At 42.1% G+C, this 443,765-nt stretch overlaps 1 protein-coding gene across 1 annotated transcript; it reads right to left on the bottom strand.

Moving 5' to 3' along the window:
• Positions 1–147,160: 147,160 nt before the first annotated feature.
• On the bottom strand, positions 147,161–426,863 carry LOC124721707 (ceramide kinase). Its single transcript, XM_047246793.1, has 10 exons — positions 426,665–426,863; positions 253,656–253,922; positions 232,135–232,367; positions 227,847–228,030; positions 217,272–217,424; positions 191,318–191,473; positions 166,966–167,162; positions 153,037–153,200; positions 151,395–151,497; positions 147,161–147,707 (listed from the first exon to the last, which is right to left on the bottom strand). The coding sequence occupies exons 1-9, from the start codon at positions 426,789–426,791 to the stop codon at positions 151,407–151,409; spliced, it is 1,572 nt and encodes a 523-aa protein (XP_047102749.1). The 5' UTR covers positions 426,792–426,863; the 3' UTR covers positions 147,161–147,707; positions 151,395–151,406.
• Between the last annotated feature and the right edge of the window lie 16,902 nt (positions 426,864–443,765).

The raw sequence follows: 443,765 nt of genomic DNA on the forward strand, positions 1-443,765 counted from the left end.
AACATCTGAATTAGGCGGTCGGTAAAGGGATCCAATTATTATTTTATTCCGGTTGCCAACAATGACCTCTGACCATACTAACTCACAGGAAGTATCTACTTCAATTTCGCGGCAAGTTAAACTGCTTCTGACAGCAACAAACACGCCAACGCCAACCGTGTTTAGCCTATCCTTTCGGAACACCGTTAGGTTCTTCGCAAAAATTTCGGCTCAGCTTATATCCGGCTTTATCCAGCTTTCAGTGCCTAAAACGATTTGAGCATCAGTGCTTTCTATTAGCACTTGGAGCTCTGGTACTTTCCTAACACAGCTACGACAATTTACAACAGTTATACCGATGGTTCCTGTATCTACGTTCTTCCTGTGTTCAGCCCGCACCCTTTGTGACTGAAGCCCTTCTTGTGTTTTCCCGAGACCCTCTAACCTAAAAAACCGCCCAGTCCACGCCACACAGCCCCTGCTACCTGTATGGGCTGAAAGGGCTGGGTTTTAACGTTTTAGGGGTTGTTGGTATCTCGCGAATCTCATGGAGGCAATCAGAAGCCCTCCCGGTTATAAGAGGAAAATCGTGGGCCCTCTGGTTTGGTGGTGTTAGTTAAAAAGTATTTAACACTTTTAAAGTAAGAAGTCAGTGCTCCTTCATGATATACAAAGTTACTTTATCAGAATACAAAGCTTAGAAGATTTCACAAGTGTGTTCGTATGCGTGGGTGTGGAATTCTGATTAGCCAGCTTTCGGTTTTCTAGGCGAATGCTGCAGTTTAACGAGCATGTACCTACTCGCCAGGAATAGGCCTTACATCACAGCGTAGAGCCATTAGCTAGATGGGAGTGAGAGAGACGGGAGATGGTTGTTCATCTCATTACAGAAGATTATTTGCTCCGAACGCATAAAATTACTGAAATTAAATTACCAGCTTCAGATCATTTGGATAGAAAAAAATTTTACAGGGCGAATCCATTTCGTCGACTGGTCACGTTTATTGGACGTAACTGAATGTGCATAAAGGAACAATTACGGAAAATTCTGACATCAAATGGTTCAAATGGCTCTGATCACTATGGGACTTAACTGCTGAGGTCATCAGTCCCCTAGAACTACTTCAACCTAATTAACCTAAGGACATCACACACATCCATGTCCGACGCAGGATTCGAACCTGCGACCGTAGCGGCACGCAGTTCCAGACTGTAGCGCCTAGAACCGCTCGGCCACTCCGGCCGGCTCTGACATAAAACCAACATAAAATGCATACTAATTCAAAGTAAACATACGTTATAGAGACGAGGTTCCATAGTACCCTCTCTCGTCATATAGTAAGACGATACCTGAGTGAACAGTGCACAATAGTCACAAACGAAACACTTAAGACGCGTAAAAAACCCTTTCATATTGTGTTCTTGTTAACATCTGATACGAAAATGACGAGGCAATCAACGGAATCATTGTGTTTTGACGTCCTCCGTGCTAGCTAATTTTAGATTCCCGGTAGAGGTCCAACAAAAATGCGCATCTGCACCGAAAATTGTGGATTAAATGCCCATCGAGGTGAATCAGTTATACGGATGCGTGGCGCCTGTTCTTTCGGACATGCCCGAACGCAAATGTGCATCCACAATGAAGTTTGTGGATTAATTCTCCATCGAAACGAATCAATTATACGAATGTCCGTAAGAATCGACACCACACATTCATGCAATTGATTCGTCTCAATGGGGAGTTAATCCACTACCTCCAGTGCAGATGCAGATTTGCGTTCGGGCATGCCCGAAAGAACAGACACCGCGCATCCGTATAACTGATTCACCTCGATGGGCAATTAATCCACAACCTTCAGTGCAGATGCGCATTTTTATTCGACCTCCAGCGTGAATCTAAAATTAGCGAGCACGGAGGACACGTACAGGGACAGGGACGGCGGATAGAAGGCTCTGGCTGGGAGTGTGCTTCTAACAAAAGTCTGTCAACTGAACTGCAGTGACTGCTGATCTCTAACTGTGCTACGTAGAGATTGTTAATGAAGAGGCTAAGACGCGTCGGATGACGAAGTGGCTGCCACCACTCGGGCGCGGCGCTTGTGTCGTCTTGTCCTGGAGGCCGGTGCTGTCGCGTTGTCGTCCTGAAGGGCTATTGGCTGACCTCTTGTCACAGCCTTCTCTTCTGTCGTTCCCGACTGGCGTGCCGGCGTTGACATTACGCCGTACCAGTTTGAAAGGTAATACGAAGAAAAGAAACTGGTATTTGCATGATTTTTTATTGAATTTCAAATGTTATTTGATTGTTTGCTAATTTTCATCATCACACCACATTTTATATTTATAATTATCGACAAGTAAACGACGGAATGCATAATGCTTTCCTGAAAATGTATGCCTGTCGTGATTTCCGAAATCCCTTATACCTGCAGTTCGGCAAGGTACCGAGAATTGCTTTGCACCTGGACGCTTCGATCTGCAGATACAGGTTTCGAGGACGAGAGACAGGCTTGGAAAGTGCAAGTCAAACACCGATAAATAAAGGTGTAAATAGCTTTATTCAGTAATACAATGAGTCACAATATGCCAGAATATGAGGGTAATGTATGGTTAATCGTCGGGTGTGCTTTAGATATTACAAGTTGCAGGATGATATTTTTCAGATAGAGATGGAAAACGTAAATTAAAATGGCATTTACTACATCGCCTGAATACAATTTTCCCTCACGCCCGAGTTTCTAACAAGGGAAACTCCTCATGCCCCCCAGATTTCTTGATGGGATGCTCCAGAGGATAGCCCGTCAAAAACTGAACATAGATCAAGCATGAAAACGGGAAAGAGGTGTACCGAACTGTGAAAAAAGAAGCAAAGTAGAAGCACTAAATACCCAAGCGTAAGATGTGCAACATCGAGCGCATCTTAAGGACGTGATGTGGTTGTGTGGTCACAATGGTCGACAATAAAGCGGGAAATTCGTGTTAAAATCTCCCTTCTCCATCTCCCATTTTTTTTTTTTTTTTTACAAAATTATGAACTTTCCGTCCGATCATTGCCGCGTCTGTTCTCCTTCTGTAGTTTTGGCATTTGTCATACAATATATTGCTTATAGAATATGGGTCATGTGGTAAGAATATAGACCGTCGCAAGTAAATGTGACGAATAGTCAGAGCAGGCGAGACGCCGCGTAGACATCTCACAGAAATGAAAACAACAAATAAACGAATGTGAACTATGTTGCAACAAAGGAATTCAAGAGTCAAAACGTTCAAAACGGAACGCAAGAGTCATAACATGTGGTACTTGTGTAGAACAAATAGGAGGTATGTATGTCTGCAGGTCCCTTCCATATACCTCGCTACGGCAAACGGACATTGTACCATGACACAGACATAGATTTGAATACAGCGAACAGACACGTCAGTGAGCGGACGGGCAATTCATAATTGTGTGAAAAGAAATTGGGGGCACGACGGAGCCTTCGCAGTTCAACACCGTAACCACATAACCATAACGCCGTGACTGAGAAACTCGCTCGATGTTGCACATGTTGAGCTCGGACCGTTCAGTGTTTCCACTTTGCTTCTTTTTTCGTAGTTCAGTACTCCTTCTTCTTGTTTTCGTGCTCGATCTGTGTTCAGTTTTCGGGCTATCCAATGGGCCATCTTACCAATAAATCTGAGGGGAGTGCGATGAGCAGTTTCCCTTGTACCGAAAAGCAAAACTGGTTCACCTTTTGAAAAATTTATCTTCCTGCCAACAATTTGGATTTAAACCATGCGTAACGCAACATTTTTGTAAATATCGGTGCTGAAAACTGGCGATGTACGGTTGAATGTATTTTAATACCATCTTCACGAGAAGCTATTTCTCTTTCATTGTCAACCAAATATGTAAGAAAACTCTGAAGACACTTGATAAAGTTTTTAACTTGCTTATAGAAATATACCACATAATATTCGTTGTAATAATAAAAACTAGTAAACAGCGGAATAACACTGGAATTTCAATAATAGTTCATACAAATACATGTACCTTTATATCATACTAGCTTTCAAATGTAATTTGTACGAAATAATATGAGTAGTTTAAAAATATAAATTAAAAAAATACACGGGACTCGATATCGCGACCCACCGATTACGTAGCTTGAACACTAATCAAACGACCGCCACCACCTCCTGCTCAGAGTCGCAACGACATCATTTGCTTCCTAAGGACACTATTCCAGACGGATAGTACCTTTGTGTACACTGATGGGTCTCGGACTGACCGTGGTGTCGGGTGTGCCTTCGTCATTGGCACCGACGATTTTCAGTATCGGCTTCTAGAACACTGCTCAGTATTTACAGAGGAGCTCTTTGCCCTGTACCAGGCCACGCAGTACAGCTGGCGATACAGGTTTTTCAATTGTGTCATTTGCTACGACTCTATGTGCTCTTCAATGCCTCTGTTTGCTATACACAGTCCCTCCCTTAGTGCAAAAGGTCCAAGTAAGCTTCTACCTGCTCTATCTTAATGGAGCCACTGTGATGTTTATGTGGGTCACTGGTCACGTCTGTGACAGGAAACGAGGCTGCTGACGTAGCTGCCGAGGCTGCTGTCGTCCCACCAGGGTCCGCTAGTTCATCCAGTCTCTGCGTTGCCGTCTGCCCCTGTGGCCGTCTTCCCTCCACGGGAACAGCAAACAGGATCCGGGGAACTGAACCTCTCCCAGTGGCTTGGCCGATCTCTGGCCGCGAGGAGATTATTTTCACTCACTTGCGTATTGGGCTCTGTCGTTTTAGCCACCGCCATTTATTAAGTGGTGATCCCCAGCAACTTTGTGATTATTGTCATCATCCTTTGACGGTTCGCCACTTCCTGACCGACTGCCCTTTTTTTAACCACTTTCGTTCTAATTTATGTTCACCGTCTAAGTTATCGGCCGCTTTAGCGAACGACGCTCGATCTATCGACCGCGTTTTACTTTTGATCCGCCATAGCAGTATGGCGAAGGACACCTAATCTTTAGCTGAGGGCCTTCGTTGTCTCTATGGCGTATTTTATGGACCTTTATCGACAAGGAAGTTCTTCTTTTTAGCTGTCTTTCCTTCCGTCGATTGGGGTTAATGTGTAGTCGCTTTTAACTTCTCTTTCTTCTTAGTGTTTTACGGTTCTGGCATGGGCTCGTATGACCTTAGTTGTTTTTGTGCCGTAAAACAAAATGAAACCAAACCACTACGCCACCTCGCTCAGTCATACAGTCGGAAACAGAACATATCCCAACTAAGGTCGTTTCTTCTTGGTTAGGCCGTATTTACGTCACTAACTTTCTCAGTAAATTTGTTGCAGTCTGTCTGCGATTCCGTTTTGTAGATCAAAATGCATTTTGTCTTCTGCACAGATCTGGTCGCGATATGGCCCGACGAGGGATGACTTCATTGATTGGAGTTCATTTTAACCGTAGTTGTGTATGAAACTCGTAACATCTCTCAATTTAACATTTTCTGCTTCTGTTTCCTCTCTCGTTCTGTGCTTGGCGAGGTAGCTTGGTTGAATTCGTCACGCAATCGCGCATTTTCGCGCCGTTGCTCGGTGAAATTGGCCTGGTGGAACGCCCTTGGGAGCAGTTTGTCTTGAAGATCATTGACTGTGGGCAGCGAAGTTCTCTCCGTACTGAGTTCGTTCCAAATAAATGGCATTGCGTCCTGTAAAAATTGCACGAAATACTGTCCTTGATTCAATTCCCTGCAATTGCCATCGTCGCAAAGTAGCAATGGAAATGCATTGTGCATGCGTGGAAATAAACATTTTTGAGTTATTGAAACAGAACCTCATAGTTATCAGTGGATATACCACGAAATTAGAGCATTTGATACAGTGCTCCTGTAGAATCAAAACAGAAGCATAAATGTCAGTACATTAGACCAAAAAAGTATCGTTGTCCTAAATATTCGGGAAATAAGTGCTTGTTACTTTCTAGCAATAGCTATTAGTGCATTAGCTGACACAATGTACCTCATGTCGCAAGTAATCCATCCAACTTGGTGTCACATGTATGCTTCACACATAAAATAAATTGTTATCTATTGTATTTTCTGATTAAATTTTCATAAGATTATTTATTTGGAAATTAAACAGGAGATTTGTAACTAGTCCTAAGTGCTGTGGGCATGTATAATGATTAAAATTAATTTTTGTGTTAAGAAAAGTTAAATGAGTATTCCATGTATAGGAATTATCCGACTGCAAAGTTTATTCCTACAGGTATAGTATATACAAGTTATGTAATCGTATGGACCAGATTCTGCTGTTATTGACAGTCTATAATGTACCTGATTTATATTACATGTGTGAAGCCTATTATTATCCTATTACATGCAACCTGAGATTCATTGTTTTTTCACGTCCTCATTTCGTACCTTAGTTTTGTACTACATGTGAAGTTGTAAGCCGGCCGCGGTGGCCTAGCGGTTCTAGGCGCTCAGTCTGGAACTGCGCGACTGCTACGGTCGCAGGTTCGAATCCTGCCTCGGTCATGGATGTGTGTGATGTCCTTAGGTTAGTTAGGTTTAAGTAGTTCTAAGTTCTAGGGGACTGCTGACCACAGATGTTAAGTCCCATAGTGCTCAGAGCCATTTGAACCATTTTTGAAGTTGTAAAGGACAGGGATAAAACATAAAATCAGTGTTCAAAAGGAGGGTTTGTAAAGCATTCAACTGAGATTTCAGTGCAAGTTTCCTTTTTATTAAAGCTGAATAATGTCATAGACCTCCATATTAAAAATTTATGTTGAAAAGTAACTTCATTGACAAGTATAATTTTAAAACGTCTGAGTAGTTTGTAGCCTTTGGGTGTTGGTTGATGTAACTGTAGCAGATTAGCAAAAAAGCACCGACTAAAATTGTTCCCTAGCGGATCACTTACCTGCAGATCTTCTGTCCCAGGCACTGGACTTGGTCCTTGAAGCAGATGCTTCATCGCCTAGTAAGGAACTGGTTTACAAAAGGGGCAATAGGGAAGCTACAGATAATGAAAGTCGGAATGATATGGAGAAACATACATTAAAAATGAGCACATAAATGAGAGGTAGCTTTCCAGAAACAATCACTCTCAGAATGTAGCCACTGGCGATCAATAGATTTGCTGTAGGAAAAGTGGGAAGTACACAAGTTGGCACAACAAAAGCGTCATCAGAATAAAGAGCAGCTCCCAGAGAGAGCACAGAAATGAAATAATGGGTATCACTATAACAGCACGGGTCGGCCGAAACAGCTTCCGTCCATCTGCAGCTCCCGTGTCTTGCACCGCAGAGGAGGAGAGGAGGAGGAGATTAGTGTTTAACGTCCCGTCGACAACGAGGTCATTAGAGACGGAGCGCAAGCTCGGGTGAGGGAAGGATGGGGAAGGAAATCGCCCGTGCCCTTTCAAAGGAACCATCCCGGCATTTGCCTGAAGCGATTTAGGGAAATCACGGAAAACCTAAATCAGGATGGCCGGAGACGGGATTGAACCGTCGTCCTCCCGAATGCGAGTCCAGTGTGCTAACCACTGCGCCACCTCGCTCGGTTTGCGACGCAGACTTAGCGGTAGTACAGTCGCAGCCATTGTAATTGCAATGTGCTTCGTTACTCTAAACATCACTAGTAGTTCGCGGATGACTAACTTAGGCTATTCGCAAGGTTATGGGATGTACTATCCGTAAAATGGCGGTAACTGCCGTACATTGAAACCCTACGGAATGGGCTGGAGAGTTGCTGTCCTGGTTATTTAAAGACTAGGCCGATGAGCCACGGTGTACCTCCTTGTAGCCACCCTAACAGAGGTGAGAGGTGGAATCGTTTCTGCTCTCCTGGCCGCCCGGACTGCCAGAGTTCCGGTGCTCAAGTTGGCTGACTTGAATTCTCAGAACGCTGGAGAAATGCGTATGCCTCCACCACCGCGTGGCTTCAAAGACGATTCGAAATAATTGACGGAAAATCGAGATAGATTTCGTCATCTTGGGCGTCTTTGTATTAATTAAATGGGGAATGTTAAATTTGGCCCAACACCTCCAACCGATGGTCCTCTATGTAGACAATACCTCGGTAGTATCAGTCAACTGGGGAAAATTAATTTAGTACTATCAATTCGGTGATTAAGTTTGATGAATTGTTAATTAACTAATCGACTGGTCTGAGCTAGATATCAGTTTACTCGGAATTTTAATTGGAGTTCGAATCTGTGATCAGAATTGAATGATTAATTTTGTTACTCTTTGCGCTGAGGGCTGGTCTGGACATACGCTGTCGCCGTGCCACACACGTTTTGTGCTTGACGAACTCATTGCTTTACAAGTTCATAACTGTTGTAAGTCCTGAAACTGTTTCATGGGTAACAGTTTATGTAACCTGTGTGTGTGTGTATTTGGTTTTGTGGATTTTGCCTTGTTTCATCTGCATATTGCTCTTATTGTGTTACAATTTTATGGTCAGACCAATAACAGGAAAACTATTATCGGAAAATTAATGTGTTCGAAAAGTACCTGATGTTATAAGGATGAGTTATAGGATAACTCGTGTTCTGAGATTATGTGTTAGTGTGGGATGCATACATTTAGGGGCAGTATTCACTTACTTTTGACCCCCTCCCCATAACCCACTGTTCTGCTAGGTTGTTTATGACTCCCTGGGTTTGATTTCTGACCCCCTGGAGATAAGCTACCCTTCTGAGGTACCGTCAGCCCTCACCCTCCCATTCGTCCTACTCACCCCTCTGGGATCCACCCTCACTGACAGAACCACACCTCTGATATCAAATTAATTGACCAATTAATTAAACTGATAAATTTATTAACCACTCCCTTCCTGGGACATCCCCTCAGCTCTCCCATCCCCCCATCCCCTCCCCCATCTGGAAACTGGCTGGCTGGAGAGGAGAAATCTCATTACAGGATATTCAATTACATAGCAAAGGATATACTGTTTATTTATAAAATTCAATTCGCGGGGATTAGATCTCTTTTCCTATCATTCTCTGTTATATTGGAAGATGCAGGTCTTGTAAAATACATCGAAAAGAAGTAATTAAATAGATGGCTTTTTTCTGATCGCACAAGGAATACCATCACGAAATTGACGTCAACGTAACTCACCACACGTAGTTAAACTGTTAAAAACATTTGGCAGCTACCGCAGGGCATTGCGCGCCTGCGCCCCGACTATACCGTGCGCTGCTGTCCAAGAGACCGCACTTCTCGGCCGCCAAACTGGCAGACCGGAAGTTGCACTAGTCCCTGAACAAAGCATTAAGTGGCCAAATACTGGAGACATTCCTGTCTTAACATAAGCTCTCCCTTCCTCTCTCTGTCACGCGGCCATATCCTGTCGTGTGTCACTGTTTGGGAGAATTTTGACCGACCTGCCAAACCAGCAGCCCATAGTGCCTCAGAATACTGTGTTCATTACCCTCACAACGACGGTCTCCTTTGTTTGCAGCAGTGTCAAGTGGCTACTTCTGGCTGCAGCGCCTGCATACACACCTTCATACCAGGTCAGTGGAAGTAGCTGCTCTATGTGATCGCCCTGCTGTGCCAAACTGACTGAGTTAATTCGCAATACCACCAGCAGAGGATGCTGGCAGAAGCAACCCCACACCCCTCTTCCCTCCAACTCCCTCCTCTCCGAACCCTTCACCCCTCCGCTTACCACCAGTCAGACAAATTATCAGCGGCAACAACTCTTTCGTACAGGTGATGGCAACTGTTTGATATTGATACCTGGGAAATTCCTTTCAAAACATATGCTCATTTCCTCTCTCTCTGTCCCTTTCTCTCTGTCTCTCTCTCTCTCTCTCTCTCTCTCTCTCTCTCTCTCTCTCTGTTTCTCTCTCCCTCTCTCTGTTTCTCTCTCTCGCTCTCTCCCTCTCTCTCTCTCTCTCTCTAGCGGTTACTTCATGACCAGCGAGCATCTGCGATGTACCACAGTAACCATTCCTTTGTCCTGAAGAACGTAGTGGATAGCTGGCAAAGCCCCAGATGTGGATGTCTTGGAGATATTTCCTCGCTCTATCAGATTGATTGACTAATTGATTGGCCGGCCAGTGTGGCCGAGCGGTTCTAGGCGTTTCAGTCTGGAACCGCGCGACGGCTACGGTCGCAGGTTCGAATCCTGCCTCGGGCATGGATGTGTGTGATGTCCTTAGGTTAGTTAGGTTTAAGTAATTCTAAGTTCTAGGGGACTGATGACCTCAGATGTTAAGTCCCATAGTGCTCAGAGCCATTTATTTGACTAATTGATTAAACCACTAGCCTTTGTTTGCAGTTAGTTTTTCCTTGCATCTTATTGGTGGATACTAGGACTGGTATATGTGGGAAGACTCGATCCCACAACTGCCCAGTTTCCAAACGCCTCTGGGTTTCTTTTCCTTGCCTTTTGTTGGCGGATAATGGCACAGTTAGGTGATTCAGCAGGAGGTCCATCACGTCGGAGGTAGCTGAGAATTTCAGATTTCAGCTCATTTGCATGCCATGTCCTCAAGCAATCTGCGGAGGGATTGGGCTGATGTGCGTGCTCTTGGTACCACTATTGGAAACCATAAACTGACCAAGTGGGGATTTCACGTCTTGATTGGAAGCGGTGCCGTGTAAAATGATAGTGGGAATTTCGAATTTCGACACGAATTTATACCGCCACAGTAGTGGAATTTCGCATCACTACAGATCTGCTAAGTGTATTTTATGAAGCACTATAGAATTCCTAAATTTGTTTTCTCAGCTATGAAGAAGGAGGGGGAAAGGGTCTACTGTGTGATAGGATAGAAACAACAACAAACACCATTGTAAGACAGAGTGCCCTGCAATGTATTGAGAAGCACTGGACCACAGCCCTCGCAGTTGTCATGGCTAGAGGCCTGAGATCGCTGAAAACTGTTGCAAATGCAGCCTACTCGCCCCCCAGATGTCCACACGCGGCGCGCCCATCCCTTTGTATACTGCCAGTGCCAACGCTCAGGGGTCAGAGGAAACTGCAGCCGTGACCGCAGCCGCTGTCAGGGATGCACGTGTATGCCAGTGTGCACCTCAACAGCATGGCAGCCGTTGGGGGATGGGTGGAACGGTAGGAATCTGGACGTTCTCAATATGTCCAGTGACAACACTCGGCAGCGGTGGCCGAGCGGTTCTAGGCTCTCAGTCCGGAACCGCGCGACTGATACGAATCCTGCCTCGGGCATGGATGTGTGTGATGTCCTTAGGTTAGTTAGGTGTAAGTAGTTCTAAGTTAAAGGGGACTGATGAACACAGATGTTAAGTCCCATAGTGCTCAGAGCCATCTGAACCATTTTTGATACTGAATCGCTCAATTTTCTACAGAGAATACATGCGACACACACAATTGCGGAGAAAGCCCAATGCGTACTGAGGATTAGTTCACTATTCAGCTATCCAGAGAGCACTATGATGGCTGACGCTCGGACTTGTCCCCACTCCTGCAGCAAGAACCAACTAACCACCTAGCTGGCTGGATGGCCAGAATACTTCTTTGTACCTAACCACCCGTTACAAGCTAAACTAATCCATGACTTCCAGTCACCCATCGGTTACCTCCGCCATACACCCCAACAGCCAACAGAGACGTCCTAAGAAACCAGCCACATTTTTATCTCTGTAATTACAGTTACTGCAGCCCCAATCTGGTGACATTCGACAATCAACGAAGTATCGGAAATGCGTCCACCTGATGGCTGTGTCTCTGGGGTGAATCTCACGCTGAAATATTAATATCTATATCCTCCTTATGACTGGACATAATTTTCCACGCAGAATCTTCCCCCTTATGGCTATCATTGCGCTGAAATCTCAGTTTTCCACGTCAAATACATACCTCCTTTACGACTGGACACAGTCATCTTCTTTGCACATGTCTGACCACAGATCACAGTAACTTCACATCCCAGCACATAGTTCGTAAGTCTGCTAATCAAAGCAAACCTATCACACATCCCCTGCTAAGTATAATACTTCGCCAATAATTGAATGCCAGTGGCAGCAAACCACACTGAGCGAAAATCCGCGATCAATGAATATGCTCAATTTCTTGGCAGTGGCACCAGTGGTCTCAGAAAGAGAGACATAATATCCTTATAAGCGACCAGCTATTAAAAACACGATCGCAATGACTGTCTTACTATCACCCTCCATAAAAAGCGGTTTTGATTCACAGGCACACACAAGTACCACTAATAATATCCATGTTAAAAACTATACATTTATTATAAATAGAGGTATGGTATTGCTTCCGAATGAGGTGATCTTCCACACAAATACCAGGACACTAAATACAGACGGTGATCGCGGAATGTACATTAACAGGCCGAAAATGTGGGTGCACGTCGCCAGCAGTATAATCTCGTAATAAAATCACCCTTCTCACCGAAATTAGGAAGTCATTCGCCTAAGGAACGTGGCATTAATCCGATATTTGCAACGCCTTCATGCCGTTGCCACTAGATATTTCCCATTCCAACAAACAGCATTTGTAATGCATTCTATCTCGATACCACATAGACAGTGTAACAGAGGTTCTGCGATATATCCACGGGGTTAAAGGAGAAGGTGGATGATAGTTGACTGAGAATGATCATGCACACTGGATGGTGTGCTATGTGAAGAATCATTTAAAAATGCATCGCTAGAATGAAGTTGTAAGAAATGTACAAAATCCTATATGCAGTATACTAGTTTTTCAGATCCATAGTGTTAAGCTTTCTGGTAGAAATGCTGTCTGCTATTTGGATTCAAGTCTCTTCATTTAATGACATACTTGCATTGAGTTCTATGGAGATGTCTTTTAATGATTACAGCCCCTGGTGAATCATATTTGTGGCACTCTCATATCTTAATACGAGTCGCCTTTTTTGAACCTGTCTGCTAAGGGCCCCTTTCAGCAAAACTCCAATTTCGCTTTATACAGTCTCTATGCAGTTGTAACTATTCCTCAGTGTCTGCCTCGCCCTCCCTGCAGCTTTGTCCATATGATCATTCCAATTTAAGTCGGAACTGAGAAGAAGTCAGACAGCGCTATATCTATCACTTTCTGAATCCCATGGAGAAACAGGGTGAACTGAGTGAACTGAGTTAACGCGACAGGACCGCGTTTGGATCACTCGGTGGAGATGGGATTGTGTTTCTGTAGCTCTGCCAACTGTGTACAATATGTAAGGCTGGCGCTAAAAATACCTTTCTCCTGCAACACAACAGAGTAAAAAAGACAATACAAACAGTTACAGTGGTGTTTCTTATCGGGAAAATTAGGAAGTCTCCACATCATACCAGAACTGGAAGGAGGATGGGGATTTTGCTACTGCATTGCAGTACATTTCCAAACTACTTACAGGTACTGCAACCTGCAGGTGATCTGCGTCCCTCAGGGTGCATTCATGTCTGTCACCTAAACAGCCTCTCTGTCCTCGTTATTTTGTAATTTCCAACAGAGAAGAACTACGAACTACAAAAACTTCACTAATGTCAATCGGTAGAGAACTCTATAAGATATTACCGCGTACCTCTCTTCCGATATAGCAAAAACAAATACCATTTGTTTGCTGACATTGAGTATATGTGATGATACTATTAAATACACAGGTAAAGGTACATTGGAGCAGATGGGCAGTGATTGAAGTCTCTTGCACAGACCAGTGTAAAGTTTCGACACCTGTACTATGGGAGGACCATACCCCATAGACTATCAATCGCAAGTGAAGGTCTCTGTGTTTTTCTTTCATAAGCAGTTTGATACATACACAGGCGGTGTATGACTACAACTTTGTACACCACCATACGTTTTGTTTTTCCACCATGACTTCGAGAGCTCTGTCAGATGCTAAACCAACATTAACAAATTTCGATACTTTGGCTCTCACAGACAGCTGGACATTGTATAAAGTAAACTATACTGGTCCCACAACACATAGGCCGGTTGAAATAAAAGACGGAGGCAGTGTTTCTCATTGACAGAAATGTGGAGGACGTCGCAGCATATGGAAACTGGAAGAGTTTGCAGCATTGTGATGCATTCCCAAATACCAGCCTGAAAGTGAAGACCTTTACATTTAACATCAACTTTCACAGTAACAAGGCAGCAGATATCTAGGTGTTCCGTTTTGAAGAGACTAAGAGCATTGTTTCCTCATATTGCAGCCATGTATGCGATCACACTTTTGTTGCTGGCCATCCCCATTGACAGCATGCTTCCCAATTTCTGTATCATAACTAAACCACTCCTCCACCACTTTGCATGTACCATATACTAGATTACGAATGTTGACAGATGACTGTGCAGTACATCCATTTATGGTAATTTTCGAACATATACGCCATAGTATACCAGAAATTGTCCTATATCAATGCTACGTATTCCTAGCACTTCAATCACAGTGCTTAATTTAATCCCTATGTGGATGGGAGCCTCAGAGTATTCTCACATTCATAGGATGAAGTTGGAGATTGAAAAATCTCCCTGCATTGTCTTTGACCAATCCTCCCTGCAACACTGTTGTTGATTTAATTTTCAGCTGACCAGAAGCAGGAGGTACCATGCCCGCTACATTCAACGTTTCGTGAAGAAACAGAGCAAGCTGACCCCATAAGTACTATTCAGAGAAGACTGTACCATACCAGACCAACTCACGACACCCATTCAGGTGCACAAGATGTGCACATGTCTACGAGGTTAGCACCCCTTATCAGTGTATAGTAGAAATGAGTGTTGACATGATATAACAGACGGTTGAGAAGAAATGCATGACTTATGCGTGATGGAGCTCCAGATGCATAGAGTTTGAAGCATTTTACGCAGATCAACTGTGCTATCGATTCTGAAGTATAGTTGTAGTATCTGGGATTAGTACCAAGAAGGTATCAGCAAGAGAGAAATGATCATAGAACATAAACAAATGTACTTCTAAGGCTACATATTTCTGCACTTAAACACGCTATAATGTTAAAGCAATGTGTCTTCTGAAATATTAGTCATGTGGAGTGCAACGCTCTTAATATTCTAATGCAAGACATTTATGTCCAACATCTGACATATACTCACCCTGCAAGTTTTCTATCCCACTCACTACGGTGTCCAACTTAAAGATGATAAAACTACTTCCTTCTGCACCAAAGAAAACCATAGATTGTTCGTGATACATGCACGATAAAGTTTTCGAGAGGTGCATAGCGCCCACTCTTTAGATCAGATTACGGTTCAGATATTATACTATGCCCTCGTCAGTCCTTTAAAATGATAATGAGCAACTGAAAATGCTTCTTACAAGGAAATAGACAAACGCATAGCAGTGATGTGCCAAATTACATGCCATGCTGCAGAAAATTATTTTGAACAATTAGTTCATGAGCCCACTCGAAGCGTAAATGACTGCAAAAGCATACTTGATCTCTTAGCAACAAATAATCCTGGACAAATATGGAATATCATGTCGGATACAGGGAGTAGCGACCACAAGGCAGCTGCCACTGGGCTGCATATCGTAATACCCACAACCATCAAAAAGAAACGCAAAGTACATCTATTTTAAAAAGCTGATAAAAATACTCTTAACGCCTTTTTAAGACACAATCTCCACTTCTTCCGATCTGATCATGTAAGCGTAGAAAGGATGTGGAATGATTTCAAAGAGACAGTATCGATGGCAATTGAGAGATATATACCACATAAAATAATAAGTGATGGTACTGATACCCCATGGTACTTAAAACTGGTCAGATCGCTGTTGCAGAAGCAACGAAAAAAGCACTCCAAATTTAAAAGAACGCAAAATCCCCAAGATTGGCAAAGTTTTGGAGAAGTTCGAAATATAGCGCGTGCTTCAATGCGAGATGCTTTTAATCTTTTTTGGAAATTTGTGGTAAGTTCGTATGGGACCAAACTGCAGAGGTCATCGGTCCCTAGGCTTACACACTGCTTAATCTAACTTAAACTAACTTACGCTAAGGACAACACACACACACCCGTGCCCGAGGGAGGACTCGGACCTCCGACGGGGGCGGACCGTGGCAACGTGCACTAGACCGCGCTGCTGCCCTCGCGGCTGCTTTTAATAATTTCCACAACAAAACTCTGTCTCGGAATCTGGCAGAAACCCAAAGATATTCTGGTCATACATAAACCACACCAGTAGCAAGACGCAATCGATACCGTCACTGCGCGATACCAACGGTGAAGCCACTGATGACAGTGCCACTAAAGCAGAGTTATTAAACACAATCAAGAACAACCGCCAAGATGAGAAATATAGAAGTAGATATCCTCGGTGTAACAAAGCAGTTTAAATCACTTAATAAAGGCAAGGCCTCCGGTCCAGATTGTATACCAGCCAGGTTCAAAAACTGGCTCTGAGCACTATGGGACTTAACTTCTAAGGTCATCAGTCCCCTAGAACTTAGAACCACTTAAACCTAACTAACCTAAGGACATCACACACATCCATGCCCGAGGCAGGATTCGAACCTGCGACCGTAGCGGTCGCGCGGTTCCAGACTGTAGCGCCTTTAACCGCTTGGCCACCCCGGCCGGCCAGCCCGGTTCCTTTCACAGTATGCTGATACAATAGCTCCATATTTAGCAGTTATATACAACCGTTCGCTCGTAGAAAGATCAGTACCTAAAGACTGGAAAAGCGCTCAAGTCACACCAATACCGAAAAAGGGAACTAGGAGTAATCCGCGGAATTACGGGCCCATATCACTAACGTCGATTTGCAGTATGGTGTTGGAATATATATTGTGTTCGAACATTATGAATTACCTCGAGGAAAACGATTTATTGACACATAGTCAGCATGGATTTAGAAAATATCGTTCTTGTGAAACACAACTAGCTCTTTATACTAATGAAGTATTGAATGCTATCGACAGGTGAAGCCATATTCATTCCATACTTTTAGATTTCCAGAAGGGTTTCGACACTGTTCCTCACAAGCATCTTGATATCTTGAATATCGCCCGCATCTCGTGGTCGTGCGGTAGCGTTCTCGCTTCCCACGCCCGGGTTCCCGGGTTCGATTCCCGGCGGGGTCAGGGATTTTCTCTGCCTCGTGATGGCTGGGTGTTGTGTGATGTCCTTAGGTTAGTTAGGTTTAAGTAGTTCTAAGTTCTAGGGGACTGATGACCATAGATGTTAAGTCCCATAGTGCTCAGAGCCATTTGAACCAGCCATCTTGAATATCGCCTTAGTTGTGCGACTGGATTCGTGATATCCTGTCAGAAAGGTCACAGTTCGTAGTTACAGACAGAGTCATCGAGTAAAACAGAAGTAATATCTGGCGTTCCCCAAAGAAGTGTTACAGGCCCTCTGTTGTTCCTTATCTATATTAACGATATAGGAGACAACTGAGTAGCCCTCTTAGACTGTTTACCGTCTTGTAAAGTCATCAGATGACCAAAACTAATTGTAAAATGATTTAGAAGAGATATCTGTATGGTGCGAAAAGTGGCAATTGACCTTGAATAAAGAAAAGTGTAAAGTTATTAAAAGAAATCCGCTAAATTTCGATTACGCGATAATTACACAAATCTAAAGGCTATAAATTCAACTAAATACTTAGGGATTACAATTACAAATAACCTAAATTGGAACGATCACATAGATAATGTTGTGGGTAGAGCAAACCAAAGACTGCGATTCATTGGCAGAACACTTAGAATGTGCAACAGGTCTACTAAAGAGACTGCTTACACCACGCTTGTCCGCCCTACCCTGGAGTATTGCTGTGCGGTGTGGGATCCGCATCAGGTGGGATTAACGGATGACATCGAGAAAGTTCAAAGAAGGGTAGCTCGTTTCGTATTATGGCGAAATAGGAGAGATAGTGCCACAGACATGATACGTGAATTGGAGTGGCAATCATTAAAACAAAGGCGTTTTTCATTGCAACGGGATCTTCTCATGAAATTTCAATCACGAGTTTTCTCCTCCGATTGCGAAAACATTCTGTTGGGACCCACCTACATAAGGAGAAATGATCATCGCGGTAAAATAAGAGAAATCAGGGGTGGCACAGGAAAATTTAAGTGCTCGTTTTTCCTGCGTGCCGTTCGAGAGTGGAATGGTAGACAGCTTGAAGGTAGATCATTGAACTCTCTGCCAGGCATTTTATTGTGAATATCAGAGTAATGAAGTAGATGTTGATGTAACTCCGTAAATAAAAATGTTCAAATGTGTGTGAATTCCTAAGGGACCAAACTGCTGAGGTCATCGGTCCCTACAATTAGACACTACTTAAACTTACTAATGCTAAGAACAACACATACAACCATGCCCGAGGGAGGACTCGAACCTCCGGCTGGAGGGGCCGCGCACTCCGTAAATAGGACAACCGTCAAGCAAATGTAAACATAGGGTTTGCAGAACCCCACAAACACCTGTCACTTACTTAGAATCACTGCAGTTATGAAACTTAATACTCGGTTTATGTCCAAGATGTGGCAGAGACATGGAGTACTTCTCATACATCCTTGTTCATCTAGAGGATGGTGCTGAAATAGGTTTTCCATCGATAGACATGATTGATCACACATGCATTGGAAGTCCTCAGCTGACTGTGGTATGGAGACGATTGCTGTTAATGACAGCAGGTAAATAAAGCTCTAAGTCACACACAGAACACGCGTATGTATACGAGTCGATTGAAAGTTATACCACACAACTGATGGAACCCAAGCGAACAACAGAAAAAATCGTTTAATGCGTGTTAAATGACCTGCAGCAACATATCCCTCTCTCTAGAATACATCATCAGTCTACCATTAAATCATACCTCGTTACAACCCCTCTCAACTGATCACTCCATCTACTTTTTATCATCCTTTAACGCAGATCCATGTCATTTTAGAGGCAGACTGTTCTCTTTTCCAGCTAAGAATCAAAGACAACAGTCAACTTGTGCGTATCACTATTACCTCATGAGACATACAGTAGAATGTTGTTAAGAAACCATGCAGCAACTCTTCTGTAAGGTATTGTTTAGCTGACACAGCATGGTTGTGATTGGTGAAGAGCACAGAGAAGCACATTGTAAATACTGTTGTTTGGATTTAAACCACCTAAACACTCTTGCAAAGGGTCAAACACCCTATCCATTCTGTCGTTGTATATAGCTGCTAATACAACGCTCTTTAACTAAGAACACTTTATAAAAACCTATAAAGTAGTTGCCGATAACTTTGGGGTCACACTTGGGCTTGTGATCCAACATATAAACATTTATCGCTCTACATTTGATGATCATCCACGTTAAACATTCTGTTCCAGCCGTGTTATCACTGTCAACGAAAAATGACTGTTTCCGTGGTTCCTGGTGCTTCTGTGTCAACTTTTCTCGCGTTCCTCTTGCTGTCACATACTCGTTCCCATGTACAAGAATTTTCTTGCACCAAGCAGAAGGTATGCAAGTACTCCCTCAGCCCCCTCAATTTCCCCTCATTTTGGCGTATTTCACCTCAAATTTATACGTATTTTCCATCAATTTTCGTAATTTTATAGATTTCATGTCGCTTCTGCCCATGCGATCATGGCATCACTTCTCGCCACGTAGTCTAAAATTGCTTGTAAATGTAGCACAGTTGTTAACACCTAGCGCAAATGCACTATTTTACTGGTCAGACGGTGTAGTATGACACTGTACTCGATGGATCCAGTCACTTCCAACCACATAATGTACAGCTGAAGTACATTTGCTCTGTTTTCTGTATGTTTGTATCTCTGCAGATGTTGCGGACGGCTCCTATGCCCCAGAGTAGACCTGAGTTAGGGTTCGAGTGTGGATTTGCCACGCGTTGTACCTTAAGCGATGTTCAGATGCAGATCCACAGTACACCACGTCCAGGATAGGGTTTGAAGGTGGGATCCACCACGTGTTACGTCCAGAGATGTGTTCTGTGTCTGAAGGTGGATCTACCAGCAGAAGCTTTGGGACGTACAGAAAACCGATGGGTGGGGGGGAAGAGCTGGGGGCGATTTTCCAGGGGGTGGAGGGGGGGTGGAGGGGTTTATTAATTTATGGATTTAATTGATTAGTCAATTAATTTGATATCAAAGGTGTGCTTGTATCAGTGAGGTAATTCCCTGAGGGGTGGGGCAGGAGGAGGGGGAGGGGGAAGTGTGGGGGGCTTTTCAGAAGGACAGATTATCCCCAGGGGGATATAAATCAGCCCCAGGGGGTCATAAACCATTTAGCAAAACAAAAGGTTAAGGGGAGGGGGAGGAGTCATAAAGCAATCAAGTTTGTCTCTGAATGTATGCATGCCCCTGAATTTATGTAACCTGCACAAACTGTATCAGAACACAGGCTACCCTGCCACTAGGACTCTTATTCATGGCTTTTATATCTACTCAAAAGTGGTCAGCGGAAGTGGAGGGCGGGACAGAGTGGCCTGGAGATCAGATTCCGGGATACAAAGAAACACAGCAGAGCAGAGGAAATAAAATACTGACTTGACCATAGCAGATGTTGAAAGTAATCATGATTCACGTGTTGGCACTTTTGGGCCCTGGTCATCAAGTTGCTGAAGGCGGATCGAAGCTGGACTGCTGGAATGTTAAAAATATGGTTCGCATTGTTGTTTTCTGATTGATTATAACATTTAAATAGCAATTATGGTCAATATTCTCACAAAATATCTGTTATTTTTATGTAATTAAGGTTTAAAAATCAGTATATACCAAGATCTGGTCACGTGATCGAAAACGCTCTGTTAGTGGCTGCTGCTCTGTTGATGTCACAGACTACGAGTAAGACGAAGCTAGACGTATGTTATAGGAGCGTTAGTAGAAGTTACGCGGTTTATACATACTCCAGCAGACAGTCTAGCTATTTAGTGACGGAAAACGCAATTACAACTTTTAAGTAACTATAGAAAGGAATTTTGTGAACGCTGACTGTGGAAGCCTTTCGAAACTTGTTCCGTTTATGCTCCACCCATTTAGAGCCGCGACATGTGCAACGACGGACATTCTTTTTCCCTGCTCCATGCAACATCATTAAACTCGCTCAAAACTGGGAATTGTAGAACTTTTGCAAATGGGTCCGTATATTATGACCAGATTGTAGATTATCAGTCATGAGCTACGATCCAAAGCACAATAAAATTATTCTTCGCAAAAATTAGTGCTGATTTCCTCTCTATAAGGCACTCTAAGGGGTCACATGTTTTTAAAAATTTTACACGAAGAAACGAAAGTATCATTAGCAATAAGTGACTGCAGCAGTTGTTTGGATTGTGGAATGTATTATATATAGCTACACATTAGTCTTAGTCGGAGAAATGGACAACAGAGGAGAAATGCATTTGCTTTATCAACAAACAATTCACTTTTTTGAAAGATTTGTTAGTAGTGAAAACATCACAATACGCCCACAGTACAAAGAGATGTAGGACGATGAGATTATACGGAGAGATATAAAGCGCGTGCAACAAGTTGGTGACACAAACGGAAGGGTTGTGATGTTTGTGAGCGTAAATTAAAGCGTTTGAAGCAGACTCACTTCATCTTTATGTAAGATGATGAAACTTCAAAAGGTCAAACAATTAGGATCCTAGCTGGGCAGTACGAAGATACAGACATTCTTTCTAATAAAGTGAAAAGCGTGTGGTCACATTAACTAGAAAATATCTTTTTGAATTTTACGTGTGTGAACAGCGATTGCAAATGTAAGCGCACATAAACAGCAAGGAAAACAAATTAATATTGTTTATGATCGGTGTGGTGAAATCTTGTAATTGTGATTTCGTTTTCACATGCGAAGACTGTTGAGTCGTTTGACATATAAGTTAAAATGTTCTTTCGAGTTAGATTCGAAAGAGCGATCTGTGGACATCATCATATAAAATTCGATGGTCTACCGCTCTAATAACTGAGGTGTACTTGGGTAAAACGACAGTTTTCGCTACGAGTTTAATTTCGATGAATGATGCTTTCCTTCGTTATAACAGTGGGAGAGATATCTCGGAGGTAATTTAATGTTAATTTCACAGTGCAACACATTTTTAATTAAGTTGTGCGTCGACATGGTGGCAAGTTGTCGGTACAGTGCAACCATATTTTACGCATCTTCTCATTCTCTGGAACACTCGAAAGTATCTTTTCAGGAGCTTTTATAGATGTGTTTATTCGGTATGATACTACACACAATTTGTAACTCATTTTCCTAAACGTAAATTCCAAAACAAGACATCACTGTGAATCAGCATAGTGACAGTAGAAGCAGCGAGCGAGCCAGTGACCTCACTGCATCACTTGACTCGAATGAAGCGTTTTAGCGGGCTTGCAAATTATTTGAATTTCACTTCCGTTTTTATAAAAGAATGCATAAATTCGATAAAAAAAAAGCATGTAGGAGCATAAAATGACGTAATTAGTTAGCCGTTTAAGAAATTTCCAGAAAACAAACACCCTATTGCTGCAGTCTCAACCGAAATGTCCTGCTGCAGTTCATGAAGACTATGAGAGTTGTTGCAATACACGTTAGACTTGTGGCTTCCCCATGCAAAGTAATCGCACCCTGACAAAGCAGGTGTCCTGGGCGGCCAGCTGGGGCCGCGACCAAACTCACGCCTGCAAACAACTCTGTCAGCCATGAAGACTGAGTCAATGTCTGTATGGACAGATGTTCCATCCTGTTGCAAGTAACTGCGGCCCTTTTCCTCCTCCGTTAATGCTTCCAATCGTATACACTCGTCCGGGCCACTTTTATTTGCCCCATCCTATGTTTCTGTAAAGTAGAAATCCGTTTCTTTTCTGACTACTCACATTCTTTAGAGTGTGAAAAGAATATTTTCGCTTTTGTTTAAGACTTTTCACTTATGTAAGGAAAGTCTGCATAAGCACATGGTTAAAGTAAGCTTATTTCCGACTCGTGCTGTTGACTTTTACAATAACTGCCACAGTTTACCTGAACAAAATCACGTTCCTAAGTTTAGTCGCACTACACTCGCACTCATCTGTTGATGAGATGACAAAAGTCATAGGAGAGCGACATGCAGACGGCAGTAGTATCGCGTACACGAGTTGTAAAAGGCCAGATGATTCACGTGAAAAGCTTTCCGATGCGATTATGGCCGCAACATGAGAATTAACAGACTCTGAAAGCGGAATGGTAGTTGGAGTTAGACGCATGGGACATTCCGTTTCGAAAATCGTTAGGCAATCCAATATTCTGTGATCCACAGTGTCAAGAGTGTGTCGAGAATACCAAATTTCAGGCACTGCCTCTCACCGCGGACAGCACAGTAACCGACGGCCTCCGCTTAACGATCGAAGAGGAGGAGGAGATTAGTATTTGACGTCCCATCGACAACGAGGTCATTAGAGAGGAAGCACAAGCTCGGATTTGGGAAGGATGGGAAAGAAAATCGGCGGTGCCCTTTCAAAGGAACCATCCTGGCATTTGTCTGAAGCGCTTTAGATAAATCACGAAAAACCTAAATCGGGACGGTCGCACTCGGGTTTGAACTGTCATCCTCCGGTTAACTACCAAGAGCAGGAGCGTTTGCGTAGACTTGTCAGTGCTACCAGACAAGCAACACTGCGTGAAATAACCGCAGAAATCAATGTAGGACGTACGAGGAACGTACCTGCTGGGACAGTGTAGCGAAATTTGGTGTTAATGGGCTATGGCAGCAGACGACTGACGCGAGTGCCTTCGCTAACATCACGATGTCGCCTGCAGCACCTCTCCTGGACCCTAGACGACTGGAAAGTCGTGGGTGGTCAGATGAGTCGGTAGGAGCTGATGGTAAGGTTCGAGAGTGGCGCGGACTCCACCAAGTTGTCAACAATTCACTGTGCAAACTGGTATTGGCTCCGTAATGGTGTGAGCTATGTTTATATGTAACTGACTGGATCCCCTGGTCCAACTGAACAGATAGTTGACCGGAAATGGTTATGGTCGGTAAATGCTAGACCACTTGCAGCCATTCGTGTACTAAATATTCCCAAACAACGATGGAATTTTTATAGATGATAATGCGCCATGTCACCGGTACACAAGTGTTAGCGATTGCCTCGAACATTGTGGACAGTTCGCGCGAATGATTTGGCCACCCATATCGCCCGACATGAAACCCGTGGAACATTTATGGGACATAAACGAGAGGTCAGTTCGTGCACAAAATCCAGCACTGGCAGTTATGGACGGCTGTAGAGGCAGAATGGTTCAGTATTTGTGCAACGATTTGTTGAGTACATGCCACGTCGAGCTGCTCGGAAAAAGGAGGTGTGATACGATGTTAGGAGGTGTCGCCTCAGTGTATTAGGGAAGGGCCCGTGTTAGTACCTACTAACAAAATCCTTTACTGCAAACAAGTTGGCTACGTTCTTTATGGGTTAGGTAACACGATCACGGGCAATGTTTAAAAACGTAAACAACATTGGTATGTACAAGGTAAATTCTTGTCGCGAAACGATTACTATTACAAATGTTTCCCTCGCACCGCAATTACTGCAAGAGTTGTTACAAGCAGATGAATTCCGTCGCCCGAGCCCGTTCCGTGATGTGGCCACGCGATAACCGACTTCTGACGTGTCACTGGCTGTGCGTGTCTTGCGAAGGAGATAAATCTACTTGACTTGTGAAGAGCGTAGGTCACTTCTGTTTCAAAAAAGTAAAAGAACTGAAGCACAGAAATACCGACCCACATCGCTGACGCCGTCTGTTGCAGAAAACTAGCTTGACTCAGAGACATAGTAGCATCTTCGTGGCGCACAAGTCATCAGCGGATGCCCTTAGTGCGTGCAGCGATGAAGAACCGTGTTTTACACTATAAGTTATCTGAAGCAAATTGTGTGTAAGTCAAAGAACATTGTATAACAGGAGAATGAGGCGGTGCAGCTGTTAGGACATTGACGTATTCCGGAGGATGGAGTTCACACTGTACGGCCATCACGATTTGGGTTTTCTGTCGTTTTCCCAAATCACTTCAGGTGAATGCCGGGATGGTTCCTTCATCGAGGCCACGGCCGACCACCTGTCCTATCCTCATAGAGTGCAGTTACGAACTCTGCGTATACCTTTATTTTGAGCCGTTGGTTTTCATTGTGCTCTTCTACACCGATACTCTGCAGTCCACCTTACGGCGCTTGGTGGAGTGCACCCCGTACCATTACTATTCTTTTTTTTCCCGTTGCACTTGCAAATAAAACGAGGGAAAAACGACTGTCTATAAGCCTCCGTATGAGACCTAATGTCTCGTATCGCATCTTCGTGGTCCTTGTGCGCAATGTATGTTGGAGGCAACAGAATCGTTCTGCAGTCAGCTTGAAATGCCGGAGCTCTAAATTTACTCAGTAGTGCTCCCCGCGCACGAATGTGTAATAAAAAATGGGGTTGCCTATTTTAAAAAAAAAAAAACGCAGTTGATATCCGCTTGACCTATGGCAGTGCCATCTAGCGGGCCAACCATAGCGCCATCTGGTTTCCCCCTTCAAGCTAGACGAGTTTAGTTCTTTGTAGTTTTTTCGTTTGGTGCTTATTTCGTGAGATATTTGGCCCGGTCGCTATCAATGGACCACCCTGTATATTAGAATAATAGCCGTCCTATCACACTTCGCTTCGATACCCTTGTCTCTGATAAACACTCGACATCGAGGAAAACATACTGAGTTCTGTAACTAAAGAAGTCTTCCAGCCACTCACTTATCTGTGAACCTATTCCACGGTCGTATCTTCTTTAACAGCCTGCAATGAGACACAATGTCAAATGGTTTCCGGAAATCTAGAAATATGGAATCTGCCTGTTGCCCTTCCTCCTTAGTTCGCAGTATACTATGTGGGGAAAGAGCAAGCTGAGTTTCGCACGAGCAATGCTTTCTAAATCCATGCTGATTCGTGGACATAAGCTTCTCGACCTCAAGATAATTTTACGTTCAAACTGAGAGCATGTTCAAGGATTCCGTGACAGACCAATGTTAGGGATATTAGTCTGTAATCTTACGGGTGCGTTCTGTTGCCCTTCTTATACAGAGGACTCATCTGTTCTTTTTTCCAGTCGCCTGGGACTTTGCGATAAATGCGCGCTAAGTGAGGAGCCAGTGCTGTAGTGTATTCTTTGAGAAACCGCATTGGGATTCCATCCAGACCTGGTGACTTATTTGTTTTCAACTCCTTCAGTTGTTTCTCTATGTCAGGATGCTTGTTACTATGTCGGGAGTCTGTTTGATGGACAAACGACGCTATGTTTGTACGAGTCTCCTACATGAATGATTTCTTGAACGTGGAATTTAAAACTTCGGCTTTTGCTTCCTTATCTTCAACTCTCACACCAGGCTCATCATGAAGTGACTGGATGGAAGTCTTACAAACACTTAGCGATTTTACAGAGGACTAGAATTTTCTCAATTTACCTGTCAGATGTTTTGCTAAGATGTGACGATTGTTCTAGTTCTATGCGTTGCGCGTAACCTCGTTACTGAACAATGACAATTTCTGTGTCATTGTGAGACGATTATGGATTCAAGGGAAACATAGCTGCCTGATCCATAAACCATATCAGACATCTCGCAGACAGTCGATGAAGATGAACACATGCATTCCAATGTTATCGTGCGGACTTTATTGGTGAAATTGCTCACGCACAGGCTTTTGCGTTTGCTGGAGAGTTGTCATTTTGTTTGCCCAATACTTGTACAATTTCCACATGTTGTCTTCCTCAGGTTCTCGCTGTTTGGACTCCAAGCAAAATGTGAATGGACACACTGTGCACTGATGCAGAGATTGTTTACCGGTGCCGTCCAGCAATAAAGCATATTAATGGATTCTTCCACCACTTCTTGGTAGCACAACTTCATATTTCAAGATAAAAAACTGCATTTTTTGCCACTCACATTTGTTCCTTACGAACCAGTTTTTGGCTTATTAGTCATAGGTCATCATCAGGTGACACAGAGCTTTTAAAGTTCACTTACTTATTTAAACTATATTCAGTATCCGGTTTTATTACAATTTTGTGTGTGTGTGTTCATTTCATACTGTTTTGCAGCATTCATTTTGTAAACTGTAACTGAACACTCCTCAGAACTTACTAACATCATTCAACACAATGTATGTATAACACCCTGAGTCCTTTTAGTATAAAAAGAAAAATAAAACTCGTGTGTCATAGTGGACATATTTTTAACTGTTATAGCCAATCTGATATTTGCATTTAAATGTTTCTACTTATATTGCAGTTCTTTCCATACTGAACCTCTTTCCCGTAAGCTAAAACACTATCTATTCCGCCCAGGGCGATCGCCACTCTTTTGCGGGTTCGTGCTTGGCTACCACGGGGCCCCAGCCTTTGCAGCATCTTTTCCCTTTCATGCTGCATGTGTATCATCTAGCTGTTCCTTTTCTGCTCTCTTGGGGAACATGTCTGGGCGGTTTTTGGAAATGTATTCTGCATTTTCGGTATTCAATATCAGAATATTTCCACTGTTTTCCGTTCCTTTTTTCTTTCTTCGTTCACCATATCCCATCCTTCCTCCGCTTCGGCGTTTGAGGTTCCTCTTTTTCTCCTTCTTCCCTGTGCGCTCCTGAAAGCCGGTCCACTCGTCTGACACGTAACGGGTGACAAGGTAACTCGTAATTCCCAGCCCCGGGTCGACAGGTAGAGTTCGCACGTACCCCCTGGTACACGCCATGCTCAGGGAAGGGTGATTGCCTGAGCAGCTACCTTCCCAAATTGCCGATTGGTCCATATGTCAGGTGTTCGGGAGGGAGTGACTGAGGTGTGAACAATGACGCCTTGTGAAGGGCGCCCCCAGCTGGGAGGAGCGCGCCATCGCAGACACTGGATATCGTGGGGGAGTTTCTTGCAGCGAGCCAATCATCTGCACAGTCTACGGCTACGAAATGTAAACAGAATGGGGCTAACCATTCAACGACCCTCCCAGCTGCACCACAGTTCGTCGTGGTTTTACATACTGAAGATGGTCAGTCCTTCGCTATGGTAAGTCCGTTTATAGTTCACAAAGGTGCTGATGACAATTGCTGGCCCTGTGAAATCCTGCTCACGTTTACGCAATGCCACTTTGCTTTTGGAAATTACTTCTGATTCTCGAGCTGAACAACTGCTTGCACCTTCGCTCCTCCATGACTATCCTGTTCACGTCGAGCCCCATCGAACGCTGAATTCTCCCTGTGGTGTTATTTACACTTAGGCTGCTCGATGGGCTGACCGAGGCAGATATCCAAACGTACCTGTCTGATCAGGGTGTCATTGCAACCCATCAGGTGATGAAAACAGATGCCTCCTTAGTGCACACGCGCACTCTCTTTCTCACTTTTGATAGAGTGGTTCTTCCAGCAAAGATCAAAGCAGGTTGCGAAGTTATCACAATCAGACAGAATATTCCGAACCCGATGCGCAGCTACCAGTGTCACGGTTTGAACCACACTCGAGAGTCGTATCGACACCCAACCAAATGTGTAACCTGTGGTAGGAATGCTCACGAGGGCGATTGCCCGCCCCCTTCTCCCCACTGCATCAACTGCAATGGCGACCGTGCCGCCTCCTGCCGCGATTGTCCCGTGTATCTCGATGATCGGGCTGTCCAGGGGTTCCGGGTGAAGGAAAAAGTGCCTTACCCCGTCGCTCGGAAGTTGTTGGCTAGTCGGGAACTCTGCGTTCTACCATCCGGCACCTACAGCACTGGTCTTGCTACGTCTCGCTCCACGAAGGACGTGGCCACGCAGACATGCGACTTCAAATTTAGCACCGCAGTTGTGAAATCGCCCAGCGTCATAGTAGCGTCCCCGTCTCCTCCTCCAGCTGTGCGACACGCCACCAAACTTTCGCCTCTCATTGTGAAGTCACCAGCTACACAACCGGCAGGCCGGAAAGGACAGAAATAATACTCTTGTGAAGACTGCCCTCGTTCCTCCAGCCTGCCAACGTCTGAGTCTTCTTCTGCCAAACCGAAAGGCTCCAAGAGGTCGAACAAAGGCAAACGGTCTTCTCCTTCGCCGACTGGAAGATCCTGTGGGACGGTGTGGCCACGTGACGCCCTCGGCCTGCCGACCTCCGTGTCGCCGGTGCGCACCACCCACCGTTTTTCTGCGCTGAACTCCGCAGGCCCACGGAAGGAGAATACCGACGCTTTTGTAGACCTCGTGGAGCAGGATCCTCCTGTCCCTGTGCCCTGTAGCAGCGAGTCTTCGAAGGCTGGCACTCGGCAGCCGCCGAGGTGACACCCCTTCAGTTTTCCCTCGACACGGCTCTCCTCGAATGGAACGTCGCGGTCTTCGATCCAACAAAGAGGATTTACGGCTGCTCTTAGAATCACAGCATACACTTGTTCTCTGCTTTCACTACCGCTTTGAACTCTCGCATTTCTTCCCAATCTGTTTTCACCTTCTCCCCAAGGACGGAATTCCATCTCAGTGGCGGAGTCATGCTGTTCATACGGGATGACGTTCGTAGTCAACCAATCTCCCTGACTACCCGCCTTCAAGCAGTTGCAATTCGGCTTTTCCTTCCTCAACTGACCTGTTCTCTTTGTACTGTTTACATCCCTCCGTCATTCGATGTCACCAGGGCAGACTTCCTCCAGCTTACTGGGCAGCTATCTCACCCCTTTCTGCTGTTCGGTGACTTTAATGTGCACAACTCCTTTTGGGGTTCTCCCAGAATCTTTCCGAGAGGCGCCCCCACTTTCCTTTCAGACTCCACACACACCTATTCCCATTTGGACCTTTCCCTCTGCACTGCCAAGCTTGCCCATCGTCTCGAGTGGTCCGTTCTCTCTGACACATACTAGAGCGACCATTTCCCGTGTGCTATCCGTTTGCTGACTCCTACCCCACCTATGTGCACACCTGAATGGCAGCTTACTAAGGCCGACTGGAGGCTTTACTTATTCCTTGGCAACCTTCGACGAACAACATTTCCCCAGTTATGATGATCAGGTAGAGTATCTTACAAACGTCAACCTTACCGCCGCAGAACGTTCCATTCCTCGCACTTCCTGTTTACCACGCCGTGTCCTGGTCCCTTGGTGGACTGAGGCGTGCCACGACGCAATTCTCGTTCGGGGTCGAGCTTTCCGCGTTTCTACCGTCATCCTACGATGGCAAACTGCGTTCATTATAGACAGTTGCGTGCACAGTGTCATCCCGTTCTACAGGATAGCAAAAAAGCTAGCTAGATATAATTCACTAGTTTTTTTAACAGTTCCACTCCCTCTTTCGTCGTATGGGCCAACCTCCGACGGCTCTCTGGGACCTACATCCATTCTCCAAGTTTCGGCTAGACAGTAGCAGAGGATGACATCGTGGACCCTACGGCTATATCCAACACTTGGGCCGCCATTATACGGAGATTTAGAGCTCCCCCTACTATCAGCCTGCCTTCCTCCACCTAAACCGAGCAGCGGAGGCTCGGGCGATACCCTTCTCTTCTCAGAATCGTGAGTGCTGCAATGCTGCCTTCATTATGAGGGACCTAGATCATGCTCTCACTTTATCGCGATCCTCCGCCCCATGGCCAGACGATGTTCACGTTCAGATGTTGCAGCACCTTTCTCTTGTGGCCAAGCACTTTCTGCTTCATTTGTACAAACGCATTTGGCCAGATGGAATGTCTCCCAGACGCTGGAGTGAAGCCACTGTCATGCCCATACCTAATACCAGGAAGAACACTTTCCTTCTGGCTACAGCCCCATTTCTCTCACCAGCTGTGTTTGCAAGGTGATGGACCGTATGGTTCATGCCTTGCTGGTATGGTGGCTCGAGCCTCGCAATTTACTGACTACTGCACAGTGTGGATTTCGAGCGCGCCGTTTTGCAGTTGAGCATCTCGTCACTTTGTCCACCCATGTCATGCATGGTTTTCTGCGGAAATCACACACTGTGGCCGTGTTTTTCGATTTGGGGAAAGCCTACCTGCTGGAGGACTGGTATTCTCCATACTCTCTACACGTGGAGCTTCCGTGGCCGCCTGCCCCGTTTCCTTCGGAATTTTTAAAAGACCGAGTTTTCGAGATATGTATAGGTTCTGCCCGGTCGGACACCTTTATCCAGGAATATGGTGTGCGTCAGGATTCCGTTCTGAGTGTCGTTCTCTTTGCTATCGCCGTTAACCCTATAATGGCCTCTCTCCTGTCGGGCATCTCCGGCTCCCTCTTCGTTGACGATTTTGTTATCTGTTGCAGTTCTCTGCGTACTTGTCTCATTGAGCGATGTCTTCAGCTATGTCTCGATCGTGTTTACTCGTGGAGCATCGACAATGGCTTTCGTTTTTCCACTGATTAGACCGTTTGTACGAAGTTCCGGCTGCACAGTTGGTTTCTTCCATCGTCTTTACACCTTGGGCCTGTTGCTTTTCCATTCATTCAAACTACAAAATTCAGGGGGCCCATGCTCGACAGGAAACTTTCTTGATCCTTCCACGTGTCTTACCTGGCAGCCTGCTGCACGTGGTCCCTCAATATCCTACATGTACTCAGTGGTACTTCCTGGGGTGCAGATCGAACCATCCTCCTTCGTTTATGCATCTGGACGTCTGTCCCGTTTACGCCATCTCAATACTATCCACCATAGTGGCATCCGTTTGGCCACTGGCGCCTTTTACACTAGACCGGTTGCGTTTGTCTGCCATGCGTGACCACTCATCCTATGCCTCCTTCTTCAATGACTCCTTTGATAGCCAGTATGGGGCGCATCCCCCTTCTCTGTTACCTCCTGGAGTTCGCTTTCAGCTCTTGCTCCAGCAGCTTAACTTCACAATACCTGCAACTTTCCCAGAGGGTGTAAACCCTTCACCACCTTGGCTTCGTGCGGCGGCCCATTTTCACCTTGGCCTTCATTCGCTTCCTAAGGACACTACTCCAGCCTCGATCTATCGCCTTCAGTTTCACAACCTCCGCATGGAACTTCGTGATAGTACCTTCGTGTACACTGATGGCTTTCGGACTGACTGTGGTGTCGGGTGTGACTTCATCATTGGCACCGACGTTCTTAGGTGTCGGCTTCCGGAACACTGCTCAATATTTACAATAGAGCTCTTCGCCCTGTATCAAGCCACGCAGTACATTCGGCAACACAGGTTTTTCGATTGCGTCATCTGCTCTGACTCTCTCAGTGTGCTTCCAAGTCTCTGTGTGTTGTCCATCCCTTAATGCAGTGGGTCCAAGAAAGCTGTCATTTGCTTACTCTTGATGGAGTCACTGTACTGTGATGTTTATCTGGGCTCCTGGTCACGTCGGTCTGACAGGAAACGGGCCTGCTGACGTTGTTCCCAAGGCAGGAGTCCTCGTACCTCAGCCAGCTAGTTCTTACATTCCCTCCAATGATCTTTGTTTTGTCGTCTGTCAGCAGGTGGTGTCCCTTTGGCATCACCACTGGTCCTCCCTTCACGGGAACAAGCTCCGGGTTATTAAGCCTCTCCCAGCGTCTTAGACGACCTCCTCTCGGCCTTCTCGCCTTGAGGAGATCATTTTAGCTAGGTTGCGCATCGGGCACTGTCTTTTTAGCCATGTTGTTGCGGTCTTCAGTCCTGAGACTGGTTTGATGCAGCTCTCCATGCTTCTCTATCTTGTGCAAGCTGCTTCATCTCACGATATGTACTGCAGCCTATATCCTTCTGAATCTGCTTAGTGTATTCATCTCTTGGTCTCCCTCTACGACTTTTACCCTCCACGCTGCCCTCCAATACTAAATTGGTGATCCCTTGATGCCTCAGTACATGTTCTACCAATCGATCCCTTCTTCTAGTAAAGTTGTGCCACAAACTCCCCAATTCTATTCAATACCTCCTCATTAGTTATGTGATCTACCCACCTAGTCTTCAGTGTTCTTCTGTAGCACCACATTTCTAAAGCTTCTATTCTGTTCTTGTCCAAACTATTTATCGTCCATGCTTCACTTCCATACATGGCTACACTCCACACAAATACTTTCAGAAACGACTTCCTGACACTAAATCTATACTCGATGTTAACAAATTTCTCTTCTTCAGAAACGCTTTCCTTGCCATTGGCAGTCTCCATTTTATATCCTCTCTACTTCGACCATCATCAGTTATTTTGCTCCCCAAATAACAAAACTCCTTTACTACTTTAAGTGTCTCATTTCCTAATCTAATTCCCTCAGCATCGCCCAACTTAATGCAACTACATTCCATTATCCTCGTTTTGCTTTTGTTGATGTTCATCTTATATCCTCCTTTCAAGACACTGTCCATTCCGTTCAACTGCTCTTCCAAGTCCTTTGCTGTCTCTGGCAGAATTGAAATGTCATCGGCGAAACGGAAAGTTTTTATTTTTTCTCCATGGAGTTATATACCTACACAGAATTTTTCTTTTGATTCCTCTGCTGCTTGCTCAATATACAGAGTGAATAACATCGGGGATAGGCTACAACCCTGTCTCACTCCCTTCCCAACCACTGCTTCCCTTGCATGCCTCTCGACTCTTATAACTGCCATTTGGTTTCTGTATAAGTTGTAAATAGCCTTTCGCTCCCTGTATTTTACCCCTGCCACCTTCCGAATTTGAAAGCGATTATTCCAGTCAATATCGTCAAAAGCTTTCTCTAAGTCTACAAATGCTAGAAACGTAGGTTTGCCTTTTCTTAATCTAGCTTCTAAGATAAGTCGTAGGGTCAGTATTGCCTCACGTGTTCCAATATTTCTACAGAATCCAAACTGATCTTCCCCGAGGTCGGCTTCTACCAGTTTTTCCATTCGTCTGTAAAGAATACGCGTTTGTATTTTGCAGCCGTGACTTATTAAACTGATAGTTCGGTAATTTTCACATCTGTCAACACCTGCTTTCTTTGGTATTGGAATTATTATATTCTTCTTGAAGTCTGAGGGTATTTCGCCTGTCTCATACATCTTGCTCACCTGATGGTAGAGTTTTGTCAGGACTGGCTCTCCCAAGGCCGTCAGTAGTTCTAATGGAATGTTGTCTACTCCGGGGGCCTTGTTTCGACTCAGGTTCAAATGGTTCAAATGGCTCTGAGCACTATGGGGCTCAACTGCTGAGGTCATTAGTCCCCTAGAACTTAGAACTAGTTAAACCTAACTAACCTAAGGACATCACAAACATCCATGCCCGAGGCAGGATTCGAACCTGCGACCGTAGCGGTCTTGCGGTTCCAGACTGCAGCGCCTTTAACCGCACGGCCACTTCGGCCGGCTCGACTCAGGTCTTTCAGTGCACTGTCAAACTCTTGACGCAGTATCGTATCTCCCATTTCAACTTCATCTACATCCTCTTCCATTTCCATAATATTATCCTCAAGGACATCGCCCTTGTATAGACCCTCTATAAACTCCTTCCACCTTTCTGCTTTCCCTTCTTTGCTTAGAACTGGGTTTCCATCCGATCTCTTGATATTCATACAAGTGGTTCTCTTTTCTCCAAAGGTCTCTTTAATTTTCCTGTAGGCAGTATCTATCTTACCCCTAGTGAGATAAGCCTCTACATCCTTACATTTGTCCTCTAGCCATCCCTGCTTAGCCATCTTGTACTTCCTGTCGATCTCATTTTTGAGACATTTGTATTCCTTTTTGCCTGCTTCATTTACTGCACTTTTAATTTTTCCTTTCATCAATTAAATTCAATATATCTTTTGTTACCCAAGAATTTCCACTGGGCCTCGTCTTTTTACCTACTTGATCCTTGCTGCCTTCACTAGTTCATCCCTCAAAACTACCGATTCTTCTTCTACTGTATTTCTTTCCCCCATGCTTGTCAATTGTTCCCTCATGCTCTCTGTACAACCTCTGGTTTAGTCAATTTATCCAGGTCCCATCTCCTTAAATTCCCACTTTTTTGCAGTTTCTTCAGTTTTAATCTACAGTTCCTAACCAATAGATTGTGGTCAGAGTCCACATCTGCCCCTGGAAATTTCTTACAATTTAAAACCTGGTTCCTAAAGCTCTGTCTTACCATTATATAATCTATCTGTATAGCCATTTGTTAAGTGGTTCTCCCCTACCACTTTGTATTCACTGCGCTCAACCTTTGACGGTCAGCTATTTCCTGACGGATGCCCTTTTTGTAACCCCTTGTGTTCTCGTTTGTGTTTGCCGTCTGAGTTGTTGACCATTTTAGCGAACGAAGCGCGGGCTGTCGGCCGCGTTTTACTTTTTATCCGTCGTAGCAATATGGCGACGGCCATTTAATTTATGGTCCTGGACCTCCGTTTCTTTATGGCGTATTTTAGCGACCTTTCTCCACGTCCCTGTTTTTAGCTGTCTTCTCTTCCGCCGATTGGGATTAACGTGTAGTGGTTTTAAACTCCTCTCTTTGTCTTCGTGTTCTACAGTTCTGACACGGGCGCGTATGACCCTAGTTGTTTTTGCGTCCTAAAACAACACAAAAAACACTAACTATTGTAAGATACTGTGATCAGTTACAGTTATGGTCACTTGCTTAACAGCGTGTCGGCTCCATTTGGAACGCAGTTTAGCACCAGTACTGCTAAAAATGGATTCTACGCACAGGTCAAGCAATTCCCGTAAATTACGGGTAGATGATTTTGGACGCAGAGATGGCCCCCGATAGGGTTCGGGTCAGGTGAATTTCGTGGCCTAGATATCAAAGTGAATTCATTATCGTGCTCCTCAAACCACTGCAGCACGGTTCTGTTTTTCTGACATGGGCAATTTTTCTGTTAGAACATGTCATCGCCACGGGGAAAGACATCAGAAATGAAGAGATGCAGGTGGCCCGCAATAAAATTGTGATAGTCAACAGGTGTGACCGTGCCCTCGGTTACCCGCCTCCCCTGTGCCCACGGCCTGGTACACGGCGGTTCTTCCAGCTGACACGATCGACGACTTGATGTACCAAGCAACGTTCTTCATTCGATCAGGCGACAAGTTTCCATTGATCTACGGTCCAGTCTCAATGATATCGTGTCCACTGCTGAAGAGCCCCACGTTCAGTAGTGTGTGCTTCGTAACACTTGTGCTCTGTCATCAGATCTGCCGCCACAGGTGGCAGTCTTTATATGGCGGACTAGCTTCTGACATCCACGTTCTGTGACGAGGCGTGGACGTCTGACACCTTACCGCATACGTGTGCTTTCGCCATCCTTCAAGCACTTTCCAGAGGTGCTCACGACAGTAGCGCTCGTACAGCTGACCAGTTTCGAGTTTCGTTTTTGCTGATAAGCTCATTCCCAGGCGCCGGGCATAACAGTCCACTCCTTTGTCAAAGTCGCTTGTGTCAGTTGACTTTCCCATTTGCGGCCTGTATCGTCGGAACAATGATTCTCCATTCATCTCAGACACTCATAGATGATGTAGGAAGCGAAATTGTGGGTTGCAAAGTAAAAGCAGGAATGCTGAACTCGGCTTCCTTAAAGTTATGTATTGTGGAAATGAGTTAGATACATTCTTTCTCGATTTTCGAAAAGGATTTGACTCGGTGCTACACCAAAGCGTATTAACGAAAGTACCGATCATATGGAGTATCAAAAAAAAAATTTGAGACTGGATTAAGGATTTAGTGGTAGCGAGGGTTCAGTATTTTATCTCGGATGAAGAGACATCGACAGATAGGTAACGTATGGTGTGCCCCAGGGATGTGTATTAGGACCCTTGCTTTTCGTGCATTATATTAATGCTTGAAGATAGGTCCCAGTTACTCTGCGACAGCTTAGCTACAGTGTTTCAAGAACCAGTTATAAGGGAGAAGTTTACGAATATATCACAGCCCATTAAGTATCGCTACTGTCGAGACCGCGAAGACAAAATTAGACAAATTACAGCGCTCAAAGAGGCAGAAGAGAGAGAGGAGCACGTACATACACTATCTGAACAAAAGTATCTCGGTACCCGTTTGTTGACACTAATATGGGATGTGTCCACACTTCGTCTCGATTACGGCTCGAACTCTGCCGGAGACACTATCAGTTAGTTGTCTGAATGCCTGTGGAGACCATTCTTCCTCTATAACCGAAACCAGAGAAGGTAGTGGTGTAGGATGCTGGGGTCCGGAGCGGTGTCTACGTTCTAAAGCAACCTAATGGGTTCAGGTCGGGACTCTGGGCAGGCTAGTCCACTTCAGGAATGTTGTTGTCCACGAACCGTGGCCTCAAAGATGCCGCTTTATGACATAGTGCATCGCAATGCCGATTCTATCAGTCCTAGTCTCCGAACTGTATACAGTACACAGTACTGCAAAATGTGTTCATATCCTTCCGAATATGGCGTTTTCTTAAGCCCAATAAGGGAACTACATCCTAACCGCGAGAAACATCCTCATACCGTAATACCACCTCCTCTCTCTTCAGTACTTCGCTGTTGGCATCACAGATTGTAGTTAACGTTCTCCAGACATTCCCCAAACCTTAATCATTCCATCGAATTGGCACAGGGTATAGCGCGATTCATCGTTTCGAAGCACTCGTTTCCAGTCATCCCTGTCCAGCGGCGTCGTTCTTTGCACCACATCACGCGTCGCTTAGCATCCTCTACAGAAATGAGGAGCTGGCCGAGCACGGTAGTCCAGTCTTTTGAACTGCTTATGCACAGTCACTGAGCTAGCGGGACAGCTGCTAGCACTTTGGCACTAACGAGTCATTCCTTCTGCCGGATTTTACAATCACCGTCCATAAAAGCCAGTCCCTGTCCGTGAGAACATGAGATGTCTAGCTGTGGCTGTCCTTCCGCGTTTCCAGTTCACAGTCACTCCGCCAACAATCGACGTGGCCTGAAATGTCCCCGGTGTATTTGTGCCATGCACTGCCAGTCACTCAGCTCTTCAGCTCTTACTACTTCTCTACTGACAACACGATATCCCCGCCTCCTTTATGCTGGTGGGTTCGCCTTTAGTGACATCTAGTGATCCGCTTCTCATTACATAGTCGTGTCCGTATACTTTTGATGAGATAGAGTATGTACAGTCATTTTATTTTCACGAATGGAACAGGGCAGAAATTCGCCAGTATTGGTACGAATTGCCCCCGGCCACGCACTGTACAGTATACAGGGTGTTGCAGGACGAAAAGTAAATATTTTAGGAGGTGTTAGTATAGAATAATTCGAATGAAACGTTGCATATACACTCCTGGAAATGGAAAAAAGAACACATTGACAACGGTGTGTCAGACCCACCATACTTGCTCCGGACACTGCGAGAGGGCTGTACAAGCAATGATCACACGCACGGCACAGCGGACACACCAGGAACCGCGGTGTTGGCCGTCGAATGGCGCTAGCTGCGCAGCATTTGTGCACCGCCGCCGTCAGTGTCAGCCAGTTTGCCGTGGCATACGGAGCTCCATCGCAGTCTTTAACACTGGTAGCATGCCGCGACAGCGTGGACGTGAACCGTATGTGCAGTTGACGGACTTTGAGCGAGGGCGTATAGTGGACATGCGGGAGGCCGGGTGGACGTACCGCCGAATTGCTCAACACGTGGGGCGTGAGGTCTCCACAGTACATCGATGTTGTCGCCAGTGGTCGGCGGAAGGTGCACGTGCCCGTCGACCTGGGACCGGACCGCAGCGACGCACGGATGCACGCCAAGACCGTAGGATCCTACGCAGTGCCGTAGGGGACCGCACCGCCACTTCCCAGCAAATTAGGGACACTGTTGCTCCTGGGGTATCGGCGAGGACCATTCGCAACCGTCTCCATGAAGCTGGGCTACGGTCCCGCACACCTTTAGGCCGTCTTCCGCTCACGCCCCAACATCGTGCAGCCCGCCTCCAGTGGTGTCGCGACAGGCGTGAATGGAGGGACGAATGGAGACGTGTCGTCTTCAGCGATGAGAGTCGCTTCTGCCTTGGTGCCAATGATGGTCGTATGCGTGTTTGGCGCCGTGCAGGTGAGCGCCACAATCAGGACTGCATACGACCGAGGCACACAGGGCCAACACCCGGCATCATGGTGTGGGGAGCGATCTCCTACACTGGCCGTACACCACTGGTGATCGTCGAGGGGACACTGAATAGTGCACGGTACATCCAAACTGTCATCGAACCCATCGTTCTACCATTCCTAGACCGGCAAGGGAACTTGCTGTTCCAACAGGACAATGCACGTCCGCATGTATCCCGTGCCACCCAGTGTGCTCTAGAAGGTGTAAGTCAACTACCCTGGCCAGCAAGATCTCCAGATCTGTCCCCCATTGAGCATGTTTGGGACTGGATGAAGCGTCGTCTCACGCGGTCTGCACGTCCAGCACGAACGCTGGTCCAACTGAGGCGCCAGGTGAAAATGGCATGGCAAGCCGTTCCACAGGACTACATCCAGCATCTCTACGATCGTCCCCATGGGAGAATAGCAGCCTGCATTGCTGCGAAAGGTGGATATACACTGTACTAGTGCCGACATTGTGCATGCTCTGTTGCCTGTGTCTATGTGCCTGTGGTTCTGTCAGTGTGATCATGTGATGTATCTGACCCCAGGAATGTGTCAATAAAGTTTCCCCTTCCTGGGACAATGAATTCACGGTGTTCTTATTTCAATTTCCAGGAGTGTAACATGTGTTCAAATTTTATTAGAAATAATATCACAGCTGGTTGTAGAGATAAATTTTCATTGCGTGTAGTTGCACTCTAGTTGTCATGGGTTTATTCATCGATTGTAATTTTTGGTTTAAAATTAAAGTTGTAAAGTTGTACTTGTGTTTAAATAACTGAATTTTTCAGCTATGATCATAATTAAGATTCGTTGGCCAATTCTACTGTATCGTTTAAGTATGACGCACGTATTTATAAATGATAAGTATGCCGATATGTTATTTGAGTACGGTTTTTTTAAATTTGAAACGTGGTTTCTGTTTATAGGGAATATTGTAGGCAATATCCTTACGTCAGAGAACCAGATTCGAGAGTATTTACTCATGGTTTCACTAAACTGGTGCAGTACGTAGCAGTCGTATCATCTTAACGTGCAAATGATAATAGAGTGGATAAAGTATAAGGCACCATTCTCTCGGTAGACCGTAGTGCTTCCACAAGCAGACGCAGAGTTTCTACGTGTATCGGTGTTACATACACAAGAAGATGGCGGAAATTTTGTATACATGGCCCCTATCAATATCATTTATTGAGGATTCGACGCTTTCGACAAGGAGATGAAGGTAATCGACTGGAATTTTTGTTGTTGCCTAATTGCAAATCGCCGAGTAATCCCAATAATATTGTTTACTGAAACCGATACTTTCACTCCTGGTGTCATCAATAACGCATGGGTAGTCCACTGAGAAACCAGATGCGTTTGTGGAGACACGTGTTCAATAAAACTTGTCTCTAAACATGTAATGTGGTATTGTAGCCATTCAGCTGCTTGGGCCTGTTGTGTTACCGCATCGTCTTTCAGCATCCTATTACCTAGAGTTTCTCGTAAACGAGCTTCCTGCATTATTGGAAGAGATTTCTTTTGCCACAAGGATTGGTATATTCTTCCAGCCCGATGCGGTCCGAGCACATTCTACTCGTCATATAACATTTTCCGGAACACGGATCGGCACAAATTGTCATATTTCTTAGCCACCAAAATCGCCAGACTTTACCATTTTAGATTTTTGCCGGTTTGGATGATGGAAAGGCGAATTCTAGACAGAAACCGTAATCACAAAAGAGGGATTGATCGTCCAGATAATTAATAGTATTCCTCTCATAAACGAACGCTAAGACGACCTCAGTAGAGCTACTCGCGATGTCAAGAGAATCCTAAAGTGCATTGAAATCGGAGGTAGAATTTATGAAAATCTGCTTTGAACTTAATCATTTGCCTTTGCGTAACATCTTCTGCGAGTATTTGTTTGGGTATCTCTGTATCCTACAAAAACTGGATACATGTGAATCATCGTATACAGGTAGATGTCGGTATGACGGCCGGCGGCGCTACCGTGTCGACTCAGCATTGGGGCTGAGTGATGACGCCTTCCGCGGCTGTTGGCCTCTGCTCAGCGCTCTCCGCCGCTTTGCGCAAGCGCCGCTCACCTGTGTCGGCGCAAGTGCAAAGCGCTGCAGCGCTACCTGGCCCACTTACCGCAGATCCGTCACGTCGCTGTCATTTCGTCGTCGTCTTCTTCGGTGTACCTACAGGGTGTTTCAAAAATGACCGGTATATTTGAAACGGCAATAAAAACTAAACGAGCAGCGATAGAAATACACCGTTTGTTGCAATATGCTTGGGACAACAGTACATTTTCAGGCGGACAAACTTTCGAAATTACAGTAGTTACAATTTTCAACAACAGATGGCGCTGCAAGTGATGTGAAAGATATAGAAGACAACGCAGTCTGTGGGTGCGCCATTCTGTACGTCGTCTTTCTGCTGTAAGCGTGTGCTGTTCACAGCGTGCAAGTGTGCTGTAGACAACATGGTTTATTCCTTAGAACAGAGGATTTTTCTGGTGTTGGAATTCCACCGCCTAGAACACAGTGTTGTTGCAACAAGACGAAGTTTTCAACGGAGGTTTAATGTAACCAAAGGACCGAAAAGTGATACAATAAAGGATCTGTTTGAAAAATTTCAACGGACTGGGAACGTGACGGATGAACGTGCTGGAAAGGTAGGGCGACCGCGTACGGCAACCACAGAGGGCAACGCGCAGCTAGTGCAGCAGGTGATCCAACAGCGGCCTCGGGTTTCCGTTCGCCGTGTTGCAGATGCGGTCCAAATGACGCCAACGTCCACGTATCGTCTCATGCGCCAGAGTTTACACCTCTATCCATACAAAATTCAAACGCGGCAACCCCTCAGCGCCGCTACCATTGCTGCACGAGAGACATTCGCTAACGATATAGTGCACAGGATTGATGACGGCGATATGCATGTGGGCAGCATTTGGTTTACTCACGAAGCTTATTTTTACCTGGACGGCTTCGTCAATAAACAGAACTGGCGCATATGGGGAACCGAAAAGCCCCATGTTGCAGTCCCATCGTCCCTGCATCCTCAAAAAGTACTGGTCTGGGCCGCCATTTCTTCCAAAGGAATCATTGGCCCATTTTTCAGATCCGAAACGATTACTGCATCACGCTATCTGGACATTCTTCGTGAATTTGTGGCGGTACAAACTGCCTTAGACGACACTGCGAACACCTCGTGGTTTATGCAAGATGGTGCCCGGCCACATCGCACGGCCGACGTCTTTAATTTCCTGAATGAATATTTAGATGATCGTGTGATTGCTTTGGGCTATCCGAAACATACAGGAGGCGGCGTGGATTGGCCTCCCTATTCGCCAGACATGAACCCCTGTGACTTCTTTCTGTGGGGACCATGAACCCCTGTGACTTCTTTCTGTGGGGACACTTGAAAGACCAGGTGTACCGCCAAAATCCAGAAACAATTGAACAGCTGAAGCAGTACATCTCATCTGCATGTGAAGCCATTCCGCCAGACACGTTGTCAAAGGTTTCGGGTAATTTCAGTCAGAGACTACGCCATATTATTGCTACGCATGTTGGATATGTGGAAAATATCGTACTATAGAGTTTCCCAGACCGCAGCGCCATCTGTTGTTGAAAATTGTAACTACTGTAATTTCGAAAGTTTGTCTGCCTGAAAATGTACTGTTGTCCCAAGTATATTGCAACAAACGGTGTATTTCTATCGCTGCTCGTTTAGTTTTTATTGCCGTTTCAAATATACCGGTCATTTTTGAAACACCCTGTATCTTACGGCATAATCGACTGAACGCTTTGCACTTTCCTCTGGACTATGTTTCTTGTTTAATCTGCTTCTAATTTCTGCAATTTTTAATCTAACGCAGCACTCCAAAAGGCCTTCTTCCTCTCCCTCTGTTCTTTGCAATCTTTCCTTCGACGATTCTTCGTTGTAGGCAATTTCTTCACAATATATGGTTCACACAAAGTGTTTTCCTCATTTATCATTTTCCAATGTTTTCTCTCCTCTCCTGTTCTTAGAAGCAATTCTTCATTCTCATTCTGTCATTTTATCTTTCTAGACAATCACATTACGAAACTCTCTTCTTGTGCATGCCCAATTCACTGCCTATAATACTACACTTGAGATTACACATTTGGCGAATTTTTTGTTAATTCTATCGGAGTTCTTTATGTTGTCAAAGAATTTTTCACCTTTTCGAAAGCTATTATAGTCATATGTAACCTACTTCGTATTTCTTTCACACACCTTCCATCATCTGTCCCCTCTTCCGAAGTGCACTGTGTGACGAAAAAAGGGAAGCACCTAAAAGATATGGTTGGATGTCAATGTAACGTGATACACGTACACAACATCGGCGGGTCCGTAAATGATTAGAGTTGGAATTCTCAGCGACAAGTAAAAGGCTACGAGTGTGCATTAGTGTCGTTCTTGTTTAGTGTTATCAGGCCTAGTAACGTGTATAAGGAGCGTGAGCAGCGTCAGATGTCGAGTGGTCACTGTGAATGACGCGGAGATGCCGTTTAGTCATGTGAGCCATCATTATCGGTAACTGAACAGTTTCAAGGGGGCTCACTGAGGGTCTCCATTTGGCCGGCTGGTCGAATCGTGCGATATCGAGACTTGTGTGGCATTGAGATGCGACAGTGGCCCGATGTCGGACTGCACGGGAACGTGAAGATAAGCATACTCTTTGTAAAGGTTCCTGTTGACCACGTCTGACCACCGCAAGGAAGGGTCGCCGTATTGTGCACCGAGCACATAGTAACGTCTTCACATCTGCAACTGCCATCCAAGAAGAAAAAATAGATTCTCTCCGATATTCTGTGTCACTGTGTCATCCCGCACCATTGGTCGAAGACTAGCAGCAGCCGGACTCCCACGCTTAGGCTAACACACGACTGCATTTGGAGTGGTGCTGTGGCCCAGAACCATGCACTGCTGATGAATGTTGTCATGTTGTGTTCAGCGATGAACCGCTGTCTCTACTATCCTAGATGACCAGACAGGTCCCATTTTGCAGTGTTTTGGAAATCCACAGCAGCGTTAACCCCTGCTGATAAGCCTCTCCTCAGTACAAATAATGTACGCTGAACACATGAAAATTTCTCAGTCGTAGGAGACTATAGGAAGACAGGCAACGTAAAGCCTCCTTTTCTTAAGGCTAGCCTTAGCCCTCAAAATGGTGACAGATGAAATATGTGCATCAAGATCTATGTCACAAAACAAGACACCAACAGTTCCCACAGCACAGTAGAGAATACGTTTTCTAACTTTGCAGCTGGAGCATCCGTTAACAAGCAGTTAGGAATATTAGAAGAATCAGACATTTACACCATTGTGAACGGTAATTAAACATGGGGCTGATCAAAGAGCTAACGACCAAGTTTCAGATGAGAGTCTTGTAATTACATGCAGGGCAGTGTGATTGCTTCCTTTCACATCTGTGACACCGCTGAGGGTGGGGTCTCATTGCTGTGTGATTCTCATTAATTCTACGGCAACCCCCATTGTTGCTGTACCCTAGCAGTGTTACAGCAGGATATCGGGGCGGATTATGATCCCGATAACGATCTTATCTCAAGGTTACTAACAAAATAAGACTTCTGGAAACATTCCCCCCCTCTGGTACTTGGTGAGGTCAAGAACTTGGAGCAGTTGCAAAGGTGGGAAAATGAAGGTCACCCATTCACAGTGTGGGTTCCCGTCCCTTAATGATTTATGCCAGTTTTGTGTGTTAAAAAAGACCGGAAACCACTGAGCCAATAAGAAACAGACTCCCTCCCTTCCATTTTTAATATTCAAGTTGTGTGAGTTTCATCATTCAGCGTCTGTACGCCATAGAGAAAGGATCACCATGAAACAGCAGCAGCAGAGACCGGCCTCTGGCCAGTGTAATAAGAAGAGTAGAGTGGCAGTAATCACATTATTGTGGGAGTTATGTCAGATTGTGAGTCTCATCCAGTGTTAGTTTTTGAAAAAGAAAAATGTCGAAATGTATGTGAATTCCTACGGGACCAAACTGCTGAGGTCATCAGTCCCTAGGCTTACACAGTACTTAAACTAACTTATGCTGAGAACAACACACACAGCCATGCCCGAGGGAGGACTCGGGGCTGCGCAATTCGTGACGTGGCGTCTCTAACCGCGCGGCCACTCCTCACGGCGGTTTTTGAAAACCCTCAATATAGTGATGCCAAACTCGTTTACCCCTGTATGAGTGGATTTGTCTATGTGACACATCAATGTAAATTGCTGCCATATTCCACAGAAATGTTCACACTCCTTCAGTGATAGTGGGGGATTACACGGTCCCCACACCTAACTTCCCACCAACAATTAAACTGCAAATGAGGTGGAGTGCACACATTTACAAGAGCACAAGTGTAAAAACCTGATGTCCAAAGTTATGTGATCTATCATGCTTTAGATTGTCGACTAAACTGGCAACACTATGTCTACCGATGCTACAAGAAAATATGAAGCAATCTGTGGGAGATAGCGTGCAAAATTCACCGTCCCTAGTGAGAGACACGAATGAACGAGTCCACAGACATGAAGCTGAGACAGATAAGTTCAAAAGAGAACAACCCATCACCACAACCAGTGCCAGAGTTAAGTGTTATATACCACCTCAAAATCTGTTTAATATGCAGCAGCAAGTCGATAAATCGTAAAGTCATAGAGGTGTGGAAGGCTAGTCATCAGAAATTACAACGCTTAAAATTAGGAAAGTTGGAGACAGATCAGTCTCTGCCTGAAACGTTTAAGCCAGTAATGGAAAATATCAAACATCTAGATGGAGGTAGAAGAGGAGGAGGAGGAGGAGAATATGCTATTACCGATAACATTAACCATTACAATGTTAGTGAAACAGATACGATTTAGCTGGGAGAGCATCCTATACAATTAACCCAGCAAGTAATGCACGTTGGGAACAAGGAAACTAACGAATATTTGGTCAAACAAATATTCTTAAAAACTTCAAATGATGGTAAATATTTGCCAAAATAGATACAACTGTATTTGGAAATATTAAGTATGAAACGTACACAGATGAGAGAACAACCCAACTGAATGAGTAAAGGGCCCAAAGAATAGGAAATAGATTCATATTATTAGACCTGCGTTAGCAGGTTTACATGACAAAGATGGTGGTATTGACATCCAGCATAAAAGAATGAACAGTCTACCTCTGGAGCACATGTATTACAATGACCCCAACGAAATAATATAATGGCTATGACTGCTCACATCATCAGATGCCTTAGGGAATGCAGTTCACACAAATGAAATAATATCAATCATTTCATAGCTTCGAGAAAGATGCATTACTCAATAATAAATATAGAGACAGTGCTCTAAGAATTCCGCAATCAGTGCACAAACTATTCCCACGTAAACACATCATAATACGAGGTTAGGACCATTTATGGCAGGTAGATCTTGTAGATATATGGCCTTATTCACGGCTTAATAAAGCTTTCAAATATATTTTGATGGTTATGGATACATACGACCAATTCACCTGGACCCTACCTGTGAAAGCAAAGACCAGAAAGGAAGTTGCAGAGGTGTCTGAACAATTGCTGCAGACAGAGGTATGTTGCCCTGACAAACATCAAAGGCCGATGCGGACAAATTTTGCAATAGGTATTTCAAGCCATTCTCCCACATAAAAGTGAGTATTGTGCAACATTGGAAATGAATAATAAAAAATCGTATGTGGATGCGATTTAATCTTCACAGTTCATGCAGACAGCTACAGTTTCTCCCACAAATAGTTAAGCAGTATATCTGAGTTAAATATCATACAGTAAAAATTAGGCCAATTGATGTTCATGATAATGAGCTTCTAAATACAATATACAGTCATACTAAGATCGTGAATCCATGCAAGCAGACATTCAGTGTTAGTGATCTGGTGCATATTTCAAAATAAAAACAGTGTTTGATAACTATTACCTGCCAAACTGGTCAGTAGAGATATTTCCTGTTTCCAAAGTCCAAAAAACAAATATAAGAACTTACATCTTATAGGACAGCGAAGGTGAAAAGATTACTGCGAGTTTTTACACAAAAGAATTACAGAAAAGCTCTGAACCTAATGTTTTTTTTACAGATTGTGTCATAAGACATTGAAGGAACAAGGCTTTAGTTAAACGGCTTAGTTTCCCATCATTGTACAACCGTTGGGTGAATGCTCAGAATATTTTCATATAACAGAGTGTGCAAAGTTCAAATAGTGCAGTAGCATAACATACTAGAAAGTGAATAAGAGAAAATGGCAGATTTCTCAGTAAGTTGCCAATTGAGTTGTACATGGATATAATTCAAATGGCTCTGAGCACTATGGGACTCAACTGCTGAGGTCATTACTCCCCTAGAACTTAGAACTAGTTAAACCTAACTAACCTAAGGACATCACAAACATCCATGCCCGAGGCAGGATTCGAACCTGCGACCGTAGCGGTCTTGCGGTTCCAGACTGCAGCGCCTTTAACCGCACGGCCACTTCGGCCGGCCATGGATATAATTATTGTACACCTGGAACGAAGATGGAAGATCGTCTAGCTTATGGTCAAAAGGAGATTAATCTACTAGATGATGTCTGCAAGGAACATAATTTAGGATAGGCTGCAAGTCAAGGTATGACAAAACATCACAGTGCTGATAAAATTTTAGGTGGTAAGGCCAAACAGTTGCACTGAAGAAGAGACATAGGCATCGGTCAACATACTGCAGCATTCACAGTTGAGAAGGTATTGTGTGCTGAACTAAAATAGGGCTCTGGGATAAATTCCTTTCTAATTATTAACGCAGGTCATTAGATAGTAAAGAAGCAGAAGAAACAACCTGTAGGATGTGGTGGCACCATCTAAAAGTGCCTTTAAGCAGAAAGGAGAAAGACGTTTTTTTAAAACGTCTCGGCTTCAACCAATACCTAAGATATCTGGTGAAATTACCTCATTCCCAATTCCAGCACTTCTACATCTACCTCTACATCCATATTCCGGCATTTGCGGGGCTGTTGGCTATTGGTTCCTTAGCAGGAGGTTGGCAGCCATAGCCTGAGCAATGAAGAATACACAAAATGCAAAGAAACATCTATAAAAGGCTAAGAGGCATGATAGAATGATGGAGTCCATCGCTACTGGGAAAGGATCTATATTTAAAACCATACAAGAAATCATTTCAACGGCTTGTAAAAGAAATCTTGAACTATACTACTGGACAGACTGCTTACAAATACAGAAATGCTTTATAGGCAAAGCAGACAATAGACTTTAGCCAGGGACGTTCAGTAGGACCACTATTATACTTTTCAAGGAGTCAAGTTTTGGAAAACAGTACTGATAAATTACAGTAAGAGATACAGACAAAGTTTACAAGTCAGATCAAGTAGTGAATCTGCTACCAATCAGCATGGTGCATGTCAAGTGTAACATCGCAATGAATTCGTATCTCAATGACAAATTAATTCATACAATCTACAGATTCTTCCCTACAGTGGCACCAGGATATGAATTTGTTGAGGTACCAAGCAATCCTATATCCCTCCCAGTAACTGTTCAGACATTAAACCATCGTGAGTTGAACATAGTGGATCAGGACAGGAAAGTACTTGATTTTTGAGGAGAAGGTATTAACATACATAAAAATTTAGTTACAAATAAAGATCAGTTTAAAAGGAGCCTGAAAGACTTACTAGTGGCCATCTCCTTCTGCTCCATTGGCGAATTTTTTAATAGAAACAAATGATGTGTTGTATATATTCATACTATTAGTTTTGTTATTTCAGCTTTAAAAAAATTGACATGTTCCACACCCATGAGGATCTCCTCAGCACGGAACTATGGAACGAGAAACTAATCTAATCTAATCTCAGGTATAAAAACGATGCACACAGTACGTCATTTTGCAGTGGTGTCACAATGTGATAACACAAGAGAGCTATAACCGCACAATGACTTCACTCAGTATAATAGCCCCAATTCAATATGACAAGTGAATCGTTCACCAGGAAACTTCTCCCAGAAACCATTTGCGTCGGTGATGTTTAATAATAATGATGCAATAAGGATTCTCATTCTACATCAAGATCATTTAACAGTTCTGAGCAGCAGTTTAATACACGTTGAAGGAACGTTTATGAAGAAAGATGGAAGCTCTACAATAGCATGAATCACGATTTACAATATAATGGATTTGCGTTCCTGTTTCAAGAAATAACATACAGACTTAATAATGCCACTGAGGTCATACAACAAATGTTGGAATTACAATGTATGATTCTGCATCAGTATCGGACTTAAACAAAAATGGTTCAAATGGCTCTGAGCACTATGGGACTTAACATCTGAGGTCATCAGTCTCCTAGAACTTAGAACTACTTAAACCTAACTAACTTAAGGACATCACACATATCCATCCCGAGGCAGGATTCGAAAAAAATGGTTCAAATGGCTCTGAGCAGTATGGGACTTAACTGCCGAGGTCATCAGTCCCCGAGAACTTAGAACTACTTAAACCTAACTAACCTAAGGACATCACACACATCCATGCCCGAGGCAGGATTCGAACCTGCGACCGTACCGGTAGCGCGGTTCCAAACTGAAGCGGTTAGGACCGCTCGGTCACACCAGCCGGCGGGACTTGAACAGTCTGCAAAGTACAGGATGGGTTGTAGACAGATCGATAGATAATCCCAGCCCAAAATTCTAATGTGGTTCTTTGAAGTTAATAGATGCATCATCATGAATGCCAAACAGCAACTGATTCTGGTTCAAAAGTGCGATGGATAAGAAGTCGTACGATCAAGGAGCGAATAAAACTGAATCGCTAAATTGGTGTACAAAATGTCCCATATATCTGCAACAGACGAGGAGTACCTGATGTTCCTATATTTATTGAATGCAGGCATTCAAATATCATTAAGTTTCCAGTCATGGAAGCTGTACAAATATCCAATTGTACCAACATCCAGACAGACATGGCCCATTAAAACAGCAGTTCAACTAGAAATGCCTCGATTCATTATTTTGGTGATGCAGGCAGACAGGATAACGACTTTCTCCGCAATCATCGATTCGTCCCAAACGTTTAGAACAGTGCAGAGTAGCAAGACTCGAAAAACTGTAACATGGTTATCATGGAATATCCTGGGATGAAGTCAGAGAAATATACGAAGATATGACAATACGACTTCGAAGCTTTGATCACAAAGAGCTTACGTAAAGAGAAGATGTCCTGGATTCAAGAGATCTACAAGACAGTTCTACTCAGACTCTTGAAACAGTGTGTTATCCCCATATTTGGTGACTCCAGCAAATGTATGAGAAGAAGATAAAAATGGTTTGTATGTGCTTCAAATAAAGTTGAGTTACCAATAAATGATATGTTCTTTTAGCAAAACTTTGTATTTTTTCCGCTCCTCCGCCACTTATAAGTTTCAGGTAAGAATTCGTGACACGCTTTCTTTGCAGTTCACCAAGGCTGGGAGATATAATTTTTGATGCCTCTTGTGTACAGTGACGAAAATAAAAACAATCGATTGCTGCCTGTTGCCAAGACCCTGTCCGAGCTGCTCTGCTTATGGAAAAATCCCAGTTATTTGAAATGCAAACCAAGGTACATACCTCAACTAGAAAGCGTGCGTTCTTCACGGCCACCCTTTTTATAATAACGGAGGCCACAGCTGCGGCGTCCAGGTACTCTCCGCATCGGCTGCTCTCGGAAGCTAGCAGGTCCGAAACGATACTGACAGCGTGGAGTGGCTGCACCCACTCACATATCGAGACACCAACGTGTCAGTTGTAATCTTTGAACAGTGCCACCAGTTGCCTGATAGAAACATTCCACTGCCTACACAGCTAAAAAGCATGCACAGATTAAGGACCTCACGGCCAGCCGCACAACACAGGATGAGGTAACGACACAGTAATGAATAAAATACAATCCTCTCTGACCAGTGCCGTATCGTACCGCTAGCCTCTCTCAGCTCACACTGCACCTGCTGACGGTCATCTGCAACAATGCATCAGCATATGGCGTGTTGGCCGGCGCACTCCAGTGCACGATATCTTGAGCTAAGAAATTTAATACAGCATTCTTCAAGCTTTTCCAACGGCAGTAAGTTAACAACTACAACCACTGCCTATGTGGCTCCACTTTCCACTTCCTCCCTGCACGTTATAACATGTCGGTTGCGTATGGTTACGTTACGATGATTCTGCCTCTTTCCACTCCACAAACAGAACATCGATTTGAATTACTGCTGGTTTGAGGAAACACATAAGGACGGGTTCGATTCAGAATAGTTACTGTCAGTGGACGACCAAAGTACGATTTGTTACTTAAACCATTACTCGTTAAAAACACTTTAAAATATACACATTTTAGCAGTGTACCACATGTCACTACAGCACACTGAACAGTTCACACTGAAACTCTAAAGAGACCAATCACGACGTGAATAATGATATGAAAAGTGAATCAGCAGTTTCATCTGAACAACGCCGGCAGGCACATTGCCAGGGCTTCACTCGATTCTCCCATAGACTTCAGACTCTACTCTCTCGACTCTATAGCCACACCAAGTGCTCTCACCCAACAACAACAATCATACATTATTCGATGCATTGTCGGTGGACAGCGATTACTTTGGAATTATACCTCAACAAAACCAGAGGTAGCTGCAATACACACTCTGTAATGAAGCAGATCGATAAATTTACAATCGAATGCTACTCCTAATGACAACTACCTTGACGTATGCTGTGAAAGCAGAGTTACTAAACACAGCCTTCCGAAATGCCTTCACAAAAGAAGACGAAGAAAATATTCCAGAATTCGTTTCGAGAACAGCTGCCAACATGAGTAACGTAGAAGTAAATATCCTCGGGATAGTGAAGCAACTTAAAACACTTAATAAAAGCAAGTCTTCTGGTCCAGACTATATACCAATTAGGTTCCCTTCCGAGTATGCTGATGCATTAGCACCATACTTAACAAACATATACAACCGTTCGCCCAACGAAAGTTGCACAGGTCACACCAATATTCATGAAAGGTAGTAGGAGTAATCCACTAAATTACAGGCCCATATCGTTAACGTCGATATGCAGCAGGATTTTAGAACATATATTGTGTTCGAACATTATGAATTACCTCGAAGAAAACGGTCTATTGACACACAGTCAACATGGGTTTATAAAACGTCGTTCCTGGAAACACAACTAGCTCATTATTCACATGAAGTGTTGAGTGCTACTGACAAGGGATATCAGATCGATTCCGTATTTCTGGATTTGCGAAAGGCTTTTTGATACTGTACTACACAAGCGGCTTGTAGTGAAATTACGTGCTTATGGAATATCGTCTCAGTTAAATGACTGGATTTGCGATTTCCTGTCAGAGAGGTCACAGTTGTTAGTAACCGACGGGAAGTCTTTGAGTAAAACAGAAGTGATTTCTGGCGTTCCCCGAGGTAGTGTTATAGGCCCTTTGCTGTTCCTTATCTCTATAAACGATTTGGGAGACAATCTGAGCAGCCGTCTTCGGTTGTTTGCAGATGATGCTACGTTTATCGACTAATAAATTCATCAGAAGATCAAAATAAACTGCAAAACGATTTAGAAGAAATATCGGAATGGTGCGAAAAGTGGCAGTTGACCCTAAATAACGAAAAGTGTGAGGTCATCCACATGAGTGCTAAAAGGAACTCGTTAAACGTCGGTTACACGATAAATCAGTCTAATCTAAAAGCCGTAAATTCAACTAAATACCTAGGTATTACAATTACAAACAACTTAAATTGGAAGTAACACACAGAAAATGTTGTGGGGAATGCTAACCATATACTGCGTTTTATTGGCAGGACGCTTAGAAAATGTTAATAGACCTACTAAGGAGACTGCCTACACTACGCTTGTCCGTTCTCTTTTAGAATACTGCTGCGCGGTGTGGGATCGTTACCAGATAGGACTGACAGAGTACATCGAAAAAGTTCAAAGAAAGGCAGCACGTTTTGTATTATCGCGAAATATGGGAGAGAGTGTCGCAGAAATGATACAGGATTTGGGCTGGAAATCATTAAAAGAAAGGAGTTTTTCGTTGCGACGGAATTCCAATCACCAACTTTCTCCTCCGAATGCGAAAATATTTTGTTGACACCGACCAACATAGGGAGAAACGATCACCATGATAAAAGAAGAAAATCAGAGCTCGTACAGAAAGATATAGGTGTTCGTTCTTTTCGCGCGCTGTACGAGATTGGAATAATAGAGAATTAACCCTCTGCCAGGCATTTAAATGTGATTTGCAGAGTATCCATGTAGATGTAGATATAAGTTCTTCACAAGTTGCTGACATCATCACGATTGCTGCTACTGGTTTTCCTACTATAAATAAGAAAAATTTGGAAATTTGTGGTAAGGTCTTATGGCACCAAACTGCTGAGGTCGTCGGTCCCTACAAATAAGAGGCAGCTTGTCGCGAGATATCACTTGAGCTCCAGTTTGCACTGAGATAACTTCTGCAAGGATGAAACACCGTTCGGTGGAGGAATATGCCGCAGCGGGGCTGGCAAGAATCCCAGATTTAAGGCACACGGGGATACACCGTCACCCTTAAAGCACAACAGTGAATTAGATGCTCTAATGCGGCTAATTGGTACTTCAGAGGACGACAGCTGGCTTTCAGTACCATTAACAGGCGACTTTTTAACATTCGTTAATGAAACTTGGTGCCGGTTGTTTCAACTGCTTTTAAGCTGAAGCACTGAGACGAGCTGAGCCACAGGACAGGAGACTCGCAGTAGTGCCACGCGGAGGGCCCAAGTAGCGAGTTCTTCGCAGAACCGCTAGCAGGGGGCTCTACAGATTGACGCCACCCTCGCATTGTCTCGGGGAAATACGTCTCAGATAACGTCACGCTGGCGCCCAGCTTATTCTGCAATTTGTTGCACATATCTGCTTTGGACGGCCGAGCTGAAATCATTCCTTATGGACGACGGAACTCTGCCTGGCAGGAGGTATCCATCCAGGCCGTACTAAGAAAAGTACACTCAGAAATAAACGTCCCCCTACATGACAAAACAGCTCTGACATATTACACGTCAGAAGGTACCGCGGTGTTGACGGAAAGCCTCGAGCACAGACTTCAGCTGTTCACAGGCCCTGTAATGCGAGGCTAGCTGTTGCTCGAGAGGACCTCGAATAGTGAAATTGATATGACGTCAGGAGTACGTAATACGTTGTGCGAAGGCCTTAGAGAAAGTGGGGAAGAAGTCTAGATTATTGGTTTTTAACGTTTCGCCTCTTCTGGTGGGAGATTTTGCTACAAGGAAACAATTACGCCATTTGCGGACCAGTATAACTTTAAGAGGATTGGTTGCCGAGATTCTTGGTGGGAATAAGTGAGCATGCAGTTCTTTACTGACAGGAAATTTGGGACTTCGTCTTTGACTTGGCGCTGAACGCATCGGTATTCCGCATGCTTCACTCTCTACCGGAACAGCAGATTCCATTAGCACAGTTGAGTTCAATGTTCGAGTCCTCGGCAGAGCGGTTCTAGCAACGTACTTGATGGCAGTCAGACATGGTGTCACTGATCTGCTCATACCGCAGCGACGATAATGGTGAGCATAACTTGCAGCTTCGTCACGATCGGACCATCGCAAACCAGAAATTCATACTCTTATGCGGATTCACTCTCCCACGTTTGTCAGCGCATTCTTAGTTGCAACGGCTTCTTGGCTTCTCTGGTCAGACAAACAATCACCGTAACTGATGTGTAGAAAAGTTGAGTTAAATTTAAAAAACTAACGTATATGATTCTGAGCTAATTCTGATCCCCACCAAGTACCTTTGGTAACCTCTCTCTCTCTCTCTCTCTCTCACTCTCTCTGCGGACGAGCCCATATGTTGACAAGAGTGGGTTGACTACGAAGCAGAAATTTTGCTGGAAAACCCTTACACATCCTCCTTACAGTCTCAATCTCTCCCCATGCGATTTCCTTAGTTTTGGAGCCCTGAAGAAAGACGTTCGTGCCCGTCGATTTGCTTCAGATGAAGAGACGCATGGCTGGGTACAATCATGGCTCCGTAGCGTTTCTCCATGAAGGCACTGAGCGTCTGGTCTTACAGTGGGATACATTTATTAACAGTTATGGCGATTACTTTTGAAATCATAATCGGTGTTCTTCCTTTTTCCATCTGTCTCCCTTTCATTTAACTGGCCCTTATATTTATATCCTGTTCAGTTGGTGTATTGAGCGAGAGAAAAATTACCATTTATACGCCTCTCTACGGACGACCGAGGTGACCGAGGGGATCTAGGCGCTACAGTCTGGAACCGCGCGACCGCTACGGGCGCGCAGGTTCGAATCCTGCCTCGGGCATGAATGTGTGTGATGTCCTTGGGTTAGTTATGTTTAAGCAGTTCTAAGTCTAGGGGACTAATGACTCAGAAGTTAAGTCCCATAGTGCTCAGAGCCATTTGAACCATTTTGAGCCTCTCTATGCGCCCCAGCCGGGCGCGGTGGCCGTGCGGTTCTAGGCGCTACAGTCAGGAACCGCGGGACTGCTATGGTCGCAGGTTCGAATCCTGCCTCGGACATGGATGTGTGCGATGTCCTTAGGTTAGTTAGGTTTAAGTAGTTCTAAGTTCTGGGGGACTGATGACCTAAGATGTTAAGTCCCATAGTGCTCAGAGCCATTATGCGCCCCATGTTTGTTAGTTTATTCTTATGGTTCCCAACACGGAATATATGATAGTGGCAGCAGAACTGTCAAAAGTCTTCCTCTATAACCGTTTGTCTAAATTTACTCAACAGTTCCTTTGTAATAATGTCACGTTCCTTTAGAAGAGTCTCATTATGTTCCCAGAGCCTCTCCGTTTCATTTTCGTATGAATAATATCGACCTGTTATCCTCCTGGAGCACTTCTCAGAATTCGTTCCATTTCTGCCACCATTCCTTCTTGATAAGGGTTCCAAACGCTGGATCAGTATTCTAGAGTTAGTTGATTAGCATCTTGTATGGTATTTCCTTTACAGATGCATCACTCTTTTCCAGAACCCTGCCAACAAATCTCAGACTCCTATTCACTCTCCCTTCAATATTCCGCAGTAAACATTGTAATGCTATGTGAATAAAACCATTATGACTATTAGGTCCCGTCATTACGAAGCGTTAAGACAATTAGCACAGCAACGTTTCGACCGCCTTTGCAGTGGTTCTCTACAGAGCGACTAACTCCTATATGGTTCTTTCTCTTTTTATGGGAATTATACCGCATCTGTCTGCAGTTAAAGAGAGCTGTCATCCATTATACAAAGTAGAAATTTGTTCTTCCTGCAGTTGCTCACCATCGTCCAGCGACGACACTTTCCCGTAAACAGCAGCATCATCAGCAAACAATCTGTTAGTCCTGTTGACCCTGCCTGATAAATTGTTTATATATAATAGCAAAAGTGTTAATACGCTCCTGTGGCGCATATCCGATGCTATTTTCGCTATTGTTGAACATTCGCCATCCAGTATGCCATACTGTGATCTAATAGTTAAAAATTTATTGAGCCAATCGCATAACTGTGAAAATACTGTAGATGTTCGCATCTTGGTTATTAGCCCTCCTCCAATAGCCCAGACATTATTGGAAATCTCAGTACGTGTAGAACAAATAGCTTCTTCTGTCAGGCACAGTCATTTAAAGACTATATAAGAAAGCATGAAAGCGCTCTCACCTCCAGTCATTCTACTTGAGTCATTTTCGTTTCACTAAAATACTAAGGATTATGACATGATCAGTATTTCACTTCCGCAATGAGCCTCTGACTCAAAATTGAATGTGATAGCTACTTGACTGTGAGATATTGCCAGCTTGGATCAAAGCCAAGATCACGGAGTTCGATCCAGTAGTTTCCATCAGTCTTTGCTGCCGCACTGCTAAATTATGGTTTTCCGCAAGAAATGAACGTTGTAAATCGCAGTCGCTTAAGAGGTTATTTCGAGGCTGTTACGTGCTCTCAGTTCCGTCAGAGTATTAATGACGTCTGTGGTATGTACGTACAATGATTTAGCCTGCCTCACTTGTGAGACCACTGTTAAACGGGTAGTGGAAAAGTGTAAATCCGGCTTGGAATTTAGAGTCGCGAATGTTTCAGAACAAAGATAAATTTATACGTTTCCAGACCACAGTTGGAATAATTTTTCGATACAGCATTTCAACGACGGCTACATTAAGAGTTGGACGACCTGAAACCGCACACATAATTGATCCGAGAGAATCTCGACATGTTTAGCGTTATTGTCTTTTTGTACTTGGGTCCACAGCCGCATTGACTTTCTTGAAAGAAGTCTCCGTGCAACGGGATGTTTTTATTTGAGACAAACATTATTTTCCTGGCGATTGACTAGTTTCATCCCCTTTGGCATTATCAACCAAACCCATCAAAAGCACGTTATATGCTTCCATTTTGTCAGCATCTTATGACCCACATAGCAATGTGAAATAGATCAACATGCAATGGCATCCAATACTCCCGCCAAATGGTGTAATATCGCACATTCACAGAAGACAGTTTTCTGTATCTAGAACGAGAAAGAAAAACATAAATGTAGGCCTGGTTACCGTAACAGAGTACATGACGTATTGATTTAAAATTACTCACTATAAGCCTATGTCTTGAAATGTGCTATGTTGACCACGCCATAATACACACGGTAATTATAATTAAACTTTCGCTACTTGAGAGGGCCCCCATGAGAAACGAGTGATTGTAGGACAACGCAACTTCGTTGAAACATTTTTAAGGACATGCGGAAGAGAAATAACGATTAAACCACTGCGAGCAACACATTTTAATTTCCAAATGAGAGGATAACGTTTGTTAATTGCGTACCATGTTTATGGTGCAGGTTCATTCGATGCTCATTGTGATGTCCATCTGCATCCACGACAACTTGGATACTACTCCACTACCGTTCGCAGCACTTTTCAAACGATGGACCTCGGAAAGTTGAGCTGTCATGACAGAACTTCGTGCACTGCTTGGAGATCGCGCGTTGCGTTCAGCATTCTCAGCCATGGTGACTGCAACTTCTCCGTCAATTGGTGGCGCAATTGGCCCTCGTCTTCTACCAGGAGCAATTCCCAAATTGCCAGTTAATTCGAACTTCCAAATCGTGTTTTTTAACCACATTGCGGAAAGAGGTCCTCTCCGTATTTTTCTGATACGTAGTATTCGCGAAGAGCAGCAGTATTATTGCTGTTGATCTGATAAAACAGCTTCACGAAGCTCTAATGCAAAATGGAGCTTGTGTTTCAGGCGTACGTCGCCGTACAAGTACTGGCGCCTAACGCCAAGTCATGGCCCTGACACTACGAACAACGTAAATCCAATAGTGCACCGTCTGAGCATTATTCCTATTAAGCTGGGTAATGGCTCATGTAGCGAAAGTTTAATTATGACCACACTGTACATACCGTGCACTGTTACTGTGACTAAATATGCACTTTTTCGTTCTATATTAGAACCTGACATCTGTGAATGTACGATCAATTTTTTTTTTTTTTTTTTTTTCAGACGACTGCCAACAGCATCGACATTCTTGGAGAAATGCATGGTAAACACTGCGCTGTCTTGCAATATATTTATTCACAACCGGTTTCGATCACTGGTCATCTTCACGGTGGAAAAATATTGTGACAACTTCACATGTCATATATGGTGTGGTTAAATAGCTCGTATGACATGTGAAGTTGTCACAATATTTTTCCACTGCGAAGATGATCAATGATCGAAACCGGTTGTGAATAAATATATTGTAAGACAGCCCAGTGTTCACCATGCATTTCTCCAAGTGAATGTACGACATTAACGCCATTCATCTGGGAAAAGGGAAGCCGTTACACTTTTTTTATCTCACATTGTCTGGAAATCATGACAAGCTGAAAAATGGAATTATATAACGTATGTTGTGTATGATAAAGCAGTTAAGACAAGAAGAGAAGAGAAATTTCAGAAATGTGGTGTCACAAAAGATCTTGAGGATTAGATGATTAGATCGAGTAAATAATTATAAGGCACAAAATCGAACTGCGGAAAAAAGAAATTTTTGGCACAATTTGATAGGACACGTCCTGAGGCATCAAGGAATTATCAGTTTGGTATGGAAGGATGCGCGGGGCAAAAATTGTACAGGGAGACCAAGGCTTGAATAAAGTAGATAGGTTTAAATGGATGTAGGTTACAGCAGCTACTCAGAGATAAGAGGATGGACTAGCATGTACAGCTGCATACAATCAGTTTTTGGACTGAAGATTACATCAACGTGCTCGATCTAGTCTGTCCCAAAGTGGCGCCACTGGTACGTCACCAATCAAATAAAATGTTTATTTCAAATAAAAACAGCCCGATGCAGGAAAACGACTTCTATCTAAATGTCATTCTTACCCAAGACCGTGATAGTGGCTTTAGGGAATTGCGAATATCTCTTTTTGCGTGAGGAGTTGTCGACTTAAGTTCTGCACAGAATTTGTACCACCGTATGCTACTAACGCACTGTGTGTGGCTAGAGAAGAAAAAGCTAGCTCTTTCTAGACACAGAACAAATAATCGTGGTAGCTTTGAAACCGGATCCCTCTGCTTCCGTATCTCCTGCCTGGAGCTATGAAGTAGAGATGTGAGGCAGTCTGTTATTTGCCCCGCAGCTGGTATAGGCATTGTCAGCTATATGGCCGCTAGCTGCGTCCTTGGTGAAGCCGCACGCATCCACACTTGACTGGAATTTTATCGCTCGTGGCCTTGGGGCGGCCTGAGTCACGCGCTGCCTATACGGCGGGAGAAAAACCGGGATACACGCTGCTAAGCGCCCACTGGCGACACTACAGCACCACCACTCGACCGCTGGCGCGCTGGACGCCAACCTGTAACTTCATTCTAACACAAAATATTCGGAATGCTTTCCTTGACACTTGTCTTACAACAAACGTGCCAATCACTGAGTATGCAAACTGAGACTACAGGGACATTTTTAATGTTCATTTTTCAGTCCTCTGCTGCTATTAATATTATAGTCGTGGTTTTTATGTTAGGACTGTTAGTATGCAACTGACTAAAGGCAAGCAACATTTGTTCTGCCAGCTGCGTTTCGCCACAATTTATTACTGCAGTGCTGCTGTAAAAGCTGCTGTTCTTCCTGTAGTACTTGAAACAGTTTTCCTTGCAGGGCACACACACACACACACACACGCACACACACACACTTCCACAATACGAACCTGATTCACAAACAGATAACACTATCCGATCTACATTTACGTACACTGAGATGAAAAAAGTCATGGGATATCTCCTAATATCGTGTCAGACCTCCTCTCGGCCGAAGTTGTGCAGCAACACAACGTGGCGTGGACTCAACAAGTCGTTCAAAGTCCTCTGCAGAAATGGTAAGCTATGTTGCCTCTGCAGCCGTCCATAAATGCGAAAGTGTTGCCAGTGTAGGATTCTGTGCACCAACTGACCTCTCGATTACGTTCCATAAATGTTCGATGGGATTCGTGTCAGGTGATCTGGGTGGCCAAATCAGTCGCTATAACTGTCCAGGATGTTCTTCGAACCAATCGCGAACAACTGTGGCCCGATAACATGGCGCATTGGCACGAAGTCCGTGAATTGCTTCAAATGATCTACAAGTAGGTGAACATTACGATTTTCAGTCAATGATAGGTTCACTTGGACCAGAGGACCCAGTCCATTCCGTGTAAACACAGCCCACACCATTATGGAGCCATCGCCAGCTTGCAAAATGCCTTGTCGAATCCGTGGCCTCGCGGAATCTGCGCCCCACTCGAACCCTACCGTCAGTTCTAGTCAGCTGAAATCGGGACTTATCTGACCAGGTCGTGGCTTTCGAGTGGTCTAGGGTCCAACCGATATGGACACGAGCCCATTTCGTGCTGTTAGCAAAGGCACTCGCGTCAGTCGTCTGCTACCGTAGCCCATTAACGCCGAATTCCGCCGCACTGTGCTAGCGGACGTTTGTCGTACGTCCTACATAGATTTTTGCGGTTATTTCACGCAGTGTTGGTTGTCTGTTATCACTGACAGTTCTTTACAAACTCCACTGCTCTCGGTCGTTAAGTGAAGGCTGTCGGATACTGCGTTGTCTGTGATGAGAATTAATGTCTGGAATTTGATATTCTCGGCACAGTCTTCACACTGTGGATGTCGGAATATTCGAGTCTCTAACACTTTCCAAAATTGAATGTCCGACGCATCTAGTTCCAACTGTCATTCCGCGTTTAAAGTCTGTTAATTACGATCGTGTGGCTATAATCACGACGTAAACCTTCTCACATGAATCATCTGAATATAAATGACAGCTCCGCCGATGCACTTCGTGTATGAGACACTACCGCCATCTCTAAATGTGCATATCGCTATCCCATGACTTTTGTCACCTCAGTGTATCTGCTCTAAAAGTCATCGTATGACATGATTATTCGTGAAAGTGAATTTAAACCGAGTGATACAAAATCCAGTGTGATTTAAGTGTAATTATTCTAAATAAATCGTCAGTTTCCGGCGAGTAACGTGAAAGTAATGCAACTGGGTTTTTGGGGAGAACACAAAGTGTACCCACATAATCCTCTTCCCTTTCCTATGCCATTCGAAGATCGCACGCGAGAAGAAAGATTTTCGGTACCCTTCTGCACGAGCCGGACTTTCTCTAATTTTAGTGACGTGGTCACTTCGCGAGAAATCTTTTGGGTAAAGTAATATTTTTCTTGACTCATTATGAAACGTGGTCTCTTAGAATTTTGTGAGTAAGGCTGACGTCTTTCTTATAGCTGTTTTCGCCTTAGAATGTCTCCTCGGGTGACAGATAAAAGATTAGCCGAGTCTCTGATACGTGTTGCGAATTACTTACATCTCTACACTAGAAGTCACTTTACGGTATGAGGTGGGGAGTACTTCTGGTATCACCATCCGTGCCACATTCTCTGTTCCATTCTCCAATGGCGCATGGGAAGAATGGTTGTCGGCGAACCTCCGTAAGAGTTCCAATTTCTCTGGGTTTTTTTATTGTGATAATTTAGCGAGACGTATGTGGGAGCATGTAATGAGTGCACATCATCTCTCCTGTAGCGTCTATAACTCGAGTTGCTTAGCATCACAGCAATGATCCCGTGAGGAAACGCGCTGCTCTTCACTGGATCTTCTCTTTTTTTTCTATTAATCCCAACTGGTAAGGGTCCCAGACTAAGGAACTTTATTCGAGTATCACTCGAATAAATGTTTTGTAAGCGATGTCTTTCGCGGATGAATTACAGATCCTTAAGATTCATCCGGTGTCTCTGAGCCTGGCATCTGCTTCTCCCACTAATTGCTTTATGTGGTTATTCGATTGTTTGCCACCCACTATGGTTCCTCCTGGATATTTTCCAGTGATTTATTGACATTAGTCTAATCGTACAGAACCGGATTTCTTCCTCTATTTATGCGCTCTACGTTAATTTACTTACGTTCACGGTCAACTGCTAGACCATGCACCGGTCGTCAATCCTCTGCAGGTCTTCCTGCAATTCGCCACAGTCTTCTGTCATTGATACTTTCTTATAGAGTCAACCGCATCATCTGAGAACAGCATCGTGGAAGACTTCGACGTTTTCCACTAGATACTTGATATATATTATAAACAGGAATAGTCCTATCCTACTTCTTTGGAGAACTTCTGAAATTACCTACACATCCATCGATATTGTTCCTTCAAATGTGACGTCTGGGAAGTAGTAACCTATGTCCAATTTAAATCGATTGTACGTAGATACAGACTTCTAAATTATCTTCAGGTTTGAATATTAATAGTCTTACTCTTTCCATATACACTCTAAGACAAAAAAAGACACCACGGAGGAATTATCGGAATTGTTCGAAAATCGGTAGATGATAAACAAATGACAAAAATTTCAGAAAAGTTGCATTTTTATCCGAGAGAAGAGTTCCACAAAACTGAGTAAGTCAATAACGCGTTGGTTCACCTCACGCAAGCAGCTATTCTGCCTGGCATTGATTGACAGAGTTGTCGGATATCCTCCCTAGGGATATCGTGCCATATTCTGCCCAGTTGGCACGTTAGATGGTCAAAATCTCGAGGTGGTTGGAGGGCCCCGTCCATAACGCACCAAAAATTCGCAATTGGGAGAGATCCGGCGACCTTGCTGGCCAAAGTGTAGTTTGGCAAGCACGAAGACGAGTAGTAGAAACCCTCGCTGTGTGCGGGCGACATTGTCTCGCTGAAATGTGAGCCCAGTACGTCTGGCCACGAGTGGCAACAAAACTGTGCGTGGGGTACCGTCGACGCACCGCTGTGCTGTAAGGGTGGCAACCAGAGGGATGCGGCTATGAAAACAAATGCCACCCCAGACCAACACTTCTGGTTGTCGGGCCGTACGGTCTCCCATCGCTATCCACGGCATCTCCAGACAAGTCTTCGGCCTGTAATCTCATTGGCTGGTGTAGAATATCTTCAGTGATGGCTTCCCGCTTCGAACAGAGCCCCGATCAGCAACGAAGACACGTCTGGAGACGTCCCGGACAGCTGTGGGATACCAATTTGATAGTCGCCCGCCTTTCGTCCAGACAACAGGGAGTGATGGTACGGGGTGCCATTTGTTTTTATAGCAGGATCCCTTTGGTTGTTATCCGCAGAACAGAAATACGTCGACGATATTCTACGCCCTACTTTGTTGCCCTTATGGCAAGCCATCTGGGCTTACATGTCAGGAAGATAATGCCCGGCCATTCGTAACGAGAGTTTCTACTGCTTATCTTCGTGCGTGCCAAACTGTGCCTTGGCCAGGAAGGACACCGGATCTCCCCCCCAATTGAGAACGTTTGTAGCATTATGGGCAGGGGCCTCCAATCAACTCGAGATTTTGACGCTCTAACACACAAATTGGACACAATTTGGCGTATCACTCGTGAGGACATCCAACTGGTGTATCAGTCAATGTAAAGGCGTACAAGGACCAGAGGTGGACCAACGCGTTATTGAATTGCTCGAGTTATGAAGCTCTTTCTCTCGAATAAATCACCCACTTATTCTGACATTGTGGTCATTTGTTTGTCAGTACACGTACATCACATCCACCGGTTTCAGCCCCATTCGGAGAATTCATAATTCCTTCGTGGGGCATGACTTTTTCTCATTTTTTCTTAGAGTGCAGTTATCCTATTGTCTGGAGAGTTTTTAAACTTTTAACTAAACAAGGTTTACGAAGGAGATTCAGATCGTAGATTCAAACTGTATGATGTCAGTTTCCAAAGAATTCATTCTTTAGGTGCTGTCTGTGTACCGTGGCAAACTGAGTACACAAAGAACCCCGCTACATAGCGACCACAACTTGAATATGCGGATGCGTGAAAATTAGATATGCACTTACGAACAGTATCGAAAGACGCCATCTCTTGTACTGATGACAGAGGCGAGGAGTCGTGCTTCCCCTCCATTAGATGGACGTCATTTAAACTGTTCTCACACAACTTGGAAGCGGTGGGTTGCTGTATGGTCAGCTGAAATTATAGATCGCCTGTGGTGTGCTGTAGGTGGTCAAACATTTGCACATAATCAGACTGTAGATGCCTTTATCGTTCGCTGTTGAGAGATGTTGGTAGATGTAACATGGGGCCCATTTCATCCCGTGTTTGTATCCTGTACATGAGAATAGCTCATCCAACTCTAGAGATTAATAGTTAACGTGTCGATAGAAATGCATACTGTAAAGATACAATCCTGCCACGAAGATATTAAAAATAAATATGGTACCCATTTGGATTTTGTGCGTTTGGTTCTATACGATTCGCAGAACGGATACCGCGAATGAGTGATACCGCTTGTGGGTAAAGGCAGTGCAGATTTTCTATAGTGATCATCTAGTAGTGCAGGACACATACAGGTAGGCTTCCACGAGTAGCAAGAACATGTCACAATCCCCCCAGGAGTGGCTTACTCCAAACATTCTCTCAGCAAATCATAAAAAACAGAGATAATTATAAGGGAGAAACATTAGCGTAACACAGTCAAGATTGACTGAAAAAATAAAGCACGAATTTAATATAAGGAATTACTAAAAATTAACAACACAGGGAAGTAGCGTGCGGGGATGACCATCCTGTCATTGGTTGGCACTTCTTAAGAAGCCCACGATTCTCTTACACTTGTGTTGCAAACTTGATGGCCTACCTTTCTAGCAGAGACATGGTGGACTGCAAATGAAATGAACAGGTGGCCACAGAATGCTGTCTTGGTATTGTTAATAGGAAAGCCGGTATGCCAAAACGCTGTAGCAGATTGCAGTAAGACTTTCAGAGAATCGATGATCAGTGCAGGAACTGACAGTTGATAACCCTCAATGTAAATGAGTGTAACACATTGCATATAAATATGCGAGAGGTCCATTACTGTTTGATATATTACTATCCCATTCCTCTCAGCAATATTGTTTCATTTTTCTGCACATTATGTTATTCTGAGTACTGGCCATGTTTGCTAGGGAGCAAAGCTTAACATTTTTATCAATGGGAAGGTGCACTGCTGGTGTGATCTCAGGTTTCTGTTCGTCGGCAGAAGGCAGTCAGTGCACCTCATTAGGAGAGGTGAGCCTCCGCAGGGAGGTGGGAAGGTTTCACAGAATTGGGGCTGCAACATGCTCCATGCTTTTGTGGGCAGAGTCATTGACTGTCCGCGTTGAGGGAAGAGGATGCTGTGCCACCACTGCTGTCCCCAGAGAATAACCGAGCAGCACATTTTTGCCTTTTCTGCACGACCATCACAGGATGATATGCTGTACTGCTGCCTGGCCGGTGAGAGAAGGTCGGTTACTTTCGCTCCAAAGATTCCGTTGTATCCAAACGAATGTCACTCTACGGCAACAACGCTTGGCGTGAAAAAGCCGACCAATCGAGTAGACTGGTCCGGGCTGCTATCAACCTTGTGTTTATGTTTGTGAATGCGTGTTTTGTATGCCAAAAGAGTGGGAAGTTTCTTCTGCTAACCCCTGTTTTTTTTCATGCAATATGCGTACTCTCGTTTGTCACTTTGGCGACAGCACTGAGTCGTCCCCTCCCTGTAGCGATTTTTGGAAGGTAGAGAGTTGAGAAGGGAGGATAAAATTCGATGCTTTTCATCTCCCAGCTGCTGTCTGGTGTTTAAGGGCCTGCACTCTGCTGACTTTGGGGAAGTGTAAGTGTTGTAATCCACGGGAGCACTATCCACATTCTGAGCAGCTCGCTACTTACTTGATCCGGTACGCGACTTGAGTTGCCGATGTGACTTTTAATTTGTGTTTTCGTCTTATTAACTTTGAATTCATAAGCTGCCCAAATAAGAATATCTTGTTGCGTTTCCTCCACGCAGTCTTCCATACGATTTGGTACGTCCAAGCAGTGTTAGCACCATTTTGTGTAAATTCGATCAAGATTTTTGAGAAATTTGTTCTCTCTCAACTTCTTGTAAATTTTTTCCTTCAAATAGAGCAAATGCCTGCCTGATATTCATTGTAAATAGCTCAAGGAATTTTATTTCATCCATTAAAGAAGTGGCCTAGTAATAATTGCTGAGACCAGTTCTCGAGTATTGCTGGTCAGTGTGGTGCCCTCACGAGGTCGAACTGAGAGAGGGGGCGGCTATCCAACAAAGCGCTGCCGCCGCTTAGTGAGCACGAGATCGTCGCGGAGATGCACAGCAAACTGCTGTGGCTGGCCCTCAAAGCCACCCTGCATCGAGGAGAGGTTTAGTGTAAACATTCTGAGAGCGTACGTTTGAAGAAGCTTCTCCCTCCAAGATACTCCTCGCGAAATAGCCACAATGAGTAATATGAATGCATGCATCCTTGCACGCCCTACTTGCGAATTTAACAGAGATTGTGGGAAGTGACAGTAGTACCAAAAACCCCCTCCATAACAGACTTAAGGTTGCTTCCACAATTAGGTGTAGACGTTTTTCTCGATTCACGAGGCATCTATTGAAAAGACACGGTGTTGCCTCTTCTTACGGCTCATTCCGTTTTTCGGCGCTCCGCGTCAGTAGTTTATCGACCTGTCATGCCATCATAATCGAAACACGAGGTCACTCTTATTTGGTATCCTAACTGTGCCCACTCACAAAACAAAAACTTTTGCAAACTCCTTCTCAGTTGCCGCTGTCCGCCTCTGGAACAAACTGCCCCTTACCTTGCGCAAAATTCAATCTCCTGCTGCTTTTAAGAAGAAGTTGAAGCATTTCCTACTATCATCCTCATAAAGTTCTCCACAAAATTAATGTACAAGGCCAATCCTCTCATAAATAAATATCGACCTGTTGGGTTCACTCCTTTTCACCACCTGTTTTCCGGGACCAGCTTGAACTTGCAGAGGTGTAGCATCTATAGACTAAATGTTAATGTCGTGTGAGTAGGGCCTCCCGTCGGGTAGACCGTTCGCCGGTGCAAGTCTTTCGATTTGATGCCACTGCGGCGACCTGCGCGTCGGTCGGGATGAAATGATGACGATTAGGACAAACACAACACCCAGTCCCTGAGCGGAGCAAATCTCCGACCCAGCTGGGATTCGAACCGGGGCCCTTAGGATTGACATTCTGCCACGCTGAGCACTCAGCCATCGGGGGCGAACATCTATAGACTGATCACTCAGGACATTAATGATCATCGACCTGCTATCGATAAAAACCTGTGCAGGCGGTAGCAGCAGCACCTGGCGAGGAATGACTGCTAGTCAGGCACACACACGGTGCATCCGGTATCAGTCAGCGTGCTGAGTGGGGAAGGCGTGTGATCTGTTTGGAGGGCAGATTGTGATGGCCCTGAAGCTCGGCAACAGCATTTCGGAAACTGCACGACTTGTCGGGTGTTCGAGGCGTGCTGTGCTGAGTGTCTTCAACACGTGGCGAAACCGAGGTGACACCACGTCCAGACATCGAAGGGTCGGACGGGCACCCCTCATTACAGATGTCGGACGTCGTAGGCTGGGCAGACTGGTCAAACAGGACGATCGGCGAACTGTGGCGGAACTAACATCAGACTTGAATGCTGGACAGAGTACAAGTGTGTCTGAACACACAGTGCACCCAACACTCCCGACGACGGGGCTCCGCAGCCGACGACCCACGCGTGTGCCAATATGAACATCACTACGTCGGCAACTACGACTGAAATGGACACGTGACCAACTGCAATGGACATTGGCGCAGTGGCAAAGCGTTGCACGGTCTGACGAATCCCTATATCTTCTTCATCATGCCGATGGGAGGGCGCGAACCCGTCGTCTTCCAGAGGAACAGCTCCTCGACACCAGTACTGCGGGGCAGAGGCAAGCTGGCGGTGGCTTCATTGTGCTCTGTAGAACATTCACGTGGGCATCCACGGGTCCAGTGGAGCTCGTGCAAGGCACCGTGACGGCCAAGGAGTATCGTACATTGGTTGCAGACCACGTACACCCTTCGTGACGATCATGTTTCCCGACGGCACTGGCATTTTTCAGCAAGATAATGCCCCATGTCACAAAGCCAGGAATGTGGTGGAGTGCTTGGAGAATCACAGTAGCGAGTTCCAATTGATATGCTGGTCCCATAACTTCCCAGATCTGAACCCGATCGAACACATCTGGGATGCGATTGAACTTGGCGTCAGACCTCATCGCCCCCCTCGCCGGGATTTATGGGAATTCGGTGAGTTGTGGTGCCAGCTCCCTCCAGTGACCTACCAATACCTCATGGCTTCCATGCAACGACGAGTCGCTGCAAAATGTGGACATACTGGCTGTTAGGTAGGTGGTCATAATGTTATGGCTGATCGGTGTATGTCAGAATGGGCAGTCTACAAGGTGAATCCAAACTCAGACTGGAGGTTGTTCCGAGATATTTTTTAAGTATTTTGTTAAAACGGTGCCTCGTTACAAGAACAAAATCGATAGATGTAAAGCTGATTTCCGGATTACCTCAATGGAGTGTCATACATCTACATCTACATCGTACATCGCAAGCCGCCTAATGGTGTGTGGCGGAGGGTACTTTCGGTACCACTATCTGATCCCTCCAACCCTGTTCCACTCGCGAATAGTGCGAGGGAACAATAATTGTCGGTAAGCCTCTGTATTGGCTCTAATTTCTCGAATTTTCTCCTCGTGGTCAATACGCGAGATGTATGTGAGTGGAAGTAATATGTTGTCTGACTCCTCCTGAAAAGTGCTGTCCCGAAATTTTCATAGTAAATCTCCCCGTGATGCACAACGTCAGTCTTGTAACGTCTGCCAGTAGAGTTTGTTTAGTATCTCCGTAACGCTCTCTCGCCAGCTAAACGATCCCGTGACGAAACGCGCCGCTCTTCGTTGGATCTTCTCTATCTCCTCTATCAGTCCTACGTGACAGGGATCCCAGATAGATGAACAGTACTCAAGAATCGGGCGAACAATCGCCTTATAAGCCACTTCTTTCGTGGATGAGTCACATTTCCTTAAGATTCTTCCGATGAATCTGAGTCTGGTATCTGCTTTTCCGACTATCTGTTTTATATGGAAATTCCACTTTAGGTCGCTCTGGATAGTTACGCATAGATATTTTACGGTAGACGCTGTCTCCAATTGTTTGTCATCATTAGTGTAGCTGTACAGTAGTGGATTTCTTTTCTTATGTATGCGCAATATGTTACATTTATTTACGTTCAGGATCAACTGCCGCAGTGAGCACCATTCATCACTTCTCAACAGGTCGTTCTACATATTCTTACTATCTTCTGGCGTTGCTACTTTGGTATAAACAACTGCTGGCATGACATGGGCATACAAAAACTGCCACAGAGTCTACAAAAATGCATCGACAGAAATGGTGATTATGTCCAAAAATAGCTAAATGTTCAACCTGTAAACTGATGTAAACCACTGCAGAAATAAACAGGTCTATGTACTTATAAAAAAATAGGAGCCCTTTCTTTTGGGATTACCCTCTTATGTGTGAACATGTAAACGCACACGTGTGTGAATGTGCAGCTAACTGTTCTACCTACAATAGTGCAAGCTGGTGGTGTCATCTTCAATACAAATGTAGAACTAGTATTTGGGTAAGAACTACAACCTAGCTGTGGATTCTGAACAAAGGAATCCGGTGCAATAGTATTATTATTTAATTACTGCTTTCTGAAAACCTTTTCCCGTGTGTGCCTAAAGTGCTGAAACATCCCCTTAGAAAAATTAACGAATTATTGTGCTGATAAACCTCTTACGTTATTCGATTTTCAAACAGCTGAGCAGAACTGAACGTACTCAGACATTTCTCTCTTTACTTATTCTGATCAACACTAAACCGACATACAATATTTTTAGCGCAACGCAATCTGACTTTCAATAATCCCTACAAAAGACTGGCCCTGACTAACAATAACCTATACCGTTCATGAATCACTTACCTCACAAAAATTTTCGTTTCTCGAACTACTGCAATACAGCGAGCGCCAATACTGCCAGTTAAATAAAAGATTCTAACTACTTAAGGCACTAATTACTGATCGGCACGGTTAGCAAATGAAAGAGTTTGATAGAGAACAAAAAATGTATTACCTTAATAATGTTCAAAAGTTATCATATATATATATATATATATATATATATATATATATATATATATATATATCCGTTCATGATATCCAGTATTACAAATTTACTCTTTCTGATGGACACACGTCCAGATTGTCCGCTCTCAAAATTCTAACATCTCTCTCCCCACATCCACCACTGCTGGCGGCTCACCTCCAACTGCGCAACGCTACGCGCTGTTCACATCCAACTGCCCAACACTACAATAGCGAATATTCCAACAATGCCAACCAGCCACAGACTGCACACAGCACAGCCAGTGATTTTCATACAGAGCGCTACGTGACGTTACCAAAATAAAAACCTAAACATCCTACTTACAGTGTATCGTGCAACACATTAAGTGTAATAAATATCATCTACATAACGAATCTTTTGAATACTTAGCTGTAAAAATACAACACTTAAGATGGTAGTTTATACAATGTAACTTAGCAATGAGTATATAAAAGTACTCGTTAAATAGTAATAAAATGAAAATAAAATTAAACTGTTTTTAATGTTTTCCCCTATGTGAAATTCTTTGATACCCTTTACTTTGACCTACGTCTACATTTTCTACAAATATTATTCCTAAATAAACCTGTGTGTGTTGCTCTAGTATGACTAGCCCGCCAATTAGTGTGTAGTTTGATTACTCTCAAGTCAATACAATTCTGTTCGGATTCCACACATAATATTTTTGTTTATTACTTATCGAAATAATTTGTAATATTGTTACAAGGGCGTGCTGAAAAGTGATGTTTTATGTGATAAGTGTCAAAGCTTTTTAAATATAACAAACGTTATTAATATTATACATCTTTATTTTTCATGTCTACATACTTGCAGCCTTCTGCCCTTAGAGGGCACCGAATTGAAGTTCGCAACAAGGCCATGTGTAACTTAACTATGGCGGTGTGTGAGAAACAATGTGCTGTGATCGACTTTGGAATTCGAGAGCTCGTCCACACACGGTGCAGCCCCCCCTACCAGACCACACACGAGCGCTGCGACATCTGCAACAATCCTACTCCTTGGCTTCACTGTCATCGATCATTCTCCACAAAGTCCCGACTTGGTCCAACCGGTTTTCATCGATTTCAGAAACTTAAAGAACGTTTTCGAGGACTTCGCTTTGATAGTGATTAAGCGATGCAAGTAGACGTGAGGTTGTGGCTCCTTCAACAACGTCAAACATTTTACAGTGACAGTATCAAAAATTGGTCTCTTCCTGGAAGAAATGTGTTCGTCGCTAGGGTGTCTATGTTGAGAAATAAATATGTAGACATGAAGAATAAATATGTAGGATGTTAATAATGTTTGTTTTATTTAGTACGCATTAAGCATTTTCAGATTAAAAAATCGGAGACATTACTTTTCAGCACACCCTCGTACATGGTCGAATTCAAATGCTGATTGTGAATGAGAAAACAGGTGCATAATCTTTGCTAATAAAGTGCCAAAGGAACTGGTATAGGGATGCGTATTCAAATACAGAGATATGTAAACAGGCAGAATACGGCGCTGTGGTCGGCGATGTCTATATAAGACACCAATTGTCTGGCGCTGTTGTTAGATCAGATACTGCTGCTACAATGAAAGGTTATCAACATTTAAGTGAGTTTGAATTTGGTGTTTTAGTCGGCGCAGGAGCGGTGGGACACAGCATCTCCGAGGTAGCGATGAAGTGGAGATTTTCACGTACGACCATTTCACGAGTGTGCCGTGAATATCAAGAATCCGATAAAACATCGCTGCTGCCGGAACAAAATCCTGCAAGAACGGGACCAGCGAGGACTGAAGAGAATCGTTCGACGTGACAGAAGTGCAACCCTTCCGAAAATTGCTGCAGATTTCAATGCTGAGCCATCAGCAAGTGTCAGCGTGTGAACCATTCAACGAAACGTCATCGATACGGGCTTTCGAAGCCGGAGGCGCACTCTTGTACCCTTGATGACCGCACGACACAAAGCTTTACGCCTCGCCTGGGCCCGTCAACACCGACATTGGACTCTGGCTGACTGCAACATATTTCTGGTCGGACGAATCTCATTTCAAATTGCACCCAGCGGATGGACGTGTACGGATATGGAGACAACCTCACGAATCAATGGACTCTGCATAGCCGGCCGCGGTGGTCTCGCGGTTCTAGGCGCGCAGTCCGGAACCGTGCAACTGCTACGGTCGGAGGTTCGTATCCTGCCTCGGGCATGGATGTGTGTGATGTCCTTAGGTTAGTTAGGTTTAAGTAGTTCTAAGTTCTAGGGGACTGATGACCACAGCTGTTAAGTCCCATAGTGCTCAGAGCCATTTGAACCATTTGATTCTGCATATCAGCAGGGGACTGTTCGAACAAGTGGAGGCTCTGTAATGGACTGGGGCGTGTGCAGTTGGAGTGATATGGACCCCTGATACGTCTAGATACGAGTCTGACAGGTGACACGTACGTAAGCATCCTGTCTGATCACCTGCATCCATTCAAGTACAGTGTTCATTCGGACGGACTTGGGAAATTCCAACAGGACAGTGCGACACCCGTGACGTCCACAATTGCTGCAGAGTGGCTCCAGGAACCTTCTTCTGAGTTTAAACACTTCCACTGGCCACCAAACTCCCCAGACATGAACATCATTGAGCATATCTGGGATGGCTTGGAACGTGTTGTTCAGAAGAGATCTCCACCCACTCGTAACCTTACGGATTTATGGACAGCCCTGCAAGATTCATGGTGTTGATTCCATCCAGCACTACTTCCGGCATCAGTCGAGTCTATGCCACGTCATGTTGCGGCACTTCTGGGTGCTCGGAGGGGGGCGGGAGGGGGGGCGGGGGGGGGGGGGGGGGGCTACACGATGTTAGGCACGTGTACCAGTTTCTTTGGCTCTTCAGTGTATACAGAATGTACGTAGATGCCGTTGGTCAAACACGCTTTGTACGGTGGCGTTAAAATGCTAATCATTTTCATATCCGAGCATATAGTCACTTAATGCCAATCTGACGTTTGTTGCGTGCCGTCTTCATGGTGCTGCAAATTTAATGGCCAACTGAGTCAATTCCCCGGTTCCACGCAAGCACAAACTCAGATCGAAACCAGCAGTGTCTGTGTCAAGAAGTACGAGGGAATGGTCCTTCGCACATGCATTTCGTATTCGGCTTTTAAACTGCCCAACTGTATTAAGATTGTCGCCACTTACTCCTGTACAGCAGTCAACCTACAGGAGAGCAGTGTGTTAAACACGTGCTCTCCATACCGCATCCACAAGGTGTAGGATGACACGGCGACCGGTTGACATCCTTTGGGCCCTCACAGCCTGGATGAGGAGCTCTTTTTTATTCTTAAGAAAATTAGAAGTTTGGCGTTTTTAATTTATTCTCAGTTCCTTGAAAATATTCTGCATAGAACTGCGAAACAACAGATATATCTCTTTATAGATCCGAGAACTATCGCATAACCAGCTCGAAAGCTCGTGCATCCAGTTTGCTGACAAAAATAAAACACAGAATAATGAAGAAGTTGAGGAGGCTTTAGGAAAAGTAAAGACACCAGAGATATAGTTAACTGATGTTGCGCTTTGTTGTGTACCAAGCAGGGGGTAACTCGTCTGGCGGCTGTCAGCAGTCTCACACTCACAAACGCGGGCCTCTTCCTGCCTCCACGTGCATACACTGATAGTGAGGACAACCGCCATAAGCCGCACTTCCATCTAGCTCTGGCGAACCTGGAAATCATTCCGGCGATAGGCACCGAAACACGACACACTGCGGACGCTACATGGTTCTAGACAGTTACGAACCAGCACTTAGACAGTTTAGTTCGGTGGCTGCAGCCTACTCAGTATACTGCTCTGAATTGACAGTTGCTGTTTATGGAGAACTATGAATGATACTAACAGTGTCACAGACTGCCTAGAGACAAAAGTTTTTTAGATATCATTGTACTAGGTTTAGGCCATAAGTGTCGTATATCAAACTGTGCCAAATTTAAGTATCATTTCGTAACATACTCTTAATATATTCTATTTTTTATATCTTACTGTGTTGCCGGATTTCTGTGTTAGTGTGCCCTGTCATACAATTGTGTAATTAGCAAGTGTGCAATGGCTACCTTAATGAACTATAGCAGTTTTTCCGCTACCGACGATGTTTGGGCTGGATTAACACAATTAGCATTCAGTTACTACAGTCACAACACAGTTGATAATGGAAGCAATAATTGCGTGCCATAAGATAAATCGGGTAATATACAGTATACACAAGAACAAAGAGGGAATCGGAATTAATCTGATTAATGAGGACAGAAGGCATGTATGCAGTGCAGTGCTCCTCTAATGTTCAATTCATATATCGAAAAGGCAATGAAGGAATTAAAAGAAACGTCCGGTAATGGAATTGAAATTAAAGGTGAAAAGACATCATTGATGAGATTCGCTAAAGACATTGCCATCTTCGTGAAAGTGAGAAAGAACTACAGGACCTAATGATGAGTATGGAATATGAATCGCGAATAACTCAAGGAAACGAGGTATTGGGGAATAGCAGAAATGAGTTTAACAATAACTTAACAACAAAACTGGAGGCCACGTAGTAGACAGAGTGAAGGAATTCTGCTGCCGTGACCGCAAAATAACGCATGTCGAATGAAATGGAGAAGACGTAAGAAGCAGACCAGCACAAGCAAAGAGAGCAGGAGGAGGCTACTAGTATCAAACTTAGGCGCAAATATGACGGAGAAATTTCTTATGCGTGTACGTCTGGAGCAGAGCACTGCATGGAAGTGAAACACGGACTGTGAGGAAAATCAGGAAAGACTAGTATCGAAGAGATTGAAGTGTGTTGTTACAGAATTATACCGAAAACAATGTGGGCTGATAAGATATGAAAAGAAGAAATTCTCAGCAAAATCATCTAGGAAAGGAATATATAGAAGACATTAAGCCGGGATGATATCAGGGGGTTGGATCCCCTCATTCGAAGGCGTCAGATTGCAAAGCCTGGGCTACTCTCAGGTTGGAATCTCCGTCTTCGAAGATTGTGTCCGTCCGTCTGTCTGTCTGTCCGTCTGCCCGCCGCTTCCTGCTGTAGCTGTTCGTCCGTCCGTCCGCCTGCCTGCTCGCTGTCCGTCACCGCCGCTACCGCTGCTGCCTGCTGTCCGTCCGTCCGTCCGTCTGTTCGCCGCCGCCGCCGCCGCCGCCGCCGCCTGGTCGCCGCCAGCCGGTGCTCGCCGCCGCCGCCGCCGCCGCCTGGTCGCCGCCGTCGCCGTCCGACCCTGGTCTTTGGCCGTCTTCGTCTTCCTCCGTCCTCGTCCTCCTCCGTCTTTGTCTTCGTCTATCCCCTGTTTGTGTCATTTCCTTTTCGTTCTGTGCGTTATTGTTTCTCCCTGACGTCATGTCCACCCCCACCACCACCGCCACCGCTACCACCACCGCCATAGTTTACACTTCCCCTTCCGCCGCCTCCACCACTATAACGTGGTGTGCCCAGTCCCACCCCCCTCCATCCATCCCATCTCTTCTCCCTCTCCCTTCGCCCTCGCTCTTTGTCGCCCCCTCTCCAGCTTCTTCCTCCCGCTCCTCTCGCTCTGATCCTTTCCCCCCACTCCCCCAGCCTGTCACTGCAGCTCCGGCTAGGGTGGTGGCCCGTCGGGCCACTGTCCATGCCCAGCTCTCGCCGTCGCCGTCGCCGTCACCGTCACCGTCTCCGTCACCGTCTCCGGCGCCGACTGCTGCGTCCACGCCGGGACCTGTCCCTTCCCATCACCTCCCTATAGCTCCCGTCCCTCTTGTCACCACCCGCCCTTCTGCCGCCGTTAAGCGCCCTAGTGGCACCACCACCTCCTCCGCCCCCAAAAAGGCCCCGCCCCGTCCTCCTTCTCCCCCCCCCCCAGGGTGCCATGGATGTCTCCCCACCTGGCCCTGCTCCCTCCGCCTCTTCCTCCTCCTCCTCCTCCCCCCCCCCTCTTTCTACAAATACTTCCTCTCCCGTCCCGATCCTTCCCTTCTTGAGGCCCGGGATCTCTCCCTCCTCCTCCGCCAACACTTCCCTGGTGCACCTATCTCTCTCCTCACTCCCAGACGGGATTCCGTTCTCATCTCCTCCCCCAGCCCCACCCTCCATACTGACATCCTCTCCCGCCTCCCCATCACCCGTTTTGGCCCCAACGCCTCCCTCACCCCTGCTCCTTCCCCATCTCCTACCCGCCAACCCCAACCCCCGCGTCGCCCGCCGACCCTCACCGCCGTGATCACTTGGCTCGGTCTGTCGATCACGGAGGAGGAGGTGTTGGCGCAGCTCAAGGCGCATCCCATGCTGGAGATGCGGGCGGTCCGCCGCATTTTCAACTCGGCCGGCCCTACCCGCCTTATGCGGGTCTTCTCTGAGGACGCCCCCTCCATTGACCATCTCCTGAAGGAGGGTGCCATCCTCTTCAACCAGCGTTACAGGGTCGACCCCTCCCGTTCCCCTCCTCAATCCCTGCGCTGCCAGAGGTGTCTGCGCTATAACGCGCACCCCACAGCTGAGTGCCACGAGGCCCCCACCTGCCCGCATTGTAGGCAAGCGACTTCCTCAGGCAGTGCCCTAACCTCCAATCCCCTCCTTCCTGTAATACCTGCCATCTTCCCCATCCCACCTACTCCCAAAAGTGTAAAGCCTGACCCCTTCCGACCACTCCTGAACTCACCATCCCTGTCCGTCCTCTGCACGCCCCCACCCCTCCTGGAAATTCCCTTCGTCCCCCCCCCACCGCTGAGGACATCATCCAGTTCCTCACCATCGTCCTCCAGAATGTCCATCGCTTTCAGCGCCCCCACACCCTCCAGCAGATCTCCCTCGCCGCCCGTTCCATCTTCCAACTCAAGATGTACGCCACCTACTCCAACAACCAGGCCCATTTCACCTTCTCCCGCCTTGACACCCTCGTCTAAATCCCTGTCATGGCGCGACAGCAACGTATCCTTTTCAACAACATCCGCTCCCTTCCCGCCAACAAGAACCTCTTCCTGCACACCCTTGCCACCCACTGCGTGGATGCCTTCCTCCTTAATGAAACCTTCCTCCAACCCCACCACACCATCCACACTTCGCCCTATCTCCTCCACCGCTCCGATAATCCCCTCCCAATTGCTCGTGGCGGAGTTGCCATTGGTCACCGCCGCTCCAACCTCTCCTTCCCGACCCCACCGAACACCTGATCCTTAGTCTCTTCTTCCCCGGCCTTACCGTTACCTGCGCCACCATCTATGTCCGCCCCAACGCACCTCTTCCCTTCGACTTCCTCTCCTTATGTCGACCATACCTTCTCCTCCTACGTGATCGCCGCCGACCTCAACATCCACAGTCGTTCCGCTGCCCAGTTACGGCGGCGGCATCGGTTCCTCTCCACCCTTCAAGGCGACCTCGTCCCCATCCCCCAGCACACCCATCCCGAATCCAACTCCACTCCCGATGTTATTCTCTCCTCCCCCAACCTCCTTGGTCGCATAACGGTGGCTGTCCTGGAGCCTATTGGTAGTGACCATCTCCCTGTCCTCATCACCATTTCAGACGGACGTCGCCCCCAACCCGACCCTCGTAATGAGCCTCCCCCTAAGTACGTCCATGACTATTCCCGTGCCAACTGGACTGCCTTCCGGGATACCCTCTCCACCCAGGTCGATAGCCACCCTTTGACCTACCACCACCCCGATGATGTCACCCATGCTGCCTCCTTTCTCCAGCAGACCTTGTCTGAGGCCGTGGAGGCCCACGTCCCTACTGACGCCATCCACCCCCACTGCACTACCTTACCCCCACAGGCCGTCCTCCTCCTCTGTGAATCCCGCCATCTCTACCGTGCCTTCCTCCACACGCGTGACCCGGACACACTACGACACCACCGGCAACTCCAACGACACATTCGTAATTTGCTCGCGGCTAAGAAACGCCGGGACTGGCAACAGACATGCACCCGTTTAAATGCTACCCTACCAATCAACTCGTCCAAGTTCTGGTCAGCCTTCCGTCGCCTTACCGGAACTAAACCCTCCCCCTACTATCCTCTTCTCCATGATGATCACCCCTTCCCTGACACCCTTAGTAAGGCCAACCACTTTGCCTCCTACCTCTCCGATGTATTTTCCATCCCCGATGATCCCCAGTTCGATTACTCCCTCTTCCCGGATATCCGCAATCGAACTGACACCTCAGTCCCTCACTCCTGGTTTCCAGTACTTGGACAACATTACACACACAGAACTCAGTGCCCCTATCACTACACCGGATCTCATTGATACACTCCGCATAAAACGCAACACCGCTCCTGGTCACGATCTTGTCACCTACCGTCACCTTCGTGAAGCTCCTGTCTCTTTCCTCTCCACTCTGGCCAGGCTCTACAATGTAGTCCTGTCCACCGGTTACTACCCCGACCTGTGGAAAACCTCCCGTATCATGTTCCTTAAACCTGGCAAACCACCGTCCGCCGTCTCATCCTACCGTCCCATCAGCCTTACCTCGGTCTTCAGCAAGGTCCTGGAATCTATCCTCACCCGATGCATCCACCAGCATCTCCACCTGCACCGCCTCCTTCCCGTTACCCAGTGTGGCTTTCGGCCGTCCTTCTCTTCCGACGACCTTCTCCTCCACCTCACTCATCTCCTTTCTGAACAGCTTAATTCCCGTTGCTCCGCAATCTTCCTCTCCCTGGACCTCGAACGTGCCTATGACCGCGTATGGCATCCCGGTCTCCTCTTCAAGCTCCAAACCTTCGCCCTTCCCATTAACTACCTCCGTCTGATCGGCTCCTTTCTCTGCCGCCGTCCTTCCTATGTCACTGTCCATAACACGGATTCCTACACCTTTTTCCCCTCTGCCGGTGTGCCCCAAGGCTCCGTCCTCTCCCCCCTTCTGTACCTTTTGTACACGGCGGACAAGCCGCCGCCGTCAGCTCCCGTCCACCTTCTCCAGTTTGCCGATGACACCGCCTTCCTTGCCCTTGCCCCCACCCTACAGCGCTCCCAACACCTTCTCCAATCGCATCTTGACCGGTTCACCGCTTGGTGCAACCAGTTGTTGCTCAAGGTCAATCCCTCCAAAACCCAGGCGATCATTGTAGGCAAAACCACCCCTTCCTTTCGCCTCCTTGATTTCTATCTCACCATCTATGGCCGTCCTATCACTCTCACTCCCACCCTTAAGTACCTTGGCGTCACCCTCGACCGTCGCCTCACCTGGACTCCCCACCTCCGGACAATCCAAGCCAAGGCACGCTCCCGACTCAGTCTCCTCAAGCTCCTCTCCGGCCGTACGTGGGGTCTGGACCCCTCCACCATCCTCCACACCTATAAGTCTCTCATCCGCCCTATCCTTTGTTATGCCCATCCAGCTTGGATCTCCGCCCCCCCCCCCTACCTTTTATAAATCCCTCCAAATCCTTGAACGTCATGCTCTCCGCCTCGCCTATCGCATCCGTCTCCCCTCCCCCACGTGGATCCTGTACGATCTCATCCCCTTCCCCCATCTCCTCCTTTTCCTTGAAAGGCTACGGATCCTGTACACCTCCCGCAAACTCGATCCTCCTCACCCGCTCGTCTCCCCGATCCTCTCCCACCCCCGCCCGCTGCCGCGCCTGTATTCCCACGTCCCACCCGGTCTCCATCTCTCCACCCTCCTTACCCTCTCCCAAGTTGGCTTCCGCCAGCTCCCCCTTCCTGATGATGCCCTCCTCCCCTCCATCTACCCCTCCTACCAACTTTGATCCTCCCGCCCTCCTCCTGTGTTTGCTCCTCTGGGCACTCTCCCTCCCTTCTCTCCCTTTTCCCTCCCTCCTCCTTTTCTCCCCCCTCCTCCCCCGGGCCTCCCCTCCCCTGTCCCTCTCCTCCCGCCCCCGTCTCTTCAGCCATTGGCATCCTTTTTCTCCCCTCTCCCCCACCTTACCCCTGTTCTCCTCTTGGCAGGTCCCCGGACTCGCACACGCTAAGTGGACATTCGCGCGCCGGAGATCACCGCCATCAGTGTTTCGTGTGTGCCGTCGTGTTTAGTGTTCAGTGTTCACCGTCTCACTCCCTCGTTCACCAGTGCCATCGTCATCTTCAGTGTTCGTGCGTCGTCTCATCAGTTAGCAGTGTGGATTATCGACTAGTGTGAACGGCTCCATGTTTGTCTCTATGTGTGTCCTGTTTTATTGCCCACCGTTCTGTAACTTGTGTCTTCTCACTGTTTTTGCTGCTTGTATATTCTATGCCTGAAGAGCAGCGTAGTGTGCTGCTGACACCCTGCCTGTTGTACAGGCTTTAAAATAACAATAACGCAAAAAAAAACGGGATGATACGACATGTGTCAAAACATAAGGGAATAGCTTCCATGATATTGGAGAGATACTTAGAGGAGAAAAACAAGTCGGAATATCTCCAAGAAATAATTGGTTGTAAGTGCTACTCCGAGATGGAGAGGTTGGTACAGTAGGTGTAATCCCCGTTGACTGTATAAAACCTGTTAGAAAAAGTATGGCCGAAAAACCGTTGGCATACGCATTATGTAAAACAACGTTTAAAAAACCTCCATCTGAAAATGAAGCCTAAGTATTGGTGGCACCAAACCGAGAATATAATAGTACAAAAGGAACTGGTGACAGTTTTACTGTAGGTCAACAGCTGAGCACATGCAGGTTTTCGATTACGCTCAAAATGAGGACATAGAAACTGAATACAGCAGCGCTCTACAAATCACATTGCATCACGTATGGGGAATGCGAAAAACATGACGAGAGTGGGACCGGTTGCGAAAGGTGAGATCATCGGAATAATACTTGGCGCCGCGAGGTTTCGCTGAATGCTATTAGCTACAGCGAGGCAACTGTTCGCTGACTGCCTTAGACTGGAGCGATTCCTTTCTAACTACTTATTCCATAGCCACGACAAGGTATTTCTCCTTATCAATAAAGGAGCCCTCTCCTCCTGTTCCGGACGTCTAGTATTCATATTGCTGCAGGGCCGCTCCGCCGTTCCTTAGCCGAGTTTCAATATTTTCTGTGATGTCAGTCATGAAATGTATTTTCCGCAGGAAGTTGTGAGCTTTTAGTTTGGGGTAGTCCCGTAACTACCAGTGAGATAAGTGGATAACAGATAAACCGCACAGATTTATTAATGGCGTCATAGTGAATATGGTTCTGCCGTTGCGGGCTTTCAAAAAGAAAAATGAAGTGGTGAGTGGCCCTCAACTACGTACCCTGTGACTCAGAGTTGAAATACTAAAAGTTTTGGCTGGTTTCGTTGTCTATGGGGTGGGAATCGTGGTTGCCGCATTACAAGCCAAATACTGCTGAGTCTACAGTATACAATACGGATATACTAATGAATCGAATGGTCGAAGGTTCCTATCACTCGGCAATTGTGAATTTAGAACGTAACAAAGACGTTTATAAATGAAAGATTGCAATTAAATAAAATCTGCAGGTACTATTTTAATGACTTTAAATGATGAGCTCGATAGTAGAAGCACTTTTAGCCCTCCCGCTCCGGCTAACGTACGGCACCACGTGGTCGCTGACGAGCCCCAACTTTCCGTGCGGCCACTGTGGCCACGCCAAGTCCGAACTTGGAATATTTTCAGGGCGCCACAACTCGCCCGTTACCTCACACCGTACCCTCAGTTAGGCACAGAGAACTCACACAATCACGCATCGTAATCCATACATATCATTAGCAAGCGAGAATTCATGGATGTGGGACGATTCAGCTTTTACATAACAGCCAGAGAGAGACTCTGCAGGTTACTTCCGTACAGTATACAAACAAACAATCACGACATTCTTCTTCTTCCCCCTCCTCCCTCTCTCTCTCTCTCTCTCTCTCTCTCTCTCTCTCTCTCTCTCTCTCTCTCTCCCTCTCTCTCTCTCTCTCTCCTCCCTGGAGGAATACATAATTTAATTTGTAGGTGATCTGAATGTGTACTGTGTGCGAAAGTCACTTGTACAAAGATATTCAACATCTGGCAGCAACAGCGACTGTAACCCAGCTGGGCATAGACTCTGAGTAGATGACAGGTACAGGTATGTCATTCTATGCTGCTTCAACTATATGCCAGAGTTAATCAATCGCAGTGGCACCCCACACTATTGCGCTGGTAATGGACCCATATTACGACGAAAGCAAATTGTCAAGACACAGACACATCCTCTGTGACGCTGTATGCGGTCAGGACTCATATCGTTTGGACTGGTTGGTTGGGTGGTTGGTTGGCTGGCGATTAAGGGACTGGACTAAACGCCGAGATCATCAGTCCCTCGGTCAAGAGCTAGTTCATCTGGAGCTAGTGACGTCCACCACAAATTTTATCTAATTATGAAAGTATATAGGAATGGTAAAACTGAGGACCTGAAAGCAATATTGATGCCACAGCTGAGATATGATTTAAAGAGAAGAAGCAAAAGTATATGGGTAGAGCTGGTAAGTAGGTCACCGCAGACGAGGCGTCTCCCACGGCTCGTAAGTCGAGAGATAAACACCACCCACATCCGATCCCACACCAACCTCATCAAGGGCTAAAATACTTACAGAGTAAAGTGAGCCTTCTACCTAGGAGATTTGTAGTAGTAAAACTGAGAAGGCTAAAAACGCAATGGACAACAGTTGAACCGGCAGTAATAAAAAGAGCTGAGAGAAATAATCAGGTCAATATGTAGGTTGGGTTAGGCGAGTGCCCCTATCTGCACATGACGGGATCCTTCCCTCCCACAGTCATCCCGATATAGTCAAGGCTTTTCACCAGAGTGCTACCCCTAAAACGGAAAATAGGATGTGGCAGAGAAAAGGTGGCTAACCATATCTAAAACAGGTTTGTGAATAATCCACCAATACTGGAGGCAACGAATCTGGAAAACCATGCTTAACGTGGAGAGCAAGAAGAAGGGGACATTGCACAATAATGTGAACTACTCTCTATAAGGCTCCTTCACTAAAACGTGGCGGTGACTCGTTGCATAAAATAAAACTATAGGTTAATCTGGTATGAGCCATGAGCAGGCCACACGGGAAGGGACGGAAGGAAAGAGCGCCATGCAGCGGCAGCCTCCTTAATAGTGCGGAGTTTATTAGAGGAGGCGATACCTCACAAAATGTTTTCCACCTCCGAGTGAAAAGGTCTTACTTGCACCCAAAAATCCCAATCTGGAATCGTCAAATCGAATGTTGGGCGAGTAATCGCTTCTCTAGCCAGACAGCCAGCTTGTTCATTCCCTGGGATATTCACATGACCTGGGACCAGAGGAAGGCAACTGAGCAGGCAGTACGACTAAGGTCAGAGAGAAAGTCATGAATAGCATGGATCACAGTGTGATAAAAGTAGCCTGGAGACTGATCGTCGAGTAGCTAAAAATTAAAACGTGATCGAGGGAGGTCTTTTCAATAAAATGTAAGGCTGTGTTAATGGCTATCAGTTTCATCGTAAAAACATTACACATTCGCAGCAACAAATTTTGTAGCTAACTGGTGGTGTAGTGCAGGTCCTGGCAGAGGGCGTCAAGGTTCATTTGAACTGGTAATCAGACCCATGGATGGGTATCAGAGGGTCAATGCCACTTATGTGCAAAAATAAGATGATAATTTGGTTTATTAGGAAACTGTGATCAGGTTAGATTAGAGATTAGGTTCATTTTTCGTTCCATAGACCCAAAAATGAGATGATTCTCGTGGGTGTGGAACATGTCAGAAAGTATAACATAAAAAACATAAAACATTTGAATTGCTACCCTGATCTTTTGTCAGGAGATTGTCAAAATAGATGAATACAATACAGTAAACTGGAACAGCCAATATTTACAGAATTAATACGCTGTCAGAATGAAACATTGTTATGCACTATTAATAAATTTATCACACAGAAAATACCTAATCTTGGCTGTTGTGACTAAGTGCTGTCAAAACTGAAATCTAACAGACATTTTTACTTAAGCTGTCCTAACAGTCCCTGTTAAGATATTCATCTATAGAGTAGAAGGAGTTGCCTATCAAAAAGTCCTTCAAACTCTGTTTAAACCGTGCTTTATCTGAAACACAGTTTTTAATGGTTGCTGGCAATTTATTGAAAATGTGTGTTCCTGAATATTCGACCCCTTTCTGAACCTAGGTAAGTGATTTTACGTCTTTATGTAGATTGTTCTTATTCCTAGTACTGATACTATATATTGAGCTATTGGTTGGAAATATATAATAATTGCAAAAAATTTCATCAAGGAATAAATATACTTAGAAGTACTGGTTATAATACAAGTTCTTGAACAGGTTTCTACATGATGTTCTTGAATTCACACCAGAAATGACTCTTGTTACACGCTTTTGCACACTAAAGCTTTCGCTGGGTTTGATGAGTTACCCCAGAATATGGTCCCATATGACATAATAGAATGAAAGTAAGCAAAGTATGCAAGTTTTTTTATATTTATATCTCCTACATCTGACATCATTCTCATTGTAAATACAGACTTGTTCAGGCGCTTAAGCAATTCTGTGGTATGCCCTTCAGAACTGAATTTATTATGGAGTTGTAATCCCAAAAATTTAACACTGTCAACCTCTTCGATCTGCATGTTTTCATATGTTATACACATGCTGGAAGGAAATCTCTCACAGGTTCTGAACTGCATATAGTGGGTCTTTTCAAAGTTTAATGATTGTGAATTAGCTTTAAGCCATTTATTAATGTCAGTGAAAATTTGATTATCAACTACTTCTAAATCTGTACTTGACTTGCTACACATCGCAGTGTTTGTATCATCTGCAAACAAAACAAACTTAACATCTGGGAATGTAACAGACGAGAGGTCATTAATGTACACAAGAAAAAGCAATGGACCCAAGACTGAACCTTCAGGAACAACACATCTAATTAATTCCCAATCACATGAAGACTGACTGCTTACTGCACAGGTATTTCGCAACGACATCCTTTGTTTCCTGTTAGATAAGAGTCAAACCATTTCGCAGCACTGCCGGTGACACCATAATATTCTAATTTACTTAAGAGAATGAAATGGTTCATACAATCAAAGGCTTTTGACAGGTCACAGAAAATGCCAGTAGCCTCTAATTTACTACGGTATATTGATAATTTTTACTTATGTACCGTCTGTCAGCAACTGAATAAAACACAATTTTAGTGTCAGTCAGTTGCTTTCAGACGGTTCACAAGTAAAAATTATCAATATACTGTAATATTACACGTAACTGAGGAAGACAGGACTACAAAAGTTGAAGATGCTTCTAATTTATTATCTAATGAATTAAGTATAGTCTCATTGTAAGTGTAAATAGCTTTTTCTATATCGAACCCTTAAACACAAACTGTGACTTGGAGAATATACTACACTCCTGGAAATTGAAATAAGAACACCGTGAATTCATTGTCCCAGGAAGGGGAAACTTTATTGACACATTCCTGGGGTCAGATACATCACATGATCACACTGACAGAACCACAGGCACATAGACACAGGCAACAGAGCATGCACAATGTCGGCACTAGTACAGTGTATATCTACCTTTCGCAGCAATGCAGGCTGCTATTCTCCCATGGAGACGATCGTAGAGATGCTGCATGTAGTCCTGTGGAACGGCTTGCCATGCCATTTCCACCTGGCGCCTCAGTTGGACCAGCGTTCGTGCTGGACGTGCAGACTGCGTGAGACGACGCTTCATCCAGTCCCAAACATGCTCAATGGGGGACAGATCCGGAGATCTTGCTGGCCAGGGTAGTTGACTTACACCTTCTAGAGCACGTTGGGTGGCACAGGATACATGCGGACGTGCATTGTCCTGTTGGAACAGCAAGTTCCCTTGCCGGTCTAGGAATGGTAGAACGATGGGTTCGATGACGGTTTGGATGTACCGTGCACTATTCAGTGTCCCCTCGACGATCACCAGTGGTGTACGGCCAGTGTAGGAGATCGCTCCCCACACCATGATGCCGGGTGTTGGCCCTGTGTGCCTCGGTCGTATGCAGTCCTGATTGTGGCGCTCACCTGCACGGCGCCAAACACGCATACGACCATCATTGGCACCAAGGCAGAAGCGACTCTCATCGCTGAAGACGACACGTCTCCATTCGTCCCTCCATTCACGCCTGTCGCGACACCACTGGAGGCGGGCTGCACGATGTTGGGGCGTGAGCGGAAGACGGCCTAACGGTGTGCGGGACCGTAGCCCAGCTTCATGGAGACGGTTGCGAATGGTCCTCGCCGATACCCCAGGAGCAACAGTGTCCCTAATTTGCTGGGAAGTGGCGGTGCGGTCCCCTACGGCACTGCGTAGGATCCTACGGTCTTGGCGTGCATCCGTGCGTCGCTGCGGTCCGGTCCCAGGTCGACGGGCACGTGCACCTTCCGCCGACCACTGGCGACAACATCGATGTACTGTGGAGACCTCACGCCCCACGTGTTGAGCAATTCGGCGGTACGTCCATCCGGCCTCCCGCATGCCCACTATACGCCCTCGCTCAAAGTCCGTCAACTGCATATACGGTTCACGTCCACGCTGTCGCGGCATGCTACCAGTGTTAAAGACTGCGATGGAGCTCCGTATGCCACGGCAAACTGGCTGACACTGACGGCGGCGGTGCACAAATGCTGCGCAGCTAGCGCCATTCGACGGCCAACACCGTGGATCCTGGTGTGTCCGCTGTGCCGTGCGTGTGATCATTGCTTGTACAGCCCTCTCGCAGTGTCCGGAGCAAGTATGGTGGGTCTGACACACCGGTGTCAATGCGTTCTTTTTTCCATTTCCAGGAGTGTATTTCCAGTCAGATGCTTAAGGAGTCGCTTGAACACAGCCTTTTCAAATATTTTTGAGAAAGCCGGCAAAAGTGAAACTGGGCGATAGTTTAATGCTATCTCTTTATCACCCTTCTTGTAAATAGGCTTAAATTCAGCCTATTTTAGCCAGTCTGGAAATGTTGTGCTGATAAGCAATTGATTACACAAATAACTTAAAATAGAACTCAACTCGCATGAGCACTCTTTGATTAACTTGGTTGCTATGTTATCACACCCACTAGAATACTTAGATTTTAAGGATTTTGTTATGGATGCTACTTCTTTGGGCGACGTGAGTGTCATTTCCATTTTACTGAAGTTATTTTTAAAGACTATTCTCAGATACTCCATTGCACTGTTCACCAAACCTGATAACGCCAAGCTGTCAGTAACAGAATTTAGTAACTTGTTCAAGAGGTTTGCAACACTACAAGCACTTGTTACGAAAGTCTCATTTATTTTTAAGCTATCTGTTCCTCTTCCTTTTTGGCCCTACCTGTATCTGTCTTCACTATATCCCATACAGTTTTTATTTTGCTGCCTGATGTAGTTATCTTTTTCTCATAATAAAGCTGATTTCTGGATTACTTGCTTCAGTATTTTGCAATATTCTTTGTAATGCATGACTATGCTAACCTCAGAGCTGTTCCTAGCTAGTAGGTATAGTCTCCTTTTTGTCCCACATGATATCTTTACTCCTTGTATAGTCCACAGTTTACTTTTCGACTTCTGTGTGATTTGAGTTACCTCTAGAAGAAAATAATTTCCAAAAGTGGAGGTAACTTTATTAATGAATGTTCTGTATTTTCCATTTGAGTCATAAGTATTGTAAACATCTATCCAGTTCTTATCTTTGAGCAACTTCCTGAATTTCTCAATTTTTGACTTCTTTATTACCCTCCTGTACTCAGATTTAATAGATTTTTAATCCTGACAAGTTTCAACATTTAACACAAGATGCTGCATGTCGTGATCAGACAGCCCATTTATTATTGGTTTTGTGATATGACATGTTTCCCTATATTTTTTTATAAAGATATTATCAATAGAAATCTCAGAGCATTTACATATCCCAGTTGCAAAGTTCACAGTAGGAACTAACTTGAACAATAGTGTTACTGACTGCAATAATTGTTCACTGACAGAGCTTTCCAATAAATCCACATTAAAATCACCAGTAACCACTATTTCCTTGTTTTTTACTGTGAGATAGGACGATCTTTCATGAAGAGGTTAAAATTTCCTGAAGGTGATCTGTATACACCTACTATTATGTAGAACTTATTACGAAATATTACTTCTGTTGCACAAGTTTCTAAGTGCGGCACAGAGCAAAATTTATTAATATCAATATTCTTGAAATCAAAATAGTCTCTGACAAGTTTCGGTTTCTGACAAATGTGGCATCTTCTCCTTCCTCCATATTTTCTCTACAGAAGTAAGAAGCTAACTTGAATCCTCCAACATTTGACATATCTATACCAGTGGTCACATGATGTTGAGTGAGGCAGATTATATCAAGTGATTTGCTCAACTCTAATTCTTCAACACAAATAAGCAACTCATTAAGTTTACCCTTTAATCCACGGATATTCTGATGCAATAAGGATAAGTGATTTTGTGCACTGGCTGGATTACAACTGGAAGAACCTAATTTTCCTGTCAATCTTTGCGTATCTCTAGTTTCAATCAGAGGCTGTCTGCATGAATTGTGTACATTAAAATTTGCTTCCTGGATGTCTGTTTTATCAATGTGAATGTCATTTTTAGACTGTCTCTGAGCATCTTTTGTTTCTGCCCTCCCTACCCTAAAAAGCTGCTGTTCTGTCACTTGTAACCATTGGTACTTTACCACTTGTGACCGTGCCCCCCCCCCCCCCTTAAGTTATTTGCTATTAGCCCAGATAGTTTTCCCTTCACGTCCTGTTGAGGTGAAGGCCATGCCTCGTATAGTCCCACCAGCTGATAGCGTCAACAGGAACCACACCGATATGAGATCCCATACCTGATCCATGCAGCCGTTCCGCCTCTAAATTAACTCTCCTAACGGAGAAGCTTAAAGGAGGACGGTCATGGCGCCCCAGAATAGACAAGCCCAACACCAGTAGGTCTCGTTGCTGAAGCTATCTTTACCAGGTCACTCTCAATTGAATAATTAGGGTTCCTATCTATGCTGTTGCCCGCCGCACCCACTATTTCCACAATGTCTTCCTTTGTGAAGTCTTCGCAAAGTGAACCTACATCCTCTATCACGTGACCCAGACTTGCTGTAGGTTTAAAAATCTTGTGAGCTGGTAACCTCATCCTAGTTCATCCTGCAACAGTTGGCCAACGCCTCTACCATGTGTACTACCTAGCAACAAAACTTTCTTTTTACACAACAGTTTCTTAGTTCTTACTTTTCAAACACTTTTTGAAAGTTTGTTGTTTCCTATTTACTCCTAAATCTACTTGTGGCTCATCAGTTTCCAACTGTGACAACAGATCAAACCTGTTTTCCACACTGACAACAAAACTGTCTGAGAAAGTCCTGTTCCTATTTCTTCTATAACCTGCTGTCACTTCCCACCTCTCTTTTTCCTTCTGCCCCCTTAACCTTTCCGGATCTTGTTTCGCTTTATCTAGTTCCGCCTCAAGGGCAGCAATCTTCTCCTCCTGTTCCACTACGTTCCTGTTTCTACAGCAAATCCTACACAACCAATGACCCTTGTTTATTTCGCCATTTTCCACGCCGCTACAGTCACCCACATGAAAGAAACTGCAACAACCCTCACAACACACCCTGGAACTAACAATCCTACGACAAGTCATACACTTCTCACTCATGGTGAACAAATTTTAGCTTTAGTCTAAGTTAAAACAAAAATAACTTCCTAGACTACTCAACTAATCTACTAAATTTCTTAGAAAGTTTATACCTAAAGTTCACATACTAATTCAAAACTTCCGGAGAAACAAAAATGATTTAACCTGTATTGTTTACGTGACGAAACAAAACGTAAACAAAGAACTGAGCCTACACTACAAAAACTTTTCACTTATTTCGGAACTCCTCGCTTCGGCTACTTACTAGAGAATCAAATGGATAGTGTGTAAGAATACACTAACAACACAAACTTTACTTTATTTAAATAATCACGTAACTTACAGTATACAACAACGTAAACAAATCCTAGTCAAAATTCGCGGCTAAGAAATGTTTTCTTTTTCCGGAAAATACGCAAAAAATGTGAAACCTTCAATTGATAGCTTACAACGGGTATTAAGTTACTTATGTATCATGTAATATTGGCTTACTTTATTGTTATTACTCAGTTAAAAACTTATCTTTACGAGAGCTGTGAATATACACCAATCGTCAACCAAAGATGCTTGTTATGACCCCTGTCGGATGAAGATTGCACAAGTGAGTAAGATTTGGAACCGTCGGAACTGAAAAGGGAAGATCCCCCTTTGGCAAGGAGACTGTGTGCGGGACTAGACCAAACGACGCTAGTGGCGAGTCCTACTCCACTATGCTGGGTTGGGTCCAACAATACTAATGCTGAAGGTGCCAATGAACCACAAATCCGGCAACCACAATCCAAATGGGACGAGACCTTGGCCTAGTAAATATAAAGGAGAATAGTGGGATCTGCACCCCAAGATATGTGGGCAAGGTAGCAGAGAACGTTAAGCTTTCATATGTAGTTCCTTTTTAGTTGACGAATGTGGGGGAAGCCATGTCACATTTTATCAAAGAGAAGTCCCAGAAATCGGGACTGTCCAACAACATGCAATTGCTGGGTAGTGAAGTAGAATTTGGATCAGCATGGACTTTAGTATAATGACGAAAATGCATGACTCGTCTTTTCACCATGGAAAGCTAGAAGCCATGGGTAACGATCTAAGCGGGGTCCCTTACAAAGGTTCACTTTGAATTCGGCATGATCCTGCGTTAGCGTAGCACACTCTGGATTTGGGGTGGGCGGTTGTTCTCGCAGTTGATAGGCAGGTGCTTGCACACATGATGAATTTTCGTGAAGTGGCTGGCCAGTCTCCACAAATCGGATCGTATGTACATTTCGAAGGCATATGGCCGAAGTGCTGGCATTTAAAATACCGCATCAGGGCAGAGAAGTACAGCTTCCCATCGCAGCAGTAGCACATGATGTTGACCTGTTCTGGAAGTGAATCCCCCTCAAAACAATGATGAATGCGCCAGCGTCTACCTTCTTGCCTATTGTGCTGTGGCATAATGACACGTGAACTGGATCTCTCAGCTCTCCAAGTTTAACTGCAACGTTAAGTCACGGTGAAAAATTAATCCCTGTGTCATAATGACGTTCTTATGGGGTGATATGGTTGTTGTTGTTGTTGTGGTCTTCAGTCCTGAGACTGGTTTGATGCAGCTCTCCATGCTACTCTATCCTGTGCAAGCTTTTTCATCTCCCAGTACCTACTGCAATCTACATCCTTCTGAATCTGCTTGGTGTATTCATCTCTTGGTCTCCCTCTACGATTTTTACCCTCCACGCTGCCCTCCAATACTAAATTGGTGATCCCTTGATGCCTCAGAACATGTCCTACCAACCGATCCCTTCTTCTGGTCAAGTTGTGCCACAAACTTCTCTTCTCCCCAATCCTATTCAATACTTCCTCATTAGTTATGTGATCTACCCATCTAATCTTCAGCATTCTTCTATAGCACCACATTTCGAAGCTTCTATTCTCTTCTTGTCCAAACTATTTATCGTCCATGTTTCACTTCCATACATGGCTACACTCCATACGAATACTTTCAGAAATGACTTCCTGACACTTAAATCAATACTGGATGTTAACAAATTTCTCTTCTTCAGGAACGCTTTCCCTGCCATTGCCAGTCTACATTTTATATCCTCTCTACTTTGACCATCATCAGTTATTTTGCTCCCCAAATAGCAAAACTCCTTTACTACTTTAAGTGTCTCATTTCCTAATCTAATTCCCTCAGCATCACCCGACTTAATTCGGCTACATTCCATTATCCTCGTTTTGCTTTTGTTGATGTTCATCTTATATCCTCCTTTCAAGACACTGTCCATTCCATTCAACTGCTCTTCCAAGTCCTTTGCTGTCTCTGACAGATTTACAATGTCATCGGCGAACCTCAAAGTTTTTATTTCTTCTCCATGAATTTTAATACCTACTCCGAATTTTTCTTTTGTTTCCTTTACTGCTTGCTCAATATACAGATTGAACAACATCGGGGAGAGGCTACAACCCTGTCTTACTCCCTTCCCAACCACTGCTTCCCTTTCATGTCCCTCGACTCTTATAACTGCCATCTGGTTTCTGTACAAATTGTAAATAGCCTTTCGCTCCCTGTATTTTACCCCTGCCACCTTTAGAATTTGAAAGAGAGTATTCCAGTCAACATTGTCAAAAGCTTTCTCTAAGTCTACAAATGCTAGAAACGTAGGTTTGCCTTTCCTTAATCTTTCTTCTAAGATAAGTCGTAAGGTCAGTATTGCCTCACGTGTTCCAGTGTTTCTACGGAATCCAAACTGATCTTCCCCGAGGTCCGCTTCTACTAGTTTTTCCATTCGTCTGTAGAGAATTCGTGTTAGTATTTTGCAGCTGTGACTTATTAAGCTGATAGTTCGGTAATTTTCACATCTGTCAACACCTGCTTTCTTTGGGATTGGAATTATTATATTCTTCTTGAAGTCTGAGGGTATTTCGCCTGTTTCATACATCTTGCTCACCAGATGGTAGAGTTTTGTCAGGACTGGCTCTCCCACGGCCGTCAGTAGTTCCAATGGAATATTGTCTACTCCGGGGGCCTTGTTTCGACTCAGGTCTTTCAGTGCTCTGTCAAACTCTTCACGCAGTATCGTATCTCCCATTTCATCTTCATCTACATCCTCTTCCATTTCCATAATATTGTCCTCAAGTACATCGCCCTTGTATAGACCCTCTATATACTCCTTCCACCTCTCTGCTTTCCCTTCTTTGCTTAGAACTGGGTTTCCATCCGAGCTCTTGATATTCATACAAGTCGTTCTCTTATCTCCAAAGGTCTCTTTAATTTTCCTGTAGGCAGTATCTATCTTACCCCTAGTGAGACAAGCCTCTACATCCTTACATTTGTCCTCTAGCCATCCCTGCTTAGCCATTTTGCACTTCCTGTCGATCTCATTTTTGAGACGTTTGTATTCCTTTTTGCCTGTTTCACTTACTGCATTTTTATATTTTCTCCTTTCATCAATTAAATTCAATATTTCTTCTGTTACCCAAGGATTTCTACTAGCCCTCGTCTTTTTACCTACTTGATCCTCTGCTGCCTTCACTACTTCATCCCTCAAAGCTACCCATTCTTCTTCTACTGTATTTATTTCCCCCATTCCTGTCAATTGCTCCCTTATGCTCTCCCTGAATCTCTGTACAACCTCTGGTTCTTTTAGTTTATCCAGGTCCCATCTCCTTAAATTCCCACCTTTTTGCAGTTTCTTCAGTTTTAATCTACAGGTCATAACCAATAGATTGTGGTCAGAGTCCACATCTGCCCCTGGAAATGTCTTACAATTTAAAACCTGGTTCCTAAATCTCTGTCTTACCATTATATAATCTATCTGATACCTTTTAGTATCTCCAGGGTTCTTCCATGTATACAACCTTCTTTCATGATTCTTAAACCAAGTGTTAGTTATGATTATGTTGTGCTCTGTGCAAAATTCTACCAGCCGGCTTCCTCTTTCATTTCTGTCCCCCAATCCATATTCACCTACTATGTTTCCTTCTCTCCCTTTTCCTACACTCGAATTCCAGTCACCCATGACTATTAAATTTTCGTCTCCCTTCACAATCTGAATAATTTCTTTTATTTCATCATACATTTCTTCAATTTCTTCGTCATCTGCAGAGCTAGTTGGCATATAAACTTGTACTACTGTAGTAGGTGTGGGCTTTTTATCTATCTTGGCCACAATAATGCGTTCACTATGCTGTTTGTAGTAGCTTACCCGCATTCCTATTTTCCTATTCATTATTAAACCTACTCCTGCATTACCCCTATTTGATTTTGTGTTTATAACCCTGTAGTCACCTGACCAGAAGTCTTGTTCCTCCTGCCACCGAACTTCACTAATTCCCACTATATCTAACTTCAACCTATCCATTACCCTTTTTAAATTTTCTAACCTACCTGCCCGATTAAGGGATCTGACATTCCACGCTCCGATCCGTAGAACGCCAGTTTTCTTTCTCCTGATAACAACATCCTCTTGAGTAGTCCCCGCCCGGAGATCCGAATGGGGGACTATTTTACCTCCGGAATATTTTACCCAAGAGGACGCCATCATCATGTAATCATACAGTAAAGCTGCATGCCCTCGGGAAAAATTACGGCTGTAGTTTCCCCTTGCTTTCAGCCGTTCGCAGTACCAGCACAGCAAGGCCGTTTTGGTTATTGTTACAAGGCCAGATCAGTCAATCATCCAGACTGTTGCCCTTGCAACTACTGAAAAGGCTGCTGCCCCTCTTCAGGAACCACACGTTTGTCTGGCCTCTCAACAGATATCCCTCCGTTGTGGTTGCACCTACGGTACGGCTATCTGTATCGCTGAGGCACGCAAGCCTCCCCACCAACGGCAAGGTCCATGGTTCATGGGGGGGGGGGTGATATGGTAACCACGGTAAAATATCTAGGAATATCTATCCGGAACGACCTTAAATGGAATATTAGGAAAAGTAGATGCGAAACTGAGATTCGTAGGGACAATCTTAAGGAAATGTAATCCATTGACTAAAGAAGTTGTTTACAAGGCGCTTGTTAGGCCGATTCTTGAGTATTGTCCATCAGTCTGGGAGCCTTACCAGGTAGGACTGATAGAGGAGGTAGAGAAGATTCATCGAAGAGCGCAGCGTTTCGTCAAGGGATCGTTTAGCCGGCGCGAGAGCGTTGCAGAGGTGCTCAAAACCTCTAATGACAGACTCAACAATAGAGACGTGCATCAGGGAGAGGTTTACTATTAAAATTTCGAGTGAGTAGTTTCCGAGATGCGTCGAACAACATATTACTTTGCCCCACATACGTCTCGCAAAATGACCACAATGAGAGGAAGAAATTGGAGCTAATACAGAGGCTTTACTACAAACATTCTTCCCACGCGCCATTCGGGAATGGAAAAGGGAAGGGGGGATCAGTTAGTGGTACCAGAAGTACCCTCCACCACATACCGTCAGACAGCTTGCGGGTTATTGATGTAGATACGTATCACCAAGTTGTTTACAAGAGAGTAATCCCCAGTACTGGTTAGGATTCACCGTCTTAATTGAGTTGGAACCACTTCGTAATTTGCTAAGGGGAGAGACTTCATCTAATATGTTTTCAGTATTCTCCACAAAAAACAAATTGGTTTAGCAGGGAGAAAGAATCCTCCATCTGCTTAGGTGAAAACTAGGAATTGGGAGAATGAATGTCGGCAAGTCGCTTGGTTTTGTTTTCCTCCCATGGCGTAACCAATGAGGGTAAGTTTGTAGGATCGTAATGATGGACACCGAATTGCGGTCTGTCTGGAAAAACAAAATGCTAAGGTCTCGCAGCCACCGACTTATAACTTTGGTCGACTACTCAGAACGGGGGCTCTTCCTGTGGGCACCATTCAGCAAAATCAAAGACCACCTGGCGTGATGGCCAGAGCCACAGTGCCCCAAATGGACAGCTACCTACTCCTCGGGATGTGACAGCTCTGTCATCGACTATGTGATCTCTGAGTGGTCAGGGGACTACCACCATAAGGGTACCTGACGGCTCGCCATGTGGACAGGCTACCATGACCTTCCCCAGCTGGTCCGCACAATCTGTAACAAATTTTGAAAACGTGGAGCTCAAACTCAGGTCTATCAACCGAACATAAGTTAACCGAAATAAGTAGTGTAAGCTAAGGGAACACAGTGGGAATAGCCAGAATCAACATCGCACGTGCAAGCTAGACTGTCATCAGAGAATCTGTCCTAGGGAATAAATCGAAGGAAAGATATCGTAAGAGAGTAAAATAGCAGTGCAGGAAAGGAAGAAGTACTGCAATGGCTTGCGACTCCAAACAGACTAACTAAATGCCTGTGAGATCCTTGAGAGGCTAATTGTGTGGAGACCCTGCATGGTTTTGAATATGTCCTTTCTGATCCCACCTGTCACATATTCACAGGGCCAACACGAGCAGAAATACAGTGAAATGATAAACTGCAGTGCTGACTGGCCATGATCCTGTCGTTGTCGTATTGCGACGTGGGGTGGTAGACGTTTCTTCTTCTTACACGAGGCACAAAACCATCTTCTCACATACAGTCAACATTAAAACGCGATTCTTGAATGAATAACCCACTGTGAAATCTTTCCTTTTTACATTATGTAGCCCTATGGTTTGACTTGAATATCTTCGCCGAATCGCCGCTGAGGAGTGGGACAAACTGGACCGACGGTGCCTTGATGAACTTGTGGATAGTATGCCACGACGAGTACAGGCGTGCATCAATGCAAGAAGGCGTGCTACTGGGTATTAGAGGTACCGGTGTGTACAGCAATGTGGACCACCACCTCTCAAGGTCTCGCTGTATGGTGGTACAACATGCAATGTGTGGTTTTCATGAGCAATAAAAAGGGCGGAAATGATGTTTATGTTGGTCTCTATTCCAATTTTCTATACAGGTTCCGGAACTCTCGGAACCGAGGTAAGCAAAACTTTTTTTTATGTGTGTATAATGAAAGTAAGACTAGTGATAAAGTTTGGTGATCGTACGTAGCTTACATGAAGAGGACCATGTCGCTTCAGTTACATAACCGAAGTACATATCAACATTAAACAGTGTCCTTTATTATCTATATGTGAGGTAATGCAGACAGAGTTGACCTTCATTCGAACTCACGGATGCGTACTGTCGTGACCAAGAGCTGTACATTGACACCCTTTTCTTCTGCTACCTCTGAATCGAGCCTTGATGCGCTACTGCGATTTAGAATCTTTGGGGTGTCTTCTATATTGACTAGAGTCTGCAGCAGGGAGTGCAAGTCAGGATTTGAAGATTTCACTATCACAAATTTTAAAGGATATCAGTTGGATATGTTTAGGTCAGGCAGACACTTTTTCCTTCATAGGCTAGGGCGTTTGGCCTGAGGAATTTTGGATCAGGCCAGGTTAGGGCAAACGTAATTGATGTTGCAGAAGTGTCAGGGGCTACGGGACTAGCGGTTTTATGGCTTCTCCCGTTAAGTAGTGTGTCAGCACTGAGTTTGTTGTGATTCTTTTGGGACGTGGTTTATGAGATTGGTGGTCCATGTGAGGGTTTCGATTTGTTGTGACATGACATTTTACCTGGAGCACAGTCAGGCAGATGTGATGATGAATGTGTTGGAGTTGGAAAATGGCTCTGAGCACTATGGGACTTAACATCTGTGGTCATCAGGACATCAGGACATCACACACATCCATGCCCGAGGCAGGATTCGAACCTGCGACCGTAGCGGCCACGCGGTTCCAGACTGAAGCGCCTTTAACCGCACGGCCACACCGGCCGGCTTGGAGTTGGAGCTTGTGCAGACGTTGATCCTACAGTTGTTACTGCTATGTACAATGCTGTGCAATTTGAATGCTGCATGTGATGACAGTGTTGGTAGTGGAACTGCTAGATATTCAGGAATGTCGGTAGCTACATAATAAGTATTTGGTAAATATGATGAATGTGTAGTTTTGGGGTGAAAGAGTGCAGAGACTGCACTGGTGCTGGGGTAGTACACGAGTGTATGCTAAACATTGTGTAAAGAGTATTGGTTGAAAAATGGAGTAGACATAGATGTAGATAACTGTTGATGTGGTGGTAGTAGAAAGATCAATTGCTGTCGATAATTAGAGGTAGCGGTAGACAGTGCTACAAGACCACACAGTAAGCAGTAAATGAAGATATTAGGTGGTGACACTGCCAATGGTAGTGGCAAAACACTCAAGATGAAGTGAAAGCGGAAGAATTCGTGATGCTGGTGGTGGCCAACAATATGATGGTGATAATGGCGGTGGCAGCAGCTGAGACGACGCCGAACACAGAGTTCCATCAGTAGTATGGGCGATATGGTAGTTCTGGCACTACCTTGCATTGTTGTCAGGTAACCCCACCACCTCTCCTCTCTAGGCCACTTGACCTATACAAGGGCAATTATCTTGTTGGTTGAGGATATTGGCACAGCCTGCATGGTTGACAGATTGCTCAAAATGGTGAAGGGTCAAGTGTCATCAGGATAGGGTCTGGGATAATTTATTACACTTACCCTTTTGGGCAGTTGTCCTATTCGTTGCCAGATGGCTCTCTCAGTGAAGTAACAGTCCAAGATGGCTGCCCAAGATGACAAGATGGTGAATAGTCATATAAGTCTGGCCAAAAGTCAGAGTCACATAGACACAGTAGATATAAACCAGTGTACTAACGCCAGAAATTAAAAAAGTCCAGGGAGACAGCTTGTTTTAAAGGGTTATATATTGCATGCTCTATTTGTTTAAACATTTAAGAATGTTCTTTATTGCAGCGTTTTTATGTGGTCATACTGTTGGTTTGGGTTGTTTGGGGGAAGAGACCAAAAGGCGATGTCATCGGTCTCATCGGATTAGGGAAGGAAGTCGGTCGTGCCCTTTCAAAGGAACCATCCTGGCATTTGCCTCGATCGATTTAGGGAAATCGCGGAAAACCTAAATCAGGATGGCCAGACGCTGGATTGAACCGTCGTCCTCCCGAATGCGAGTCCAGTGTACTAACCACTGTGCCACTTCGCTTGGTGGTCATACTGTACTACAACTATTATACATCTGCTAGATGGGGATGCTTGATAGGACTGCGGTGTCTGCTAGACCTTGCTGCGACTGCTATGCAGCAAGCACGTTGTCTAGACTGCCAGGACCAAACAGTCACCAGGTACTACATGGCCCCTAACATCCACTGGCGCCACAGGCTGTAATATTGTATCCAGAGATGGCCCTCACTCTGAGCCCAGATGACTGCCACCAGCACCCAATCTCACCCCTGAGCCACAGGCTTCTCCCAAATGGCATGCAGATGCCAAACAATACATACATTTCTAGCTCACACATTGCTTCCGAAAATTCAATTTTCAGATTCGTTATTACGGCTGGGGGCTCAGTTCACATTTAACGCATTTTTGGTCCATACACTGGCGTGTGTGGAATGTGGCAAACATGCAGGAACAGTTAGTGTTTGCGAGCCACTGCACAATTAGGCTGGGAACTGTAGGGTGGTGGATCAACCATCTGCAGTCACGTGTCACTCGGTGTACACCACTTCACATTTCTGTCAGTCATCTTGTCTTGTTAGAGTGCAATCGCACATGTAGAGGATGCGGGTTATGCTGACACTTTATGACTTTATTGAAACACAGCAGGTCTACAGCCGTTGCCACACAAGCTGAAATATTACTACTACCAGTCACATGGCATCAATATCGCCTCGTTGTTTATGCACAAATGAAGACAGATTTTTCAACTGCACTAATATTATAGTTTTTATTGCATCCAATGACAGATAGTGGTAGCGAGGTACCAAATGAGATCAGATATGTAACACAGATTTCTTCCATTCCATTAAGGATGTGCCCTGTCATTAGTTGTGAACTGTATAGTAACTTCTCTCGTTTAAAGTGGTAATAATTATATGTTGCTTAGTATATCATTTGCAGGCTAGCATTATTCTGTAAAACGTCTTCCCATGAGGTGGCAAAAGAATGCTGAGCTACTTTAAGAGTAGAGAAAGATTTAAGTGTTTCAGGCATACTTTTTTTATTTTTTTCCACATACTATTCATAACTGGAGTCGTCGATATGTTTGACTTTGATGTCGGTTTTAGTCGAACTAAGATGAACATTTGACAAATAATACAGATAATGTTATTTTGGATGCAATATCGAATTCTGTTGTTCACGATCCGAGATTTTTAATCACACTTGCATATTGGAACAAGCAGCCATTTTGCATTTTGAAGGAAAATGGGATTCCGTGGAAGAAAGACAATGTAATTCTTGTGTAACCGGTTGGATGGTTGGAGGTTAAGGGACTAAACAGCAAAGCCATCAGTCCCTTGATCCAGTGGTGGTTCATCCAGAATTAGTGACATCTGTGAAGTACATGTTCTGATACTGAAAGTATGTAGGAGCAGTAAGACCGAGGCACTGCAGGCAATACTGATGCCAGAGCTGGGAAAAAAGTTATGGAGACGTGTATGGATTGAACCTGTACATAGGTCAGAGAAGCCGAGAGGTCGCCCAGGACTCATCCAGCGAAAAGAAAGGCCTCACACAGAATTTGACCCCCACCAGCCTGATGAAGCATGAAGACCGTTACAGAGTAAATACCGTCTTCAACTAGGCAGATTCAGAACAGTAAAAGTGAGAACCCTGAAAAGATATTGGACCTCAGTTGCCCCAACAATAATAAAAAAAGAGGAGAGAAATAGTTAAGGCAACAGGTGGGCATCCCTGAGGTTCTGCGTGTGGTGGGAGTCACCCCACTCCCAGCCATCCCACCTCTGCCCTAGTATAATCAAGGCATTAAAGAGCACCCACTGTTCAACAGAGTTCTACCTTGAAAACAGGAAATAGGGTGTAGCAGAAAAGGAGACAAACAGCATCTAAAAGCAATTACAGCAGAGTAAAAGAGGGGTGAAAGAGTAGCTGTCAAGGAGGTAGGGTTTGAGGTCCCTGAGTCCAGCATGCATTGGAAGATGCCCCAACCTCCACCACCCTGTTCTGCCAAGAAGGTCGCTTAAAACCTTGTTGTTATTGTTGTGGTCCTCAGTCCTGAGACTGGTTGATGCAGCTCTCCATGCTACTCTATCCTGTGCAAGCTTCTTCATCTCCCAGTACCTACTGCAGCCTACATCCTTCTGAATCTGCTTAGTGTATTCATCTCTTGGTCTCCCTCTACGATTTTTACCCTCCACGCTGCCCTCCAATACTAAATTGGTGATCCCTTGATGCCTCAGAACATGTCCTACCAACCGATCCCTTCTTCTGGTCAAGTTGTGCCACAAACTTCTCTTCTCCCCAATCCTATTCAATACTTCCTCATTAGTTATGTGATCTACCCATCTAATCTTCAGCATTCTTCTGTAGCACCACATTTCGAAAGCTTCTATTCTCTTCTTGTCCAAACTATTTATCGTCCATGTTTCACTTCCATACATGGCTACACTCCATACGAATACTTTCAGAAATGACTTCCTGACTCTTAAATCTATACTCGATGTTAACAAATTTCTCTTTTTCAGAAACGCTTTCCTTGCCATTGCCAGTCTACATTTTATATCCTCTCTACTTCGACCATCATCAGTTATTTTGCTCCCCAAATAGCAAAACTCCTTTACTACTTTAAGTGTCTCATTTCCTAATCTAATTCCCTCAGCATCACCCGACTTAATTCGGCTGCATTCCATTATCCTCGTTTTGCTTTTGTTGATGTTCATCTTATATACTCCTCTCAAGACACTGTCCATTCCATTCAACTGCTTTTCCAAGTCCTTTGTTGTCTCTGACAGAATTACAATGTCATCGGCGAACCTCAAAGTTTTTATTTCTTCTCCATGGATTTTAATACCTACTCCGAATTTTTCTTTTGTTTCCTTCACTGCTTGCTCAATATACAGATTGAATAACATCGGGGAGAGGCTACAACCCTGTCTCACTCCCTTCCCAACCACTGCTTCCCTTTCATGTCCCTCGACCCTTATAACTGCCATCTGGTTTCTGTACAAATTGTAAATAGCCTTTCGCTCCCTGTATTTTACCCCTGCCACCTTTAGAATTTGAAAGAGAGTATTCCAGTCAACATTGTCAAAAGCTTTCTCTAAGTCTATAAATGCTAGAAACGTAGGTTTGCCTTTCCTTAATCTTTCTTCTAAGATAAGTCGTACGGTCAGTATTGCCTCACGTGTTCCAGTATTTCTACGGAATCCAAACTGATCTTCCCCGAGGTCGGTTTCTACTAGTTTTTCCATTCGTCTATAAAGAATTCATGTTAGTATTTTGCAGTTGTGGCTTATTAAACTGATAGTTCGGTAATTTTCACATCTGTCAACACCTGCTTTCTTTGGGATTGGAATTATTATATTCTTCTTGAAGTCTGAGGGTATTTCGCCTGTTTCATGCATCTTGCCCAACAGATGGTAGAGTTTTGTCAGGACTGGCTCTCCCAAGGCCGTCAGTAGTTCCAATGGAATGTTGTCTACTCCGGGGGCCTTTTTTCGACTCAGGTCTTTCAGTGCTCTGTCAAACTCTTCACGCAGTATCGTATCTCCCATTTCATCTTCATCTACATCCTCTTCCATTTCCATAATATTTTTCTCAAGTACATCGTCCTTGTATAGACCCTCTATACACTCCTTCCATCTTTCTGCTTTCCCTTCTTTGCTTAGAACTGGGTATCCATCTGAGCTCTTGATGTTCATACAAGTGGTTCTCCTATCTCCAAAGGTCTCTTTAATTTTCCTGTAGGCAGTATCTATCTGACCTGTAGTGAGATAAGCCTCTACATCCTTACATTTGTCCTCTAGACATCCTTGCTTAGCCATTTTGCACTTCCTGTCGATCTCATTTTTGAGACGTTTGTATTCCTTTTTGCCTGCTTCCTTTATTGCATTTTTATATTTTCTCCTTTCATCAATTAAATTCAATATTTCTTCTGTTACCCAAGGATTTCTACTAGCCCTCGTCTTTTTACCTACTTGATCCTCTGCTGCCTTCACTACTTCATCCCTCAAAGCTACCCATTCTTCTTCTACTGTATTTCTTTCTCCCATTCCTGTCAATTGTTCCCTTATGCTCTCCCTGAAACCCTGTACAACCTCTGGTTCTTTCAGTTTATCCAGGTCCCATCTCCTTAAATTCCCAACTTTTTGCAGTTTCTTCAGTTTTAATCTACAGGTCATAACCAATAGATTGTGGTCAGAGTCCACATCTGCCCCTGGAAATGTCTTACAATTTAAAACCTGGTTCCTAAATCTCTGTCTTACCATTATATAACCTTATATCTAAGAAAAAATTGAAAAAACTTCCACACAGAAATTGGTGAACCATTTCAACCATCTGTGAATCATCTGCCAGTATCTGATGCAAAGAATTCGGAAGGCCATGCTTAGCATAGAAGAAAAGGGCATTCTACCAGAATATGAACGACTGTTTGCAAGGCTCCCAACTAAAATGTGGAGATGGTTTGTTACATAAAATAAAACTATGGGATAGCCTGGTAAGACCAGTGTGGAGGCGACATAGGATGGTGAATTTATTCCAGGAGGAATAGAAGAAAGAGGGCCATGATTCAGTACTCTACCTGATAGTGCAGAGTTAAGTAGAGGGGGCAGAGGCCAATCAGATGTCATTCCATCTCTGAGTGAGCAGAGGTCTTACTTACACCTGCAGATCCGCACTTGGGTCTGGCAAAATGGATGGAAGGTGAGTAATCGCTCCTCTAGCCAAATAGTCGGCCAGTTCATTCCCTAGGGTACCCATATGACTTGGGACCCAGAGAAAGACAACTGAGCAGTCAGTATGACTAAGTTCAGCGAGGAGGTCATGAATAGCAGAGACCACAGGGTAGCAAGAGTAACGCTGGGTAACGGCCTAAGGACTGCTCATTGAGTCACTACATATGAAAATGCGATCAACGGTTGCCCATTTAATAAAGTTGAAGGCTCTGTTAACAGCAATCAGGTTCTCTGTAAAAACACTAGATATTTCTAGCAACAAATGGTGTTCCTGACTGGCAGGGGATGTAAAAGCATATCCTATCTTACCCACAGATTTAGAGCCATAAGTGTAAGGTACCTGCTGCAGCAAGCAGTCTGTCTATGGGACTAGTCAGAAGGTGTCAGTGGCCAGACAAACTCCACAATGTGGGACTGAGTCTAACAGTTTCAAAGTCAAAGGTGCTACAAAGCCAAAAACCTTGCAACCAACGTCGAGTAGGGGTGAAGCCAGAGCCTAGTAAATATGCAGAAGTGTAGCACAATCCACACCCCAAGAATGCGAGCAAAGAGTGTTCAGCTCCCACATACAACTATTCTTTAGAAGACGGATATAGGGCTTTGTATCAAATAGAAACCTAAAAACTGGATTTTGAAACAACTTCCAAGCGCTGGGTTCCCAAATAGAGTTCTGGGCCAGGATGGTCTGTGGCATGACAACAGAAACGCATGACCACCTTTTTTGCAGCAGATAATTGGAAATCATGGGAACGGGTCCATACAGAGGCCATCAGATGGCACCTCTGAGCTGACGTTCAGTAGAGACTTCTGATTGGGAGCTGAACCAAATCCAGAAGTCGTCGCCTTACACCACAGGGGTAAGCAGTGGTCCAACAGAGGTCACTAGCCCTTTGATACCGACGATAGAGACTGCAATGAGGCTTTGAGTTTAGGAAAAGCTTACCAGATTGCCGTTTCTAAGTCGACCACATGGTCAGTTTGCGAATCATGCCTTCCAGAAAGCACACTGATAGGGGGACTAAAATATGTGTGAAATCTTATGGGACCTAAGTGCTAAGGTCATCAGTCCCTAAGCTTACACACTACTTAACCTAAATTATCCTAAGGACAAACACACACACCCATGCCTGAGGGAGGACTCGAACATCCGCCAGGACCGGGGGGCAAAGACTTTGAGACTTAAGAACAGCGTAATCTGTGGTCGACTACTCTTTCAAGCACTTTGCACAGCATGTTGGTATATCTAATTGGTCGGTAGCTGTCGAGAGATGTCGGGTTTTTACCTGGCTTAAAGGCTGAGACGACACCTCATTCAAGCCAAATATGATTGAAAACCCTGAGAAGATGTAGGTTTCGGGTAACATTCAGGTGTTGGATCATCTGATTATGAATTGTTCAGGTTGGGTTGGGTTGTTTTGGGGGAGGAGACCAGATGGTTCAAATGGTTCAAATGACTCTGAGCACTATGGGACTTAACATCTGAGGTCTTCCGTCCCCTAGAACTTAGAACTGCTTAAACCTAACTAACCTAAAGACATCACACACATCCCTGCCCGAGACAGGATTCGAACCTGCGACCGTAGCAGTCACACGGTTCCGGACTGACGCGCCTAGAACCGCTCGGCCACCGCGGCCGGAGACAGCGAGGTCATCGGTCTCATCGGATTAGGGAAGGACGGGGAAGGAAGTCGGCCGTGCCCTTTAAACGGGACCATCCCGGCATTTGCCTTGAAGGATTTAGGGAAATCACAGAAAACCTAAACCAGGATGGCCGGACGCGGGATTGAACCGTCGTCCTCCCGAATGCGAGTCCAGTGTGCTAACCACTACGCCACCTCGCTCGGTAATTGTTCAGGGCCTGCGGATGTATCGTGAGATGAGGCAAGACCTTGAAGCAGTTGCCAGTTATTGAAATGTTCACTAACTGAAATGTTCATTATACTATTCAGCATCACGGTGTGTGTACGGAGGGGCAGGGGGGCGGGAATGGGGAGTGAAATACAGGTGACTTCTTCAACTTGTCATTTCTAAGAACAAATGTCGAAGCTGTCGCAAAATGGGTCACAAGGCGTTCAGCAAGAAGCAATGCATCAGTACAATGACCACTTTGAAGGATAAGATCCAGAACATTTGCTGATCATTAGTGGCTCAGGAGGTTATAGAGCTTGACCCACATCTGGAATGAAGAGGCATACGTTCCCAGGGAGATGTAGCGTCACCAGCATTCCTTCTTAATGCATTTAATTAGATAGCGAGCCTCAGCATGAAGTCACTTTAAAGTTATAAAGTTGGTCTGTGAAGGATTTCGCTTGAAACGCTTCAGGGATCTTTAGCTATCCTGAACAGTTATTGCAATGTCTTTGGTCTACCATGGCACTGGTGAGCAGTGGAGGGGACTTGTAGAAAGGGGAATAGCAGTTCTGATGGCGTGGGTGATCACATCGGAGACGTCTTACACAACATCGTTGGTGCAGTCTGACAGAGAGAGAGGGCGAAGATAACAGCAAAGGCATACAACTGCTAGTTGGCTCTTTGAAGCACCGAGTGTGGTAATCGGTCCAGCTGGCAATGGCAAGGAAGTGACAAGTCACTGGAAAGTGGCCAGTGTGACAAAGATTATCATAGTGTCCAATGAAATGAAACCACAAGACTGAGAAAAGAGATCGTTAGATCGATAGCTATAAAGGTGCCACGGGCGGCACTGAAGTGGGTAGGATTACCACCATTGAGGAGACACACATCACAGTCAGTAAGAAGCTGTTCAAGAAAAAGGCCTCTCTCAGACAAAATGATACTCCTCTAGCGGGTATGGTGCACATTAAAATCCCCAAAGAGGGAAAGTGATTTGATTAAGGTGGTCAGCTCAAGGTGAGTGAGTGGCCTGTCTGGAGGTACGAAAACGTTGCAATTGGTGATCACTGAGGTTGTTTTTACCCGCACTGCTATTGCTTCCAACATGGTACGAACGAGAATCCACTCACTGACCATATCTGTGTGAACTAAGGTACAGACCTCGTCAGGGCCAACATGGTTCCAACAGAATGCACAATAACTACGGAGTGTTGGGGAATGATCATCAGTGAAGAGCCTTTCTTGTAGAGCAACATAAATTGCAGAAGACGAGGAAATAAGATGTTGTAGCTCATGCAGGTGATGGTAATATCCATTACAGTTCCACTGAATGATCACATTGCGAGTGTCCAAGTTAGGTGTGAAGGAGCCAAGAGAACTGATCATACCCCCAGATCACTACCTACCATTCATGGAAGTGGAAAAACATCAATGAGCATTGGTTCAGAACCTGACTGCATGGGGGGATCTTGTGCCTCTGGGGTCACCAGAGTAGCCTTCTACAGACTTTTGTTCTCCTCCTCCTCTTTCTCTCCCTCCTCCCCCTCCTCCTTCACAGCTAGAAGTTATATCAACAGGATGTAGGCGTTTATATGTTTTACACGTTCCTGTATTTTTTTCTTTCTTGAAGAATGGGCAAACAAGTGAACGTGGAGGATAGTATTCTGTGCAGCTAACACACAAACTGGATTTCATAAGCATAACCTTCCTGGAGTGATAGACTACAGTTATCACATTTTGGGTCTGCTGTGCAGTGGGATGACAAATGACCAAAGTGAGCATGGAAAGCACCTCTTGGATAGTGGGCCATAAGGTTTCACATTATATATGTACACCACGACTACCTTCCTCTGGGAGGACATACCCTTCAAAGGTTAAACCAAAAGCACCTTTATCTGTTCTATCATCCTTGCATCCTTTTGGAACGCATAGAGCAAAATGTATGCCTCGCCGTTCATGATTAACCTGTAGCTCCACGTCTATTTGGAGCTTAAGGTCTCAGTGGAAGATGATTCCCTGGACCACATTCAGAACCTTAAGTGGCGCAATGGTCACTCAGATGTTACCATGCCTGAAGAACTGTAGATTGTACAGCGTTAGACGCTTTAATCAATTGCGACCCATTGAACATTTTTTCCTAATGAGTAAACTTCTCCAAAATTATCTTCAGTATGCTCCTGAGAAATGATGGCTTTGTCGCAATAAAAGTATTCCCATCAGTTGGAGTACATTCCCATGGGATAGATAGGGTAGGGAAGGCAGTAGGGTTTAAACTGTGTGCACTGAAGTTTTGATTCATGTCTGAAGAGGTAGCCGAATCAGAATGGCCATTGTTGTGGTGTAATTTAATACTTTTCATGTGGGACGTCCGCCGTGATATCACCTTTTCAAACGGGCGCCATCTATCCACTGTAAAGGCTGACCGTTGTTACGAGTCCTGATGCCCCAGGGAGATGGGTATGTATATACTGCTCGGCATGAGTGGAGAGCTAGTAGCTCAGGTATCAGCAGTGGAACCCAAGGGTTGTCAGGGGGTTCAACCGAAAGGGTACATAACGACCCCATCCCATAGGATTGGCTACCATGTAGGCTTTGAAACACAAGTAAGAGCTTATGCAGATATGTCGCACAGATCTTAAGCATCGAGTGCAGTAGGCGCTATTTGAGATGTTCTCCCTATTCGATCCATATTACAGAAAAATTTTCAAAATGAAAGTCAAACCCAGAAGGGAACCGCAAATTACTTCAGCCAAAAGGAGGAGAATGAAAGGATATTTTAAGAGAGGAAGGCAGAGCCTAGAGAATAGCCAAGTCGGCATCAAAGCCTGTCATTATGAGAAAGAGAACAAGAGAAGGTAGGGTAGCCAGAGATAAGAGATTCCAGCACAAGAAAGGAATGAGGTGTTGTAGTAGCTTGGGACCCCGTCCTTGTCACACATGTACTGATAAAAGAATAATGAGCCCTATGAGGGGTCTTGTGACAGGCAAACTTCTAGAACCTGTACTCAAAGAAGACAGTGACACCACAATGCTACCACCATCGTGTATCTCTTGTAGGGATCATAAGACAAGAGTGATTAAAATGGTTCAAATGGCTCTGAGCACTATGGGACTTAACATCTGAGGTCATCAGTCCCCTAGAACTTAGAACTACTTAAACCTAACTAACCTAAGGACATCACACACATTCATGCCCGGGGCAGGATTCGAACCTGCGACCGTAGCGGTCGCGCGGTTCCAGACTGAAGCGCCTAGAACCGCTCGGTCACAACGGCCAGCTAAGGGTGATTATAGCAGTCATTTTTTCCCCTTGCACACTACGCAATGGGTCACTTTGACAGTGGTTTTAGTCGAAGTAAGACGACATGCTAACAAATAATACAGACACTTTAGACGTGGGAATAACATTGTTTTCTTTGGTACAAATACTAAATCATTCACATCGAGAGATGCACTTTAAGCTGTAAGTTAGATCAGCCAACAAACAGAGCATGCCACTCAACTCCTATCACAATGCCACGGTCACATTCCATAAGAAACCTGTCTCAGCCTCAATCTGTCACTGACTGTAGACAGCTATGACAACGAAAAAAATAACACACTAAACTCAATGCAAAATTCATCACCACGCGAGATTTCCTACCACACACCCATAAACCCGTACTTTTCACATATTAATAAAGTGCACACCGACAGACAACCGATCAACAATTAACAAACGGACGCCGATACTTCAAGAACTATGCATAACGCTTAGGAAAACCAAGTCTAATTACAAAGTATTACAAAACTTATTCGTTGTACAGTTGCTGTACGTCAGAAACATACTGCGCAAAAGGACTGTGTATATGACTTAGGCATAATTGGAATAGCTATAATAATAATTGTACAACCACATGAGACTTCCTGTAACATATACTTAGCAATAATTAGGAACTCAGGAAATGTGCGGGGGGAGTATCGCATGCACATGGTTCCACAGCTACTCCTATATGTTTTTTCTATACGGGAATCACTGACTCACTGGCGAAGTGTCTCTGTACGGTGTTGTCATTACGAAATGCCTGCCGTGTGGAGTTCTGGGTTACAGATCAAAATGTTCAAATGTGTGTGAAATCTTATGGGACTTAACTGCTAAGGTTATCAGTCCCTAAGCTTACACACTACTTGACCTAAATTATCCTAAGGACGAACACACACACACACCCATGCCTGAGGGAGGACTCGAACCTCTGCCGGGACCAGCCGCACAGTCCATGACTGCAGCGCCTTAGACCGGTTACAGATCAGCGTTCTGGATTATGTAGTACATTTAAAATGAAAATTGTAGAACGTCTTGTCCATGGTAGTTACAAGAATCGAAGTAAACCATTCGCACTTTATTATTTCTGGAGCATTAACACCCGCTACCTGCTTGTAAAAGCAGTAACAACTCTATTTTTAAAGAAAGAGGGCAATGATTTTTTTAGTCATGCATTTACTATTCCTATGTAGTTTCCATGTGACATACAGTGGCGCAGTTGTAATATACAAAGATTACAGAATTCTGCTACAAAAACCTAAGGTGTTCAAACGAAGATCTGACAGCCAAAACATGTGAGAATTGACAGACAGGTGATGGCAAATGTCAGCAGAGATACCGCGACACAATAGATGTGACTTCGGATGCATCCTAGGGAAGCGTATTGGGTCCCTTGCTGTTTGTGCTGTATATTAATGATCTTGAGAACAATATTAATACACTCATGCTCATAAATTAAGGTTAACTGCAGAATGTGGTGCCACACAACGTGGCACTACACAAAACTGGCGCTATTAGCATAGGCACATAGGGAACACACACGACACAGATCTGTGAGTGCACAGTATTGGTGATAAGTTGAAAAAACCCGTCCCGAAACACATGTGCTACGAAACGCCACTGTTTCCTGCGCATGTATCCTGACATCAATGTGGGATATGATCACCATGCACACGTACACAGGCCGCACAACAGGTTCGCACACTCTGGATCAGGTGGTCGACACAGCTGCTGAGGTATAGCCTCCCATTCTTGCACCAGTGCCTGTCGGAGCTCCTGAAGTGTCCTAGGGGTTTGAAGAAGTGCAGCGATACGCCGACCGAGAGCATCCCAGACGTGCTCGATGGGGTTAGGTCTGGAGAACAGGCAGGCCACTCCATTCACCTGATATCTTCTGTTTCAAGGTACTCCTCCACAATGGCAGCTCGGTGGGGCCGTGCGTTATCATCCATCAGGAGGAAGGTGGGACCCACTGCACCCCTGAAAAGGCGGACATACTGGAGCAAAATGATGTCCCGATACACCTGACCAGTTACAGTTCCTCTGTCAAAGACATACAGGGGTGTAGGTGCACCAATCATAATCCCACCCCGTACCATCAAATCACAACCTCCATACAGGTCCATTTCAAAGACATTAAGGGGTTGGTATGTGGTTCCTGGTTCACGCCAGATGAAAACCTGGCAAGAATCACTGTTCAGATTATACCTAGGCTCTCCCGTGAACGTAACCTGGGACCACTGTTCCAATGACCATGTACTGTGTTCTTGACAGTAGGCTTTATGGGCTCTCCTGTGACGAGGGGTCAGTGGAATACACGTCGCAGGTCTCCGGGAGAATAAACCATGTCTGTTCAGTCGTCTGTAGGCTGTGTGTCTGGAGAAAAGTGTTCCAGTGGCTGCGGTAAGGTCCCGAGCAAGGCTACCTGCAATACTCTGTGGCCGTCTGCGGGCACTGATGGTGAGATATCGGTCTTCTTGTGGTGGTGTACTCTGTGGACATCCCATACTGTAGCACCTGGACACGTTTCCTGTCTTCTGGAATCGTTGCCATAATCTTAAGATCACTCTTTGTGGCACACGGAGGGCCCGTGCTACGACCTGCTGTGTTTGACCAGCCTCCAGTCGCCCTACTATTCTACCCCTCATAACGTCATCAATAGGTGTTCTCTGAGCCATTTTCAACACAAAGTCACCATTAGCACGTCTGAAAACGTCGCACACTTACTCGCTGCACCGTACTCTGACATGCACCAACACACCTCTGCATATGTGGACTGCTGCCAGAGCCATCCTGCGACGACCGCAGGTCAAATGCACCGCACGGTCATACCCCGAGGTGATTTAAACCCGCAAACCGCCCACCAGAGCGTTGTTTCACCACGTATCAGCATTATCCTTAATTTATGAGCATGAGTGTAGTAACCTCAGACTCTTCTACAACGAAATACAGTCTGAACGAAGCTGTACAAGATTTCAATCTGATCTTGATAAAATTTCAAAGTGGTGTAATGATTGGCAGCGTGCTTTCGATGTTTAAAACTGTAAAACTGTGCACTTCACAAAACCAAAAACATGGTTTCCTATCAATATAATAATAGGGAGTCACAGTTGTAATCTCTAATCTCGTAGAAATACTTGGGCGTAATACTTAGTAGGGACATGAAATGGCTGAGTCGCAGGTAAAGCAAGTAGCAGACTTCGGTTTAGTGGTAGAATACTAAGGAAATACAATCAGTCTACGAAGCAGATTGCTTAAACACCACTCGCGCGACCCATCATAGAACACTGCTCTAATGTGTGGGACCTCTGGGATATTGAATGTGTGCAAAGAAGGGCAGCACGAATGGTCACAGGTTTCACTTAAAACTTCAGGCCGTGGTCGACGCGTCAAACTTTCCCCTGTCGTTTTATTTCCTTCTACGGGACACGTCTTCAGAGGTAAAGCGGCGAATTGCTGCAGCCTGCCACTCTGAATATGTCTCCCGCAGAAGGAGATGAAACGTTGGGGGCAGTTATATGCTTCGATCTCGGCCTGTCAGCCTACATTGTAGGGTCACAGGTCTGTCTGACCTGCGGGAGAGTGTCACTGAGATGAAAAAATGTAACTGGCAGACGCTTGAAGATAGACTGAAACTATCCCGAGAAAGTCTACTGATGAAGTTTCAACAACCGGCTTCAAATGATGTATATACTACAACCCCCTACATATCGCCCCCATAGGGATCGTGAAGATAAGCTTAAAATAATTACAGCGCACACAGAGGCCTCTAAATAATCATTTTTCTTGCGCTCCGTATGTCAATGAAACAGGAAAAAGCCATAGTAATCGATTCAGTGAGACGTACCCCCTGCTATGCACTTCACAGTGGTTCGCAGGGTTAAAAAACACTATCCATCTGAATTTTTATTCATTGCAGAGCAATATTGTTACAACATTTAGGTCAGTACTCCTCCGTTCTGTATCAGCTATAAACAAATGCCTTGCGATGGGAGATATTCCAAATACGTGTGAGTAACAGCTTGCTGGTATTGAGAAATAATACTACAACATTCAGAATCAAATTAAAGATATCTGAAACAGCCAATTTGAACACAACAAATCGCACTCCTTTAACCTAACATCATCAATAAAACGACTCCAGCCAACAGGACTTAATTTGGAAAATGTACCATCCCATTACCACACTGCCACAGACAAACCCTCCATAAGACATCAAATAAAATTGCTTGTCTTCGGAAGATCAACTTAACAACTGTGGTATTTCATGCTGACTACACCCATACGACAGAATCATCTACAATTCTCACTTTAGTAATGTAGCTCTGATTTAAATATACAGATGCACGAAGAAAAAGGAAGCAATCTGAAATGACAACAGAATTTGTGGCGCAATAATGTAAACACTATATCTCAAGCTACAATACTAGTGGAAGGTTATAACACGTATCGATAGTTTAATAGAGGAAAGACGAAACATTCTAAGCTGTGCATCAAATTAGGCATTGCATGGATCAACGATGTAAACATAAAAGCTATCAAATAAGACTAGACAAATGCTCCTTAGCCCATCAGTTAGGCCAGTATTGCCAATGTATGAGCCATGTCTATTTTTTTACTGCTATAGAACAATTAAGTTACCATAGTAGTGTCACGTGTGTTTTGCACTCGAAATCTTACACGTTTTAATAAATAATACAGACAAATTTATTTTGGACGCAAGATTTAATTTTTCATCCATAACCAACTCTGTTTTCATACTTGCATAGAAGGATAAGCAACCTACATGTGTTTTGTATGCATACTATTACTTTTTACCCCAAAGCATCTACATAGGGAGAAATTTTGGGTTGTATATTTATTAAAGTACGCGTTAAAAAATAAATACTTTAAAAGCTATTGATTACATTTTGGCCACACATACAGTGTGCAATGACCTTCTTTGCCTGTGTGAAACTAGGGGATAGCATCCAGCAGCCTTCTAAATTCTGGTGTTAGAACCGAAAGTGATGTCATGATCACGTGACGGGGTTTTCAATATCTTAGATATTCAGAGTATATTATAAGCCTTGATAGTCGCAACTGATCAGCATTCTGCGACAGCCAAAAGTGTCGATATGTCTCACTCTGAAATGCTAAACATACAGTTCCTATTCAGGAAGAAGACAAGACCAACCGTCGAATCCTTTCGTGTATGGTTATTATTGGGGAACATGGACAATCTTGTTACTGGCATCGGTAACATAAATCATACCGAAAATGGTTACAAAGAATAATTTAAATGTGTTTACACCCATTACAGAACTGTATTGTGGCAACATAAAAGTGGTTAAAATATGTGATCAAGTGAAGTGCCAAGAACAATTAGAGAATGGCAGGTCTATAATGTCAAAAAAGGAAATTTGCAGAGCATTTAAGAATTACTTGTGTGGTAAATTCTGTAAGTTTGTCTCTGTGAGACACAGTGTCAAAGTGAAACTTTCATTTGTTTTGCATGGATATGACAACATAATAGCAAGAGTCATACTGGAAAATGGAAAGGAAGCACTGGAAACCATTCTGAGGAAATATAAAAATCGTGTGGCTTTACCATATAAAGTGGAATTGGTCAGAAGACAGGAAATGGGGAAGCTGAAATAAAAAAATGCAAACTGGAATATTTTGCAAAAGCATTGCAGAATGTCCAGTTGGGCTTACAAAGTACTTTAAACAAAGCACATCAAAACATCCAAATATGTCTGAGGAATAAAAAGATATTGTATTTATTGTACATTGCAATGGAAAGTGTTTATCTGTTAGAGTACTTGCAGAAAATTGTGGATTTGAGGATGTTAACTATTTGAAGAAGATATGAAAAATCTATAAACCTCCATTCCCGTTTGAATCTACTTAAAAAGGATGGTTACATTGTATCTAAATGTGCTGGAATGGACTTTGTACATCTAACAACGGAAAAGCAGTATGCAGAGTTTAAAACCAACAAATTAACTAGATTTAATGGCCGTTCATTTGCAAAAGTTGTAATCATGAAGTTTTATATAGAAATTTCACAAGAATATGTAGGAGAAGAGTTGACAATGTGGAATTCCTTAACAATAGTGTAATTCAGGAAATAAAAAATGAAATTGAAACCCCCAAACACTCTAGGGAGATCAATGTGGAGTGTGCCAGAATTGTCTTATCCCCTGTCCTAGTGGTGACTTACATGATACATATCGTGAGTATGTTTTATGTTAACACGTAAGTAATCCTTAGATTAGTGAAACTTACTAATGTCTTTAGTAATGGGTAGAATTTTTATGGAATTCCTACTCCAGTTATTATTACGAGGGCTGTTCAGAAAGTAGGGAACGTTTCGGTCCGACGCCGCTACGCGCTCGCCGATCGCGTATATTTTCGTATGTATGTGCTCGGCAGCTTAGTCGGCATCCATCCGCGACAGCGGGAAAGTCTCTGCGAGTCTGGTTTTTCGATATTCAAATTTGAAATCTGCGCTGCAATCGAAAATCCCACCAGTTGTGAGGTGCGGTCTGTGATACGGTTTTTGTTGGCAAAAAAACTAAAACCTACAGAAATTCATCGTGAACTGTGTGAAGTGTACAGAAACAACGTAATGAGTGAATGTTCGGTACGGAAATGGTGCATTCGGTTTAAAAATACCGGAACCAACGTTCAAGATGAAGAGAAGAGTGGACGGCCGAGCATTGTGACTGACGATCTTGTCGCTAAAGTTGATGAAACGATTCTTGAAAACCGTCGCTTCATAATAACGGAGCTTTCGCTTTCTTTTCAACAAGTTTCACGGACTTTGTTGTTTGAAATTGTCACTCAAAAGCTAGGATACCACAAATTTTGTGCACGATGGGTGCCCAAAATGCTTACAAAGCGCCATAAAGTATAGTGAATGGGGGCAACGTTGACATTTCTGGAGGCCTACCACAATCATGGTGATTCATTACTGGATCGAATCGCAACCAGTGACGAGACTTGGGTGAAACACGTTAATTGCGAGACAGAATTACAGTCCATGGAGTGGGTGCACACAATGTCCCCCCAAAAACCAAGAAAATGCTTGCAAACCTTGTCAGCAAGGAAGTTGATGGCGACGGTGTTTTGGGATAGGCAAGGTGTGCTTCTTATTGATTTTCTCGAACGTGGAGCAACCATAAATTCTGCCCGGTACTGTCAAACTTTGTACAGCCTTAGAAGAGCAGTTCAAAATAAACGTCGAGGAAAACTGACTTCCAAAATTTTATTTTTGCACGACGGTGCCCGACCTCACATGGCAAACTCCACTAAAGAACTCCCTAATTCATTCAAATGGGAAATTTTCCCTCATCCACCCTACAGCCCCGATCTTGCACCAAACGACTTCCACTTGTTTCCCAAAATGAAGTACTGGCTTGCAACACAGCGCTTTGATGACGACGCGGAACTCCAGGTGGGCGTGACTCATTGGCTGAAGTCTCAGGTGGCAGAATTTTACGACGAAGGTCTTTCAAAGCTTGTCCATCGCTATGATAAGTGCCTCAGCGTGTTTGGTGACTATGTGGAAATGTATGTCGGTCGCTCTTTCAGATGTATATAATAAAATGTATTTCTTGTACTTAGTTTTTTTTTAATGCCAAAAAGTTCCCTACTTTCTGAATAGCCCTCATAAAACTAGAATCACTCACTATGAACATTGTACTTTCCGTTTCTATGCAAGATTTTTCAGTACAAAAGGTCGGTCTTAACCTTCATGCAGCTGGTAGAGTCACAGTCCTCCATTATATTGAAAGAGTTGTTATCTGATGTCTTGTATTGGCGAACTATAGTAACAGACTGGGTCCAGATGCCCATTGTACTGCACACGGCTATAAGTAACGTTGATCTACACATTTTAATGCATGCTGAGATGTTTGTCATACACTGTTCAAAAGCATTAGGGGAATACCTGTATTAGCACACTACGTTAAATCTGTTTTGATACAGGTGGTACCTGTGGGCTTGCATGGCTTGAAATCTTCGCTTGCAATGTATGCTACAATTAAAATCGTTTATCACCTATTTCCTGTGTTATGCATTACAGCAACAGGTGACTCCTCGCAAGGAAGTGAGTACCGGTGTTCCATTGTTTCCAAACGAGGTACACAGATTGCAGCTGTCATTAATGGACGTTTTATTCAACCAAAAACATGCAGTGCCACATCTTAATGCAGTGCAATGTGCAAGGGTGGTCTGTCTGATCTAAAAAGGATGGACTTTCCGTCGTGTTGTTGCACATGTCGATGCCCCTCCATGTGTCATCCATAGGTTGGGGACACGCAACAGAGGGCCAGGTCAGTACACAAGGCAAGTTGGGCAAATTCGCCGACGCATTACAACTCCCCCTCCCCCCCCCCCCCGATATCTGGCTATATCTGCGTTGCGGTGTCGTATGGATACCGCCAGAGCACTGCCAGACGATATCAAAAGGGCCACTGGAGCCGCTGAGTCCTATGAGACTGTAATCAACAGGTTATGAGAAAGGACCATACGACCCAGACGTCCTCTTCGAGCACCCAGCTTGACACGACACCAATTTGCAGCTTGCCTTGAGTTCTGGCGTTCCCAAATCATCTGGCAACTTCGTTACTGGCGATACGTGTTATTCACAGAGGAGCCCAGATATCCTCTGACTCAAGTTGATAGCCATGTTAGTGTTGTTTAGGAAACTGATACACAGGGTGAGTCACTAACTGTTGCCACCAAGAATAACTCCGAAAGTGTGATAGGAGTTGAAAAGTTTGTGGGACAAAAGTTGCATGGGACAATGGGGGCCATAATATGGCGTTGGTTTTTTGTTGGTAGGTGGGGTCGCTTCAGAAATATTTAGGTCAACTTTGTTTTTTTAGATGGGATGCTATAGGATGGTACTTATTTTGTGCTAGCGGCTATCGAGACGAATCCAATAATGTGTAACAGTAAGGTCTTTGAAGGTCAAGAAGGTTGCACGAATGTCCATTTACAGAAGGTGTTTGAAGTGATGACCATTGGCGTCAATGCAGTGCTGCAACCTTCTTATCATGGACTGAGTGGTATTCCTCATCACATCGGCACTTACCGAAGCACATGCTCTGACAGTTCTCTCTCGTATATCGTGCAAATAATAAATATTCGCCAAATTGACAGCCATACGGATCTTGTTGGTGTCCACGGTCACCTTACCGCCATGCAGTACCTCTAACAGATTCTGTTGGACCATGTGGTGGCTGCTGCATACGGTGGTGGCCCTGAATTCCTTTTAATGTCAGGGCCCCTGTGGCGGGCGTCCGCAGGGATGTCTTGCGAAGCCGGCCGGCTGTGAGTCCCGACCAAACCCCATCGTGTAGTACATGTGGAACGTGCTTGTCAGACGTGTTTGTGGTCGTCCTGTCCCATCACAGACTCTCCAAGAACTCTCGTGGACACCCATTGAAGACTGGGAACCGATACAACGCCAGCTAGGTGTCAGGCGGTGATAAATGCTCACGAGGGGCATAAATTTTACTGAAACCCTCAAAGTCCATTGAAAAGCACCCAGTATGACGGTATGAATGATTGTTACCACTTTGTTTTTAACACCTGTTGTACGTTTCAGTTCTTTTTATGCAAACGATCGAGGACGTAATGATGATTTGTTGTGTACTTAATTTGTGAAAGGTAAAGGTATAAACTGGTAATATGCCCGGTCCTCAGTTATTGATCAATGGAGTATGGAGTTATGTTCCCTTAATTCCTTTGAGCAGTGTATTTGGTCAGGTTGGCGTAATTTCAGATTCCTTTTGCTACACCCATTGTAAGCGTTCCTGCCTAGGTAATGTTCTACAAATTTTGCAGGCAGATTGGGTAACTAGTTTGATTCATAAGTCTAAATACTGCATAAGAGAGGGCATCTTTTTTAATTCTCAGCATATCCAGACTTGCATAGGTAATCCGCTGTCAAGTCTTAGCAGGAACCTTACAATAGTAGTGGTCTGACTTACTACGGTGAAGTGTCGACATCTAAAGAGAGATTTACGTGCAAAATGCGGTAAATGGGCGGTGAAGAGAGTAGAGACCTATCCCTCACTGCAAACCCACAGGCGAGAATTATCATTAGGAAGGAAAAAAGATCATAATTTCACGTCCTGTAAACAGACGGAGCACAATTTCGGAATTAACAGAAAACCTAAATCTGGATGGCCGGATGGAGATTTGAACCGTTGTTTTCCCTTAAGTAAGCCGTTTATGATAACCACTGCGCCTCCTCGGCCAATGATAAAGAACAGAAGCAACACAAGTTGAAACGACACGAACCAGCTGACGCCACTGATAGCTGCTATCACCTCCTTTATTTTAGAGCTGAAGATGGCCTAAGTCACCCAAAACCATTTTAAAAAATAATAACATGGTTTAGACCGTTTCTTTCATAAAATTATCAAGTTCCTAATTTTCATACCTTGCGAATGATCCGTCTGTAGTTCCCGGATCCAAGCTCCACTGAGATTGTAGAGAGCGTCTAGTAAAAGAAGCTGTAAATGTGCAGAGGTAAATATAACACCATAGTGGAGCTGCTGGCGAGAGTAAGACCCTACCAACTAGTTCATCTACAGTTGTTCCTGGAGTTTCATACATCTACGACATGGTGTAGCTTCATATGAAAAGTATACAATGGACAAATCATAAACGACTGTATATTGTTCTCAATATAGAGCTACTAATATAGATGCAGGAACTTTCTCTGCCTCGTGATGACTGGGTGTTGTGTGATGTCCGTAGGTTAGTTAGGTTTAAGTAGTTCTAAGTTCTAGGGGACTGATGACCATAGATGTTAAGTCCCATAGTGCTCAGAGCCATAGATGCAGGAACACATGCAGTTTGGAAACATACCTGTATGCAAACATACCTGTATACCTCACACACATAACGGATCGAAGGCCTCACATTGCCTGAAATATTCTTTCGCGACCATTTTTCCTTGCTTCAGTATAGAATCCTTTGACGTCTGTACAATTTTGAAGATTGTTTTGGGACACCCTGTATAGCATGCAGGGCGCTTTGTCGGTGCACACGGAAACATCGCCTGCAGAAATTACACGTATTTTACGTGCTGTTTGGCGTTCTGCTCAGAGCAGGAAGAATGCTGGCAATGAGCCCTTTATCTTTCACACATATAGACAAGTACACTTCGCGTCACCTGGAGCCATATCGTTATTTTTATTGATAACTTGGTTTCACATCAGTCAAGTTGTGCAGGTCAATTAACTATCTCCTCTTAGACTGGAGGCGCAGCGATGTGCTGATCCACGCGCTACGATTTGTCAGCCCCAACCCAACTGCGCACACACAAGTGGTTCAAATGGCTCTGAGCACTATGGGACTCAACTGCTGAGGTCATTAGTCCCCTAGAACTTAGAACTAGTTAAACCTAACTAACCTAAGGACATCACAAACATCCATGCCCGAGGCAGGATTCGAACCTGCGACCGTAGCGGTCTTGCGGTTGCAGACTGGAGCGCCTTTAACAGCACACACAAATCACCCCAGTTTTCATGCGTTCACATGATTCGCTCTTTCAGTCTGCGATCAGCCTAAAGCCATCGGCCCAGGACAGAACTGTCAGATCGTTGCAGACAAGTAAACTTCAACGTAAAATAGTTACTGCATCTTTGTACCCATTCGCTACCACTAATTCGTTATGTACGAAATGGTCAACATGTGCTCTTTGTCGACAAACAAGCGTCTGGCAAGGGAACTAGCACCCCTGTTAATCTCGGATTTTGATGAGGCTTAGGTATGCTGTGGACGGATGTGTCCTTATTATCTGGCTTGCGGTTCTCAGATGGCTCAAATGGCTCTGAGCACTATGCGACTTAACCTCTGAGGTCATCAGTCGCCTAGAACTCAGAACTAATTAAACCTAACTAACCTAAGGACATCACACACATCCATGCCCAAGGCAGGATTCGAACCTGCGACCGCAGCGGTCACGCGGTTCCAGACTGAAGCGTCTTTAACCGCACGACCACACCGGCCGGCCGCGGTTCTCAAGCGAGGGCCTTTAGTTGCCGAGAAAATCGATCAAATGTTATACGTGCCTCCTATACTTGTAATGTTTCTGTCGTTTAGATTAAGCGAGCGTAGCGCAGTGGCTAAGGTTTACAGTCGCGGGACGGGTTCAAACCCTGTCAGTCTACACTTTTTCCTGTCGTCCACAATATCATTAGATATTATGCATCATCCAAAATTACTCAAAAGTAGTCATTTTCGCCGTATTAATCTCGTTAATAAATCAATAATTAAAGCACAGTTTCTTCAAATGTGTATTCCGTTTGTTACAGAATATATTGCAGAATCGTATTACTCGCTATCACTTGCACCGCTCGCCGTGGTAGAACAGAATTCCGGATGGTATTTGTCGCAGATGCAACCGAAACACAAATTAGTAGAGCAACACGCGCATTTAATGAGAGCTACTGCCTAGTGGACACTCGGATTTTTCAGAAGTGACGCCGGTAAACACTGTTAGATTAAATTGAGAAAGTTTATTCTTTTCTGTATCAACTTCGATTTTTATGGAATCGTTCCTCGAAGCGATTTCTCTGTTAGTATTTAGCAAGTCGGGAACATTTTGAATTTTTTCGTGAAAATTTTAACCTGTCTAAAAAGAAACATGACATGGTTGGCACTCTGGAGTGTATTTGGGTGGGATAATTTTTACGGTGCAGGTGCAATTTTTTATTTCGTGTACAAAGATTTAATTGTAAAGTGTGTGATCAGTCTGCCCTCCCCGCGATTCAATAACGTAAAGAAATTTTTGTTGTCCCATGTGCGGAAGAATGGCAGATCTTAAAAACTCTTCGTGCAGCGGTTTCGTGAAATTCCCTGATTTCCTGCTGGCCACAATCACAATTTTTAACTTATGAGTCAAATCTTTAACTAGTTTCTGAACAATCCGAGAAAATTTCCCCGATGGTTCTTGTATGCCTAACAAAAGGTAAGGAAATATCTTTCCCGACGCAGTTCAAAAATGGCTCAAATGGCTCTAAGCACTATGGGACTTAACATCTGAGGTCATCAGTCCCCTAGACTTAGAACTACTTAAACCTAACTAACCTAAGGACATCACACACAGCCATGCCCGAGGCAGGATTCGAACCTGCGACCGTAACAGCAGCGCGGTTCCGGACTGAAGCGCCTAGAACCGCTCGGCCACAATGGCCGGCCCCGGCGCAGTGATAGTAAACTGTACGCCGAAGGAATGACTAACCTCGATGATATCTTTTTGCTGCTCAGGGACGAATTTCGCTCCCTATTCCGCACACACACACACACACACACACACACACACACACACACACCAGGGGCTGGACTTGAATCCGTGCCGCCACCTTGGTTGTAGTAGGAGTGTTAGTGGTGGTGGTGATAGTCCTAGGCCGTTTCGCTACACTCGCCTGATCGGCTTACGACCAACGTTCCAGGTACAGCCCATACGTATAAGCTTTGGACATCTATTTTCTTGTAAACTAGGGGCCGTCGCATGGAAGCCGCTAGCAGCCAGATAATCAAGACATGTCCCTCTACAACATAACCGAGACTCATCAAAATCGGTGATTAACAGGTCTGATGGCCCCTTGTGAGACGCTAAACACATGCTAGATAAAAGACAAGTAATTTAAACTGTGGTTACCTGTCAGACTCACTCGGAAGATGGGAGGGCGGATTGCAGTCGAAATAATAGCAGCAGACACGGTACGGTTAATATGTCGTGAAAACATGAACATTAACAACAAATCCTTAGCAATTCTCAGTTGCATGCTGATCTTTAAACCTGACGAACTTACCTGCGAATGGGCACTAAAATATACGAGGGTTGCCCGGAAAGTAATGCACCACTTTTTTTCACTTCTTTATTGAACATAATGAGAATTACAGACACGAATGAATGGTGTTTTATCTGCACACTCTAAATTTTCCATGTAATCTCCATCCTCTTCTATGGCCTTCCTCCAGCGCAAAACAAGGGCGTGTATGCCCTGACGGTACCAATCCTTGTCTTGGTGGCGGAGTCAGTGCTTCACTGTGTGAATCACCTCCTCGTCATTCTCAAAATCTCTTCCAGGAATGGCGTCCTTTAATGGCCCAAACAAGTGGAAGCCCGAGGGGGCTAGGTCAGGTGTGTCAGGTGTGACAGCCGTGGATGGTCTCCCCGACGCTGCAAATCGTGGAGCTCCGCCGAACCGCCTTCTGATGACCTCACCCTCCGTGCCCAGCTACTAAATGTACTTCTCTCGACAGCAGATGTTCCATTAACTTTGAACAAGCATTTGTGAATATTCCCCACAGTTTCTTTCTCTGCAGTGAGGTATTCAATAACGGCACGTTGCTTGTAACGTACATCATTTTGAAACTGTCCTGCAGGTACTCTACCTGTCGGAAGTAACGGAAACTTGGCGCGCTCACTCGGGAGGCCTCAAATAATATACACGTAACGTTTCTCATTCGTAACATTGTTTTCTGCTGAGAAAAAAAATGGGGTGCATTACTTTCTGGGCAGTCCTCGTACAGATTGTTTCAGATAAGGTTTTCCTCCGTCGTTTAGAAAATAATAATTCAAATGATTGGTTGGTTGGTTGGTTGGGTGGTTGATTTGGGGGAGGGGACCAAACAGCGAAGTCATCGGTCCCACCGGATTAGGGAAGAAAGTCGGGCATGCTTTTCAAAGGAACCATCCCGACATTTACCTGAAGCGATTTAGGGAAATCACGGAAAACAATCAGGATGGCCGAAAGAGGCTTTGAACCATCGTCCTCCCAAATACGAGTGCAGTGTGCTAACCACTGCACCACCTCGCTCAGTAATTCAAAGGAATATTTATTTAGATAGGTAAACATAAGAAATTTTACTCTTTCTGCGAGGTTATGAACATAGTTTATTTAGTTCTTTTCCAGAGTTATAGCAGTGAGCTAATATGTTTTAAATACAATTGTTTTTGAGCATATAGCTAATGTATACAAATGAATCAACATCAAATTTCTAACAGTTTTACTTCAAAATGGTTCAAATGGCTCTGAGCACTATGGAACTTAACATCTATGGTCATCAGTCCCCTAGAACTTAGAACTACTTAAACCTAACTAACCTAAGGACATCACACAACACCCAGTCATCACGAGGCAGAGAAAATCTCCGACCCCGCCGGGAATCGAACCCGGGAACAGTTTTAGTTAGGGAGCCAGAATCGTTCATAGTTTTAGGAGTGGATGCAATGTAACTACTGTACAAAATTGATAGTGTTCAGATGGCAGATCGAATCTCGTTAGTTCGCGCATTCTGACATGCCTTGTGTACGGTAATGTAAGGATCCATTCTACAATCTAACCGAACATGACTGTAAACAGAGCATAGAAAATTCACATCTCGTCCACAGGTCGTTTACATGGCAAATTGAGTTGTACATTCAATAAAACGGGCATTTGTTTGAATATGTCACTTAAATGAACGTTACGCTATAAGAATTTCCATCTCATCATAGTCAATTACGTATAGCCTGTAACAACCACTCCTAATTTTTTTTTTTAGTGTCTAGGTCCTAACTGAAATAGAAATTTGATTTAAACTGATCTGAACACGCTTAGTTTCATTACATCAGCTACATGATAGTAAACATGTTTTATTTAGAAACTGTAACTTGTTGCTGTAACTATGTGGAAAATTCGTAAATACATTATGTTAGTAATTCGGCAGAAAGAGTAATTTTTCTTACGTTTACCTATCTAAATAAATATTCCTTTCACTTATTACATTGATATTTGTCGTATTACGTATTTCCTCCCCAGCAATAAATCTAAGTGATTTATTAACTTTCGATAACACCTTGTTCTTCACTGCCTCGAAAAAATTTGTTTTATCAGTGTCCCCGTGGTTACCATAGGGTGGACAACTTTCTTCTTTTCGATGAGTGAATAGTATGCCGCGGCTTTTATTATCTCAATAGCTGAATAGCTTTCACCTTGTGCATCAACTGTTGGCATCTGCAAATTTCTATGAATTACGCAATAAATTCTCGAAAGAAGACAGGGGTTGAACGTCCAGTCGTTACAGAGGTCAGTAGAGATGGAGCACAAGCTTGGATTGTGTTGTTAATAATAGAGAAGTACACTATGTGATCAAAAGTATACGGACACCTCCAAAAACATACGCTTTTCATATCAGGTGCATTGTGCTGCCACCTACTGCCGGGCTCTCCATATCAGCGACCTCAGTAGTCATTAGACATCGTGAGAGAGCAGAATGGGCGCTCAGAGGAGCTCACGGATTTCGAACGTGATCAGGTGATTGGGTGTCACTTGTGTCACACGTCTGTACGCGAGATTTCCACACTCATAAACACTCCTAGGTCCACTGCTTCCGATGTGATAGTGAAGTGGAAACGTGAAAGGACACGTACAGCACAAAAACATACAGGCCGACCTCGTCTGTTGACTGACATGGACTGCCAACGGTTGAAGAGGGTCGTAATGTGTAATAGGCAGATATCTATCCAGACTATCATACAGGAATTCAAAACTGCACAGGATCCACTGCAAGTACTATGAAAGTTAGGCGGGAGGTGAGAAAACTTGGATTTCATGGTCGAGAGGCTGCTCATAAGCCAGACATCACTCCGCTAAATGCCAAACAACGCCTCGCTTGGTGTAAGGAGCGTAAACATTGGACGATTGAACAGTGGAAAAACGTTGTGTGGAGTGACGAATCACAGTACACAATGTGGCGATCCGATGGCAGGGAGTGGGTATGGCGAATGCCCGGTGAACGTCATCTGCTAACGTGTGTACTGCCAGCAGCAAAATTTGGAGGCGGTGGTGTTATGGTGTCGTCGTCTTTTTCATGGGGAGGGGGGGGGAGGGGGGGGGCTTGTACCCCTTGTTGATTTGCGTGGCACCATCACAGCACTGGCCTACACTGATGTTTTAAGCACCTTCTTGCTCCCCACTGTTGAAGAGCAATTCGGGGATGGCGATTTCATCTTTCAACACGATCGTGCACTTGTTCATAATGCACGGCCTGTGGCGGAGTGGTTACACGGCAATAACATCTCTGTAATGGATTGGCCTGCTTACAGCCGTGACCACAATCCTATAGAACACCTTTGGGATATTTTGGAACGCCGACTTCGTGCCAGGCCTCACCGACCGACATCGATACCTCTCCTCAGTGCAGTACTCCGTGAAGAATGGGCTGCAGTTCGCCAAGAAACCTTCCAGCACCTGACTGAAGGTATGCCTGCCAGAGTGGAAGCTGTCATCAAGGCTAAGGGTGGGCCAACACCATACTGAATTCCAGCGTTACCGATGGAGGGCGCCACGAACTTGTAAGTCATTTTCAGCCAGGTGTCTGAATATCTTTGATCACATGGTGTAAGTCGACCATGCCCTTTCAAAGGAACCAGTCCGGCATTTGCCAGAAATGGCTGAGCGGAATCACGGAAAAACATAAGGTAGGATGTCCAGAGACGTATTTGAACCGCCGTTCTCCCAAATGCGGTCCCGTGAGCTAACAGATGCGCCGCTTCGCTCAGTATAAATTCTGGGAATCACTGATAAACATCACTCATTTTGCATGACTTAACAAAATTAGAAACAATATTTACCCCTACAGTATTCGTATAAACACTCAAGCAACTCAGCTACCTTGGAAGAGCCAGCCATATCAAAAGTGTTCCACCTGGTATGCATGGTTTTTGAGGCAGATGAACTTCAAGAAGAATGTCATATGGTATGCAAGATTTACGAGACAGAAGTACCCTCAGACTTCAAGAATTATGTAATAATTCTAAAGACGACAGTTGCTGGCAGGTGTGAATATTACTGAACCATTAGTTTAATACACTATGTATGCAAAATACTGACACGAATTATTCGCACAAGAATAGAAAAACTGACATAAGCCGATCTCGGGGGAGATCATTTTGGGTAACGGAAAATAGTTGGAACATGTGAGGCAATATTGACTTATCTTATATTGGAGAAAGTTAAATCTACATTTATAGAAATGATAGAATTAGAGAAAAACCTTGGATAACATTGATTGGGAGGTATTATTTGAAATTCTCGAGGTACCTGGGATGAAATACAGGGGGAAATTAATGACGACTTGTACAGATACCAGCCTGCAGTTACATGAGTCAAAGAATATAGTTGAGGATGGAGTGTGACAGGAAGAAAATCAAGGAGAAATGTGGATAGGGAATCAAATTCCAGGGAAAACATATATAAACATTGAGGTTTATTGATGACATTTTAATTCTGTCAACGATGATAAAGGACTTGGAAGACCAGTTGACTGGATAATTTCTTGAAAGGAGGCTATAAGTGAGCACCGGCAAAAGTAAAACAGTAATCAGGAATGAAGTTTAATTAAATCAGATGATGCTGAGGGATTCAGATTACTAAATAGAACACTAAACGAGTTTCGCATTTTGTCTATCAAAACGACTGACGATGGCCAAAGTAGAGCGTATATAAAATGCAAACACAATAGCATGAAAAACGTTTCTGAAGAAGAGAAATTTGATCACATCGTACACAAATGTGTTAGGAAGTCTTTTTCATAAGGTAATTTTCTGGAATGTGGTCTCGTAGAGAAGTGAAACGTGGACAATTAACAGTTCAGACAAGAAGAGAATAGAGGTTTTTCGAACACGGTGGTATAAGACAATACTGGAGATTAGATGGATAAATCGAATGAGGAGGTACTGAATCGAACTGGAGAAAAACGAAATTTCTGGCCCAATTTGACTAAAAGAAGAGAGCGGTTGACAGCACATCCTAGGCCATCAAGGAACCATCAGTTTGGTAATGGAAGGAAGTATGACGTGTAAAAATCGTAGAGGAAGTCCAAGGCTTGACTACAGTAAGCAGATTCAGATGGAAAGGGCTGTTGCTAGGTGCTTTGCCGCCAAAGGCGAGAGTTGAAAAATGATGCTCCCTCTTTTTTACTATCACTGGGGTCTCCGATATCCCACCCCGGCCACCTCCACCACCGCCGCCAACAACTGACGGCACAACAAAGCAAATCTATTATACTTTTATTCATAAAACTAAGGTGACGTCTTCATTTTCTGGGGACAGTCTTCCATTTTTATGCTTCGTCCTCAGTTCCTTTAAAGCTGATTGGCACAACAAGTGACCTCTTCATCTTACTTTTTGTCCTGAATTTTCGAAATTTCCCATAATAATTGAAATAGGAAAAATTTGCTAAACACTTTAAACTAGAACTCAACTGAATATACAGGAGCGTCCAAATTTGGGATCGATTACTTATTTCATTTAACTGCAAGAAAATGGACTAACTAATAAAGTTGTGAAACTATTTTCTGACGCGAATAAATTTTTCTTTAAATTTAGAAAGACTGGAGCATCATACTTGGGCATCTGGAGAACCGTGGTGTTATTTCGTTTCTGTTTTAACTAAAATATTTTTAGAATGAGGAACAAGTGTCATCTTTTTCGACATCCACTTTCATGAGATTAAATAAGTAAATGGCACCACTTTTTCATTTTCTGTTGAGAATTCTACAACTTTTGTTAGCCGTCCCTGCGGCGCAGTGGTCTAAGCGATTTCCGTTTCGTACTCAGTAGCGGCTGAAGAAGGTAGAGGCAATGTGTTTTCTTTCGTCAAGTACGAGTAAGTAAAGACTTACTAAGTAACTGCTTCGTATGCTTTTGAAAACAATGCGCTGTTTTACTTTTTCCTCTTTTCCAATTTTTTCTCCTCGTTTGCTCAAATTTATCGCTGTTTGATTTAAAGTAAATTTTTTTCGCCCTTTCGCGACCCTAAAATCTTTCCTCCCTAGGCGGGCGCCTAGTCCTGCCTAACGATAGAAACGGCCCTGCAAATGGATATAACTTGCAGTAGTTTTGCAGAGATGAAGAAGCTTGTACAGGATAGGGTAGCATGTAGAGTTATATCAAACTAGTCTACGGACGAAGGTCACAACAGCACTAAACGGTACTCCTCACAAAAGAACGAAACGTTATTCTTCCCTTTGACGTCACATGAACAGCATAAAAATGACAAATTTCCAGGTTGTTTGCAATTCACTTTAACTAACTACTCGTACTTGTTGGTGTTCAGAAAAAAAAGTTTTGACAGTGAATCTAATGTGATGGTGTGATGTTTGTCTGAACGTACAGCTCTCGGTAGAAGTTCTGTTGTTGAACTCAAGAGTGCACCAGATCGACCGATAGGGCACAGCAATATTTGCCATGCAGGAACGATTTCAAACGAATCAGGATTCCAATTTCATTTCCTCGATACAAGGATATCATCACCGTCCAAACTGCATTAATCTCCGAACAGAAATAAGTCAGCTATTATTGAAACTATTCATTCGTTTCGTCCTCGGAGCTTTAAAGGCATCACTCGAAGGATAAATCGTGGCCGCGGCCAGAATCCACGCGATCCAAACAAATTATGTGGGTATTTATCCGAAAATTAACCAGGAAATGTTTACTGGCATACTCGCCTTAGCTACCGTCACTGCTACACATATACAACGATAAACGTCACTAGCCTCGTTTTGACTCGAGTTTAACTACTCAGTACTTCAAAACCAGTGGTTCATGCCTAGTAACTATCTAACTGCATTCAGAAAGATTCCAAGATCCGACAACTGGAACAGGAAAAGTACATCGCTAAGAATAAATGTTCCTCGTCTGGTATTGGGTTCGGCAGGAGTAGAACTCCCTCCGAAGGAAAGTGACGTAGATGGCCGTTAGCGTGCGCAGTAACGCAGCAACGCTGTTGTCGCCTGAATTCTCCGGGCAAAAGTGTTCCTCGAGGCCCGTATACTTATGAGCACGTTACGGACGACACATCCTGCAGAATAGATCCGACAAGGAAACACTAATAACAAAAAAAAAACAACACCAGTAACCAGGAAATCAAAGAAGAAATACATAAACCCGTTCAAGATACTAGCCCAAAACCTCACCAAACTATTCCTGGACCTGGCTCATACAATGACTTCCACAACAGAAAACGATCAGATACCTGAACACCCATATGAAAGACCGTCCTGAACTCCCACCATCCCCAGAACCAAATCCAATACAGGAAAATACGTAGAATAAGAAAGATAACCAGATACAAAAAGATTGTAAAACAACTCAGGGTCCGTACATAAAAAGACTTAAAAGAAACGCACAACACGGCAGTTAAAACGCTATAACAATATAGACCTAAGCATAAACCTAAACAAACCAACAACACCATAACATATACAAATACCTAGAAATCTAAGTAATACAATTGTATGCCTTAAATCGCAATTTTTTTTAAATTCTAACCTCTAGAATTTCCTTTAATGTCAGTTTCAATATAAAGCTAATTTCTTCAAACTCGCAAATTCTCAAAATCTCTTCTAGTTTACATCAAAATTTTTCAGTTTTATTTTAGTTTAAATTTTAAATGTAAAGCGAAGTTGGAGATAACATGTAAAGCAAAGAGAATATTAAAAAGTATCAATAAAAAAAGAATAAGATATGTAACCCGAAGGCTGAAAAGAGCCACTAAGCAGCTCTCAGACAGACCGAATTCCTCCTTCATAGGAAGAGAATGAAACGTATGAAAAAATAGATAAAAAAGAATCGTCACTCAGTTCTGCACTCGCATCTGATATTGCTGGCTGCTGTCATTGCTGTGTTACTGTCTATTCGATAACAACCCCACTTGGCACATAGTTCTCTCTGGCCGCGTTTCGGACTGTTTATTATCCTCTTTGTTCTTAACCTGTTACACATCGTGTGGCGAATGTTGTCGCTTTGCACGTCGTTGTTGTATAGGTTGCTTTGGGCTTGTCCTAGTCCGTTTCTTGTCCGTTCTACTACCATTTGGTACAGTGTTCTTTTCCTTGCCGCTACAGCCATATCTTCTCGGGTTCTGACGTGTGCATTACCCGCGGATTTAGCACCTCTTCCAACGTACGCTTCGCAGCTTCAAAGACAATAAACCAAAAATCACACAAAAACACCACACTTCAAAATTCTACACAAAAAATACAAGTACACCTCACCAAGTCCATGTTTCTCATTAAACACCGCCTTAGATTAGCTAACTGCTCCACGATCACTGCTTACCGAGAACATGTAAGCTAACATTCACCTGAAAACTGGGAAGTGGATAATATTAATTCTGCAGCCACGGACAGAAACAAACTTTCGAATTCTTGTATTGGAAAATATCTTTATTGATCACTTTCAAACAGCTCGACTTAAGAGCACCGATGATTTACTTACTAAACTTGAAAGGGCACTCGGCCGACTATTTGAGCCCAAAAATATTGGCGCGAGGTGTATTGCATACAGAGTGGCGTAGTTATTAGCGGCTGTGGCTGGCATTATGACGGTCGTCATTTCTAACCTGACCACCAGCAACTGTTTCATACTGAGTACTTACCATTTCTAGAAGCTTCTCGAAATTTGTAATGCGTGTATACTCTGCAACATTCCATGTTTGTATGAACATAGGCACCCTCCGTCCAGGATATCTGTTTCCTTCTGGCGTCCCGACAGTCCTCTTAAAACATATGCTTCCTGTGTAAGGGCTGTGGGGCACTGGACTTGAAGTTAGTAGAATGCGGCCGGCCGCGGTGGTCTAGCGGTTCTAGGCGCGCAGTCCGGAACCGCGCGGCTGCTACGGTCGCAGGTTCGAATCCTGCCTCGGGCATGGATGTGTGTGATGTCCTTAGGTTAGTTAGGTTTAAGTAGTTCTAAGTTCTAGGGGACTGATGACCACAGATGTTAAGTCCCATAGTGCTCAGAGCCATTTGAACCATTTTTTTAGTAGAATGCGCCCAAGTTTATATGTAAGTTGACACAGCGGTCTGTGGCCAGGTACCCCGTCCGGCCAGTATTTTGTCAGACTACCAGCTTCTGACCAGTGAGACGTTGCGGCTGCATGGGACAGCGTGCACGATAGACTGCCAGTGAGCGGCCAGCCATCGACATGATTCCACCTGCGTGGATTTTCTTTATTTGATTAGTGGTTCAAAATGGTTCAAATGGCTCTGAGCACTATGGGACTTAACATCTGAGGTCATCAGTCCCCTAGAACTTAAAACTACTTAAACCTAACTAACCTAAGGACATCACACACATCCGTCCCCGAGGCAGGATTCGAACCGGCGACCGTAGCGGTCGCGCGGTTCCAGACTGAAGCGCCTAGAACCGCTCGGCCACATTGGCCGGCGATTAGTGGTTCATTGCGGCGTTTCTGCTAAAGGATCTTCGATGTGGGAAGGGTTATTATGAAATTTAGGAAAAGGCGTGATTTATGAGACTCGTCATTCAAAGAAGATTCACATAAAAACCTGGAAAAGAAAATGCGGGAGGAAATGACTATGACGTTCGTTGGCAGCAAATGTACAACAACACAGTAATCAAACACACTGTGTAAGTTCTTTTACCTTTATTTGTATCATATTAACACAACATGTACGTACAATTCAAAGAAAGTAATCCAACTGCCATGGCAGAGCACCTTCATCTACAAAGTAATCGATAAATACGTTTCTGTGGTGTGAACTGAATCTATGACTGCGCATTCTTTGTACAGTATCCTCATGAACTGCATATCCGTACCATGTACTATAAACAGCACACCATCTCTGTTTCGTACGTACTTGTGTAGAATACAATAAGCCTTAACAATGTATACAGCGTAATCAACGTCTACAGTCAGGGGCTTGTGAAAGATCATCGACTTATTTCGCATTTTCCCTAACGCACACTCTGCGATGAGAACAATTGAGTATCTTTTGTTTCGCAAAAGTAACAAACATTCCATTTGTAGAACGGGACTGCGACACAGGATTTACTCTTTTTTTTCCGCCTCACGACTGCAGAGGTACAGAGTCGTAGCTTCTCGGTAACATCCACCGTGCGACTGTCAGCCGTCCCGGCCAGCCGCAGTCGTGGTCGTAACGCAGGGAGTGGACAAAAATATAAGAACACCAAAAATCCAAAAACACAACAAATTACCAAGTCCAATGCGACGTAGGAAATCCGTTGGATTCAAAACACCTTCGAGTTGTCTCGGAATGGATAAATACAGGTCCTGTATGATATTCGAGGGACGCTTACCATTGTTCCTGCAAAACAGTGACAAGTTCAAGTTACAATGATGGAGCTGTATAGCGATCACGCACGCTTCTCTACAATTTAGACCACAAAGGTTCAATAATATTGAGATATGGTGGCTGCGGTGGCCAGGGGAAAAGCGACAATTCACTGGTTATAAGGAAGTTAGTTATGGGGTGTCCCAAGGTTCAGTGTTGGGACCCCTGTTGTTCTTGATCTTTATAAATGACTTCCCAAACTATTTAACACAAGCTGATTGTGTAATTTTGCTGATGATACAAGTCTCTTTATTAAAGCTCAGGATGAGACTGACCTTAACAGGAAAATTGAAACAACAACAGTTGAAGCAAGTAAATGGTTCAGGGACAACAGTTTATTTGTGAATGAGAAAAAACATTACGGATGAATTACAGAAGCCCAATATAACTGTGAAGCTAGGCCAACAGAATATACTACAAACGCCAAATACAAAATTCTTAGGAATTTGGTTAGATGAGCTGGGACAAGCATATAGATGCGCTCAATAAAAATTTAAGTAAATGTTGCTATGTATTTAGAATGCTCAAAAATTGCTGCAGTGATCAAACAGTATTGTGTACATATTATGCATTTATGCATAGTCTTTTGCGATATGGTGTCATATTTTGGGGCAATTCAAGTCAGGCAAAACGCTCTTTTATTATTCAAAAACGAGCGATAAGGATCATAAAAGGAGCTGCACCTAGAGATCCGTGTAGGGAATTTTTCGAGGAATATAAAATCGTGACTCTTCCGTCCATTTACATCTATGAAAGTATATGCTTTCTGAAGTCTCACCCCCAGTTTTCTTCTTTAAACAGTGAGTTCCGTGACTATACAAAAAGACAGACTAATGACTTTCACAGAGAAGTGCATAAGAAAGCCCAGTACAACAAGAGTGCAATATACCACCCGAAAATTCTCTATAGTGCTCTTCCCTTAAAAATTAAAAGGATTCAGAAGCTGAGCAGTTTTAAAAGTGAACTCAAAAGAATGTTAATTAGAAATAGTTTTTACAGTGTTAGTGAATACATGAATTCTTCAGAAAGATAGCGTGCCTTCACCTATCTTATAATTCACTCGTATACAAACTTGGGGCATGGGGTAGACTCTTTTATGTACACACAAAAATTAATTAATTTGTCAATATAGAGTGTTATAATCATTGTTTCTTGTTGCTGTCCATTATACACAGAATATAAGTAACTTGTGTCCTATATTGTTACAAATTTATATCAAGTAAATTAAAAAAATGGCAGATCAGTATCACCACACATAATGGTCCACATGACAACATTATAGAAATACTCAGCAACCTCCAACAGAAACATTTGAAGGAAGATATTGTGCATCATGTGAAAGGCCACTTCCAAAATCCTGTAGAACCAAATTGTTACTGTTTCCAGTCTTTGTCAACAACTAATATTTGAATTATTGAAATTAATATAAGGAAAAATAGTTAAATTTCCATTCCCTGTATCCTCTGTGGAATTTTTCTTTATTATTGATGACTAAGTTTGTAAAAGGAATCACAAAATATGTTGCAAAAAGTACTCATTGATGAACATTATATTTCTTTAAGGTCCTAACCTCTACTTATTATTATTGCAGGAAAAACAGTTCTGAATTCCATACAGACTGTTTATTATTGCCACAGTTACAAACTCAACTGAGAATATATCACAACAAACAAAAGAAAATGACAGTGCAACTCGCATCTTCTTCGTGAACATACTTTCTCCACAAACATACAAAAGTTACCCAGCTTTATTCAGCTTGTTTGATGTGTCACTTCTTTTATTGGTAGGTAAATATTCAGATTCCCTATCCGAGTCCCACATTCGGCCATCCTGACAATCATCCAGCTCAGATAATTAATTGACATTCAGCTTTTTTTCTTCAAAATTAAATATTTTACGTAACTGGCAATCACTAACTTCAACATGTCAGTCAAATTTGGTACAAAATAATCTTGTTTTACCTCCTCTTGAGTTCAGTTAACAGCTTAATGTCTTTTCTCATGCACAAGCTACATGATTTCAAGCTGCATAGTGTGTGAAATCAGTAAAGTCCTATTTCAGTGTTAAACATAAAAGGAGTTTGTCTCTCACTAAGAAGTTGTAAGGTCATTCTTTGTGAAAGATTTTCGTCTCTGCCAAATTGTAGTTTCTCTTGAGATTTTACAATTTCAACTATTAAACCATCTGTGAAACCAAAAAGTGAATTCACTCGCTGACTTAAAGCATCTACATTTTTCATCCTAGAACCAGATTGGTGTTGGATACTGTAGGAACATTCTTCTAAGACTACATCATCTTGAGATTTTTTTTATAATAACATAGCTCCAAATACTTCTTTGCTTTCTTCTTTATGTAGTTCAGTTTACATGTTTTGCTTTTAGATTTTTAAAACTGGGTCCAATGAAAAGACATATGTGAGCATCTCAACTTCTCATCTCAGCTCTTGTTCACATTTAAATTTCAGATTATTCCTCAATAAATCACTTAAGGATATGACAATTTAAGACGAAATTGACAAACATTTCATGAAATATCCTGAACAAGCTTAAGAATTTCTAACATTGTGCAGTGCTGTCAGCAGCTGTGATAATTAAAAATATAACACGTTAGCCTCAGTTGCAAATAGAAACCAATCTTTACCTGAGTTTCAGCCAAAATAATTTGGCCTTCTTCAGACGTTATTGACACTAAACTATTGCATGCCCAAGTTTGGCCACGTCAAGTATAAAACTATAGCACTGTAGTACTCACTCATAAATATACATCACTTAGCTGATGAGAAACAGCAGGTACCACTGCACAGATAAGGTCAGTAGGCCGCGAGCGCTGCGCCGGAGCTACTCACAGCGAGCAGCTGTGTACCGAGCATCGCTAATAGTTGTGCACATGTGCGAGTAGAAATATAGATGCATAACAGCAGCCACCTTTATGTTGGGAATTGAATTAATATAACCATTAGAACAGTTAATAGCTTAATATGTAACCGAACTTACTTCTGAGGAGAACGAGAACCCTATAAACAGATTTGGAGCTCGTAAGAAAAACTAGCTATTAGTAGGCAAAATTATTTCTCAATTTTCAATACATTACTAGTTGACTAAAGAAAGTGGAGTCAAGTGTCAATGACTGCAAAGGCAACGTAACATCAGAGCCGGTGAAGCAAAGGTTAAAAACCTTCGAAAAAGTTCTTATTTCTCAATTGTAGCTGGTCATTGAGTAGGTTTTCTTTATCAAGCAACAGGTGTTTAAAGATTTGCAACTCCTCAAGAATGTCAAATGTAGTGCCTTTAACCTCACAATTTAAAAGCTCTGTGTTATTTGGTGGATTGGGAGCATGGGCCAATTGAACAAGGTACTCGGCAAAAGTAGAGCCACACATGCCATCACCACTTTTTGTGGGTGTATGTTCTTTATTTTTAGCTGAGAGCACTCTCCCTGTCTGGCCGATGTAATAACTCGGGTAATCACTACAGGTGATTTTGTACACCCCAGAACGAGATAATTTGTCATTAGTATTCTTTAACGAGTGGACCAAGTTCTTTTTAAGGCTGTTATTCATTGAATATGCAATCTTAAAGCCGTGGCTCTCTAACAGTCACCCTATTTCATAAGATGCTTTGCCTATGAAGGGAATAGAAATGAAGCTAGTGGAGTTATCCTCTGGTGCAACACCTAGTGTAGATGAGGTCGCAGTTTGTCTACCTGTTTTCTTGTTATAGAGCTGTCTCACAATATCTGGTTTATATCCGTTATTGTAGGTGATAATGTCTACGGTTTGTAACTCGTTCTGCATTGCATCTGTTGAAAGAGGAGTGACGAGCGCTCGGTGTATCATCCCCCAAGCCCACAAAATGGCCTTCTTCCATACACCGAGCGCTCGCCTTTCCTCTTTCAACAGATGCAATGCAGAACGAGTTACAAACCATAGACATTATCACCTACAATAACGGATATAAACCAGATATTGTGAGACAGCTCTATAACAAGAAAACAGGTAGACAAACTGCGACCTCATCTACACTAGGTGTTGCACCAGAGGATAACTCCATAGCTTCATTTCTATTCCCTTCAGAGGCAAAGCATCTTGTAAAATAGGGCGACTGTTAAAGAGCCACTGCTTTAAGATTGCATATTTTACGAATAACAGTCTTTAAAAAGAACTTGGTCCACTCGTTAAAGAATACTAATGACAAATTATCTCGTTCTGGGGTGTCCAAAATCACCAGTAGTGATTACCCGAGTTATTACATCGGCCAGACAGGGAGAGCACTCTCAGCTAAAAATAAAGAACATACACCCACAAAAAGTGGTGATGGCATGTGTGGCTCTACTTTTGCCGAGTAACTTGTTCAATTGGCCCGTGCTCCCAACCCACCAAATAACACAAAGCTATTAGATTGTGAGGTTAAAGGCACTAGGCTTGACATCCTTGAGGAGTTGCAGATCTTTAAACACCTGTTGCCTGATAAAGAAAACCTACTTAATGACCAGCTACAATTGAGAAATAAGAACTTTTTCAAAGGTTTTCAACCTTTGCTTCACCGGCCTTGATGTTATGTTGCCTTTGCAGTTGTTGACACTTGACTTCACTTTCTTTAGTTGACTAGTAATGTATTCAAAATTGAGAAATAATTTTGCCTACTAATAGCTAGTTTTTCTTACGAGCTCAAAATCTGTTTATAGGGTTCTCGTTCTCCTCAGACGTAAATTCAGTTACATACTAAGCTATTAACAGTTTTAATGGTTATATTAATCCAATTCCTAACGTAAAGGTATCTACTGTTATGCATATATATTTCTACGCGCACATGTGCACAACCGTCAGCGATACTCGGTACACAGCTGCTCGCTGCGAGTAGTTCCGGCGCAGCTCTTACGGCCTACCGACCTCGTCCACGCAGTGGGCCTGCTGTTTCTCTTCAGCTAAGTAATGTAGATATATGACTGGATACTATGGTGCTATAGTTTTATACTTGATATGTCCAAACTTGGGCACGCAATAGTTTAGTGTCAATAGCATCTGAAGAAGGCCAAATTATTTTGGCTGAAACTTAGGTAAAGACAGGTTTCTATTTGCAACTGAGGTTGATGTGTTATATGTTTAATCCTGAACAACTCATAAAAATGCCATCTCCTCGAAATCTGCTTCCTGTCACTTACAGTAAATTACTCGAAAATTCCCTCGATATCACAAAATGACAGAGCAAATTTATTCTCTGTTTTTTGAATTTTAGTCATTTTTAGTCTTTCTCTCCAATAAACTGTATCTTTTGTTGCTACCCTATTCTTCATTTCCTACTAAATCATCATCATCATCATCTTCATCATTATCACATTCTATGCCACTGTTAATTTTCAACAAAAGTTTTTCTATTTTGGATAAATAATAACAAATTTTAGCAGTCATTTCATTTTTTGTCCCACTAACTACACACAATATTTTGCACATTACTCCCAACTCCACTTCTGAAAATGTCCCTTCAATGAAATACATCTTAGCTGCATAATCACCAGTTTTTGATTGTAAAGTAGAGCCAGCAAATTCTCTCATGCTCTCTTGGTTGTAGCCAATGCAGAGGTTAAATTTTCATTTACTTCTTTGATTTTACCTAACATTGCCATTTCTAGATACACTTGCTTCATTCGACAATACGTTCACTTTTCACTATGTTCCAAAATAGCTTACTCAAATCTGTTATAATTTCTGAAATTATAGCACAGGTAAACCTGCACTTGTGAGTTATGAACTGTTCCTGTCATAGATCCAAAATCCACAGAATTACATGTCACTACATCGTCACAGGCAAAACCGGCACTCATGAAAGTTCATCGTACACATTGTCATTAGGTGGTCAAAAACTGCACCATCATTCAGTTAGTGGCACAAGAGTCCCCAAAAATGTGTATGAATAATGGTTCCAATTTTCGTACAAGCTATTTAATATTACCACAGTTACACACTCTACTGATAAATAGAAACAAAAGACCAAGACAATGCAACACACTTCTTTTCCATGAACATACAAAAATTGCTCTACATTACTCAGCATTCCAAGTGTTTCTCTTTTCTTGTCAGCTGGAAAAGTTTTAAATTCCCCATCTGAATCCCACATTATTATTCTTCTTTGTCTCTGATACAAAACCTACTGCACTTTCTATTTTTTCAGTTATGTAATTCTTGTTTATCTTTATTTGTGTGGATAGTTGATATCCATTAATATCATGGTTAAAATGTAGACTCCAGTATGAAGAAGAATCATTTAATGTGTCGTATACATTCCACCAGTCTTTCCTGACAGATTAACAAGTAAGATATCTGCTTTGAATGACAATGTTTTAACAGTTGAGCTACCCGAGTAGGTCAAACAAGCTACCTCAAGCCTTGCACTCTCACATACACTGGTTATTTATCTGCTGTCTCAGAGCTATGTGTCCAAGTGGAGGTGTGTTCCACAACTGTAATTTACAATGTTACGAGTTTCTTAAGCTCATCAATATGGCAATATAACCACTAAGCTTAATGGAAGAATAAAAATATCCAAAGGCTCTTGCAACAAGTTTTTATTTTGTTTATAATGGAATGTACTTCAACAAACATATGTGTAAATTGTACAATGCATTTTTCTTAAAAATTAAAAATGCATAGTTCACAATAATTATTAAGCACTGGTAGATATACACCAGAGGCAACAGTTAGCACCATTTACAGCAGGAGAAATATCTAAGAACAATTAATACTGCAAACAAAACTGATTTATCATTATCCAACAGTTTATGTAAATTCTTATTTTCATTAATGGATGAAAAAATGGAAAAATCTTAGCACAAAATGTTCAAAAAACATAGTTGTGATACAGCTATGCAATGCAGCAGCATATAATTCATCTCAAAGTATGCTAAAAACTATTACTCTTACTCTTACATGCAGTAAAGTTACAGTATTCTTGCCACATAGTTAAAATAACCATTCAAAGATCTGAAAATATCCTTACTCCCATCACCATTCACCAGTTTAGCAAAAATATAAATATCTGTCGTGCCAAATAGAATATTTTTGAGCATTTCAACCATATTTTAAATAGTTCATAATTTTATAACCTGTAACAATGATCCCCAAATTGACTACAATCACAATTCCTTATACGAATAGTACATCTTCCCACATAATTGTTCCATAACACTGAATTATTTTGCTGAGTTACTGATATACTTCTCAAATTTCGTTGATTTGACCACAGCAGAAGTATTTTTTTTTTTTTTTTTTTTTTTTTACTCTTTATTTACACACATTGCTGGAGAGCCACGTTTCCAAATTTGACATACTTCGAGTTCCTTTTTGTAATAGATACCCAAATGTTACATTCCTTCAAAAGTAACGGAGTGCATATTTTGGTTTTACAATGCTGTTTACAGGGTATGCTTAAATACATATCTGAAACAATGGTGATGAGCTTCAGGTTGGCTTCTTACATTAATTGCAGACTCCATATGTCGATGTTCTGAATTATTACCAATTACACTCATTAACAAGAGATAAAAAATGAGACAATAAGAAAAATACAAAGCAAGGATAAAAGATATGATTCAAATATATGGTAGAATCTATGGTCAAACACATTTCTGATACTGAAGATGAAATATCAAATATTTAGAGAAGCAGCATAAGTACTATTGACACTACATGAAATAACCAATATGAGCTTTCTGGGCTTTATGGCAGATCATTCACACTTACACAAATGCAAGAAGACTATTCCTGCTGTTTCAAGGCTTCTAATCTGAGTAAAAATAGAAATATTTCTACACATAGGCAGCATTGGTGGGAAAGTAGAATACTGTCTACAAAAAACCCAAATTTTATGGTGTTTCACTCTACATTTTATCAGTACTTACATATAAGCTCTACAGTCTTAATATGCACCCATTCAACTAAACACAATTTGTTGGGACTTTAAGTAAGCTAGAAGTCATTTTCACTTCATTAAACAGAAGAAAAATGTGAAAATTAAAATTTTAACTCTTGTGAAATACCACCTAATTTTAATTTCATTTGTTTTCTTATTAGTAGAATTGTATAATGCATGACAATAAAGATTTATACATACTGCAGAGTTTGGGCAATTTAAATCATTCCTTTAAATCATACTACAAAAACAGATAATGAAGTCTGCTGAGAAATAAAACACACGATATACACAAATACATCAAAGAATAGTATTTAAGTTAAGTAGATTATTACAAAAATATTACAAGAATTGTGGGTATTCCACCCACTCAATGCCTGCAATGAGAGATTTACACATATATAAAGCAATGACTTGTCAGTACAAAAAAGTGCCATGTTGCACTATGTTTCAAGTCCACCTTTAACTGTAGGTTCCCCATAACTGTCTGGGTTAGTCATTTGAAAAGGCAGTGGAAAGTAAGGGTATACCACCCCCAACTGGATCATCCCCACTAAAGCACTGTGGTCTTCAAAGCCAACTTTCAGATTGAGAACAGCTTTCAATTGATAGTACATAAATCTCAGTTTATGCCACCCCAATAAATTATGTAACTAGAAATCAAATATGGACTGAACATATTAAATTAAAAACATTATCTGATGCATATAAGTGCAGGCTTGAATGGCTGGAATCACTCTGAATAAAATTCTCCAGGATATGTGAGTGAACTACTGCATAACATACTATGATGTTTTGGCCACTGCAGCAAGTGGCTACCATCAAAGTGATGTTGTATGCTTCTGATCAAGCGTCAATGGATTTATGTTATGCATTATGGCAAGTCTTTGGGCTCTCTCCCTCTCCCCCCCCCCCCCCCCTCTTCTTTTCCCATACCCTTTGACAGGGACAGCAAAGAAGTCAGAACTTAATTATAGTAGTGGAGAGAGTGTGCCAGAAGTGTGTTAAGTCCAGTAAACTACCTTTTGGCCAACATTCCCTTGCTTCCAACATCCACTTGCCACATGAGTTCCATATCTCTGTCAAGCAATAAAAAAAGAGGACAGGCAGCAGTGTATACCTCTGCTGGCAATCAGTAATATACATCACCATCCTGATAATCATTGCCCACAATAATGTCCAAAATGCTGGTCCATTTTTCACATAGACACATTCACACAGCTATCACAATTTATTTCAAATTTCCTGATGAAGTATTAAAAACCCTGCTATAAAAATTTACAAAAAACAGTTCATATCTTTTTTTTTTGCATATTCTTTAATATGAAGTGAAACAAAGCATATGTTTTATCTCTTAGAAAATCACTGCTGTAGCTTATTAAAAATACATTTATTTATTGTAACACCATATCTTAACAGTTTCACATTAATGTAGTCTTTTTCCTTCTAAGGTAATATCTCTCCTATATTTACTGACATAAAATTTGGGTTTTACTGCAAAGAGATTGCCCTTAAAAAAAAAAAAAAAAAAAAAAAAAAAAAAAAAAAAAAAAAAAAAAAAAAAAAAAAAAAAAAAGTTGTGTGTCCTCCCTCATTTCATAAAAATCTGTTCAATTTACGTTTAGTTTTTAGGCCTGTATACTGAAGATCAATATAAATGTGATCCAGTTGCACAATTGATGGTACACAACACCAGCTGGAGTGCAACTTCATGAACACTATAATTAATCCCCGACTTATTTGTTACTAAAAATTAAGTAGTAGTTAAAAGGCAAGAATTTGACAACATGCTGGGCATAATACAGCTGCAACAAAATATTTTATTCAAAAAGAGTGCTAACAGAATGGAAGAGGTTATCCAATAACATAAAAATCAATAGCAGAAATACACTAGCTCATCACAGCCTCATCCACAAAGAAAAATGTAAATAATTTTTTAATGTGGATGATATCAAACATGTTATCTGCATTGTATTCCACTAATTGCCAACTAAAAAACCATATGTCACTGTTTAATAATAATTTCTTATAAATCATTTCTGTGTGAGCTCCTATAAGAACATAACTTACAATTCACTTTTTAGACATCATTTACTTAAACAGCAATAGCCACATCACTTCTACAACTGTTAACTTCTTATTATGGCCTATACAGCAAATGTAAATCTCTCATCTTCACAGAATGGCTGTCTTCTGTATATTTTGTTGCATGAATAAACCTTCCAAATTAAACATGCTCTTATACATAACTGATCTTCAACCTCGTATTCAGCAGATAACAATAAAAAAATCACACTTTGGCCACTTTGTTTCTCTTCTCGTCTTTCTTCAGTGTGCCAAACATCCTTTTCCTCACCTTGTTATATGTAATTACTCTATCAGCATGGTACTTGATAGTAACAATAATGCATACCCACATATTTAATCCTTCAAAATTACAATCATTTTCAATATTTATAAATTAGTTACCCACATGCTCTGCCATCCATGTGCAAATTGACAGCTGACTGCATAGCTTTATTGTCTTTCATTGTGTAGAATGAGCTATCACCTGAGGAAGCTGACATGAATGAACAAATTCACATCTGGGATGTTTCCAACATTTTTACAATATTTTTATGAATACGATGTTGCATTAATGTGTATCTTATCAAACCTCAGAGAAACTAAATAAAATATTTGTCAAATAAATTAATATTCCCAAAGACACTGCAAAAATTGAAATATGATTTCTTAAAAAAAAATGTTTCTATCATTATTAATCCAGAAAAAGCACATTAAATTCATTCCACACTTTAAGCTAATAAGAAGAGGAGAAAGTTAAATGTTAATTATAACTCTGTTAACAATAATTCCCTACTTTGTCTAAGAGAGTAGTTCTCTCAGTTCCTTTTGGTACTATTTAGTCTGAAACCACTACTTAGATCTTGTACATTAATACCTCATTACATAAGATGAATAATACATAATGAATACTGAATAAATTGTGAAGATATTTCACAAAACTATATTGTGCAGAGGATTTTGTCAGCCATCCAAATTTTTAAAGTATGGTATATTTCTATACACCATAGTTAGAAGAAAGGATTAATCAATAGTTACATTTTAATGTTTTAGAATAATGCAGTAGTTTTTTGAGAAAACAGTCATTCAATTGAAATCACTATCTGGCAGCTTACTTCCCGCAGAGTCCCTCTTTACTGTGGAAGCACAGTATATGCCTTCTTAAATGTATTAATAATACTGACTTTTGTATATAAATGAATTCATTGAAAATTAATTACTAATTAATTACATACAAACAGTACAGACTTAAATGTTCTCAAAATAATATTACCTAAACCAGATACCAAGGCCTAAAGCTGAAATGCATTTAACTGAAACTCAAACCTCTGGAACTAATCATTAGCTTCCTTGATGCTCTTGGATTTGGTGAAGCCAAAGTCTCTGGTGGAATCCTCTATTGCACACATGATTAGACATATGTATGGAATCTGCACATTGCCTTTAACCATCTGTTATTTAACATGAAGCAGACTCCAGAATACAAGTTAATTAAAACTACTCACAGAAAGTAAATTATATGTTCATATTCAGCAAAACTGAACAGTAATGGATATAGGTAACATTAGAAATGAAATTATAATATTTAAAAATATAATTCAATTTTTATAGATTAAACAACCAGACATAGCTTAATCATTCACTTTTCATAGAACATAATGATTTTTTCCATTTCTCTCATACACTGTTCACACAAAAATCACATGTTTTTATTCGCACACAGAGTTTGGTCAACTTAAAGGGATTACAATTTCATTAGGAGATCTGTGCGTTTGGATATATTCTCACTAAGAGCATCACTTTTCCTGTGAGGCAAAGTATACTGAAACATCAGTGGCCAAATTAAATGGCCAGTTGTGTTTCTTGACGTCAAAGGAAAAGTCAAATTCTATGTCATAGTTAATATTAATTTTAACTGCTGACATTTCACCAAAAAAGCACCTTTCACTCATTTCATACACTTTGTCTCTCTAATATAGTAAAAGTAATAATACAATACCAGGCAATAACTTCGTTGTAGCATAAGTCTTTCATGAACAATGAAATGAATGAGAGATACTTTGGATTTTTAGTATAAAAGTTACAAAATGGCAAAATAATTTTGTTTCAATGTATACAAGGTCATGGCACTGTAGTAACATAAATTATGAGTACATCAATACTTATGTCAAGAAATGAACCTAAATGAATTCAAAAAATTTCTTGAGATATTTCTGAAATATTCCATATCTAAGTATCCTGTAGGAACTTCATACACAACCTTGTGGTATCACATGTAATTTATTACTTAAACCTTACTTCACAATATGTCGTTAAGTTGCAGTAGCATATGATATGCTGTCTAATCTTCACTTTTTAAAAGTTAGCCAACACAAGGAAAATAAATATCACAATAATTTCAACATTAAAATTATGTGGTATTTCTTGAATCAATTCACTTATATATTGGTACCGGTATATGGTATTTCATATCTATAGATACTTTTTGTCACTTGCATACATGCACCACAAAACATTGCACCTTGAACTGTCATCACATTCCTCTGCAGAGGAAACAAAGTTTTTTTAACTGTCTGTTAGTAAAAACAGTAATTTTTATGTTGAAATTATGCATGAATAAATTACAAACAAATACATGAACAATACACACTTTCAAAACTAAGTAAAAATTACTTGTTAACTGCAAGTGTTCACAAGTAATGTGAAACTCTCTACCTGCAGGTCCTCTTTAATACTGAAACACATAATAATAAACATGCACTCTGCTTACCTAGAGCAGAGAAAATTATAAATGACAATGTGTTGTGGTACAGTGATGACAAAATACTGCATTTTACAATATGTGTCTAGAACTTCAGTTGATTATTACGGACATTCTGTGACAAAATGCTCATTCATGCAAAAGGAATTCATTAATCTGGCGACTTGACTAAAGACAGATCATTAGTACAACAGCATTCGGTCTATCACTAAAAACCTACCCAATCTCTTTGATGTTGTTTCCTCAGTCTGCCTGTTCTTTTTTATACTGTTTGCCCTTCCAGTATGCTCACCAACAGCTAAGTATTAGTGCTTACAAAATGTGTGTTGTGACCCTGGGTATCAGTTGCAATATTTAATATTTTAGCAGCACAACTGTAAGGTATTTATATAGGCACAAGAAGACAGCACATATTGCTGTATCATATTATCAATGTTTTGCGAATATTATCTTACTAAGGTGAAACTAAGTTGCACATACTGTATAACAATAAAGAATATTTTTCAATCACATTATTTTATCATTTCAAGGGTCTTTAAACCACATTCTATTTATAGGAAAGCTTCATGTCATCACTTTAGAGCTCTTGAAAGAATTAGACAGTGCAGAAGATGACAGTAACTGCTTCGAGGCCCAGAAGACTACTTTCGCAGCTGTGCACTACATTTAGTTTCCTGTTTTACACATTTTACATATACCTCAGTTTTACACTATTGTTAATGAAATGAGGGTGTTACAAATGCATGGCTGTAATATCTATGAAAGAACTTAAAAAGAGAGAGCAGATAACTACAATAAAGATTCTTTTTCTTTTTCTTTTTTTTCTTTTTTTTAAAAAAAAGAAAGGTTTTTTAGCTTGATATTTTTTTTAACTCTTTCTGCATTTCACCAGACACATAAAGAATGGGAAAATGACTGTCCACACTGGTGAATTCATAATTCACATATTTTATCACATTCAATGAATTAATTTCAGTGATATTATTTTCATGTTATAGTTGTTGATGTTTCTATCAGTACCACAGACAGTTTCCTATACTGTGACAAAATCTCTTAATTGGCATAGCAGTCAAGCTGGTATTATTTACCATTCATAAGGTCTGTGATCCTTCCTACAGATACTTCATCGTATGATAAAATTCAGTTCAACAAGTAAGATTTTATGTGACTGAAGTAGTATGTAACTTCAAGCATAATAATGCATCTACAGATTTTCTGACTTTCTTTTTAGAAAAAGTTCTCTGTTGCCTTACCACCTTTAGTCTTCAATAAAAATAATATCATGACAACATGGCAGCTGTAGTCACGTGAGGCATAATTGCAGCTGTTGTCACGTGAGGCATAGTTACTTATCAGTACTTATAAATCAACAAAGTCTAAAGATTGGTAAAATAGTTCCACAGACACTAATTGTACGTGCTGTCATTATCAGTCTACATCTAAATTGTGAACAAGTTGCTTGAAATATGCTTGCAGTTTGCAGCAATAAATTGCTGAAACACTATGAAGTGGGACTTGTCTGTTTAAAATGTCCAAAACATTAAACTGAAGTTTGTCAACTGTCTCGAGAGAATAAATAATTAATCAAGAATAACCTGTCTCGAAGATAGTCATAGGATCTAATGGCACATCACAGAACCAGATGCCACAAAATTCACCCACATAATATCAAAACACTTTGACTTCTAATGTGTGGATGTCATGCAACATAGCTCATGCCCTGCCCTCCTCTACGCTTTTCAACTGATCAATGATCCACACATCTCTAACATTACAGAATTTTCTGTGCAGTTTCCACACAACATGAGCTAGCAACTATATAAACATATGTGGCTAATTCTCTTCCAAATCCATCAATTCAACATCTGCTTCTTCTACGGAGTAGATTGCCACAACCTGATGAAGAGTGGAGTCTATTCAGCTCCAGATATATGATGTCAAATCTGCAAAAGAATTAATTTTACATCAGTTACGAAGGAAGAAGAATCAGAAATGTGAAACAGAAGATGTTTACATAGACATTCTGCAAGTAATCTGTGTGTGTCTTATTTTTAACTAATTAATATAGTTGAGAGTTTCAGACTGTTAGTTCAGAAATGAGAAATTCGTAAAGAGAATCTAGACTGTATAATGATCTGACCTGTGATTTATGATCTGACCTGTGATTTACTATCAACAGATTCAATAACATGCATTATTTCTTCACTCATTTCTATGTAGCTTAAATATTATTTCTATGGACAGTAGTTTCTGCAGTCGTAGGTACCAGCAGAGAACAAAATACCAGCTTTCTTAATAATAAGAGATGTTAATCATTAAAATAAAAAGCGCTTTGTTCCCACAATTAAATTATACATATAACAATGAACGTGGGTGGTACATCAGATGAATAAAACTGAACCTATGACATTACAGTCCTGATGTTACCATATTCTTCCCAAAAGATAGCTTTCTCAGGAAAGAAACTAATTAACTCTTCTACTGTATGGGATCATTCTCTCTCATATATATATATATGTCTAAAAAAAGACAAAAAAATTAAAGCAAAAAATCAAAAAGAAGATCAAGACATAATCCTATTTAATAATCTAAGTTCACCTACCAAATTTAATGAAGGAGGAGCAGCTATATTTGATGATCTTAAAAGGAATCACCATAAAGCCATTCTTGGTATCACTTCCTTTCGTCTTTCCCTCTCCTTCCCTCTTTCCTGATGAGGCAACAGCTTGTTGCGAAAGCTTGAATTTTGTGTGAATGGGCAATCATTATAGAAAAGATACGGGCCACAAATGCAGAAATCTACTTGGGCACATTGTCATGGTGCTGCAGCAGAAAACAAGAATCTCTGAAATGACGAATTTGGTCACTTTTTGATGTACTACTGTTGTGAGTACCTATGGAAAGTGGTTGAAGGATGGTGAAATAATGAGTAGGTGGTATGGTATTGGATGACCACATCTCATCACAAAATGTAGAGGTTGGATGATCCCACACTGGGTAATCCAGGATAGGCAGCTATCTGTGGCAGATCTGATGACCAAATACAATGCTGGAGCAGGCACAAGTGTTTCAGAGTGCACCATTCAAAGGCCATTCTTGAACATGGAGCTCCACATTGTACGAATTTTTCCTGTGTTCACCCAATGACATCATCAGTTACGATTACAGTGGGCATATATCACTGAGTTTTCACCGTGGATCGATAGAAGTGTGTCATCCAGGCAAATGGCTGCATGAAAAATGCCTGATATGTATCTAATGGAACACATATAGAGTGTCAGCTGTGTGCCCATAAACCACCGTCCTGCAATTTGCGGCAAATGTTTGGCCTGTGCATAGACGTCTGGTGCCACGTACTTCTGGAATCTTGCCGAGGACTTGTAGATTCCATGCCAGGCATAATCACTTCTGTACTGCATTTGAAAAGTGGAACAACATGCTATTAAAAACCTGGTCATAATGTTATGGCTCATCAGTGTGTATACAATTGATGACAATTCAGGAGACCCCCACCTTTTTATTATACCAAATAGCATCACAGGCAAGGAGACATAGTGATTCTAACATACTATCAACTCCCATCTATCCCTACCGTATCATACAGGAAACAGAGAGATACCAGTTTGATAAAAATTAGGGGCTATCTATAGATGAATTTCAAGCAAAAATGGTTTAACAAAAAGGTCCAGTTTCTTCTACCAAAAAAACAAGAAAGGAAACTATTCATCTATGAGCATCACAGCCAGTAATCACAACATTCTTCACAACGCACAAATTTTTGTGTGACACGATGTGGAGTTCATAAACTATTTTGTAACTGATCAGCAGTTTTCCTTTTCCCATGACGTTTTAAGCTCTTCACAACTGACACGTGCTTTTCTATATTCCTGTTATCATAGTGTATGTGAATGGAGATTCCAATAAAACTTGAGATTGTCTGTTCAACTATATCTATGCATTAATTTACGATGAACATTTGGTGGGTCACAGAGGAGTCAATAATTACAACTTCAGATAAGGATGAGACAAAACCTGTTATTATATTTATTTATTGATATTAACACAATTTTATGTCTATATGAGATGCATTTTATGTGTCAATGTAGTCCTTGTATTTACACTGAGACCCAGATAAATCATTCCTGTTGTTTCTGATTGTCAAACATTTAAGTAAAATGAAAACAGCAAACCATCTGGCCTAGATCTAAAAGCACTTCTGCATTGATGAGGCAGATGAGAGGGAGCCTGCTTTACACCCTCTGTTATGAACTACTAGAGGCCATTGACCCCAACTATTTTCAGATTGCCCACGTGGCAGTTTCCACTCACCACCTCAGTGAAGCACTAGAAAGGTGGCAACTGTGTGGTGTTGCAGGTTGCTGATGGTTTTCTCATAGGTCAATATTTCATTCTAATTGTCATCTCCACTAGTTTCAACAGCTACGGTAGACATAACAACTAGAAATTAATTTAAATGTAAGACAAATATAAGCTATCTGTGATGTCAGTGCTGACAATTTGCTTTATACCTACATTATTAATACAATCATTAGGGCATTTAATATTCTGAGATCCACAGTGTCAAATTTCAGGCATTACCTCTCACCCTGGACAACCCAGTAGCTGACGGCCTTCTGTAACAACAAACAGCAGCGGCATTTGCACAGAGTTGTCAGTGCTGACAGACAAGTGACACTGTGAAATAACGACAGAAATCAATGTGGGATGTACGACGAATGTATCCATTACGACAGTGTGGCTCAATTTTGTATTAAGGGGCTACGGCAGCAGACGACTGACACAAATGCCGTTGTCCTGATTTCAGTTGGCAAGGGTTGATGGTAGAATTCAACTGTGGCACAGACCCCGTGACGCCGTGGACCCAAATTGTCAACTAAGCACTGTGCAAGTTGGTGGCAGCTCCATGATGGTGTAGGCTGTGTTTATATGGATCACTAACTGGAAATCATTACGCTCAGCTACTTGGAGATCATTTGCAGCCATTCGTGGACTTCATGTTCCCAAACAACAATGGAATTTTTATGGATGACAATGCACCATGTCACCAGGCCACAATTGTTGTGATTGGTTTTAAGGACATTCTAAATGATCCTGTAGAATTATTTAGCCACCCAGATTGGCCAACACGAATGCCATCGAACATTTATGGGACACAATTATGATGTCAGTTCGAGCACAAAATCATGCTCTGGCAACACTTTCACAATTATGGATAGCTCTGGAGGCAGCATGGATCAATACTTCTGCAGGAGACTTGTTGAGCCCACATCCACTTCAAGTTGCTGCCATATGCTGGGCAAAAGGAGGTCTGACACAATATTAGGAGGTATCCCACGACTTTTGTCACCTCAGTGTACATCTGATTATTGTACAGGATATGAATGCAATATATCCTATACCCTAAAGTTTATTGTTGGGCCATCCACACAGCTTCAATTCTGCCAGTACCTCTATCCCATTTTTGAATAATATCACTTTCATTTCAATGTATGCATCCAATTAAAAAGAAGACAATGATATACAGTTCTTTGACAATAACTATCAAAAACACACCATGCTCGGAATCTGTGGTTAATAGAAACGTAATCTGGTTCGACAGTGACACGTACCTAAAAACAGCTTTAAAAGGAACAGATCTTGCAGGAAGGCTGTTCTTCGTCGTCGTTCTCGGGGATGCCTCGTGTGAACACGTCGAGCAGTTGGCAGTGAACCCTTAAAAATATTGGAATTGTATGTGAGCATATACAGCACAAAAGAATAATATATATTTGCTGTATTTATCATACAGTCTTCCATTGCAATTTTAAAAAAATATGTCAACTGTTAATTCTTAGCATCATTTGCAATAGGTATGAATGATTAAATGAAGTAAGTATACAAATAAAATTTCACACTACAAAGAAATGCATATATTCTTTTTATGTCTGTTTCATTTTATTGTTTGTTGTGTGGCACAATAGATCAGTTGAGTACATTAAATGCACAAGTGTGTGTGTAAGGCCCAACACAAATGACCAGTTGGAATTTGCTGAAATTTTGCAACTGACCTATGTTAGTAACAGATTTTAGGTGGTTTGCTAGAATCACACAAGCTCTGCTGCATTAGACTTTCTTTTCACCCCAAATAAACATGTAGAGTACACTATAATTATATTTTCCAAGAATAAAATACATTCATATGTAGTTATAAAGACGATTAAGAATTGAAAAGGGAGCTTATCTCAAGATACACAAGATTATACAAAAATTTTCCCTCAGAAAAAGCTTTGAAAGTCAGTATTAGGAGGCAGTGGATCCTGATACATGGCAACAAGTGTACAGCAATTAAGCAGTTTCATTTCTCTCTGCTTTCAGAAGTGGCTTAAGCTTTTCCAGGAATTGAAGTAAAGTGTAAATATATACCTTCATCTCAGTAGGAGAAAAGTGGTCTGAAACTGTACAGTAATACTCTCTTGCCCAATTTCTCAGATAAACAAACATAAATAAGGATGACAGTATTTTTTACATACAGGATGTTTATGGTTTCAAATTTCTTTCCATCAGTTTTGCCATTATTTCCAATCTGCTTACAGTGTTGATTATGACATAAATTTAACTTTCTATACTTCGGACAGAAAAATCCTACATGACGTGTTATACTTTGGAATAGTTGGTGACTGCACCATATCTACACTCCACACTGCAGGTTCTGACTTTCCTCAGTTCTCATAATTCCTTGTCCAAAATGTAATTCATTTATAGTACTGAAATCCAAATTATACCAAGTAAATTTTTCTTATCATTCATATATATTTTTAATTCTTTTATACGAATGAACAAGACACCACTGATTCCACTTAATAATACACATACAATTTGCTTCACCTGCACACTTATGAAACAAAAGTACCAAGGTATCCAGCAATGATAGAAGTTCTAGTTGGTAAATTTTTAACTTAACTAAGTTGAATGCTAGAAGATTACATGTACCTGAGAAGAGAAAATGTTACACTGCTTATAACTCTTTATGTATACAGCCTGCATATCCTTACCAAAAAATGATGTGTGTATGAGGAGAAGGAGACATTGTCAAGTTTCACTGATATACAGAAATAAGCTTTATGATTAGTGGTATTTTCCTTCAGAGTTAGAAGCACACATGTTATGTAAATTCAATAGGATAAATGTCAAAAAATTATTACTGTTAATAGTTTTCACTGGGACTCTAAAATACAGAATCTGTATCAGTATTTGCTTGAGAAATATATTTACCTGACTCTCATGTTAGCCTCCCACTGCACTTCTCCATCACAGTTCCACACACTAATCCCTGGCACTAAACGTGGAGAGACAGGGCTCGAGTCTGGTATATTGTCAGCCAGTGGTTTGAAGGAAAACTCTCGAGCTCGATGCACTTCCACAAATGGCAGGTCAAACTACATTAAAAAATTCTTTGTAAATGCAATTATCAATGAAAAATCAATAAAATTGCATAATAAATTAATTTCAGTAACATTTCATTCTGTAAGCAGGTAATGTGATGAAAACTGTATTGTTGATGCGTATAATAAAGTTTTTACACAAGGTATACCTTTCATGTGTAGCACAATAAAGAGTCAAGTAAAGTATTTGGGGCTCAACTGGTGAATGGGATTCTGGCCTGGCTGCAAATAGCCTTTCGTTCACCATAGCACTAGAAGGGGGAGGGTGGCAAGCTCACTGGCACTTTTTACCCTTGGAAAGACAATAGCAGGCCTTGTGGACCTGGGGCTGTCCTGGAGGGACTGGAACTAGGAAAAATCTCACTCCTACCCAGGATTGATCCTGGGCCCTCCAGGGATGAAGTCTGGTGTTCTACCAGCTAGACCAACATGACCACTGTGTAGCACAGTCCATTTCAATAATATTTTCTAATGTGATGTCAGCATGTGTGTCAATTTACTCTCTTTCCTGGCAATCGTTTTTCTATGTTCTCAAAGTACTGCGCCTTCTTCATCGTGCAAAAACTCACCCTTGTGCAACACATCACTTACAATCTATCTTTACATTAGCATGTTAGATGATAACATAATGTGAGGTCTCTTCAAAAACTTATGGAAGATTCATAATTTCGCACCAATGGTGTGTTTACTGTGTAACTGCTGGAAGTTTCATTGTTGTATGTCTGTTAGTTATTTTCACTGTTGTACTGAGTGGAGTATTGTGTTGCAGAGTTTGTGAATTTTGAGGTGTCAGAGTCAGAGATGCAAGGAATCTGCATTAAATTTTGCATGAAACTCAAGAAAACCTTTACAGAGACACACCAATTGATACAGGAAGCCTACGGTGATAAGTGATTAAGCCACACTCGGTGTTACGATTGGTTCACATGGTTTAAAAATGGCCAGATGGAATTTAATGATGACCACCATTTACGACGCCTTTCGACGTCTACCGATGACACTCGTGTCAGGAACGTCAACGAAATTGTGTATGCCAATCAAAGACTGACTGTCTGAGAGATTTCAGAAGAATGTAACATTTCAGTTGGGGCATATCATGAAATCTTGACACAGCATCTTGGAATGCATCATGTTGCCGCCAAGTTTGTCCCATGCTTCTCGAGTCAAAACCAGAAAGACATTCACCTCGCAATCTGTGAAGAGCTTTTGGATCACGCAAATGAGAATGAGATGTTCCTTAAGAGAATCATAACAGGTGAGATGTGGTTCTACGGTTATGATGTTGAGACCGAGGTTCAATTTTCACAAAGGACCGGAAAAGTTTCTCCAAGACCAAAAAAAGCCACACTTAGATTTTTCTTTGACTTTGAAGGATTAGTTCATCACAAATTCATGCCACAGGGACAAACTGTTATTCGATGGCATTATCAGGATGTGCTGCGATGCCTGCGAGAAAATGTGAGAAGGAAATGGCCTGAAATGCGGAGAGACAATTTGTGGCTTTTGGACCACGGTAACACACCCGAACATTCATCCCTGTTGGTGCATGAGTATTCATGGATCTCGCACACTTATTTTATTTCCCAAGCTGAAAACACCATTGAAAGGAAGAAGATTTGCAATGAGAGATGAGATAAAAGAAAATTTGCAGATGGCACTACACACAATCCAGCAAGAGGCGTACCAAGACTGCTTCAGGAAGCGCAAATGGCATTGGGAGCAGTGTATCAGTTGCAGAGGAGAGTATTTTGAAGGATACCATAAACAATAAGTAAAAGGTAATCATTGAAAATTTTGTGGACAAAGTTTTGGAATTTTTTGAACAGACCTTGTATACAGAATTTCTACATGGTGAAGGAGTGCAAAGGAGACTATAAAACTACAGCTAGATAGAAGGAGGAAGAACAGCACACACAGACATCATACTAAAAATTATGAAAATGAGAATCAATTCCTGAAGTATATTGTGCTACACATGACAAAATGTAACTGGTGCAGTATCTTTATCATTTAAACCATTATTGGCACAGACGCAGATTTCCTAAAAACACTGCTTATGATGGCTGACATTAAGTTAAAATGTATTTTGTTTGTCAGTGAAAAATTACTAATAATTTCTATGTGAGACATTTAAAAAGTCTCTAAAATAGATGCAACATATAGTAGTTTACATTTTCTCTCACAGTTAAAGAGTTCTTCCATTCATTTAACACACATTCACATCTCAGCCCCACATTTTATCAATGAAATTTGATATAACAAAATGTGTCAAAAACATTGCTCCAGTAACATATATGCAGACTACAGCTAGGATCTGTAGATGCTGTACATGAAATATTGCACAAAAGTGAATTTTATGTCTTTGTTTAAGTGTGGGCCATGTAAGTCCATCACTCAAAATTTTTCTTAAATATGTCAATATACAGCTGTTACTAAATATGTACTATGCAAATAATTTAATCTGACAAGATTTTATAGCATCCTAGACTTTGTTTCGCTTCATTTTCCAGTAAATTTATGATTGCTTTTCCTGAAACGAATAACATATTCTTCCCTGTGTCAGCTATTTGAGAATAATTACAATATATAATTATTTCAGTCAGAGAAAATGTTATTCTCCCTCATTAGAAATGTCTCACGCAGATGATGGACAAGGGTGCTCTGCCACATACTTCTGAGTTACCTGCCTGTGAATAATCATTTCATTTCTTATTTGTGGTAGTGTACGACATGCACTACTGTCAAAGAGTTAAAATCAATTGCAACTCATCCTGAGAGAACTGTCAAGTGGCAGGCAACGCTACCTGTACTCTGGAACAGCTATACCACACACTGCTTTGGCCATCACCACTTGGTCCATTCCATAACTACCTGAAGTGATAAAATGACTGACCAACCATGTCAGTGCTATTATCCTATGCAGATCTAGTCTGTTGTCCATTCCCTCCTGTGTATACCAACTGTCGAACAGTGATGGTTTTCCAGACACACTCATGGTTTTTTGTTATTGCCTTAATATTGTAACTTGTGTCACTGCAAAAGTTCAGTGATGATGAGCATTAAGAGATGCAAAAAATACAGTATTACATGTCACTCACAAACACTAGAAGAAAAAGAATTCGTTTCATGAACTACTGACACAGTCAGTCAGTGGGCATATTAACCATCAACTAGCTATATATCTAACCATGTACCCCACATTTTCACTTTTCCAAGAAGTAAAATATGAATGGGATTCATGTCCACCGTGTGCTTACACCATTTTGAGGCATTCTAGATGTATACCTTCAATGCAATGAGATTCTTTCTTATTTTTTTCATGAACTGAATTTTTAAAAATGGTCTTGCCTTGTCATGACATTTGTGACCTGCTTAAAAAAACAAGTCTAGTCATAGCATGTAGACTTGGATTTTATGATTGACAGAAGAAACTAGGGCATTCTTATCAGGCTTGCATTGATAACTTTCATGACTTAAACTGTAACTACTACTTCACAGGTACATATTTCAAATACCAACAATCCTACACATTCTTACTTTCCCCAGCTCAGGAAGTTTATACATTTGCAGACACTTTGTGGCATTTATCAACACATTGCAACTTTACAACAAACTCACCAAGCTGCAACCCCAAAAATATACATTAGTTCATCTTACTGGGAAAGACAATAAGATTACACTGCCCTGTAATATTACACTGGTGTTGCAAATCACCATTTATGGTACAGGATGACATGATGTTGCAGGAGGTTCATTATTTGATTTTGAATGCAAAGTAGAGATGTGAAGTGGGTACAATGTGCTTGGTGTACAATACCGTGATTCTCCCTTTCAGTGATCAGAGACGGTTGACTGGGACCTTGATGATGAGTACGCCTGCTCTCGTGTTCTCAAACAGTCCAACATTGGACCACTGTCACATCTGAATGACTTACCTATCTGAATATTGCATGATCTGACCAGACAGCCAAATGGAGACCCGCAATGAGGCCCCTTTCAAACTCTGTCACATACTGATAGTGCTGTCTCACATGAGTACACAGCATCTCCGCGTCCTTCACAGTGATCACTCAGTGTCTTACACTGTTCATATCCACCATGTACACTACTAACACTTCCAGGCCTGATAGCAATGCTAAAGACAAACGACCCTAATCCACTCTGGTGACTTTTCTACCTGTCACAGAGAACTGTAACTGTAATTGTTTACTTATCTGCCAATCGTGTATATGTGTACAAAATTACATTGACATGTAACCATATCTTCTGGGCCCTTCACATTTTTTGTCAGGCAATGTATATGTAAATAACAACCACTGATAATGTCAGAAGCTATAAAACTGTAGCAAAATGCAGGAAGACTTTCTGAGACTTGACACTTGGTGCAACAATTGGTAGGTTTCCCTTAACATAAACAAATGTAACTGGGAACACCAACATTCATTAAATGTCTTAACGTATGTGTGCAAAGTGATGTAAAGAACAACCACATAAAATTACTACTACTAACAGCAGATACCAGAATGAAATATAACTGAAGAATCATCAGGAAGTGTAGTCTATCATAAAAGAGGTAATCTACAAAACCCTTAACCATTTGATACCTGAGTATTTGCTTCTTAATCTGGGAACCTCACCAGGGAGGACTGGTAGAGACACTAGAATAGAAGCAAATAAAAGTAGCGTGTTTTGTCGTGGGTTCATTTAGTAAGTGCAGAAACATCATGGAGATGCTCATCCACCTTCAACGGCAGACACTACTACATGAGAAGCGCAGTATATCACAGTGTTGTTTACTATTAAAATTCCATGAATGTACATTCTTAGAAGAGTCAATAAACACATTACTTCTTCCTACATATATACCAGAAAACATCCAAGAACATAAATTAGAGGTATTTGAGCTCTTACAAAAGTTTGACAACAATTGTTCTACCTCCACACCATCTGTGACTGGAACAGATAAGGAGAGAACTGATAAGTGGTACTCTCTGTCAAACACCATAAAGAGGATTTCAGAGTATAGATGTTCATGCAGAAATACAAGCAGCTGCCATTATGTGTCATTTTCAGCAGTTGCCAGGACACACTGAGGTAGATCATACTGTGATCATTCCTTTCAATCATTGAACAAATGACAGAAGAAAGCCTCACTGATGCAGCTATTGCCCTGCTGTCTCAACCAACAGCCGCCCTTTGAATTTAGCTTCTCCAAATGGGAAAGGGACATGGTGATACGCAATACAACTGTCACTACTTGGGATGGCATCAATACTTTGAGATACTGCAAATATCAATATGTAGTAGAAATACGAGGGTGTGCTGAAATGTAGTGCCATCAAATTTTTTATGTGAAAACTATCAAAGCATTTTAAACAAAAATGTTATTAACATTCTACATCTTTATTCTTCATGTCTTCATTTATTCTTCATATTTGCAGCCCTCTGCCAGTAGAGGTCTCTGAAGTGTAGCATGTAACATGGTGATGTGTAACATAATTACATCAGTGCATGAGAAACAGATTAGATTAGATTAACTTACTATATCCAAAAATTCATCTAATGAGTAGAAGCAGTTGCCATTCAGAAATTATTTTAATTTCCTTTTAAATGCTGTATGGCTATTTGTCAGACTTTTGATGCTATTAGGTAAGTGACCAAAGACCTTTGTGGCAGCATAATTTATCCCTTTCTGAGCCAAAGTTAGATTTAACCTTGAGTAGTGAAGATCATCCTTTCTCCTAGTGTTGTAACCATGTACACTGCTATTACTTTTTAATTCGTTCAGATTATTAATAGTAAATTTCACAAGTGAATATATATATTGTGAGGCTACAGTGAAGATCCCTAGTTCTTTAAATAAGTGTCTACAGGATGATCTTGGATGAGCTCCAGCAATTATTCTGATTACACACTTTTGTGCAATGAACACTCTTTTACTCAATGATGAGTTACCCCAGAATATGATGCCATACAAAAGCAGAGAATGAAAATAGGCGTGGTAAGCAAATTTACTGAGATGTATATCGCCAAAATTTGCGATGACTCTACTAGCATAAGCAGCTGAACTCAAACATTTCAGCAGATCTTCAGTGTGATTTTTCCAGTTCAACCCCTCATCAATGCATACACCTAGAAATTTTGAATATTCTACCTTAGCTACAGAGTTCTGATCAAAGTCTATATTTATTAATGGTGTCATTCCATTTACTGTGTGGAACTGTATATACTGTGTTTTGTCAAAGTTTAATGAGAGCCGATTTGCAGAGAACCACTTAATGATTTTCCGAAAAACATCATTTACAATTTCATCAGTTAATTCTTGTCTGTTAAGTGTGATAGCTATACTTGTATCATCAGCAAAAAGTACCAGCTTTGCATCTTCGTGAATATAGATTGGCAAGTCATTAATATATATTAAGAACAGCAGAGGACCCAAGACCGAACCTTGTGGCACCCCATTCTTGATTGTTCCCCAGTTTGAGAAATCACCAGTTTTTTGCATATTATGTGAACTGCTTATTTCAACTTTCTGCACTCTTCCAGTTACGTGTGATTTAAACCATTTGAGCACTGTCCCATTCAAACCACAGTACTTGAGCTTATCTAGCAGTATTCCATGATTTACACAATCAAAAGCCTTTGAGAGATCACAAAAAATCCCAACGGTTGACTTCCGGTTACTCAGAGCATTTAATATTTCATTAGTGAAAGGATATATAGCATTTTCCATTGAAAAACCTTTCTGGAAACCAAACTGACATTTTGTTAAAACTTTATTTTGAACAAAGTTGTGTAGCTACTGTACAATACATTACTTTTTCAAGAATTTTGGATAAGGCAGTCAGAAGAGAGATTGGGTGGCAGTTGTTGACATCAGACGTATCACCTTTTTTATGCAGTGGTTTAACAATGGCATACTTCAGTCCATCTGGGAAAATGCCCTGCTGCAGAGATCTATTACATATGTGGCTAAGAATCCCACTAATCTCTTGGGAACAAGCTTTTATTATTCTGCTGGAAATGCCATCAATTCCATGTGAGCTTTTATTCTTGAGTGAGTTTATTTTTCAGAAGGAGAGGTGAGTGGAATTTTAATTGTAACAAATTGTAACAAATTTTTACTGCCTTGCCTCTTCTAATGAACATTTAGATCCTATTTTCTCTACAACATTTAAAAAATGATTATTCAAAATGTTTTCGACTTCCAGCTTGTTGTTTGTCAAGTTTCCATTCGCTTTGATGGTACTCTTGGTTGCCCTGTCTCCCTTGTAATAATATTCCAAATTGTTTTGATTTTGTTATCAGAGGTATTAATCTCAGACATGATGCACATGCTTCTGGACTTTTTAATAACCTTTCTTAATGTAGCACAGTAGTTTTTATAATATTTGGCTGTTTCTGGGTCATTACTCTTTCTTGTTGTTAGATACAGTTCCCTTTTGTGGTTACAAGATATTTTTATTCCTTTAGTAAGCCAAGGTTTTTTGCATGGTTTCTTATAATTAGATTTAACTACTTTCTTGGGGACACAGTTTTCAAATTCTCTTACAAGTGTATCATGAAATAAGTTATATTTTAAATTAGCATCGGGTTCCTTGTACACCTCATCCCAGTCTAATTGCTGAAGATTTTCCCTGAAATTTCTAATTGTTGAGTCATTAACTGAATGCACAACTTTGGAGGGTAGTTTTGAATTACTGGATGGAGCTATGTCATATACTGTAACTAGCTGAGCACCGTGATCAGAAAGGCCATTCTCAATAGGACAAGAATTTACATTTTTAAACTTATCTTGGTCTATAAAAGTGTTACCGATCAATGTGCTGCTATACTTTACTGCCTGAGTAGGAAAATCAATGACAGATGTCAAATTGAAAGAACCGAGCAAGACTTCCATGCCATTCTTCCTATTACACTCTTTCAGAGAATCAACATTGAAGTCCCCGCAAATAATAATTTGCTTTCCCCTATCTGACAGATCCAGACAGAGGCATCCAAGTATTGCAGGAATAAATGAAAGTCTCCTATATACTGTTACAATTATAAAAGAGCCCTCCCTCATTTTAAGTTGACATGAACATGCTTCTAAATGTTGCTCTAGACAAAACTTTTTTGTATCTAAGCTTTCTACACAGTGATAACTTTTGACATATATGGCAACTCCTCCTCTCATCTTATTCTCGCTACTCATATGTGCAGCTAGTTTATAACCACTGATATTTACCTTTTCCGTATCAGACACAATGTGATGCTCAGACAGGCATAGTATATCTATTACATTATCAGATTCAATGTCATCTAAATAAACTAGGAGATCATCTACTTTATTCTTCAATCCCGGAATATTTTGGTGAAAAATGGTAACATTATTTTTTACTTTACTTTTATAAACAGAGTGCTGTAATCAAGTTTTGGACACGTCGAGTTCATCCACACACAGAGCACCTCTCCTTTAGCATGACAATGACAGACCACACACGAGTCCTTCGACATCTGCAACAATCTGATGCCTCAGGTTCACTGTTAGTGACCGTCCTTCATATGGTCTCAACTTGGCTCCATCTGATTTCAATCTGTTTCCAAAACTTAATGAACTCTTTAAAGGACTTTTCTTTGATACTGATGAAGGAGTGTAAGCAGAGCTGAGGTTCTGGCTCCATCAACAGAAGTCAAACATTCTACAGTGACGGTATCAACATGACGGTTGTTTGCAGAATCCGTGCTGATTCCTATAGAGGAGATTTTTGTCCTCCAAAAAAGTCACTATGTGCAAGCACATAACATTCTCCAGAATTCTACAACAGATTGACAGCAGAGATATAGACCTATACTTTTGCATGCATTTGAGGACCCATTTCAAAAGTAGGAATGACTTGCACTGTCTTAAAATCACTTGAATGTATCGTACCACCAATGATAGACTCCTGCTGGAAAAGAAGCAGTTTCTTTCATGTGATATATGTATAAACCAGCATGCCAGTTGCCTTTCCTGTGTTCACCAATTTTAGTTTATTTTCTATCTTGTACTAACTTACCTCGATAACTGTAATTTTGCTGTTGCCGATTGACAGACGGAACTAGCACAGTTTCAGTGTCCGACAGTGATTTAGATTTCCCGCTCAGTCCAAGTATCGATAGGGAGAATGTGTCAGAGATACTCAGACTACATATTTCAGCCACAACTAGCTCCTGTTCAAAGGGCTGCCACCAGTGCTAGCATATCACCTGGACTGGCTGCTGATGAGAGTAAGTGGCCCGGCTCTTGCTAGCCAATCTCTTGTTCATCTTTGAAGCCTTTAATTGTGCGCCATTGAACAGTAGAGCTTTGATCTTGCCTGTGATGCGTTTGTGATTTGGACTGTTGTGTAAGGTGACTTACTTACCCTCTAGATTTGGTTTTAAAACTGTGTTCTTCCTAAGCAGAGTAGGATGGAAAAGTGGTGATTAGTACTTTCTCACCGTGCAACTATTCCAGTGAGGTATGGATACCAAATTTCTTAAGTTCTGGCAACAGCAGTTTAGCAGCCACAGCAATAACTGCAGCAACAGCAACAGCTCAAACAATAGTGGGGACTTCAGCAGCTACAACAAGAGCAGCAATAGTAGCTGCATGAACAGTGGTGGGAATTCCATCAGCAACAGCAGAAACTGCTGTTCAAATGCTGAAAAACCAACTAACAGTCTGCAGCTGCAGTTTCCTCACCTGGTCCTCGGTCCTCAGCCATTTGCTTACTTCGATAAGGCAAATGAGAGTTGGGAGGTCTGTTTATGTCATTTTGTCCTATCTTGCAAGATAAGTCAAGTAAATGACCCAGAACATCATTGTGCATTCTTACTGTCTTCCAGTAACAAATTGTACAACGTGATGCAAACACTATACCCACTCTCAAATCCAGTAGTTTGAGCTTTTCTGATGTTCGTGGTTTGTCAGTTGACTATTATGGTCACCAAATGCTTGTCATTGCAAATAGGCTCAAATTTATCCAGTAAGTTAAGCAACATAAGCAGACATATGCAGCACGGGCCACTGACTCGAAAGGCTCGGCATGCGAGTGTGATTTGTCCTGTAAACAGTGTGGCATGTTGTATGCCAACTCGTTACTCCGTGAGCCACAAGTACATTATGTGTCTTTCTCCTCACAGAGAAGTTAGTAAGAAGGCTTTAGAGTTGTGTGATACAATCCTGAGTGATGTGCTAAAACTTGCCATAGCTCGTGAAGTAACTGCTCCAGCAACAAGCTACATTTCAAAATTCTTCTGGTGTCGACATTGTCAGTAATATTAGTTGCCACTGTGCTCTACAAATAACTGATGATTTACAATCAATCTCATCATCTAATTTACTAAGCACCCATTCATCTGGTGGTAAAGTGACACGGGATTCAGTAGTTAGTGTAGTAGTTAGCACTCCAATGCCTTCATCGTCAGCTGGTGCATAAACACAGAAGTGTTTTGTTCGCCACTGACGTGTCACAAAATGACTGGACACTCGTGCGACATTCCCATCATTGTCAAAGTGTCCCAGAAAAGTTTATGTCATCAAATCCTGTCCAGATTGTAGCCCACAGCATCAGTGACGTCACCGCCCTTTCCGTGATGTCATTTGTTTTGCATGCCACAAACCAGGGCACCTAGCAAATGCCTGCCTTGGCTGGTGTGTGTCAACAACATTGGTTATCAGCATGCTGTACACATCTTGCCAGTGCCCATAGCAACAATAGTACGGATGCAGAGCTTCATGTCGCAATTGGGCATTAACGAGGACACGTACTGGCAGTTTGGCTCCCCACAGCTGAGGTTCCCTCAGTGCAGAGTGGTGATGTACAGTGGCCAGTCAAGCACACAACAGGATCAGACTGCAATCCACACTAGATATAAAAATGTAGTTCAGCAACTAACCCTGCTAGTAGACACCTCTCGGATGACAACTAACATTTTTCGGTTTTAAAATTCACGACCAGATGAATCTGGCTTCAGCTGTGATACCATTCACAGAACTTGGTACATTATGTGTACAATTTAAGTAACTGTTTGAATCTACATTAGGTTGTGCAATGAGGTTGCAGATCCTGTCGACTGACAGTGCCTAAGCTTTTTGGATCTCATTCAGTGTCTTCACCATGCATGAGCATGTTACAGCAGAACTAGACAGGTTGCAAAGTATGGGAGTTATATTCCCAGTTTCATCTAGCCAGTTTCATACGTCTGGGCTCGTACTTTCGGCTAGAAACCCAGGTGGACCCAAAGCATCGTCACTGGCAATTGTTTGAAACTACAGCCGGCCAGGAGCATCTGGTCTGGCATCAGAATCTGCCATCCACAATGTGACATTCTGCCTCCCCCCTTCCACTTTCCCCTCAACTGTTGACTGGATACGACTGCAACCACGCTAGGGACAAGCCTGCCAACCAGCCTGCCCAGTACCGTCACAATCTCTGCCCTCATGTCAGGTGTCGACGAGGATTCCAAAATGATCAGCAATGGGAGCTGATAGAGATGGAACCACTTCCTCCCCCTAGGTTACCTCTGGCTCCCACAACCATCATCACACCATCAATGGAGATTGAACATCTTTGGACTGAACCTATCTCTGCCACGACCAGCACCTACTCTCCAACAGGCAGGCCCACACTGCACACTTGAACCTGTCGATCAGCTGGATCTCCTACGGGCACTGCCACCTTCTGATCCAGCTGATCACGTCGAGGAACTACCGCGGGAGCTCGGTGGGTATCCGGGCATTTCTCTCCCCTTCCTCAGTGAAGTCAGCACCAGCCTGGCCCTTTCCATTCCTACACGTCAATTAAATGGCGAAAGCATTTAGTATCCAACAGTGATTTGGATTCTCTGCCCAGCCCAAGTATTTGACAGGGTTAACATGACAGAAATACTCAGGCAACATATTCCTGCTGCATCTCGCTCCCACGTGAAGCAGCACCGGCATATCAGCTGGCGCCAGTCACTAATGAGATTATCCTGGCAAGTACCACAGCCCTGCTCCTGCTAGCCAGTCTCTTACTAGTCTTTGAAGCCATTAGTTATGCACCATTAAACAGTAGTTTTGTCCTTGCCTGTGTTATACTTGTGATTTGGATTTCTCCCTGGACTATTCTATATGCTTAAGATGACTTTGCTACACTCTGGTCTTATTTTTAGTTACCTGTCCACTTCATGAACTCCACCACCATCGACCTCAGGAACTGCCTCTTGGTTCCACCAGTCTCTGCATAACTCCCAGCAAAAGTGATCATAAACTGTGTTCTTCCTCTGCAGAGTAGGAAAATGAAACAGTGAAACAATTTTGGAAAATGGAATTTAGTTTCAGCCATCTCTCTGTCATGTTCTATTTCAGTGCCCGTATGTTCACCGAGTGACCAGATATATAACTTTGATCTGTTTACTGACTTAATTTAACACCAAAGCTTCTTTGGATTTTCTGTCAGATTTTTACATAGAATTTTACTTTCAAATTCATAAGCTTCATGCTTGGTTCCCCACATGCACTTTCTTTGCAAAGCTGTGACTACGTTCAAATCTGTGGTAAATATCTCTTTGCTTTTGGAGCACTGTCTAATGTGGTCATTGGACTCTGGAGGCACTTACCCTCACAACTTAGCTCAATACGTACCTTTCTAAGGTGTATTGTACAATACATTTTAACTTTGTGCATTTTCATCCAAAATTTTTAGACTCAAGAGATGAATAATTGATAGTTGCATCTGAAACTAGTTTTTTTCTTTTTTGCTCTACCTGGGCTGCAGACAGAGAGAGAGTGAGATGATCCCAGGTATTTGGAGAACTCTATGTTTATTCTTGAAGTTTTTACTTTAGGCACTCTGTCACTCTCAAAGGTTATACAACTTTTCTTCAGAAAAGTCAGGGCACTCCTCCCTCAAAATCAAATCTTTTCAGGAAGCAGATCCTGATTCGTGCAGATGCTCATGGTTTATTCACTAATTAGTTATCTTAAATGTTTCCCTGGTCGTCTAGCATTCACATTTAACAGTGATGTGAATAAACCTTGATCACTTACAACACAGAACTGCTGTAAATAAAAAAAAGTAGTCTTGTACACATTACTGATTCACTCAAGGCTCAGATGTGATATTTTTAAATGCAAGACATGATTAACAATATTCTGCAGCCCCACGACAGACTTTTGGTCCATTTTCATAAAAAAAATTGGTTGTACTTTTTGGTAAAGTCTTACAATGTTATGTGTATTATTTTAATGTGATTGTTTCCAAACACATCCACTCACCTCTATCTAGCAGTGTATAAGTACAAAATGTAAATCAGCTGATGCAAATGACCATTATACATTATTAGTATAACCATGAAAGGGTGATTACAGGATGGCCGATGACAACAGACTTTTTTTTAGCTAATGTTACATGGTGCACACTTCTATGGCAATTATGAGAAGCATTTAACTTTCCTGGTACTTCTTCCACAGCTGAATGACCACTGTACGGAGAAATGAGCCATATTGAAATGATTTAGCTTCATTGGAAAAGCCAAACTACTGCTGAAGAAAAAAAGCCCGTATTACAATGATAGACACTCTTTGCCCTGGTTCCAATCTTTCAAATGCATGCACCATAATAGATCTGTGAATGAATGTCATAGCTAGTCATTATTATGATTTTCGCTAACTAAGACACAACATAGGCAACTATTGCAAATGGTAAGCTTGGAATGAAGGTCAGATTGTTTAAATAGCTGTATCGAAACATGTAATTGAAGAGCTACTTACCACATTATTGGCCTTGCTCGTCATCCTGAGAAGCAATCGGAGATTGTTGAAAAGATTAGAGTGCTTTACCATTACAACATCAACACAACCATCCCCTATATGACAGTATGGTGACATGCCATTTGGACTTCGTTGACATGCACAGGACACGTTTGCACAGTTCACCATAAAGAATTTACCACGGAATGTCTTCCATTCTGCAAAGATATAAGAACAGTTAATATATTGTCATCAGCGTTACTGTGATGGTTTGAACTAGCTGGTAGCTAATTAACAAGAGTCAGGATATGTGAAATGGTACACTGATTATCACATGCAATAAACACACATTATCATTTCTATATACATTCATCTGAAATATTTTGAAAATTAATAAATTAAGGGTCAAAGAACTATATGAGAAATAAATACAGAAAACTATACTGCTTGAAATGAATGTATACAGGAGGCTACATGAATTATTTTATTCAATTTATCAAAATACCATATTTACCCAAATATAAGGTGGCCCTGAATATAAGACAACCCCCCCCCCCCCCCTTTTTCTAAAGAGGCTCCCTGGGTAAAAATTTATTTTTTAATCAAATTTAAAATCTAATTTTCATCAAAATTACAAACTTTGATTGCCTGCACTTTGATAACGTAAGGAGAAATTTTCAACAAAAAGAAATTATTTGCATTAATTTTTATCTTCACTGCCTTTTTTGTTTACTTAGCCTGTAGTCTGGGGAATCATTATTTTAATCATCACCATTCTCATTCTAACAGGATAGCTGTCAAATTTATATCTCCGTTGTCACAAATATTTGGCTGTTTCTTCTGAATATGTTGTAATTTCGTTTCTACACTGATGTGAGAATGTTACAGTGTCTCTTGTTTCCAAATATATCATCTGCCCACCACTCTCTCATCGACTGTGTAGAACCACCAGCTGACACACCCCCAATCATTCCCATTGTACCTAATGATAAGTGTCAACAACACTGCTGCACAAAACACATAATTACACCACTGGCCCCCATCAATACTTTTAGTGTCTCCTGCTGAAATGTATGCTATTGCAGAGTGTATATGCAGACAAGACAAAAAATTTGCGGATTTTTTCTGGATCTCCCGGTTAAAAATGAACTTTTTCCCTCGTCAAAACACACTTCTTCTGAGGTGAAAATACACTTTTCCCATGGTAAGTGACCATGTACTTTCCCTTGGAGCTGTAAAAATATCAATCTTTTGAATGGTAATGTTTTATACATCAGAATAGAACTTTCCTGCACTTTAGAAAACAAAACTCAGAAAAAAAGAAAGAGAGGGAGAGAAAAGAAAAAAGGAAGACAGAAAGAAAGAAAGAAAGAAACGTGTTTTCAAAAGATCTTTGATGTGCAGCAACACTACGCTCCATATTTTCATATCACGAAAGTATAAATGTAGTCAGCCAACAGCAACATAAGTAGCATGTATACACAAGTAGGAAAAGTTAATAGTTTCAATTAATGTACATACTGTAGCTACAAGAAAAGCTAAGCTTTCATATATAATATTGGTCTTGTAGATTAATAAGCTACAAGAAAAGCTAAGCTTTCACATATAATATTGGTCTTTCTAGCATGTTTTACACTTTAAGATACATCACACAAATGTGCCAGTCAAATTTTAAACAGTGACATTAATGTCTGGTCTTCTGGGCTCGAAATTATTTTAAGCAGCTGGTACTCAGTGTGTTAAGTTTTAAATGAAAGTCAAATACTCTCTGATTTAAGAAATTCATTGCACATCCACACACATAACATAATTCATCTTGCGTAAAAAGAATTCCCTTTGAAAATAATGATTTTCAAAGAACCATTTGCAATATTTTCCCGCAACTTCTAAGACATGGATTTGTTTCAGCAGCTGCCAGAGAGCACCAGAAAATAGGCATTACTGTGTGTGGGCAGATAAGATGACGTAGGAAGTCCATATGTTCATATGCATATAGCATTAACAGATCTTACACGACATCAAAAAAGAAACAGGACATCAGAGGATACTCCACAAGCACAGAAATTTCATAAATCATACTAAACTGCATAATTCAGCTTAAATGACACATTCAAATGTCCAGAGTCACAATGAAGTAGGCCCAATCTGATATTAAGCTTTTCAGTGAACTTTTCGGGATCCAAATTTTGTTGGAGTACCAGTACTGTTCTGTCTCAATGTTTGGTTCTTTACTATCATATAATGTTGTATGTGTCAGAAAGTAAAAATGTGCACTTGAAATTTGGTAAGGAGTTGAAACTAGCCAATAGTGTGGAATGAAACATTTTGTTTCTTATAAATTGATTGCATCTGCAGAAAAGATTAATAAAAGCCACATTTATTTAGCAAACAGACAAACATAATTTCATTGTTGTGCAGGGCAATTAATGCTTGATTGCCAAAAATGTGGAAATAAAATCAAATCAGAAAGCTGAAAGTCATAACATATTTTAGCCTTCTGTAATTATGTGAATGTATTTTAATTCACTTGATAGCTCCCAGCCACAGAAATCCATTTTGTTTTCATTTGATGTATGAACTGTAAATGAAGACGAAGCAGCAAAATCACTAAATGTAAACACAGATCACTATCCCCCTCTCCACTACAACCCAGACTGCTCTGTGCATGCGCGAATCTGTCTGCTTGGACGTGCCAGAAAAATTTTTCTGGGTAGCATAACTGCTTATTGCTACCGCTGAAGCCACACTTCAAGTAGGCAGACGCATGAGTATATACTGTTCATATGCAGTTCAACTGCACATGCACATGAGCCCACTGGCAACTGCTGAAATTGAACTTAATGTAAACAGTTATGACATCTTGCTCATCGGAAGCAGTTTGCTGTTAGGAAGTATTCCATTGTCTTCGTCCTTAAGCCTTTGACACATTTTGCTTTTGGCAGGCGCCTGTGTGTGCACTGTGTTTTGTTATTGTAAATGGCGCAATTCCTTTGCAACTTAAGTTTTATTTTGGTTTTATTCTCTCTTTTATGTTTTATAGCTAAAGTATTATTCTGCAGTAGTGGCATTCAGTAAAATTCTTCGTTAGACTATCAGTTCTTACCAGTCAAAATTACAAAAATTTGACTGAAGACTAAATGAAAAATTCCTGGAATCCTAAAAAATTCCCATGTTTTTCCCAGTTTTCTCCCAGATAAAAAAATTCCCAGGTTTTTCCCGGATTTCCCAGAGTGTATACACCCTGTATTGTTGAGTATTTGTCCAATTTTAAAGTAAATTCAATACAGAGTACAAACTGATTCAGGAAACCTGCAGTTTAAACATGTTCAAAAAAAGCCAAAGTATGCAGTATACATCCCCATGGTTGGTTGCACAATGAAATTTCTGCCTGCTAATCACTCCCCTCCCGGCACTCCCCGCAGTTCGCAGACCAGCTAGGTCACTGTTCCCCCTCCATCTTTCTGTAGTGCTGTGCTTGAGCAACAGTGAAACATGGACAGCAATATCTTCTAGAGTGCAGGTCATATGTAACAACAGCAACTAATATATAAAAAAAAGATCGCAATCAATATTCAGTCCAATTCTAGAACTTTTGCTCGCCCCACTATCTAGTGACATTTGTTTGTACTATCTCCACAATGAGTCTCTCCACTGTAATTTATTCTCATGACAACAATTACAGACGTTTTAGTATGATTTATTTCATTTCTTAGACATTTCATTCTAGATCAATTTTCCTTCTCATTTCATCTGAATGTTATCATTTTGTTCTAAATGTGATTAAAAGCTGGTGCTGATTTTCTCCAGTATCCTAACACGTGTACAGCAACTGAATTTCTCATTTACAGCCCACTTCTTTCTCATAACCAAATAAGATACTGACTTTGGTTCAGAATCAAGTAATTGTTTTTGAAGGGCAAGATGTTTGTCTTTGAATGTTACCTTCACATAAATGTGTGTAAATGGGATCCATACATGTATGGGAACTTTTATTGCAAACCTGTTCAAGTACAACAAAAGTTTGTAAGTTGATAGAACTTAATGTCATTTTCCCCTGTGTTTCACAAAACTGTTAATTTTAAGCAGAGCATTAGACTGTTGTAGTGGCTAGTTCATAGTTTCTCGCCTATCCCTTGCACTATTGCCATGAATCAAATATCACGTGGTAGTTCAAGCAATGCTGATACTGTATCAAGCACTTCGGCATATTGGGAAATCTCAAGTCTACTTGAACGCAAGTATTGTTTGATATGTCCTACCCTTTGGGATTGTTCAAAATAAATTTGTATGCGCCTCATTAGTTAAAACTGTCATTTAATGTAGGCATGACAACCAACGAGCTGTCCATCAGAATGAATGGCTACCACAAAACTGTAGCTAAGAACAGAGCTTACCACCTGGTGGTGGAACATGCTGAGCACAGCATGGTCAAGTTCAATGGCTGCTTCACAACCTGTCCCATCTGGATACTTCCCTCCAGCACCAGATTTTCTGAACTCCATAAGAACTCATCAGCTCCAGCGTCCATTTCTCACATTCCTAGCTTTTGTGCCTGCTGCCTCTTGCTCATGTATCTCTATCCAGGGTGTATACACAGACAAGGAAAAAAAATTTCCAGATTTTTCCTGGATTTCCCGGTTAAAAATACACTTTGTCCCGGGTGAAAACACGTTTTTTCCATGTTAAGTGACAGTATATTTTCCCCTCACCAATCCTTTGAATGGTTATGGTTTTATACATGGGCGTAGAATTTCCCAGCAATTTAGGAAACAAAACTCAGAGAAAAAGACACGTTTTGGAAACATCTTTGATGTGCAGCAACATGTACACTGCGTATTTTTTTATTATGAAAGTATACATTGGAATTCCACCAAACACCGCTTGTTACTTTCTGAATCATTGAAATCGAGATTGCGATGCGCTTCTGTAAGCCATTCTTAGCTCATGTCACGTGATCTCGCCAGCCAATGACAGCGGTTATTCAGAGCATAGGACACATGATGTAGTCAGCCAACAGCAACATCACTGTTACATAGCACGAACACATAAATAGGGAGAGTTAATAGTTTAAATTAATATACATAGTGTTGCTGCAAGAAAAGCAAAGCTTTCACATATAATATTGGTCTCTAAGGTCAACAAGCTGCAAGAGAAGCTAAGCTTTCACATATAATGTTGATCTTTTTTGAGCATGTTACACTTTAAGATATATCACACAAATGTGCCAGTAAAATTTTTAATAATGACAAATGTCTGATCTTCAGGGTTCAAAATTGTTCTAAATGGCTCGTCATCAAAGAGCTGATTTTTAAATGAGAGTCAAATGCTCTGTGATTTAAGAAATTCAAGGTACATTCTCGCACATAGTTCAACTTACGTAAAAGGATATTTACTTTGAAAGTAACGTTTTTCAAACCACCATTTGCAATATTTTCCCGTGACCTGTTATAAATAGATTCCTGTTAATGAATCTTCCATCGGTTCTTGGTAGAACAACATTATAGTAAATGAAAAGCACCAGTTTGCTTTTGTTCTACAATATTACTTTTATTGTTAACTGGTTTTTGGCTTACAAGGCCATCTTCAGACATTTACTGAGTATTATCACCAAAGAAGTTACAATGTTTGCAAACAACATTGGAAGAGAAGTAACACATCCAGACTGAAGTAGAAACATACAGTAAGTAACATCTTTGACAGTGTGGTGGTAATGCAATGAAAAAGTAAAAATTGAACAGTACATAAATAACAATAGAGCAAGCAGGAAAACCTTTAACACAAAATAGGGATAGCATGCCCACATAACAGTTTCTACTAATAAACAGAACTAATAAAATAAAATAAAATTAGTACTAGAGTAGGCTACAACAGGAGGTATGAAACATGGAGAGTAATAAACAAACCAATCAAAAGAAGAGACAATTATCAATGGAACAACAGAATGCATAAGGAACTTAAACAATATCAATAAGAAAAATAGAAATAAATAAATGCAGGAAAATGGAGGCGTTTGAGGGAACCTACAGTAAATGCAATCTTTAAGGGTGTGGTGGTACTGCACCTTGACATTAACATTATAATCAAAACAGTGGCTGTGTAACAGTTTGCATTAAATAAATGAACAAAGTAAAATATGAACAATATTTGATGAGACAACTACAAGAGGTGTTAAACATGGACAGTAATACAAGTACCAGTTAAAAGAAAGCCTTAACTATTAAAACTACAGTCTATTTGTAATACAAAGACCACTTCAACGAAACAAAAGAACTTAATGAATACAGGAAAATGGGAATATGTAGGAAGAGAGAGTGTGAGAAGTAATGAACAACAGAGATGATTATATGAAGTTTAGGAGAGGGGAAGTGTTGAGCTGTGTCTGGTCATTTAGGATTAAATCTGGACTGTGAGCAAGATGTTTGTTAATTTCCAGGGCTTCCAGCAGGTTGAGTTTATGGCCTTTGTTTGTTAGGTGAAGTACACGGGACACTGGCTGGTAGTTGTGACCCTCACTCAGTACATGCTCAGCAAATGCAGAGTCTGAATTATGCAACCTCCAGCTGCATTCATGTTCAGCCAGCCTAGCTGCTATGTCTCTGCCTGACTGACCAATGTAAAATTTGTCACAATCAGAACAGGTAATTTTGTATACCCCACTGTTGGCTAATAACTGGATCTTATCTTTGCTATTAAAAACACACTATTTATTGCTAAAGTTCCTTATGTATTCTGTAGTTACATTGATAATTGTCTCTTCCTTTGATCGGTTTGTTTATCACTCTCCATGTTTCATACCTCCTGTTGTAGCCTACTCTAGTACTAATTTTATTTTATTTTATTAGTTCTGTTTATTAATAGAAACTGTTATGTGGGCATGCTATCCCTATTTTGTGTTAAAGGTTTTCCTGCTTGCTCTATTGTTATTTATGTACTGTTCAATTTTTACTTTTTCACTGCATTACCACCACACTGTCCAAGATGTTACTTACTGTATGTTTCTACTTCAATCTGGACGTGTTACTTCTCATCCAATGTTGTTTGCAAACATTGTAACTTCTTTGGTGATAATACTCAGTAAATGTCTGAAGATGGCCTTGTAAGCCAAAAACTGGTTAACAATAAAAGTAATATTGCAGAACAAAAGCAAACTGGTGCTTTTCATTTATTAGAAATAGGTTGCCAGAGAGCACAAATAACAGGCGATACCGTGCTTGTGCAGCTACCATGATGTAGGAAGCCCGTATGTACGTACGTGTAAAACATTGACAGATCATACATTATGACATAAAAGAAACAAGATATCTGAGGATACTCCAAGAGCATCGGAATTTTGTGAATCATACTAAAATGTGCACATTTAAAGTACATACTTAAAGTGCACATTCGTATGTCCTGATTCCCAATGAAGTAGACTTCGACCTGATATTAAGCTTTTCAGTGTGGTTTTCGGGATGTAAATTTTCTTGGAGCACCAGTACTGTATTATATCATGTTTGTTTCTTTATTATGGCATAATGCATATGTGCTAGAAGATGAAAACATGCACTTGAAATGCAGTAAACAGTGGAAACTAGCCAGTACTGTGGAATTAAACATTTCGTTTCAAATACATTGACTGCCTCTGCGGAAAAGGTTAATAAAAGTCAAATTTCTTTAGCAAATAGACAAAAATAACTTCACTGTTCTGCAAGGCAATTAATGCTTGACTGTCAGAAAGGTGGAAATAAAAAAAAATCTGTAACTAATGACATATTTTAGCTTTCCATAATTATGTGAATGTATTTTAATTCACTCGACAGCTCCCGGCCACAGATATCCAGTTTGTTTTCATTTGACGTGAGAGTAAATGAAGGGGAAACAGCAAAATCACTAAATGTAAACATGGGTCATGTGGAGACTACCCACTATAACTCAGACTACGCTGCGCATCAGCCCCGGATCTACGATATTTGTGAACCGGGTCAATACTAAAATAAAATCGAATTTTCAATAATATGTTCATCTTGTAGGGCACATCTTTCTGAAAAGTCTGAAACATAAAACATATGTGCTTGAGGAAATGTAAGTCATGTTATTTGGTATTAAGTGTGCCAAAGTGCAGTGCCACACCTCTTCATAAAGCATTCTTCTACTGCACGTCACTGTATTTCACTCTGTGGAATTGAAACGTGTGTATTTTGTAATGGATGCCATCAAACTATATTCAGGACAGCAGCAATTGAAATGTCCTGTGGTGCCTCTCCTGCTCCCAGTTGGTCGGTTTGACAGCCTGTCCTCTTAAAAAAAATCTCACAATTAATAGCGGATGGGACTATTTGTAATTGGGAGAACAAGACTCTTCAGAAAATTTGCACTTTTTATTGCCTATTAGCTAATAACTTCCTGTTTTGTGTGACATAAAATTAAATATAGGATACATAAAACCAATAAAGACAAGAGACGAGCAAGAAAGTACACATTACTTCAATCCTTAGCTACTAGCATTTTTTTCTCTCTAATCTTGCTACAGCTTTAAATGGCGTGCTTTCCTTTCTGTGAAAGAATCTATTACCTCATCAAAGTTCATCAAACGTTTTGCTACATGAAAAGTCAAAATGTCATTATCTAATACTGAAAAAGCTGTTAACACAAATAATATCCAAGACTGGTGTGGTTTCTTGATCTGATTACGTCTATTTTGGCACTGTCTGCTAGATAAAACAAAATCTAGGCCTTTCTAATATAGGAGCAATTTTGTAATACACACCAAATAAATGAGACTGTTTTGGCACAAATGGCCATTTTTATAACATGACAGAATATAATTCATGAAGTACCAATATTATTAGGCCTACTACAAGCAAAAAGCTTTATGTTGGAAAATAGTTTCACATTTCATTCATATGCACCAGCTTCTCAAGCATGAGATCAAAAAGTAGTATTAAGAAATTTTTATATAAATCTGGAACTGTCTCATTCTTCCATAATTTGTGTGATGTCCCCGTTTCTTCTCCTTCCTCGTTCTAACAAACAATCTTGTCATTACCAATTTTGCAGCTATTCCTGCCATTGTCAAAATCTGTTCACCGATTAACTTCAGTAACCTTGCCAGAATCACAGGTTTAGTTATCCTGCGATTGTTTTCCGTGTTAGTTCCAGAATAGAACTCAAGAGGCTGCTAGCCAGGGACTGTACAACTGGTCCTTACTAGTGTAGCGATCTGGCCAGAAATGTTCTGTAAAAATCTCATGTTCTTGGATACACCGAGAAGATAATACATAATCTCTCTCACCTGTTATTCCTGTCAGTCATTTATTTCCATTCTGGTAGTCTGAATCTATGGATTTTGCTAGTAATTATAACAACGCTGATCATTCGCAAACCCAATCAACCACATAATCAGAAAGCGATTGGCATTCATCTGTTTGGCTTTACTCCGCTCAACTCGTACAGCCCCATCCCCTTTTGCCTGCGGAAAGTTTATTTCTAGATGCGGCGAGGATTTTCCTGACAGAGGCATCATGTACACTATGCACGCATTCAAAAATCAACTTATGATTCATTCAGAAATCAACTTAAAATGTGTTCAAAAATGTTTAAAAACCAACAGGGAACTGTTTCAAAATCATACGAATAATCGATAGACCAATGTGTGCCGGACGCTAGGCACTTTGTGAAACAAGTTTTTTTTCCTCGAGAATATGAATTTGGCGCCCCCTTTTACCGGTAGCATCTAGCTGCTTGCTGCGACTGCTTGCACAGCCCACAGCCACATTCCAGAAGCAGGAGAATCTACTGCTCAAACGCAACTCAACTGCACATGTGCATTATCCCAATCGTAACTGCTAAAACAAATCTAATGTAAACAGTTGTGACTTCACGCTCATCGGAGGCAATTTGTTGTTATGAAGCATTGCATAGTCTTCCTAAGCCTCTGACACATTTTGCTGTTGGCAGACGCTTGCATGAGCACTGTGTGTTGTTGTTGTTGTTGTTGTTGTTGTATATGGCGCATTTCCTTTGCAATTTAAGTTATTTTCATTTTCTCCTCTTGTTTATGTTTTATTGTTGAAGTATTATTCTGCAGTAGCAGGAAACAGTAATATCCTTTGTTAGAGTATCGGTTCTTACCAGTCAAAATTACAAAAATTTAACTGAAAACTAAAACAATGAAAAATTCCCGGAATTCTAAAAAATTCCCGGGTTTTTTCCGGTTTTCTCACGGATGAAAAAATTCCCGGGTTTTTCCTGGATCTCCCAGTTGTCCCAGGTCATATACCGTATTTACTCGAATCTAAACCGCACTCGAATCTAAGCTGCACCTGAAAAATGAGGCTCGAAATCAAGGGAAAAAAAATTCCCGAATCTAAGCCGCACCTGAAATTTGAGACTCGAAATTCAAGGGGGGAAACAAAGTTGGTCCATTGTAATATGAGACACAATTTATGTCGAATGAATGATGATACAGCTACAGTAGTGTGGTTCGAGTCGTAAGTTTAGCAGTTACGCTTTACCAGGTAGCCATTGCTATGCATCAGGTGCTCCGTCCATATTTATACGGGTACCGGTACCCTTCCTTTTTCACGTGCTTCATCTGGATTGAATTGATTGCTTATTTTTCTTTGATCTGATAACTGCCGTTCTCTTTGTTATAGGTGTTTACGTCACTCTAAGCTGAAAACGCATTATTGTACTGTGTCATGCATTGTTTGTCGCATTCTGATAATGAGTGTTTACGGCCTGTCGCCGCTCGCGGCATGGCTTACTTTTGAGCGTGCTACAGCCACCCTTTTTTTTTTTTTTTTTTTTTTTTTTTTTTTTTTTTTTTTTTTTTTTTTAAAAAAAAAGAGAGGATCAACGAGAACTAGATAATAGACTGCGTATGGTATATGATGTTCTGAACGAGAGTTTAGCGAAAATTTTTCTCCGTTTGTAAATCTTTGCACACGCCTCTTTAGTACATAACATTCTGCACAGAAATTAGAGTCATCTTAGATTTAAAAATCTAGTCAATTGCCGTGCTTTATTTCTGACTGTATCACTATTAGGCATAAGAATAATACGAATATGAACATGACATGATATGTACATTCTCCCGCGTTTGCTGTTGTCTCATCTAGTTTCGTATTTATTAGGCAGACAGGATTTAAATGAGATAGCAGCAAACACGAAACAATACATGGCAAAATGTTTATATTCGTATTATTCTTATGATGAAGAGAATACTGCATGTGATTCACAATTCATAAAAGTTACTATTAGCAACCATATCTTCTCACAGGTAGGAAAAAATTCAGAACGTAGAGTTGGCCATATTGACAAACATCCCGAACAGTCTTGCCAGTCGGATTTTCGTAGTACATTGAAAGACTGCTACATTCGAAGATGAACAATACGGAATTTGTATTTACTTCGTTGGATAATGTATGAAAATGCAGTGGTCGAAACTCGGGGTGGAGAAAAAAGCTCGTTTTCCACCTTTTTTAAAAAAATTTATTTACTGGCGCAGAGGTTTTGGTGCCAGTATTTATCTTTGTGACTGCAAAGCATGCCTGTGTAGTGCTACATACAGGGCGTTTCAAAAAGAAAGAGCAGATTTCAAACATTTATTTCTCAAAAACTACAAATGATAGAAACACAATTCCAACGGTCCTTCACTCAATATGAGTACCAAATGTTACACAACAAATATCAAAACTGTACCTCAATATGAGCACCATTTGTTACACGACAAATATCAAACCGGTATCTCATTTCTTGCCACACACGACGCAACTGGTCTTTAGTTACCGAATTCACGGCCGCAACAATTCGATGTCGTACCTCTTGAAGAGTAGCGGGCATAGGTGGGACATAAACACAGTCCTTTATGTACCCCCACAAATAAAAATCGCAGGGAGTAAGGTCTGGTGACCTGGGAGGCCACAGACGATGACATTGATCTTGTGCTCCTGCTCTTCCAATCCACCGTCCTGGAATGGTGTTATTTAGGTACCGTCGTACAGGTTCAGAGAAGTGTGGTGGGGCGCCATCTTGCATGAAGATGAAGTGATTTGAATCTTCCTGAAGTTGAGGAAATAGCCAGTTTTCTAACATGTCCAGGTAAATGGTTCCTGTGATAGTTTTCTCCATGAAAAAGAAAGGTCCATAAACTTTGTTTACCGAAATTGCACAAAAGACGTTAACCTTTGGTGAGTCTCTTTCATGTTGAATAACGTCCCTCGGAGTTTCACTCGCCCAAATTCGTACGTTATGCCGATTAACTTTACCAGAAATGTGAAACGTTGATTCATCTGAAAAAATTAATCGTTCGGCAAAATTGTCCTCTTCCATGTCCTGTAGAATTGCAGTTGAAAATTCGAACCTTTTGTTGTGGTCGTCAGGACGCAATGCTTGCAATAACTGCAGTTTGTACGGCTTCATGTGCAGACGGTTACTCAGAACGCGCCATACCGTTGTTTTAGACATGTTTAGTTCGTGACTTGCCCGTGCCGTGGATTTTCTAGGGCTCCTTTCGTAAGCTGCACGGACACGCTCGACATTTTCATCCGATGTGCGTGGCCGACCCGTGCTTTTTCGCTTGCAGATGCAACCATCTTCTACGAATCTGTGATGCCACTCATAAATTTGCTTATGACGAGGCGGCTGTTTGTTGAATTGACGGCGGAATGCACGTTGCACACCAACAATGGACTCTAACTTTGCAAATTGCAGCACACAAAATGATCGTTCCTGTGGTGTCGTCGCCATTTTCCTACAAACAAACGCCAGCGCCACTGCGGATTTGCATGGAACTTCTGCGCGGACCATTGAAAAACTTTGAACCTTTCTCTGACAAGAAACGTTTGAATTGTGTTTCTATCATTTGTAGTTTTTGAGAAATAAATGTTTGAAATCTGCTCTTTCTTTTTGAAACGCCCTGTATATTCGATGACAGAAGTTAGTTGTGGCGGCACCTACCAACATTTTTCAGAGCTTCCTCTTACGTTGCACTCGATTCTAAGCCGCAGGCGGTTTTTTGGATTTCAAAAATCGGAAAAAAAGTGCGGCTTAGATTCGAGTAAATACGGTACACCCTGTCTATCCCACACACCTGCTGCCTCCCTCCAAGCCACCTGCTAAATCTCTTGGACCCTCCTCCTGCTTCCCACCTCTTTCTCCCTTTGTTAGACATGCTGGTTTCACTATATGATACTCAGATCAAGGTTAAGGAGTTTGTCCCACAAACAAGTTAAGTTGGCTTCAAAATATAGATGAATAGGTCCTAAATGAAGTTACATTTCTCAAGTCACTCAATGAAGTAACAGTCTAGAACCATACAACTATCCAATTCCACGTTCAGTACTTCTTTGGTGGTGTAAACATGTGCTGATCACTTGTGCTCTAATGAATTAGACAGCGATGCCATGGCAATACTTAAATTAAGATGCACGTGGAAGGAATGATAAGATTAAACTGCATTTGTACCACAAGATCACAACATTTTTGTCCTCCCCACATTGTGAGCTTTGTATGCTGAGCACTGAAGACAGAGATAACGTTTTCAAAGAGGTTGGTTCTCTGTATGCAGATATCAAATTGCAATCTTGGTTCTTTCTAGTTACTCAATGTTCAGATGAAAGTACACAAGGCCTCTTTACACTGGCTCATCCATTGGAGTTCCAGAGGTACGCATAAAGTGTAGACCATGTGAACAAATGCTATGAAGTATCATTGTACCTCTGAGTCACTGCAACCAAACAGGATGCAAAAGCAGAAACAAATATTCTTGGATGGTGGAAAGAACAAAAAAAGACAGTACGTTCTCAGGCACATGTACTCCAGCCTCAAGTGGTTTTACAGAGAGGAATTTCAGTGCTACTGGTTCGGTTGTATGACTGTTGCAATTGGCTGGAGCCTAATGTCATGCATAACATTTTACTGGTTCACAGTAACAGTATCTGTTAAATACTTATGACAGGTCAATTGATGTTGATTCTATTCAGATACTAAATGAATATCATGATATAATGTTGTTTAAATTTAATGATTCTAAAAGCACCTAACTGACAGACCACTGTCTCTAAGAAATCGCTTAAACTTCAGATAACCAACAACACAGAGTTGTCGCACTACTCATAACCACTGTTAAATGCAGATGGACTTGTTTTTAACTCACACAGTTTGCAACAGGCATGTTAAAGCAATCGCTATGTTTGTGCAAACTAGAATGTTATGTTCAACATTAATGCAATGAGACTACAAATATACACTAGCAAATCAAGTGCATCAGTTTGCGTATTTTTTTTATAATGATAAGTTGTGTTTATAGACTAACAGTGAGTTTTGTAGCATATAATTTATTTCTGCAATTTTTTAAAGACTGCTGAAAATTTATTTTAATATTTAACCACTATTCATAGAATACACCTCATCCTCATTTCCTGTTAGAAATTCTCTGACTAGAGAGTAAAGACTGAAACAAATTTACAGTAGTCTTCAAAAAAGTTTTTCTGAAATGTTCACACACACACACACACACACACACACATGTAAACACATACATATACATGTACACATATAGTCCTCTATGAGGGGAAGACTTGGCTGACAAAGTGATAGAAGAAGAAACTGGAGTCGATATAGGAGACATTGGAGATCCAGTATTAGAGTCAGAATTTAAAAGAGCTTGAACACTTAAGATCAAATAAAGCAGAAGGGATAAATAATATTCCAGAAGAATTTCTAAAATTATTGAGGGAAGTGTCAAGTAAACAACTATTCAAGTTGGTGTGCAGAATATATCAGAGTGGCAAGGTACCATCATGTTTTCGGAAAAAATATCATCCACACAAATCGGAAGATAGCAAGGGCCAATAAGTGCAAGAACTATTGCACAATCAGCGTAACAGCTCATGTAGCCAAGCTGCTGAGAAGAATAATATACAGAAGAATGGGAAAAAAATTGAAGATCTGTTATATAATAATCAGTTTGGCTTTAGGAAAGGTAGAGGCACCAGAGAGGCGATTCTGACATTACGGTTGATAATGTAAGCAAGACTAAAGAAAAATCAAGACATGCTTATAGGATTTGTTGATCTACAAACAGCTTTGGACAATGTCAAATAGGGCAGCATGTTTTAAATTCTGAGAAAAATAAGAGTACATTATAGGGAAAGATGGGTAATATACACTATGTACAAGAACCAAGAAGGAACAATAAGATTGGATGACCAAGAATGAAGTGCTCAAGTTAAAAAGGGTGTAAGACAGGGATGCAGCCTTTCACCTCTATTGTTCAATCTCTGCATCAAAGAAGCAATGACAGAAATAAAGGAAAGCTTCAAGGGTGGGATTAACATCCATGGTGAAAGGATATAAATGAAAAGATTCACTTAAGACATTGCTATCCTCAGTGAAAGTGAAGAAGACTCACAGGATCTGCTGAATGGAATGAACAGTCTAATGAGTACAGAATATGGATTAAGAGTAAACCAGAAAAAGATGAAAGTAATTAGAAACAGCAGAAATAAGAGTGGCAAGAAAGTTAACATCAAAATTAATGATCAGAAAGTAGATGAAGTTAAGGAATACTGCTTCCTTGGAAGCAAAGTAACCCATGATGGACAAAGCACGGTGGACACATGAAGCAAACTAGGTCAGGCAAAAAGGCAGACTTCTGTCTACTGGTATCAAACACAGGCCTTTATTTCAGAAAGAAATTGCTGAGAATGTACGTTTGGAGCACAGAACGTTATGGTAGTAAATCATGGAAAGCGGGTAAAGTGGAAGAGAATAGTATTCAAGCATTTGAGACGTGGTGCTACAGAAGAATGTTGAAAATCTGAAATCTAGGGGACTGATGACACAAGTAATGTGGTTCTCTGCAGAACTGGTGAAGAAAGGAACACAAGGAAAACACTGACAAGAAGAAGGGACAGGATGATAGCGCATGTTTTAAGTCATCAGGGAATAACTCCCTGGTACTAGAGGGAAAAAACTGTAGGGGAAGACAAGAGATTGGAATGCATCCAGCAAATAATTGAGGATATAATGTGCAAATGCTACTCTGAATGAAAAGGTTGGTGCTGGAGAGGAATTCATGATGGCCTGCATCAAACCAGTCAGAAAACTGTTGACTTCAAACACACACACACACACACACACACACACACACACACACACACACACAGACCTATACTTATGTATGTATATACAGAAAAATATTCTCTGCTAACCCATCAGTAATAGTAAATAATTAGCAACCTGCCCCAGCTTCACACGCGGGTTTCACAAAATATCTATGGTTGGATGAACTGTCTGGCATAGTGGTATTATGAGGGGTGTTCAGTAAGTAATGCAACACTTTTTTTTCTCAGACAATTGCAGTTTAAAATATGTGGATTTGTTGTGGGACATCATGGAATATTCCTGCTTCTGCCTTTATAGTTTCAAGAAGTTCCGACAGGTGGCGGCGCTATACATAACCTTCAAAATGGTGTCTGTAACAGAGGTGTTTTCCAAGCAGAGAGCTGTCTTTTGAGTTTCCTTTGGTGGAAAACCAGAGCATCACAGATATTCATAGGCACCTGGAGAATGTCTATGGTGTGATGCTGAGTAAGGCATCTGTCATCATCGCAACAAGGATGAGTAAACCTGTCTGATCTCGCACAAGCCGGATGGCCACGTACAGTTGTGACTCCTGCAATGTTGGAATGTGCAGATACTCTCATTCGAACTGATCAATGGTTGACAATCAAGTACCTCACTGCTCAACTGGATGTCTCTCTCGGTAGTGCTGACGCAATCGCCCTCCAGTTGGGGTACTCACGGGGTGCCCACCGTGTTCCTCGTTGCCTAACAGAAGACTTCATCTGTTTGGTCCCATGAAGGATGTACTCTGTGGGAAGTAGTACATGGATGATGAGGAGGTTATTGATGCAGTGAGACATTGGCTCTGATGTTGATTAGTAGAGTGATAACATGCAGGCATACAGGCCCTCCCAGTAATGTGACATAATGCTGTTGCACTGAATCGAGATTAATGTGAAAAATAGGGCTTTGTAGCCAAAAGAGTCTCGAATAATAGGATGTATTGGAATCCTGAATAAAACCATCCTGCATTCAGAAAAAAAACTTGTGTTACATTACTTATTGAATGCCCCTCGTAAATTATATACACAAATATTTCTTATGAAATAGAGTATCTATTAGTGAAAACTATACCAAAATCCTTATGGTAGTTCCTGAGATTAGTCTTCACACACAGACAGAAAAAAGCAGCATGGAACTTTAATCTATATTATTAATAAAACTATAAAACCATTGTGTATGTCTGTCTGTCTGTTCAAACATGCTAATCTCCAAAAGTACTAGACAAATTTTCATGGGGTTTTCGGAGATAGCTCACGCATAACTTGGAGCACCTTATAGGCTTTGTTTCCTCAAAGTCTGAACACAGAGAAAAAAGATATTGTGGTTTAAAGCCTTATCTAAAACTGCCTGCTCAGCTTAGTAGCTCAAATGTTTAATCATCATGGCAAAACACACAAAGAAGAAATAGACGGTGCTGTTAGTTTTTCAGTACACCAAAGAACCAATAGATAACACCGTTCATTTTTTTTCATTCAGTGACAGATGTATTTTCAGAAGTTTATACCAATGACAGAATTAAGCACCACAATCATATCTTTAGAAATACAATCTAACAGTGGATTTACTTAGCTAGGATATACAGATTTACTGATTTTGCTTTATGTATTAAACACTTAATGGCAGTGCTCTGCTTCTTTCAGTAAGCTTTTAATTACATACTGTGCTAGGAAAAATGAATTTATTAAGTTTGATTTGGCTGCTCAATCATTACACATATATTTTTTGAAACCTCCTGGCACATTAAAACTGCATGCCGGATCGAGAGTCGAACTCGGGACCTTTGCCTTACGTGGGCAAGTGCTCTACCGACTGAGCTATCCAAGCATGACTCATGACTCATCCTCACAGGTTCAATCTGCCAGTACCTCATCTCCTACTATCCAAACTTCACAGAAATTCTTCTGCAAACCTTGCAGAACTAGCACTCCTGGAAGAAAGGATGTGCAGAGACAGGGCTTTGCCACAGCCTGGGGATGTTTCCAGAATGATATTCTGGATATTTTGTTTTGTTAAAAAAAAATAAAAATAAAATAAAAAGGCAACTCTTTCTGAATACATGAGCATAGCTAAAAGACTGAGGACCCTGCAGTCTCAAGAATCCAATGAAGATCATGAGGTGAGACTTGCTGTGGCTCCAGAATATCAGGCTTTAGCTCTCTATTTGGAAACTCTTTCCAAAATTGATGCACTACGTACCTCTGATCAGGAGTGACATGCATTATCTCCCTCCTCAGAACCCTTCACTCACAGAAGCTTAACATTACTTCTCTCCAATGTAACATCACACAAACAGTAATTTTGACAGGATGTGCCACGGGTGAGCGAGTTTTATACCTAAAATTCCGCTTATCCTAATTTGCTTTATATGTGTATAATTCCTGGTGAGCTTATGTTATGCCACAACCATAAACAAAGCACAATGCCAGCTGATGTGTGTTGTACATGTGGGAGTTATTGTCAGTTGATTTTCACATGGCCAGATCTATATGATTCTGTCTAATGCTGGTAAAGCAAACAAGCTCTTCATTCATGTCCCCAATCAAATCACTTCAAACGTTGTATACTAAGAAGCTTTATAAGTCAAAAATAAATTCTGTGCATAGAAAATCTCAGGCACAGCTACAAATAAATACCCAGGCAATGCCGGGTTTCTCAGCTAGTTTATAATACATATAGATAATTATCATGCCTAACCATTGTCTATGTAGCAGAAATGCTGCGAGTCCACTGTTACACTACTCTGCTATATTCCACTTGAGCCTAACAACAGGGACTGATGACCATACAGTTTGGTGTCCTCCCCCTTCCCCCTCCCCCCTCTCTTTTAAACCAACCAACCTAACAACAGACTTAAGTGATGGGTTTTCTGTTAAATGGGCAGAGGAGGAGACTGGAGACTCGAGTCTCCAAGCTTGCAGGGATGGAAAGTTTGGAAATGACATCATAGGATTGCTGGTGAGTTTAAAGCAAGTTCACAAACATCATTTCTGATCTCTATTTTCTGTCATTATTTCACATGCTGTGGTTGGGAATTCATTGGCAGTGCCTTGCTAATTGATGCCCAAAGCAGAACACAGCATCTAAAGCCTGTCAAATTCTATGTCTGGTTCACAAGGGCAGATGGGAAAGAGCATCCATTCTTGCATGCAACATAGTGGGCTGAGAGTGGATTTTGTAATTGTAATGTTGCTGAACACTTCAAAGAAAACTTGAGTCCCATTTCAAACAGGTACCCCACTCATACAATTATAGTCAGTGGTGACTACAATCTACCAACAATATGCTGGAAAAATTATACGTTTAAAGACGCCGGCAGGCATAAAATGTCAACTGAAATTGTACCGAATGCTTTTTCAGAAAATTATTTTGAACAATTAGTTCATGAGCCCACTCGATGCACAAATGGTTGCGAAAGCATACTTGACCTCTTAGCAACAAATCATCCTGGACAAATAGTGAGTACCATGATGAATACAGCGGTTAGTGACCACAAGGCTGTTGCTGCTAGGCTGAATATCGTGACACCTACAACAATAAAAAATAAACGCAAAGTATATCTATTTAAATAAGCTGATAAAAATGCTCTTAATGCCTTTTTAAGAGACAGTCTTCACTCTTTCCGATCTGATCACGTAAGCATAGAAAAGTTGTGGAATGATTTCAAAGAGATAGTATCAACAGAAACTGAGAGATATATACCACATAAACTAATAAGTGATGGTACTGATCCCCCATGGTGCACAAAACGGATCAGATTGCTGTTGCAGAAGCAACAAAAAAAGCATGCCAAATTTAAAAGAATGCAAAACCCCCAAGACTGGCAAAGTTTTGCAGAAGTTTGAAATATAGCATGTACTTCAATGCGAGATGCTTTCAATAATTTCCACAATGAAACTCTGTCTTGAAATCTGGCAGAAAACCCAAAGAGATTCTGGTCATACATAAAGCATGCCTGTGGCAAGATGTGATCAATACCATCACTGCACAATAACAATGGTGGGTTGGGTTGTTTTGAGGGAAGAGACCAAACTACGAGGTCATCGGTCTCATTGGATTAGGGAAGGAAGTTGGCCGTGCCCTTTCAAAGGAACCATCCCGGCATTTGCCTGGAGCGATTTAGGGAAATCACGGAAAACCTTAATCAGGATGGCCGGACGCGGGATTGAACCGTTGTCCTCCCGAATGCGAGTCCAGTGTGCTAACCACTGCGCCACCTCGCTCGGTAACAATGGTGGAGTCACTGATGACAGTGCCACTAAAGCAGAGTTACTAAACACGATTTTCTGAAACTCCTTCACCAAAGAAGATGAATTAAATGTTCCCGAATTCCAATCAAGAACTGCCAAGATGAGGAGCATAGAAATAGATATCCTCGTTGCAAAGCATCTTGAATCACTTAATGAAGCCAAGGCCTCCAGTCCAGATTGTATACCAGTCAGGTTCCTCTCAGAGTATGCTGATACAATAGCTCCATATTTAGCAATTATGTACAACCGCTCACTCACAGAAAGATCCGTACCTAAAGACTGGAAAATTCCTCAAGTCACACCAATACCCAAAAAGGGAAGTAGGAGTAATCCGCTGAATTACAGGCCCATATCACTAGTGTCAATTTGCAGTAAGGTTTAAGAACATATACTGTATTCAAACATTATGAAGTACCTCAAAGAAAATGATTTATCGACACATAATCAGCATGGATTCAGAAAATATCGTTCTTGTGAAACACAACTAGCTCTTTATACTCATGAAGTAATGAGTGCTATCGACAGGGGATGTCAAATTGATACCATACTTTTAGATTTCCAGGGTACTTTCAACACCGTTCCTCACAAGTGTGTTCTAACGAAACTGCTTGCCTATGGAATATCACCTCAGTTGTGTGACTGGATTCGTGATTTCCTGTCAGAAAGGTCACAGTTCATAGTAATGGACGGAAAGTCATTGAGTAAAACAGAATCCAGCATTCCCTATGGAAGGTTTATAGGCCCTCTATTGTTCCTGATCTATATTAATGACATAGGAGACAATCTGAGAAGCCATCTTAGATTATTTGCAGATGATGCTGTCATTTACTATCTTGTAGTCATCAGATGACCAAAATGAATTGCAAAATGATTTAGATAAGATATCTGTATGGTCCGAAAAGTGTCAGTTGACCCTGAATAAACAAAAGTGTGAAGTTCTCAACGTGAGTACTAAAAGAAATCCGCTAAATTTTGATTACGCGAAAAGTCACAAAAATCTGAAGGCTGTAAATTCAACTAAACACTTAGGGAATACAATTACAAATAACCTAAATTGGAATGATCACAAAGATAATGTTGTGGGTAGAGCATAACAAAGATTGCGATTGATTGCCAGAATACTTAGAAGGTGCAACAGGTCTACTAAGGAGACTGCTTACACCACGCTTGTCTGCCCTATTCTGGAGTATTCCTGTGCGGTGTGGGATCTGCATCACGTGGGACTGACAGATGACATCAAAAAAGTACAAAGAAGGGCAGCTCATTTTGTATTATCATGAAATACGGGAGATAGTGCTACAGACATGATACGTGAATTGGAATTGCAATAATTAAAACAAAGGCATTTTTCGTTGTGACGGGATCTTCTCATGAAATTTCAATCACCAGTTTTCTCCTCGGATTGCGAAAACATTCTGTTGGCACCTACCTACATAGGGAGAAATGATCATGATGATAAAATAAAAAAAATCAGAGCTTGAACAGAAAAATTTACGTGCTTGTTTTTGCCGCATGCCATTCAAGAGTGGAACGGTAGAGAGACTGCTTGAAGGTGGTTCATTGAACCCTCTGCCAGGCACTTTATTGTGAATAGCAGAGTAAGTTAAGCGACTAATCCTGGTACATCACTGATTTCCATTATGACCTTTATAACACCAGAAGAGATCAGCGATCCCTCTGACAATGTGTCAGTTCTGCTGTAGGCTGCTGCCCAGTGAAATGGAGGCAGGGTTTGTTTCCCTGCACTATACCTTCCCCTGTGGCAGTCAAAGTTCTAGTCTGTTTACGCTCATGGCCATCTATGACTATAGCCAATAGTGCCTGCTCTCTGTACTATAGTGATTCAACAACAAAATCTTTAACATTATTTGACGGTGTCAAAATTCTTCCCCTAACATTAAAAACAATTTGCTGATAGTTCAGTTGTACTTCTACCCTAAGAGCCTAATTGGTTCTATCTATATCATTGTCAAGCATGGATCATAGGGCTATGAATGCCCACAAAAGGTCAAAATTAGTATTCTGCACATTTTTTAATCTTCAAATTGGGTGGGAAAAGACAAATAATGTCCAGAAACAGCTTATATTGGAGACACATTCACTTAACTGGTGGGAAAATACTGCTACTTTTGAACAGAACAATCACTTTTGAAAGCTTAAATGCAGCCAAATGAAGAAAACAAAGGTCACTTCAGAAGAAAAAGGTGTTGAAGTTTTTGCAATGGCAAATTTTTCACTCGGAGTTCCCAAACAGCACTTGTTTTAACAGTCACTTTCAAAGAACTATTGTTTATCTTCACTCATGTGGCATGACAACCTTTTAAATTTGGGCATCTAATCATTTACAAAAAAAATAAATGCAAACTTCGACAAAAATAGACACGAATTTCCCAAAAAAATAGATGTTAATTTTGCCAAAAATAGATGAAACATTTTGTGGTTCCTAATACCGTCTTCTCAATTTGCAAGTTGGGCTTCCCCCCCCTCCCCCCCCCCCCCCCCCCCCCAGCGGCATATTTATGCGATAATACTGTGCCACTGCTGAAGTCTGGAATTCTGTCCGGTCTGGCATACTTCTGTCCAGATGTGACTGGAAAGGGAAACTGAATTCCTATAAGATGCTAAAAAAATATAGTATGCAGAGTGTCTTCTGCCCTCTATCCAACACTTGTTAATTGCTCTCTTAACTCTAAAACAGTACTGGCCTTTGCCAGGCAAGCATGTAATGCATTCCTTGAAATTATAATATGATTTGTGCTGACAAAATAATTTCCATAAATGCAGAACAGTGCCTCAGTGGAAAATGAGACTTTTGTAACATAGAAAGTATGTCATAGGAGACTACTGCATGGCTGAAGGGTATACATTGAATTTCAGTTGTACAAAATTGTTTACTCAGGCAACAAGTTACTGAGACTGAGTTTTATAGAAGTCCACAAGAATTTTCATTTTAGACAATTTAATAAACCAGGACAACAAATCCTATCTTAGCAACATCTGTAATTCTGCCACGACCTACTCACTGCTCAGTACCTCAAGGCTCTGTCAGTCATAAGTGCGGGGAAATGAAAGACAATCTTATGTAATCTATGGGTGCTCTCTGCTTTAGCACAGATGAACAGTGTGATGAAGCAATGGGAAAACATATAATCCCCGCATACATGCTGTAACACTCAGTATGTCAGATCACTCAATGATAACAGAATGGTACGTCATCGAAGTACCATGTAATTTCTACGATTTAACCTGCCTGTACAACCAGAATCCATTCAGTTTTGAGTATCCTGTTTGGATTTATAAAGTCTTGTAACTAATAATTCCAGTAGCAAAATACTTCACTCTGTTGTCTGAAACTTGCAGAGTTACAATTGCATTTGGTAAACCATAGGAAATGTGATTTATCTTACATCAACCAATTCCTATCAGTTGCTTCAAAAATAATTGTTTGGTTAAACTGTTAACTATTCATTTCAAGTATTAACATTCACGAAACTGTTTTTCAGTGACAATACGTAAGTTATGCAGATGTTCCAAGTTGCAAGCACAACTCTTGAATGACTTTGTGAGTGATATTACTTTTCAGTCAATATATCAATATAGCATATAATTCTAACTTATCTGTGCTTATCTTCCATTTTCATGTATAAGTTCATTAGGCTATACTGAAAATATGCATTAATTTATTATATTATTCTATCTAAGGATGATCCCCTCTCTGAACACTTCACTATTATTGTATAATTTATTTCCAGCCTAGTCCAACATTACAGCACAGTACAAATGGCTCAACAGTATTCTATGATATTATAGCAGACACTCTGAGTGGTAACTATGGTTTGTTTTACATCTTTCCTAAATAATAAATAATTAAAAAACAAAATTCTGTATAAATTAGTTTTCAAGATATCAATGGGATCTTTATTGTCAATATATGTCAAAATGTGCAAGTATATTTTTTTTTTTTTAAATATGAACATATAAAACTATGTTATAAGCTGAATAATATGTGTGACCTCCTGGTGAGAGTGGTGTTGCATCTTTGGTAGACTGTCTTGTAGAGCATCTGGCACAGTTCTGCTTGCACCGAGGACCTTCAGCTGCACTCGTACCATCAGCTAAGAGTCGCACCTCTCCCTCGTAGCCCTTATTACAGAAGAACTTCTTAAAACCTATAAATGCGTCAAATGTATTAATTTATAGACATTTGAGAGAGCATCTCACACAATAATACAATTAAAAAACTATGTTTTATGCAATTTCTGTGACTGTCTATCTTTTGGCAACACTCCATTTAAATAAAGTTTAACAAATAAAATATGCATTATTTCATATTTTTTTCAAATTGTCTTATTTTTTGCAACTTTCCTGTATGTTTTTCACCCTTGATTCAAGATGTCAACAAACCGAGTGATTCTAAATGCCCATATTTGTTTCTGAAATGTAGTCACATAGAAATAGGGTAAAAAGTTATTCGTTTACTTTGTGCTGTTGTTTAACATTCTACAGTGACCATTTCAAGCGACACAGAAGACCGACGACAACACACCTTTAGCAGTAACTGTAGAATACGGTTCAGCTATTGTCCGTAGAGCTGTGACTTACAATGTTAAGTTCATTCAGAAAAAAAATGATAATTTTTTAGAAACGTCATGTCTTCAGCCATATAATCGAGCTATTTTTGTTATATTAAGGAATATCATATACAAATTCTCAGTAAAAGAGAAATGCCCTTCACTAATGACACGACATAAATATGCCAAATTTTCATATGGCAACGATACGTGGCTGTAAAGTGCATATATCAAAGTGACATGCTGGGCGCAGTTAGTTAGTTAGAGAGCTAGTTTCATGTTCCACACATCATTTTGGATTCTAAGTAATAATGATGGGCAACAAGTCATTTTACATTCACATCGCAAATTAATTTACCCACTTCCAGCATGCTGGATGGCAATAGGCAACAAGTTACTATGACTCAGTGAAATTATAAAACTGTTGAAGTTGCAGCTTAGGGTCACGATTTAATTATCATTTCATTCTAGAGAGCTGCAGGTCACTGACAGTATCTGTCAGACGTGTCTGAAACAACAGATACCCTCTTCATATAGCATGTACGAGTGACTAAGTGCAAGGTACACTTTGAATGCGACAGTCCAGTGCTGAATGCAGAAAAACATTTGACTGTCAAGTGCAAATAGTACCTTACACTTAGCCAGTCATTCAAGCAATGTGGCCAGCTTACACACGATTTGGTGTTATGGTAGGGACTTATGTGGATGGATTGATAAAGGACTAAGGTCTAAAACTGGTTGCCATGTGCATAAAAACAACTTCTGTGCAACTTTGACAGTTTTGTAATTTCATTGCAAATTAATGTGTAAATATCACTACATGCTGAACATTTAGAGAGACAGACAGAGAGAGACAGACAGAGAGAGACAGGGGGGGGGGGGGGGGGGGGGGAGCCCATAACAAACATATTTGATGTAGTGAAAGAGTGGTCTATGGTTTAAAGCACGTTACAGCACTGGTAAACTGTAGGTGTGCCAACGCAAAACTGACAAACGTAACTCGTATAATTAATTACATTTCAGCAAGATCTTATGAGGAGCTTCAGAAGCCTGAACAGTCTATCCAATGCATTATCCAGCATGTTGGTTGGGACATGTCAACTGTGAATGAATGTTGGTACTGATTGTCCAAGGAAGGAGCACACATTTTGTCATCATCATTCTGGACAACAGCAGTACACAGATTCACATCTAGACCATTGTGTCAAATGAGCAGCCACTGTTGATTACATGGTGATCAATGGGCAAATTAGAACCAATATTCAATTCTGAGTATTAACTAGGACCATCAGGAACAATTTTCTAGATGCTGGACAACAAACAATGATGCAGCTCATAAGGCTTCTTCTCAATGTTCATTATCCTACAGCCAATGGTTATACAAAAGATAAAACTGGAAGGATAAAGTTGCAAAGTTGCGTTTAGTGATGAGAGCAGACTACACTTTGATATCGGTGATGATTGTTAGTGAGTGCAATGTCAACCAGGAGATAATCAACTACTGGAGTGTATTAGGTGAGAACATACAGGACAAAGGGTGATGGTGTGGGGAACTTGTGATGCTGCTGATGTGCAAGTCTCATTTGAGTTCCTCTTTTATCCATAGTTGACAACTGACATAGTAAATAATACCAGGAAATTTTCACTGATGTACATGACACTGCACATGTTGAAAGTACTTCCAACAGGTATTTATTTTAATGCAGGCATTGAAATGATTATAATAATCTTGCAGTTTAACTTACCACAGTGTTTGTATTAAATAGTAGGATCAAACTTACACTGATTTGCACTGGATCTGCATAAGCATAATTCTATGAGTGGCAAGTTTCATGATTAACACAGGTTCCTCTCACGTTTCCTAGCTTCCATTCACTTTCTCATTGTCCAAACACTTATTTTGTAGGTTCAACATGTAGATGTATAGTTTACAAATTAAATAAACATTATTTTATTACATTTTCAATAAAACCACAGTAAACAGGAGTTGCAGGTGAGTCATTCCATGTCAGTTCAACCAGGGGCTCCAGCTCATAGTTTCAGATTTGACTGACTTGTGTACAAAGTATTGGTTTCCCCTGCCAATTAGATCCAGAATTATGACTTCTGAAAGAAGGTGGCGTGACCCGGAAATGGCAACCCGCATCTGGCAATCTATCTTCAGACCCAACTTCAGGTCTTAATAACTTTGGAACTATTCCGCACAGTCCAGTGAAATTTTTACATCCCAGTAACATCCATTTAGAGAACACACTCCATGAATCAAAACACCAACAACATATTTCTGAGGGAAAATAAAAAATTCCAAAATGTGATTAAAAAAATGTAATACGTAAAAAGGTACATATGCCAAATATATTCACTCAAAAAGGGTATAAATTTTTTTGTGGTAAGCTTAATGTGGCCTAAACACACACAGAACTCATCATGCCCATATCAGTCACAAAAACTGAGTTACATGCACACAAAAATACAAAAATTTGAAAAATTACCTGAAAAACATGGATTTTCAAAGTGTGGTAACACAAAAGGGACGAGTGGTATCCAAGCCAAATTTCACACACTGCATAAGTAGACCATAATGATATATCTCTCAAAATTTCAGCATGTTATTGCAGGACATTTGTGTATAATGGAAGGTTACCCTAAGCTGTATTTGGTGATGTGGCCATTGTTCCAGAACACAATTTTGTAAAAACATATCGTAAACTGTTCTGCCTCTTTTTATCCTCTCCCACAACTATTTAATCACTAAGCAACAACATATAGACAGATTAACACAACCTATAATTAATGTTTACTGCACCTTAACTGCTAAAAACCAGTCGATTGTGCTTCGAACAGTTCTCCCACACTTTAGCTACTGTACTCTGTACATTTAGTGGCAAATTGTACTGTCTTTCTGACACTGAGGTAGGAACTGGAACTGTCATAAGAATATGTTCAGAAGGAATCCAACACCTGTCTGCCAAATGTGGCCAATGAAATGATCTTGCTGGTCCTGCTGGTGCCATGAAGTTCACAAATACATCACCTTCTGCTACACAGCACTCTGCAACACATCCTAAGCACCATTTGTCATCATAAACAGCAATAATGTAGCAACCTGGTCGTATGTTGCTGTTTTTGCTTCTGAATCCTGAGTCAGACACACTGTGAAGACACATGTTGTGCATGAATCTACAGTTATAACTCGACAGTCTGCTCATCTGCACATTATCAGAGTCTGCTGGAGAGAAGTAATGATGGCTCCTTGTGCCTGCAACAGTTTTAACATGTTATAGTCTGCTTTTAGCAACTCTTCGACTGATTTCACCTCATCTTTTGAAACATAGAATGATTGTATGCTAGAGATGTTTGTCTGTACCCAGGTAAATAATTGAAGACGTTTTGGAATGTGACCTTATGTAGGGTGCTGCAGACTAGCTCATGATACCATGCACTTAATGGTAGCACCAATACCATCACATACATTTTTACCATGACTTGTTGCGAAAAAATTCCATTCTGCGTGAATCTGAAAATCATGGTAATGCATGCATAAATTTTTGAGATTTTTACAGATTTTGTACTGACTAGCTGCCCCATCACTGAAGTATTTCGCAAAATGTATGTGAGGCAGCTTGTTTTTCACATATGCCATGACAGAGCGAATCTGGGCATGAACTGCAATGGCATCATGAATTGAACAGTCACTAAAAAGGCACAGGTTCATGACAGACACATCACCTGATTCACCTCTATAGTAAATCGCAAATGGCTGGAGAGTTGCTTGACTGTTGTCCCAATGACATCCTTGGATGGCATCTTGAACTATAAATGCATAATTTTCAGAAAAGTCTAGTATTACTATAATTTTATCTTGTTTCGAATTATGCTTACAAAACTGGAGATAAGCCGATTGTGCTGTTGCTGTGAAGCTGTGTGTGGTCAGTTTGTCCATTTTTTGACAACACATTTCAACAAAATCTTCCACTGTACTTCGCTTTGTTTCAAGACTTGTGCAATCCATGTGTGTCTATTGTTTATAAGAAACAAGTTCATCATCATCCATAAGGAGTTCACCATACAGTTTGTTATTCATGTGTTCTGCAAGATTTGCCTTGCCAGGACACTTTTCACACCTGTGTATCATGCACTGGTAGGAACTGATGTCCCACACTAGCAGCTTCATTGCACCTTTGTAATCCAGACCACAATCCTTTATAGCAGCAAACATCAGCTTAGCATTTTGATGGGTCTCACATACACAAACATTGTGTGTGCCCCTTGCACTTACAGGCACAATCCATTTTGGCTGAAGACTGAAAAAAGATGATAAACCTACTTTGGTATTGGGATACTTTTCCTTGAATTCTACATATAGTTCTGGTATGCTGCATAGCAACAGTCTTTTTTGCATCTTTACATGTACATTTCCCATTTTCACCGTTACATAGTCTTTAATTCCAGGCATTATTCGGCTGTAGTCATTATTTTCATAAAACTCCGACACCAGCAACTTTATTTATGAACTCAATTGCTTACCCTGAGCCTGCTGAAGTTATGGAAGCACTCGTTGGGTTGCTTTTATTTTCCTAGCTTGCTTTACCATATATGTAGAAACATTGAATTCCTTTGCAGTGTAGTCAATAGACCAGCTGGAAGATGCAAGGGTAAGAATAGCTACTTTTTTCTGGCGTCTGGATATGGCACATTTTTCTTTCAAATCATGCACAATTTTGTCCAAATCAGAGCATTTCTGGCATTATTTCTGTTCCTTTGGAGCAGATAGTTCTTCCTCTTCCACCATTAGTGTGTCAGCTATTTTGTGTTTTAATTCCATTTGAGCTTCTACCATAGCTGGGCCTGTCTCTTTTCCAAACTTTGTGTGTCTTCATGGGAGTCAAACCAAGAGCAGTCACTGAAGTATTTAATTGCTCATCCGCTGTGGTTGTAGGTGGCTGATACTCTTCATCACTGTCATGTAAATTATCAGAATAGTCTTCATTTTTTAGCAGTGTAACACACCTGGAACATAACCTTTGCCCTGGTTTCATGTTAAGTCCCGTGCACTGGTTCACTTTCAATACTGATTTTATATCAATTTCTCTGCGGCTACACATCACTGTCTTCTTATGAATCCGAAATGGATCAAAACAACTTCTTTGTAGGAAAGAATACTTATCCAGAAACACTTTCATATGATGATAACAAACACTAAAGTTTCCTGGAACTGTACTTCTTGTGCCCACAGGGTGTATCCCAGATCTCCATAGCAACAAATCTTGGTCCGATTCATCCAGATCATACAGTACAAATCGAATGCCACATTTTGTTCCACATGTTGTTTTATGACATTCAGATGCTTGTGCTCTACCAATACTGCAACTTGTTTGAACAAAAGCACTGCTAGTACACTCTTCTACCTCCATACTGACTTTCCACAACAGTACTGACCAGTCTGAACTAGAATCTTAAAAACATGAGTAACCTGTAATTGTTGCTTGTTTCCTTTGTTGTTCCTGCCTAACAATGACTCATTCTGTCCCTGTAAACTACCATTGTTTAACTTTCTGTTGCCTAATGGTTCCCAACAATTGCTGTAGCTTTATCTGAAACAAGCTGTCTGCATCATCGCTATTACTTGCTAAATCGTGTTAAAAGAAACGTAACCAAATACATCTCTGTCAACTTTTATTGTACACAAATGCCTTGCAATAACAAGTTGAAATTTTTGCCACATATTATATTATGGTCTACTTCTGCTGTGTTTGAAATTTGGCTTGGATATCACTTGTCCCTTTTGTGCTACCACACTTAGAAAATCCATGTTTTTCAGGTAATTTTTCAGATTTTTGTATTTTCGTGTGCATGTAACTCTGTTTGTGTGACTGATATGGGCATGATGAGTTCTGTGTGTGTTTAGGCCACATTAAGCTTACCACAAAAAAATTTATACCCTTTTTGAGTGAATTATATTTGGCATAGAGGGCACCTACAGTATGTACCTTTTAACATATTACATTTTTTTAATCACATTTTGGAATTTTTTATTTTCCCTTAGAAATATGTTGTTGGTGTTTTGATTCATACAGTGTGTTCTATAAGTGGATGTTACTGGGTTGTAAAAATTTCACTGGACTGTGCAGAATAGTTCCAAAGTTATTAAGACCTGAAATTGGGTCTGAAGATAGATTGCCAGATGCGGGTTGCAGTTTCAGGGTCACACCACCTTTTTTCACAAGCCATAATTCTGGAACTAATTGGCAGGGGAACTTAAAATTTTGTACATGAGTGTTACACACTTGGTAGCATTGGTATGCTAAATTTCAGGGAAATCTGAAACTATCAGCTGGAACATTTTCTCAAATTGGTTGAATTGACATGGAATGACCCAGGTAATATTTATATGCGTTCAGAAATGAAGTTACCTTGTTTTGATCTTGGCTCAATATTCTTTAACTAGCTGTTATCTTGCTTGGGATCTATTTCTGTGAGAAAATTTTTGGTGGAAAAACTTGTCCTAAATTTGCTACTAAAATCTGTGAAGTTTAGTCCGGAATAAAATTTTGTGATTCAAATACTCAAGTATCTATCTAAATCATTTGCCTAGGAAACACATACATTTTTAAAAATGGAATGATCAGTGTTACTACATGGTAACACCGGACTTTTGAAGTAATATATTTTACAAACTGCACAATGTCACATTTATTACACAACAAATTATTTTTGATTACATTATTTCCTAAACTACAAACATCTGAATAAGGTAAAAGTGTCCTTTTCATGCATGAAAATATGGGATTTAAAATAAGACGTATCAATTCTTCCCCATAAAATTATTAATGGGTCCAAAATTTTGATTATACATGGTCTTACTAAATCTTAGATACTGCATATTTCTTAAAAAAAAAGGTTCCATAAAGAATATTAGTACTGTGATAATGAACCAAATGTAAATCTGGCTTCAAACAATAAGTCTTAAAAAATATAGCCCATAAATGAATTTTGAAAGGTAAGAAAAGGAAAATGGCATTTTTATGTTAGGAGTGATATCAGGGGAAGTGCATATGTCTAAGATTGCTACATTTCAAGCTATAGCCTACAATGACATACACCTATGTTGTTAGCTGAGGGACACTTAACAATGAAAAACAGATTTAGAACATCATCCAGCCTAATGGTTTCGCATTCCTACAGTGTCAAGGAGGTGTGCTTTTCCAACACAACAAAACCTGTACACACACTTCTCACATTGCCCAACATTGTCCCCAAGGTGTTCAGCTCCCACAGCATGTACAATCATCAGACTTGTTCTCACTAAACATGTGTGGGACCTAATGGGTTTACATCTGTTCTAGTCTGTGTTACTGGCAAATTCCCTTGACCAAAAATCAACTGGTATAGCACAGAGCAACAGTTCAATGATTGTCTCTTTGTATAATTTTAGGGTTGTGCTGTAAGCAGTGGAGACAGTTCAAGATGCCAGACTGTTATCCATGGCGTTTGTTCACAGATGTATGACCCTGGGAATAACATCATATACAGTGCACGGTATCATACGTGAATAAAGCACTATCTGGAGGATCTCCGGATCATTGTCCTGATCCTAAGGTTCCAGTAAATTTCCTTAAAAGGCACATAATCTGAAAGCACTCCTTCCCAATCCACCACTCACAAAACCATCAACTTTAAAGGCAGACCCGAACGTGTCGCTGCTTACGTCACATACCAGTTAACACGCTGGAAGTGGAAACTTTCTTCCCAATATTTGTTTTCTTGCCGCATCCCTCCCGAACTATCCCCCTGCCCTATCTCCTGCCTTCCTTCCATTCTGCAGGTCTGTCTTCTGTCTCCTTTTCCCTCTCTTTCTCCTACTCAGTCTCCATCCTCCTCTTCTTAATCTGTTTTTCTGCCCCAACCCTGCTTCCTTTCTCCCAATTCTACCTTTTTCCTCTATCACCTACATCTTTTGTCTCCATTCTTCTTTATTCACCTGCCACTTATTCCATTTCCCTCCAACGCCACCATTTCTGCTGCCGTGCCTCCTATCATCGAAACAGTGACCGGGGCTGCCTCTCTCCCGAGATGGTGATAGAGCAGTCTGCCTTCAGATCGTGAGTGGCAAAGGAATCAGTAGGAGTAAGGTTTGATGGCTGCAAGATTTTTTTCTGGAAAGTTCGATAGATTCTGCAGTTAACGAAGACGACTGTTTCGGAGGAGAGGAGGAGGATTCCTTTCAGATTTTGGCGTATTTTTCTTCATCTTTCAATCAAAAATCCAGGATGGAATAACAACAATATGAATTGATTTACATTGCTGCACACCACATAGTGGAGGTCTTCAGTGGAAGACAGGGACAATTAAAAGTGGGCTAAGCTATCAGACAAAGTCCGTCCACAATGTAAATAATGTACGAGGTAATCTGGCAACTCGGCAAGCAGTACAAGCACTGAGGCGTTGCCAGGCAACTTTGCTAACTTTCTGACAAATCTTCAGACACACACACACACACACACACACACACACACACACACACACACACACACACCTGTATAGCCGTATTTTGCACACAGAATCAAACTGTACAGACAGATAAATGTGGGGATCTAAGTGTACAATAGCTCTAAAATGGATAAGTCAAAGGGCTAGTGAAGTTGCCATTATGTTTTTGTGCCAGTTAGTGATTCAATTCTTCTACAATTCATTGCGTTGTTACCTTTACTCCTAAGTTATACACTGTGATTCTTATTAACATATAAAAACCCCCAAAGCAATACTGACGATGCTGAGACAAGTAATTTAAGGCAAGACACATGGAGCCGAATCGCTGCATGAACTGTGACGTACATCATCTGGTGACATCGTGTGTTCGACATTCATTATATGCTTTTGGGTATTTCCTAACATTTGTGGCCCCAAATCTATATCGCTTCAGGGGTTTTTAAACATTATTACAAATCATCCTGAATAGACAAAGTCTTTCACATTCACACACACACACACACACACACACACACACACACACACACACACACAACCCACTTTCACATGGACACTGTTGTTTTTGGGTGTGGTGACCTGATTATCACCTTCATCTTTCTTATCTCCCCCACCAAACTCTCTTTCCTCCTTAAAAAATGAATGTAATGCTCAAAAAGGTAGGAGTATTGTTTTCTATTTTAAGTTTTTCTATCAGAGTTGGTCAACCTTGGCATCTCTTTATGATTTAAACAATTTTCCAATTTTCTGACTGAAGTTACAATTGTATTCAATTACTGATCTATTTCAAGTACCTAATATCAGTTTTTCTACACCTGATTTCCTAGTTCATTACACTGATAATGGCTGTGTGGCACATCTCTCTTCAATGTGTGTCATAGCCCCTGCCACTTCACATGATGTTATCCCGTAAAAATTCACCCAGTACATCATTATCCACACTCACATCACACACCATAAATATGTTTTCTGCATAGACAAGCATATATTCTCTCTCTTAATTGTTTTTGATCTTCGGTTTTTCCCTTAAACACCTCACAGTTCCTGACTGCAATCAATCTATTAGCTTGCCTCACCTCAAAATCCTTACCAGCCTGCTCTTTGACCAATACATTGATTTAACAAATAATCATGCAACAGCTGCCTATTTACAGTGCCTCATCTTCCTTACCTGAGACAATTAGTGCCCTCACAATCATCCATGTCTATACATGCTGTAAAACTGAATAAAAATGTCATGTACCACCTAAAGATATTATACATCACATCGTTCACTTCCCTCTACAGTGGCATTGAGCTGGAGCAGTAGTGAGACACTGGACACACGTTCAGGATAACAGAGGTTCACAACCATGACCAGCCATCCAGATTTAGGTTTTTGATGGTTTATCTAAACCTTCGAAAAGAACGTGGCCAATGTTCTTCCCTACCTTTCCCCAACCTTGCACTCTGTCTATAATGTCCTTGTCATGCAGTTAGTTAGTTAGTTGGTTGCGTGTTCCATTGATCGATCACATGGTACGGTAGCTGTTATTGATGTGGAATGTCTCAAGTGCACAAGAAACGCACATATGATTACAATACAGAGTTAAGGATTAATATATTAATACTTCTATTATCTACCCCATTCCCTTAAATGGCACAAAATGCATATACTATATTTATAGATTTATTTATTGCTATTCAAGAATTCATCTATGGTATAGAAGGAGTTGTCAAGGAGATACGATTTCTATTTATTTTTGATGCTATTACTGATGTCTGTCAGACATTTTATTTCATCTGGTAATTTGTCGAAAATTTTTACAGCAGCATATTTTACCCCTTTCTGTGCCAAAGATAGGTTGAGTAAAGGATAGTGTAAGTCTTTCTTTTTTCTGGTATTATAATTATGAATGTCACAGTTGTTTTTAAACTGGTCCATGTTGTTGAGAACAAATTTCATTAGTGAGTAAATGTTCTGTGAGGCTGTTGTAAGAATTCCCAATCTTTTAAAAAGATGCCTACAAGATGTGCGACTATGAACCCCACACATCATCCTAGGCGCTTTCTTTTGAGCAGTGAATACTTTTTGTCTAAATGTTGAGTTACCCCAAAATATTATTCCTTATAACATCAGAGAGTGAAAGTATGCAAAGTATGTTAGCTTACTAACTTCTATATCCTAAAAATTGGCAATTATTCTGACTGCAAACGTTGCTGAACCTAGTTGCTTTAGAAAATTCACAATATGAATTTTCCAATTAAGATTCTCATCTATGTGTACACCCAAAACCTTAGTATTATCTACCCTGTCTACTGACTTCTGTTGATGTGTTATATTTATTGAAGGAACTGTACTTTTTGCAGCAGAAAATTGTACGTACTGTGGTTTTTCAAAGTCTAGAGCAAGCCCATTTGCAGAAAACCAATTAGTGACTTTTACAAAGACCTTATTTGTATTATTTACAATTGGAGTTTCTTTTACCGTATTAAAAATGATGCTTGTATCATCAGCAAACAGTGTCAGTTGAGCTTCCTGTTTCAGATAGGAAGGGAGGTTGTTCACATACATCACAAACAGAAGGGGACCCATGATTGAACCCTGTGGAACACCTAATGTAATTTCACCCCAGTTAGATGAAGTGGAAAACTTATTTAAATCACTTGACCCATATAAGGAAACTTTTTGATTCCTGTTCTGTAGGTATGACTTAACCACTCATATGTTATTCCATTTACACCATAGAACTGTAATTTCTGTAACATAATGTCATGGTTCACACAATCAAATGCTTTGGACAAGTCACAGAAAATTCCTATTGGTGACAATTCACTATTTAAAGACTCTATTATGTGGACAGTGAAATTGTATATTGCTGTCTCAGTGGAACAGCATTTTTGAAATCCAAACTCTGATTTACTAAGTATCCCGTTACTGTTGAGATGGCTAACCACTCTTGAGTACATTACTTTCTTGAAGATTTTTGAAAATGCTGTAAGCAAGGATACTGGCCGATAATTATGACATTTTTGGTGTCCCCCTTTTTGTAGAGCAGGCTGACAATGGAATATTTTAACCTGTCTGGGAAAATACCTTGACTTAGTGATGCATTACATATGTGACTCAAAACATCAGCTGCAATTGCTCCACATTGTTTTAATATCTTATCAGAGATGTCACATATTCCTACAAAACATTTATTTTTCAAGGATTTAATAATTTTACTTATTTCACAAGAGGTTGTTAGGTGAAATTTAATGTGACTGAAGTTTTTCAAAACAGACTCTTCCATGTACTGCCTGGTTTTTTCTTTTGAACTATTCTCACCAATTTTTTCTCCTACACTTAAGAAATGGTTGTTAAATACATTAGCTACTTGTGTACTGTTGGTTAGGATGGTCTCGTTCTGCTTAATAGTAATACTACCTACCCCAGAGGTTACTTTTCCTGTCTCCCTTCTAACAACATTCCATATTGATTTGATTTTATTGCCGGAGTTGTTAATTTCTTCTCTAACATACATATTTCTTCATTTCCTAACAACTTTTCTCGGTATGTTACAATAATTTTTATAGTGTAAAACTACTTCTGGATCTTTACTAGTTCTTGCTGTCTCATAAAGTTTTCTTTTTCTTTCTGAAGACACTTTAATAGCTGTAGTAATCCAAGGTTTCTTTGAAAAGTGTGTGGTGCTACATTCAGTAATTTTCTATGGAAAACAATGTTCAAAAAGGGATATAAATGTATCGAGGAATATGTTGCATTTATCATTAGCATTTGGCTCATTATACAGGGTGGTCCATTGGTCGTGACCAGGCCAAATATCTCACAAAATAAGCATCAAACAAAAAACCTACAAGGAACGAAACTTGTCTAGCTTGAAGGGGGAAACCAGATGGCGCTATGGTTGGCACGCTAAATGGCGCTGCCATAGGTCAAACGGATATCAACTGCATTTTTTAAAATAGGAACCCCCATTTTTTACTACATATTCATGTAGTAAGTAAAGAAATATGATTGTTTTAGTTGGACCACTTTCTTTGCTTTGTGACAGATGGTGCTGTAATAGTCACAAACATATGGTTCACGATTTTAGACGAACAGTTGGTAACAGGTAGGTTTTTTAAATTACAATACAGAACATAGGTACATTTGAACATTTTATTTAGGTAGTTCCAATGTGACACATGTACCTTTGTGAACTTATCATTTCTGAAAACGCATGCTGTTACAGCATGATTACCTGTAAATACCACATTAATGCAATAAATGCTCAAAATGATGTCCGTCACCCTCAGTGCATTTGGCAATACGTGTAACGACATTCCTCTTAACAGCGAGTAGTTTGCCTTCCGTAATGTCCGCACACGCATTGACAATGCGCTGATGCATGTTGTCAGGTGCTGTCAGTGGATCACGATAGCAAATATCCTTCCACTTTTCCCAAAGAAAGAAATCCGGGGACATCAGATCCAGTGAACATGCGGGCCATGGTATGTTGCTTCAATGACCAATCCACCTGTCATGAAATATGCTATTCAATACCGCTTTAACTGCACGCAAGCTATGTGGCGGACATCGATCATGTTGGAAGTACATCACCATTCTGTCATGCAGTGAAACATCTTGTAGTAACATCGGTAGAACATCATGTAGGAAATCAGTATATATTGCACCATTTAGATTGCCATCGATAAATTGGGGGCCAATTATCCTTCCTCCCATAATGCCGCACCATACATTAACCCGCCAGGGTCGCTGATGCTCCACTCTTCGCAGCCATCATGGATTTTCTGTTGCCCAATAGTGCATATTATGCCAGTTTACATTACCGCTGTTGGTGAATGATGCTTCGGCGCTAAATAGAACACGTGCAAAAAATCTGTCATTGTCCCGTAATTTCTCTTGTGCCCAGTGGCAGAACTGTACACGACGTTCAAAGTCATCACCATGCAATTCCAGGTGGATAGAAATATGGTATGATATCGACCTTCTCCGCAATTGGTAAATGGTCCATTTTAACACGGGTAATGTATCACGAAGCAAATACCGTCTGCACTGGCGGAATGTTATGTGATACCACATACTTATACGTTTGTGACTATTACAGCGCTATCTATCACAAAGCGAAAAAAGTGGTCCAACTAAAACATTTATATTTCTTTACGTACTACACAAATATGTAATAAAAAAATGGGGGTTCCTATTTAAAAAAAACGCTGTTGATATCTGTTTGCTATGGAAGCGCCATCTAGCGGGCCAACCATAGTGCCATCTCGTTTCCCCCTTCAAGCTAGATGAGTTTTGTTCTTTGTAGTTTTTTTGTTTGATGCTTATTTCGTGAGATATTTGGCCTGGTCACTATCAATGGACCACCCTGTATACATCTTCCCAATTAATATTTCTTAAGCTTTCTTTGAAGTGCTCTATGGATACCGGGTTGAGTGACCCACAGAAGGTAGAACACGGTGTGCCACAAGGTTCAGTCATAGCCCCACTCCTCTTCCTCATTTTTGCAAATGATCTAGGTGAAGTTGGTAAGACACTACAATTTGCAGATGACACCACTCTTATTGCCAAAGGGGAAAATTCTGCCCAAGCAGTCATGAAGTCTGACGTACGGTTCGAAAATGCTAAAAGATGGTTCATCGCCAACAAGATGAAAGTAAACAAAGAAAAAAACCAGCGTATGGTATGCAGCCTTGGAAAAACACATACTCTGACCATACAGAATCTTTGAAACTGTTAGGCTTCACCATAGACCATAAACTCTCATGGAATGGACGCACTGTGCATGTATGCAAGAGACTCTCTCGTGTAATATACCTCCTACGAAGATTAAAAAAAGTGATTACAGACCAGTTTCTGAAAACTGCCTACTATGCTATGTTCCATAGCCACATTCTGTATGTATTACAGCTATGGGGTCATTCGGCAGGCTGCAAGGATGTGCTGCTACTGCAAAAGAAGGCAATAAGAATTATTACATCGAGCAGCACCCAGGAACACTGCAGACCATTATTCAGAACATTGGGAATAATGACTGTTTATAGCCACTATGTATTATTATGCCTCATCCACATAAGGGAAAACCTAGACATCTACTGCAAGAGGCACAACATCCATAAACATAATACCCACAGCAAAGAAGACATAAATCTACCAACCTGCCGACTGTCCAAAACGAGACAGTTTTCCAGTGATCGCTGTGAGGATGATCAACAAACTACCTGTTGAAATGCAGACCCTACCACTGGACAACTTCAAGAAACAAATTGCTGTAGGCCTAACACAACTCCCACTATACTCGGTCCAAGAATTCTTTGACTGAAGAAAGCGAATGGACACAATGAACATGATATAGGTTGTATACATTACCTGTATAAAGTTTAGATGGTATTCTGTAATTCATTATATTGTAAATCACTTGATTGTAACTTTGATGCAGTCTGTCCAGCCATGACTGGTGAATGATGAAGACCTGGTAATGTAGCAATGTGTGACGTAACATGTACCAAATGAACTCTTCTGGACTCCTATTTTTCACTGCAAACTATTTAAATTTCATACAGTGTGTTACTTAGCGTCAAATTATCACAACTATGTCCACTGGCAAAAATATAAGCTGTTCACCATGACTGACAATTGAGATTACAAGATGCAAAAGAATCAAATTATTTTTCTGAATAGTATTTAAAATCGTCTTATAAATATTGCACGCAATCTGATGCCTCTTGTAAAGACTGCCTATCAGTATTATTTCGGTATAAAAGTAGGGGACCAGGATAAGTCTTGGGCTCCACATATATGTTGCAATGCATGTTCAGTTACACTGCGAGAATGGCTGAAAAAGAAAAAATAATCTATGGCTTTTGCTGTGCCTATGATTTGGTGGGAGCCTACAAACCATACAGATGACTGCTATTTCTGCCTGACTCCACCTATAAAGGCGGGATTGTCTATGAAGAAAAGAAGAACAGTTCAGTACCCGAATCTTCAATCCACTATTTCTATCTGCTGAATTCAAAAATCACCATAAAAATGACAGATTAGCTCCTGTTTTGGAGATAAAGTGACATTTAATTTTTTAGAGTTAAGATTTTAAATTTGGGTTTTTTTTTTTTTGGGGGGGGGGGGGGGAGGGGGAGTTGGCACACCTGTCAAATAACAAGACACAAATGCTCTTCAGCTGTTTGTAAGTCACAAACATAGATACTGTTGCTGCGACTGTGAATTACATGTAGTTTCTACTCAAATTAATGCAAAATTTCTGGTTGACGAGTGCTTTTTTATTGTAAAATTTGTATAAATGCCACGAAAATGTGTAAATATGGTGAATAACTTTAGTTATATTTGTGGTGAAATAACATTTTCCTCGCAGAAACGCAATCTGATGCCTCTTGTAAAGACTGCCTATCAGTATTATTTCGGTATAAAAGTAGGGGACCAGGATAAGTCTTGGGCTCCACATATATGTTGCAATGCATGTTCAGTTACACTGCGAGAATGGCTGAAAAAGAAAAAATAATCTATGGCTTTTGCTGTGCCTATGATTTGGTGGGAGCCTACAAACCATACAGATGACTGCTATTTCTGCCTGACTCCACCTATAAAGGCAGGATTGTCTATGAAGAAAAGAAGAACAGTTCAGTACCCGAATCTTCAATCCACTATTTCTATCTGCTGAATTCAAAAATCACCATAAAAATGACAGATTAGCTCCTGTTTTGGAGATAAAGTGACATTTAATTTTTTAGAGTTAAGATTTTAAATTTGGGTTGTTTTTTTTTTTGGGGGGGGGGGGGGGGGGGGGGAGGGGGAGTTGGCACACCTGTCAAATAACAAGACACAAATGCTCTTCAGCTGTTTGTAAGTCACAAACATAGATACTGTTGCTGCGACTGTGAATTACATGTAGTTTCTACTCAAATTAATGCAAAATTTCTGGTTGACGAGTGCTTTTTTATTGTAAAATTTGTATAAATGCCACGAAAATGTGTAAATATGGTGAATAACTTTAGTTATATTTGTGGTGAAATAACATTTTCCTCGCAGAAACGCAATCTGATGCCTCTTGTAAAGACTGCCTATCAGTATTATTTCGGTATAAAAGTAGGGGACCAGGATAAGTCTTGGGCTCCACATATATGTTGCAATGCATGTTCAGTTACACTGCGAGAATGGCTGAAAAAGAAAAAATAATCTATGGCTTTTGCTGTGCCTATGATTTGGTGGGAGCCTACAAACCATACAGATGACTGCTATTTCTGCCTGACTCCACCTATAAAGGCAGGATTGTCTATGAAGAAAAGAAGAACAGTTCAGTACCCGAATCTTCCATCCGCTATTTGACCCATTCACACATTCGGATAGTTTACCAGTTCCTATTCCACCCGAAAATTGTGTGTTTGAAGTAGAAAATGAAGACAGCATGGAACAAGAAAAACCAAACAAACCTTCCACATCCCATGACCCTAATTTTGAGGGAAAAGATGATAAACCACACAGACTGAGTCAAGCGGAATTGAGTGATCTCATTAGAGACCTTGGCCTGTCAAAGATGACGGCAGAAATTCTTGGGTCTCGACTACAGCAATGGAATCTTCTCCAAAGTGATGTGAGAATCTCACAGTACAGAAAATGTCACATGGAACTGCTTCTCTTTTTTGAGAAGAAAAATAATCTTGTTGTTTGCTGTGACATTAATGGCTTGATGAAATCTTTGAATTGGAACTATGATCCAACTGAATGGAGGCTATTCATAGACTTCTCCAAGCTGTTGGTCATGCTGTTCACACGAAGAAGACATATGCAAATATGACAGCTCTCTTGGACTCAATTAAATATCATGAACACAAATGGAAAATCTGTGGTGATCTAAAAGTCATTGCCATACTTTTAGGAATGCAACTGGGTTACACAAAGCATTGCTGCTTCTTATGTATGTGGGACAGTAGAGATAGGAAATTGCATTATATTACAGAAGGCTGGCCTGCAGGGAATCTTCACCCTAGAGAGAAAAATGTCATTGCCAAGCCCCCAGCTAGACTTTTTCCCTCCTAGTTGTGGAGCTGTTAGTGATGAACATGGTGAGAGATTCCATCAGGACATTTCTGTTACGGAACAAAGATATCAGAGCCGTTGGAATGAAGTAATGCTTGCAGATTACTGTTGGTCTTTGTGTAGGGATTCTGCAGAACTCCATTACAAGAGGCAAGCTAAAAGATGATGAAGTCAATAGGCCACCACACGATTCTCTTCAGACACGACCATCTGCGAAGTACTTTTCCAGCAATTTAGAACTCTTAGCATGTAATTACCAGTAAAAAAAATCAAATGCACTTTCATTGTTGTTAGCATGTATGTAATTAAAATGTATCCCTTTCTCTCAATTCGTTAACGTGTAATACTTCCACCTTGTGTATATCATAGAAACTAGAGCTAATAAAAAATTTTCATTGTCATATTTGTGTTCCTCCACCCAAAACTAGTAGGAATTGCCTCATGAAGTGCTCGAAACATTAAAAAATTATTTTTTTGTTGCCCAGTGTAATCAGTCAACAGGACTGCCCAAGGAAGCAACAAATCATCATGCTGCAATACTGCACCATATGAATGAATACCTGAGAAGTGTTTAAAATTATCAGATGCCAGTAAAGTCTAAAATCACACAAGTGTTTCATGTAGCTCATCAAACATGTTTGGAATTGGTTGGTCAGTAGCTTGTTTGTCACACTTCATCAACCACGCAGCCAACGTTTTATGGGAGCAGATAGAAACTGTGTGGAGGGGAATTCCCAAACAACATATCTGTGCCCTTTTCGATTCTATGCTACAACATTTATAAGCTCTAACTGTACCATGTGGGAGCTTCACACCATGCTGATTTCTCAGAGTTTAAAAAAACTAAACTCTGCCTGAAGAGGCCATGAAGGCCTAAAGGTACCCACCAGCTGCCGTGCATCCTCAGCCCATAGGCCTCACTGGATGTGGATAAGGAGGGGGCATGTGGTCAGCACACCACTTTTCCAGCCGTATGTCAAGACCAGAGCCATACTTCTCAAACAAGTAGCTCCACAGTTTGCCTCACAAGGGCTGAGTGCACCCACTCAAGTGTTAGCCCAGCCCGACTGCGCGTAACTTTGGTGATCTGACAGGAACTGGTGTTACCCTTGCGGCAAGGCTGTAGTTGTGAAAGTCACAGACCAAAATTAGTTAAGTAATAATAATAAGTATCTGTCTACTGTCATGTACGTTAATTGCAGTGTGAAGTTGATTTTGACCACATGAATCCTTCTTGGTACACCGATTCTCAAAGTTATTAGTACGTACCAGGTTAAAAATCTCTAATTTACCTGAAGCCTCAAATGGAAAAACCATTTTGTAACCTAGGTTCAGTCCTCTAACAACAGAGCAAGCCTTAAAAAATTCTGACACACAGCCATTCTCTGGCAAAATCACACTGCAAAAGGATTATAGGAATTCCTTACATCCACTATCGTTCCCAGTTTTTCCTGAAAAATTTTTCTGACACTTTGAACATTGCTCCAACTGAGTCCTTCCTGAGTCGTCCTTCAGTTACAAGTGGACCACTATCTTCCATCATCTTCCTAACAGATGAAGGTATTGCCACTACATTAATAGAATGGGATAGACTGTGTCAATTCTTGTATGCCTCACATTATAAAACTGCTGTACACGACCCCAACTGATCCATGAAACTGTGCCATTGAAAATTTTAAAAATTCTATATCCTTTACTAGATCTTACACTGCTTCCTACAGCTCCCAAACACACTTGACCTATGCACCCTACCCAAAATACCCAAAGACAACCTTCTTTGCTGTGCCATTGTAACATACAGGGTGTTTCAAAAATGACCGGTATATTTGAAACGGCAATAAAAACTAAACAAGCAGCGATAGAAATACACCGTTTGTTGCAATATGCTTGGGACAACAGTACATTTTCAGGCGGACAAACTTTCGAAATTACAGTAGTTACAATTTTCAACAACAGATGGCGCTGCAAGTGATGTGAAAGATATAGAAGACAACGCAGTCTGTGGGTGCGCCATTCTGTACGTCGTCTTTCTGCTGTAAGCGTGTGCTGTTCACAACGCGCAAGTGTGCTGTAGACAACATGGTTTATTCCTTAGAACAGAGGATTTTTTTGGTGTTGGATTTCCACCGCCTAGAACACAGTGTTGTTGCAACAAGACGAAGTTTTCAACGGAGGTTTAATGTAACCAAAGGACCGAAAAGCGATACAATAAAGGATCTGTTTGAACAATTTCAACGGACTGGGAACGTGACGGATGAACGTACTGGAAAGGTAGGGCGACCGCGTACGGCAACCACAGAGGGCAACGCGCAGCTAGTGCAGCAGGTGATCCAACAGCGGCCTCGGGTTTCCGTTCGCCGTGTTGCAGCTGCGGTCCAAATGACGCCAACGTCCACGTATCGTCTCATGCGCCAGAGTTTACACCTCTATCCATATAAAATTCAAACGCGGCAACCCCTCAGCGCCGCTACCATTGCTGCACGAGAGACATTCGCTAACGATATAGTGCACAGGATTGATGACGGCGATATGCATGTGGGCAGCATTTGGTTTACTGACGAAGCTTATTTTTACCTGGACGGCTTCGTCAATAAACAGAACTGGCAGATATGGGGAACCGAAAAGCCCCATGTTGCAGTCCCATCGTCCCTGCATCCTCAAAAAGTACTGGTCTGGGCCGTCATTTCTTCCAAAGGAATCATTGGCACATTTTTCACATCCGAAATGATTACTGCATCACGCTATCTGGACATTCTTCATGAATTTGTGGCGGTACAAACTGCCTTAGACGACACTGCGAACACCTCGTGGTTTATGCAAGATGGTGCCCGGCCACATCGCACGGCCGACGTCTTTAATTTCCTGAATGAATATTTCGATGATCGTGTGATTGCTTTGGGCTATCCGAAACATACAGGAGGTGGCGTGGATTGGCCTCCCTATTCGCCAGACATGAACCCCTGTGACTTCTTTCTGTGGGGACACTTGAAAGACCAGGTGTACCGCCAGAATCCAGAAACAATTGAACAGCTGAAGCAGTACATCTCATCTGCATGTGAAGCCATGCCGCCAGACACGTTGTCAAAGGTTTCGGGTAATTTCATTCAGAGACTACGCCATATTATTGCTACGCATGTTGGATATGTGGAAAATATCGTACTATAGAGTTTCCCAGACCGCAGCGCCATCTGTTGTTGAAAATTGTAACTACTGTAATTTCGAAAGTTTCTCTGCCTGAAAATGTACTGTTGTCCCAAGCATATTGCAACAAACGGTGTATTTCTATCGCTGCTCGTTTCGTTTTTATTGCCGTTTCAAATATACTGGTCATTTTTGAAACACCCTGTACTTCAAAAGGCTTCACTGGTCACATATCAGCTTAAACGGACTAGTAGCCTCAACGTATTATCCAAGCTCTAAGGTCTTAAACCAAGGACCCCAAATGTTAGTATGTTAAGCAATACTATTCCCATAGGCCAAATACCTTCCTTGATATGACATGTATGTACTCTAACATTCAACATACACACTGCCTCTCTGTACTTCAGCGTTTCCTGTTTCATTCAGACTCAACAGTTCTTTAAAAGCTTCTATACCTTTTCAAACTATCAAATTTAAGTTTTGCTCACAATAACATTGAGATACAGCCTATCCAAAAAAAATTTGGTGCACAGCAATGAGAAGAAAACACGTCATTTCTTGTGCCAAACTTTCTAAGGGCCATATGAAAGATGCTCTCCTTAGCTCCCACATGGTACAATCATGAATTGGTACAGACTTATTTATGTTACTGTTTTGGTCTGACTGATGGCAAAGCACACTTATCAAAACATCTTGATTGCTATTCTCAACTGATATCAATTTAGACCTTTTAATCCTAAATCATTTTCCTGGACATTAAGCTCCACATCACCAAGACCTACATTTCAGTCCACGTAAAACTCATCAATAAGCAACAATATCTATACATTGATAGCTATAACTCCTTTTGTATCAAATGCTTGCAGCTCTATAGCCTTGACATCCATGGTAAACAATTCATCAGTACACTAAATTTCTCATGGGTAACAAGCTCACATTGCTTCTTATATGACATATGGATCCATTCACCTTGTATCAGTTAGTATGCACTCCAGAGATGGTAATCTGCCTTCCACAGATAATTTCATTGCCCCGCTCTCCCAGACACAACCCAAATTAACTTTGTATTTATTGTTGCTCCTACCCTTCCTTCCACTTTTTATTAAAGCCAACCTGTCTTTTCTGATTCTTTCTCTTGCTTAGTACCCCCAACCCCATTCTTAAATCTGTTTTTCCAACATTCTACCTATTTCCTCTCTTTCTGTCATTGCCCCAGTTGCAGCAACATTTCCTTCCAATGCTGTGTTACACACCAAGCCCTCTATTCAATTAATAAAATCGTCTGCAGTATCGTCGACAGGACTGACTGCGGACCTTTGGTACAGAGCCGAGTGGAGGGTCTGAATCAGAGGCTGAGACGGTTCTGCAACCGTGTGGGCTGCAGATTCCTCGACCTGCGCCATAGGGTGGTGGGGTTTCGGGTTCTGCTGGATAGGTCAGGAGTCAACTACACACAGCAGGTGGCTACACGGATAGCAGGGGTTGTGTGGCATGGGCTTGGCAGTTTTTTTAGGTTAGATGGCCTCAGGCAAGTACAGAAAGGGAACAGCCTCAAAGGGTGCAGGGCAAAGTCAGGACATGCGGAGACCAAGCAGCAATCGGTATTGTAATTGTAAATTGTTGAAGCTGCATTGGTAAAGTACTGGAACTTCAAGCGCTGATAGAAAGCACCGAAGCTGAAATCCTTATAGGTACGGAAAGCTGGCTGAAGCCAGAGATAAATTCTGCTGAAATTTTTACGAAGGCACAGACGGTGTTTAGAAAGGATAGATTGCTTGCAACCGGTGGTGGCGTGTTTGTCGCCGTTAGTAGTAGTTTATCCTGTAGTGAAATAGAAGTGGATAGTTCCTGTGAATTATTATGGGTGGAGTTTATACTCAACAACAAAGCTAGGTTAATAATTGGCCCCTTTTACCGACCTCCCGACTCAGCAGCATTAGTGGCAGAACAACTGAGAGAAAATCTGGAATACATTTCACATATTTTCCTCAGCATGTTATAATCTTAGGTGGAGATTTCAATTTAGCAGATATAGACTGGGACATTCAGATGTTTAGGACGGGTGGTAGGGACAGAGCATCAAGTGACATTATACTGAGTGCACTATCCGAAAATTACCTCGAGCTATTAAACAGAGAACCGACTCGTGGAGATAACATCTTGGACCTACTGATAACAAACAGACCCGAACTTTTCAACTCTGTAAGCGCAGAACAGAGAATGAGTGATCATAAGGCCATTGCAGCATCCCTGAATATGGAAGTATATAGGAATATAAAAAAGGGAGGAAGGTTTATCTGTTTAGCAAGAGTAATAGGAGGCAGATTTCTGACTACCTAACAGATCAAAATGAAAATTTCTGTTCCGACACTGACAATGCTGACTGTTTATGAAAAAAGTTCAAGGCAATCATAAAATGCATTTTAGATGGGTACATGCAGAGTAATACTGTGAGGGATGGGGAAAACCCACCGTGGTTCAACAACAAAGTTAGGAAACTATTGTGAAAGCAAAGAGAGCTTCACTGCAAGTTTAAACACAGCCAAAACCTCTCAGACAAACAGAAGCCAAACAATCTCAAAGTTAGCGTAAGGAGGGCTATGTGTGAAGCGTTCAATAAATTCGAAAGTAAAATTCTATGTACCGACTTGACAGAAAATCCTACGAAGTTTTGGTCTTACGTTAAATCAGTAAGTGGATCGAAACAGCATATCCAGACACTCTGGGATGATGAGGGCACTGAAACAGAAGATGACACGCATAAAGCTGAAATACTAAACACATTTTTCCAAAGCTGTTTCACAGAGGAAGACCGCACTGCAGTTCCTTCTCTAAATCCTCACACAAACGAAAAAATGGCTGACATCGAAATAAGTGTCCAAGGAATAGAAAAGCAACTGAAATCACCCAACACAGGAAGGTCCACTGGACCTGATGGGAAACCAATTCGATTCTACACAGAGTACGCGAAAGAACTTGCCCCTCTTCTAACAGCCGTGTACCGCAAGTCTCTAGAGGAACGGAAGGTTCCAAATGATTGGAAAAGAGCACAGGTAGTCCCAGTTTTCAAGAAGGGCCGTCAAGCAGATGTGCAAAACTATACACCTATATCTCTGACATCGATCTGTTGTAGAATTTTAGAACATGTTTTTTGCTCGCGTATCATGTCATTTCTGGAAACCCAGAGTCTGCTCTGTAGGAATCAACATGGATTCCGGAAACAACAATCGTGTGAGACCCAATTCACTTTATTTGCTCATGACACCCAGAAAATATTAGATACAGGCTCCCAGGTAGATGCCATTTTCCTTGACTTCCGGAAGGCATTCGATACAGTTCGACACTGTCACCTGATAAACAAAGTAAGAGCCTACGGAATATCAGACCAGCTGTGTGGCTGGATTGAAGAGTTTTTAGCAAACAGAACACAGCATGTTGTTCTCAATGAAGAGACATCTACAGACGTTAAAGTAACCTCTGGCGTGCCACAGGGGAGTGTTATGGGACCATTGCTTTTCACAGTATATATAAATGACCTAGTAGATAGTGTCAGAAGTTCCATGTGGCTTTTCGCGGATGATGCTGTAGTATACAGAGAAGTTGCAGCATTAGAAAATTGCAGTGAAATGCAGGAAGATCTGCAGCGGATAGACACTTGGTGCAGGGTGTGGCAACTGGCCCTTAACATAGATACATGTAATGTATTGCAAATACATAGAAAGAAGGATCCTTTATTGTATGATTATATGATAGTGGAACAAACACTGGTAGCAGTTACTTTTGTAAAATATCTGGGAGTATGCGTATGGAACAATTTGAAGTGGAATGATCACATAAAATTAATTGTTGGTGAGGCAGGTGCCAGGTTGAGATTAATTGGGAGAGTCCTTAGAAAATGTAGTCCATCAACAAAGCAGGTGGCTTACAAAACACTCGTTCGACCTATACTTGAGTATTGCTCATCAGTGTGGGATCCATACCAGGTCGGGTTGACAGAGGAGATAGAGAAGAGCCAAAGAAGAGTGGCGCATTTTGTCACGGGGTTATTTGGTAAGCGTGATAGTGTTAAGGAGATGTTTAGCAAACTCAAGTGGCAGACTCTGCAAGAGAGGCGCTCTGCATCACGGTGTAGCTTGCTGTCCAGGTTTTGAGAGTGTGCATTTCTGGATGAGGTATCGAATATATTGCTTCCCCTACTTATACCTCCCGAGGAGATCACGAATGTAAAATTAGAGAGATTCGAGCGCGCACGGAGGCTTTCTGGCAGTCGTTCTTCCCACGAACAATACGCGACTGTAACAGGAAAGGGAGGTAATGACAGTGGCACATAAAGTGCCCTCCGCCACACGCTGTTGGGTGGCTTGTGGAGTATAAACGTAGATGTAGATAAAAATGAGTAAAGTCAACCAATAATCTGCTGAATAGTGATAGGTGGCACATATATCATATAATCGCGTTAAGTTTTTCACTTTCACTCAATTTTTAGAAATAGTGTAGGTGTGAATACACATGCACACACACACGTGCGTGCATACACACACACACACATCTATGAACCACATAGGCACAGTGTTTTTAAATATGTTACAAATGTATGTACATGTCTTGGAATATGCAATTTTCTTCTTACTGAAATGGATCATGCAGTGCATGCTATAACGTCTGTCCAATTACAGTTAACTAAATATTCTAAATGTACAATATTATATTGCTATGACCTACCTGAATAGTCATACCGCTTGGGCCCCATCCAACGAAATTTTTCACTATCCCTTAGGACATCTCCCAAATAACCATATGAAATAACACTTGAATAGTACTTTAGGAGGCTTCCATTGCTATGAACACTGCATAGATCCAGCCCACGAGTGTCTCCTGTATTTAAAGTAACACTGTGTCATTAAAATGGAAACACTATTTCTGTTTTCACTTTACTTATTACCTCATTTTTATTTTGACACTGAATACAAAATAAAAGAACATATGACCCTTAACTTCTCTTCACATAATGATTCTGTGTCTCAAAAGTATAAATGTATATTGACATTGCTAGACATGTGATGCTTTCACACAAATAGTATTTTATTACAACTAGTCACTAACAACTTTTAGGTTTTACACTGACAAGCAAAAATAATCATAAGAAATTAAACATGCTTGTAAAAAACTTGTGAAATGAAATGTGTGTTTGGCATAATTGGCTTGGAGTCCCATCTGGGATGTTTGGCTGCCTGGTGCAAGTCACCTTATTTGACACCATTTCAGCTACTTACACATCAATCAGGGTGAAATGATGGTGAGGACAACACACACACCTCGTCCGAAGCTATGAAAATCCCTGACCTAGCTGAGCATTAAACCCAGAACCACATGATCTAGAGTCAGCAATGCTAACCACAGGACCATGAACTGCTGATGGAAAAAGTAGATGAAAACATATTTCATAAACCACTCCTCATTCTCAGTTTCAAGAACTGTTAGAATGTGTCTGGAATGTATGACTTTATCAGAATAGTGATTTTCTACCCTGAAATGAGATCATTCCTCCCCAGAACCCTTCCCACACCACCTCCTAAATCAAAAAGATATAACATGTAAGATCTTCATGCTACATCAATAAACACTGCTCTAAGTACAACACTGTTATAACATAGCAAATGGCAGAATCACAGACATCAGGAAAAGCAACTTTGCAAGATTGCCACAATTTTTTTCGTTTACACTGAAGGGATAAAAATTGCTAACTGGCTACGGCAACATAAACAACTTTTTATTCAAGTAAAATAGAGAATATTGTTGCAACTGGGTGTATATAGACAAAAGTTGAGAGAAAAATTAAATTTTCTGACCAAGGTTTCCTTCACATTTTATAAGAGAAGGGGAAAGTGGAAAAAATTATTCTGTGAGAAAGTCGCCAAAGACTGTATGTGAAAGTAGACACAGCAGGGCAACATTAGAATGAATTTAATGATAACAGAATCATGTATCATCTGAAGAGCTGGGAAGTTAAAAATAATAGAGAGGGTAGTTACCATGTCAGATATACGGGAATCAGAAATTCGGGATGGAAGGGCTTACTATAAAGTTACTTGGGGACAAAATGGATAGTTAGTACTCACATTCAGAAGGCAAAATTCTATGTATTGCCAAGAAGATCCATATAATTACAAAAACTATACTACCTTTCGTACTTATTACTACCTACCTCAAAGAGGAAAAAAGGGAAGATGAGGACATTTATAAAGTTAGGTTATGTTACCCAGACACAGCCTCCTTTCAGTTTTTTCCTGCAAGTGAATTTTTCTTCATATTCAACTGAAAGTGAGAGTGACTATGGGTGACATTACAGAAAGATGAAAAGAAGGTATGAAAAACAGATAAAGAGGAAATCAAAAATAGACAAGAACCATTTATAGTATATTTGTGTCACATGCTACACAAACAAAGAGAATATAAAGCAAATTAAATTTAGAGGAGGTAGATAAATATAAAACTTCCACGGATTCTATAAAACACTGATCAGCCATAACATTATAACCAGATTGTTAACAGCTGGTATGTCCACCTTTGGCACAGATAACAGTGGCGATGGATTGTGGCACGGAAGCAATGAGATCTCGGTAGGCCCTTGGAGGGAGATGGCACCACATGTGCACACACAAGTCACCTAATTCCTGTAAATTCTGGGGAGGGGGGGTAATGAGCTCTGACACCACAGTTAACCGCATCCCAGATATGTTCACTTGGGTTCACATCTGGTGAGTTGGGAGGCCAGCATACTAATTAGAACTCATCACTGTGTTCCTCGAACCACTCCATCACACTCCTGTCCTTGTTTTACACGGCAGTGCAACATAGGCACATGCGTGGGAAGTTGGCTGCGGAGACCATTGTTATGAGTGTTGTCAGTGCACTGTGTGTTCAGACACACTTGTACTCTGCCTACCATTAAAATCTGATGTAAGTTCTGCCACAGTTTGCTGCTTGTCTCGTTTTACCAGTCTGCCCAACCTATGACATCTGAAATCTCTAATGAGGGGTGGGTGCCCAAGCCATGTGGTTTCACCATGTGTATAAGACACTCACCACAGCACTCCTCAATACCCAAAAAGTTGTGCAGTTTCCAAAATGGTTGTGCTGAGCCTCTGAACCATTACAATCTGCTCTCAGTCAAGCTCAGATAGATCACAAGCCTTCCCCATTCTGCACACGAACAGCATGCTCACTAATTCTACATGTACCATGTGTGTGTCTGACTAGCAGTCATGCCTTACCAAGTGATGCTGCTATCACTTGGATGGGTTTATATTGATAGTAGGTCAGTTGTCATAATATTCTGGTTGATCAGTGTAGTCATATGTAATGCACATTAAGATCACTCTTGAACTTCTAGTGGATCTAAGATAACGATTCATTTCTGTGGGAGATGAGCACTGCAGTTGATGAATACTGGCCAAAAACATGAGCAAAAACTTATTTCTCAGTAGTATTTAGACTATTTTAAAGAGAATCAAACTTGATTTGCGAAGCAACTTGTTACTGTGGTTGAGACAAGGGGCCTCCACTTCACATCAGACACAAACAATAATCCATCTAGTTGATGGGAACCGATGTACCTGCACAAAAAGGTGAAGTTGATTTCATTTTCTGGGAAAGCTTTGGCCAGTGTTTCCTGGGATATAAAAGGAATTCCTAGTGTTGATCACTCTGAAAAGGATATAAGAAAAACTGGTGAAAAATAGACAAATATTTTGGACTTATTGCAGTGGAAAAAATATGTAAGAAGAGCCCTGGACTGCAAAAGGCAGATATTACCTTTCATCACAACAATGAAAATGCTTTTTCAATGGGGAAAATAAATAGCTTTCTTCATGCTTGGCTCATAGCCATTGAACACTGATAAAAAAAAGTCATGGTTTTGCCAGACTTAACATTATTTGAATAAGACCATTTATTTGCCACTATAGGCAAGTTTGGAACAGTGGATATATATGAGGGCACAAATGAGGAGAAGTATCTAGATCCAAAGTAAAAACCAAGATGGTTATACAGTCAGGAGTTTACTAAAAGAGAAATAAAAAATCAATGTAGTAAAAACCTGGTACGTTTGATCATACATATGTTATCAACAAATCATATATGAATCCAAAAATAAACATACAATGATGACACATGTTCCAAATACATTGTGGATACTGTATATAAGACAATACTAACCAGTGTGAAGATAACTTTTGTTCTTTGGGGCCCATAGTGCAAAATATGTCTTTCAGTGACATGATTATTATGAATAAATCCAGCTACACTGCTATGCAAATTTTTTATATTTTATATAATTCACGATGAGCCCATTTTGGCAAATTGCCACCATCAGGTGCTCTGCAAATACATAAATAAGATGGTCTCAATATAATGGTCTTCTGTTATGGAATACCTCAGACCAGAAATTTCAAGCAACTTCCATAATATGAATTTGACCCTCACTACCCCAACAGAAATAATGTCCATCATAAAATCTTTAAAATCAAAAACATCTAGTGGGTATGATGAAATATCAACAAAGTTAATTAAAGAATGTGATTCTGAGCTAAGTAACATATTAAGCTATCTGTGTAACCAGTCATTTATCAGTGGAATATTTCCTGAATGGCTGAAATATGCTGAAGTTAAGCCACTGTTTAAGAAGGGAGATAAAGAAATAGCATCAAATTTCCGTCCAATTTCACTGTTGCCAGCATTCTCAAAAATTTTCGAAAAAGTAATGTACAGTCGGCTTTATAACCATCTTATCTCAAATAACATACTGTCAAAGTCACAGTTTGGATTTCTAAAAGGTTCTGATATTGAGAAGGCTATCTACACTTACAGTGAAAATGTGCTTAATTCATCAGACAAAAAATTGCAGGCAACTGGTATATTTTGTGATCTGTCAAAGGCATTTGACTGTGTAAATCACAATATCCTTTTAAGTAAATTAGAGTATTATAGTGTAACGGGAAATGCTGCAAAATGGTTCAAATTTTATATCTCTGGCAGGAAACAAAGGGTGTTATTAGTTAAGAGACATGTATCAAGCTATCAGGCATCATCCAACTGGGAACTAATTACATGTGGGGTCCCACAAGGTTCCATTTTAGGGCCCTTACTTTTTCTTGTGTATATCAATGACCTTTCATCAGTAACATTACCAGATGCCAAGTTCGTTTTGTTTGCCGATGATACAAACATTGCAATAAATAGCAAATCAAGCGTAGTCTTAGAAAGATCAGCTAATAAAATATTTGTGGACATTAATCACTGGCTCCTAGCCAATTCTTTGTCACTAAACTTTGAAAAAACACACTACATGCAGTTCATAACTTGTAAGGGGTGTCCCACAAGTATATGTCTAACATACAATGACAAGAAGATAGAACAAGTCGACAGTGTTAAATTGTTGGGATTACAGCTTGATAATAAATTCAACTGGGAGGAGCACACCACAGAACTGCTGAAGCGTCTTAACAAATCTCTGTTTGCAATGCGAATTTTGTCAGACACAGGGGATATAAAAATGAAAAAGCTGGCATACTATGCTTACTTTCATTCCATAATGTCATATGGGATTATTTTTTGGGGTAATTCATCAAGCCAAGCTAAAGTTTTCCGGGCACAAAAACGTGCATGTAAGAGTTATATGTGGTGTGAACTCAAGAACATCCTGCAGAAGCCTGTTTAGGGAACTAGGGATACTAACTACTGCTTCTCAATATATTTATTCCTTAATGAAATTTGTCATTAAAAATATATCACTTTTTCAAACCAACAGCTCAATTCATGGAATCAATACTAGAAATAAGAATAATCTTCACAAGGATTTAAAGTTACTTAGTCTTGTACAAAAAGGTGTGCACTATTCAGGAACACACATTTTCAATAACTTGCCAGCAGCCAAAAAAAGCTTAACAACCAATGAAATTCAGTTTAAGAGAAGCCTAAATGATTTATTGGTGGCCAACTCCTTCTACTCCATTGATGAATTTCTCAGTAAAACCAACTGATTTGTGTGTGTGTGTGTGTGTGTGTGTATATATATATATATATATATATATATAAAAAACAAAGATGATGTGACTTACCAAACGAAAGCGCTGGCAGGTCGAAAGACACACAAACAAACACAAACATACACACAAAATTCAAGCTTTCGCAACAAACTGTTGCCTCATCAGGAAAGAGGGAAGGAGAGGGAAAGACGAAAGGATGTGGGTTTTTCCAATCCCGGGAGCGGAAAGACTTACCTTAGGGGGAAAAAAGGACGGGTATACACTCGCACACACACACATATCCATCCACACATATACAGACCCCACATCCTTTCGTCTTTCCCTCTCCTTCCCTCTTTCCTGATGAGGCAACAGTTTGTTGCGAAAGCTTGAATTTTGTGTGTCTATCGACGTGCCAGCGCTTTCGTTTGGTAAGTCACATCATCTTTGTTTTTAGATATATTTTTCCCATGTGGAATGTTTCCCTCTATTAATTCATATATAAAAGTACAATATAACTTCTGCACAATTTCAGTGCAGTAATGTGTTCATTGTAAATGTGTGTGTGTGTGTGTGTGTGTGTGTGTGTGTGTGTGTGTGTGTGTAAGTACAATCTAACTTCTGCACTATTTCAGTACAGTAATGCGTTCATTGTAAATAAGTATTATAGTAGCTGTATTACATGTTTATTACCTTATAAATAAATAAAAAACTTTTTGATTTTAAATTCAGTGCATTAGTATTTGTAAAATGACTTTCATATAGTGTTCATTAAAAAATGACGATCATTCCACTTGGGACCTGTGAATGGTACATTACCTTATTTGTTTTAGTTGTAAATATTTGTCGCGTATTGTTGTTTTTCTGACATGTTCCACATCCTGGAGGACCTCCTCACTACAGATCAATTGGAATGAAAGTAAATCTAATCTAAAATCTAATCTAACTATGATTTGAAATGCTATAATATATCATTAGTTGTTTTAGCTTACATGTAACATCATTGCTGTCATGTCCTATCTGTTTTAGAATTATTACTTTCTCCCAGGTGTACACTGGAGTTGTATGTTGGATATTACTTGTTTTCCATATATGCTATTTTTCTGACAGGTTGGATGACAGTGGGTCAGCAATATTACATGTTTACATAGTTACCATTATAAATAAGTGATGTGTGAATTTTTGTTGTTTATTATTGTTTATTGTTGTTTATTATTATTTTTATATAGGTTTGTTTCTAATTATGTTATTGCCTAAAGTTTAATAATAATAATGAACAACCGAATTTCACACATCACTTATTTATAATAGTAACTATGTAAACATGTAATATCGCTGACCCACTGTCATCCAACCTGTCAGAAAAATAGCATATATGGAAAACAAGTAATATCCAACATACAACTCCAGTGTATACATGGGAGAAAGTAATAATACTAAAACAGACAGGACATGACAACAACGATGTTACAAGTAAGATAAAACAACTAATGATATATTATAGCTTTCCAAATCATAGTTAGAAGACCATTATACTAAGACCATCTTATTTATGTATTTACAGAGCACCTGACGATGGCAATTTGCCAAAATGGGCTCATCACAAATTAAATAAAATATAAACAATTTACATAGCAGTGTAGCTGGATTTATTCATAACAATCAGTGTGAAGATGATCTGTGGTAATGTCTTTGGTGTACATCTTGCACACACACAATGTTTTGGTTTATTATTACGCACAGGACAAATGTAATGACTTTTCATTGTTAATTGGGACTCACACATATACAGGATAAAGTATTTGTGCTGTATGGTTTGTTTGGCAACAGCTGTATGAACAGTTATGTCCTATAATGTGATTTACACACGACTGGTGGGTTTGGCATAATGGATTAGCTTGTGCAGATTCTGTACTCATCTTCATACTTATCTATGCTGCATTTTAGGCAAATCATCAACGTATTTGCAAAAAGCCTCAGCTTTTTCTCTCTCTTTGCTTAACATTTGCGACTTCATATATAATCTGTTGATAACATATGAATAAACAAATATACATGTAAGAACTAGGTTTTTGGTATTTCGAGTTTTTATTTCTCTTTTAGTATATTCATTGCTCTCTAAGCACGATGGTTGCTAGTTTGGGTGTAGGTATTTCTCCTTGTTCACATCCTCATATTTGTCCACCGTAATGTTAGTAGGCACACTTGAAAATTGTCGTTAGATTGAAATTGAGTAATAATGATGAACAAAGCATCTTATTCACATAATATACTGCCTCAGAAGAACTACAATTTCTTTTAATCAGAACATAAACTTGAGAATAATTTTGCAACTGGAAAATATTTTGAGTCCAGTGAACAGATTATGGCATGTTAGCTGTTGATAGATATTTTACAGAGCTTCCAGAATTACATTTCAGAGAGTCAATCTACTTACTAAAAAATTGATGGACAAAATGTACTGATCTAAAAATAGGATTTTGCTGAAAAATAAGTATATTTCAACCTAAAGTCAAAGTTACTGACTGTCAGAGACAAGTTTTCACCTTGTCCTTGTATTAACTATTTTGAGCGACACATCACAAACATTACACAGGATGATACATACATGGAGCTATTAATCCTATATACATGGTGGTCCATTAATAGTGACCAAGCCAAATATCTCACAAAATTAGCATCAAACAAAAAAATAAGAACAAATATTTTCCATCGTGACAGGGGAAAACATATGGTGTTATGCATGGCCTACTAGATGGCACTGCCATAGGCCAAATTGACAGAAACTGCATTTTTTTAAATAGCTGCCCCCATTTTTTATTACACATTCGTATAGTACATAAATAAATAGGAATGTTTGATTTGGAACATTTGTTTCGCTTTGTGATGGATGGCGCTGTAATATTCTCACAAATGTAGCAACGCACCCAATAGCATTGTGTGCAATTCATTACTTAAATTAGGCACCATAATACATTTTTCCAGTCATAATAATTACGTAGAAGACATAATCTTGTTAAAATAGAACGTTTAACAGTTGCAGAAAAGGTAGATTTGCTGTTTATTTATGGCTATTGTGATCAAAATGCCCAATAAGCTTGTGCTATGTATGTTGATCATTATCCTGACAGGCAGCAACCAAGTGTCCGGACCTTTCATTGGATAGTTAATGTATTTAAAGAAACCGGAACTGTTCAGCCAAAGAAGAAGATGCAACCAAGAACTGCAACAAATGAAGATGTCCAAATAAATAGTTTAGCTGCAGTTGAGACTAATATGCACATCATCAGCAGACAAACTGAGCAGGAATCGGGAATTTCAAAAACGTCAGTTTTGAGAATTCTACAGCATTATTTCTATGCACCAGGAATTGCATGGCGATAATTCTGAACATTGTGTAAATTCTTACCACTGGGCACAAAATAAATTACGAAATGATAACAGGTATATTTCAAGAGTTATATTTAGTGACGAAGCATCATTCGCAAACAGAGGTAATGTAAACTGGCATAATATGCACTATTCGGCAACGGAAAATCCACGATGGCTGCGACAAGTGGAACTTCAGCAACCCTGGCAGGTTAATGTATGGTGTGGAATTATGGGAGGACATCTAACTGGCCCTTATTTTATCGATGGCAATTTAAATGGTGCAATGTATGCCGATTTCTTACATAATGTTTTACCGATGCTACTACAAGATGTTTCACTTCATCAGAGAATAGTGATGTACCTTCAACATAAAGGATGTCTGGCACATAGCACATGTGCAGTTGAAGCAGTATTAAATAGAATATTTAATGACAGGTGGATTGGTCACAGAAGCACCATACTGTGGCCTGCATGTTCACCGGACCTTACATCTCCAGACTTTTTTCTGTGGGGAAAATTGAAAGATATTTGTTATTGTGATCCACCAACAGCACCTGAAAACTTGCGTCACCACATTGTCAATGTATGTGCAACAATTACAGGAGGTGATCTACTCGCTGTCGAGAGGAATTTTGTTATGTGTATTGCCAAATGCATTGAAGTTGAAGGGCATCATTTTGAGCATTTATTACATTAATGAGGTTATTATGGTTGCTCACGCAGTAACAGCACGCATTCCCACAATTTACGATAAGTAAATGTATCATACTGGAACAACAGAAATAAAGTCCAAACATAACCACTTTTTGTGTTTTAATTTAAAAAAAACACAGTTACCTAAATGGGTGGGGCATATTATAAGTGTTGGAATATTATGGTGCCATCCATCACAAAGTGAAACAAATGTTTCAAATCACACATTCATATTTCTTTATGTACTATACAAATATGTAATAAAAATGGGGTATCTATTTTTTAAAAAATGCAGTTTCTATCAATTTGTCCTATGGCAGTGCCATCTAGTGGACCATCCATAGTGCCAGCTGTTCCCCCCCCCCCCCCCCCCCCAATCATGCCGTCTGCTTCCCCCCAATACGCTCAAACAGGTCTGTTCTTTTTATTTTTTCTTTTGATGCTAATTCCGTGAGACATTTGGCCCGGTCACTTTCAATGGACTGAACTGTATACAGGATGTCCCAATTAAGTCTGGATTCTGCAATAACCACATAAATTTTGATGCAAATAAGAAAATAGTCACCCAGAGGTTGCTTGGTTCCAGAAGCCCTCCCTCCCCCTACACCCCCCTGTAAAGTTCTGGGTAGGACACCATTCAAGCAACCACAACAGCAGCACAAAAATTCCCATATTCAACTTATTTTTAGTCTGTAAAACACAGAATTTGACTTATACAGCACTCCTATTTTGGGGAAAAAAACATAACATAGTTCACTTCAAAAACAATACTATTGACCATTTTAGTTTCCTGAATACCTCCTTCAAGTTCCTTTTTGGTACCATAAGCAGACAGGGCTTTTGGAACCAAACAATCATTATCTGCACTGTTTTTAAAATTGACATAGTATTATCAGACGTCAAAATTAGGTGGGACGATACGTAGATACATCCAGCCAGCTCTTTCCTGGTGTAAGTCTGCTTCTTCAACACCACAGGTTTTATTGAACATCAACTATGTGATGTGATGCCAGCAGGTGTACTAGTCTGCATCACACTTAACGACCTCACCAGTCATATGCATAATCATATTGATTGATACATCAATACATCCAGCAGGATTACAAGACTCCCGCCACTCTATGTCAAAATGATCAGTTCTTATATAATCAATGGAAATATCTAAGATGGAAACACAAAAGAACATTTTTATATACAGGTTACCCACCAAGCAGAATGTGTATTACAGCAGTCTGCACATCAGTAGTTCCATGGAGGCAATAAGCCATTGTATTAGTAGATCCACCAGGCACAACACCCACTCTAAGAGGTGGAGGTGGTAGCCGAGCTTCAGGGTCATTGTGATCGATACCGGCATCCCTCGCTGCCCGTAATACCAAGCCATTGAATACCTGTAATCAACAAATATTCATGTAAATGGCAGCATAATTTCAAAGTTCTCAGTTTGGTTATCTTTATTTCACAGAGAAGAATGTAGCTGGGAGATGAAAGAGAAGTTTAGTGAGAAGCTGAAACTGTCAGCTCATAAAAAATGGATGTGTTAATATATTTTAATATGCCACACAAGCAATACATTTCAGAGTGAGGAAGATAGGATTATCACATAGATGGAGGTATAGAGAAATTGCAGCAGACTTAAAAGTGAGGAAAGCTAACAGACAGAAGTGTTCGTATAAATGTAATTCAACCATTAGATAATATACTTATGGGCTTGGTATAGATGCTTGATTGAAGGAGTATAGGTGCAGATTACTGGTCGCAAGCACACTCAAACCCAGACCTAGGTGTAGGCAGGTGACAAAAGATGTAGAGGTGTTGTGCAAGAATTTTTGATAAGAGGACCATAGTGAGCATACCTGGAGACTGTTTCATAGGAATGGATGATATGGTATCACTGGTGACCCAGTACAGATTCTCAGGCTTGTAACACCAACATGCACTCTTGTGTTTTAGCAGCATAACTATCTGTGTTTCAGCAGTGCTGTGGAATGGGTTAGTAATCAGCTGGAAATAGCTGTGATCATGCTGGACACTGCACACATTGAGTGTCTACCCTTTCCAAATATGAGCAGGTTTGGATTTTCCTAAGTATAACCTTCATATAAATAGAACTGGAAAGGGGAGGATGGATAACTGTAATGAGTAGAGCTCCTGGTTTACACAATATGATTCCAAAAGTGATGCTTGTGGCAAATTTAGCTAATAGGTATCCCAGATCAACTTAAAAAAAAGGGCAATTCAGTGACTGCTGAGAAAACAGACTACAGAATACTGTTCTTCACCAAAATGTAAGATAACTCTACAGAAATCTTAATGAATTGGAAATATACTGGCTCAGATACAGAGTACTTTTCTGAACATGACATCCAGACTAAAGAGATAGTGAGACATCCTGTATAGGGGCATACATCAACTAATTTACTTCTCAAATATTTAATGTGGGTAGCAGACGTGGGCACTCACATCAGACATACTCATTCGAGACAGGTTAATGTTCTGAAACTAGGTAGTAAACACGAATCAGAATAACGAGCAGTAATGTTTGAATTTTCTGACAAAAAATTTGCAAGTGAGAAGTCACTTCCACGTCGTGCTGTCCAGGCAGGTGCTGTGGTTACTGGTCCTACACTCCCATGTATTTGTTTGATTGAGTTTGAGACTCACTGGCCTAATCACCACACATTTATGTTCGCATAATTATTTGGTGGCGCCTGAACACGAAGCTCTATGCCTTGAAACTGGTCGAGAAATAAATTACGAAATTATTGGCAACTGAAGTGGATTTTTATTCTATAAATATGGATGATTCTGTATGGATAGCAATGCAGAATGTTTCATAGGATTTTGGCACCATGCTCACAGCCATTTCCAACATTTGGGTAGTTCCCCACGCACTGTGTGTTTGAACACCACGCTCGACCCCTCCAGCAGTGCTTTGGCCACATCTTCAACAAATAGTGGATCAACTTCTTTCCTTCCTCTGCCACACTGCAATTCAAAATAACCTGTATTTTGAATTTTGTAATCATTTTCTCCAGACCCTTAGCAGACATTGCACCAATGTCTTCCTTCATGCACTTGGGTGTCCAGAACTTCTGCAGAGTTACCGGTGCACAGTCACCATTCTTGTGAAATAGTTTTACCAGTAGTGTGTGATCCTTCACGGAGACAGTCATGCTGGGCCTCTCAGATGCAAACTAAGGAAAAGCCGTGCATCATGCATCTATTGGTGTGCCCCCCTCCCACACCTCCCCTCTCCCTGCATCAATAATAACATGCTGTTCAAATTTGACACCATTCTGAGCAGTGGTTTTCTTTCTACAGCATTTTCCATTTTGAAACTGGAACTTTAATTATGGACACTCAGTACATTGGTAACAGATGTGCGCAGTGTTGCACAACTTTTTAACAAGCATTATTTTGTAACTGTTACTGAAAAGATGTGGTTGTCAGGTTCAGTAGATGCTGCATGGCGTACCTCAGACCAGTCATTCCACATAGGTAACTTCACTAATATGAATATGATCCTCACTACCCAGTAGGGTTCATTTCCATCATAAAATCTTTGAAACCAAAAAAATTCTACTGGTTGTGACAACATATCAACCCAGTTAATTAAAAGTTGTGCCTCTGCGTTTAGTAATATACAAAGCCATCTGTGGGGGGCCTTTTTCTCAATGGTTGAAATATGCTGAAGTTAAGCCATTGTTTAAGAAAGGAGATAAAGAAAAGCTGCCAAATTTCTGTCCAATATGCTAAAGCAAAGCCTTCGTTTAAGAAATGAGATAAAGAAATACTGCCAAATTTCCATCCAATTTCACATTTGCCAGCATTCTCAAAAGTTTTAGAGAAGGTAATATACAATCAGCTACCTAACCATCTGGCAGCAAATGATATATTGTCAAAGTTGCAGTTCAGATTTCTAAAGGGTACTGATTATGAGGAAGTGATCTACATATACAGTAAAAATGTACTTAATTCATTAGACAAAAAATTACAGGCTACTGGTATATTTTGTGATCTGTCAAAGGCATTTGACTGTGTAAACCACAATATCCTTTTAAGTAAATTAGAATATTACAGTGTACCAGGAAATACTGTAATGGTTCAATCCTGTATCACTGACAGGTAACGAAGGGCGTCATTAGTAAAGAGGTATGTGTTAAGCTATCAGGCATCATCAAACTTTGAACTAATTACATGTGGTCTCCCACAAGGTTCCATCTTAGGGCCCTTACTTTTTCTTGTGTATATCAATGACATTTCATCAGTAACATTACCAGGTGCCAAGTTAGTTTTGTTTGCAGATAATATAAACATTGCAATAAATAGGAGAACAAGTGTAGTCTTAGAAAGATTGGTCAATGAAATTTTCATGGTCATTAATAAATGTTTCCTAGCCAATTCTTTGTCACTAAACTTTGCAAACACACTACATGCATTTCAGAACTTATAAGAGGATTCCCACAAGTATATTCCTAAAATACAATGACAGACAGATATAAGATGTGGACAGTGTTAAACTCTTAGGATTATAAATGGATAACATTCAACTGGGAGGAGCACACCACAAAACTGCTGAAGAACCTAAACAAATTTGTATTTGCATTGTGAATGTTTTCAGACACAGGGGATATAAAAATGAAAATAGTGGCATGTTATGCTTACTTTCATTCCACAATATCACATGGGATTATTTTTGGGGTAACTCATCAAGCCAAGTTAAAGTTTTTTGGGTCCAAAAATGTGCAATAAGGATTATTTGTGATGTGAACTCAAGAACATCCTGCAGAGGCCTGTTTAGGGATTAGAGATATTAATTTTTGCTTACCAATATATTTATTCCTTAATGAAATTTGTCATTAAAAATATACCTGTTTTTCAAACCAACAGATCAATTTATGGATTCAATACCAGAAATTATCTTCACAAACTTTTAAGGTGTTTGATACAAAAAGGTGTCCATTATTGATTCAAAAAGTGTTCATCATTCAGAAATACACATTTTAAATAACTTGCCAGCAGCCATAAAAAGTTTGACTCTCAACAAAGTTCAGTTTATGATGAGCCTAAAGGATTTATTGGTGGTCAATTCCTCCTATTTGATTGATGAATTACTTAGTAGAACCAGCTGATGTGCATGTGTGTTTCACTAATAATATCAAATAATGCAAGTATTAGTACAATCTGACTTATGTAAAAATTCAGTGCAGTAATGCAATCACTGTACATAAGTGTTATAAAATGATTTCTAAAATTAGGATTTCTTAACTTTTAAATGAAAATATGCAAAAAACAATTTTTTTTATTCATTCCACATCCTTGATGATCATTTCACCTGGGATCTGTGAAGGTACATTAGGATATCTGTTTTGAATTGCAAATATTTATTGTGTATTCTTGTTTTTATAACATGTTCTACATCCTAGAGGATCCCCTCACTATGGATCAATTGGAATAAGAAGTATATCTAATGTAAGCAAACATGCACTTACCTCTGCAAATGTTCCATCACCACCAATGGAAATCACTGCATCCAGACCATCCAGTGGTCTTCTCAGAAGTGTATCATGGGCATGACCTGGTCTCTGGGTAAGCAAGACTTCAGATTCCACTCCAGCAACAGCGAGTAATGGCTTAACTTGTCTCTCGAGCACACGAGGACCACGCCTACGGCCACCGAATGGATTTACTACTACCAGGACTTTCCGTGGTCGACGTCTCAAACCTGTGTCAGATTGCTTAAATTAATATTAAAATACAATAATAAGCCCTCACTGAAGACATTAGTACTACTGACGTCGAAATGGGCGCTAGATAACGGCCATCACTGTCAGTAAAATGAGTGTGTGTATGCTATGCTTTAATCCACAAGTTTAGTTGATTCAAAAGACAAGTCATCATCCATCTTAATTCATAATGTTAAGTGTATAGGTTAATAACAAGTCAGCCAACATCTGTGTAAGATTGTCCACGCAAATCGTTTGCACATTGTCCACTTTGAAGCACAAACATTTTCATGATGTCTATGATGTGATTTATGTTTCAACACAGATTACTCATTAAATGGCCTTATTTCCAGGATAAATTGTATATATAATCTCTGATCACTTCAATATAAATTAAATTCTATCAAACACGTACTTGTGTGTGTGTGTGTGTGTGTGTGTGTGTGTGTGTGTGTGTGTGTGTGTGTACATACATGGACATTCCTTGTCTCACATTTCCTAATACTTATTTAAAACATGCATGATTTTTTCCTTAAGCTTTGCTTGCACTTAGTGATGACATTACCCTCAAATCAAACAAAGGTAGTGAAATATTCAGTTCCAAAAGTTTTCTTGTTGTAAAGGACAAAAAAAGTTTTAGATTTTGCAGAAATCAGCTTTACTTCATTTGATAATTTGTCCTTGATATCCTTAACAGTATTTTAAACTGAAAAATTATTTGTTTTTATTTATTTTGTTCTTTCTTGATTAATATTTTTCCAGCTATTCTGGTGTCCTTTCTTGTAAGTATAAATAAGTCTTCTTAAAATCAATTTTATTTTATTTATTTAACCTGGCAAGATTAGGGCCATCAGGCCCTCTCTTACATCTAATCAGGCATTCTACTTATTTTACATTCATATGTTTTAGTAGGCATGTTAAACTACATCTAGTACAAAAAGTGAAATAAACAATTAGAAAGGCACACCTGGAAAAATACATACATATAGAGTTTATATTCGTAGATCATAAGTACTGTTATAATTAGACATTATTGAAGAGATAGATTTTAGATAGGAGTGCTAGCAGTAGGGAGTATGAGGGAGACTCATGGTGAAGGGAGGAGAAGAATAGAGAGACATGATGAAACATAATTAAGGAAATATAAAGGAAAAGAAGATTGTGTGGCTAATAGAGATAGATGAAGAGGAAGGCATCTCAGGAGCAAGATAGGAGATGCTAGCTTTGCTATTTGACAGACGAGAAGATTGGCCTTGTACATTAATTTTGTGGAGAAGGTTATGAGGATGACAGTAGGAAATGCTTCAACTTCTTCTTAAAAGCAGCAGGAGATTGAATTTTGTGCAAGGTAAGGGGCAGTTTGTTCCAGAGGCGGACAGCGGGAACTGAGAAGGAGTTTGCAAAAGTTTTTGTTTTGTGAGTGGGCACAGTTAGGATACCAAATAAGAGTGACCTTGTGTTTTGATTATGATGGCATGACAGGTTTTTAATCTCTGAAGCAAGGTACTGGGGTGCTTGCGCGACGAGGAGTCGATGAATTAGACATAGAGTGTGGTAGTCACGCAATTTGTCCGGCCGCAGCCACCCTAGCTTGGAGTATGAAGCACTAACATGATCATATCGGCGAATGTTGCAGGTGTAACGCACACAGTCATTCCTGGTTAGTTCTAGCCGTCTTTTGTTTTCACTACTCATGCCTTGTTGAGTCACATAACAATAGTAGAGGTTTGGTAAAACAAGTGCTTGAACGAGCTGGCGTTTCAAGTCCTGTGGAAATATGTTCCAAAACTTTTTGAGAGCATAGAGACAAGCAGATGTCTTTCGGCACACTGCGACTGTATTCTCCACCCAGTTGAGATGCTCATCCAAAGTTACACCCAAGTTCTTAACTGTTTTCTGATAAGGTATTGGAGTACCGTCGACCACAATAGGAGGTAGCTGTTCGCGGAAATCTGAACTTATTAATTTCTGATCGGCTATTAAGATTACTTGTGTCTTTTTTGCATTTAGTTTAAGCCCCAGGTTTTTCGCCCATGTCACTACTGAAGACAGATCATCATTCATCTGAGTGATTGCAGTGTTTACATCTTCAGGTCTGACGCTTAGGTAGAGCTGGAGGTCATCGGCATAGAAATGATATTTACAGGAGGACAGAACCGACGAAATATTGTTGACATATAAAGGAAACAAAAGTGGTCCTAAGACTGATCCTTGTGGCACTCCTGAGGAAACATGTTTCCAGGAAGATTTTTCATTTACGCAGACAACACATTGCTGTCTGTCTTCTAAGTAGCTTTCAAACCATCTCATTGCACTATCTGAGAAATTAAGCTGTTGCATTTTTCTGAGCAATATGTCAAAGTTAACAGTGTCAAAAGCTTTGCTGAAGTCCAGCAGCATCAATATTGTTGCCTTTCGATTGTCGATGGCATATTTCAGGTCATCAGTTACTTTAATTAGAGCAGTGTTTGTGCTGTGATGTTTACGGAAACCGGATTGAAATTTGTCATATTGGCTGAATTCATGCAAGTGTTCAGTGATTTGGTCATGAACAATATATTCAACTGCTTTGGAAACAGCAGGCAGTATGCTAATTGGTCGGTAATCACTAGGCAGTTGCGGGTTTTCGATCTTAGGGATGGGTCAAATTATGCTTCTTTCCCACGCAGTGGGGTATATTCCGTTCACGAGGGAAAAACTAAATATGTCAGTTAAGACAGGTACTAAGATATCAGCAACATTCTTAATCATGGTTATACCGATACTGTCGTTGCCTATTGCATCAGAAGAGATTCTCATTATTGCTTTTCTTGCCGTATTTGTTGTTACATGTGTTAGATGGACGATATCGTTGTTAGTTATCCTGTTTGGGGATTCTTGTGGACGGTAATTATCAGCCGTGTGGGTATTCAGAGGTGCAGAGAAGAATTCATTTAATTCGTTAGCTGACACATGAAAAGTAGTTTCCGATTTTGCCTTTCCGACCCCCAGGCTACGGAGATTCTTCCATAGAGTCGTGGGCATCAGATCGCTGCATACAAGGGAGCGAGAGTGCCTGATTTTAGCATTTTACTTGTGCTTGTATAGAAAGCTTTGCAATAATGAATGAATTGTGTCCCTCTCCTGGAAATCAATAGCTCCTCATCAATCACAATAATCCTGCCTAAAATACAGGATGTCAGACTTTTATTAATAGCAATTACATTTGACAACTTTTATAAAGTGTACACCATGAGATCTCTAAATGATTTACTGAGACCCTAGTTCACTTTTCAGATTTCATGTTTAATCTTTCTTTCATCCCAGTTGACAGCAGAAGATTTGGGCCTGAGTGTTTGACATTTATGGATTATTTTCATATATTTCTGTCAATTCAATCACAGTTTTCAGAAGTGATGAGCCATAAAGTACTTATCTAGTTTTACTCAAAGAAATTCATATGAAGAGCAATAAAATCTTATAACCTTCTTCTACATTTTATATTAGTGCCTTAACGACTGAAGGCTAAAATCATAAACGTCAAAAACCAATATTGGCATAGAGTTCAAAGCCATATCCTCATTTCCAGTTTCCAAATTGTCTGTTTTTTCTTGTTTTGTGAAAATAAAGTAACCAGGTATCATAACGTACAGACTAATTAGAAATAAATAAACATGAGTTATGTTACCTAATTCACAATATGCAGTGCACCTCTTTTTACAATGAGATTTTCCAAAATTTCAAGTATATGTTTGGCAACCAATATAATTCTGCAATTAATTTTTATCATTGCTGGCTCTGGAAGAGCTTAACAACACTTACGCTGCTCCTATGTCTGAAAATGTATATTATCGAAAACTATTGTGCAACTCAGGAAACAAATTCTAGTCTGTGTCATAGCAAAATGCACAGCACAGATGAAACCTATTTAAACTACACCCATTTCTTATTACAAATGAATGAATAACACTACTTGATTTTGATCAAAACTCCACATAAAGAAAACAATGGGGAAAATAACTTGTCAATTAGTTATTTAGTAACAGTAATTTGTGTTTGGGTTGCAGGCAAAAGCCAATCTCCTTCCCTCAAAAAGGCTGCAGATGATTCATTCCCCCTGCAGCTGGTACTACTCTGTCTAACGACAATCACATCAAATAGGCATTAAAGCATAATCAAACCTTACAGTCAGTGATTTCACAGTATCCCAATATCAAGTATGTTGCAATATGTTTAATACACATCACTGGGCTATTATGATTTCACATTTCCAGTGGTGCTAGGATATATTTGAAGAATTACTTTGCAATGATTTGGATGAGTGTTACTCCAAATGTGTCATTAAATAAATTGTCTGCCAAGGCAAGAGAGACAATTCAGAATTTTCACATCCTAACAAATAAATGAAAATGTGGAGGGAAACTGGGCCATCACCACAAATGATTTTAATCCTTCTTTATTATATCCTGCTTCTTTATTATGTCTTGCCCCTATCTCAGGTGGTGGTACATTACCAATGCCAAACCTCTGAACTGTAATGCACCATCAAAAGTATGAGCAGGTAATATATTTTTACCTTAACAGCTTATCATAATATACACCCTTAAGGAGTAGATATATCTGCTTGAAAGTAGAGCAAATATTATTGGGATGTCCGTAGATTTGTTGGCAAAAATTATCTGATCACATTCCAGTCTTAAAAATATCACAGAGTCATACAACTTCCAAGCAACAGCACATACCCGTGAGTAGAAAAGAAGTAAAGTGGTCACCAAACAAAAGGTTCACATAAACATCATAGAGCTTTACTTGAAATGGTTTTATTGAAGATAGTATGCCCCCTTATGCCCTAGTCTCCTCTTTCCTTGAGAAGCAACTCCTTAATAAGTAATAAGTTTAACATGGAATCTGAGCTAGAATGAAACTTGTACTTTTCATAAGGACAAAGTATTGCCAGAAAGAACAATAGAAAATTCAATGGTAGAGGACCAGGTATCATATATTATTATTGTCACTTCATAAATGAGATGAACAACATTAAAACAGTGAGAAAATGGATTATGCAACAGTTCACTTCATCAATTTTAAATAACCAAATAAGCAGCTTAATTTACTACATACTCAGTATGCCGGATGGGATAACAGAGTCTCGATCCTAGATTCATGTGCCAAAAATTCAGTTTTGGTACAGACAACAAGCCATTACAGGCCAAGCACATCAGTTTTCTGAGAATAAACCATTCACAATTTATCAGTCTGGTGACAAACCAACCAAAGTTTTTATGATATTAGAGTTTCCTTAAATTTCTCACAACTTTTTTATTTCAGTTGCCAGTGAACAATTTATTTTGGTTTCAAACACATCAGAGGCATTCTGCATCTCTTAGACCTAATAAAAAACTAACATTATCCCATAGAGAACATTCAAGAACTTTTATTGGTTTGTTCTTTTTGCTTTACAGTTGCTGTCAGCCTATGGCATAATTATCCCACAGCAACTCACTTTGTAAGGCCTACATGGTGACCATGAGCAAATCATTCAGATGTTAAAACACAAGGACCACATCATGACTCACACAACAGCCAAGTGAGTGTCTGAGGTGGATGAGTACATGAGTCCATTGTCCATGATGCCAACATTACATAGTCATGCATGACCTTCTTCATCAGCATTAACTCACCAGTCAGCAAGATGGTCACAGTTTCCTCTCTATTAAGTTTTCCCACATTTAAATAGTGCTACACTATGTCACTCTTTCAAACACCAGCACATACTTCACAAATGTAACTGATCAAGGATTAAACAATCTCAGAAATTTTGTATGATTCACTGATGATTGGCAATATCAGTTTCTTGTTACTTTAGAAATGCATGACTGCACTTTTAGTTGCTATAAAATTAAATTCACCAAGCACACATAACAGTTACAAAATAGTAGTGAGCATTGCAATAAGTGTTCTCAGTAAGTAAAACCTTGTAACTAAATGCAAGATGGGTGTCAAAAACATGCAGTCAAAATATGTGAATTATTATTCCAGTTCTTGACACACCACCATTTATGCACAACCACACCCTTCCAGTATTGATTCTCCAAAGTGGCAAATAACAACGTTAACCAGAATTGTGTAAAGCATGTGAGACAATGAGTTCAGGAAGAGGCATGAATTTTCTTTTCATTTTCTGTGCAGCTAGGTATGTTTTCTACATAGGAAGTAAAAACATGCCAAACAATCATTCCTGTCATGCTGTATTCTCATTACGCAGGAAACATGAACTTCTGTACCAGTAATTGTATGAACTGAAGTTCATATTATTTGCTGTTGTACCAAGGATATTGGCAAAAAGTTTTCAGAATGGATTTGGATATTCTTCCAAGTTACCAGTTTTATGTCCAAACAATATATTAAAATTTATGTGGTAATATCCACTTCAATTACAAGATACCACGGTATAACTGCTTAAGGCTATTAGTTACATGACAAGAAGATAAAAACATAAAATATTAAGTAATACAGGTGACATGTCAGTGTCCTTTACTCTTATCTTCAATAAATGTGAAACATAGATGGGAGTAGCAATTTAAGAATATTAAGCAATAATGAGGTGGCCATGATGGTCCGGTGGGTAGGGCACTAGATTCCAACCCTGGAAGACCTTGGTTCAATCCTGAGTAGAAGTGGAGACTTTTCATCATTCCAGTCCCTACAGGGCAGCCACACATCCATTCACTCTGCTATTGAATTGAATAATGGGGACCTTTGCTGGAAATAAAAGGCAGCTGGGGTGATGGGCTCACTACCCACCCCCCCTCATGTCACAGCGAAAAGGCTGCACTTGACATGCAGTTAGGTCAGAAGCCCATTCGCCTGTTCAGAAATTAAACAACATAGACTCCACCTTTAAACAATAACATTGATCTGTGGCCCTTGAAACACTGTCACACATCTTACAGTTCTGGCTTTTTAGCCCCTTGCACAGGGCTTTCACTCTGCTGTAAACAACATAAGTTCCTCTGTAACATGTAGAAATCAGGTTTTTAAGATGTCACTGTCCTACAGCAAGTACCTTATGTGGATTTTATTTTGATTGTAATAGGTAATTCTCATCAGTAATAATAATTCATGTCTCCAGTCTGATGATACTGATGATCAACTCTGGAATTTTGTTTCAGTAAGCTCATCATGGCGAAAAGTATGAAGATCGTGCAAATAAGTAATGCCCCACAATTTTTTTTTTTTTTTAAAGCCATTAATATACATAGACAAACGTCCTTGTTGTTGACTCACATTTTATGTTTGTTCTGTGTGCCAGTGAAGTTTGAAACCATTCTGGCAGATGGCAGAGCCATAGCACAGCATCAAAATGGCATCTACATATGACTCACATTACAAGCAACACGCTGTTATTTAATTCTTGTACGCAGAAAAAGAAACCGTGGTGAACATCTGTAAATGTTTGTGTGCAGTGTGTGGCAATGCTGCAGTTGATAGGAGTACAGTTGGATGATGTGTAAAGAGAGTTACAGCCTCAGGAAATGTGGGAACAGAGCTCCATGATCAGCCACACTCGGGACGTCCTGTCACAGCCACTGCTCCAGACATGCTGAATCATGTGGATGCCATTATTTGTGCTGACCTGTGCATCACAACTCAATTCTCTATGGGAACACACTTTGAAGATGATGAGAATGTCAGTCATGATGTGAAAACATGGCTACGCCAAAAAGGACAAAGCTTTTACCAGCAGGGAATACATACTCTTCCACAATGTTGCCATACGGCCATAGAACATGATGTAGAAAAATAGGACATGGAGAAGATATATTGATGTATATTGTCACCAAATTCTGAGAAAAAAATGTGGGGCATTACTTATCGAACGACCCTCGTAAAACACAATAATGTCCACTGTCACTAACATCATATAATGAAATGTAAAGATGCTTAAAACAAGTATAACAATATTCATATATTAACATATCTACAACTACATATATACTCCGCAAGCCACTTTATAATGTGTGGTGGTGGGTACTTCTGGTACCATTATCATTTCCCACCTTTCATGTTCCATTCATGAATGCTGTGTGTGTATAGAATGACATCTGGTGAACCTCCATATGAATTCTCATTTTTCTGCCTTCCTCATCATGATCATGCCACAAAAAATGTATGGGAGGCAGTAATATGTTTTTGGAGTCATCTTGGTGCATACACTGTTCAAGTTTTAAAAGTAAACTTCTCCTTGATGCACAGCTCCCTCTTTGTACCATCTGCACTCGATTAAATAACCTTTGATGAAATGTGCCACTCTTCATTGGGTCTTCCCTCCCTCCCTCCCTCTCTCTCTCTCTCTCTCTATCTATCTCTCTCTCTCTATCTCTATCTCCCTCTCTCTATCTCTCTCCTGTTAAGTAAAAGGTCCAGACTAATGAGCAATGCTCAAGACTCAATAGTCTTTCATTTATAATTTAGATTTCCTTGAGATTCCTCTGATGAATCTCAGTTTGGAATCTCAGTCTCACAATATCTCACATGTCAGTTGGAATTGTTTTCTCATGGCTGATTCTCCCACGGATATCAGTCATTCTGATGGAGGTCTTTCAGTGTCTTGTCACATTCTTTTTGCAACATCACTTCTCTCATCTCATCCACTAATTCCACTTCACTTTCCATAACACTGATTTCAAGTTTATTTCCTTTGTGTAGCCCTTCTATGTATTTCTTCCATCTTTCTGTCTTCTCCTTTTCTTAGTACTGGCCTGCCATCTGATCTCTTTACATTTATACAGCTGCTTCTCTTATCTCCAAAGGTAGTGTACTCAACTTTATGTTGTCATTACACTGTAGGTCATTCAAGGTGATTATTCCCAGGTATTTTATGTTTTTTTACTGTTTCCAGTAATTTGTAGCCAATACTACAGTCAAATAATACTGGAGCTCTCCACCTATTCATGTGATATACATTACATTTATTTACTTTCTGGGGTAACTGTCAGTCTATCCACCATTCATCAACTTCTGCAGATCTTACTGCATTTTGTTTCAGTTCTGTAGCATTGTATATTTCCACACACGACACCCTTACATAACTATGATTAATATCCAATTGACCATTTCTATACATTATAATCAGTAATAGCCCTACAACACCCCCCCCCCCCCCTAGGATACTCACACATTTACTTTTACATTTCCTGATATTTTCCGTTTAAGGGTGGCATGTTGATTTCTATCTGCCAGAAAGCCCTGAAGCCAGTCACAAATGTGGTCTTTTACTCTTTCTCTGTAAGGTAATATTTTGTTTGCTAAGTGACAGTGTGGCACTGCACCAAATGCTTTCAAAAAGTCAAGGACCACGGCATTAAAGTGGTATCCAATGACCAAGGTGCTCTGAATCTCATGGACAAATAGAGTGAGTTCAAGAATCACATGTTGACAAATGTTATTACAGTGTAAGTGAATTTCTATGCTCAACTGTATTAGAATATAAAGAACCATATACTTGACAAATGTTATTACAGCATAAGTGAATATCTCTGTGCAACTGCATAAGAATATATGTTTAAATTAATGTGACAAATGAAATTACATCAATGAATACGTCTGTCAAGCACATAAGATGATTAAGAACCACATGCTTAACAAATGTCACTACAGTATAAGTGACTAGCTCTGTTCAACTGTGTAAGAATATATGATATCATAAATGTGACAAATGAAATCACATCATCAAGGAATAGGTCTGTCAAGCACATAAGAAATTATGTTATAAAAACACTTATTAGTTGTATATTGTATTAAACATAAGATAAATTCATATGAATTCAGCATAGAAATTTTTTTGTAAAGACATTATATAGTTGTTGAAAAGTATCCTGACAAATCCTATATCACAAATGTGATCATTGGGATCATAATAAATAAATAAATAAAAGTTGTTTGATGACCCTTTTTGTAAACAGTGCTTTAATTTATCAACAATATAAGGAAAAGATAGATTGCTACTCACCATAAAGATGACATGTAGAGTCGCAGACATGCACAACAAAAAGACAATTACAACTCAACATGTCATCTTTATGGTGAGCAGGAATCTATCTTTTTCTTATGCTGTTGATATTCCAATCTGGAACTTTCCATTTTACATTAATGTATGTCAGCATATGTCTAAATGCCAGAATATACACAGCATGTTCAATGTCTTTCAGGAAAATAGCAGTAATGTCTTCAAGGTAGGTAACAGATCAATATTTTATACATTTGACAATACAATTCTGTTACTGAGCTCACAAATTACCATGACTTTTAATTTAAAGATGTTGAGCACACTATGTGTGCTTTTATTTAAAAATGTATGCTGAACTATTTCAATGTACTGCATCTGCTGGTACAGTTACCAAACCTGCATGTAGATTGCAATTTTACATTCTAGATATAGAATCTCACACCTGAGTGCGTACATCATCAGATGCTAATTTAGGCTGCCATTACTTGTTGATACATTCCATGTGCTGTATGGGTCAAGACATACTAACATATGGAAGCACATAACGAAATCTGTGTGTGATGTTGGTGATAATGACCAAGGGGGTGAAATATACCATAAATTCCAGCAGTAATAACACTGACATTTGTAACAAAATCTGTGTGTGATATAGACAACATGATGTAAGCCAAAACATGACAAAAAACATAAAAATTATGCAAAGATTCTAAAGTAAAAAAGTATTATAAAACTATTCACATAGTACAGTATCTGGAACCAAAAAGCACACATTTAATAACGTTTTGTAAAAATGCTAACTTTTACATTTTTAGAATAAAGAAACCCACTGATGATGGCAATACTGTGCTGAATCTAGTTTGGGGAAGAAGTTAAACAAAAATGTTTAGCATCGAGGCTGACCCACAATACCATATTGTTTTACACAGACATGGACCAACAGAAGGGTTTTCTAGTTACAATAAACTAACAGAATTCATTCACACATTATGTGCTGTAAACCCCATCACGAAGGAAGCGATCTACTGAGGACAACAACAAACTGTGACTAGTGATAACTACATGTATCGATAATCATATAAATTATGTCTAGATTACTTTATGAATATGAAAAAATGCAGCTACTCAAAAAAGCCACTGCCACTCCTCCTCTTACAATTTCAACTGCTGTTTTCATCTGTTACTTCAAACAATGCATTTATGTAATTTTCCATAGAACAATCTCAAAACCTGTTTAATCAGCATTAGAATGAAATTGAATATACGTCCCTGAGCCCCAATATTGTGATAAATTGTACAAGAAGTGGCTAACACGGTACTCTTACTATATCTTTCAATATCTAGGGATTTTTAGTTTTCTACTTAATGTGTACTGGCAACCTGTTAAATGCTTTTGTACCAGAATATAAAACTGTTTCTGAAATCTAGACAAGGATTTGTAGTTATATGGGAATTATTTTTACTTCTAACATTGTGGTTGTGAACTGTACAACTCACTCTTAATTCACTCTTGTTGCTAACCGCAATTACCATTAGTGCATAAACATACTGACATGCAAATATAAGAATTCTTATGTCCCTGTAGAGGCTTCTACAAGCTGTTCAGTTATCAACTGTACACAATATTGTTACGGCATGCAGCTGTAGAATAAATATATTTCTTTGACCTTAGTTGCAATTCCCCAGACGATTATGCCAAAGGACAGTACAGAGTGACAGTGTGCAAAGTAGCCCATGCAAGGAATCTCATCTGTAAGCAACATAATGACAAAGATTTCTAACTGCAAAACAGGCAGAATTGACCTTTATGGCTAACTTATGAAATAAAATGTTTGTGCCAAATTAAAAGAAGCCTGAAACAGGAAAAATGACTTCTTTCAAGAGAGAGACATTCTAGTCATTTATTGATATTGGAGAGTGAGAGAACACAGAGTGAATATAAAGATAATGATTCTCTCTAAATCAAAACATGGTCAATATTTTGTTGTACAGCATGGAGTGGAGGCCATATGATAACTTCTTTTTAGGGCTTGGGACTAGTAACAAGTCTTAGCTCTTTCAAGACTGTGCTGTACAAAATGCTGAAATTTACAACAAAAAGTGGATACTGCTTGATAATTAGCATTCAAGTAACTTGAATAATCCAGAATGAGATTTTCACTCTGCAGCGGAGTGTGCGCTGATATGAAACTTCCTGGCAGATTAAAACTGTGTGCCCGACCGAGACTCGAACTTGGGACCTTTGCCTTTCGCGGGCAAGTGCTCTACCAACTGAGCTACCGAAGCACGACTCACGCCCGGTACCCACAGCTTTACTTCTGCCAGTATCTCGTCTCCTACCTTCCAAACTTTACAGAAGTTCTCCTGCGAACCTTGCAGAACTAGCACTCCTGAAAGAAAGGATATAGCGGAGACATGGCTTAGCCACAGCCTGGGGGATGTTTCCAGAATGAGATTTTCACTCTGCAGTGGAGTGTGCGCTGATATGAAACTTCCTGGCAGATTAAAATTGTGTGCCCGACCGAGACTCGAACTCGGGACCCGAGTTCGAGTCTCGGTCGGGCACACAGTTTTAATCTGCCAGGAAGTTTCAACTTGAATAATATTTTGTAATGTGCAAATTGCACAAAAACTCTAATTTTTCTTGTATTTGACACAATTATTCACACAGAAAACAAAAAATAATATATTCTGTATCTGGTAATAAAAACTATCATTGAAATTTGGTATTTAATGTTAGATGGTACATTAAAACTAAGTATGGAATTAATTACAATTTTGTGCCAGATTTCTCTGGTATTGCAGAAGTTACAACTGAACTATAAAAAAAGATACAATTAAGTTTGTGAGCACATTGTGGTGAAAAATAACTACACCAACATATAAAGCACTCACCACAAAAAGTGAACAGATGCATTCCCTCGATTTTATAAAACTTGTCTATTGCTAATTTTTTGAAATTCATCTTCTATACTCTCTCTGTTTCCAGTTATTAAATATATGTCACAAAAATCAGTTTAGTGAACAATGAAAACCATTGAAAACAAAGTCACAAATACCAAAGGGAAAGTGCCATACTCAATGAGAACTCAATGATATAATTATTTCTTAGAAAATCCAGGCTGGAATAATGACAATATTATGAAAAGGATAGATCAGTACTCACCATATTGCAGACGTGTTGAGTCACAGATAGGCATAACAAATGACTGTCAAACAAGTAAGATTTCGGCTGTTGCGTTTGCATAAGTGTGTGTGTCTAATTCTGATGAAGGGCTTTTTGGTCAAAAGCTTACTTGTTTGATGGTCTTTCTGTTGTGCTTATCTGTGACTCAGGATCTCTGCTATATGGTGAGTAGCAACCTATACTTTTCATAATATTGTAGTTCTTCCTTACATCTGATAGCAAATTAAGAAATAGAAGTGTAATTAAAATTGAGAGTTTTTGCAGTGGGTTGGATGACTTATCACCTCCTTCAATGGTGAAATGCATCACCTAGGTACCTATTTAATCAATATTATATTGCACTTTGGCAGGTTTCAATGAAGAACAGCGCTATCATTATTAGTATAGTTATTTGCATGTTCTGTGGATAGTAACTGAGACCTCTCACAGTGATCTCACTGACCATTTACAAGTCTGTCTCAAGCAACTCTTTTTTTCCATGCAGAGATTTACACATAACTATGTTCAAATCCCTTATAGCTGAATACCTCACTCCTTTCTGTGCCACACTAAGGCTGAGTGAAAAATAGTGTAAGACATTTCTCCTTCTAGTTCCTAATGCTTTTGATCTGTGATTGATTGTTGACAACAAAGATCATAATGGAGTAAATATACTGTGCAGCTGTTGTCAGGATGCCCACCTATTGAAAAACTGTCTACAAGAGGCTCTAGAGTAAACACCACCTATTATACTTATTATGTGATTTTGTGCAACAAATACATTCTTCCTCAATGATGATATACCCTAGAATATGATGACATAAGACATTAGTGAACAAGAAGAGAAAGAAAATCAATTTTTTACATTTTCATCTCAAAAATCTGATAACCATATAGCTATAGTTGCAGAGCCTAGACTTTTAAGAATATCTGTAAAATGTGATTCGCAGTTCAGGTTTGTATCAATATAAACATTGAATAATTTGGAACATTCTCTTTCATTTAGTAATTCTTCTGATGGGTGTGGTCAGGCCTTGTGCAGTACAAAATGCATTTTTAAATCTATCTAAGTTAAGTGATAGTCCCTTTGCAGGGAGCGAGTTATTAATTTTCAAGAAAATTTCATTAAATTTTGAGGTGTTGAGGTTTCTTCATTGTACGTTGTTATAATACTCAGTAAAGTGCAAAGAGGATTGTTTCTGCTTCTCAGATATACAATAGCAGATCATTTAAAAATCAACACCATTTCAAAGGCGGTTTAGGGATATTTTCAAAGTATTTTGGTATAAGGGACCCATGGTCTGTGGAGGCTCATTACTGAGTAATAGATTATGGCACCAAAATTACTTTTTTCTGTGAAAATACCTTCACAACAGTGAAAAAAATCTTTAATAAGTCATTACCAAACTGTAAAACACAAAATACAGGGTAATTCAATATGCCTCAGGTGCAAAAGCAGTGTGTGTGGTTGCAGTCACTGCAAAGTCAGCCAGTATAGTGTGCTGCACCACTCTTCTATTGCATTCAGTGCACCCAAACAGGGATGCATTTTGGCCAACTATTTTTCCATAAACCTATCCGTACACTTGTATCACTGTTAATATACAAGGTGTCTCACGAAAGACGCCCACGAGGGGCCCGTCTGTCACACAACGCGTTTGCTCGCTGTTGCCGCTGCGCCTTTCTGTTATTGCTACGCACAGTTCTCAGACACCGATACTTTGTGTGTGCCCCGTACACTGTGCGACTGAGTGTACTGGTGTTTTCTTTTGAGTTTTGTTGTCAAGTTTCATCAAAAAATGGTTCAAATGGCTCTGAGCACTATGGGACTTAACATCTGAGGTCATCAGACCCCTAGAGCTTAGAACTACTTAAACTTAACTAACCTAAGGACATCACACACATCCACATCTGAGGTAGGATTCGAACTTGCGACCGTAGCGGTCGCACGGTTCCAGACTGAAGTGCCTAGAACCGCTCGGCCACGACAGCTGGCCAAGTTTAATCGCTTCAAATATTGTTGCTAGATGTCATTACTGCAACTGCACTGAGTACAGGGCTTTCCCTGCCCGTATCTTGCCGGGACAGGTCCTCGACAGGAACACCGTGTGTGTGTCTTCTACTGTGCAACTGAGTATTCGAGTGTTTCGTTTCGAGTTTCCTGTCCAGTTTCCAATCGGTACAGTATACGCGAAGGATCGACAAGTGTTTCTCACGTTAAACTGTGCAAAAACAGAATCGTACATGGAACATCAGCTGGAATTCGAACGAAAATTTCCCGGTGTGCACGTTCCCGACGATTAGACGCTACGCCGTTTAGTGAAGAAATTTCCAGAGGCCGGATCTGTGTTACACAAATGGAGGCCTATAGAACCAAGTGTTTTAACCGAAAATAAATTACACGAGATAGGGGAAAACGAAGGCCTACGGAACCTATTGTTTTAAACGAAAATAAATTATACGAGATAGGGGAGGCCCGAGAAAGAAGTCCGAGACAACCTCTGTGCAGTTTGGCACTTCAGACTGGTATGTCAAGAGCATCTGTTCGTAGACCTTGCACAAATCGAAATTGAAACCATAGAATACAACGGTAGTGCATCGACTGAGGAACTTAGATACTGTTGCTCGACATAATTATTGCAACTGGCTGTACAATCTGTGCACGATGGAGATTTTGATCCCGAGACGCTTTTTTTCTGACAAAGCACGGCCACATTTGTCAGGATAAGTAAATTCTGAGAACAATCGACGTCAGAGCTCCGAAAATCCTCACCAATTACATCGACAAGATACTGAACAGGTATGTGAACAATATACTGCATCCTTTTTTACGAGAACTAACATCTAACGAAAAGATGTACGGTTATTTCATGCAGAACAATGCAAAACCACAAATCGGCAATGTTTCTATGACAGCAATACGAAGTTTTTTTGATGATAGGATAGTTGACTGGGCTCCTCATTCGCCAGATCTAAATCCGTGTGATTTTTATATTTGGGGAATTTTAAAAGACAAGGTGCATGCAACCAATCTGCACACTCTCGAAGAGATGGAAGACAGGGTTCGGCTAGTCATTTCCCAGATTTCGACAGCCGAAATTCGAGATTTTGTTAATGTGTTGAGGAGATGTCAGACTGCTCGTACCACAAAGGGACGTCATTTTGAACACCTACTGTAAATAAAGGTAAGCTTAAGTTAATGAGATGGCGCACGCAGCCGACTAGCGGCAGATTTGTGTCCGAGAGGGAGGCGCGGCGGCGGCAGCGGGTGGTGGCCGTCAGACACGAACACGAGTCAGAACGCAGGCTCGAGGGCGACGAGTTACTGTTCTCGACAAGAGTGAGTGAATGTAACACGTTTCTTCCCATGCCGAGACCCATTGCTGCCATTTGAGCTATTTGACAAATATTTTCTGTGCGACAAAGATACAAAGATGAAGGGGGTACTCAGATAATATCCTCGAACAACTTCTAAAATTTTGTCTGTGGAGTCAAACCTGTAGCATACAGGGTGATTCAAAAGTTAGTGACACACTTGCACACTCGATGGGTGTAACGTAATGCATCAAATTAAGACTGAAATGTTAAATTAAGTTTTGTCTGAAATTGTTTAGTTCAGAGTTCTGCAGTAGAATAACACGAAAGGGCTCGAAATTCGACACAACCTCGTACTGCACATTCACCCCAGAATACGTTCAAAATTATATCCACGTAGATGAAAACAGCGACGTGTTCGACGCCTTATCGCTCTCGGAATGTTGCAGACTCCGTTCATTTCATCCTGCACAGCAATTTTCAATTTGCTCCTGTAGTTGTGCTACATTCTCAATCGCAACGTCGTACACGAGCTCCTCGAGACGGCCGCAAAGGAAGAAGTCCGAGGGGTTAAAATTCGAAGATCTGGCGGGCTGAGCAACTGGTCATCCACGATCTAACTACTTATTGGGATAAGCAACACTGAAATATACTCTTGCCTCCCGACTGAGATGTGTAGGAGCACCATCGGGCATAAACCGTACGTTCGTTCGTGTGGCGAGTGGGACATTATGAAGTAGACCACTTAACTCTTATTCCAAAAGACTGTCGATACACATTGCCAGGTGCTGTGGAATAACGTGCCATCTGAGTAACTGATTGTCGATTATACAACATCAAATTTTCTCTGAAAAATAATGTCGATATCTTCGTACTGTAGTTACGCGAGGATTGTCGTACGTCCACACACGCACGTTACGAGCGTTCACGGTACCCGCGTAAACAGTGCCCGACAACCGAACAGGGGACCGATGACCGTCGCAGTCTGGTCCCTTTGATCCCACAAACCAACCAACCAACCGAACAGCGGATCAGCGGCACGGCGCTCGAGTAAGCACTCACAGAAATTCTGACGTCTAGGGTGGTCTACGTGTACCTCCTGCGAGTGAAATAGGCGGAGTTACCGTCTCCGAAGCAGGAGCCGTGCCGTCGGTTGAGGGACTCCTAGAGTGGCGCTTATACGGCTGCCACTTACAGAAGGATTTCACCTACCATTTCAAGGATTACCTCCACACTCACGCATCCAGCTGACGCCAACCTAACCGTGGTGCACCACGAATGCCACATTCCCTTTGAACACCTGTCCACAGCTGAGAAAGGCTCGCGGTTTGGTACTCTTCTGTTTGGAAACATTTCCAAATACCACCGTCTCGCTGCTCGAGCAGTGCCATCTGCTGCGCCATAAAGGAGGCGCTTATCCGCGCATTCACCACCGTACCGCAACCTAACCTAAACCTAACAACGCCTGCAGTCTACGAACTACCGACAGAACGGATTTGTGTAGTACGTCTACTGCTGCTACAATACAGCAGCGCCACAGAGTACGACGGACCACACCGATGTCGAGTAAAGACATTTCGTGCCAGAATCGACCGAGCAGTGTAGAGGGATGTACAAATCGACATCAGTCCGTATCTACATCTACATTTATACTCCGCAAGCCACCCAACGGTGTGTGGCGGAGGGCACTTTACGTGCCACTGTCATTACCTCCCTTTCTTGTTCCAGTCGCGTATGGTTCGCGGGAAGAACGACTGTCTGAAAGCCTCCGTGAGCGCTCTAATCTCTCTAATTTTACATTCGTGATCTCCTCGGAAGGTATAAGTAGGGGGAAGCAATATATTCGATACCTCATCCAGAAACGCACCCTCTCGAAACCTGGCGAGCAAGCTACACCTCGATGCAGAGCGCCTCTCTTGCAGAGTCTGCCACTTGAGTTTGTTAAACATCTCCGTAACGCTATCACGGTTACTAAATAACCCTGTGACGAAACGCGCCGCTCTTCTTTGGATCTTCTCTATCTCCTCCGTCAACCCGATCTGGTACGGATCCCACACTGATGAGCAATACTCAAGTATAGGTCGAACGAGTGTTTTGTAAGCCACCTCCTTTGTTGATGGTCTACATTTTCTAAGGACTCTCCCAATGAATCTCAACCTGGTACCCGCCTTACCAACAATTAATTTTATATGATCGTTCCACTTCAAATCGTTCCGCACGCATACTCCCAGATATTTTACAGAAGTAACTGCTACCAGTGTTTGTTCCGCTATCATATAATCATACAATAAAGGATCCTTCTTTCTATGTATTCGCAATACATTACATTTGTCTATGTTTAGGGTCAGTTGCCACTCCCTGCACCAAGTGCCTATCCGCTGCAGATCTTCCTGCATTTCGCTACAATTTTCTAATGCTGCAACTTCTCTGTATACTACAGCATCATCCGCGAAAAGCCGCATGGGACTTTCGACACTATCTACTAGGTCATTTATATATATTGTGAAAAGCGATGGTCCCATAAAACTCCCCTGTGGCACGCCAGAGGTTACTTTAACGTCTGTAGACGTCTCTCCATTGATAATAACATGCTGTGTTCTGTTTGCTAAAAACTCTTCAATCCAGCCACACAGCTGGTCTGATATGCCGTAGGCTCTTACTTTGTTTATCAGGCGACAGTGCGGAACTGTATCGAACGCCTTCCGGAAGTCGAGGAAAATAGCATCTACCTGGGAGCCTGTATCTAATATTTTCTGGGTCTCATGAACAAATAAAGCGAGTTGGGTCTCACACGATCGCTGTTTCCAGAATCCATGTTGATTCCTACATAGTAGATTCTGGGTTTCCAAAAACGACATGATACTCGAGCAAAACACATGTTCTAAAATTCTACAACAGATCGACGTCAGAGATATAGGTCTATAGTTTTGCGCATCTGCTCGACGACCCTTCTTGAAGACTGGGACTACCTGTGCTCTTTTCCAATCATTTGGAACCTTCCGTTCCTCTAGAGACTTGCGGTACACGGGTGTTAGAAAGGGGCAAGTTCTTTCGCGTACTCTGTGTAGAATCGAATTGGTATCCCGTCAGGTCCAGTGGACTTTCCTCTGTTGAATGATTCCAGTTGCTTTTCTATTCCTCGGATACTTATTTCGATGTCAGCCATTTTTACGTTTGTGCGAGGATTTAGAGAAGGAACTGCAGTGCGGTCTTCCTCTGTGAAACAGCTTTGGAAAAAGGTGTTTAGTATTTCAGCTTTACGCGTGTCATCCTCTGTTTCAATGCCATCATCATCCCGGAGTGTCTGGATATGCTGTTTCGAGCCACTTACTGATTTAACGTAAGACCAGAACTTCCTAGGATTTTCTGTCAAGTCGGTACATAGAATTTTACTTTCGAATTCACTGAACGCTTCACGTATGCAGGCAAACAAACGCTTCACGTATGCAGGCAAACACGTGTCAAAAGTTTGTACTGACCCACGATGTAAGTCCTACCACAAATTACAGTACGCACCCTGTATAACAAGAATAAGAGCGAGTCCAGTACCGATCCCAGTGGTTCACTTGTAATTATTCCCCCATTCTGTAGATGCCGTTTTGCCGCGACACTGTATCCTTTTGTTTACAAGTTTTGCAGGTCGCAGGAGGCCGACTGTTGCGGTGTCGCTGTGCGCAGGCTCAGTTCGAAGTGATCGTGATCAAAAGTTAAATTCGGGCAATTTTGCGGTACAACTTCGCGCACGCTTTAAACGTAGACGAGTGCTTCCAAGAAATGACTTTTGCACTCGGTGACGGGTGTCAGCATCGTACAAATATATTCGGGTGGTACAGAGAATTGTAAAGAGGAAATTTTACTCTAAGGACGCCGAGAGGACGGGAAGGACACGACCGTCAGTTACGGAGAAAAACATCGATGCCGAGAGGAAAATACTAGACGGAGACAGGCGAGTGACGTATAATCAGACAGGGGATTCCGTAGGACTAAATGCACCGACAATTCGTTCGATTCTGCTCGATTATTTGCAAGTAAAGAACTCCGGGTGCCGCATAGACCGACGGGAGAGAAAACGACGCGACGGGTAAGTCGGTGCAGGGAGATGTTAAAAAAAATTCTAAGGGACAATCTCAGTATGCGAATAATATCGTGACAGGTGAAGACACTCGACCGTACTATTATGACGTACCGACTAGGACTCGACACAAAGTTTGGATCTTCGAAGATGACCACACCAGTAGCTGTCAGAAAATCCCGATCGGTACAGAGGAAAATGATAGCTGCTTTTCAAATCGAGTGTAACTGTGGAGCAGAAGACAGTCACAGCTAAGTGGTACACTGCCCAAAGTCATCGAATCTTCGAAAAACCTGCGACCGGAATCGAGAACGGACACTCGGTTCCTCTATCACGACAACGCTCCAGCTCACCGAATATTTGCGGGGTGCAGGACAGAAACCTCTCGAGCAACAGTCCAGATCTCGCTCCTCCAACTTCGGTCTGTCGCCGCACGCGAAAATGTGGCCGAAAGTAGTGCAGTTTAAGAGTGACGAGGACCTTCTGCGGGCTCGGGACCACGAGTGTGCCTTACTCCCTACAGAAACTCGGGAGAACTGGTTTAGGAATCGGTTTCGGAGGATCGAGAAGTATGTCCAATGTGGCGGAATTTACTTCGAAAAAATTAAATAAATAAAGCTATATTGCAAAACTTCGCTAGTACCCTTTGTACGTAGGACGAAAACCAGTTGTGTAAGCACGATCAGATTTATTTTTGTATAATATGCCGATCCCCCCGGCCAGAGCACGCGGCCTCGTGACAGGCGTACCGGCGAGGTAGTTGCGGATGGTCTTGACCCAGGAGGCGACTTGGCGGGGGTCGGTGTGGTTGAAGGTGACGCAGCGGTACTGCCAGCGGCAGCGCGACGCGCGCGCCGCGTAGTGCAGCGTGAAGCTGGAGTGCGCGCCGGAGGCCGCGCCGGCGTCGCCGCTGCCGCACGGGCTCTTCGGCTCCTCGGGGCCGCAGCACTGCGACCGGTCGGCGCTGTGCACGTACTGCGCCGCCAGCACGTCCGACAGCGGCAGCGTGCTCCGCGCTGCAACAACAAAACCAGTCTCAAATGTATCATTACAAAAACTTTCCATACAACTATTTTCATTTTTTAAATTTACGTGCAATCGCTTTCTTCTATTCTGGCAATGTCAGATATGTTCAGTAAAAGATTCTGCCTGTTCCTCCGTTCCCGGCACGCCTCGCACCGAGTGCCGGCCTACACTGTGCTACGAGCTACACGTACTGTACATCCCTTTACCTTGACGGCGAACATTTTAGATTATCCCTAATCGAGAATGTAACTGAACCGTTCTCATTTTTCGATCTTTCCCATACGTGTTTCAAACGATTATACCTTCACCGTTAGGTGGACTAATTTAAATTAACAGCGCATACACGATTTGTACGACACGATTATTCTGTGTTTCAGTGTTCACAGGCTGCTTTTCCGGATCGTTCAGACATGATTTAAATGATCGTGTCTTCGCCGTTCGACTGTTATTTATTTCCTTTTATTTGTTTATTATTAATTGATTTATCCGTCCGCAAACAATACGAATCGTATGGCTGTTGTCAATCGTAAATGTAAATAATACAGACTCAAATACGTAAATGTTGTGGCGTTTACTAACCTCTAGGTCGGTAACAAAATTAAATTTTGAACTTAAAATGGATGCGAAATGATGTGTAAAATGTCTCACCTTAAAGGAATTTTTGTGCTTATTCCAAAACTAGCCTTAGATCTCGCGATTCTGTAACGTTTCGGAAGTTACGGAGAATTTACTATTACGATCAATATTTTATTAATTCTCCCGATGCGTTTGGGTTAAACTTGTATGTGTAAATCGTTACCTTTTATCCTCTAATGTTAGTCGAATGAGCGTTACTTTTGAAAATAGTCATTTAACTGAATTCAATATTGCATCGTAATTTCTTTCGTTAATACGCGACAGAATTTTGGAATTGGCCAAATGAGTAGCTCCCTCCTCCCTCTCCGAGAACTATTATCCTAGGTGTAACAGATCCTCAATTTATAGTAGCGTAATACAGGGTGATGAGTTTAACTATGTAATAGGTTTCAACATTCAACATACGGATTTCGTACAGGAATTGTAAAATATGATTTCGGGAGATTGTATAGTATCTTTGGAATCAGTAATGTTGTGCTATGATTTATGTAATATCCCTTTAGGTTAGGGTCAAAAAGTCTGTTACTAGTTGACGCCATCGACTTTGCTTTAATAACCGATTACGGATTTATATCACAATGTTCACCAGCACAGACACATAAATAGGTACATACATTATTTCCTTTAATATGTTATATTTTTGTACTGCATATTTTACTATTCTGTTGAATGGATTGCAAAATATCTCTTAATCAGAGTAGTTAATCATTAGAATAGTTGTCAACATAATTTACATATCATTCTGGAAATCCTTGAAAGTATAAAAACACTTTTCTAGTATATAATTTCTAGGGTATCCGTGAAGGCACGTATTTCACTTTTGCCTCTGCTCACTCGTGGAAGTTTGCTGTCTAATTTTATTCCATTATAAAAGCGCACTATTTTGGGTTTTTATTTTCTTTTTCCAACTGAGATGTTATTGGTGGCTGGATCTGGCTCCGTGCTCGTGTACAGACCTGTCCGTTGCGTACTGGTAGATATCTTCCTTTGTTTCAATGTAAAAGCCTACAGAAGGGGGGTGCGTGAGTGTTCACCTCGCTACGCACAATACACACATTCCCGCGTCAGCCGACTCCACGCGAGGCCGCTGACAGGGAATAAAAGCTGTCCTTGCGGAATCAATGCTGTCGGTTGTCTATTGTGCTGTCGTCGCCGCCAGAGACTTGACCGCGAGCGTGCCTGCGCGTACGTATCGTGGTAAGAGTAGGCATGTGCAATCGACTGGACTACGGCTGTTGTATCTATCAAGATAGCATACTGTTCAGCTGCTCCTGCGATCGGCCACACCTTAATGGGAGGTGTCAGACGGATTAATGTGCGATTAGAGACGGCACTGACGACAGCCGATTCTGCGCATTTGCTCTCGTGCCTGTCGGGACTATCAATAGATGGGTTTTCAGTAGGCACGAGTTACATCCCAATAGGACTGGGAAGGGAAGGTTGATCAGCTGATTCACGAAAGTATAGGGGGCGGATCTCGGGTAACGCATGGTCAGATACCTGTTGTCATGGGTAGGAGGAGTTGGTCTTTTTTTAGGATAAATCCAGACAACAGCTTCCCGTGCCTAAGGACTAGCTCCAGCAGTTTAAAAACATTTGAAACAATCACTTATAAAATAGACGCTAACACACCAAATGATACACATACTACACTTCATAAAGAAAAAAAAACACTGGAAAAAGCAATATGGGCCTTCCACAGAATTAACAGTCCTTCGTCAAAACATACAATCAATAAATAATACAATACAAGAATTGAAGTTGAGCTCCAATCTTTGAACTGCACAGTAGTTTATGTCACAGCACTGATGTAGGGACACGGAAATCCAAAATGTAGTATTATCATTGTACGAAAGGACTGACTCCTTGTAGGACTACTTCGAAAGTTATATCAGAAAAGGAACTCAGTACAGTAAATCAAGCTGACTACTTTGAAATATCAGCTACTGAATTAAAGGTGCTTGATAAAACCAAGCAATTAATAATTTCGTTTGTATCGATCTCCTTGTAGTAGTGTGGACATATTTTTTCAAATAAGTAAAAAAGTCAACATAATTTTGTGAGACACAAACAAGGACAAATATCATAAATGAAATTATGGAGTAGGCCTAAAGTCTTTGTCGAGTTATCAATAATTAATGTAATCTAAAAATAAAAACTACAAAACCTACAAATTGTAGTTTATGACAAATGAAAGTATACGGGAACGAAGTTTTTCGCGACGACACTTATACGTAAAACATTCTCGGTATTCTTGCCGCGTCAGTTCTGGATAAAATTTCGAGCTTTCGACGATTACCTCCATCGTCATCGTCAGGAGCTGACTGTCTTCACTGCTGTTTTTTTTTTTTCTTTATTGTGATTTCATTCCCCTGCCCCATATGGGCAGGGGAGGGCTGTCAGCGGCACAATCCACCGCTCTTCAGCCGAGTGACATGACAGCTAATACAAGAAGAAAATGTTACATACATAAGGCGATAAAGGGGAATGTAAAACAGAATAATGGGAGAAAATGGAGGTAAAAAATAGACTAACACGGAGACGTTCACGGAGAACAGTGAAAAAAGGTCATCACAAAGTTAAAAAACACAGTTGGCGATTCTTCAAAACTCAGAAAAGATACTGAATGGACATGCACAGGTTAAAAGTCGGCCACAGTAGTAAAAACACTCCGGAACAACACACTTAAAACCCACTTGGAGCACACACGACGAAGAATAAAACTGCCAGGCGGGACCTGCCGAGGGAAAAGGCAGAGAGGATGGAAAAGGAGGGGAGAGCATGGGGCAGCAGGGGAAGCGGCGGGATGAAGAGAGGAGCGGCATCAGTGGGTATACTAAGAGGCAGGAGACACGTGGGGCAGGAGATGAAGATGGAGACAAGGCAGGAGGGTGTGCAGAGACGCTGAAGGGGAGCACAAGAGAGGGAGGGGGAGTAGGAGGGGGAAGCCGCTCAGGAGAAGGGAGGGGGAGGAGAGGGAGCCCTGAGGAGGAGGCAGGAAGAGGGGGTTAGACTTGGTAGGAAGGGTAGATGTCAGGGCGAAGCTCATCATCCGGGGGGGGGGGGGGGGGGTAGATGGTGGAAGTTTCACTGCTACTGTGGTAGCCTTTTTTATAGCCCGTGGACGGCTTCTGATTAGTCGGCTTATGACTGGTCGGCGATTACGTACTGCTGTCGCAGACGATGTCAGTGTGCGCGCCGGTGGCGCCACGGCGCCACCGCTTCCGTTGGATGGAAGGAACGTCTCTGCTGCTTCTCTGCATCAAGCGCTCGTTTCCAGGGCGCATCAGGAAAAGTGAAAATGCTGCACACTCACAGGACGAAACACCGATTGCGGTTCTTCCTTTTTATGGCGCGATTTCCAGCAAAATAGGAGGAGTCCTGCGTAGAAGAAGTATAAGACCGATTTTTCGTCCTCCTAAGAAAATTAAGGAGATGATGCGCCCTGTTAAGGACAATCTCGGCCCCAGCGTCCCTGGAGTTTATAATATACCCTGTGAGTGTGGAAGCAATTACATAGGTCAGACGATTCGTGCCGTTTCCGACCGCTGTGCAGAACACCAACGCCATATTAAAAGTAGAGAACTGGAGAAATCGGCAATTGCGGACCACAGCCTCGGGTACCCACCAAATACCGTCACGGTTTTCTATACAAATACATCTCTTCAGTTTCGTATTGAACTCGGCTGTATGATATGTTAAGAGAACTAAGTGAAAGTAACATGCAAGTTGTCAATAATTTTACAAGAGGACGACAGATATAACTATGATGTTCTTTACATATGCTAAGACATGCAATGTAACAAATTTCGAAAGGACAATAACGAATCACTTGGCTATGTCTACAAAGCCGAAATTGCAGGCGTGTCTCTGTCTCTAGAAGGAAATAAATAACAGGTGGCGAAAGCACTATCAGTCAGATAATTGTATGTGACTGTGACTTCCAATAATATACTTCTGATGTTGTACGTCCATCCTTTTGACTGGAGGTTTGAGGGACTTCGGCCTTCACTTAAGTAATAAAATGGAACACCTATGATTTACTTATGATAGGACTATCAGTTTCGGTGCCTCAATGCACCATCTTCAGTCCTTAACTGTTGCTGAGGGGGTTAACTCTAGTCGTATGCACTATTCATCAGTGGCCAGCATCTATGATCTGTCTTATAAATTATAGATCGCAGCAATTAGTCGTCCTTTTTTAGATTTTATTACGCAGATCCAGATTTCGGCTAGTAGCTAGCCATTCTCAATGCACTATTTTCTATTGTCAATGCATGTAAGTCCCTGTTGTTCGGGCGTCGCATGTAAGTCCCTGTTGTTCGGGCGTCAGTCACAGTATTCAAAGAACTGTGACTGACGCCCGAACAACAGGGACATACATGCATTGACAATAGAAAATAGTGCATTGAGAATGGCTAGCTACTAGCCGAAATCTGGATTTGCGTAATAAAATCTAAAAAAGGACGACTGATTGCTTCACTCTATAATTTATAAGTCACATAACAGTCGCTGAGTGCACCCACTTTCCGAATGGAAGGTAATCTGATCTACGATCCGGTTTTCGCAGATATCCCATAACAATGATGTTGTGCCTCCAACCATCAACTACCAATTAGTAGCCATATAACAAATAACATCACAAGGACGGCTGTATTACATCTTCTGATGGGTTCTACGGTGACAAGCACTAGTTCCGTGCCAGACGATACCACCACCAGTATCGTAACTATTCTTGCAGTTTCTAATCTCAGAAGAAATGCTAGTAATTTAAAAGCACTGATTTTAATTCTGCTTGATACTTCCGAAGATTTAGTGTACATCCTGTAACTGTGAGGAGTGTAAGTGTGTATTAAACAGAGCAAGAGAAAAAAGACGTAAACGATTATCATTTTCCGACCATAAAAAAGATGAATTTACAGGCCCTGCTGTGATGGAAGTTCATCTGTTGTTACAGCGCGCTGAGTCATGAAGATAGCTGATTTTTCTCGTTCCACATTGCAATGAATTGGAGCTACACGATATCAGCGTTTAACTGTAACCCATATATGTTTTCTTAGCAGTCTTACACTTTTAGAGATATCACTGAGTGAATGTTAACCATCTCTTCCTCTGTAAAATTTCAGAACTAGTACCAAATGTATTTACGTGACAACTAGGTGATCTCCTGTGTTACTTTTTAACAGCGTTCACATAGTGCTAGCGCGCATTCGAGGCTGATTAACCTAAGCTTCATCTTCACAATATGTACTGTCAGATTTTCTTAATCGACAAGCGGCAACGGTGCTACTCCATCCTTTCCTGTAGCCTCCTTAATAGTCTTAGCACGGAAGTACAGCCAGCGATAGCCGGAAAAAATTATTCCGCAACTTCCCTGGGCCACGCTTTCCAGGCAGTCCAACGTATTCTGTACGCTCTTCTCTCGGTAGTGTATTCTTTTCCACTGCTTAAAGCTTTTCCAAGCATTCGGAGAAGACAAGGGAGAGTACAAGTGGTCACGTCTTTGTGGAAACGACGATAAATTACAAGTTATTATCGTGGACACTGTAATGGTACTTGAATTACGTAACCATTATGGTACCTCACCTGAACTTCTCGATACCAGTAATATTCTACTGTATTTCTGTTAACTACTTAAAATATATTTCTGAGACAACATTCAGATTTGATTTCACTTTTGATACATCGATATGTTTATATTGTAATGATATTATTCTTATGTGTATTCTTTCTTTTGTCACTATGATCTTTGACGTACTTGTAACTCTGAGTTTTGGGCGCGTAAGCGATAGTTAATTAGTTGTCAACTTGTTAAGAGAGTTGGACCTTGAGCGGGTCAAGTCTTGGACGTCATGTTGGAAAGACACGTACTGTAGTCCACTTATAAAATGTGAATTTTAACAGTGACTGTGAGGAAGATATTTTTAAGTATGTTTTGTAATGTGAAGTGATGTTTGTGTGCTACGTGATAGTGCAATAAAAGCAATTAAAAGGAAGTGTAACTTAAATTCGGAGTGCTGATTATTTTTTTTTACATCACTATTGTGCTAACTTTGAAAGGTTTAAGCTAGAGGAATGTTTTTTGAAGCGCATCTACAAAACTTTTGAATATAGCAGGATAAAACCTAGGCTTCTTTGCATCCGAGCTTGGAATCAAAACCACCTAGATTTTCAACGATTGAGCCATGATTTTACGACGAGACCAGCGTGGGAAACACAAAAAGATGAGTGCCTAGTTTTTTGATTATTACATGAAATGACTTTATTAACTGTGCTCTAATAACACCTGCCACATAATATGACTGTTGTTGCCCGAAAATGCAGTATTTAGCAGCGTGAGCAACACCACAATCGTTATTAAATGCTGACCTTTTTTGTGGTAGGGTTGTTAGAACACTGAATAACGAAAAAAAAACAACTTTCTCCAGTTACATGCTTTGCTGCGAAGGTACTGAAAAAAAAGATAGTGTTACCCGTCGTGTCTTCAAATCAGAGAGCAAATAACAGAAGCTTAAGGGTAGCTTTGCCTACTTTTTTATTCTAACATGATTTATTTTCCTCATTTTTCTTCCCTTGCCCTCATCTGAAACGTTATCTTCAGTAACTCGCTAAGATTTGGTACATCTGTCTTTGCGACATTTCTCAGATTAGCAGCGTCCATCCCAGCTCTGTCTGCAATAAACCACCGGAACTGATATTGTTGTTCTTTTACCTAGCTAAGTAGCGTTGTGGTAGGACAATGGACTCGTGTTTAGGAAGACGGCAGTTAAAATCCCCGAACCGCCATCCAGATTGATGTTACGACGGTTTCACTACAGCGCCTGAGGCGAATCCTGGGATGCTTCGGATGAAAAACACACCGCCAATATTCTTCCCCGTCCTTTTGCAATGAGAGCTTGTGCTCAGTCTCTGAGAACGTCATCGTCGACGGTATCTTAAACCCTGCTCTTCCTCTTACACAACGCGGTGCCGTCGGTCGCTAATATGAGGAGGTTTAAAAGAAAAGGTACGAAGCAACACAGCGGGTACAACTAAAGTCTTCATTCACAAGTGATCACCAGAGGCCTGAGCACAAATATCCCACTGTTTCACGAGCCGAAGGATTCCCTGTTCCCAGAATTCCTGTGGCTGTGATAGGAGCCAGTCGTTCACTTCGTCGTCCGAGCTGACGCGCTTCGCTTTGAGAGTTTATAACACGTGGAAGTCGGACGGTGGGCGGGCTGCTCCCACTTGAACTTGGCCATCACATCGATTTTTGTGTGACCTGGGAGACGTGTGGACGCGCGTTATCCTGGAGCAAGAATCACTCCCTCCCTGAGCAGCCCATGCCGTTTGTTCTCGACGGACTTGCGTAGGCTAAGGAATGTCTCACAGTACACGCCAGTGTTACTGGTTTTTGCGTGCTCGAGCAATTCGATGGGTATCGGACCTCGGACGTCGAAAAAGGCGGTGACCCTCACCTTGCTTGCTGAGGGCACAGCTCTGAATTTTTCGAGGGGAGGTGACGACGATGTCTCACTACGCTATCCCAAAGCGGCATATGGAAATTTCAACCGGTCTGTTTGTTACGACATTTCGTGCCTATTCATTCGAACACTCCTCAGACATAGTAATTCAGGTAGCCAGTTTATACAGCAAAAATATTCGATGGAATTAAACAGGCGAGGGCAGCAGAGACGATGGTGTACTTCTGGCCACAGATCAAAAAACAACGTAAAACATTGGCTAACTTTCCGCCTTCATTTGGCAACTGAGATGTCAGCGGCACTGACATAGATGTCTCTTCAGGCGCCGTGTTTTTCCTCGGCCGGAGTCGCCTGGAACACACCCGCTGGGAATGAGGACGAGGAGAAAAACTCGTCAAGTGTGTCTGCCGGCTACTGGCAGATAGGGGCAGGCGTGTGCGTACATCACAAACCCTATCAAGCTTTGTGGCAAAACCCAGCCACAACTAACCTACAATCCTCTGACGTACGAGCGTCAGTGTGAGTTAATGTCGTATTGCAAAATATGATGGTTTAGTCACTACTTACGCGACACAGGTTACTGGAGAATGGAAAAACTATATTGTGAATCTCCCTTTCCTAAAGTTTATAGGTCAGCTGTTTTCATGATCTGTCAAATTTAATTAACATTATGGTCCGGTGCCCCTCCTGTCGTCAGTGTAGCAGGTTAAACTAAGGATCTTGAATACCCAAAATAACTTTCCGTCCAAAAGCAAAATTTAAAAAATGCATCAAGCGAAGGTTGTTCATCTACCAGGGGCACATTAACCAGTACGATTGCCTGTTTTTCTTGTAACTTTGTTCGTTACAAAGATGCGAACAGCAGTACTTCTTTTTCAAATAGCACGCTATATTTTTTTTATTCTGTAATCTATTTCCTCTCCCCAAGACCTGTACAAAAACGTATCACAGAGTACCACTCACGTAAACATTACGTTATTAAAAATGTAACATAAAAGTGGCTGGAGTCTCCTGTACCAGATCACAGAGCTAGTATCTGGCGTAACGTAACTCGTCCACTTGCTGGAGTTGACAATAAACATATGGAAACAAAAGGAAAATGCACACTGGTCATTCAGTAAACCCTGAACGAAGGTAAAAATAGCATACGGACAGCACTGTGAGAAGCGTTCAACGATTTTGAAAGTCTAATTTTTCCGACCTATCACACAAAAAATTCTAGGAAGTTTTGATTTTACATAATTTCGATCGCTCAGTGACCATTCCAGCACCTAAACAGAAGGTAGCAAGACTGAATTCGACCTTCAGAAATTGTTTCAGTTAGGTGGATCGTAATGCGATTCCTTCTTTCACTTATCGGACAGTTACCGAAATGGCAGATATTGAGATAAGTGACCACGGAATAACAAATCAACTAAAATCGCTCAACTGATGAAGTATATCTAGATCTCCAGAATGAAATTTCCAATCTGCAGCAGAGTGTGTGCTGATATGAAACTTCTTGGCAGATTAAAACTGCGAACCCGACCGAGACTGGAACTGGGGTCGTTTACCTTTCGCGGGCAAATGCTCTACCGTGTGAGCTACCCAAGAAGGACTCACACCTTTCCTTTCGCCAGTACATCTCCTACCTTCCAAACTTCACAGCAGGTCTCCTGCAATACTAGTAATTTTGGAAGTAAGGATATTGAGGAGACACGGCTTAGCCGCAGCCTGGGAGATGTTGCCAGAATGAAATTTTCACTCTGCAGCGACGCGTGCGCTGATATGAAACTTCCTGGCAGATCAAAACTGTCTGCCGGACGGGCGTCCCACTCTACCGACTGAGCTACACGAACACATTTTACGATTCATCTTCACAGCTTTAGTTCCGCCAGTTACCTAGTCTTCTGCCTTCCAAACTTCACAGAAACTCTCCTGCGTACCTTGCAGCACCCTGGAAGACAGGATATCGCGGCGACACGGTTTAGCCATAGCCTGGGGGATGTTTCCAGAATGAAATCAGCGTACACTCTGCTGCAGAGTGTGAAACACGTATTCTGACTTCGGAGAACAAAAATCTGTTGTACAGGAAACAATACTAATGTACCTTCAGAAACTCAGCTTGCTCTATTCGTCTATGAGGTTCGGAGCAAAATAGGGATGCCGCCCAGTTTGACGCGTTCCTTGACTTCAGGATCACATTCTGTACAGTTCCACACTGCTGTCCAGTGAATCAAATACGAGCTTACCAAGTATTGGACCAGCTTTGCGACTGGATTTAGATTCGAAAGATTCTTCGGGAGTTCCTATACAGGGTCGTTACTACTCATGATTTATACTGCGTGTATCATACACTGTCCAGTCACATTAGTGTAACCACCTGTCAAAAAACTGAATGAACTCCTTTTTCAGCGCGGACCGATGTTAGACGTGCCGATACAGAGTCAATGAGGTGCTGGAAGGTACCGGCAGGGATGTGGAACCACGCAGACTCCAGTGCCGTGGACAGCTGAGCTGAGGTGCACACACGCCAGTCTCATATACGAGACATCTCCAGGCCCCTTTTTTGTCTTTACTATTGGTGGCAGAATAGCACAGGGCGCATTGCTGCTTGCACGACATGACACACGCGTTTAACTATACTTGAATACCCAGTCTGACTGACGCAACATCGCCATTTGCACGCACATATTTACAAATGCATCTAACAACGTTCCCAATGTCATTCTTACATGTAAAAAGTAACAGCCAAGTCAACCTCTCAGGAATTTTATACTGTTCCAGAAATAGTTAACGCTCGCTTTCTTGGTGCCTCAGCTTGTATGCACGAAAATTCTTTACCTAACAGAAGCTGTTTACGAAAATAACATCTAATGCACTCTCCACAGAGATCCTAACGTGTTACCCATTCCTGCTCTCAACATACGCAAATGTTCCCTACGCTATGTAGAGGCTCCTGTATCCCAGCTCAAACGAGGAGCAATCTGATTGGCTCTTATAGAGTTTACCCAACGAATTACTGATGCTGCCCATACCGAAGCACCATCCACCTTTTCTTTCTGGGGCTTTCTGCGGTTATTTTGGACAGATCAGTAAATTCCAATTACAGTTAAACACGCAAAGTTGTCTACAGATCATCAAATACATACTAGACTCTCAAGAATATTGAAAGCCAGGAACATTTTTACCAGTTTAACTACAATTAAATATTACTAGTCATGCTATAGTCTGACACCGATCAATGTACAGCTATTGTCTCCTCTTGACGATTGTGCTTCAGTATCTATAGCGCATATAATTTTCTGTGTAAAAAATCTCTCTCTGTTATCGATGTGCTGAATCTATACTTCCCTCACGACAGGATACACAGTCATCCTCTCTAGTCATGCCATAACATAAACCATAGTAATTTTACAATGCAATATATACACAGTTTACACAATGTAAGCCACAGTAACTTTACAATGCAATATATACACATTTTACACAAACAGTGCAATTATCTGTACAGCACCCGAAAAAATTATCATATGCCTACACTAACACCGGCTACATGTCACGATGCCACCCAGTCCTAGGGAAACACCGTTTTCGTCGACAACTAAACCTCGCAAAGCGTCATACCTATCGTCAAATATGGGAAGACTCTTACTCATTTACACTGTTCTCCCACCAAGGACAAGAGCTTGAAATTAGTCCGCGAAAACCGATCTCTATCCCGGCAATGTATCACCGCGTACCGTATCAGTCTAGTAAACATACAATTCATACCCTCCGCCATACAAAATCATCCCTCTTACATCAGCGAACCGAAATCACTCTCAGAACTCTTCTACAAATTCGAGATCGTCTCCCCCTCGGCACAAACGAGTGACTGTCTCTGCTTCATTGCTTGCTCACTTTTCTACGCACATATCCAGACTCGGTGATTACAAGAACACCCGTAGCGTCTGTGTGCTTTGACAGCTGATGGCCGCGTCGGACACACGCACGCCCGAACCAGCTTCTAACATTTGTGCTCTGTAAATATGTCTTCACTCCCGTCCGATCGCGTCATAATCGGGTTCTAGATGAACACATATTGCGATAGGAATTTCTCTAGTGTCAAGTATGAAAAGGGACGTATCCGCCGCATGCCTGTGTGTGCTGATTGCATTATTTCGCGAGCAGGTCTGTAGACTGTGCTATGCACAATACGAACAGTTTATGAGTACTGAGCATGTCTTCACATCAATGTGAAGCATTATTTAGGAACAATTTGCACATCTGCACTGAAATTGGGAGTTGTTTGCGTGTCTACAGACTGTGTATTGTGACCCCAAGCACATCAGGGCTAGTATTTTGTATTAGTGTAATAAATATACTTGATGCCTAAATGAAATGTTCCAAAATAAGTACAGTGTACTCCTTACTTACTCTCCCTAGCAGCCCAGCGCAGCCTGTGTCATTTTCGTGCCATTTTCCCCCTACAGACCACCATCCGGGATTAGGTTATAGGAGGGATGACAGTACCTTCTGGTGGCAGTAATGTGTACTAGGTCAGTTGGACTGTAAATCTCGTGGTGCAGACACTGGCTGCGAAATAAAGACTTGTATTCAGATCTGTTTTCCCACCATTTCGCCCCACCATCTTGGATGACGTTGTGCTGTGCACGTTAGTACACATTAGTACACGTCAGTGCAGGTTAGTACACGTTAGCCCGCCAACATGGGTCGGTAAGGGGACGTGGTGCTGGGTTGAGGATCGCGGTGGGGACTTTAACTATTTCCTTCCAAGTCCAGGTGGGCGTGGCATTTGCGAAAATTGATTCCAAGTCTACGGTAGCGCACTCTGGTGGTTTCAATATGTACTAGACCTCGTGGTGAACACACTGTATGCTGCCATCTTGAATAACGGTACTTGCGTCATCAACTGACGTCACGACAGCGCCCTCTGGCGGTAGAGATGTGTACTAAGATAGTACAAATTCCAGCCTTTGTCGCTGATGAACATCAGTCAGCGTGGGTTCACGAAGCAGACGGCTGCTGCGGAGGCACATACACAGCAATGTTTGCTTAACAGTCGTTGGGAGGCATTATCAGTAGCCCAAGAATTCATCTGGGTGGTCGACTGCTCAACAGTTGGATGTCTGTTCGACTGTACATATCTCCGCAGCCATCGTTAACCCCTATCACCTATGGCCCACGGTGCACCACAATTGGCTCGGAGCCGGTTTTGGATATCGCCATTTTGCCACGCACGGTATACTTTACCCACAGCGGCACGCAAACGGTTTACAGATTTAGTCATTTTGGAAATGCTTCCACCCTTGCCCCGCAAGCCAATGATCGTGCACACTTGGACATGAGATAAATCGCTCCGTTTCTGACAACAACTACATTGTTTTCCGCTTTCCTCCGACAAACTTATATACCTTCCACTGCTATTGCAGCCACCAACTACCCTCTGTGAGTGGTTACTGCACATCAACATAGGCGGTGGTCACATTAATGTTACTGGATGGCGTAATTAACAGCGAAAACTGACGCACGTGAAAATATACGATAACAGAAGGTGAGCCATGGGAAGATTAAAAATTTCTTACAAATTGGAGATTGAAAAAAATTTTAATTTTTTTATGAATCTAGTGTACATGAATGTAAATTGATAGTTAACCTTCGGATTTTTTTTTTTAAATACTGGGTCAATCATATGGCGGCCTTTGTTTCGCACACATTGTTAGAGTCTTACGGTGAATCCGCCCAGGATGCTGCGTAGCATCTCCAACGAAAAGTGCATATTTCTTGGCGAATTCGCTCGTTCAAATAATCTCTGATTCCTGGATGGTATTCCTGGAACACTGGATTTGAGGTAACCCAAAGAAAAAAGTCTGAAGCTGAGAAATCTGGTAACGGTTAGGCTACGGAATATCGCCATTTCTAGTGATGAGACGACCAGGAAATGCGATTTTAACCAAATCCATTGACTCTCAGCAGTACGGCTTGCTGCACCATCCTGCTGGAAGAAAGCAAGTTCTGTTCTGTACCGTCTGGTTGATGTTTGCAGACTTCTCCATAAAGCTTCACCCATACGATGAATATTCTCTTGGGTGCGGCTTGTTTTTATACTACCACCTATGTTCCTTGTAGTGCTATCAGTCGCTTCAAAGTTTCACACACATAGGGTGATAGCGTTCGAAGATGACACAGGAGCCCACGCGGAAGGTGGGGGAGGGGGGGGGGGAAGGGGAAGGGAAAGGAAATTAAACTCCTGACGGAAAGCACGTCGACTTCCAACAAAAATATCCGAGTTTTTGTAATACGGCTTTACAGCAAGCAATCCTCTTCGATTACTAAAACTTCCACCAGTCTACACGTCCGAAATTAAGACCTCCACTCTCATAATCCCCCACCGAAGCAACCAGCCAGTCCACAAATCTTCCTAGTTGACAAACTCACCCTGTATAGGCAAAAACGTTCCAGTAAACGTGAGTCTGAAAGCAAGCCATTTGCGATCCGCCACTGACTTTAGTAATATTGTTCAGGTTGGTACAAATATATTTGAAACTCGATGTAATTAGAGCCATATTTCACCCACGGCGCACGACTGGGTAACGCGGTACATGCACGCTGAGGCTCAGGCACAGTTTGATGCTGATGTACGACGACATGTAACGCGCCAATTGTGGATCAAAGATAATTCGGGTAGGGCCTGCATCTTGGCTACCAAGACCATCTCACCTGAATCCTCCCGATTTTTCAGTCTGAGGTCGTCTCAAAAGTCAAGTATATAGCACTCTCGTTGACACGGTTCACGAACTGGAGAAACAAATTTCACAGTCAAGTCAAGATTTACAGAATGATAGGAAACTGAAATAATTCGGAACTCACAACGGAGACGAGTACAGTATTGCATATAAGTGCGAAAAAGACACGTGGACACACTTCCTATAGCAGGTACGAATGTACAGTGAATGGTAGGCCTAACATGAAACATGCTGAAGCACGAGGGGCATTCCATAAGTAATGCAACACAGTTTTTAGTGAAAGCATGCCGGTTTTATTCAGGATTCCAATACACCATATTATTCCCCACTCGTTTGGCAACAAAGCGCCATTTTTGAACATTATCTCCGTTCACACCACTGGGGGGCCACTATGCGGGTACGGTACCACTCAACCGGTCGACGACGAAGCTAAGGTCTTGTGCACCAACAACCTCCCAGCCACCCTAGTACTGCCTCCTCCAGAATGCATCCTTCACTAGGCCAAACTGATGGAAGTCGGAAGGTGGGAGATCCGGATTGTACATCCACTAGTGGACGAGTGTGTCTGCACTATAAACAGAGTCGTTCGTGCGTGGAGCGTGGAGCGCGGTGTTCGTGATCCGTCCATCACCTCGAATGGGTGTGTCCGCACGTTCCAACATTGTAGTAGTCACATCTGTGTGTGGCCGGCCGGCACCCACGAGATCGGACACGTTTCTGCGACCTCGTTGCGTCTCGCCCAACGACTGACCGTGCTTTTGTTCACTGCCAGGTCTCCGCAGATTTCCTGCGAGCACCTACGGATATCTGCGACGCTCTGGTTTCCCACCAAAAGAAACTCAATGATAGCGCTCCGCTCGGAACCCACCGCCGCTACAGACGCCATTTTGAAGGCTACGTACAGCGCCGCCTCCTATCGGAACATCACGAAACTATTGGGTCTGAAGCGGGAATATTCCACATGTACCACAACAAATTCTTCATTTTTTTCCATCCGAAATTGGCCGAGAAAAAAAAATGTGTCGTATTACTTTTCGAACGCTCCTCGTAGTGTTTTATTTCTCGTTAAAGTAGGTCCAGGGTGAAATTTGAGCCTAAGTAGATGAGGAATCAATCGAAAAGTTTAAAATTCAAATACATTTGTACTAACATCATACTAAAGTCAGTGGTGGCTCGTAACTAGATATTCGCAGTTATCTGGCAACGTGCTAGTTGGCACAGCCACATTTCCTAGAATATTTTCGCTTCTGTTATCGCACACTTTCACCACTGTCAGTTTTCGCAGTCAGTTACGATACATGTCGTATAATTGAGGAAGTGGATAATGTCGGAAGCTCCGTGAGGCTGTTTCCAGAGGGAGCTGTTGCTTATAGGAAAGATGTAACGCCTGAAAAATGTCGCGAAATGCAGAAAGGCAATTAGCTGGTCGAAAATTGATGCGGGGACTGCTAACTGAACGTGAACGGAAATGTATGTAACTCACTGTGCATAAAGGCGGAGAGAAACCATTACTATTCGTTTAAAGTATTGGTTGAAAACAGTCACAACCGTAAAATACACTCTAAGACGAAAAAACGAGACACGGCAAAGAAGTTATCCGAATGGGATGGAAATCGGCAGATGGGGTGTATATGGGGTGTACAGACAAACAAATGATTCCATTTTCAGAACAATTGGATGATTTACTCGACAAAAAGAGCTTCACAAGTTCAGCAAGACAATGGCCCATTAGTCCACCACTGTCCAGGGAGTCTCCGAAGACAATTCTACTTCAGTCAACGAGATTCCAGTACGTGGAGACGTCCCGTGATACCAACCTGACAGTCGTTGGCCACACTGCCCGACACATAGGAGAGATGGTCTGGGGTGCTATAGCATTACCCGCACCCTTACAACACTGCGGTAAGTCCACGGTATTCTACGCCCAGCTTTGTTGCCCTTCGTGACAAGCCACCCTGGGCTCACATTTCAGCGAGATAATGCCCGCCCACACGTGGCTTGTCTTCGTGCGTGAAGGAAAAGGCACATCCGTTATGAAATACGTGAAATGTATTCGCAGTTTCCAATACGAACAACCGTCACCTGTATAAGGGAATGACGGCAATGAAAATCTGTGCCGCACCGGGACTCAAAACCGGATTTTCCGCTTTAGGCTTTGGCTCACCGTGCACGACATTCTGCCAGGCCTAAACTTCCGTATGTCGTCGTTCCTGCGTCACAACACACATTATGTAATTTCCATACGTGGGAGGACATTTTGAAATGTCGCAGCCCGGTATCTGCGTATAAATCCGATATTTCAGTGCCTGTGTTGTTAAGAAGAACGATCGAATGTTCCTTCGGACTTGCATACGTGTCCGAAACAACACTGCACCGTTCTTCTTAACAACACAGCCACCATAATATCGTATTTATCCGCCGATACCGGACTGTGACTTTCAATTAAAATGTCCTCCCGTGTAGGGAAATGACGTAATGTGTGTCCGAGTGCAGGAACGACAACACGTGGCAGTCTGATCTGGCCTCGAGTCGCGCACGGACAGACAAAGCTGTTAAGGTGAGCGCTCGCGTGAAGCCAGTCCCAGGCCGGCACAGTTTTTCATTGTCGTTTCTGTTGTGACTTAGCACGACAGCCAAGTCACAACGAGAGGAAGCCGAAAGGCACGCGTTAAGCTCACGTAGATTGGCGTGAGGTCTGGAACAGTTAAAAGGAAATGAGAACTTAGAAAATGGACGCAGTTGATGTAATACTTAACTTTAATCCACATTTGTAGAACATCGCTCTTGATGATACATGCTTCACAATATTAATTATCAAAGCTATGGCGCCTTGCTAGGTCGTAGCCAATGACTTAGCTGAAGGCTATGCTAACTATCGTCTCGGCAAATGAGAGCGTCTTTGTCAGTGAACCATTGCTATGAACGTCGGCTGTACAACTGGGGCGAGTGCTAGGACGTCTCTCTAGACCTGCCGTGTGGTGGCGCTCGGCCTGCTATCACTGACAGTGGCGACACGCGGGTCCGACGCATACTAATGGACCGCGGCCGATTTAAAGGCTACCACCTAGCAAGTGTGGTGTCTGGCGGTGACACCACAGTTTCCTTATACGGCTGATGGCTGTTCGTATTCGCAACTGCGAATGCCTTTCCTGCACGAGAAATAATTGTTGGTAGATTGTTCATTCTTGTCACCCTGCTCGAGCAGTCAGCCCCAGTTTAGACTGCGCGCACATAACCCCCTCGTGTTGATAAGAGTTGTCAGCGCGGGAAGTTGTCCGCCGAATTGGCATACGCCACAGCGAAATCATTCGAACATTCGATCGCTATCGTTAAACCTGAAACATTGAAGCTCTACCTCGTGGTGGTCGCCCGCAATCGACAACACCATCCGATGACGGCTATAACCAAATATGACTCGCAGGTGTCCGAGGAGAATGCAACAGAACAGTGCGCTGTCATTTTGGTGACAACTGGGAGGACCGTGTCGAATCCGCACTATCAGTTTGACCTCCAGGCGACCATTATAAAAGATAATACAAACCCTTTAGCGCCAGGTGCGCGAAGACGGCGCGTAAAAAAACACCTGCACTACAGGTTGGAAAAAGTGAAACACCGAGACCGAGAGATGTGACCACAATGAAATTTATTCCACCAATTAGGAACATGAAATTACACAAACGGTTAGCATTACAGACCTGCACGTGCACTGTTACCGTGTAAACTGAATATGGAGTGCCGGCCGCTGTGGAAGAGCGATTCTAGGCGCTTCAGTCTGGAACCCCGCGACCGCTACGGTCACAGGTTCGAATCCTGCCTCGGGCACGGATGTATGTGATGTCCTTAGGTTGGTTAGGTTTAAGTAGTTCCAAGTTCTACGGGACTGATGACCTAAGATGTCAAGTCCCATAGTGCTCAGAGCCATTTGAGCCATTTGAATATGGAGTAGCGCCACCACATGTTGCAATCAGAGCTGCTAGGTTTTGCAGTATGAAATCAATGGGCACACGAATATGCTGCTGGGGAATACTCTGCCATACGGTTCGCAAGCCCTGCCACAAAGCATCGACTGCGGCTGCAGGAGGACCCGAACGAACAAGTTGCCGACCGACCATATCCCAGATATGTTCGCTGGGCGACACGTCAGGCGCACGGGCAGGCCGGGGAATCAGTTGTATCCGTCGTTCTTCGAAGAAGGCTCGTATATTCCTCGTCACACGAGGCAGGGCGCTGTCCTGCTGAAATACGGCGTGTGGAACGGCCTGCAAGAGGGGCAGTGACTCCGGCTATAGCACCTTCCTGGTGCAGCAGTAGCCCTCTTGACATAGGAGGCTAGATCGTGTGTTACAGGCAACGGCGCCTCAAACCGTCACACTTGGCGTTTGTACGCTGTGGCACTCAGCAATATAGTCTGCCGGACTGCGTTCGTCACGGCGGCGTCGAACGCGTATGTGGCCGTCACTGTAGCACCGAGACTCATCCGAAAACACTACATTTTGCCATTCGACACGCCAGTGTCGGCGTTCACGTGCCCATTGCAGTCTGCAGTGTCGGTGGGTTCTGCTCAATGGAAGCCGACGGAATGGCACGCGTGCCGGCAGTCCACACCGCAGAAGACGGCGTCGAACCGTCGACGCAGACATGACACTCGTAGCAGTGCTTCAACGTCGAGTCAACACTGTGGACGAAGCTGTTCTCACCGATACTGCCTAGCGGAAAAGATGGCAGTCATCTTGAGCTCCGGTCACGTCGGTTCGGCAAGTGCCGCGTCCGCGCTGCGTACGGCCCTTTTCTCTCCACTGGTACCACGTACTCCTCACTATTGAAGCAGCGTGGGTTCTAGGTGCTTCAGCCCGCAAACGCGCGACCGCTACGGTCGCAGGTTCGAATCCTGCCTCGGGCACGGATGTGTGTGATGTCCTTAGGTTAGTTAGGTTTAAGCAGTTCTAAGTTCTAGGGGACTGATGACCTCAGATGTTAAGTCCCATAGTGCTCAGAGCCATTAGAAGCAGCATGGCCTGTGCGACCCGCAATGTGACGGAACGACAGAACCATTCATTGTGCCCCGTTCGATCGCACTCACACGCTGATATCCAGCCTGAGACACACTGGCACTTTCCACTGCGTATGACGTCGCCGCACAGACTGAGTGTTGCGTAACACTGACCTGTCCGGTCACACGAGAGAGGGCGTTACTGAGCCACCTGTCTCACATTTAAATGGTTCCGCTGTTCTACATGTCCTCTTACCGTGGGGTGCTGCACACCTCTGTCCTGAGTGTTTCACTCTTCACAAACAGTAGTGTACAATGGAACCTCGATCGATGGCGTCTGGTTCTCTCCCCCGACGAGCGCACCATTTTGTCTGACGCTTCGTGATTGTCGTAGAAGACGACGGAAAGTACGAGGGGCTTCAGAAAGTAAGTTACACACTACACAGGCAGCTCGAGTACCTTCTATTGAAAGCTGCACTGCACTTCAAAATGGCACACATACAAGACAGTAAATTTGGTCAAATGAGACAGTTTATTGTTTATTTCCTGTAGTCGTCAGAAAAACGTGACGTGTCTATTCGATGAAAGAAAACTTAATGCATTCAGGCTTTTCACAGTGATTACTAGTTTTATTCAGACAGAACTGGGATGGTGTAAGAAATGATCGTGGCCGTTGTTCTGCATACTGTGCTGCGCACCAAGCATACTTTATCGTGACAGTCTTTCCGTCGTCCTCCTAAAGACAGAGGTATCGCTTTGTCCAGGCCAAGTGTCCAACAAAAGCAATGAATTACTTTCTGCAAATGGTACGAAGAAGTTTCGGATGTAACATGGAAAATTATTGTCTTCCTTTTTTTCAGATTTTGCTACATCGATTACAAGATTTTTACAAGCAAACAGTCCTTTTTTTTAATTTTTGGTCCTAATTTGCCAAGATGTTCCTGAAGACCGAGATAAAGCTGCAGAAACAATAATCTACTAATACTTACCTCTAGCATAGCTGTACACGATTGTGTCAAAGCATTCATCGAGTGCACAAGCAACTCTGCCTTTATTTCGCTCGAAATCGTAAGGTACGGGCTGCACGCAGTTCTTGCACGAAACCTGACTGATTGGCTTTACACACAACATTTCAGGAGGTAAGAAGAAATATCGTCTTCATGTCAACTACGAATCTCTCCATAACATTACTCATTAACGATCTCTCCTCTATATGTTTACTTGACGTACACTTCGTAGTTTTGCAGTTTCCTTTTCTGTATAATTTCCTGAATCTGTTTAACTGGAAATCATTTATGTTCATCTCACTAGCAATTCACAGCGCCCAGTCTCGTGTATCTCCTTCAGTAATGGTGCACTGACTCTCATGAGCAGTTCTAAATCTTTCGAGTAGTTCTTCTTTAACACTTTTGTAAGTTTCATTTTGGCACAAATTTCCTAGTTCGTGAAAGTCTTTCTTCCATTTAAACAACTCATATTCAGATTTTACGAAACGAAACTGGCTTTGCACACTGCTTAAGTTTAAGCATTTTCTCCTTCCTTCATTGAAGCAAAAAATTTACAGCCTTTTCGTTGTCACTGAAAGCTATACTGAACATGTTTTCTTTGGCTTTCGGGGGTACTCAATTTGTCTTCTGCTCTTTAATTAGTACAACAATCATCGACCGAACCACAATTGACGGAATTGTCCGATTTATTTCCTGTTTCTTCTAATGTTTCCGCAGTTTCTAACGCAATATTGATTTCATTCCAATGAATTTCCAAGAAATTATCTAACAAATATCACACATGCAAGTATGCAGGAAAAGTAGATGATTTCGCTTCCACATCACGTACTTCATATTTCATTTCTACGAGGTTGAACACATTAATTGGATTCCACATTACTGTGAAACTCTAGAACCTGCACAAAGACAGAAGGTATTAGCAAGCGTATACAAAGAAATCACAAAGAAAATCAAATCAGTTTTATCTCCATTCTTACACTTAGCGATACCACAAAGGCAGCTGCTAGTTATTATGGATATTAAATGAGTTGAAAATTCGAGCGAATATTACAGCAAGTGTGAACGATTGTGTCAGAGAAACTATCAACGGAAACAGAAATTCGCTTTACAAATTACTATCCTGTTGTGACATGTTATTTGTTTGCTGATGTGCCGTCAACCTAGGATATGTGCCCGCCGTGCTTCGCACGCGCTGTCTGTTGCAGCTACGGGAGGGGTGTACATTTCTACAGCCGTCCGGCGTACCTACCAATTTAGTAATTCTTAACATTTTTAAATATTCTTGCAGTATGTCATCGTAGCTAAAATTTTGATACTGTGTTTCTTTCGGTGTTTTCTTTCTGTAGAAAAAAATTCAGGACTGTACTGACTTGTCGGTTCGGAGCCTTTCCTTGGCAGAGGCGGCTAGCTCTGAGACAGTGTGCCAGTCGACATGTGGACAAGCCAGAGACACAAACGTCACAGTGATACATAACAAGGTAGTGTGGAGTAAGCGCCAGAGCGCCACTGCAAAGTCAAATCTACGCAGAAAGACCTGATCTCGGCGACCCAGAATAAATCTGAATTACTACAGCGAGTCAAGATAAACGAGGGGAAACGCGTTCATACACCCAGAGCCACTGTGTCATAGGGGCATACTCAGTCCTTTAAATAACGACGCTTTCGGAGCTCAGATACATATTTAGTTTTGCTGCCATTCTGTCTGTGCCGCTAGAACCGGAGACAATGACGGTCTGCTGAGTTTCAGTGAAGTCACGACAAGCTGACTGATGATGGTTTGCCTGTGACCTACTTGCTGACTTTAAAACTGAGATTCAGCCAACTCAATGCATTCCACAATTGTAGTCTGCTGTTGCTGTCTACTGAAACATCACAAATGAGGAGAAGATTGGTGTGCGGCCAGCCCGGGACATGGCGGTTTATCTGCGACTGTCATCTCCACACCGGCAGCGCAGCCCCACGGCCGACTCGTGAACATCTACTGTAGTCTTTGTCGATTCGTGGCCTAGTCTTCACGACAACCAACATCTTGGACCACAGTCGGATATCCACACCTGGACGCGCGATGGGCTTCTGCTGCCAACAGAACAACACGCGGCCGTGCTTCACTGACCTGTGGGGCGATGTTACATCTCACTGACGAAACGTCAGCACGCATTTACACCAAGCCACCGGCCGCCACCCTGAAGTCACTTTATAACTCTTCAAACTCAACACGAGGATTCAATTTTATCGCAGATACCACTATGTCACTGACGTCTCTGGGTGTAAACTGGATCACTCACTCACACTCCGTCGGTGGCCTCCTGCACACAAGATCCCAGCTCTTCAGGTCGCAGGCATTCAGTCCCAAGGGTTCTTCACAATAGTGGCTAAGTCATGTTATGGGCCAGTACCATGGCCGGCCGGTGTGGCCGAGCGGTTCTAGGCGCTTCAATCTGGAGCCGCGCGACCGCTACGGTCACAGGTTCGAATCCTGCCTCGGGCATGGATGTGTGTGATGTCCTTAGATTAGTTAGGTTTAAGTAGTTCTAAGTTCTAGGGGACTGATGACCTCAGATGTTAGGTCCCATAGTGCTCAGGACCATGATTGGGTGTCAGACATACTCACTGCTATCGAGGATAATTTGAGGTCTGTGCAGTATTGGGACAAAGTTCGAAAACCTATTATTTATCCCTACAGTCAATACTTCGGTTATTTCGTCATTTAAGCAGATACGCACGAACAAAATGCGCCCAACTTCATTCATTAAGCAGGAATCAATTGAATGGAATGGCCTGAGGTATTTGCTGGCATGAACTCAATTGAGGATGTGTGAGAACAGTAGAAACCTGCAGCACGTCGCCGGAGAAGCCCTCTTCACACACTGGACGGCGACAGGAGGGTAGCTGTCGAAGAGTGGGACAGACGAGAGGCTTCACCTTGTGGACAGCATCGAGAGCTTACTCTGGGTCTGGCTAGAGGAGGGACGGAGGTGGTGGGAGACCACCTCACGATTGTTTCGCGGTGAATGGCGAAATAATTTTCACATTTCACTACAAATGGCTCTGGGTACACATGGAAGTAAATGTCAATTACATGTTCTGGCTTTCTTACAACTATCGGTTCACAATGATTTTTGTTTCACTGGGGAGGGATTTGGCGCTGTCCTCCCCTACCCTTCGGCGCAGGGTTCCCTTGGACGGCTTGCCGAGGAGAATACAAGCAAGCTACAGTGCACAAAGCGGAGCAACACGGTTTCGAGTGTCACCCAGCAGCTGGTTTTGATTTACCGAACCAGCTATGCACTTTTGAACATACTGCCTGTGTTGTGATTATTGTTCTGTCTTTATTTGACAGTGAAGATGTTTGTTTAGTTCCAAAACCAGTAAGCCCCTGATTTCTTAAGGAATCGAACTCCCATGTATAACACAACTTCAAACATGTGTGATTACAAATGAGTTAAAGTGTTCAATACGCCGCACAATGATACACTTTTACTGGTATATTCAGTGGTACATGTGTATAGTGCTAGAAAACTGAAATGTGAATAGTCAGTAGTAAAGAAGTAATAAGTTAAAACGTCATGTCTGATGCTGAAGTTTAACTGCACGAACGGCGAAAATAAAATAAGCGAGAAATTTTTCTCCTTTCATCATACTGTTTTGTGTGTGTGTGTGTGTGTGTGTGTGTGTGTGCGCGCGCGCGCGCAGGGATTTGGGAAGGGTTACAAGGAGAAAAAGTTTTGAAAAGGTTTAAAATTATCTATAAAGATTTTTGGAAGCCGCTAAATGCTGTCATTCTCAAATTCTCGATGAATAACGTCCGTGTAACGGCATGGCGTCAGTTACGCTGCCGAAAGAAAAACACACAGTTTCTAACTGTAACATCTGTCTTACTGTGTTAAACGTTTCACGTAAGATTATACCTCTTAACGAGTAGATTACGACAACATTTTAAATTTTTAAATTCGGTTAGTAATTACGCGAAATACTGAAAATCGAATTTTTCGTTTCCCCTGGAAGCTGTTTCATAGGCAACCCGAAGCTGGTATTGGGTTTCCCATTCATGGATAGTCGCTCAGTAATATACAGTAAACTCTATATCATCCGCGAGCGGATTATCTGCTTTGCTGACCACTTGCGGCCTATTTCTCCCACTTTTTTTGCTGCTGAAAATTTTTATTTAATCCGGGAGTGGTCGCGGGTGAACGATAATCTCACGTTAAAACTCGAGGGTAGTAAACAATGTGCTGCTCGAACACTGCAAGCGCTGGACGTTAATCGTTGCAGAAGATAGTTATTGGTGTCTGTTAGTGCCGAATAACGTTTGAAAAGAGAATACGTGTTGTGTTAACGATACAGCAGAAGCTGGAAATTATACTCAAACTCGAAGAAGGCAGTCTTGGTACGTGAAATAAGGCACTTATTTACAGTTTGGGTGAAACTACGATCCATGATATTCGGAGAAATAAAGGCAAAATAATTCAGTTTGCTAGCAGTTCTGACTAATCTAAAGGTTTGTCACAGCGGAGGGCTATACAAGTGTCTACACAGGCAGAACTGGATAAAGCCATCTCGGAATGGTTTCACCAGAAAAGACCAGAATGTACCAAAGTATCTGGTCCAATATGCCCCAAACAGGCCCAGTTTTTCTTCAAAGCGCTGGGGACTGAAGGAGGTTTAATGCATCTTCCGGTTGGTTAATAGATTTAAATAGCGCCATGGTATCCGGGTGACTGCTGACCAAGGAGAAAAGTTACGTGGGGAATAATAAGGATGTTTCTGACTTTTCTGATGATTTCCAGGAGTTTATTTTGCACGAGAAAATTTAGAGCTGGAGCAAATATGCAATGCGGACGAAACCGGGTTGTTTTGGAAATGTCTATTAACAAAGACTTCAGCTTTCGAAACAGAGCGAAGTGTATCTGATAATAAATCAAGCAAGGAAATGATAACTATGTTGTGTTGTGCTAATGGTAGGGGAATACAAAACTAGGCTTTGTGTAATAGATAAGGATAAAAAACCGCGCCCTTTCAGAGGAAAAGAAATGCAAAATTCACCTGTCCGTTATTTTCACCAGAGAGGGGCCTGCTAAACGGACGGCACAGTATTTCAAACGTGCTTCCATAACTGCTTTGTGCCACAAGTGCGAGAATCTTTCATGTCGAAGGCTCTACCTGCAAGGACCGCATTGTAACTGGATAATGAACCATCGAATCCGAACGAAAATGTTTTGAAATCGGACGACGGGATGATATTTGTAAAATATTAACCCCCTAATATGACAGCCTTAATCCAGGCCATGAACCTGGGTGTTATTGCTTTCACGAAGAAAATTTATAGAAGAAGTCTGCTACAAAAACGTATTGATGAAGGCACCAATCTTCAAACATTTTTGAAGCAATTAACTGCGCTAAAGGCAGTTTATAAAGTGTCGAAGGTGTGGCATTAAGGTAAAACAATCAGTCATAGACAAGTCATGGAAAAACATTAATCCTAAAATTGACGAAATCAGTTTTGAAAAGTACCCCAGAGTGTGAAATCACTGAAAAAAAAAAAAATCTGAATGGTTTGGCGCCGACCGCACAGATCCAGGGCACGAAATGTTGAGTGACAGTGCTGTTATTCAGTGAGTACAAGGGAAATCCCTTAATCAAATAATTAAGTAATTGGTGTAATTAACATGTTACTGTTAAGAACCGCAAGTCGCACCTGCAGCAGTTCATTTGGAGATTAAAGTCTGAGTTCACTCAACAAACTAAAGTTCACCATGTAGACACTGAAGACGTCTCTGAATTAATCTATCTAAGCCGCAAAATTCAATTACAGAAACCCAACTAAAACGCTGGAATTCCACAATAAACAGGTCTGAGCTGGACCGCATTCAGAAAGCTTAAGTTCATTCAGACCACAAAATGTTCCAATGAACTTAAACGCATGGGTATACATCACCTTTAGCCATTTAGTCAGACACTCATAAAATTTCACCTCCGTATGTATTACACACTATACGCAAATTTCCGAGAAGCTTGCCGCTCTAATTCGAAAATATTATAACGTGAAGTGTTTTTGCGTAATTAACTGGTCGGCCGAAATTTCCATCACCAACTGTCCGAACGTCATTCAAATTGTCGCCAACAAACAGCTTTTCTGACTTTCTGTATCACAATGTGGGCTGTGAGAATAGTTTTTACTAGACAGAAACCTCTTCATCGGTCGTAAAGACACTGAGCACATAATATTCTAAAAAACATAATTAGGAACAGCCATTCTTTGTGAGTTTAAACCTACTGTGATTTCTGAATAGTCAGTTTCATTACGCTACACAAAGTTTCTCCCTACCGTGTAATATCTTCTTTAAGTCGTTACTAAATTTCTCGCGGAAGTCTCACTTTAGACATACCTAACATGTCACATAAACGGGTGTACTGTAAGTTTCAGACACTGTGATGATAAGATAACTTTTGTGCTGATGCTGAGCACAAGCAGCCGATAAGCACTGGAATTCACAGCAGAACCATTATAAAGCGTAAAAAAAACACTCTCCTGCGTCACTTATCGCTTAATTACTCTGCTGTGCAGGCACTGCTGTGGACACTCAATGCAAAGAAGATCAATAAAAACAGTCGTTCTATTACAACATCCTGCCGACCTTGAAGTGCACTGGTAGTCTTGCGACAGAATGTCTTCACATCGAAAGACAGGCTCCTGATTAATTTTAAAAATCTTTTCTACACTAAGATTATTGGAATACTTGTTTCGTGTACAAAATGTTATTTCAGTATTTACAAACAGACCAAATTCAGACACAAATAGGACTTACTCATTTATTACATGATCAGTGATAATGAAACATGCGGTATGTGCACCAAACTCGAAGTATTTCAAGCCAGGACAAGTATATTAATACGGTCAATGACGACTGTGACTAATTGCATTTACACGTCTGTAAAGTGGTTTCCGTCATATAGTGAAATCATCAGTATAATTACACACATCAAAAAAAGTTTTACATCACCTCGGTTCCGAGAGTTCCGGAACCTGTACAAATAATTAAAATAAAGATCGACATAAATATCATTTCCGCCCTTTTGAATGCTCATGAAAACCACACATTGCACGTTGTCCCACTATACAACGAGAGCTTCAGAGGTGGTGGTCCAGACTTCTGTACACACCAGTACCTATAATACCCAGTAACATGACCTCTTGCATTGGTGCATGCCTGTATTCGTCGTGGCATAGCAACCACAAGTTCATCAAGGTACTGTTGGTCCAGATTGTCCTATTCCTCAACGACGTTTCGGCGTAGATCCCTCAGAGTGGTTGGTCGGTCACGTCGTCTATAAACAGCCCTTTTCAATCTATCCCAGTCATGTTCGATAGGGTTCATGTCTGTAGAACATGCTGGCCACTATAGCCGGGCGATGTCCTCATCCTGAAGTAAGTTATTCACAAGATGTGCACGATGGGGGCGCGAATTGTCGTCCATGAAGACAAATGCCTCGCCAGTATGTTGCCGATATGGTTGCACTATTGGTCGGAGAATGGCATTCACGTATCGTACAGCCGTTACGGCGCCTTCCATGACCGCCAGTGGCGTACGTCGGCCCCAATTAATGCCACCGCAAAACAGCAGGGAACCTCCACCTTGCTGCACTCGCTGGACAGTGTGTCTAAGGCGTTCAGACTGACCGGGTTACCTCCAAACACGTGTCCGACGATTGTCTGGTTGAAGGCATATGCGACACTCATTGGTGAAAAGAGCGTGATGCCAATCCTGAGCGGTCCATCCTGGATGTTGTTGGGCCCATCTGTACCGCACTGCATGGTGTCGTGGTTGCAAAGATGGACCGCGCCATGGACGTCGGGAGTGAAGTTGCGCATCATGCAGCCTACTGCGCACAGTTCGAGTCGTAACACGACGTCCTGTGGCTGCACGGAAAGCATTATTCAACATGGTGGCGTTGCTGTCAGGGTTCCTCCGAGCCATAATCCGTAGGTAGCGGCCATCCACTGCAGTAGTAGCCCTTGGGCGGCCTGAGCAAGGCATGTCATCGACAGTTCCTGTCTCTCTGTATCTCCTTCATGTCCGAACAACATCGCTTTGGTTCACTCCGAGACGCCTGGACACTTCCCTTTTTGAGAGTCCTTCCTGACACAAAGTAACAATGCGGACGCGATCGAACCGCGGTATTGACCGTCTAGGCATGGTTGAACTAGACAACACGAGCCGTGTACCTCCTTCCTGATGGAATGACTGGAACTGATCGGCTGTTGGATCCCATCTGTCTAATAGGCGCTGCTCATGCATGGTTGTTTACATCTTTGGGCGGGTTTATTGATATCTCTGAACAGTAAAAGGGACTGTGTCTGTGATACAATGTCCACAATCAACGCCTGTCTTCAGAAGTTCTGGGAATCGGGGTGTTGCAAAACTTTTTTTGATGTGTGTAGTTCTGTTTAATGTGTTTATGTACTTCCCCATTTCGAGTTCGCTTTCGTTGTGTAGAATTCTGATCTTAATTTTTTTGTTTGAATTGTCCTTAAGACAAGAAAATAGGCGAAAGACGTAAATCCAAACAACATTGTACCATATTATTAACACATTTAAATACCAAGATTATGTAAATAACATTCCAAGCAAAGAAGGAGGATGAAGAGGACAGAGTGAGATGGGTAAAACCCAACACTAGCAGGAGTTCTCAAAAATTGCTGGTAACTTGAAAGGTTCTTTTCGCAAGGAAAGCACACAGACGGTAGACGAAAAGTACACGTACGTGTTGTGAACATTTGCGACACGTTAAACTGTATCGAGCGGGACGCAAACCCTTACCCTGCCTTTCAAGGGCAGTGCGCTAGCAATTGCACTAGCCCTGCGTGAATGATACTTCGAGACAAATTTTTGCCTTTCAATCCACACGCAGGGACCGCGCTGCATGGTGCAATGGTTTAAACCCTAGTCTCACATCTGGGAGTGTGATGGTTCAAATCCTCGTCCGACCATCCAGATTTCGGTTTCCGTGGCTTACCTAAAACGCTTAAGGAAAAGGCCGGGATCGTTCCTCCGAAAACGGCACAGTCAAATTCAATCTCCACTCCTCTACAGTCAGAGCTCGTGCTCTGCAGGTAAAGACTTCCCTTCCCTCTTTCTATTTCTTCGACGAAGACAACAACGCAGCACACGTCATTTACGTATACTAACACCCGCCTTGAGTGAATCACAATACACTCGACTTGGTAAGTCGTAATAACAGTCAAACACTTATCCCCACATACAGCTGCCGCCAAAAAATCAAGCGCGCTTATGGTAAACCACGGCGCTCTGCTAACAAAATCAGAACTGTCGATAAAATTTCGCGGTCGCAAAAAGGAATGTAACCATTATTTCACGATTATTTTCCCAACCTGAAACGTAACTCAGCTGATCTGTATGGATCACAACTAGGATCTTATGGAAATGAAAAATTTGCGAAAATGATAATCGTCCCGTACCAGCAAGAAGCAACCGGACTCCTTGTGAAACTGCAGCGGATGCGTTCTACGTCTGTCAGACACTCGGGGACGGCCCGGCGATTCGCCTTTACACAGACAACCAGTTTCTCGGAATTGTTCACGCCATCGTCTGCTGTTGGAGAATTCACACCATACCTAGTACGAAAGTGACGCTGAACATTTATTACTGACACGCTCTGCGCAAAACGTAGAACATATACGCTTTCTGTTGTCCAGACACCATTTTTTACTACAACTGAAGTGGGCGCACACTGCTGCTACCTAGGGGGAACCATGTAAAACTCGAGAGTTTGCTCTTTTCAACAATACGTTGTTCACACACATACCTCAAATAACAAATTGTTACGGTTTTTCTTTTAAATAGGACAATTCTTTTTGATACACCCTGTATATATTTGACCACTCACTTTTAATACAAGTTATTTGAAAAAGTCTGAATGGTATTTTTAATTAACTCACTTATTTGTTTATGCAGCGAATATAAATTTGAAAAGTGACTTTGAGATTATTTTACTCCTCCCCCTCCCTGAGTCCGTGCTCCCCCTCCTCGACTGGTTCCCCCCCACGTCCTTGGCTGTCTTCGGCACGCCCCCGCCCCCGCCCGTCTCCATGCCCAGGCACATCCTCTCAGTTTGCTCATCGTCATCAGTGTCGTGTTTGGTGGTGTTCTCCCACGACGTCAACAGCTGCGATTTTAATTGTGCGCTGGACTTGTCAGAGACTGTTATGTCCATCGATACTTTTATGCTCCGGCCATACTTCGCCTAGTGTTCTTTTAATTGCCCCAGTGTGTAGTCTTTTTGTGTGCGCCACTTTTTTACGGTTTTTATCTCCATTTTACAGTCGCCCCTTTTTGTCCGTTCTCTTCCATAACGTACATCCTTTTTATATCTCTGTACGCCATAATTTCTCCTTCGTGTTATTTCAACTGTCTTCTATTGTATAATTAATGTCTTTCGACTGAAGAGCAACGCATATGCTGCTGCCAGCCCGTCCCAGATGGGGCATTGAAATACAATAAAGGGAAAAAATTATTTAATTCAATGGTTCAAATGGCTCTGAGCACTATGGGACTGAACTGCTGAGGTCATTAGTCCCCTAGAACTTTGAACTAGTTAAACCTAACTAACCTAAGGACATCACAAACATCCATGCCCGAGGCAGGATTCGAACCTGCGACAGTAGCGGTCTTGCGGTTCCAGACTGCAGCGCCTTTAACCGCACGGCCACTTCGGCCGGCATTTAATTCCGCTGTCCTCCAAAAATAAATAAAAACAAAGAAAGGAAAACGAAAGAACGACTACAACAACAGCGATAACAGATGACGCCGTGGAAAGTAATATAGAGGTCGCCTACGGAAGGAAAGGTTTTATGAGTAGCTAAGGACGTCAACAAGCAATCGATGGTCTTTAATCCCGTGCGCGTGTATGACGCAAGCGCACACGAGACGTGCATAGTAATCACAAGCGCTGCACTCGGCACGTGTACTTTGCAAGGTCGAGCGAGTCATCTTACGAACATCGCGTTCAGAGTCGCCTGACGAAATGCAATTTTATAAGGCACTTATTAATCCAAACGAAAGTAATAATAAAGTTACAAGACAAAGTTCGATTTAAATAACAGTGGAAAGCAAATGATAACCTCTAGCACCTAACGCAACACAGATTTATTCAGATCGAAACTATCAATAACCCCTTACGTCGGTATAAGAAGCGTATGCGTGAAAAACTGGTATTATCATAAATCACAACGTAACTCCACAACGATCAGCTGTTACGTTTCCAGCTTCCGGTACTCTTTTTTGTGCGCAGAACGGATTTAACAGCCCCATTGTACTTTGTGGCGTGAGAATCATTTCTTTTTATTATATTTTCATCCAGATATCTATACAAATCAGATGCTGCAGTTCATATTTATAATTCGAGAAGACAGCTTTACAGGTTTGGGTTTTCCTAACTCGCTTGAGGTAGACGTCGAGATAGCTGCTTTGAAAGTGACACGAACCATTTTCTTCCTCGTTCCTGTTGGTGTGCTCTTCATTATCTTGACTGATCTGATGCAAGTCTCCACGTTAGTCAGCCCTGTGCAGTCATCTGAATGTCTGCATAACTAGTGCAATCTAAATCAATTTGCACCTGTTATCTGTATTCGAACCTTGGTCTCACTCTACAATTTTTTGCGCCCCCCCCCCATACCCCACCCTACACACACACACACACACACACACACACACACACTTCCTCCCATTGCAGAACTGACGATCTCTTGATGCCTTAGGGTGTACCATCAACCGACCCCTTCTTTTAGTCAAGGTGTGCCATAAATTTCCATTCTCCCCTGTTCCATTCATCACCTCCTTATAACTTGTCCGACCTACCCATCCAATCATCAGCATTCTTCTGTAGCACTGCATTCCAAAAGCTTCTAGTCATTCTTGTATGGACTGTTTATCGTCCAGTTTCACTTCCGTACAAGGCTACAATATACACAAATACCTTCAGAAAAGATTTCCTAAGTCTTATTCTATTCGATGAGGACAATTTTCTGCTTTTCAGAACCACTTTTCTTGCCGTTTTAAATTCTCTCTAGCTCCACCATCGGCAGTTATGTTGCTGCCCAAGAAGCAAAACCGTCTACTACTTTTGTTGTATCCTTGCCTAATTTAGTTCTTTCACGATCGCCCGATTTAATTCGAATACACTCCATACTGCTCTTTTCAGTCCGTTCAACCGATCGTCCGAATCTTTTGCAATCTCTTAGAATCAAAATGTCTTCGGCAAACCTCAAAGTTATTATTTTTTCTCCCTGAGCTTTAGTACTCTTTCCTAAGTTCTCCCTGGTTTCCTTCACTATTTGCTCAATCTACAGACCGAATAACAACGGGGATAAGCTAAACCCTTGTCTCACTCCTTTCCAACCTCCTGCTTCCCTTTCATTTATACGACCGATGACCTCGCTGTTCGGTCCCCTCCCCCAAATGAACAACAAACCAACCTTTTCATATTCTTCGAATATTCTAAATGCAGCCTGGTTTCTGTACAAGCTGCTGGTAAGCTTTCGCTCGCTATTCCTTTAGAATTTCAAAGAGCGTATTCCTGTCAACATTAACAAAAGCTTTCTGTAAATTTACATATTCTATAAACGTAGGTTTGTCTTTCTTCAACCTGTCTTCTAAGATAAGTCGTAGAAACAGTATTGCCTCGCGTGTCCCTACATTTCTCCGCGACCCAAACTGATCTTACTTGCGATCCGATTCTACCACTTCCTGTTAATTCTCCTGTAACTAATTCGTGCAATATTTTGAAACCACGACTTATTAAAGTAATAGTTTGGTAATATTCACACTTCCTTTCCTTAGAATTTGAATTATTAGATTCTTTTTGAAGTCACAGGCCATTGACCTGTCTAATACACTATGTGATCAAAAGTATCCGGACACCCCCAAAAACATATGTTCTTCATATCAGGTGCATTTTGCTGCCACCTACTGCCAAGTACTCTATATCAGCGACCTCAGTAGTCATTAGACATCGCGAGGGAGCAGAATGGGGCGCTCCGCGGAACTCACAGACTTCGAAAGGGTGACTGGGTGTCTCTCGTGTCATACGTCTGTACGTGAGATTTCCACACTCCTAAACAATTCTAAGTCCACTGTTTCCGATGTGATAGTGAAGTGTAAACGTGAAGGGACACGTCCATCACAAAAGCGAACAGGCCGACCTCGTCTGTTGACTGGCAGAGACCGCCGACAGTTGAAGAGGGTCGTAATGGGTAACAGGCAGACATCTATCCAGACCACCACATAGGAATTCCAAACTGCATCGGGATCCACTGCAAGTGCTATGGCAGTTAGGCGGGAGGTGAGAAAACTTGGATTTCATGGTCGAGCGGCTACTCTTAAGCCACACATCACGCCGGTAGATGCCAAATGACGCCTCGCTTTGTGTAAGGAGCGTTAACATTGGACTATTGAACAGTGGAAAAACGTTGTGTGGAGTGACGAATCACGGTACACAATGTGGCGATCCGGTGGCACAGTGTGGGTATGGCAAATTCCCAGTGAACGTCATCTGCCAGCGTGTGTAGTGCCAACAGTAAATTTCGGATGCGAGAGTGGAAGTTGTCAACAAGGCTAAGGGTGAGCCAACACCATATTGAATCCCAACATTACCGATGGAGGCCACCACGAACTAGTAAGTCATTTTCAGATAGGTGTCCAGATACTTTTGATCACGTAGTGTATACACTGATGAAAAAGAAATCGCAAAAACCAAGATGGAGTTGGTAGGCGTGCTCTACATCTGATAGATGAAGTCTTTTCAAATTTCTCGCCAGTCGCATAAGAGTAGCGCCACTATGAGGATAAAAATCAGGTTTGCTTTAAACACACGCCGTAACGGCCGTGAGCATTAGTTTCCTTTGGGATTCGACGTGATGAGTTCACGTTAGTCAAGAATGCCTTTAAGGCGACAAAGACGCCATTATCATCACCTCACTGAGTTGGAACTAGGTCGTGTAATGGGGCTACCAGAACTTGGATGTTCCTTCTGCGATACACGACTGCTAGCAGCGGTGGTGACGGGAATGCACTGGGCTCTGGACAGCCACGTGGCACTACCGAGAGGGAAGACCGTCGTGCTGGCGTATGGCTCTGGCGCATCACTGCATCTGCAGCAGCAGCTGGCACCACAGTGACACAACCAACGGTTACCAATCGGTTACTTCAAGAACAGTTCCGAGCCACAAGCCTTGTAGCGCGTATTCCACTGACTCCAAACAACCGCCATTTGTGTCAAGCGAGAGCTTTTTAGAGGCCAGGGTGGAGGTCTGTTATGTTTCCTGATGAACGTTGGTTCTGCCTCGGTGCCAATGATGGCCGTGTGTTGCTTAAGAGGAGGTCAGTTAAAGGCCTGCAAACAACCTGTCTGCGTGCTAGACACCCTGGACCTACACCTGGAGTTATTGTCTGGGGTGCGGTTTCGTATGAAAGCAGCACAACTCTCGTGGTTATCTCACGCAACCTGATTGCAAATTTGTACGTCAGTCTGAGTATTCGACCGGTTGTGCTGCCATTCGTGAACAGCATTCCGGGGGGTGTTTTCCAACAATATCCCTCGCCCACATACCGCTTCTGTAATGCAACCTGTTATATAAAGTGTCGACAAGTTGCCTTCGCCAGCTCGATCACCAGATCTGTCTCCAATCGAGCACATATGGGGCATCATTGAACGACAACTCCAGCGTCATCTGCGACCAGCATCAACCATCCCTGTATTGAGCGACCGAGTGCAACAGGCAGGGAACTCCTTACCACAAACTGCTATCCGGCGCCTGCACAACACAATGCGTGCACGTTTGCACGCTTGCATTCGACATTCTGGCAGTTACATCGGTTAGTACTGTACCAGCATTTCACATTTGCAACGGCTTCTCGTGCTTACATTAACCCGTGATCTTGCAATATTAATCACTTAAATATGTTACCTAGACAAATGTCTTCATTGCTCTACTTTAACTATTTTTTGATGTTGCGATTTTTTCCGTCAGTGTGTCTTGTATACCACGTGGACCACTTTTGTCATTGTATGTTCTCCCAGTGGCCGGCCGGTGTGGCCGTGCGGTTAAAGGCGCTTCAGTCTGGAACCGCGTGACCGCTACGGTCGCACGCTCGAATCCTGCCTCGGGCATGGATGTGTGTGATGTCCTTAGGTTAGGTAGGTTTAAGTAGTTCTAAGTTCTAGGAGACTGATGACCACAGATGTTAAGTTCCATAGTGCTCAGAGCCATTTGAACCCATTTTGAATCTCCCAGTGAACTCATTAATTCTTTCAATGTCCTGTTTAATTCTGCTCGCAGTATCATATCTCCCATCTCATTTTCATCTAATTCCTCAAACCCTTCTGCCGCGCGGTCTTGGGCGCCTTGCCACAGTTCGCGCGGCTCCCCCCCCCCCCCCCCCCTCCTGTCTCAGGTTCGAGTCCTCCCTCTGGCATGAGTGTGTGTGTGTAGTTCTTAGCGTTAAGTTAGTTAAAGTTAGATTAAGTAGTGTGTAAGCCTAGGGACCGATGACCTCGGCAGATCGGTTCCATAAGAACTTACTCCAAATTTCTTCCCGTTCTGAAATATTTTCAGGTTTGTTTCCCCTTTATAGACATCCTACATATTTCTTCCACCTTTCAGCCTTCATTTCTTTGCTTGCAATCAAAACCCTATAACGTTCATACAGCTACTTCTCTCTTCTAGAAAGGTCTCTTTAATTTTCCTGTAGGCAGCGTCTGCCTTTCCCATAGCCATGCATACTTCTTCAGCCTTTCCTTTCTCCTCGAGTCACTTCTGCTTAGCCAAGTTGCACGTGTTGTTAATCTCAACTTTTAGACGTCTGCATTTCCTTTCGCCGTTTAAATGTGCTGCATTTTTATGTTTTCTGCTTTCGTCACTTCAGTTCAGTATCTCGTGTGTTATGCGACGACACCTACAGGGCCTTGTCTGTGCCCTATTCGACCCACTTCTGCCTTCGGTATTTGATCTCTCAAATATCCCCATTTGTCTTCCATTGTGTTTATTTCCTCTGCTTCACTCGGTCATTCCGTAACGCTCACTTCGAAACTTATAACTACCTTTATTTCTCTCAATTTATCCAGATACTATATCCTTAATTTCGAACCTTTCTACAATTTCTTCAGTTTTAATCGCCAGTTCATAACAAATCAGTTATTGTCAACGTCAAAATCTTCTCCTGAAAATGTTTCAAAGCCAGGTTTTAAAATATCAGTCTCACAATTAACGTAATTTATCTGAACCTTCCGTTGCATTCAGATCTCTTCTATATACACAGCCTTCTTTAAAGACTCTCACACCAAAAATTCTGCTCTGCGCAACATCCTACCAGACAACTTCATCTACGGGGCTGGTAGTCATATAAACTTACACTGCTGTGCTGGGTGTTGACGTTCTGTCTATCTTGATGCGTTCACTATGCTGTTCATAGCAGATCATCCGTATTCCTAATTCCTTATTCATTATTGGACCTACTTTGCGTTACGCCTGTTTGATTATGTGTTAAAAACCCAGTGTTCACCTGACCTAAAGTCCTGCTATTTCTGCCATCGCACTTCATTAATTCCCACTGTATCTAACTTAAAGCTGTCCACTTCTCTCTTGTAAATTCTCTAACTTATTACCCGATTAAACCATCTAAAATTCCACGTCTCGACTCAGAACGTCAGTTCTGTTTATATCATTTAATTCTCCAAGATAAATTATATTTTATGATCTACCGATGAAAGTACCTCTTTGTTTCACGAGACGTTGCTATGTGTAGTTAAAATAGCGCAGTGCAGTACCCTTACTGAGTTAAGAGAAAGCGTAAGTGCAGTGATGGTCGATACATTTGCGTGTGCGCTTGAACACGCAGATCAGCTTGGTCTAATCAACTGCGTGCCGCTGATGGTGGCTGGCATTGGCCGAGGCTTGCAGGAAGGTGGCTACTGTGCAGAACCTGGGCATACTTGTTGCTGATATGCCAGCATTCTGAGTTGGTCAATAAGGTCCAATTACAGAAGACCCCCAGTTTTCTCCAGAGGAGGGGTCTCGGCGCGCACCGGTCTGGAAACAACAAGGGACACAGAGAATATTATACGACAGGAACCAACATATAAGTGCAAGTGTACCTGTAAGGTGGACAGTGCCTCTTGTAGTTCCACCCATGGACTTCCTAACAGCTAAATATAAGCTGGCCACAAAAATATTAGTAACCCCCTTAAAAGAGCACACTGATCATTTTGGTGCGCTGTAGATTGTGTAGAAGTGGTACCAGGCGGTTACGTGACCCTCCACGGCGCACTTGAATCAGGCAGTCAATTGCTGTGTGCAGGGTCAACGTGGAGAGGTGACAGAATGACAGAGAGGGGCTATCACGTTTGGATGTGCCCATATCCAAACCGTAAATGAAGTTGCCCAATTCGTTCATGTCACTACATGGACTGTTCAACGTGTCCACATGGAATGATACACCACTCGCAGCCACGTAACATGGCATAAGAACAGTGTTCGTAAAAATATCCTAAACGACAGAGACCAGAGAAGAGTCTCACGCGTTGTATTTCCATCTCGACGGGAATTGCTGCCGTCAAAGGATGTGTGTGCCTTTCAGTCAATTTCTGAGCAAACACAGCAAACCGAATTGTTTGAAATGGACATTTGGTGCTGGGTACTTTGCAAAGGCCATTGCTCACTGTGGAACAGAGAGCTGCACGTCTCCAAGGGGCCAAACGACAAAGAAACTGGTCAGTAGCTGACTTGAGACGTGGAGTGTGGTCCGATAAGTTGCGGTTTCTCTTCTTTTAAAAATTTAATGACAAATTGCGATAGCAGCTTTCTGTTCTGTCTGTGTACTCCATATGTATCGAATGCTAGCTACTTTGAAAAGCATATATAATTCACAAATCAAAAGAAATGAGATATTCTGCTATTTTACACAGAATACAATACAGAAAGAACGCGAAGAGAACAGCTGAATTGTGGGTACAAAAGTATCCTGACGTACGAATCTACAACGAATTGTTACTGAAAGGACACATGAGTTTTATCCCCCGTAACGACCAGAGCGAATAAAATAGATTTCTTGGCAGCTATTGTTAATGATCCACTTGTACGCTCCAGGGAAACTGCGAATGTCTCTGAAATAAGCCAGTCACCTGCCGTTAACATTTTGTCTGAGAACAGCTTGCATCTGTATCATGTTTCACTTCTTCAGTTTATCAACCAGCGGGATTGCAGAAAACGCTTCGAATTCTGATGTTCGTTTCTCGGTAAATGGTTCTTTCTTCAAAGAACTCTCTTTGCAGGTGAAGCGACCTTAACAAATTTCGTAAAGCCGAATGTATGAAATATTCATTAAGGGTCCACACTGACTTAGGTAGGGTGAACATCAGAGGTCGTGGAGTGTGAACGTTTAGCGTAGGATTAATGAAAACTACCAAGTACAATGAAGAAATGGGCTATTAACGGGTAACCGACACACACGGTGTCTTACAGCAAAGTTACCGTCTTTCCTAGAGGAAGTGCCACGACTTGTTGCCAAATGACGTTTTCCCTGAGGTTTGCTCAAAGATGAAGTCTATGTACAAGTTACGACGATCCGACCCATCAATAACTAACGATTCGTTTCCTTTTTCACATCAGGGCTCCACTCCTCTCATTCCCACTCCGAAAACTCAGCTCGCTATTCCATTTCCGCGAACTAAATCTTACTTTCGTTCCAAACGCACACGCCAACGCAGTCTCGCTCATTATCTGCCAAATTATTGAACCACACCCTTCCTTCCATCCAGGCTATCCATATACCTCCGTAGCCCTAAATATTTAAAATTACTAACGTCTTTTTTAAGTCGTGATACGGCTCTTGTCCGAAGAGTGAATGTCACTGTACGGTTGAATTGCCGTTCTTACCTGTTCAAGACGAAGAAAAAGAAAACTTCCTTCAAAACCTCAATAGTGGTGTGTTCCAACGATAATGCGACAAACCACACGATATTCAATGTCCACGTTTCTTCGCAGCACAGTAGGATAAGCTTCTAGCCTGTCCTAACTGTGTCGCCGACTGGATTTTTATGGCTTAATACTCATGCGCAACCAGCCCCCGCCCTTCATCGCCAGTTACAGTATCCGAGAAATAAATCTAGCTCCTCTTAAGCTGCATTTACAAAGGCAATACAAATTGAACATTTTGATAATATATCCCAGGAATATTATTCGGCAATATTACCGGCAACACGAATAGCGGCCACATGTTAGGCAACACTGCTGGATATTGCGGCTGGATAATGGCAATATAATTCCGAGGCACTAAATGTTACGCCGGCCGCTGTGGCCGAGAGGTTCTAGGCACTTCAGTCCGGAACCACGCTGCTGCTGCGGCCGCAGGTTCGAATACTGCCTCGGGCATGGACGTGTATGATGTCTTAAGGTTAGTTAGGTTTAAGTAGTTCTGAGTCTAGGGGACTGATGACCTCAGATGTTAAGTCCCATAGTGCTTAGAGCCATTTGAACCACTAAATGTTACACACGCCAAAGTAGTGTCACCAAAATTGAGGAAAGCGAACTAGAACAAGCGACCCAAGCGAATTTTTAGAGACGAGATTTGACATACTCTCAACATTTAAAAGATCGTGTGGCATTGTTGGCCGGGAGGCCCCATTCGGGGAAGTTTGGCTGCCACGTGCAAGTCTTATTTCAGTCGACGACGCACTGAGCGACTTGCGTGCCGCTGATGACGTTGTAGTGATGATAAGTACAACACAACACCCAGTCCACGGGCGGAGAAAATCTTCAACTCGGCCAGGAATCGAACCCAGGCGCGCTGCATGGGAGACAAGCACGTTACCACTCTGCTAAGCAGGCGGACATCCCAATCATATCTCTCACATTATCAAGGAAACAGAAAACAGCTTTAACGTTGGCCAAGTACAAGGCCCTTGTCCCGGAAGTAATAGGGTGAAGTTCAAATGACTCTGAGCACTATGGGACTTAACTCCTAAGGTCATCAGTCCCCTAGAACTTAGAACTACTTAAACCTAACTAACCTAAGGACATCACACACATCCATGCCCGAGGCAGGATTCGAACCTGCGACCGTAGCGGTCGCGCGGTTCCAGACTGAAGCGCCTAGAACCGCTCGGCCACTTGGTCCGGCATAATAGGGTAAAGGGAGATTTATTCGTGATAAATTTGTTATTTTGCTAATTACTTCTGATGTTTATGATATTAATCTTGTATAATTACTTCCCTGTTAGGGGTCGGACGTAATACATCGGTTTTAGACTGTATTTCTTATTTAAATAGTGCTACTGAATAAATATGGCGGCATCTTCGAAACAATAAAAAGTATGTTATTTCGTGACATAGGCAGATAATTTTGTGATAATAGTAATCTAATTTCGTGATAAATTGTAATTACGGTAATTTCACAACAAATTTATTGGAGTACTTCTTTTTTACACAAACTAACAATACAAGTGGTCATGCAGGCGAAAATACTCTTCATTATTGTTAAAACATACTGTTAGGCATTGTTGTTTACGAAGTATGAATCCTCGAATAGTTGTCGCACATTGTCGAGCATTGGATCCACTTAGCTCCATTTTTTTGCTAACATCACTTGAGTGAGATTTATGACATGTACCACAAAGACAATCATCTTCTGTCTTGTCTTTTTTGCGTGTGGTTTTAGTGATCTCTGATTGCAGTTCTTCATTGAGACACTTCGCTTCTGAATCTTTTTTTATTCTTTTCTGATTCACAGTAAGCCTACTGGATTTTATCGCTGCTGTTGGCAGTGTCAACAGATCGTTTTCCACGTCTTGTGCCATTGGCTTATTTTGTGTGCGTTGAACAGGCTTATTTGTTAGATGTGAAGGAGCAACAGCCTCTCCAGAAATAGCATTTCTGATGAAGGGATAAATTCCAGTTTTTATGAAGGCGTTTTGGATATTCTTCGCACAAAAGCTCTGAATAAATGCTGGATTTAAAATTGTATGAAAGTTGCTTATGTTTGGCTTACCAGCCGGATTCTCTTTCATGTACTGGTCCAGTCTTTTGGCCCAGTGAGCCTGCATTGATTTAAACACACCCACATCAAGTGGCTGCAGTGGATGCGATGTGTGGGCAGGAAATGTCATCAAGAAAATTTGATTGGCCTTAGCCACTGCTATGACAGCAGGGTTAACATGTGATGCGCAAGAATCCATCAGCAGGCTGACAGGACGATCAGGATGACAAAAAAATTGAACCCTTCTAAAAACATATCACTGTTAATCCAACCTTTCAGAGACAGTTTTACTAACGAATTTGGAAGATTGTCATGCTTTAGCACATCGCTCCACCGAACTCCTTTGAATATAATCATAGGTGGAATCCATGCTCCATTGGCACAGATACAACCTAAAAGTGTATGCGACTCTACACGGTCTGCGCAAGTTCTCTTGTAACCGTATCGCTTTCCTACTGACCTAATGACTTTATTTGCTTTGACGACATAGGAAAAAACCAGTTTCGTCGCAGTTCCATAATCTGTCAGGCAAGTTCTGAATTTCTAAATCTTCCACCAATATCTTTAATTTGGAAAAGAAATCACGATTCATCTCTTCGTTTCCCATAGAAGCCCTGTTAGCCGCAAGGTTCTCAGGAGTTCGCAAAGTAAGATTGTACCTCGTCTTGTAGCTCAACCACCACCATTTATTTGCTGGCACTTCCTTTTTCGGAGTTTAAGAAATTTCCATGACCAGCTCGTTTCGCTAATTCGTATGCCAGTTTTCTCACCATCATAACCGTCAACCCGAAACCCAGTTCTTGCATCTTTATAATGTGGTTGTACAGTTCTGTCTCAAGATCTGGCGTTAGAGTAAATGGTCTTCCTAATTTAGAAGTATTTCGACTGTCTTTCACATTTCTGTTGAGGTAGTCTTTTAATGTGCTCCACAGAGCATCCATTTGCTTTGAAGCTTGGTATATGGACACATCACTAACTTTCACTAATTCAGCAGCGGCTAGGAGTTGCTGAATAGTATACATGCGGTAGTTTGAACGTTCCCTTGACATCTTGTATGTGACATGCAATAAAAGTAGGTAGGTAATTTCGTGATAATGTAAATGTAGGTAGGTAATTTTGTGATGTGTCAAAACATAAATTTAGAAGTACAGACATGTAGAACACACTATTAGCAATAACTTTGCTTTAGTACACGAAGCTGATATCTCGCTTACAATTCATACTATTGCGCAAAATAAGATAGCATGAAAAAGACACCATTCTGTTGAGTGGAATTTGCTAAGATATTCACTCTTCCCCTTAAGCATTATCACGCGCAACTTGGGCCGCACGAGTAATTGCAATGGATTTTTACGTTCACTGAATCACTGACTATAACATACCGTAAAATAAATCGCGTACCTTCAATAGTTTCCACGCAATATAAAAAATACACAGACGATGCAATAACCACCACAGTATTTCACGAAACGGCACGAAGAATGAGAAAAAGTTTTGTATTGTTGACTTTAAGCGTGGTGGAATACAAACACGCATGTGGTGCCATCTGGCGGGAAGCACAGAACTACCACAACACGGGCCAACCTTCTCCTTGCATAGGGATGTCCGCTGCACACACGCAAAATATTATCACGAAATTAGTTATTCCACGAAAATATCTCCCTTTACCATATATACTATTGCTTCCTATATCACAACGCTGCCAAACGTGCACTTTAAAAGTTGGAGCCGGTACAATTACTATAACTTCGGATATGCTTTAGGGTAATGCGATCGACTTCTACGAGCACTTTGCATGAAAACCTGCTGAACGTTTGCCAGCAGCCTATGAGAAGATTTATTTGCTCAATATTCAGTGTACAAATAGTAGGTTAATCACCTTCCTGTGCGTAATGAGAGACAGTTTTCCGTTTATAAGATCACGCCCCGCTAATGGTGACAGCGTTGGATTCCGCAAGTACCTTCGTCCATTGGATTCAATCTTATAGTTACATAGTGCCATCTGAAATTCTTTTCAGATACCAGCTGGAAAAACCTAGACGTCCACTTTTACAGCTTTAAGAAAGATGGCTGCGGCACAATTAACCCAAGTTTCAAGGCCTACGTTAATCTTTACGGCCACATTCGTTGAAGTGTTTACAAATAGCTCTCGATATCAAACCACTTAAGCAGCAGGGCGTGTTGTCTTCGCTCCCAATCAACAGTTTCTGTGCTAGAACTTTAGTGCGATGGCAATCCATTCCGCGTAATTCCGATCGACGGTGCTCTGCAACATACGACTTGTTGGGCTACAGTAATCGTGCCGTCGGTGTTTACGACAACGATTTTCGAGATATGCGCAGTCTGCCCACGTACGTCATGTTGCACTACGTGTACTCTGGCGCAGACGTCAAAATACTGCGACTGTGTCAATAAAGAATTTATTGAGATTCGAATTAACAACCAACTGATCAATCGTGAATACGGCTACACTCCTAGTAAGGCTTGTGAATCTAATGTTTTGTTTGATTAAGAAAGAAAAGGAGACATCCTGCAACCACAATGATCTGACATTGGGGACAGGCTGTGCGCCACAGGGCACGTCTCCAGTGCCTACCCGGTCTCGGAGCAGCCGGTCTAAGGGGTGGGGGAACAGATATACACTCCTGGAAATTCAAATAAGAACACCGTGAATTCATTGTCCCAGGAAGGGGAAACTTTATTGACACATTCCTGGGGTCAGATACATCACATGATCACACTGACAGAACCACAGGCACATAGACACAGGCAACAGAGCATGCACAATGTCGGCACTAGTACAGTGTATATCCACCTTTCGCAGCAATGCAGGCTGCTATTCTCCCATGGAGACGATCGTAGAGATGCTGGATGTAGTCCTGTGGAACGGCTTGCCATGCCATTTCCACCTGGCGCCTCAGTTGGACCAGCGTTCGTGCTGGACGTGCAGACCGCGTGAGACGACGCTTCATCCAGTCCCAAACATGCTCAATGGGGGACAGATCCGGAGATCTTGCTGGCCAGGGTAGTTGACTTACACCTTCTAGAGCACGTTGGGTGGCACGGGATACATGCGGACGTGCATTGTCCTGTTGGAACAGCAAGTTCCCTTGCCGGTCTAGGAATGGTAGAACGATGGGTTCGATGACGGTTTGGATGTACCGTGCACTATTCAGTGTCCCCTCGACGATCACCAGTGGTGTATGGCCACTGTAGGAGATCGCTCCCCACACCATGATGCCGGGTGTTGGCCCTGTGTGCCTCGGTCGTATGCAGTCCTGATTGTGGCGCTCACCTGCACGGCGCCAAACACGCATACGACCATCATTGGCACCAAGGCAGAAGCGACTCTCATCGCTGAAGACGACACGTCTCCATTCGTCCCTCCATTCACGCCTGTCGCGACACCACTGGAGGCGGGCTGCACGATGTTGGGGCGTGAGCGGAAGACGGCCTAACGGTGTGCGGGACCGTAGCCCAGCTTCATGGAGACGGTTGCGAATGGTCCTCGCCGATACCCCAGGAGCAACAGTGTCCCTAATTTGCTGGGAAGTGGCGGTGCGGTCCCCTACGGCACTGCGTAGGATCCTACGGTCTTGGCGTGCATCCGTGCGTCGCTGCGGTCCGGTCCCAGGTCGACGGGCACGTGCACCTTCCGCCGACCACTGGCGACAACATCGATGTACTGTGGAGACCTCACGCCCCACGTGTTGAGCAATTCGGCGGTACGTCCACCCGGCCTCCCGCATGCCCACTATACGCCCTCGCTCAAAGTCCGTCAACTGCACATACGGTTCACGTCCACGCTGTCGCGGCATGCTACCAGTGTTAAAGACTGCGATGGAGCTCCGTATGCCACGGCAAACTGGCTGACACTGACGGCGGCGGTGCACAAATGCTGCGCAGCTAGCGCCATTCGACGGCCAACACCGCGGTTCCTGGTGTGTCCGCTGTGCCGTGCGTGTGATCATTGCTTGTACAGCCCTCTCGCAGTGTCCGGAGCAAGTATGGTAGGTCTGACACACCGGTGTCAATGTGTTCTCTTTTTCATTTCCAGGAGTGTATATACAGTACATACACCCACGAGCGGCCCATTCATCAACGCATCCAAGGGCAACATGGTGTCCGCCCCCGGTAGCTGAGTGGCCAGCGCGACAGAATGTCAATCCTAAGGGCTCGGGTTCGATTTCAGATTGGGTCGGAGATTTTCTCCGCTCAGGGACTGGGTGTTGTGTTGTCCTAATCATCATCATTTTCAGAGGATTAGCTGCCCACTGTAATAAAAGAAACTGAGAGAATGGATCAACGATGAACTTGCATCATGGGACGTCCGCTCCGAACAAATGCAACGAAAAAAAAACAGGCCGGTACGGTAGCTCAGCGTGTTCGGTCAGAGGATTAGCAGCACTCTGTAATAAAAAAACTGAGTCAACGGCTCAACACTTAACTTGGACGGGTGCCCTGGGACATCCGCAACGAACTACAAAGAACAAAATAAGAAAAAAAAGTCGAAAGATTTGCCCCCGGCGAACGGTCGACCCGACGGGAGGCCCTAGTCACACAACACGGTCGTAGGCCGCAATGTGTGCTCGTCGGACACCGAGACGGCAGTACGTCCGTGAATAATTTTGTCATCAATTAAGTCAGAAGAAATTTTAGAGTGGCAAGCGTACCAACCATGGCTTAACACCTACCCACCTACATTGGACAGGTATCAAGGACAATACTTCCTGCGAATATTAGAAGACGACTATGTAAAGCACTTACTGCTTCCCGGCAGTTTCTTCGAAGCATAGCAAAAATGGTTACCCCAAAATTTTGTGAAACTTAAGGTGTCCCTCCAACAAATATGCCCGCCTTATTGTTTCACGACGCTATTCAAATACGAAAGCGTGTTGAACAGTAATGCCTCCGAATTTTTTTCCTGTTCTCAATATCGGTTGAGGTATTACATGTCATGCACATTACTCAGTCGACTTTCCCCTTCGCTGGCACAAGTTGCAAGAGCCTGCCGCAAGAGGGCTCCGAATTGCAGGGCGTAACGTGGCGGTGTGTAATGTAAATATATCGGCGCGTGAGAAAAAGGCCATCAGAAAATTGAAAGCACAAATTCGAAGAGTTGGTTCACACATGGGGCACCGTCTCTTTCAGGACGACAATGCCAGGCCACACACGAGCGCTGCGACATCTGCAACAATCCGACGCCTTCGGTTCACTGTCGTCGATCATCCTCCATATACTCCCGACTTAGCACCATCCGATTTTCACCTGTGTCCAAAACTTACAGAATATCTTGGAGGACATCACTTGGATAGTGATGAAGCCGTGCAAGATAGTGAAGAAGCAGTGCAAGATAGTGATGAAGCCGTGCAAGATAGTGATGAAGCCGTGCAAGATAGTGAAGAAGCAGTGCAAGATAGTGATGAAGCCGTGCAAGATAGGGAAGAAGCAGTGCAAGATAGTGATGAAGCCATGCAAGATAGTGATGAAGCTGTGCAAGATAGTGATGAAGCAGTGCAGCCAGCCAACAGGTTGTGGCTCCGTCAACAAAGTCCAACATTATATACCGACGGTATCAACAAACTGTTCTCTCGTTGGAAGAAATGTGTTCGTCGCCAGCGTGATTATGTTGAGAAATGCGTATATCGATAAGAAGACTAAAGATGCAGAATGTTAATAAAGTTTGTTTTATTTAAAAAGCTTCAAAAGTTTTCATATACAAAATTCGGTGGCATTGTTGTTCAGCCTGCCCTCGCATATAAAGCCCTTTTCAGTTTCAGACGTAACAATAACGCGTGTTTATAAAATTTAATATATTTCTAGTGGTTAAATTAACACTTTAATATCCCACTGTATGCTCCCTCAACCTCTGTTGACTTCTCCTTTTTGTGTGCTATTCCAACTACATTTATTTACGATTCCTAAACCACGGGTTATTTTATTCACATACTGTAAAATGATGTTAAATTCCAGAATGAAGTTTTCACTCTGCGGCAGAGTGTACGCTGATACGAAACTTCCTCGCAGATTAAAGTTGTTTGTCGGACCGAGACTCGAACTCGGGATCTTTGCCTTTCACGGGCAAGTACTCTACCGACCGAACACACAGCTTTTATCTACCAGGAAGTTTCATATCAGCGTACACTCTGCTGCAGAGTCAAAAGATTGTTCAGGAAACATCCCCCAGGCTGTGGCTAAGCAATGTCTACCTAATATCCTTTCTTCCAGGAGCGCTAGTCCTGCAAGATTCGCAGGAGAACTTGTGTGAATTCTGGGAGGTACGCAGACGCGGTACTGGCCGAAGTAAAGGTATCAGGAGGGGTCCTGAATCGTGGTTGAATAGCGCAGTCGGTAGAGCACTTGCCCATAAAATCAGAAGGTACCGAATTAGAGTCTCTGTCCGCCACACAGTTTTAATGTCAGGAAGTCTCTGATTTTAAATTATTATGCTAAAATTTTCTATTGTGATATTTCTATGTAGATGGTTTCATATTTCTACCACGCAGTTGGCTATATGCTTCAATAAAACCAAGCCGAATTAAAAATAAAATAAATAAAATCTAGAGTAAATGAGCGCAGTTCACTATCGGTCTTTGAGGGTCTGCTATTTTTTTAAAATAAACGAACAGCTACCAAAAATTTAACACGTGAACTGATATTGGATACCTATTTCTTTCAGAATTGCACCAGAATATCGAAACACAATTTTGAAGATATTGTAAATAAAAACATGTCTTTTCCAGAACTTCACCAGAACATTGAAACATGATTTTGAATATCTTGCAAATGAAATCCGCGAATGAATTCGCAAGGTTGATACCTATACGAGAAACAGCACACTATTTACAAACAGATCGGCTGCCATTTTCAAATGTTAATTTTTTATACGAAAAATTACTAGTTCTTCATCTCAATTAGCTGAAAAGTTGAAATGGTCCAGCTAATCTCAGCACATCTAAATACTGACACAGGAATACTACGTAGCTTCTAAATTAACGTCTGCGGCTACACGTCGTTGAATAGTATACTTGCTTGCTGATATTATTGCTCATCACTATTCGGAGCCAGGGAAGGGCTTAATTCAAATCAGAATGAGCAGACATAATGAATGAATTATGTTGACTCTGAGGGCGAAGCAAATGCATATCTGTTTCATACAGGGCTTTGGTCAAGTAAAGTTGCTTCTACGGAATGTTGGTTTGAACACATCCCATGCCGTCTGCCGGCCTTAGAACTGAGTTATCCAGAAAATTATAGAGAGATGTGCACTTTACCGTGCACTCCGAAACATGGTGCATCACCGCAGTTTTCGAATTTGCAAATCACTGCCAGACGTAAAAGAAATTAAAAGTAACAGAAAACAGACCGACCCTTAGATTTGTAGGCTGAAACTTACGCTTTTGGACACCGAATTCAACTTGTGAGTGCACGTTATCGTGTACCGAAATAACTTGAGGCAAGGGTGAGAGGGAAGTATTTACAAAGACTGAAGCAGGCATGGCTCGGTCACAGGAAATATTTTCTAGCTCACAGGGACAACACCGGAAACACATTCGCAACGACCTTCAGCTACCTGCTCTCTCAAATATACTGTCGGGCCTTTGGCACATATTTTAACCAATACTACCATGACTTGCAGTAATGATGATTGCAGTAACAAGTGACTGTAAAATACGGCCCGTGTAAACGCACATTCAGATTCTGTGCCGTAACACGCAGAAGCACTTATTTCCGCCAGTGGTAGTTTCAGTAAATTGCCAGTGATTTGCTTATATCGGCCTGAAGCTTTATTTCCTTAAACTAGTGCGTCATTTGCAGCACAAATTCCATTCTTTCCAGACTGTTTCATCAAAATGTAGCGAATTTTTCTTCAGAAATGCATTTATCCTCATCATTACACGAGCCAGGACTCAGTACCGAGTAGGACAAAGTTTAAGATCGGACGCTGGGAGTGCCCCGACCCGCTGCTCGTTCGAGCTATACTTCCTCCTGGAGCACTTGTATCCTGCTGTCCTGCGTCAAGAGCTTGTCGGCAATGGAATTGGTAAGGAAAAGTTGCGAAAGATTGACGCTGTCCTTCAAACATGACATTGTTTGTTTGGCTTTGGGTTTAGCGCATACGTATCAAAGTCATTAGCACCATCAAACTATAAGAAAGCGTGCTCATATACGACAGGTGTTCAGCGAAGGCTACATCAAAATCGGAAAGCTGTGTCTTTTTTCTTCGAATGACGTCGCACTTTTTGCTACCTCAAAAGATCCGACAGCATCGAATGCACTATAATGAGCACATGCGAAGTTAACGCTAGTAGGCCGCTGTGGTACACACCTGCAGCTCCCCTGGGTTTCAATGCCATGAACAGTACAAGAGCTGTAAATATTTTGCAAACCACCGTGTCTCAACGTGACGGGGAGGTGATAACCGGGTCGAAGAAGGAACACAAGACGCGAGATAAGTCTTAAGCAAAAATTCAAAAGATGCTGCAGCACAGAGAAGCTGCAGCGCAGAAAATACAAGGTGTTTCAAAATGAATATGCGGGTCAGAATCGGAAAGCTGTACCTTGTATCCTCGAGTGACGTTGCAAAACACCCAACAGTATCGAATGCATTATAACGAAAACATAGGAAGTTTACGCTCGTAGGCTGCTGTGGCACAAACGTACCCTTACCCTGGACTACACTGTCATTAAAGGGGTATATATGAAGACAGTAACCGCTCTCGAAAGAACAGATACCACTGATGACCGTGCAGTTTCTCTAGAATAAATGATAATTAACTGAAACCCTCAGCTGCCGAGAGGTGTTTTTCATATACCTCGATGAGGACAACTGAAAACGTGTGCCCAAACCGGGACTCGAACCCGTGATCTCCTGCTTACATGGTAGACGCTCTACCCATCTGAGCCACCGAGGACACAGATGAATAGCGCGACTGCAGGGACTTATCCCTTGCACGCTTCCCGTGAGACTCACATTCCCAACTGTCCACAATCTACATACGTAATGTACCTAATAGATATTTGCCCATCCACTCATTACTCGCGCACACTATGGCGACGATTCCCGTAAGTGTTTGGGCAACCTGTGCGCATTCGCACAGACGAAGGTCAGTGGCTGGGTAGCCTTTACGGTACATTACGTATGTAGATTGTGGACAGTTGGGGATGTGGGTCTCAATGGTAGCGTGCATGGGATAAGTCCCTGCAGTCGCGCTATTCATTTCTGTCCTCGGTGGCTCAGATGGATAGAGCGTCTGCCAAATAAGGAGGAGATCCCAGGTTCGAGTCCCAGTCGGGGCACACATTTTCAGCTGTCCCCATGGAGGTATATCAACAACACCTGTCGGCAGCTGAGGGTTTCAATTAATTATCATTTAAAGGGGTATATATTTGAATAGTACAAGAGCTGCGAATAGTTGGCAAACCACGGCGTCTTTTTTAAGCTTTATGTGTGGTCAACGTGACGGGGAGATGATAACGGGGCCGAAGACAGGAACATAAGCCGCGATATAACTCTTACGTAAAAATTAAGAAGATGGTGCAACTAAGAAAAGCTAAAGTTCAAAAAATATAGGGTGTTTCAAAATGAATATACGGGTTTTAAAGCTAAGTTATAAATAATAAATCAAATGAAAGAACAACGTAAACAGTCTTTTTTTACAAGTTTTCAATGTGAACACGATTCGTCACACACCGAATCGATAGGAGAGTTCTCCTCAAACCTTGATCAGTGTGTTTGCAGTAACTGTTGCAACAACACTGTTTCTAAAGTCGGGTAGATCAGCTGGTAGCGGAGGGGGGGGATTTGCTGACCCCCAGATAAGCACATCAAGTGTGTTCACATTTCCACTTATGTGAAATGTCGATTCATGACAGAAAACGACACGATCCAGATAATATGCATCGTCGTGCAAAGTTGACAAGTAAACCGTAGTCTGTTGGCTCGCAACAACTGCAAAAGATACGGACGTAATTTTAAGCGTCTCCTTAAAAATCTTCACAAAGACGTCACTGGAACTGCTAATTCACGACTAGCCTTCCGAAGTAATTTCTTGGGGCTATGCGTGAAAAACTCTCACTCGTTCGACACGTTCTTCAGTCACTCTTGAGTTGCTCTTTCATTTGATGTACTTTTTATAATTGTAAATTGAATTCAATAAATGTTACAAAGCCTTAAAACCCTATAATCATTTTGAAACACTGTGCTAACGCAAAAAAAGCGTTACCCGGCTTCCAAAAACCAGGGATTACACAAAAACAGAGCGATGGATATGGGCCATACCTTCGCGCCAGCTAAAAGTTCTATTCTTGAAAGAGGAGGCAAAGGAAGCAAAATGCGTAAATTCGGAGCACATGTAAACCAGATGTAGTGGAACCAGAACTCATTTAGATACTATCTTCGAATTTTGTATCCAAGAACTGAGCTCTGGAATATGTCAGATCACAAGGGCCAACACTGAAGCTCCTGATATATTCTAACCGTGGCACAAACGACACACTCTCTTCGATACTCGCCATGACTTGCTCACGAATAATTCCATATTTCACTCACTAATATACCCTAATATATATCCAATTTTTCTGAAAATGTAATCATTTGTTTTTCTGGAACATGTAAATTTCTGTCCTGGTTGTCGGTGCGTATGGCGGGCGACAGTCAGACGTCTCCAGACACGTCTTCGGCCTGGAATCTCATTGACTGGAGTATAATCGTCTTCAGTGATGAGTCTCCCTTCCAATTAAGTCCCGATGACCAGCCAAGTCCTGTCTGAATACGCCCCGGGCAGCAGTGGGATATGAACCAGACTATCACCCACGAGTGATGGTATGGGGTGCCATTTCTGTTCACAGCACGATCCCTTTGGTTGTCATCCGGGACATCCTTGCAGCACTGAAATACGTACACGATATTCTATGCCATATTTTGTTGCCCTTTGTGGCAAGCTATCCTAGACTTACATTTCAGTAAGATAATACCCGCCTACACATTGTGAGAGTTTCTACTGCTTGTCTTCGTGTTTGCCAAATCCTACCTTGGCCAGCAAGGTCACCGGATCTCTCCCTAATTGAGAACGTTTGGAGAATTATGGGAAGGGCCCTCAAATCAGCTCGGAATTTTGACGATCTAACACGCCAGTTGGACAGAATTTGGTGCGATATCCCTCAGGAGGACATCCGACAACTCTATCAATCAATGCCAAGCCTAACAATTGCCTGCATAAGGGCCAAGGTGGACCAACGCGTTATTGACTTTCTCAAGTTGTGAAGCTCTTTCTCTTGAACAAATCATCCATTTTTTTTGTCTGTCTGTACACGTACGCCAGATTTATCGATTTCCGTCCCATTCGGATAATTCATTCATGGTGTGCCTTTTTGTTCGTCTTAGTGTGTATATTATACGCCGTTGTTTGCTCTGGGTAGTGTCAAATACCATAGTCATTACAAAAAACTTGTACAAATGTCTGTATATATGTTGATGAATACCTTTCCCTACCTCTCTCACACGATAAACCACCTAAAATACCTAAATCGCTAAAAAGATTACACATTTACAGATTGAATATAGCTCATTGATACTCACAGCATGATATTGAAAATTATTATTCAAACTGAAAATCACAGAGAATTTGGGGGAGACGGAGAGATTAAATTCCTTTTCCTTTGGTTATTGTGACGGTATTCATAACTGGTGAGAAACCAGAATCCATTTGGCCGTTCCGTAGCAGATCTGTTGAGACTCTTCCAGTGTTTTTAATTTCTTATATTCCAAGATTAGAAAGCATCCGCCTCGGTAGCTGCGGGGACAACGTGGCAGACTACTAGCCGAAAGGGCCCGGGTTTCTTTTCCGGTCAGGTCGGAGATTTTCTCAGCTCGAGGACTGGGTGTTGTGCTGTAGTTATTTTCGTATCGTCATAATTGATAAGAAAATCGCCTGCATGGCGTCACATGACAAGTCTACGCCTATGTAACTCTGTACCAGGGTACATATTCTACCTTCCGTCTTTCCACTGTTCAGATGTTTATAAGGGCACGTAACAAGAGCCAATATATTTTTTAAAAAATTGGAAGTGCCTTTCTCTCTGTCCAGAGTGTCGAGTTTTATTTCGACATGTATGGAATATTTGTGTATCTACAAAAATTTTGTGCAAATCTGAAGACTTTTTCTGTAACTCACAAAGTCTATGATGTTCCTTCAATATTATATAAGGGCCTGCTGAAAAGTGGTGCCTCCAAATTTTTATGTGGAGATTCTCAACGCTTTTTAAATAAAACCAGCTTCATTAACATTTTACATACTTATTCTTCACGCCTACATATTTATTTCTCAGCATAGGCACCCTGCCGACAAATACTTTTCTCCCAACGAGAGACCAGTTTGTTGATACCGTCACTGTCGAATGTTTGACTTCGATAAGCTCACCTCTGCTCGCACCGCTTCATCACTAGCAAGGTGAAGTCCTTGGAGGTGTTCTGTTTTGGAAATAGGTGGACTGTATGGAGGATGATCGATGACAGTGAACCCAGATGTCGCATCGCTCGTGTGTGGTCTTGCATTGACATGCTGAAGGAGAGAGTACTCCATATGTGGACGAACTCTTCGAATTCGAAAACTCGATTACAGCACGCTGTTTCTCATGCACCGACGTAGTTACGTTACATACCACCATGTTACATGCCACAATTGGGAGCCCTCTATTCGCAGCAGGCTGCAAATATGTAGACATGAAGAATAAAGATGTACGACTTTAACAATGTTTGTTTTATTTTAAAAGTCTTAGGAGTTTTCACTTAAAAAATTCGGAGGCACTGCTTTTCAGCATGTCCTCGAATATAAATGGTGTTCGGAAATTCCCGTTACAAACTTCTAAAACTGGTAGAGGAGGATACATAATACGCACATAAAAAAAAAGTTTTACATAACTCTGGTTCCCAGAACTCCTGAAGATAGACACGGACTGTGGATATTGTATCACAGACACAGTCCCTTTGACTGTTCAGAGATATCACTAAATCCGCGCAAAGATGTAAACAACCATGCATGAGCAGCGCCTATTAGACGGAGAGGGTCCAACAGCCGATCAGTTCCAATCATTCCACCAGGAGGTACACGGCTCGTATTATCTGTAGTTCAATCACCCCTAGACGGTCAATACCGCGGTTCGATCGCGTCCGCATTGTTACTTTGTGTCAGGAAGGACTCTCAACAAGGGAAGTGTCCAGGCGTCTAGGAGTGAACCAAAGCGATGTTGTTCGGACATGGAGGAGATACAGAGAGACAGGCAGGAACTGTCGATGACATGCCTCGCTCAGGCCGCCCAAGGGCTACTACTGCAGTGGATGACCGCTACCTACGGATTATGGCTCGGAGGAACCCTGACAGCAAAGCCACCATTTTGAATAATGCTTTTTGTGCAGCCACAGGACATCGTGTTACGACTCAAACTGTGCGCAATAGGCTGCATGATGCGCAACTCCACTCCCGACGTCCATGACGATATCCACCTTTGCAACCACGACACCATGTAGCGCGGTACAGATGGGCCCAGCAACATGCCGAATGGACCGCTCAGAATTGGCATCACGTTATCTTCAGCGATGAGTGTCGCATATGCCTTCAATCAGACAATCGTCGGAGACATGTTTGGAGGTAACCCAGTCAGTCTGAATGCCTTAGACACACTGTCTAGCGAGTGCAGCAAGGTGGAGGTTCCCAGTTGTTTTGGGGTGGCATTATGTGGGGCCGACGTACGCCACTGGTGGTCATGTTAGGCGCCGTAACGGCTGTACGATACGTGAATGCCATCCTCCGACCAATAGTGCAACCATATCGGCAGCATACTGGCGAGGCATTTGTCTTCATGGACGACAATTCGCGCCCCCATCGTGCACATCTTGTGAATGACTTCCTTCAGGATAACGACATCGCTCGACTAGAGTGGCCAGCATGTTCTCCAGATATGAACCCTATCGCAAATGCCTGGGATAGACTGAAAAGGGCTGTTTATGGACGACGTGACCCACCAACCACTCTACGGAGAATCGCCGTTGAGGGGTGGGACAATCTGGACCAGCAGTACCTTGATGAACTTGTGGATAGTATGCCAAGACGAATACAAGCATTCATCAATGCAAGAGGACGTGCTACTGGGTATTAGAGGTACCGGTATGTAGAGCAATCTGGACCACCACCTCTGAAGGTCTCGCTGTATGGTGGTACAACATACAATGTGTAGTTTTCATGAGAAATAAAAAGTGCGGAAATGATGTTTATGTTGATCTCTATTCCTATTTTCTGTACAGGTTCCGGAACTCTCGGAACCGAGGTGATGCAAAACTTTTTTTGATGTGTGTATTTTGAATAAGAACCCATGTCCGGAAACGTAGCGTTTCCGTTCTACGACGGTTTCAATTCAGATGTGTAACGCGTCCACGTCTACTGAGGGAAAGAGAAAAGTCTCAGAGTTGCTTGTCCCAGTATGTAGCATGCAATTGGGTAGACAAGATGACGTCTACTACGTCAGGTGGTCACCTGCTGTGGGGTCGTGTGCGAAGTTGAATTTACGAGACTCATGTAGAGAGAGAGGAAGATCTGCAGTCACGAGTTCTGGCCGCTCGACTAGAAACTGAAGAGACGCTAAGTGGGATGGAGAGAGCGTAGGTATAATGTTTGTAACAACGTTGACCGGTCGCCACATCGAGCTGCCGTTGTAATGCGTCAGTACTGTTCTGTACGTAAGGTATGCTGGGCTCTCTTTTGTTTTGGAATAATGTAAACACGTAATATTTACGTACTAATATAAAAAAAATGTGTTTAAGTGATAAATGGATGTTTCGTTATGTTTCCTTTCGAATTGTTACCTAATAATTGTACTGCGTCACACCTAATCCAGTCCTTCAAGCAGACCTGGATGGGTTAAACATTTGTATTGGAAACTTCGTAGACGGCTTAGGTGACCGAACGGTTCTAGGCGCTACAGTCTGGAACTGCGCGACTACTACGGTCGCAGGTTCGAGTCCTGCCTCGGGCATGGATGTGTGTGATGTCCTTAGGTTAGTTAGGTTTAAGTAGTTTTAAGTTCTAGGGGACTGATGACCTCAGAAGTTAAGTCCCATGGTGCTCAGAGCCATTTGAACAATTTTTTTTGAAAACTTCGTAGAACGGAAACGGTACGTTTCCGGACATGTGTTCCCATTAAAATATTATGTACTCTACCCCTCTACTACTCATAGAAATTTACAACGAGAATTTCCGAACATCCTGGATATCTCTCTCTGCTTTTCCTATGTGGTACGAGCCAAAGTCTTGTGAAGTGATCTTATACGCTCCGCTTTCATTCATGGCGGAATGCATTTCTTTGTCGTTAAACAGATTCTTATCAAAAGTCTCCATGGTATAGTTGACCAATGACTTTTCTTTTCTTCTTCTATCAAGACGTTGGCTATTCTGGTTGACAAGTTGCCAACGAACGTGAAGAAAAGAAGTGTGCTGCCAGCGGAACCACCTGGCGCTCCATTCAGTTTTGTCAGACATGTGCTATAAATTATTGGCTAAATAAAACTTTCTAGGAAGTATGCTACAGAAATTGTTGGAATCGCTCTAGCGCGTCGAGGATTTATCTTTATATGTCTCTGCGTTTTCGTAAAACATAAAATTCATACTGAAGATTATGAAAATAGTTGCAGCCGCTGCCTAGTGACATTCAGAAATGCGGAAATTTAAAAACAAACGAATGTTGCAGCGACGAGGCGGAAGCTGGGCACAGATATGGCGCTTCTTGTCGGTGTTCACTACACAGAAGGGCCGTACAGTTGGACGGAGAGGAAGGTTTCTGGAGCTCATCACTGCAGCATGCCGCGGTTGCAATGAAAATGCTTACCATAGTGACCAGATATATTATAGATAATATGGCGAACACGATTCCTAAATTATCTGAGATGAGAAAGATAAAAATAAGTGCGTAAACACATTCAAAGACAGTGGGGAATACCGCAAATTAACGAAAAATGAACGAGACGGTTAGTTACTTAACATTTTTTCAACTCATTTAAAGATAACACTCTGAATATGAAGACTTCATTAGAGACAAATCAGTTATCAAACAAAAAGAAAAACGGAAACGGAAGTCGGCCGCTGTGGCCGAGCGGTTCTAGGCGCTTCAGTCTGGAACCGTGCGACTGCTACGGTCGCAGGTTCGAATCCTGCCTCGGGCATCGATGTGTGTGATGTCCTTAGGTTAGTTAGGTTTAAGTAGTTCTAAGTCTAGGGGACTGATGACCTCAGATGTTAAGTGCCACAGTGCTTAGAGCCATTTTTTTCGAAAACGGAAAATTGACCTGGTGAGGACACTGTTGATGGGAATAATTCCACCATTTGCCGGCAACGATTTAATAAAATCGCGAAATTCCCAAATGGGCGTTTTGTGTGCAGACATTCTCCATTATAAGTTCCACGTTTTCACTCTTTCCTGCACAAAAGGTCAACGGATATACGCAAAATGTAATTAGTATCATTTGTCTGCCTCAATACCACTCAGTGAAAATTATGGAACACTCATTATTACGACGTACGAAAACAAACTTGACATATTTCATTTTCAGAACAAGTTTTTTTCTGAATTGTTTATTTATTTACCCGTCGTAATACAAGTAACGTGACGAGCTCGTTTCGGAGTTTTGCCATTATCAAGTGTACCAGTGAAGAAGGTATAATATTATTCCTTCCGCCCATGTTAGCCTATGTCTATATCATGGCATCTTGCAGCGCCAATGCCCGTTGTCTTTTTATTATGACATGATCACATTATAGTTTCGGCTCCAGAATTGCTGCATTTACCATTTTCTGCCATAATTTCAATAAAATTTTCGAGGTATATTTTACGTTTAAAATCTGTTGCTTTGTTGAGTATGTCTTCTGGGTTTTTTTTTGTACGAGTGTAAATTATCATATCCTTTATGTACTTTGTGTAGAATTATGAAAATGCCATAAAAATTCGACACAAAGTACCTAAAGGATATACAATGAACATTTTGGTGGAAATGGAAATTTACACTCATACAGAAAAACACCCAGAAGACATCCGTAACAAAGAAACAGATTTTAAACGTAAAAAGTACTTCGAAAATTTTGTTGACATTATAAAAGAAAAATTGTACATCAACGTGATGAACACAAAACAATATAACACACCTCATTTTTATAACAACCGCGAAAACACTATCTTTGAAAAATTAAACGTTATCACTGACTTTCCGCGAAATAGAAATTCCACTGTAAACGTATGGCATGGCTGGAGCTGAAGCTGTCAAAAAATTATCAAAAATAATGTTACAAGATCGCCCAAATAAAAAGTAAACATATAAATAACGTGATCGTGTCATAATAAAAAAGACAGCCGACATTTACGCTTCAAGATGCAATTTGGACCACGTCCATCATGAAAATTGTCGAAATAGTATTAAATAAACAAGAAGTAGCAAGGCCAACACAATGACGGTACTGTAAATAAAATGCTTAGTTTTTTACGATTCATCTTTTATTTAACAGATCAGCAGGTGCAGAATTGCTATGAAGTCGAAAAAGGTACTCGCACGATCTGTGCGACCCGAGGCTATGAAAGTACAGTAGAAGACTTCTGTAATACTAATAATGTCGATTCAAAACAGCTAGACCAAACATGGAAGCACAGTGAGAACGAGACTGCTGAACGCTTCATGTTACGCAAACCACAAACTCGCTCAGAGTCAACTCCACCGTTCCACTTTCTCGTTTCTTGCAGTTCTACTGTTACCTCAAGCAGACTCATTCACTCAGCTTTCTTCATCGCTGGAAATATGTGGACAGAAAATCGAGCCGAATCAGACATGCTGAAAGCGCATAACAATGAAAACGACGTGTAACAAATGTCAAATTGGCACAAAGTGTATGTACTACATAGTTGTACTTAAAAACGCAAATTATTAGCATTTCAGCGTAAGTGTACACACTTGGTAGAAGTAACGCCGTCTATATTCTGTGTATACGGAAAGATTGTGCAACGGGATTCTCATTCAAAAATCGCACCTGAATGTTGTTTGTTTGTGAGGATATCTTGTTATGCTTGGTATACGAGAGAGAGACATTTATCAGCACGTCGGAATTCGACAGCCCTAGGATCGCAGCCTATCGAGACTGCGGTTTCTCGTAACAGGATATTGCTGCTCGTGTTGCTTGGAATCCCACAACTGTAATGTGAACAGAGCGGCCGAATTCAACGCAATGCACTCTCTCAACGGTCTCACGTGACTCGCACCCGTGAGACAGCCATTCTTTTCCCTCGGTCATGCTCGATCGTACAGCTGTGTCGTGCAAATGGACTTGTCTGCGGCGAGACAAGTATGCTGGAGTACCGTACGACGAAGGCTGGAGGAGCAGCATGTCGGTCACTGTTGCGGCTCCTCTCCAGGAGATAGGATACAGTGGTGCGCCGACAGAGCTGAGGCCAGCGACAATATAGCCCAAGCATTATACGAGAAGTGAACGCAAAAACTTGACAGCAAAAATATGAGAGTAGGGAAAATTAAACTTTAATAGTTTATTACTCGTGAAACTCCGTCCAAGATGGCGACATGACTAAAAAAAATCCGCAAAGTTGCAAAAAAAGGTTTTTCTTAAACAAGTAAAAAGTTATACGTCTGATCGGGAAATGTTAAATGAGGAAGTTGCAGAGCTGAAAAAGATGTATCGAAGTTTTTATAAGTGCCGATCGCTTGCTTAAGTTTCGAGATATATCGAAAAGATCGTTAAAAGCCGGTTTCTCTATAACTCGCTAATATTCACATTCCCATATTTGTTATTTACCGTAAGTATAGCCCACAGTAAGCCAAAACAGTACTTGTTTAAAAAATTAAGGAATATTATTTTTCGAGATATATCGATTTTTGAAAAAAAAAGAGCTCACGATAATTGGCTAGATCCTAGCAGATGGCTCTACAGTAACGGTTTTAGGCTTATTTTCTTCGTAAAGAGTTGTGCTACCATGCTATTGAATAATTTTTACGATTTTATTAATTGTAAGAATCATGACTTCGAAGATAACGCAAGAGCGGTCCGTTTAGAGTCAATTTTCAGAGCGATAGCGTGCGGCCTCCCCCCCCCCCCCCCCCCCCACCCCCATCCCCCTTTGCCACATCCAATCAATCAACCACTCCAGTCGACGCACTCCGCACTTGCACGCTCCACTTTATTACTCAAGTACTAACACTAAAAATCAGTGAAACACATCCCGGTATTTTTCCTTAAAAACATAACTTTTCAGTATTAACCTCATCCGGCCCCGGTAGCTGAATGGTCAGTGTAACGGATTCTCAATCCTATGGGCCCGGGTTCGATTCCCGGCAGGGTCGGGGAATTTTCTCCGCCTCGGGACTGGGTGTTATGCTGTCATCATCCTATCCTCCGCATCGACTGCAGGTCGCCGAAGTGGCATCAAATCGAAAGACCGGCACCCGGCGAATGGCCTACTTAGTTCAAAAAAAAAAGTCCAACAAAAGTGCACTTTGTCGAAGTCATTTTTGAACTTAACATTTAATAAAATTGTAAAAATTATTTCATACCATGGTAGCACAAATCTTTGCAAAGAAAATGAGCAACCTTCGGCTGAGATCGCTCCAATTATCGAGGACGTCTTTTTTCAAAAGATCGATATATCTCGAAAAATAATATTTTGTACCTTTTCAAACAAGGACTTTTTTGACATACTGCGGGTTATACTTACAGTAAATAAGACGTACGGGCACGTGAATGTCAACGAGGTACAGAGAACCCGATTTTTAACGGTTTTTCGATAATTCGAAACTAAGAAACCAATCGATACCTACAAAAGGCAATCGACAGATCTTTTTAAGGCTTACAGGTTTCTCATTTAACGAAGTTCGATGGGAGCTACAGCTATTTTTTTGCTTATTTAAGAAAAAGCGATTTTTCGCAATTTCCTGATTTTTTTGGGCATGTTCGCCATCATAGATCAACTTTCATGAGAAAGAAACCATATTTACAATTTAATTTCTTATAAGCTCATATTTTTTGTTTTCAGATAATAATCTTTGCAAACTTAACATTAGGCCGATACAGAAACCATTGACTAATACTGGGTACACAAGGGGGGGGGGGGGGAGAGGGGCACGTAGTTTTTTCAGACAAGTCCCAGTTCTTTATACAGCAACACGATGGGCGTATTCGTGTTTTGAGATCTCGGGGAAGACGAACGTTGCCAGGCAGATTGCAATCGTCATACGGATACAGAGGCTGGCGTGGTGATACGGGGTGTCATTAGGGTACATAATACGATCGCCTCTAGTTCAAATATCCGATAATTTACGCATCAGCCATAACATTTCTGACGTGATAAGGCCAATGGTTGTGCCCAACCTTCGAGGTTTTCGTGAAGCTACTGCTGAACTGATCTACCTAAAGCCGGCCGAAGTGGCCGCGCGGTTCTGGCGCTGCAGTCTGGAACCGCGAGACCGCTACGGTCGCAGGTTCGAATCCTGCCTCGGGCATGGATGTGTGTGATGTCCTTAGGTTAGTTAGGTTTAACTAGTTCTAAGTTCTAGGGGACTAATGACCTCAGCAGTTGAGTCCCATAGTGCTCAGAGCCATTTGAACCATTTTTTTGATCTACCTAAACACGGAAGGTGATCGACTGTTAACATGGCCAACAGATCTCTCATCCTCTGAAAACATCTGGTCACGTATTGCCGAAAGACTAACACGCCACCTTTCGCTAGCCACTACGATTGATGAACTGTGGTAGAGAGTTGAAGCAGCATGGAATCCAGGCTCAGTTCGACTCGAAGCCGGCAGCTCTGCATTTTAATTTGCATCCTTTATACCACCAAATCACCAACAAATTTAATCATGCGTTGTTCCTACTATGCTGTATACGCACTGTTAGTAGATTTTCGTTATTTGTAATGCTTACTGTTGTTGCAATTTTAACAGCCAGTGCTGAACATACCCTATCCTTCTCCTTTCTATTAGTAGTCTGAAACCAAATCAATGCTGAAGCTGTTAATACCTTTTGCGGCAAATTAAAAAAAAATGAATACACACCTGCAAAGTGTGTTCAGCAATAGCGTAAAAGTCAACAGAACCGAAAACAGCCCTCCAGATTTTTGTGTATAGAGCGACTTAGAGCATTTCTTCGAGTTCCGTCTCCATACAGAAAGTTGGCGAGCATCACGGAGTATTCTTGTTCTTGGCTGTTCTAATCAGTGTGGAAATATTTGAGATGCCGAGCCGCTCTCGGAAATCTGCGACCAATGAAACCCTTCTTCGAAAAGATCCACGTTTACCTTCTGCCTTTCCTTCAATGATGAATTGCATCAAGTTGGCCCTCTCGTTTCAAATGGCGTGTCCAAAATACTCTTTCTTTGCTTTGATGGAGGTCATGACTTCAAGATTTTTTATCATTACGCTAATGTACCTCATCGTTGATCACGTGATGTTTAACATGCGATGGTGCATGCGCATTTCATACTTCTTCCGCCTGTGAAAGGTTAACATTTTAATTGTACACGATTCTACTCCATAACGCAGTACCGGTAACACATACAGTCCAAGTCCTGTAATCTGTCACCTTTGGGACTAGGGTATGGGTCGGAGCGCAAAAAAGGACCGATTATCAGAAAGTACAGAAAAATACGAATTTATATTAAAGTAAACGCTCTCTGATCTCAAAAGTGACTACTGTACGTACTTGTGTTGTTCTCTAAAGTAAAAACATTGCAATAAACCGCACAACAGCTGTTATTTTTGCATACTGGAAAAGATTAATACTGTACAGTATGTATTTACTGTACTGTCCATATGTACAGTACTGTAAAAATTGAAGGTAGCCTATATATTAGCAAAAAATTACTTAGGAAGAAAATCGGTTATAGATTTTTGTGTAATAGATGAAATTCTAAACTTAAATGCAGTATCCCTTCATTTATCGATCCACAAAATGTCCATATGTGTTGCGGTTGAGTTCTGTTCGATGTACTGAAGGGAAATATCAAAAACATTCTTGGCGTCGGTGTGTGAAATCAGGGTGGGGGGGGGGGGGGGGTTCGTCATCGTCACCATCCGAGTCCTTGTTCACAGTTTCTTCACCATTTTTTGCCAAAGCAGCGGTAATAATCTGGTTGTCACTGAGCTCTTCATTGGTTACACAGTCTTTGTCACATAGGGCAATACATTGCTCAGCTACACTGGCAATGATATTCGGTTTTACAGTTTTTAGATCTTTAACAATTTCCTGCGTGTCGTTGTTTTGCCCGTCTTCGATCCGGTTACTTTCGGTCATAACTTCCGGCCAAAGCTTACGCCAAGATTTTCGCAGGGTGTCATGTTTTAGTTCGTCCCATGACTCAGCAATCGTATAGACAGCATCTCTGACGTTTAGCGATTTCGTAGCTTCAAGTACGAAACACCCTCTTGGGACTCTTCTAAAATTAAACTGATGTACTTCCTGTAATGCCGCCTCTTTAACCATTCTATCACCCCCTGATCCATTGGTTGGATAAGTGATACGACATTTGGTGTAAGGAAAATAGCTTTTCTGCCCCCTTTCACTAAGTCTTCCTCAGATGGATGTGATGGTGCGTTATCCAGCAGCAATAGAGCGCGAACATGAAGCATTATTTGTTTCAAGTCTTTCTCAACAGACGGAGCGAACTCGTTAAAAAATCAAGATTAATAAAGATTGCAGTCCATCCAAGCATGTTTTTGATTGCAGTAATAAACCGGAATGTCCTAGGCTTCTTACATTTACCAATGACGAACAGGAGAAGCTTGTGTGTATCATCAGTGTTGCTGCAAGGAACAACGGTTACCTAGTTTTTTTTTTTTTTTTTTTTCTTAAGTTTCGTTCCTGCCTCGGTTTCATTTGATACAGCGATCGTTTTGTTTGGCAGCACTTCATAGTTTAGGCTTGTCTGGTCTGTGTTAGAGACCTGACAAGGTACCAGTTCACTTTCTTCGACAATTTCTTGAAACTTCATAGAAAACTTCTTAGCCGTTTCGGCATCATCAGATAGTTTTCACCAGAAATTTAAACAAACCTAAAGCCATGACGGCTTTTCCAACGATGAATCCAGCCTTCAGTAGCCGAAAACTCACTTCCGCCTCGCAGAGTGGCCGCACGGTTTGAGGCGCCATGTCACGGATTGCGCGGCCCCTCCCGCCGGAGGCTCGAGTCCTCCTTCGGGCATGGGTGTATGTGTTGTTCTTAGCATAATTTGGTTTAAGTAGTGTGTAAGTCTAGGGACTGATGACCTCAGCGGTTTGGTCCCTTAGGAATTCACATACATTTGAACATTTGAACTCACTTCCGGCTTCTAGTTTTTTATGCAAAGCTGTTGCTTTTTCTTTTATAATGGGCCCAGATATCGGGGTTCCTTTCCTTTTTTCCTGGTGAAACTACATCCACAATTTTGCTATCAAGCAGTTCAGGTTTAGGCTTTTTCAAATGTTTTGCGATTCTTAAGAGCGTTTTCACCATTGTCGTCACTGTACATGAATCAATGTCTTTCCGAGTTCATCTCCAATCTTTTACTGTCGTAGCGCCTGTATTTTCGAATGATTCCCCACTGTTCAGTCTTCATTGCACTGCTAACATTTCATTTAATGAAAGAGGAACGTGTTTACGTTTGACTCCTGAGATATCGAAAAACCACACACAACTGTACAGTACACGCAATGTAAAACGAATACATACAGTACTAAAACGAACATAGAAGAACAATGTCGTAAAACCTCCGAACAGTAAGCACTAAAAACTTTGCAGTGCATTACTGTAGGACAGCGACAGAAACGATACGAGAGATGACGCAGCATTAAAACGGAAAGGCGATAAAGACAATTAGCTGTAAACAACAATACAGTAAACAACAATGGCGCGACAGACGAGTCGGGCAAGTTCTGCTTCAGCACTGTCGGATCAACCAGGGCGGCGGATCAGCCGAGGGCGGGCGAGAGGAGTTCTACTGAGGCACTTTGCATTCGCCAACATTTCGTGAATTGAAGATCGTGATTAGATGTCACATGTTTCAAAACTGTCAAAATTGGTGCTTCATGGGCAGCATATGAAAATGTCAGAGTACAGTAAGGACAAATAAGCCGTTCCGTTCACATATATACACACACACACACACCAAAAAAAGGTTTGCATCACCCCGGTTCCCAGAACTCCTGAAAGTAGACGTTGACTGTGAATATTGTATCATAGACACAGTCCCTCTGACTGTTCAGAGATGTCACTTAACACGCCCAAAGATGTAAACAACCATGCACGAGCAGCGCCTATTAGACAGAGGGAGTCCGACAGCCGATCAGTTCCAGTCATTCCGCCAGGAAGGAGGTACACGGCTCGTGTTGTCTCTAGTTCGACCATGCCGAGACGGCCAATACCGCGGTTCGATCGCGTACGCTTTGTTACTTTGTGCCAGGAAGGGCTCTCAACAAGGGAAGTGTCCAAACGTAATGTATTTTATTTTTTCGCATGTCGAGCTACCGGCAGGTTAGAAGCGCGTTAGTCACAACGCGAGGTACAGAATACCACTGGAGTGTTCCAAAGTTGACTCGCCTCCAAACAACAGGAGGTTTTTGAGGAAGGTGAGGACAAGGCCGTCCACTAGCAACTACAGCCCGTGATGATCGTCCGCGTCTGGACACAGCTTGCTGGAATCGGTAGGGCCTCCTTGCAAACGAAAATACAACGTAAAATAACAATCACGATTGTCCGCAGTCTTCTATCGACATTGGTTCAAATGGCTCTGAGCACTATGGGACTTAACATCTGAGGTCATCAGTCCCCTAGAACTTAAAACTACTTAAACCTAACTAACCTAAGGACATCACACACATCCGTGCCCGAGACAGGATTCGAACCTGCGACCGTAGCGGTCGCACGGTTCCAGACTGAAGCGCCTAGAACCGCTCGGCCACACCGGCCGGCTATCTACATTGGGTTCAGGGGTTTGTGTATCCCATTAATAACGCTATACTGTAACGCACAAAGACATTTTAAGTATTAACGTCGTCAGAATAGCATACCGAACACAGATTCGTTTCGTTCTCTGACGAGTTGTGACTTAGCGTCTAGCTTGTCAACCGACAAGTGTTCAGAGTGAAAAGTGATACAGTCACGATTAGAAATATCTTTATTTTGTTTAACCTTGGTCAACCAACAATTAATCCATAAAGGACGTACACTAAGCGACACAACACAATTCAACTTTTACAAATAGCATAAACATGAGCTAACATAAAACACTGTAGTGTTCAGGCAGGCAATGCGTCATTTACCTTTAGTCCAGAAGACTGTCCAAATCATAGCACTTTCACCACCACAATTTCTGCTCATTCTCACCTGCTACTCTCTTCTCAGATCATGCCAATTATACTGAAATCCATCCGTCCCATCCAAATGAAATTCTTTTCACCACCGAAGATCAATTTATTCCATTCTGCAGTCCATGACATGTTTTTCAGCACGCTCCACTCCAGCCTATTTATGTCTGGGTGTTAGAGCAGATTTCTGCAGTCGTTTCTTGAATGCGAGACAAAACTTGTTGTACACGTCTGGCTGTTACTGACAACTGTAAATCATCAACGCGTTGAGAAGAATAACGGTTTTTGGCCCTTGCTTTGAGCAAAAGGAACCGTTTCGACGCCATATCGTGCGCCCAGGCTAATGAAATTATCGATCACTGTACTTGAATGGTTCAACTTCTTGGCGATTTGTCGATTAGAGAGTCCCAGTTTCTTGTTCACATCAATTTTTGCTTTTTCAGCTCATGACAACTGTTTTCCGCGTGGCATTGTCACAATCGTGGTTTATGTACACAACACGCACTGTCACTAATGGTGTTGTTTCCTATCTGCAGTAAAGGCACATACGCACGTAATAACACCACACAAAGCCGACTGCCTTTATACTAAGTTCCGCCCTCTATCACCTGAATCGTTGCTGTCTTGTTATATACTGTACGACTAATATCAAATGCGATACCATTTGAGTACATTTGTCAATATAATGGATCTCATACTACTACATATACACTGTCCACAACTATTCCAGCCGACAATGTTAATTTGCCTACAAATATCCATTTCCTTGCGCTGATTTCCACTACTATATGTATTAACTGTGAGTTTCTTTTAATTTCTGCCACCGCAGATGCAGATTTTTTTCTTTCAAATAGTTCTGGATATTTAAGGACATGTTTCATGATCATGGGTCATAGACAGAGGGGTTTTAGCTCATAGACTTCTACCAGTTTCTAACTAGTCTTTCGGCAAATTGTGTTGTCACTATATTAGGTTTCCACAAAAGAGGATCATGAAAACTTAAAGGTCAGCTGGTGAGCTTCTACAACATTTCACAGTTTCGCCCGTTAAAATCTTGCCGACACTAAGACCATTACAGACAATATAACTAAATATGTCACAATGATATGGCGACAGTATCAACAGTGATCGTGTTTTTTAGACAGTATGCTGTAAGTTCCACATCTCAGTATTACAATAACATGCAAGATGAGGAACCCGTATCGACTGGAGGGCGGTATACGGAATATTGGAAAATTATAATCAGGACGACCGGACCCCGCCCTCCAGCCTAAAAATCCATCATTTCTCATTCTCAACACAGTCCTTGCATTTTTCTGCACTTGTGTAATAATATATTTCGAAACTTCTAAATGCCAATTGTATAGTACAAATACAGTTGGGGATTGGGCCACGCGGTCTTCGTGACAAAGAAATGGTAAGTTCTGTTATTCCTGGGGCCGATCAGGAATGTATTCCTGGCTTACCCTGCCCCTCCCCTCGACGCCACGTCTTCTGCCACAGCCAGCCATCGCTATTCAGGTCAGGGAACACTAGCTACCCATGAAGGACGTGAAATTCAGAATCGAATCACGTTGCAGAGAAACGAAGCAATGAGATTTCCTCTGAGTTTAGGTAAACACTGAATGACGAATGAACACTTCCGGTGAAAAGCGGTTTGAAACAGAAATATTAAGGTAAGAAATCGTTTTTTCTTTTTTTTTTTTTTTTTTTTGTAGATACATCTTAAAAATCTCTAACTGGCACGATGTACGAAACATATATTCTTCTCCAGGGCTATACTACTTTGGAGAGCTATCTATATATTTATCTATGAATCCACTACTTATTTTACCACTTGTCCTCCTGTAAGCTTCTTCTTGCCCCAGTAACTTTAATTCCCTACGTTCGTCGTTTCCTTGGCTGATTTCTTTTCCTTCTCTTCATAAGGACCTATTTCCAATTTAACTGTTCACTTCTTCTTATTTTAGACACAATCACATGATAACAATCAGAACCGGTTCCGACCATACATTGGCTGTCTTCATATTCTGAACTTTATAGGTGACACTCCACGAATATATATATATATATATATATATATATATATATATATATATATATATATATATATATATATATATATTCATGTATGACATCCAATGTAGTGAACATTTTGTTCGCCTAACGACATCCATAACGTATAGAATATGAAGAAGACAAATTTATTGGCTAAATCGGTTATGATTGTTATCATATTATGTGTTTGTGTCTAAAATGAAAACAACTGAGTAATACGTTACTCATTATCCTACATAGACAGAATGTCGTTACTTACAAAAGTTATTTGTGACTGAATCTCCTCTGGCAACCTTTTCATGTCACCCCACCATGATAACTGATTCGCTTCTGCATCATCGTAAAGAGTTTCTTTTTTTTCTTCTTCTTCTCTTACTCTCTGCATCCTAATTTTATCTCGCAAAAGCACCTCACAATATGGTCTTCAAATACAATTTTCTCCTCTGATTATCCTTGATTTTAACTTTTTATTGTGAATCCATTACGAGCACGTCGCACTGTGCTTGTATTTTTGATGACTTGATGTAGACTGAACACTGTTTCACTCTGTTTGTAGGGAGCGAGTCACTAACATTTTAAAAAATTGGTATCGCGCTCAGTACAAAATAAAGCTTCTTATTTCGTTGATAATCAGACACAAACGTAATGATTTCTTATTTCTAAAGCATCACTCAGCAGCTGAGTAGCTGTGACAGAAGTTTATCCAATTCTATAATGGATTTTTACTGCAGCAGGCCACCGCGCCGGAAATACGCATAACTTACGTCCTGTTGACATCGAGTTATAAGAAATGATGTACTGATGGAGATGGAGGAGGAAATTAAATAAGCTCTCGCTTGAAAGAATGGCCCCTCTACTTTCCTAAATCACGACAAATCTAAATTAGGAAGCCTGCAGGAAAATTTGAATCGGCTTTTTGTGGGTAGCGCACTGGTATAACACTGGCCTCGCATTTCTGACGAGGGTGATTCAAATCTCCGTCCGTCCGTACAGATTTAAATTTCGGTGGATTCCCTATGACCCTTCAGGCAAGTGCCAGAATGGTTCCTTTGCAAAGGACATAGCCGATTTCCTTCCCTAACCTTTCGCAACCCGAGCTTGTAAAAAATGGCTCTGAGCACTATGGGACTTAACTGCTGTGGTCATCAGTCCCCTAGAACTTAGAACTACTTAAACCTAACTAACCTAAGGACATCACACACATCCATGCCCGAGGCAGGATTCGAACCTGCGACCGTAGCGGTCACGCGGTTCCAGACTGTAGCGCCTAGAACCGCACGGCCACTCCGGCCGGCCCGAGCTTGTACTCCGTCTCTAATGCCCTTGTCGACGACGGGATGTTAAATTAATTTTCCTTCGTTTCTCCCTCCCTTCGTTCTGGGACACTTACCAGGCTAGACTAACGGAAGAGGTAGCAAAGATTTACAGAAGAGCTGAACGATGCGTCACGGTTTCGTTACGACAGCAAGAGAGTGTCACAGAAATTTTCAACGAACAACAGTGGGAGGGCCTTAATTACAAAATTCCAAGAGCTCACGTTCCAAAATGATTCAAAAAGCGTATTACTTCCTCCACCATACAATTCGTGTAATGACAATAACGCTACAACTAGAAAAAAAACGGGTAATATAAGAGGGCACCGACAACCTTTTTTCCCACATTAGGCGTGTCGGTTATCGCTGAAACAAACTGGTTTTCGGCTCTATCGGTTTTTTCCACTCCAGTTTAACCTGACTGTTATAACCGCTTAAAATAACCAGTTTCTGAAATAAACGATTTTATTTTTTTTTGTTTCTATTATTTCCTGTTATAAACGTAGAAATCGAACAAAGATTGAAAAATCTGGACTCAGCTTCAAGATACATAGAACCTAAATATTAAATTAAATAGGCAAATAAAAGACAATTTAGTCCGTCCACCGTTCGCTTCTTGTTTCGAAAAGTGATAAATGGTTGAATATTGCAAAAAAAAAAAAAAAAAAAAAAAAAAGAAAAAGAAAAAGAAAGAAAGAAAAAAGCCTCCAGTATTCTCCTACTGATTGTAATTTTTTGAAAATCCGCTCAAAAATAATGTAGTGATCTGGGATCATACCACAATCTGAGCATTACGGATAGTCAGTGGGAAAGGGTGGCAGATAAAGGCAAATTATGTAGAAACAGGCAGCAGGTCAGCTACTTTTTCTTTTTGTTGTGTGCTGTGAATAAACTATTAAGTTTTTAATTCATTGCGGTTACCATAATTTCCTTCCTCGTTCATTATTTCACAGAAATAGCAGAAAAATCTTCTTCGATGTTTTAAAGGAAGTGAAGCATTGTACTTCACTGCTACGCCACTCCGTAAAAATATTTCCGACTAGGACCGGTGCCATTCTGCAGTACAGTGGATATACGACGACGACAGCGAGAAAGTAGCGGGCAGACCAGGTGGGGGCAACTATTGCACACTTCACGTACACCTCAAGCCACGACGTACGACTACAGGGGCATTATTGTCTCGGAAATGCTGCACCAATTCTTATGCCATGTGTTTTTTGCTCGTTCTGTAGGCATTGTTAGTAAAATAGCACTGATCGCTTTTCCAATTTCCTATACTAACGCAATATTTCAAATCAAAGCAAATTTTACAAATAAAACTTACTCTTAAAATACAGTTTATTTAAAAACGAAAAATTTTAGCACTGCAGCTATGGATAGTTGATGTTACGGTTTTTACATGATTATCAGTAAAAAATAAAAAAAACACCTGTTGTAATCAATACCAAACAAATACCCGTTGGTCAGAACTAAAATACCGGTATTGGTTCTAACCGATCGGTTTTCCCCATCCCTATGCCGGATACTATCAGCGAAGGGAATAGGAAGGCGACAACATGTTAACGGTACAATGTATAGCCACCCACACACCGTACTGTAGCTTGCACAGTATAGTTACATTGGTAGATGCAGTTTTTCTGGACTACTGTCAGAAAATGTTGAAACATCACTTCCACAAATGCCACGATCGAGTCATTGCCTGTTTATTGTCACTTCACACAAACACAAACACACACACACACACACACACACACACACACACACACACACACACATTTGGTACAGAGTGAAATACAATAATTTCCGCTAGAAGTTTACCCGTATCTCAGGCATCTGTTGGCTGTGTCACCTCAGAAGCGCCACACCAGACTTTATTTCGGGTGAAACCTAAGACATGAATGTTTTCCGACATAAAACAAGCAAAACCACAATTCTGAGCGAGGAAAACGCCAAGGCCACAAAAATGATTTGCCAGTGCTACGACCTTAGTCGCTGATCTCTATTCGGTCACAGACATCAGCACGTTATTTTTAGTCAGATAGTATAACCTATATGTTTCTCTTTATTGTTGTTTCATAACCCTTGCTCCATTTGGGTGAGACGGGAGGGGGAGCGGGGGAGCGGGGGGGGCACAGCGGTACCAACATCATCCGCACTTCAGCCAGTAGATTCAGAAACACACGCAGTCGAAACAAGTTAGATAAGACAAATTTATAAATGCTTTCAATCATTAAAAAGATGATTTTCGTTTATGGCACTGAAAATTAATTTAGCTGTCTAGTTAATACGGTTACTTCCATACTTTTTTTTAATGCCCACTGAAGAAATCTAAAAGAGAGAACGGAAGGTAACCAGGAAAATTTTAGGTACGAACTATACTGAAGAGGAAACGCCCAGATTAAGAGCAAATAAAGAAATTTAAATGCATACCCAAAATTTATTCGGATGTGAAGAACTACAGGCTAATATTCTGTGTGTATATTGAAAGAATGAATTAATTGCAGTACTTCTGAAAGTTCTAAATGAATTGAATCAACCACATTAACTAAAAAAGGACTGGAACATAAAGTCACCGTAAAATTAAAATCAAAACGATAAAATCAACCTGTCCAGTAAAACAAGACCTGAAGGAAGCAGTAAAAAAATAGGTTGATGTACCAGACAGAAAGAAAGTACTGGAGAAAATTGACGAATGAGGAATTGGGAGAAAAACCATTAGGACCCGAACAACTTGGTCTGGCGAGCGGGAAAGAGCCCATTCTGAGATGGACTGGAAATTACAGGGGCAAGAATAGGGTTGTTGAAGTCGAGTTTGCGGATAGTGTAGGATGAAAGAATGTGTTAAATATGACTGAGGAGAGGTTGGAATTAGATGAGATGGTAAAGCATCCATGTGGAAGAAGGTAATCAACTGCAGAAGGCAAGAAGGATTGCACAGCATTCAAGGATTTGGAGGGTGAGATAGAAGATTGGTGAACACACGTACAGGCAACACCGGCACGGGAGACGATAGCTCAGATCAAGGTTTTGCTTTTATGAGGGATAGTAAAAGGGTGCACTCACATGTTCCACCAATTAGTAGTTTTGATCTATTATGCACTTTCCGTTAGCAGGTAGAAGTGGTAGGCGGGAGGTCGGGAGTTCACATGTTATAGTTGCCTGTCAAACGTTATTCTGAGGTACTCAATGTGTTGGACAACGATTCATTTTTTTCTGGAGTCATTTAACTTACAGTTTAGAGCCTACAAGAACTTGCAACGTTTCTACAGACAACTTGTTTTTATAAGAAATCACTGCACGGAGTAATACATTTGTTTTTGAATATGGTGACATCATAAAGTAAGTTGGCAACGGTGGGATGACCTGCAGAAGGCGAGCTGGTTTGAGGGCGTGGCGCAACACGCGTTCCACCACAAGAGCGCCCCCTATCGATCGAGCTCCTACAACCGCCCACTGTTGCTGTGCGCGAGCAAAGAAAACGCTAAGACAAACTTCGCACCGCGAGAAGACACTTAACTTGCACATGTGGCACGCTGGCTTCGCGTATGCAGTACAAGAACGACATTCATAACAGAAGAATAAACACAAATTTATGGTGGAACAGAGATTTAGAAACAGTGGAACAAGATAATGCGAGTAAGATACGGCTTTGCTCACGGACAGACTTTTGAAACAGCAGGACAGCAACTGAGTGAAGGAAAGCAGAAAAAAATTGACACAAGCATTTGCAGTACAGCACATCGAAAAGACCACTGAAGATCCAGCGTGAGAAGGTAATCAGAACTGTAGATAAAGGGCAGTTTTTATTTACAAAACAAATATAAAACTGTAGATGTACGAATGGAGGTACATGCAACACTTACCTGACACACAAATAAAACGGAAACTGCATAATTTCAGTGCCGATGGAATTAAATTTTTTGGGCCAAGTTTGCAATTGAATAACATGGAATATGCTCAGGCAGCATACAGAGTGGCAGACTTCAGAAATCATAAAATACTCGTCGAAGGGACGAGACAAGAGGATTAAGATTAGTGTTGTCGAAGTGTGAAAAATGAGAACAACACATACCGCAAGGTGAAATCCGCAAAAACAGGGTAACGTGTAACATGACAAGAAATGCAACAATGGAATTAAAAGTGGTTTATTTTTGTTACTGACTGGCAACATACCAGATTAACAGCTATGTCTCAATCCTAAACAGACGAAACATACACAGTTTCGTAAAAAGGACTGCCATAAATAGCGGAACTTGGTATTTAAAAGACTGTTAGTATCGGCCCGAATCTGATATAAATCTGATTTTGACCACGAACCGTATTTGTAACGAATGGTAAATGCTATTTTTAAGGGCAATTTTTCTCAATAAGGCATATATTTATTTTATCTAAATAATTCCTATCTGTTAAGCATTTTGAAGAACAAACATCTGACACCTACATTAACAATCGACGTTTGGAAAGTGTGCGACGCGAAAAAATATTTAAGGCTTTTGGACACATGCATCACGTAACAGAGCGAGAATGATCGAAAACATTTTACATCTACATGATTTCTCGGCAATTAAATGCTTGGCAGAGGCTGCAAGACGTTACTTATAAACTACACTGCGTGACAAAAAAGTGAAGCACCCAGGAGACATGATCGGAGGTCAATGTAACTTCGTACACGTACACACCATCGACGAGTATGTAAATGAATAGAGCTGCACTGCACTGTGACACGTGGAACGGCCATCACAGTGTAAGTGTGTTGTTCGTGTTTGGTGTTGTTTCCATGTCTAGTAACGTATACAAGGGGCATGAACGGCGTCAGATGTTGACTGATCACCTGGCAAGGACACGGAGATACCGTGTACGCGTGTGAGCCATCGTTATCAGCACATTAAAGAGTTTTAAATGGCCGCATTGTGAGCCTGTATTTGGCAGGCTGGTCGAATCGGGCAATATCGAGATTTGTGGGACATTCAGGTGTGACAGTGACCCGATATAGGACTGCATGGGAACGTGAAGCAAGCATACTCGTCGGCAAGGTACATGTAGAGCACGTATGAGCACCACTAGGAAGAATTTTGCACCAAGCAAATTAATAATCCCTTTACACCTGCGCCTGCCTTGTGAGAACAAGTAACTGACTGCCTGCAACGTTTACCGCCACAAGCGTAGGCGGTCGTTCACACCACACCAAAAAGGACTGCGTTTAGAGTGGAAGCATGGACTGCTGATGAATGGCGTCGAACTAAGTTCAGAGATAAATCGCGGGTCTACAATAGCCCGGAAGACCATCGTTGGGGAGTATGACGGTGACTTGTGGACAGTATCCCATTCTTCCAATGTTTTACAGAGGGACAGCGGTGTTACTCCTACCGTCGTGGTGTGGGGCGCCTCTGGTATGATTTCAGGTCGCGGTTGGTAATGACTGCGAGACAACGATACGTCACGGATATCCGGTGTCCCCATGTATTACCACTCATGCGTCATTATCGTAGGTGCGATTTTTCAACAGGATAATGCTCGTTCACGCATGACACATCTGTCCCCAATAGGGCATGTGTGGGACCAGACCGGACGTCAATGCCATCCCAACGCCAGTATCCTTGATATCAAGGGCCAGGTTGCCTGGGAAGAATATACAACAGCTTTATGACTCCCTTCCCAACCGGAGCGGTGCTTGCATCCAGGTCAGATGTGGTGCAATATCGTAGCGATAAGTGGGCTCATACTGCCAAGTTCTTTGCAAATATGACTCGATTTTGTAATCACTCAAATAACATAACATACCCTCTCAAACCGAAAAGTTTCATTTAGTTTCCTGCTCACCTTCTGGGTGCTTCACTCCTTGCTACCAGCCAGTGTATATCTCAACTGTCTCACTCTCAAATGGCGCGTGGAATAATGGGTCGTCTACATATTACCGTGCAAGATCTGGTTTCCCTGATTTTATGCCAGAGGGAAACAACAAAATGTTTTGTGTTCAGAAGCAGAAGCTGATAATTTGAATTTGTAACGTCTCTTATTTTATCGCTTTGTTAGTTCTCCCTATGTAAGTGGGAAGCAACAAAATACAGGGTTATTACAAATGATTGAAGCGATTTCACAGCTCTACAATAACTTTATTATTTGAGATAGTTTCACAATGCTTTGCACACACATACAAAAACTCAAAAAGTTTGTTTAGGCATTCACAAATGTTCGATATGTGCCCCTTTGGTGATTCGGCAGACATCAAGCCGATAATCAAGTTCCTCCCACACTCGGCGCAGCATGTCCCCATCAATGAGTTCGAAAGCATCGTTGATGCGAGCTCGCAGTTCTGGCACGTTTCTTGGTAGAGGAGGTTTAAACACTGAATCTTTCACATAACCCCACAGAAAGAAATCGCATGGGGTTAAGTCGGGAGAGCGTAGAGGCTATGACATGAATTGCTGATCATGATCTCCACCACGACCGATCCATCGGTTTTCCAATCTCCTGTTTAAGAAATGCCGAACATCATGATGGAAGTGCGGTGGAGCACCATCCTGTTGAAATATGAAGTCGGCGCTGTCGGTCTCCAGTTGTGGCATGAGCCAATTTTCCAGCATGTCCAGATACACGTTCCATGTAACGTTTTTGTCACAGAAGAAAAAGGAGCCGTAAACTTTAAACCGTGAGATTGTACAAAACACGTTAACTTTTGGTGAATTGCGAATTTGCTGCACGAATGCGTGAGGATTCTCTACCGCCCAGATTCGCACATTGTGTCTGTTCACTTCACCATTAAGAAAAAATGTTGCTTCATCCTGAAAACAAGTTTCGCACTGAACGCATCCTCTTCCATGAGCTGTTGCAACCGCGCCGAAAATTCAAAGCGTTTGACTTTGTCATCGTGTGTCAGGGCTCGTAGCAATTGTAAACGGTAAGGCTTCTGCTTTATCCTTTTCCGTAAGATTTTCCAAACCGTCGGCTGTGGTACGTTTAGCTCCCTGCTTGCTTTATTCGTCGACTTCCGCCGGCTACGCGTGAAACTTGCCCGCACGCGTTCAACCGTTTCTTCGCTCACTGCAGGCCGGCCCGTTGATTTCCCCTTACAGAGGCATCCAGAAGCTTTGAACTAAGCCTACGATCGCCGAATGGAGTTAGCAGTTGGTGGATCTTTGTTGAACTTCGTCCTGAAGTGTCGTTGCACTGTTACGACTGACTGATGTGAGTGCATCTCAAGCACGACATACGCTTTCTCGCTTCCTGTCGCCATTTTGTCTCACTGCGCTCTCGAGCGCTCTGGCGGCAGGAACCTGAAGTGCGGCTTCAGCCGAACAAAACTTTATGAGTTTTTCTACGTATCTGTAGTGTGTCGTGACCATATGTCAATGAATGGAGCTACAGTGAATTTATGAAATCGCTTCAATAATTTGTAATAGCCCTGTATTTTGGGTCTCGGAAGAGAGTACTGTTGACTAAAATTTCGTCAGTAGAATTCGCCGCAGTGAAAAACGCCTTTCTGTGATGATTGCCATACCAACTCCCTTATCATAACCGTGACATTCTCTCCCCTAGTTACTGATAGTTCGAAACGAGCCGCCTTTCTTTGAAGTTTTTCGATCGCTTTTGTCAGTGACATCGGATAAGGATCCTATACTGCGCCGCTGTCTACTAGAAGAAGATGGCCAAGCGTAGCGTAACTTTGTCTTCCCTAAAACTTTGTTTATATGATAGCTCCATCTGTAAGTTATTCCTAGGTTTAGCAATGACATGACGGCATTTCATTACCGACTACGTCTTGAATATAACTGAGATCCTCTAATTCTAAGAACTAAACAGTAAATAAACCATCTGCAAGCTCGGCGCCTGCAGATTAATGTCCTTAAATATGCTTTTGATACTTCCCTAATAGCTGGCAATGAAAATGAGTTAACAGTTCTTATAACACAATAAGTACTACGAAGGGCAAACGTCTTCAGATGAATACGGAAAAAACAATGTATTTCACCTTAACTCTCCATTCAGCAAATAACCCTGCACAGTAAATTAATATCACAGCATTTTCAAAAACTAATGAATTTAATTTGCTTTGCATCCTACTAATCTTTGACAACTCCACAAAAGCCGAATTCGAATCATGAATTCCAAAGGCTAACAGATGTTACTAATGTCTTATAACAGTTTTCAAAATGAAGTTACTTTCTACGAAATCTAGATTGTATATATAGATATCATTAATTGTATCAATTTTAACCTTCGAGTTCCTCAAAATAAAGAAAAATAAGGATATTGGAACTCAAAATCTTAAGAAAAATAATTGCACTCATAAGACACTGTTATAATGTGTGGAGAATGCTGTACAATGATGAAATTTACAACTTATTCAAAGAACCAGATATGGTAACAAAAATTAAATGTTTTGTTGGACTTGGAAATCCTTACGAGAAATATCTAGGCCCATTCTGAGTGGTTTGTTCCCACATTAAAGTTTCTTATTGTAGCATCTGATAACTTCAAACCATAGTGAAGCCTCAAATTCCAAGATGATTTACAGTTATTTATGTATTGGCTTGACTCTAATCCACTGTATCAGTCACACGTGTCATCTTTGGTGTACAGATTTTCACTAATACAATGTACTTTCAAACGCAGATTTATCTCATACTGCGAACAAAATAATTTTAAAAATTGGGTTGGAGAAAATGAGCGAAAGCGCAAGCTCTGTGATGTCTTATTTTACCGCTATGGTCATTCTTCCCTATGTAAGTCGGCAGCAACAAAATGTTTTGATATTCGGAAGAGAAAGTTGTTGACTGACTTTTCGAGAGTAGATTTCTCCGAACTGAAAAATGCCTTGGTTTTAATGATTGTCAATCATATCCATGACACTCTCTCCCTCATTTTGTAATAACACAAAACGAGCCGCCCATCTCTGAACTTTTGCGACGTTTTCTCTCAGTCCTATCTAGTAATGGCCCCATACTTAACAAAAAGACGGCAAAGCGTATTGTAAGGAGTCTCTTTAGTGGATTTGTTGCACCTTCTCTTCATTTTTCCTATAAAACTCTTCCTTCCCTACGTCATTTTCTATATGATCGTCTCAGTTTGTTTCTGACCGCAATCCTCATATATCTAATCGAATCGAAAATCTCTAAATTTGTTATATTTATCACGTAAAAGAAATTCAATATAATTCTTTTAGTGCTTGTGTGAGGGATTCCATACTTATACTTTAGGGTCAACAGCCAATTTTCGCATCAAGATATCTCGATTAAATTGGTTTGTAATTTATTTGGTCTTCTGTTGATTTCACTGGAGGTAAATGACGGTATCATCTGCAAATAACCCAAGAGGGCTGCCCGGATTGTCTCGTAAATCACATATATAAATCAACAGCAGTAAAAGATCTATCACACATCCTCGGTGGACGCTGGATAAAATCGGCGTCACTAGATGAGTTCCCGTCGCGAGTACGTACTATGTCCCAGACAGGAAATCACAAAATCATTCACATAGGTGAAACTCTGTTTCACGGGAACGCAATTTGATTTGGAGCCGCTTCTGAGGAATGTTGTCAGCCTCTCTGGATATCTTCAAATATGTACTCAACTTGAGATGCCCTGCCGATAACCAGCATTATTTCGTGTGAATAGAGAGTTAGTTGTGTTCCACAAGAACGACATTTTCTGTATCCGTCTTAGTATTGTTCAACAGACTTTTCTCCGAGGTACCTCATAATGTTCAAACACGATGTACGTTCCAAAATCCTACTATTGTTCGATATTTTTAAATAATAAACAGTCTTTAACGACTAACACAACTATGAAATTTCCACTTTCCCAACGTCCATTAAAAACAGAAATAAGAAAATTAATGTTTCCGAGTTGCGCCCTTACAATATGTGGTTAAGACGCAATGTATGGAATGAATTCGTCACTTCCTTACAGACTGCCAAAAACAAGCAGAATCTTAGAGCTAATACGTTCGCCCTTATTCTTCAACTATTTGCTAGCGTACAAAGAATACAAAACGAGGAGACCAGCTGTACAGGATCAACGTTAAAGGTCTCTTGCGCTCAGTTTTGAAATCTTCTTAGGGCCTCATCGAGATGATTCTACAGTTCACTCAGTTATCTTACCCTAGTTGACAGTTTGAGCTTCGGAGCTAATAGTGTTAAATTGAATAGCAGTGTCAGCAGCTTTCAATGAACAAAGGTAAAGTTTGAAACTTTCTGGCAGGTTAAAACTGAGAGCCCTTCGCGAGCAATGCTCTAACCTACTCAGCTATCCAGGCAAGACTCACGCCCGCCGTCACAGCGAAGTCCGCGAAAGGCGAGTCCCGGTCCAAAACAGGGCTCGCTCCGATGTAGCGTGAAACATTCATTCTGGAAAGTAAAATCTGCCTTAAGCCTTTAAAGAGTGAATATCTCATATTTTCACAATATATTATAAGGGAGCGATCAAAAATTTTCCTTTCGAAGGCCGTACAGTCCAGAATCGGAACGGAATTCCAATCGGGCAAAATCGCCGTGAGCATTGAGGCAATCATCCCACTAACGCAACAGGTTGAAGATAGCCGTTTGGTAAAACACTGTCCTCTGCTGCATATCATCGTCAAGGCCTTTTTTAAGGGGCTATAGGGCGGGTGTCGAATGGCTCCCACTTGAGTTGGCAGAACTTGTGCAATGCGACATTCCCGAAATGGGGACGTGCGTTATTATCAAGCAGCACCCAACTTGGCGCACCATTCCGTAACTGTTATCTTCGACAAACATGCTACCCCATATACTTTCTTCATTCACAGATAGATATCTACCGGTGTTTGTCCTTTGGCAGCCGAGAAAAGAATAACAGCACGTTGGTCCTGTTTGGATACGTTTGGTAATAATGTCGCTGCTGTTCATGTTTCCGCATTTACCGGATGCACGTCGGAAAGACACGAATGCCATATTAATCTCTTGTCTAAATATCGGAGCTTTATACCCGCATTGGAGTCACGCTAGGTAACATATGGTTTTTGCTTATTGCTTTATGTAAATCAGTTCTGATTCTATAATTTTCTTGTATTTTAGTGCTGTAGATGGCTTTTTATATCTGAAATTTGGATATGCAACAATATATACAAAACCAATGGGATTTCGACTGATCGCTGTGTTCCTAACTCTCCTTATTATAATACACAACCGCCGTGAACAACAGAATAGTTCCGTATGGAATTAAAGTTGGTGAAGCTTTCACCGATCGTTTAAGTGATGGCGTACCCGCACTAGGGAAGGTTTACGTTCCCTAACCATCTACTTCCACTACAACATATGCACCACTGGACTCAAGATTACCTAATGGCACTTTGGAATGACTATTTGTGATATCACTTTTTATATCCTGCTTTCATATGTCGTATTGTCTAGATAGGTTTCTTGTCTTCTTTACAGGAATATGCTTTCTTATGCACATGATCTCATCGACCACCACTATTAAATTTACACATAAATGTATTTTTTCTGCACGCGACAGACGTTTCTAACAGTTGCGACAGATGGCAAAGACGTTGTGAACCATCAAAATGGCGTCTATGCAAGACACTCGTGCAGAAGAAACATCTAATATGAAGCACCTAATCGGAAGTTTAAGTACTGCGTATTTGATGTTCCTCCTCCACGTAACAGACGTTTCGAACAGTTCCAGCAGATGGCAGGCGTTGTGAACCATCAAAATGGCGTCTATGCAACACACTCGTCGTGTAACTGAATTCTTGGTTGCGGAAAAAGAAACCAAGGTGAACATCCGCAACCGTTTGTGTGCAGTGTATGGTAATTTCACAGTACTGATGGCCGATGGCTAAAGAATGTTAAAGCGTCAAGAGGTGCGGGGAGTAAGCTCCCTGATCTGCCACATTCGGGAAGTCCTGTCACAGTAACTACCCCGGACATGGTGAATCGCGTAGATGCTATTATTGTTGTGGATCGTCGCATCAGAACTCGACAGCTGGCCCCACAGCCGTCGGTTGGCATCCACAGTGCGTGTGCAACGACTGAGGCTCTTGGATGGCCAAAGTTGAGATCACAAGATGGGTTCCACGAATGCTCACAACGTACGACCAGATAGAACGAAAAGCCATTTCATACGAACTGTTGAAGATATTTGAGGCGAATGGAGAGGCCTTTCTGTCACGGATCGTTAAAGGTGACAAATCTGGGTGCATCACTTTGAGCCGAAAACAAAAAGTCAGTCACTTGGGTAGCACCACCTGCAGTCACCAAAAAATAAGGGGATCTCCCTCTGCTGGTAAAGTCACGATGACAGTCCTTTGGGATAGTGATGGTGACGTTTTTCGCTACTGCGTTGCCAAGGCGGTCAATCATTAATTCAGCGGCAGATGTGAAGACTCCGAACAAACTCAAAAACTATTCCCGACGTGTCTGATTTGCCGAGAATTGGAAAGAAATCTTGCTACAACACGACAATGCACGCCATAAATAAGTCTCAGAACAGAGAAACACATCAGCAGATGAAGCTGGACATCGTTGCCCCATCCCTGGTGTCTTCGGACTTGTATGTTTGGGTCACTTAAAGATTCTTTACGTGTGACATAATTTGAAGATGATGACAGTGTATCTTATGCCACGGAAACATGGCTACAACCAACAGGGAATACAAGCTCGTGCACAGCGCTGGCAGAGCACGATGGAGACCGTAAAAACTTTTCTAAGGAAATTTTAACTGATATTGTCACCAAATTCTAACTCTTAAGAATAAAACGTTCTGAGAAACAAATTGTGCCAATTTACTGAGTGACTCTCGTATGCGTAGCAAAATAGTACCAATGGGACAAACCTGTTGGCTTGAAATAATTTCTTAACTCAGCAACATCTGGTAGCACTGCACAGAAGTGATACAGTCGTGTTCCTGTGGGCACTGAGTAGCAGATATATTGGATGACACAATGTCCCACTGATCATGTCAGGATTAAATGCAAGTTATGTCATGAGTTCTTAGGAATAGAGTATTCAAGTCGCAGAGCATCCGAAATTTACATGGAAGTCGTACACGAGAAGCGTATAGATAATCAGCCGTATTTCGAAAACAATTCCGAGTCAAAACGTGAAACTTAAAAGTCATTTTTCATACTACCGTTTCGGTAATTCAACAACAGATTATAAAAAAGGACTTACGCGACGAAATTGATGAGAAATATCTACTGTTGGTCCACGACTCTACGAAAAGTCACAGCTAATATCTGAACGTGAAGGAGAGTAGAGAAAGTTCGTTAAACCGCTGTAGCTGTAAGAACAGGTTCGACGCGCTGCTCTGTGTCCGACAACAGACAGCCGCAAAAGACCGTGCTCCAACACGACCATCACTCAACTTCTTTATATTAGGTTTCACATCCGCCATTAACGAGTTAAGGTTAAAACAGTGATTCATCTGGAACAGTAAGCTTTTAATGAAACATAAAATTTGTTGGTACATCGTGACTGGCCGACGTACGCCGCTGATGGTCGTGGAAGGCGCCGTAACGGCTGTACGATACGTGAATGCCATCCTCCGACCGATAGTGCAACCATATCGATAGTATATTGACGAGGCATCCGTCTTCGTGGACGACAATTCGCGCTCCCCATCGTGCACATCTTGTGAATGACTTCCTTCAGGATAACGACATCGCTCGACTAGAGTGGCCAGCATGTTCTCCAGACATGAACCCTATCGAACATGCCTGGGACAGACTGAAAAGGGCTGTTTATGGACGACGTGACCCATGAACCGCTCTGAAGGATCTACGCCGAATTGCCGTTGAGGAGTGGGACAATCTGGACCAACATTGCCTTATGAACTTGTGGATAGTATGCCACGACGAATACAGGCATGCATCAATGAAAGAGGACGTGCTATTGGGTAATAGAGGTACCGGCGTGTACAACAATCTGATCCACCACTTCTGAAGGTCTCGCTGTAAGGTGTTACAACATGCAATGTGTGGTCTTCATGAGCGATAAAAAGGGTGGAAATGACGTTTATGCTGATCTCTATTCCAGTTTTCTGTAGAGGTTCCGGAACTCTCGGAACCGAGGTGATGCAAAACTTTTTTTGATGTGTGTATTGAACAGTTTCTCGGGATCACCTGGTGGCGACTGAGCAGGCGTGACGTATTTTCAAGGACACTCACATAACCGGCGGGCTGGTGGCTGTAATCTGTATGCTAGTTCCTCCTTCTTCTTTGCTTTTTCTTCTTAGTGTACTAGGAGTTGAGTTTGGATTTTAGTTTGTTGTCTTGTTTCTGTCATTCGTTAGTATTCTAAAATTTTACAGTACACTCATGTTCAGAAAAAATAGGACACCTCGAACGACAAGAAATAGGACGTTCATATTCACAGGACATGTACACTCGTATGTAATGCAAGAATGATTAGCATTTCAGTAATCTCGGTTCAGCACGTGTCCTGTTGCTATGTAGACACAGGGTCCGCCATAGGCCCTGTTAATTTGTTCCATGCGTTATGTCATCGAAGCGTATGAGGCGCGAATGGCGTCCTGTGGTACAGCCATCCGTGCCGAATTCAGCTGTGGCGTTTGGCACTGGGTCACAGCACCGCACCCGTCGTTTCACCATATCCCACACATTTTCGATTGGCGACAAGTCTGGTGATCTGGCGGGCTAAGGAAAAAGGCTGACATTCTGTGACACCATGAAGGCACATTTTCCTACAGCAACATGTGGTCTTGCATTGCCTTGCTGAAAAATGGCGTTTGGGGTGTTGTGCACAAAGGGTGTGGCTACGGGTTTCAGGATGTCATTCATGTACGTCACACTATGGGCATGCGACAACAGTGATTTGTGATTGCATCCGATAAGGCCTCGAGTTGTCGCTGTATGTCTTGCGCGAATGCACTCACAGTGATGCCGCTTCGCCTGTCTGAGGCGAACCAAAATGCGGTCATTATTTTCAAACAAACAGAACCTGGATTCGTCCCAAAACACTACCTGATGCCATTCCTGTCCACAATGACGTCGTTCCATACACCATCGCCTTCTAGCATGTTTCTTCAAAGGTAAGCGGAGAAGTGGACGACACGCACGTAACCCATGCCGTAATAAACGGTGACGGACTGTCACCCTTGATAGTGTACGATGAGTTACACTATTCTACTGTTGTGACACAGCGGATGAGGATGCACATCTGTCCTGCAACGCCTTACGGATGAAGTGTCGATCTTCTTGAGGAGGGAGGGGGGGGGGGGGACACCTGACCCATCCCGTCGTGTTCTACAGCCTTCTGTGAGCCATTCCGCACACATCCGTTGCACTGTCCAAACACTTCGTCGCACACGCGTAGCAGTTTACCGGATGGATGCATCACATTATCTCGTGCCAATAATGCACCCCCTTCCAATCTCATTGATTTGACGGTACGGTTCGCGCACGCGTCTGCGAAGCATTCTGCACTTCTGCTCAAGTCACTCTGATCCATTACCTTCGGTTTATAGCAACAAAGAGAGCCGCAGGCACATTTTACCGGTAGGCGGTGTTGCGCCGCGATATCGATGTTGACCTCGAACTCGCGGTCCGACACGGTTCAAATGATAATCATTTCTGCAGTACATACTAATGTACATGTCCTGTGATTACGAACGTCCTATCTCTAGTCGTTCAAGGTGTCCTGTTTTTTCTGAACATGAGTGTATTATCAGCTGTACACATTTCGTACAGTGAAACTTTTATTAAACAAAATTTGCAAATTGTTTTGTACGATACAATCTATCATAAACAGCCGAGTAACGGTTTTAATGAATACAGTAGTAAGCAAATATCACTTGAAAACTGGTGAAACTTATTGTTTCAAGTTCTGACAAAAATCTTATTACCGCGGCGGAATCACGGTTTTAGCAGTAACTATTACTCTTCGAGTAGGACAGTCCCAAGAAACAGAAACACAGCACAGAACAAAATTATAAGACCGGACCAGAATATCTGAAGATAAACAACGACAAAATCACTGAAGAAATTAATAAAAAACAACAGAAAACTGGACAGACCTGGTGGAGACAATTCAGAATGGAATGGATTGGAGTCAGTCTCCTGGTACATGAAAACATAGATGGTAGAACGCAACTTGTAATCAGCCCACTGCACATAGAGTCCCGGCCTGGAAGAAGTTTAGCACTAACAGAGCTAGAGAAACTTAACAGGATTTCCACAAAGCCCAGGAACACTCCTCGAAAGATACTAAAAGAGTGAAACAGACATGCGACAAAAGTAAACTAAATGAAATCGGGGAAGAAATGGTTCAAATGGCTCTGAGCACTATGGGACTTAACATCTGTGGTCATCAGTCCCCTAGAACTTAGAACTACTTAAACCTAACTAACCTAAGGACATCACACACATCCATGCCCGAGGCAGGATTCGAACCTGCGACCGTAGTAGTCGCGCGGTTCCGGACTGAGCGCCTGAACCGCTAGACCACCGCGGCCGGCGAAATCGGGGAAGACTTCAGGAGAAATAACACAAGAAATTTCTGCAGAATATTCAATGAAAATATAATGGGTTGTCAGCCTATAGATGCCCACTTAAAAAAAAAAGAGGAGGAGAAGGACGGATCTCTAGAAACAGATATTATATTAAAAAACGGAAAAATTCTTAAATACTATTTCGATAAACTCCTCAATTACGAGATACCTAAAGAAAAATCACACTTCACGAAAACAATAATAAACCCAGATCCCGAGCGGTGTAGCCGCGCGGTCTAGGCGCTTTGCCACGGTTCGCGTAGCTCCACCCGTCGGAGGTTCGAGTCTTCCCTCGGGTATGGGTGTGTGTTGCCGTTAGTTTAAGTTAGATTAAGTAGTATGTAAGCCAAGGGACCGATGACCTCAGCAGTTTGATACCATAGGAAGTTCCCACATTTTTTTTTTCCAAACCCAGATTCGAAACCGCCAACAATAACAGACGTAGAGGAGATTATAAAACAACTAAAAAACAACAGAGGAGACAGCTTTATTGCCGATATCTGGGAGCCCAGCGACTAAATCATCACAAAGAAATTTCGTAAAATTCTCACAGAAATATGGAGTATTGAGAAAATTTCACAGGAATGGAAAAAAATGACGACAACACGGACCCTAATAATTACAGAAGTATCTCATTATCACAGGTCATCTACAGAATTCTCTCTCAAGTATTACTCAACAGGCTAGAACCACAAGCTGACACAAAGACAGATGAATACCAAGCACGCTTCAGAAAAGGAAGGTCCTGTACTGAACAGACTTGGAACCTGCGAACGCTCCTGAAGGTCAGACAGACGAACAACACTGTAGTCAGATTCGTGGACATTCAGACAAGGTGATGGCCTCTAACCGTTTTTATTCAACATGGTCTTGGACAAAATTATCAGGCAATGGGAAGAAATAGTAAAAGGGATTAAGTTAGGAAGAATATGTACAAACCAGTTAGGAAGAATATGTACAAACAAGGCCTTAACAAAATGCCTGGCATTTGCAGATGACCTGGCAATACTCAACAACAGTATCCAAGATGAACAAGAAGCATTAGAATACTCACATGAAGTCCCTGTCACAACAGGCCTCTAGACATTATATGAGAAAACGCAATACATGGAAAGGAAGAACAACAAAACACAAGTCATGTACACAAAACACGGAAACGTTAACAGAGTGAAAAAATTAAAATATATTGGGAAATATATAAAAATAGGAGCATCAAACAAGGCATCCAACACGGAATGAATAGAAAAACTTCAGAAAACGTACAAACTGATGTGTACGCACTGCAGTAAAAGAAACATTTCAAGTCAGGTCAAACTCAAGCACTACAATACATATGTACTACCAGAAGCACCTACCATCAGCAACAACCACAGTCGGAGAAACAGGCACCACAGAGACAGAAAAAAAAAGAACGTGAAATCTTCAGAAAATTGTTTGGAGCAGTACACACAGATTGCATAGAATTTTTTTTTTTTTTTTTTTTTCCTTGGTGGAGGGAAAGGGGGGGGGGGGGAGAAGACCAGACAGCGAGGTCATCGGATTACGGAAGGACGGGGAAGGAAGTCGGCCATGCCCTTTCAAAGGAACCATCCCGGCATTTGCCTGGAGCGATTTAGGGAAATCATAGAAAACCTAAATCAGGATGGACGGACACGGGATTGAACCGTCGCCCTACCGAATGCGAGTTCAGTGTGCTAGCCACTGTGCCACCTCGCTCGGTATTGTATAGGAAGAAGAGACCAATCAACGAATTATGCTAACGCACAGACAGACTCACAGACATGATCAGAAAACACCAACTAACATTCTATGGACACGTACATAGAATGAACAACAGGCTCACAACGAGGATTTTAGATGTTATAAAACAGGCCAATTAAAAAAAAACAACTGGTTTCAAGAAATAGAAGAAAACCTAAAAGAATCAGTGACCTGAACTGAAATGATAAATGAAAGAGACAAATTGAGAAATAAAATTATGAACACGAAATTTGAAGTAAAAGAAAGGAAGAAAACAGAGAAAATATGGACAGAGCAAAGGAAACAGAAAGAAAGCCAAAGAATGAAAAGGTTTTGGAAACAGAAAAAGAAGAAGAAAACAAGAAAAATGAATAATCATATAACATTTAAGTTAATCACTATTTTGAGGGCAAAAATGTGTAATAATAACAATAATTAATAATAGTAATAATAATAATTACTCTTCGGTGACTCTTTGCAGTCACCATGTACAACAAATTCAACCATATCTGTTGATCGACCAGGGAAAGTTTTTGTTGGTTATTTTATCATCAATTTCTGGCGACCAGTAAGTTCGACTTCCACTCACAATAAATTTGCTTTTAGTAAATGCCGTTTTCAAAATGTAACTGTCATATAATTTCTCGTTCGTTTTTATGAGCTCATTCGACGAATGTTAGAGCCATGACGGTTCTTGGTGGCCGCGTATTTCTAAATCTACTAAAATGTTAACGAGGCAACAAGCCACGTCCCTCCTTTTTTTTATTTATTTGCTAAGCTGCTGTAATTAGACTTTTCAGCATCTTAACTGTTGTACACATTCTTCAGTTGATATGAGTACACCGGTTGTGTTTAAGGAAAGTGCAACAAAATTTTCCAGAATTAGATGTTGCGCTTCTAGCCTACTTTAACTACCTGCTTCCCTCAGAGGGATTAAAAGTCAGCGCTGCAGATATTTTTGCTGTTCTTAACAGGAAGTATAAAGAACAGGGATTACTGCAAGAGCTCACCGCAAGCCGCGCGGTCTCGGCCGTCTTTCCACGGCCCGGGCGGCTCCCCCCGTCAGAGGTTCGAGTCCTCCCTCGGGCATGGGTGTGTGTGTGTGTGTCCTTAGCGTAAGTTAGATTAAGTTAGATTAAGTAGTGCGTAAGCTTAGGGACCGAAGACCTCAGCAGTTTGGTCCCATAAGATCTAACCACAAATTTCCAATTTTTTGCTCACTGCCATGGCGATTATTTTCCCTATTCCCAAATTACGCGAACTTTATAACAGCAGTCCGAATCACCTCGTCTCGCATAGCTGCGGGACTTTGAAGCTCGTGACGCAGGTGCCGACAGCAAGACTTGCGTCACAGCATACAACAAAAAATTATAAGAGTCTTATTGCAGGCCATTAGCTACGGAAGAAATGTTGACGTCCTTGTACACAAACGCAGAGCTGCTGGTCGTACCCAGGCGAAGGGGAAAAACCAGCAACAACGTGATTGCTGTCTCGGTTCTGGGGAAGGCCTTGAAACATTCTCTTTTCTGAGTAGCGCTCAAAAGACAGGTATGTAATGTCGAACTGTTTAAAAAAATGTTACTAGATGTCTAACCTGGTGATATCTCGACGCCGGAAGAAACCGAAAATTTCTTTCACGTCTGATACATTTATCGAATATCATCAACTTAAATCCTTCTGACACTGCCGTTCTACGCTACTGTGCAGTTACTTGGAAGCACTGACAAATACAAAGAGTCCCTTAGATGACATAGTCAACCGACTGGAATTCTAAGCTTATTTGTGTTGCACCAGACCTGCAGACAAAATAGGATGGGGCCATCCCACTCATACACAGTCTGAGGAACTTATGGCGCTGGACTAGCATTCGGCAGAAGTGAGCTGCGAATCCCGTGGTCTCCCAAAATCGATTAAGGTGAGACGTGGCGCAGAAAACGAAAAAACAAACTATTTTTGTATTGTTTTTTGTTTTAGTAACATCCATAGAATCTCCACAACATTTTCGTGTATTATTATTAGGGGAGAACAATTTCTTGTAATCTTATCGTCTTTCTGTTGTCAATGTGCGTACTCACAGACTGCACTGAGTCACCTGACTGGGCATATTTTAAAAACCAATGACTGTAGAAGGGTGTAGTTTTCTTTGTTTCGCAGTGTACACCCTACTCTATGAGGTGTTTTGTTCTAAAAGTACTTTGTTAGATTGACGCGATGTGTTCTTTACAGAACCTCTGTGTTTGTGTCTTTCGTGACGCAGCGAGAAAACGTTGAGGGTGTTTTTTCATAAGAATGATGACGAAATCGAGAGGAATTTTTGAAAACTCTGTTCGTGTATATCACAAGAAATTACGCGTGGTAACTGTGACAAGATACGTGCAGTGTGAACGCCAATCAGTGTTTGCAAAAATAAACGTGAGGACCTTATCGCAGATAGTGACTCTCGTATATACACTCCTGGAAATGGAAAAAAGAACACATTGACACCGGTGTGTCAGACCCACCATACTTGCTCCGGACACTGCAAGAGGGCTGTACAAGCAATGATCACACGCACGGCACAGCGGACACACCAGGAACCGCGGTTTTGGCCGTCGAATGGCGCTAGCTGCGCAGCATTTGTGCACCGCCGCCGTCAGTGTCAGCCAGTTTGCCGTGGCATACGGAGCTCCATCGCAGTCTTTAACACTGGTAGCATGCCGCGACAGCGTGGACGTGAACCGTATGTGCAGTTGACGGACTTTGAGCGAGGGCGTATAGTGGGCATGCGGGAGGCCGGGTGGACGTACCGCCGAATTGCTCAACACGTGGGGCGTGAGGTCTCCACAGTACATCGATGTTGTCGCCAGTGGTCGGCGGAAGGTGCACGTGTCCGTCGACCTGGGACCGGACCGCAGCGATGCACGGATGCACGCCAAGACCGTAGGATCCTACGCAGTGCCGTAGGGGACCGCACCGCCACTTCCCAGCAAATTAGGGACACTGTTGCTCCTGGGGTATCGGCGAGGACCATTCGCAACCGTCTCCATGAAGCTGGGCTACGGTCCCGCAGACTGTTAGGCCGTCTTCCGCTCACGCCCCAACATCGTGCAGCCCACCTCCAGTGGTGTCGCGACAGGCGTGAATGGAGGGACAAATGGAGACGTGTCGTCTTCAGCGATGAGAGTCGCTTCTGCCTTGGTGCCAATGATGGTCGTATGCGTGTTTGGCGCCGTGCAGGTGAGCGCCACAATCAGGACTGCATACGACCGAGGCACACAGGGCCAACACCCGGCATCATGGTGTGGGGAGCGATCTCCTACAGTGGCCATACACCACTGGTGATCGTCGAGGGGACACTGAATAGTGCACGGTACATCCAAACCGTCATCGAACCCATCGTTCTACCATTCCTAGACCGGCAAGGGAACTTGCTGTTCCAACAGGACAATGCACGTCCGCATGTATCCCGTGCCACCCAACGTGCTCTAGAAGGTGTAAGTCAACTACCCTGGCCAGCAAGATCTCCGGATCTGTCCCCCAATGAGCATGTTTGGGACTGGATGAAGCGTCGTCTCACGCGGTCTGCACGTCCAGCACGAACGCTGGTCCAACTGAGGCGCCAGGTGGAAATGGCATGGCAAGCCGTTCCACAGGACTACATCCAGCATCTCTACGATCGTCTCCATGGGAGAATAGCAGCCTGCATTGCTGCGAAAGGTGGATATACACTGTACTAGTGCCGACATTGTGCATGCTCTGTTGCCTGTGTCTATGTGCCTGTGGGTCTGTCAGTGTGATCATGTGATGTATCTGACCCCAGGAATGTGTCAATAAAGTTTCCCCTTCCTGGGACAATGAATTCACGGTGTTCTTATTTCAATTTCCAGGAGTGTATAAATATGATTGTCGAGTTAGGCCTTTCACCTACCGTCCTAAATGAAACAGTGAAGTGTTCTTTTGTGGTAGTATAGTAAAACTGTCTAAAGATATATCAGCATGAAAAAAAGAATAATGCCCCAGCTATGTACTGCCTCTCTGTGTACAATTAAGGACCTATGATGCTGTAATTGCATGTAATAGTGGCAGCAGTGACAGACAAAAAGTGCTCGAGGAGCTACGAATGAGTTGGGGGAAACACAATATGAAAGGGCTAAAAAATGTGAATATGGAAATTGAAAAAAAAGAAAAAAAAGGCTGAGGTTTTAACAAAAAATGTAATCAAAGAGTCTGAAAACAGGAGAAGATAGCTATTGCTTCATAACATTCGTGATGAGGATGACCCACAATATGGAGCAGTGTTTTTTTTTTTTAATTATCATCGTTTTACATTATAAACGCGCTTCCCTCTGTTCGTAAATCTGTCACTATAACTGCCTATTTTCTCAAAAACTTCAACTTCCTGCTCTAAAACCTATACAGGTTCTTCCACAACCAAAGCCACCGATCAATTGGGTTTATTTTATGTGCATTTAATTTGTTAAAATCCTAATAAAAATATAGTCTCGAGTACAAAAAATAAAATAATTAGATTTAAAGCAAAAATATAGTCATCGTGTAAAAAATATTTGGTTTAATGCAATATTCCTCACTGTAGATATTTCGAATAATGATCTGGAGTTAATAAAAAGTAGAAATTTCAAATTCGTGTCTACAACATTTTGTGAGATAAGGGATCATACACATGGGATACTTAACATAGGCTAGATATGACCCTTTGTTTCCCCTTAAGGCGAATAGAGTATCACGAAAGGTACAAAACTATTAACACAACACAAAAGGGGCGACCAAAACGTTTGTGTTCGGAGGCCGTACAGTCCTGAATCAGGCGAAAGCGCAGTGAGCATTCTGGCAATCATCCGTCCGACGCACGAGGTTGAAGATACACACTGTGTCCTGCTACGTGATCAAGTCCGTAACTGTCTGCTGCACATACTCGTCCCACAGGAATCGAGGCCTTTCTTAAGGACCAAAGGCTCCATAGTCGCATGCTGAGGGGTCGTGACAATAGGGCTTGCTGTTCTAATGTCTGCCACTTGTCCGTAAAGGATAAGGCTGGCCTCCCAGATCGACCGGTACGAAACTTGGAGCACCATTCCACAGCGGTGGTTTTCGAGAGACATGCAGCCCCACACACCTTCTTCATTCTCCAATGGATGTTTGCCGACGTTTGTCCTTCGGCAGCCAGGAAAAGAATAAATGTTCGTTCGTCCTGTTTGGACGCACTTGGTAATAACGTCGCAATAGGTCACGTTTCGACATTTGCCGCACGCAAATCGGAAAGACCCCTTTATACAGGGTCCAGTGACATTAATGTAACTACCGTCATGTTCGACGCCAACGTGCTATAACCACTCACAGGCGGCAGCAGTAGCAGTGGAAGGTATACAGGGTGTTTCAAAAATGACCGGTATATTTGAAACGGCAATAAAAACTAAACGAGCAGCGATAGAAATACACCGTTTGTTGCAATATGCTTGGGACAACAGTACATTTTCAGGCGGACAAACTTTCGAAATTACAGTAGTTACAATTTTCAACAAGAGATGGCGCTGCAAGTGATGTGAAAGATATAGGAGACAACGCAGTCTGTGGGTGCGCCATTCTGTACGTCGTCTTTCTGCTGTAAGCGTGTGCTGTTCACAACGTGCAAGTGTGCTGTGGACAACATGGTTTATTCCTTAGAACAGAGGATTCTTCTGGTGTTGGAATTCCACCGCCTAGAACACAGTGTTGTTGCAACAAGACGAAGTTTTCAACAGAGGTTTAATGTAACCAAAGGACCGAAAAGCGATACAATAAAGGATCTGTTTGACAAATTTCAACGGACTGGGAACGTGACGGATGAACGTGCTGGAAAGGTAGGGCGACCGCGTACAGCAACCACAGAGGGCAACGCGCAGATAGTGCAGCAGGTGACCCAACAGCGGCCTCGGGTTTCCGTTCGCCATGTTGCAGCTGCAGTCCAAATGACGCCAACGTCCACGTATCGTCTCATGCGCCAGAGTTTACACCTCTATCCATACAAAATTCAAATGCGGCAACCCCTCAGCGCCGCTACCATTGCTGCACGAGAGACATTCGCTAACGATATAGTGCACAGGATTGATGACGGCGATATGCATGTGGGCAGCATTTGGTTTACTGACGAAGCTTATTTTTACCTGGACGGCTTCGTCAATAAACAGAACTGGCGCATATGGGGAACCGAAAAGCCCCATGTTGCAGTCCCATCGTCCCTGCATCCTCAAAAAGTACTGGTCTGGGCCGCCATTTCTTCCAAAGGAATCATTGGCCCATTTTTCAGATCCGAAACGATTACTACACCACGCTATCTGGATATTCTTCGTGAATTTGTGGCGGTACAAACTGCCTTAGACGACACTGCCAACACCTCGTGGTTTATGCAAGATGGTGCCCGGCCACATCGCACGGCCGACGTCTTTAATTTCCTGAATGAATATTTCGATGATCGTGTGATTGCTTTGGGCTATCCGAAACATACAGGAGGCGGCGTGGATTGGCCTCCCTATTCGCCAGACATGAACCCCTGTGACTTCATTCTGTGGGGACACTTGAAAGACCAGGTGTACCACCAGAATCCAGAAACAATTGAACAGCTGAAGCAGTACATCTCATCTGCATGTGAAGCCATTCCGCCAGACACGTTGTCAAAGGTTTCGGGTAATTTCATTCAGAGACTACGCCATATTATTGCTACGCATGGTGGATATGTGGAAAATATCGTACTATAGAGTTTCCCAGACCGCAGCGCCATCTGTTGTTGACAATTGTAACTACTGTAATTTCGACAGTTTGTCTGCCTGAAAATGTACTGTTGTCCCAAGCATGTTGCAACAAACGGTGTATTTCTATCGCTGCTCGTTTAGTTTGTATTGCCGTTTCAAATATACCGGTCATTTTTGAAACACCCTGTATATATACAGCGTGTCGGGGGTATCCGAGAGACAGTGCAGTCGTCGTAGTAATGCGAAATTCGAGCGATTTATCTGACGTCCAAAAGGGCAATATCATTGGCTTTCGGACAAAGGGTGGGCATTTCCGAAATGGCAGAATCCGTAAACCGCCCGCGCGCCGGCCGCCGTAGTTAAAACACACCGTCCACGGCAATACGGCGCTATCCAAAACCGGCGACGAGGCAACTGTAGCGCACCACGGGCCATAGATAGCAGGGTGAACCACGGCTGCGGAGATGTGTACGGGCAAAAAGACGTGCAACTGTTGAGTAACTGACCGCCCAGTTGAACGAAGCGGCTACTAACAGTGTCTCCTGGACGAGCATTCAATGAACGTTTCTGCATATAGGGCTCGGCAGCAGGCCCTGCTTCATGCACCCATACTGACTGCTGCAATTTGCACGACAGTGCCGCAATGTGGCGACAGGTGGCATTTTCAGATGAAACCATTTTTGTGGTCCATCGTACTCATGGACATTGGCGTGTACGGCGTGAAACGTCTGAAAGCAGACACCCAGCAACGATCGTAGGAAGGATCCAGCCCGATGGGCATCCCTTCTGTGATGTCGTCATTCTGGAAGACACAACTGATCGACACAAGTACGCACGTATCCTTAGTGACCACGCCCAACCCTCCTTGCAATTGTTTGTCCTCGGCACGGTGGCATCTACCAGCAGGACCTTGCAACGTGTCACACAACACGCCGTGTACGTGCGTGGTTCGAAGAGCACCACGATGAGTTTGTCGCACCCCCCTGGCCACCAAACTCCCCGCGTTTTCTCCCAATCGAGAATACGTGGGACCACCCCGATCGGGCTGTTGGCGCCACGGATCCTCGACTGAGAAACATAGCGCAGCTGACCGCGGCACTAGATTCGGCATGGCTCCACATCCCTGTCACTACCTTATGGAACCTCACTGATTCTCTTCCTGTACTTCTCACAGCAGTCCACGCTTATTCGGGCTTTTGTTACTCATTAATGTGACTGGACAGGAGTGAAATAGCTGTATGCTCAGGAACTATCATATGTTCGTTACTATACATTAAGTTTACTTCATTAATGCATTTGTAGTTGGTTGGTTGGTTTGGGGGGAGGGGACCGAACAGCGAGGTCATCGGTCCCATCGGCTTAGGGAAGGATGGGGAAGGAAGTTGGCCGTGCCCTTTCGTGGGAACCATCCCGAAATTTGCCTGAAGCGATTTAGGGAAATCACGGAAAACCTAAAACAGAGCGGGCCGACGCACGTTTCGAACCGCCGTCCTCCCGAATGCGAGTCCATTGTACTAACCACTGCGCCACCTCGTTCGGTATTTGTAGTCCACAGGCCACTACACAGTGGATGGCGGAGGATATTTAACGCTAATTTCGTTCTACAACAGAAAAGGCGGCACATAGTCGGCATGGTCAATAACTGACGGCCAGTAGATGGCACGACAACAGGAATACTTGCTGCTGCAGCGCCACATGATAGTCGCCGCCGAGCAACGCACTCGACATGTCGCCACACTGCAATTTCAGCGCTCTGGAGCTCTTCGCTGGCGCATCACTTTTTTATGGCCTCTGACTGCAAGAGAAACCAACCTACTGTCCTGCGGTACCATGTTACGGGACACATTTGTGCTTTCACAAAGAGTATTCTTATTTCTTCGTCCAGAAAAAAGCAGTAGGGCGATTTGCGGCGTCAATTCGCGGACTTCGTGCAAGCTGTCGTCCAAGCGTCTGGAATACTCACTCTGCCATCCTCGTACACGAACTTCGTCATGAGATTTACGGTTAATAACAGGCACTCATTCAAAAGGAAATACATCATTCACTCAGTGAACACCAGCTGGAAAACTGTATGCACTTGGATAACACTTCTTCAAAAATTGCACAGAAGCTGTGCACTATTCTGCACGTTCCTTTTCGACATGCTTCCCTAGGAAATAAAAAGTCCGATTGCCAGAATTCAGATTTTCAGAAATAAGTTGAAAGGCTCCCTTGTTGCACGCTATCATTATTCTGAACAGGAATGCCATGCAGTCGTTAAAGAGACTTGCACTGTGATGAAGTATTTATTGCATGTTGTTGTTATTGTTACCTTCAGTCCGGATAATACATTGGTGTCCAAAATTAAAGCAACAAAAGGAAATTTTGCGAGGTTGCGTTTATTTTGCCAGAAAACGGTATACACAGGTGACAGTAAAGTAGAAACAATGTAAAAAATACAGAACGCATACAACTGCAACATGCATAACGGTACACAAAAATGTTCTTCGTTTTTTTTCCAACTTAAGGGATTTACACACACATACTGACAGCTGGTTAATGTGCTCAGTATGGATTGTGACCAACTCTGGCAGCAGTACAGGCCTGACGACGACGAGGCACGCTGTAAATGATATCATCACGCTCATGTTTAGGCAGTAACGCCCATTCTTCCTGAAGAGTTGCTCGCAGTCTTGAAGAGTGGTTGATGGATGCTGACGTGGTGCAAGCCGTCTCCCTAGTGCATCCCAGACATGGGAAAGCGAGCAGGCCACGGCATGTGTGCAATATCTTCATTTTCCAAGAAAACATCAGCCACCCGTGTTCTATAAGGTCGAGCATTATCGTCCATCAATAGGACGTCTGGGTCCACAGCACTTTGCAACAACCGCAAATGAGGTCCCAAGATCTCGTCACGATGCCTGAGAGCAGTTAAACTTTGCAGATTCGCCCGTACAATTTCATGAGGGGGGGTTTCGAGTGGTAAACATAATCCCTGACCACACCATAAGGGATCCTCCATCCTCCTCGATCCATGTCTCTTTCCACAATGTTTGGGCCCCGAAATCGTGTCCCACGTATTCTCCAGATGTGAATCCATCTCCAGACTAAATCGGGACTCTTTTGTGAAAACAACATGGGCCCACCGTTCGACCGTCCAAATGGCACGTTGACGAATCCACTCTATTCCCTACTGTGAAGACGCGTCAGAGATACACAAACAGCAGGTCACCGACAGTAAAGACAACTCTGCCGAAGCCTTCTGCACACCGTATACGTCGATACAACACGTCCAGTGGATGCTGCGAGCTCACATGTCAGTTGCCGTGCAGTCCTACGGCGGTAATGTCGTGCCCTTACAGCCAAATAACGCTCCTCTCCTCTGAAGTCAAACGTGGTCGGCCCTGCCCATATACAGTTTCGGTCTCTATAAACTGTCGCCACATCCGAGAAACAATAGAACGATTCATATTAAACCGTCGGGCCAAATCAGCTTGCGACAGTGCTGCTGCCTTTCTTTCTATGGCCCTCCACCACAGAGTGTCTGGTAGGCGTCTTCTCCGTGCCATACTGCGCCGCCTGTGACTGTGTACACCGCGGCTGTGGATGTGGGGCCACCCAGCAAACACTACCTCGTTTCAGAAGTGCTGACCACGTGCCCCTCCATACCCGCATCTGCGTCCAGGGTTGGACTAAAATATGGAAACAGCGCGAGAAATGCATGCTCGGAAATAGATGCAGAGGTTTGCGATGCCTGCAGGTTGCCCTGTTGTGTTCGACCAGGAACAGAACCTGTGCAATGTCCTCAATATGTTGCAAGTGTCAGTCGTGGTTAGAACAGGGTTCAGTGTAGTTGTGAGAGCGTTACATCGGAGCAAAGCGAAGTCGGAAGTGGGCAGATTGTAGGTGCCCGTACGGTGGGTTCTTCCGTGGCCAAGGTAGCCCAAGTGTTTGTTGCTCAAAGAAGCACCGTTTCTAAGATGTACACCGCATTTAGGGAAAGCGAAAAACAGGTCACTAAGTGGACGAATGCGTGAAGTGAGTGATCGTGACGGACGGTCGTTGAAGAGAACTAGGAGGACGTCACTACAGAACTGGGCCCTGCCAGAACCAAAACAACACCAAGATGGCGAGCTGGAATTCCAAAACCACTCATCCGTGATGCAAATGCTCGTAACAGGAAAACGTGGTGCCGAAGCTATAAAACCTCTACTATGGTAGGATGAACCTTGTTGCACACTCTTTCCAACTTCTTGCCGAGTTTACGTCCGAGCGTACAGCATTGCGGCGGTTCGCTAATAATTTTGGCAACCGTATCGTGGTATTGATGAGTCCTGTGGTTACTGGTCAAAGTCACATTACTAACTCGGATTTGGGAGCATTTTGGGTGATCAGGCCTACAATGTTTGTTCCGCAATGTTGATGCTGTGCCCCCTGTTTACACCAGGATGAGCTGTCGCATCTCCCCGTCAGACGTCAGTGTTGTTGGGCCTTTGTAATCCACTTTGAAGAGAAGGGTGCGTCATCGCTGTCCACTTCCATCATCGTTAAATCAGCTTTCCGTTATTTTGCAGGAATCGAGGCATAGTATTCCCTTGGAAACAATACAGAATCCGTATTTATTCATTCCGGTGTTTGCATATTTTTGTACACCACCTGTATGGTCCCGAGGAATCTATGCTGTAAATTAAATTACTCGTAAATAACCATTTCTCCGACCAATCTCTATAGTTGCCTCCTTAATGTACAGTCATACTCGATGATGTGCCGTAATTTGTTACAACGGTCGCATTTTTCAAAATCTGTGTTTAGCGGTCAGCGCAACAGCTTGTAAGGAACAAGTGTCGCCCACACTTCGGTCTAAGAACACTGTTAACTGGATTCCACACGCACAGAAACGAGCAAAGAATATGAGAGTCTAGCGTCTCGTCATTAGAGGCGGAACACGAGCTCGGATTGGACAAGCACGGGGCAGAAAATTGACTGCGACCTTGTGAAAGAAATCATTCTGACATTCGTATCCAGTGATTTATGGCGACCATGGGAAACTTCAGTATGCATGTATAATCAGAACTTTGTTACTCGCAAATCCTGAACGCGAGTTTGTCGTAACCACCGCACCGGCTGATTCGGTATAGGTCCTTACTCTAAGAAAGAAAAGGGGTGTGGTAAAACACCAGCTGAAGCACTAAGACCTTGGAAAAATACTCTGACTGACGATTCTTATCAGTAGGATATATCACGAGGTTATTTGAGATGCAGACTCAGTTAACACCATTCTAGATACTTTACTTAAGAAACGCAACACCAAAGAATATAAAAATAACAGGACAGTTAGTTTCATATTCCACATTACAAAGGCCTATGTGGGCGTATACCCAGAAGATCTGAAATAAAAATTGAGGAATCACGGTAGGGATCATTTTAGATTCAAGAAAGGAAAAGGAAGACGAGATGCCACTGAATGTTGGAGGATGACAAGACAAAGAATGTTAGAAGTTAACAGGGACATACGTACATCTGGCCAGTTGACTGAGAAAAGCCGACTGACAGAGCTCACTGCAGTAACCCCCTCAAGACCTTGAAAGATGATGGTATAGACTGGAAGAATGGAATACTGAAAAAGAAACTGCATACAAGATAAAAGGTGCGAGTAAAGGCTGGCGAAGAGAAAACAGACGAGACGGGTATGGAAGAAGTGGTAGACAAGGAATATCTACGAGGGATGTTCAATGAAGAATGATCATAATTTTTTTTACAGCATACCTTCACTCACCTTCACTCATCCTGATAATTTTGATGGTTATTCTCAAAGTAGTCTCCCATGAATGCGATGCACTTGTCCCGGCATTTCTGACAGTCTTCAAATACATGCTGGAAACCATTTTTCGAGAGATCCTTCAAAATCGCCTCCGCAGCCTGCACCACTGCTTCTGATGATTGATAACGCCTCCCACGAAGGCGTTTCTTCATGTTAGGGAATAGAAAAAAGTCACATCTGGCTAAATTCGGATTATAGGGAGGGTGAGGGATGCACTTCACGTTGATTTTTGCAAGATATTCGGCAATAACATTGGCAATGTGCGGCCGTGCATTATCATAGTGCAGCATCCAGCCTGCTTCACAGAAATGTGGTCTTTTGCGCCTGATATTGTCTTGCAATGTTTTCAGGACATCATGGTGCAGCATCCAGCCGGCCTCACAGAAATGTGATCTTTTGCGCCTGATATTGTCTTGCAATGTTTTCAGGACATCCCTACAGTATTGTCCAGTTACTGATGTGTGTGCTGATAAACGATTCCATGAATATCAAAGAATAAGATGACCATAACTTTCCCTGCAAAGCAACCAGTTTTGCTTTTTTGGGGGTTGGCGATGAAGGAGATTTTCACACTGAGCTTTGCTGTTTGCTCTCAGAATCAAAATGATGTAGCCGAGTTTCAACAGCAGTGATTACATTTGAAAGTAACTCAGGATCTTCCTCTAACATCAACTTTAACTGCATGCAGACCTGCACACGAATGTCGTTTTGTTCGGGAATCAACATTCTTGGGACCCATCGCGCACAAACACGTGTAATGTGCAATTTTTCTGTCACCAACGCGTGGGTGGCACCCAATGAAATGTTCAGTATTTCAGAAAGTGATCTTAAGGTAATTCGTCAATCCTCTCACACAAGACAGCAGCAGTGTTGATGTTTTCTTCCGTAAGAGCAGTAACTGGAGCACGGGGTCAAACTTCCTTTGAAATTGTTTGTCTCCCCTCTTTAAACATTTTAAACCACCTTCGAGCTGTGCTACAGGGAAGAACAGATTCTCCATAGGCCTCCTGTAACATTTTATTGGCCTCAGATGAAGATTTGTTGAGACGAAAGCAGAATTTCAAAGCCGCATATTGTTGCTCGCGTGTTACCTCCATTGCACCGGTATGCGATACTGAACTGACTTAGCCTGCCTCTCACGGGGGGGGAACCACGATTTCCAACAATGAAACTACTACGGTGCGTTTGTTGCACATTAAGCTGACAGAATATCATGAGATTAAATTTTAGAGCGAGAAATTATGGCCTCAAAAAATTATGATTATTCTTTACCGAACAGCCCTCGTATGTTGAGAAACTAACAGATAGAGCATTAGAAAAACAGGAGGCATAACAGTACGAACAAAAAGGGTAAGGAAATTACGAATTAAAGGCGTAAGCTCTGTTGGCATGATTAGAGAAAGGACTAAAATTTATGATGGAAAGGATCGTAAAAGTGGGAAGAGTATGGAATGAGGATAAATGTAAGAAAGATCAAAGTGATGAGAATCATCAATCGTAAAGGTCCCGCCAAAATATCATTGAGATGAAAGACTTTGGAATAACTAAAATGTTTTAGGTACTTACGAAGTATGGCGTCGGAAATATGAAGTAGAATATCTATGCGTAAAAGTTTTTATGGTAGCAATAAGGTGACAGAACTACGAAAGAGCATTGCCGAATGTTTTGTCCGAAATGTAATAACATAAAGCAGTGAATCATGGGCAGTCATAAAGAAATAGAAAAAAATTTGCATAGTTCTGACATGTGGTTGTGGAGAAAAATGTTTAAAGTGAAATGAACTGATATATTAAGGGTGAAGAATTATTAGTAGTATTGGTAGGAAGGAGGAAAACATACTGACTAGAAAATATATTTCAAAGAAATTTTCTGCGACGGAGAGTCATCGAAGTAACGATTACTAGGAAGAGATGTAGAGGAAGACGATGATTATGGAAGAGGCACAGAGCCAAACAAACTGAAGAAGTTCCGGTCTATACATATTGTAAGATAGATATACCGAAAAAAGAAAAACTCCCTTTGTTCACAAGTTTACAACTAATTGCCTAATGTGTGAATCGCAAAAAAAAGGCGTTGCAAATCCCCGTAGTATCTATAACTTCCATCTGCATTGTCACGAATGAAATAGAGGTGTCGGAAAACAGCGCTGACTAAGACGTACTTCAGAACTACTCAGTTCATATCAGCAGGTTAATCAGCAGCCACTGAAGGTTTGACACTACATATCAACGCACTTCTGCAAGTCACGCTGGTTCAAGTTTGTGAGCGACAATAATTACTTTACAGTACCGAGACGAATAGTCACTGTGAAGGAAAAATGTCTTGTCTTAATGTTTTCAAGATTGGACCTACAAGCAATAAATGTCTATCACTTTCGAAAAAGCAAGATGGTATCACAGTAACGTTGCAGTACTAGCAGACTTTTGAGAAAAGTATGCTCTGAATCAAAAAGTACATTCGTTTTTTGATCGTCTCTAGGACACAGATGCTTAACAGCGCAGATCATTCACTGCGAACGACATCGCGCGATGAATGACTAGTGACTAATGACAATTCGTGTCAGACTGCGACTCCTAGCCGGATTTCCTGATTTTCGCAAGCAGCCATCACACTCATTCCAGTTTCTGAGCACGCCTCCACGCCCGATTCGAACTTCATTATGATTGATGGTTCAAGCCATTTACGAATACTACAGTCAGATGTTCTTCCATTAGGTATGTGGGAATGGCACAACAGGCAGAATGGATTTGGTGGAGAACCGCAGATCACCTTGCCACAGGGGATATAAAGAATCGGATGAGCCTCACGTAGCTGAAGCTGTAGAAAGGGAACAACAAGCTTTCAAGGTCTTGAAAAAGGTAGGGAAATTTGTAAAGAGAAAAAAAGTTCTGTTGTTAGGTAGTTCCCACGGTAGAGGTGTTGGCCAACTACTGCGGGAAAATCTAGGTCCAGAGTACCTGGTCACAAACTTTTTCAAGCCTAGTGCAGATCTGGGTCAGGTAACAGAGGATCTAGGTTCTTTATGCAAGGATTTCACAAAGGAGGATGCCGTGGTTGTAGTGGGTGGTCCGGGAAATAGCCATGACAGAGACTCTGAATATTCCATAGAGAGTGACCTGGTGAAGATAGCATCAGCAACGAAGCATACGAGTGTGGGATTTGTGTCTGTGTTGAGACGCTATGATCGGCCACATTTGAACTCTTCTGTAGGGAGGGTGAACTTGGAGTGGCTGCTTAGGACGGATATAGGGTCCCATATTAGTTTGATTCCTGTGGATGCTATCGATGGGTGGGACTACACTAGGCATGGCCTTCACCTCAATAGGAAAGGGAAGGGAAAACTGTCTGGGTTGATTGCAGAAAACGTAAGGGGGGACACTGTCACAAGCGGTAAAATACCAGTGGTCACAGGTGTCTGAGGGATGCCTTTTTTAGGATAGGGAAGGGGGATAGTTTTAAGAGAGATTGGCAGACACACTCAGTTTGAGAAAACAGATGAACAGGAGTCAGATTTAAGCATGCAGCCTCCATTTAAACAATGTTTAACAGAAAGTAATCAGAAACTGCCAGTTCATCTTCGCCAAAGCAGTTATAATCCCATGCAGTATAAGTTATCTTTATTACACCAGAACATTCCGGGACTCAGAAATAAAGTTGATGAACTACTCATTTGTATCGATGAAATGGATCCATCTAACCAAATCGACATAATTTGCATCTCTGAACATCAAGTGACCACTGATATACACTCCTGGAAATGGAAAAAAGAACACATTGACACCGGTGTGTCAGACCCACCATACTTGCTCCGGACACTGCGAGAGGGCTGTACAAGCAATGATCACACGCACGGCACAGCGGACACACCAGGAACCGCGGTGTTGGCCGTCGAATGGCGCTAGCTGCACAGCATTTGTGCACCGCCGCCGTCAGTGTCAGCCAGTTTGCCGTGGCATACGGAGCTCCATCGCAGTCTTTAACACTGGTAGCATGCCGCGACAGCGTGGACGTGAACCGTATGTGCAGTTGACGGACTTTGAGCGAGGGCGTATAGTGGGCATGCGGGAGGCCGGGTGGACGTACCGCCGAATTGCTCAACACGTGGGGCGTGAGGTCTCCACAGTACATCGATGTTGTCGCCAGTGGTCGGCGGAAGGTGCACGTGCCCGTCGACCTGGGACCGGACCGCAGCGACGCACGGATGCACGCCAAGACCGTAGGATCCTACGCAGTGCCGTAGGGGACCGCACCGCCACTTCCCAGCAAATTAGGGACACTGTTGCTCCTGGGGTATCGGCGAGGACCATTCGCAACCGTCTCCATGAAGCTGGGCTACGGTCCCGCACACCGTTAGGCCGTCTTCCGCTCACGCCCCAACATCGTGCAGCCCGCCTCCAGTGGTGTCGCGACAGGCGTGAATGGAGGGACGAATGGAGACGTGTCGTCTTCAGCGATGAGAGTCGCTTCTGCCTTGGTGCCAATGATGGTCGTATGCGTGTTTGGCGCCGTGCAGGTGAGCGCCACAATCAGGACTGCATACGACCGAGGCACACAGGGCCAACACCCGGCATCATGGTGTGGGGAGCGATCTCCTACAGTGGCCATACACCACTGGTGATCGTCGAGGGGACACTGAATAGTGCACGGTACATCCAAACCGTCATCGAACCCATCGTTCTACCATTCCTAGACCGGCAAGGGAACTTGCTGTTCCAACAGGACAATGCACGTCCGCATGTATCCCGTGCCACCCAACGTGCTCTAGAAGGTGTAAGTCAACTACCCTGGCCAGCAAGATCTCCGGATCTGTCCCCCATTGAGCATGTTTGGGACTGGATTAAGCGTCGTCTCACGCGGTCTGCACGTCCAGCACGAACGCTGGTCCAACTGAGGCGCCAGGTGGAAATGGCATGGCAAGCCGTTCCACAGGACTACATCCAGCATCTCTACGATCGTCTCCATGGGAGAATAGCAGCCTGCATTGCTGCGAAAGGTGGATATACACTGTACTAGTGCCGACATTGTGCATGCTCTGTTGCCTGCGCCTATGTGCCTGTGGTTCTGTCAGTGTGATCATGTGATGTATCTGACCCCAGGAATGTGTCAATAAAGTTTCCCCTTCCTGGGACAATGAATTCACGGTGTTCTTATTTCAATTTCCAGGAGTGTAGATATGTCAGGATTTAAGCTAGCTTCCTACTTCTGCAGAGTAGATATGGATGGAGGATGAGTTGCCACATTTATTAAAAACTGCCATAAATTCAAGAACACTGACATTAATAAATTCCGTTTAGAGCAGCATCTAGAGTTCCATAACAGATCCTATATAATAGTAACTATTTACCGAGCACCTGCAGGAAATTATAATCGATTCATAAATCATCTAGAAACTCTTTTGGGTTATTTAACAGGAAGAAACAAAGAAATTTTGATTGCTGGTGACTTTAATACAGATTTTCTAATGCAATATTCCAGTAAACATTTACTGCAGTTAGTAATGTTGTCTTTCAATCTAACTCACACTGTAAACTTTCCAACTAGGATCACTAAATCCTCAAGGACAGCCATTGATAACATTTTTATAGACAAATCAAAGGAACAAAATCACATCATAAAACCTGTAATAAATGGACTATCAGATCATGACATGCAGCTCCTTGTTTTAGATGTAAATTCTAAGCAGATTATCAAAACTGCTAAATCTGAGTACAGGAGAGTAGTCAATCAACCAAAAATTGAGTGTTTTAGAAAACTGCTCAAAGATATGAACTGGAAAGATGTTTGTAGTGCTCATGCCATGAATGAAAAATATAACACACTCATGAACAATGTCAGTACCATGTTTGAAAACTGTTTTCCTCTAAAAGTTACTCAAATTAAACAGAAGTCTATAATAAAACCATGGATTAAACAAGGAATAAAGATTTCCTGTAAGGAAAATGTATCTGTCGACCAAGAATAGCTCCAATGCTGATGATTTAGCTAAATACAAGGATTACAGTAAACTATTAAAAAAAGTAATTCAGAAATCTAAGCAAATGCACTACGAGAAGAAGATAGCAATGCCAGGGAACAAAATAAAAACAATATGGGATATAGTGAAAGAGGAGACTGGTAGAACATGAAAGGAACAGGACCAAATAGCACTAAGGGTAGATAGGCAGTGTGGCAAATCTATTTAACAAGTACTTTATATCCGTTACTGATAGATTGGGATTGTCAGGATCAGTAAATAATGCCCTTGAATATCTGATACTAGCCTTTACAAATAGCTTCAGGTAGATGAATATGTCACTCACTTCACCAAAAGAAATAACTTCCATAATAAAATCTTTAAAAACAAGCATTCTAGTGGTTACAATGAAATATCAACAAAGTTAATTAAGGCATGTTCTTGTGAGTTTATTACAATTCTATGTTACTTGTGTAACCAGTCAATTATAACTGGGACATTTCCTGACTGGCTAAAATATGCAGATGTTAAGCCTCTATTCAAGACAGGGGATAAAGAGATACCATCAAATTGCAGACCGATTTCACTTTTGCCAGCATTCTCAAAAATTTTAGAAAAAGTAATGTTCAGGCAGCTTCTCAACCATCTGACCCCAAATAACATATTATCAAGAACACAGTTTGGATTTCTGAAGGGTTCTGATATCGAGAAGGCTATTTACACCTACAGTGAAAATGTACTTAATTCATTAAATAACAAGTTACAAGCAGCAGGTATTTCCTGTGATTTGTCAAAGGCATTCGATTGTGAGAACCCCAACATCCTTTTAATTAAATTAGAATTCTATGGTGTCACGGGCAATGCTGCAAAATGGTTCAAGTCATACCTCACTAACAGGAAACAAAGGGTGTCAGTGCAAAGGACTAATGAATTAAGTCATCAGTCATCATCAGAATGGGAAGAAATTACATGTGGTGTCCCACAAGGATCCATCTTAGGGCCATTGCTTTTTCTTGTATATATTAATGATCTCTCATCAGTTACACTGCTAGAAGCAGTTTGCAGTGACACAAGTATTGCAGTAAATAGTATGTCGAGTGTAGTTCTAGAAAGATCTGCTAATGATATTTTCATGGATATTAATAAATGGTTTAAAGCCAACTCACTGACATTGAACTTCGAAACGACTCACTATATGCAATTTAGAACCTGTAAGAGTTTTCCACCCAGCATATGCATAAAGTATGAAGAAGAGCAGATAGAAGAGGTTGACAGTCTTAAATTTCTGCGATTACAACTTAATAAATTCAGTTGGGAGGAGCACACCACAGAACAGCAGAAACGCCTTAACAAATCTGTATTTGCAATTCGAGTGTTAGCAGACATACGCGACATAAAAATGAAAAAGCTTGCATACTTTGCCTACTTTCATTCCATAATGTCATATGGTATAATATTTTGGGGTAAGTCTTCAAGTCTAACAAAAGTTTTCAGAGTCCAAAAGCGTATTATTTGTGGAGTAAATTCACGAACGTCCTGTAGAAACCTCTTCAAAGAACTAGATATACTAACTACTGACTCTCAGTATATTTACTCCTTAATTAAATTTGTCCTAAATAATATATCTCTTTTTCCAACAAACAGCTCAGTTCATACATACAATACCAGGAACAAAAATTATCTGCACAAGGACTTAAAAGCACTTACTTTAGTTCAAAAAGGGGTCCACTACTCAGGAACACTCATCTTCAATAATTTGCCAGCAAACATAAAAAATTTAGTTACAAATAAAGATCAGTTCAAAAGGAACCTGAAAGCCTTACTAGTGGCCAACTTCTTCTACTCTATCAACGAATTTTTTAATAGAAACAAATGATGGTTGGTTCAAATGGCTCTGAGCACTATGCGACTTAACTACTGAGGTCATCAGTCGCCTAGAACTTAGAACTAATTAAACCTAACTAACCTGCCCGAGGCAGGATTCGAACCTGCGACCGTAGCGGTCACGTGGTTCCAGACTGAAGCGCCTAGAACCGCACGGCCACACCGGCCGGCGAAACAAATGATGTATTGTATATATTCATACTATTAGTATTGTTACTTCAGCTTAAAAAAATTGACATGTTCCACATCCACGAGGATCTCCTCAGCACGGATCTATGGAACGAAAAACTAATCTAATCTACGGTGAACGAAAATTCGCGACAGCTCGAGTTCTTCCATACTAACAGTACAAACATGTCCCCAAGATAACTTCGTATCGTGCATAGGTATGCTGCCAAGTTAGTCCAGTGGGCAGTTTTGCGTAAGAATAATCGAGTTCGAGTGTTCGAATCAAGATCTTGGTGTAATTATTTTTATCTTATAATTATAGATTGCATGATATGGTATCTGTATTATCAATCGTTAGATAGCAGTTACAGCAAGTCTTATATAAAAGACGTGCAATTTTTTTAAAACTTACACAGAAATTATAGTCAAATCGTTTGTAGCATTCGACTTTCAAAAACGTAGTTTGCCGCTACAAGTTTACTCTGTTCTCTTCCACACACTACTTCCCTCCATGCTTTCCGGTCCATTGTCAGCATCAACATTGCTTACCTTTTCTTCGGTTATACTCCTAACAATTTTTTTAAGAAAGCTGTAGTTGTACGATATGTATTGTTTAAGAAACACTGCACTACAACATTACTGAGCATGTCAAAATTACAAAATAATAAAATAAACCTAAACCCGGAATCGAACCCCAGTTTTCTAGTGAAAAAAGTCTACTTACAGCACTACCTTTTATAATTACTAACAATACTTTCTTCTTCTTTCGTTGTACCCTACTTTGAGGTACGTTAAATCAACTAATTTTTAATGTTATGTGCCTTTCTATTAGCCCAGTATTGTGTCATTCTTTCTGTTTTTTTCTTTATTTTTCAGAGATTTGGATTGTTCGTTTGGTTTTCATTTTGACTTTGAACCTCTTTTCTTCAGTTTTATATACGAGCATATTTTCTGTGATTCTGAATTCTCTTAAGTCCTTCTCCGTTCCCTTAAACCAATTTGCTTGTTTTTTTTTGTGGAAGTATCCAAAAAATTTTCTTCTTAATCGATTTGGGTTCATTCCGAGGATGTGCCCCTAAAAATCAATTCTTTTTTTCCTCATTGTGTCTGAGAGTTTTTCGGTAATTTGGTAAAGGGTTTCATTTTTTATGTTAATTAGTTTGTTGTTGTGGCATCTGGAGCCAAAGATTTTTCTTACCATCTTCCTTTCTTTGATCTCCAGTCTTTCAACTGGGCCGTGGTTGGTGATGGACACGGTTTCGGCTGCATACAGGGCTTCCGATTGATTGGTGTATTGTAATATCTTACTTTTGCATTTCACGAAAGGGACCTCTTGTTATATGTGTTTTTGGTGAGTTGAAAGGTTAGTTCAACTTTACTTCTTCTACATTCCATAGCCATTCTCGTAGTAAGTTACGGTTCAATACTCCGGAATTCCCTCGATGTGTTGGCAAAAATACTTGTTCAAAACCGGTGGTAGGCAGAAAACATCTCCTGAGATTGTCCTAAATGCTTTCTCCGAAAATTATTTCGAGCAGTTAGTCCATGAACCCACGCGAATTGTAAATGGTTGCGAAAACACACTTGACCTCTTAGCCACAAACAATCCAGAGCTAACAGAGAGCATCATGACTGATACAGGGATTAGTGATCACAAGGTCGTTGTAGCTAGGCTCAATACCGTTTTTTCCAAATCCACCAGAAACAAACGCAAAATAATTTTATTTAAAAAAGCGGATAAAGTGTCACTAGAAGCCTTCCTAAGAGACAATCTCCATTCCTTCCGAACTGACTATGCAAATGTAGACGAGATGTGGCTCAAATTCAAAGATATAGCAGCAACAGCAATTGAGAGATTCATAACTCATAAATTGGTAAGAGATGGAACTGATCCTCCATGGTACACAAAACAAGTCCGAACGCTGTTGCAGAGGCAACGGAAAAAGCATGCGAAGTTCATGAAGAACGCGAAATCCCGAAGATTGGCTAAAATTTATAGACGCGCGAAATTTGGCACAGACTTCAATGCGAGATGCCTTTAATAGGTTCCACAACGAAACATTGTCTCGAAATTTGGTATAAAATTCGAAGAAATTCTGGTCGTATGTAAAGTACACAAGCGGCAAGACGCAGTCAATACCTTCGCTGCGCAGTGCCGATGGTACTGTTACCGACGACTGTGCCGCTAAAGCGGAGTTATTGAACGCAGTTTTCCGAAATTCCTTCACCAGGGAAGACGAATGGAATATTCCAGAATTTGAAACACGAACAGCTGCTAGCATGACTTTCTTAGAAGTAGATACCTTAGGGGCTGCGAAGCAACTCAAATCGCTTGGTACGGGCAAGTCTTCAGGTCCAGATTGTATACCGATTAGGTTCTTTTCAGATTACGCTGATACAATAGCTCCCTACTTAGCAATCATATACAGCCGCTCGCTCACCGATATATCTGTACCTACAGATTGGAAAATTGCGCAGGTCGCACCAGTGTTTAAGAAGGGTAGTAGGAGTGATCCATCGAACTACAGACCTATATCATTGGCGTCGGTTTGCAGTAGGGTTTTGGAGCATATACTGTATTCAAACATTATGAAACACCTCGAAGGGAACGATCTATTGATACGTAATCAGCATGGTTTCAGAAAACATCGTTCTTGTGCAACGCAGCTAGCTATTTATTCGCACGAAGTAATGGCCGCTATCGACAGGGGATTCAAGTTGATTCCGTATTTCTAGATTTTCGGAAAGCTTTTGACACCGTTCCTCACAAGCGACTTCTAATCAAGCTGCGGGCCTATGGGGTATCGTCTCAGTTGTGCGACTGGATTCGTGATTTCCTGTCAGGAAGGTGGCAGTTCGTAGTAATAGACGGCAAATCATCGAGTAAAACTGAAGTGATATCACGTGTTCCCCAGGGAAGCGTCCTGGGACCTCTGCTGTTCCTGATCTGGGTGACAATCTGAGCAGTTCTCTTAGGTTGTTCGCGGATGATGCTGTAATTTACCGTCTAGTAAGGACATCCGAAGACCAGTATCAGTTGCAAAGCGATTTAGAAAAGATTGCTGTATGGTGTGGCAGTTGACGCTAAATAACGAAAAGTGTGAGGTGATCCACATGAGTTGCAAAAGAAGTCCGTTGGAATTCGATTACTCGATAAACAGTACAATTCTCAAGGCTGTCAATTCAACTAAGTACCTGGGTGTTAAAATTACGAACAACTTCAGTTGGAAAGACCACATTGATAATATTGTGGGGAAGGCGAGCCAAAGGTTGCGTTTCATTGGCAGGACACTTAGAAGATGCAACAAATCCACTAAAGAGACAGCTTACACTACACTCGTTCGTCCTCTGTTAGAATATTGCTGCGCGGTATGGGATCCTTACCAGGTGGGATTGACGGAGGACATCTAAAGGGTGCAAAAAAGGGCAGCTCGTTTTGTATTATCACGTAATAGGGGAGAGAGTGTGGCAGATATGATACGCGAGTTGGGATGCAAGTCATTAAAGCAAAGACGTTTTTCGTCGCTGCGAGATCTACTTACGAAATTTCAGTCAGCAACTTTCTCTTCCGAATGCGAAAATATTTTGTTGAGCCCAACCTACATAGGTAGGAATGATCATCAAAATAAAATAAGAGAAATCAGAGCTCGAACACAAAGGTTTAGGTGTTCGTTTTTCCCGCGCGCTGTTCGGGAGTGGAATGGTAGAGACATAGTATGATTGTGGTTCGATGAACCCTCTGCCAAGCACTTAAATGTGAATTGCAGAGTAGATATGATGTAACGGAGTATTTGTATTTTTTTTTTCAAGAATTAAAAATTGTACTTAAAAAATGTTCGCTGTCCCACCAACCACAATTAGCATAATAGTAAATACAGTACTTTTCTCATTTGTGCACAGTGTCTTAGCGAATTAGAAATTTAAGAAGTAAAATTTACAGTTTCAGATTTCATTACACACAAGACACTCAACGAGCATCGGCAGCAAATACAAAAGCTAAACATTTGCAACTCGGGCACATATGATTGAGCTTACATTAAAAGTGGCATATTCATTGTGATAGTGGTAATGAAATTATTAATGTCCTTGTGATTACTTCACAAAAATTCATCACACCAACATGATAGATACTGGTAACAATAAACTGCCTGTTTTTTATTTGCACCAATTTAATCTTTCATGACTCAATAAAGAATTCCTCACTCTTACAAGGAACTAAAAACTGTCCCAACACAACATATGCAATATCAAATCCGATTCCTGCTAGGTCATTCACTGGTTTGTTGCCCGTAGGCTCAACAACGAACTTTTTCTTTCTGTGACGTACTCGACACGATTACCTTTTTGGCACACTTCTCAATGCACACATCTGTTTCAAATTCACTAACTGCGCATCACAGATCCACAGTGATCACACTGTTGCCAAACTGCCTGCTTTGACGTCCATTTTTTACAGAAAATGTGCACGGGACTAAATGTTGTTACAGACATTTATATACTGATATTTACTATTAAAAACAGTCTTGATCACAATTTATCTATTAAGGTGACCGATTTCGACCACTACTGTGGTCATCTTCAGACCACTGAGTAGGAACCTCTTTCTGCTGGAGAATCACTTCTCCAGCAGAAAGAGGTTCATACTCAATGGTCTGAAGATGACCACAGTAGTGGTCGAAGCCGGTCACCTTAATAAATAAATCGTGATGAAGACTGTTTTTAATAGTAAATATTTGTAACACATTGATCACTGTCACTCCCATAATGTACTCAAAAGTAATTAATTTATATACTGTTTGCGTGCAAGGAATCTCAATGTGGTGTTCGAATAAGTGGATTTTCATTTACCCTGTGTACCAGCTTAGATTAACTGGAATGAAATGAGTGCAATCGTTGAATTTAACGGCACGATGCTTAAGCCAGCTGCGCTCAATAAGCAGGAAACCCACATTCGGATCCCGGCCGGGCACAAACATACACCGCACAACACAATTCAAGTAGCACATTTTCGAAAGGGCTGTAAAAGCATAAGCACCCTCTGCTACTTCGGATCCCGTTCAAAGTTCATCAAATGGTTTCGAACGGTCCCACCCTGCACACCAGAGCAAAATGGTGGGTGCCATCACGTTCACCGTGGTTGCTAGCCCTAGAGAAGGGTTGAATCGTCTGGGGGGGGGGGGGGGGTTCAAAGGTTGTCAGGAATCTCGTCCTGTTGCTCATCTTACAGCCAGCTGTCATTTTCGACGGCGAAATGTGTGGGAGTCAGTGCCCCAAAGAAAAGGGTGGATTCGTGGACGCCCGTCGTCCAACCCCCTAAGGCCTCTTCGTGTCGATTGTAAGGGGCGGTGTGTCTGAAATATTTTCCTGGCCGCCCATAACAAAACCACAAGATTCAACGCTGGACATCGTCGTTCTGACCTCCACCGCAGAGGCGTCAAAAAGAGAGGTGAAATGTTGGTAGGACGACGTTCCCGCGTCCACGGTGGCGTTGGGCAGAGTTGTGCCTAGGTGGCATCACTAACCCAACTTACACTTTACACCAACTTACTTTTTTTCATATGTCTCCGCTTCTTGCTGTTTGAAGTATCGGAGAGCCCGAGGGTCATGTTGCAGAGCGTCACGCTTTTTATCATCACAGAGGAAGATTGTAGGCACCTTTGAGGCAACTTTCAACTACAGAGTTTCGATAAAAATGATCCTTTACCTGTGTTGCGCAGTGTACAATAGTCGTGACAAATTCATTACACTGGGCGTTCAGCACTTGTGATCATTTGTCGGTGATACGTTTCATCTCAATGCATCTTCATTTATTTCATCCCGACGATCCTTGCATTTAATTTCAAAGGTTTCAATCAAATGCAATACACCCCTTGCAGCAAGGTAAGCCGTGATCTTCCGTCAAATCCCTTCCCAAAGTGCTACTATTCTGACGTACTCTGTGGCATAACCTACCTAAAAAATGTTTGGGAAACAAAGGTTGAATCATCAGTGGCCTGGAAGTGTGCTCAAACAGCCTAATGGTTATGGTGACGACTTGTGGAAAACAGGAAACCCGGGTCTGAGTAGCGGCCGGCCACAAATTCTCATTAGTCACGACATATTCACTTTCGTCAATGTTTCCGTGGAGACGCGCCCTCCGTATAAACCTGCGCGTCCGTGTGTGCTTATTAAATACTCAGCTTATTAAAGACTCACACAAATTTGTGGCTTTGTTGCCACTCGCTACCGCACTGCTAAACAATCTACTGAACTTTCCATCCATAAGACATACTGGTTTTGAGAATGATCAACAGGCCGACATTCTGGAAACATCCCCCAGGCTGTGGCTAAGGCATGTCTCCGCAGTATCCTTTCTTTCACGAGTGCTGGTTCTGCAAGGTTCGCAGGAGAGCTTCTGTAAAGTTTGGAAGGTAGGAGACGAGGTACTGCCATAAGTAAAGCTGTGAGGACGGGGCGTGAGTCGTGCTTGGGTAGCTCAGTTGGTAGAGCACTTGCCCGCGAAAGGCAAAGGTCCCGAGTTCGAGTCTCGGTCCGGCACACAGTTTTAACCTGCCAGGAAGTTTTCATATCAGCGCACACTCCGCTGCAGAGTGAAAATCTCATTCTAACTTCTCGCAGTATTATATTTCCTATCTCATCTTCATCTACGTCCTCTTCTCTTTCTATAACATTGCCTTTAAATACATTTCCCTTGTACGGCCCTTCTATTGGTCCTTTCACCTTTCAGCTTTCTCTTCTTTGCTTAGAACTGGTTTTCCATCTGACTTCTCGATATTCCTACAGGTGATTTTCTTTTCTCCAAAGGCCTCTTTAATTTTCCTGTGGGCGGTATCTATCTTTTCCCTAGTGACATATGTTTCTAAATCCTTACATTTGTCATCCAGCCATTCCCACTTAGTTATTTTGCGTTCCCTGTGTCTCATTTTTTAGAAGTTTGTGTTCCCTTTCGCCTGCTTCATTTGCTACATTTTCATATGTTCTACTTTCATCAACTAAATTCACTGTCTCCTGTGATATCCAAGGATTTCTGCTATGCCTTGTCTTTTTACCTATTTGATCCTCTGCTGCATTCACTCTTTCATCTCGCAGAGCTACCCATTCGTCCTCTACTGTATTCCTCTGGTCAATCGTTGCCAAATGCTCCCTCTGAAATCTCAACAGCCTCTGATTCTTCCGTCTTATCCAGGTCCCATCTCCTGAATTTCCTACCTTTTTGCAATTTCTTCATTTTTAATCAACATTTCATAACTAATAAATTGACGTCATAGTCCACATCTGCTCCTGGAAATGTCTTACAGTTTTAAATCTGGCTCCATAGTGAATTACAGTTTCAGGATGCGTTGAGACTGAGTTAACAAAGCGTGCACTCTGAAGCGAGAGTCAGCACAAACAGCGAATGAGGCAACAAGTGGGTCGCAGCTGTTCCCAACTTGTTCCGCGAGTTAATGCAATATGTGCGTACGCGCTGGGCCGCGGTCTCTTGTTTGGACCTGATGTCGTCGTGCTTGTGCGGCTGTTTTTGTTCTTTCGTGTACACTCGCCAGTGTTACGTGGCAGTCGTTCGTGTGTATCTCTAACGCTGAGCCGTGTTGTTGAGTAGATGTCATGCGGAAAGTGTGACGGTTACATGTTTCAGTGTTAGTTGTTGTTGTTGTTGTGGTCTTCAGACCAGAGACTGGTTTGATGCAGCTCTCCGTGCTACTCTATCCTGTGCAAGCTTCTTCATCATCCAGTACCTACTGCAACCTACATCATTCTGAACCTGTTTACTGTATTCATCTCTTCGTCTCCCTCTACGATTTTTACCCTCCACGTTGCCCTCCAATACTAAATAGGTGATCCCTTGATGCCTCATAATATGCCCTACCAACCGATCCCTTCTTCTAGTCAAGTTGTGCCACAAACTCCTCTTCTCCCCAATTCTATTCAATACCTCCTCATTAGTTATGTGATCTACCCATCTAATCTTCAGCAGTCTTCTGTAGCACCACATTTCGAAAGCTTCTATTCTCTTCTTGTCTAAACTGTTTATCGTCCACGTTTCACTTCCACACATGGCTACACTCCATACAAATACTTTCAGAAACGACTTCCTGACACTTAATTATATACTCGATGTTAACAAATTTCTCTTCTTCAGAGACGCTTTCCTTGCCATTACCAGTCTACATTTTATATCCTCTCTGCTTCGACCATCATCAGTTATTTTGCTCCCCAAATAGCAAAACTCATTTACTACTTTAAGCTTCTCATTTCCTAATCTAATTCCCGCATTATCACCCGATTTAATTCGACTACATTCCATTATCCTCGTTTTGCCTTTGTTGATGTTCATCTTATATCCTCCTTCCAAGACACTGTCCATTCCGTTCAGCTGCTCTTCCAAGTCCTTTGCTGTCTCTGACAGGATTACAATATCACCGGCGAATCTCAAAGATTTTATTTCTTCTCCATGGATTTTAATTCCTACTCCGAATTTTTTCTTTTGTTTCCTTTACTGCTTGCTCAATATACAGATTGAATAACATCGGGGATAGGCTACAACCCTGTCTCACTCCCTTCCCAACCACTGCTTCCCTTTCATGCCCCTCAACTCTTATAACTGCCATCTGGTTTCTGTACAAATTCTAAATAGCCTTTCGCTCCCTGTATTTTACCACTGCCACCTTCAGAATTTGAAAGAGAGTATTCCAGTCAATATTGTCAAAAGCTTTCTTTAAGTCTACAAATGCTAGAAACGTAGGTTTGCTTTACCTTAATCTATTTTCTAAGGTAAGTCGCAGAGTCAGTATTGCCTCACGTGTTCCAACATTTCTACGGAATCCATACTGATCTTCCCCGGGGTCGGCTTCTAGCAGTTTTTCCATTCGTCTGTAAAGAATTCGTGTTAGTATTTTGCAGCCGTGGCTCATTAAACTGATAGTTCGGTAATTTTTAAACCTGTCAATAGCTGCTTTCTTTGGGATTGGAATTATTATATTCTACTTGAGGTCTGAGGGTATTTCGTCTGTCTCATCATCTTGCTCACTAGATGGTAGAGTTTTGTTAGGCCTGGCTCTCCCAAGGCTGTCAGTAGTTCTAATGGAATGTTGTCTACTCCAGGGGCCTTGTTTCGACTTAGGTCTTTCAGTGCTCTGTCAAACTCTTCACGCAGTATCATATCTCCTATTTCATCTTCATCTACATTCTCTTCCATTTCCATAATATTGTCCTCAAGTACATCGCCCTTGTATAGACCCTCTATATACTCCTTCCACCTTTCTGCTTTCCCTTCTTTGCTTAGAACTGGGTTTCCATCTGCGCTCTTGATATTCAAACAAGTGGCTCTCTTTTCTCCAAAGGTCTCTTTAATTTTCCTGTAGGCAATATCTATCTTACCCCTAGTGAGATAAGCCTCTACATCCTTACATTTGTCCTCTAGCCATTTCTGCTAAGCCATTTTGCACTTCCTGTCGATCTCATTTTTGAGACGTTTGTATTCCTTTTTATCTGCTTCATTTACTACATTTTTGTATTTTCTCCTTTCATCAATTAAATTCAATATCTCTTCTGTTACCCAAGGATTTCTGTTAACTCTCGTCTTTTTACCTACTTGATCCTCTGCTGCCTTCACTATTTCATCTCTCAAAGCTACCCATTCCTCTCCTACTGTATTTCTTTCCCCATTCTTGTCAATCGTTCCCTAATGCTCTCCCTGAAATTCTGTACAACCTCTGGTTTAGTCAGTTTATCCAGGTCCCATCTCCTTAAATTAGCACCTTTTTGTAGTTTCTTCAGTTTTAATCTACAGTTCATAACCAACAGATTGTGGTCAGAGTCCGCATCTGCCCCTGGAAATGTCTTACAATTTAAAACCTGGTTCCTGGATCTCTATCTTACCATTATATAATCTATCTGAGACCTTCCAGTATCTCCAGGCTTCTTCCATGTATACAACCTTCTTTCATGATTCTTGAACCAAGTGTTACGCTCTGTGCAAAATTCTACCAGGCGGTTTCCTCTTTCATTCCTTATTCCCATTCCATATTCACTTATTACATTTCCTTCTCTTCCTTTTCCTACTATCGAGTTTCAGTCACCCATGGCTATTAAATTTTCGTCTCCCTTCACTATCTGAATAATTTCTTTTATCTCATCATACATTTCATCAATCTCTTCGTCATCTGCGGAGCTAGTTGGCATATAAACTTGTACTACTGTGGTAGGCGTGGGCTTCGTATCTTTTTTATCTTGGCCACAATAATGCGTTCACTACGCTGTTTGTAGTAGCTTACCCGCATTCCTATTTTCCTATTCATTATTAAACCTACTCCTGCATTACCCCTATTTGATTTTGTATTTATAGCCCTGTATTCACCTGACCAGAAGTCTTGTTCCTCCTGCCACCGAACTTCACTAATTCCCACTATATCTAACTTTAATCTATCCATTTCCCCTTTTTAAATATTCTAGCCTACCTGCCCAATTAAGGGATCTGACATCCCGCTCCGATCCGTAGAATGCCAGTTTTCTTTATCCTGATAACCGTGTCCTCCTGAGTAGTCCTCACCCGGATATCCGAATGGGGGACTATTTTACCTCCGGAATATTTTACCCAAGAGGACGCCATCACCATTTAACCATACAGTAAAGCTGCATGCCCTAGGGAAAAATGACGGCTGTAGTTTCCCCTTGCTTTCAGCCGTTCGCAGTACCACAACAGCAAGGCCGTTTTGGTTAGTGTTACAAGGCCAGATCAGTCAATCATCCAGACTGTTGCCCCTGCAACTACTGAAAAGGCTGCTGCCCCTCTTCAGGAACCACACGTTTGTCTGGCCTCTCAACAGATACCCCCCGTTGCGGTTGCACCTACGGTACGGCTATCTGTATCGCTGAGGCAGGTACGCCTTCCCACCAACGGCAAGGTCCATGATTCATGAGGAGGGGGGCTGTTGGTTGTTACTTGCCAGATTTCAGCTGCACGCTCTCCACGCGATACAAACCATGGGAATGAAAAAATTTCGACTCATGACGTTTTCTGAGCAAGTTCTGCCGGGAGATACGGAGTTCTTCCTAGAGTGTCTGCCTGTCAACACATTTCAAAATTTCTGCTACACACACATACCGGTCACACAAGCCTATGACTACTCGTATCAATCTTCTTTGAATACGCTCTTTGCTCCCTACTAGATGAGCAATACTCAGACATGAACCGAACAAGTGTTTTGAATGCAGTGTTTTTGTGGCGACTCAAACTTGAAAGAAAAAATCCCTGATAATTCCATGTGTGAGGAAGACGGTGTCAAGAAGTTCCTGATAAATTAATGGCGAGCGGGGAGGGGTAGAAATGGCAACTTGCCTCTCAGCTGAAACATACTACCCATAGACAGTAGTTTAACTGGAGTTTTTAAATGTGTGAATTCCTAAGGGACCAAACTGCTGAGGTCATCGGTCCCTAAACTTACACACTATTTAAACTAACTTACGCTAAGAACACACACACACACACACACACACACACACACACACACACACACACACATGACCGAGGGAGGACTCGAACCTCCTGCGGGAGGGGCCGCGCAGTCCGTGACATGGCGCCTCGTACCACCATGCCACCACGCGCGGCTGCAGTTTTTAAACATCCATAATTTATACGGAATAATATTCATATAGCTAGTACACTTTGAAATATGAAGTATTTAAAAATTTGTTATTTATAAAACTGAATAAAATTAAATTTCAGTGCATGGTTAAAAACACAGAATTCCATGATATTTTACGAAATTCCTGAAATTCCCCGTGAAGTCCATGATCTTTTCAGGTAAAATGTAATTCCCCGAGAATTCCAAGTTTTCCAGAAGATTCACCACCCAGGTATTCTACCAATGTATCGTAACAAGACATTTACTCTACCTACAATTAAGCCTGTATGATCGTTCCGCTATATATCTCTACACATTGTTATTCCTAAATATGTGTATGGCATGACTGTTTCTACTTGCGAGTAATTAATCTGTCATCAATTAATTAGTCAATAGTTACTACAGTTTTATTTTGCGTGAAACACACAGTTTCGTATTTCTCTATATTACGAAAAAGTTGCGAGCTCTAACTGCACATTACCGCACGGTTTAGAAATCAAAGTTTCCTTGAAGGTAACTGCACCATCTGCAAATGCCTGAGATTGCAATCAATACTATCCGCTGATAGTGGATGACTGTCCATCTACGATGACACGTTGCGTCCTGTCTATCAGATAACTTTCGATCCAGTAGTAAATCTGGATAGTTAAGACATGAGAATGAATTTTCTTCAGAAGGTGTCGATGTCGTATTGATTCATAAACTTTTCGAAAGTCTAGAAACATAGAATCAAATTGCTTTCCTCTGTCCACGACATTGTTTATATTACGTAAAGAGGGCGAGTTGAGTTTCGCATTCTTGATTCTTCCGGAACACATGCTGATTTTCATGGAAAAGGTTATTTAGTTCCAAATAGATCATGATGCTTCAACGCAGAATATGTTCTAGTATTCCGCTACATAGCCAGAGCCGGCCGCGGTGACCGAGCGGTTCTAGGTGTTTCAGTCCGGAACCGCGCGACTGCTACGGTCGCAGGTTCGAATCCTGTCTCGGGCATGGGTGTGTGTGATGTCCTTAGCTTAGTTAGGTTTAAGTAGTTCTAAGTTCTAGGGGACTGATGACCTCAGATGTTAAGTCCCATAGTGCTCAGAGCCATTTGAACCATACACAGCCAGAGTGTCCATATGAAACCCTTATGATTTCCAAATGCAGTTAAAAAGCCTACGAGACATACATACTTGCGATTTGCGGCTTCATGTGAAGCAACTTAAAATGTTTTGTGCAGATTTTTTCTAAGCAATTCTTTTTGTTTTTTTCGGGTGCCAAATAATTATCATTAGCGATTACACCTAAAGAGAGTGCCCAATGCGTAATGTGGTATGCAGAAACGAAATCACCCATTGCTGTCCAAAGAAATTTCCGACGTGAGTTTTAACGGAAGCCATCCGACGTTAAGACGATTAGGAATTGGTATGACATGTTTCTAACCACTGGAAGTGTAAATGGACAGTCAATGTCTGGCAGAAAATGCGAATCTGATGCAATGGGAGAGGAGATCAGTGAGACCTTCCAAAGAAGCCTATCAAAGTGAGTCACGGGAGTTGAACATCCCTCGCTCGACAGTTTCACAGACTTGGCCTGCATGCTCACAAAGCTCAAATTGTGCGCACTGAAGCGAAACGTCTTGCACCATCGCCAAGAATTTGCTATTGAGTTAGTGGACAGGATCGAGTAAAACCCCAGCTATGTCGATTTCTCTGAGGCAGCAACCTTCCACACATGTGGGAAGATTGTTAATCGGCGCAACAATAGCACTGGGGTTTGGAAAACCCCCACCCTTTTCAGGAACATGTCAGAGATAGCGAAAACGTGAATGTGTTGTGTGCGGTAACAAAAGACAGCAAACTTGGACCATTTTTCTTCATCGATCGAAAAGTGACAGGAACCGTTTAGCTGGACGTGCTCCAGCAATTCGTTGTCCCTAAGCTTCTTCCTATTCAGCCAAAGGTGACTTTCCGGCTGGACAGTGCACCACCGCACTGGAGTTCACATGTTCCTGACTTCCTGGACAGAGCATTTCCACAGAGGTGGATAAGACGTGATGGATCAACCAAGTGGCCACCGCGATGTACGTACATAAAATATCTGGATTTCTTCCTGTGGAGTTATGTGAAACACGTTGTGTGCGCCTAACCTGGACGTGACCTTGATCTCTGCATAAAAATTGTGGATGCAATAACCTCCATCACTCCATTCTTGCTTGTGCGCTCGTGGTTTGAAATAGAGTATAGTGCAGTCTAGATATTTTACGGGATACAAAAGGAGTGCATGTAGAAATGTATTATTTTTTTGCCAAAAAGTTGCGAGTTACTTTACATGGTGCCATAAACCGCAAGTATGTATGTCTACCAATTCTGTTTAATTGCATTTGGAAATAAGGGAAGTTTCATGTGAACACCCTGTATATCTTTAACCATCATTGTTTTAGGAACTGCACACGAATTCAGGCGGAACGACGTTTCAAATCCCCGTTAGGAGATCATGTTTTCTTCGAACAGGTCATGATCAGATTTCTCCCCATTCCTTGGCTACGTAAACTTTTAATGCGTCTCTAACGATCTGAATGTCGACAGCCAGCCGTAAGCTTCCTTCCTTCCCTCCTCCTTTCCTTCTTTCTTTACTTCTTTCACAAGAAGTGATTTTACTTAATTCTATCAACAGCTATTTTTGTTACGTAAGGAATAAAACGACGTACTCGTTTGCAGAAGAGTGTACCTGCTTGCCAAATTCTCTTATCTTGCATTGTGGTGTGAGATTTCCGCAGTTTTGTTATATCAAATGTGTGCTTCAACTGCCACCGGCACATCAATACCAGCAAAAATTGTAATCATTTTCAAGTATTTTTGACAGGAGTATTTCAGTTGGAATTCCTGTTTTTAATTCTTATCGAGGGAGAAACATGCGTCTTCGAGAGCTGCGAAGTGACTAAGAAATAATTTTAAAAATGTAACAGTCCTTACATCACGTGCATTTCCTCTATGTTTTCTGGTTTTTAAATACAATAACTGTTTTCCGAAACAACGTGTAATTCTTCCAACGATCACTTTAACCGAAAAAACTTTTGCAGATAATTAAAAGGTAGGTCTCGATACAAATGTTAAGTTGCTGCTTCGAACGAGTTTGAGAACCTGCAAGTAGTGGTTCGAATCATGAAAGACCCTCGACAATCAAAACCTCACAAATTTTAAAAGCACGCACGCTAAAATAAAAAAAATATCAGTGGCTGGTGCAAGAAAATTTATGAGCCTACATGTACCAGCAGTTACGAGGCTTTGATCCAATATTGCCAGAAAAACAGCAGCTCCGTTAACTACGCAACTTGTACTTATGTTCAAAAAGAGTGGGGTTGGGTTGGGTTGTTTGTGGGAAGAGACCAAACAGCGAGATCATCGGTTTCATCGGATTACGGAAGGACGGGGAAGGAAGTCGGCCGTGCCCTTTCAAAGCAACCATCCCGGCATTTACCTCGAGCGATTTAGGGAAATCACGGAAAACCTAAATCAGGGTGGCCGGACGCGGGATTGAACCATCGTCCTCTCGTATGCGAGTTCAGTGTGCCAATCACTGCGCCACCACGCTCGGTTCAGAAAGAGCGTCGCGTCGCAGTTCACACGAGTTACTTGAAATCTCTAAAACCACCCACATTTTCCCAGTGTCATCATAATAGATGTACCCTTCTGACTGGATCATTACGGTGACCCCAAGAACTTAAACAAGCGAGATGGGGCAGTAGTTACCATACCGGACTCGCATCAGATAACAATAGTTCAAATCCACATCAGTTCAAACGTAAGTTTCCGTGGTTTATTGCAAATGCTGGGATCGTTCTTTTCAAAAGGACACGACCGATTTCCTTCACGTCACCAGTGACGTCGTCGTCGTCGTCGTCGTCGAAGAGACATTAAACACTAATCTTCCTGGGTACACGCTGTCCACCACGACTGTGAGGTTCTCGTGCCTTATAAGTCGTGATTATAACAGATGCCTGTTACTACCGCCTGAGGCAGCATGGAGACATCAGTAAATGACGGAAAAAAGCTGCAGCGTGATAATGCAACTCTCCACATTTTTAACCGAACAAAGTGTCATGCGAATCTACCAAATCCCGTACTAGAGTAACATACATCTTAGGCTGCTTCGTGCTTTCAAATAGTTCAAATGGCTCTGAGCACTATGGGACTTAACATCAGAGATCATCAGTCCCTAGAACTTAGAACTACCTAAACCTAACTAACCTAAGGACATCACAGACATCCATGCCCGAGGCATGGCCGCGCCGTTCCAGACTGAAGCGCCTAGAACCGCTCGGCCACTCCGGCCGGCGCTTCGTGCTTTAAGCAAGGACGTACCCACGGAGGGCAGGGGAGATTATTCAAATATACTCTAGTCAATTAAGTACCCTGTACTTACTAGGTATCTGTAATAAAATGGTAGCATTATTATGTTTAGTGATTAACAAACACTATGTTTCAATCGTTTTGAGTTGCTTTGTGCCTTCCCCCTGTCCCACTAACACAATATTAATGAGTTCCCCCTCACCTCCTCAGATTCTTTAAGGCTTCGAAATGTGCTAGGCGAAGAAAGTGCTTTGGTAGGGAAGGAAAGGAAGTTTCAGTGTGCCTCCCATACGGAGGTATGAATCATATGCACAATATTACTCTATTATGTGAGTGGATGACTGGGTCAGTCGGTTGGATAGAGCGAGGTGACGTAACGGTAAGTACACGGAACCGTGGTCGGGAGAAGAGCGGTCCTAAATACCCATCCCGCCATCCAGATCTGAGTTTTCCGTGGTTTCCCTAAGTCACTTAAGGGGCAGTCCTCATTGAAAATTTCAAAAAATCGATTTTTTTGCTTACAATGTTCACTGGTTTGTTTACCTTATTCTAGAGTTCAGAACAAGTTCGGCAGAAACTCCATTATCGAGTTACAAGGCAATTTGGAAAAAAATAAAAAGTGTCTCTGAAAATCATTCACAGCGGGAAAAAGACAGTCAACATTGAATTTCAACGACAGCCTAACAGGCATTACGGAAATTATGGTGGTGGTGCTAAGTTCCTATGGGACCAAACTGCTGAGGTCATCGTTCCCTAGGCGTACACACTACTTAATCTAACTTAAACTAATTTACGCTAAGCACAACACACACACACCCATGCCCGAGGGAAGACTCGACTCGAACCTCCGACGGGGGTCGGAAATTATGAACGTGCTCGAACTTGAGATTGGACCAGCCTGTTACAAATTCTGCACACAAGCGGACGAAAATCATGTCGAGCGAACAGAGGAGCGGATGACAGAAGCTGCCGAAGAGGCCCCCAGGACCACCACGGCCACAAAGAAGAAGGAGGGGCCCTCCTTTTGCATTTGGAAGAATTGCTGTATGGTCCAGAGATCGTATGTTTAACTTAACTACATTAAATTTAACCCAAAACTTTAACGCGTTTTTCTAAACTGCATTTTTAAAATAGGCGGGAAACATAACACGATTATGGTCGGAATTTGATGCTGGCATTCTAAATTGAGGTCACTATCAGCCTACATAACCGTTTTGCGATATCTTCAAAAGTCTATTTTCGGTGGTCGAAGAAAATATTTGTTTCAACCCATTTCTTTTAGAATTTAATGTTTTTAATTTGTCTTATGTGTGCTGATAGAAAAATACAATGAAAATCACTTACACAAAATTATTTTGTTACGGGTCCAATAGGTGGGCTTCGGGAATTCCCGTCGATGACCAATGTTCCGGCTGCAAGGGGTCATTCATCAAGGTGTGGCGGTCACAGAGAGCGTCAGATGTGGGCACAAAAATGGTTTTTTAAAGACAAAAGTATAAGGAATAAAAATATATCGTCAGATTTAGCATTGTTTTTTACTGCGTTCAAAGGGGGCGGCTCCCCCCTTAAGGCAAATGTCTGGATGGTTTCTTTCAAAACCACATAGCTGATTTCCTTCCTCAATGAGCCACTGTTCCGTCGCTGACGACATTAAACCCTTTCTTTCAATCTCGTGGGGTTTGTACTTTTGTATCTGTCTCAGGTGCTAGTTGACCGGTGTTGTTATTCACCCTAGATACGTCGTCCCGGATGTTGTCCCACCATTTGCTTCTGGGTTTTCCTCTTCCTCGAGTTCCATCTACTTTTCTTGAGAATGCTACATTAGGCAATCTATCCTCCATCATTCTTCTCACATGACTTGTCCAACTTTGTATTCTCTTCTTTAGCACTGTGACGGCGTTAAGGTGTTTGTACAACTTCCGTAGTTCACTATTTTAATTTCTGATACTTCAGTCTCTACATCGATTACAATTTCTTAACACTTTTCATTCGAATATTAATAGTTTTTTCATATCTTCTTTCCTAGACGTTAAAGCTTCAAATCAATATCATAATACCGACATTATAGTAGATCGATATAAGCGTACTCGGAAGTTGGAGCTGGGCAGGCTTCTTCCTAAGATTTCAGAATAAACGCCAAGTGTTCTTTTAGCACCTGTTAGTCGTCCATAGAGCTATATCCGTTCTATTTTCCTTACTAAAGAGAGTCTCTAAGTACTTCAGTAATATACATTATATGAATATTACTGCACCAAAAGGGATATATGTGGCCGACGTGAACTTTGGGCAAAAGATTAGGTACAGGACGATAAACAAGTTACGAGCATTGCAAAACTGTACACGGTCCCCGTCTCTGAGAATTCAGTATGCTGCGAAGCCCATACGTGCTGCAATGAGAACACCTAAAAGTCGTGGCACGCAAATAAAGTATGTCTAAATATGAATCTGAGATTCTCCCTCGGTACGGTTTCTACGTCCCCCCGCAAAGCTCAACAGCAGTTGCTGGAGGATCACGATGGACAAGTTGCCGACCAACCACATCCCAGGCACATTTGACGGGCAAAATATCACGTGAACATACTGACCAGAGAGACATGGGAACTCGTCATTCTTCAAAGAAACTGAATAACGTGGATGTCTCCGTCAGGCTGTTCGCGGACGATGCTGCTGTAGATGGTTACTTTGCAACCCCATAAATCTGTAGCCGAATGCAGGAGGACCTGCAAATGTCCGGCGATTCTCGCATGGGCAGGCTGCTGACTCACAACACAAATAAATTTAACGTACTGCTCATAAATAGGAGGAAATGCCATTAACGTTCCATTACAATAAATCACTGGAATGGTGAAAATCGTAAAATATCTAGAAGTAACCGTCGGGTGCACTCTAAACTGGGAAGACCATAGAAAACGAGTTACAGTAAAAGGTTCATTTGAAGAAATACAGCCGGCCGAAGTGGCCGTGCGGTTAAAGGCGCTGCAGTCTGGAACCGCAAGACCGTTACGGTCGCAGGTTCGAATCCTGCCTCGGGCATGGATGTTTGTGATGTCCTTAGGTTAGTTACGTTTAACTAGTTCTAAGTTCTAGGGGACTAATGACCTCAGCAGTTGAGTCCCATAGTGCTCAGAGCCATTTGAACCATTTTTTTGAAGAAATACACGGCAGTCTAATTCATCAATAAAAGAAGTGTCTTACAAAGCTCGTTGACCTATTAAATTGTACCTCGGTCTGCGACACTTTACAAGTAGAATTAATAGAAGAGACAGAGAACGGCCAAATAAGAGTGGCGCGTTACGTCGCAGTTTCGTTAAGTAAACACGAAAGCGATATGGAGATTCTCATCGTATGCTCCAAAAGACGCGTTACGTATCGAAGAGACGTTTAGTGTTACAATTCCGAGAGCGTAAGTAGCTGAAAGAGTTACGAGACATATTACTTCCTCCCACATACATCTCTCGAGACATATTACTTCCTCCCACATACATCTCTCGAAATGACCACGATGGTATAAATCAATGAAATCTGAGCTCATACGGAGGTTTATCGACAGAAGTTTTCCACTTCGCACTGTTTGCGATTGGATCAGGAAAGGGAGGAAATCATAGTGGTATCAAAAGTACCTCTGCCACGCATCATGTAGTAGCTTACGACAAGAGAGGTAGCTGAAGACGCAGAAAGCAAGCAAATTCCTCGTCACTTGTGGCTAGACACCGTCCTGCTGGAACGTGGCACATCCAGTTGCCTGATGAAGAAGTAATATCTAGGGTAAGACCTCCATCATCCAGCGGTTGCTTTGCATACCACCCTCAGTACATATGGGACGAGACTGTGTTATATCTACACTGTCTAGTCACATTAATGTGACCACCTGTCAAAAGCCCGAATAACCACCTTTTGCAGCGCGGAACGCTGCAAGATGTGCAGGAAGCGACTCAGTGACATTGTGGAAGGTACCGACTGGGATGTGGAGCCGCTACGACTCTAGTACCGTGGCCAGTTGCACTAGGTGCCTCATTTGAGAATCCATGGCGCGAACGGCCCGACTGAGGTGGTCCCACAGATCCTCGATTGGGTTTAATACGGGTCGGTAGTCAGGGGAGTACGGTAAATTCATCCTGTTGCTCTCTGAACCACGTACGTACACTGAAAGCTGTGTGGCCTGTTGCATTTTCCTGTTGGTAGATGCCATCGTGCCGAGAAAAAACAGACTGCATGTTGCAGGATAGATGAATGGTTGTGTTGATCCTCTGTGCCTTCCAGAACGACGAGATCACTCAGGGAACGCCACTATTGCATTCCCCAGATCATAACGCTCCCTCCTCCGCCCTGGGCCCGTCCGACGATTGTTGCAGAGTGTTTGCTTTCTTCCCGATGGAGCATAAGACGTGATTCATTAAAAATCCCGTCTGTCGAAACTCACTGACACCCAGTTGCCGTACTAGCGTGCAAATTCCAGCCTTCGTCGCTGATGAACAGCGGTCAGCATCGGAGCATGAACCAGACGCCTGCTGCAGCAACGTTCGCTGAACTGTCGTTGAGGAGACACTGTAGCCCCTTGGTTAAAAAAAAAATGGTTCAAATGGCTCTGAGCACTATGGGACTTAACACCTGAGGTCATCAGTCCCCTAGAACTAACTAACCTAAGGACATCACACACATCCATGCCCGAGGCAGGATTCGAACCTGCGACCGTATCGGTCGCGCGGTTCCAGACTGAAGCGCCTAGAACCGCTCGGCCACCCGGGCCGGCCCCTCGGTTCATCTGGGCGGTCAGGTGCTCAACAGTTGCACGTCTATTCGCGTGTACACATCTCCGCAGCTCTTATTAATCCCTGTCATATATGCCCCGTGGTGCACTACAGTTTTGTAGTTTCCTCGCCGCCGGTTTTGGATAGCGCCATTTTGCCATGCGCGGTATACTTTACGCACAGCAGCACGCAAACAGTTCACAAACTTAGCTTCTTCGGGACTGTTTCCACCCCGCCACCTGCCGCCTGTGAGTGGTTATTTCATGCTGTCGTCGAACATAGGCCGTGGTCACATAATGTGACTGGACCGCGTAGTAGTTGGCCAAACCATCACAGTTGGTGTGAACCGCCCTGCTGCTTAAATGCAGGCTGCCAAACTGCTGTCCCACGGTAGCGTCTGACACGTACATGTGCATCAGTGCAGAATAAATTAAAGTGGGACTCGTCAGGAAATAGTAAAATTTGCCACTCGTCACGTCAATGTCGACGTTTCAGTGCCCACTGATGTCTGAGACGTTTGTGCTTTCTCTCGAATTTAAGCACACGATTTGCCGCGTATGCCGCCAATCCGACCTGCAGCAGCGGGAGTCGATCCATCTACACAGTCAGGTCCACATCAGCTTCCTGTTCCAACAGTGCGCCACCACTGTGAGTGTTGTTGTATCGTTCGTCAGAGCTACGCGAACAAGGTTGGTGCGGTGGTCACGTTTTGTGGTCTAGCACATTACAATCGCTGCGTACGACCAACTTCTATCACGCAGACATCACTGTCGTAGCAGGAATGTCACGGTACAACAAACCTTTTTTCCCAGAGTCAGATCATTCTAACCCCTTAAAACTGTCCCGTTTCCTGAAATTGATCGCTGTGACATTGACGGGGAGTACTGGTACTTGCTTCTACGGTTCCATTTCGTTTGACGATTCTTTAGTTACTGACTTTATGCCATCAATTTGCCATCTTATAAACTGATGAGCCACCTGCCTAATAGCGTATTGGTCCACCTTTGGAACGCAATACCACAGCAGTTCTGTGTGACACGGATTCGCCAGTTCCTTGGCGGATTTCCTGAAGTATGTGGTGACAGACGTACTCGCACAGGTTACGCAATTCCCGTAACTTACAGACCGGTGGTTTGCGGGCGCGGAGCTGGCGTCCAATAGCGTCCCAGATGTGCTCCGTCCGGTTCAAATTAGGCAGATTTGGTGGCCAACACATCAACGTGAGTTCACTATCATCCTCGTCAACCCATCCGGCCGGTTATGTTGTTGTATACGTTGCCCTCGATCTTACCCATATATTTTCCGTTAGGTTCCTCATGGTGCCAGCGATCCAATCGAGCTTGCCTAGCTGTTTCCCGACACTGATTCTTCGTTTATTACATTTACAGAAGCTTCGATGTGTTGACTTCCATCCGGTAACTTTCTTCACTTTCTTTCACATTCTGTGTCAGTGCAAGTTTTGCTCCTGTACCTAACTTATAGAAGTTCTCTATCTCCTTAATTTATGGGTGCGTTCAAACTGCCCACACCGCTGCGAAGGTGTAACGGAATTTTCCTGTCCAAGCTGTCCATTGTTGCCTGTGTTCTGTTCACAACTGCCTCTTGAGTGCCAATAGTGCTTTTTTCTTTTAAATATGTTCTCCAGTTACGGCAGCAGTATGTCCTGTTTTAGGTGGAAGCTGGCCTCTTTGTCTCAACTGTTGTTCAGGTAGAAATGGCTGAGAGCTAAGTTACCTCTCCCTCGCGCTGAGGCGGGTCGGCTCCGTTTTCAGAAATACTTGCTGCTGCTTTATCAATCTTCTGCTATTGCACAGTTGTAGAATAAAGAAGTACACCAGAAAAAATTAAAATAACTGGCACAGAATTTGGAAGGAAGGTAGATAATGTGAAGGTAAAGCTCCAGCTCTGGCTTTACACGGACCAATCTGGCCCGACCGACCGCCGTGTCACCCTATCCCAAATGGCGTCATCGGATGCGGTATGAAGGGGCACATGTTCAGCACACCACTCTCGCGGTCGTTGTCGGGTTTCTCGAACCTTGAACCGCTGATAATCGGTCGAGTAGCCTCAAGAGGCTGGGTGCACCCCGTACCAGTCCTCCCACCTGGCAGTACCGGCAATCGAACCCGAGCCCCCCGCATGGCACCCAGCTCGGAAGCGGGCAATTTCGTACGAAGTGAGGCACCAAAAAAAGTGAACAATGTTGACAACTGAGAGAGTCAATTTACAAACCAATCTTGGCACATACAGGTGAAAGCTATGTCAAGTCACCATCAATTTAGAGACAACAACGATCTGGACTCGAATCATTCGTTATCACAGTGTGCATTTTACTAACTGCTTCTGTTATACCTTACCACATTAGCGGTTTAGTTTCAGTCGCGTCTGGAACTTTGCTAGGTCTAAAATTACAGCTGGCTGTAACTTAAGGCATCTGCAAATACTCTTGCTGAAAAAACGTTAAGCGCCTACAGGGAGAGGATAAAGCTTAACGGGAGATCATATGTTGAGAGATTATGTGGTTTTATTTCAGTGATTACAAAATCAAGTTAAATGAGCAATGAAATCGGTAGTAGGAGTACACTACTGGTCCCTTGCGCCCTGTTGGTTCTGGGTGGATGCAGTGATTTGGTTGATACGAGTGTCATACAGCGATTGTATTCTTTATTCACGTACGTTCGCCAACAAATGTTGTAACTAGCCCAAGATATCTCGAATATTGACACTGGGATGGAGTTGACGCCTGAACAGGCCCACATAAGTTTTGTTGGGAACAGATCGGGACATCTTGCAATCCTACATCATGCAGGCAGTTCATAGAGGCACGTGCTGTATGAGTAAGAGCGTTCTCTCGTTGGAAGATGCTACCAGGACGTTGTCTCATGACAAGTAACATACAGAGAGCACAAAATGCCTGTGACGCACTGCTGTGGCATCAAAGTTCCCTGAATTGCTGTCAGAGGTGACTTGAAATCATACACGCTGGCTCCCCACGCTATGACAGTAGGGTTAACACCAGTGTGTTTCTCCAAGAGACTGGCAGAATGTGTCCTCTCCATTCGGTGTCGCATACTTGCAGAGTTGACCATCCGAGGTAGTGCAGAAACGGGATTAGCTACGTCATACGTCAATAGTTCATGCTTCCCGTTTGTGGCATCACTCACTCCATAAGCAGTTGTCTAAAGTTGTGGTGTTACCAGCAGTCTGTCTTATGCTGATCTCCAACGAAAAGTCTGGGATGACATGGAGTTTCGGTGTGAGTCCATTACTAGTGCCCCGAAGACAGAAGCGGATGTGAAAGGGTTACGATGAGCTGGGTCCAACCCTTCCTTGCTGTTGTCAGATATGGTCGACGATGACCTTGACGACGTTGTGGTTGCCGTTATGTTTCCATTTTGTTCTTAATTAGGCCACTGTTACATCCAAACCTCCCACATACATGTACACTGCACAAGTCGACCAGCCGGCCATATGGGGACCCATAATGACGCCTCTTTCAAATTTAGTTAGTTTACGAGAACACACACCATTTTCCATGCTCCCTGACAAAATGATTAAGTGATTACAATACTAACGCACTCTGGTGGCACAGGTGATTGCAGCTCCAATAATTTACATTCTCCGCTGATAGCATGTTTACCTACGGAATTATATCTGCATCGGACCACTTCTTCAAGGAGCTTAACTTTTTTATTTTTACTGTATTTATTTATTTATTTTTGTCAGTGAGTGTATTCCTTGCGCCTATGAATGAACTGAAGAAGATTATGGAGCAATTTTAGTAGACTCTCAGTTTAAGAAATCGAGTCTTAGGCAGAGTCTGCCTACGCGACGCACACGTGAAAGATTCAGCCGGCGATCTCCATGTCGACGAGTTAGTTCCGAAGCACTCAGGGCAGGAAAAGCGCTGTCACTGTTCCACTATCACTGCAGGCACTTCCCTGCTGACTCAGCAGGACATTCGGGGACCCAGGAAGAGGGAGGGCAGGAAACAAGGCTTGTGCTTAAAGCCATTCTCACGTGATGTGACGTGAAAGCTGAAGTGACCGGCAGCGAAACGAGCTTTGACGTCATAACGATGCGGAACATTCACGGGCGTGGATATCGCATACCCATCAGATTTCGGCAAAATGCTACGAAACGTGAAACAGATACGATTCAAGATCGCTTACTGACAAATAAACCTACCCAAGGGATGCACTTCGACTTTGATCGGCTTTCAGTACGTTGTAGTATAGAGCAAAATAAGACACACATATTTTTTTATACATGTCCATACGACCATTCATGGAGTGAAACACCACTTGAAAAAACTGAGTTAAATATTTATAAATGAATACCCTTGACACGATAAAAGATACAAAAGAACTTCAAATGAAAGTTCTATGGTTTTTAATGTATAACAGGTGCATCCAGATTTATCGAAAAATCCATTTCTTTCGAAATGCCCTCCCCTCTACTATTTTGTTTTTAATTTCGACGATTGACTAATAGAAAATTCAATCATATGTGATGAAGTGCAATTCCAAAAGACGGATTTGTCAGAAATAAGCTAGAAATATCACTCTATCGCTGTGAGTGTGCTCAATGTGTGTCCGCTTGAGTGTCAGTTGTCATGTTGGGTTGTTTAGTAAGTCTTACCAAGAAACACAGTATATACATAAAATCTGCGCAATAACAAGGAAGCACAGAATTGTTCGGGTAAAAAAAAAACTTTTTACTGCATGTTTTTCAAGAGGATGTTTCCACTCTGTTAACGGTCGCATGGCGCGTATAAAAACGTATTTATGTCTTATTTTGCTTTACACTAAAACACATTCATAGTCGATCAAAATTGAAGTGCATCCCTCGAGTAGGTGTTCTTGTAAGTCACTGGCTGGATTAAGGAGCCGCATATTGGAATTTAGCTTATCCTGCTATGGACTACGGTTGTTTTAACTCTTTCTCCTTTCTGGTCTCCATATTTCTCTCATCATTTCTCGACACCTCTCTCTCTCTTCTTTCTTCTGTCAAAGTGTCTCCAGTATTCTTCCTGTTTTTTTTTCTCTTGGAAACTAAAAGAGTCTTGTAATTTCTTTCTGAGTAGCAGTCCTTCCTCAATATCTTTTGGAGTAACTTGGAGTTCGTCCATGTCCCTTCTCACTTCTTTGCAATGTGTGTTATCCATTTTTAATTTACCAAAGTAAGTAAACAGTCTTTTTGTCGCTCTGTTGGAATTTGGCCATAGAAAGCTGTTGTTCCTTCCTTAATCATCTACATCTACATGGATACTCTGCAAATCACATTTAAGTGTCTGGCAGAGGGTTCACCGAACCACCTTCACAGTTCTCCATTATTCCAATCTCGTATAGCGTGCGGAAAGAACGAACACCTACATCTTTCCGTACGACCTCTGATTTCCCTTATTTTATCGTGGTGATCCTTTCTCCCTATGTAAGTCGGTGTCAACAAAATACACTCCTGGAAATGGAAAAAAGAACACATTGACACCGGTGTGTCAGACCCACCATACTTGCTCCGGACACTGCGAGAGGGCTGTACAAGCAATGATCACACGCACGGCACAGCGGGCACACCAGGAACCGCGGTGTTGGCCGTCGAATGGCGGTAGCTGCGCAGCATTTGTGCACCGCCGCCGTCAGTGTCAGCCAGTTTACCGTGGCATACGGAGCTCCATCGCAGTCTTTAACACTGGTAGCATGCCGCGACAGCGTGGACGTGAACCGTATGTGCAGTTGACGGACTTTGAGCGAGGGCGTATAGTGGGCATGCGGGAGGCCGGGTGGACGTACCGCCGAATTGCTCAACACGTGGGGCGTGAGGTCTCCACAGTACATCGATGTTGTCGCCAGTGGTCGGCGGAAGGTGCACGTGCCCGTCGACCTGGGACCGGACCGCAGCGACGCACGGATGCACGCCAAGACCGTAGGATCCTACGCAGTGCCATAGGGGACCGCACCGCCACTTCCCAGCAAATTAGGGACACTGTTGCTCCTGGGGTATCGGCGAGGACCATTCGCAACCGTCTCCATGAAGCTGGGCTACGGTCCCGCACACCGTTAGGCCGTCTTCCGCTCACGCCCCAACATCGTGCAGCCCGCCTCCAGTGGTGTCGCGACAGGCGTGAATGGAGGGACGAATGGAGACGAGTCGTCTTCAGCGATGAGAGTCGCTTCTGCCTTGGTGCCAATGATGGTCGTATGCGTGTTTGGCGCCGTGCAGGTGAGCGCCACAATCAGGACTGCATACGGCCGAGGCACACAGGGCCAACACCCGGCATCATGGTGTGGGGAGCGATCTCCTACACTGGCCGTACACCACTGGTGATCGTCGAGGGGACACTGAATAGCGCACGGTACATCCAAACCGTCATCGAACCCATCGTTCTACCATTCATAGACCGGCAAGGGAACTTGCTGTTCCAACAGGACAATGCACGTCCGCATGTATCCCGTGCCACCCAACGTGCTCTAGAAGGTGTAAGTCAACTACCCTGGCCAGCAAGATCTCCGGATCTGTCCCCCATTGAGCATGTTTGGGACTGGATTAAGCGTCGTCTCACGCGGTCTGCACGTCCAGCACGAACGCTGGTCCAACTGAGGCGCCAGGTGGAAATGGCATGGCAAGCCGTTCCACAGGACTACATCCAGCATCTCTACGATCGTCTCCATGGGAGAATAGCAGCCTGCATTGCTGCCAAAGGTGGATATACACTGTACTAGTGCCGACATTGTGCATGCTCTGTTGCCTGTGTCTATGTGCCTGTGGTTCTGTCAGTGTGATCATGTGATGTATCTGACCCCAGGAATGTGTCAATAAAGTTTCCCCTTCCTGGGACAATGAATTCACGGTGTTCTTATTTCAATTTCCAGGAGTGTATTTTCGCATCCGGAGGAGAAAGTTGGTTGGAATTTCGTCAGAAGATTCCGTCGCAACGAAAAAAGCCTTTCTTTTAATGATGTCCTGCCCAAATCCTGTATCATTTCAGTGACACTCTCTCCCAATTTCGCGATAATACAAAACGTGCTGTCCTTCTTTGAACTTTTTCGATGTACTCCGTCAGTCCAATCTGGTAAGGATCCCACACCGCGCAGCAGTATTCTAAAAAAGGACGGACAAGCTAGTGTAGGCAGTCTCCTTAGTAGATCTGTCACGTTTTCTAAGTGTCCTGCCAATAGAATGCAGTCTTTGGTTAGCCTTCCCCACAACATTTTCTATATTTTCCTTCCAATTTAAGTTGTTCGTAATTGTAATTCCTAGGTATTTAGTTGAACTTACGGCCTTTATATTTGACTAATTTATTGTGTAACCGAAGTTCAATTGATTTCTTTTAGCATTCATGGGGATGACCTCACACTTTTCGTTATTTAGGGTCAACTGCCAATTTTCGCACCATTCAGATATTTTTTCTAAATCTTTTGCAGTTTGTTTAGATCTTCTGATGAATTTATTAGTCGATAAACGACAGCGTCAACTGCAAACAACCTAAGACGGCTGCTCAGATTGTATCCCAAATCGCTTATATAGATAAGGAACAGCAAAGGGCCTATAACACTACCTTGGGGAACGCCAGAAATCACTTCTGTTTTACTTGATGACTTTCCGTCAATTACTAAGAACTGTGACCTCTCTGACAGGAAGTCACAAATCCAGTCACATAACTGAGACGATATTCCATAAGCACGCAATTTCACTATAAGCCGCTTGTGTGGTACAGTGTCAAAAGCCTTCTGGAAATCCAGAAATACGGAATCGATCTGAAATGCCTTGTCAATAGCACCTAACACTTCATGCGAATAAAGAGCTAGTTGTGTTTCAGAAGAACGATGTTTTCTAAACCCATGTTGACTGTGTGTCAATAGACCGTTTTCTTCGAGGTAATTCATAATGTTCGAACGCAACATATGTTCCAGAATCCTGCTCCACATCGACGTTAATGATATGGGACTGTAATTAAGTGGATTAGTCCTACTAAATTTCTTGAATATTGGTGTAACCTGTGCAACTTTCCAGTATTTGGGTACGGATCTTTCGTCAAGCGAACGGTTGTTTATGATTGTGAAGTACGGAACTAATGCATCAGCATACTCTGAAAGGAACCTAACTGGTATACAGTCTGGACCACAAGACTTGCTTTTATTAAGTGATTTAAGTTGATTCACAACTCCGAGGATATTTACTTCTACGTTTCTCATGCTGTCAGCTGTTCTCGATTCGAATTCTGGAATATTTAGTTCGTCTTCTTTTGTGAAGGCATTTCGAAATTTTTCCAACATGTATTCACTGTTATGACACCCCTTCTGTATTGCGTTTGCTCTTTTAACTGGTCCCAAAATGTTCTCTGTATTTTTCTTACTGAGATTTCCTGTACTTCCATCATCGCCTTTTTTGTTAAACATTCTGCTGCTTAAAGTGCTTTCGGGCGAATTACTGTAGAATAGTGTGTGAGTTTAACATTGACGGATATTGATTTCATATTATATACGTCCTTGGTGAGGTAGTATAGTGTTTTCAGCTTATTGACTCTTGCCTTAATGGCTCCTTTCTCCGGAAATATCTTGTTCAATTACTCCTCCTGGATACTTGAACTTGTTAGTCCATCAATACTTCCATTTTTAGTTTTCATTATATTTGGAGCTGTCTTAATGTTTGATATAAATTTATTTTTCTCAAAGGAGATTTCTAAGCCTGATTTTTAAGCTTGTTCTTTAAGCATTTCGATTTGACTAGTCGCTGTGTCCGTTGAGTCTGAAAAAATTGCTAGGTCAGCCGCAACGCTAAGAAGCCTATTTGCAAGTTGTCCCTTTTATGACCTAATAGGTTAGGTTATACTGTTTTGGCTTTCTCCTACTGACATTCTCCATTCCCTTATGATTTTTTTCTACAACACAATCAAAGAGCAGCGGGGAGAGCCCGTCTCCCTGCCTCACTCAAGTTTTGATCTCAAGACTTCTAGAATTTTCACCCCTAAATTTCACTTTAGAATTCGTGTTTATTATAGTTTGTTTAATTAGAGCTCTGGTTTTACTGCCTAAGTCTAGTTCATTGAGTATTTCAAGCAGTGACTTCCTATCAACTGAGTCATAGGCTTCCCTGGAGTCAACAATAGTGGTTAGGAAATTGTTAGATAATTTTTTCTTGTATGTTATTATTGATTTTTAGTTGAGCGTCTGCTCTGAACATGAACTTCTTTTTTTCCTAAAAGCATATTGATATTCACCGGTTTGAGAGCCGCGTTGTTGTTCCGACCTAGCTAATAATGTTTCTGATAATATTTTGTACTTAACCAACAGGTGAGAAATACCTCTGCAGTTCTTGACATCGGCTATCACCTGATACGTTCATTGGGTGGATCAAGGCTGTCTTCCAGTCTTCAGGAATCCCTTCTGTTAACCAAATAATTTGGACGATTTCGGTTAGCTTGTTTAGGAATTTGTTATTTAAATATTTCCAAAGTTCTGCAATTATGGTGTTTTATTGTTTTTTAGAGATTTGACGATTTCTTTGATTTACGCTTTCGTTGGCGAATCTGAGTCCGGGTGCTGAGTGTTTCCGTGTATAAAGTTAAATCTTGATTTCGGACATTCAAAATTTAATACATTTTCAAAATACTTTGCTAAAATGTCATTTTTCTTGATTAAAAAACTATACTCCGTCCGAGCAGGCCTCGAAAGACCCCAACGGTACTGACCGACCGCAGCAGTGTCATCCTCAGCCCACAGGCGTGTGGTCAGCCCACTACGGCTGAATGCGCCTCACTTGTCAACAGCCCCATCCAGCGCTTAACTTCGGCGATCTGACGGGAACCGGTGTTGCCACTACGGTAAGGCCGTTGGCGCAGTTTTTTTTATTATTATGTGTTATTTTTGCACTTTTCTCTTTAAAGCAAAGGTTAGGTGGAGAATATTTATTTGATTTTCTTTTAAATGTTTTATGTAAATTTCTGGTATTGTTCATTTTGAAATTGTGATCTTCCGGTTTTAAATTGTTTTTATGAAATTTATTAAATTTCTCATCAGTTTGGCTGTTTCCTTCCTCGTTTCAAGGAATCTCGTCCTGTTTCCCACGTGATTGTCTTTATTCCACTTTTGTTCGCGCGCATTTCCACCACATGCTCAAAACACGGTCCTGTTGCAGTAACTCTGGTCGTTCTGTTTCTACACGGGTTGCAGAAGGTGGTGGATATGTCTTTCTCCGACTTTTGCTCAGTTCCGACTTAAACTGGAACGAACACTTGGGGAAAGCTGTAGAAATGGGTGCGACTTCAAGATGTGCAGGGTGTGACTAAAACCAGGTTGTAATTTTACTGTAGCAGACAGGTTCGATGAAGGTGCCTCATTTAGAGACAAGAGAGTGCAAGAAATATGATTCACTTGTGGGTGTGAGCCTATGCATGTATGTGCTTGAATGGAAAGACCTGATTCCAAATGATGGACATAATTTTTAACATATAGCGTAACACTAGAGATCTGGGAAGCTAGTGTACATTTTTTCTCCTTAGGACCTCAATCAGCACATCATCTACTACTACTACTAGTGTTTGAACTCCTTCTTAATCAGTCATCGTCTATAACTCGGCGGATATATCACAGAACCTCTGATATGGTCTCGAGACAGAATGCATTGCAAATACTAGAGAATTTTCTAGTTGGGGCGGTGTGAGAGAGTCGCAAATACCTCTTACATACCACGTTCCTTAGCAGAATCACTTTCAAAGTTCATTGATTCTATGACGAAGCTGCATCGTTGGCTGATGATACGTTTTCATACGATCACCGTCATGGTATTTGTCAGGAAAACACCGCCTCATTCAGAGGTAATGTCGTATGTCGATTTGTAAGGAGGGTATAGCATTTAACATGGATACTTGTGCGCACCTGTAGAACAAAGACTGCTTGGGACAGTAACATGCCTTAGTTGTTGGGATCGTGTTTTTTCTTTAACATCTGGTCGAATACATCTACGACAGGGTGGTAGGACTCGATGACGTTTATAACGTTTCTTTTTGTGTAAAGGAAATGACTATGTTCAGCCGTAAGGTGGGTATGGATTTGACTAGGGGTACTGTGATGGCAGAGGGAAGAGTATGTCCAGTAGTAACGATGGTACAGATATTTCCATTTCCAGAGCAACAGCCGTCAGCGGGGTGTATTTCCGATACTTCGCTCATTGCCGAATGCCATTCAATTGGGACCGCGATCTTAACATTTAATTGTAAGTATAATGATAGAAGGTATATGTGGCCGGTTTTCTACAATGTTTCGGTGCATGCAAAGTCTGTGGCGGTATTGATTGATTCACGTTCGCCGTTAACGGCAGCAGTCTTCCACAAGCTGAGGCCTTTTGGAGTGTTATTCTCTCCCATGTAATGTATAAGAGTTAACTTTGCAGTCCTCTCTACACGACTGAGTAGCGAACTAATACTTAGTATGTGTTGGGCGACTTTCGTGATCAAGTGGAAATTTGAGTAGATGATGTGTTTGCGGTGGAGCATTATTCGCTCCCATGTAAATTGTTCCGTTCACTCCTTCTGCACATTTGGCGCCTTTATTTTGTTGAGAGAAGATCGACTGTGGTGTGTGCATCTGGCATGTGGAAGACATGGTTGCCTGTTCTCTAGACATGGGAAAGACATTAGTTGGCTTGTAAATTATAGGGATGATTTGGAATGTGTTACATCACCGAGATCGGTATTTGCGGGTGGAAATATGATTCTTAATTTGTTTGTTTCTAGTTACTCAGTGGTCTAGAGCACGCTCCACGTAGCTAAAGTTTTGGGTTTGGTTTGTAGAGAAATAATTTCCAGTGTATATCTTCGGAATTATGCTGCACTAGCGATCGGTAGGCTACTGCTGTGTGCTTGGTATCGAGAAGTACAGCGAAAATGATTTGATATTGTGGTGAAAATAGGTGTATTCATGTAATCCCAGAGTCTGGAGATGCCTGTAGAAACGCAAGCAAGCAGGCAGGTCCAGACTACAAAGAGTAGCACGTTTGTACCGATGGGGAAACGAGTGAGTCTTTGTACATCAGCTCTGAGAGTGACTTCGATTCACTAAGGGCTTTCTGATGTAAAATGGGTGATTTTGTATGGTGTAGAATATGAACTGTGTGTTTACTAGATGGATACGGTACGCATTGATATATTGCTGAGTTGAAAATCAGTTTCACGCACTAATATTCAAGCTCCTGGCCCCAGTGGGAGGAGAGTGTAAATGAGTAGGTGTGTTTATGTATTTGACGATATGAATGGCACTTTGCGAGGTTTAGTTGTCGGTGCGAAGTGGTGATCAGTGTAAAGTAGTTTATTACCACTGAATGTCACGTCTGTAGAAAGAAAGAAAAGACTGACGGTGCTTCGCTACGACTGGGGAGCATCGTAACGTATAGCCGGTGTGAGTGTAGGCATACGATAATTTTTTCTGGTGCTGTACACATATACAAGATGTCTGCACTGTTTGTCTAAATTGTGTATATATTGTATTGTAAAGTTAGTGTGGCTTACATTGTGTAAAATGTGTATATATCACATTGTAAAGTTAGTATGGTTTATGTTATGCCATGACTAGAGTGGATGACTGTCCTATCGTGAGGGACGTGTAGATTGAGCAGATTGATGACATGGGTATGAGTGAGAATTTTTAAGTGGAAAATTATATTCGCTATAAATACTGAAGTACAGTCGTCAAGAGGAGAGATTACCTGTGCATTGATTGGTGTCAGACTGTAGCAGCAATAGTAATATTTAATTGTAGTTCAAGTGGTAAATATGTTCCTGACTTGCAATATTCTTGTGTGTCTGGTATGTATTTGATAATGTGGAGACAATTTTGCGGGTTTAACTGTGAATGCAATTTTGCGATCTGTGTAATATAACGGCTGAAAGCCCCAGAAAAAATAGGTGGGTGGTGCTTCGACACCAGTAGCATAACTAATTCGGTGTGTAAATTCGATAACAGCAAATGAGAATGCTCCATCGTTTGTGCTGGGATATAGGGCTCTGTACATGGCGGATGGAACGTTTGAGTATGTTGAAATCTGGAGGGGAAAGACGTTAGGAGCGCTGGTATGAGTGCACTCGATGTTACTTTCGTAAGGACGTTCTGTTAGAGTAGGAATTTCCGTGCATACAAGCTGGGACATACAGAAAGCTAGTGTTAATTATTTCTGGCAGAATGTACAATTCCAGAGAGGTCGAGTTGGCTATTATTTTTTTTACAAAGCAATGTGACGTAAGAATAACATTGGGAACGTTGTTACATGGTGAGCCGCCACACAGACGTTTCGCTGGGAGATGCGGCATGAGCCATGCTGGGGTAGGCACGCACAGCTGAACACGTCACGTATGTTCCCTTAAATGGAAGCAGGCTGCGCTATTCTGCCATCCGCGGTAAAGAAAATACTGGCCTGAGGTGTCTCGAGTATGGGGCTGCGCCTTGGAGTTCTGTGACGTAGGTACAAGGGAAACTGAATACACGCAACTTTAGCCTGCGTTCGGGGGCAGCTCCCGCCCGATCAAGTCAGCACCTGTGTCTAGGTTAACACGTATTTGGAGAGGAATTTCTCAGAAATGAAGTACGAATGAGGTGTGGCCGCCTCATGCTTGCGGGATCCGGGCGGGGGGCTGTGCGTGGTTTGACAGCTGACAGCCGCGCCACGTCGTTGGGGCTGCCTGTGCGCTCTACTGGACAGGGGTTGGCGGAGGGTGCTTGCTGGCGTTCAAAAATGGCTCTGATCACTATGGGACTTAACTTCTGACGTCATCAGTCCCCTAGAACTTAGAACTACTTAAATCTAACTAACCTAAGGACATCACAAACATCCATGCCCGAGGCAGGATTCGAACCTGCGACCGTAGCGGTCGCGCGGTTCCGGACTGTAGCGCCTAGAACCGCTCGGCCACCCCTGCCGGCGCTTGCTGGCGCTGATTGAATTATTTTGCGAGCAGGTGTGCAGGCTGTGCTATGAGTTATTTGGACAGTTTACGAGTACTGAGTGTGTTTAGACATACTGTGCTGAATTATTTAGGAGTCTAAATGTCTGTAATTAAATATGTGTAAATTAGAAGTTGTTTGCGTGTTTGCAAACTGTGTATTGTGAGCGCAAGCATAAGATGGAGAGTGTTTTGCCTCAGAGTGATAAATATATTCGAACTCTAAATAAAATGTTCGAAAGTAAATGGAGTGTACTCCTTCCTTACTCTCCCCAGCAGCCTAGTGCAGCATGAGTTATTTTAGCATAACTCTCATTCCTACAGACCACCATCTGGGATTAGGTCATAGGAGGGATGACAGTACGATATGATGCCAGTAATGTGTACTATGTCAGTTGGACAGTAAATCTCGTGGTGGACACGCTGTCTGCAAAATAGACTTGTATTCAGATGTTTGCCCGCCATTTCGCCCCACCATCTTGGATGACGTCATGCGCTGTGCATGTTAGTACACGTTAGTGCACGTTAGCCTGCCAACATGGGTCGGTAAGGGGGCGTGGTGCTGGGTTGAGGATCGTGGTGAAGACTTTAACTATTTGACTCCAAGTCCAGGTGGGAGTGACATTTGTGAAAATTGATTCCAAGTCCTAGGTTCTATGAAGTCGAATCAAGTGACTAATGCAGTAGCCAATAGGAGTGCAGCATTCAAGGGGGTGGGGGATGCTAAGTCATGAATGAACACTGTGCTGATAGTGGGAAAATGTGGAACTCCTCATTTGATCATTGAATATTTAAATTGTAAATTGTCTTATTGAATATGATTAAAATTGAAATGGAATTAAGTTCTTAGGTAATTAATAGGTTAGATGAGCGATGTTGGTGTCACATGTGCTCAGTTAAATTCGTTAGCATATATACAGAAGACTATGTCCGGAGGTTCGAGTCCTCCCTCGGTCATCGGTGTGTGTGTGTGTTTGTACTTAGGATAATTTAGGTTAAGTAGTGTGTAAGCTTAGGGACTGATGACCTTAGCAGTTAAGTCCCATAAGATTTCACACACATTTGAACTATGTCCGGCGCGAGTGTAAAGGTGTGGGCTTGAGGCTGTGATGTAAGCGGTCGCTCCCTCGCAGGCCGCTGATGCGGCGCATATCCGGTTATAACACGTGCGAGAAAGAGAGAAAGCAGACAATCTTGTGTGATCACCCGACTTCATGGTAGAGCCCTCTGGTGGCCACAATATAAACTAAGTCAGTTGGGCTCTGGAGCTCTCGGTGAACACACTAGGTGCCGTCATCTTGGAAACCGGTACTTGCGTCATGATCTGACGTCAGGAGAGCGCCCTCTGGTGGCACCGATATGAACTGAGCCAGTTGGGCTCTGGAGCTCGTGGTGCACACACTGGGTACGGCCATCTCGAATAACGCTACCTGCGTCATCACCTGACGTCACAGCAGCATCCTCAGGTGGCGACGATATGAACTAAGCCAGTTGGAGTCCAGACCCAGTGGAGAACACACCTGCTTGAAATTGGTTAAATAATAAGGACAAATACTTTTTCCCACCAGTTTCTTTGCTTAGTAGAGGTAACTGGGGTGTGGTGCATTATCGTGCTGGAATTTGAACTTCGCGCCATTTTTCTGGGGGGGGGGGGAGGCACTTTCCCGCCAAAATCCGCCATCTTGATTGAGGTCACCATCACCATCTTCATTGACGTCATCGCCGCAATCTTGGATAACGGTACTTTGTCCCTCAACTAGCTTTGTTCCAATACTTCTAGTTTGGGATAGTATAGGAGATGCGGAGGTGTTCGATGCGGGTGGGGGGCGGGGGGGGGGGGGGGGGGGAATTTGATAAGATGGTAAAAGATCTATGTGGAGGAAGGTTGAAAGCGAGACGAAGTGCATGCTGTTCGAGGATTTGGAGGGACTTAAAAACACAGTGGTTGAGATCCATGCAACATTTGCATACCCCAAAATCAAGCATTCTAATATATCTTATTTGCCAGACATTTCAATGTCTACATGTAGAAGTTTTACTGTGCAATCAAGTTCGCAATACAAAATTAATTTTTAACAATTATATCTACTGTTTAGAACACTGAAGTTTATATTTTTTACCGAAATTGTAATGTAAAATCAAATGAATTGGTTATTTACTTAAAAAAACGGGAAAATTGAATTTTGGCGCTTACAGCGCCATTTACCACGAATCGAAAAAAATGACAGTTTAAGAGAGATTCGTGGTTAGGCCTCTCGAATAGCAGCAACAGGACTACAAAACTTAACGCCCCTATCCGACGGGTGAAACGTTACTGCCAAACGCCTTCACTGTATTACACATCGCGGAGAGGTTTGTGATTAAACACAGGACACTGCCGCACAGTCTGGCAATCAGTCATGGATTGTATGCCACTGCCTCACCTCCCTGTGAACCAAATATTGAAGGTAAAAAGCCGGCCGGGGTGGCCGAGCGGTTCTAGGCGCTACAGTCTGGAACCGCGCGACCGCTACGGTCGCAGGTTCGAATCCTGCTGTTGGAAACGTGTCTCAGAAGACGAAGAAGCAGCAGGAGGAAAATAAAGCTAGACTTTTCTTTTCTCGTCGACGTCGGGGGGAGGGAAGAGTCCTTAATTTTCGTGATAGGCGGGACGCGATTTGCTGCCCTGGATGGAGAGTCATTTACAGATTCTGAACTAAAATATAGTGTTCGCCATACACTGTTGTAGTGCCGTTGTTGTTCATGTTATACGTTAATAACGTAGCGGACAGTGTTAGGTTCGAATCCTGCCTCGGGCATGGATGTGTGTGATGTCCTTAGGTTAGTTAGGTTTAAGTGGTTCTAAGTTCTAGGGGACTGATGACCTCAGCAGTTAAGTCCCATAGTGCTCAGAGACATTTTTTTAAGGTAAAAATTCTGCCACAGCCGGTGTACGAAATGGCCACATAAGAGCTGAACTGTACTCACTTTCTGTAGGAACTGGGTTTCGATTCCCATCTGGCAATGCAGATTTGGGTTTTTGGTGCTTTCGTGAAATCGATTAACACATTGTGGTCGGAGCACGGGTTGAACTCGCGTAGCGGCACTTAGGCGGACTTCGCCCCGAGTTTTGTCCGAGTTGTGCACAAAAATTCATAGTTAACACTGCGCCAACTGACCTCTGTTGGAAGCCATTTAGACTACGCAAGGAAGGGTCTTTACATTGTCCTAACCCGTAGTTTTCGAATTCTGAACTATATGTAATCCATAAATGCGTGTTGTACGAGGTGTGATCAAAAAGTAAAGGGCATATTTTAATTTCGAGGGCTTTATAATCCAATTTTCAATCTTTTTTATCTTGTTGGTACACAATTTCCTGATGTATGTTTGCTCTTTCAGTTGTTTTGAATATTTAGTTTATTGTTGACAGTCCATAAGGATATTCGTGTTTTCGAATGCTCCGCGAATTTTTACATTCGGAAAAGATGGATCAGACAATTTGAATTAAATTTTGCTTGACACATGGAATAAAGTGCAACACCGCAATCTAAATGTTGACTGTGGCTTTTGTTGACTCTACTACGAGTAACACAATAGTTTACGAGTGGTATAAACGTTTCAAAGACGGTCGAGAAGACACTGAAGACGACGACCGCCCTGGACGCCCTAGCACATCAATTACTGACGACAATGTGGAAGAAGTAAAGAAAATGGTTCTCGAAAATGGCTGACAGAGAGGTTGCTGATGACGTCGGCACATCCTTTCGCTCATGCCTAGCAATTTTTTCGCATGTTTTGGGCATGGAGTATGAAGCAGCAAAGTTTGTTCCGAAATTTCTGAATTTTGATAAAAACGACGTCGCGTAGACATCACTCAGGATTGCTGAATGAAGCCGACAGCGATCCAGAACTTCTAGAGGAGGTTATAACAGGTGACAAAACATGGGTATACGGGTATAACGTCGAAACCAAGGCCCAGTTATCCCAAATGGAAACTGCCTCAAGAGCGAAGACCGGAAAAATTCGACGAGTTCGTTCATATGTGAAGGTTCTTTTCACTGTTTTCTTCGATTACAATGGGATAGTGCATCATGAGTTCCTGCCATATAGTTGTAAAGTCAAAAAGGAAGTTATGTGCCGTTTGCGTGAAGCAATTAAAAGAAAACGACCAAACAGTGGCAAAACCATTCATGGAAATTGCATCACGATAATGCTCCAGGTCGTGCCTCAACGCCTATTGGAGATTTTGTGAAAAAAAAGAAAAAACAAAAAAAAAAGCATTATGCTGCCTCGGCCACCGTATTCGGCGGACATAGCCCCCCTGCGAATCCCTTCTATTCCCGAGACTGAAGAGAAATGAAAGAACACCTTTTTGCCAGTGTTGATGAGATAAAAAAAGAATCGCTGAAGCAGCTGAACACCGCAACGAAAAGTGAGTTCCAGAAGTTCTTCCAAGATTGGAAAAGGCGCTGGCACAAGTGTGCTATATATGAGGGTGGTTACTTTAAAGGGGACAATGTTGATGAATAAATAAAATTTTTTAAAAAGTTACTTTTTGGGCACATATCGCATTTCTCTGCTTTTTTATGAGTCACATACTGCTTTCGTCTGCTGCCTGTATCTTTATTGGCCCATTGCTCGCGCTCTACATACATAGTTCTGGCATTGGGAAATTCGATAACAGCTATGTTTTCAATGCCCTGGGAAAACAAATCGGCAATTCCAGTTCAGAAGGGAAAGTAGTTGATGCTGATATTGATCCAGATTTGTGTTTGGCTATATGCCCAGGTAAGCAATAAATATAAAGCTAAGTGAGCGTTTGAAATATTGTATCGCCTAAACAAAAATTTATAAAACTCTGATTGTAAAAAGTATCGTAAAATACCACAGCCAATACGTGTCTGCAAAGCGAGCTCCGAAGTCAATAAGAGCCAAAAGGGAAAGACGTGTCGTAAAGAAACATTCTGGTGGTGTCCAAATTGTGACGTAGTTCTCTATACGCCTGAAGGTTTCCAAACATACCACAATCTGGCAAATTATGTGTACGAGCGCTGTGTAGGAGTTTTTCTTAGGAATAAAAACATAATTCTGTAAAACTTTTTGTACATCTGATAATTTTAACATTTCATAATAAGAGTTCGTCGATTGGATAATGTCTCATCATTTCAAATGAAAAAGCTAGACATTTATTGCCTTCACAGTTACAAAGCAATGATTTCAGAAAAATGTGTTAAAAACAGCAGTCCAGCTGCCCCATCCAGGATGATTGAGGCCAGTCTCGAATGTGTTAAGGCGATGTCGGGAGCGTTCCTTCGAAATGAAAACGGCCACTTCTTTCGGTATCATCGTCCAATGCCATAATACAACCAGCATCTAATGACCTGGTCGTCGAGAAAACGTCAAACACTGTCTCCCTTCGTTCAGTTACATGTCCGTCTCCACCACACTATCTCTGTCTTCGCCTCGGGGTCCCTGAAATTTACAGTATACCTAGTCAGTGAGGAAGCACCTACAGCAAGCTCCCGATTCTCCGGGTGCGGACTAAGCGACTATTCACGCGTAGTTCGGAGATTTTTGGAAAAATAAAAAACCACGCCTGAAATTCTCGATAAGAATACAAAATTGTGGTTACGAAGATGCAGATAGCGAAACATCCGAGAGTGATTAAACAGGGACCAGCGACCAGGAACTTTAGCAGCTAAGTGACGTGGATATAGCGTATGAAGTGTGTTCAGTGGAGGAAGAGAGCGAAGACGAGGCTGCCGAAGAACCCTATATTCCACTGAAACTGTTGCAGGGGAGCAATGGTTTGCTGAGCAATGTGTGGACGAGCGTTGTCATGGAGAATGTGTACGCCCTTGCTCAACATTCCTCTTCTCCGGTTCTGAATTGCCCGTTTGAGTTTTTTCAGTCTCGCAGTACCTGTCAGCGTTAATTGTTGTCCCAGTGGGAATAAAGTGGACCAACAATACCACTTTCCGATCCCAAAAACGGTTGTCATGACTTTACAGGCAGACTGTGTTTGTTTGAATGTCCGCAGCTTTGGCGAAGAAAGATGCCGCCACTGGCGTGATTGTTGCTTGGTCCCAGGTGTAAAGTGGTATGCCCAGGTTTTGTTATCCGTGACAAATGAGTCCAGAAAGTTGTCCTGTTCGGGTGCAAGGCGGTGAAGAAATGCGCGGGAAGCATCAACTCCTTGTCACATGTGGTCCTCAGTCAGCATGCACCTTCCGGTAGTTCAATGTTTCCGTTAAAATTCTGTGAGCGGTGCTTCGGGAAACCTCAGAAACCAACGTGCAGAGATCATCCAGGGTGATTCGCCGATCTTCACGCATGCTTTGCTGAACCTTCAGCACCGTCTCCTCAGAAACTGACTGTCTCCCGCCCCTTTGTTCGTCGTGAATTTCGGTCCGAGCAGCTGCAAACTCTCTACACCACTTACGAACATTTTTGGTGTCCATGCACGACTCATCATACACTTCCGTCAATTGGCGATGGATTTCCACCGGCGCAGTGCCCTTTGCGTTCAAAAACCGAATAACTGCGCGCAATTCGCACTTGGCGGTAACATCCAACGGGAGCTCCATTCATAACGGCTGCCAAGCCAAGACAGTGCCTTAGCGTGGCGTGCGCAGGTTTACACACAGCGAGTGAAGCACTCTTCATAACACTGTGACCAACTGCCACACAAACAGAGTTCTATACTTTAAAAAAAAATAGGAGACCTTACTTTTGGGATTACCCTCGTAGAAAGCAAACGCCCCTGAAGAAACCTCGTGAAGTGTTCCGACGCAAGTGTATCAGAATAACTGTTCCTAATTTTCTGATGTCATGGCGGACGTGAACATAAACATTACTAATCATCTTAGGGTTGAAGCTCTTTTTTCTGTGTTTGCTTTAACAATACATATGTTTTTGGATGGCGTCCGCCTTTAGCAAAAACTGTGTTTTGCTAAAGGCGGACCCCATCCAAAAACATAATATGTATTATGTATATGTATGTATGTAACATAATATGTATTATGTATAACATAATATGTATTATGTTACTTATCAGTAATACAGTGTCTGCAAAAGCTTCGTTCTCTAAACAAAAGCAATTTCTCATCACTGGTTTTGTTGTGGAAACAATGAACTGCTGAAGTTAATTTGTTATTTTAGTCACAGAATATCTTCTTTGAAATTTGTTTACTGAATTTCAGGGATTAACAGTCATATCATTATTTTTCTATAAAAGTGTGGGAAGATAGGCTTCCTGATTACAGAACTGACACTGAAAATTAAATTTCCTGCCTCCAATCTGTAATTTTTTGCGAGCACATTTTCTGCATTCACGTTTCCGATTTCTAAACACATTTTCTCTCAGAATTATAACAGACTGCGCTAGCTACACATTTAAACAACATTTATAGCTAAATCTTCAATTTTCATTATATTTAATTATAACAATTTCGTAGAAACAGAACAGTTTATGGCACACTTGCGTGAGGTGCCATCGTCAAGATCGTGCTCTAAATTTCACATTCGTTTCACAATCAAGTCCTACCAACAGTTTTATTTCAATGTACAGTTTCCTTCATGCCAGTATAAGTTCAATAGGACGCATTTTTTACACCGCCTTACTAAGAAAAATATTTGATTTCGCACCCCATATTATTTCCGAAAACTAGGAATAGTTATTACGATACACGCAGTGTAAAGTTCTATTACAGTCAAAAGCATCTGGAATGTAATAACGCTAAACAATGGTCATAAACCAGCTCTGAGCGAGCTCGCTGGCAACTGCTTAAACAAACATTTTCGCTCCCCGATCTTTCCACTACAGCTTTGAAAGAACTAACATACCAATCCGATGAATGAATGTGCAGAGGTTAAATATACTGAGGAAAAACAGCAGCGCTATGACGCTTTCATGGAACGGGACACTGAAAAAATAGTAACAGTGATTTGGAAAGTAGCAATAAAGGCTTATCAGCATCCAAAGACAACCACGGCTAGGAAAGGGATGGAAGGAAGGAAGGAAGATTGAGTTTAACGTCCCGTCGACATCAGCGTCATTAGTGACGGAGCGCAAGCTCGGAGGGCGTCAAGAATGGGGAAGGAAATCGGCCGTGCCCTTTCAAAGGAACCGTTCCGGCGTTTGCCTGGAGCGATTAAGAGAAAATTACGGAAAACCTAAATCTGGATGGGCGGACGCGGGTTTGAATCGTTGTCCTCCCGAATGTGAGACAAGTGTGCTAACCACTGTGCCACCTCGCTCGCTGCACGGGTAGGAAACTAGATGATGCTCGACCTAGACCTACCCGGCAAGAGAGGAAACTGACATAACTGCTAAAATTACAAATTCGACTTAAAATGCTACTCAATAATGAATTATTGTAAAATTTATGTACGCTCCATTTAATGTTATTTAGTATATTTGTTTAATTTACTTTCACTTCACTTTAAAACATTAGGATAACTATTATGCTGATTTTTACATTGACGAACGCCTGGTGTCGGTAACGCTGCGATATGGAGTGTTTCACCTCGCTCCTCACGTTCCCTAATGCACACAAACATTTCAGTGAACAGACAGCAGCGCGCTCGGATGTAAACCGCAATAAGCCGTGTATCGGGTACCATAACCTATTTCTCTACACACTGTCAGCGGCGCTTTGCGAGCTTTCTGGTCAGCAAATGTTTGAATCATATTATCGAAGTCTAGTTGTCTTGCCCAATTAGACACAAATGCCATGGTCCCCCAAATCTTAGCCGCTGTTACTCCATAGTTAACAGAGACAGTTCTTAACACGCGTCAGATTGCTGAATGATCTTTCCCCTTCACCTACAGTCACCGGGAGAATGCAAATCAAGCGCAAACCTAGACATACATTCGGAAGTAAGTTTGAAATTTTAAGACTGCGCATCTTATTCGAGAGGTCTAATGGTACCAAGGAAATATCTCCAATGTTTGAAGTATGAATTGTTTTCAAATACGTAATTTCTTCTTTTAAATCTGTTGTGGCGTCATTATGGTATTCATTTATAAATAACTTGCATGCTTCTGCGACATGATCGTCAGTCATCTTCGAATATTTCCATACAAACCCAAATGTGTCACCTAAAATCTTCATAATGGATTTTCACGTAAGACACTAGTAATGACATAAAAAAACATTTATTTTTAATAAATCTTCTGAATTCACATCTGTCAGTTCGTTCCTAGTTTCATCACGAAAGGATTTCCTTTTCTTAGTATACGCAACCGGAAATTCAGGGTCACTGTCAATTACACTGGCAACAACTTTGGATTCAGACAGAGTGGTGTCCCGATTTTAGCAACATTGAAAAAGCTCTAAGTGTTTCTTACGTCAACAATAATAACAGTATTTCGAACTTATAGTAATTTGCTTATGTAGTCACTTGGTACCAACAACTTTAGCCAAACTAATGCCACGATTAAACACTTGAAAGATCTCACATAACCCAAATCGCCCCATCCACAGAATGTGTTTCAGGTCACAAATTTAACTTACTGTGAGTTTCAAATGCAATGGCAATCTTATCCAAGTGAGCTGCAGTTGGTCTCACCGCATCAAACTGAGCACAAGGTAACCCCACAGCCAGTAATCGCACGGACTGAGGTCTGTGGACCTGGGAGGCCAAGCATGGCGAAAGTGGCGGCTGAGCACACGATCATCACCAAACGACGCGCGCATGATGCGATTCTGTAACATATCGGCGTACCTCTCACCCGTCACGGTAGCAGTTACAAAACCAGAATCACGCATTTCCTCGAAGAAAAAAGGCCCGATAACGGTAGATGTGGTAAATCCAACCCATACCGTGACTTTGTCATCGTGCAATGGACAGTTCTACGATTTTCGGTAGCCCAAATTCTGCAGTTGTGGGCGTTGACAGACCCTCGGAGCGTGAAATGAGCTTCGTCGGTCCACAACACGTTACTCAACCAATCGTCATTTTCCGCCATCTTCTGAAACGCCCACACCGCAAATGCCCTCCGCTTCACTAAATCGCCAGGTAACAGTTCATGATGCCGATGGATTTCGTACGGATAGCATCGGAGGGTACGCCTCAGTGCCAACCAAACAGTAGTGTGTGGAATGCTGGTGCGACGTGCGACTGCACGAGCGCTGACTTCCCCGTGCATAGACGAACCCGCTACAGTCTCCATTTCTTCCTGAACTGTCTCAGCGCAGCATTAAGCCTTGTGCTCGGTCGGCCACTACGGGGTATATCGTCTAAACAACCCGTGGCTTCGAACTTCGAAATCATTCTCGTCACAGCTGCATTTGTCAACGGACCTTTACCCGTTCGAATCCCCGTCCTATGGCGATGGGATCGTAACGCTGAACTAGCACATTCCCCATTCTGATAATACAGCTTCACTAAAAGCGCCTTTTCAGGTAACGTCAACCTGCTGCGACTGCTGGCGCATCTGATTCTCTCTATCATTACAACTCCTTTTATACATGATTGTCATGCGCGGTCACTGACGTTTTGCTGTCCAGCGCAATCTGTCGGACATTTTGTGAACTTTTTTTGTTCTAATAAAACCCCATGTCATTCCAAGCCTGTGTGTCAATTTTTACCCCTCTATCTACATTATTCCGTGGTTTATTAAGTTTTCAGATTTATATTGACTTTTTGATCACCCGGTATAAAGGATTTCCAACCGTCTAGAATCTGCCATCGTTGTGAACTGCAGTTGAACAGTTTTGAATCACTCCGGAAAAAAGTATCAGCTTCAAGACTCAGCTGCCATGTCCTCCACATAATTTAGGGCTACGACAAGCACACGGAGAAAACTTTGGAAGAGGATTTTACTTAAGAAAATGTGTGTGAGCCCCTTTATAGGCCCCATTCACATTATTTCCGCTGGTTAGATGTCCAGTATTAACTGCTGCTTTCTGATCACAATCTACGAATTTTAAAAACCGTTCATTTATTTCATATTTATCAATTTCCTTACTGAAGTAAATATAACATATAGGGTGAATGTTGTATTTTCAACGTGATTTTAATCAGGAGTTGCGTCAACAATAATTGAATAATTCTTCGCATTTTCTCTCTGTTCCAAGATGACACTCCAGAAAGGATGAGTACATCTAGAAATAAATGCATTCTGAATATCACGAAACAGATAATGCACATGTAAACGCGTTAAAGCGTCATGTCCATTTCTGACTTTGCTACTGTGTTTTGCAAGAACTGTATCGTAGTGATTCAAGAGTTCTAATATTACGAGGAAATTTATGTTATTTGGCTATCCAATTTTCTGAGATGAATCACTGAAGGCCAAGCTTCTTTCACCGAGAAATAATGCTACATGAAGTAATCGTCTTAGTATCTGTTTCCAAACATAGACTTTATTTTCAACCTGTTCCTCGATTCTTTGCAATATAGTACCAGAGCGTTTTAACTGAATCCTGTCCTGTCATATAATTTGTTCTAGTTTAATTAATATGAATATCCTGATTTTGAAGAGAAGTATGAATGAACTGTCTCAGCCTAACTAGAAAGAAGATAGCAAGGAAAACAAAATAATGCTTGTTGAGTTTCACTCCAAACTAACCAGTCATGGGGCACACATTCGTTGTTCGGAAGTTTACACTGAAGCAGAGAAGTAGGAAATGCACAGCAATTAACATCACTGGAACATGTTGTAAATGGTTACGTGAGCCAAATTTTACTACCTCTTCTATTCCTTTAGTCGTAGCATTTAAGGTGCTTTAAGTTTCGACATCAAAACCGCTGGGAACACTTATAAATAGAGCCACAATGTTGATGTTCTAAAATATCTTAGTATATTTTTAAACTACTATAAACCTAAATATTAAGAAAATGCATTATAAAATGAAGAAAATTATCTTATATTAAAACGTTTGAAAATTACATAAACTTAAAATGGAAACAATATGGGCCTTCAATACTATAAGTACCGTTTTTAGTACACCTTAGTCTGAGTTGAACTGTAAAGTCATCCTCAGGCTGTCGAATGTGAAAGTTCGTCGATTATTAGCCAATAACATTTTATACATCGAAAAGTTGCATTCAACATCAGGTGACGAGATCAGAGCGCACGTGAAGTGGGGAACATCGCTTGACTGTTGAAACCTACTCATTCCTATCCATGGATAGTTTTTACCTCATAGAATGAGATCTGACACAAAATGTTGTACCTGGTATTTTTGTCCTGCACTGCTTGTAATATTTTCTGAAAACTTTTTTTTTCTTCCAGTTTAGCGGCAGTAACTGTAGCTGTTTCACCACAGCTGCCAATCAGTACGATCTGACACTATGTAGCACTGCAGTAACCACTATGCAGTGAACCACTTATTGTTTAACCTTGAGCTGTGGTTTTCATGTCATATTCACTACCAAAACCAAGTGTAACATGTGAACATGAATGTCACTGTAACGCGCATTCGAGAAACCTTGTTACTTCCGTGCGTCGTTTCCATCATAGCAAGAGGTCAAAAAGTGGCACGAGCTGAAAATGTTGTCAGCGTCGTGTGAGATCTTTCCCCGCGACTTTCCACCCCCCACCTCCCCACCCCGAGGCGGCAGTGCAGCTTACCCCTTTGCTCCATACGCAACTTATTGCTATGCCTCAAGAAAAGCAACTCATTGCTATTCCTCAAGGTAAGGTAAACAAATTGCACTGTTTGGCCGCGACAGCGGCTGCGCGATGGGGAACGGTGTGAGGAGGAGGAGGAGGAGGAGGAGGAGGATGATGATGATGATGATGATGATGATCGGTTTGTGGGGCGCTCAACTGCGCGGCCATCAGCGCCCGACGGTGTGAGGAGACGGAGCTGTGCAGTACTGGCAAATTTGCGTGTCATGTCGATAACTTGCTACGGTAGAAATGACGCGTGGAAGAAACAATGTTTCGTGAAAGCGCATTATAGCTCTTCACTGCTGGTCACTAACCACCAATCACAGTACAATGGAGCAGTACTCTTGTAATAACACAGCGCCACCCACTGTGAGGTTGCACACGCTGGCAGTTGTTTCAATGACGACGGCTTCCGATATCTACCAATAAATGCAGGTTCAGAGGCAGGGGGCAAAATTGCAGCTGCCAGACAGAAAAAGGTGAATTATTCTTTCCGTTTTTCAATTGTTCTACTTCAGCACAATTCTCATTAAATTCAAAGGAAGCTTGAACATCAGTTGAATGACTTCTGTTTCCTGCATTCCCCTTGGACGCTGTAAAGATATCATACTGTTCACCTGACTGGCCATAAATGGAAGTTATATACAACGGTGCACTTGAGGAGATAAATTTATACGAACTGACACATTAGTAAATAGTAATTATTCCACAGTCACATACTAGATTTGTCTTCCACTGGTGCAGCTTAAGTATCAGGCGGCTGGATTTTTCGATTTGTTTATCATTGTACAATGAGAAGCAAACAGATTGCCCGGCCGGAACAGAGCATTGCGCATGCCCAAGCTCAGAAGTGTCAGTGTTCACAACTCTAGCCGTCTGTGTAGCTTCAGCCAGGTGTTCACATCGTCAAATAGAAGCAATATAATAGTTAGGATACAATTTATGTCGAGATTACTTGCCATTTGACTCATCGTATAATCTCTTTGGAAAATCATTGTTCGAGCACACAGAAATATAACAACTGCACATCGGTAGAATTACTACAACGACGAGCGTTTCACATCCGTTTCCATGACTGAGTGGATCGGCTGACGGTTTGCGAACGTTTTAAAGAACGAACGTTCGAACCTAAGTGGAGTCAATTGTCTAAGACCTGCGCAGGTAATTCGTTACAAACTGTGCAGTTGTACGCTTTTCTAGGTTCCACATTCTTTCAAAAGATTTAATTTTATAATAGTCTAATCTTTAAACAAACAGACAAATGGTCACAGTAAAAATACTGAAAATGGATGTGTTTATATGTAATTATTTAGACCGCCACCTGGCGTTTCTACAGTTTTCAGCTAAGAGGAACTTATCAGCAGATTTATATATTTTTCTAAGTCCTTACGCACGGTTTACACGAGCGAGTGGCTGTGCCTTCCAGTATATGTTGTTTCCAGTTCAAAATTCGTTCTTCAACTACGGTAAGCCTATCCGACCGTTACGCTAGAAAGAAAAGATCGGTAGCTCCTTGGTAGCGAGTCAGCTTGCTCTAGTGGTAACTGTAGTATGTGTGGGGTCGAATCTCACCGCAGCCTTCTTTTATCGAATAGCAAATGTTTCGTGCTTTATTTATTTTTTCTTATTGAATTATTTTTTAATTTTTGATATTCTCTTCAGTAAATAATTATGGTTTGTGAATTTGACGTCTCAACAACCTTCCTTGCAGGGCGATTTTCATCTAACCTCACATAAAAATACAAATAATATAGTAACAAGTAGAATCGTATTTTGAAATTAATATTGTTGGCCCAATAACTATGTACGCCGTTTACAGAAAAATGATAGGTAGTTATAGCTTCACTATTTTGTCGACATGGGACTGGCATCAAGAACCGTTTGGATCCTTCGAGATTTGACAACTCTGTGGAAAAAGTCCTTATCCATGGCAATTCTCTCCCGGAGGAGAGTCTGTCCAATGGCCAATTGTCCCGCAGAGTCTTCGTGCTGAGCCCATAGGTGCTCTGTGGGATTGAGATCTGATGACTTTGGAGGCCACGGAAGGCACTGAATAATATTCTCCCTCCTTTGACACCAGCTCTGAATCCTAGAGCTAATGTGTGATGGATGACTACAGTGTTGGTAAGTGAGACGTCTAGAATGAAATTTTCACTCTACAGCGGAGTGTGCGCTGATATGAAACTTCCTGGCAGATTAAAACTGTGTGCTGGATCGAGACTCGAACTCGGGACCTTTGCCTTTCGCGGGCAAGTGCTCTGCCAACTGAGCTACCCAAGCACGACTCACGCCCCGTCCTCACAGCTTCACTTCACTTCATTCTAGAAACATCCCCCAGGCTATGGCTAAGCCATGTCTCCGCAATGTCCGTTCTTTCAGGAGTGCTAGTTCTGCAAAACTAGGGAATAGCGCTGGAAAGAACCAATCGTTTTTATAATCTTACTAACCCGTTTTCAGCTGTTTATTAGTACCAGTTATAATGGCTTATTAAACAAATAAAAAGCGCTGAAAGAAACCGAGGAAAAATTCAGTTTGCTCTATCAATGGTCACCGTGCGATGTGGCGCAGTAGTTAGCACACTGGACTCGCATTCGGGAGGACGACGGTTCAATCCCGTCTCCGGGCATCCTGATTTAGGTTTTCCGTGATTTCCCTAAATCGTTTCAGGCAAATGCCGGGATGGTTCCTTTGAAAGGGCACGGCCGATTTCCTTCCCAATCCTTCCCTAACCCGAGCTTGCGCTCCGTCTCTAATGACCTCGTTGTCGACGGGACGTTAAACACTAACCACCACCACCTATCAATGGTCCTAAAAATTGTCGTTTCTTAAACTAGAAATGGTACAACATTAGTGAACTAATAGCGTTGTCGCCATATGGCGTCTGTGTCACTTAGACGCGCCCGCCAGCCTTTTATTCGTTAGTAGAACAGCCAATTTAAAAGTGAACTGCTATGTGCAACCTTATGTTGATGGAGGTGTAACTATAATACTGCTGACTTGGAAACAATGACCTCTATTAGGAGCCGGTGACTGATGAATGTTGCTTTCTTTGGACATGTTCTAAAACCCAGTATGATACAAAGTTATTTATTTTACAGTAGCAGTTTGATATTTTCCAACTGAGTACCGTGGAAGATCCAAACCAGTGAGAGACTTGGGCCCCCGTGGCGCTAGGACACCACGGATTTTGCTCCCTACCCCTCTCCTCGGGCAGAAAAACGCGGCGGGGGACTTTAATAACATATAACGATGCCGTCCCGATGAACTTCGTTCCCAAATAAGAATTATGTTGTCAAGTACCCGTGGCAGACTTATACGACCTGTAGCCATAATCAAGAAAACTGAATTACCAGATTCGCCGATGTACATTCCTTTTACTAGCCAGGGTGCCTGGCCTATCAGAGGAAAGTTCTTGGATGTGAATAACAAGGAACTTCCACGTGGTAAATTTTACACTAACTGTACACGGAATCCGACATAGCCTACTGAGATCAGATGAATCTCACAGTTGAAAAAGCAATGAAAGTACGCCTGTAAGTGGTAAGTGTCATTCGAATTCGAGAGAGAGAGAGAGAGAGAGAGAGAGAGAGAGAGAGAGCGCATTGACGGCCTACCATAGCAGATCTACAAATTCTGTTCTAGAATCAGGTATAATGGTGACTAGGATTCCTCTGCACTAACTAATGCAATACATGTTCCTGCGTTCAGCAACCGACACCGTACAGATAGTATGCGCCTTGAATATGGACCGGATGCACCAAAGTCGAAAATCGCTGCACGTTTAAACAAATACTTCTATGTGACTCGTCCCTTACTGACTGCCTCGTTCACGGAGAGCAAGACCTGTCAACACGACCGAGACCAAGGAGCTGCTGCAGCATATGTTCGGGGGTCCATTCCGCTGCCATCACAACCGATCAATGTGTTTCTCTGCTGGAGTAAAAAGTAAACCGTGTCCCTGTAAGGGTTCTGGTAATTCTTACCACTGAAATTGTCCTCAATACTTAAACAACGACATCTTGGTACGTAACAACTTCCCACATGATAATGCCGGACAAAATCATATTCCACTGCCATACTTGGATTCTACCGACACTTGCAAATACAGTTAATTTGAGTTCTGGTCCGACATGTGGTTTTAATCTGCCGGGAAGTTTCATAATTAATTTTGTTTACACTGCTGAAAATATGAAATTTGACTTCATCACAACAAGCTTAACTCTGTTCCTAATATGCGTCCTCTTCCAGCCTGGTCAATTACTTTTCAGTAAACTGCAGACGACGAACAGGTGATCTTCATTCTACCTGTCAATGAGACTAAAAAGATACGGCCTCAGTTTGATAGCTCTGGGCATTTGTTTTAATGATGCCCAGGGAATGGGGGATTTATCAGCACAGCAGAGAGAGACTGTGTGCTCATTTGAATTAAAGTGGTGACGAAGGTAACACGTCCTGTTGCAGCAGCTGCTTGTCTACCGTATCAAGTTTTTCGGCAAACGAGAGTAAGCAGGCGCGTACGTTATTTTGTTGCATGTGTAATGCTCTTAATTCTGGTATATTCCGAGATATTGAATGAAGTAAGACTTTTTTTAATGAACGATATACTTTAATAGCATTCGAAACTTCTTGAAAAGACGAGTACAGTGATACATCGCTTGTTAATGGTGACGTTGAAACTTTTCGCAAAAATGTCCGACGATTATGCTAAAGTTGAAAAGTAGGCTGCCCGAATAGGTTATTGCGGGGTAAAGTATGCCAGGTGGGGCGCTCATACCAGGATCCGTCGTTACATGCAGCAAGAAGATAGGACGACAAAACGTATCTCCTCTTGGTCGTACTTTATGCGACATACGTACAGGGTCTCCTACGATCGTTGTAAATGGAACTATATATTAACTTTGTGGGCTTTCAGAATTAAATGATGTGATGGTGTGGTGGCCCTCAACTGCGTACCCTCTGACTCAAAGTTGACATATTAAAAGTTTTGGCTGGTTTCGTTGTCTAGGGATTGGGATACGTAGTTGCCGCATTACAAGTCAAATACTGCTGAGTCTACAGTATACAATATGAATGTACACATGAATCGAATGGTCGAAGGTTTCTATCACTCGGCAATTGCGAATTTTGAATGTTATATAGAAATTTATAAATGAAAGATTGCAATTAAATAAGTTCTGCGGGTACTATTTTAACGACTTTAAATGATGGGTACGATAGCAGAAGTACCTTTAATAATGCCCTTTATTACTGTAATACACTTATTGGTGTCGATGGTCCAGCAATTAAATAAAATGTAAGTTGAATAACAGGGAAACAATAGACTCCTACTTCACGTAATTAGTAATGAACAACAGCATAGCTCGCAAGATATTCACATCTAAACGCATACAACGTCTTCACTGCAGAAGCCACAGAAATCACACAAGTGTACAAGTCGGCACTACGAAATATCCTTGTAAGTCTTTCCCGCGACCGTGCGTCCGTCACGCCATACTGTCCAGGACTCTCTCGTACTGTCCAGCTCCTCCCCCACTTCTGTAGTAGCTTGCTGTAGTAACGAGTGCTGTGATTGGCTTCTGCCATGTCTTCAAGCCAACACACACAAACATAATGAAACATTCGAAATACTGGATTTACATTTAAATAACTTGAAATTAAATAAATATTCCTACGGCTGGACCATAAACACGCTCTAACACACATTATTAAATACATAAGCCGGCCGGTGTGGCCGAGCGGTTCCAGGCGCTTCAGTCTGAAACCGCGCGAGCGCTACGGTCGCAGGTTCGAATCCTGCTTCGGGCGTGTATGTGTGTGATGTCATTAGGTTAGTTAGGTTTAAATAGTTCTAAGTTCCAGGGGACTGATGACCTCAGAAGTCAAGTCCCAAAGTGCTCAGAGCCATTTGAACCATTTTTAAATACACAAACAAATTAAATAAACATGTATCAAAGGAATAGCAACAAAAGGTAGGCCAGTAGCCTAATGTCTCTGTGCTTTCTAAAACACACAGTAAATATTTAACCAATTTCTTCACGAGTAGTATATATCGGATATAAACAAAGACATAGACGAGTAAATATATTTATAAGCATGCTGCTAGCGTTTTTTCGTGCAACTGTAGAGTACTTACGGCCTCACGCGATTATTAGAAATCAGCCACTTAGACCTCCAATAACTCATGTACTATTCAAGTTACATGCGTGTAATTCACACCGATTTAGATTTACACTAATAGCTTTTTAAAGACACGTGATCGACAAAATCGGATGAACCGTTTAGATTTTGGAAATTCGTTGCTGGGTGTTACTTGTATAATTTATCGTCAGATACTAAACTTTAAACTACTAAAGATACTGAAAATCTGATTACACCATCAGAATCGTCATGCAAATAATGATAGTGTACATGTTTATTTTTGAGGTATCATGATGCATCTGGCTACTATTAATTTCTATACGAACTGTGAAATGTCTGCCATGATGGTTTCACGAAGTCCACCATCTTTGGCACTCTCAGCATACAAGTCTCTTTCATCGACACAACGTCACCAAGGAATTCCCAGTCACATGGTCGGCCTGGACCCCGGCTAACGTTCGACACCAACTCCGAACTTAGAATATTTTCAGGGCGCCACAACTCGCCCGTTACCTCACAACTTTCAGCGCAGCACAAGATGATTAGAGGAAACCATTTCAAATGTCTGTACATACAGGGGTTGGACAAAAATGTGGAAACACCAACAGAAATGGATGTTTGAACATAATGCACATGTTAGCCAAGCCAGCATGTTGCACTACGTAGTTGACCATGAAAGGCACCTGTGCAATGTCTACAAGAAGCTGCAAGAGTCAGTCATGATCAGAACAGAGAACATGTCGTTGTGAGTGCATTATGTCGGCTCTAAATGAGATCGAACGTGGGAAAATTGTTGGTGCTCGTATGGTGGGTGCTACCTCAATCAAGATAGCAGAAGTGTTTGATGTTTCAAGAGGCATCGGATCGAAGATTTATATCACACACAGGGAAAGTGTGGGAAAAAAATCATCAGCTAAGTCACAACGCAGACGAAGGTGTGTGTGGAGTGATCGTGACAGACGGCCAATGAAGAAGATTGTGACGAAAAATAAGGGGACAACAGCTGCAAGTCACAGCAGAACTGGATGCCGCACTCGCGAACTCTGTCAGCTCCAGCATACCACAAATGGGGTCCACAAACAGGTAACTGCAGGTTGAAGTGGAGTTCCAAAACCACTGTTTAGTGATGTAAACGCCCGCGGAGCCGAAGCTATAAAACGTGGACTATGGAGCAATGGAAAAATTTCATTTGGTCAGACGAATCATGTTTCAACTTCTTGCCGACTTTACGTCCCACGAGTGAAACAGGGAGGAGGGGTGGGAGGAGGGGAGGGAGGGAGGGAGGGAGGGCGGGGGGCTCTCGGTAATAATTTTGGCTGCCACATCATGATATTTCATTCGCCCCACGATTACTGTCCAATGTCGCATTATTACCGAGGACCATGGAACCATTTTGGCTGATCACGTCCTTCCCATGGTACAACGTTTGTTCCCCTATAGAGATCCTGTGTTCCAGACGACAGGGCCCCTGTTCACATAGCTCGCATCGTCGATGAATTGTCGCATTTCCCCTGACCACACAAGTCATCAGATGTCAATATTATTGAGCCCTTATGGTCCACTTTGGAGGGGAGCGTGTGTGATCGATGTTCACCGTCTTTACCAGCACTTGTCATTTCTGCAGGGCATAACATCCCCTTCACAGACACACAGGACCTGTATATACTCATTCTGAAGTGACCGCAAGCTGTTTTATGCCAACGTTTTTCCTACGCCGTACATGGTAATGTGTTGCGTTTTTGGTGTTTCCATATTTTTGTCCGACCCCTGTACACATGATTAAGTAAAAAGCTCTTTTAGAATCGATTACACAATAGAAAGGCTTGTTACACCGTTAGAGCTTGGAATAATAGCCTCACTTGGCGGTGTTTACTTCGCAATACCTGATTCTGTTCGCTTTACCTTTAAAGTTTTGAATATTTTTCGGATACTTCAACTAGAAGTTTCAATACCCACATTAACAAGTGTTATATCACTGAACTCGAGCGTGCAAGAGCTTTTGGATGTCGTTATAAAGTATATAAAAAAACGTACCTGTTTCAGTATCTTAGGTGATACACGTGTTAAAAGTATTACCCATAGAATAAAATTAAGAAACTCTCTGCGTACTATAATTTGCCCACAATCTCGATTGCAAGTTCTAGCTGATTCGCATAGTACAATCGCATTGAAGTGTTGTTTAAAGGAGCGGCAGACCTCGATTATGGTCCTTCTGATCCAAACTCAAGACGCTTACAGCGCTGTACTGAACAGTTTCGGTTGTTGAGTACAGGCGTATGTACCACACGGTGGTCGAAACGTTTGCGGTCGAGTATACCTCATTCTTCGACAGTGGGAATTCTGAAGTCAACGAGTGCGTGCGGAAGGTTACGGAGACTATTCACTACGCGTTCCGACTGGTCCCAGGTGCGGTCAGTCGCGTTCATGTCAGCATAGGCATGCAACCATCGCCGAAATGTTGATTGCAGTTCTGGACAATCAATTGGAAGATACTGATCTGATACTGCAGAGTCCTTAAATTACTGTCGATAGCAACGAGAGGTGTCCGACATCCGTACATTACACTGACCCAATTCCTTACTGAACCTATGAGACTGCTTTTCTGAGACATATATTGATACCTGGCCGCCTCCACACTCTTCTATGACATCAAGGGTCAGACAAAGCCTGCACTCATTGGTGAAGAGAAACCGACTCCACTGGACCACCTGCTTCGTGCACCAGGGTGCAGCAGAGAGGGTGGGAAGTACTGTTATTCATAACAAACTTCTATAGGTCAAACTGATCGTGCGGAGACAGTACTGTACTGTGTCCACACAGCCCTCCCAGTTGCCTCATAAACGGCAGCGCAATGTTCTGATGCATTCTTCTCAGCTTTGTGATTGTCTGCAGAGTAATTTTACAGCCGGCACCGTACTCCACAAATAAGAACCGCGAAGACACACGTCAAGAAAAAATAGGATTCGTACGGATGGACATACATATCTGATCGAAAATATCTAGACACCTATTAGCAGACATTTATATGGAATGCGTCCACCCTTCGCCTTTATCACGGCTTGAACTCTGCTGAGAACACTTTCAGTGATGTGTCAATGTCTGTGGAGGGATGGCACCCCATCCTACCTCAAGAGCCGAAACGAGAAATTATAGTTATGTTAAACGCTGAGGTCTGGGGCGAAGTCGACGTTCTAACTAATCCCAAAGATGTTCCACTGAGGTTAGGTCAGGACTCTGGGTAAGCCAGTCCATTTCAGGAATGTTATTCTTTACAACAATTGCCTGGTAGATGCTGCTTTATGACAGGATACAGTGACATGCTAATACGAACGATCGTCGTCTGCAAACTGTTCCTCTACTGTGGCAGACCAAAATGGTGTAAAATGTGTTCATAACCTTCCGTATTAAGACTTCCTTAAACGCAGTATGGGGACCATACCCCCAACCACGAAAAACAGTCCCAGATCTTAACACCAACTACTCCGTACTTCATTGTTTGCACGAGACATGATGGCAGATAATGTGCTCCAGGCATTCGCCAAACCCAGCCCCTTCCCATCGGACTGACACAGGGTATAGCGTGATTCATTACTCAAAATCACTCTTTTCCGGTCATCCACTGCCCAGTGCCATCGCTATTTACACCACCTCAACCGTCGCTTAGTATTGCCTACAGAACTGTATGGCTTATGACGACAGTCACTATACATCAGTACATGAAGTTTTTCTGGTCTTAGTTGAGCTGTGATTGTTCCCTCGCGGTTCCACTTCACAATCACATCAACAGTCGACTTGGACGTCTTTAGAAGAGTTGAAACGTCCCTGTTGGATTTGTTACTCGGGTGCTATCTGATGATTAATTCATGTTTGAGGTCACTGAACTCTTCTGACCGACCCATTCTAACGTTACTACTTCTATACTGCTAACACAATACTCCTCGCCTTCTTTTATACTGGCGGGTCCGCCTCTCGTGACAGCTAGTGGCCAATTCCGAATCCTTTAATCAGACAATGTAGACAGCTCTTGTTCTTCCCTGGCTCCATTTGTGAGTCGGACATGAACGGGAATGACTGCTTTTAACTGTGGTACGTGGTATTCTTCGCCATGCATCGTATGGTGGCTTGCAGAGCAGAGAAGTAGATATCTTGATATAGACTCAAGTTCCACTGTTTTTCTTATTAATTGTTTTCTGAGCAGATTAGAATACCAATATACGTGAACGCCAACTTCTCCTCAATAGCCAGGTTTGTGGCCAGTGTATGGTCATATTGGCTCTACTTCAAACGTCATAGGACAACTGGGCGTCGAGGGAAATATGCTCGTCATATTATCAGGGAAGTCGCGGATCATCCCAGTGAAGAATCCTTCGGAAATCAACCTTTTCCGAGAGATGGTATTCAGTTCCAGGTATGTTCTATAGCGTGGAACTCTAGTAAAATCAAGCTGTCGTAGGTGTCGAACGGCTCCAAAAATACCCAGCACTGTTCTTGTGGGATCGTTTTAGGCAATGTATTATGATGCATAGTGCTCGGCGATCTTAAGACGTGCTAATACCAATATCTGTGAGCTCGTATTCAACAAAGATACAGATTCACACTGCCCCTCACGCGAAATCGGTGACGAAAAACTTAATAATGTGGTAAGGAAAAGCAGAATTATTTTCTCTTGCAATCCTTTCGCAAAGGAAGCTAATGTTAGTCGTGCCGATTACACTCTATCGTGCACTAATCAGCGAGGAAATACTGTATATGGTTCTTCGAATATAACCATTGGCATCACCGTTTCAAACCAGGGAATCACGTTCTAACTTAAAAAGGATAACATTGAAAATGGCTCGTAAAATAAGAGGAACGAAATCAGTAACATAACACAGTTAAAACACAATATGGTACATATCAGGTAGTGTCAATAGAGTGCCACAGAGAGGACCTAAGGTACAAAGACAAGGAAGTCTGAATCTGCCGGTAGAATGCAAGACTCGATGCAATTCTGACGCACTACTATGATGTAGAACATTCTCAACTATATCCAGTCTTTTATCCCTTAATTTGAATTTTTTTCTATGGTAGTTTTCAACGAAATTTGCAAATATATAGCTAGGTCCCAAGCTCTGTGAAAACTACGGTGTACTGCAAGGAAAACATAACCAAAAAAGGATCTATTGAGGAAAGCCAAATGTCTACAATCAGAAATACTTCGTTACATGAAAAAGACACGAGCATCTTATGCAAGAGGTCTGTATTCGACTGGAGGTGGAGAATCGAAAAATTTTGAAAGGTCTGGAGCACGAATGTACAAGGTGACGTTTGGATATAAAGATCAAAGCAGAAGTTTAATGACAGTGTGGAACAAACTGCAGGTATGACAGAGAAAAGAAGATTGAGATTTTCTCATCGCATCATGAGGATGGACCACATTGTGTTGACCAAGAAGATATGGAACGCGACATAATAGAGAACAATTGGATAAAAGAAATGAACGAGAACTGGAAATAATTTGGAATAAGGGGAAAAAAATAATGCACGAGAATTGCAGGATTCGTCAAGCTGTAGAAAACAGCGGAAGACCATAGGTAGACTGATTCCAGGTTCAAAATTAAGTTCACATAGTGACAAAAACATCGTAAAATTAGATATAAAATTACATTTAGTTAAATCAGGAAGTAATGCCAACAATTTCATAATCACGCTACTGCTTGGATCCTTAGTATAAAAGTAACTCTTGCAAACAATAAGAACTCACGGTCTGCCACCGTTCTCAGACGGCCGACCAAATTAGTGTATGAAAACAAAAGCATTAAAAACAGCATTCTTACTTCAGAGAACGCGGCATTGCTCCATCTGATTTGGAGAGTTCAAGCTCACTCACACACGGTGAAAGGGAGAAGAGCTTTGAACATCGGACCGTGGAAAACGATTCAACGAATTTTCAGACAGAAAATGATAAAACGTTGCCTGAGAACATATACACCACAAAAAAATATCACATGAACAGGAGTCACAACAGGAAAACGTAAATCCAGAAGATGATGCTCGGTATTACTCGGCGTCAGTGACACTACAGCCATGTCGGTGGGAAGCTTAAACTGGAATTAGGCCTATCCCTTCCCATTTTAGTCCATAACGTTGTCTCTTTTGCATCCCGTTTGGCCCACAGATAATGTGGATAACTCCTTAAGGACGCTACGTGGAAAGAGTAGCACAAAGGCTCCTGATTCTATCTGCATTTACCCTAAAACTCTGGCAAGATCGTATGTAGAGCAATGGGCTCGTCGGTAAAACACAAGAGAAGTGATCTAGCTACGTTGACACAGTTCGCCACCAATTCTTTTTCAAGTACCAGCAAATGTTCCATACTAGCGTCATTGCCGTCAACACGGTACGTGCAACAAATTCGGTCCTATCTTTCATCGAAACTGGCCCATATATGTGCAAGTTTTTCTACTAGACGCTTCACAAGAGTGAAGATCCTTGCTTAAGAGGCTCGACAGTACGGAAGTACCTCAGAATCAGGAAGTGGCCGCTACGAAATGTCGCAGTAGTCTACGCAGACAACTTTTCAGTTCGGTCACTCTTCTGCCTGTGCAGCGCTCTAATGCGTGCAAATTTCTTTTGTCCCATAATATCACTTCCAATTTTCTCTTTTCCTCCAGTTTATTGATCGCCGACTTCTTCGGGGTTTAAACTCATCTGCATTACAGCACTCCTCCGCTAAGCCGAAAGGCATAATTTTATCACAGAAGCAGCATAACAGGGAGCAGAAAAGACTGAATTTTTGGTTAACTGAATTCACAAGTGGTCGTGGCCTGTCTCATTTAAAAACGTACATAGTTCACGTACTGGAAATAGGCATAAACTCTGGTAAACAGTTGACCTAGTTCTAGAAATGTATCTATCATAAAAGAAGAATCTGAAGAGATTCTACTAACAATTTGTGATCAAGTACTTGCCGAATACATGGGGGCCAAAATGGCCAACAGTGTAAGGAAAGTTGGTATCATAAAAATGGAAAAATCACACTCGTTCAGTAAAATAGTAGAAACGGTCGATTTCAGTTCACTATTAGAAGAAATGTAAAGTGCAATTTGTTTCGAAATATTAATTGCTAGTGCGACTCATACTTGAATATTGGTGATGTATATGGGCTGAATGGAGATTAATCCTTTGTGATATCAAAGCATCTCGGTATGTATGTCAACAGGTCCCCTAGTTCACAGAGAAGCGTAAAAAAACTGGTCGACATTAGAAGAGAGATACAAATTATCTAATGGTAATCTTATTACATAAATTAAAGAACTTCATTTTTGGCGAGAAACCCAAGAATCTGTTATATCCCGTTTTATTACGTATAGTCAAATATTTCATTACATGCATCTCAGGGAATTATAAGCATTCTGTCTCGAGCTCAATCGGTGAGAGTGGCGGGGAAAAAAAAAATCGAAAGTATTATTTTCTCACGCATTTTGCAATGCGTAATCGAGTATTCCCTCGCTGATTTGTGCACAGTAGTGTTTGCTCAGCACGACTAACATTAGCTCCCTTTACTACATCCTTTGCGAAAGGAGTGCAAGAGAAAAGAATTCTGCTCTTCCTTAGCACATTATTGTTTGCCCTCGCCGATCTCGCGCGACGGGCAGTGCGAATCTGTATCTTTGTTGACTACAAGCTCACAAATATTGATATTAGCACGTCTTAAAATCGCCGAGCACTATGCATCATAACACATTGCCTAAAACGATCCCACAAGAACAGTGCTGTGTTTTTTAAGCCGTTTTACTAGAGTTCCACGCTAGAGAACGTATCTGGAACTGAATACCATCTCCAGGAAGAGGTTGATTTCCACAGAAATTTTCAAATCAGACGGTATCTGTTTCTACTGTTTGATATGTGTCACAGTAACTTTTCACAACATTAATTGCGAGTTACCAATATTGAATGTGATGGGTTCTAACGAAGACTGATATGCACTGCAGTTTCCTTGTCTGTTCTTTCACGTATTCATGTTTCCATTCATTTGTGTGTTAGACATAAAAGCTGGAAAAGTCTTTTCATTAATGTTCTCCTGTTAACTGATCATTTGATAACGCTATCGACAGGCCTCCTAAAGAAACAAAAACACAAAATATTCCACAAAATGCGTGGATTTGGAAGACAAGTACTACTGCAGCTCCTTCTGCTGCTGGGCAAGGAATTCGTCGTCGTTCTGAATGTAAACTAGTACAGGATCTGGTGTTTAACACTACCGTTCCCTCTCTTGGTCTGACAGGTTACCTTAGCATTTATGAGTATACCTTAATCCATTTACATTAGGTTCACGAGGTAACGTGAAAGTAACTGTATCCGAACTCTGCAGATGTAACGTTATTAAAAGGTATTTAAACTACAAATATTTTTTCCAATACTGCCGTATTGTGCCATGTATAAGCCTATCCTAAAAGACATTACATCCGAAATTAATTTCCTGGACTATGTCTCTTGTAATACGCTTTCACCCTAAGCGTTACCAGTTACCACCCCCCCCCCCCTACACCGCAGCTGGTCAGCAAACATGGTTTCAATGAATTATTTAATAATTATAAATTTGTTTGAGTAACAATCACTCCAAGAGTATCATTCATAATTACTCGACTGAATGCTTTCAGCGGTACACACGCAGAGGTTAATGCTAAATAGTGTACTGTAAAAAAGCGCATTCCGTCCTCGGGTTCCGCATCTGTCATTCAAGACGAGTGACCGCACTGGAATGAATTCTACATGCAAAACAGTCTAAACTCATCTTAGTTTGGATACATGTGACAGGGTGCACCGCGTCTCTGCAGTCGCAGCCGCTGCATATGTCTAAATTACCTTCATCTGGCTTTTCATTTGAATAACATTACAGTTGTAAATTTGGCACCGTACCAAAGCAAAACTATATTAAATATCTGTCTTCATCCTCTTCAGCATTCCTGTAATGATTCCTCTTTGAAAGGAGACAATCAGCCTTGTTGACAAAGAACATTGTTGCAACATAACGCGCAAGCAATACTGTACTAATTTCCAACATCATAAGTATAAATATATATTTTAGTGAAAGGAAGTATTCGTTGGAATGCAGTATTACTTTTGGTGGCGTTGGTTGTGAGGAAACATTCTCCGCATTTTGTCGTACCCAACTGGTCTTATTTTGTAACTGGTGAATAACATATTGCAACACCAATAAACGTTGACGACGTACTACCACAGAAACACATTTGGGAGATCCCAATGTTCCTACTCTCGCACCCTGAAGGAAAGAAGAAAAAAATAATGTTGCAACAATTAGCACTAAAATCATTGTTCAGATGAGAAATAATTCGTTTCTGTTCTACAATCTAAAAACAGGGTCGTTGCATAAAAACTGGCAGGTAATTTTTCTCACCGTTAAAAAGAACGTACAAGCTAGTATTTTAATTATAATGCTAGACAAAAACAGTAGCATGTGTTCTAGGATACGGAGCCGAGGGACGGCACGGTGATTTGATTTTGAAACGTGACGTTCTGTTATCAACATGCATTGTTTCTTTTCATCTCGAAATATAACATGTTTTGAATTCAGTTATATGACAAGTTAGCTGAAACTTGTCGAATGAAAAGGGATACGCCTTTTACGTACGATATAGCTTCCAAAGTATTATGTATACATCAGATTATCACTTTCACAGACACTGTCATTGGCTACACAAAGGTTTTACGTAAAGTCTTCACTATGCAGCGCTTTAGTTTGTCTCAAAAATCATGAATTAATTAACATTTACATTTTACATTCAAGAATTCAAAGCTGGTACGGACATCTCGTCGCCAAACAGCCACGTTACTGAACATACAATCGACATACCGAAAATCTTGGGACAGTTTGCGAAATTTCAACTATGTGATTCAAGAGAATGCAAAGCACAACAGCAACCTTTGTATTTTATAACAGATTCAACAGTGTATGTAATGCTGCGGCACGTATTTGTTAACTTACTGTATGGAGATCCTTCTGTTTCCCATGTCAGTGTCCCTCGGTGAAAGTAGACTCTACATTTCTTCTTCTTTATGAGAAATGTATTCAATAACACCGGGTCACACACTTCGCCCGCCAAATCTGACATCTTACCGTAATGTACTGATCAATGAATGCGACTACATCCCCAAAAATGTGACAAGGATCACCCACCGCTTGTTTTGCTTAGCGTTGCTCCTTAACGCCATCTGTCGGCACGCTACTAAAGCTACAACAGGCGTGGCAACTTTAAGATAATTGAAATCAAAATGAGAATCGCCAGGTTGTTTAGCCAACTGCAATACAAGCAATAATACATATATAAATTTTTGTTTTCAGCTGCCTGCTAATCGTAACTACTCAGAATCCAACACTTTACAGTAAACAACACCGGTACACCATGTGTCATAGCAACGAAATAGACAACGGACTGAAAGGGCACAGAACTCCAACAAGGCGCGCATTGGAATTTTTTATTCTCTTTACAAGTCTTTCTTGAACAATATTGTTGCCCAGATACTATTTGTCTCTTCGACGAAGTTGTTACGATATATTTAAACAGAATTTGAACTACTGCTGAAATTTTTGGTTGATTGGATCAAACACAATTACGTTCACAGCCGTATCTCAAGCTACAACCTGGAACAAATGAAGTTTTTAGTGAAGCCACTGAAATTAATTTCGTGGCACTTAAGTGAGAATAAAACTGATTACCAACCGAAAATTTGTATTAACAAAATTATTTAATGTCACTCATTCTCTTTGCAAATTTAAAGGAAGTACTATCCCGGCTTACATTCTCCCACATGGTTAAAATAAACGTGTTCGGTCTGACTTCAGCAAAACTTGTATAGACGTCATACCTAACAAGATCTGCTGAGAACACGTTTGAGCAATTCACACTTCCCTAAGAAAACAAATAGAAACCTGTGTTGTTAAAGACCGAATTGAACTAAAAATTAAAGTGACTATATTTTATATCAATCTCTGATAAAGTTGCACGGGATGAGACAGACTAAAACTTCTTAAATTTCAAATGACCAAAAACTAGAAAGATGCACAATATGATGTGAAACAGCTTCATCAAGCAGGAAATAAAAAATACAGAACACGAGAATGTTTATAAGAATAAGAGCGTCTCCCTCAAATTTAAGCAGTAACATTATATTACAAAATGAAGACGATATCACAATAGACAAAAGAGACTCATTACTTGAGAAAGGTACTCAGGGAATCGGCAATAGATTTTGCAGGTAAGAAGAATGCAAAAAGAAAATCTCAAGTGGATCAAGGCAGGCACAATTATTTATAGAATGTTTGCATAGCTATTCACAGATATATTAGTACAAGGGAAAATGACTTGCTCTTCTCTCTAGTGATCTAACTTTGGCACAGGAAGGAATTAAATACACAGCTATACAATATTTTAAGAAACTGCACATGGAAATAACAGCAGTGTTTCCAAATGTATGTTTTCCCTAAAAAACCACCACCTACACCACAGAGGGCTTCTTGATTAGATAGTCCACTACCCATGTGTAAATTGATGGCATGTAGCCACATAAATATATTATGAATGTGTATGAAATTTTATGTTCCTATGACACATTCCACATCACTTATAATGGATCTGATTTATGGAACAAGACTTCTTGTAAAACCACTTATTGAACAATCGTGCCACCTCACATTAAAAGACTGTCATTTGACTGCCTGTCAAGCACTTTTTTCTGCATTGCACTTTCGAGGCAATAGTATCTGTGTGTGAACTGTTAGCTTCAATGGATAGCTCACTGTATCAGTGAAAGCTGTACACCCCAAACTGCTCAAAAAATATTGTATCATACTCAGTACTTGAACTGGCTATACTTTTTTTTTCATCAGTGCTCTTCTTCCTCAACACTCTTTTGACCGCAGGTAATTGCTGTATACAGCCATGCATGTAATGGAAGTAAACACAAACCTACATTCGCAATGCAGTTTCGTAGAGTCTAATGTGTCTCCAATCATAATGCCACTTGTGGGCATTGCCGTCTGTCAACATACGTCAAGTGGTCATTTCAAGCTTACCTTCAAGTGCTAGTGTGAAAGGCAAAACTTCAAAAATCTGTCAAATAGTGGACTCCTGTTGTCAACAGCACCAGCTGATGACTACTACCTACACATCACATCTCATAGGTACCCAAGGAGATTCATCATGATCTGTGCACTGCCATTTTGGAGGCATCTGGGAATAGTTTTGATGATCCTGACAGTAAGCAATCATCTCCACACAAGAACTTTGGTGTCAAGATGTCCATAATGAATAGCTGTGCAATGCCCAGCACTGTAGTACACAATGAAAGAAAGCAGGGGGTATGGAACTAGATTGACAGCACTGGGTTCTGTGACCTAATGAGATCAGGATTTGTCTGAAATCTTGTTATGGTCATGAAAGAGTGTGGAAGTGTTCAGGTACCGACAAACGTCTAAGGTATACAGGTATGGATTCAGCAAGCAGGTGGGTAAATAAAGATCTGAACTGGTGTCATGTACAGAAATTAAGACACCACCTACTGCTATAGAGTAATTTGAGAATATTGTGAAGTATTGGGATAGGATCTTAAAACCTTTTTTCCAGCTCTACAGCCAACATTTCACCCACAATGCAGGGGCATACCACACTCACCTGAAGACCGAGCTGCAAGAGGCTTGTTGTATCTGTTGACATGAATCCAACTGATTATGTTTGCGACACTTTTAAGCGTATCATGGCAGGAACTGTCCTTGTACAATAGACAACCTCAGGCGGTCCAACTTTGAAGAGTGGGACAGGCTTAAGCAGCAATGTCTGTATCACCTAGTGAACAACATGCCAAGGAGCAGCCAAGCATCTTACAGTGCACAAGGTGGAGCAAAATACTACTGAATGTAAACCAGCAGTTGATTTTGATTTCACAGACCCGCACTTTGGAACTAAATATACTCCGGTTATCATTTTGTTTGTATTTCACAGAGAAGTTAAGTTCTTGGTTTAATGAGGCTCATACATTCAGTCATTCATTGATTCCCTGTCCTCTTGAATATAAAACTGCAATTTTCAGATATGCTAGTGACGCAAAACTTTTTTTATTATGTAAAATGATTTAGCAGCAAATGACAGTCGGTGCTATCACTGATAAATTTTGGGACTGAATTTTTGAAGAAGCAATTGAAATTTGTATGATCAATAATTTCATGAACAGAGACGCTGGCTTCTAACTGAGCAAAGCTGGAAGCAAATATTAAGCTCCAACAAAGCAAAACGTGATGCCCAGATGGAAAATGCAACAAAGACAGTGAGTGGAAAGCAACTGGGGCTCTCCCCTCCACTGTCACAACCTCACATATCCCCACCACTGAGCACAGCAATGTCTGAAATCAGGCCTGGCAAGAACGAATACTACAAGCCCGCAACAGACACTTCATTACATCAGCACCACCTGATGATGGCAGAACAGTTGTCCACTGACATATTGCGAACTTTCGACAGCTGGATTTTGCAGTATACCCGAGAACCATGGAAACAACATATAAATTGGGAAATGCGTGTTTTCTATATGCAATAGATTTAAATATAAAATGAAGTATTGGTAGAAGAGAACTAAAACACCTTGCCACACAAATTAAAGACAAGGGGTGACAAAATCAAGTTACTTATCATCCAGTAAAATACCGAATATACAGAGCAGAATAAAGTTCAAGACACAGCCAGTGCTCTAAGAACAAAATTGTTACAAGAAATTCCAGGTATGTAGATAATCTACAAAACTTTGAGAGTTAGCTGTGGAATTTATTAACATATGGTGGACAAAGAAATTTCATAAATACAGACTGAATCAAACGTGTCACATAAAAATACGATTTCTCTAATATAACATTACCAGTAAACCTCCCAAGTTTAAGGAATCAAGCTCCATTATAAAACAGCTTCAAACTCCTGATTACTTTCCAAATGAGTTTGTGTGTTAAATATCTGATATTAAGCATGTAAGTGGGAAAAATTGTCACCAGTTATAAGAAATATTGAAAATCAAATTTTTGTTGCCACTGGAAGTAGACAGGCAACCTGCAACTAGGACCAGGTGACCATACACAGTGTTAGTCATTTAGTAATACAGATGACTGACACAATCATATTCTTTTGAAAAGTTGCAGAATATTCCAACTGGTGATATTTTTGTAATATGTGAATGTGTTCTAATCTGTGTGTATTAATCCTGATTTAGGTTTTCCATGGTCTCCCCTTAAATCACTTCAGACAATTGCCAATTTGATTTTTCAAAAAGATTGTCTGCTTTACTTCCTCCTCTCTTAGTCTAACTGAGGTGTAATGACTACATTATCAATGAGGTATTAAAACTTAACATACACTCCTTCTGAAATGCACAATGGACAAAAATAGTTCATGTAAAGTCTGTAGATGCAATACTGTGTCATTACATACAATGTTTAAAGCTCGGATGATATCAATTTTATGTGATTATGTGTAAGTTGTTTGTTCCCTAACTGAGATTTTTACTTTATGGTACTGAATGCAACGCTCTTAACAGTCAGAGCTGTAAACCACCTTTCCACTTTTCATGTAAGTGCAAAAGCCAAAAGGCATCTAAAGGTAACACGTATGAAAAAAAAAAATGTGATTATGGTCTCAGTATCAGTGTGTCAAATAGTGGGCTGAAAAGATCATAGTCTGTATTTGTGACTGCCACATTTTTCCAATTTTTTTTTAATCAAGTTTATGTAAAGCTTGAAACGTGCTTCACTCTTTCATCCAGAAATTGTTTAGGAAATAATTATATAAAGTAAGAGATATTTACAGAAATACCAGCTGTTTTAGCAGCAAGTGCGCCCTTCTTAGTGAAACTCAATGGGAAGGAAGAGCAAATAAAAATTTCAAGCACACTGTCCAAGTTAGCAGCAGAAAGGGAAAGAAAGAGTCCTGGCCCAATGATACAGAGACAGGAATTATAGTATCTACTGCTTTAATTATTCCAGTGGTTTTGTGGTGTAATTTGTAAGTATCATATCACAAACACAGAGGTTTGAAGTTTTGTACACGGTTAGTTGTGGAATTCCCCCCTCTCCCCCTCCTCCTCCTCCTAATAACTATTTGGATAATTCAGTTATGAGGTAAGGAGGTGGCAGTGACATACTACCTGCTATGGTGAAACCAACTTCAAGCCACAACTATTTGTGCTACAAATTCACCACAGGACATGAAAAACAGCTTCAAATTTAATTAGTTTATATTATATTACAACTTTATTTTAGTATTAGTTTCTCACTCCAGATATAATATCTAATATCTAGTGCTCTATTTAAACAAACTCTTGTATTTGCTGCTCTTACACTGAATACCTATTACTGGGAGCTTCAGTCTTTTTAGTCATTACAGTTTGTTAAGGAACCCATACACAAAAACAAAATTCAAGGATCAATGACACACAAGTTGTGTGAGCAACTTCTCTGCACTACCTCATAATCACTTAATAAACTGTCACCTATGATTTGCCTTCCATAATAATTTCTCTGTATGTTAATTCCATGTCACATTGCTTCATATAGTTACATTAACATCTCTGATGTACTCAATAATACCTTGCATGTCTACCATCGCAAATTATTAATCTCTCACTGGCTGTATCCTCTTCATAGGAAACATTCACTTCAATCAGTTTACGGAAATCGCAGAAAATCTGAACCTGTATAGGTGTAAGGTTATTTGGTCCCATATCTTCTCAAATTAGACTCCAGGCCTTAACCACTGCCAACCCTTGCCCAGTAATAAAACACAGACATGCAAGAAAGTTACCCACGTGCATCATCGTGACTATTCTCTATGGAGCCAAGGGCGCCTCAGTTCATCTGACAACGCCATTATTACACCACCATCTTACTATGGCACTTGTTTAAAAGTAAATGTATGTGTGTGTGTGTGTGTGTGTGTGTGTGTGTGTGTGTGTGTGTGTGTGTGTGTGTGTGTGTGTGTGTGTGTGTCATGTTTAATTTCCTGTTATGACATTTTTCAGTGGATCTGCATAGTTGCAGACTTTCTCTAGCAACTCGTGAGCATCTTCCAATTACCACTGTCACACATTTCATACCAAAAACATCAGAAAACATTTGATGGCACAAGCCAGTTGATATGCCAACATCAGTGACTTCTTTGACTGCGATTCAATGATCAGTCGTTTTTCCCAAAATTTCATTAGTTGTTATCTGCAATGATATCCAGGACCCTCATCAGCTTCAATACCTTCATGGCCTCCTTCAAACTGCTTACACCACTCACATTCTCATTTTGCTCACAGCAGACTCACCGAAGCAATATTTAGTGTTTCCAAAATTCTGCTGGACTTTATTCCAGTCTCTCAGCAAAATATACTACAAATTATCTTGACCAAACAGTCCACGGGTGTACTGCCAGTCCATAGTGTCCAACAGGGACAATGTTTCAGTGATCAGACACCTCACTATCGTCAGGTGCATTGACAAGTTGAGCTTCGAGGACACACAGCTGACTTCTATCCCCTCACCACCAGCCATTACCTCTGTGGACGCAGAGGGAATAGCTTGTGATGGGAGTTTATAGAAGTTGGCCACCTGCCCTCAGTAACTCAGTTCAAAACACCTGACGATGGCAACATGTCTGGTCACTGAAATAGTGTGCCCATTGGACACTATTGACAGGCAGTACACCCGTGGACTGTTTGATCAACAAATATGCCAGGAGAACCTACAGACTTACACAAATTATCTTATCCACTTTTACAGTAAATAAATGTCAACACTACCAAAACACATTTAATCTCTTCGACAGATGACAGACTAAATGTTCCATATCGCTAACACTGTAGAAATATTTTTACAATCTGTTTACCAACACTTCAGAATAATGCAAATCTGACAACATAGGAAATAAGAGAATTCCCATTACTTATTCAGGGTGTATACGTGGACAAGAGAGGAAAAAAAAGGAAGGGGAGAGAGAGAGAGAGAGAGAGAGAGAGAGAGAGAGAGAGAGAGAGAGAGAGAGAGAGACGGATTTCCCGGTTAACATTACACATTTTCCCGGGTGAAAATACACTTTTTTCGTGTTAAGTGACAGTATACTTTTCCTCGGAACTGTAAAACTTATCAATCCTTTGAATGGTTATGGTTTCATACACCGGCGTATAACTTGAGGACCTTTAGGAAACCAAATGTAGTAAAAACCACGTTTTGGAAAGATCTTTGATGTGCAGCAACATGTACGCTGCATATTTTCGTATTACGAAAGTGTAAATTTAAATTGCACCAAACGCCGCATGTTACTTTCCGAAACATTGAAATCAAGATTGCAATGCGTTTTTGTAGCCAGTCAAAGCTCGTCCCGTGATATCGCCAGCCGATGACAGCGGATCTTCTAGCATAGGATACGTAATGTAGTCAGCCAATGGCAATATTACTGCCAAGTAGAGCGTACACACAAATAGGAAAAGTTAATGGTTTGAATTAATACACACAGCGTTACTACAAGAAAAGCAAAGCTTTCACATACAATATTGGCCTCGAAGATTAATAAGCTGCAAGAGAAGCTAAGCTTTCACATATAATGTTGATTTTTTTTGCGCGCGTTACACTTTAAGATACATCACACAAATAAGCCAGTACAATTTTTAGTAAAGACATAAATGTTTGATCTTCTGAGGTCGAAATTTTTCTAAATGTACGTCCTCAAAGACTATATTTTTAAATGAGCGTCAAACGCTCTCTGATTTAAGAAATTCATCGCACATTCTCGCACATAATTCATCTTGCATAAAAGGAAATTTACTTTGAAAGTAACGCTTTTAAAACAACCATTCGCAATATTTTCCCGTGACCTGTTAGAAATATGTTCGTTTCGTAATTTCCAGAGAGCGCCAGAAACAGGCGTCACTGCGCTTGCGCAGCTACGATGACGCAGGAAGCCCGTATGTTCGCAGGTGTAAAACATTAAAAGATCTTACACTATGTCGTAAAAGAAACAAGACATCAGAGGATACCCCAAGAAAATCGTAATTTCGTGAACCATACTAAAATGCGTAATTCGGCTTAAAGTGCACATTCGTATGTCCAGATTCGGATGTAAATTTTCTTGAGTACCGGTACTGTTTTATTTCATGTTTGGTTCTTTATTATGGCATAATGTCATACGTGCTAGAAGACGAAAACATGCACTTTTGAAATGCAGCGAACAGTTGAAACTAGCCCATAGTATGGAATCAGACACCTCGTTTCAAATAAATTGACTGCCCCAGCGGAAAAGATTAATAAAAAGCCAAATTTCTTTAGCAAACCGACAAAAATAACTTCATTGTTCTGCAAGGCGATTAATGATTAACTGTCAGAAAGGTGGAGATAAAACCTGAAACTAATAACATATTTTAGCCTTCCGTAATTATGCGAACGAATTTTAATTCAATTGATAGCTCACGGCCATAGATATCCGTTTTCTTTTCATTTAATGTGAGAGCAATAAATGAATAGGAAACAGCAAAATCGCTAAACCTAAACACGAGTCGTACGGAGACTCCCCTCTACAACTCAGACTGCTCTGTGGATCAGCCTCGGATCTCCGATATTTCCGAACCGGGGCGATACTGGATAGTGGCCCCCAACCACACGTCTGTAGCCAGAAGTGCGAGAAGGTACTTCTCATACGCGACTCAACTGCACATGCACAAGAGCCCGCCCACAACTGCTCAAACGAATCTAAAGTAAACAGTTGCGACGTCACACTCATCGGAGGCAATTTGTTGTTAGAAAGCATTGCATAGTCTTCCCAAAGATTTTGACACACTTTGCAGTTGGCAAACGCTTGTATGAGCACTTTGTTTTATTGTTGTATATGGCGTACTTCATTTGCGACCTAAGTTTTACTGTCGTCTTTTTTCTCTCATTCACGTTTTGTTGCTGCAGTATTATTCTGCAGAAGCGGGACACAGTAATATCCTTTGTTAGAGTATTTGTTCTTACCCGTCAAAATCACAAAAATTTAACTGAAAACTAAAACAATGAACAATTCCCGGAATTCCGAACAATTCACGGGTTTATCCCGCTTTCCTCCCGGACGAAAAAATTCCCGGGTTTTTCCCGGATCTCCCGGGTCGTATACACCCTGTTATTGAAAACATCTTGTCTATGAAAAGTGAATTCATAAATTATACAGCACAAAGTTCTTGAATCTGTAAATTAGGTGAAGCATTTCACAAACTAACTTTTAACAGAATGTTTGTCATCTGGTTTTTATCAAAATCTTAATCTTCGTGTGGATGCAACTGATTTTTAAAATAGTTTATGTATGCCATATATGTTGTCCGCTGATTCTGGAAAGTGCAGCAAATGCAATTAGGATGACCTCTTAACAGACAGACTAACTGCTCCTTAGCATATTTATGGTCACCACTAAATCTTTGCAGGTCATTGTCAATGTGCTTAAACCTATCTGTGCATTTTTTCCCCACCCTCATCATATTTGCATCACAAATTGTCATAGGAGACACATCAATATTCTCTTTCCATCAACATACACATATACATATCCAGCAGTCATTGCCCCTGCAGACCACATGCTGCTTCCACAAACCATCTCCCCACCTTTCTGTTTTGTACTCCGTTTCTCAACATCTGTTCAGTCCCATGTTCTTCCCCAGGTCCTCTACTCAGTGCTGCCTTTATCTTCATATGGGGCATCTGGCATTTGGTTTTTCCCTTAAGTGCTATCTTCACTTGTCTTCCTTCTGGCATACAGGTTATATGGGCTGTCCCCATGATTCTTTTGCTCTTCAGCTTCTGTAGGACTAGTGGTTGTTGCATCAAGAGGTAGATTTCCTCATTCCCCATTCTCCGTTATCTAAAATTGGTCCCCATATTTTCATTATTAATTTTCTTGCAAATATTGATAGTTTTTCCTTTTCTCCTGTAGTCATGCTCCAGGTTTCTGAATCATGCTGTGCATATCAATATGTTATATATTCTCATTTCTGTATCAACTGATATTGGCCTTGAGCTGTGTGCGTGAACAAGGGAGTACATGCCTTTCATTGCCACTGCTGGTCTTTCCTTTAAGTCCATTTTCATGCTACTGTTGGGAAATCAATTCTTTCCTTGATGTTCATTTCCATGCTGCTCTTGCTGGTAAACTAAGATCCCAAATATTTGACGTGGTGTACTCTGTTGAACCTTGTACCATCTGTCTCCAGGAATTCTTGCTGCTCTGGAGTTCTTTCTAATTGGACAAACTCCATTTTGTCTTGATTCACCTTTAGCCCAACCTTCTGTGCCAAGTTGTCAATTTTTTTTATCCCCCCCCCCCCCTCGTGGTGTGATTCACTAGTAGTACTATATTGTGTGCATATGGGACAATTAAATTACCATCCATCTGCACTTGCCACCAACACAACCCAAAGTATGGAAACCACAGAATTAGCTCTGCTCTTAGGCTTCCCTCTGTATAAACGTGCAACAAACTGCCTGTTGAGAAGAGGAGGAAACTGGAAAAAGTTAGTGGAAATTTTAACAGCAGCCCATTATTGATGAAAAAGATTTTGTTTTTATCAAAGACTAATTTTTACAGAGTGACAAAAAATTCTCTCCTTCATAACTGTAACTCAGCAAGTACTCTGAAAAAAAGGGTTAATGATCATCCAAAAGCTGCCTCAGGTCTCATAAAACTTAAAACTCATTTTACATTAACTGAAACCCCATAACTGCAATCTGAAACAGAAATGGTCAAAGACAACCACTCACCTGCAGTTGAGTGATAGCGTGGTCACAAGACGACACCGACACCACCACCACCACCACCACCACCACCACCACCACCACTCCCCCCCCCCCCCTCTAAAAAAATAAAATAAAAAATCAGAGGAAGGGTAAGGAATTGAAAAACAGAGTTACAAATATCTGGGCTAGTGCGTCTATAAAAATGGAAGATACAAAGGATGGACAGTTCCCACCCGCTTAGTTTACAGCAGCTGGTATAGGTAGGGAGGGCACTAAACTAGCTGTTACAATCATTGATATTGTTTCATGTTCATTCAGCAAATGGCTGGTGGAGTTTACAGTTAGCCAGAGTTTGGCAATGGCTGTTCATGTTAAGCAGATGCGTATTTCATATAGAACACTACACAGTAATAGAAATACAGCTCTTACATAACCGTGACTGACCTTACGTGTAATAACATATTTTACAAGATGGGAAACATCTGTGACTGGACTCCGGCAAGTGGCAGAGAGATGTACAGATACATAGTTTGTCCACAGGGAGAATGAAAATGTTGAGGTGCTTGGACTGATAGCAAGAGTGGCACAGCGATAAATTAGGTTGCTGTGTAGGTTAGGTGCACAACAGAATACTACTATGGTGCTGAGAATAGGCTTTATATATGACATCCCTCACCTTCAGGGCATGGCAAGAGGTGGTTTAAGAGCTAGAAGAGGATGTGGTTGAGTTTTCAGGATGTGGTTGATAAGATCAATACTGAATAGTGATATAATTACAGTGGTGACATGGCTTTTCTGAGAAGAAATCACATGGAAAATTTGTGAACTGAGAATATATTATGTGTCTGCAAATGCTTTGGCAAGGTTATCAGCATATTTTGTTAACTCCTATTTTCTATTGCGGGTGTAGGTGCTAAGTTTTTAAGGGAAAAGACTTCTGATATGGAATGAATGACAGCTGTCAAAATGGAGGTACTGTTGGTAGATTTGATATGGACAGTAATTTTTATGCAGTCTTCTGCGAGGTGGAGACCAACACCTAAGAAGATAGGTCGTGTATCAGAAGAATCAAGCACAGTTAATTTGAGAAATTTTTAGGTTTGGGGAAAGGGTGGGGGTTTGCCCTTCTCATGAATCCAGGTAACAAAAACAGGGTCATTGGGTCTGAAGCAGGTTTTCTAGGTGTTGTGTATACAGAAAGGATTCCTTTACGTGCCCTATGGCGATGGGTATCCATGGCACATTCAATGATCTGTTTGTGCAGTTGGGACTTCCATGGAGAGAGAATTATTGCCAGAATTTGGTTGCCAAAAGGATTATGAAGGAGGTAGTGGATTTGGTATTGCGGAGCTGACAGAGGTAGTGTCCCATGGCAGCAATACTATTTAGACAACAATGTTGGTGTATAGGGAAGCAGAGAACATGGTGAACAATAAGGAGCCTGGTGATAATAGAATAGGAACTGTGGATAGACAAGTGAATTAAGTTATAGTATCTAGGATGTAGGAAGGAAGAATGTGGGCAATATGTAGGCTATGCTGGCCACAGACAGTAGTGGACCTTTCTGTGGCAACATTTCTAACCTTCTGCACAGGGGCAACCAGAGGAGTCATGTTTGTGAAGCACTGGGCACAGGTCAAAGGTGAGTCTACGAGAGAGATTGCTGGAATAAGGAGGGTGGTGGGTTCAGGTGACAGGTTTTAGTGTGGTTCTAATATTTGGGGACCTGTTGGAGGTCATGCTAGAGTTCTGGGATTGGAATGTACAAGGCTTTTAAGTAATGGTATCAGAATATTGGCCATAGCAATTAATGAGCATGGGTGTGCAGTTCTTATCTCTGAGGGAGGTCAGGATTGTCTCTAAGGTCATGTCTCCTGTATCTCAGGTCCATAGCCGTGATGATGTACTCACTAGGAAAAGATTTGGGGAAGGAAGGTGAGCCAGATGAGGCATGCAAAATTATTAAAAGCTTTTAAATGATGATGGCTTCATTCTGTTACAATGCCTCAGAGATAAAATAGTCCCATTTAGATCTCTGGGCAGGAATTACTCAGGATGATGATATTACTAAAGGTCAGAGCATGAAATATTACAATATTATCCTTAATCAGATAGGTACGGTACAAAATTTTAAAAAGGGAAATTGGTAGTTTGAAGTTGGATGTAGTGGGAATTAGGACTTCTGGCCAGGTGAGCACATGGTTATAAATACAAAATCAAATACAGGTAACACAAGAATAGGTCCAATAATAAATAAGAAAATATGAATGTGAATGCAAGTAAGGTACTACAAACAGCATAGTGAACACATTATCATGGGCAAGATGACAAAGCCAACACCCACCACATTAGTACAAGTTAATATGCCAACTAAAAATGGAGATGATGATGATGAAAGAATATAAGATGAGACGAAAAAATTATATAACCGAGGGACAGGAAAATTAAATATTGATGGGGGACTGGAATTCAATAAAAGGGAGAGGAAGGGATGGAAAAAATAGTAGGATAATATGGACTAGAGGAGAGGAATGAAAGAGGAACATGTCTGGCACAGGTTTGCACAGAGCACAATTTAATAATCGCTAATATTTGGTCTATGAATCATGACAAAGTTGTACACATGGAAGAGACCTGGAGACACTGGAAGGTTAAAGACTGATTATATGATAAGACAGAGATTTCAGAACCAGATTTTAAACCTTAAAACATTTCCAGGGCAGATGTGGACTCTGACCATAGTTTATTGGATATGATCTGTAGATTAAAACTGAAGAAATTTCAAAAAAGGTAAGAAATTGAGGAGACAAGACCTGGTCAAGTTGGAAGAACCAGAGGTTATTGAGAGTCTCACAAGGAGCATTATGCAACGATTGACTACAACAGAGGAAAGGAATACAACAGAAGATGATTGGGTAGCTTTGAGAGTTGAAATATTGAAGGCAGCAGAGGATAAATTGGTAAAAAGACAAGGCTTTATAGAAATACTTGGGTTATCACACGAGACATAGTATTTAACTGATAAAAAGACAAAATATAAAAATGCAGCAAATGAAGTAGGAACAACAGACGCCTGAAAAATGGGACTGTCGGAAAGTGCAAAACAACTAACCAGGAATGGCTAGAGTACAAATGCAAGGCTATACAAACATAAAACTGAGAAAAGATATAGGAAAATTAGCGACCTCAGGAGAACACACAGGCAGGAGTATGAATTGCAAGAGCTCAGTCAGAAAACCAGCACTAAGCAAAGTAAAGGTGGAAGGAGTATATAGAGGTGGGACGAACATGAAGGTAATACAGTAGAAATGGAAGAGGATGTAGATGATGAGATGGGACATACAATACTGCAAGAATAATCTGACAAAAACCCAAACTGAAACAAGGCACTTAGACATGCTGACATTCCTTCTGAACTATTGATATGCCAGCTGGGATAAAACTACTTGACCTGATGTGCGGGACGTATGAGAAAGGCAAAATACCCCCAGACTTCGAGAACAATGTAATGATTCCAATTCCAAAGAAATCAGGTGCTGACAGGTGTGAATGCTACAAAACTTTCAGTTTAATAAGTCATGGTTGTGAAATAATGACACAAACTATTTACAGAAGACTGGAAAATGTGGTAAAAGGCAATATCAAGGACAATAAGGTTGGGTTCCAGAGAAATGCAGGAACACATGAGGCAACACTGAACCTACGACTTCAAACCTTCATTTTTTAGCACTTGTATATTTACAAAAAGTTTTTGGCATTGTTTACGAACACATCCGTTGAAATACTGAAGGTAGCAGGGATAAAATATATGGAGCACACAGTTATTTTCAAATTGTATAGAACGATGACAGAAGAGGCAAAGGTGAGAAGCAAGCGAGACAGAGTTGTAGCCTATCCCCCGAAGTTATTCAGATTTGTACATTGAGCATGCAGTAAAGTAAACCACGAAGAAATTTGGAAAGGGAATTATAAGATGAACATCGAACAAAAGCAAAACATGGGTAATGGAAAATAGTCAAATTACATCATGCAATGTTGAGAGATAGTAGCAGCAGTAGCAGCAGCAGCAGCAGCAGCAGCAGCAGCCTTCAGTTTAACATGGAAACCAGACCACATGTCATTCTTGGTGACTCCCCACATCATTCAGACGTGAAGGCTTAATAGGCAGGTTGATAATTTCCGTGGTCCAAATAGAATTCAATCCTATGAACTTTGTTTCCAGGCACACACTTTACCACTATTGTTGGTATCATGTAAGGCAGCAGCCCGATATTCAGCCACTCCGTGCATTCCCCTCCACTACCCACTGGCGGCCAATAATATGCATTCACTTTCTGAGTGGCTGACATAGAATTACAGCTGGAAAGTGAGAATCTCACTCCTACGTGCTGCACTTCGCGACAACCGAATTATTCTTTTAACTATGAATTTTTTTGTTTCCTTTTTTTGCAGCAGTATAGCTGTGAATGTGTATCTTGTAAATGTTTAAGTACGATTAAAAAAAAAAGAGTCGGGTGATAGAAATAAATGTAAGTGCTTCACAAGCAGACGTGGCGGATTATTTACTGCATTTATAACTTTTTCAAAAGTTAATCTGACATTGAAAACACAAGAATCGACTCTAGAATCATATGGTGTCAGCAAGACAACTATAAAGAGAATTGTAATGGAAATTGTCAGAGCAGTAGGATCCATAAAAAGTTGGTTTCGAGTCACCTGGAAAGTATTGAAATCGCAAGGAACCTGTAAAACAAATGGATGGTTTTAACAAGGATATTTTAAAGTGCTCCATGTGAATGATGACTGCCCAACATAACAAAAACGTGTTACACTAATGCAGACTTCAATGGTAAGCACTTGGTCAAGGCAAAGAATTTTAAATTCGTTGGTTCCAGATATGTCACGAAGAGAGTTTTTGGTTCAAAGAAGTGACCTAGGTGCCGCATGAACTATACCCCATATAAATATTCACAATACAAGAGAAGGAAGTAGTTCAACAGTGTATTACCTTGGTGAAACATGGCTCAATTAGACTGTGTGGCATGTTGAAAAGCTTCAGAAAGAAGAATTTGACAGGGAAGTGATGATAGATATAGGCCTTGAACCTGTTCTCATAAATTTAAAATCAGTTTATTCGGAAACAGACTCAGATAGAAGTGACGATGGTATTATGATGTAGACTTTGGAACAAAGTAACAATATTTTTTTTAGTTTTAAAGACTCGTGGTTTAAAAAATGTGTCAACATATCAGTTGCGTACATAGCGATGACAACTTCCTTGCCTTTTTGATTAGGACTTTGTATCTTTTTAATTATGCAGACTGTAATGATCAACATATTGCCCAAGGAGAAGTTAAGCTTCTCCCACTATGTTGTAAACCTCTATCATTTTCAAGACACTAACTGGATAAGGGCCTATAATGACAGTAACTGTTACTTGTCGAGATATTGGTGGTTTACGATGTTATCGGTCAGATTCCCTGCAGCTATTCACAGATGACAATCAATTGTTTGCTTATTGAATGAATTATAAATGCAATCTCTCACTGCAATACCAAACATGTTAGTTTATACTCATAATGCCTGTTAATAACAAAAAATATGACAACGTGCTGACCATTTTTACGGTAGTCTTTTCTACCACCAATTCATTTTTAGATGCAGGGATTACATGTAACTATCGTCTGTCTATCGCACGCCCCCCCCCCCCCCCCCCCCCACACACACACACACACCTTACATGTTTTTAAAAATTCTGTTGAGCAGAAGCAGTTGTCAAGCAAATATAATGATTTTGGTTTGTGCTTGAAGTTAATTTTGTTGTGTATTAAATTTTTACTTGTAATGCAATTCAAGTTGCAATAAACGGTTATTATTGCAAGCAGTTTCAATGTCATTTTGAGAAAAATTGCACTTCACGTCTTCACAAAGACGTGTCCACTGTTCTCGCTCCTCTCCAGAGTAAATCTGTGGAGCAGTGGGTGTGAATTACTATTTCTCTCATGACAATTGATCAAAATTGGTTTTAATATCTATTATTCCCCTCATAAATTTGAATGAATAATACAATGTACCATAGGCGAACGAGCCTGACTTATCCGCAGCAATGCAGTTCAGCGATGTGGACTTCGTTCGCCCCACTCTTCGCTGCTGCTGCACATTCACAGCTCTCATCCCCCCACATTCCCTTTCCACTATGCCTCTATGCGCGGAAGCGCCGTCCTAGGTGACGCGGGCATTAGGCAACAAGGCTCTACAAGGAAATAGATTAGGAAGCGAAACACTAAAAACACTAGGTGAGTTTTGCTATTAG

Source organism: Schistocerca piceifrons, chromosome X (assembly GCF_021461385.2).
Source record: "Schistocerca piceifrons isolate TAMUIC-IGC-003096 chromosome X, iqSchPice1.1, whole genome shotgun sequence".
Taxonomy (NCBI): Eukaryota; Metazoa; Arthropoda; class Insecta; order Orthoptera; family Acrididae; genus Schistocerca; species Schistocerca piceifrons.

Coding starts and splice junctions, on each gene's coding strand:
- LOC124721707 (XM_047246793.1), bottom strand. CDS start 426,791: ATGTCAGATTTGGCGGGCGAAGTGTGTGACCCGGTGTTATTGAATACA. Junction 228,031..232,134: donor GTGATGGAACATTTGCAGAG/GTAAGTGCATGT, acceptor TGTTGATTACAG/GTATTCAATGGCTTGGTATT. Junction 191,474..217,271: donor CAAGCGGTATGACTATTCAG/GTAGGTCATAGC, acceptor ACGCATTTATAG/GTTTTAAGAAGTTCTTCTGT.